This window comes from Castor canadensis, chromosome 14 (assembly GCF_047511655.1).
Source record: "Castor canadensis chromosome 14, mCasCan1.hap1v2, whole genome shotgun sequence".
In the NCBI taxonomy this organism is placed as follows: domain Eukaryota; kingdom Metazoa; phylum Chordata; class Mammalia; order Rodentia; family Castoridae; genus Castor; species Castor canadensis.
The window spans coordinates 86,149,945-86,726,660 of NC_133399.1; the positions used below are offsets into that span (position 1 = coordinate 86,149,945).

The 576,716-nt window shown below is 33.9% G+C and overlaps 5 protein-coding genes across 17 annotated transcripts; 2 read left to right on the forward strand and 3 right to left on the reverse strand.

The window, feature by feature from the left end:
* The first annotated feature begins 3,639 nt into the window (after nt 1–3,639).
* Nucleotides 3,640–11,545, forward strand: Spata4 (spermatogenesis associated 4). Its single transcript, XM_020187205.2, has 6 exons — nt 3,640–3,857; nt 4,653–4,782; nt 5,195–5,313; nt 5,421–5,641; nt 8,035–8,148; nt 10,865–11,545. Exons 1-6 carry the CDS (start codon nt 3,640–3,642, stop codon nt 10,969–10,971), a joined length of 909 nt encoding a protein of 302 aa, XP_020042794.1. The 3' UTR covers nt 10,972–11,545.
* A 1,575-nt stretch (nt 11,546–13,120) lies between these two features.
* Wdr17 (WD repeat domain 17) lies at nt 13,121–167,785 on the reverse strand. 11 transcript variants are annotated; one of them, XM_074054937.1, is made up of 34 exons: nt 167,304–167,785; nt 134,594–134,647; nt 102,993–103,042; nt 96,449–96,571; nt 81,554–81,682; nt 77,086–77,269; nt 66,379–66,609; nt 60,101–60,352; nt 57,486–57,608; nt 54,488–54,672; nt 50,894–51,062; nt 49,710–49,801; nt 47,019–47,101; nt 45,321–45,407; nt 41,279–41,443; nt 39,010–39,212; nt 37,979–38,128; nt 37,766–37,896; nt 37,150–37,275; nt 36,162–36,317; nt 35,094–35,158; nt 31,489–31,621; nt 30,923–31,011; nt 30,182–30,281; nt 29,473–29,612; nt 27,809–27,829; nt 26,373–26,484; nt 23,351–23,492; nt 22,942–23,044; nt 21,763–21,864; nt 18,825–18,923; nt 18,342–18,525; nt 16,200–16,268; nt 13,121–13,385 (listed from the first exon to the last, which is right to left on the reverse strand). In XM_074054937.1, exons 4-34 carry the CDS (start codon nt 96,512–96,514, stop codon nt 13,353–13,355), a joined length of 3,924 nt encoding a protein of 1,307 aa, XP_073911038.1. In that variant the 5' UTR covers nt 96,515–96,571; nt 102,993–103,042; nt 134,594–134,647; nt 167,304–167,785; the 3' UTR covers nt 13,121–13,352. The 11 variants fall into 11 exon arrangements, with proteins under 11 accessions (XP_073911038.1, XP_073911041.1, XP_073911036.1 ...); XM_074054940.1 differs by lacking the exon at nt 13,121–13,385 and adding an exon at nt 84,630–84,786 and having other exon boundaries at nt 14,796–16,268; nt 167,304–167,784; XM_074054935.1 differs by lacking the exon at nt 13,121–13,385 and having other exon boundaries at nt 14,796–16,268; nt 167,304–167,784.
* Nucleotides 156,307–460,922, forward strand: Gpm6a (glycoprotein M6A). 3 transcript variants are annotated; one of them, XM_074054947.1, is made up of 7 exons: nt 156,307–156,464; nt 416,302–416,494; nt 429,456–429,612; nt 446,069–446,222; nt 454,151–454,227; nt 454,726–454,791; nt 458,829–460,922. In XM_074054947.1, exons 1-7 carry the CDS (start codon nt 156,461–156,463, stop codon nt 458,979–458,981), a joined length of 804 nt encoding a protein of 267 aa, XP_073911048.1. In that variant the 5' UTR covers nt 156,307–156,460; the 3' UTR covers nt 458,982–460,922. The 3 variants fall into 3 exon arrangements, with proteins under 3 accessions (XP_073911048.1, XP_020042795.1, XP_073911047.1); XM_020187206.2 differs by lacking the exon at nt 156,307–156,464 and adding an exon at nt 321,385–321,981; XM_074054946.1 differs by lacking the exon at nt 156,307–156,464 and adding an exon at nt 356,567–356,591.
* A 36,566-nt stretch (nt 460,923–497,488) lies between these two features.
* LOC109701698 (disintegrin and metalloproteinase domain-containing protein 21-like) lies at nt 497,489–499,849 on the reverse strand. Its single transcript, XM_020187208.2, has one exon. It carries the CDS (start codon nt 499,847–499,849, stop codon nt 497,489–497,491), a length of 2,361 nt encoding a protein of 786 aa, XP_020042797.2.
* A 25,798-nt stretch (nt 499,850–525,647) lies between these two features.
* LOC109701699 (disintegrin and metalloproteinase domain-containing protein 21-like) lies at nt 525,648–528,014 on the reverse strand. Its single transcript, XM_020187210.2, has 2 exons — nt 526,180–528,014; nt 525,648–525,882 (listed from the first exon to the last, which is right to left on the reverse strand). Exons 1-2 carry the CDS (start codon nt 528,012–528,014, stop codon nt 525,648–525,650), a joined length of 2,070 nt encoding a protein of 689 aa, XP_020042799.2.
* Between the last annotated feature and the right edge of the window lie 48,702 nt (nt 528,015–576,716).

A 576,716-nucleotide genomic window follows, 5' to 3' on the forward strand; every position in this document is an offset into this window, starting at 1 on the left:
AATTATGTTTTTGTGCTAGACATCAGGTTTACATAATAAAAGAAATGTGCATAATTTATTTTGCATTTTCTTTATTTTTTTTCTTGTTTTAAACATTCTTTTCTGTATTTAACACTTTTGGGATCTTGGAGGGACCCAGTTATTGTATCCCCTCTTCCTAACCAAATTCTGACCAAATTGAAGACAAAATGAAAGCATGTATATTGAAGTCAAAATATCACTTTAATGTGGATATAGTGTAAATTGGAGAGGATAGTTCAGTATGAGGGCAGGTAAGCCTGCTAACTGGATTCAAGGATCAGGAAGATGTTAGCCTGGAGGTAAGTCTCTGGAATGGCAAAGCTGCTTCTGGTGGAGCAGTGCAGTGCACAGTGAATGGCTTGTTCTCTGCATGCAGAAAGTTCTAAAGTGGAGAAAAAGATGGGGCTAAGGTGATTGACCAGCAATGGCCGTTGACTTTGATGGTCATTTGGCTTGCGCAGAAGTTGGATGGATTGTAGGAAATGATTGTGAGCGTAATCATGTGGTAAATCCTGGTAGATTTATTTTATTTCCATTTGTATCTAATGGAATAAATCATCACAGTCCCTAGCAACTGCTATGCTGATATTGACCAGGAAAGAACTTGCTCATCTCTATGACAGTCTGAAAGGACCACCAAAAGCGTTTCTTAATTTTACCTACTATAATCAGTAGTATGGATTCATGATCTTGCTTTAGGTCAAATCAAGGTTCTTGCACTTTTGAGTGTCTTAACATCGCTATAGTCCTCATATTGATGACATTTTGCTGCTTGACCTGATGAACAGGAAGAAGCAAGTTTCTTAGCTGCTTTAGTAAGACATTGTTGAGATAGCCATAGAGGAAAACCTTTTTCCAGGTACCATGTAGTTTTGTGTTGGGAGAAAAAGAAGCCACTTCATGTAGTCAATACCAAGAACTTAATATGAGGAAGTGGTAGACAGACTTGAAGAACTTAAAAACTAAAATGAGGCTATCAAATTAATACAGATATAAATGCTTCCTGAAGCAATTAGCAACTCTATAGAGAAAGCTAAGGTTATAAGTATCTAGAACTTGCAGGAAAAGCACTATAGACTCGTATTTCTCAGAAGAGGGCTTCCGTAGCACAGAGGAGCTATTTGAGAGTAAATATGAGTTTCAGACTTCTAAGGAGGGCAACTTCTCAGTGGTTGCTAAAAGCTCTGAGAGTGTGATGAAACCTGCTGTGTGCTAAAAGAAAAAAAAATTGCAGACTGGAAACAACTGTCTGTGCCAGGTGAAGCTTTGTTGCTGTGGTGACAGAGAAATGAACAGTAAGCAAACTGGAAACAGAAAATCCTTCCTCTCTTCCTCTGGCCTCCTAGGCTCTTTAGTCCCCACTATTGGCACAACTTACCAAATGTTCAGCAAGGGAGAAGTCACTTTTCAGAGTTCCAGCATCATAGAGCATAGAATAGTGAATTTGTAACAGAAATGTGTTTCCTTAACAATTGGCACATTCATTACAGGAAAGAAATTCTAATTTCACAGTAAAACTTTTAACAATTAAACCCCAATCTATAACTCTCTGTAAACATTACCACTCAAATCTTGGGTTACTCTTCATATTAATGCTTAGACATTTTCTCTAAACATAATGGATTCCTTGTTATGTCCTGACATTTCACTAAAAAAATAAACAAAAATAACCTTTCACTTATCTATGCCTTTCTCACATCAGTCATTCTGTGTGGAATGGTTTCCTTCCCTCTTACCCAACAGATTTCCACAATCATCTTTGAAACAAAAATTTATACTCAAATGGATGACATGCTATTGCATATTACTCTAGGGTCTTCACATATTTGACATTTTATTTAATCCTCAAAACCACCCTGTAAGGTTTATCCTATTTCCATATCTTACACATAAAAATGCCTAAATAACTTGTCCAAAGTCACCGAGCTAATAAAAGATAGAACCAGTCCTCCAAAGTCTGTGTCTTAATCAATTCAAAACACTATTGTCTAAAGTCTAATTGAAAGGTCACTTCTTCTGAGAGGACTTTTTAACTCTCTCAGGCCAAATTACTGCTTCATTCCTGGTCCTAACCTACTTTTAGCATGAGAGATTTTCAGTATTGGCCATCTTTTTGCCGATGTTTATACCTTTAAATCTCATAAATATTCCTGTGTATGCTGGCTTGTGGAGTGGCTCAAGCAGCAACAGCACCTGCCTAGCAAGTGCGAGGCCCAGAGTTCAAACCTTAGCTGCTCCAAGAAATAATACTCTTGTGTAGATAGGTATTGAAAGAACTTCCTGCATGGTGGAATTGTCTATATCTGTGCTATGTGATAGCCACTGCTACATGTGGGTATTGAGCAGGTGCTCTGTAGCCAGTTTTACTGAATTTACTGTATTTAAATTGATTTAAATTAAAATTTAAATAGCCATATATGGTAAGTGGATATAATATTGGATAGTGAAAATCTAGTGAATAGTTTAGGACAGTTCCTCAAAAAAGTTCAATGAATGAATAATTAATGAGAAAATTCATGAGGCAAAGAGCTAACATTTGTAGAGCTTCATTTTTTTGTTTTTCCTTTTCTTTTAATAATGTGATTTTCTTTTTAAATTTATTTTTCATTGTGCTGGGTAGGGATACATTGTGACATTTACAAAATTTATTAGAATATATCAAATATATTATATTTGAATTCACCCCCTCCACCATTATCCCTTATCCCCCTCCCCCATTTCTGGAATAGTTTCAACAGGTAGCGTTTTTCCATTTATATACATGGCATACAGTATTTATTTTTCCTGTTTAACCATATAAAAATCCACATTGGCTTACTATATTAATAATTATGAATGAGCAATCAACAAAATATTATGTAGCACCACGAAGAGCCATTCTATGTTTTATCTTGTGTAATACGTATCCACATTTCACATTAAATATATTTACATTGTAAAAATATTTAAAGTATTTAAATAACTTTCTTGCATAAGTACTTAATATATAATTATTCATGCCCACTCTGTAATCATTTTTCTTTTCTGCATAATTTACTGATAAGTTCCAAATGTCTAGATCAGTTCCTGGTGCATGGTAGCCACTCCATAAATATTTCTTGAGTGAATGAATGAGTCACGCATGCTAGGACATATTGCTAAAGTGGGAAAACGTAACCTCGGAAATGTTTTCAAATATAATGTACTTCTTATGAACACTTGATGTAATAATTAGGGAAATAGGTATGTTAAAATTCTGAACAACTTTCCCCCCACATTACTTTCAATTCCCAAGCAAAAACTGTCCTTGCCCTCTGGAGCTCTCTCACAGTGTTTGTCAAAACGCTTGATTGACCTGGCAGAAACCACATTTGAAAGGCAAAATCTATGACCCAGGAAATAAAAGAAAAAATAAATCTCTAATTGGTTGTGAGTGAAACCAAGTACATCTGAAACTAAAAGCTCTGGCCAGGTTGAAGTTCAGGCCATCTAAGGCCCAGTGAGGTCAGACATCCCTGCCCCAGGCCATGGTTCCCTCCCCGCACTGTAGCCAGAAACCCCAGGGCAGCCAGGCCCCGCCCCCGCCCCGCTAAGGCCCCGCCCCGCCGCTGCTGTTGCCTTAGAAACACAGAAAGCGCCATGGCTGCCGCCGGCCAAGGAGAAGAGTGTGTGATTGTGCCGGCGGCAGTCCCCGCCAAGTCATCGTCACTTTTGCCACAGCCCGCAGTTCCCATCCGAGGGAAGCCTAAAAAGGGTCTGGTGTATCCGCATCCCCCGAGGAGCTCTCGCCTGTCTCCTTCCGTTCTGCGCTGGCTCCAGGGCCTGGATCTCAGCTTTTTCCCCAGGAATATCAGCAGGTGCCAGACACAAGCCAGGCCCACCCCCAGTGAAAAGCCAGGGGGTCCACGCCCTCTGCCTGGGATTGCCTCTCCTGATATGTTCCAGTTAAATCCTACCCACTCAACACTCACACACACAACATTTAGGAAGCAGGCTCAAGGAAACTATGATGGAGTACTTCATTTGTTTATTCAACCAATCCTTAAATTGTAAACTTAAACTAGGATAAAATGTTTGGGTACAACAAAAATTCCTAAATATTTAAAGGTCTTTCTTCAGGTACGCTAGGCATGAATTCTAGGGTGGATCAGTTTACCCTCTTTTAGAAAGTTTGAGCATTATCAGGAATTTTTAAAAAGTTGTGGCTTACCTGTCTCCATCCTGAATGTTAATATTTGCTCTGGGAATGCAAACTAAATTCCACAAAAATTAAGACCATGAATCTTTTGCAGGAAGGACCCTGGTTTACTAATTTCAGTATTTGTTACAAAGATGTGTCTAAAATTTCAATGTGCATGTTAACCACCTGGGGATTTTGTTAAAATTAATAATTTCTATTAGTTAAAAGAACACCAAAGGCTTTGATATGTACATAAACGTACCAAAATGCCTTGTCATGATAGGTCCTTCTCAGAGCAATGATCCAACAAAACAAATTTTACAGGATGCTTTCTCTTAGTATGGAGTTTTAGATTGGGGATAATTATAGAAACTCTTACACAAACTCTTATTTTGTAATTATTATTATAAACTAATTCTTACAAACTGTATTATTAACTGCAGTATTTCATTTCTATATTGCTATGGATCAGGGATTTTTCAAATGGCTTCCTGATTGCAGAAATATTCTGTATATATTATCCCTTGGAGCTTAAATTATCATCTTTTGAAAATGGAACCTCTTTAAAAGTCAAGTTGGACAATTGGGCACAGATAGAGAAGGTAAATTAGCAATCATTTGCTAAGAAGTTTGTTTTAAAAGGTGTACTTTTAATATCATGCATATCTACATGTGAGTGTGTGACTTTGTGTGTATGACCATGTGCTAGGATACAATGACAAAACTACTGTGTTGGCAGCTTATCCCCATGCATTGGAAAGTTGGTGAAATTCCAATTGTTTATGTCATGAGTAATGTATGTACCACAAAAATTGAGTATACTGGGCATGTTCACTTCAATTAATGTAGGATATAATGGTTCTTTTTCTTGCTGAATAATGTGTTATCTCTTGATAATTGACATTAAACATCAGAAAATTAGTTGAGATATAAAACGGGGATTAAAGCAAATTCATAATGATTGGTGATTTTTGTAAAATTTCTTATGAAAATGTTTTCTTTCTACTATTCAAGTTTTTGGCAAGAAAAAAACTTAAATTACCTAAAGAACTAATCCATGGGACAATTCACTGTAAAGCTGGAGTACCTGAAATATTGATACAAGAGGTTTACACCTTATTAACACATCGAGAGTAAGTTATTTAAAATTTTCTACTACAATTTAATGTAAAATTTTTCATGATATAAATCTCGTTAATAACATGTGGCCTGTCAATAATATTTTCTTTCTTATTTCCAGGATTAAAAGTATTCAGGATGACTTCGTGAATTTCACAGACTATAGTTACCAGATGCGTTTACCCCTGGTTCCCAGGTCTACAGCTTCCAAGTCTATTAAAGATAATATTAGGTTAACAGAATTGAAAAGCAATCCAAATATGCTTAGCAATGAACTTAAAGTAGAGTTCCTCTTCCTTTTACAGATGTTGCAGAGAAAATTAAGCAGAAAGTTGAATCCAGGTGAGTTTTCCTAGGAAACAGTCAGCTGAGTTCTTTCAAACTCATGAGGCTATTCTTGAGCACAGATGAAAGAAAAGCCTGACACACTATGACCCCAATTACCCCAATTCTTGCTTTCTACCTTCACTAGTTAAATGGGAAAAAGTCTTCTCTTATGTTAGCAGGAGAATGCTTTATTATCCTTGCAGTGGTTTTCATAAGCACATGCTAACATCATGTATAGACACTTTTTTAGAAAAATGCTTGCAATATATTCATGTAAACTTTTGTGGGAAATAAGTTCCAGTAGAATAACTCAAGAGGATGGAGATACTTCAGTCAATCAGGATAAAAGTCTTTTGGGGAGAGCCTGGATTAGCATAATTCACTTTAGATGCTGTTTACAGTATGGTCAGTATTATCTCTTTTATAGTGCCTTGTTGGTATGTGGATGGTGAGGCAGATTGGAACAATTTATGGTAACTTTCCAAAGGATGAGTGAAATAATTGTCAAGGAATCCAAAGCTCTTCCCATCAAGAGTTATTCCAGGCAGGTACCACCTTTATCTCTCTCTCTCTCTCTCTCTCAGGAAACTATTCATGTCTTAGAATGTTATCTCACTTGATTCCAGATACCTAGGGTACTCATTCCTTTCCCGGGACCCAAACTATTTAGGAAATGAAGAAGATGTAGGTCTTAGGATTTCCCTGCCCTTTGAACTCTACGTTTTGAAGAAAAGAACCATCTTCTTTCTGGTCTCTGAAAGGACAGAAAAACAGCGAGTTTAACTCCTCCCTCCAAAGTTACAAGAGATGTTGGGTTTCTCCTCCCTTACTCTTTCCACTCTCCCATCTCATGTATTTATTTCTCTTCCTTGATTTCTTCTCATCAATGGCTCAACTCACTCGTGAGTAAAGAAATAATTCAAGGATAGGTACGCAAACATTCTACCACTGAGCTATATCCCCAATCCCTCTCAGTTTCTTGCTTATCCTCATCAGTTTTTTTTTCTTTTGTGCTGATTTTTTTCCAAAGCCTTTTCTGGTATTAACTTTGAAAAAAATTTAAATTTCTACTCTCTTTCAGTGCTACCCTAGAAATGTTAGCATGCATATTAATCTTAGTTTAAAATTAGTATCTTTACTCCAAAGTATAAGAACTTTATAACAATATGAGTCTGATCACTTCCTGCCACCCCACATTAAATTTTTTCATCCAGCAGTTTATCTGTTAGGTTACGTTTAACACTACACATCTGACCTCATTATTGTTTTTATATAAAATTCCACCTTTGCACAGAGGTAACCCATATCTCTGTTATTTTCTTCTGAACACATCTTTTCTTTAGCCATGATCAGCTCATCTTTTCTGATTCTTGAATAGTACTGGACAGAACTGTATCTCATATATTGATTCTTGGGACTGCTAATTGTAAAAGGTTCTCAACTATTGCCAAAGCAATTAATAGTGATAATTATAGTTCTAGGGATGTTCTTGATTGCACATTGTTAGCTCTCACAGGACATGACTGATGGGTTGGAATTACCTTGCTTCAGGCCTCAGTGAAGGATGAGCTGTAGGGGAGGAAGTGACCTTTAGGATCAAAGAGAAATTGACCAAGTACTGCAGTTTTTAGGATCAGTTAAAAAGAAATATGGGAAATGTGGAAATAAGTTTTTCATTAATTGTACAGCATAAACATGTTTACAAAATGAAATAAGTGCCATATCATATTTATATGATATACCATAAAAGGTAAAACAAACAAGGATAGCAATTAGGATGATGTCTGCCTTTAAGGATACTGTCTGGGAGAGACAGCATAGGGTTTTAGAGTACTGGCAATACATCAGTTTTTGATCTGGTGGATGGCACCCAGATATTTTCATTCCAAAACGTCACTGGAGTGAATTAAACTTAAGATTTATTCACCATTTTATATGTAAGTTATTGAATAAAATCAAAACCTAGTAAGGGGTTGGGTATAGTGGCATACATCTATGGTCCCAACTACTCAGGAGTTGGAGGTAGGAGGATTGTGGCATAAGGCTGAGCCAGCCAAAATTGCAAGACCCTACCTGAAAAAGACACTAAAGGGAAAGCACTGGGGCATGGCTCCAGTGGTAGAGTGTTTTTCTAAGCAGGTATGAGGCCCTAAGTTAAATCCCTAGCACCACAAAACAAAATGAGAAACTTAATAGGAACATAAGGATATTTCCTTTTAAGTAACTATTTTGGGGACCAAAGATTGTGAGCAATGTAAGGAGGGAGCTGTTAGCCTATATATTCACAGTACACTTGGTAATATAAGAGAGATGCTCAAATAATGTGCTTAATTTTAAAATTAAGTCTTATTTTGATAATGGTCATTACAAGCCTTTTAAAAAATAAACTTTGTGTTTGTATTTTATAGAATGGTTTGAAGTAAAACCAACAGTGGGAGAAATCACTCTCAATCATCGTCCTGCCCAAGGCTCTGAGTGCAGATATAATTCAAGGATTTCAAGGGAAAGAGTTCCTGTTTTACGTAAGTTTTTGTCCCAACTTTTCCGTTAAAATGGGTTTTTTTTTAAATTTTGCACAATTAAAGTTTTAAAAGGAATTAAAACAGTGTAGGCCAACATTCAGTCTAATACAAGGTATTAGCATGCTGCTGTGGTTCCTGATAGGTGGAGGGACAAATAGTCTAAGTTTCCTCCCCCCACTTGCTGCTATTGGAGGCTTCTGAGTTCTCAGCTGTGCATAAGTAAATGAGTCTGAAACAGGTGAAGCTGCGGGCAGAGCTCAAAACTCATTTAGGTGGTTGGAGAATGTGTCAGTCCTAAGACACAAATAGATACTTGGATACCTAGAACTACTTCACTTGTTCAAATGTTATCAGTTCAGAAAGCCTTTATATTACAGCAAACCACAGCCCCAGGGACAAATTCAGCTCATCAACAGCTTTTTATAGCTCACAGGTGAAGAATGGTTTTTACATTTTTGATGGTTGAAAAAATATATCAAAAGTTACTTCCTAATGCATGAAAACAGATGAAATTCAATTTTGTGTTTATAAATAACAGGACATAGCCTCACATGCTCATTTTGTACCTTGGCTATGACTTTTATGACCCACAAATAGAGTTGCCAGATTTAACAAATAACACAGGGCAATAAATAATTTTGAGGACATATTTAGGACATACTTTTTAAAATATTGTTTATATAAAATTCAAATTTAATTGGGTGTTCTATATTTTATCTATGAGCCCTATAATAAAGTCTAAAAAATATTTGCTATCAAGCCCTTTACAGAACATGTTTCTGTATCTCTACTTAAGAGCATGTTTTCTTAAGCATTAGGAGGGATTTCACCAAAGAGAAAAAGTTCCTTGTTTATATTAGATCTGATGGAGGAATGTCAACAGATACCTTTTTTTTTTTTTAAGACTCAAAAGACTTCTCGGAGCCTTTAATATGCTAATATACATTGTAAATAGTAAAGAATGAAGTGTTTTCCAAACTCTGTTGGATTATGCATTATTTACTTTGCTTTGTTCAATGGCCTTGTAGATCACTCTGGTACTTAGCTTGGTAGAATCCAACAGAACTGAGTAACAATAGTGCCATAAAAAAAAGTAGCCATGGTTTCACTTTCAGATCCTGGGAATGCATCCCCTTTTTCTTGGCTTAGTTATACTCAGGGCTAAAATACTCTAGCAGGGTGGTTGTTAATGTCAGGGCAGAAGAGTGAGTATGGAGTATGGGGGTCATGATGAGTAGAGGCATGGGAAGGAGACTGCAGGGGATGTGGATTATTTTTTTACTTGCTTATTTCTTTCTCCTTATGGCTAAATAGATCTGACTGGGGATAGGAAAGGGGTTTGAGATCTGCAAGTAAAAGACAGGAAGGAGCTGGGATAGCTTCCTTCCTATGTAGGAAACAGATGTAATACAGAACCCTCCCTCGCCCCCCGCAATGATGCCTACTGCTATTTGAATTTCTAAATAATAATTCTCATTTCTGTCATCTTTTTGGAGTGTTGAAAAGCTCACATTAGTACTTATAAAATCTGTATGCTATCATTACTATAGACCAAAACTCCAAGTAGAATGGATTTTTGCTTTTATAATTTTAATAACATAGGGCTAAAAATAATTCCTCCCCCATTTTACTTCCTCAGTGCTCTCACTTATGATTCTCTGGATGCTCATTTATGCTTTTCTTTCACTCCAATGGTCTTTTTCTCTACTTTTCATAATGGTTGATGGGTTTATGGAAGGAAGTCTTCACTGGACAAGGCAGATCAGGATAGGATGATGAATATACATTTATTATTTTACTTCTCTCATTCCTGTTCCAGATGGGTTCTCTTAGTCTAGAACTCTTAAATGAATGATATAAATTCAACTCTGGTAACTGTATGGATGAGAACAGTTTTGTTAACTATTAAATTATTTCTTATAAATTTGTTAAATGGATTTGATTTCAGTTGTTCCTGATAAAAGGGCTGAGTAATTATTTCAGGTGAGTTACCATAATCTTAAAGTTAATAGGAGAAGGAGAGGCAAGAACACTAGTCTGTAGGAACTTAAATTTTTCCATTTAAGATTACATATGACACTGAATTACAGGCTGTTCGTTTGAACATCTTCTAATTATCAAATAGGGTGGGGCAAAACTACGGTAAAGTAGATTGTTCCCTTTTCTTTTTAAACATTTTAAATTCTTAAGTTGCTTTACTTCTTTACCTAAATCTAGTGTCTATGGAATTACGTGCCAATGGAATACAGATCTTCTTAGTTGTCACTGGCCCTCACATTAGACCTGAGTGACCTAGAATCCGAGTTGTCACCGTGGACGCCTCAGTGTAATCAGAGTTCTAGAAACTGTATTATGAATCATGTATGTTTGCCAGATCAAGGCACAAAATCATGCCACTGTTGCCTCAGCTGTTTTATGAAGCATTATCTAAAAATAGTTGAGTCATATTCAGTATCAGATGCACCAAAATAAGCCCTGGGTATTTTTAGGCACTGCTGTTGACTTTTGGAGGTGGGTGACATTCAGATGTTTTTTTTTTTTTTTTATCCATGACTGCTATAATGCATGCTTTGAATATTACTAAACATTTGAATTAACCTGTGGTCAACCTATTAACAATCATTCAGAATATATTTGGTATATTACAAATATTGATAGCATATAAATATTTAATAACCATGAATTGTTTTTAATTTTGTTTATTTAAATATCCTAGCAAAAACATGTAATGGCAATCCACATAGAGAAATTCATGTGAAGCAATCTGGAAGATATTGTGACTCTATTACAAAACCTATCAGAAACATGGAAAATAAACCTTGAAAGGCACCTGTCAAATGGCTTTGAAGAAGTGATGCCACCATCTCTTGCCATACTAGAGCAATACAATCACCTAGTCTTGGATGTATTTCAATAATAAATAACTTAAAGTGGTATCTGATCCATAATTGGGCTAAAGGACTTTTCTTTCAATTTGATTCAATGCCCATGCCAGGTACTGTTGAAAATACAAAATCAGGTAAATTAGTACAGTATGAACAAAAAGAATTTTAGAGATAGAGTTAGAAGTAATTCTCGGTGATGAGCAAGAGTTCTTTTTCATATTGTAGGGATAGCAAGTATACTATGTAGTAATTTTTCTCATTAGAAATTGAGCTTCTACTTGCCTGATACCACACTCACTAATAACAATTTTTTCTGAATGATTTTTATTATACATTGGTTCATAAAAAGTCTTGCTCATCTGTATAAATAGCCTTAATTTAAACCATTTAAAAATAATAAGTGACCCTCCTATTGATAATAAGTTGTAGAGAAGAATGATCATGCTTTCCTTAGAATTTGGGTCTGGTGTTTATCCATGCATTTAGTTCTATTTAAAAATTCTTATCTGTTGCTGCCATGCTCCATATTTCTATTGAAGGGAAATAAAAGCAGACTGAGTCTTGGATGTATTTCAATAATAAATAACTTAAAGTGGTGTCTGATCCATAATTGGGCTAAAGGACTTTTCTTTCAATTTGATTCAATGCCCATGCCAGGTACTGTTGAAAATACAAAATCAGGTAAATTAGTACAGTATGAACAAAAAGAATTTTAGAGATAGAGTTAGAAGTAATTCTCGGTGATGAGCAAGAGTTCTTTTTCATATTGTAGGGATAGTAAGTATACTATGTAGTAATTTTTCTCATTAGAAATTGAGCTTCTACTTGGCCTGATACCACACTCACTAATAACAATTTTTTCTGAATGATTTTTATTATACATTGGTTCATAAAAAGTCTTGCTTATCTGTATAAATAGCCTTAATTTAAACCATTTAAAAATAATAAGTGACCCTCCTATTGATAATAAGTTGTAGAGAAGAATGATCATGCTTTCTTTAGAATTTGGGTCTGGTGTTTATCCATGCATTTAGTTCTATTTAAAAATTCTTATCTGTTGCTGCCATGCTCCATATTTCTATTGAAGGGAAATAAAAGCAGACTGATACCCTGAAAGACTAATTATTTTTCATATATACTTGCTGATTTTACAATAAGTGCAATTTTTTCTCCAACTGGAATTATTCATGTTTTAGTGCTATGTCATTAACAGTCGATTGCATTTGACTTCCAAGATGGATATTCTGAATACTCCTGAGTCCCACAATATTCATGTCAGTTTCCAGTCACACTTACCGTTTTTCTGCTCCTTTAAAGATTCAGATATTACCATTTCTATCTCCAGAGATTTTCTTATTAAATTTTATATTTTGGGATAGATAATACTGAGGAAGAGAAAGAGAGCCCTGATGACTCAGGTAACTTTTTGGGCATGTGTTCAGAGCCCAGTTTTATGTAAGTTACCTACTTCAAGTGACATCTTAATCAGATATAGGTAATGTACCTATTGTCATGCACTTAATGGGACAATATGTAGTATGACATTGTAAGATAAGTTGTGGGGCAGTACTGGAGGTTGAGTCAGGGTCTCCTACTTGCTGGGCACATGATCTACTCTCCCGGTCCTTCTGCTTTTACTTTGTTTTTCAGGGCTTCACACTTTTGTCTGGGATGACCTGGAGCTGCCATCTTCCTACCTTCACCTAGCTGGGGTTATAAGCACACACCCCCATGTTTAGTCCAGTCAAAATAATATTTTTAACTGATAAAATATAGTGCTTAGGAAAGTGTTTTAAAAATAGTCTATGATAGTTGTGAAAACGTTCCATAGAAAAGGATTACATTTGGGTAAACAGTCAAATAATGTTTTTTGTTCTCTTGGTTTTGTGTTCAATCTCTTGAAAGAGCAATCACTAATAGCTTGATTATGGAAAATTTCCCAGACACCTGTGGCACATATGGAAATTGTGGGAAATATGAAATAGTGTGTAGACTCCATTATATAGTGAATTCTTAAGAATGGTCAAAGTGGGTGAATTCAAGTGTCTGAAAATGGGTTGTGTCAACAGAAGCCAACACTACAGGCATACATGAGGAAGACTGTTTACTTCATAAAGGGTTTTTGACAGAAGAAAGCAATCAACTTTCCTAGGAGCTACAGCAGCCTTAAGCAGTAGGATCTTTTCAATCAGTTGGTGGACCACTGTCATGAGAACAGAGGCTGCTCTGATGCGTTGTATGCATCAGCGAGTAAGCACTTCCCCTTTACACTTAGACTATGTTGTAGTCAGTGCTTTTTGTAAGTGAAGAATCAGCCCCTCAAACAATCCAATGAAGTATTTCCCTAGTTTTCTGCAGAGGATAACAAATCAGAGAGACAGGTTAGCCATTCCTATCTCTGACGATGAATTCAGAATTTATGGAGAAACAGTGCATTCTCAATGGTGGTTTTAAGGACGAGACTTCTATCCATCTTAGTAGCTAACTATGTCAAGTCAGGCTTTAATGGCAGCATTTATTAAGGTTTAATGGACCTGAAATACATATGTATGTATAAATCTAGACAATGGAATGCCATATTGTAACTCAGTCATACAGAATTTAAATTCAACATGAAAGTATGTATTTAAATTATTTAGGTACTAATGTCTCATTTATTAGGAGTTGACCATAAACATATTCTCTCTACTACTGCCCACTAGATACAAAAGACTGACTTTTAATAGTAATCTGTGAAGGCTTTTACTATATTCAGAATGCCTTCTGACTTAAAACCAAAAAAGTATAAACTTTCTTGTTACAGAACAACAAATATTGTCATTATTCTAATGAAACCATGTTCCTGAACACATATGGGCAATTTTATGGAAAAATGTACATATGCATATGCATATATATTCATTTATCTTATTAACATAAATATTATATATTTACACAAGATGTAACTCATTTTGATGTAATTTTGGTAATCAGCTCAATTTTTTATAAGCAAAATACTTTTCTAATGCTTTAAAAATCATTGTCTAATGAGAATCAGTCTTCCTCTTAAAGACATACTTAAAGCTGTAATATAATTTTTCAACATTAGTGGTAATATGATATCTTCAAATACCAAACTCATTACTTTTTTGGGTTTTCATGCATATAAAATCTCACAGTAAAAAAATTTTATAAATGAGTATTTTTGATTTAAATATTAAGGCACAATTTATAAAAATTGACATGGTCAAATGACATATTTATAATTTTATAAAGAATTAATACTTATAACTAATACCTAAGGCATAGAGTCCTCAGAAGTCAAGGAATAAGAGAATAGTAGCCAAATCAATCCAATTTAAATTCTAGACAGAAAATGAGTTACTCTCCTATTATAGTCATGTGTTGAGTTTTTTTAATCTTATATTTTATTTATAAAAATATTATCTTCTCGATTCATTAAAATATAGATGGCAATGATTGTTTTATATTTATAACTTAAGCTTAATAATATCTTTTGAAGTATTTAAATCACAATAGGTTTATTAGTCTATTTTAAAACAAAATTAAGAGAGTAACAGTAGGATTTAGACTACCATTTTTTTTATCGTTTTTACATTTACTCACATGTGTATACATTGTTTGGGTTACCTCCCCGCTAGACTACCACTTTTAAGTGAAAGAGTTTTAGTACATATATTTCCATTAACAGATAAAAGTTTGAATTATGAACTATCACTAAGAGTGAAAAATAATCTCTGATACATTTTAGCTACTGCATCACTGGATTGTCTACCATTTATTTGTTTAATAAAATTGAATTTTAACATGTGATCTTTTTGAGGAGTTAGGAGTGGTTATTGCAATAATTGTGATACATGGATAAATAATATGTATCGTTTCCCCTTTAAGAGGCTTAAGAAGATTTAAAAATATGTTAAATGCAATAAGTTTAAGCATAATAAAAGCCACAATTATTTTAGTTATATGAGCTCATTTTTTAGTCTAATAAAAACAGACATATTATAAATTCTCTAAATAATTGTTTAATGAGTATCAAATTGTTTGAGTATCAAAGTACTATTTTTCTTGGTATCAATTTCACAAATCTCAAAGTCAGAATTCTAGTACAATTGAAATATTTACAGACATACATCAGGCTCTTTCATAGCTTTCCACTTTTAATAAATATTAAAAAATTAAATTTATATAATGTTTTCAAAATTCTAACAAGAACTCATTTACTTATGGAAATTAATTTGAAACTAATTTTCATCACATGTTTTAAAGAAGGTTAATATAACTCTTTAAAAATTATTATGTAAATAGTAATATTAAATACATTAATCAAAACTAATATCCATGTCTTCTAAGATGTCAATTTCATCTAATGTAAATACTCACATACACACACACACACATATGTTTGTATATGTATATATTTACAACCATGTTGTGTTTATCACCCCTATGCGTTTTTGGTATCTATAACTTATCCCTTTATAATTAGACAACTGAACTTCAGATGAAAGACTGGTAGTGTTTTCATTTTAAAAAATAGAAAGTACTTTGATATGCATCCATTAATTGACATTTAATAAACTTATAACTATAGGTTTTTGTTAAATGTGAGCTAAAATTAGCAACTTACGCATTTTATAAAGGATATGGGTGTTTTTGGAAGATCAGTTGCGTATACCTTACATTTTGATATTTCAAGATATTCAGTCATTCAAATATTCACTGAGTACTTGTATGTTAAGAGCTATTCTAGGTGATGTGCTATTTTATATATTTCTATGTTCTAACAATATAATATTATGGTACCTTTAATGCTTTGTGAAACATATCCTTTTTACATTGCTTAGTGCTTTTTAGATTATTTAGTTCTTTATAATTTAAATATTATCTATCTTCCTCCTAAATGTTACAATTATAATTTATAAAGGAGACCTCTGTTTTCCTTTAAATTATATAAATATTTTATTTTTTGACATTAATGATTAAAATTTGCTGTTATTCTCAACGCCCAATCCTTCTCCCAATCTTTGGCTCCTGGACACCAAGATCAAGTTAATGCTAACCCACAAAAGTTCCTCTTTAAAAAAACAATTAAGCAAGGAGAAAAATCTTCTATCAAAATGGATTGAGTCGTATTCCAGTTCCTAAAGGTGAGAATGGATTCACCTTTGCCCACATCAAAGCATCATTCAGTGAAATAGCAGATTTCCCATCTTCAAGGAAGTACACAGGGCCCTGTACATAGTGAAAGTTGAGAAAGAGAGAATGAGATTGTAAATGTGCAATATTGTCTTAAACTTCCAGAAACATAATTGCTGCAATAAGAAACCACTGGTGATATTCAGTCAATGCTGGTAAGAAACTTAAGAATGTGAGAAAAATTTGTTGTTTTGAACTGCTACCAACTTACAGCAACATTTTCAAGTATCTTAGTTTTATACTAGTATTCCCTTAAGTCAAAATATAATTTCATTTTATAGTTTGTATTCTTTATATACAGTAGTACAATCAATGAAAACAAATACTGTTTATTAATTGCCACAAAGTTTACTTATTTTATAAAAAATCATATAGCTTAGTAATGACTTAAATATAATTTATTTTTATCATGTGGCATATGCCAAAATAGCTGGGAAAATTATTAAAGCCAGAATCTCTGATCCTTCTATCCAGAAGATAAAGAATATTAGTTTATATGCCCATATATAATGTAAAGTTATAATGTAAAATATTTTTTGGTTATGATTTCATGCTGTCAGCAAATTATTTTAGATATTGGGAAGCCCATTGTAGTAGCAGGCAGATGGCTTCACATTAGTAGGTACTAGAGCACATCAGTCTCCTGTTGAAACAGAAATTTCCTGGGAGGGTAGCAATCCATCACATCAGACATATGTGTGTTAGTTTATCTGAGATAATTAATAAACCCTTTCCTAAACACAGGTATAGGTTCAGAGAGGTTAGCTGGTATCTACTAGTCATTTGGCTAACCTAGACTGAGAAAAGAAACTTTGAGAGGAGGAGAAAAGTACAGGAGACACCAAGTATTAAAATGTTACATAACAGGCAGTGAGTGGTACTAAAGACATACTCCCAAACGTTAATTTTTCACTCTTAATTGTAATTATTGGATTTACTGCTTTGTTTTTTTATTTGTGAACATAAATGGATAATAAAGTTGTATACAATTATGGTCCCTGTGTTTTGCATACTTGATGTGTTCTGAAGATTTTGGCTTGCAGTGGGCAACTAAGGTATAGGTAAGGTTTGTAACAGTATTCAGCTATTTCATTTATTTTATGTCAAAAAACACATTCTTCATTGGCCTGACATGTCAGCATTAGAAATGTATTTTTAAACATTACATTAGAAATATAAGAATCTATTCATTAAAATATGTATATTACTGAGAGGTGGAGGTCTTTCAGTCTGATCTGTAGTCTCAATTAGCACTTCATTGTATTCAGCATTATTTACTTGATGAGGTCTCCTATTAACTATAACTAGTCCTGGCTCCAAGATGATGAAGATATCTCTATTGCTTCAAGATAATTACACTTCTGGGTTACACTGAGAGGCTCTGGCATCATTCATCATCATTCATATGATTGTACATTAGGGACCATTCTTTGGGAATTAGTCATCCCACATGACGGTTTCCAGTCATTTTTAATTGAGGAAAGCTCAGTAACTCATTGTAAGAACATGTATAAATACAGCAATAATACATTATAAATCAATCATTTTTATTGCTTTGTGTTTATACAACACAAATGGAGAATACAAAGTCAAATTTAATCTATTGTGATAAAATAATTTGTAACTGCTGATTGTTCCCTTTGTATCTCTTACTTAAATACCCTGGGGATATGATCCATGTGTATTTTAAAGCACATTTGTTATTAAGCATACATATTATTTGTTACTAAGTGTATACATTACATGAATTGCTTCTATGATAATAGAAAGACTGTCTCTCTGAAATTATTTTAAAGAGAAAGAGTCATGGGGAAAGGGAGGATGGTTAAAGGAGAATGATGGAGGTTGTAAATCCAAGTATGATATATTGTAAGAAGTTTTGTAGATGTCACAATTTTTCCCCAGTACAGTAATATGATGATGATAAAAAAGTGTAAAAGAAAATAAAAAGAAGAGTCATTTATACTCTCACAGAGCTCCAAGGGCAGTATTTTGTTAACAGGCCCCATACCTCTTTACAGTTACCTACTTTTACTCATTTATGCTATTTTAAGGTAATATTTAAAAAATAAAGAAAACACATAATTTATGTATAATATTAGATTGTACCTGGATTTTTAGTCCCGTAAGGCAAGAAATGGGGCTATCAGAGTGACTTGGAAGATTTGATCCTGCCACATAATCTGGTCCAATAATTCCTTTGAGTGGTTCTTCTTTTAGTCTTTTTAGTAAAGCTGAATAAACCATTCTTTGTGAATCAGAAGGGGGTGTATATGGAGATTCTTCAGATGATCTATATTTTCAACAGATGGTAAATTTTCATTTTTGTAGAAATCACAGAATTACTGAGATTTAGTTTCTGATGATTATTTAATTCCTCTTTATAAATGGAGACAAATCAACTTTAGACTTAAGTTAGAAAAAAACAAAATCATTTAAAAGGCAGGAAAAGGCGTAAATATTCCTGAATACATGCTAACCAGATATTTATTATTCTGTTAAATTGATAATGAGACCCTACATATTTTCAACAATTTTGTCTGTAATATTAAATTACTTCTGCATTCCAGTTTTTATCTCATATTCACTCACTGGTTGGTTGACTGTGTGCAAGCTCTCCATGCATCCAATTCTTCAGAAAGATGTTCAATTTTTAAGGGTACTGATACCACTCGACGCTTTAATAGCTGACTGAAACGTGAAAAAGAAATTAAAATCTGACATAAAAACTAAGATTATCAGAAAAAGCAAAAAACTTTAAACTGCAATTTTAGATGTAACAATTACTGTTCAAAAATACGTACATATAACTATAAGATACGACATACATATGTATTTTTTTTCACTTGTGTACTTAGCATTTAAAACTGTGGCAAATCCACAATGCTTAAGAAATAATGAATGGATGAGTGGACTGAGTAAGTAGATGAATAAATGAACTGCACAATGTATGGAGAATGGTTGACAAGTCAATCAATGTTGAGTAACAACCAGAGTGAAAAAGAACACTTAAAACATGACCCTAGTCATTTACACCCAGATGAAAAATATAAAAGCATTTGTGGCCCTTAATGCAGAGAAACTAAAGCAGATACCTTAAAAGCAACTGAGGCCAATAGGAAAAGGGGACCAGGAACTAGAGAAAAGGTTAGATCAAAAAGAATTAACCTAGAAGGTAACACACATGCACAGGAAATTAATGTGAGTCAACTCCCTGTATAGCTATCCTTATCTCAACCAGCAAAAACCCTTGTTCCTTCCTATTATTGCTTATACTCTCTCTACAACAAAATTAGAGATAAGGGCAAAATAGTTTCTGCTGGGTATTGAGGGGTGTGGGGGAGAGGGAGGGGGCAGAGTGGGTGGTAAGGGAGGGGGTGGGGGCAGGGGGGAGAAATAACCCAAGCCTTGTATGCACATATGAATAATAAAACAATAAAAAAAAGAAAAATATAATGGCACCATTAAAAGAAGAAGGAGGAGGAGATTTGAGAAAAAAGATTATTTTAATTCTAAGAATACTGAATTTAAGGCTGGGGTTTAGCAGACTGCTATATATACACACAGGAACTTGGAACGTATGTTACATCTGTATATAAAATAATAGAAGTGATTGGTCAAACTAAAGAATGATGAAATTTCTGGAGTACAGAAAGGAGTGGAGGACAGAGAGGAGTGAAGACATGGGAGGCGAGTGGGATATGGGGCAGGAAAGAAGAGGAGAAAAGAGAACAAAACTTTGGGGAATTATATATTCCCCAAAAGAAGACAATACAACTAGATGGAATTATCTGCAGAGAAGACTCACATTTCTTAAAGTTCTCTTTTGTAAATAATATATTTCCCTCATTTTAGACACATTCTTTCGAGTCTCTCCTGCCTTATAAATAAGAGCCGTTTTATTTATATGTAAATATGTATATAAATATACATGTACATATATATGTGTGTATATATGTATATGTATATATGTGTATATATATATATATGTATTTTGTGGGTTTGGGGTTTGGGGAAAGAGCTGCTTCCTGTTTAGCAAAGCAGGTGCTCTTAACGGCTTGAGTCACATCTCTAGTCCTTGCTCCCATTATTGTGAGGATGGGGTCTTATGAGCTATCTGCCTTGAACCACAATCTTCCCAATCTCAGCCTCCCAAGTAGCTAGGATTGCAGGTGTCAGCCACTGGCACCCAGTCTTGATCCTCGATATTAATTTAAGCATTTTCTGTCTCTTTCATCATCAATGAAGCTACATATAACTGAATGTATCTCTTTTTTTACTGTTGTGCTGGGGGTACATTGTGGCACTTACAAAAGTTCTTACAAAATATCAAATATCTCATTTGTGAACTTGCCCCCTCCATCATTTCTTTAAATATTATTTTAATTCTATGTGGTATGTTCTTATAGACTAATACTGTTGAATGCTACTTTTGATTTTTGCTTATGCTGCTGGCATAGCAACAAATTTTCCTTGAGTAACCAGACACTACTAATTCTGTATTAGTGCTTCAGCTGCACTAGGTGGCAGCTGCTTCTTCACCAGAGGGAGAAGTTAGAGTTAAGAAAGCTTTCTATTTCTCTCATAGACTTCTATCTTGTATAAAGGGTACTAAGAAAAAATGTTTACACACTATGCTGTTTAGCAAACTAGAATACTTAGAAATGAATTTTTATGGAAGACATTGTGAATATTATTTCTTTTTATTCTTTTCAGACTGGGTCTCATTATATACTGGTTGGCTTTGCATTTGCTGTATAGCCCTGGCTGGTCTCAAATTCAAGATCATCCTTCCTCAGCCTTCAATTTTTTATTATTGAATATAACAAGTTTTAAGCACAACGGCAAAAGTTCAAAAAACTGTTAGAAAATGTAGGAATTTGGCTGGTAGGTGATAGCTTGACTATAAAATAAAAGGTTACCTGTTACACACACCCTTTACTTTGCATATTTCCATCAGAGACTGGAAAGCTAACATACCCAGTTTCCTATCTTCTTTAAAAAATACTGCTATATAATTTTGGTTAGTTGAAATACAGGCATGGAAACCTTAGGAGGACTTTCCTTCTTGAATAAAATGGTCTTGGCCTAGAAAAAGACCTTTTTAGTATCTATCTTTTACCCTTGCCTCTGTCCTGCTTAAGAGTGTAAACATATCACATGGAGGTCTAGCAGCTATCTATCTTGTAATCATGGACAGCTCATGCAAGAAGAAAGAAGCCAGGAATATCAGAGTTAAAAGGAGGGAAGAATCCAGGACCTCTATGGAATCAGTGGTTCCAAAGGTCCTGACTGCCTATCTGAACTCTCCTGACATACGATACACCCTATAGACATAAGCTAATATTAGGATTTCCACTATTAAGTTTAATGCCTTCTTAATTCATAGTTAATTGCTTTTTTGTTATAAAGTACATGTGCAGCAAATAAATGAACTCCTACAATAATACCTTTGAGGCCTTCTGATTTACTTAGAGACTATCTTAGTAAAATATTTTCTCTAATTCATGACAAAAGAAAATTTTTTTACCTTGTGTATTCATAAAGTGCTGGAACAATGCTCTGATACTGCCTCCTGATGGCCAATAATGCACCAATGTAACCACATAATATGAGTAACTCATTTCGAGCTCTAGAAGAGAATGCATTTTTTCATTCCACAATTTGAAGCACAGAACATTACTCTCAAACGTAGTTCATGTACTTCTATCTAAGTTCTGATGGGTGACATTTAGAGCAAAATATGTTTAGAAAATTGTTTAATCTTGAGGGAGATAATTTATTCATCAACTAATAATTCCTATTCAGAAATTTCTACTATATCATAAATTATAATTTAAAACACACCTTTTACATACTATTTAACCCTTGGCTGCTTGTTTTTTTCTATTCCTAAGCTGTTCTGTTTTGTTCTGCTTTATTTTTGTTTTTGTTTTTTGCTGTGCTGAGCAATGAAACCAGATCCTCTCAGAAGTTAAGCAAGTGCTCCCTCTACTGTTGACTCATACCTTTGTCCCTTCCTGACTTTTTCTTCATGTCATTGTTATCTAATTAATTCCTTTGGTCAGATTTAGGAATTTGTGGCATACTGCGTAGATTCTACGAGTAGGAAAAATATCTACTCTATTTCCTGCTGGGAGAATTTGCCAGTTTCTCAGGCTGATATATATCACCTTTCCTATGTAAATATTAAAATGAAGATTCCAAATCATCTCTTACAAATTATACCCATATCTCTAAGGGCTTCAGTTATATGGTTAACAATGTCCTTAAGTGGTACCTGAATTTAAGAACGGTGTCTATTTTCTACTTTCTAGCACTTGTGTTTTTTCCCCCTAAGCCTGGTATGATGTTTTATATACAATGGATATTTAATAAATATGGTCATTTGTTTCTTGAGAGGTTAAGGTCCAAAACCATCTGAAAATTTTGCATTAGCCTTCTTTGAGCAAGGATGTATGTCTGTGTATGTGTTTATATTCACATATACAAGCACACACCAGATATTGCTAATAACATCACAATATTTATTATTCATTTCAAGCTGACCTCTGTATTTTTCTTAAGAATATTGCAAAATAAGAGTATTTTTTTCCTACAAGTGCAGCTACCTGTCCCAGAGGAATCTATTTCTTGATTGGAACACCAAAACAACCATTTAAAAACATTTCATTGATTCCCTTTTGCATTTTGGAGAAAAGGTACTCACTTAGTACATGTATGCAAGAGGAGTTTCTCAGTACGAATATAACTCAATAGGTTGAGCACAGGGTAAATTGCATCCAACGTCCAATTTGAACTACTGATGTATTCTGGCAAAGTAAAATCGAGTAAGAGACTTTCTAAATAATACTATCAAAATTTGTTCATTTAATTTTTTGTTACATGATTAATTCCCTGCTAGTCAGTGCTATCTCTTTATTTTATAGATTAAAAGCATTTTTTATTCACTGGTTCAGGTCCCCATATCACAAAATCAGAAGAGATGCCTTATTTCAAATCAGTGATCTTTAAAAGTTTGGATCACTAGTCCTCGATTTTAAGGCTGATTATCAAGACAAATGAAAATATCAAATAAATGAATAGTTTTTAAAATTATACCATAGCTAGACACTTACCTTTGACAAAGTCAATACCAACAGGAAGGGCTTTTTCTGGTTCTTCACTTAGCAAGTAATACTTTATAGTTTCAAATACATTGCCATCTGCATATGCTGTCTCGGCTAACTGCATACATTCTTCTACCGAGGGGAGTTTGCACTAGGAAATGATTAAATAGGACAAAAGCAAAGATATAAATACTAAATATTCCATATACCAAATCTATTTTACTTTTGAAATTTCCCCAAATAAATGTAAAAGCAATTTAGTAAATGAAATAATTTATAGAAATATCATTAAGATTGAAGAATAACAAATGGGATCATTAGCTAGTGAGTCAGACTATTTCATCATATAAATACTTAATAAAAGAGCAGAATTAACTTGCCTAGTTGTAGTATTGAAATCAGTACCACAAATATAATTTAACAAAATGACTGAAATCAGTTATTTCAGAATAAATATACTGACACTGCCAAAAGCTACGTTAAATGTAGCAAACATACAAGGTGCATCATCATGTCTTCTACCCTATTACTTCATTTAGCTTCTGAGGCCATTCTTATTTTAAAGAAGCTTAAAAGGCATTCGCTCTAAAATTTGATGTTCTGAAATGCCCACACAGTGGAAATTTTTGGTTTATGAAATTTCCTTATTATAAAATGAAAATCAATGCTCCTTATTTATTTTTTTTAATTTCCTGGTAAAACTGCAAGTCTGGTCCTCTCTCAAGTAAGCTGTTCTTCTTTATAATATGTGTAAACATTAAATGAACTTTTGTGTCAAATTCTGAATGTTTATGACTTTTAAAGTTTAATTATGCTAAAGTTGCTTCTTAGCAACACTGTCAGTTTAATGCTTTTACAAACTTGTTTACAGATCTACCTTATTACCCTGCCATACCACTCTTGTGCGTATTTCTGGAGGAGTGTAAATCAAAATATAAGAGAGAAACCTGAATACCCAGATTTACTAGTGGTACTGTTCATAATTATAGATGACGTGCCCAAGAAACAATGAATGGGTAAAGGTAATGTGGTATATATACACCATGGAGTATTATTCAGTCACAAGGAATAATGAAATTATGTCATTTGCAGGAAAGTGGATGTAACTGGAGATCATCAAGTTGAGCAAGATAATCTAAGCTCAAAAAGTCAAATATTGCATGTTTTCACTCATATGTGAAATGTAGCCTAAAATTATGATAATGACAATGATAATGATAATAATAATGATGAGATTTGAGTGTAAAGGGGGGACTGTCTGGAAGGGGATTGGTGGGAGGAGGGGGTGGAGAAGCACTGGCAGGGGTTAAGGAAAAGTATTGAAGTATGTTACATCTATATGTAAATGTGTGTATAAATATATACATATATATGAAGATAGCTTAATGAAACTCATCAAACACTATTTGAAAAAGGAGGAGGGGAGAAGGAAGGGTGAACACAATAAAAAAGAACACAATAGAAGGGTGAACTTGTTAAAAGTACACTGTACACATCTATGGACTTATCACAATGAGACCCCCTTGTACTACTGATTATGCTAATAAAGATGGAACACATGGAAATGGGAAAATTTCTTATTGGTATGAAATAACATGCAAAGAAAGGTAAAAAAATATTAATGCACTTATTCAATAGTTTGTGTTCCTTATTGTTTAAAAACTAGGTAGACTGAATAATTTAGATCTCTCTCTTTCAAAAAAAAAACAAGATTAAGGGTGGGGCATCACATATATGGCTTTTCATGTTGTTTCTTCATCTTTATTCATGAATTGCCAATAATTAATTGAGCAAGTACTATGACCTATGTACATGTGCCTGGCTAGATAAACAAACTTCTTCACCTTGATATATGATTTAGCAAAGTAAGGGAATGACAGTTGTTCCAACTAAAGTTTCTACCAGATAGAATACAAGAAGAGTAATTCTTGCCCTACTTTAGAATTCCCAAAATTATGTAAATTAATATCATGCTTGGATATGGTTTTTAGTGGAACTAAAGGTGTATAAAGGTGTTATTAACACCTTTATAAATATTCACTAGTATTTCCAAAGAGCCATTAATAAAGAACCAAAGAGTCTAACTATATCCTTTTGGAATGTGTAATGAAGATTAAGTGAGTATTATTCTTACACACATACACACCCCTATGTACACACATCTACATATACACTTTACTCACACACACTTTTGGTCTATCTGTATTAACAATACTCAATACACATATTTGTTGGGTGAATAGGGACACTCACCCACTGACTATGAATCTACTTATATGTTATCTTTTTCTTAAAAGAAATGATAGGCATTTCCTTACATTCATGATTGTTTTCAAAATGGAATTATATGGAATGTTTTCACGTATGTCCTGTGATCTGCTTTCTACTTAACTGTTTTATAGCCACCTACTCACATCAATGAAAGCAGTCTCATGATTTTTTGAGATTAATAGCACTGAAATATAGAAATGTATTCTAGCTTATATAAACAATACTGTTTTTAAACATTTTGATTGCTTTTGCATATAATATTGATATACAGACTTCTATAGTCTGCAAATGCAAATTTTATTAGCACTTTAGAATAATGTATATGAATTTTATTAAATTTCATTAATTTTTAAAAAGATTCTAATTTGTCTGTTTAAAAAAGCTATCATATATATTCCTTCATGCAAAGTGGTACATTAGAAAGGGTTTGGCATTTGGAGTTAAAAGTAGTTGAAATTCTTACTTCACCTTTAACAAATCTGGTCAACTTCCTTCCTTCTATAAATTTTACTTTCTCTGTAAAACAGAACATTTCCTGGTTTTATATATGAATTATTAGAAATAAATGTAAAAATTCTGAGCAGTGTGAAACACACAGCAAAAGCTCAAAAATGTTACCTCTTATAGTTATTTTTGCTGAATTTTTAAGTACCCCAAAGGGACCACATTTTTTTTTTCTGCATGGATGTCCTTTTTGCTTGAACCTAAAATTAATCTTAGCATTGAATTCTAAACTGGAAGCTTCACTATATCAGCATACCTTTTCATGAAGATCATTTATCTCTTCCACACAGCCTGGGTAGAAAGCACACAGTTTTATTAAGTGAAGTTCACTATCAGGAGTCATCAGGAGAAGATCAGCTGCCAAATTCCTGTTCCCATCATAAGAGGAGATACGTCACTAAAGAAATTATCTAAAAATAAGATTTATGCCTACTTCAAAGGAGACTCCTATACATTAAAATAAGAAGTTTACATTAAAACACTTTCTGTAAAACCATTTTTTCAAATCACTAGGTGAGGAGTTTTTGACTATATTCATCATATTAAGCAAATGCCTAATTTTCAGGGATTTGAGGTATTATTCAGTTTTCGAGAATTTCATATATAGTCAGTATGACTTTAAAACAGGTGATACTTCAAATGAGAATTTATAAAGCTGTGTAGCAGGGACTTGGAAGCAAAACACTTCTTCATCTTGTTTGTGAAGACTTCAGTAAAATATACTTGGTTATGTATGTGAATCAATTATTTTTTATATGCTAAGAGCGGGTTAAGAACACAGAGAATATAGAATAGCAACAGAGATAATTTGCAACTTCTGATGTCAAATCAGAAATTTTATTAAAGAAAACACACATACACATGACACAAGTGATTACAATACTAACATTTTATATTAGAGTTATTTTAAGGTTTTTAAAAGTGAGGTATCAAAATTCTACACGAAATATTTTAGTAATTCAACATTTTACTAATAATTTTCTATAATATGTCAATAGATAATTGCTAAAAAATTACAATGATTTTTTTCACTTTATTTCCCCCTAGAAAATTAATAATTCAGCAAAGGTCTTTCTAAATGGTCTAGAATAGAAATATTACTATTGGTCAGGTAAATCTCTTAGTATTTTTATAAGTTCCAAACGAGTTTATTTGTTCTTGCTAAGTGTGTGAATATCTATGTATTCCTGGTATAAAATTTAATAGCATTTTAAAGTAATGTCCATAAGCCTACAGATTTATCATTTGCTTTAACTGTATAAAATAGCTGTGCCCAAACTATATTTAAACTTCCATCAATTACAGAAAAAATATGTGTACTTTTATAAAATGATATAGTCCAACCAAATTATCTAAACTCTTAATCTGACTATCAGAATATGTATTTTCTTTTGCTTAGCAGAGTTGGCTATTATTTGGTACTATAGGAGGTTCATTTATTGTATGTTTTAATTATGAAGTCATGTACCTAGTTTATATGAACTCTTCATATTATTCAGCATTTAGGTTTAATTTTCTATTAATTTATGTTTTATGGATATATGAATTAGCATACTGTGAAACAAGGCAAAAGATTCATATGATCTGGAAAGAAAGTGTATTGTGAAACAAAGTAAAAATAGTTAATGCACATTTCTTAATATGAATGGTTAAATACAGAATATATTTTTAATAACATTTAAAAGATAGTACCTGTATCCAATAGATGGAAAGCTAAAAAAGAAAACACCGAATATGAATACCAGAAAGATATTATGAATATCAAGAAGAAGAAAACTTTTACTAGTAAATGTAAAAGTCATGAAGTATTTTTGATTTATAAAATTAGGAACATTCTCTTTAAGTTATATACCTATTTTTGATCAATAGTATTCTACTAATAACCATGAAGATTACCAATTTCTCTTGGAAATTAACTTAATCAGTGTACATATTTTAGATTTTGACCTTTATCCTGGTTTCTGGTATACATATCTTTGGATATATAAATGAAGAACTCTGGGGGAGAAGGTATAAACTAACAGTTTGTTTTTAGTTAAAGTAACTAAAACATAACTAGTTGAAAGACTTTTAAGTATCATTTAATAAAATATGTATTTGCTACATTTTACCTTCACTTTTTAAAAAGTTTACATTTCTTTTAGAGTAGATGTTGACTTTTAGCATGGAATTAGCCACCTTTGTAAGAAACAATTTGAGCTTTGGGATTGGTTTAAGACAAATCACAGTTACTATGTAATTGACTATTACAGTTCTTCACAGAGGATATCTGGGAACTCTCAAGGTGCAGTGAGAATTAAATATATTTAAACCTATAGCTGATGGTGGGGTGCCACTCCATTTTGTGGTGGGAGGAAACTCTTACAGCAGTGTAAGATATGAGTAAAAATTAGAACAACCATGAAATTACTGATTAACTACTAAACTATCAGATCCAGACAAAAAAGGAAAATGGAAAGTCTTCTCTTTCTCTAAATTAGCCCCAGACAAATGGGGTAGTATATTGTGGTAGCTATAAATCTAAACTTTAGAGTTACTTCACATAGCTTTAAATCTTGGCTCTATCACTTAATGAGATCCCAGGCAAACCAATACCTACCTCATAGAATCTATTGGTTTACTTCACATGAAGTGCTTAAAATAGTGCTTAGCACATAGTAAGCATATAGATGTGTTAGTTAGATGTCACTAATCATTGTTATTATTTTGAGGAAAGAAAAAATAAAATTCTGAATTTGCTCAACAAGTATCTATTGATTAGAGAGCATCACATTTTCCTATTGCTGCTTTCATAATAACAGATGGTCTGACCCATGAACAGGCCTCTGCAGATCTGAGTGAGAATTGCTTTGACCTAGATTTCGAAGTTACCTCAGGGTCTCTTAAAAAGTATTGTTAGAGTTTAGGGAAAGGATTTATTCTAATTTTTCAGCAAAACCATTTTTGTAATTGTTTTCCCTTAGAAAAGTGACTTTGTTTTCCAACCCTAAAACTAGGACACAAGATCTGACAAGAATAAGGGTAGATATGCCACGTTTTAAGATGTGGGAATTTGTGGTCCTGATAATCTTAAGAAGTGCACAACAGTTATCTCGTGATACTTCAAGTGCTTGAAACATTACAGAATTACAATTAGACTACTTAAAAAGGGATCATGGTAGAATTCATTATATAACTACAGTTCTCACCATTACTTCACTTCCTGTCACCTTTCCTCCCATAATTGCATTCTTTTATTAAAAAAAAGATCCTATGTTCTTCCAATCCATATTTATCATCAAATGCAATTTATAATATTTCTAAAATGCATATATACCATCACTATAAAATTAGTCTGTCAATATAAAAATTCTTACCACATTGGAATCATCATGCATTTTCTTGCCAGTAATTCTAGGGCATAGTGGGTTGCAGGTGCTGCAGAGTCTCCTAGTACAGTGCCCACACAGACTGCCAACTCCAGTTCATTTCCACGAATCAGATATGCCATAGCAAGCTTGCTCAATAAGAAAATAATTTCTTCAGTTGCATAGATGCTGGGTAGGGTCATCATTCCCTTCCAAGCTCATAAAGTAGATAAAGTAGTATTAACCTATAAATTAATTATTCTTATAAAGTATTGATTATCATATTCCTATAAAGTACCTACTAACAGTAATTGCAATTTGTAAGGAAAAGCTGATAATAGGACATATAGGAAATTTTACCAGCTCAGAATTTAAGACTTTTTAACTTCTGTGGTTATTGGTGTAATTAATAATACTCTTTAATATTCTCAACGTGTCCTTCAGTCTATCAGAAAAATACAAATATTTAAAAGCTTAACAATGTATAACAATGATAAATTACTCTAACGGTTGTTACAAATATATATGCTGTGATAAAAATAAATGAAACGAGAGCTCACGGACTATGGCATTTATGTGTGCTGATTCAGCATGAAATTACTTGGGCTTGGAAATATACAAAGCCAGATCTTACATAGGGATCGACTTATCTCCCCTCAAACACCAAGACACTTCTGAGGAGCTTTTCAGTCACATACACCAATTGGAAATGTTGTACCTCAATATTATCTATGGCGAGATGGCAACACGCAGCTAGAACAGCTCGACCATCCTGAAAATACCATTCTGCCAGTTCTTTACTGACTTTGTGTAGCAGTCTAGAAAGAAAAAAAAATACATATTCTATATTAACACAAGGATTCCATCATAAAAATGAACTGATGCCTTTTTTAAAAGGTGATTAAGTGAGAAAACAATTTCATTTGACATTCCAGATTTAGGAGTCAGCCTTATGGTGTCTGTGGGGAAGTCAAGAAAGCAGTCTTCTCAAATATATGATCTGCTAAGTCCCTCCCTGGTATTCCTTCTTTAAAAAAGGAACAAATGTTATTCTAAATACTAATGCTAGTATCACGGGATTATAAACATTACATGGATATTGCATATACTGACTTTTCAGTAAAATATTATTCAGCAGTATACGTTTTTCTCATCACCTCATTCTTCCCAACATGTTTTGCTCAGTGTTTAAGTACATTAATTGCTATCTCTCCACAGAAATGTTTTTCACTTTTCTGAAAGTTTATAAAATGTTTGTAGGCTGTGTCAATATGCCTGATGTTTTTATATTCATCTAGAGATGGATTCTGTCATGGAACTAGACCATGGTGAGAAAGGCAGCTAAGCATGAAGCAGCAAGTCCTCCATGAACAGAGAAAGATGAAGTACATAGTATTCCATAACTCCCATGTAGAAACCACTCATAGAGAATAGTCACCTCAAAGAACTAATTACTTACTCATTAAAATCTTCCTTGTAGAAATCAGAATATGTAGCTCCTTTAGGTGTAGAAACATTCAAGACTTGCATATTTCCTTCACATGCAGCCTAGAATTCAATTAGGCCATTAATTAACCTTTAGTTAACTGTTAATAACCACACAACTTCAGGCTGTTTTGAGCAATTTATACTTAAATCATGTTTGAAATTTATACCCTGATTTGACAATAACACTGGAATCTGAAGAGAAATTAAATGCTAACTCCATTGTGAGTACCAATATGAAGTTTCACATAACTGGTTACTAAAAAAGGTTGTTCAAATTGTTGGTACAAATAGTCAAAATTATGTGAAAAGTTTAGTGTTCAGGGATGACTATGGTTAAAGATTTAAAATAAGTTCAATGTGATTAGAACAAAGATAGTATGATGAATGTTGAGGCAGAAGGCTGGAAAGCTGAGCAGAATCCAAACCATCTATGGTTTGTCAATCATAAGAAGGCAAACCCATCAATAAAGTTTTCTTTCTCCTGCATTTCCACCCACCATTGTATGTGGTCAGTATGTTTACATTATGTGGTTGTACCTGTGCAACAAGCAGGGCTTCTTTAAGTTGACCTCTTGACATAAAAAAGTTGACTAGTTTTTTTACATCGCCAATGGCTATGCAGTATGGAATGACATCATCCTTATCTTCCCGGATTAATTGATCAGCTCTCCTTATAAGACAAGGACAATTTTTACTGTATTCAATTAAATTGAAATATTAAGTTTGAGGTTTTCAGTTGGACTGGCGTTTTTTGAAGGCATATATAAAATTTGTAGTACCTTTCATAAAATTCTTTGGTATATCATTTGACAAAAGAATTACATTTAAAAATCAAATTACATATGGAAGACAAAAGGTATATAATATAATGATGATTAATATAATTATTTGCCCTTAGAATACTACATACATTTGTATTTTAAACGCCCAAACATTTCAGGCTTTAAAATAAATTTTTTTCTATTAAAATAAGCAATATGTTTAACTGAAAATAAGTTGAAAAAACAGATATGTATGATGGGGTTATCTATCCTCAATTGGATGGATCAAATATGCAGATATTTATATCACTGAAGACAAAAAAGTATGAATGTTTTAATAAGCATAACAGTGAATAGAGAGTCTATAAATTCAAACAGATTAGAAATCATTAAGAAGCATAATTCAAGAAGATAAACACTGATAATACTGTAAGTACGCATGCAAGGAAGTTTAAAGAAAATTTATATTCCAGGTATGTGAAGATAAAAACTGGGTCATGATCTTGGTGACTGTGAAGGGTGTATACATATTTGTTTCTATGTAGCTGTCTCTGTCTCTCTGCACTCATCACTGTCTGTCTGTATGTTTAAATCTTAGATATTTCTCAATGACCAGTGTAATTAATTCCATCCATAAGATTTAACATCAGTTTTGCCCCAAAATACTCTGGTATATTTAATTTACACTGCCATTTCAATTACACAAGAGTTCAATTTCTAATCTTTGGGTAGGTTAGAAGATAATTTTTAATGTTTATCCAGGTCCCTGTTAACAGCCTTCAATTCATACTGTTACTAGGGTACTCCCCAACAACTATGTTTTCGTCATGTGATGTTATTTTCTTGATATATCTGTTAGAAACAATGTTAGCACAGTCAGGGAGGAACTGTCCAAGAGCACTTCTCTTGCAGTGGAACCAATGGCCCACATTGACATAATGGACTACCCCTGAAGCAAGGATTAGTATAATGGCCCACACCCAGGAAGGGATCAGTGGTTAAGGTAAGTGGGCCTGTAGTCTTCCTATAGATTCCACTCCCCATGTCAAAGTTAAATTGGGAAGGACAAAGAGGATCAAATGCACAAGTATATACCTTCCCAAATTGGGCAACCCATGCACAGTAGCCAAACCATTTGGGGAGGACCCTCAGTTTCACACAAGCCATTCAGTAACCCCACCCTATTGGACAAAATTCCAATTTCCTGCAGCTTCCATGTGTTTGGCCCTTATCCAACTGCCCATCTCACTCCTTTGAGGAATACTGTCCCTATTTCAGTAGTTGGCATTATCCAACTTGCCTACCTCATGCCTTGCTAATAAACTATCCTTTACTATCATCTTTCCATTTTTTTTTGTGGTTCTTTTGGTATATCTGGATCACTGTCCTAATCTTAGATGCTATACCCAAGACCAAGGAACATCTGGAATATCCCAAACAACCAGTAACACCAATTTTCTATCTTGCTGGGAATTCTGGAACCAGGATTGAAAAGACTGCCAATCAATCTCTCTGAATGGCTTAATCTATAAAATATAAACTCAGGATCTGTGGGGAAGATCATTTTTTGAGCAGTATGTGGCCTATGAAGAAAAAGAAAAGTCAAGTATTGGCTTTCAAACATATGAACAGTGTTGGAAGAGTTGCTTATCTCCCCATCTGCCTCCTTCCATTGCTCCCGAAATTTTCTGAATTTTCAGGTGTTATTGAGGGAAACAAAATCTTCCAGGTGGTTCAGCTTTCTTTTTGAATTAAGGAATTAAGATTACCTATTTGATATTGCTATTACAATCACAAAGAATTATAAGCTCAACCTCTCTGAAGGGAGCTAATGATCTTTTGACCCATATTATTCAAACATTCAAATATCCTTCTAAGGTTTTTGTTTTAAAATTCTAGTGAATAGCAACAGCTTCTACCCAGTGTTTCAAGCCTAAAACCCAGGAATTATGACACTGTCCTCACCTCTACTAACAAGTTCAGTTAATTTGAAGACCCAAATGTATGAAATTTGTCTGCTTTTCTTTCGTTTCCCCATTTCTATACAAAGTCTTCATGCAAATATTGTTTTCTAACTTGGATATTCTTACACTAACTGGCCTCCTCATATCTGCTAAGGGTCTTCCCTAACTTGTTGTTTCTTTTTTGATGATGTTTATTTTTCTAAAATGATGGGTTTGGAACCCAGGGCCTTATGCATGGGAGGCAAGTGCTCTATCACTGAGCAATACCCCCAGCTCTAATTTCTTGATATTTTAGTTTGTGTGAACTTTCAAAATGAAAATCTGGTCAGGTTATTCTCTTCCCTGTTTAAAAACCTTTAATGTCTTCCATTGCTCTTTGAATAAAGAAACTAAAAATGCTTGTATGTTTAAAAAAGCCCCCAAACCATCTAGCTATTGCCTGTCTTCCCACTCTAGCTTTGCACCATTGTTCCCCCTCCCTACCTGCTCCTGTATTCTAGCTACAGCAAGCTCTCTTTAGGTCCTTCACTCTGGAATACTTTTTCTAGCCTGTTCACTTGGCCATCTCTCATTTATTCTGTATAGTTCAGTTCAAATGCACCAGCCTAGGTCAGGTTTCCTCTGCCAGGGCTAACTCTGTCAGCAAACTGACTTTGGACTGAGAGTCCCAGAACTGAGAGAATGAATTTGTATTGTTGTAAACCACCCAGTTTTTGGTAATCTGTTATAGCAACCCTAGGAAACTGATATACCTAACCAAAAAAAATTGTTGGTTTACTGTATTTTAAAACAAGGACATCTAGTTAAGTTTCCTTAGTAGCCAGACCAGTCTTTTTTGGTGGTACTGGGGTTTGACCTCAGTCCTTTGGGCTTGCTAGGCAGGTTCTGTAACACTTGAACCTCCAGCCCAGACTATTCTTTATCAGCAGTACCTCCTTATATTTAAGAGGAGGAAATGGCAGGAATGAGTGTCTCAGGAGACTATTTAGGATTAGAATAAAACAGTTTTCTACAAATGTTTGATAACCTTCAGAATATCTTTCCACTTACATTTCAATTGTAATATGTTAATCATCTATTTGTTTGCTGGCCTTTCCTCCATTTATATGGGGACATTTGCTTTCTAATGTCTTCATTAGAGGTAAGGACAAATGTAAGTACACTAACAGAATTTGTAAACCAACTTATTTAATTTATTGGATCAGCAGATACAAAATTCACTTATAATTTAATACAACATAAGAATAACATTCTCTGTTCTCTATTTTAAAGGCAATTTTGAAATCAGGATTTGTGATTAAATAAAGTATATATTGATACAAAAAAAGAATAGCAAATTTCAAGAGCTGCTACCACACTTATATATTGTTTCTACTTTAACATAAAACATGTGTTTGGATACAAAACCTCTCCTTACCTCTGCATTAACTTCTTCCAGTATTTCACAGAGACCCCTGGTGCAATTGACAGGGCTTTGTCCCACTATAATAACAAGCAAAAAGAGCAAAAAAAAAATCTATTTTGATTTTACTATGAATAGACTTTTTTCTAAATCCATGTTTATAATAAGGAATGTTTCTTATATTGCTGGGAATAGTTTTGTATTTTATTTATTAGATCCTATGTGTAGTAAATATTATATACCACAAAATATGTAAAATTCTATTATTTATCAGGGAAAATCTAATCCTAACCCCAGAGAAAAAGAGATCTAAAGAGAGAATAAGAAATGGGGGGAGTAAAAGAGGAACAAAAAGGATGGGATGGAAGGAACAGTAACTAAGTATATTGTTAGAAAAAATGACAACTGGGACTAGAGGTGTGGCTTAAGTGGCAGAGTGCCTGCTTTGCAAGTGGGAAGCCCTGAGTTCAAACCCCAGTCCTATTAAAAGAAAAAGAAAGAAAGAAACAGAAGAAAATATCACAACTTGTCTTCTGAAAAACCACCAAATAATATGTTCTATGGCCTTCTATGTTCAAAATAATTAATATAGAATAATTAACACTGAACTATTTTATTTTAATGTTATATTGAACAAATGTGATATTTATTTCCATTTTTATTCTTTCTCTACTCATTTTATACAATTTATAAAATGTTTCTTTCCCTTTAATTATATTCCCTTTAATTAATAATATTTTCCGTATTTTAAAAATTAAATTCCTATTCATGAAGTTCATTATTCAATCAAGAGCGATATTTGAAAGAATGTATTTTGCCAAATTCAAGCCTGGAAGAGAACTGAGGAGAAAATATTCTGAAATACCAGTATTTGAATCAAAACTTGTTTTAATTAAGGCTCTCCAAATCACTGGGGTTCTACTGCAATTAAGGCTACAAATTTGGTAACTAACTTAAAATTAATATGGTAAGTTTAAAATAGATCAATCTTAAAACTACACACATACACGCACGTACATGTGTATATTTTTAATACTTAGAATACCACATTGTACTCATTAATTTTACTTTAATAGCACATACCTCTCCAAGTTCAACCATAAGTTCACAATATCTCTGAATTTGTCCTAATCTCAAGTGTATTTCAGCAGCTTCCTTCAGCCTGTCCTCTTTAGTAGGTACACCAATACCACCACCAAATTTAGACATTTTGACTGTTGTTAGTTCTTGGGCTTCAGACTTGTTGAAAAGAAAACAATAGCTTTTAAATTTATTATATGAGAGCTGGAGATTTTAAAAAGCATACAGAACTAAAAATTACATATTTTAAAATGACATTTTTTCTTTATAAAATGTGATGTATCTTTAAATATAATATTTTGGAATATGCATGGTAGTGTGGATTGAGAGAGGAGAAGTTGTATCCCATTGTCTTTAACATTCACCAAGTATTGTTACATAGAAGTACAAAGACCAAAACTGAGCATAAAGGTGTCCAGTAAAAGTAGAAACTACTGGCTAACTTTGGCTCCTATACTGTCAATAGACTTTTCAGTTAGTTATCAGGTATTAAGCAAATCTATCCTCTTTATGAAAACAACTGTTCCTTGTGAATATCACATCCACATTCCTGGCACAGTTCTCTCATGCTCCAACAGTTCACTACTGATATTTCACTGAAAATATATACACTATTTCTTCTGTCTAGTTCCAGGACAGGTTTTCTTGTTGATACTGGATATTGCTCCAGGTATAAGGTAATTTTTATTAACATTCACTAAAAGCTATAATATGCTCATATTCAATATAACATAAAGCATACAGCCTATTAGCCTCTCCAACACTAAAATCAGAGTAGTCTCCCCCACCCTCTGTATATACAGATGTGATACACACACATATCACAATCACCTGGAAATAGGATAAAGAAGATAAAGCATGTCAAGGAGTTCCAAGTGGCCTGCGAAGAATTTCATGAGACTCAACCTTTGAAAACTATGGCTGTCTTAGTTTGTTTTAAAATAATTCACAAATTTGTTTAAGGTACATCATATCTGCATGCTTTACTTACTGTTCTAAATTTAATCAGATGTTTCAAATGCATTATTCCTTTGCAGTAGTTCTGAGGAAGTAAGCTATCATCTTGCCCTTTTATCACAGCAACCAAATTCCATAAATTGTCACTGCCACCTGGAGGCTAAAATGTAGAAAGAGAATATAACCAAAGACAAAATAGTGAACAAAAATCCTCACGGCATTTTTCATTTAAAAAAAAATTACAATGTAGGCTTATCTACAATGTAGACTCTTCTAATTCTAACTATATGCTATTTAGATAATATGTAATAACTATACATTATCATATTTTTTTTGTCTCTGATTTTGCATTTGTTCTCCCTTCTTCCCTCTTTCCCTTCCTTCTTCCTTCCCTTCTTTTTTAAGACTGACTCTCCTTATGTAGCCTTGGCTGGCCTGGAACACATGACCCTCCTGCCTTAGCTTCCTAAGTGCTCGGATGACAGGCATGTACCACCATGCCCAGCAACATTTCATTTCTTATACTGCACAGATTATATTAACAGGGACCCACTGAATTTGGGTAGTAAGTGTAAATATGTAACAACTGAATGGCACAGTCATTTTGAATAAAGGGATAATGTTCATGCTTAATGGCCTACGATACTTACTGATAAACATTCTGAAAACCATCTTAATTTTTTCACTCGAGGATTACCAGTCAGTTTTTCTATTTCCTGTTTAATATTTCTTGATACTTTACCACACAATAGAGGAGGAGCACCTTGTTCTATAGCAAAATCTGAGGAAAAGACATAATTCAGTGAGGAAAATTTTCTTGTATTTTTTAAAAATAAAATCAAATATACCCATATGTTCAATACCTGTGTTCCCAATAATTTCTTCCCAAGATCTGTCTGCCAGAATATTTATTTGTAAAGGAGTGATTAAAGGTGTTAATGACCAGAGTCTCACTGTAGAATCACGGGAACAAGAAGCCATTGTGAAGGGACGACTTGGATGGCATGTTAAACCTGATGGAAAAAGTGAAACTATTTTAGCTAAAAACATTGAAAAACATGAAGTTATAAAGAAATTTGTGAATAACTGAAATATTCTAAGAAGTCAACCTTCTACATGCACTTACTGTCTTGACTGATAAAGTAAGAATATAATAAATTATTTAGTATAAAATTGTATAATTATCAGAAAGCAAATGGTCTTGAGGGAAAATGTTAAAATTATATTTCATTTGGCTAAGTAGAAAGTGCACTCTAGTAACAATATAGCACATGGTACCTACGAATTAATGGAAATATAGGTGAATAGTCTAGTTACAAGATGAAGAAAGAGTCAAAGGTATTTTAATTTAGGACATGGAAAAATGGGATTCTTTTCTAATCCCATTTCCACATTGCCTCAGCTAAAAAGCCAGTGGAAGAAAGCATACAGATCTGAATAGTTGGATTTTATTACTTTTTCTAAGGAACCTTTTTTGAATTCTTAATCCACCCACTTACTCCTATCAATTATACTAAAAAGCTGAGTATCTAAAAATAAGGCATTAGTTAAATAAGTTATACCTATTCTACCATTAATTCCCAATTCTACCACTTACCTTTGTAGTGATGGGAAAGTGAAGCAAAGAAATTCAACCCACACATGTATATGTGTCCAGAGGCACTGTGTGTATGTATATGTGTGTGTGTGTGTGTGTGTATGCACAGAAACACAGATATGCCTATCTTTTGATGATTTGTTAATTATCTTTTCTGCATTGATATTTAGATAATACACATGCATATTTTCTAGTGAGAAAAAATGAAATAGTGACTTCTTTACTAATGCTGGATTGCTCAAAAATTACAGGCTTCATTAATGTAACAAAATAACAAATACATGAAAAACCTTTTACCATATACATCTGCACCATGATCATGCACAGTATCCAAACAAGTTCCTTCCCGAGTGTCCCATACTTTTATAGTGTAGTCCCAGCTGCCAGATATTAGTAGATATGGAATCTCAGAATTCCACATTAGTCCTCTCACAGGTGCAGTGTGTCCACTGAGAATATTTATGCAAGCATCTTGAGTATAATCCCAGATTCGAACAGAACTGAAAGTAGAATATTTTGCATATAATTTAAGTTATAATTTATCCAAAGTATTAACATATTCTTAATGGAGCACAATGATTATTTATTAGCATACCAAAAAAGATACATTAATATTATCTTCTTTATTGAAGATGGAAATGAATATTTGATTATGTTGGAGTTATCCTATTATAACACATTTTATTTCCTAATTTTATTGTGAATTATTATTCACAGTAAAATACTATTTCAGAATATCCTATACTAAAACATACAAACATATTCTTAAGTAAAAATATGTAGAACAGATATAATCTGATAAGAAGAAATAATAATTTCAGATCAAATTATTTATATATCATGAAAATATAACATGTAAGATGATATATCTTATTTGAAAATCACTCTATATTTATGCTTTTATCAATAAGTAAATCATTCCTTCATGTTTTTTGTCAGTAAAATAAGTTGATGGACAGTGTAGAATCTAAAGTCACGTAAAAAAAATTAACTTGATTCATGATATTATGTAGTTCTACTGATTGTACAATGTACAAGTGTTACTGAAATTAAACTTTAATCTCAAAATCAGTTTAAGACCTCTAAATGCCAATTCCACTCAGACAAATCACAGTATGTTTTTAGTCACAAACTTATACCAACCTGACGATATCAAAAAAATTAATATGTTAAAGTTTATACTGCATTGTAAAGGACACACATTATATACTTTTATTTCCTTAAAGCATACATATCTTTCAGCTTTATATAAAAAGACTCCTTTCTTCCCCCTCGCCCATTTTCCTAGTACAGAACAATAAAATCAATCCTCCATATCCATGGATTCTGCAGCCACAGGTTCAACCAAGTATGAAATGAAATTACTAAAATAATTGCATTTGTACTAAACATATACTGATTTTTTGTTGTTATTATTCCCTAAACCACAGAGTATAACAACCATTTATGTAGTATTTGCATTATAGTAGGTGTTGTAAGTAATTAAATTACAATAATTTAAAGATAATTAAAAATGTGTGGGAGGATATACATGGGTTACATGCAAATACTATGCCATTTTATATAATGAGCATAAAATCCAATGGACATGGTATCTATGATGGTGTCCTGGAATAAACCCCAACGAATCCCCAGAAATGACTATATATACAATTATATTTCAACCTAATTTTTGTTCTAATTTCTTACATATGTTAGTATGTGTTTTCTGAATGCTAACATGCTTTAATAGTTAAGAATATATTAAAGTCCTTTGTATCAAAATAATATAATGTTATTATAGGGGCCAATAGATTAGGCCTTTCTTTTTTGACATACTTAGGCTTTTGAGGGACTGGAATGAATGAAAGCATATTAACTTTCACATGATAACCATATTAAAAGTAACATTTTAAGTGATAACCCACAAAAGTCTCATAATTGTTTCTCTTATTAAATTTGGACTTAAGTAAAAAATTCACGGTGAAAATAATTACAAAACAAAGTAACCTGTGGTTACTTTCACTCTGACTTTTACTTGTAAAAAGTAGAATATCCCATCTTCAGATAGTGTTGAAGCAAACTATACTATCTAAATATATCTTTGTTTGACTATAAAACTCTCACAAATAGAGTAAAATATTAAACATCTCATTTCTAAAATTCTTTTATGCCAAAATTTATGGTCAGTTTTTATTCTATTCTTGATGAAAGAGTACAGCTATTTTCTATATTTGACTAACAATATTATCAAAAACAAATTCTTCTCTATATTTCATAGATTTGTTTAAGATCTTCTTCCATTTCCTCACATACCCATTTAAATTTTTTTGTGTTAACTTTGTTGCTAGTAAGATAGACATAAGCATTCAGAGTAAGCAAAATAAATAAGAAAACAAAAATCATGAATAATATAAACATGACAGAATTTAGTTTTGCTGGAATTTAGTTTGTTTCTTGTCAACGGTCTACTAGCTTAGTATACACTTTAAATATTTCCATATATAATTTTATCATATAAATATATGCATTTCTGTGAAAGTTTATTATTTAAAGGACAAGGAAAACAGAATGCAAAAATACATACCCATCATCAGAACCACTGCAAAGAATTCCCTCCCTCAGAGGAGACCATTTAACATGAAACACTTTTGCTGTATGGCCACTAAATACTTTCAATGGTTGATCAGAGCTGGTGGCTACATAGTAAACACGAACGTTTTTGTCCTCACAGCCAGTGGCTATCATGTCTCTGAAAGTCAACAATGTAACATTAAAATAGATGATTTCCTACTTTCTTTACTATAAATAATTTTTAAAAGGTCCAATAGTTCTAATTTCTAAAGAATTTTTTGTTTAATGAAGTTAGACTAAGAACTTACATATAAAAATCATGTATAATTATGCTATTGTTCATTTGCAGAAACTGCCAGTATAAAGAGTTCCTTAGTGCTATATTTTAATTGGCTGAATTTGTGTTTTATTTATCTTAAGTCAGAGGTGATATATATACATATATATATGTATGTTGTTTTCAGTACACACTTACAACTTCTTGAATGTTTCTTGAACTTTATATTTTGCAATTGTTTTGTCTTAAGAAAGGTTCCATAAGATGAATGATGATATTTGCTTACTTGCTGACAGGCAAACTATTATTACATTCCCTGGACATTTGCTACTTTTTGAGGCATAGGTACAGACAGCAATGACACCCTCTAGAAGGATGCTGGAAAAGCTCTCTACAGACCAGAGTTAACTTCATCAGACACTAAAACACACTTCAATTTTCCATTCCTTTTCTGTGGCTTCACTTCCTTACCATGCTTTAATTATTAGATAAACTAAGGATTCTCTAGAAAAATAGTATCATCTTTTAATATTCCTTGCTCATTATCCTCACAAGAGTAAGAATAAAAGGTACCTGTGTACAATAGTCATATTTGCAATATTGTTTGGAAAGGAATTATGGATATCAGGCAAACCTGTGGATATCATGTATCTATCAGAACAGTGTACTTAAGGAACATCTACCCTAACCATTGTATAAATATTCTAAAGATAAAGAAGGAAAATTACACTCTTCAGAACCCAACTGCCACTAAACCTTTCCAAAACCTCAAATTGTTGATTTTGTTACATGAGTTATAATGGTTATATCTATTTAAACCAATTGCAGAAGCATAACATTTTGCAAACTAGCATGCACAGACTACATCTTCCTAAGGCTCACTGATCAACAGGCTAGTTTCTACATTTTGAAAAATTATTTTGCATACATATATATAATTAGATGAATATTCTGGTATATTTTTGTATACATGTAGATGCAGATACATAAGTATGCAATCTTAGGAATACCAGAAACATTCAAAAATGCATATAATCAAACTCAAATTATAAATTCAAGATACCTTATGAAAAAACTGATACCTTTTTCTACTAAAGTGCAATGTGAAATATGAATACAAGTAGAATACTTTTAATGTATTCTTTAAAATACTTAAAAAAATACTTTTTAAAATTAAAAATGAAATTTATGAGATATGCTTGGTAGTAAGCATAATAATTAGGAAATAGGGACTTCTAACTTCATTTAAAAAAAAATCCTAACTAAAGACATTGCATTAAAATCTAATTTTTATTTCAGTGCCTCGAATACTTTGTTAACACTATAAAACATGGAAATAAGAATGTGGAACTGTCCTATTATCCAGATGTCAGATAATTCTGAAGGACAGAAAAGAGAGAGAAGAAGGGTGGAGATGTGAGAATAGTGGAATATGGGCAGGAAAGAAGAGGAGAAAAGAGAACAAAACTTTGGGGAATTATTTATTTCATGGGCAGTGAAGCAAATATTATTGAACATCTAAATCTACCTTTTCAAGAGACAATGAAGTTTAGCAACATATGCTAAAGACTGTTTTTGCTGACTATTTTGCCAAACACGGGTAACACAGCCAGTGATTTCATGGGGCTTACATTTTAGAGAGTCAGACAGTCAATACATAACCAATCACACAATTAAAATTTTAACTTTAGGGCTAGACATGGCAGCCATATCCATAACCTCAGCTACTTCGAAGTGGAAGTAGGGGGATCACAGTTTGAGGCCAGCGTGGGCAAAATTAGAGACAGACTTTGTCTGGAAAGCAAGCTAAAAGAAAAGGCACTGGGGGTATTGCTCAAGTGGCAGAGTGAGGCCCTGAGTTCAATTCCCAGGATCACAAAAAAAGATTTAATTCTATTATAAATTCTCCAAAACCATATTGTAGGAGAGGTTTACTTAATATGGTTGTCAGGGAAGACTTTTCTGTAAAAGTAATTTTTGTGTTGAGAGCTGACGAGTAGGTAACAGTTACTTAGGTCCAACTCAGTTGGGGCATGTGGTATATGGTAGAGAGCTTGCTAAACAAAGGGGGAACAGTGTGAGCAAAGTCTTGATGTGAAAATCAGCTGGCTAGTTCAAGAAACTAAAAGGCAATGTGGCTGGATGCAAGAAGCAAGGAATGAGATTAATAAACTAGACAGAAACCAGACTACACAGAGACTTCCTTATAGGGCTTGCTAAGAGTTTACATTTTAACCTAAAATTAATGGGAAACTTGAGAATTTAAGCAGTAGAATGGTGTGCTCAGATCAGTATTTTAAACATTCATTCTGATTTCAACATGGAGAAGATGCAGGAGTGGGGGAGAGAGTGGAATGAGGAATGTAAATGGAATTGACTTAAGTCTTTGAGAGAATACCAAAAAGAAAGAAAAACCCAAGTATTAAACATGTCTCAATTTATTGGGTTTTTAATTTCTCACCAATGTTTTAAATTTTTTGGTATTAAATCTTACACTTTTTTGTTACATGAATGCCTTAAGTATTTTTATACTTTTTGAATATTAATATATTCAAAATTGACTGTTAAAAATTCCTAGTATATAGATTCATAAGTAGATTGTTTTAACCTAGCAGACTGGGGATTTTAGAAGGTTAATAGAATTTTTTTTATTATTTGGTTTTCTTGAGTTTTTTTAAATCATGAATGTTACATTTTATTAATTTTTTCTGTATCCACTGATACTATATATGGTATTAGCCACTTATTTAATACTGTTTATTAAATTATTTTCAAAGAACACACCCAAATATTATTAGTTTAGTGGAAGAAGGACATTTGGAAAAAGATTATTTAGGTACAGAGTAAAATGCAACTGGTAGAAATGGAGATCGTGAGATGGTGAGGTGTAGAAGAAGAGGGAAGGACGCTGGCCTTAGCAGATTTTGTTGTTAGAAATAGAAGTCCTTGAGATGGGAAGCAGTGGTGGATGGTCATAAATTCCTTTTGGGCATAATCTAACAACGTGTTAATAGATTCTTCTATATTTAGTGGAAGAAACACAAAGGCCTCCATTTTGTATATGCAATTTGATGAAGAACCCAAGTAAAATAAGGTTTTAATATTTACTTACATGTCTGCCACAGGTTATATGGAAAAGTACAATTTATGTTAGTTTTGATAATATCTAAAGAAGTTTACATTTTATATATAACCTGTATTTTGCCAGAGAGGTATGAAACACAAAATTCTTGAAAATGCAGTGAGTTAAATTTTAATGGAATTTTACTCGAATTTAATTTTTAATGTAAGCTGATTTTTACATGGTAAACACTCAGCTCTCAAAGTTGGCCTCTCAAAACCATCTATTTAAGTTCTATATCTTGGGAAATCATGCAATACAGAGGCATTAGCCTAAGGTGGGTACAATGGAAAGCTATGGTGAAATGGTACCACTGTATAGAGACCTAAAAGAAATTAAGGAAAGGACAATACTTCTACAGTAGAAGCAACACATGGAACGGACTTATTTCTATTGCTTATTACTTATCATCAGTATGCTTTCTTTCAAAATATCAGAAAGCTATTTTGAGAGTAGGAAATTAGTATTTCTAAGTTATGTAACGATATTATGGAATAAAAATAACTAAAATAAATTAATATTTGAAAGATTCTTCACTTCTCATTTGCTAGGTAAGAAGAATATTATTGATGGGAAAATATAAAACTTTATGGTTATTAAAAAATAACTCTCTGAAATATAATTATCATTTATTTCAGGGAAAAAAAAACAACTTACCTGTTGTTTTGGCTCCAATCACAGCCAAACACCGCAGCTGGATGTTTGTATTTGTGCGTTACTTTACCATCAATTGTTCGAATAATACTGAAATTAGTATAATGTTAATAAGAAAATGACATTCTTAATAAATTATTCAAGGGAATGAAGTCAGAACTATATTTCAAAGATAAGTATTCTAAGATACAGACTTGGTTTGCAAATCCCAAAGAAAATTTAAAAGTGTTACATAAATGATATTACCAATAATGAGTATATTTGCATCATATAATATTAATTATGGTAAACCTCCTCAAGTAAAATTAATGGTGATAAAATCTGATTTAGAATCTGAATTCTTAAAAAACTTTTTTAATTGAGCAAAAACATCTTTTAAAGCAGTGATATAACTGATGTATGCTTTAGGCTTTTATCTTCAGAATCGTTTATAAGAATTTATTCATTCATAAAGTTGGCTATGTGCCATTTCGCCAAGACCAAGATCTATAAATTATAACATATTTTCAAGGTATAATTTCAGTAATCCCAATAGAAAATCAACTCCCATCATCAAAAAAGGATTCTATGCTTTCACTACAAAAATAAAAGAAGCTCTGACCTTACTCTATAATTGCCACAATGTGAGGGTTATTGATTTCATTAGGCAAAAAACAAAAAAAAATTTGTCCATAAATTAATGTACTACAGATTTCAAAAGTCTTTGGAAATGACATTCTTATACATCACCAGGCCCACCAAAACTTCTGAAGTTCCTGGGGAATGGTGGTGACCAACTCATAAATGTTTAGTTATGCAATATGGTATTTATCAAATAATGCCTTGAAAATACATGCAAAACTTAACTATGTATCATTTAATCAAAAAGTTCTTAAAATATCTTTTGCAGTTTGAAATCTACTGGTTTTCAAATTGTTCCTTTTAAGGAAAAAATCTCTAGTGGCATTATTTCTGAAAATATTAAAGTCCTTGCAAAGGGTCTCTGGTCCCCATATCTCTGTTCTACTGAAACTAAAAGGGGAGAAGGGGAAAACTAGACTAAATATACCAAATCTAATAGAAGACAAACTTCTATATTCTCAACAACCATGAGTACCTATACCTCTCAAAGATGACTATACTTTTAGCAAAAGGGGAGTATCTTTGATTTTCAAATAGCTTTTAAAATCAAGGCAATTTTTTCCTTATATATTTTCACATGGAAATTCACTTCTTCCTGGGACTTAATGGAATTTTAAAAAGCACACATCTGAAACACGGGGTTAGCGGTGCTAGCTCCATTAAAAAATGTCATTTCCTACTTGCATTGGCACATTCCTTCTTGCAAAGGCTTTTTATCCTTTTATAAATAACAGAATCTACAAAACTGTGAACTTATTTACAGAGCACTTGATATCTCTTGAATCACTTATGAAATTGAAATACTACTCACCCCAAAATGTGGTAAACGCTTAAAGTTTCCTTGTAGCAATTCACAGTCTTTTAGTTACAATTAATGTAGTGTTTTCATTTAGAAGGCAAGGATTGTATTTTTAAAACACTACTGCATAGTTATAAATTATATAGCAATATATATTGACTACATGGGTTTATAAATAATATTGATATCCAGTACTGGATATCTCATTGATACATAACTGGAATAATCAAATGAGCCTCTGATAAACAGAATAACTTCATAATATCATACAGAGTACTTACCAGAAACCATCACCACTGCAGGTTGCTATTCTTCTGGAATCTTTATGACTCCAGGCAATGCAGAATATTCCATTTTTCCCATGCTTCAAAAAATGCAAAATACCTATCAATAAGAAATAATTCACCCCTTTTTTCTCTTATTTATTTTCTTCTTCTAAGTATTACTTTTCCTTTTAGGAAATAATTCTGGATGATACTAACAGAGACATTATTGTCAAAAGAAGGAACCTGAGTATATATATTCTAAGAATTTGTAAAGCTGTCACACTTAAGAAAGAGATCCATTGTTTAAAGACAAGGACTGAGTGGCTTTCTTTTTGTTGTATACTGGTGAAGAGTCAAAATTTGCTTCTTCAGTCATTCACAGAATTAAGCTCTGCTTAATGCCTTTTCCTTTAAATACCTCTCTGTGTATAGTTACAGTCCTCCACTCTACCTGCTGAGTGATCATCAAAGGGTATGCAGTATTACCATGGAGTTGAAGATAGTTACCTATGATTTCAAATCCAGGCTACTACAGCTATAATATAAGAAATATTGCAAGCAAATTGTTATTACTGGTTGTTCCCCCAAGTTTCAAAGGTTTCTTTTATTAAGAAATTGGAGGAGATTAATTTAATTCCCGTAATGAATTATTTTCTATTTAGCTCTTCCTCCACACTCTGGGAACAGAGAAGGGAAAAGTGGTACAGTTATAGCTGATGTAATGAGAATTTTTGTGTGTTTGGTATTGGGATTTGAACTCAGGGTCTCATGCTCATTAGCCAGGAGGCTCTACCACTTGGACCACTCTGCCAGCCTGTGATGAGAATTTTTAAAATGCAAGGAATAAATAATATACATGGGAATGTCATTCATCAACTGTGTGATGGGTGTACAAAAGCCATAATTAACCTATTTCTAAATGTTAATTATTTTTTTCTATTTTATACAGTACTTAAATTGTGGCTGTCATTAAGAAGAAAACTAAAGTGACTTTTTATATGGCACTTTAGGTTGCTTTATTATCACACACATTCAACTTCTTAAGGCAATTTCCAGTTTTTTAACCTCGTTAGGGAGGAGTCAAAGAGGGGAGGTTTATACAGATAGATACAAAAATGGAACCAGTCTTTCTATTCATTCAGTTGAAGGGGTGGAGGTCTTCTGTCAATCTCTTTTTCTTTTTCCAAGAAAAGTACATTCATTTATCACTCTTTAATATCCTGCATTTCCTTTTGTGAGGCACATGTGTCTTAGTTAATTAAAGTTGACAATGTTAATTTTCCCATACCTGTAATACAAGATTGAAGCAATTTTGATACTGATCTTAACTGTGCTACTAAATGTTGGGAACGATTTGAACAAACATATGAGATGTCCTTGACATTAAGAAGCTAAATTGCTTAAGTGCTAATGGACAGATATTTTAGGTCATGTGATACCAAAATGACATAAGAAGAAATCAACAGATATGCTAGGAAAGGAAAAAATTTTCAAATTTTGATCAAAAGTTTTATTTTCTGGCTCTTTTCTTCTTATACCTCACTACTTATAATGGGATAAAGCTGCCATTCTGGTGATGGGAGAGAGAGGCCAGGCTGGGGCACTGTGAACTGACACAGCATAGTTTTGTTGCATATGGAGAAAGGGAAGAATATCATCTTTGTAAAAGTTTCTTCTTTTGAGTGCAAACTTGCTTACAGGTACTTGGTAACATGTCCTTAGTACTCAGCATTTACTTCGTTATGGCAGTACTCTGGGAAAGCAAAGCATCCATTCAGGGAGGGTGAAAGGAAGAAGTTAAGAAGGTAAATATGGATGACTGCTTTCTATACAAGAATGAACATAGAATTTTTAAACCTGTTGAAGTCACCATAAGAAAATAAGGTAGAAAGGAGAAATATAAAGGGCATGAACCAATATATAATATATATAAATAATATATACATATAAATGATATATGTATATATATATATATATACACATATAAATGTCACAAGGAAACTTCCTGTAAAGCTATCTTAAATAAATTTTTCCCCCTAAAAAATGGAGAACAGGAAGGTAAAACAGGTCCTGTCTGGGGGCTGGTATCAGTAGAAGGGGGTAAGTTATATGGGAAGTGTGAAGGAGGCTGAATGTAGTGGAAATATTGTGTACTCATTTATCAAGATGGAAAATGAGACATGTTGAAACTATTTCAGGAATGGGCAGAGGGGTGGATAAAAGAATAATGGAAGGGATGAAACCAACTATAATAAATTATAAGAATTTTTGAAAACACCACAATGTACCCCCAGTAGAACAATAATTAGAAAAAAGAAAAAGAAATTATGGAATCCAAGTTCATTATTTTGCAGATGAAGAAACAGATCCAAGTCAATAAAATAATTCTTCTTCTGTCAAGAGATATTACTAACAGAATTAAGACTATAATTTGGGATTTTTGTGTTTAGTCTTGTCCCTATTATTTAAAATTTGCCTACATTTTGTGGAGGAAGACTTAAAATTCTTTTGAATCTCTAAGACAACTTCAAATGAATTTTTATAGGCTCAGCTACAATTTTCAGAGTTCATTTTAGCATGGAAACATCTCCTTGGATTGTTTTCTAGTGGGGAGAAGAAACATGCCACCATGTATTAACTATTGGATTAATAGGTATAAAGTGAAATAAGGCATCACATTATTCAGTAGCAGTAAATACATCCTACCTCATTAAATCGCTGTACCATTTTGCCCTTTTGAACATCCCAAATAAAAGCACCATTTCTGGAAGTTGCACCAGCAATACAATTTAAACCACCTTAAAAAAATTTGTTAGACACTGTTACATATTTGACACAAATGTAATTCATTTCAAAAATGTAAAAAATGTAAGATTGTTATTTGTAGAATTCTTTAAGTTTTGGAATGGAAATTATGAACTGTTTAATTGTAAAAATGTATCGATGCATTAAATATAGAGAGAATAACACAATAGATATATTTATTATGCAGTTTCAATAGTTGTGAATGGCCAATCTTGTTTTGTTTAGAGATGGATTTATTATAAAGACCAAAGCATCACAATCACAGTCACAAATGTTATCAATAGCTCAATAGTATCATACATTAAGTGATTATTCATAACCTGACTATTTATAGTAATATTTTAATGGCTAGAAAAGAAGTTTTGAAAACAAGTAACTTAAAAATAGCTTCTTTACTGAAAACATAATGCTTTCTATTTTGAGGAAATAAAAAAAATCTGGTAAAATACTGCTAAGTTAGTAGTTGGTTAAGGACCCATGTATTTTTTGGAAGAAAGCAAAAAAATGTTTTCTTCTTCAGAAGAAAGGAGCATGTGTCATCTTCCATCTTAGGAGTTAGATTACACAGGAATTGCTTTGTGATAAATGACTGTCCACACTAAAAAAGTCCTTACATTTCTACTATTTTTATTCTGCTATCCTTTTTGGGTTCTTAAATTATTTCCAAATTTATTTGCTTTTTTCTTTTCCTGTGTCATCTATTCTAAAATATGGAGGAAGTTATGAAATCATCTATATTCTCTTGCATTTCCATCCTTGTCACCCTAATTTTTAAAACTTCCCTAAAAACGGATTCATAGGCAATCACACTGAATTCCATTTTCCAATGTTTTTACTTTTTGATGCAAATTAGTAAGTAAGACTGGGCCTCTCCATTATGATTGGATTTTTATACTCACAATTTTTAGTCAAGTTTTAAGTTTGAGACACAGATTTTTTTTGCATGAAGAAGAAAGTTTAACAAATAGCAGGTTAGTGCTATGTTACTCTACTGGCTGGTCCAATTCCTATATTGCTGATCAGGCAAACCAGCTTTGAAGATGCATACTGCAATAATTAAAATCACTTAATAAAATACTTCTTACCTGGAGCCCATGAAAGGGAGTAAATAACCCCTTCATTGCCTGGGGAAGTATACATTGCTGTTAATGTGTTTATATCCCAGACTTTTATAGTGCCATCAAATGATGCTGTCGCTAAAAGATTTGGATCATCAGGTTTGAATTTACAGTCAAAGATAGTTTCCACATGTCCCTAGTTTAAAAAAGTCACAGTTACTAAGGAAAAATATATATTATTAAACAAATCATAATGTATAATCAAATTGATATATGGAATACTATGGTTTTCCAAATAATAATGCAAAAATACATAGTCAAGCAAAAAATATACAAAAATGAAATCACTACTGTGATTTAATATTCTTTGGGCTATTACTGTATTACAGGTTGGGTATCTCTTACCCAAAATTCTTGGGATAAGATCAGAAGTGATCCAGAGTTCTGATTTCAGAATACTTACAAATGCATAATGAGATACCTGGGTTATGAGACCCAAGATAAACATGAAATTCATTTGAATTTCATATATAACATATATATAACATATATATTATATATATAAGTAGCTTAAAGATTATTTTATACAGCATTTTTAATGTGCCTGCCTTTTCACTATTACATGATAGTGTGGCATTATGTTTCACGTTATGGAGCACTTCATTTTTCAGATTTTAGGATTAGGGATGTTCAGTCTGCATTTTGTACATAGATTTTATTCAACCACAGTTCATCAAATCAGCAACTGAATTCAAAGATATTAAAAAAAAATCTCACTTTTCAATTTCAACTCAATTGAAAAACATTCTTCTGATTTTTTTAAATATACAAGATACTAACCCAGACATTTCTAAAGCAATTAACTGTTAATAGTCACTACATGTCAATCTGGCAGTGTAATAGAAGACTAGGATGAATCTTATATTAGAAGTCTACTAATGCAAATATTCCTTTTCTATACTAATGACATATTCCAAAAGCATCTCACAATTTGGGCAGAAATAGGAAGAACCAGGCATGGTATCAAATTTTAATAAGCCATGTTCCAAATTTTTTAGAATATGGAATACTTTTCCTGTTACAAGATGATCTGGATTCCAAATACCCACAAGATTATATAGTGATATCTGTAAACATATCTGTAAGGTGGTACTTTGTATCTATACAGCTATGGGAATATCTGGTAAAAATCCAATTTAAAAAGCCACTTAGTCTGTCTTCTTCCAAATATTGGGAAATGGAAATTGAAACTCTGACTCCAAGCAAGAAAAACTCTAGCATGCTGGGATCTAGGGAAGGAGTTAAAATATAAGGCTAGGGCTTTCTAATCCACAACCAATGTACTAATGGTATAGAAAGAAGTCCTTTAAACACTAGGTATGTCCATTATACTAGAAATCACAATGCTTAGAAAAATGAAAAACTGCTGTAAAGCCTCTTCTATAGAGGAAAGAGGTAGAGGAAAGAAAAAAATCCAAAGGATTAGTCAGCAGGAAAGAAGAGAGGCTACCATTGTAGCCTCTCTACCATTGTTTCACCTGGCTAGAGTGCTTCCAGGTGGTCATTTTTAGTGTTTATGGACATATATAAGCCAGTAGCAGTGTGCATGTCACTTTTAAATGTATTTTGCTACTATGTCTTCAAATTTTATTTTTAGAAATCTGAAAATTCCCATCACAAGAACCAAATTGTAACCTTTCTTCTGTGTTTTCTTCATACCAAGAGGAAGGCAGACGTGAAGAGAAAAATATAGCATTTTTCTTAATTTTAGATCAGCTCATGTGTTGAAAGCTTGGTCCCTAGTGAAGCAGTGTTCTAAGGTAGAGCTTTTGGAAAGTAATTGGGTCACAAGAGCTCTGACATCATCAAATGGATTAGTAATTCGATAGCATTACTGGGAGGTGCTGTGAACTTCAGGAAGTAAGGGTAGCTGGAGGAAGGGGTCACTGGTGGCATAATCTAAAAGGGTTTATCTTGTTTCTGGTCCCTTTCTTGCTCTGTTCTTTGCTTCTTGGCTGCCATTAAGTAAGCAGCCTCCTCTGCCACACACTCCTCCTGCCATGATGCCTCACCACAGACAGAATGGAGACAGCTTGCCATGGGTTGAAACCTCTGAAAATGTGAGCCAAAATAAATCTTTACACTTTTGAAATTTTGTTACAGTGATGAAAAACAGACTAATATACAAAACTGGTACCAGAAAGTGGGTCATGGAGACTTCCACCAAGATTTCAAAGGAAGCCTAAAAAAACAGGCAGTATGTGGCAGGGCTGGAATCCCTGTGGGCAAACCCTGGGGGGGATATTCACGAAGCTGTGAGAGTGAAGTCTGAACAGTAATAGAGATGCCAAGAAGGAGAAGATGCTAGGAATGAGGAACATCTACTGAGGGAATCTGTAGGCGGTGAACACAGCCCAAGAGTGGTCTTGTGGGCTGCAGTCATCAAGGCAATAGAGGAAGTGCTTCCCAGCCCTTGGAAGCTCACATCACATCACCACAAGCCCCACCCAGATGCCTCATATGGAGCTTCCTGATTACCACAAGATAAGCAGTTTTGAGTCATCACATGCTCCTTACATAGTATTCTGCCTTACCCAGCCCTCCCCGAAAAAGGAGTCAGGTCACCTTTAAAACCCTGAGCCAAAATAAGCCTTTCTCCTTTGATTTCTCTCAGGTACTTTGTTACAGGGATAGAAAACTAACACAATTCCTTTTCTCAGTGAGATCACAAGAAGGCAATTAACACTTAAGTTTGTTAAATGTCTACCTTAATCTGATTCAAACCTGTGGGGAAAATGGAATCATTTTTATAAACTCTGAACTAGAGAGAATTAAGAGGATGGACTTGAACAAATATTAATAACAACATAAATTCCTTCCTTCATTCCTCTCTTCCTCCACCCTTCCCTCCTTTCCTCCTTCACTCCCTCACTCTCTGCTCATGTACCCAATAAAACAATAAAGTGTTGCTATGTGCTGTGCACTATGATAGGCAGTGGAGATATAGTATGGAATAAAACAAGACACAAATGTGAAGCTACAAAGAGGTTAGGTAGAGGCTTAATGATCATAACAGAATTCACAGAATTATAGAATTATGATAATGATTCAATAGAAAGAAATCTTACAAAACACCTAATCCAAGCTTAATTAATTCACAGATAAGATGAAAGCAATAAGGCATGAAATAACTGGCAAGGTTAAACTTGTCTTCCTTCTGAAACAATATTCTCTTTCTCATTTTGCTTCCAAAACTGCACAGCTATCTACTATTTATTTATTCATTTATTTACTGAAGTGCTAGGGACTGAATTTAGGTCCTCACACATGCTAAGCAAGCACTGTATCACTGAGCTATATCCTCAGCTCCTCCTAGGTATTTTTCCATTACATAAGAGGTAGACATTAATATTGTAAAGTTTAATTTTTAATATTTGAAAAATTTTAGTAGTATTGTCATTATTCTACATATTTTTCTAAAATGTTTCAACAAACTAAGAAAGAAGTCTTAACATCATTATTAATAAAAATAAATTAGCAATATTAATACAAAGGTAAAAGTCAACATTGTGGGTTTACGAAAAATAGGCATTGCAACATAAGGAATCACCACAGACATACCAAGTCTCTAAGAAAATCCCACTTTTTGGCTCCTATATCATAAAGTCCAACTCCACCATCCAAGAAACAGCACACGGCGTGACCAGGAGGAAGAGAAAATGCTTGGTTTTGTGTCAAACTTGGGGGTGGAACTGCTTCACTTGTTGAAGATGTATAATGATTTTTGTTTGGAGACTGGATTAAAACTAAAAAAGAGGGAAAAATAAACATATATGTCTATAGTTTCCCATTGGAATGAAACCTCAGGGCTAAATGTATAAAGACACTTCACTGCTTTATTTTGTTCAAATTCATAATCTGTATCAATGATCACAGTTTCAGCCAAATAAGCACTGTTGCAGTATTCCCAAATATGTGAGCGTGTAAGCACAAAGCTGGATTTTATTTTGAAGAGGTATACAGAAGTGCACTGGAATAACATGGATGAAAAGTAGTAAGGAATCACCATCTGTTGTGAATGTTTGGTTTCTTAACTCTCCATAAATTAAAGCACAGCATAATCTTTAAAAGGGTATTCTCTCTTCAAAGTGGTGCCATAATAGTATGTCTCCCCACTTTCACATACAAAATACATGAATATGTGATTTTTCTCCTAAACCAAGTAACTCTCTGCTACTAATTTCTATTTCAATAAATACAATTTTTTCAGATTTGTTATTCACTTTAGCACCCAAAGTAAGACTCACAATACTATCTAACATACATTCGCATGTCAAGTTTTCTTTCTTCATTTTTTTATTATTCAGATATTTGTTTTTCCTACTTTCAATTACAAAACTGCCCCCTTGCTTAGTTATTTTTTGTATGTTCTTTATTTCATACTTTGTCTTCTTTCAAGAAGCTTTTCCATAGAGTGTGAATATACATACATATTTTTTTGGTGGTACTGGGACTAGACCTCAGGGCTTTGCACCGGCTACACAGGTACTCTACTCAAGACATGCCTCCAGCCCTAAATATTTTCTTGTAAATCTAATCTAATATAATGATACAACTGTAAATTTTGAGACTAATCATTAATTACATGCTGAAATAAAGATGAGTATTTCCCAGTATTTTTCTTTTTTGATTAGAATATATGAAGTCTTTCTTATTGCATTCATTGTGGATAATACTCTTCTCCAAATCTAAGAGTGACCAGAAGTCAAACCTAGAATACAGAACTAATAATGAAGGAATCATTTGGTAGTAACTAATTTGGTTCAATGAAATATTGCTGATAGTCTGGTTAAAATTTAACATAAGTCATGACTGATTTTCTAATATTTTAATCAAACTAACATCATACTATTGACATCATGCTACTATGAATGACATTGCAATGAACATTTATGTACAAGATTTTGTGCAGACATATGCTTGTAATTTTGTTGAGCGTATACACAGGAGTGGAATTTCTGGGATACATGGCATCTGTATTTGGTTATTTGAGGAACTACCAGACAATTCTCCAAAAGCAACCAGCAAAGTGGCATTTGGGGAAGGAAAGAGAAGGGACTTTCTAATTGCGCTTTAGGCATATTTGACAGTCCTTATTTGGCTGAAAGTAAACAATGGTTTTTATGATGTGGGGGTGAGCTGCCAAGGTAGGCAGTTCTGGTGATTAAACTCAAGGCTTTATAAAGGCTAAGCAATTGATCTACTACTTAAAATATGCCCCCAGCGTTTTTGTTTTGGAGACCCAATCTCAGTACCTTTTTGCCCAGGCTAGCCTTTAACCCACAATCCTCTTGCCTCTGTCTCCAGACAAGCTAGATTTACAGACATGCTTTACCATACCCAGCTCTTAAGTGTTCTTGACTCTCTTTATATGTCAATCTATTATAGTTTATGATTTTTAGAATCAGTGCATATACCTTCATTTTAAAATTTCATTTTCATAGTTGTTCTTATTTGATAATCTTACATTTGAAAATTTTTAGGAAAAAAACCCCAGAAATCTAATAATAGGTGTTTAAAAGGAATTACTCAAAATGACAAGATTGATATATGCTTCTTTACATTTTCTGATTTTTCTCTAATGGATATGGACTACTTTTTAAATATGAGCAAACATGAAAGAAACAATTTGTCATGACTCAGCCATACCATGATATGGATGTTCACAGCCACTATGCAAAGAAACTAAACTTATAGGAAATGTGCTGTATATACAAACAGAATGCCCCCTGTAGCATTTTATTTTACACCCTTAATTTCTGAGCTCTAGTAGTGTTGAGACTCCACAGAAATGCTTAAATTTAGGCAAGGTCCATTCTGATTTTTTAATCACTAAAATTCCTACCCCACATTCTTTTCTTTGTCTACACAAAATGGGAACAGGACCAGCCATGCAGAGTAATTATGGTAGGCCTTACAGGAAGTAAATTTGTTATCCTTTACCTTTAATAAAAATTCTAATGTTTCAGATTTTTTTCATTTATAGCTTAAGGGCTTTATTTTTTCTTAATTACAGAAACAATTAATGATAATCAGAAACAATACACACAAAAAGATGAACAGGACATAGAATGCCCATAATTCTACTAATCCAGTGATAACTGGTATTCAGATTCAAAGTATATTTCTAGATCCTACAATTTGAATATTTAGATTATTTTAAGTTTGTTAGAAACTATAGATTATAAATTAGCCATGTTTAAAACAGATTCTTTTAGTCAGATCAATTTTATTCAATCTCATTACTCTTGGTAATTCCAATTTATTTTCTATAATATCACAGTTTCATCTTCCTCACAGAGATAATCTATTATTATTTGAATATCCTCATTTAATAGAATTTTACAAATATAAGTTGACTCTAAGTACTTTAAAATGAGTATTATTATTTATTGTGTGGCATTTAAGGTCCCTTTAGCATATGTATTGCCAAAACTATATCTGAAAATTTGCTTTTAAGTAGCATCTCATATTTAATACATTTATATTACCATATACAATTTTATTTGACAGAAAATATGATATTTTAAGATATTAAAATTTTTATATTTTTACTTACATTTTTTCCTTGGAGGGGAATTAAGTACATGTAAGCAGTGAAATCCTGTTTTCTTTAATTTAAAATTATCAATAGGTGTTGTTCTTGAAACATTCCAAATGCGTAAAACACCCACTTGAGAATCTAATTAGGTCATCAAAAAAATCAAATGTTAACAATTTGTTTTGAAACTAAAATGCCTAGACATAAAAGAACAACAAAGACTTCAACTTCTATGAATTAGAACACTAATTATTAGCATTCTTTGATCAGTATGTGATAAAACCAAAGAAACTGCTGAAAGGCTATTCAATTTTAAAATTTTTGGCATGATTTATTATTTTGTTCATAGCAAACATTTTCATACCTTAGAAACTGCCTGCCTTAGCAGCTCACCCCCACACCATAAGGATCTGCTGTTCACTTTTGGCCAAATAAAGACTGTAAATATGCCTGAAGAACAATTAGTCCCTTTCCATCCCCAAATCCCACCTTACTAGCTGCTTTGGAAAATAGTTTGTAATTCCTCAATCAACCAAACACAGATATCATATGACTCAGAAATTCCACTCCTATGTATTTACGCAACAGAATTACAAGCATGTCTGCACAAAAATTTGTGCAAAAATGCTTATCACATTTTCATAATAGCATATATCTATGAATGATAATCCACATAACAGAATATCATTCAGCCATAAAAAAGGAATGTAGTAACTAATATAAGCTATAACACAGAAAAAACTTAAAAGCTTTTTGTTAAGTGAAAGAAGCAAGAAACAAAAGGCTACATGTGAAATGACTCTATTTATGTGAAATGTCAAGAGTTGGTGAACCCACATATAACAAGTAGATTAGTAGTTGTGTATGTCCATGTGTGTGCCAAGGGCTGAGGAAAAAGAATGTAATGTGGTTCTAAATGGGTACAGGGTTTGTTAGGGAATTATGGAATGTTCTGGAATTAGATAATGGTGATGGTGATTAGATAATTTGTGAACATGATGGAAACCACTGAACTATATATCCTTTAAAAATGGTGTACTTTATGATTCATCTCAATAGTAGATGTATTTGAAAACTTCCATGCCTACGTTTTCATTGAATCCTGTGAAATTAAAGGCATTTAAGGTAAATTAATAACCTGCCTACTTCCAAATATAAATTATCAAAAAAGAAAACATTTTCTGATTTTGTTGAAGAGAAAACATAGGACATAATAAGAAAGACATAGTGTTTTTGCTAGTTTGGGATAAGGAAAACTATACAGAGAGATTCCTAGCGTTGCCTCCATGCACTTGTGTTATTGCAAACCACATTGGTTCATCTCTTTCAGACCTCTTCACTACTTCCCGGTCCCCTTCCCATAGTGGCCTCTGACAGTTTAAGATTACTATATTCACTCCTTTACAGTGAATACAGTAATATTCACACATCAACCACATTCAAATTTTAGATTTCCTTCCCTTTTCCTATTCCTCCCATGTGTTTTCTCCCCTTTGTCTGTGACCCATGTCCAATAAAATTACTGCAATTCTTTTAGGTCTATAATCCTAAAATCTATATGAGGGAGAACATGTGATTTTTGGCTTCTGAGCCTGTCTAACTTTGCTTAAGATGATGTTCTCCAGAAGCAGGGGAGGGAGGCTGAGAGGAGGGGACGGGAGCACAAACAATGTATATACATGTAAGTAAATGTGAAAATGATAAAATAAAAGAAAGAAAAAAATAAGCAAAAAAAAATGGAAAAGTGCTGGAGTATCATGAAATACTTTGGAAATGCTGCTGATATGCAGAATTTGGAGAAAGTTATGATGGAAAAATGTCTGAAAAACAAAGGAAACAGGTGATGGCTCCTTCTGTTAAAATATTGGTCTGCTTAGGTATAAAATGGTGTTTTAATTATCAAAAAAAAAGAAGAAAAAAATTCCTTTAAAAATGTTGGGAGGATAAAGAATATTTACTATTTATTTTACACTGAGCAAATGCAGGCAGCATTTAAACAGCAGATCAAGCAGTCTGCCTCTCTTCAGAAGCCCTTCTCAGAACCTAAGTAAAAGCAGAACCTCATGAATTCTAATGACTATCTCTAAATTCTCCATGTTCCTATCCTTCATCACTACTCACTTTTGGTACTTCTCTCATGATTAGAAAACCATAAAGAAGCAAGCATCATTTTAAACCACAGAAATAAATTCTACTTTCATTTCTGACTTAGGTTGAAAATATTTGGGCCTACTTAGTTGCCATGAACTGTCAAAATTATTAGCAAAGTCACAGGGTTCCTATCCAGACAAATTGTTTTACTGGGACATTTATTACCTCTATCGTCATCTTGCCTTACTTGAAATTGAACTTTGTCTTCTGTGCACACACGAACACAGATATACTTGTGCACATACACAGTATTTTGCAAAGTAGTTCCAGAAATCTGGAACATGGGGCTTTAATTGCATTATCATTTGTAATTATGTTAATTATATGCCATATAAATAAATTAGGTATTTACTATAAAAAATGATAGTGCTAAGACATTAATAGGTTTTACACAAAAGTAATCAACAAAAGACAGTAATTTCCCTAATTCAATTAAAGAATATACATATATGTCAAACTCTGGGGAAGAAGAGCAAGTTTACCTCCAGTTATAAACATGCCAGGAGCACTGGGAACCCAAGCTAAGCACTGTACAGAAGCTGCTGCACTAGGAAAATTAAATGTTGTTATGCAATAAAGTGATTCAGAATCTACTAGGCGAATTCCATAATGCAAATTAGCCACAAGAAGATAATCGGTAGACAGTGGGTCCCATTCCAGGGCTGTAATTGGATCCTCTTCATCTGTTCCTTCAAGAGACTCAGGTCTCAAAACATGTTTCTGATTTTTATTACCTATTCAAAAATAAAGAAAATTATATTTAAAAAGTCACAAAAAGATCAGTGATTTAGATATTATTTTTCTCCTTGTATATCAGCAATCTCTGAGAGTCCTGAGAATCTAAATGTGGAATTTTTACACAGAAGACATAATTAGCATGTGAATGAATGCAGGGGAGTTAATTTGTCATGATGATGAAAGACCGAAGTGCTTTGCTTGGGCAATGTCTAGTGCTTTCATTGTTTCTCTGTTAGCAAAAACATGTAAGAAAAACACAGAAAAATAATACACTTGATCTTATTAACAATAAATTTCACTTAGGATAGCACAGAAATAGGGAGGTGCTTATCAAAAAAGAATATCAGAGAGTAGCTTGACTTTGGAGCTGGTTGCCCAGGTCCAAATCATACTTCCATCACTGACTAGCTTTGTGTTCTTGGATTAGCTACTGTTTGCTTAAATTTCTGTATTTTTGTAAGAGAGGACATAATACTTACCTCACAGAGCTTCTGAAAAGATTAAATGAGTTAGCTGATTAAAGTGCTTAGAACAATTGGATATGTTATAAATTTATATCAGCATGTACTATAAGGTCTTTTGCACTCATCACTTCATTTGTCATAGTTCATAGCTGACTACTAATAAAAACAGGAAAGCTAAAATACAGATAAAACAAGTATAATTAAATACAAAAAAGAATCATCAAATGACCCTCTTGTTTTTGTAAATTGTATACACATCTGGCAATATGGAAGAAAAGTTTTTACTGATGAACTGCGTAAGAATTCCACTGAGTGAGTCCTCTCATTCTTAAAAGAAAGGTAGTTGGCCAGGCACAATGGCTCATGAGTATAATCTCAGCTATTTAGGAAGCAACCATAGTTGGGGGGATGTGGCTGGAGGTCAGTCCAGGCAAAAAGTTAGTGAGATCTCATCTCAATCAATAAGCCAAGCATGGTGATGTCTGTGGTTCCAGATGCACAAGAGTCTTGGGCAAAATAAAATCTGAGATCCTACCTGAAAAAATAACCCATACCACACACAAAAAAAGGCAGTGAACAACTAAAGTTAGAGATTTCAACATCAACATAAAGTGCCAAGTAGTCCAAAGTATTATGAATTTTAGAAGAAGTATTTATCAAACACACACAATTGAAAGATAACACAATGTATCAGATCACAAAAGCAGGAAAATACTAGTTTCCCCACTGATATATAAAGCTATTTGTAAAGTGAATTGAAAATCTGAAGGTTTCTAGTTTGGGATTGAATATCAGGATATGTTATTCTTTTGATACAATGTTGACCTCAAATTTTACTTAAAACTTCTGCATTTTTAATCATAACAGAAGATGGATGTGAGAATCCATTTAGTTGGCCTTATCAAAATTTTGCATATAACCATTAAGAAAAGTTTGTTTTTTTTATACTGAAAATAAGCATCTGCTAAATTGCTATTTGATATAATAAAGTGACATAACTTAATATAGCCGATCATTGTAAGATTGAAAGAGGCAAACCATTATTAGCTGTTTCTTAAGCAATTTTTGGTATCTGCCTTAATAGTCAGTGCTTATGATTTATGAAAAATATTCCAGCATGTAAAAAAAATCATCAGAACAGCAACATAAAATAGAAGATTTGAAATGGTAATGCTGTAATATCTAAATCATATTGCTTCAAAACCCTGTGCTAATGTAGTTAAAAATAGAATAAGTTATATTCATTACTTTATTTTCTATCTGGTATCCTGACATTTTTATTGTAAAAGATAGAAAAATGAATCTATAAATTTTTATAACTGGTCCATCAGCAGAACAATTCATATTTATATGCTATTACTAATGCTCTATTTTATTTTACAAGATCAGGCAAATTGTGTTGTCAGATAATGACAGAAGCATGTATCAGTCAATCAATAAAATAATGAGGTTAGCAACTTCTGCATTTTAAAATAAATAGGTCAAAAAATGGGGGTCGAAAAATTTGAAGGTGATGTATAATCACACAGTTTAGCACACTGGTTTTGAGATTAGGTGGTTAAAGAAACAGGAAAGAAATCATGAAAGGTTATACAATTAACAATGTCTTTAGGATAAAAACAAACAAACAAAAATGTACTCAGGAGAAGCAAAACTTTTCCTAGAATTGAGATTAGAAATAAACATCTTCTGTGTGCTTTTAAAAGGCACAGTGTTACATAGGGACAATGTCATCAGCAACATTTCTAAAGTAAAAAATGTAAATTTGACCAATGTATATTCATGGGATAGTAAATGACTGACCAAAGTCAATGCAACTTAGACATTTCTATAATGAATACTGAAAAAGAAAAGTTATTTGCTGAACTTGTACTAAGAATACAAATTCAAACAGTTGAAGTAGTTTCTAACTTTTTTTGGCCCTGGAATTCTGTTCATACAAGAATTTTTACATGAAAATACAACATAAAGTAGAGAATAAAGTGGTGTTTTCTAGGCTGAAAGGGGCAAAAAGCTTAATGTTCTGATGGGTCTCCCTTTATCTCCATCACACACACACACACACACACACACACACACACACACCACATGAATGTACATACATAGATACATACAAAGCACAGTTTAGAAATCACATATTTTAAATGACAGATAAATTGCATTATTATGGGCAGTACTCCATTAGTAATTTTTTCTCCCAATAAGCTTCTTTATGACATTTCCACAAGTACATATTATGCACTTTGATCATATTCATCCCTCTAAGTATCTGTGTTAATGCTACCAGTTGCAAAGTTTCAAACTCATAATTCAGAATGTAGTGTCAGAATTAAAAAGTAGGATTTCTTTTCATTAATTCATGTCTATGCAAAGTGAAAATATCTAGTGGGTTATGTCTTTCATAACGCTTTGCATATATTAATTGCTAAATAAATTCTATATAATAAATGAAGGCTGTATTGGGTTATTATGGATTGAATTGTGTCACCATCTCCACAGCAACAACAGCAAAAAAGGTGTTGAAGTCCTAACTTCCCAGAACCTATGAATGTAAAATTTTTTGGAAAAAGGTTTTTGTACAGGTCCAACTTAAGATGATATCCTTAGGATGGACCTAATCCAATATGATTGTGTCATCATAAAAAAACAAAGGTTTGAATAAAACACAATCATATTTTGAGGGCAAAACCATGTAAAGACTATAGTAATGCTGCCAATAATCAAGGAACTATGAGAAGGCCTTGAATAATCTTTATTGCCTTAAGTGAAAGCACGCTTCACAGAAATCAGGGTCCTGTCAAAACCTTATTTCATACTACTGGTCTCAAAAACTGTGAAACAATTCAGTTTCTGTAGTTCTAACCTATCAAATTTTGGGTTCATTTGGGTTCATTTTAGGTTCAGTAGACTATGGATCAAGAAAAAAAAACCACTCAACTTAGGTACAGATGTATAAATTACTTTTATTTAATATGTAGAATACTGAACTATTAGAAAACAATGGCCTCTTTGGAAGCCATATAACTCAGACTGCTCAAATATTGTATTTGTTATCATGATATACACTCAGGATACATAAAAGCAAAAGATGACTTTATTCTTTCCTCTCTTTTCTATGCCAAAATAAGCATATAATGCCTCAAAGCTTTATATCTTAGACAGTACAATGTCCCAATATCATATGACTTTATATCTTCAAGGCTGCCTAGTGATAATAATAAAGGAAGAAAAAAGAAAGCCCTAATCAAGAAAAAGGAAATCATCGCAATGACAAATCACAAGATAGTAAACATACAGAGAATGAAATTTAAACCAAATAAAAGCAAATTTCTCATACTCCTCTTCATATTTTAGCAACACAAATTCCTTGAAAAGGAAGTGTCTCAATTCTGATAATATCTGTGCTTTCAGGCAAGTGGATAAGTAGGATATATCCCTAATGAGATCTGGTTAAATAAACCAGAGAGCACAGAAGAAAGAGGAACAACCACGCTGCACACAGCCATTTTTACTGTCCATAAGTTTACCTCCTGAAACTAAGGAACAGTTCCAGAGATGAAAAGTACAGAAGAAATGATACTCACCTGAGCAAAAGAGAGAACTTCTGTGAGTTCTGGTGCTTAACTATGAGCCTTAAGTGAAAACAGAATCTGCTCCCAATATAGAAGACTTAACAGAAAAAATGAGAGGTGTTTGAAACAACAAATTTAAATGAGGCAAGTCATTGATCCCTCCTCATTCTAATCTCCAACTAGAAGACACTGTCTCCATGCTAAACTAGCAAAACCTGGCTATGTACAAAGAGCAGAGGTAAACAGTAGTACATGTGTAGTTTATATGTAGCCAGGCATGTGCAGCTGGGCATGGTGGCACATGCCTGAAATTCTAGCTACTCCAGAGCAGGAAGATTGTGAGTTCAAGGCCAGCCTAAGCAAAGGTAGCAGCAGCAAGGCCCTGTCTCATAAAACAAGGAAGAAAAAACATAAAAGGGCTGAGGCTATAGCATTAGTGGTACAGTGCTTGCCTAGTATGTGTAAGGTACTGGGTTCAATCTCCAGTATATGTTTTTATCTTTCTTTAAAAAGGCAAAAATAATAAAGCTTGTTCAAAATACATTTAAGATAAATGGCAGCATATCAATGTTTTGCATAATTCTTTTTTGAATTTAATAAAGATTATTCCTAAGAAAGATTTGTTTAAAGTTTCACATTTTTTCTGTTCAGTTTCATTTTTTTCTTCTACTAACCACAGAAAAATTGAATGTAATTTGTTTTGCAACAAATAATCATCCTGTCCCTGTTGAAACACTTTTATCTATCAATCTAGCCAGTCAGTCATCACATATACCAACAGAGAGGCCAGAAGACTGAAAAGATGTTTAAAGTTAGTAATACTTATGAAGGGATAACAATTCAGGTGATTTTTAATTTTTTAAATCATATGTTTTGTTGTTACCTAAAATTTAAAAATAAATATAAGCTAATAATTAAACCCTTTCATTCAGCCAAATTAATTAACTGATAGGGTTCAAAGAGTTACTGTTCCTTTTTATGTGAGGTTTAAGGCCTGTGTAGGGAGCCATGCTATCAAAATAGTATTTTCATGAGGTGAGAAAATATTTTGGAGCAATATTAGTAGGCCATCATATCTTCTACCTTTACGTCCTTGTTCTCGCAGGATATTTCCCTGAAAATGGGAAGATATGAAGAACTGACTCCAAAATTATAAATATGGAATAAATGACTGATTTGAGTTAATTGAAAGAAAGATCTGAATGCCTGAGTTGAATGTACTACAATGCCCATAAATAAAATTTACTTCAAATGAGCATCTGGTATCAGTATAATACTGAACAACATTTTTACAACTATTATTTTAAAATTAAGATTTTATTACTTTGAGTTTATGTACTGGTATAGTTTGGACATGGAATGTCTCCTGAAAGCCCCTGTGTTAAAAGCCTAGTGCCCAGATCATGGTACTATTGGAAGGTGACAAAACCTTTACAAGGTAGGTCCTGACAGGCACTAGTGGCTCACAACTGTAATCTTAGCAACTTGGGAGCCTGAGACTGGGAGAATGGTGGTTTGAGGCCAGCCCAGGCAAATAGTTTGCAAGACCCCATATCTAAATGGAATGGAAGTGTCACTCAAACAGTAGAGCTCCTGCTTTGCAAGCACGAAGTTCAAATCCCCGTTCCATCAAAAAAAAAAAAAAAAAAAACACAGATTCTAATCGGAGATTTTAGGTCATTGGGAGAATGACCTTGAAGGGGATAATGGGACTCTGGGTGCTTCTTCATTCCTCTTTTACACTCAGTCATGAAGTGAACACATCGCCCCTACCATGTGTCCTGCTACCATGTACTTCTATACCACCACAGACCCAAAGCAATGCAGCCAAATTAGTCTTAGACTAAAACCTCTCAGAATGTGATAAACCTTTCCTCTTTTTAAGTTGATTATATCAGGTATTTGTTATAGTATCAGAAAGGAGACTAATTCATGTATATAAATAAGAAAAATAAAATTTCAGAGACCAGGTAATTAAATTCTTACCTGGCTGAAAAATTGATAGACTTCCATCAATATGACCAAACACAACTTTTCCCTTTTTTTGGGTATGCCATCTGAATATACAGATATCAGACAGGAAGTTCTGAGCTTCTTTGTGTACAGTCACTCCATTATCTGGTCCTGAGATGGTCCAAATGAATAGCGGACCTCTGTGGGAAACAAATGCCACAGCATCATCTGCATTCCAGCACCAGCTAAGTGAAGCAGGTATCCCTAGAACAGAAATATGTGGCATAAGACTGTACCTGTAAAAACAGTTTATACTGTACATTTCTAAAACAAATTAAAATATAAGAATATGGTCATTATTTAAAAAATAAATTATACTTTCTTACTTAGAATTGAACTTAGAAAATAATCTCAGACTCCAGGTAATACATGTAGGGAACATCCAATGATGAAAGGAAAAACATTTAGTTAGGTTCAAATACTACTAAAATGATCATATTATTTATGTAGCCAAAGAAATTTATAGAGTTCTTTATTTCAGTACATTATGTATTAAATTAATAAATATTTATTGTGTGTTTGTACGTAAGATGTTCCCTTAGTATTCTAGGTGTAATGACAGATTGGGACAAAATAATTTAAGTGATCATAAATATCAGTTGAGGAGAGAGGTATTAAACCCATTAAAAGATAAAGGCATGAACAATCAATGTCTTTCCAAGAGCTAAGATTCAAATTCTAGCTTTGACTTAAGTGAACTAAACAAATGATTCTCTCTGTCTAATATTTCCACATTTATAAAATGGAGATAACAAATATCTGATTACATAATTCACATAAATGCTAAGAAAATATGATAATGTATGTGAAAATATCTTTTAAACTATGAAATACTGAAGTAAATTGTTAATATTTTTGCTATTGCTGTGATCAAATTATTCTTATATAAAATAAGTGTTATGGGAAATTTATGAGTCGAGAAAGATTATGGAATCTTCCAACAAAGACACATTGACTATGTCAGAAGCAGCAAATTGAATATAATATATTAGATCATGTGGCGTTAAGGCCCAGAAATATATTTTTAACAATTTTCTCTAAATGATTTTGGTGTGCAGAAAAGCTTGGGAACCACAGATCTAACATCTTAAAAGAAATTGTATTTGAATTATACCTTGAAGGAGAGGTAGAGAGGGCTTAACGATATGGGGTGGCAGTTTTATACAGGAAGAGAAAATGATATGAATAATAATACAGATTTGAAAGTTCTTTCACAGTTCAGTTCAGTTTATATCAACAATCTATGTATTCTAAGAGGCAGAAACTTGAAACCTAACATCTAGCTCAGGGTCTGACACAGAACTGAAACTTCATAAGTATTTGCTGAATCAATCAATAAGCATATGGATAAGGACAATGAAAAAGTTGATGTAGTTTTAGGATGTATTAACAGAAGTGGAATTTCTCCAATAAGGGCTAAATTATTTTGCATTGATTAAATAACCATAGCACAATTGAAGAAGGACAGTAAGAATGCCAGCTTGCTGTATGCTTATTAGCTAAAGATAGACAGCTAAGAAAATGAACAAACCAGAAACAAAGTTGTATAACAGGTGAAAATACTTCCATAGCTGTTTACTGTGTACAAGTACTTCAAAGAGGTCTTCCCCTGACAGTACTCTTATGGATAGGAGATATAATGATCCACTGTTACACAAAATGTGTCATTTTAAAAGCTGGTTAACAATTTCAACATTTACAATCTCACAAACTAATACATATTTTTTCTTTAGATGGATTGTTGCATTATTAGAAAAAGGAATGGAGTGAAAAATACAGAGGAAAGAACAAGCTCAAGTAAGCTCAAGTAGAAGTTGAAAAAAGGTCATCTAATGCAAATTTGTCCTTTAATTAAGCTGAATTCTAAAACAAAGGAGTCTAATCTATTTCAAAAGAGAATATTGAAAATGACCAAACTATCATTTTTCTGTATAAAATATCAAATCTTTCAATCTTCAAATTAAGAAAATATTTGGAAATAGCATATAAAAATGAATGTTTTTGAAACTTTTCAAGGAAAGGGAAAAGTTTCAAAGTTTAACAAAATTGTTGCAACTATTTAATTTTTCTACAATTGTTAATAAGAAAGCCTTATTTAATTACATAGCCAGTGTAAAGGAAACTATGGTGTACACAGCTGATGAATTAAAAAATGTCTCTTACCGCAAAGAGGTGATATGTAAGGCATTTGATAAAAATCATTAGCAAAGCTAGGTGATGATACAATAATATGTTTTCTCCTTCTCCTCCTCCCCCTGCCCCTTCCTTCTTCTTTTTGAGTATTGGTGCTACACCTTGAGCCACTTCATCAACCCGTTTTTAAATGTTTTTTTTGAGATCACTATTCTCTTACCCTATGCTTACCCTCTTCACTTCCCTCCTTCTTCTGTGCTACAATCCATTGTTTTCTCTCCCAACTACTCTTCATGCCCCTTCTCATCCACTCTTTCCCCCATCATCACCTCCACCTCCTATCCTCCCCCAACCTGTCACAGTACCCCTCCCTCCTACACACTTAACACCCACTGGCTAACATACTGTAGCAACTATACACAACCCTAGCCCTCTGCAATCCCTGACATAAGCATCCTCCAATAAAACAACAGAAATACATCCAAGCACACACAATGGCCACAAAATGCAGCAGCTCCCATACCTTTTCCCCGACTCACCCCCCTCTTCTCATCCCCTTTTTAGTACTACCTTTAACCAATACCCCAAAATCTGTAACCATCATCTAATAACCATCATCTGTCCCAACTACCACTGTTTATACATATTATCATCATCAAGGGATTTTCTATATAATATATAAACAACTGGTCTGGCATTGAAACTGTGAATGTGCTATTGCTATATTACAGCTCTAGGCCAGGGACAGAAAGACCACATCAACCTAGCTAACAAACAAGTCAGTCACAACACAAAAATTAAATCAAGGGAAAGAAACCACCAACTAGCCTATCAAGAACATAGTTGCACAGCACCAAGTGGAGTGATGGGAAGAAGAAGAAGGGATAGACACTATTCTCCTCCAAAAAACAATTCAATACAGGATTCAGTGAGAAATGAAGAAAATAGATACCCATTTCTTGACCTCAATAAAATAATGAATAAATGTCACTAAGGAGCCCAGTGACACCAACATAAAAACCCTCAAAGAAGAAATTATGAAAGACATCATTCAGAAATTCATGAAGAAGATACCAGACATGGTTAACAAGAATGTACAAGATGCACTCAAGAAATTTCAAAACACCAAAAATAAAGAACGTGAGAACACATGGAAACAAATAAGGAAACTCAGAGAGGACTTCAACAAACACCAAAGTGAAACAAAGGACACTTATAAAAGGAGAGATATATGAATTAAAGATGACAACACAAAAGATAAAAGAGGAGTTGAACAAAGATATGAAAAATCTCAGAAAAAAGAAACAGAAATCCTGGAAATAAAAAGTCCTTTTAGTCAAACAAAACACAGAGTGGAAGGCCACTCCAGCAGATTAGAACAAGTGGAAGACAGAATCTCAGAATTCAAAGATAAAATAGAAATTGAACAAAAAACACAAGAATTTTTAAACAACTCAAGAGCCATGAAAGGAATATGGAAGACCTCAGTGACTCCATCAAAATACCAAACCTGAGAATCATGGGCACTGAAGAAGGAGAAGAGGTGCAAGCCGAAGGGATATGTAATACATTCAATAAAATAATACAAGAAAAATTCCCAAATCTCAAGAAAGTTTTGCCCATTCAGGTACAGGAAGCCTCCGGAACACCAAACAGACTTGACCAAAATAGAACCTCCCTTTGGCACATTATCATTAAAACACCAAGCACAGAGAACACAGAAAGAATACTGAAGGCTGGAAGAGAGAAAAAACAAATAATGTATGAAGGTAAACTCATAAAAATAACAGCATATTTCTCAACAAAAACCCTAAAAGAAAGAAGGGCATGGAGTGAGGTATTTCAGATACTGAATGAAAATAATTTTAGCCCTAGGATAATCTACCCAGCAAAACTATCATTCAAAATTGATGGAGCAATAAAAATCTCCCATAATAAACAGAAATTAAAACAATATATGACCACCAAGCTACCACTTCAGAAGACTACAAGGAATTCTGCACACAGAAGATGAAAGCAAACAAAACCACAAGAGGACAGGAAGTATCAAACCACAGGTGAAGAAAAAAACAAGTAATTAGAAACTAGCATTGATTCAACTGCACGCAATCAAATCCTTAAAGAACAAAACCAACCAAATGGCAGGAATCAGCACATACTTATCAATATTAATACTGAATGTCAATGGACTCAACTCCCCCATCAAAAGACACCATTTGGCAAACTGGATTAAAAAGGAAGGTCAACATTCTGTTGTTTACAAGAGATACACTGGCTTAGGGTAAAAGGCTGGAAGAAGATTACCATGATAATGGCCTCCAAAAAGAGGCAGGAGTAGCAATATCTATATCAGACAAAGTAGACTTCAAACCTACATTGGTCAAATGAGATAAAGAAGGACACTTCCTACTAATAAAAGGGGCAATACATCAAGAGGAAGTAACAATTATCAATCTATCAATGTCAGTGCACCCAATTTCATCAAACATACACTAAATGACATAAAAGCACATACAGATTCCAACACAGTGGTAGTGGGATACTTGAATACCCCTCTATCATCAACAGATAGGTCATGAAAACAAAAAATCAACTAAGAAATCCTAGAACTAAATGATACCATAGACCAAATGGACCTAACTGATGGCTACAGAATATTTCTTCCAACAACAGCACAATATACATTCTTCTCAGCAGCCCATGGAACTTTCTCCAAAACAGATCATATCTTAGGGCATAAAACAAGCCTTAGCAAATATAAGAAAATAGAAATAACCCCCTGCATTCTATTTGATCACAATGCATTAAAACTACAATTCAACAACAAAAGCAACAGCAGAAAATACGCAAAAATTAGAGGCTGAATAACACATTGCTCAAGGTCATAGAAGAAACATGAGAGGAAATCAAAAGGTTCCGAGAAGCTAATGGAAATGAAAACACCACCTACCAGAACCTATGGGACAAAGAAAAGGCAGTTCTAAGAGGAATGTATATAGCCATGAGTGCATATATTAAAAGGAAAGAAAGATCTCAAATCAATGACCTAATGCTACATCTCAAACTCCTAGAAAAACAAGAACAAACAAAACCAAAACAAGCAGAAGGAGAGATATAATAAAAATAAGGGCCGAAATTAATGAAATAGAGACCCAAAAAACCATAGAAAGAATCAATGAAACAAAGAACTGGTTTTTTGAAAAAAAAAAAAACAATATTGACAAGCCCCTGGCAAATCTGACTAAAATGAGGAGGGAAAAGACACAAATTAGTAAAATCCGAAACGAAAAAGAAGAGATAACAAAATTAGTAAGGAAATCCAGGGAATCATCAGCGACTACCTTGAGAACCTATATTCCAATAAATTGGAAAATCTTGAAGATATGGACAAATTTATAGATACTTATGACCATCCAAAACTGAACCAAGAGATATTAACAACCTAAACAGATCTATAACACACAATGAAATTAAAGCAACAATAAAGAGTCTTCCAAAAAAGAAAAGTTCAGGACCTGACAGACTCTCAGCTGAATTCTACAAGACTTTCAAAGAAGAACTAATACCAACACTCCTTAAGATTTTCCATGAAATGCTTAAGGAAAAAAACACTGCCGGACTCATTCTATGAAGCTAGCATTACATTCATCCCAAAACCAGACAAGGACACATCCAAAAAGGAGAATGAAAGGTCAATGTCCTCAATGAACATTGAAGCAAAAATCCTGGCAAACTGAATCCAACAACATATCAGAAAGATCATTCACCATTACTAAGTTGGCTTCATCCCAGGGATGCAGGGATGATTCAACATACGCAAATCAATAAATGTAATACAGCACAAAGACAAAAACCACTTGATCATCTCAAGAGATACATCTCAATAGATTCAACACCACTTCATGATAAAAGCTCTAAGAAAACTAGGAATAGAAGTACCTCAACATTATAAAGGCTATCTATGACAAACCTATAGACAATATCATACTTAATGGGGAAAAACTGAAACCATTTCCCCTAAAGTCAGGAATGAGACAAGGATGCCCACTCTCCCCACTCCTATTCAACATAGTACTGGAATTCCTAGCCAGAGCAAAGAGGCAAGAAGAAGAAATAAAAGGAATACAAATAGGTAAAGAAAGAGTCAAAGTATCCCTATGATCCTATACCGCAAAGACCCAAAAAAACTCCACCCAAAAACTCCTAGACATCATAAACAGCTTTAGCAATTTTTCCTCTACAAGGACAACTACAAATCACTAAAGACAGAGATCGAAGAAGACTATAGAAGATGGAAAGAACTCCCATGCTCGTGGACTGGCAGAATCAGCACAGTAAAACTGGCTATAGTTCCAAAAGCAATCTACATGTTCAATGTAATTCCCATAAAAATCACAATGACATTCATCACAGAGACTGAAAAATCTACCCTAAAGTTCATTTGGAAACACAAAAGACCGTGAATAGCCAAGGCAATATTGAGCAAAAACAGCAACGCTGGAGGTATCACAATAACCAACTTCAAATTATACTATAAAGCAATAGCATTAAAAGCAGCATGGTACTGACACAAAACAGACATGAAGACTAGTGGAACACAACAGAGGACCCGGATATGAATCCACACAACTACACCCACCTTATTTTTGACAAAGGTGCCAAAAACATATGATGGAGAAAAGACAGCCTCTTCAACAAATATTGGTGGGAAAAGTGGTTATCTGCCTGTAGAAAACTGAAAAAAGATTCATACCTATCACCCTGTACTAGCATCAACTCAAAGTGGGTTAAGGACCTTAATATCAGACCCCAAGACTTGCAGTTAGTACAGGAAAGAGCAGGGAATACTCTGGAAGCAATAGGTATAGGCAAGGACTTCCTCAGTAGAACTCCAGCAGGCCAGTAACTAAGAGAAAAGATGGACAAATGGGACTACATGAAATTAAAGTTTTTGTGCAATAAAAGAAATGGTCTCTAAATTGAAGAGACCACCCACAGAGTGGGTGAAAAAATTTGTAGTTATACATCAAAGGACTAATAACCAGAATATGCAAGGCGCTCCAAAAACTAAATTCCTCAAAAATCAACGCACCAATAAAGAAGTGGGCAACTGAACTACACAGAACTTTTTCAAAGGAAGAAGTCCAAATGGCTAAAAAACAACAAAAAAAAATGCTCACCATCCCTGGCCTTAAAGGAAATTCAAACCAAATCCACACTTAGATTCCATATCACTCCTGTTAGAATACCTAGCATCAGGAACACCACCACCAACAAATGCTGGCGAGGGTGTGGGAGAAATGGACCCTCATACACTGCTGGTGGGAACGTAAGCTAGTACAACCACTATGGAAAACAATATAGAGGCTTCTTAAAAAACTAAACATAGATCTGTCATATGATCCAGCAATACCACTCCTAGTGATATACCTGAAGGAATGCAACTAAGGTTATTACAAAGGCACCTGCACACCCATATTTATTGCAGCACTATTCACAATAGCCAAGCTATAGAAACAGCCAAGATTCCTCACTACTGATGAATGGATTAAGAAAATGTGGCATTTATACACAATGGAATTTTACTTAACCACAAAGAAGAATGAAATCTTGTCATTCGCAGATAAATGGATGGAACAGGAGAACATCATCTTATGTGAAGTTAGCCAGGCTCAGAAAGCCACAAATCATATGTTCTCCCTCATATGCGGACTTTAGACCTAAAACAAATGCAATAATATTACTGGACATGGGTCACACACTAAGGGGAGAATGTACACAGGAGGAATAGGGAAAGGTAAGGAAACCTAAAACTTGAATGTGGTTTGTGTGCTCACTGAAGAGGAATGAATATAGTAATTTTAAACTGGCAGAGGCCACTATGGGAAGGGGACCAGGAAGTAGCGAAGAGGTCTGGTAGGGATAAACCAATGTGGGTTGCAATACACAAGTGCATGGAAGCAATGCTAGGTATCTATCTGTATAGCTATCTTTATCTCAAACTAGCAAAAATGCTGTCTTTCTCATTATCTCCTATGTTTTCAACAAAACTGGAGAAGAAGAGGGCAGAACAGGTTCTGCCCAGAAGTGGGGGTTGGGTGGGGGAGGTTGGGGGGATGGGAGGAGGGTGGTAGTGCCCAAACAATGTATACACATGTAAGTAAATGTAAAAATGATAAAATAAAAGAAAGAAGAAAATAAAACTGCAAAGCTGATTCTAAAACATGGAAATATGAAGGGTCAAGCTAGCTAAATCAATTTTAAAGTAGAACAAAATTGGAGCCCTAATACTACCAAATAATACAACTTACTAGTAGCTGACATAAAGCTACAATTGTAATAGTGTAGCATTGATACAAAGATAAATACACAGACCAGTGGGCTACAAACAGAGGCACCTATATATGGACCTTATTTATGATAATGATGCTGCAGCAATTCAGTGGGGAAAGTAGTTATTTAAAAGTAAGGCTGGATCAACTGGATAAAAAGAAGGGAGGTAGGATAACAATTACCAAACAATGCTGGCAAAGAGAAAGTATAAAAAGAATCAAATGAAATTCTGCATTTAAAAAGTACGCTAATAAATGAAAAAATTCACTAGAGGTGTTCAAGACTAGATTTGGGCTTGAAGAAGAAAAAAAAAATCAGTGAGCTTAAAGACAGAAAAACAGAAATGATAAAATCTGAAAAACAGAATAAAGAATGAAGAGCAGTGAGCAGAGCCTCAGAGAAATGTGAGATCCATTACAAGCACCAACATGCACGAGGGAAGTGCCAGAGGAGAGGATAGGACGGGGACAGAAAAAAATATCTTAAGAATTAAGATAGCTGAAAATGTCCATAAATTGGATGAAAAATAATCAACAACAAATTCCCAGAGGGATAAGTGCAGAAATCCACATTTAAGTCACAATTACACTCAAAATGCTTAAATCCAAAGATAAAGAAAAAAAACCTCTGGCTCTAAAACAGTACAGTTCTATTACTAAGACTTTTTAGTAAGCTGGGCACTGGTGGCTCATGTCTATAATTTTAGCATCTTGGGAGGTCAAGATTGGGAGGATCATGGCTTGAGGCCAGCCCAGATGCATCTCCAAAATAGCCAACGAAAAATGGACTGGAGGTGTGACTTAAGCAGTAAAGTGCCTGCTTTGTAATGAAGCCCCAATTTAAAACCCTGGTCTCATTAAAAAAAAACGTTTTAAATTATAAAGCTGAACATATATGAAACTGCACAAAGCAAACATTAACAGGCAAAACTAAACTATGGTGACAGAAGTGAGAGTAGCAGTTATCTTTTTGGAAGGGACAGGAGGGAGACTCCTGGAATGTTAGAAATATTCTGTGTTAAGGCTTGGCAAACTACGGCCTGTGGGCTAAATATAGCCATACCTTTTCATTTAAAAACTGGCTAGTCCACCAGGTCTTTTACAGAAAAAGCTTGCAACCCTCACTTGCTCTATATCTTCACGCGAGTACTGGTTACATGGGAGCATGTGTATGCATGTGCATGCATGTGTGTGTACCACACATATTACTACTGAGCTGTACGACTTACAAACAACATTTCTGAATTTACAGCATTTTGTTATACCTCAGTAAGAATAAATTAAAAATATGTTGTGCTGAAAAAAAATAAAATGTGAAATGAATTTTAAGGAGAGTTTCTTGTGAGACTTAAGATAGAACTCATTTAAAACTACACTTAAAGTACTGGTAAAATGCATTGTTGATCAATATAAATGGTACTGGAATAATGTGTAGGATTTTTGATTGGCAGAGAAACAGATATAATCAGAAAACATGGGAAAGATAGGAATAATCTTAAGACTACCAGTCTCTGTTTATATATTATGAAACCTAGTGCCAAAAGTAATTTGAGTTTTTCTCATTGAAGCATTGAAAACCTTAGGAAAAAACATTAATGACATTAATGGAAACTTAATAGTTGACTTTAAAAAGTGGTTTTCTCAGAGATTGGCACAATCATTTTTGACTATCTAATACATTAGTTATTGTAAGTGAAACTAAAAATACAGGTTATATGAACTTGGGGATGAAATTCACTGTTCTTGGTGAAAATTAACCTCACTTGGAAAATATTTTAACAGTTGACTAACATAATTGATATGTTTTACTGATATTTTTAGCATCCTTAAATGACCTAAATTTGAAGTCAAGGACAAAGCAAATACTATGTACGCTAAATATATCTAAGAGTTGCAAAATGCCTTATTATTAAGATGAAAGAAAATTTAAAGATAATTACCTATGAATTCATAACGATGTTACTAGATATGCTTTTATATTTATTTTCAAAACTTATTTAAACATTAATGAAATTATTTGGTATTGACTATGGTTTATTATTATGGTTATATTATTAACTATAATATGTTTTGTGTAATGTGAAGTGCATATCTTACATAGGTCACAATTAGAAAGCTTTAAAATACTACTTTGAAACCTGAACTAATAAGACTAATGTGCTTATTGAAATAAAAATGTTTTATTCGATATAATAAATTTCAGTTATAAATATACCTTTTGTATTGTCGAGTTTAGCAATGACTTTTTGTTCTGCGACATTCCAAATGATCACTAAGTTATCAGTACTGCCACTTGCAAATAGATCAGGATTGTGTGGACACCAAGAGATTGCTGTGATTGTCTTTTTATGTTCAGACATAATTGCATGAAGTTTGAATTCATTATAACGGTGATCCAACTAAAACAAAATATATAAATAAAACATTTTAGTGCTCTTTTTAGACAATATGTTACTCATTAATAATCACATACAAAATTAATTTAAAAAGTCACATTATACAAAACAAAAGCTACAATGTATGAAAATCAGTTCACCTAATAACAAAGATATGAACACATTTCAAGTCTTGCTTTACATTCAATATGTTCAAGTATATTTGGTCAGTTGAAAGAAATCATTTCAGAGAAAAATGACAGAACTGATATAAAACATCTATTAATATTGGTAAAATGAATATTTTACATTTAAATATACATATTCCAAAGCTTTATTAAATTTCCACAAGATATATCTATTTATAAAGGATTAAAAAACTTTTGCTTTTGGAATTTTTCTATAATTTTTCACTTTCATTTCAATAAAACATTTAAGCAAATAAAAATTTAGGCAACTGCTCCTTTAGACATTCTATACTTCCAGAGCAATTGTATCACTGACCCAGATCAATCAGTCACAGATCTATAACTGTTTTTCAGATGAATATTAAGTTGTGCTTAATAGTAAGTGGGTGAACTAAATAGCCTATTTTTTCCAATTTCATTTGTAAATGTGCCTCCATTAATTAGTGTATTAATTAATTTCTCTATCATTTTATCATGTTTTGGATGATCTTTTTCCTTTAACATATAATGAACCTTTTGCCATGGTGCTGAAAATCTTTAAAACATTAGTATAATGATTACATAAGTAATATAACTGTATATAATATAGTAAATATATATAATAATAATAAAAGTATTATATCAACCTTCTTTAACCATATGCTTGCAGTGAAGTCCTCACTGCTAACAGAGCCTTCAGTTTCCTCCATAATTATGAGGCTCATACCTCTGCCATCTTGCCAAGCTAACTTGATAACAAGTTCTTTCTAGTTCATTCTGAACTTCTTGTCTCTCTGATCAGGCAAACTCACTTCCACATTAAAGCCTTATGCCTGCTTTTCCTGTGGCCTGTAACACTCTTCCCGCTGACTTGCTCAAGGTTATTGATTCACTTGTTCAGATTTCAGTTCAAAAGCCCCTCTTTGAAGGGATATTTTCAGACCCTGATACAATTCTCCCAAAAACCTATCTCATAACTCTTTTGTTACCTGTGTTATAGTCTTTGTCATACTTCCTGAAGCGTTCATTCACTTATATCCCCTGTTCTTTTGAAGAATATAGATTCCAAAGAAAATTTGCCTACTTTGTTCATAGCTGCATTTCTAGTGTCAAGTAATTCTTGATCAATAGAAGAGATTCAAAGATATCAAAAGGACAACCCCTTATGTTATTGTTTAGCCTTAAGTAATTTCTAATTTTTCCTATCACAAATAGTGCTGCAGTGAACATCTCTGCACATAAAATTTGGACTAATGTTCTAATTATTTCCTAACGTTTCCTCTTCAGTCTTCTATAGCTTCAGTTACATATTGGACAACTTTGATTAAAACCTTATTAAAGATAATCTAGTAACATTGTGTTTTTATCTGATTAGCATTGTAGCAATAATAGTTTTAAGTTGGCCTATTCAAATATGTAATTATGTTTTCTGTGTATTTAGAAATAAAGTCTTTCAGATTTAAAATTATTCAGCAGTTTAAGTTACCTGTGGTATACACTGTGAATGTACTCAATACATCTATTAGAAAAGCCTGTGACATGTGATAGAAATTCACTAGAACTGATGAATACAAAGAATGTAGGAAAATCTATATTGTGCATCAGCAACCATAATTGACTTCACAGAACAAATTATCCATGTGGTACCTATCTGTAAGCACACTATGAAATACTGAACTATTTGTAGGGACTAATTTATTAATGATTCCTATTGTATTTATAATTCAGTACATGAGACTATAGTGTTAAGTAAATTACTCTCAGAAAAATTTAATACAATATATTGTGCTGTAAAATTAAATGATTAAATAAAAATTCTAATGCCATGTACAAATATCATTGAACAGTACAGAGACTCTGATAATACACCAACTGTCACTATTTAGAATGTGACCCAAAATCAGAATGACTGTGCAGTGTAGACTGGTATCAGATGCTACTATTTCCTCTGAAAATAATTGTAACATTTTCTATTTGTGTGACAATTTTCAGAGCACTTTAAGTTAGATGATCATATTTAAAAAATTTATTAGTATAGTTTAATTAACGTTAATGTCATCATCTAGTATTTTGTTTCAATTTTTAATAATATGCAAATACAGGCCTTTTATGTTTGCAGTACCAGCTTATTCTTCCTAAATGTCATAAAATTTCAAATACAAACAAAGAATTAGATATGCCTTCATCAAATCAATTTCTTACCATTTTTACTTGAAAGGAATAGTTTGACTTGCCTATAAATTCCTCTTGTTTGGGAAGAAAGGAACAAAAGGAAGATAGGGACTTAAAGACTAGTGGAGAAACTTTATAGGAGGAATTTGGGAGTGAGAAGCTTGGGAGTAAATGTGTGGTATAAATAGGACAAAAAGGAGTCGTTTACAAAGCTTGCTGCTGTTATATGTATGGGAGGGACAAGAAATGGAAGAACATAAGTTAAAGTGAAATACCCTTTCATTGCTAGATAGTGGCAGTCTTGATGAATGTACTACATAAAATCTTATTCAACATTATGGAAAATAAAATATTTTATAGACTAATGCTATTAATTCTTTAATTTTCAATAATCTATAGCATCATTATTAATGAACTAATGTGTAGTAATGAAAAAGCATATAAGCTGGCCATTTGTGGCTCACACTTGTAATACTAGCTGCTTGGGAGGGAGAGATCAGAAGGATCATGGTTCAAGGCCAGCTCAGGCAAAAAAATTTGTGGGACACCATCTCAATGGGAAAAAAGCTGAGCATGTCATCCCAATGATGGCAGGAAACATAAAATAGGCATACTGTGGTCTAAACCAGCCTTGGTAAAAAAACAATACTTTATCTCCAAAATAACCAGAGCAAAAAGGGCTGGAGGCATGGCTCACGTCAGAGTGCCTGCCTAGCAAGTGTGAAACCGAGTTCAAACCCCAGTACCACTACGTGGTATATGTGTGTGTGTGTGTGTATTTTTTTAACTTCAGAATAAAATTTTTTATTCTAAACTAAAATGAGTCAATGTTTCAAGATTTTTAAAAACTCTCATTCATTCAAGACATTTAATGAATGTCTACTAAGTGCCAGAGAGTGCACAAAACTTTAAAAATTCAAAAATGAGGAAGACTCATTTCAATAAATGGAAGGATTTAGAGAAATAGTTCATCTTAATGAGCTTCTCTATAATAAGAAAAAGAAAAGAACAGAATATGGAAAAGTTTATATACTTCAGCTGAAATTTGAAAGATGAGAAAATGTTCTCCAGACATGTAATGTAGGCAAACCAAAAAATTAATGAATGTAAAGGCAAGACATAATAAGAATCTGAGATGTTTCAGAGAATGAAAATTGTTTGCTGTGTCTGAAACACAATAAAAGAGAAAAACAGGCAGGATGATCACAAAAGACCTACTGTGAGGTTTAGATGTTAATATTATGGAATGAATAGCAATAGAAGAGATAATACAATTTAGATTTGCATTATAGATACACTGAGCACACTGAAGGATAAATCACAGGGAGCCATATTAAAAGTAGAGACTATTAAGAGAATGTTTTTAACAATTCAGGTTAATATATATAGATGACGGTAAAAAATACAAAAACTAGAATCCCTTTAGGTTACTATATGAGTGGAATGTGAATAGAAGAGTAAGTCAAATATGGCTAACACATTTTGGATTTATATGAAAAGTTAGCTGGTGACACTTGAGTTTTTGACTCTGGTCTTAGGGAGAAAAACTGGACTTGCATTTAAGAAGTCTGTGGCTCATCTATATGGAGAAAGTTAGAAGGTCACTAGCTCTATAGATTGGGAACTAGTAAGAGATTGCTGAATGGCGCCAAAATGTTAAAAAAAACCCAAAAAAATGGTAGTTATGCTTTTTTCTCCCAAGAATACCTCAAAATATAGCTGTATTAATAACAATTCCTAACAGACTATCTAGATTCTTCAACCGAGAAGAGAATTTTCTCATCAAATTTACAAATAATTTAATAGTATGATACAAACATTTTCTAAGTTTTAAAACTCCAATATAGTATAAATAGCAAAAATAGATTATACAAATATCAATTATTGTATTATGTTTTCTATGTGACATTGACTTATAATAAATATTAATGTCTATTATAATAAAAATAAACAATTAGTATTACTTTACCTGATAAATATAGATAGCCAGAGTTGCACAGTATGCAAATCTGTCTCCACTGGCAGCACACACATCTTTGTTCCATGGCTGACATCCAGCAGCCAGTAATCCCACTTGCCTTATCCGGGACATATTTGCCTTAAAAACAAATTTGAAAAAATGTCAGTCATTTTACTGCTTGATAAAACTTCTTCATCATTTTACATGTCTTCTTCAATCCTTACATTTATCCTCTGAAAAAATTTTATGAGTACTATTAATCTTAACTTAGATTTTCAGAGAAGAGTAGTTGAAATCCCCAATGTATGTAAATCAAAGCAGGTAATTTAAATTAGAGAAGCAAGAGAACAGAAAACAATGAATGACAAATGTCTTTGCCATAGGTTGGGAAACCTGTAAGGAATGATGGGAACTGTACTGAAAGAGAAAGTGCATAGCCTCTCTAAACAGTTTTATTACCACTGGAGAAAAATCACCCCATGCTACCAGATTGATGGAACTCCCCAGAACAGCTGAAGCATCCACATTTTTCTGTGAAATGTACCAAAATAAAAATATTGTCAATTCATTCAAGGCAGCAAATTCAAATTTTAGACATTATAGATCAATGTTGGGAGGACCAGTGACCTCTTCCATTGAGCTATGTGGTTTTACATTTGCTGTTAATTCTCACAAAACTATGTGAAGTATGTAAAACAGATATACAACCTGGGTTAGCAATGTTGCTCATTGTAAGCAGGGGACAGAAGAAAGCAGGAAACTAGCTTATATCTGAGTAAAAATTGATTATGTGGCAGGAGAGAAAAGGTTAAAGTAAACAACTCTAGAAATGCAGATGATGAGTGCAGCAACAGTCCAAAGGCTGCCACTAGGTAAGAAATGAGACCCAGCTCTGCACCTGGCAGAGACTGAGTTGGAGTCAGACATTTAAACTTGGGCCTCTGTTTCTTGCATCTACAATACAGCTTTTGGATGAGATTTTCCACAGGGTTCCTCTTAGTTCAAATAATTCCATGAATCCATGTGTAAACTCTAAATTCTTCTAAGATACCGAAGAGAAGAAATCATAGGCTATCTGCAAATATATGATCACATTGAAAATGCCTCATTGCAGAAAACTGTACTAAGGAAAAATGCGTATCTGCAGAGTATTACACCATATAGTTATATAATGAATGGCATTCAAAAATAAATTATTCACAAACCAAGCATGATCTATATATACAAACTCATATGTAGAATATGTTAGTAATAGTGGAACTACTCTATGGAACGCGGGGAAAGAGGGAAAAGAAAAAATTATAGAATATCAGTAATATAAAACATAAATCTGTGAAGGTAGAGGATATAAGGATGTGTATTGAAAAAGGGGGTTGGGGAGGTAAAGGGGTAAGGAAGAGTAGTGAAGGGGGTTGAACACCCCAAAATAATATATACCCAACAGCAGGAATACATAGAGAAACTCCTTTGAACATCAACTTAAATACTAATAATGAAAGACAGGACTGTAAACAGTGTGTGGGGGTACTAGAGGGAGGGGGAAGGGTGAATGAAGAAGATTATGGTGAGGTATCTGCTTTAGTTTCTCTGCGTTAAGGGCAACAAATGCTAGCTAGTTTTTTAGGTGTCTTACCTATCCTCACCCCTCCCTTGTGTGCTCTCGCTTTTATCATGTGCTCATAGTCCAATCCCCTTGTTGTGTTTGCCCTTGATCTAATGTCCACATATGAGGGAGAAAAGCAGATGCCTTAAAAGCAACTGAGGTCAATAGGAAAAGGGGAATAGGTACTAGAGAAAAGGTTAGATCAAAAAGAATTAACCTAGAAGGTAACACACACGCACAGGAAATCAATGTGAGTCAATGTCCTTTATAGCTATCCTTATCTCAACCAGCAAAAACCCTTGTCCCTTCCTGTTATTGCTTATACTCTCTCTACAACAAAATTAGAAATAAGGGCAAAATAGTTTCTGCTGGGTATTGGGGTGGGGGGAGAGGGAGGATAGCCCTGTATAGCTATCCTTATCTCAACCAGCAAAAACCCTTGTCCCTTCCTGTTATTGCTTATACTCTCTCTACAACAAAATTAGAAATAAGGGCAAAATAGTTTCTGCTGGGTATTGGGGTGGGGGGAGAGGGAGGGGGCGGAGTGGGTGGTAAGGGAGGGGGTGGGGGCAGGGGGGAGAAATGAACCAAGCCTTGTATGCACATATGAATAATAAAAGAAAAAGAAAAAAAAAGATTATGGTGAGGGTATTTGGTTGATGGACCTCATATACTTATATGAAATAGAACAAAGAAACTTCTTTCAATTGCTTTAATAAAAAATTGCTTTTATAAAAATTTTTTAATAAAAAGGAAAGAAAGAAATATGACACAAAAAATAAATTATTGACAAAAAACTTTTTTAGAAGTAGAATCCAGAACATCATTAGCTATTCTTTCCTAAAAATAAAGACTGAAGCTCCTAATACAAGAGACAATTTTCCACTTGCACTACAAATTTATCCCTTATAAATATCAATTTTTCCTATGAATTTCATGAATTCATATAATTTTACCAAAAGAAAAATGTAAATAGTAATTATAACCTTAAAATATTTTGCTTCTCAAGATTAAGTAAAACATTGGTACTATAAATTTGATTTTACCCAAGTAACATATTCCATAGTCAATACTTAGTTTATCACTGACCAAAACTTTATACTATTTTAATAGCACAATGATAATGTAAAAAGTTCAACATGGAAAATTACACATACAAAACATACACATATACATAAATATATACATATTCATCTATAGTGAAAGTCTCCAGACTACTCATTCAGTGTATTTCCGGAGCCATCCTAATCAATTTAGCAATCCTCTACTCTTTCTACTCTACCACTCAGGAGCTTAAGCAAGCTATCCTAAATTAGTGATAACTAGTATTGTTGGAAAAACAACTCAACTTAAATATTATCTGCTTCCTTTTCAGGATTAGGTGGAATCAAATGCTGACTATAACCTCATCTTTCTTCTTTCTTCTAATGCTCAGTAATTAGCAAATGTGAAGCAGTTATGTTTTCTCCAGTGGATTATTACCCTATGTTAATTGATAGAACTACTTCCTTCTTTTTGCCTTCTCTTTCATAAATCCACTTCAGGAAAGGACATGCTCTCTCTTCTTTTTTCTTCTTCCCTTTCTTCTTTAATTCTTTCTGTTTTCATCCCACTAAATCTCCTTATCTGGATAGTATGACTGAAAGATTTATCAAAAAATGTAAGTTAATTATTTGAAGTGGAAAACGCATGGTAAAGAAACAGTGCTATCAATCTCTGAGTGTTTACAAGTAATCAAAGACTACAGAAATAACATCTTTTCCTCCTGCAATAACATGTGTATTTCTTTATGCACTATCATTCAGGATAAATAGAAAAGATATATACATCTTTTTCAAATATCAATGTTACAATATTCTTGACAGAAAAGAGCTATCATTTCAGTCTCAAAGTGAGTAAAATGAGGCTTTTGTAGATTGTGTTAGGGATTTGTGATTACTATTTATAACATTTGCATGTAAGTAAAATGATTCTTGATTTAATAAATTTTGAGTTTACATTTGGAAAATAAGAGAAAAAATCTTTAAACACACAAATCTTTACTTTTGCTTTCATATTTTTAAAATTAAACTATTTTAGATTCTCAAAAAAATTTAGCAGAAAATGCAGAGCATAACAAATACCCACTTTGTAGCCTCCCACTTCTCCACAACATAAACTTGCCCACTATCAATATCCAGCACCAGATGGTACATATGTTACAAATGATGAACCTATACAATACATCATCATCACTCAAAGTCCATAGTTTCCATTAGGAGTCATTCTTGGTGTTCTACTGTGAGTTTTGACAACACTACTGTCACAACATAGCACTGTACAGGGCAGTTTCACTGCCCTAAGTCTTTTGAACTTTCTATTTATTCCCGCCCCTTTCTAGCCCCCAGCTACCACTAATCTTTTTACTGCCTCCATAGTTTTGCCTTTCCATAATGTCATTCAGTTGGAATGTTACAGTATGCAGGTTTTTCATATTAACTTCTTTCAGTTAGTAACATACATTTAAGTTTCCTTCATACTTTTTCATGACTTCGTAGCTCATTTCTTTTTCAATTTCTTCATTATGATTAACTACATGTAACATAAAATTTATTTTCTAACCACATTAAGTGTACAGCTCAGTAGTAATAACAAATTCCTACTGTAAAACCTTCATTACCACCTATGTTCAGAAATCTTTTCATCTTATAAAATTGAAACTCAACCACCAAAAATAATAAACCTTACCCCCATTTTCCTATCCCTCAGCCACTGGAAACCACCATTATATCTTCTATCTCTTTGACTTTCACTATTCTAAGTACATTAAGTGATGGATGATACAGAGTATCTTTTTGTGATTGGCTTATTTCATTTAGCATAATGTCCTCAAGTTTTATCCATGTGGCAGCATACTTTAGAATTTTCTTTTTGATGGCTGAACAGTATTCCATGAGTATATAACATATTCTGCATCAGTCAGTGAACACCTGGTTTGCTTCCACATGTCAGCTCTTGCTAACAATGCTTCTATTAATATGGGTATACAATATCTCTTGATACCCTCTTGTCAATTCTTTAGGGTATATGTCCAAAAGTGGCTATCTGTATCTAAGGTAATTCTATTTTTAATATTTTGATGAGCTTTCATACTATTTTCCACAAATGTGTTCTGGTTACTTTACATCCTTACCACAATACTTGGTATTTTCTGATACTTGACTATAGATACTCTTGAAGGTTTGAGGTGGAATAAGTTGTTCTGATGCACTCTCCAAATGTTTAGTGATGCTGATCTTCTTTACATTTTCTTATTGATCATCTTCATGTTTCCTTTGGGAAAATGTCTATTCAGGACCATTGCTCATTTTGAATCTGGTAAGTCATTTGTTTTGTTGTTGAGCTCTGTAAGTTCCCTATATACTTGGGACATTAACCCTTTATTAAACAATGTTTTTCTTTCCATTCTGTGGGTTACCTTCCCAAATTTTTTATGTTTTGATGTACACAAATTTTTTGTTGTTCTCATGAAGCATATTTTGTTCATTTTCAGGGAAATGCTCATGCTTTTGCAATCATACCCAAGAAAACGATGTCAAAACCCAATATTGTAAAGTCTTTCTCCTATGATTTCTTCTAATTTTATAGTTTGGAGTCTTAGATTTTTGAGTGTGTGTGTGTGTGTGTGTGTGTGTGTAAAATGTTTATTCTGTTCCATCAGCCTATATATATCTATAAATATGCCTGAATGATACTATTTTGATTACTGAAGCACTGCAGTAAGTTTTGAAATCAGAAATCTTAGTCTTTCAGTTTTATTATTCAGTGTCCCTTGATATTCAATATTAATGTTAAAATTTATTAAAATTTCTACAAAAACATTATCTAAATTTTGGCAGGGATTAAACTGAAACTGTATATTACATTGACTAATACTGAAATCTTAACAATGTTAAGTCTTCTAATCCATGAGATGTGGTATTATTTATTCTTTGATTTCTTTTGGTGATGATTTGTAGTTTATGTTAGACAAATCTTTCATCTATTTTTTGAGGGGTGTTAAATATTCTATATTTAGTATTATACATAAACCATACTAAAATGTCTTTCAATAAGTAAAAGGCAACATTTTAAATACAGGAAATTCTTTTTAAATTGGCATAGTCAAAACCAAAAAATATAGACATTGCTTCCTTATCTTCAACCATTGCCTTTAACTGGGTAATGAACAGAAACTGAAGCACAGGCAGGTCTTGTTCTTTGTCCTTGAGGAAGTGAATGGATTTTCCAGTATTTAAACATTCCACATAATCAGTTATATAAATCTAAATATAAAACTAATCTTCACCAGGTTTTGAGATAGGTCAAAGGTTATTAATCAAGTACAATCATATCTTTACAAAGGGAAAACAGTGACAGTACTTAACTGTAAATATTATTTTTTTTATAAAAGATCACATTCACTTAACTACAAGGCAATTTTACTTAAATCAGGACTGTCCAACAAAAATATTCTGTCAGTCATCAGTGATCTGAATGCTGGTATTATGAGATCAACTAAATTATGGTACACATTAAAAAGTCATGAGATATTTTGGTTTTGTAATAAATAAGGCAGTGGCTATTACTCCTCAATAGTTTTTGAGGGAAGCTACCAAATTTGTCCTTTCTCCTCTCTTCTTAATGCCAGTAAAAATTATTTTTGTTTCAGGGATGTACTTTTTGGAATTCTACAAATACTCCATCAGTGTATCCTCTCCTTAGGTGTTGCCTTGCTCTTGCTGGCATCTGTGTAAGAAAATCCAGAAGCCTGACCTGTCTTCTACCCAGACCATGGAGAACTGACCCAGTCTTGTGGTTGACTACATTTTCCATGGTGTGGCACTGGACAAACTTCTGAACAAAATTATCTTCTTGCATTTCTCAACATCACCCACTTTTAATTTGCTCTTCTATCACTACCACAATAAAGGAAGCTGCTCAGAAGTCCAGTGAACCACTCTCTAGCCTAAGGACATGCCGTTCCATGCTAGTGTTGGTGCAACTGCACTCAACTCAGTGATGATTAAGTTAATTGTTAAGTGTTTTATTATTTTTGGTTCTATTTTGAAATGGAAGTGTTTTATTTTCTTTTCAGATTACTCATTATTAATGCAAAGAAATGCAACAGATATCTTGTATTGACTTTGTATCACATGCTACTTTGCTGAATTCACTTATTAGTTCTAACAGTTTTTGTGGAATCTTTATATAGTTTTCTATGTAATCACACACAATGTATTCAAAACATTAAATTATCATGGTATATGTACTGTGAACATACACTTTTCTCACCTAATTGTTCTGGCTAGAATTTCCAGTACACTGAATAGAGTGGTAAAAGCAGGCATTTCTGTCTTTTTCCTAATCTTAGAGGGAAACTGTTATTCGTCTAACAGTTCACTAAGATGTTCACTGCTGGCCTTGCAGTTGTTTTTTATTATGTTGAAGTAATTTCCTTCCATTTCTGGTTGTTGAGTGTTTTTTTTTTTAAATCATGAAAAGGTGCTGATGATCTTCAAATGCTTTTCTACATCCGTTGAGGTGATCATGTGTTATTTTTTCCTTCATCTGTTAATATGGTATATTACGTTGACTTTTTCACACATCGTATGATCCTTGCACTTATATTTCAGGAATGAATCCCATATGGTCATAAAGTATACTATGTCTAATATGCTACTGGAAAGTTTCCTAGTATTTTGTTATATTAACTCAACAACGTCCATAGGGATTTAGTTGTAGTTTTCTTTTTTTCTCTATGGCTTTGGAATCAAGGTGTTGCTGGCCTCATAAATTAGGTCAGGAATTTTTTGAAAAATTTTGAGAAGGTTTGGGGTTATTAATTGTTTAAGTTAATTCATTAGTAAAGCCCTGAGATCCAGTGCTTTCTTTGTTAGAAGGTTTTGGATTATTGATCTAAGCTCCTTACTAATTACAGTACAATTCACATATTCTTATTTCTTCATAGAGTCTTGGTTGGTTTTGTGTTTCTAGGAATTTGTTCATCTAGACTATCTAACCTGTTGGTATACAGTTGTTGTAAGTACTATTTAATATTTTAGTATTGTCATAATAGCCCCACTTTTACTTATGAATTGAATAATTTAAGTCTGCCTTCTTTTTCTTAGTCCGTCTAGCTAAAGGTTTGTCAATTGAGTTAATCTTTTCAAAGAATAAAATGTTGGTTTCATTCATTTTCTCTAATTTTTTGGGTGTGTGTGGGGGGGATGTTACTAGGGTTTAAACTCAGGGACTTGAGCTTGCAAGACAAGCGTTCTACCACTTTAGTCATGTCCCCAGCCCTGCTTTGGAAATTTTTCAAATAGGGTCTCACAGTTATGCCCAGGCCTCCCTGGACTGTAATCCTCCTATATACAAATCCCACATAGCTGGGATGATGGCCATGGTAGCACCACACTTAGTTTTTTATTGGTTGAGATAAGGTCCAGCTAACTGTTTTGCCAAAGCTGCCATTGAACTGCCAGCCTGATCACAGCCTTACAAGTACCTAGGATTACGGGCATGAGCCACCACATCTGGATTCTCTTGTCTTTTTATTCCCCATTTCATTTATTTCTGCTCTGAAATTTATTACATCCTTTGAATTGAGTTTGTTCTTTTTCTATTTTCTTAAGTTATAAATTTAGGTTGTTGATCTAAGACCTTTACTGCTGTTCAACGTTAAGTATTATAGATAAAACACCTCCCTACCCCCCACACTGCTTTCACGATATCCCACAAGTTTTGGTATGTTGTGTATTTATTTTCCTTCACCTCTATTTTCTGTTTTCCCTTGTAACTTCTTATTTCATATATTGGTTGTTTAAAGGGTGTGTTGTTTAATTTCACAAATTTCAGAATTTTTAGTTTTCTTTCTGTTACTGACTTCCTACTTTATTCCACTTTTGTTAAAGAACATTATATTTGTCTTGTAAAGTCTATTGAGATTTAATTTCTTGTGTAGCATATCCCATGTGCACTTAAGAATCTGTATGATGCTGAGTAGGGTGTTCTGTGTATACATCTAGATGAAGTTAGATTAAAGTGGTGTTCAAGTCGCTATTTCCTTGTCTTTGTTTTGGTTGTTTTGCCTGTTATTGAGACACAGGTATTTAATTCTCCATCTGTAATTTTGGAACTATTTGTCCCTTCAATTCAGTTTTTGTTTCATATGTTTTGATGGTATCTTATACATATGTTTATATTTTTATGCATAATTTTTGTGGTACTGGGATTTGAACTCATGCCCTACACCTTGAGCCACTCCACCAGCCCTTTTCTGTGATGGGTTTTTTTGGAAACAGGGTCTCACGAACTATTTGCCCAGGCCAGCTTCAAACCTCAATCCTCCTGATCTCTGCCTCCTAAGTAGCCAGGATTACAGGCATAAAACACTGGTGCCTGGCATAATTTTTTTTTATTGATAACATCATTTTTTGTCTCTTCTAAACTTTTTTGACTGAAATTCAATTTTCTCTTAGTATAGTCAACCTACTTTCATTTGGCTGCTGTTTCCATAGAAAAACGTTTTCTATCATTTCAGTTTTATTCAATTTATGTCTTTAGATTTAAAATGGATCAATTGTAGACAAAATATAATTTTATCATTTTTAATCCTTTTGCCAATCTGTGTTTTTATTAAGACTTTACTCCATTTATGTCTAAAATACAACTGGACCTCTGTGTTTATGAATCTTGAATCTGTGGGAAAATGCTTGAAAAATATTGTGCACGTACTAAATATATACAGATTTTCTTTTTTGAAAATCTTTCTTTTAAATGTATTTGTCTCTTAAGTGAATACGAAACAAATAATACTATAAAAATATTACTTGTAGACTAGTAATCTTTTAAATTTTGTTATGTTCTAAAATCATGAAGGACACAAAAAGTGGAGTTACAAATCACTGTTTCAACATACTAGCTCTCATAATTGCCCACGTATCCATCCTTACAGAGATCTTTACTTTTTCATATAGCCTTGGGTTACTGTTCAGTACCATTTTGCTTCACAGCCTCAGGTATAAACTTAAGGGCTTTCAGGGATTTTTAGAACTGTGCCTTTCCCTGGGAATTCACAATAACTTTCTAACTTTATCTGCATATGTGGTTGCTTTCAAATTCCCCAGTCTTTAAGGACTGGCTCCTAAAAGGGTAAACGAAAATAAATGGAATTTTTAAAAGGCTAGTAGTCCTTCAAATTCTCTAGAAATCACTTTAGCTAGAGAGAAAGGGCCTTCAACCATGATGTTAATGCAGCAACAATGACTTTTTGTCTCTTTGTCTGCATCTCTGATCAGAAACAGTAGTTAGTCATGAGAGCACAGATCTCTAATATTTAAAGGACAGGTGTTTTCTGTCCACTGGGGTTTATGAAAGCTGCATACAAGCTACTTCTGTATTACAAGTACAGTTTCCTACCAGGGATTTGAGGTATCTGCTACTGTGATAAGAGATGAAACTGATTGAAATTTGACATCCAAGCCTTCCCCTGTAAGGTGCATGCCTTCAGTATTTCAAACAGATTTTGCTATTGCAATTATTGTCTACGCAGGGAGAGATTCCTAGTGCCTTTCATTGCTTTTTAGAACCGAGTATTTCTTCGTCTGGATGGGTGAATATTTATTCTCCTATCTACCTTAGGGCAAACTGGTTGCATTCCAGTTTTGGCAATTATGTATAAAGCTGTTAAAACATTCACATGCAGGTTTTTGTGTGAATAAGTTTTCAATTCATTTCAGTACATACCATGGAGTGCAGGTGCTGGATTGTATGGTAAGAATACATTTAATTTTGTAAGAAACTGCCAAACTGTATTCCAGTGTTAGTACCATTGTGTGTTTCCACCAGCAATGAATGAGATTTCCTGTTGTTCCACATCCTTGCCAGCACTTGGTATTTAGGCGTATTTATGTCTCTGTGGTTTCAATTTGCAATTCCCTAGTGATAGATGATGTTGAACATCTTCTCATCTCTTATCTGCTATCTGCGTATCTTCTTCAGTGAGGTGCTTGTTTGGGCCACTTGTCTATTTTTTAATCAGGCTGCTCAATTTCCTACTGTGGAGTTTTATGAATTCTTTGTATGTTTTGGAGAAGAGTCCTCAGATGTGTATTTATTTTCCAGGGCTCATTGTGGCCTATCTTCTCATTCTCTTCTTCCACAGAGCTGAAGTTTATAATTTTAATGAAGTACAGCTTATCAATTATTTCTTTCATGAACATACCTTTGGTGCTGCATCTAAAAAACTCATAGCCAAATCCACAGGGCTGTAGGTTATCTCCTACATTATATTCTATGATTTTTTTATAATTTTATGGTTTACATAACACATTTTGAGTTAATTTTTACAGAAAGTATGATATCTATGAGTAGGTTCATGTTTTGCATGTATGTATCAAGTTGTTATGCTATCTGTTGAAAAGACTATCTCTGCTCAACTATATTGCCTTTGTTCCTTTGTCAAAGCTCAATAGAGTGTATGTATTCGGGTCTATTTCTGGGCTCCCTGTTTTTTGTTTTTTTTCTTCTATTTGTCTATCTCTTTGGAAATACCAAACTGTTTTTATTAGCATAGCTTTATAGTAAGTCTTGAAATTGGGTAGTGTTAAGTCCTTGAAGTTTCTTCTCCTTCAGTATCAACTTAGAAATTATGTATCTTTCTCTTGTCTAAACAAATTTAGAATCTGTTTATCGCTATCCACAAAACAAATAGCTAGGATTTTAACTGGGACTTTATCAAAAATATAGATCAAGTTGTGAAAAACTTCCATCTTAACAATACAAAGCCTTCCTATCCATGAAAATAGAGTATCTGTCCATTTATTTAGTTATTTTATTTCATTTGTCAGAACTTTGTAGTTTTCCTTATACACATTTTGTACATATACTATTAGATTTTTACCTACATATTTAATTTGGGGGGAGAAATACTGACTTTGGTTCTGATGATGTTCTGTCTCTTCAAATTGGGGGTGGATTTTTTGCCTTCTAGTATACTTTGCAATTTTTCCCAAAAATATGGGCATGATATATAATATAAAAGGAAGTACTTTAAATGGGCCTTGGAATGGAAACCAGAAGTCCCTCTGTTAACTTTTTATTAAAAGCCTATGCTTATACATTTTTACTTTAACTATTAGTATATCCTGACTTTTTGTTTTTCAGTTTTCAAATTAGTTAATGTAAGTATTTCTATGCTGGCATAAAATTTGGCATGCCTTTGTTCTTAAACTGCCTTTAGAGGTTTTATGGTCCAACAACTCAAATTCTTTGAAATGCAGTCAAATAACCTGGTAAGCCACGAATTAAGATAATAAATAGAACAAAACAAAATGGTATCTATTTTTTAAAATCTGATTTTTGAATAAAATATAAAAACATATCATTAAGCATCTAAATACCAGTACCTTATAATATCTGCATTATGTACTAAAACATATGTAATGAAGCATTTGAGACTTCAAGAATTGTAAAATATGTAAGACTTACATAGCTTTCATTAAGTAATATCTATAGTTGCCAAGGAGATGAAATGAAAAACCCAAAGCTTTTTTGCATCTTTGATGTCAGCATGAATAGTTACATAATTAACGATTCTGTATTAGTAAAAAAGAGGTACATTTTGAAATATATGCATAATTTAAATATGTATCCTAAAAATTTGTTACACAGGAAGGTAAATAAACATTTGAGGCAAGGAATGTATTTCAGATGACTATTAGAAACCCTTTATTGCCTTCAGTTCAGAATATGTCTCATATTCTCTGAATGACAAGTTTCCGCACCTATTCCAATTATTTCTTGCTTTGGAGAATACTCTTTTCAGTCCAGAAGTAACACATGCACTTAGATGAAGTAGTAAGCACTGCAGCTCACTGAATACTGCAGATTTATAATGGATTCAGAAAGAAAGCCTTGGCATTATGTTGTCCCACAAGCAATTGACTGTATCAGTAAACTGGCAACTGCAGGCTTTGCAGGGATAGATTTTCAGCTTTTGAACCTAAATTCTATTTTGGTCTCAATCTTATACCATATGAAACCTATTTAGACACAGACTAATTATGCTAACTTTATTCTTAGGTTCAACAAAGTATAGATGGTGAAAACGCTTTCCATAGTTAGTGCATAAAATATTCAAAAAACAATTGAAAAAAAGCGTATCTACATTAGTTTTGCACAGGCAACAATACTAACTTTTGAATACATTAGATTATGATGAAATGAAATTATCCTAATAAAAATTTAAACATAAATAATACTGCTACAGTACTGCTGAAACCAAATTAGAAAAGTAAATTAGTTTGTATATATGCATTCATATAAACATATGTAAATATATAATATATATGTACAAATATATAATACATAAATATACATAATCATATATATTTAATGTACAAATAAATATCTAAATGAATATATAAACATTAATTATGTTAAAACACAAATGCCAAATTAGTGTTCAAAATATCAAGTTCACAATTTTCTGTAACTTTAATGTAATTTCTCAAACACCACATAGCCAGTTAATCGTTAACTAAAAAGTCCAATTTACCTCTTAAACATTTCAAAGATCTCTTATGCTGAATGCTGATTACACAGGATGGATAACACATACACACAGACACACATAGACACAACATGAAAAATAAACTGGATTTTTAGAAGAAATTAAAGCTAATATTCACGTGCCAATTTTCTTTATTGAAAAACAGGATCTTTCATTCTTATATAATCTATACAAGAAATAATCAAAAATTGAGCAAAAAGAAGCTCAAACCATATGGCATGGATAATTTCAGGGTTAATGTAGTCTGCATTTAAAACACTTCCTCTTTCAATATGTCTAAAACCGAGAACTCATTTACAGACGTCTACAGTTTTAGGGCAAGGAGGGGAAGATTTTTAACCATCAAAATCTTCATGAATTGCTCCAAAGCCACTTTAAAGTGGCTTACATTTTGGTAAAAAGCATTTTTATTAAAATTGGTCCCTCTTGCCTACCAAATTAGACCACCATTTCCATCTTTTCCTATGAGAAACAGGGACTGCACTTGAAAAAGCTTCAGTCTTAAAACATCAGAAATAGACTTTTATTGTATGTAAAATGTATTTAGACATCACAAACAAGGATTCTGGCATGTAATATGGTAAGTGTGTATATGTTCATTGGGTTTTGGACTCCTACTATTTAACTTATAAGCTGAACTACTTCCATTGTTTATGGGTAAGGCTGGAATTCAGGTTGCAAAGCTACTGACTAATTCTTAACCTCTTTTCTGAAGAATGCTTTAGGATTCACAATCTGAGTATTATTCTCTGGAGTTCAGTATCTATTTGCTCCAGAGATGTTTACCAGCTTGCATAGCTACAAAAATAAGCATATGGGAAAAAAAAAAAACTAAGAGGCTATGCACTGCTGAGGATTTATAATTAAACACAATGGTAAAATATCTGACTAGTATGATTAGAATGGAATGCCAAGAAGCAAGAAGGAAGAAAAATAAATTACTGTGTATCTTTAGCAGCATATGCGCTTGAAAAATAATGAGGAAGAAAGTGGTCAAACTGCACAGAGATTCTGGCTCTTTTGTTCTCAATTTAATGAAAATCATACATGTCCTTCATTTAAAAACTAATACATTCTCCACTAAAGACGTTATAAGTAAAGCAAAAATTAATTTCAAGCTAAAAATTCATTTTGACATGGTACATTTTAAAATTTTTCAACTATTACAATAAAAAATCAGATTCCTATTTTCAAAATACTATGCAGAAATTGCCATGGTAATAATAGAATTCTTTCTGAAATATAATTAATTCCCTAAAAATTCATCAGATGCATAATGGCATTCTTTTGAAGAATTTTTTGCATTTTTATAGTATTATAACACATATTATTAGCATACATGTAACTTCTATTTCATTAAATGTTTTTATATATATCAAACAGCTTTCTTGAAATTGCTACTTTAATACATTAATCATATACAAAGTACTACTTTCATATTTCAAGTCTAAAGACAATCTAAAACATTGTTAAGAATTCATCAAAAATCAGAATAGGAAAGAAATGCCTTCTCTTCAATATATAATTATAGCTATTCTTATGAATTATATTCTTACTTCTGCTTTAAAACCTATCAAATAACTCTTACCCTCAGAATTTTATAATTCAAAGTGTCCACAATAAGTGATAAAAATACAGCAGCATGAGAAGCAGAGCAGAAAAAAATCACAGAAAACTATAATTACAACATAAATATATATCTTACTCTTTGTAGTCCTTCATACCAATCATCTTGCTCAAACCAATGTGAAATGTAAGTCATCCAAGCCATAGAATGTTTCTACTTTAATCAAGGCAATTGGAAACTCGCCACCAGAACAGTCAGCACCTAAAGTAACAATAATGTGTTTCAACCAAACAAGGCTTATGGAAACCTTCCCTGTGGAATGATGTTCAGAACAAGAAGCTAATACTGAAGAAACACTTGAGCTGAGTTTTAATACTTTATAAATAACACCTGCTAAAAGAATGCTGTCAGAAAATATAAGCCTATATTTAAATAAAATGTCAAATAATAGTTGTCACACAGTTTCACAGAATACCATACCAAATATGTCATTAGGTTTTCAGGTTATATTCCAAAAATAATCTCAGATTTAACTTTTGCAACAAACCGGCAATTGACCTCTAAAAGTTACCAGGTTAAAAAAAGTCAGAAAAATCACAAACCAGGAAGCAGAAGATCAGTTCTTATTTTACCCTCAGGAGTTAGACATAAAGCTAGATATATAGTTTCTAGGCTAAAAGGTACACAATGACAATGTAAAATGTTTATTTCTGTTTACATCCAGTTCAATACTTTAGAGTTAAATAATTTTACACTTAGTTGGTTGCTCATTTAACTTCTCGAAAAGTTTAAGGATACCTGCTGTCATTTAAAATAGTGCTAATATGTTCAACAGAGAAAAGTCCTATGAATTTAATATGATTTTTACTTTCTTCTTAAATAAATTGCTTACTAACCATGCCAAGTAAGAAATTTCTTGCTATAATGGAGATTACTTGTACTTCAAAATATCCTCTATAAGGTTTAGATGCCTTACCCAACATACTAGGTTCTAAGTGATCTTTCCTGACAAAACTCATCAAACTGCTACACTGCTGCAGAGGTCAAAGAAAAGGAGGAGGAAATAAAGGAGGGAGGATTCATAGGAGGAAGAGAGGATGGAAGACAGGAAAGAATGAAAGAACAGAAAAGAAGAAGAAAAAGGAAAGGAAAGAAGGAAATATAGAGCAGGGAGGGAGGGGACAATGTGAGTATCTCTTCTTTCACATCAAAAAAAACTAAGCTTTTGTTCTGGCACAGAAAGATAAACTTGTATGAAATATCAGTATTACTGTAGCTAGTTGAGAACAGTCCTATCTCTTCTGAGATTACTTATTTTCTAGAAGTATTTTCAACAACATCTGCTTGAAGACTCAGGTCAAAGTGCTTGGGAGTAGGCTCATGTATACAAGAAACTAAAGGACTGGCAAAGTCCTTAATTCCTTTACATTTTTGCTCTTTCTGGACCATGGCTCTTCTACCCAACCTTTGCTAATGCTGTCTGCTCAGAGTATGAATCTCCTGCCTATGCTACTCTCTGGATTTGATACTTCTCTCTTGTCTTTTGCTTATCCTACTTTGATGTATGTACAATTCTTGATAAGTACTACAATACATTTTTTGATACTGCCTTGATTCTATCTAGCACTGGCACAACCACTCTAAAAATCTTCCTACTGCTTTACTATGCTTTACTAGTTTGTTTCTCTCCTAATACATTTCATCTATTCTACCCACGTCAGGCTCCTAAATATCATTTCTGCCTACTAAACCTCATCTTTTAGACTTTGACTTTGTCATTGCAATGTTAACATGTTTAAAACATAACTTATCTCTTTCAAGCAAGTTTTCCCTTTCTACCACCAAACATTATTTCTCTTGCATTTTCTGTTTCAATGACTATCATCACACTCTAGGAAGGGACCCAAAGATGAAAACATCAAGCAACCATTAATTCTTTTCTGTTACATTTTATCACCAAGTCTTATCAAACTTTCTTTAAAGGGTCTCTTCAAAAAGCCTTTTCTTTATCCCTACTGCCATTGGTTTTAATGAAGCCTCTCATCATGTCTTGTATAGACAAGTGAAATCTTTTAATTACTGGTCTCTTGTTTTTATATTGTTCTTTATTCTCTGAAACTTTTAAATGATATTAGCTGAGCTATGCTTTCCTTTCACCTTTTTTTCAGTAAGTAATGAACTCTTTCATATTTTTCAAGACACGGCTTACCTATCCCTCTTTTTTGAAGCCTTTTTCAAGTTGCCCAAATCCCTCATCTGTATGTCTTATTATCAATATTTGTACACACTGGATAGTAATTTGTGTAGATATAAATTGTGAGTTCCCCAAAGCAAAAATAACATGTAGTCATCTTTGTATAGAAGATATAAAATGTCTGTGAGCAAACTGACAAATGAAGTGCTATAAAGTTTGTCATCTAGTAGTTCACATGAACTAGAGTCACATATTACTGAAACTTGGAAAACACCTAAAGAAATGTATTCAAGTGGGACAAGGCCTTGGGTTTGATCCCCAAAACCACAAAAAACAAGATACAAAATATTTTTTTTAAAAATGACAAAGTGTATTCAGGTGAAATGGGATAGTAATTGACATCATGTTATTTCATATTAAATGATAGCTGGCATTTAAAAATGCATTTCTTGGTTGCACCCCAGGTATTTTGGTAATCTGAGAGTAGATGGGATCTGGTTTATTTAATGTAAGAAAAGCAAAAAGGTTTCAACTCTCACACCTTACTGAGATGCAGAGTTGAAGTCTTTAGTTGACCTTAGAGAAAAAACATGTCACAAACACTTAGCAGTGACTGAGACAAGGAAACAGTCACAGTGGCAACCATTCCACATTTCTTGCGTCTTGGCACCTGTGCCCATGTATTGAATTGACTAGTATTTCATTAAAATCACAAATGGAACTTAATTCATAGTCATAATTTAGTGATAAAATGACAATAATCAAATGCTAAATGTCACCGTGTAAAATAAAATAAAGATGATGAAGTAAAGTATTACACAATGTTAAAACAACTTATTCCAGGCATTAAATATTCAAACACACATAATAACTTGTGATTTGATCTTTGGTCCTGATTTTTGTGAATCCTTCTCTGCATCTATTTCTTTGCCAACCTCATCATGAACAGACTATCCCTATATATTGCTGGGTACAATGTTTCAGTGCCCAGCCCCAGTTGTAGGGCTGCTTACATTCACCCTTTGTGCTTGTGGTATCAACATAAGAAGAACATTCCATGCTGGTCTAAGAAAGATGAGAGAATAAAAAGAATAAAAATCCTAAACTGAGTAAAATGACACTTCTGCATATTCTACATCATGGCCTCTATAACTTCTGCTTTGATTCAACATTTACATATTCCCATCTGGGTTTACCTGAAATCTTAGACCAAGATACTGCCTCAATCCTCTGACATTTTGGGATTGTAGGCCATCCTTTTTACCTGCTACATTTCTCTCCTCCAAGTTACATCTTTATTTTAAAATAACCAGCATATTTTAAAATCACTTAGTCAGTCCTTGACTTCTTTACCTCACAACACAGCAATGACACTTATTTAAAACTTCCTAACAAACTAGTTGAACATGTAAAAGTAAACAGAAGATATTACTTATTCAGCCAAATAAGTATGAGATATATTACACTGTTAAATATATATATGGAAATGTCACAATGAAACTCTCTGCATAGCTATTTTAAGCAAACAAAAATGCCTTTGAAATTAAAAAGCTTCTGCACAACAAAAGAAATGGTGTCTAAATTGAAGAGGCCACCACAGAATGGGAGAAAATCTTTGCCAGATATATATCAGACAAGGGACTGAGAACCAGAATATACAGAGAGCTGAAAAACCTAAACTCCCAAAAAGTCAATGACCCAATGAAGAAATGGGCAAAGGAACTGAACAGTCTTTTCAAAGGAAGAAGTCCAGATGGCTAAAACATGTGAAAAAATGCTCACCATCCTAGGCCACAGTGGAAATGCAAATTAAAATCATGTTAAGATTCTACCTCACCTCTGTTAGAAGGGCTACCATCAAGAACACAAACAACAACAAACGTTGACAAATATGCGGAAAAATGAACCCCCATAAACTGCTGATGGGAATGTAATCCAGTACAACCACTATGGAAAACAATATGGAGGCTCCATGAAAAAGTAAAAATAGATCCGCCACACAACCCAGCAATTACCACTCCTAAGGATGTACCCAAAGGACTAAGCCAGTTTACAACAAAGACACCTGCACGCTCATGTTTACTGCAGCACTATTCACAACAGCTAAGCTATGGAAACAGCCAAGATGCCCCAAGATGACGAATGGATTAAAAAAATGTGGTATTTATAAACAATGGAATTTTACTCAGCCACAAAGAAGAATGAAATTTTGTTATTTGCAGGTAAATGGATGGAACTAGAGAACATCATCTTAAGTGAAATTAGCCAGACTCAGAAGGCCAAAAGCTGCATGTTCTCTCTCATATGTGGAATATGGATCCGATACAAACACAGCAGTATTATGAAACACTGGTCACATGAAGGGGAGATCACACATGGGAGGCATAAGTAAAAGAAGAAACTAAGATTTCTATATTCATTCTTTTTTGCTCTCTATAAAAGAATGAATACAGCAATCTTAAACTGGCTGAAACCACCATAAGAAAGGGACTAAGGTAGAATTATAGATAATTTAGATGAGATAAACCAATTGGCGGTATAACACAGATATACATGGAAATACCACAAGGAAACAACCTGTATAGCTATCTTTATCTCAATAAGCAAAAATGTCATGTTTTCCTTTTTTCTCTTTTGCAAAAATCAGAAAACAGAAGAGTGGAACAGATCCTGCTCAGAGGGAAGAGTTTGTATCAGTGGGAGGGAGGAACCGGCAGGGAAAAGGGGTAGAGGGGTGGATATGGTGCAAAAAATGTGATACATGAATGTAAATGCAATAATGATAGCTGTTGTAACTTCATGAATCAGTGGAGGAGGGATAAAGGGGAGTGGTGGAGGGAGTGAATTTAAGTATGATATATATGATGCACTGTAAAAACCTTTGCAAATGCCACAATGTACCCCCAACCCAGCACAACAGTAAAGGAAAAAAAAAGAAATTAGATCAAAACATATTTGATGATAATGCATGAAAGTATTAAATTTATTATTTTGAACAATATATGTTAATAAAAATAAATGAAAAGAAAAAGCGGTGAACAGGAAGATAAAACAGGTCCTATCTGAGTGTTGGTACCAGTGGGAGAGAGGAGGATACAAGGAAAGGATATAGGAGAGTGAATACAGTGGAAATATTATGTACTCATGTATAAAAATGGAAAAGAGACCTGCTGAAACTATTCCATGAATGGGGGGGAGGGGAAATAAAGGAAAATGATGGAGAGGGTGAATTTCAACTACGATATAGTGTAAGAACTTTTGTAAATGTCACAAAGTACCCCTAGTACAACAATAATATGATAATAAAAAAGACTTAAAAAAAAGAAATCATCTTTCATGTAGTTGTATCTGTCCTGCATAGAATCATGTTAGGTAAGTTGAGGGAGAGGAAAGAAGGGTGCGAAAGAGACACTAAGAAAGTGTAGTTGTTCCTAATACTGAAGATTTTAGTGCCAAAGTGGATGTAGATAAAGGATAACGTATCTGTCTTCTCTATGTGAAAAATACAGAGCAGAATCAAAATCAGTAGAAGGCAGCTGTCAAGGCCACTATAGCAATATAATTTAGGGAAGTTATCTGTCTTAACTTGATTTAAAACCTACACAAAAAAGTCAGAAGGAAATTTGAGTTAGAGGGAAAATATATAGTTGACAGTATGCTTTGAATAACCAGAATGATTCTGAATTTTGAAGAATTAAAAAATGGCACTTATAAGACCTTGGCTTCTAACAACGTGTGTGTGTGTCCCTCTCACCGAGGACAAGCAGAAAAGCTGGATAAAAATGTAAAATCTCAGACAGAGATCTCAGAGATGGAGGAAGTCCAAAGAGTCCACCTGGATGCTCTGTGTGAGCATGAGTGAGTGAGTGAGTGAGTGAGTGAGTGAGTGAGTGTGTGTGTGTGTGTGTGTATGCTCAGTACACACACTTTCACCCCAAGAAAATTTCCTATTAAAACAGTAACTGAAATCTTGTGAAGCAAAGAAATTCTGTAATCTTATAGGGCTTTAGTGACAACATTTTGGCATACAGATGTTACACCAAGGAAAAATGTGACCGGATAATGGTATCTTTTGAGAAAGAACAAGGAAGAACTGGGTCTTTCTTCAAGAATAAGAAGGAAATGGACCTAGACTATTCCTTACGCAGATTGACACTTGGCTTCAAATAAATTCACTCAATTAATCAAGGTGGTCTCTCCTATAATAATAGCATGCAAAAATAAAAGTATTTCTCTGTGGAGGAAGACAACTTACAGGCATTCAATAAAATAATGACCAGAAGTAGGTAAAAAAGTACAAAAATTCAGGTTTATGCTATCACTTACAATGTAGGGAACTATGTACACTGCTCCCACAATACAGTAAGAAAAAAATGGTATCTAAAACTTACAGTTTTTCTTGAACCCATTAAAGGGTTGAGGATGTAAAGCATTCAAGGAATTCCAAAGAATGATAAACCTGTCTGAAAAGAAAGAGGACATACTTACCTTTTTGTGTCTGACAAACCATGGGAAAAACAGGTGACTGCCACAAAAATCTGGTAGAAAGAAAAAAAAAAAACAGATAAAAGTACAATTCATCCCAGGAGGCTAAGTGTTAGCTCCAGTACTAGTATGAAATAACCAGAAGTGCCAGACACAAAACTGAATTTGCATTCACTTGTAAGATCTTCCCCACAGGTTTCAATTGGGTGCTGAGGAAAAAGACTGGAACAAAATCAGGGAGAATCTCCCTCAGTGGATCATACATGTAAAAGACAACTGGAGGTGGAAAAACATCCCTCAACTGTAGGCGAGAGGAGAAACAAAATCTCCTCATTCCCAGGGAAAACAGGGAAAAAATAAAAGCAAACCTCATTTGTTTCTGCAAAGTGAAAGGAAATTCTCTCCTTTCTGACACCATGAAATATGCAAAGATTGCTACAAAAGCTCTCAGCCCCTGGGCACTGAGCAAGAAAACATCCATGTCCCAATCCTATAGCAAAAACCATGAAGTCTGCCACTGCTTGAAGAATGCAAAACATCTCTCCTATCATTGTCCAGCATGCATTCCAGAATCTGGATTTCACAGAAAATGGAATGGGAATGGGAGGCATGTAAATCTCCCCTAAGAGCAAGACCCCCTCAATCTGGTAGATGAACAGTGTGGTAGGACAGCCCTATGTTGGATGTTATATAATAATTCAAATGAACTATGGTGGTTCATTGCCAGTGATGAATTCTTTTGATATTGTTTATATACAACACTGTAAAGTTGCCTTTTCTGAAGAATAGTTTTGAATGTGTAGTTATTTTTTCTCATCACTTAATAAAAAGACATTCCATTGTCATTCATAACTGAATCTCCATCCCCTCAAAATTTTAAACAAAATTCCTAACCAGAATCTCTAAATTGTTCTAATCTAAAAATAAAGAGAAAATATTTTCATTAAAGTAATTTAACAAGTCTAAAACATCCAGCATATATCATGGTGCATCATAAATTATATATTTTTAGTTTTTATACCATAAAATGGAGTTCATAGTTAACTGATATTTAAAATAATTTGGTTTACTAAGAAAACATATCTTGATTAATTTCCAAATAAACTATATTTCTAAGATATCTAAACTTTACATTATCAAAATTCAAAGAAAAACATTTTATATTTTATGAAAATGGTTTGATGTGGCAGTAAAAGTGTAACAAGCTATTCAAAACTATATTCATTTTTTGAGATGGTATTTTTTCCTCATATAAAATTCATCTTCATCTTTATTATTTCACAAAATCTAAAGTAAAGAAATTCAAAATGTCCTCAGAAAAGTATTTTGTAAAATGTGGACATATCTAGTATTAGAAAAAATAATTTTAAAGTGTGTTGCTAAAGCTACATTTGCACACATTTTTACAGTAAATAGCATAAGGACATACTGTTCACATTAAGAGAAAGGGTGTACCATTTTTCTGCCACCTGGAACTCACCCCCATATGCTAAGGTTCAGGCAAGTATCTAGGATCCTGAAGGCAAAGGTAACTTCACAAAGCAAGGCAGAACAATGAACCAGAAGTCAAAATCCCTGAAAACTTGGACTTCCATCATGTACCTTATTTTTAATATGAGAGAAATTTTTGTTTTGTTTAAACTGCTAATATTTTGCACTTTTCTGTTCTATGCAGCCAAACCTCAGGTAGGTTTTAGAAAGTATAATGTCAAATCATAGTTGAAAAAAGCAGAAGTATTCAATTAGTAATGTCAATTACTTATAGTCTTCTTCATTATCTTTAAGTATAATTAACTATCTTGTTTTCATTATGACAGCCACATGCTATTAAAAACTCAGTCATTTTCTACAGAAATACAATATGCAGGGCTGGTGCTATTTTGGCTGAGTAAATACAGTAGTATCTACCTGGTTATACTACATATTACTTAGAAAAAAATTAATCCATATATATCTGTTGCATCATCTTTATTTCATTCCTTTCAGCAAATAGGTTGCCTATATCATAGCTAGGCACTAGTGCTAGTTACAAAAGATACAATTATAAACAAGAAACAAAGAAGTTTACAGCATGGAAACTAGCCACAAGGTAGACACTGTACGTTATTTAATCAACAACCACTTTCAAATATGTCTTTCCCTCCCAATAGAGCTCAAATTATTTCAGCAAAAATGAAATTAAGTTGATCTTAGGGAGGACAGGGTCTTTTCCCATCCCCAAGAGAATAATGATAGCTGGCCTCAAATAGTCATAGTAATTTCATCCTCCTTGGACAACTGGTAAACTTAGTACGAGCATTTAATCCAGTTTCAGCTAAGGAGATACAAGTGGAAATCTCTGGGGTCATTCTCCTGGCCTTCTGATTTGAATAATAGGATTCTGTCACTGCTGAAGGGATCATGCATTCATGTAAACCAAGAAAACTACAAAACTGCTGTAATTCTAGCATCATTGAAGCACTACCATTAGTCATATAGACAAAGAAATTGTGTCTACTTTAGTTACTAATTTTTCTGTTATTTGCTCTTGGTTTCATTTCTTATAGACACATCCATGAAACAATATGCAATAGCTGCTCTAACAGAGAATGAGCAGGAATTTAGAGTAACAGAACAAAAAAAGTGTGCCTTGATCCGCTTTAGATTCTCAAGAAGGCTACAAGAGAGAGAAAGAGAGAGAGAGAGAGAAGGGTAGGGATTGAACATGCAGGCAAAAATTACTTTTCCTATGCCTAAAGTACATAAGGAGAAATGGTGAAGCATAAGAATGGACAGAAAAAGATAAACTGATGGAAATTCATGTAGATCATGATAAGGATTGTGGATTTTATTTTGTATGTGATTTGGGAGACTTCAAAAGCATTTTAAACATGATAAACATATCAGATTTTGTGACTTACAAATTATTATAAAACACTATTAAGAGAAGAAGACTAGTGGAGGATGGGGTGGCAAAACATGAAACTGAAAGAAAATGCTGAAGGGATAAACTAATCATCTAACAGAAGTAAAGGATGGGGAGCATTCAAGGAAGACTTGTAGATTTCTGCCTGACCGAATGGCTTAGCACCACACATTGAAACAGAATATTTAGTAGAAAGATCAGGTCTGGGATAAAGCTCTATAATAAACAGAAAAGGTGGTTTTGGTGGTTTCAGTTCATGTTCTGTTCAGCCCATCCATTTTTGGCCTGTGGCAAAACAGCAACAGGCAAAGCAAAACTGTTCACTTCATGGACATGAAGCAGAAGAAAGGAAGAGAAGGCAGGGGCCAATAACGTCTTCCTTTGAGGACAGGATTCCAATAACCTAAAACTAAGCCCCATCTCTTAAAAGCTCCACCCTCCCTCCCAACAGCATTACACTGGGGACACAGCGGGTCTTTGAGGAACACTCAAACTGTAGTAAATATACTCAATGTAGAGTGTGCATAGGACACTGATGTGGAGAAACCCGGAAGTAATTCAGAAATGGGGGCCTGAGTCCATAAAAATGAGACTAGCTAAACATGTCATATGTAATTTGAGCTGTACTAGTGTTTAAAGGGTAAGTAGAAGAAAGGAAGAGGAGGCTAGAAAAATGACTGAGAGAAGAGAAAGAAGAACTAAAAATATTGGACTAGGTAATATGCTAATTACCAAAGGAGATTATTTTTAAACAGGTCAAATATTTCAGACAGGCCATGTAAGACTATGACTGAAACATTCACCCTGTATTTGAGGATTAAGATGTAGATTGTTATTAGTAAAACTAGTAAAAATTCTGATGGCCAATTATCAGTTCTCATTTTACTTTAGCAGTAGTCTGCCACTTTTGATCACAGCTGAAGTCACCTTTATGGAACACCTGCTTTCTTTTAGTTCTCTCCTCCTACTTCAGTTCTCTCTCTCTCTCTCTCTCTCTCTCTCTCTCTCTCCCCCACTTCCTCCCTCCCTCATTCTCTTTTGTTCTTTTTCTTTGATTATTCACTTACCTTCTCCCTGAAATTTAAAGTTTAGAATGCCAAAGGGAGCTGTCCTTTCCTTGACATATGTTCTCTTAGGACTTTAAATACCATAAAAATTTACCCCATATCTGCAACCTCCAGTTCATAGATGTTCCTAATCTCCAGATTCACATGTCTATAACGTACTGTTTAACATGTGCAATGGGAGGGTCAGGCCTAGTAGTGCATGCTGCAATCTCCTCGGCATCCAAGAGACAGACGCAGGAGGATTCTGAGTTCGAGTCCAGCCTGGGCTACACAGTGAGACCCAGTCTCAAAAAAAAATCCCAATTTTGAATAAAATCTCAAACTTAACTTATTCTAAACAAAATTCCTGATGTTCCCCCAAAAAATATACTTCTTTTATTCCTAATTCAGTAAATAGCTACCAATATGACAACAGTAAATAACTACTGATGACTGAGTATGAAAACAATCAGTTTTCATAATTTGACTCAGTATTAACCTTCTGGCAAAAGAGAACCTCAAAGTATATATTATTTAGCTGAGGAATGAATGTGTGTACTGATGTTTTAATAAAGCTATATTTATAAACTTTTTAAAGCATTAAGTGACAGAATATTGAACTTAGTAAAAACTGAGTTTTATTTTCCAATTCTAATGCATTTCTTAATTAGTTTACATTGTATTACTCATTTAAAAGTCTATGACCAAGATTAAAGTATGAGTAGAAGTAGAAAGCATCAAAATCATCATTATCTTCAGTTCACCTAAATATCTGAAGAAATGTTGTCTATTTTAGTTACTGATTTTTCTGTTATTGCACTTGACTACTTTGCAATAAGGAGACTTGGGATTTTCCTGTGCTATAAAGTCCTAGCAGTGTTGTAGGTTCAAATAGCATTTACAGCAGTCCTGACGGAGTCTCTTACCACTTTTCATTTAAACACAGTAGTGGGTATCTGTTGTCTGCCTTTGCACCACCTCCATTCCTTTCTTTCTTCAATAGATCTACATTTGTATTTTATGATTTTTTTCTCTGTTTCAGTCCAGATTTAGGTAAAATTCAGGTCCTCAGATTAGAGCTGGTAATTCAGATTAGTGCTAATCAATTCCCTGGCCATTTTGATGTTTTAGTGTCAGGACTGTAGCTTAAATGTGTTTAATCATGAAAGCTGGCAGCTGAGTAAGAACAGAAAAAGAGGCTCTCTGTTATGTAAATTTAAATCACAGATAATCTAAAATTGTAGATAATACAACTGTCTTTCTATTACGAGGAGAAATATGGAATTGTTACCTATAGGTTGGTAAAAGCTTGCACAGTAGAGATGGGGCTGAGTATCAGTGGTAGCAATTGAACACGGAAGCTAATTGTGAATGATACATGTATCCTTGTAATTTTCAATTATATAAGATGGTAACACACATTGTATTTTCTGTTGCCTAAAACTAAAATAACCCTCACTGGTACTTATAAGACCATAAGGGAAACACAAAAAAGTCACAGAATCACTCAAAATAAGGTCTCAGCATTGAGCACATTGTGATCTAGGAGGAGTTTCCACAAAATACAAAAAAAATACTACAACTGGTAAAATAGTTACTATGTGAAAGGTACTATAATAATGAAAACAAAAACAGCTAACAATATCAATTAGATTAGGGTATTGAAATAATATTTCTATCAATGGTGCTATAAAAAGATGTGATCTGACCAAATGGTGATATAATTGATCTAGTATCCAAGGAGGAGGAGTTTGGGACCTGCAGAAATCTGCATATTTTCTCTTCTGACAATGAGTAGTCCATATGGGGTTCCTGTCATTCAATAGGAATGAATATACTACCAGCTAAAATAAAAGAACTAAAGGATAAGATGGCAAAAATAATGGTCATGAAGAAAATAAAGAGCAGTAGAAGAATAAAAATCCACATTAAAGGGCAGAATTGAAATTGCAAAAAAAATTTCAAAAGTCATATAAATGAATTTTGTAAATTAGAAGAAATTTCTACAAAATACGAAAAGGTACAGTAGAAGTGATAGGTACTCTGTGACATGTACTATACAGTATCATAGGTGGTCCAACTACTATGCTGCTAGAAATTTTAGAAGCCTTTCTCCTGGAAAATATGTACAAATTTACATCGCCATTGTCACTATATGTCCTTAATTTAGAAACAAAAAGATCGATGTCTATCAGAAAGTCATAGAGCTTTTCCACTATGGCATGGGAGTCAGTAAAGAGAATAAAGTAAAAAAAGAAAATCCCTTCCAAAACAGTGTGAGAAAGTGTTATTTTTATCTTAAGATTGGAAAGAAATTGAAGGATACTGAATAAGGTGAAAGGGATTTAAAGTATCTCTCTTTATATATATATATATATATATAGAAAATATATATATATATATATTTGAAGACATTTTTAGAGACGACCAAAGCAAAAGTAAAATATGGAACCAAAATAACAATCCAAAAGTAAAATATGGAACCAAAATAACAATCCAAGATGTAGCCAAAAAATATTTTTTAGGTTGAAGAAAATACACTGATTGGGCACAGAAATTTCCTTTTCTTTCAAGCAAAATTATATATTTAAGAATATGTGGACACTAATTAATTTTTTACAGTTATCTGACCATCCTAATAGAATTCTAACAAATGTTATGTATAATTGGAGAAAAGTCCAAATGGCCTCATTTTTCATAGCACTAAATTAAGAAATCAGTAATATAACAGTTATATTCAACTGCAGAACTATTCTATAAATAGTATCATTCACATGTGAAGAAAGAGCAAATAAAAAAATTTCATCAATGCAAGGATTTAAAAGATAATTTAACGATGAGCTCTTTCTAAAAATAAATACTGGAACAAAAAGTACAGACTTTTGAAGACTAAAACAAAGAAATCAAATATGAAAGCTAATATAATTTAAAATATACATTAAAAAAGACATCTGAAAATGTTTTTGAAAATGCAAATTACACAGTAATTTTTAAAATAGGAAATGTAACATAAAATATTAGTTATTATAAAATCTTAGGGCTAGAGATAAAGCTCAGTAGTAGAGCACTTGCCTAACATATGTAAGACCCTGGTTTCAATCCCTAGTACTGAAAAAGCAAAACAAAACTAAACAAACAAACAAACAAAAACCCAAAAAGTCTCCTATTGTTTTAGCAGATACTGGGGTTTAGAAAAAGAAGAGAAGAAAGCAAAGATATAATAAATTTCCCATTTTACAAATATAATGAAGACACAATTTATTCCTTGATCTTTAGAGAACAAAACTCAACATGTTAAGGAGAAATTGCCTCAGTCTTTTTTATAATTTAAAAGGAGGATCAAAAGCAAATCCTCTAAGGCATGTTCCTGGAAGATTTAAGAAATAGTAAGAAAAAAATCAATGTAAGTGTCTAAAAAGGTCAGCGATATACCAGGATACAGAGATTCAAGAATGTTTTGTGAAATTCACCATTATACTACTCTAAATTTTTAAATTTTCTGCAACAGAAATGTATTAGCTTTAATATCAAAAACATCTTAAAATCTTATTAAAATCAGTGCTTAAAATCTCAACATACTATATGCTCAGAACTCTGTAAAATATTTTTCTAATTGTATAATCAATGTGTGATTATTACTTGGGAAATATTTGAAAAATATAGAAAATTGGAAAGAATTCTTTAAAACCTACCACTGGCTCACTAGCTTGAAATCTTCCTGTTCCTAGTATCCATAATCTAAATTACCACTATTATTGTGATATGCAGTCTTATTTTAGTAAGCATGATAAAATCTGGAGATTTTTTAAATTGTTTCATCTAAATGTGTCTTTCTCAGGTATTTTATAACACAATTAACTTGGATGCTTGCTAAAAATGCAGTTTTCTGCATTTGATTCTAATGAACCAGTATCTTGGGGTAGAGAATGTCAACATTACCTCCCAGCAGATGATTTATATGCACAGAAAAGCTCAAGAACCACTAACTCAACAACAGTAGAGATAATTTAGCAGAAAAACTATGCCAGGTATCCTCTACTAACAAGAGATTACTCTCCCAAATTTCTGTTCTTCCTGAGTTTACCTTTTAAATACTTGACATGGCATTCTAGCTAAGCATTCTCAATGTATGTTAAATCATAATGTTCTTAAAAGATTCGAAGATTAAATAGGTCACAAGTACAGTATTAGCCTACATTAAAATCCTGGATTAGATAGCAAGTAGAAAAGAGTAAGGTTATTTATTGCAGCTTTAGTGTGGGCTCACAAAATGACCATTTATACCAGTACAAATTCCAATTTGATAAGCAAAACTCAGAATTTATACCTAAAATCAAGTATTGTGTATAGGAAAGCAGGATACTGATTCAAGGAGGTAGAAGTGTGATTGCAGTTATTTTTATCATCCATCTACGTATTTATTTTTATACTTTCCTTATACTTTAACCACCAAAATTATATGGACTATGGAGTTAGGTTGATCTAGGTCCTTGGAGGATTACATTCTCTGTTGTGCTACAACATGGAAATGGTGTTTGATTTGGCTGAAGAAGTAATTCATTTGTACTTAAACAGGCTCATTCCTAATTCCTTCAGTGTAACCATTTTGAGAGAGTGAGCCAAAGGAAAAGAGAGGAGGAAATCACATATTTCACTCATAAGCCAAGAAGCTATAAGTAAATACTCCACTGAGGAAACATTACGAATCTATACAAGTAAATATTTGTCACAGAAGATATAGAACTATTTCTTAAATAGGACTTAGCAAAAAATATACGTAGGGTTATTTTTATAAGCATAATTTTTCTTCATGAAGAGTTATTGGACTTACAAATCATTAAGGAACTATGGCATAAATTGTTCTGTAAACCCAAGGAGCCCTGTTGTCCTTCAAATCAATCTAGTTTGTGAATTAGATTTTGGATGAGTTTCTAAAGCATAGTGAACTTTTTGCTTAACTGTCTGTGAATCTAGGGATTCCCATTTGGCAGAAATTCACTTGTGCTGGCATTTTCATATTCTGAGTAACTATTATTTCAGCAAGTTAATTGAGAAAAATAATTAAAGGAAATCAAGTGGGAGCCTGGAAGCTCAAAAATTCAAAGAAATAACCTACCACAAGTTGCTAAACTCACAAAATTCTTCAATATATGTATCCAATATATGGAATATACTGAAAGAGGCCTAAAATAAGTCCAAAGTTTGTTAAGTAAAAAGTTGCATTGCTAGTGTGGGGCCTATGCATAGATCAGGTAGGTTGCCTATCAAAAATTATGCTCTTAGCCAACATTAATTCTACCTAACCATGGACTAATGTGATTGTGAAAGTAAAACATATCCAAAAATCTACTTTGAAATATAGATGCCAATGAAATATATCCACTATTATATTTTTCAGGAAAGTGCTCATTTCATTTATTTAGTAGTTAATGGCATGACCGAGTAAAGTTTCAAAAGTAGAATGGTACTTGGACATTACCAACTCAGGAGATCACCAAGTCCTGTGTCATAATGCACCTTACACTAATACTTTTCACATTCTACCTTGCAAAATAATTACTTGAGGCCTGTTAAAACACAAATCTGTCTACAGAATAGTGAGATCAGATTAGCTGATCTTTAAGAATCGTTCTGGTTTACCTTCTGAAATGACTCCATCAAACCTGTTCCTGTGTTTATCTTTAAGAAAAATGTTACATAATTTTTCATTAAGAGTCACTCAAAATGTATGCTTAAAAAAATTCAAACAATTCAATATTAGGTATTTTTATTAACAAACTATTTATTATCAAGACTGCATGTGGAGTTGTTTAAACTTAAAAAAAGGTTATTTTATAGCACACTAAACATGAGTGCTCTGTGTAAGGAAAATTATTTTCTACTTTCTAATTTGAAAGTTGTTTGTATGTGTAGTATAAAATTAAACTTACTGTACATCAGTGTAAATGAACTTTCCTCAACTACTAACACATCCTTACAATTTAAAGTGTTAAGAATTTAGAAGAAGGAAACAAACCCAAGCATAAAGAAAACTGTTTAAGGAACTCTATTGTGAGTTCTCTAACTCTGCACATTTGAATAATGAAACAAGTATTGAATGTTATAACACACTCCTTGACACAAAAGAAATTATCTCATGTAACAAAAATTACCAAATATCATAATACCAAATAATATAGATGAATTATTTCCTATATTATCTTATCATAGAAGATGTATTATTGCCTGTTTCTACCTATATTGCGTAATTAGAATGTAGAATTCCAATATTTTAGAAGACATTTACTTTATCAGACTATAGTACAAGTACATATAAAGTAATAAAAAGACTTTCATTACATATGAAAAAGTTATTTCAAGTAGCTGGTAATGTGATTGCATGCAAATGCTAGCTGTGATTCCAAGTTCAGGTTACTTTTTGTTTTGTCTTATTTTTGCAAAGCTAGCCTATTTTATATGTTTGAATTTTTCTTTGATTATATATATCTATTCACTGATCAGATGAAAACATGAAACACCTTGAATTCTATTGTGCTAGCCTTTGCTGCTTTACCATGTGAACTTTAAATTGTACTAATTAATTATGATGGGCTTGTTTTTCTTTATTAACTATGACATTTTTATTACCAGTTTTTTTATTACCAAAGTTACAAGTCCTTCCTGAACCCTTTAAGTAAACTCCAATAAGAAAACTGTTTTCTCCAAGATTTTGTTACTTTACAGAGTAGATTCTCTGGGGAATTTCTAAAATTCTCTTTAAATATCCGTATCTAATTTCTTGCTCACAAATCTCAAAGGCATAGTTTCATCAACAGCAAAATAATAATAGCCCTGTTATTATTACAGAAAAAAGCATGGTCTTGGATGTTGAAAAGAATCAACCCCCCTCTTGGTTTAATATGTTTCTGATACAAAAGTAAAGGAGCCCTTCCCAATCTCCTCATAAGATTTCTATGAATTAAAATACTCTCAGTGAAATCTCTTTTCCTAAAGACAAACTGGAAGTTACTTTAATAGTCCAATCTTCTAAATGAAACAAATACACAAAATGCAAAAATGAGATAATTCAGCATCTGTAGAAAGTAGCAGTAATGCTTATAAATAATATACATTACTACATCATATTTGTATTTATATTTACCATATTACCATATTTAGTAATTGAATATACTGTTACCTTTCTTTTTTTTCACCTTTCTTGCAAATATCAAATTTTGAGTAATACAGAAAGACAATGTGAATCCTTCAAATTGTTGAAAATTTCATTTAAGTCTTCATTACAATGTTTAGGAAAATACTATTAAGTAAGTAATTTGGAGAATTTAGACATTTTACTAATAATGACAACCTAGTTATTATGTTGGACTTCTACTACCCAGCAAGGCAAAACAAACATACATACTAGTAAGCAAACATAAAACAATTTGCATTCTCCTCTGAATAATTAAAAAACTGCTACTGACCCATCCATGTGCAGGTTACGGGCTACAAGGTAGTTTATACAAAACAGCAACAACAAAAACACCTGCCCTAGTAATCTCCCTACTGGGAGCAAAGGAATTTAAAAACTTGGTTTTTTCTAAGCTAAATTAATTTGTGGCTTTATTATGTGACTAATGAGCAACTTAAAAATGTTAATACACAACATTTAATTGCAAAATAAAGAGAATAAAGAATTTTAAAACTTTCAGTTACAGATTCCCATACTGCTAAGCATTTCTATTAATATCAACTTATGAGAAAGTTAGGCCAACATAAATAAAAATTCAATTAATCTTTCTATGTATTTTAAGTTTGTGGAGCACATTCAAGAAATACATTTTTCTCTCCATGTATGTCTGTTGAAATAGGTTATTCTTTATTTCAATGTCCAAAAACTACCATTTAATTTTAATCTTTAAATTATTCTCTAAACCATGTTTTCCCAGGTTTTACTGAACTGACAACTTTTCATAATCACTGCACTGCTACACTGAATTTTAGATTATAGAACAGGAAACACAAACTGCTTGCTTCGGACTTTTGCCTTCAAACAAGATATAACTATCCGTTTTCTTGCACACTTAGGCCAGAGAGGCAAAATTTCAAAGGAAAATTTGAAATACAGGTTAAATCACCACCACTCTTATGCAGAGTAAATAAGACAATTCATAGATCAACCAATGCACAGAATGTTAAAGCCCTTGTTAAGTTCATAAATTCATTTTCATCTAACCACTGTCTGGTTATTGCAGCTCTAATGCTATTAGAGTGCTAAACATAGCAAATACAATTTCATACTGTTGAGTTTTAAACTGACTCCTCTTATGGAAATAAAATAATGAACTTACTTTTTGTTTAGTTTTCTTTGAAGGACATTTCTGAACGATTTAGAAGGGTAATCTCTTCAAACCCTTGTTAAAGACTTATATATAAAACAAATGACTTATTTTTTCCTTTTAATACTTGCGTGACAAGAAAGACTGTATTCTTATAATTCACTTAATACATAATATACTTCTCTTGGATAGTCTTTCTTATCAAAGCTTTCTTAGTACAACCCTAACATTAAAGCCATCTTCAAACCCGAGTTAAGTAATCTACATAGATGTGTCCGGATGAGAGTAACAATCTTTAACAACCTTAAAAAAGAAACGCTATTTCTAGGAGCGGTGGTAGTTCCCACCCAACACGCCGGTTTCTTACTTGCCTAGTAATAACCAGGTGTGCGACCCTAAAACTCCGGGCATCAGCCCATTATTCGCGGCGTGCGCCAAGTCCCGCAGGACGCCTGGAGCCTCAGCCTGCGCGCTCGGGGGGCTCGGGACCCCACGCGATGCCTAGGCAGTGGAGATCACCGCCTTCCGCCCACTCGGCCCCGGCCTCTCACCCCCTGGCCCCACCGGCTCCCTACCTGGAGGAGGCGGCGGCAGCTGCGGACAGCACCAAGTGCTGAAGCAGGCACCGCGGAGTGCGAGCGCCGCCCGCCCGCGCGGACCGCCCCGCCCTCCTCGCCGCTCGCCCAGGCTCCCAGGGGCGGGGCGGGGCGGCCCGGCCCGGCCCGGCCCACGGGCTGCAAAGGGCGGGGAGGCGGGCTCTGCAAACGCTACCGCACAGCCGGCGTGGACGGGTGATTCTCCAGGTCCCGCCCCAAGGTCACGTGACAACCACACTGGGAGCTGATTGGAGCGTATGAGAGGCGAAAGCGGAAGTGGCTCCTGACCTCTGGAGACTAGGCGGAGGATGAGGTGGTTACCTAGCAACAGGGCGTCTGAGCTGAAGATGTAGTGTGGAAGCATAGGGACAAAGCTTAAGACATCTGCTGGCAGAGTATCAGCTGTGAGATTGAAGGAGGAGGAAAACCGTGACCGCCCCCCCAGTGTTATCACCACCTGACATTCCATATCAACTCTCTATTTCTAAGGAAATGAGTCAATTGCACAATAAACACATCATCTGATCTCCTTTGTGAGACTGGAGGAGGAAATTGAGCCTCCTTCAGAGCCTTAGCTGCAGGAGTCTTGAACCGTTGCCTCGAATGTGCAATGTGCGGCATGGTGTATCTCCTGCACTTCTTGGTGACTGATTGGGCTCTGGTAGCTCTGTGGGAGACATCTGTGGATGACATTCTTTGCTAATCAAGATTTACGTAGTTAATATATCTGCCCTCCCAGGGCGCAAAGCTGGTATTTTCCCTGTGGAATCTAGTTGAATGGAAATGCTAGGTATTGTCCATAATATTACGTTCTTCAAATATCTGAAATCTCTTCACTATCTGTGACCTTTATCCAACACAGTAGAGAAAATAGGCCTTTGCATACTCAGAATACAGTTTCCTTAATAACCTTTATCGAGCTTTAAGTATATGCCAGGTTCTGAATAGCTTAAATTAATAGTCTACCCCTACAAGGGAAATTCCCTGGGCACCATTCCTACCCTCCTGTGTGGTACATTTTTCTGCTCTTTTCTTGAAGCGTACTGTCTGTAGAGACTGTTTCCTATCATGGCTTTTATCCTATTTTTGTAAATTAAATTTTACTTAAAAGTTGACTCTGCTTATAGACAATTAACTTGTTAAAAACCCAGATCAGCTCTTACAACTCTGTTCCCTGCATTCTAACAAAGCAACTAGTGAACAGATCTTCAACAAATGTTTGATGGTTATGTGAATAAATTAGCACATAATCTACCAGAAAGAACAAAAGGGCAGCACCTAAATATAATTCAACGTATTAAGTTCTAAAACAGAGTTATATAAAAGTGCTATGAGATTCAGAAGAAGGAGTAAGGGAGAAACTTTTCTTCTAGGGTATCCAGGGAAACTTTCAGTAAGAGTTGTATTGGAGCAGACAATAAATAAATAGATTTCATCTGATGGTAAAGGAGAAAGAATGTACTATGTAGCATAAACAACATTGCCAAAAGCACAAAGTTGGGAAAGTACACCATAGATTTAATTAATTTTGACTTGTTGATATTCTCTGGAGCAGGTGTGATTGGTTATCCAAAGATATGAAAGGGGCTAAATTGGTAAAGGGAAAGATTAACTAAAAAAATAAGACTCAAAATTTCATATTTAGGTTAGACATCAAGCTCAAAGAAGCTATACAAGTTAGTAACATCAGGGGGTTTTACAGAGATGAAAAACATGATCAAGTAGGAGAAAAATCTCAAATTCATGGAAAAATATACCGATGGCCTGTATTGAGACAATTAAAATAAGAATGGTGAAGGGGAAGATTGCACGAAACATTTATACAAAAATATATTTCAGTTTTCATTTGTGACTAATATTAATTTTTTAAATTATTGGTGGCTGTACTGGGATTTGAACTCAGAGGCACACCCGCAGCTCTTGTTGTTTTATTTTTCAGATTGGGTCTCCAGTTTTTTTCCTGGGATGGCCTCAAACTATGAACTTCCTGTTTCCTCTTCCCAAGAATTTGGGATTACAGACATGAGATACTGCATCTAGCATGATTAATATTTTCCATGTGCAAAGCTGAATTGTTGGTAATGTACCTAAAGAGGAAAATTCTCCAGTTAAGAACATAAAACCAAATGAGACATTTGAGAGTATCTAATTGTGCACTAGATAAAGGTATTAAGGCCTCAACAGTTACAAAATGTGTCCAGTGTTTCAGGATATATAGCCAGCCCGTCAGCCAGCCAGACAGCTATCCAGCTATGTTAAAGCTATATTAATACTATGAAGAGTCTTTTAGTTTATCACTCTTATCCCTTTACCATGAGTCAATTTTCAATGGGATATTGAAATAATTGAAACCATAGTTTGATCTAGAGAAATAATATAACCTAGTTTCTATAGAAAAAAATCTCACTCTGATTTTCATTCATTTATTCAATAAATGTTTAATGTGATGCTTTAGGGAACCAAATGACTAATCAATTCGTCTTCAAGGCTAGGCTTGTTCTTTAAGATCAGTATCTTTGAAAAGGAATTCAATGCAATTAAATGTGACAAATGCTCTTTTGGTGGATAGTTTGAATAAAAAACAACTAAGAAGAGGCTCTTTAGATTCAACTAACTAAAATGGCTTCTCATACTATTATTAATGTAATGAAGGTCAGAATAGCTGGGCACTGGTGGCTCATGCTTGTAATCCTAGCTACTTGGGAGGCTGAGATCAAGAGGATCACAGTTCAAGGCCAGTCCAGGCAAATAGAGACTCCATTTCCAAAATAACCAGAGCAAAATGGACTTGAGGTGTGGCTCAAATGGTAGAGTGCCTGCTTTTCTGAATTCAAACTTCAGTCCCACCAAGAAAAAGAAACAGGATAGAAGTAAGTGCAACAAAAATGGTTTATCAAACTTATGGGAATTAAATACACAGAGAAATAAAACTTAAAAATTTATTATGTGTAAAAGCACTTAAAAACTGAAATCATTTTAATAGAAATATAACTTAAATCCACAATATTGAATATTAAGGAAAATCTTTCAAATGTTAAAATGAACATTTCTATTTTATGAAATATATTAACACTTATTACTCTGTTCTTTTTGAGATATAAAGGTTTAAATAGCCAATAATGGCTGAATAGTTGAGAGTTTATCACTAGATCAATATTTATTGAGTTCTTTTTTATTATGAAGTATTTAAACACAAAAGTATGAAGGACTATAGTAAATACAGTCTTTAGATCTATAATCTTTAGATTTCTTCCATATTTCCTTTCATTCTTCAAAAATCATACAGAGTGAAATCATCTTTTTGTTTTTCTTGTCATTGGATCATTTTGCCCGAATGGAATTATCCCACAAATGTATTCTAAATTTGCTTTTTTTCCTGGCATTATTTTTTAACTATTATATGTGTTGGTATGTGTAGTCATAATTTATTTATTTTGACTAATAAAATACATTGCAATTATTGATTGATTGATGAGAATTTTAAGTGTGTGGACTTTTTCCTTTTATTAAATGCAGCAAACCTTCTTGTATGTACAGGTTATAAAGAGGTTTTCGGGTTATAAAGAGGAATCTCTGTGTTATGATACATATGCATCTTCAAGTATAATATCTTTTACCAAATTGCTCTCCACTGACACTGCAACAAGCAATGGGTGAATGTTTTTCTCTATCTCATCATCAAAAGCATATTTTCATAGTTTCTCCAATCTAAAGAATGGACATTTACATCTCTACATGATTTAAATTCTTATTTCCTGAATTATTGAGATGGAATGAATTTTGTGTGTTTATAATCTGATTGTTCATTTTCTTTAATTTTCTTTGTTCAATTTTTCCTTATTAATTTGTTGTTCTTTAAATATTCGGGGCATTAATCTTTGTTAGATATACCCATTGCAATTCTCTCTAACACCTCAGTAGTGAAAAGTTCTCAGTCATTGCTCAGAATATTTATTTATTTCCCACTCCTAAAATTTAAGTGGACCTATATTAGAGTTGTTAATCCTATATGCCATGCTTTATTACATTTTTCATACTTAGATATTTGTTCTTTTGTTCTCAATTCTGTGTGGCTTCTGCAAGAGTCTCTCTGTACCGTGATTCAACTTAAGAATTTTTTTTTTCTTTAAGTAGTTTCAAAGTGATGATCCTTGCTCCTGCCCCAGCTTCACCACCCTTGTTTTTTATTTCTCAACACATGCTAAATCTTATCTAATGCAGACACCTAATCTGAAAGATTTATGGTTTTAGCCCCAACTCATCATATTTAATCCACAAATGTGCTTATTGAATTTTTAACTAAAACCAATAGCTCTAATATTCAAATTCCCAAAATCATGATTCTCCAACCTGCCTGAAATGCTGACATATATGTAGGAAAATATTTTTATATATTCATGTAAAAGTTGCATATGAATTAACAGGGTTCACTTTCTAAAATCTCAAGGCTACAATGACCCTAGCTTCCAAAACCCTTCTGGATTGGCCCATGTTTCTATAACACATTTTGCACAACTAGAATGCCTTGCTTTTGACAGAATATCCATTTTTATAAACTGAATTTGAAGTGCACTTTTTATTTTTCCTTCCACACACCATAATTCCTTCTTACCTTTTTTCAGTTCAATTTGTTTTACATACAACATAATGGATAGCTTCAGCTGCTATCCTCTCAATCCACTACAGTATTAGTGCCAAAATCCCACTTCACTCTCATAAATTTTATCTCAATAATTATTGCTTCACCTTGGAAAATAACTAATTTTCCACAGTTAATATCCCAATAATGCATAATTTGCCCATCAGATCAATGGAAATGTATGTTAATACATTTCTTTTAAAGACATGGGTGGAAAGTCATTGAAAATCTTTTTATCCTTTTATGTTTGCTTGAGTTTTTGTTTTTTATTTTTTAAATTTTATTTTATAAATTTTATATTTACTTTCATGTGTATACATTATCTGGGCCACTCCTCCCCCCCCCACCTCTGGGCAGAACCTTTTTTGTTTTTTGGAACAGAATCTTACTAAGTAACACAGGCTGGTCTCAAACTCAAAATCCTCCTACTTCAATCTCTTGCATTCTGGAATTACAGATGCACACTACCACATCTAGCTTGGGAAAACCCTATGTGGACATATAGGTACATTGAATATTGGGAGTTAATAGAAACAGTGGTAAAATTAATTATTCTTATTTACTTGACCAGCTACCTGAATTTACAGCCTTATTTTGTCCATGTTAATCTTAAGAAATAATATATTTCAACTAACTATATCCAAAGTAGAGGGTATAAGGTGCATGAAACTTTGAGATGGATTATTATGACTCCCTATATCTAAAACTCTTCCATGAGGGCATTGAATGTGTGTGTGTGTGTTTTATTACTGTCAATGCATTTAAATAAAATTTATAAAAAATCTTATAACTGAAAAAGTATATACAGTATACTGACACAGTATCAGTATATTTTACAACTAACTAAGCTTTGGTAAAAGCATAGCTCAGATTTTTGGTTCTAGAAAATATGCCTTAAACCATTTTACTTTGAAAACAAAGCAAGATATTGTTGCTATGGATGGGAGTCCCTTGTGAAGCAATTTGTTGAAAATATTTCAGAAGACAGAGTCCCTCAGATAAGGCTTTTTTTGTTTTAAAGTTGACTGTCAGCACTTATTTTTAATCCAAAGTTTAAATCTCTTAGTGAAACCAAATTGAAGAACAGTTAATTATTCACTTGCTTTTAAAAGCTTAGAATCAAAACCAGTAAGTGAAAACCCAGCCTTCATGAAAATCTTGTTCAGAGCATGGCCAAATTCCCCTTGGCTATGTTGTTTGAAATCAGCTGTAAAACTAAATCTCAAAGGATTTTCCCTGTGTTATTACTCTATTCCCAATCCATAGAAATCTTGCCAAAAATGACAAAAGAAAAATCCTTCAATATTTATATACATATATGTAAATATGTGTTATAAAAATACAAGAATAATATATTACACTATCTTTTTTATCTGTAATAAAGCAATAAATTGATGGATTTTATGACCTAGAATTTTTTTTCAAGTAGCACAACAGGTTTACTTTTGATTTGTTCTTTTTTTGAGGCAGTGTCTCTCAGTGTGGCCCTGGCTCACTTGCTTGGTTATGGCAAGAACACTACACCTGATGTAATAGGTTAAATTAAGAAAAAAAAGTCTTTTTTACATAGTGTTTGTCTATATTTTATAGTTCCTATGTCACCCTAGCTGCACCAACTTTTTGTAAGGGATCAAAGAGAAATAAGCAACTGATCCAAATTCTCTTCTGAATAAGTTAAAAATTAAATTTAAAAAGTTTTCAAAAGTAGAGTGTGACCTAAGTAAATAAGTGAAACAATTCAGTAAATACTTTGGAGTGATCATACAAATTACTTTTCAAAATGAATGATTAAAATTTAACTTAATATTTGATAAATTAATACTTAATGAGGTGATTATATTTAGGTTTTCAAAATGTTGAATTGAATGATGTTTTATTTTTAAGTTGAAACTTAGATGGTGATTATGAGACACGATCCCTAGGGATTAATTTATAAGTATTTTCTAACTCTTTAATTGCTACAGTATTTTAATATAGTTGTTTTTGTGATACAAAGGGAATTTTCCCTCTAGTTTGTGGAAAACATGATTCAATTTTGAGAGATTTCTTGTTCAATTAATATGCCATTTCCTAAGTTATAAACATTTTATGAAAATATGTGGGAATCAAGCAAATGTCATAAGTACTTAAAGGAAAATTCAAAACCTCACAAATTGATATGGCATCTGAAGAAATATTGAAAAAAATTTAAAATGGAGGCAAAAATATTTTTTTGATTTGTGGCATAGGAGAAGTCAGGACAGAATTCACATATCTATCAATAATCTGAAGTTTCAAAAGTTTCAAACAGCTCAAACACGATTAAAAGGCTAGAATCAGTCAGCCAGAGGATGCACAATAGTTGATACATAAAATTTCACTATCTTTCCAACAGGTTGTCTGGGTGATATTTGGAGAGCTAGCTTTGTACACTCATGAGGTGGAAAATAGGTGCACTTTAAATTTGGTTGGATTTACTCCATGCAAACATCACATATAGGTTCACTGAGAGAAAGAGATTCTTTCAGAGTGCGAGAGGACTGAAACAGGATTTGAAGCTTAGCATAGTACCCATGATTATAAATTAAAATTGTCTAATTGTCATCACAGGATTAAAAGAGAATTTTAATCTATTTATTTACCACTGCTATTCCAAAGTCTTTTGTTGAACTTAAAGTAGTTCCTAGCTGAGTTGTTTTTTTTTCTTTTTGGTAGTGAAAGGGAGCAGAGAAAAAGGAGGGGTTTATTATCACTACTTTCTATATAGTGGGAAAAGTATTAAAGACTTAATAATTTGTGGTGACACTTTACATGGTTAAAGTATGGAGTTTAACAATTTAAGGTTCTGATCTGATTTTTATCACATTGTAAATATGAATTTAAATTTTTTATTAGCATATAATAGTTATAAAGGGATACATTGTGATATTTACATATGTGTTTAAAATATATCTTTGTTAAATTTAACCCCTCCATCATTCTCCCTCTTTCTTCCTCCCCAGTTTTAGAACAATTTCAGCAGGCTTCATTCTTTGATCCTCCTATATGGATAAAAAAATACACCTACCATATTCACCCTCATTCCCCCTTTCCTTATGCCCACCTATCTCCCACTGGTACCCACCCTGGAAAAAACCCATTTTTCCCTCTTGTCCTTCATTTGTTTCAAGTGTATATTGATAGTCCTGGGGGGGGTTCATCTTGGTACTCCAGGCTGTATATATCATACTTTAATCAAATTAACTCCCCCATTAGTTACTAAATATTCAACATGCTAAATATTCAACAGCTTACAGTACAGTGCATTACATTATATTCATGTATAGTTGGGGCTTTTCATTATTTTTCATTCTGTAACATTTTCTTTACCTCTCCTGGCTCCCACAGTCCTTCAGACAGACTCACTAATACAATTTTTTTCTCCTTTTCACTATATGTATTATGTATATTATGATCAGATATGTATCTATATATATATTTAACTTACAGGTCTAGCTTCCACATCTGAAAAATATGTATACATTATTTTAGCAGGACAATCTTTCATAATGTTTTTTAAGTGAGAAACAATTCTGAGCTGCCACTAGATGCCACTATTGCCTCCTTAGTAGAGTTAAGGTATCCTGCAGATTTCTCTGGTAGATATAAAGGAATGATCTAATGCTGCATCTTAAACTCCTAGAAAAGCAAGAACAAGCTGAACTCAAAACTAGCAGAAGGAGAGAAATAAAGAAAAGAAGGACCAAAATCAATGAAATAGACACCAAAAAAACCATACACAGGACCACAAAAAAAAAAAAAAGCTACTTCTTTGGAAGTTAAATAAGATTGATAAACCCCTGGCAAATCTGGTTAAAATGAGGAGGAAAAAGACCCAAGTTGATAAAATTAGAAACAAAAACCTGGAAATCACAGCAAACACCAAGAAAATCCAGGGAATCATTAGGGATTACTTTGAATATCTACATTCAAATAAATTGGAAAATCAAGAAGAAATGACCAAATTTCTAGACACATATGACCATCCAAAATTGAACCAAGAGGCTATAAACCATGTAAATATAACAAGCAATTGAAATTGAAGCAACAATAAAGAGTTTCACAGAAAAGAAAAGACCAGGACCTGACAGATTCACTTCTGAATTCTACCAGACCATTAAAGAAGAACTAACACCAACACTCCTTAAATTTTTCCATGAAATAGAAAGGAAAGAAACACTACCACATCATTCTATGAAGCCAGCATTGCGGTTCACCCAAAAATCAGGCAAGGAAACAACAAAAAAAAGAGGATAATTGGTCAATCTCTGTAATGAACTTAGATGCAAAAAATCCTCAATAAAATACTGGCAAACTGAATTCAACAACATATCGAAAAAATCGTATACCATGATCAAGTTGGTTTCATCCCAGGGATGCAGGGATACTTCAACATATACAAATCATTAAACATAATACAGTATATTAAAAGAGACAAAGAAAAGGCCACATGATCATTTCAATAGATACAGAAAAAGCCTTTGGCAAAATTCAACATCCTTTTCTAATAAAAGTTCTGATGAAACTAGGAATAGAAGAAATGGACCTCAACATAATAAAGGCTATATACAAGCCTATAGCCCACATCATATCTAATGGGGGGAAACTGAACCGTTTCCCCTAAAGTCAAGAATAAGACAAGGGTGTCTACTCTCTCCACCCTTATTCAACATAGACTTGGAATTCCTCACTAGGGCAATAAGACAAAAAGAAGAAATAAAAGGAATTCAAATAGGAAAAGAGGAAGTCAAACTATCCTTATTTGCAGATGACACAATCTCAAACCTAAGAGACCCAGAAAATACCACCAAAAAACTCCTAGACATCATGAACAGCTTCAGCAAAGTAGCAGGATACAAAATCAATTTCCAAAAATCAGTAGCCTTTCTATATATCAACAGTGAACACATTGAGAAAAAGTACATGAAAACAATTCCATAGCCTTAAAAAAAATATCTGGGAATAAACTTAATAAAAGAAGTGAAAGACCTCTACAATGAAAACTATAAACCATTGAAAACAGAAATGGAAGAAGATTAGAGAAGATAGAAAGATCTCCCATGCTCATGATTGGTAGAATCAATATTGTGAAAATGACTATGCTACTAAAAGCAATCTACATGTTCAGTGCAATTCCCATCAAAATTCAAACTACATTCATCACTGAGATTGAAAAATCAACCCTAACGTCCATTTGGAAGTACAAAAGACCTCAAATAGCCAAGGCAATACTGAGTTGAAAGAGCAATACTGGAGGTATCACAATACCTGACTTCAAACTATACTACAGAGCCATAGCAATAAAAACAACTTGGTACTGACAAAAAAACAGATATGAAGATCAGTGGAACAAAATAGAGGACCCAGATATGAATCCACACAGTTAGGCCTACCTGACTTTGATAAAGGTGCCCAAAACATACAATGGAGAAAATACAGCTTCATCAACAAATGTTGCTGGAAAAATTATATATCTCCATACAGAAAACTGAAACTAGATCCATGTCTTTCACTTTGTATATAACTTGAAGCGGATTAAGGACCTTAATTTAAGACCTGAAACTTTGAAGCTACTGCAGGAAAGAGCTGGAACTAATAAGCATAGGCAATGACTTGTTAAATAGAACTTTAATGATTCAGCAACTAAGAGAAATGATTGACAAATGGGACTACATGAAACTTAAAAGGTTCTGCACAATGAAAAAAATGGTCACCAGATTGAAAAAGCAGCCCATAGAATGAGAGAAAATCTTTGTCAGCTATACATCTGACAGCTCTTAATATCAGAATGTACAAGAATCTCAAAAAAACTAACTTCCCCCAAAATCAATAACCCAATGAAGAAATGGGAAAATGAACTAAACAGAGCTTTTTCAAAGGAAGAATTCTTAATGGCCAAAAACCACATGATGAAATGCTCACCATCCCTGGCCATAAAGGAAATGCAAATCAAAATCACACTAAGATTGCATCTCATTCCTGTTAAAATGACTATCATCAAGAATACAAATGACAAATGTTGGCGAGTATGCAGGAATAAGAGGCCTCACACTCTGCTGGTGGGAATGTAAATTAGTACAACCACTGTAGAAAAAAGTATTGAGGTTCCTCAAAAAAACTAAACATAGAACTGCCATATGATCCAGCAATATCATTCCTAGGGATACACCCGAAAGAATGTAATTCAGGATAAAATTGAGACACTTGCACATTGATATTTTTTGCAGCACTCTTCACAACAGCCAAGCTATAGAAACAATGATAGCCAAGGCATAGATGCCCTACAACTGATAAATGGATTAAGAAAATGTGATATATATGTGTATGTGTATACATATATATATATATATATATATATATATATATATTCAGCCATAAGGAAGAATGAAACCATGTCATCTGAAGGTAAATGGATGCAATTGGAGGATATCATGCTAAGTGATGTAAGCCAGGCTCAGAAAGACAAAAGGCCCCATGTTTTCTCTCATTTGTGGGAGATAGACACAATACAAATATAAGCAATGTTATAGAAAACAGGTTACACTAAGGGGAGGTCACTAACAGGAAAGGGATGGTGAAAAAAAGAATTTAAGAAGATGAATATGGCTGATATATATAAGAATTCTTTGTATACAAGAAAGATTCTTTGTATACAAGAATCAATATAGAATTTTTAAGCCTGCTGAAACCACCATAAGTAGGGGACTAAGATAGAAAGAAGAAAAATAGGGATGAACCAATTTGGGTTATAATACATATATATATGGAAATGTCACAATGAAGCTCCCTGTACAACTATCTTAGACAAAGAAAAAACGTTTTTTTTTCAAAAATGGAGAACAGAAAGGTAAAACAGGCCCTATCTGGGAGTTGGTACCAGTAGGAGGGGATAGGCTATAAAGATAGGGTATAGGTGGGTGAATGTGGTGGAAATATTGTATACTCATGCATGCAAATGCAAAAATGAGATCTGTTGAAACTATTTCAGGAAGGGGGAGGGGCAGAATAAAGGAAATAATGGCGGGGGTGAATTCAATTATAATATATTGTAAGAACTTTTATAAATGTCACATTGTACTCCCAGTACAACAATGATAATAAAAAATAATTTAAAAAGGAAATGAAAGTTCTGTCAGGCCATGTTTGCTATTTCACTCCTTCATTTGATCCTGTTGCTTATTTATAAAGTTTCACTTAAACCAGCATCAATTGCTACTTGTTGCTTTTCCAGTCCTAAAATGATATAGTGATTTTTACAGCTGTGATTCTATCTTGTTACTTGAAGTTAAACCAATAAAACTTCTCTGTGTACATGTGTAAAGTAGTAGGTTGTACCCATTCCCCTGCTGGTTGCCTGCCTGGCAATTCTCCTCCTGGTGCTGGTCACTGCATGTGATCACCGGCCTGAACACACACGTGTGGATTTACCAATGGGATGGTGCTCCTTCTCTGAAAGTGGTAGCAGGAGGGTTCATACAAAGCAGCTGCAGTGCATGTGACTTTCCATCCTTTCCTATTCCTCCCCTGTACCACCTAATGCTAAAGAACTCATCAAACTTCCTGAAAGACTGGGTTAGCAAAGGAACTACAATGTAGGAGGGAAATAATTTCAAACCAAATGCTAAATATGCCTTTCATTACCATCTAAAGGCAAAACATCAAAGAACTTAAGCCAAAACATTTGTGGGGTTAGCATTTTGTTTGATGGGTACTCTGAAGTTCCTAATCTTGTTACTTCTTCCTTGGTAATTGCTGCTTCATCAAATTATTTTCTTTTGCCATTAGACTCTCTACTCACTATCCAAGTTGCCCACCTCTACTCACAGAGGTGGTTTTTGTCCCAGGACCCATTCTTCTCTGGCTGGAAGAACACTGAGCTAAGTTAAATAACAGCCTTTCTAAAAATACTTCTTTTTGAGCTATGAGGACAGAAGGAGACAGAAAAAGTCAAGGAAAGCCAGGTGTGGTTTTACACATCTATAATCCCAGGTGTAGGTAGAAGGATCTCAAGGCCAGTAGTAGCAAAGCTTGCAGGAGACCCTGCCTAGAAAACAAACTAAAAGCAAAAGGACTGGGGAGATAGCTCTCTGTAGTGGTAGAGTGCTTGATTAGCAAGTGAGAGGCCCTAAATTCAATCCTAAAGACTGCTGAAAAAACTGAAAGAAAGGAGGAAAGAAAAAAAGAAGGAAGGACAGAAAGAACAAAAGAAGGAGAAGTGAGGGAAGGGGCTGCAATTGCAGACTAAGTTTGTTAGAGTAGACTTCTGGCATTCCAAGTCCACCATAATTATATCAGCAAAAATAAGCAATCTTATTTTTGTTCCCTTCAAGGTTTTCCACTACTGTTCTTTGTAGGTATGTTCCCTCTTTAGATTGTCAAATTAGTCCCTGAGAAAATAACTACAGATAGACAACATGAATATTTGGGAGATCGAGAGGCAACTCTTAAGACAAATAAGAATTAGCAGACAGCAGAGTGTAAACACAGATTGCAAACTGTTCAGGCCATTTTTGACCAACATATGTGTAGTGTTTGTTTTGAGGGTTGACACAATATGCTTAAAATTTTTAAAGGCTTACACAATTATTACAATTTGTTTTAAAGTCTTCCACAATTCACTAAGGAGGCGTCACTGTAAAACTTCACTATCCCAGCTTTTCTACACAGATCTGACCCATAGACAATATGGGGCCATCATTCTGATGACATCAATCAACTGGAACTGAATGGTCATTGCCCTCTAGATGGCAAGATTGACTCTTGCCAGTCACTATTCCTCCCTGTCTTTTTATATACCACAACCCTCACCTGTTTCAGTTGGGGTCACTGCAGGTATTTAGGTTTGCAACTCTGATATAAACTCATAAGGAGAAGATAAAGAACATTTTTCTAAATTATAAGGCCTCCATTCTTACAACCACAACTAAAGTGGCATTTCATATTGTGTCTTTCAGAAAGCACCTTGGGCTTTTCTGCAAAATTGGACCTTTGTTTCAGTTTTCATGCAATGCTTTGATATCTTCACATTGTTGCTAAGCCAAAATTTCAATCATTAGTTTAAGTGCCCATCTTCTTGAGTCATTAGCTTGAACATTTTCTCCTCCCCATTATCATATGACTATTGCCAATAACTTTTGTAGTAAAACAAAGATATAAGCCACTGCTTAGGTATACATTTCAGAGGTCTACTTTTAGCTTATAGGAACATCGTGTGGCTATTGGAGCAGAAGTAAAAGAAGTTTTATCTTATGGCTATACTGCCATAGATTTGTTAGATCTCAGGTAAATTTAATAGGTCCCTTTCCAATATCAGTTTTCTCATCCACAAACTGGTATCTTATAGTTTTACTTACGCTAGGACTCAAATAGATGAACTTTCAGAAGATTGGCCACTGCATGAAGGACTTCTTGAGAAACATCCTAAGGAAGAAAAGTTCAAGCCCATAGACTTGGCCCTAGTGTCTAACATCAATAAAGAAGAAGGGTGTGAGTATGAGATTTGAAGTGAACTGACTGACTGCTGTATTCATGGAAGAAGAATTCAAAGAAGAGTAAGCCAAAGATGTGGCTAATTAATAGCCGTGTTAGAGTCATGGGCCCTGGTTGCTCTGCAGTACATCTATCACAAAGGGTAAAGCAATATCCTCATTTCAAGGGAGAACACAATGCAACATTCCATACAAAGGATGCTAGTGCACTGAAAGAATCAGCCATTGGCTCAGTATCATTGTTTTTGCACAAAAAGAAAGACTATTATCAGCCTGTCATTGGCACAATGTAATTTCAGTCATAGGTGCTACAAAGGAGAGCAATTTCGGTGATATATCTTACTCTAACATTGCTGGTGGCTTCAGTAGCATACATAGGAAGCAGAAGCTTCTGTATTCTGAAAAAGAATGTAGTAAAACCCAAGACAGAGTGGAGAAGACTGCATTTAACATTTATAATGAGACTATGTGAGATCATAATGTGGGCTGCCTTAGAACCTCTCAGGAAAGCCACTCATCCTGTGAAGTGTTCAGAGTTACAGCTGAGCTGTTTTGAGTAGAAAAGAAAAAAAAACCAAAAGCAAATGCTTAGGAATCTGATCTTCTCCTTAACCTGATATTCTCACAAACAATTTGATGGCTATACCAGTATATACACAGTTTGCTTTGTTTGGGTAGAACATCATCCCACATCCTTTGCACTTTTATGACTGTCTTTGTGCAACTTTATGATCACAATACCTGTGACTTTGTATAGTACTGTAGATTATAACTACTGCCATTTGACATTTGATCCAACTTTAAAAAACTCTCTACATCACAAAATTCACATTTGGAAGAACAAAAAAGATTCATAAAATTTTTTGGCCTCAATAAATTTGTAGACAACAGTAGTATTCAGAAGTCATTAGTTTTTTTGGGGGGGGTGGTTACAGAGGGTGGATTGCAAGTCAATTGAATATAGAAAGATTGTTTTACAGAGTGAGCAACAGACTTCTGTTCTTTCTGTTGATTGGCAAAGTAGGGGAAATATCTGGAGGTTATTATGTGTGATTTAAGAAGAAGCTTGCAAAAAACATTGCAGTTTTCTGTGATATGCTTGGACAAGATTGATTAACGGGTTAAAAATAAAGACCTCTGGATGTAGGGGTATCACCAGGAGGATATTTAGAAAAGATGATATATCCCCCATAGAAGGGGGAACTCTTGATTCTCTATGCTCACTGTGACAACTCTCACCCAGGAACTTGGAATAACAACAAAATTAATTTCCAAATAATCCAGGAAGGAGGCACACAGGATAGCAGGCCAGCAGAGAATTATTTAGTTTAGGAAGGCAAAGCAGAGTGACAGAAAGTAGAGAAGGCAAGCAGCACCTACCAGTAAGGCTGTTAGAAGGTGGGAACAGAAGGCTTAATGAACAATCTTCATTTTAGGGTATTTATATCTCCTAACTGAGCAGGGTGTCACCTGGATACATGATTACCTAGCAATTTCCAATATCCTGTTTTGATACTATTACTCAAGACTGGAGACAAAAGGTCTGAGTTGACCTTACAATGAAAGGGTCCTCAGTTCTTTGTGGTCCTTTTCACGGTATCTTTCCTAGTCATAGATTTACAAAAAAAGAGGCATTCTCTGTTCTTGGACCTAATTATTCCTCTGGGGCAGTGTATCTCATTTAACATCTAAAAGAGAAGGTAGAGTGATAGAAGAAATGCAAGTCTGCACATTTTCAAACAGTTGAATCAGTTTCTTGTCATTTAAGTGATTTGTCAGCCTTATTTCCTGAACACAGTTTAATTTTTAAAAATAAATTGCTCTAGCTGTCCAGCTTCATAGTTACAAAGTATAACTTCCTTTAGCTTTTCTCTGGGAGTATAGTCTCTCAATGTAGCTACAGAGCTTAGTTACATCCTTACAACAGATAAAATGTCATGTCTCTAGATTTCTGTCTCATAAAGAAATACACTCACATACTATATAAACTGTGGTGACTCTCCTAGCCACAATATAACTAGACAAGAGGAAGGTAAATTGTCAAACACAAGAATAAGTGGAATGGAATCTGAATTTAGTGGATAGACTGTAGATTAAAGCCAGTCTCAAGAGAGTGTAGCATCAAAGTAAAAGGTGGAGTGCAAGGAAAATTGTGACCTAAAAATTTGTGAGCTGGGTACAGTGGCTCAAACCTATAATTCCAGCTACTTGGGAGGCAGAGATTGGGAGGATCACATTCAAGGCTGACATGGGCATCTCAACTAAGGGCTGGACATGGTGGCAAGCACCTGTAATTCCCACCTACATGAGGAAGCACAGATAGGAGGATCATAACCCAAACCAGTTTGGGAATAAAGGTTAACCCCATCTCAAAAGGAGCCAACACAAAAGGGGCTGGTGGAGTAGACCACTTGCATACCTCCCACAAGACTGTGTGTTCAACCCCCCAGCCAGTACTGTCAAAATAAAGCAAAACAAAAATAAATGTGAAGCATCATGCATGGAGTGCCAACTTTGAGTGGGAGAATAAAGAAAGAAGTCCTGGCATTTCCTTGTAGGACCTCCCTCTTTGATACTGAGCAACTTCAACCATTGGTCAATTCTAACTGGACATTAATCTATAATAATGATCCCAAACTGACTTAGAGTAACCCAGTCCAGTCTTAAACCCAACTTTTTCCTTGTAGACCTAATAATGAGATCTCGTACACCTCATGGCTGAAATCTCAAAGGTGATAGCACTTGGACTTACATCAGTGGGTACAAATAAATAAGGAGGTCTGAGTTTGGATTTAAGCTTTTGCTTAGAGACATAGAACCTGTATCTGGTTTATTATGTTTTATGGGAAAATAGATCAGAATTTTAGTTTTTAGAAACTAAATATGGCTTCCTTAAATTCTCTACCAATTACTGGAAAGAGCCACACTGACACATGTTAAAGATAAAAGTCTGGAGATCATGAGTTTATTTTAGACAAAAGAAAAATGGATTTTGAATCATAGGCCTGTGCTGGGTTCTTAGCTGCTTCTTTCTAGTTGTGTGGTGTGGAAAAATTAATTTCTTTGAACTATAATATACTAAAATGTGAATTCTGAAAATTAGTATCTATTTAGTGAGTTATTTTAAGGGTTAAAAGAGAACAGGCCAGATGTGAAATCCCAGCTACTCTAGAGGTGGACATTGGGAGGATTGTGGTGTGAGGCCAGTCTAGGCATAAAGTTCACGAGACCCCATTTCAATAAACAAGCTGGGCATTCTGGCATTCCCTTTTAATCTCAGCTACATGGGGGCATAAGTGAGTCCTTACCTGAAAATAACTAAAGCTATAGAGGGATAGGGCTATGGCCCAAGTGATAACACCTGCTTAGCAAGTGTGAGGCTCTGAGTTCATACCCCAGTACTGTCAAAACAAAACAAAAAGTCAAAAGAGATTTGATGTAAAAGTGACTTAAACACAGTTGGCATATAATGGGCAATCAATGAATAACCATTATTGTGATTTTAAATGAGATAGTAATATATATATCTATATTACTGATTTTAACTTCTAAAGGGTAGATGAAATGTTTATCTTTACAAATAAATCAATTAAGTGGAGAAAAAACAATTTCCTTGTTACCAAGTAAACACAATTTTTTTTTCCTATTTTCTTTTTGGTGGGACTGGGGTTTGAACTCAGGTCTTTAGGTTTGCAAAACAGGCACTCTACCAATTGATTCAGTAAACATAATTTTTTGAGAAAAATATAAAATCTATATATAGTGCTCTGTTCAATTACTGTGTCTTAAGCTAATAGCACATACAGTTTTTTTCAGAAAATTTAAATATAAAATCTTATAACCAATGTTTCTGATGAAAGGTCTAGTTATATACAAATTACCAAGACACTTTAAAATTTCAGCTTTCTATGCCTTCTGAAACAGAACTGCATGTTGTCAAGATGTGTGTGGGTATGCATACATTTGTGCTTTATATATATATGTATATATATATGTATGTATATATATATGTATATATATATGTATGTATATATATAAATATAATTTATATAAATTTATGTATTTATGCATTTATATATACACATATTGCTTAGGACCTTGCTGGTTTCCACAATTAAAGTCCCACCTCTCTGGTCTGGGTCTTTGGGATTTTCTTGGTTCCAAGCAAATTAGAATGGTTAGTCACTCTATAAGTAGACCATATTATCAAGATGTAGTTACTTTAACAAAGCACACAATGTTTGCAAGGCCTTAGCACTCACATTGAGCTTTTGGAAAATATGAAAGAAATAAAGAGACTTATGTCACAATTTCATTTGAAATATGTTTTGTAAAGATTCAAGACCAATGTACTTTGAAGATTGATAAGTCATTCCTGTGGTTAGTCTGACCTCTGGTGGAAATCTAGTTTCAACTACAATAATTTGAGAGTAGATACTACAAGTGAATTGGATCTTTTCTGTTAGGCAGGAAATATGTTTCATATAAAGTTTCTCCTTTGATATCAAACATTATGGCAAAAGCTTTCTGTAATTATGGTGTCAATGATGATTATCATGCCATATAATCACAGAGTGGGGACAATTTTACTCACTGGTTTCATTGGTACCCAAGTTTTCTTTCTTCTTAGTGGGGAGAATCTTCTTTACTATAAAAGAAATTTTAAAATTTTATAAATTGTAAAATTATAAAAATTTTAGATTGGTAACCTAAAATTGAGTCATTCAGCATTAGTCTTTTCGTCTGGTATGTCCTCCCTCAACCTTAAGGAAACTTTCCCCCAGATTTCCTGGTTTATTTCTTTTTTGCTTCCTTCAGGTCTTTTATTAAATGTTACCCTCTCCAAGAGTCCTTCCTAGTCAAAGCACATAGATACTCTCTGATACTTTCTATTATGTTTATCTTGCTTTAGTACTCTTTAGGGAATCAGCTACACCTGACCTCCTTCCTTCCTTCCTTCCTTCCTTCCTTCCTTCCTTCTTTCCTTCTTTCTTTCCTTCCTTCCTTCCTTCCTTCCTTCCTTCCTTCCTTCCTTCCTTCCTTCCTTCCTTCCTTCCGTCCTCTCTCTCTCCCTCCCTTCCTTTTGTACTGTCTTCTTTCTTTTTCCTCCTTCCTTTCTTTCTTGACATCTATTTCCCACTAATTTCAGAATATAAATGCAAGGACTTTGCATAACTTTACTGTTATACCCACAGCATCTAGGAAAGAACATCTAGTAGGTATTGTTGCAGAAAACGTTACAGACAGTATGACAAACCAATGAGAATAAGACTCAATCCCAGGCAGTTGGAGGAAAGGAAGGTTTATTTTGCTGGCCGGGCAGCCCCGGGATATCTCCAAAATGGCGCAGGCCTGAAGCTCAGGGTGGTTGAGGTTTTTATACCGAGAAAAGCAGCAGCAAGCAAGTAGGGAGTACAGAAGCAGACATGGCAGTTAGCTGTTCAAGGTTACAATATATCATGTCAGCACAGCTGTGGACAAAGGCTGTCCGCAGTTTCTAACGAGATAGCTGAATGCAGGGGACCCGGCTAAGGGGAAGGGCTTTACTCCTCTTTGATTCTTTTCCCAGCTTTAATCTTTCTCCGGGTTTTCTTATCAGTATCAGTAGTTGTATGCTATATATTGATTGAGAAAATGAATAAATGAGTAAACGAAAGTCAATTTTTAATTAGCTTTATACCAAATCTCTCAAAGACTGCTAGAAGCCAAACACAATGCTTAAATCCTTGAAAAGAAAGATTGATTGAATTTTAGTGGTATAGAGTTTGAACTCAGGGCCTTGTGCTTGCTAGACAGAAACTCTACCACTTAAGCCGTACCCTGCAGCCCCAAATGAAAGTTGTAGTTAAAAGAAATCATACTGCAGATTGTCCTTTCACAAGCAAATGATCTAGTTACCTAATTTTACAAAGTAGATAGAGTATAATGACCACATGTTTCACTCATACAAGCCCTGCAGCAAAGCTGGCTTTGAAGATTGTGTGGGTATCAGGTGCCCAGGTAGACTAGTTAAAATATTTCTCCAAAGTAGCTCACATTGCAGTGTAAGTAAGAAATTATACTGGATAGGAAATCAGGAGGTCAGGGCTACAAAAGCTGCATTAAGTTTCAGGTAGACCACATGAATCAAAAATTTAGACAGGGAAAAATGTGGCAAGAAAAGTAGAAATTGCTTAGAAGACCAAGTTCCATATTGGTTTGGACAAATTAGAGAAGTATTTTTGTGCAATTGGTTACATGTGAGTAAGTAACTTGCTTGATAAATATTGCTTCATATATAAGTGAGCTAAATCGTTATAGTTATGTTTTTTCTGCTGTTGCATATAAATAGTCCAGGTACATGAAATTATCAAGAATGATTAGGGTAATTCATGACATCATAACCTCAATTAAGTATTAATTCACATTGTATGTGACTCTCAATGTATCTTTCTATATAAAATCTCCACTTTAAAATTCTAAATGCTAACTAAAAAGAAATACTAATTGAGAATGCTCATTTTTCTCTGATGTCTATATATCTCACTAAGCTCTATCCAATAGCTTATAATTGGCCAGATTTTCTCTGATGTCTATGTATCTCACTAAGCTCTATCCAATAGCTTATAATTGGCCAGATAATCAAAGACCAGCATAGCAAAGGATGATCATCACCCTGCAACTTTGGGCACTAACAGATTTTTAGATTATTCTTTCATTTATTAATTAAACATAGAAGCAGATAGGCTTTGAAATATAGAAATATCATTTTCTTACCCCTATTTAACTGCTTTTAAATGAGTAAGGATATCTATGCATATTTCTTACTGTTCAATTATTCAAAATCAAGTCTCCATAATAAAATTAACTAGATGTTTTTATACTGCTTTATAATCTTCAGGCATCCTTTTTGCCATTTGGATCTAAGTTCCCTTCATAGAAATATCCTCTATATTCTTTGCCATTAGTTGATTGTATTACTCACAAAGAAAGCTGCTTTTCATCATATCTTAAGCTGTGCTAGCTATAGTAACATAGAATTTACTTATTAATAAAACTTTAGTCAAGCATCATAAAATAACTTTATAAATAGTCACATGTCATCTAAAGTTATAAGTGCCAAAACTAGCACAATTTTATTTTCAATCAAAAGACTATTAACCAACTTCAGAGAATACTAATTCTACATTATCAGTACTTTGAATTCTGAAACTCTCATTAATTTGAAACACTCAGAAATGAAGGAGACTGGAAGAGCAAGTAAGTTGGACATTATAAAGTAAGAAAAACCCCAGGAAAAAACAAATCTTCTAATTATTTCAGAGAACAAGAAGCAATAATCATAGTTGGCCCTAAATGTGGTACTAAATATACCTTTGAAATTACTTTAAACAATTGTTAAAACTTATTTTGATGGCCCAAATGTCAATCACCTGAAACAGGAAATTCTCATATTCTAATAAAGATATGTAAATGAGTCCCTATTTACTTATTTTTCATACTGTTCTTTAATTGTTTACATACAGATAAGGGAAAAATGTGATACACCTTTCCTCCACATCATAAAGGTCACAACCAACAATCTTATAGAAAAAGAGGTTAACAAAAGAAAAACATGACACATTTTTTTCATTAAAGTTTTGTGCAATGCAGAAGACTTCAGAAGTGTATGGCATAGCTCCCTTAATGCACCTGATTTCATCTGATCACAGAAGCTAGGCAGCGTTGGGCTTGGTCAGTACTTGGATGGGAGAAGACTTCAAAAATGAAGACACAAATATGTGTATTTTAATACTTAGTTTCAGTGAAGAATGAATGAGTAAAAAATATGATTGGATAATTGGGATTCTTCTTGGGCTCTCTGTGTAGCATTCCTTCCTTCCATCTTAGATCTACAATTAGGCAAGGTAGTTCAGAGAATTTTAGGGGTTTTTTTTTTTTTGGGGTGGGACTAGGGTTTGAACTCAGGGCTTTGTACTTGTAAAGCAGGCACTCTACTTATTTAGTCACACCTCCAGTCCATTTTGGTCCAGTTATTTTAGAAATGGGGTCTCTTAAACTGTTTGCCATGGTTGTCCTTGAACCATGATCCTCCTGCTCTCAGTCTTCCAAGTAGCTAGGGTTACAGGCATGAGTCACCAGGACCTGGCTCAGCAAATTTCTTTATGGACAGATTTTATACACAAAGTATGGGAGGGTTAGACTACTATTCTTAGGGGAAAATGGTTCTAGTTTCTATGATCTGCCAAGAAGAGGAATTCATAGCATCTTCAGTCTGCCTGGAAGAGAAAGAAAAACAGGAGAAAGCACAGGAGAGGATAAAAAAGAGACTCTGCTTCTAATGTGTCTTCAGAGACTTCAGAGCACTGATCATGCCAAAGAACCACCATTTGGTATTTTTTCTTAGCCCCAAAGCAATTTGTAGCTATTGGTAAGATTTGCAAACACATTTTATCTCAATTAGAAATTTCTCTAAAAGCAATGATGAAAATCCTTCTTCATTTGTACTAATATAAGAATTTTGAAAGCAGTTTGTTCATAAAACAGAGTTTTTGTAGTTGTCATTGTTGTCACTGTTTTTCTTCTTTTAATGTTCATTATTACTGTTGTTATTGTTTTTGTTGTACTGAGGGTACACTGGACATTTACAAGAGTTCTTTTTTTATTTTATCATTTTAACATTTACTTACTTGTGTATACCTTATTTGGGCCACCCCTCCCCACCCTGCCCCCCATACTTCCAGGCAAAACTTGTTCCTCCCTCTTGTTCTCTGGTTTTGTTGAAGAGAAGACATAAGAAATAGTAAGAAAGGCATAGCATTTTTTATAGTTTGAGATAAAGATAGCTATACTGGGAGATTCTGAGTGCTGCTTCCATGCACTTGTATACTGCAACCCACATTGGTTCACCTCTATCAGATCTCTTTACTATTTTCCAGTCCCCTTTCCATAGTGGCCTCTGCCAGTTTTGGATTACTATATTCTCTTCTACAGAGTGAGCACATCAACCACATTCAAGTTGTAGGTTTCTTTCCCTTTCCCTATTCTTCCTGTGTGCTTTCTCTGTTAGTGTGTGACCCATGTCCAGTAATATTACTGCATTTGTTTTGGGTCTGTAATCTGCATATGAAGGAGAACATACAATTTTTTGCTTTCTGAGCCTGTCTAACTTCTTTTAAGATGATATTCTCCAGTTCTATCCATTTACTTCCAAATGATAAAATTTCATTCTTCTTTGTGGTTGAATAAAATCCCATTGTGTATAAATACCACATTTTCTTAATCCATTCGTTGGTAGTGGGGCATCTTGGCTGTTTCCATAGGTTGGCTATTATGAATAGTGCTGCAATAAACATGGGTGTGCAGGTACCTTTGTAATACACAGAGTCACATTCCTTCAGGCATATCCCTAGGAGTGGTATTGCTGGATGATATGGGAGATCTATGATTAGTTTTTTAAGAAGCCTCCATATTGTTTTCCAAAGTGGTTGTACTAGCTTACATTCCCACCAGCAGTGTATAGGGTTCTTTTTTCCTTGCATCTTCACCAACATCTGTTGGTGGAATCTTAGTGTGGTATTGATTTGCTTTTCCTTTATGGCCAGGGATGGTGAGCATTTTTTCATGTGATTTTTAGCCAGTTGGACTTCTTCCTTTGAAAAACTTATATAGAGTTCAGTTGCCCACTTTTTTATTGGTTCAATGATTTTTGGAGAGTTTAGTTTTTTGAGCTTCTTGTATATTCTGTTTATAAGTCCTTTGCCTGATGTATAGCTAGCAAATATTTTCTCCCACTCTGGGTGCTCTCTTCAAGTTAGAGACCATTTCTTTTGTTGTGTAGAAGCTTTTAAATTTCATATAGTACCATTTGTCCATCCTTTCTCTGAGTTGCTGGGCTGCTGGAGTTCTGTTGAGGAACTCCTTGTCTATACCTGTTACTTCCAGAGTATTCCCTGCTGTTTCCTATACTAACAGCAAGGTTTGAGGTCTGATATTAAGGTCCTTAATCCACTTTGAGTTGATACAAGTACAGGGTGATAGGCATGAATCTAGTTTCAGTTTTCTTCAAGCAGATAACCACTTTTCCCAGCAACAGTTGTTGAAGAGGATATCTTTTCTCCATTGTATGTTTTTTGGTGCCTTGTCAAAAATAAGGTGTGTGTAGCTGCATGGATTCATATCTGGGTCCTCTATTCTGTTCCACTGGTCTTCATATTTTTCATATTTGTGCCAGTACAATGCTGTTTTTATTGCTATGTCTTTGTAGTATAGTTTGAAGTTGGGTATTGTGATACTTCCAGCATTGCTCTTTTTGCTGAGTATTGCCTTGGTTATTTGTGGTCTTTTGTGTTTCCAAATGGACTTTAGGTAGATTTTTCAATTTCTGTGATGAACGTCATTGTGATTTTCATGGGAATTGCATTGAACATACAGATTGTTTTTGGTAGTATAGTCATTTTATTATGCTGATTCTGCCAGTTCATGAGTGTAGGAGATCTTTCCACCTTCTGTAGTCATCTTCAATCTCTTTCTTTAGTGGATTGTGGTTCTCTTTGTAGAGGTCACTTACATCCTTTGTTAAGTTTATTCCTAGGTATTTGATTTTTTTGAAGCTATACAAAAGTTCTTACAATATATTAGAGCTGAATTTACCCCTTCCATTATTCTCCTTTATCCCTCTTCTCTCCTTTTCTTTTATAATCCAGGTGAGCAATAATTTCAGTGTAGTAAAAGAGTCTTCTCTCATTTACCAAATAATACTGAATATATCTTAAAAGTTTTTAATAACCCAAAATATTATTAGACATATACACTTTGCCATTCAATATATTACTTTGTATATGTTAGTAATATTGCCTTTTATATTCTCATTATGTTACTATCTATATTAAAAAAACACCTGCTGTTCAGACATAAGAACATACAAACAAAATTTAGAGTAGGGCTGGGAGTATAGCTCATTGATTCAGCTCTTTCCTAGCATGTGCAAAATCCTGAGTTAGATTCCTAGCATGTCAAACAAGCACACACACACACAAAAACTTAGAATTGTTTTCACATGCTTTCAATATTGAACAGAGAATAAGAATTATTTTTTGTTGTTGTTCTTTTAAAAATTGGAATTAATTATAGAATTTTGGACTTTTGACTAAAAATATGGCTGTGATGATCATAACAAATGATATTGCTTGGAAAAGATAAAAAGCAGTGCTTAAATATAAAAATTATTTTTATTTTGACATAATTTCACATTGATGGAACAGTTGCAAAAACAGTAAGAGGAATTTCGTTGTACCTGTAACCTGGTTTCTCCATATGTTAATATTTGATACCTTTGCTTTGCTTTACTGTTTTTCTTTCATATTCACATGCATACACAGAAACATGCACACACACAAGCATGCATGCACATACACACACAGTATAATTTTATCTTCACACATTTATTTTCTGCTTTGAAACAAAGTATCAAGCATGGTGTTCCATACTCTTAAATATTTTAGTATTTCCTGAAAACCAAACACATCCTCTTAAGTAACCAAAGCGTAATTATTCAAATCAGAAAGCTAGCACTGATATTGTTGCCTAACCTATTGTATATTCCAATAATACTCATATATTTTCCAGTTTTCCCAATAATGTTCTTTATAGCAAAAGAAATTTCTGTATCATGCATTGCTGTCAGTTGTATGTCTTTCTGGTCTGCCATACTTTGGATCATTACTCAGGGTTTCTTGATTAGTTTTCATAGCTTTAGTAGTTTTCAAGAATATAGGTAGTTACTTTATAGAATGTTCTTAAACTTGTGTTTATGAGGCATTTCAACATGAATGGATTTAGTTTATGCATTTTAGGCAGAATATCACAGAAGTATGTTGTGTTATGCATCCATCTTACAGGAGGCATATATCAGTGTGTCTGATTAATGGTTATATTAATTTGACCATTTCCAAATGGGGTGTTTGCCATTGTTATGGTTTAGATCTGAAATGTCTCATGGTCCCAGTGGATCAGTATTCAGAGGTGGGGGTCTCTGGGAAGTGACTGGATCATGAAGACTCTGACATTATCTTTGGCGGATTAGTCCATTGATGGATTCATAACTTAATGGGATGTTAGGAGATGGTGGAAAGTTTGGGAAGTGGGGCTTAGTTGGAAGAAGCAGGCCATTGGTGGTATTCCCCAATAGGGTACATTTTGTCCCAGCCCTTCCTCTTTCCTCTTCTCTCCCCTCTCCCCTCATTTTCCCTGACCTCTTTTCCTATCTCTTCCTCCTTCTTCCTCTTTCTCTCTTCCTTCTTCTTTTCTTCCTCTCCTTCCACCACCTTTTTCTCCTCCTCCTCCACCTTCTTCTTCTTCTTCTTCTTCTTCTTCTTCTTCTTCTTCTTCTTCTTCTTCTTCTTCTTCTTCTTTTCTCTCTCTCTCTCTCTCTCTCTCTCTCTCTCTCTCTGTCTCTCTCTCTCTCTCTCTCTCTCTCTGTCTCTCTCTCTCTCTCTCTCTCCTCCTTCTTCCTGGCCTTCATGGGATGAAAAGCTTTCCCATGCATCTTCTTTCACCATGATGTGCTATCTCACCACAGTTCTAAAAGCAACCAAACGAAACAAGTATGGATTGAAACTTCTGAAACTGTGAGCCAAAATAAACCTTTTCTCCATTATGTTGGTCTATCTCAGATATTTTGTTATAGCCTTGGGAAGCTGAGTGACACAACCACTATCTCCATGTAAAGTTATATTATTTTCCTTTGTAATTATTGAGTATATTCTGTGAGATAATTTGAAATTAAGACATTTAATTATCTTCTGTTCATCACACTTTCATTCACTAGTTTTAGCATCTGCTAATGATTCTTTAGGAATCAATTATTACTATAACTGCTGCCAAATGGTATTAGCTAATTTCATAATAGCTCTGCTTTAATCAGAAATAATATATATTCTATAACTGTTTTATCATCTCCATAGTTTATTATTTTCTTAATGGATTTTGTGTTCCCATTTCTTTTCCACAGCAGTTGTATCTTAAATTTCTTTAAAATTCATATTCGTCATTTGGTAAAAAGCTATTTTAAACTTTATTTCCTTATTATATGAAGACTAATTATTTGCATTAACAATATTTCAGTAATGTTTAAAGTAATGATGTTAAATACTTCAAAATGTGACTATATAAATGGAATGGAGTGTTTTCTTAAGAGAAGTGAATGCTTCCATTCCCTGTCTTGGGGTTAGATTTCTTCATAAAATTTAAATTCATCAGGTCTGAGTCAATTTTTTGACAGTACTCTAATATTAACAGCAGAGAGAAGGGGCTGTAGAAAGACACTGTGTTAAAATCACAATGACTCCCATTTGAATTTATCTCTTTTTCTTAACTACATAGCACCATGATTTCAAAGAGTTTATTTTTATTATATGAATATTAAGGAAAGTATGACCTAAGTAACAACACTACCAGGCAAAAAAACTTTTAAAAATATATGTTTGCAGGTAGTCATGACAATGAAAGCATTTACAAAGTTATGTAGACATACAAGCTGAAATACTAGATTCTGCTTTATTGTAGAAATTTTTCTCTGCATATAAATATAACATAGAGAGATGAAGGGTGAGAATTTTTACCAATAGACAAACATTACCTCTAAATTTTCATATACTTCATCTCTGGATATTACTAAATTTTATAGCTTATTTAAAAAATGGAGAAGGCTTTGTCTTTTAAAAAGGTGATATAAATTGCTGATAGTAAAAAGATAATTTGAAAGTGCTTTTCAATAAAAGTGGAAAAAGAAAAAAATGTATCATGGATCTCTGAACTGACACTTATTGGTGGTTTGTTACTAATTAAATGTAACATCCATATTATTAACGCTATCACCAAACAATGCCCATATGAATGAAAGCTTCACTAATGCTTTCAGATCTGTACTTATTGGAACAATAACTTGCTGTAGTTTTGGATTTGTATCTTCACATATGTGCTTAATATTTGCTTATTGAGGTAATGGTTCAATTAATAGCATCTTGTATATACATTCCATGGTTTTTGATGATTGAAATTTGACTTATTTTTTTTCTTACCTTATGTTTATTGAAAGGGTATTAGCATTCATGTTCATTCCAAGATGAAATTTGGTAAGCCTCCGATGAAGTAACAAAATTTGTGGCAGAGAAGACAAATTATAACTTTGTGAGGCTGGAGGTCATGTATATATATATTTTTAATTATTTTATTACTCATATGTGCATACAAGGCTTGGGTCATTTCTCCCCCATGCCCTCACCCCCTCCCTTACCACCCACTCCACCCCCTCCCTCTCTCCCCCACCCCCTCAATACCCAGCAGAAACTATTTTGCCCTTATCTCTAATTTTGTTGTAGAGAGAGTATAAGCCATAATAGGAAGGAACAAGGGTTTTTGCTAGTTGAGATAAGGATAGCTATACAGGGAGTTGACTCACATTAATTTCCTGTGCATGTGTGTTACCTTCTAGGTTAATTCTTTTTGATCTAACCTTTTCTCTAGTTCCTGGTCCCCTTTTCCTGTTGGCCTCAGTTGCTTTTAAGGTATCTGCTTTAGCTTCTCTGCGTTAAGGGCAACAAATGCTAGCTAATTGTTTAGGTGTCTTACCTATCCTCACCCCTCCCTTGTGTGCTCTCACTTTTATCATGTGCTCAAAGTCCAATCCCCTTGTTGTGTTTGCCCTTGATTTAATGTCCACATATGAGGGAGAACATACGATTTTTGGTCTTTTGGGCCAGGCTAACCTCACTCAGAATGATGTTCTCCAATTCCATCCATTTACCAGCGAATGATAACATTTCGTTCTTCTTCATGGCTGCATAAAATTCCATTGTGTATAGATACCACATTTTCTTAATCCATTCATCAGTGGTGGAGCATCTTGGCTGTTTCCATATCTTGGCTATTGTGAATAGTGCTGCAATAAACATGGGTGTGCAGGTGCCTCTGGAGTAACCTGTGTCACATTCTTTTGGGTATATCCCCAAGAGTGGTATTGCTGGATCAAATGGTAGATCAATGTTTAGCTTTTTAAGTGCCTCCAAATTTTTTTTTCAGAGTGGTTGTACTAGTTTACATTCCCACCAACAGTGTAAGATTCCCCGCATCCTCGCCAATGGAAGTCATGTATATATTGTCCATCATTCTTTATATATTTATCTTTACAGTGACATTTGCAATGATCCCTCCACACATTCCCACTCCTCTTCTCAATCCCTAATGAGTCCCAGTTCTAGTTAGCATTCCTACTTAGAGTTAAGCAATAAGAAGTTTAACTAAAAAGAATTCTTTTCATCAATTTTTTTTCTTGAGGCATAACACACATAAAAATGTCCATCTCAACCATTTTAAGTACACATTTCAGTGGCATTACATACACTTACAATGTGTGACTGTCACCACCATCCATCTCCAGACCTCTTTTCATCTTGCAAAAGTGAAACTCCATACCCATGAACAATAACTCTCCATTACCCTCTCAGCCAAGCCCCTAAACATCAACATTCTGCTTTCTATCTCCATGATTTTGACTACTTTAAGTATCTCATGTAGGTGAAGTCATACACTCTTTGTCTTTTAAAAGACCTATGTCACTCGGCATAAAATTTTCAAGTTTCATCCATGTTGTAGTATGTCTCAGAATTCCCCTTTTATTTTAGGCTTAAATAATTTCACATTGGGTGTACTTACCACATTTTCTTTTCCACTCATCCATCAATAGAAATCTGAAATGTTTTCATGGTTTAGCTATATTGATTCTATGAAGGCAGATGTACAAGCATCCCCTTCACTCTGCCTCAGTTATTTGGAATATATAACCAAAAATAGAATTCCTGGGTTATATGGTAATTCTTTTTAAAAACCTTTTGAGGAAACTTCATAGTGTTTTTCACAGTGGCTGTACCATTTTACATTCCTACCTACAGTGCACAAGGTTTCAATGATGTCATATCCTTGCTGACACTTATGGTCCTCTTCTTTTTGCACAGCCATTATGCAAAAATGTGGCATTATCTCCTAGTATTTTTTTTACCACATCCATGGACTTTTTAAATTTTATTTTGTCATTTTTACATTTACTTACATGTGTATGCATTGTTTGGGCCACCTCCCTCCCACCCCCTCTTCTGAGCTCCTTGAAGTTTTGATTTGCCTTTCCTTAATAGTGATGTTGGGCATCTTTTCATGTGCTTATTGGTTATTTGTATATCTTCTTTGAAGAAATGTCTATTGAAGTCCCTTGCTCACTTTGGATCTAGATGTTTGTTTGTTGTTGAATTTTCAGAGTTCTCTATTTTTTTGGCTATTAATCCATTAATAGTCATATGATTTGTAATGATTCTTCTCCCACTTTGTGAATTGCTGTTTTATTCTGTTTATTGAATAGAATCACTTTTATTTTCAGAGATGGATATTTAGAGTATGTAATTATCACAAATTGAATATATTTATGGAACAGAATATGCAGTGTTCAATCATCAAGGAATTTTCAAAATTGATAAAAACCTTAAATATATTTAAGTGCAAGGATTTAAAATCTTTTTTTTTGAAAATCACATTTTGAAAATTCTTAAAGTTATTTGTAAAGTATTGGCTCTGAGATAAACATGGCCTTTTATATATAAAAATGATTTAATAAATTGACTACTATTCCTCAGTCAATGTAATTTTTAACATGATTATGGCCAACAGATAAATAAGACATCTCCTATTGTGATTTGAATAATTCATTAGTAATGCCTGAAGCTATTTTCATGTAATTTAAAGATCAGTGAGGCAAAAGAAAAATAATGATGATGACAGGGCTTTATAGCTTCATAACTTCTTTTGAGCTTATTTATTTGCTGTAATATAAACCAGTGCATAATTTTACCAGTTTGCTATGGTTAGTTCAAGTAATCAAATCCATTTTATAGCATTTGTCACAGAATAGTATGGCTTTTTTCCTTGCGTGATTTCTTTTTCCTACTAGCTCTGTAATTGGTGTTTTCTCAGAATCTGAGTTCCCCATTCACCTTTTCATCTAATTTAGTTCACACTTAAAAACCGTATATGCTTATTTCAATTTTAGGGAACACTCCTGTAGGTGGTAGTGAGCCAATTAAGAGCTAGGGGGATAGGGCACTTTCAGGATTGATAAATGATGGTAGCCCTATTGGTGTTTTTCCTTTTCTTTTCTGTGCTTCCTTGCCTCAGTGTAGTGTTTTTGTAATGGATAAGGAAATATGTTAATTACCTTTTGATATGTAACCAACCATTTTAAAACTTGGTGGTTTAAAAGATCAGTGATTCATTCTTTCTCTTAAAAGAGCATGGTGATCACTCATCAGTTGAGTGCTCTTCCTCTGATCTGGGTGGAAATGTCTATAGGATCATTTAGAGTTCATTGAAGCTTGTGATGACAAAAAGTCCAGCTCAAGCTGTTTGAAACACTTGTGGCTGGGATAGTACATTTAGGAGCCATAGTTGTGCTTTGGCTATAAGCAGCTGTGGTTGGTTGCTGTGTAACTTCCACAAGATGTCCATGGAGAGAAGTTGTTTGCTCTATTACCTCGTGCCTCACAGTAGCATGAAAAAGAAGGAAGCCCAGGGGAAATTCTGCCAGATAGTGTCTGCTATTCAGTACTGTCCCCAGAAGTATATTATCCCTAGGGACTTACAGGTTAATGCTGACATGCAGACTTAATCTGCACAGCAACTTTAACCTTGGCAACAAACTGGATACCATCTGTGACAGCCCTTCTTATGCTGCCCCAGAACTCTTCCTGGGCCAAAAGTGTAACAGCCCCCCATGGATGTGTACCGCTTGAGAGTCATTCTTTACTGGCTACTTGGCAGCTTCCTGCCTTTTAATACATAGAACTTCAAGGGGCTCTGGGATTGGGTACTGGATAGTCAGAGTAGCAACATAAAAGTGGCCTGAGAATCAGGACCAGGAGTCAGGGTGGAAGGCCAGCAGCACTATCTAAATGCCTGCTAGTCTCCTACCATATCAGAGATGAAGAGAACCCTCACACAGCACAGTTCCCCAGCATGGCCTTGTAGCTTCCTCTCCCCCTTCAACCACAACACCAGCAACAATGTTGGAGCCCATATTGGAACTAACCCATCCTAGTGTGTATCTCTCAGTGAAATGTCCTTCACTATAGGCAGTACAGGCAGGGACAAAACCAGCAGAATCTGCCTGAGAGTGTGACCCCAACCATTCTACTAATGCCAAGGACTTCAAAGAGCCATTGCAAGACTGTTCACCTTGATCTACAGATATCTACGTTTCAGGATGAACAGAGGAAAGCAATGAAGCTAAGGCAGAGTGGAGCAATCAAACATCACATGGTGAGTAGCAGAAGCAGGCAAGACAGAGATATAACAACAAAGCATGTTAGGAGGTTAAACTGTGCTTTTGTACTTTACATGGAGCACAAGAATCATGAGCTCCATGGATGAAATGGCTAGGAGCAGTTGGATTTGTATTCAAACAGCTATAAGTAGAAGATGAACAAAAAGTACAAGCTGCTGTTTGTGCATAGCACGATGGATACAGAGCAAAGGAGGATGAAGGTGTCCAAACTGTCAGGGATGTGTGTTCTCTGTACAGGGTTCAAATTAACAAATATCCAGCACCTTCAAGAGCTTCTAAAGCATCATCTCCAAATTATCTCTAAGCTTAAGGAGCCATCAGAGCACAAGAGAAGAGACTTCAGGCTCTAGCACTAGGCTTAGCTCTTGGTGCTCACCTACATCAAACTTCAGGCAGGCACTGACTTTTTCCTAAGGGCATTTTCCCTTCTCTTACCCTTCTTTACTTCCACATTTGTGCATGAAGGTGAACGTTCTGTATGAATAAGTACAATTAGCAAAGTGTATGTATATATGTGTGTACGTGTATATTTATATGTATATACATACACACACACACACATATATATATATGATAATGGAGTTTAAATACAAGGGACCCCTGATATCAATGGGTGTTTGGTTCCCAGGAGGCTGCATATGGTTAGGATGCTCAGTACTCTACTGAGGATGTTTGAGTCATTTTTTCCATATTGCTGCTCGACTTCTGCAAAAGACACGCCGCCTTTCAACAAATTTTGAATTTTCGCTGTATCCCTTCAGTTAAGCACATTGACTTTTACCTTGAATTTTGGACACTATTTGCTTTTGAGGAGGCATATTTTCACAAAATTAAGGGCAAGGAAACACTGAGCAGATCACACAAGGATTTCAATACCACTAACAATAACTTGGGACCAAGAGCTTCTCCATATCAACCGAGATGCAGAATGCACATGCACATTAAAAACTTTTGGTTTTGAAATTTCTTTTGATTTTTAAAACTTATTTTGAGTTTACATGTTCAAAACTGCATGTAATAAATTCATGAAGAAAGCAGGCTTACTGTTCTTAAATTTAAAAAAAATACGCTTTACTCTCATAGCTATCACAAGACAATTATACCTTTGCAAAGGTAAGGTCCTGGATCATTCAAAATTCCCTTGTGATTCAAATGAAAACAAAAGCAAAACAATTCCCTGAAGGGAAACCATCCTAGGAATGGAACAAATGTAAAGGGAACTGTACTTGGGAGCTGAAGTGTTGATTTTTCTTCCTAGGAAAACAAGGCCTGAGGGTCACATCTGTGTAATAGTTTGGATCTGGAGTGGTTCCCAAAGTCTCATGTATAAAAGGCTCTGTTCTCAGTCTGTTGTGCTGTAGGAAAGTGGCAGAAACATTAGCGATAGGGTGTAATAGAAGGAATTTAGGTCATTGGGGTCATATGCTTTAAGGAGGCATAGGGACCCTGGCCTCCTTTTTCTTTCTTTGCTTCTCAGCTGCCATGAGGTTTACATCTTGTTCTATCATGTTCAATGTGCTACCTTCCCACAGGCCCAAAGGAATGAAGTCAATGACACAGACATAACTGAAAACAAAAAGGAAAACACTTTCCTGAAGGGAAACCATCTTAGGAATTGGGACAAATGTAAAGGGGACTATATTTGAGAGCTGAAGTGTTGGTTTTTCTGAAACCATGAGTCAAAATAAGCTTATCTTCCTATAATTGATTATCAATATTTTGTCACAGCAATAACTAACGCACAACCACCCCGATATTTATAAGACTAAACAAATGAACAAAAGAGAAAACAACACAAAACAAAAATAATATAAATCTCATGGATGGAATCTCCACTTGGTAGAAAACCAAGTTGACCTCTCTACACCATCCTTTTCATCATTTGTTACCTCACTCAGGGATCCATGGTTTCCTCCTTACTGATTTTCATATATAATGTATTACAATTTATCATTCACTTTTATGGCTATTCATAGACTGTTATCATTCATTATCTTCAGTAATATCCAATTGCAATTAATATTTGTGTAACTAAATTTTCAGTCTTTCAAATGTATTATGTCGCTTAATTTGTACTTAGATTTTTTTCTTTCTTTTCAACACCTTCCATCACTGTGGTGCAGTTTACTACTTAACTGATGACACTCCCAACACCTGTTTACAAAGTCTTGCCTCCGTATAGGAACAATTACCTTCACTGAGTTTTACAAATGTACTTCTTTGATCTTACACTGGGTCTCATTTTTATTCCAAGTTTCTCAACCTCTGTAACCTTAAATTCTAATATAGCATTAACGTTCTAATATAGTGGAATACCAGTTTTCATCCATCCCCATTATTCCTTATTTCCAATGAATCTGCTTTTTTCAGTACCTTGACCCTTTTTTTACCTTTGTTGTTGTGCTGGGTGGGGGTATATTGTGGCATTTACACAGGTTCTTATAATGTATCAAATATATCATACATGAATTCACCTCCTCAACTATTCTCCTTCATCTCCCCCTCCCTAATTCCTGGAGTAGTCTCAACAGGTATCTTTTTTGCATTTACTTACATGTGTACACATTATATTGCACTGTATTCACCCTCCTACTCACTTTCCCCAGCACCCTTTTTTAAATCTCAATCTACTGATAGTGACCTAAGGTCTTCTTCATTTCTGTTTTAGTGCAGACTCAACAAATCACTAGAACTTGTTTATTTGTTGGTTTGTGTTTTCTTTTTCTTTTTTGTCAATAGAATTAACTCCCTTTTCTTTCTATCTCTGTACATAACCTCCACAAAGCTCTCAGCTTTTTCTTTCTTTTTTTAAATTTCCTTTATTCATATGTGCATACAATGATTGGGTCATTACTCCCCACTTCCCCCTACCTCCTCACTTCCAAGCAGATACTGTTTTGTCCTTATCTCTAATTTTGTTGAAGAGAGAGTATAAGCAATAATAAGGAGGACCAGGGGTTTTTGCTATATAGGGATATTACTAGTTTTGCTTCCATGTACATATGTGTGTTACTTTCTAAGCTGATTCTTCTCAAACTAACCTTTTCTCTAGTTCCTAGTCCCCTTCTCCTATTAGCCTCTGTTGCTTTAAAGTTTCTGCATTAGTTCCTTTGCATTGAAGACATCAAATGCTATCTTTTTTTGGGGGGGGGTTACCTACCTATTCTCATACCTCCCTTGTATGCACTCGCCTTATCATGTGATCAAAGTCCTATCCTCTTGTGTTTGCCCTTGATCTAAAGTCCACATATGGACTCTTGTGTGTTTGCCCTTGATCTAAAGTCCACATATGAGGGAGAACCTACAATTTTTGGTCTTTTGGGCCTGGCTAACCTCGTTCAGGATGATGGTCTCCAGTTCCATCCATTTGCTTGTGAATGATAACATTTCGTTCTTCTTCATGGCTGCATAAAATTCCATTGTGTATAAATACCACATTTTTTTAATCCATTCATCAGTGGTGGGGCATCTTGGCTGTTTCCATAACTTGGCTATTGTGAATAGTGCTGCAATAAACATGGGTGTACAAGTATCTCTGGACTAATCTGGGTCCCATTCTTTTGGGTATATCCCCAAGAGTGGTATTGCTGAATCAAATGGCAGGTCTATGTTTAGATTTTTAAGAAGCCTCCAAATTTTTTTCCAGAGTGGTTGTACTAGTTTACATTCCTACCAGCAGTGTAAGAGGGCTCCTTTTTCCCCACATTCTTGCCAACACCTGTTGTTGATGGTGTTTCTAATGATGGCTATTCTAACAGGGGTGAGGTGGAATCTAAGTGTTGTCTCAGCTTTGTATTAATCCAGCTACCTGTTTTATCTCACCAATATCCATTCTGTTACACAGTGCTAATGTAACCACAAAGACATAGATATAAATGTATGTTCAGTCTCAGCAAGTGCCTCAGCATTATGTAATATTTCTTTTCTATATCGTGGTCAGCTCCCTATCTTATGCACTATGGCATTTGAACTCAGGGCCTTATGATTGCTAGACAGGCCTCTACAACTTGAGCCATACCCCCAGTCCTTTTCTTCTTTAGTTACTTTTCAGGGAAGGTCTCATGGCTTTTGCCTGGGACCAGCTTAGGGTTGCAAACCTCCTACATATGACTTCCCTAGTAGCTGGGACCACAGGCATGCCACCAGTTCCAGCTATTTTGCTGTGATGGGGTCTTCTTATTTTTTTCCAGGACTGGCCTGGAACCATGATCCTAGAAATCTCCATCTCATGAGCAGCATGAGCCTGGCCTGCTTCATTATCTTTTCTTTCTTTCTTTTTGGTGGTACTGGGGTTTGAATTCAGGGTCTTATACTCACTCAAAGTGCTCTACCACTTGAGCCACTCTGTCAGCCCTTTTTTATGTTGTGTATTTTCTAGATATGTTCTCATGAACTATTTGTCCAGGCTGGCTTGGAACAGTGATTGTCCTGCTCTCTGCTTCCAGGATACCTAGGATTATAGGCATGAGCCACTAACTCTGGGCTTGCTTCATTACTTTTAAGTGGATATACAGCCCTAATTTGTTCTTTCTCTTTTCTAATGCCTAAAGAATATTGAGACATCAGACCTCTGTTTAGTCCACCTCTGCCCCAAAGCTCCATACTCATTTTAATTTTACTTCTTTTTACCTTTTACTCTCTCAAATTCTACTTTTGTCTCAGATTATTAGGAATTTTTTACTTTTCTCTCTAGATGATTCCCCCTCTCTCTTTTAGATCATATGTATTCACTTTGCTGAAAGGAGACTTCTAAGACCATCACCTCTATATTCACTGACACAGTAAACATTTTTACATTCTTGCTAAGCTAGGTAGGAATCATTAGTGGTAAACTGCTACATTAATGTGTTTTCAAAGTGTCCTTTCCTTTTTTTTCACCTAAATTTTATGACAAAAGCTTAGCATGCTCAAGGCATTCCTGTCTGCCATCCTTAAAACAGAAGCTGAGCATGCCCAAACGTGTTCCTGTCTTCCACTGTAATCTTTCAGACACCTGCTCCACGACTTTGAGTCCCGAAATGTGTCCTCCATCTTTCCTTCTTTAACTACAGTCCTTAAAATGAGCATGCTCAGGAATGTGCCTGTCCCTAACATGCTTTCCTATAGGAATATATAGATAGGCTCCCTAAATAAAATATCCATGCTTCCTTTGTTCAAGGAGGGCATTAGTTTGGAAATAACTCCTGCACTCTCCTTACTGGCTGCAGGAGATAAATCTTACTCACTGTTTTATTTCTTGGACATGTTTGTTTTGGCTTTGTACTCACCAAGATGTGAACCCATTGAATTTGTTTACAAATACTCTTGCTAATGTTTCACCAATGACCTCCTAATTTCCAATCCCAATGGAATTTGTCAGTCCTCATCTTCATTTGGTCTTTCTTTTGAATCTATTCCAACTGACCACTTTTTGCTTGAAACTTTCCTCATAAGAGTTTTTCTGGGCTCTTTGTATAACCTGAGATTATTTTTTCAATTCTCTTTATGAACTCCTCTGGTCCACAGTTATTAAACATTTGCATGTTCTGATTTCCTACTGTTGCTGTTCTTTTCTTCTTATCTAACATTTGCACTCAATCAAACCATTGCTAATACTTAAATGATATCTGACAAGGACATAAAATGGCCAATGACCCATAATCATTGAATGTCTAGATCATATTCCGTTAGTCTGCAATAGGTTGTGCAGTGAAAAGTTCTCATTCTGCTCAGAATTTTAGAATTTTAGCTAAAGCCTCAATTTTGAATCCAGTGCTTGTTAAGAACCTCCATATTCTACAAAAAGAAGTCCTAGTCACATCTCCACAGGACTTGATAGAAGGAGGTCTAGGCAATAAGACAATGTGAGGCCTCTGTCAAGGGGATATTTTGGAAGAAGAACCTTAGGACTTAATTGAAAATTGGATGATGGGAAATGAGAATGAGAAATGAGAAATATTGGAGAACTAAAGTCATGAATAAAATGGACTTGTTGCAACAATGAATTGACATATTCCTATTGAATGTCTATATAAAATTATGAAATTAAGTCTCAAGTGAGATAGACTTCCCATTTACATTGTTACTGTAAGACAGATTACTTATCAAAATGTTGGTATATTCACTTATAATAAGCCAAAAGAGAAACAGTATCATGATCTTGATTATGCTGGCAGTATCTGATGATTTGTATCTTTAGTATATTTCAAAATTTTTATAATTTGCTGGGAATGTTTAAAATATTTAAGAATGTTATACTCGGTATTGAAAAATACCACCATCTGTTTTCAAACATTTAGTAGTCTACCTGGATACTGAGATACAATACTGTGAACTGTTTAAAGTTACAGGCTCTGGAATATTTCTGCTAGGGTATGAATTTCACCTTCCCATTTGCTCCTAGATGAATTTGGTCAAGCTTAATTTCTTAGTGACATAGTTTCTTCATCTATAAAGTAGAAATAACAGTATTTATTTTTGTTGTGAGAATTATGTGAGGTAGTACAAAGCCATTAAAATATTTCCGGACACCCATTTGTGCTTAGTTCATATTATTAATAGTCTTATAATTATCATTATTTTGTATTTTGGAATTATGAAAGATTCCAGTGGAAAAACGAAGAAGAGTTCTAATTTTTAGAATTGTAATATTATCTTCAAATAAGTTCTCAGGAAATAAGTGGTAAATTGCCTGAGCAAAAGTCATCACTTATTTTTATTGAACCAATGTCTGGGTATTATGCTTTGCTATAATTACAATTCATATTTGTCAATTTCCAGAATGGTGATGCATTTCTCAATGATATGTTGAACACTCTTAACTTTTATCGGCTACTTCCTTTCTCCTCCCACAAGAATGACTTTGCGTTCTCATTTAACTGAAAAGCATTTGTAACATCCCTGCCAGGATTGTACCTCTTCCATTATGTGAGAAAGGATTGTGCACATGTTTCTGTGGTATGATCTGTATTTGTCCATGCATTCTGCTAAAGATATTCTCATTTATTTTTCATATCATGTCTTTTCCATTAGATAGCAATTTCCTCCAGGTTAGTAGCCATGTCCACTTTAGTTTGTTCTTTCAGTTGCTCCGGGCATAGTTTCGAATACTTTGGGGTATGCACTTCATGAAAAAGAAGCTTAAGACACTTTGGGGATTGATTTACTGAAATAACTTCTTCGGTATAAATCCTGAAAGAACTAGGTCAAAACCCCATAGAATTACATATATATTGCTTGAAGGGAATTTAGAAATACTTTTTTTCCAGATCCTTCATTTTCCAGGATAGTTGAGCCCCACTATATGAGTGGTAGAGCCAGAATCACAACTCCAGCTTCTCCACTAACAAGCCTGGTGCTCTTTCAGCAATACTCAACCCCTCTTGGATTTCGTCCTTTACTTTCCAGGTGATTTCTGCATATCAGGCGTGTGTGCATGTGCGTGTGCGTGTGCGTGTGTGTGTGTGTGACTTTAGGACTTTATAATCATATTAGATTATCAAAACAAACATTTAATGTAGAGGAAAGAAAAGATGATAAAGTATAAATTAAATGGGAGATTTTTCTCTTCTTTTTGTTTTTATACACATCTTTACTAAGAATAGTTACACTGAAGATAAGGAAAAATTAGGGAATATAAAATTACCTTATCAAACCTGTCTTTTCTTCTGGAATAATCGTTTCTAGAATTCCATTTTATAGATTTCCTTGACTAACTTGTCACTCCTGTGGGTATTAAGGCAGTGTGTGTGTGTGTGTGTGTGTGTGTGTGTGTGTGTGTGTGTGTGTGATGCGTGATGTGTATTTAACACACTTAAAGGGAGACAACTGATTTCAAAAGCCTCTTCTGAAAGTGAAAGGGAGCAAGGTACCGGCCTCTGGGAGAGGGGAGAGACTGAGAGGCCCCGGGAAGTAGGTTTCAACCAGAAGAGGCAGGTGGAAAGAGGGAGGGGTCTGTATGCCCACAGAGTTTCCAGGCGCCCTGAGAGCTGTCTCCGCGGGGAGGGGCGAGGCTGTCACTGGCTAAGAGTCTGAGAGCAGCCTGGAGGACGTGGCCCCGCGCAGCGCCGAGTCACTTGCACTCCTCTGGGGACTTCAGGAGAAGGAGGACATTTGGTCATGGGTGAGTGCGCGGGCGGGCGCGGACAAGTGGCCCAAAGGCTCGCCTGGGGACGGTGCTGTAGAAAGTGAATGCTTGAGGTCCTCAGCTGCATCCACTCCATCCTCCCTCCCGTTACCCCTGCCGCCGCGCAGATCCTGTCTCTGGACTTTTCCTGGGAACCAGGAGGCGAGGAAGGCGCTAGGCAATTTACAGTTGGGCAAGGAAGGCGCCGGGGGTCCCGCATACTGTGCTGGGTGTGGTATGAGATGGGAGGTAGCTAGAGGATCCAGGGAGGTCTCTATCCTCACCCATTCCCACGTTTTAATGCGGAATTTGGGGAGCGAGTTGAGACGGGGAGCTAGAAATGGAAACTTAGGGAAACTTCTTAAAACTTGCAGCTCTTACAAGTATGGGTAGAGGAAGGCGCTGGGGTAGCCATCTACCCCAGATTGGAGACAATTTCTAGTCCCTGGGTAAAGTGAGTGTCCATTTGCACGAAAGATTTAAAGCTGAAGATTGATTCTTCCTAAACTAGGCGTGGGTAAATAAAGGTGTAGTTAAAGGGTGTCCAAAGTGGTTCAGGGCTCTGAACCGAGAACTGGGCACAGTTCAGCTCCGCTCCAGCTTCTACAGAGGTCAGCTGTGGTGCTTGTATCAGTTCCAAGAATGTTGGGGTGGAGTGGAAGGGTGCAGAACTTGGTGTCAGTGGATCCAAACCCAGCGGGAGAATTGGGATCTGGTGAGAAGAGTGAGTGAGAAAAATTGGGACAGCTAGGGAGAGACCTGGAAAGAAGAAATTATCCACTCCTGGGACTTGGTTTGGTTTGTTCAGCTAATGCGTAAAGAACCCGGGCAATGCTGCATTTCCAAGGTTACAGATTAGCGATCCTCCAGCAGCCGGGGTTTACTATTCAAACGCCAGTGCACTCACTTCTTCCGGTCCAAGTCCCTTACGCTCCCCTCCCCCCGCCTTTCCCTTATCCTTTGTTGTGAGGATTTCATCAAGAGGAAAGCAGGTCTTTCGGACTGACGTGCTCATGTTGAAATTCCTAAATTCCCACAGCCTCCGGAGTTAGGGGATGCTTTGACTACTAATGGGTTGGGTTTACAGACACTGGCCAACTTGGAAGAAAAGAAAAAGAGAAGACTGAGGACATTTTTGCCTATGAATGTTAGCTCTGATCAAGACATTCATAGTCTCTTCTTGACCCTGGAAGAGTCTTAGAAAGACTTATTTTTAGGGCCTTTGAATAAAACAGTGTTGGAAATGATCTCCAGAATAGATTGCCTTTAAATGTTTTTTGAAATGGAAGTAATATTTTCAGGTTTTAAAGAAAAATAAAGCCCTTTCCCAAGTGTGGTGAAACTTACTTCAGGATCTTTCTTTCTTTGGTTGTACTTGGGCAGATAGACTCTTGTTAGAATAACATATGGGGAGAAAAAACTTTCATAATTGAAAAGCAAAAATAACTGACTTGATGTGATCTATCCATCGACTCTATGAAAAGTATTCAAATGTTATTTGGACCCAACATAAAATGTTTAGAAAGAATGCCAACATTTACCCTTATAAACTTAAGCTTGAGTGAACTGGCTATTAAAGGGTAAATTACTAATGATTTTGAAGTTAGTTATTTCTCAAACTATAATATAAATAATTGGTTCTGGATATTACTTCAATGGCTATGGATAAATTACTCATCTAAAATTATAGACAGGTGCCGTAGGAAGGGATGTAGAGTTAGTAACAGAGTTGTTACAATACTTAGGAGTTTATTTGTAACTCTCTGTCTGTAATCTAACAGATAACCTAAAACTTGGCTATTTCTTTTTCTGCCAGGAATGGACTACATTTTTTCCTGTTGCATTTGAGGTCACCAAAAACTCATGTAGGTGTCAGTACTGAGTAGGAGAAAGGGGGTGAAGAAGCAAATGGTAAACCAGAGGTCAAGCAAGTAAAGAAAAGAACAGATAAATAACAGTGGACAGTGACAGCATGAAGCCAGGACTCAGAACAGAGACAGAGATTCAACAAAAGCAGTCCAGGAAAAAGTTGGGGAGAGCTAATGAGCAGATAGGGTGATTGTGAGAGAAAGAAGGAAAGAAATATGTTCAGAAAGTAGCAAGCAAACCTTTGGTCTTTATGGTCATAATTTTCCTCTTCCTTTTAATTTACTTGTGAAAAAACCATCATTACTTAGTATGTCTTTAGTATGTCTTTTATTTAATGGTGGTACGGGAAGTAGGAAGTTCAAAACTGGAGTCCAGATTCCCAGGAAAACAGGGGAAAATGGTGTAAGAAGAATGCTGAACTGATCCAGCAAGCTGATCAGTTTCCCTGGTATCATGATGACAGAAAATGATCACTTAAAGAAAGAAAAATGATGGCATTGGGGCAGGGGTAAAGGTAGCAATCACTTCTGGTTTGTCTCAAGAAATCCTTATTCTAGCATTGTGGAAGAATTAGAGTAATTGGTTAATCAAATAGTCTGAATTATCATAATTATATCTACAATGTGCAAGGCTAATTCTCAAAAAAAATGTTATTTGCAAAGTACACAAGTGGAGATTTTGACATCTCTTACTCTTTTTTTTTTTTTCTTCTTTCCTCAGTTATTCCCTTGATTTGTGTGGGCATTCAGGAGGGTTTTGCTTTATTCCAAAATTCTCCTGCCTAGAAAGGTTACTAAAAATATTTCATGTTAAAAAACAAAACTAATCATTTGCTAAGAGTATTTACATTTTAGTTGTAAGGTTAATTTTAACCACCAAGCTCTCTAATTGTGGAATTTTGAACTCCAGTGAAGAGATAGGTTAGGAATATTTTATTTCTTCCCTAAACACATCAATTACTACTGTACTTGACCTATATATATATCATAAATACATACTCTGACCCTATTAGTCTTTGTTGTGTTATAAAATGTTGAATATTATTTAGTTAATAGGTATTATTACAGAAAGTTTCACAGACAGAGTGATAGTGAACTTGATTTGGAGGGGTATGAAGGATTTGGGAAGGGGAGAGATGTTCTGGGATAGAATGAGGCCCTTTCTAAGCAGAAAGGAAGTAAAGTAGTTCTGGGGGGCAGTAGAGATGGAGTAGGGTCAGTGATGGATTATGATGTGAAAAGCTTTCTAAACAGCCAGAAGAATTTGGAATTACACAATAGAAAATAGAGTACAGAAGGTTTTTATGATAAAATTAGTGTGTAAAGAATATAAATTGAGAGTGTATTTAAAATAAAGACTAGGTTAGAGATGATAGGAAAAATTGTGAAAGTAATTCTGGAAAGATCTAGTATAAATCTAGGTCTGTGTGGTAGTAGTGGTTATGGAGAGCAAAAGATGGAGGAAAGATACATCTTAAATTTACTAAATTAACAACTAAGCAATGAGGAAGACAATGAATAACATCTATTCTCTGGTGTTCTGAAAACTTTAAGATGGGGGAAGAAGGTATTTTGAAAAAATTATTAAAGTATAAACCAGGTGGTTTTTTTCTGTGTCTTTTGGGCAGCTGATTAATTTAATTTTGAAATATCAGTTAACAGGTGATGATCAGATGTCTAAAGAAAAATGTTTATTAGGTTGGAAATATATAATGAGAATTTAATCAAGGTACAAGAATAAGAAGGAAAATAAAGATTTAAGTGTTACCAAACATCAGTGAAAGGGAAACCCACATAATGAATTAGCTATTTGAAAGTGAGAGTATAGGAAATAGTGATTGAGGGACAGGCAGAGAAAGTATTAACCATGTTTGGAGGAGGGGGGACGCCAGCTACATTATCTGTACTAAATGCCTTAACATTACAACAGTGAAATGTGACTTTTTTTGAGACATAGTTTTACTATTTAGCCCAGGCTGACCTGAAATTCATGAACGTCAGAATGCTGGGTTACAGGGTGAGCTACCACACCTGGCTGAAATGTGACAACTTAACATTCAGTGTAGATTTAAGATTCCATATATATTTACAAGCGAAAATAATCAGATGGAAGTGTTTTACTGTCATTCCATTTCAGTAAAAACGGAGTTGTTAATAATCTGTAAAATAGTATACAAATTTAGACAAAAATAATGGGATATACTATTTTCTTGAGCTCATACTTTTATTTCAGAAAAAATGTAACACCCTAGAAGTAGCTGTGAACAAGGTGCAAAGTGCCAAAGTTTGAAAGAGGAGAGCAGAAGATTATCCTTTATGTTTTGGCGGGTCTTGTAAATCTTTGAAACCTTGTTTCCCTTTGTGTTTGATGGGTAGAGGTTTAAATTTAAGTAGCTCAGATCTTGATTCAGTAATAATTAGAGGAAAAACAGGTAAGAAAAATGAGGTTGAACTACTTTTACTAAGAAAATTAAGAACTTTTTAGAAAAGAGTCTAGAGTACTACGCAATACTTTTAAAGAATCATTTCACCTGTTGTATGTTATTTTCCCTCGATTATGATGATCTGATAATATTGCGAACCAGAGAAGTATAAACTAATGTGGGTATCTGTTACTGCATAACAACTATTCTCCAAATAAGTGGGTTAAAACAATTCATCATTATCTCTTGTGGTTCTGTGGTCTGTCTGCTGAGAAATTCACATTTAGGTCTCATACGTTGTTGCAGTCCAGTGTCAGCTAGGGATTCAGGCACTTGAAGACCTGATTGAATTGGTTTTCTAAGACAGCTCAGGCATACAGCTGGCAGTCGATGCTGTCTGTTGGCCGGGAGTTCATTTGGTGCCATCTTTGAGTTTTTCCCAAAACGGTGACTGGGTTCCAAGAAGCAGCATCCCAAGAACATAAGAATGAATGTTCTAAGAAACCCAAGCAGAAGCTGCAAAGAGTTTTACAAGCAAGCATCAGGGAAATGTCCCAGGACATCACTTCTGCTGTGTTGTTTTGGCTACAAAAGTCTTCAAGACAGAAAGATTCAACAGTTGGGTTGACCTGTCCTTTTTCAAGTCAGGGGTAGCATGATTACGGGAGGAATTGGTCAGTCGACCAATTGATCTCATTCCTAAAGGAGATCATGTACTATATATGTGCTTCATATTACAATTGAAGGCTCCATATAAGTCATTTTAAACACATATGAGAAATGACTGAATCTCTAATTAGAAATATGAAGAGATCTAGATAGTCACACAAAAATTTCACAGAAAAACATTTGAGTGTGGAAATTCATGCCTGGGTGGAAATGTGTTGGTAGAATACTGGGATAAGCTGTACTCAAAATAGTTTCAAATGAAATCAGCTAATCTTTTTTATTTTTTTCAAATTTGAAGCTTCTAAGGCTAATGTAAATTACTGCTCATTTTAGTTCGGAACTGAACTTGCATCAAGATTTGAAATGTAGGTCAATTAGCAGTAATCTTTTGTTCAATATCCCCTTGTCACAATAAACTAAATACTTTGTAATGAGCTGTTTAGGGGATTTCTTTATTTTTCAAGAATGTGTTATTTTTACAAACTATATACTTTGAATTGGCATAATATCATTTAAGGCTTAACTATATTTAGTTTTTGAAAAAGGTATATTCAAATTAACACAAAAGATTCAACTTAATAAAATTTATATATAAATTGCATTTTGTTATGTTTAACTGGCAAAGTTTAGAGTTGTAATTATGATTACAAAAATATAGATAATTGAGAATCAAAGAAAAATTAGAATATATGAGATGAGTTAAAATTCAATGACAGAATTAGTGTTAACTTAGAAACTTAGAGGCCTTAATAATTAGATTTCTACTGTTTTTCAACTTGTTTGACTTGACTTTTTTTCTTTTCCTTTTATTTTTGACTGGGGATCAAACCCAGGGTCTAGTGCATGTTAGGCAATTGCTGCACTACTGAATTACTTACCCAGCCTGAGGTCATTCTATTTTCAATGGTTTGTAAAGAAGTTAGGCAATGAAGATAGATAATGTAGAACCATATACTCAAAACTCACTTCCCAAAGTAAAACAAGAACTCCCCTCTCACATCTTGAGGAATGAAGACTTTATGAATCTAAACAATATAACTGGAATAATGCATGAAGAGCCCAGAAAGTAAAATGATATGTAAACACTTCAGTTTGTTAAACTAGTCACTTACCACTTGTTCTAAGAGACATATACCTATACTATATGATAGCAAAATAATATCTTCTGTTATTTTCATACACCTTCTTATTCTAGAACCTCTGATTTTGTTTTAACTGGAATAACTTAGAGAATCTATTAAGTACTCATTCCTGGGTCCTGACTTCTACAATTCAGAGTCAGAATACTGGGGCTTAAGAGCTGGGTCTGCAGTTTTAATGTCAGTCGATTTGACTTTGAGGCAGCAAGTCTGGGACATGCATTGAAAGACAGAAACTTCAGAATGCTTTTCTCCCTCATCAAGCCCGCTACACTACTCATCACAATTATTATTCCTTTACTCTTATCTTAAAACATTATTTCAACTTCTTAATCCAGTCCTCTCTGGAGAGAGAAGGGGAAGGTAAGAAGGTAGGAAGCTACCTTCATGATGTAAGCTATATCATGTCCATTTTATCAGCTGTATTGTATTTATTATTCTTATATTTTATTTATGGGGACTATTTTTATCTTGAATAGCAGGAATACAGAGACGAATGATACATAATCAAACTATTAAATGAATCAAAAGAGATGAAACATACTGTGGTTAAATACTTACTAGAGTAGAAATCAATTGTATCCAAAGAACTGTAATGTTACTGACTTGTGTTACCTTTTCTGCCAGTGTAAATGCAGGACTAATATTAATTGGTCTAGAAGATTCCAGTCAGAAAAAATGCCTTTAAATCAATAACCAACTGGCTAAATAAGATAATTGATGACATTTAGCACCACACCCTTATCAGATAATGAATAGGATGCTTTCATAGCAATGTGTCTCATAATGGTGCAGTGTTAGTAACTGCTCTATGGTTTAACCCTGATTTCCTGACAGAGAAGACTCCTAAGGCTTCAGTCACAGGATTTGGTATTTTTCTTTTTTCACATCCTTAGATATTCTTTAAAAACTCTTTGTCAAGTGAGAATTAGAAAAAAAAAATAACTGAAGTGCAATAAAACACCAGACATATAGTGTTTCTAGGAGTAACCTGAGGCATTATTAGTTTACATACACACTGTTCACTTTTAATTGATTATATATTATGTGTAAACAATTAATGTGTATCATTAGCTTATTATTAAAATGAGAGAGAATAAGTTGATCTATTTTAGCAGTAAATTTATGTTTTTTATTCTGTTAGCACTGCAAACTTTTGAAGTCTACTGTTCTTTAGTGGAGGAAGTTCTTGTTTTTTTCATATGTTTGATTTTTCTTTTATATATGTGAGTATAAGATAGTGTACTTTGAGGTTGTTACAAGTCCTGGATATGGTACCTTACCCACTGGCAATGTCCTCTGCTGATAAAAATTACCACCATTTAAAATCTAAGGGTCTGTGTCCTAAACAAAACTGTTTTTGAAGCATCAAAACAGGGAATGGGGTGATATTTGATACAATAAAGCTCACTGCTGCCTTACTCTTTTTGGGTATAATATTTTGTATTTTTGTTTAGTTAAAGGAAAACTAAGTATTCAAAAGAAAACTTTGTGCTTTCACAAAGTTATGTTTAGAAGATGTTTTCTGTTAAAATAAGTAAACAATCTACTTTAGGCAAGATTTGAAGAAAGATAACAAACACTGAATATTCAGAAGGGTTTTCTGCATTTCTTTGTTGGCCTTTCTACTGAATAGTACAAAAAAAAGACAAAAATTTACATAATAGATATAGGGGATGTGTGACAAGATCGTCTATCATTGTCATTGTTCTGCACATTCTTTTCCTTTTAAAAGAAGAGCACACTTTTATCTATTACTGATATATCAGGAAAACAAATTCAGAGTAATGTTCCAAGAGAGGAAAATACTAAAGTAGTGATTAAGAAAAATACACAATTAGTAAGTACTTGTTTTTTTTAGATATACAAGTAACGTAGAAAAATTACAGTTAATTAGTTTCATTCATCTCGCAGTTACCTTAATAGATATCCCTTTACCTAACATAATAAATATATTCTTCTTTAAATTAATTGAGAGATAAAGTGATACTCAACTCAAAAAAATTAAAATTACCGAAGACAACTCACATATCATATTGCATCATCTTAAAATCATTGTAGTGGCAGAATTTTCATAAGCAGTGCCACCAAAACTTGCATAGTAGAAAAGTACTTGTCCTGGAGAAAAAGAAGTTCAAACTATTCTGAGTTTTGAACCCAGGACCTTGTGTTTGCTAGACAACTTCTCTGCCCATAAATTTATTTTAATGAGATTTGATCGAACAAGTATTTTTACAGGAAAACCATATACTCCCCACCCCCCGTGCTGCACACATGATGTAATGTAGGATGTAGGATACAGAATAAGTTAACTTTCTGATTCCAAAACACTTATGATTTTATTGGAGATGCAAAATGTGCACATAGGAAACTACATGAGAATTCTGTAAGACTAGTTAAAAAGATCTAGATTAAGTTTAATTATTGATAAATGCTAGCCAGGAATAGAAGGGATCAGTGGAGGCTGCAGTTGTGAAGAATTTTCTAAGCAAGTACCTTGAAGAGAAGCTGGATGGCTTGTAACTTTGTCAGGAAACAGGGATGGTAGTTGTGGGAATAGCCCAAGATGGACAGGAAAATAGCCATGAAGGTGGGTTGAGAGTGCTTTGGGACCCATTTGAATCTGTTTTCACTCTTGATCTCATTCATAGTCAAAGGCTACTAAGTTTTCCCTACTAGTTTTCCATCCTCAAGAAGTGGCTGTGGCAATACCACTCTTGGGGATATACCCAAAAGACTGTGACACAGGTTACTCCAGAGGCACCTGCACACCCATGTTTATTGTGGCACTATTCACAATAGCCAAGTTATGGAAACAGCCAAGATGCCCCACCACTGACGAATGGATTAAGAAAATGTGGTATCTATACACAATGGAATTTTATGCAGCCATGAAGATGAACGAAGTGTTATCATTCGCTGGTAAATGGATGGAATTGGAGAACATCATTCTGAGTGAGGTTAGCCTGGCCCAAAAGACCAAAAATCATATGTACTCCTTTATATGTGGACATTAGATCAAGGGCAAACACAACAAGGGGATTGGACTTTGAGCACATGATAAAAGCGAGAGCACACAAGGGAGGGGTGAGGATAGGTAAGACACTTAAAAAACTAGCTAGCATTTGTTGCCCTTAATGCAGAGAAACTAAAGCAGATACCTTAAAGCAACTGAGGCCAATAGGAAAAGGGGACCAGGAACTAGAGAAAAGGTGAGATCAAAAAGAATTAACCTAGAAGGTAACACACATGCACAGGAAATCAATGTGAGTCAATGCCCTGTATAGCTATCCTTATCTCAGCCAGCAAAAACCCTTGTTTCTTCCTATTATTGCTTATACTCTCTCTACAACAAAATTAGAAATAAGGGCAAAATAGTTTCTGCTGGGTATTGAGGGGGTGGGGGGGAGAGGGAGGGGGCGGAGTGGGTGGTAAGGGAGGGGGTGAGGGCATGGGGGAGAAATGACCCAAGCCTTGTATGCACATATGAATAATAAAATTTAAAAATAAAAATAAAAATAAAATTAGGATGAGAGACACACACACACACACAAAAAAGTGCCTGTGGGACCACAGCCTAGTAGAAATTGCAGGAACAATGAAAATAATGACATGGTGGTGAGCAAAGTGGGGGTTCTGCTAGCCACAGCATCTTTTCCTTTCTGCCCTCTCGCCCCTTCCCCCAACTCTAAACCTTTTCATTGTCTTCAAAGAGACATTACACACATGCCCCATTTGCTTTCTGTCTACTCTACTCTATCATAAGTTTCTTTCTATTCAATGCAGACTATATGACCACAGATCCAACCATTCTTACTCAAATATTCTTCACTCCCTAGGCTCTTGGTACAAAATATTATTACAGTATCCATAAGAGGAAGGCTTGATGTAAGGATTAATAAAATCATCTTATTACTTGATCGTGCAATTGTAACATTTTTGACAGGCAGGGATTGCCATCTGAGCAGATTAATTATAGATGTTGTGGGAAAGAGGAGATATTAGAAATAATGAGAGGACAACACATTCTTTTATCTGTTAGAATAAAATACAGAATAAGTTGGTATCCAAAGTGGAAGGAATCCCCAAGAACAGGCATAAACTAAAAACGTTCACAATTCTGATAATTGCCACTTAGTTAAACTTTCTATATCATATCTCATGTCATTAAAATAGGAGAATGATCTGGAATGACTTTTATCAACCCAGTGATTCAGGATTGTTTTATTGATCTACTTGTCCAGAAAGATGTTCTGTTACTTCCTGCTACCACACATGGTCCTCCCTGGAAGCTGCATTAAGTGATGAGCTTTACAGATGACAGAATAAATTTACTAGGATTATACTACTGGCTTTACTCCATATCTAAGTTGAACTTCCAATCAACATTTTCAGGTAGAATTCATCCTTGATTATCATAATCTAATCAGAAATCCGTAACATTTGACCTAAAGATGTAAAGGTATTTAAGTAACTATAAATAAAATAATTTAACATATCTAAGGATAGATTATATATAACTTAGTAGAAATTACAATGATCAAAACAAAAACTAAAAATTTAAAATTTATCTGAAAATATGATAGTATTAGTAATGGTGGAATGTCAGTAGTGTTTTCTGTATTGAAAATTAGGAAAACTTCTTTTTTTAATACTTTAATATTTACATGATATAACTTGCATGAAGGGTAAAGAAGAATGATTCTTTTTGTAGTAATTTAAATTTCACAATCTTACCTTTAGGTCTCTAGAATCCTGAGGCTCTCTTCCATTTTGTTTTCTTTTTTGCTACCCTATTTTTTTCCCCTTCCTTGTTTTTTCTTGGCTTTTAAAATTCAAATGATGAGTGTTTGAAGAAGGCTATTATCCTTGGGGTTGAAAGATCCATTCATTTCTCTCCTATCTATGTTAAGGACTGATCCAAAACAGCATAATTAAAACAAAACATAGCATAATTAAAACAAAGCATTCTGAATAGATATTTTAAAAATCTAATTAAATATTTGTAATTATGCCTTTTTATTTTTCAGTGATGCCTTCAATTAATGTGTGGGCTATATGTAGGTCAATTTCTAATGCGAAAGTGTATAGGTGGAATCTCCCTGCTGGTAGGCAGGACTTTAATTCCTGCAAGGAGTACAGAATTGAGGTACAAGTAGCTGTTTACTCTCCTCAAGATGAGTCCTTCTGTTCTCTTTGTCACTGGCTTTCTTCCTCTGTCCCAGTGGCTGTAGCTCTCTGTTTATTTATTGGCTATTTAGTATGGAAAAACAACTAGTCTTTTAACATTGACAACAAATCAGAGTAATGAGCCTGCCCATCACGCTACATTGGGTATAATCTTTGCCTGTTAGGCTCTTGGCTGGTTTTGCTGTACTTCACTACCCTGAATGTTTGAGAAATCTGACTGCTTTGTTGTTGTTGTTTTTCTACTCTTATTAACACTTGCCAAATCTTTTGTCATGCATCTTTAGACTCATGACAGCTTCTAGGTCAAATTTCAGTTTTGATCATTGCATCTTTAGAAACAAAGCTAAGGACTGAAATAGTCAGTTCCTTTTCAATGATGGCAATGGATGCTGATTAGCTGCATGTTGGCTATGGAAGTCATAGCAACAAGTCCTACTTATGATGTCTTAGGCATCTCAATTAAGTTTCTTTGGTCTTTGAATATATAACTACAAAAAGTTTCATCTCCTGGGGAAAGTGAATATGTTGTTTTATTAGAAAACAACTTCATAGAGTTAATTAAGAATTCTTTTCTAATGTTCATTTCTGAACTACTAAGCTGGATATTATTTGTACTCCTTCCTTTCCATTTTTCCTCCCAGTTTTCATAATCAGGCTTTCAATGAACTTAGTCTTTTAATTTTCAACTGATTATTTGCCAAGTTGTTTCTGCCACTGCTTAAGTTACCAAACTAAAAATACCCATCAATAATAGGAGAAAAAACATTAAAGTTGTTTATAGCAAAAACAAATACTCAGAATATTTTGTAATCAGATACTGTTTTTACAGAAGGTAGTTATGATTTTTTTCCTAGAGAAATGTAAATTTGGGAAGATAACCTTTTTTGTATTAAATTCCAGCACTATATTACATGGATAAAAACATTTATTTTCTTTTGTCACAATTCACAAATAATAGTTATTTCTGCTTACATAGAAAAGTCTTCTATGACATGGAATTATAGAGTTTAGATTTTGCCCAATCAAGGTGAAAGGATTTAAAAAAGGTTGCATTATTTTACTCTATCAATAATACAGAATTATATATTCTTCAATACATTAATTTCTAGGTAAATGAATAAATCAAACTCCCTTGTCAAATTCATATTTGTTATACTTTTTTATTTAGAATTTTTTTCTATTTCTGAATCTAACTTGGAAGAATAATCTAACCTCCCTAAATTTCAATTATTTTATTTTATTTGTAGCTACAATGATAATATGTACCTCACAGTGTTGTTGAGAAAACCTAATAACAGAGTGCACTTAAAATAGTTTAATAAGGGCTGGTGGAGTGGCTCAAGTGGTAGGAGTGCCTGTCTAGCAAGCGGCGGTCTTGAATTCAAACCCCAGGACCACAGGGAAAAAATATCTAGAGACCCTGTTTCAAAAATAACTGGAAGTGTGGCTCAAGAGGTAGAGTGCTTGCTTTGCAAGCATGAAGCCCTGAGTTCAAATCCCAGTTACATTAAAAAAAGCTAAAATAGTTTAATAAGTGATGAAGAGAAACTGCCCAATAAAAGTGAACGAATAGATACTCACACTCTCTCTGTCTCTCTCTCACACACACACAAACAACTGGTATGAAAGAAAGTTTGTCTTAACTAAGTTTTATGTATTAATTTTAAAAAGTAAGGCTGGCAGAATGGCTCAAGTGGTAGATCTCCTGCCTAGCAATCGTGAAGCCTTGTGTTCAAATACCAGTGCTGCCAAAGCAAACAAACAAACAAAAATGTCACACAGGAAACTCTGGACTCATAGGTATAAAACACATTTTAACTAAATCTTATTTATTTTTCAAAAACAATACTTCAGTTATGTGTTTTCTTAGGAATAAATTGATCATCTATTGCTTTTGCAGGTAGGAAATATTATCAGTAATAAACAGGTCTTGTCTAGGGGTTGGTAACGGGGCGGGGGGAGGATATAAGGAAAGGATGTAGGAGGGCGAATATAGTGGGACTAATATGTACATATGTATGTAAATGGAAAATGAGACCTGTTGAGACTACCTAGGAGTTGGGGGAGGGGGATAAAGGAGAATGATGGAGGTGATGAATTAAACTATAATACATTGTAAGAACTTTTGTAAAAGTCACAATGTACTCCCAGTACAACAATAATAAAAAAAAGTCAGATACTGTTCGAAAGACATTTAGAGATGGTTCTAAAAATTAGAACTTGTAAAGCTTATCTGTGTAACTCCTTGTTCAAGCAAGTTTTAAACTTCCTATTTACCAGACAGAGCACTTATTACTAGACATTAGCAATATAAAGATAAATAAAATATGATACCTAGTATAGAAATAAAACAGGAGGAGTTATATGTTATAATATGCTGAGGTAGAAGTTTATGTGCTGTGTAAGGGCAGAAGAGAATAGTTAAAAATTTTTCTAAAATATCAGTAGAGGATTCCTAGAGGTATGCTAAGAGATGATCTGTAAGACTTGAAAATGATTTGCCTGACATGGATCAAAATGTAGGCATGGCCCCATGATGATCCTTCTTCCTACTTCTTATCAGAAGATTAATAGTAGTCTAATGCTACATCACAATGCCACACTATTCCCCTCACTGCATCTCATCATGTAGGCATTATGTCATTTCTTATAACAGGAGGAGAAAAAGTATACTACAATAACAAATTCTATTATGTGTGTGTGTGTGTGTGTGTGTGTGTGTGTGTGTGTCAGAGAGAAAGAAATAAAGAGAGAAATGCTACTCACATAACTTATTACGGTATATTGTTATAATTGTTCTATTTTATTATTACTGTTGAAAATCTCTTGATGAGCCTTATTTATAAGCTAAACTTTATCACAAGTATATATGCATAGAAGAAAGTGTAGTGCTAGCCATGGTTTCAGACATCCACTGGGGGTCTTGAAACATATCTCTCAAGGAAAAGAAGGGACTGTTATGTTAGGAACACAGCATTGAAGTGAAAAAAGTTGTGAAATGTTCAATGAATTATAAAGTGCTTTGTTGACTGTAATGTAGAAATGTGTGAGATGTGTATTGCTTAAGAAAGCCGAAGAGGCAAACAAGAAACCAGCTCGGGCTCTTTTATGGTGTTCTAATTGGTTGTGTTAAAAAACACATAAGCCTGTGTTTTTTAGGCAATAAGATATTTAGATTTTTAATTTAGAAAGATAATTCTAGCAGTGATGGAGATGGAAAATGTGGTAAGTGGGAATTTGGTAATAAGAAGAAACTATAAGTAAGATTATTTTTTAAAGAATAGTTGAAACATGAAACACTAAAAAATCTAATCTAAAACTTTAAAAATAATTATTTCTAATTAACATTTACTGGAATCGAGAGATTGTTAAAATTCTGAATTCCATTTTCAGTGTTTAAAAGATGAAAACCATACAATCATCTGGTAGAATAAAAAACTCATTTAATAAAATTTCATTTTAAATATATGACAAAAATTACAAAAAATAGAATAGAATTGCTATTTATTAGCTGATTGAGAGTATCCTAAAAAACCACTAAGTAGCATTATATTTAATAGGAAGACACTAGAAGCATTCCCAATAAAGTTAAGAATAGGATAAGGATTCTAGCTCTCATGATTACTGTTCAGCACTGTCCTAGACCCTAACCAATGTAATCAGAAAACAAACAATATACACAAGTGGAAAGACTGAAAAGAAAGAGGGCAACTTTTCCTTAATTGAGAGGAAGCACCTGTATATAATAGTAGTTTAAAGAGATCCTACAAACAATTGCATATATGAAAGACCAGGCAAGGGTGCCAAGCATAGATCAACATATATGTTCAAGAGCTTTTCTATATGTGAACAATGCCAAAACAAGTATATTTAAAAATTAATTTATAAAAGTAAAAATTCTTATAAGAAATATATGTACCAAAAAAGATCTGAGTTTTCAATAGCAGAAAGTAAGTGTGAAAACATGACATGATGTATCAGGTCAGTAAATATGAAATCCCATTAGCAAAAATATTTGTATTCCTTTTCAAATTTATGTATATGTATTTTCAATTCAATTCCAACAACATTCCCAAAGAAATTTTCATGGAATTGACAATGAATTCTAATGTTGTAAATGGAAAAGTCATGTTCTATAAATTCACACTGAAAAAAAGGATTTTCAAATATCTAGATTTCATTTTAAAACTATATTAGTTATAACTGTGGTTTAAACACTAATTGAATACATAGACAAATAGAACTCAGTGAAGTTTCCAAAAACATATTTGGATTTCTACATGTCTTGATACATGATGGGCAGGGTTACTATTTAATGCATGACAATTAAAAGTGATGTTGAGAAAATGGTGGATGTATAGAAAATACATAATTTTTCTATGTCATACTGATTCCCTAAGAAGGACATAATTAGGTTTTAACTTTGAAAAGTAAGAAAAAATATAAACGTATATATTTTCATTATATTGGGCAAGGGAAGTATTTTTAAAAATAGAGGAAAAGTAACAATAGTGTAAGAAATGGACACGTTTGACCATACAAAAGTTTAAAGCATCTTTATGATGAATTAAAAATAGTAAAAAAATGCGGGTCAGCACCAAGCATGGTGGTGCACTCTTTTAATCCCAACTAATTGGGAGTTGACCAGAAGCATCACTGTTTGAGGCAAACCTGGAGAAAAAGTCAGGAAACCCTTATCTCAACCTATAAGTCAGGCATGGTGGTGTATGACTGTGGTCTCAGCTATGTGAAGACACAGATAAGAGGATTTGAGTACAAGGTCAGCCCCAGGCAAAATCTCAAGACCTTATCTGGAAAAATAACCAAAACAAAAAGAGTTGGAGGTATGGCTCATTTGTTAGAATGCTGAGCCCAGAGTCCAAACCCTGGTACCTCAAAAAACAAAGCAAAACTAACAAAAAAACAAATAGCAAAGCAAGGTCAGATTATGAAAGCATAAATATTGACATATATAAATAACTTATAAATCACTTAAAAAAAAAAACAATTCAATGAGGAAAATAAAAAAAACAGGAATTTCATAGAAAGAGTCATGAACGTTCCATTAATTAGTGGGGGCAGAAAGGGGCCTGTGGGGGGGGGGAGAGTGAGGGAAAGAAAGAGAGAGAAACCCTGAGTAGTCCCATAAATATGAAATACATGAAGTAATAGTTTTAAAGCTTATGACAATGAAACCCTGGGCTATATAGTTATGCTGGTGAACTTGACCCATCGTTTCAAGGAAATACAATAGTAATTCTGTCACAGAACTTTTCAGACAAAAAAGAAAAACACCACTTTCCAACTCACTTTATGAGATCAGTATTATCAGATACCAAAACCAGACAAAACTTTTATAAGAAAAATCACTGTAGACTGGCATATATCTCATGAACATAGAAGTACAACTCCTCCAGAAAATTTTAACAAGCATAGTATAATATATGACAAGTGGGAACAAAGATACACTTGTTCAACATTTGAAAATTAATCAGTATAATTCATCACAAGAACAGAAGGAAGACCTCAATAGATATAGAGAAAGCATTTGACAAAATTCAATATTCATTCATACAAACAAAAATACTTGAACTAGGCACAGACATGAAGTTGTTTGATGAGGATATTCACCATAATCCCATAGCTTTCATGACAATTGTGAATGACCGAATGCTTTTCTTCTAGGAAATAAATCATGCAAGGATGTTTATACTACTGTTTCTCTTCAACATTGTTCGTAATGGGTCTAGACAGGAAGTAAAGGCAAGAGTAAGCAATAAAATTCACTCAGAATAAAATATCAGAAAGGAAGAAATAAAGCACTCGCATTCAAAAATAACATTGTACATTCAGAAAATCCCCAAAACTCTGTAAGTAAATCTAGTAAGAGTTAATGTGAGCTTAACAAGGTGGTAGGATGCATAACCATTTTATAAAAATAATTATGTTTCCCTTTGGACATTGGACAATTAGAGACTGGTAGTTAAAAAGAAACCAAACTAACAAACAGATAAAAGAAAACAAAAAAGGAAATAGGTCAAAAAACCCTGACAATAGTTAAGTGCTGAGAAAAGGCAAATCAAACTCTCATAAATTACTGTTAAGAAGGCATAATGATATAACTACTTGGAAAAATTATTTGGCATTTTTTACAAAGTTGAAAATACTCTTAAAATTATCTAGTAAGCCCAGTCTTATGTATCTACCAAAGAGAAATGAAAATTTATGTTCAATCAAAAGTCTGTAGATGAATGTTCATAATGGTTTTATTTGTAGTCATTTAGAACTGGGAAAAATCCAAGTATCCTTCAGGTCAACAGGTCAATGAATAAACAAACTCTTATTGCCAAACAATGGAATTCTACTCAACAGTAAAAAGGAAGAAACTACTGATGACACAACTCGGATGAATCCCAAATGCATCTAAATGAAAGAAGCCCAACCCTAAAGGTTATCAATCAATTTATACGACATGTCAGAAAAAGAAACTGTATAAGGATAAAAGATACATCAAAGATTAACAGATACTGGCAGTGGGGAGAGTGATCAGTTACAAAGGAATAAGATAATTGTGTGGGAAACTGCTGTACATCTTGATTGTGGTGGTGTTCACATGACTATATATTCTCTATTACTCTGCCAGGTTTTTAATAGACTAAAAGCTCCCTGTACAAAATATTTTCCCCATTCCTGCTCCTAACCCTTGAGTGTATTTCTATCTTGCTAAGCTTTTTGTCCTACATTTCCTTCAGTTTCATACACTGCTCAAAATCTGTTAAGCGTTAGGCATGATAGAAGGGAGAATTTTAGTAAACTACTTTTAATTAAAAACATTCAGTTCATTCAACCATTAAACAGTAAGTATGTAACTTCATGTTAAAACTGATTACATCTTAAATGGCAAACTATGCTGACAAATAAAAATTAAACCTTATTCCTGATGAACTGATACACTGATTCAGGTGGAGCCTTAGTATCATTAACTCTTGAGAAGTGATAGAACATAAACCTTCTCAGAGGTAATGTCACTACTTTTACTGACAACATAAATATTTCGAATGGTTTTTCAAATTTAAAAACACATTTTCAAAATTCTGTCTTGATTTCACCCAGTAATATTTGGAAACTTAACTATCACTATATCCTATCCAACCAATTCAATGATTTGATTAAGAATGTGAACTTATCCATCATTAGCAACACCACCACCAACAGGTGTTGGCGAGGATGCAGGGAAAAAGGAACCCTCTTACACTGCTGGTGGGAATGTAAACTAGTACCACTCTGGAAAAAAAATTTGGAGGCTACTCAAAAAGCTAAACATTGATCTACCATTTGATCTAGCAATACCACTCTTGGGGATATACCCAAAAGACTGTGACACAGGTTACTCCAGAGGCACCTGCACGCCCATGTTTATTGCGGCACTATTCACAATAGCCAAGTTATGGAAACAGCCAAGATGCTCCACCACATTAAGAAAATGTGGTATCTATACACAATGGAATTTTATGCAGCCATGAAGATGAACGAAGTGTTATCATTCGCTGGTAAATGGATGGAATTGGAGAACATCATTCTGAGTGAGGTTAGCCTGGCCCAAAAGACCAAAAATCGTATGTACTCCCTCATATGTGGACATTAGATCAAGGGCAAGCACAACAAGGGGATTGGACTTTGATCACATGATAAAAGCGAGAGCACACAAGGGAGGGGTGAGGATAGGTAAGACACCTAGAAAATTAGCTAGTACTTGTTGCCCTTAACGCAGAGAAGCTAAAGCAGATACCTTAAAAGCAACTGAGGCCAATAGGAAAAGGGGAACAGGTACTAGAGAAAAGGTGAGATCAAAAAGAATTAACCTAGAAGGTAACACACACACACAGGAAATCAATGTGAGTCAAGTCCCTGTATAGCTATCCTTATCTCAACCAGCAAAAACCCTTGTTCCTTCCTATTATTGCTTATACTCTCTCTACAACAAAATTAGAAATAAGGGCAAAATAGTTTCTGCTGGGTATTGAGGGGGTGGGGGGGAGAGGGAGGGGGTGGAGTGGGTGGCAAGGGAGGGGGTGGGGGCAGGGGGGAGAAATGACCCAAGCCTTGTATGCACATATGAATAATAAAACAATAAAAAAAAAAAGAATGTGAGCTTATTTTGGAAGACTATTTACACATTTACTAGAATATTCTAGTTAGTGGAAATTGATCTTACGCATATGGAAGATAAAAATAATGCCTATCTCAGAAAAGCAAGCTAAATAGTTGTGGTTCTGTCAGTATATTTATAATAATGTAAAAATGTAAATCTTCTTACATAGTACCCAGGCCTTAGTAAGTGTTCAAAATTAGGTGTTATAAATTTCAATACTGAGTAAATAATACTGCTGTAGTTAAGGCAAAATGGTAAAGTAGGTAGTCAATATGCTTGATTGCATAGGAGCAGTCATAAAATCACAGAGCAAGAAGTGGATGGCTTTTTAAAATATTGCTACTAACACTAATAGTAGTACTACCACTGTTGCTACTATTTGTAGTTATTACTATCATTTTTAGTTTTGAATTAACAAAATACAAATAAAATATTTATTTGTTACATATTCATTATTGGAGATCAAGTCACATATTTTCAGCAGTATATGCTGCTTACTGCTAGGTAAGATTCATTTTCTTCTCCCTGTCTCTCTCTGTGAACATGTTCTATGGTTCCCATTGTATGAGACTGACTTGAAAATCTCAGGACATGCACAGATAAAGGTTTAATAGGATTGATATTTGCTTTTGATCATGCTTTTGAATTAGACTGCTGAACTTAAGAACAGAATAATTGACTCAGTTGATGTGATAACTTTTGCTTATCCCATACCTTCTGGAAAAGTTATGTTTAAATAACCTCTTAGGCAATATTGTGATTAAATATTTGTCAGTATAGATGGTTGCTTAAAAAACATTAGTTCATAAAATTGAAATAGAGTTTAGGGAGTTTTAAGTGTTTGTAAGCTTATACCTTATGAGATTATAGTCTTTACATTATTGTGGAATGTTTCTTAGTGAATTTTTTTCTTCAAACATTTGATTCTAATCAAATGAATATTTTAATTTAAGGAAGGCTAATATTGGTCTGAAATTGAAGAACAGAGCTATTGGGAGATATTATAAAATATGTACTGGAATTTATTCCTGCAATGGTTCCATGTTTTAGTATGTATTATATTTTGCTTAAATTGACAGTTTTAGACTTGCTATGATGAAATAGATAATACACTGCTTGAAGACATCATCTTCAATGTGATTGCATGCCTAGTTGTATGATTAGCAGGGATTCTGAACCCTTGGAGAACTTTTAACAAATTGGGGATGTTTGGTCTACTCATAGAGCTGCAGTTTAAATTCATTCAGATTCACACCTGACATTGGTATTTTTTGAGTCAGTACTTGAATCCAATATGCAGCCAAGCTAGAGAATGCTGAATTAGACAGTAGGGTCCTTCATTGCTGTATTATTCATCTACTCAGGATAGACTCATTGCTGTATGAAGTAATTTCTAGATCTTAGTAGTACACACTATAAAGATTCCTTTTTCTCATAAGTCATAGTTCAGTGTGGATGTAGTTCAGTGTGTGGAGGCAAGTGGGGTGAGACTTTTGCCTCCTTGTGTCATCATCAATTAAAGGCCTCAGAATTTTCCATGTGATGAATGAGAGAAGAGAGAACAAGGGAACCCTGGGAGATTTTTGTGTTCAGTCCTGATTGACATTCATACATAACACTTAAAAGCCCATAGCCACACTGCAACACAGGATCGTGTTTAAGTTCAAGGAAGTCTGGAAGTCTAGCCTAGAATGTGCCTCAGAAACTGGGTTCAGTGAATACATAGCAACCTCTGCCGCAGTCTCTTAATTTGATATCTAAAACATATTTTGATTAAAAGAAATAGAATAAACATATAACTGCACATCAAAATTTATTTTTCTGCTGGTGAGATTTCAGAATCTTACACTGTTGGTATGACTGTAAACTAGTATAACCACTATGGAAATCAGTATGGAGGGTCCTCAAAAAATTAAAAGTAGACCAACCTTATAATCCGAGCTTACCACTCTTGGGCATTTATCTGAAGGAGTGTAAATTAGTATATGAGAGTGATCCCTGCATACCCATGTCTATCACAGCAGTTTCACATACCATACTGTGGAAGCAGAGGTGATGAATAGATAAAGAAAATGGAATATTACTCAGCCATAAAGAAAAATAAAACTATATAATTTGCAAGAAAGTGGATGGAGCTGGAGGTCATCATGCTGAATAAGATAAACCAAACTCAAAAGGCCAAACATCACATGTTGTGACATAGACCTAAAATTAAGATTTGTGGAACATAGACCTAAAATTAAGATGATGAGGATAATAACGATAATGGACATGAATGTGTATAAGGGATTCTCTAGAGGGGGGTTAGAGGAAGAAAGAGGGGGGAGGAAAGGATGCTGAGGGGTGAAGAGGATGGAAGTATGCTGCATACACATATGAAACCCACCAAATATTGCTTGAAAGCGGGGGGAGAGAAGAGGAATGAGAACACAATGGAGGGGGTGAACTTGCTCAAGGTACACTGTATGCATGTCTGGAATTATGGCAAAGAAATCCCTTCATATTATTAATTTATGAAAAATAAAAAAAAACTTAAGCATGTATTTTTAAAAAATTACTTTTAAACTTTCATTTAGAGTCTTAAAGAAATAACACTTAAATAATTATTTTTAAATGTTCACAGAATTTGGATTAATGCCTTTTGAAGATGGTAGCAATCAGGGAGGAACATACAGTCTGTACATAGGAATTGAGGTAGTTTGTGTGAAGAGTGAGAATTAAACTGAAGTGCTTAGGAATTTAGGAAGGTCTGATTAAGACTCATACTTTCCAACCATTGATTATAAAATATTACTTCTTAAGAATGATCAGAAGTCCCTAATTGTATTTAGATATTGATCTCAATGAATCACAAAGATATTCAATGATTTGGTACACTTTATCATATAATCTGTAATTGATAGTCTCATGTGAGAAAGAGAAAGTCACTGAAATTGCTTTAAAATTTTTATATAAATATCACATTATATAAACATAATTTTCTAACCACAAGGCTTTTTTTTTCAAAAATTCTGTTTAACATAGGGTTAATATATTACTGTTTTCAGATATTGAAAAGAAGAATGTTTCCTTTTTTTAGGAGTGTCTAGGTTCTTTTAATAAGTCTGATGAGTTTATGTAAATTAAAACTCTTATTTCAAGATACTATTACAGAGTATTGACATTTTCACTTACTCTAAACACAAGATATTAAAGTAAATTGATTATCTTAATATTATTTGACTACATTCTGAAGACACAGTGCTGAATAAAATACTATACTACTTTGTAGTATCTTAGACATTTGATGTTTTAACCTTTGTAGGAATACTAAAAATATGAACATTGATTTGCAACCCATGATAGGGATTCCCACTATTAGAACATCAGAAATCAGTCTGATTATTTCAGAGCATGTCAAATATCCTGAAGTTTAATTTGATAAATTATTCTGTCCCACATGCATTCAAATTAATATCCATTTCTTTGGTTTTCTACTAATCTTTTTTTGAAGCATAAAGTATTATTTTAGTATTTTAACTTTATTACAGTTAGTTTATTAGCACAATAGCTTTCAAAATACTTGTATGATTTTAAAGAACCAGATTATATAATTATACCTCCACTTCTTATACATAATAAGTTTAGGAAATGCAGGATTTAAACTGCTTTATTTTTCTAGATTTATTTCATCCCAACCTTCCTATGTTTAAATCTGAGTGCTGCTTCTTACTGGTTATGCAATAGGGTTTATGTACTTGAGTAATTTGAGTTGCAGCTTCTCTGTACAGGTTGTTTTACTTTGCTCCTAGGCTTATCATCATGATGAGAAAGAGTGGGCTGTACACGCTTGCCTTATTCCGGGTTTGTGGCAGGATTTGGGAAGTAGAGTTTACCCACTAGATTATCTTTCTTCTATGTACCATTTGCACAAAGTAACGTCTATTGCACTTTTCTACTTTTGTTGTAATCTTTCACTGCGTGAACATGCAGGATACCATTGTTGATCTGAATCACTGTTGTCTCTCCATGTTTTGTTATTTAACAATTGCCTACCCTGAATAAAAAGGAGTTTTAACAATAGGAACTCATTTGAGAGGAAACAAGTTGAAACCATGAATATGTTAAAAATTGTGAAGGAATAAAAACTGGTGAAAAAAAATCAGTGTAAAACATCATTCAATGACATTAAAATTGGGTAAGTCAAGTTTGAACTAGAATTAAACCTGTTGGTTTTAACAAGAACTTTCTTATTTTTAATCTTACTGTAAAATGGGTTATCAGAACAACTATTACCTTGGTTTTGAAAAGAAACATTTTATATTTGCAACTAGATTCATAGGTAAGAATCATATTAAATTATCTGTTTGTTCTTTTTATGTAGAAATTTGTTACTATTTAAGTATGATTTTTCCAGGAAAATAATAAAGTACTTTTCAAACCCAAGACTGTGATTCTAATTATCTTATGTATTTTATCTTTGATTAATAAATATTTCCTGCTGAATGAGGTAAATTTAAACCTGATAAATTATGATAGATTCAATGATCAAATGTAAAATTAATGCAATAGGAATTATTCATGTTTTATCTGAGGATGTGCCTCGGTGCAGGACTTGCCTAGCATATGCAGGTCCCTGAGTCTGATCCCTATCATTGAAAAAAATCAGAATTAGCCATATCTTAATATATAGTGTATGTGTTTATTTCTTGAGTTACCTGGGAACTCTACAGCCCTTAAGGCAATGCTAAGAAGTTTGGATTTTTTTGTTGCTATCTACCCAGTTATATAATTAGCAAATAATTGCTGACTAAATGCCTGTCAGGGGCGTACCATGTGCCACACACTCTGGTGGGTCCTGAAAATATAATGATGATCAAGATAAATATGATTAATGGTACTACAAATATTCATAGGCTGATGGGGGAGAAAAACAAATAGATAATTGCAACTCAGACATTGGTATTTGACAACACCAATACATTAGTAGCCTTATTACTCACATTTGCCAGAGCAGATGGAGATGGAGCTCAATATGTTAGTTCTTTTACTAATGAAGGGTTTTGGAGAACAGGACGTTAGCTTGTGTGTACAAGGAGACTGTGGTTAACAGACTCACCTGTGCACAGGCACAGTGACCCAGTGACTGCTTCTCAGAGAATGTGTGGCGGGGGAACGCAGAATGCAGGCAGGAACTGGCTATGAGGGACAGAGGAAAGGCATGTGTGAAAGCAAAAAGTGCAGAGATGAGAGATTATGGATTTTATTGAATTCAGAGCAGCTCAGATTGGTTGATGTATAAGGAAGCGTGTTGGGAGAGAAGTCTGGAGGACACGGGTACTGTCTGCATGTACATGGCCTTGTTGAGTAACTGTGATTACATCCTAGCAGTATGGTGCTGCTGATTTTAATCAGAGTTGATAAGTACTGCTTTTTAAATTTCATTGTGGATCTTTGTGTAGGGTGAGACTGAAAGGGACAAAACAGAATAAAAACAAGACAAAGCAGAAAAATTTAATAAATTATTATTAAACTACAAATGGTGAATTAAAATTGTGAAGTGACAAAAACCAGTGGAAAAACTCAGTGTAAAGCATCATATTATGATCTATTAAAATTGGATAAAAAGAGGTGGTACTGATATAAACAGTAGTAGTAATACTCTGAGTAAATAGGTTGGAAGTCAATTCATGTTTCTAGCCTATTCTTAGCCATTTCACTGCTCATTAGTATCTCTACCCACAGGTGGACAGAGGAGCTGAATCAGATCTTTCTAATATTCTTTCAGAACAGCTATTCAGAAGGTTGGTTAGTAATTTTTTTAATTGCAATTAATATTCACAGTGTGGTTTGGGATTCAACAAAAATTTCATTTATTCAACCTTTTCCAAGATTTCATTAGCATGTAGGATTGAGTCAAAATGATTTTAACTATTTAGTCGACCCTTTTAATTACCTCGTTTTGCTTGTGATAGTTTGTAAGCTTCCTGCAAATCTGTAATTTGATGACATCAAAGGAGTCACATCTTTAGTAAGATGGACATACTGAAAATCATAGCAATACAAGGAGCAAAGTCATGTTCTAAAGCTTTGTGAAGTTCATTTTGGGATTAGATGCCAAGCTAAATAATTTTTTCAGTCATACTATTTTTTTAAGAATAAACTTTTTCTTGTGTAAATTCTGTGGAAGTAAATTGCTTTTGGTTTGAAGACTTAGAGTGAACATTTAATGCTTTAAAACTTAGTTTTCCATGACTGAATCACAGAAACTAGTATGTCTATAATATTGAGTCTTCTTGATTTTGTCACATCTATTTCTTGAACTACTTAGTTCATGATCTGTCATCTTTTTTGAAATGAGTATCCACTATTATGCACAGGCTTTGTTGTCATTGAAATAGTTTTATGAAAATATTAATTCTCGTAGATGATAGGTATTTTATCATCCATTCATTTCTGTTAACATTCAGTGAGAACTCCTGGTGTGTGTAACTATTTGCTGCCCCATGGATTCAGATTTGATAATACAACCGCTCAGGATAAAATAACAGAAATATCTGTTACCACAGCACAGGCAAGGGTAGTTTTCCCTTCATTCAAGGAAGGAAACTTTCAATAACAGTACAAAGGAGTGTGTTAAACACCAGAAAGGAAAAATGTCCCAAGTAGAGGTACTTCATGTAAAACATCCACAGACAAAGCTAGTCGAAATGTCTTACATGTTTATTTTTTCTCTATATTTGCAAAGAATATTCTTTGTAAATGTTAGATTATGGGCTTTATATGTAGGTCTTAGTGCTGTAAATTATCTTTGATGGTGTTAGTTTAAAGACTTATTTTACAGTGTGGAATGTGAGATCCCTAAAAGTAAAGTGACTTATCCAAGGTTGTATGGGTGATCAAAGGCAGAATATGGTGTACTCACCATCAGTTGGTTGCACTAACTCCACTATTGGATATCCTCAATGAGTGCATGAGAATTCTCTTTAGATATTGTCACTGATACCTTATTTTTTTTTTGTAAATTTTTAGGAAAAATTCTGAAATTTTATCTCCAACAGTTGCAAGAACCAGGATATTGTTGGATGAATTTTAGCCACAGTTCTGAGGCACCCAGTAGTAGACCACAGAGCTATTTACTCTACTGTATATTTACTGATGAGGATACCTTGGAGTAGCAGTTTATGTTAGAGAGTCCACAGAAGTGTTTGTAGACATTTGATGGCTACAGCCCTATAGTTCCAAATAAAAACTTTCTTTGGAAAAGTGGCAATGTTTTACTACTTTATTCTAGTACAGACAAAAATAGATTAGGAAAGAAATAAAATGAACTGACAGAGGTTTTGAGTCTGCACTTTATTTATTCTAATAAATAAAATGAGCCTGTGAAGAAACATGTATATTTATCTTTTAGATGAGAAAAAGAGCACTAGTAGAATTTGTTCTGTTCAAGAGGTTTACATTTTCACAACTGGCAGTTCAGCATTTGCAGGGTACAAAATTGTGTTAAGTATCTATAATGTAACTGCTACATATCTTACAATAGATGAACATATAGCAACTCTATCTTAAATTATGCCCAGACATAGGAAGATATTTTTTTCATGCACTTTTATCTTTCCAGGCAGTGTATATCACAAGTTCATTTTTCAACAAATCTTATGTCATTTAAAAATATATAAATTCATAGTTTTCAGTAACAGAGATTTCAAAGAAAATTTGAAAGGGTCATTGCTAAGGTAATATAAGTTTTCAGGAAAAAATGTTTACATTTAAGATCAATTTTAAAATTCCATATTCATGATTATTCTTGTTTTTATTTATGAGTCCTGTTAAAAATAACTAGTGGCATGAATTTAATGACCATCAATGAATTTGTATTGTAGTGCAAATAAAATACTTTTGAAAAAACCCACAAAATTGTTATTATTACGATACTCTAGAATACTACATTATTCTTAAACAATTTATAACAAAATAAAGTTGAAAACAAAAGTCCTAGTGCTTTTAGTAGCTAAATTTGATACAAATATAAAAACATTGTGCTTTTTTAAAAAAATAAAAGTCAGAGCTAAGCTAGGGTTCTTTGAATGATTGATGAATAATGAAGAATTATAATGTGAGGGGAAGAGGAACTGAATAGCAGCACCATTGGAGAATTTAGGTCAAATACACTGCACATGACTGTCTTCTGACTGGAAATATTTTTCAAGTAGACAGTGGAAAGCAATGTACTCTGCTGCATGCCCCAGCAGTGTGGCACTGCATAGCTATTTCCACCTCACCAAAGGCAAGAGAAATCATAACTCACTTTCACAAGATTCCTTTTTTCCTATTGTGTCATAATTATAATTACAATGGTTTCATCTTATTGATTTCAGTATTCTCTGTTATACTTTTATTTTTCTAGAAAATAATATACTTTATTTTAAAACTTGCAGTACCGAAGGACAGAATCAACCGGAGACTCCAAGAGCACTGTTTCTCCTCTACTATTTCCCTGTTCCATCGCAACGATCTTCTTTTGTTCCATTCTCTTAGTTCAGTCAACTTCCATTATGCTTCCAGCTTTCTGTTCTTTCTCTCCATCAACTGTGATGGAGAGAGATGAGGATGAAGGGAAGAGGGAGACAGAGGAAGCAGAATATGTCACTCTTTAGGAATGTGTTTGATCCTCAGTTTTGTATGAAAGAGAAATGTAAGGTTTTTAAAAGAAACAAAGACTCATCCAATATTTTAGGCATATTAAGCACCTACTTCATATGAGTTCAGCTTTGAAAATATGACTCAGAAGATAGACTTACTATGTAGGTTTTGATGAACAGAAATCTAAAGGTATCCTTGAAATGATCTTGTTTTTCATTTTTTTGTTGAGAGAGGATAAAGAAGAAGCTTATCGTATTATCAACCCTGACTCTAATGACAGACTTCATCAGAGCTTGGCAATAGTAGTCAACCTTGTAATCTACAATTTTGATGCAAGTTTCTAGGCTATTAGGGCTACGAAATCTCAACATGCTCTACATTTGGACTACAGGGCTGATGAAAAGTGTCTGGAGGAGCTTGATGCTGCAGACAGCAGGCTTTCCCTTGGAATTGAACCCTTTCTGGGGTCTGTATTCTTTGCTTTCCTAACTGAGACTTTATTGTAGTCACAACTTTTACTGAATTCCCCAGGAGTGTTCTGTGCTGGTGGATGCCAGAATCTGACCTCAGGCAGTGGCTTACTCCTTTGTACTGTAGCCTGTGTTCTTCAATTGGAGAAAAAAAAAAAGGTTGTGAGTATCAGATGATGCCAACACTTGGTGGGCACAGGAGACCTAACAATCAGAAGATTCCTTCTTCAGACAGCTTCCTAATTTGAATGGTATTGGTGACAAAGGAGAATGAAGTCCTGTTTTTCCTAGAGTTGCTGTTTTGGCTTTTTTAACGTGACCTTTTATTTCAGCACAAGAAGTTTGTTATGGCTTTGAAGATAAGGCTTTCTTCAATTCCCATTTCCTTTTTCCTTTAGTCGCTTGTGATTGTGTTAAGCTTCACAGGTTTGTGTATGACCCCTTAATTCTAATTTGAGTGAAAAGAATAAGCTAGAAAGAATTTTGTATATTCCTTATAGTTCCCTGTGTTACAGACATTTGCTAGTGGTTATATGTGTGAAGAAACACCACACATACAGTCTTAAGTACAAATGAAACAAGAGCTACATTTCTTCACATTCCACCATGTCTTTATTTTTTTTCCACTGAAATTTACCTTATTGTATCTCTGCAATGTTAGAGTTGCCAACTGGTCTGTGTATTCCCTTAAACAAGAGTGTGACCTTCAACTCAATTTCCTTCGCTGTTATCATGCACATATCTGGTGTGTTTTTGTAAATGCAAATGTTTCCGATGAAAACAAACTTATTTGCTGAAAGGTGGCAAAGTGCACGGTTCCTTTATTTTAATTTCCAGAGAATTTGCCAAGTATTTTTTGGTGGAAAAGTTTTCTTTGAAGTAAAAGAAAAAAAAGAGAGGAAGGACACAGCAAAATATTTCAGAATCATTGTATTTTAAGGGACAATAGTATCTGAGACTCATTGTTGAATTGGCCTTCAAAGTAAAAATAATTCAGTAGTCTTATTTTTTGTTCTTAGTGATTACTCGTCTTTCAAAAAGATACATGCTATTGTGCAGTATTTTTTAAAAGATTAAAAAAATTAAAAAAATTAATACACATGATTTTTAGGGCAGTTTTTGATTTGCAGAAAATTGAGCAGAAAGTACATAGAATTCCTATTTAATAACTCTTATATGCAATGGTTTCAAGTATTATTAACATTTTGCTTTAATATGGTACTTCTGATAAAATTAATAAGCCAATATTATTATCAAATGGAGTCTATAATTTACATTATGGTTCACTCTTTGTGTTGTATCTTCTGTGGGTTCTGACGAATATACAGTGACACATATCTACCATCATAGTAACATACAAAATAGTTTCACTGTTCTAAAAATTCTCTGTCCTCCACCTTTATTAATACATATCTTGGTCTTTTACACTGGACTCTGGCAAACACTGAACTTTTTAGTGTTTCCATAGTTTTGTCTTTTCCAGAATGGGATACAGATGCGAGCACATAGTATGTGGCTTCTTTCATTTCACTAGATATATTTAAGTTTCCTCCATGTCTTTTCGTGGATTTTCATTATCTTTTTCATTATAAAATATTGCATTTATTACAAGCTAGTATTTGTTTATCTACTCATCTATTGAAGGACAACTTCATTGCTTCCAATTTTTTTTCTAATTTTACAAGTAGAGCTGATATAAACATCTATGTGCAGGTTTTTGTGTAGACATAATTTTCTATTTCATGTTGGTAAATATTAAGGAGTGTGATTGCTGGATCATTTGTTAAGGGTATGTTTAGTTTTATAGGAATTGACAAACTATCTTCCAAAGTGGCTGTACCATTTTGCCTTCCCACCAACCAGGCAATGAATGAGAGTTCCTGTTTCTCTGATCCTTGGCAAGATTTGATATTGTTACCCCCCCCACCAAAAAAAAATCAAGAAAAAAAAGTCATTTTACTTATGCATAGATATATTCACTCAATACATTATTGTCTAATATTATCATATAAAATAAAACATTTTATTTTGCTTCATTAATCCTTCTTTATTGCTCTTTCTTTCTTAATGTAGAGCCAAGTTCCTGAACTTTTTCACTTTCCATTTTTCTGAAGAAACTCTTAACATTTCTTATAAAGCAAGTCTACTGGTAATAAATTCTCTCAATGTTTATTCCTTTCAATACTTTAAATATTTTACTCCATTTTCTTTTTCGTTACATGTTTTTTGAGAGAAGTCTTATATGTCTTATTTTTTACCTCTCTTTAGCTAAGTTCTCCACTACCCCAGTTTCTTGAAGATTTTCACTATCTCTAATTTTCTGCAGTTTGAATATAATTTTCCTATGTTTAGTTTTTATTTTGTTTGTTCATGCTTGATGTTCTCTGAGCTTCCTATATCTGTAGCTTGGTGTCTGTTATTAATTTGGGGGAAATTATCCATCTTTATTGCTTCAAATATTTCTTCTATTCCTTTCTTTCTTCAGAAATTCCCATTATGTATATGTTACATCTTTTGTAATTGCCCAGAAGTTCTTTGATATGTTGTTTCATCTCTTACTTCTCTTTGAATTACAGTTTGGAAAGTTAATATTGAAAACAAACTTTAAGGTCATTCATTGTTTCATTGGTTGTGTCCAATGTGCTGATGAATCTGTAACAGTTAGTCTTCTTTTCTGTTACCATGCTTTTAATTTCTAGCACTTTTGGATTCTTTCTAAGTTCTACCTCTTTGATACTATTTTGTCTCTTTGTTGCCTGCTTTCTCTTTATCCTTTAGAGCTCTTAGCATATTAATCATGGATATTTTTCTTTATTTATTTTTTATTGATGTGCTGGATGGAGGTACTTTGTGGCATTTACAGAAGTTCTTACAATATATCAAATATATCATACTTGAATTCGTCCTTTCACCATTCTCCTTTTGTCACCCCATTCCTGTAATAGTTTAAACAGGTATAATTTTCCATTTACATACATGTGTACACAGTATTTGTGCTATATTCACTCTCCCAGGCACTTTTTCCACCCCCTCTTTCCTCCCACTGATACCAACACACCAATGACTTAGTGAAGAAATGGACAAATGATCTGAATAGAGTTTTTCCAAAGGAAGAAGTCCAAGTGACTAAAAATCACAGAGAGGAATGCTCAATATCCCTGGCCATAAAGGAAATGCAAATCAAAGCTATGTTAAGATTCCATCTCATTCTGATAATTCCAACATTTCTATTAGGAGTCTGATTTTTATACTTGCTTTGTCTCTTCATATCTTATTTTTTGTCTTTCAATACACTAATCTTTGTTGAAATTAGATTATGTACTGGAAAAATAAGTAATTAGGCCTCTAGTATGAGGATTTACTGTTGGATCTTAGCTTTGGAATCAGAGGCTAAATTTTCTTCTAAAGTTCATATTTTTCTCTCTCTTGTCTTATGTTTCTCTGGCCATTTCTTTCTAAGCAAAGTCTGAGATGTGAAATTTAAAACGTGTACTCCCCTGTTATTATACAGGAGTCCAGTTGATAATGATGGTAAGGTGAGGGGTGGTGGACATCCTTTAGTCTTATGACTGGATCTTGGTCTTTTAGTGAACCTGTGTCTCTCAGTTTCCATCCTCACTCTCTCTCTCTTTAGGGAGACGGGAATGCTGATTATGGCATGGAATTGGGACTTTTCCTTCCTTCAAGTCAGTTAGATTCTGATAGAATATTTTTCACTGGTCACAAGTCTTGTTAAGCACAAACTACTCTGGTTATCTTTCAAAATGGCTACTTCCCACTTTTCATTCATGCACACAATAAGAGCATGAAAGATTTTTCTTTGATCTCTGTGAGAGTCTGGTAGGGTTCATGGAGGTAGAACTCACAATTGTCTGCTGTTGGAGACTAGTTTTCTCTATTTGTATATCTGCCTGGGTATTCATTTGTCCAGGTACCACAATTCTCTGGTGGATCTAAGAAACATTGTTGATTTTTAATTTGTTCAGATTTTTACTCTTTAGAATGGGGTGATGAATTCTGAACTCCTTATGTGCTTGGTCAGAATCTGAAATTCTTTTTCATGATATTTTGATTATTTTTGAGTGAACGTTATTTCTTAAAAGCAATCTAAAGTTGATTTTTGGCAAGCATTTTGAAAATTCTTGTATTTCAAAAGGATAAGCTCCAGTAAGGGGTTTTATATGGAACTGATAAGAGTAACCAGATAGTAGTATGTGTTACTGACAGTCCATTAGTTTGAAATGTTTTATATTGTTAGATGCATTTAAAGGAAGTTTGGTTTAATAAAGCTTTGGAAATTAGTTCACTGGTTTGCCATTTGCAAGCCAACAATATTACTATATAAGATCTATCTATTTATCTATCTATCCATATGTACATACATCTATCTCTATCTATCTATGTTCTAAAGGTATGTATGTATCAAATTCATTATTTGTTCTTGTCCCTAATTGTTAATGATAAAGTACCTACATCTTTCATTTACCTGTTATTTTTCTATAATTCAAACGTCTTTGTAATTAAAAGTAGCACATATTTTATACATCCTAGTGCAACAATATTTCATGATTAGTTATGGTATCACAGAATGCTACAACTTAGTGAATCATTGGAATCATTTATTTGTTTTCTGTTTTACAGGTCAAGCCTATAAAAGTTAAATGTTATGTCTAGAGTCAAAAAACTAATATGTGGCATGATTATGGTGTTTTTAAATGTGACCTTCAGTCTTGGTCCTAAAACAAATTTAGACATTCTTGTTCTTACTTACTTTTGATTAGGAGATTATTACATAGCAGACTAAATAATGAGAACTCAGATCCTGAGGGATCTGAAAATTATTGCTGGCTCAACACAAAATAGATGGAATTCTAGTTTTCCATTATAACTTAAAAATTATTTTTATTATATTCAAATTATTTGAAAGCTTACACCACACTTGGCAACTTCATTAAAAAAGTTTAGTTAGAACGTAAGTGAGGGCATTTGTGAGCTCCAAAGTAGATTATTTGGTAATGACTTGGTTGTATTTAATAAGGATACTACTTAAGGATTGTGAAACCTTGGCCAAGTCACTTAACCTCTCTGTACCTCAGTTTTCTACTCTGTGAGATTGTGTGTAAGGATTAAATAAATGATAATTGGCTTAGAACAATGTCTGAGAATAATTTTGTAGCAAATGCCAGGTATTACAATCAAAGAATATGGACACTTAGTCTCTCGCCATTTGTATTTTTGTCCCTGTTCATTCATAATCCTTTCTAAAATCATCCTGGAGGCATGATTGTACATCCTTTTGTTACCTCTAAAATAGATTCTTTCCTTCCACTAGTTTTGCATGGATGTGTATGTGCATATGTGGGGGAATAGTGGTGGTGAGGCAGGAATCTGTGCAATGAAATTAAATAATTGACTCTTCTGTTACACAGAGTAGCAAAGCCTAACCTTAAAATTCATCGTGCATAATCATACATCTGTGATGAGTAAATCAGCACAATTGCCAAATCCCCAGGTCTAAAATCTAAAAGATTGCTCTGATCATCTTTTCTGTGATCTTCTTCTTAGATAATTTTAATTAAACTTGTGTAATTCCAGCAGTTACTGAGCTGTGCACATGTGGTGAACGTGTGTGTATCCCTCCCTCCCTCCCTCCCTCCCTCCCTCCCTCCCTCCCTTCCTTTCTTCCTTCCTTCTTTTTGTTGTGAGAAAGCCTCACTATACAGCTCAGGTTGGCCTTGAACTCATGATCCTTCTTCCTCTTCTGCCTACCAAGTGCTAGAATTACAAGCATGCCTCACCAGAACTCATTCAGTCAGCAATTCTTGAATGATTTTGTAGAATGATTTGCTTTATTTCCATCTACCCTGCATTGTAAATGTAGCATTTTTGGATAATAAATTAAATGGTAGCACTATAGTTAAGTTTATTGTGCATTTAAACACTAATTGTACTCTTTATTGATTTATCATAATTGCAGGCATGTGAAATTTAGTCTGGATGTGAAGACAAGAATTCTTATTTTTTTTCAGTAGGAAGAGAAACAGGTTAGAATGGCATTTTATAAGGACAGAAGAAAGAGCAAACTGTGACTTCATAGTGCAAAACCAAAAATGTTTCCTTTACTGTAAACCATACCTGCTTTTGGAAACCCTAGTGTTGTGGCAAAATGGTTGATACAGATGTTGGCAGACAATGCTGTGGTTCACTTTGAGATATGATCTAGACTCAGGCTTAATGGGTTACTAATATATTCTCAAAGTGACCAGGGGCAAATGTTCTCCAGAGACTTCCAGAGATCTGTGGAAATCTTTCTGGGAGAATGGAGAAAGAGCAGTATCTGTTAGAATACAGTTTAGGTCATTTTTATGTGCCACTTAGCAAATTAATTTAGAGTTAGAGATCAATTTTGGAAGCTGCTGTATGGTTTTCAGTGACTGTGGCTTTGAAAATACACTTTAAATTCATTACAGCCTGTTTATCTGCAACCTAACACTACAGTAAAGCAGAAAACTTGCTTATGAATGAACAATGGTTTCCTCAACTTTGTGGAGTTTTTTTGTTTTTCTTTAATTGGCTACCATTCCAGTACTTTGAAAGTGAATTATGCCATTCAAGTATTTTATTTGGCCCAACTAACTTTTTATAGTAAATAAAAAATGTAGAAGGCTCTATCATCCCCATTTACTCTGAAACACTGAAATATTGGTCATGTGTGATGCTCATGAGTTACATTAATGTTAGAAAGGTAGGCACAAAGAGAAATTAAGGTTATTTTAGATCTTTATTTCTTTTAAATGGTGATCACCACAGGGCAGAAAAATTGCTTTGGCTTTTTAAAGAATTAACAAATAGATTTAATCCACTACTTTAAACTTCGTAAGTCTGGAAAATTTATTTAACATTATATAAAATTTTTTATTTTTGATATTGTTGTTCTGTAAATTTAAGAGGGGAAATTTGATCCTGACTTCAGTTTTCTTAGTTAGGGCAACAGCATTCTTTTATACTGAATTTGCATTGGATTAGTTATAATTATTATCAGTGATGAGCTTCCTCCAATATTTCTGATTGCTTGAAGATTTAACTCAGAAAGTATTCTATATTTTTACTTAGATTCTCTTCAATAATTTGTTTAAAAATTTGCTTCACTATATTGTAGAAATTCTTTACAGAAATTTCACCTCACCATGGTGATTTTTTGTACTATTTTTGTAATATTCATAACATTTCTATTTCATACAAATAATTATATTGACTCAACTTTGATCTGACACCTCACACCATAGTTTCAACACATATTCTTAGTCTTCCAGAGCCTTTGGATTTCTTCATGAACTTTTCTGCCTCTTTACTAATGTAAAGACAAATTTTCAGAAATTTGTCATGGAAGAGATTTTGGTGACAGTTTTCAGTATTTGTGTTTCTAAGATTGTCAACCATTCTTACAGTGTTGCGTGCTGTGCTTGACACAAAGACTGGAGTTATTAGACAAGTTCAAAGATGTGTTCCACACCTTATTTCATATTGCTGTTTTGTATGTGCACTTCAATAATGTAGTCACCTGCACTCAGAAGTTGCTTAGGAACTGTCTCATAACTTTAGGTTTGCTGGTTATTTAAAGGCATAACAGATAGTCTGCTTTTGATATTTATATCATTATCCATTGGAATCAGGAAAAAGAGAAAGTATAGCTCACTTTGGCCCACATTTTTCTGTAGAAATCCAGACTCAGAGTAGCTGTGTAACCCACCATAAGACCAAGAGCTTCCACTATCCATGCAGATGCATGCAACACTTTGGCTGTTGAAAGTCGAATGACTTGCTCGACACAAATAATATTTATCTGTACACCTCCTCAGCAGACAGTCTCTTTGGTCAAATTATTTACAGCACACTGAGCCGTTCCACTTCTGAAATAAAATCTGTGATTTTGCTCTCTTACAAGGTATTCAACTTAGTCCTTTGAACTTGTAAATTTCATCATTTCTCCATTTCCATTGCTACAGACAAAATTCATTCTTTTATTTCATGCCTTGCTTATGAAAACATCTTCCTTTTAGGTTTTTCTTTGCCTCCAAGCCTGTCTTACAATGCACCATCTATTTGCTACTTTTAACTTATATAAATATGAAACTAATCAGCCCTTGCATTTCTCTAAAACCCGCCTGTGACTCTAGATTAACTTGGGGATTTGAACATGCTGCAAATACACTTCATAGTCCTTCCTTTCCCACTTTTTTTTTAATCCTTCTGGTACATAGTACACACACATTGTCACCCAACTCATGATTTTCGAATCCTGCAGAACTCTGCAAAAAGGCATCTGTCTGTCTTGTGTCTTTCTAAGAGAAAACAATTCCTGTGAACCCTATATAATCAAATACTTAATTCTGTCCATCATGCCCAAAACAAAGTAAATGGTCAGAGTTGCTTTTCTATATTAAATTATGCCTTATGAAAAATGCATTATGCTTTACATTTTCCTACTCCCTGCTTCAGTTTGTTCAGCCTTCATGTTCTGTCTAGAGCTGACAGTTTTCATACTTTGCAATAAAAATCCTTTCATTTGCATTTTCAAACAGTCTGTAGGCTTTTTCTGGGAAGTCTTTTCAGGGTTCCTTCTAAGTTCAATATCTTGTTAATGTCTACTACAGAGATATTAAGTGAGAACTTACTTGTAGATTTGTCCAGTTAAAATGTAAATTAATTAATGAAGTTCCTTGAGAGCAAGTATTTCTGTTTTATATTTCTTAGGCCTCGGCATTAGCACTTAGCTTAGTGTAAAGTACGCAGCTTTTTTTTCTCAGTAAGTACTGTAGGTGGGGGATACAGAGTAGAGCAGTACTGATGGAAACCCAATGAGAGATCTGAAACTAGAAATGGGTAAAGTATGTCTGTCTTGTGCTGTATCTCCATTACTCAGCCTCCATTAGAGTCTGAGCATTCAATTCTAAGCATATCAAAGCTACATACTCTGGAAGAACTTGCTGTTTTGTAAGCCTTTCTAGGGAAGAACGGTTTTTGCATTTCCCTTTCACCTATATTTATATGAATAATTGCTGAATATACAGATGGACTCTAACTTATAATGAGTCGACCTACAATTTTTTCAGCTTTATGATAGTGTGAAAGCCTTGTGCATTCAGTTAAAACCATACTTTGAATTTTCATCTTTTCCTAAGGAAATTGCAGTTCTTAGCCATCAATATCCTGTAGTGGATTATGTTGCTGCTAAGCTAGAATACTCCATAGGTTAGGTGTATTAACCACATTTTTGACTTATGATTTTTTAAAATTCATGATGGGTTTATCAGGACTTAATATCATTGTATTTTGACAGGCTTCTTTCCATCAAAACATTGTAATTTCTCTCTTTCTCTCTCTCTCTCTCTATATATATCCCCACTGATATTGTTAATAAACCTTGGCAATATGTGCACTAGAATACATGTTTTTTTTTATTGTCATACTTATGCTGAAGAATATCAAATGCCATCACATTGTTCTTTTTTACCTAATGATCCTTTCTCCACCTCCCAGCTTCCAATAAACATGTGTTTTGCTTTCCTTCAATACAATGTTCCAAGTGCTTCATTGTGTAGGAGTTGAAAAGAATACTAAGAAGTTCAAACAGAACATGGATTGATCAATTTTCTTTGGTACCTTTCAGGTAAACTCAATCAATTGAATGCTTCAAAAATATGATTTAGCTGATGGATGATTACCTATCTCACTGCATCTGTGCTGAAGTAATTAAATTATTTTACTTAAACAAAAAACAACTTAGAATTTGATAGAGTGAAATTACAACAGATTAATTATTTGTTTAAAGTTATTTAAAAGTTTTTACAAATATAAATTCCAGGCAATGTATTTTGGAGAACAGAGGGATTTGTCTCTACCTTTCAGAATCACTTTTAGAAAAAATGTGGCATCTGTCTTGGATTCTCAGATAAACACAAACTGTTCCATCTGTTTAGCAATCATTGTTTTATCCCTTTGGCTTACATCCCTCTTAACTCCTTTACTACCTTCTCAGTACTGCTGATGACTATAGACCTTGAGTGTTTGTCTTATTCTTAGCTACCACAAGGACTTGCTCTTTGGTATTACACAGCCAGGGAAGGTGTTTCTCTTTTTCTAGTTAAGTAGAAGATGTCTTTTAAGAATTAAAGAAATAGAAGTATATGAAGCTTTTTTAATAACAGAGGCAGAGATTTAATCAGACTATAAAGGCCAAGATTTATATACAACCACAACACTTAATAGGTTTACTTTTTAAACTGACCATACTCTTAGAAAATAGAAGTGTAACACCTTCTTTAATGACTGAAGGTGAGAAGAGAAACGATGACTTTAATCTGTCTATAGAGATGACCCAATATATCAACTTGGTTTCAATAGTCTTTAGACCTTTTTAGAACATTGACTTTTTAGATGAAAAAATAATCAAAAACATTTAGTGTGATGTTTGCTAGTTATTATTTGAAGTATTCTGCCTATATTTTAATTGCAATTCTATTTGTTTTACTTTCTTCATTTTATAGATGAGGAAACTGGCACAGATAGCTGAGGAAACTTGCTCAAGCTTATGAAACTCTTGAATATTTGAAGTGTATTTGCATGGAATCCACCTAGTCTGGTCCAGTAGAACTTTCTGAGGCAATGAAAATGTTCTGAACCTCTGCTGTCCAGTATCAGAGCCTGAGCCACAAGAGGCTGTACAGCATATGAAGTGCAGCTAGTGCAACTGAGTCTTTTAAGTTTTATCTGATTTATTCGGATTTAAATAGACATATGTGATTAGCATCTACCTTATTAGGCAATACAATGATAGACTATGCTGTGTCTTTAGGAAAATTTTGGGTGTGTACTGGTCCAGAGAAAAGTAAGGAAAATTTAATTGGATAAATTTGTTTCACCCAGAGATCTGTATTGCTAGTATTTATTTTGATTGTGGGGAAAAAAAGGATGTTTTAAAATCAACTGGATTTGCATCCTAACGTCGTCATGCTAGTTTTAATATTCAGTTTAAGACTGACATGTATCCTGCATTCCTCAAAGTTGAGTAACAAAAATAATTATATTATATTAACTAAAAGTAATGAGAATTAAAGGAAGCATCAATTAAATTTTGCTACATACTACTTTACAGGTGTTTGGCTTTTTATATTGTGCCTACAAAATTCATTTTTCCAAACCCTTTGTGCTACATATATTAAAATGAACATAACTTAAATTTCAGAAAACACTGTTTCTTTCATATCTCTTGCACAAATTATTGCTCCATTGGAATATTTCTCTGTGGAAAATTGTCATGATACAACAAAGGTTTCAACAGAGAGTATTCATAGGTTTTTCAGCTGCAAGCACTATGCAATTCTGGGAATGTTTTGATATAGAATAAAATGTCTCTGCTTTTTGATATCCTTTTTATTTTATAAAATTTAGGATTGTAGATATTTAGAAGGCATGCTCTATTTTTGAATCAAAGCAGAACCTTCCCATTATTTAATTCTTATGACAGGGGCATATCTGTTTTTTTTAGCTGTTGTGTTACAGCAGGTCTGGACTTAGTGAACAAGATAGTTCATTATTTTAGCTTAGATTTCGTGGGTTCTGGGAAGGCAATCATACAAATTTTGCACAAAAGAAAAACATCTCTTAACTTTCTGAGTGGATTCATGCTTCTTAATATTCCTAGTTATGTGTTGCTTAGGCAGAAGAATCTTTAATTTTTTCTTAGACCAGTCCTTATTCTAAGAAGGCAGAACAACTGTTGTGTTAAGTCCTTGTCATAATGGGTAGCTGGGAAAACATTTGAATAATACCTAATTCAATTCCTTTGGAAACATCTATTTTGTGATCCCAGAAACCATTATGGAAATCCAGTATTCATTCAGAGCTTGGATGGTAGGGTCCCAAGCATCTAACTCTGTAGTACTGCATACACAGAAATACACTTCTAGAGGCTCCGTGAGGGACAGGTTTCTTTTGTTTTAATAATTTGTTTCAACAATATTTGAACTCTAATATTTAACTCTGATATTTAAATATAAAAGAAAGAAAAACAAACAGATTTCTGGGCCTTGAAAAGTAGTGTTTTAGTCCCTTGGCTTAGGTAAGTAAGCCTTGATTTATATAAAACTGTATCATTCTGGAATAGAACCAGGTATTTTCTCAGAGAATTGTAATTTACTCATGGTTGTAATTAGCTGCTACTTTTTTAAATCCATGTAGATTTTAAGTGCTTTCAATACCTAACCCATCAATGTTTCATCAGTCTTTCAAGGTAGAAGATAGTCTCCCCATTTTAAACACAGTGAATCTTCAACAGGTCATTTGGTCAGTTACCCAAGGCAGATGCATTCCAGGAACTGTCTGGTTCCAAGACCAGGGCTTCTCAGCACTGCTGGTTACATTCCTTTTGTTTGTTTGGTGCCTGATGATATGGGAATCATGGGTGTCAATACCTTTTTCTAATGTTTGACCTCTATCTTCCATTCTGTATCCATAGTGTAAAAAATTCACAACATGTTTTTCGCATTCCATTTTGCCACTGAAAGCTACAGGCAAAAATTTTATGTTCAAGGAAAAGTGGTTGTTACAAGGTCTGTTTGGTAGATAATTAACATGAGAAGGTAGCATTTTGACCCAATGGAAATTTCAGGCAGCAGGAGAAGAGTTAAGGTTTCCAAGTCATTTATCAACACGTTATGTTTATAAGTAGCAAATTGTAGGTTGCAGAGAGGAAACACCCTTTTCTAGTGGTCATTTAGAGTGTTTGGCGTTCTCTATATTAGAAAACTGAAATAAAGAGCCTTTCTAAATATTCATGGAAAAGAAAAAATGTGCCTTACGAATACTATGTTGTTAAATTCAAGATCCTTTTACCCTTGGTAAATATTTCATTTTGAGAACTTCACACTCTGATGTATCTGAACATTTTTGATGCTTTGGAAACTAATGTTGCTGAATTTATGGTTTGAAATTCTTATAGGATTCTTGCTAGTAATAACCTAAGATGACAGGAAAAATTAAAGCATTTAAAGCTATTGTTCCATTTAAATATTTTTAAATATTTGAAGTAATTTTTTTTTCTCCAACTCAAGTGAGAACTTCGTCTTTTTTTTTTTTTAAGTCTCCTCCAACACACTTAGACACTTCGCAAAAAATAACACTGCCCAATCTGTTAAGTGTCACAGATTGTCCCAGGTTCTCCTGAGAGTAAAGTAAAACCTCTCTAGAAACTTTTAAAAAAACATTTTGAAACACATTTCAATGACTAAAAATTATCCTTTTCCTTGAAACTTGTGCTTAAATCTAGAATAATTGCATTTTGTTGAAAGTCAGGAATAATCCATAAGTATTATACTTTTATTTTCATATTTCAAAGTCACTTCTTAGTTGTGTAGGAAATATTGTTATGTCCTTGGACTTTCTTCAGAGTCAATGACACTTGCATTTATTTTGGCTGTTATATTGTCTAAAAAAATGTGAATAAAATGTAAATGAAAATAAACATTTATTAAATCTCAGCAGAAAGTCTATCAGACTCATAGCTAGTATGATATTATTTATACTTTTCTAATTGTACAAGTAGGTGTCTGCTTTTGAATGGGTGATAAGTCTCTTAAAATATTAAAATACTGTAGCAAATATATTAACTTTATCCAAATGTAGAGTACTTTCCTCTGGTACTTATTTTATGATGAACTGCTTTTCGTAATGGTGTACTTTGTCCACTAAGATTTTCTGAGGAAGATCTTACTTTTTTTCTTTCCAAATTGTTTGTCATTCAGCAGTGATTATATATTGTCTGACTACTAAGAATTTTATTTCCCTTCACTTATGGGTTTGTGAAATTCACTGGAAAAATGTGTAAACTCACAAAGCTACAGGTACTTTTTCTATTTGATTTCATGGATTGTCAACCAAACAGTTTAATACATGAAATCAGATAATTTTTAAACAAGCTGTTTGGAATACCACTTATTCAAAGAATGTACTAAATGTGTGGAATGAACAGATATTTTAAAGGCTATCAGTTCTACTTTATCTTCTTCATGCATTTAAAATCAAACTGAAGGATTCTGGAGAAATCAGCCAAAGATTACACCCTCTTTTCTTTGTTGCTTCCAAGAAATTTTTTCTGAGGTCAGCTCTTGATAAGAAAAAACGAGGAGTGCTAGGTATGATTCAATCTAATAGCTCTTGATTAATTTACTTTTTAAAAATACAAAACTTTTCTTTTTACTTAAAAAGAAATAGTTTTCTCCTATATAACAGCGAGAATTTGTAGAAAAGTGTAGAAATGAACATCAAAATGACCTGTAATTATACCACCCATTGATAATTACTTTTAGTATTTCTTAGTATTTGCTTTTAGAGTATTTTATGATATGTTGGTATTATCTGAAAGTTTGAGTTAGCAGCTTATTTTAGGAGCTGCTTCTTGATTCCTTAGCTGTATGGAAAGGAGTTTAGCTGTGGGCCAAGAGATATCTAGAACTTCCTCTCCCATTATTCATATATACATGCTTACCATGAAATGCAGCCTTGTAGATAGAAAAGGAAAGAGTCTCATTGTTCGTGGGAAATTATCACCTGTAAAGATCTGTAGTTTATTTCAGCCATAGTCTGGGTGGCTTAAACAACAAACTTGTGTTTCTTGCTCTTCTGGGTTCTGGAAGTATGTGATCAAGGTGTCAACACAGCCAGGTTCTTTCTGAAGGCCCTCTTTCTATATCAGAGATGGTTGTCTTCTCATTGTACACTCATACGGCAGAAAATAAAAAGTCATTTCTCTCATGTCTCTACTTACGGGGTAACTCATATCATGCATGAAGGCTACATCTTCATGACCTCCCAAAGACCTCGCACCATAATATCATTATATTGGGGATTAAAATTTTAAGATAAGAATAGGGGGATACCAGCATACTCAGTACATAGCATGAGGATACTATGATATTTGAGAAAAAAGTCTTTAAGGTCTACCCTTCTTTATAGGGCTTGTTAACTTGCAAGTTATATCCTAGGTGTTCTTTACTATTCCTAGTTGTGAAATGGGATGTAGGTAGAAAACCAACAGGTACCCTATTGCAAGATGCTGTGTTGGCAATAGTGTTGCAGAGAAAAAGAGTAGAACTTCATTCCTCTTTATGTTCACATATTAATACTTTCATATGTTCAGTAATTACGTATGAATACATGCTCCAGATATCTTGCTAAAAATCTAGAATGTGATAAGAAATCTGAGACTATAGAGTTTTTTGTTTTTTTCTAAGAAAAGTTCTGGAAAGAAAATATAATGTAGTTGAAAGAAAAAGATACTAAAACCTCAGTTCTAATATTGATTGTGCCATTAAAATGTTGCACATCTTTGGTTAAATCATTTGCATTTTCATACTAATAATGTATAATTACTATTATAATATAATGCCTACTGTATTTGCCATTCTATTGGAGAAACAAATGGCATAATGAATGAACAATGCAGAAATTAGCAGAAATGCTAATTATTATTAGGAATAATTTGAAAATGCATATAAGATTTATGATATTCTTTTTATACTATTTCATCATGAGCATATTATTTTTGAATTCTTAAAATTTATGAAACAAGTGAACATATTTTTAAATGATTTTCTTCAGTAAACGTTTTCCCTCTAGTGGTTGCTGTGAAAATCACATGAAAATCTTCTAATGCTAAATGCTCAAATGAAAAATAAAACAGAATCAAAAGATTGAAAAACAAATAGCTTGAGCTATTGAGGAGTTATTAGCTAGTTTAAAAAAAAAAGACTGTTGGATTTTAAAATTATACAAGGCACTCAGTTTTTGAAGATCAGAAAGAAAATTTTGCTTCTTTTACGGTATCTAATACATTTTAATGAAAGTTGTGGTTAAGAATCCAAGGCTTGAGAGAGGCAATAAAATTCCACTATCCTTATCATCACACATATGTACAAAGCACTTTTGAAAACAGGCTTTTATTTACTTTTGCTTGTTTTCCTGATCTGGCTTCCAGGACAGCAGTAATCTCTCATCTTGGCTTCCTCACAGGAAGCTAAGCAGAAGTTCTGTGTGAGTAAGCATATTTGGTTTTTCTTAAAGGCACCTTTTTAGAAAACATTCTAAAAGGCAAAAACACTTTAATTTGTTGGGAGGATAGACACACTTAAAAAAAAAATCCAATCCTTCGTATATGCCTCTTCTGCCGCCTCTCTTGGTCCTGCTCTACCCTTTGCTCAGGGTGCTCTGTCTGCAGCCATTTTTCTCCCTCAGACTCTTCATATTTGCACTTTCAGTTCCTTGTTTTGGATGCTCTGCATCACATTGCTAGATTCTATGGGTTGTCTACTTCCAAACCTCACCTATCTCACAAAGGCGGTCCTTGAACAACCTAGCAAAGCAGGGTTTTAACAGTTGTCATCACATCAGTCATTTATTTACTCCTGAACTCTTCTCACAATCTAAATTACTGTGTAATTTATTATTTTCACTAATTCACTGTCTGTGTCCCTCACAAGAATGGAAGCTTTCTGAAGCTGATTTATACCTCTTACTCATAATTGTATTCCCAAACCTACACCAGTGCTTCACACATGACTGATGCTCAGTATTGGTGACACAATGAACAAAAATGATACGAACATTAGCTAATGGGGATCAATTGTTCAACAATTTTACTGGTACAGTGAGTAGTTTTTGGTGCCCTGGTTTGTTTGAGACTCATTTTTTTCATCTTGAAAATAATTTAACTTCCTCACTAACTTTATACTCAGATGAAGTTTGTAAAACTTTTGCAATTCTTTATACAGAAGCTGTAATACAATCATTAAATTCAAATTTGGGGCGAATGTTTAGTCAGATCCTGTTTGTAGTACATAAAACATGATGTTTTTTGTCTTCTGTAATAAATTCATTTAGATTTTACAGCTTTAGTGACACACTCAGTTTCTTATCTCTGTGCCATAAGATATTCCATAATTTAGAAGATTTTTAACTGACATATATATGATTCCATCTTGTTCTGTGTTCCATAAAGAGATAATTGCTGTTCACACTCACAAATGTGACTTCACTTCATCACCTAGCCTCAATAAATGATTAACAAAAAAGCGCTTTCTCTTAAAAGGCTTACTTTGTAAACCTTTAATTAGTTTTGATTGATGTTCTTGTTTGAAAATGCTTTAATTGTTTTTCATATTACTTCATGGATTTGAGACCAAAAAGTGTAAGGATTCAAGATGTGTGAAAGGGAAGCTCGCATATTCCCATCTCCTGAAGACTGCAATTGATAAGCCTGTAAAACACTGTTAGGGGATGGGTTGCTACTGGCTGCTTCATATTCATGTTAGCTGTTAATGTGAACTTGTTACCTCTTGCAACTATGAGACAGGTGGTTTGCTGAAATGTTTGGCAAAAAGGCTAAGACTCTAAAACTGAATTTTCTATTTGAGTTTTCTGCTCTGTCATTTCCTTGATGCAGCTTTGTGAAAACGAGATGTGCATACATTGTAATAATGTGCTCGTGATGATACTTTTTAAGAGCTGTGTGTTCTCTAAATGTGATAACAACAGAGTCTGTTCTGGCTGGTACTGTGTATGCATTTAAAGGAATAGTATATTTTTAATCTATTGTAAATGAATGATAGGAATTGTAATAAAAGTTGTTATGCATTTTGTAGATAGTTCTGTTTGTTACAGAGGCTTTAAAAATAAATAGATGAAGAACAGCTTATCATCAACTTATTCAGGCTCTCTTCTTTTGCACTCATCCTTTCCTGCTCTAGTTACCATAGTTACATGCCTAATCATGATGCACAGAACCATTTCTAATTACAGTATATGCCAGCACAAAAATTAATTCTTTGCATATCTTAGGCCACAAACAGCTTGTGGCTTGTTTTTTGGCACTTTATTCCCACATATTTTGAAAAAGACATTTGTACATAATTTTAAATGTTATTATCTGCTATTTGTTATTAAAATGAAAATAAGTCTCTAAAGTGAATTGATGTTAAAATAACCAATGCAAACAATTTTAAGAGATAAAAGTCTATTACATGTGAGACATCATTAGTATTGTCCCTAACATTAACAGCAATTATATGCGGTTGATAATCTACTAATTAGATGTTTATCATTTAGAAGCCAAGTTATTACATTGCTGTGGTGAAGCATTTGGTCCAGAGACCACTATTTGATCACTCATATTTTGCAAACTCTGGACTACTTTACATCAAAATTCCCTCTGTTAACTTTTTAAAGAATCTTTTAGGTCACTTAATACTACCCATATTTCTTAATGTATTTAATGCTTATTAAGGGCACTAGGTAATTTCCCCAAATGCCATGCAATGAGTCAGAGCACTAGAAAGAATTAAACCTGGCTGATTTGCTTTTGTTCCAGTAATACTACTTGTGCCAACCTAGTTAAGGTAGCTATAAAAAATATAGATATTTCTATTAACTTTCTTATTACTTTGTATCTGAGCTATTATAAAATATCAATATTGTCAACAATATATTTATAATGTAATAATTTGTATGTACATTTTTATTGTTAACGTGATAAAGCTATTATTAGTTAAAATATGTTTCATTTCATTTTTGCTTTACTGAAGTAAAAAAAATTGCTCAAAAAAAACCTGCCATTTGTCTTCCCTAAACTTTGAGGCACAGGTTCTGTAAGATTGTTCAAAGTAGTTTTTTTTTCTTAAATATATTTGCAGTGCTGTGGATTGTACCTAGGACCTCACACATGCTAGGCAAATGCTTTACCACTGAGCTATATCACTAACTCCCAAAGTAATTGTTATTGAATATTATTGCGAGGTTGCTCTTGCACATCCCTGAATCATATTTATGTTGGTAGGAATGAGAAGAAATGTATTTTACAGTGCTACTGTTGCAGGCATTTCTGATTTCACTGATAAAACTGGTTACAAGCATTATTATTAAGTAATAATTAAACCAGTGAACTGCCATTGATCTGACTCTGTTTGACAATTGTACATTACTGTGTTCTTCCCAACCTGGCATGGGATCTTCATGGCATATGTGCATTTTCCCAGAAATATTGTGTAGTCTAGAAGTAGGCCTTGTGGTTCCATTTGTGCTTATGGGAAAACCCATGGTCGCCAAATTACAAATGTTATTCTTCCTGCTAAGATTGGGGGAGATAAATGTAAAATAAAAATTTTCTGCAAAGACAAGACTCTTTTCTTGATGCTTCTCTTTAAAATGATCCTACTTGTAGTTTCTAGGCTAAGACATGAATCCATTCATAGGTAGTTTATTACAAAATAAATTTTATCTTCCAATTGAATTTTATTCTAACATTTTACATCTAGTAGACTTATAGCTAATAGATACATATAATGAGTATATTATGCTGTTAACTGAAACAGCTTTAAAATTAGTGAACTATTTAATTGTCATTTAAATTGATAAAGAGTGTCCTTTCCTCAATTGGGCAAGACATATTTATTGTCCTTTTCATGTGGTAATTTTAACTTGTCTGCCTGGCAGGAAATGTTAATCAACCAGGAAAAAATAATTTTATTAAATGTAAGTGTACTGATTTCAGATGGATAAAAGTCCCTTAATTTGGATAACAGGTTTTAAAGCAAGAAGAACACAGACTATTAAATCATTCACAATTCTAAATAATCTAAAAATGAAATCATTGACGTGAAGATTGCTACATGAGTTTGCCTGTATTTTTTCCCTCAGGGCTCTTTGGCACTGCAACAGCTGAATAGTAGTAATTGCACTTGCTGGAACAATATTGGGTTTTCCGAGCGTTATTTCCAAATTCTAACTTCAATCCAAAGAATGTGACAGATGTAATTTAGATTTCTTTGCAGATTTTCTCAACTGACAATCATAAACAGGACAGAGATTTTAAACTTGAAGTATTTTTTCAGTCATCTTAATAATTCTAAAAATTTATTTAAATAAAATATTCTGACAGTAAGCATATGGTATAAAAAGATAAAACTCAGACTCTATGTTACCTGATCACCTGAGGTCATATCTATATAAGTAATTAACAATTTTAAAATTAAATAGGCCATTGATAGTTAACTTATATCCCAAACTAATTACATGACTTGATTTCAGTTTATGCTGTAAGTGGTGTTTGTCAATTTAGGTGCAAATTTTCATTGTTAGGGCTATGCATTTAACTAGGCTTTGCTCTCAATTTAGTGGTTTTACATTAACATTTTCCCAATTGCAAGTCTCTTCCTATACATGTCAATTTACATTAATTGTAATTTCAACATTTTAAGTACAATGTGTTAAAAATGCAAGTAAACATACAAAATAAAATATGATAGCCACCTTCCTGTCCCCTGATATTGTACCTTCTTAATTAAATGTTGTAATTAATAAGTGTCAGGCAGAGTACCAGGTCCATTCCCACGTCAGGCACATTTGTATATTTTATGGTATGAGTTAAATTACGCTAAACAAGTCCCATAATTTGTTTGTTTGTTTATTTATTTATTTAGGTGGCAGTAGGGTTTGCTAGGCAAGTGCTTTACCACTTGAGCCATATCTCAAGTTGCTTTAGTTTTTTTTTTTTTTTTTTCAATAGCATCTTGCACTTTTACCCAGGCCAACTTCAGACAATGGTCCTCCTGGCTCCGCCTCCACACTTTCTGAGACCATAGGTGTTGATCATCATGTCTACCTTGGTTTTTCTTTTGTTGTTGTTGTCAATGAATGTTGCTTTTTATTTTTGGGCAGTACTGGAGTTTGAACTCAGGTCCTTGCACTTGTTAAGCAGGCACTCGATCACATGAGTAACATTCCCAGAGCTCTGCTTCTTTTTTCTGAATATCCACAAAAAAAGAAATTCCTGAGAGCTGTGATAACCAACCAAAGTCAGTGGACCTAAGGGACCTGCTACCCAGAGATCAAAGTTTCTTACATTTGAAGATGTGGACAAGTGGAAGGACAAATTGAGACTTTAAATAGCAGTAGACCAGATTATTCAAGGATGGTGAGCTAATGCTATATTGTTTAATGGAGGGTATTTTAGGAATGATATCTTCCATATTAAAACAGGCAAGAAATGCTTATGGAATTTAATTGGATTGAGAGATTATCATTCCTTTTTAAATAACCAACAGTTCTTATTATCCTGCTTGGAATTTTATGCATGGGTGTGACCTTTGAACATGAAATCCAGATTTGAGAAATAATTTCATTTTAGCATTATTTTTAAGGATCTACATAAAGGGTTAGTTAGTTTTAGGCAACAATTCCAAAAGTAGGACTATACTTTAAGGCTAACACAATATGAACCAGTTTAAATGTTAGACAGTTTGTCAGTGTGCCTGGAGGCATAAATGTTAGCTTTAGAATTATAAATGGGAGGAAAATGAATTAAATGGGATGGATTTATTGCCCTGCTGTGTGAAATAGTGGCTTAAAGCATTTATAGAAAGTTAATTCTTTTACATTTATTTTTATTGAGCTAGTTAATTTCAAAAGCCACATAAATTTTAGATCCAAGAACAAAACACTGCCACATGTCCTTGAATAATGTACATTTTAGTGCCTGAGCAGTATGTTTGGAAAATTATGATGTTGATATTCATTAAGAAGAATATATTCTATGCAATATCATCTATGTCTTCAGGTTTGGGTGATAGTTATGTATATTCTAGTCACTACAACTTCAAATTAACAATTAAATGATTTTGTTTTTAACTGAAATATAAAGTATGTATTTATTTGATGTATAGACAAAATTTGGTGTATCTATGGTTTCTTAGATTCATGAATATAACTAATTTCCTCATGTGTTAATTGACAAAAGTTTGGGAGTCACTGGTTTACAAAAGAAAGTAAGTGCTTAAAAGTAAACATTAATGATAATCAACTATAAGGAAGAAAAATTTACGTAGCATAAAGTGTACTTATTTTAAATAGGGAGATCAATGATGTTTGACAAATGTAAAACCCAAGTAACCACCATCATCTCTCTGAAGGACTCTTTCTCCCCTTTGCTAATCCCACAGCACTAGCTTGCCACCCCCACCTCAGCCCCAATGATTTACTTTTTCACTGTAGGTTAGTTTTTACCTACTCTAGAGTTTGATATAAATAAATACAGTTTTTTATGTTTGATTTCTTTCACCCAACATAAAGCCTGTGATGTTTATACTTGTTATTCTACATTTTAATAACCCATTTCTTTTAAGTTCTGAATAATATCAAATGTATAGATTTACAGTTTGTGGACAATTAGGGTTTTCCATCTTGAAGGAACTATGAATAAAACTTCTAAAAACATTATGTACAAGTCTTTATGTGAGATACATTTTCATTTTTACTCACTAACTACCTAGGAGTGTTTGCTGGATCATAGAGTAAGTTCTTATTTAACTTTGGATGAAACTGCCAAATTGTTTTTGAAGTTGTAGCCTTTTATATTTCTACCAGCAGTGTATAAGACTTCCTGTTATAGTACAGGAAACTTCCTATTATCATGTATGGGCCTTACCGTTGTTCCACATCTTTCCTTACTAATATGAAGTATTGTAAATTTTTTACTTGTAATCAGTTCAGAGGGTGTTTAGTAGTATTACCATTATGATTTTTATTGTCATTTTTCTGAAGATTGGAGAGGTTGCACATCTTTTCAAGAGCTTGTTGATCATCTTTATATATTATTTTTGAATGTTTCCCATCCTTTTGCGCAGTTTTAGTGGAATTGTTGATTTCTTCTTATTATTACTACATGATGTATATTTTCCAGTCTTTATTTTTAACTTTTCTGTTCCTGTATATTTAAAGAGCATATTTTATAGAGAGCATAAGTTGGGGGTTACTTTCTTTACAATCTGATAGGGCATTTTTATTGTTCAGTGAATCGCATTGTAATTGAAGGTATATGTGAGTTTAAGTCTTCCCTCTAGTTTATTTTCTATATGTCCCATCTATTCTTTGTTCATTATTTACTTTTATCCTGACTGCTTTTGGATTAATAGATTTTGACCATTCAATTATTTTTTAACTATATTTTATTTTTATTAGTTTCTCCATGGTACACAATATTGCTATAAAATTACAGTCTACCTTCATATAACATTGTCTTCATGTATGTAATGCAAGAACCTTAAATATACTCTATCTTCCTTTGTGCTAGTATTGTAATTCACTTCACTTCCGTATGTTACAAGTCCATAATATTTTTCTATTTTTTGTGTTTTAAATAATCAGTCTCACATTGACAATGTTTTAAAAATGATAATATGCCTCTAAGATAATTGTTTTTTCTTAATCTGTATTCATTAGACAAGATACTGGTGTTCATTATAAAATTTTCATGTATGTATATAATAATATACTTTGATCACATTTATCTTTATTTCATGATGCTATAAAAGAATATCACAGAACGGATAATGTATAAATAGCAAAAACTTATTTCCTCAAAGATCTGAAGACTGGGAATTTTGAAATCAAGGCCCTGGCAGGTTCGTGCCTTCAAATAATTCCAAGATGGTGTCTTGATGCTTCATCTTGCAGAAAGGAAGAATGCTGAGTCCTCATATACTAGAAGACCAAAGACAGGAGGGCCACAGCCTATGTGAAGCCTGTTTTAGGAGAGCTCTAATCACATTTGTGGAGAGAGGAGCACTCACGATGTAATCACCTCTTAAAGCCCTCACCTTTTAATACTATCACATTGGCAACATTTGAATTTTGGAGGTGACACATTCAAACCAAGAGGTATACACCTTTACATTTATTACATCTGGCACTCTTCATTCCTTTATGTAACCTGAATTCTACCTAGTATCATTTTCTTTTCACTGAAAAAAATGCCTTCAATATTTTTTCTTGTAGTGCAGGTCTGCTAGAAATGGATTATTCAAGCCTTCGTTACTTTGAAAAAAATCTTTATCTCATCTTTATTCTTGAAATATAAGCTTTCCTATAGAACTTGAGGCTGACAGTTTTTTCCCCAGCAACTAATAGTAAGCTATAGAAAGTTATGTCATCTGATTCTCTCTCTCTTTCTCTATAAATATATACATATATATATAATTCTAACCACTGTCTAATAGGATTCTAAAAACCCCTTGTGACTAGAAAATAGACAAAGATGTGGGAAGTGGAGGTTCTAGGATTCAGTTTCTGTAGCTCAGGTGTTGATGTTCCTTATCTTGCATAATATTTATTGACTATTTCTCTTAGCCTCAGTTTCTTTATCTGTAAAATGGGCTTGATGATATTAATTGCTTCATTGAATTGCTATAAAGATTGATATAGGAGCAATGAGTGCTAACAACTGTGTTTGCCTCAGTCTAAGTGCTCAGTAAATATTCCTTAAGATGCTAATATAGTAATATCATATTAAGAAACTGTTGGAATTAACTGTTGTTTTAAAAATTAGATATGATTTGCTGTCTTAAGAATTTGACAATTTAGCTAGGAAGATGCAATCACAATATTGGATAATTAATTTATATTGGTCTGTGTCATGTACTATATAATTCTCATACGGCATGGTTATTGATTAGATTCTCAATTTTTTAATAATATGTAGCACCAAAATTATGTCTTATTAACTGAGAAGAAAAAACATGTTTAGGAAATAATTGAATTGCCTTCACTTTATGTGGGAAGTAAGGAATGCCCATCTTATCTGTAGGAAAAGTGCCAAGATTCCTGTAGAAGTTTTGAAATTATTTGAATAGCTTTTATTCTTAAAAAAATTCAAAGGAATTAAAATGAGGTTTAGCTTTTGAGACTCAAAAGGAACTCACAAAGCTCACAAAAAAGGATTCTTGTAAAACTTAAATTTAGAGTTGAGTACAATTATCTAAATTTAGTTTGTGAAGTACAGAAAATAAGCTGTATAATATCCAAAATGCTCTTTTGAAAGATGAGTTCATGTTGAAACCTTTTTCAAAAATAACAAAAAATATTTATAAAAAGTTTTCAAACTTTAGCTCTATATTATGCTTTTTATTATTGTTGCTCTGATCTTGGCTAAATGCCTTCCCTTTAAATGAAAGAATATTTACGAAGAAGTAATCTTCACTATGTGCTAACCCTCTCTGGCATTTTTGTTCTGAAACTTCTGATGCTCTTTTCAAGCAGTAGCAAAAAGGCATAATTTTTCAAGAATGTTTTTATTAACAAAAGAGGAGCCTCAATTGAGAGACATATGTCTCTGTGCTTCAGGAGTATGGCATTATTCTCTCTGCAACTCACATACCATGTCAAATAGAATGCAATAACTGTTGACAGTTTTTTGTTTTGAAAACACAGAGAACCAGAGAAAAAGAAGTTAAGATTAGATGCTTAGTTTTCATTCACAGGGAATATATAGACACCTTGGGTAAATGGGAGAGATAGGACTAACTCTTCATTTTAAAATATAGTTTGACTTCACAATCTTCTCAAGATAGGCACAAGATCACAAGATAGATAAATAGATAGATAGATGATAGCTAGATACCATGACCACATTTTTTCTATATTATTTGATTTGTCCATTATGTTTCTGTCTTCTTCTATTCAAGGATTTAGAGATTCTGCATTAAGGGTTGGGGATCGAGCTGTGTGCTTAGCATGCCAAAGGCCTTGGGTTCAATCCCTACCACAGAAAAAACATTACTGCCGGTATTGCTTAAGCGGTAGAGCACCTGCCTAGCAAGTGTGAAGCCCTGAGTTATAACTTAATAACTTATATACTTCTCACCTTAGTAAACTGGAAGCATCGCTATGTGAAAAGTTTTGCTTTGTTTATATTTACAGTAATAAGTTTTTGCAATAACTCTGGGGTAGTAAATTAACTTTGGGGTAGAATTAATGGATTATGACATCATATTCTCATTCTCTAAAAGGCAAAGTTTGAGAAGTGAAAGAGAGCAGAAAGGATAGATTTAAGAAAGAATTGTGTAACAATTGGTAAACTATGCACATACCTCATCCAATATATATGATTTCATAAATTTAAGAATAGTATTGATTTATTTGCATTTTAATAACTGAATCTACTTTTGTTTACCCCATTGCTCCACCAATGAAGATACTCTTTTCAGAGAATAACTATGGAACATGAGCCTTATGAGAACAGTCCAGTGCTTCTAAAGTATTCCTGGGTTGTTGAAGCAGAAGCTAATGAGGTTTCATGATGAGATTTAGCTTTCAAAATATTTTGACTGAGATAGGTGATTTTAGTAATGTGAAGATGTGTCCTTTTGCTTATGAAAGTATCTTAAATACAGAAAAAAATAATCAGGGTTCTAAAATTGAGCCTGATGTTTTGTTCCATGTCAGAAGGTGGTCATCTTAAAATTTCATTGGTATTTCTGGGAAGGCAGTAACTTTTAAGTTTTGTTTTTCCATTTACTTAATCATAGCTCTGAAACTATTGGGAATTAATAAAAGTTATTTATTCCACAGAAGCCTTAGATATACAGTACAAAATAACACCCACTTCCACATCTTCCTTCTGCATTGGTCACCTACTAAAGTCAAGTGTTCCTGGGAGATATGTGTTATAGAAATGTACATAAAAGACATTTTGAGAAACCTCCATTCATGTAAATTAACCTAGGATATAATCAGTTAGAAGAAGTTTGAGGCTTTCCATCAGAACTTCTTTATTTTAGATCTGAGAGTTTTATATTAAATAGAAGTTCCTGTGATAAACCTGTGTCTTTGGCCAAATGGCAGTATGAAAACAAGCACATTAAAATGTAATGAACTAGAGTTCAGTGCTTATTTGGGTTTTATCTCTTTTATGCATAATAAGTTAAATAGGAAGACAAAACAGCTGAAGTTTTCATGGTTGTGTTTCTCTACACTGCCCACCACATACCAGCAAGGCCCATGGCAGTCCCCACTCACTTGGTCAGTGAATGTTTGCCTTCTGAAATGACTCTGAAATACACTCCTGCTGTAGTAAGCTCTTCAGGATGACTTTTAATTTTAATTTTTTGGAAATTAAATTGTTTTTGGAAAAAGAAATGATGGTGGAAGTGGGGAGTTCTTTTAAACTTGTAATGTTTGCTTTTATATCTTCTGCCCAGGTATGACAAAATAAAGAGAAACCTACAAAATAAAGAGAAAAAACATAGATAATATTCCAGTTAAGTGTTTATGCACCAAGAACAGGGTGTTAACAGTGTTTTTAGGATAACACCTTGCAATATTTCATTTCATTTATTCTAAATTTCATATCCCAAGATCAATGTATTAAATGAGCAGGCATTTAAAAGGCATTGTAAATTTCTTTGCAATACATCAATTTTCCCAAGCTTTTGGGATTCAGAAAGGAAGAATATGTTCATTCATTTCATAAAATATAAATACATTAAAAAGTAGGAAACTTTTCTATTTTCGTGATATATTTCCTCTGTAAAATTCACAGTAGTTTCACATGCTCTTGAAAAAAGCAAGAACAATAATTTACTAACCAGCAATGAGCTCTCTACCCCTCAAGGCAGTTAACCTAATATAAGACTTTTAAACATGTAGGTAGAAGTCCAGTAGAAAGAAACAAGATTCATTATGACATGAGTTATAACACTATTCTTTTTGAAAGTTCAGCCTGTGAAACTGAACTAATTTCTTTCAAATTATTTAATTTCATTTTTGATTAGCATATAATAGTTATACATGGGGGATACATTATGACATTTACATGCGTTCTTACAATATATCATTTTCCCTTGTCCCCCATCATCCCTTTTTTTAGAACAATTTCAACAGGATTCATTGTTTTGTTTTCATACATGAATACAAAACGCATCTACCATATTCACTTTCCTTAACCCTCTCTTTATGCAATCCTTGCTTCACTGGTATCCATACTATCTTAATAGAGCCTATTCTAAATAAGACATCCAGCCCAGGATAAAAGAGTGAACAGGAATTAGAACCAACCACTGACAGATACTAAGCACATCCATAAGCATCAGTTGTGTCTTTCACAGTCTAATACATTTTTTCTCCCAGAATGCCATAGTCTGTATTAAACATGTAGTAGCTACTCTTGAGCTTCCACTTGGGGTGAGAGAGAGCTACCATCTACTGCAGGAACCATGTTCCTTGTCTATACTTCATCAGTGGCCAGTGAATAGTGTAGTGATTTCATAAATAATCAGTCATTTCTTAATATAATCATCTCACGTTCTTCTGTCCCAACAGGCACTCTCAGAAGAGAAAATATGCTTCTTGTATTGGTCTCCAAATCTTATAGCTTCATATGCCCTCTCATTAAAAACATTTTTTAAATGCATATGCAATAAACATATACTTATTGTAAATTGTGTACATATGTCATACACGTATGTCATAAAAATAGCATGCAAATTTCAAAAGTGCAAGATGAAGTAAAAATTTAAATATTCATTAATAACTTAGACATCTATTTGATCTTACTAAAGTATTGTAAATATGCTCATATATGGATATAAATATAGGTTAAAGCAAGAATTCAAAGAGTTTTGATTCTAATTATATATATTATGATTTCTAAATGGTTATTAAATTAAAAATTAGTATTCCTTCAGTTGACATTTCTCTGTAAACAACAATATTTTATATTGTCAGTATTCTCTCTGTTATACACCCTGAGTTCTACAAACTTTTGCTAAATGAAAACTACTCTTCTAATATTTCCATATTGTAAAATAATAAATATTTCAGTTCAAATATTTTCACAAACACTGTCTTGGGCTTTGATTTGGAGTAATTTTCTTAGATAAGTGTCTTTTAAAATAAAATTTATCAAGTAAGTTTGATTCTTTTGAGGTATTTATGAAATTTCAATTGCAGATTACCACAATTAACACAATTATATTGTTATCTCATAGAGAGCATAACATTATCCAATGGGAAATAGAGTTTCATAAGCTAAGATAGTCCTAGAGGAGATAATTTAAAAATTATTTCTGGAAGCCCATTTGGCCTCTCTGTATTTAATTTGCTCAATTATTTCCTTAGCTCTCTCTTATTTTCCTATTATGACCTATTCTCAGAAAATTCCAATTGACCCAAAGTTTCGTAAGCTAACACGTCTTGGCATCCCATTTATTAAAAATTTTGAATAAACACTTTTAAGTGGTTTTGAACGAAATATATTAAAAATTTAGAGCCAGACATGGTGGTCCATGCTTATAATACCAGCTACTGAGAAGCTGGGAAGCCCTGGGTTCAATCCCCAATACATACACAGAAAAAGGAGGTTTTTTTAACAGACATACACACAAATACATATGTCCATATGTAATTTGACAACTACATCTATATTCTGATTCATACGGTATTGAAACTAAAGACTAGTTTGGATGCAATTATGAATTATAATTAATTTCAATCACTTCCAAGTTCAGTTATTAAGAATATTCCAACACTGTGCCACAGGAAAATGTATATTCACATTATCTCTATAAAAGTAAATATTTTCATCAATAATGAGCTTTAAAACTATATTTAAAACAATATTTACTACAATTTTACCTGATTCAGTTTCAACAGATTGAATTTCTAAACCCTTTGCCTCAGATAAATAAATTAGATTTTACAATTCACATAATTCAGGTAATTAAATTTAACTTTTTAAAATTTTTATTTACATGGTTCTATTTGAAGCATTTATAACATCAAATAATTTAGAGAAGATCATTTGATAAGTGGAGGCAACAAATTTATAGTTCTTTCTAAGTACGAGAAAATTTGGAATAAAATAATGCACAAAATTAATCTAGAAGTCATGGACTTGATGTCAATGCAAGGTCATACTCAAGGTGATTTGTAAACATCCCTTTTGCAGCTTCACATCTTAAATCACTGTGTTCAGGTGCAGGCCTCTTAAGATAATGACTAACTTTAAAAAAGTTGCTGACTCTTCCTCAGCAGTTTCCTCAGAGGATACTGACAACTGTTTCTGTTTTTCATGTTAGTTAAATGGCTATGATCTCAACTTAGAAACATTTTGAAAAGTTACAGTGTGCGGGAGTACTTGTGGGAAGGAATAGGGTTGATGGACTTCATATACATAAAGGAAATAGAACAATAAATCCTCTTATAATTGCCTGAAGTGGGACAGGGAGGAGCGGGAGTGGAGGGGGAGATCTAATCAATGTACAATGTAAGGCTACTCAGGATTGTCACAATTCCCTCTTCCCTGTATAAAAATATATTCTAATAGAACTGGGAAAAAATAAGCTAAAAGCAAAAGTAATGGGAGTATGGCTGAAACATGAGGCCCTGAGTTCAAACCCTAAACCCCATTACCTTAAAATAAAATTAAAAAAAACAGAAACAGGAAAAAGAAAAAAGAAAGAAGGTACATGTCTATCACTACCTTTCCTTCTTCGAGAAATGAGAATCTGGAACTTAATAATTTCATTCAATTTTAGAGTAATCACTAGCAAAATGGTTCTTTGCAAAATAAAAAGATTTTCCAAACTAAAATATGTAACTAATTATAATTTTACTCCATAAATAAATGACAAAAATGCTGTAGAATAGGTGTTGACTTCTCTTGATTTGTAACAGCTCAGCTGCTGTCTCTCTTATATATTTCACATCTACCTAACTTATTTCCCATATTCCTCACCCATCCTTCTGACCCATGACCTGATAGTTCTGCTCTTCTCACAGTCTTTAGCAAAGGCCATCTGGCTGTGTGTCAACATCTGTCAATATGTTGACAAAATGGATACCTCATTTGACAATTCTCCATTACCACCTCAGTTTGTCCTCAACAACTGTGCCAAGTATGCTTCATTCTTTTACATTGCCTGTTGTTTTTGTAAGGAGATTCTCATAGCATTTCATTTGGAGAGGGTCACAAATAGAGACAGGTCATTACTAGTTTTGTCTAGATTTAACATGTGTTAAAATGAGAACTCTGTTTGTTGTACAGGCTTGTCATATGCTTCTAGATATGGACATTCCAGAGCAGGAAATAGAAAGTAGAAAACTATTGAGCCCACCTTGGGTTATTTGAATATAGTTATTAATAATCCTACTTTATTTTAAATGAAACAAAACCAAATAAGACTATCTTAGGCAAAACAGTATTTCAGATAAATAAATAATAATGGCAATTATTTGTTCTCAAGTTTGTTTTCTTATGGTATCAAGATAGCTACTGCAACAAAAGCCATAAAGACTTAATTGAACAGCAGGAACGTGAGTGTGGAGTGGTAGAAGTTGGAACCTTCCCTACCCCTCAGTAGATTTCTACTCATTTCATTTGCTTATGAGGCAGGGTCCTAGCATTTACTCTTTGATGTGTGTGTTTTCCCAGACTTATCATGGTCAGAACTTGAACTCTTAGTTCAAAGTTGTTTTCGTTACATATTTCCATAGGTGTCTTTCTTTGCAATAAAGTATACTTAAAAAGAAATATTCTCAAATTATTAATCTTTCCATTTGCATTATGTATATGTATGATTCACATTATCAAATTTCAAGGACTACTAAGTCAGCTTTTGACAAAATACATAACATCTGTTCAATCTCGACCTAGATCGTACTAGACATTCAGCATTTTTGCAGCAGAAAAATATTTGTAAATCAATGATTATATGGGTAATAACAAGTATCCATGAACTCATTATGATCCTAGATAAATGACAAGTGTAAGTTATATTTTAATTCACCAGAACCGAGACAAAGATGAAATGAAAGATGCACTGATTAAATAGCAGAACAGTATTATTTTGGTGGACCATAATGTGTTCCATTTATAATTGCTAATATAATATCTCTTTATTAGTTAGAGAAATTGAGAAAAGATAGTTAAAGAAAAGTTTAAAGAGCTTTTCATGTTCAATGAGATTTTATGTTAGATGTAACTAGAAATTTTTGCTTTAGAATTCATAAGAATTATATAATATAAATATTATTATAATCCCCAAACGAACTGATCTTTTTGCTTAAATCTAGTTTCCAGTAGAACTGAAATCAACTGAGCTAATTTCATCCATATAAAGATATTAAAATTGAACTCCCTGCATTGCTTCTTCATATATTTCATTTTACAACCGTGGAATTGTTTTCATGTCTGCAATATTAAATTTCTTCTTTGTGATGTGGGCATCAGAGTGGAGGTAAGTCTGGAAGCCTTTGGGAATGAGTCTATTTTGGGACTTAAATATGCATGGACAAAGTAATTCCTGGCCAACAACATAGGATCTCTGGGGGTTCTGAGAGCATTATAGAGCTAGAATAATATCTAGCCAAGAAGTCCAATATATTTTTTCTTCTTTTTTTTTTTTTTTAAATAAAGTGTCACCGTGCAGCTCAGGTTGGTCTTGAACTCTTGATCCTCCTACCTAGGCCTCCCATGGCTGGATTACAGAGTGTGCAACCAGGCCCAGCTAATTTTCTCTGGATCTATTTTTTTTATTTATTTATATGTGCATACAATGTTTGGGTCATTTCTCTCCCTACCCTTGTCCCCTCCCTTCCCCCCCACCCTGTCCCTCTGCCCCCCACCCCCTCGCTTCCAGGCACAAACTGTTCTGTCCTTATCTCTAATTTTGTTGAAAAGAGAGTATAAACAATAAGAAGGACAAAGTGTTTTTGCTAGTTGAGATAAGGATAGTTATACAGGGAGATTCTTAGCATTGCTTCCATGTACATATGTGTTACATTCTAAGTTGATTCTTCTCAAACTGACCTTTTCTGTAGTTCCTGGTCCCCTTCTCCTATTGGCCTCTGTTGCTTTAAAGTTTCTGCATTAGTTTCTTTGCACTGAGGACATTAAATACTATCATGTTTTTTGGGTTTCTTACCTATCCTCATACCTCCCTTGTGTGCTCTCACCTTATCATGTGACCAAAGTCCAATCACTTTGCTGTATTTGCCCTTGACCTAAAATCCACATATGAGGGAAAACATACGATTATTGGTCTTCTGAGCCTGGCTAACTGAGAAAGAATATATGAAAACAATTCCATTTACAATAGCCTCAAAAAAAAAAATCAAATACCTAGGAGTAAACTTAACAAAAGATGTGAATGACCTCTACAAGGAGAATTACAAACCCCTGAAGAAAGAGATTGAGGAAGACTACAGAAAGTGGAGAGATCTCCCATGCTGATGGATGGGTAGAATCAACATAGTAAAAATGGCTATACTACCAAAAGCAATCTACATGTTCAATGCAATTCCAGTCAAAATCCCAATGACACATCAAAGAGATTAAAAAATCTACCCTAAAACTCATTTGGAAACACAAGAGACTACGAATAGCCAAGGCAATACTCAGCACAAATAACAATGCTGGAGGTATCACAATACCTGACTTCAAACTATACTACAAAGCAATAGCAATAAAAAGAGCATGGTACTGGCACAAAAACAGCCTTGAAGACCAGTGGAACAAAATAGAGGACCCAGATATGAAGCCACACAACTATACCCACCTTATTTTTGACAAAGTCACTAAAAATATACAACGGAGAAAAGACAGCCTCTTCAACAAAATTGTTGAGAAAAGTGGTTAGCCATCTATATCTATTTTTCATCGGGAACAATGGTCCTTGACTTTTTGGTAGGATGGGGCTTGTACTTTTTGGAGAATCTTATTAAATATTGAAATTCTCCTGTTTGTAAATGGTCAATATTTTTTTCTCAGACAATTCACAGGTATTAAAGACCATCCATGAAGCCATGAGCTCAGAGACAAGTTCTTACCACATTGCTTGATTAATATGCCAAATGGGTTTATAATTAATTGGGGCATTTGGTTTTTTTTTCTCTTTTTAAAGAAAAAGATCGATTTTACTTGCATATTATAAGCATTCTGTTAAAATGATGCTTTTAATATGTTCATGTAAATTGATACAAAGTTAGCATAGTCTGATGAAATTTGTCTGACTTTCTTGGATGATTTGCAGTTTGTGTTAATCTCAAGACTTTTCCTAATACATATTTTTGCTATTAGCCTTTTCATGGTAATTTCTTTATCTTTTACTGTTCTGACTTTAGTAAGAAGTAGTAACATAGAATTGTTTTCACATAAACCACCCAGTGATTGTCAGTTGGGAACATACACTGTTCTCAGAATTAAACATTATTTATCCCAGTCTAACTACCAGTATCTCCGAGGAACATGTGACCTTAAGAAAGACTTTCCTCAGGATATTTATGGACATAGTAATGGTTTTTGATAATAGTATTTAGGAACTATTTTAGACACTTTGTGTAAGACACCAAATCTATTTTATTATAGAAGTAGGGTAAATAATATGTGAATGCAGTGAAGCTTAAAGTCATACTCAACATAAGCATGAATTACTGTGAAGAAATGCAGAAAGAAAGATTGATAAGAAGGGTCAATTTTTGGAACACAAAATGTACTTATTAGATTGATTCATCCTCTATCTGTTCTATTAAAATAATGTGTTTTTAAACTCATCATTGCAGAAACTATACCAACCACCCTAATACCAGAAAACAAATCCTTGAAGAACATTTTTCCTTTTCTCAAATTTTCATACCTTCTTTCTTTGCCTTTGGAACTACTGCCTTTTGTAAAAGTTCACTGTGAGTCTTACTGCTAACTTATAACAACAAATGTCCTAGTGACAAGTTTGGCAATAATTATTATTTCTGTTGCAATAGAAACTTAAATTTATCTATTTTGTTTAACCAAGGAAGAGGGCTTTATACCTTAACTAATACAAGACTGTTTTCCTGAATGCTCCACTGAACTGAAAGAAAATACATACTGAGTTCAGAAGAATCAAAACCAAATTTTAATATCTACAGTACACATGAGGTTAGATGACCAATATGGAATATGAATTTTTGAGATTAGGAAATTAAAGACTGAATATGATTCTTTTCTGATAGATCACAATTGAACTTCATAAATTAAAAAATAGCTCTGAATCTTGTTATTAAAATCTGTTGTTATATTAATGTCCTAAAAGTTTTTGTCTTCTGTGAAAGTCCATGACATGTTGAGTATCACATTATATTCAATGTGTACATTATAATATATAAATAAGTTTGTTTTACGTAAGAAATCCTTCTAATTTTCTTCATGGTAGGAATTTTTATTTACTTAATGTAGTAATAGCATTACAGTTATGTTTCCTTATGTACTATATAGGTATATACTTTGATAATATTCTGGTGGAAGTAAATATAACTAACCATACATATCAATATTAAAATCAATTGAGATTAATAATATTCCATAGACTTTTAGAGCACATTGACAGCATATTTCCTACAAATAGTAGTTAGTAATTTCTGCCAACATGATTTGAACTAAATAAGTGACTCAATTACAAAATGATACCATCATCTAGATTGACCCTACCAAAAATGTTATGAATATTTATTGAATGCTGACTGTCATTTGATGACAATAATTTTAAGAGGTGACAATCTATTTGTACTGGTACAGTAACTAAAAACACAGAGAGGTTAAATGACTTGCTTGTGCTAACATACAGCTATTAGGTAATAGAGGTAATAAATATTATCCTTAAAAAGTACCATATGTTATGATTTGGACCTTAAATGTCCCCCAAAGGCCCATATGCTAAAGGGTTGGTTGCCATCCAGTGACGGAATCTTTAGAAGGTGACGTCTAGTGGAAGAAAGTTAGCTCATTGGGAGCATGCAATTGAAAGGGATATTGGGAGCCCTGCCCCTTCCTGTCTCTCTCTCTCTTTGCTTTCTGGCTATTGTGAATAGTTCTGCAGTAAACATGAGAGTTCAGATATCTCCTTGATGTAATGGTTTCATTTTCTTTGGACATTTATCTAGAATTGGGATTGATGGATCATATGGCAGTTCTATTTTCAGTCGTTTGAGAAATTTCCATACAGTTTTCTACAATGTCTACATTAATTTTCATCCCCACCAAAAGTGTATGAGTTCCCTTTTCTCTGCATACTTGTAAGCATTTTTTTATACATTTCAAAATAACAAAAGTAAGAATTTGAAAGTTTCTGACACTTGTAAATGGTAATATTTGAGGACATGGAAATGCTAATTACACTGATTTGATTATTACATGCTGTATACAGCTATCAAATTATAATACTACACCCAATAAATAAGTACAGATATTATATCAATTAAAATATAAACATTAAAAGTTCTCATTACAAAAAATTAGTATTTGAGGTAATGGATATGTTAGTTTGCTTTAATCATTTCACATGTATGTATATATATCAAAACATCATGGTGTACTCTATAAATATGTACAATTATGATCAATTAATAATAAACCTTTTTTAAAGTAAAATCGAAAAGGCTCCCCTTAGCCAGGCACAATGGCCCACACCAGTAATCCCAGCTACTTAGGAGGTGGAGACAGAATTCCAGCTATGCAGGAGGCATTGGTAGGAGGATCACAGTGTGAGTCTGCCTACACAAAAGCACAAAACCCTATCTGAAAAGCAGCTAAATCATAAAGGGCTGGGAGTGTGGCTGAAGTGATAGCGAGATTGTCTAGAAAGGGTGAGACCCTGCGTTCAAAAGCTAGTACACCTCTCAAAACATAAAAACAAAAAAGGCTACTTTTATGACCAAAGATGGCTAGATGTGAGAAGAAAATCTGTTGAAGTAAGACTCCTTTCACTGTATCCTTTTTTTTCTTTTGGTGAAACTGAGATTTGAATTCAGGGCTTCACACTTGCAAAGCAGGTGTTCTACCACTTGAGCTCTACCTCCAGAGTCCTCCTTTCACTATATATCATTGATAGAGGTCTAGATAAAGGATTAAGATATGAACCAGAGAGACTTTTCTCTCACATAGATGATACACCTCAACCTAAAACAGTAAGGGATATTCTGGAGATATACAGCTGGCCATTATAGAGAAGTCGGATTTTAGACTGAACTGGAGCTCTGCTCAGTTATGCTGCAGTACATTGGCCATAAGGTGGTACATAACCATACCCAGCTTTATCATAGGCTGAAAAATGTAGTCTTTTGGTACTGTGCCCAATTTTAAATAGGAGTTAAAGACAATGAATGTTTGGAAAGCAATTAGCAGTCATAGATTCACTATAAACTATATCTCTTTGTTGAAGGTGAAAACTTTGGCCTAATTCTTCTTTATTCATCCTTGCAAACTGTTAAATAGAAAGTACTGGAAAGTCCTGGGCAAATTTCACATTTAAGGGTAAGTTTTATTGCAGATAAAATATAGAAAGACCTGCTAAGTTAGAAATATTTATGTAAAAATGTCAATTGTTCTTTAAGCTTATTCTGACCCATCAATATTTTGTTCTGTGAATTTTACCTTTTTAAAAAGGTGAGATTCTGAATTTTAGGATCTTATAATGGATTGAGGCCCACTGAGATATTTTAAGTCACCTTTTATGATATACATAATTTAAGTTATCAAATTTTATTAGACAGAAAGTTTTTGAATTTTTAAATTTGATTTGATTATACTTCCAGAGACCTATGAGAAAGGTTGAATTTTTTAATAAGTGGTGGGCAGTGGTCCTTAACAAGTAGATATTTAATTAGTTATGAGAGTATACTTCATCCTATCTTAACTATAAAAGTAATCTTTCTACCTCCTTAGTTTTATATCAACTTATTAGTGTGCTCAATTTTGTTTTTAGAATATGAGGTTGTAAGATCAGCTATGAAAAAGTTCTTTGTCCTTAATACACAAGAATATTTTATGAAATAATAAGAAAAATAGGAATAGTTAATGAAAAAGTGAACAGAGGTATTAACAGACAAATCAGAAAAGAATGAGACATCAACATGAGCACAATTCTTTCTCATTAATCAAATACATGCAAGGTATAGAAAGAATGATATACTGTTATTTGACATATGGTTAAAAACTGTTCAAATACATATTTCTATATTTCAAATATTCTGCTAGAAGCCTATTTTTGATATAAATATAAAGAAAATGGTTTACATCTTATTAAGCTCAGAAGACTGAGCTAAGAGCCTTTAAGTAAAAAATTGTAGGTTAAAGAAATGTCATCAGTTACAAACATTCTATTAAATCTTGCCAAAGTTTTTTTTCCCATATGGAAGTGGTTAGCAATAATCTAAGACATTGTTCAGAATTTATTTGTTTAACTTTAGCATTTTTCTTAATAGGAGCCATATCTGTACCTTCTTGGTATAAATAAGTGATTTTTCAGAAATGATTACAATATTTTGAGTACCCATTTCTTTTTTTCTAAAGACAGTTCTCTATTTTTTTCACTAAAGTTTCTTCCACTACTGCCTCCTGTATCAGTTCCATAACATAATCATCTAATCGCTGCCTTATGTCTTTGTAGTTTCTTTATTTTTTTTAAACAAAACACACCTTGTACATATGGTTATTACCAAGATTGTCTGAAGTATTTTATTACAGTTTCCTTTTCACTTTCCTTCTCTTGTACAAGTTCAATATCAGGTTTTTAACTTATACTTGGAAAATATGCCCCTGTAGAAACTTCCATTGTGGGAATAAGGTTTATATAACATGTTAGAAAAAGAATTACAATAACTTACTTTCCAATTTTGATGGAATTTGTTACTAAAAATTATTTCAGCTAAAGTTTGAAATGATGTAGTTATTTAAAAAAAAACAACTGAATAGGCAAGCAGGAAAAAAGGATTCAATTATTTAAAGTTATAACAATAGTTTATAATTTGTTATAAATTACCCACTGATACTTATAAGGGAACTTAACCTGGTTGTCTCTCTATAGTGTGCAAAATCTTAAGATTTCTTCTCCTTGGGTTGGAATTTCTTCAACCATTTGGTATTACTTTTCCATCGCCTTTTTGTACTGACTCATTCCTCACACATGCCAGATTCCATAGTTTTTAATATATCCATCTTGTATTATTTTGACACCCTTTCCCCATTTTGTAAGTTTTTTTAAATCAGGAAGAATGAATGGAAAGGGATCACCTCTTATGTGGAGTTTTAATAGCTTCTCTTGGTATTGTGATAATCTATCTAGTCAGCCTTTTTTGACCTCCTTGTTCTTATTAGAATTACATGCTGTCTTTCTTTGATAGGAATTCTCTTGCTATCTCAAGCCCTCACATTTTACTGTTTTGCTTGTTTATTGCTAATATTTCATTTGTTGGAATGTTGAAACAATAGTAGCTTCTGTAGCAGGTACCACAACATAGACAAGGGAAGATGATTGCTCTTATAGAAAATGTTAATGGGGAGGATATCTTAAATTTTAAGACCCCTAAAGAAATGTGATCAGGTAGAAGGGGGAAGATATAAAGCTGCCTGTGATCCACTCACACACAGCTTTACCAGGGAGAGACTGCCTCACTGACTCCTACTTGTGACCTGACCTAATCTTGTAAAGTGGACTCCTAAGGACCAACAAGATTTGGTGGGAGAAATAGATTTTTTTCTTCAACAGGATAATTTTAGTAGAATATTTAGCAGTATGATTTTAGTAGGATTGCTGATATCAAGTAAACTCTAGGTCTATAGAGACAGGAAAGTGCCCATAACCACAAAACTCTTTTGGATATAAAATGAAGATGTTTCATAAATTCAAAACTTTTTTTAAATTGCTGAGCTGGGTTGGGGGTATATTGTGGCATTTACAAAGGTTCTTACAACATATCAAATATATCATACTTGAATTCATCCCCTCCACCAGTTGTCTTTATCCCCCTCTCCCCATTTTCCTGGAATAGTTTCAACAAGTGCCATTTTTCCATTTACATACATGTGTACACAGTATTTGCACTATATTCACACCCCCACGTGCTGGTACCAAGCACCCTGCAGGACCAGTTATGCCCTTCTGTTTTCTGTTTAAAAACTCTTTTCTATATTAGTAATAATCTGCAAAACCTCTTTTGCATCTCATTTATTATTCTGGGCCAGGGAAAACATGTCCCAAGCAGAGGTAGGACCAGGGGACTCACATGAGATGTCCCAGACTTCCTTATCTGATCCTTTTTATTAATATCTTTGAAAATATTAATGAGGTTTGTCATGGTCCAAGAGCTCTGATTTATGATCTCTAACAATTTGAAATTGTAAGTAAACTCAGATTATTACCTTTCCCCTTTTTATGCTAGCCTTATGGACTATTTCTTCCCCAAGGATGCCTTTGATGTAATAAAGAATGAAAGAAGTATGCAAAAATAGCACTAGATTCAAGGAATTCATGCTCAAAGACTCTGATAATACTATATTCAACAAATTCATGCTCAAAGACCCTGATAATATGATATAAAGTTAGTTTCTTTTACAGTTTCTCATAACTTCTTCTGAAATAGTAGATACAGAAAAGAGATAAAATTGTAAGCTCTTTAAAAGAACATAAAATTTTGCCAAATGTGGGATAATTTTGCTTTACCTCCAAAGCAATGGAATTGGGTAACCAGTACATGCTATATCTTTTGACTCACCCTTTCCCTATCTGTTTTATGGAGAAGGAAATCATCTCTAAATGTATTAAACCAAAAATTAGGCTATTGTATTTGAACAACATTGTTGGTATTTTTAACCCAAACTCCCCACACTACGTTTTAACTCACAGAAAACAAATAGGGAAGAACTGGCATGTGGGAAAGCCTAGGGAGAGATATGGTCAGGAACCACTTTTCAGCCAGGGTAGCAGGGAAGTTTGAAGACTTTTTGGTTTGCATTTATCTTCTTGATTTGGTCAAACTATCAGAGAACTTGACTACGGAAAGGAGACTCCCACTCATCAGTCCGATATCAACAGGTTGGTGAACAACCTGAGTCTACTGTGAGCACCTACATCAGTGTTCCCTTCTCCCTTAGATCTGAGAAGGGGGCCATGGATGATGGCACCTATGTGCATTCAAAGGGTGGGGGAAGATAAAGGTAAGATCTGAATGGCAATATTCACATGTGGAGATGGAGAAGTAAGAAAGCAAAACAGCAGACAACAAACACCACCACCGAAGAACCAAAGCAAATAGCCAGAACAGCACAAAAAGACTAAGATGTTTTTAGATATCATTGCTTGTTTTCCTTTACCCTATATGATGCCATTGTGGTAGATGAAAAACAGTGTTGTACTTTTGGGCACTTATCTAATTGTGATTGGCTTTTTATACTTTTGTTATCATTTGAACTACTTCATCTGTGAAATGCCTCTTTTCTAGGTTTTCTAAGTGGTCATTGGTCTTTTTTCTGGCTGCTTATAGGAACTCTTTTCAATTTTTAATTTTTTGGAAGTACTAGAGTTTGAACTCTCGGCCTCAAGCTTCTTGGGCAGTTGCTCTAACACTTGAGTTATAGGGTTTCATACTTTGAGCATAGGCCAGCTTTGGACCAGAATCCTCCTACCTATCACAGCCATGCACCACCAGGTCTCGCTAACTTTTTTGCCGAGATGGCTTCTAATTGTGATCCTTCCCGTCTCTACCTTCTGAGTAGGTGGGATGACAGGCATGCACCACTATGTCCAGCTAGAAACTCATCTTTAATTAAGGAAGAATAACCTTGTCTCTGACATAAAAATTACAAATATTTCTTCATGGTTAATCAGTTGTTTTTGAGTTACAGGCAAAAATTAAAAATTATAATGTGGTTAAACTTATTAATGTTTTTCTTTTTCTTTTCAGCATTTAGTTTTCGTATCTTGCATTGAAAGCATTCTTCACTCAATACTACTAGAGTACTGTTTTGTATGTTTGCCTTTCTCTTTGGGAAGCAAATAAAGAAAAAGTTTTAGGAAGGCAATTTATCTTCCATCTTTTAAAGTAAATATTAATTAAATTTTATTGAAAAATGTTGTGCCAGTCACTTTTCTAGGTTATTGGCGTATGCTTCGTGAAATTTATGACATAATGGGGGAGAAGAAAAGAAAAAATATTCATTATCAACGAGAGATTTTATGTTACAAGGTGATAGTACTCTGACAAAGAAATTTGAGCAAGAGAGGTTGAATCAAGAATTCCATGTTATTTGGGTAGGTTTCTCATTTCAATGAGTGTGGTTAGAGTCAGCATCAATGAGAAAATCATATTTTGGCGAAGACTTGAAGGAGGAAAGGGAACGGGCCATGGGAAAAACCTTCAGCAAATGCAATGGCCAGTGGAGTATCCTAGAAAGGAACGTGCCAGATTGGTTCTTAGGAGCAGCAAGGAGGCCCCAAGTGCGCAAGAGGGTGAGTAATGGAGATGGTGTTGATGAAGTAAGAGCATCCAGTCACACACAAGGCTATAGACTATTGTAAGGACTTTTGCTATTCCCCTCTACCACTGGCAATAGTGGAATGTTGAGTCCGGGTCTCCTGCTTGCTAGGCAAGGGCTCTACCCCTTGAGCAAGAAGGAGAAAGGTAGCAAGTTATCAAACAGAAGTATAATATAATCTCATCTGTTATAAAGTATATATAAATATCGACACATTCTTTTTTTCATCTCTAAGTATTAAAACACATGAATACATGCTTGGAAAAAAATCTGGAAGGACATAGTGATTGGTTCTGTTAGAAATGATGTGTTTGTTAGATGTGAATTTTCCTGTAGAGTAGGTGCTTATCTTAGAAGTTGAAATTGTTATTATTTTAAAATGTAGAGTCAATTTGAAATGTCACTGGAGGAATTCATAAAAAGAAATTCACTGGCATATTTTACACTTATTTGCAATGGCATATGCCTCTAATATTACTCATACACAAAAGTTAGTAAAAGTTCTAGAGAAAATTCTAGCAGTTTGTTTCTATTATGATTATTTTGTCCTTGTATATAAAGGCAAATGACTTTGAGAGAAAAAAACAAACAAGCAACCAACTAACTAGATTGCATTCCATTAAGGAAAGAAACATAAGTGTTGCTGTTCTTATTTTATTTATTTACTTATAAGAATCATAATGATATGTAGCATTTATTTAGCACTACAATATGGGAAGTATTGTTATTTGTCTTGTTTGCATTATCTCATTTAATTTTCATAATTACTTTAAGATTCACGTGTAATCATTACTACCTTTGTCAAAATGAGGACATGAGGCTTTAGAGAGATGACGTTACTTGCCAAGTGAAGGCTGGCACTGTACCCAAATACTCAAGCTATGATTTTATATTCAGAAGTTTTATGTAATCCATTCTTAATATTTTACATAAATTAGTATTTCTCATCTCCCATTACATATTGAACACAAATATTTAAACATGTTACAAAAACTGACTTTGAAGTATTTTTTGTCTTTATTAAATTAAAGAATGTACTCCTTCGTAAGAATTCACATATGGAGTTAATAAAAATAAGCTCAATTTGTTTGCTCTTTTATTTTATTTCCTCCTCCTGCTCCTGACTGGGAGCATTTCCAAAAGATTGCTTCTCTTCTCTCTCTCTTGATTCATTTGCTGGAAGAGCTCATCCTGTTTCTGGGTAATATCATCTACTTGTTTAGCTTTCAAAAGCTCAGTAGGTACAACTACATCTAAGCATTAATTACTATTTCTTTTGCTGCCTTTTAAAAATTCTCAGTGATGCATTAACATTAACTCAAACCATGACTGTCCTGCATGAAGCTATTCACTTTCTGAAATGGATTTTGGGGAGCCATGGGTTAGCAAAAGAATTTACCAAGACAGTAGGAGAAAGAAAAGATTTATTAGGACATCATTAAAAAGATAGACAATGGCAGGTGTTACACAAAGGAACATAGCACAATGAAACAGAGTTCAGAGTAAGTTTTATACCTTGGGCTAGGCCACTTTTGATTGGCCATCTCTATTTTCTGTGGACCTTACTGATTGATTGTCTCTTCCTGGAACCAGGGCTTGAATTTCGTGTGTAGAAACATCTCTGAGACCATGACTTTTACTTCTGTGACCATCTGGACTCCCCAGTAGGCCCAGTCTACTGGAGGGTCAGATGGTAGGAGATTGGATTCATGTTGTAGCACCATTTGTAACTTTATGGCCTGGAGGTAAGAAGAAACAAATTTGATTATTAATAAAGCAAGGACCAATGGTAAAAAGGAGAAAAAGAAATACTAGATATCCCCAAAAGGGGAACAGCCAAGATAATTATGACCAGGAATTTTTCTTATGAAAGTCATCTTTGAGTGGCTTGTTCTCTAGGTTAAGTGGTTTGATGGGTTAGTTTATGAATTTTAGTTTGGACTTGCCCTGATCTTGAACTTGCCTAAAAGCAACATGTTCCCCAAGAATATCACAAGTTTTCCCAAGGGCAGCAGTGAGCTTATCCAAAGGCCTTTTGTTTTTTAAGACTAACGCTGGTAAAGAGTTGATTTTTTTTTTTTTTATTATACATCAATGCAGGTTCGGGCTAGAGTATCTTAAAAATTCTTGTCTGAAGTGACAGGATTTTATAGATTAGGAGGGAAGAAATAATTTTTCCCATTCCTGTCCTATATCTGATATAACTTTGAAATCTATTGAGTTGGATAGGCATTTCTGGTTTTAAGAGGTTGTGAATGTCCTTACATGGGGAAGAACATCTGGAGTTTTCCTGAAGTTGCAAGAATAGCAGATGATAGAAAGGAGAGTTTTTGTCCAGTTGGATGGTAGACAGGCATGGGCTTTAGAGTTTGTAACCATATTTAGGGCTGCTTCACAACCTCTTGGCTTTAGTTGCTTTGGAAGGTTTGGCACAAGTGACTCCATTTGGAATCTGAGAACTTCCCCTCTTGTGTCAACAGTTTATTTATTTATTTATTTTTCTGAACTGTTGGTCTCTGAATGGTCCCTCATCTTTGGGATAAACTTTGACCCAGTAAGTCTCTCCTCTTTGTTGGGATAAGCTGTCCCAGTTAGTCTGTTCTGATCCCACATCAGAGGGGAAATGACAGACAGGTTAGATAGGAGTCATTACCTTTTGGCCAAAAGTTAGCAACAAAGACTTAGAAGTGATTCCTAGGCTGGGATTACTTGAACTCTATTAAGTTTAATTTTGTCTGTTTTATAGGTGATATCCTAGTATCTCAAAACAATGTTTTTTTATAAAGTTGTTATTGCTAGAAACTACTTCTACAGCATAAAATACAAAACAAAACCCAACAGAAGTATTTAAAAACCTAACTCATTTGACACATAAGCACTTGCTAGGGTAATTTTTTAAGAATTTGATTTTACCAGAATGATCAAAACTGCAATAACAAGAGTTAAAAGAGCAGTAGTTGAATATATTGAAAGACAATTTGGCTCTTGACAGCCTTATTTTTAAATTTATATTTTGAAATAACTTTTATGAAAATTTGAACTTAGACAAAATTTTTTTAATAAAATAAAAAAACAAACTTTGATGTCCAATTTCCAAGTCTCCAATTAGGGAAACAAAACAGCCGTGTGAGTTTTAAAATGACCTTTTTTTTTTTTTAGTCTGGAGACTGAGTTAATTTTTGAATGCCTGCATTTTTTGTTAGACTTGATAGAGATAGATAACAAAATTTTTAAGAGACAACAGCTTCTACATATTTACAAAAATGTCACATATAAATAAATATATTAATTTAGAGTACTCTAAGATAGACCTTTTAGCCATAGATAATTAGTTTCCCAGAAGTGTAAGAAGATGGCACAGATCTTGTGCTTACCCTCCTGGTGCCATCATAGTGGAGATAACCACTGTGGAATTGTGTTGCTGGGAGGCTGGTGGCTCCTGACATGGCTGCAGCATTTTCCTGCCCCCTCCCTCTGAGTCTGTGACCACAAAGTTTTCCAAAGGGCTTTCAGATGGAATATAAAGCCATGTTACATATAGCATATGGGAAATTTTCTTTTCTTTTGTTTGGGCCCCAGAGGTCAAAAGTGAAACCCATTTAAGGGGCTCTCCCTAACTAGGGAGGCTTTTTCCAATTCCTGTATAAAGATAAGATGAACAGAAAACTCCTGAACGGCCTGGCTTTTAATCAAAAGTATAAAAGGAAAAAAAAAAAGTTGAAGAGAGTAACTTTTCCTCAAAGTAGAGGGTGGAACAGCAAAGTTATTCTGGGAGGTTACCAGAGGAAAGAAAACAAGGAGAGGGATTTATTTATTTACTTACTTACTTATTTTTATTGCTTATACAATACATTGTTTGGACCATTAGTCCCTCTCCCCTCTCTCTCCACCCTAACACCCTCGCTTCTCTTCTCCTTTTGTTGAAGAGAAAACATAGGAGATAATAAGAAAAACATAGCATTTTTTGCTAGTTGAGATAAAGGTAGCTATACAGAGAGATTCCCAGCATTGCTTCCATGCACCTGTGTATTACAACTTGAATTGGTTCATCTCTACCTGACCTCTTCACTACTTCCTGGTCACCTTCCCATAGTGGTCTCTGTCAGTTTAAGATTACTTTATTAGCTCCTGTACAGTGGGCATATCAAATACTTTCAAATTTTAGGTTTTCTTCCCTTTCCATATTCTTCCTGTACATGTTCTCCCCTTAGTGTCTGACCCAGGTCCAATAATATTACTGCAATTGTTTTAGGTCTATAATCCGCATATGAAGGAGAACATACAATTTTTGGCCTGCTGAGCATGTATAACTTCACTTAAGATAATGTTCTCCAATTCCATCCACTTACTTGCAAATGACAAAATTTCATTCTTCTTTGTGGCTGAGTAAAATTCCATTGTGTATAAATACCACATTTTCTTAATCCATTTGTTGGGAGTGAAACACTTTGGCTGTTTCCATAACTTGGCTATTGTGAATAGTGCTACAATATAAAAGGGTGTGCAGGTGCCTTTGGAGTAACCTGAGTTGCATTCCTCTGGAATATCCCTAGGAGTAATATTGTTGGATCATATGACAGATCTATGTTTAGTTTTTCAAAAAGCCTCCATATTTTTTTCCAAAGTGATTGTACTAGCTTGCATTCCCACCAGCAGTGTATGAGGGTTCCTTTTTCCCCGCATTTTCACCAACATTTGTTGTTGGTGGTGTTTTTGACACTAGCTATTCTAACAGGAGTGAGGTGGAAACTTAGTGTGGTTTTGATTTGCTTTTCCTTTATGGCCAGGGATGGCGAGCATTTTTTCATGTGCTTTTTGGCCATTTGAATTTCTTCCTTTGGAAAAGTTCTGTTTAGTTCAGTTGCCCACTTTTTATTGGTTCATTGATTTTTGGGGAGTTTAGTTTTTTAACCTCCCTTTATATTTCTGGTTATCAGTCCTTTGTCTGAAGTACAGCCAGTGAATATTTTCTCCCACTCTGTGGAAGACCATTTCTTTTGTTGTGCTGAAACTTTTTAATTTCATGTAGTACCATTTGTCCATCCTTTCTCTTAATTGCTGGGCTACTGGAGTTCTGCTGAGGAATTCTTTGCTTATACCTATTGCTTCCAGAGTATTTCCTGCTCTTTGCTATACTAACTTTAGAGTTTTGGGTCTGATATTAAGGTCCTTAGTCCACTTTGAGTGGATACTAGTACAGATTGATAGGCATGAATCTAGTTTCAGTTTTCTGCAGGCAGATAACCACTTTTCCCAGCAACATTTGTTGAAGAGGCTGTCTATTCTCCGTTGTATGTTTTTGGCGCCTTTGTCAAAAATAAGGTGGGCATAGCTGTGTGGATTCATATCCAGGTCCTCTATCCTGTTTCACTGGTCTTCATATCTGTTTTTATTGCTATTGCTTTGTAATATAGTTTGAAGTCAGATATTGTGATACCTCTAGCTTTGCTCTTTTCGCTGAGTATTGCCTTGTTATTCATGGTCTCTTGTGTTTCTAAATGAACTTTAGAGTAAGTTTTTCAATCTCTGTGAAGAATGTCATTGGGATTTTTACGGGAATTGCATTGACCATGTAGATTGCTTTTGGGAGTATCGCCATTTTTACTATCTTGATTCTGCCAATCCATGAACATGGGAGATCTTTCCACCTTCTGTAGTCTTTTCAATCTGTTTCTTCAGTGATTTGAAGTTCTTTTTGTATTTATATCCTGCTGTATTGCTGAAGCTGTTTATGGTGACTAGGAGTTTTTGGTGAAGTGTTTTAGGTCTTTGAGGTATGGGGTCATGTCATCAGCAAATAGGGATACTTTGACTATTTCTTTACCTATTTGTATTCCTTTTGTTTCTTATTCTTGCCTTATTGCTCTGGCTAGGAATTCTAGGACTATGTTGAATAGGAGTGAAGAGAACTGGCATCCTTGTCTATTTCCTAACTTTAGGGAAAATGGTTTCAATTTTTCCCCACTAAGTATGATGTTGGCTGTAGGTTTGTCATATATAGCCTTTATAATGTTGAGGTACATCCATTCTATTCCTAGTTTTCTTAGAGCTTCTATCATGAAATGGTGTTGAATCATATCAAAGGCTTTTCATGCATCTATTGAAATGATCAAATGGTTTTTGTCTTTGCTTCTATTAATGTGTTGTATTACATTTATTAATTTTCATATGTTGAACTATCCCTGCATCCCTGGGATAAAGACAACTTGGTCATGGTGAATGATCTTTCTGATATGTTGTTGGATTTGGTTTGGCATTTTAGTTTATTGAGGATTTTTGCACCAATGGTCATTAAGGAGATTGGCCTGTAGTTCTCCTTTTTTGACATGTGCTTGTCTGGTTTTGGGATGAGTGTAATAGTGCCTTCCTAGAATGAGTTAGGCAGTTTTCCTTCCCTTTCTATTTCATGGAAAGGTTTAAGGAGTGCTGATATTACTTCTTTAAAGGTCTGGTAGAATTCAGCAGAGAGTCTGTCAGGTCCTGGAGTTTCCTTTTTTGGGAGACTCTGTATTGCTGCTTCAATTTCATTATGTGATATAGATCTGTTTAAGTGGTTAATATCCTCTTGGTTCAGTTTTGGATGGTCATACTATCTAGAAATTTGTCCATTTCTTCAAGTTTTTCAAATTTGTTAGAATATAGGTTCTCAAAGTAGTCTCTGATGATTCCCTGGATGTCCCTGGTGTTTGTTATTACCTCCCATTTTCATTTCTGATTTTACTGATTTGGGTGTTTTCCATCCTCATTTTAGTCAGATTGGCCAAGGGCTTGTCAATCTTATTTATTTTTTGCAAGGACCAGCTTTTTGTTTTGTTGATTCTTTGTATGGTTTTTTGGTCTCTGTTCCATTAATTTTGGCTCTTGTTTTTATTACTTCTCTCTCCTTCTGCTGGTTTTGAGTTTGGCTGGTTCTTCTTTTTCTAGAAGATTGAGATGGAGTGTTAGGCCATTAGTTTGAGCTCTTTCTGTCCTTTTAATATTTGCACTAATGGCTATAAACTTTCCTCTGAGGACTGACTTTCTGTGTCTCATAGGTTCTGGTAGGTAGTGTTTTCATTTTCATTAATTTTCAGGTATCTTTTGATTTCCTCTCTTATTTCTTGTATGACCCATTGATGTTTGAGCAATGTGTTATTCAGCTTCAAATTATTTGTGTATTTTCTGTTTTTGTTGTTGAGCTCTAGTTTTATTGCATTGTGTTCAGATAGAATGCAAGGAGTCATTTCTATTTTCTTGTATTTGCTGAGGCTTGCTTTGTGCCCTAAGATGTAATCTATTTTGGAAAATGTTCCATGGGTCTGAGAAGAATGTATATTGTGCCATTATCAGATGAAATATTCTGTTTTCATCAGTTAAAGCCATTTGATCTATGGTGTCACTTAGTTCTAGGATTTCTTTGTTGTTTTTTTAATTTGGATGACCTATCTGTAGGTGATAGAGAGGTATTAAAGTCTCCATCTACCACTGTGTTGGAGTCTATATGTGCTTTTAAGTCCTTAGTGTATGTTTGGTGAAATTGGGTGCACTGTCATTGGGTGCATATACATTGAAAATTGTTATTTCCTTTTGATGTATTGCCCCTTTTCTTAGTATGAAGTGACCTTCTTTGTCTCACTTGACAAATGTAAGTTTGAAGTCTATTTTGTCTGGTATACGTATTATACTCCTGCCTGTTTTCAGGGATCATTGGCTTGATAAGTCTTCTTCCAGCCTTTCACGCTAAGCCTGTGTTTATTTCTGCCATTAAGATGGGTCTCTGGTAAACAACAGATTGTTGGATCTTCCTTTTTAATCTACTTTGCCAAACAGTGTCTTTTGTTGGGGGGGTTGAGTCCATTGACATTTATTGTTAATATTGATAGGTATATGGTGATTCCTGCCATGTAGTTGTTTTTGTTCTGATTTGTTTGAGTGCAGTCGAATCAGTGGTACTCTCTGATTACATGTCTTTTCTTCTTCTGTGGTTTGATACTTCCTGTCTTCTCATGGTTTTATTTGCTTTCATCTTCTGTGTACAGAATTCCTTGTAGAATCTTCAGTAGTGGTGCCTTGGTTGTTTTATATTGTTTTAGTTTCTGTTTATTGTGCAAGATTTTTAAGGCTTTGTCAATTTTAAATGATAGTTTTTCTGGGTAGATTATCCTAAGGCTGAAATTATTTTCATTCAGTGCCCAAAATACCTTACTCCTTCCAAAATCAAGCTCTTCTTGCTTTTAAGATTTCCATTGAGAAATCTGCTGTTATTTTGATGGGTTTACCTTTATACATTATTTCTTTTTTCTGTCTTATAGCCTAAAATATTCTTTCTCTGTTCTCTGTGCTCATTGTTTTAATGATAATGTGCTATGGGGAGGTTCTATTTTGGTCAAGTCTTTTTGGTGTCCTGGAGGCTTCCTGTACCTGAATAGGCAAAACTTTCTTGAGATTTGGGAAATTTTCTGTTATTATTTTACTGAATATATTACATATCCCTTTGGCTTGCACATCTTCTCCTTCTTCAATGCCCACAATTCTCAGTTTTAATGTATTGATAGAGTTGCTAAGTTCTTGCATATTCCTTTCATAGCTCTTGAATTGTTTAACTAAGATTTCTTCTGTTTTTTCTTTAATTTCTATTTTATCTTCATGCCCTGAGATTCTGCCTTCCACTTGTTCTAGTCTACTGGAGTGGCCTTCCACTGGGTTTTTTGGGTTTTTTTTTTTTTTTTGAGTAATTTTTTTTTAGTATTTCCAGGATTTCTTTTTGATTTTTTTTTCTCTGAGGTTTTCCATGTCTTTGTTCAACTCCTTTTTTATATTTTGTTTTGTCTTCTTTAATTCATATATCTCTTTTTAAATGTTTTCCTTTGTTTCACTTTGATGTCTGTTGAAGTCCTCTCTGAGTTCATTTGCTTGTTTTTGTGTCTTTTTATTTTCTTTATTTTTGTCGTCTTGAAATTTCTCGAGTGTATCTTGTGCATTCTAGTTAACTATGTCTAGTATCTATTCCATGAATTTCCCAGTGATTTTTTTCCAAGATTTCCTCCTTGAGGGTTTTTTTTTTGTGGGTGTCACTGGGCTCCTTCGTGATATTTATCATTATTTTGTTGGTATCAGAAACTGGGTGTCCATTTTCTTCATTTCCTATTGAGTATTGTATTGAATTATATTTTTGAGGAGAGTGGTTTCTATGCCTTCTTCTTCTTCTCATCAGTCCACTTGGTGCTGTGCAACTATGTTCTTGATAGGCTAGTTGGTGGTTTTAATTGCCTGTTTTCTTTCCCTTGCTTTAATTTTTGTGGTGTGACTGACTTGGTTTTTAGATAGGTTGGTGTGCTCTTTCTATTCCTGACCTGGAGGTGTAATTTAGGAATAACAAATTTACAGGTTCAATGCCAGACCAGTTGTTTACATATTATATAGAAAACTCCTTGATGATAATAGCTATAAACAGTGGAAAGTGGGGGGTGCAGATAATGGTTGTTAGACTAGATATAGAAATTTGGGAAATTGGTAAAGGTGGCACTAAAAGAGGGGTCAGGAAAAGGGGTAGGTGGATGGGAGATGAGTTATGGGGGCTGCTGAGTTTTCTGGCCCTTGTGCATGTTTGGTGTATTTCTGCTGTTGTAGTGGAGGGTGTTTGTGTCAGGGATTGTAGGGGGCTGGGGTTTTGCACAGTTGATACAGTAGGCTGTTCATTCTGCAGATTCACACAAGCAGCTTTGAAACCAGCTGGTGGGGAGAAATGGTGAAGCATAGAGAGGCTTTCCAAGGTTAGGGGTCCAGGATGTTGCAGAGTTCAATTCTGATTGATGCTTTGTCTTCTGCTTGTTGGGAGAAAAGGAAAAAAGAGGGAGAGAGAAACAGCCAGGGGGCTTTTGTTCCAGGGTCAGATACAGCTTGCTGGGATTATCATGGCTGTTAGAGGCAATTGAAGGCTGGCATAAGAGTCAGTCTGTGAATTTTCTGTGCACCTAAATATTATTTTGTCTAGGACCAATCAGAATTACCCAAGTTTAGCTCTGATGTCTCAAGGTGGTTTCTGGAGTCACAGAGATTAGTATTTCTGAATCCCTTCCCACATCTCTCTTTTTCTCTCTCTTTCTTTCCTTCTTTTTTGCCAGTATTGAGAATTGAACTGAAGGCCTTGAACTTGTTACTCAGGCACTCTACCACTTGAGCCACACCTCAGCACTATTTTGCCTTAATTATTTTTCAGACAGGTTCTCACATTTTTTTTTCTGGGCCAGCTCAGACCTCAGTTCTCCTATCTATGTTTTTTTCCTGAATTGTTGGTATTAGAGCTGTTGTGCAGAGATGGGGTCTTGCAAATTTTCTGTCCAGGCTTGTCTTGAACCTCTGTCATTTTTGTTCTCCACCTCCTGAGTCACTGGGATTATAGGTATGTGCCACCATCCATGGCTTATATGTAGTATTTTTGAGGACAGATAGGTTCTTCACTTCTCACTCACATTTAGGAGGTTAAAAAGTATTAGAAATTTTAAATTGAGAGAAGAATTTTGAGGATTTTCTTAACTGTACTTTCTGTACTTTAAGTTTCACTCTTCCTACCCACTTTCCTCCCAGACTTGTTTTAAAACTTTCACACAAGTCAAAAAATGAGAAATGTTGGCTACATTATTATGTGTCCCTGCCATTTTGTGGACAGAATGGATTACTGTCTATGACATCTGAGAACTTAGATGACAAGAGTGTGTTTTTAATTATCTTAAGTCTTGAGGAGTTATTTTGCCCTCCTGGTTTAACAAGGCAGATGACTGTGAGTGTTTTCTATGGACTGTGTGTGAGAGTGACACAGAAGGGTTGTCCAAGAGGAGTAAGCAAGCCATGGCCCTCAAGATGAATCTTATTGCCTTATTTGGTCAATATTGAAGCATAGTCATGCTCATTCATTTATGTATTATATATGGCTGCTTTGGGCTATAGTAGTGAGATGAGTATTTGCTTCAGAGACTATCTGGCTCACACAGCCTAAAATATTTATTATCTGGCTTTCTACAGAAAAAGGTGGTGGAAACCTGGTTTAAAGACTTAAGCAGATTTCAGTAGAAAAGGCCTATAATTTTAGTTTGATTCCTCAGGCTAGTGGAAAGAGAAAGCAAATAGCTAGAATAGGGATACAATCATCATTGTTATGAAAGGTCTAGTTGAGGGATACCAAAGACAGAACTTTCAAAAATCCAATTACTGTGGAAAGAATATGCCTGCTTTGTCCTGTGATTCTAACACCAGCTTATATTAGTACCATCCATGAAAGTGCTTGCTGATCTCCTTTCTTCTTCCTTTTCATTCACCATCCCAAGAGGGCTGAGATGCGGTTATCAGTGGAGAAGGAAAATGAGAAGTAACACTAAGAAAGACAGAAAGTAAGCTCAACCAGGAGCACTGCCCTCTGCACAGCTATAACTGAGATTCCAAAACATTTATCATTTCATAGTCTTCTGCATTATAACTAGTCAAAGGACTAGTTTCTCAGTGTTTAGCAACTTAAAGACACTGAAAATTTATGACCTAAGAGTAACTAGCAAAGGATTGTGATAAACCCACATCTTCATCAAGGCAAAGGGGAAGCTCCTGGAATGCTAGAATAGACTGTGCTGATGGGAGAGAGCTGGTTGTTAAATATTCAGGAACAATGGGAACATGTGGTTCAAACATTTGTAGCTTAAACTTGGCCACAGCAGCAGTATTTACAGTATAGAAATTGACAAATGCTATAAATCAGAATCTTTTCTCCTCAGTAAAGTCAGTTTATGGGCATACCCTTGGATCACCATAGGCCCTACTGAGTACTCTGAAAGTGAAGCTAAGATAAATAGGCTTTTTAATATAAAACCTGAGTTATTCATATTTGGTATAATGGTTGTACTTGATTTTTTTTACTTTGATTAAAAAATTATTCTCACTGCACCCTAAACAAGCTATAGTTATTTCTTATTAAACATGTTGTTTAACCTATTTTCCTTGAAGAAATATTTATGTCTTTCTTTTTTTCCTGTTCAAATCCTACTCATTTTTTAGGATTCATCATGAGCTTTACCTCTTTCTTGAATCTTTTCCAGATTACTCCAGCTTGTATTGAATTTCTCTTTATTGCTCTATCTTTAGTGCTATGTTGCATTGTATAAACATAATAACAATATGTACCCTGGATTTTAAATTTTTTACCTCTGTATTTTCTTCCTTCACTTATATTGCGTAGTAATGGAAAGTACAAATCACAGTGTCCTTTATTCTTTTGTCATGCCATTTCCATATTCATAGTTACCATCATGCAATTTATTTACAAATAAATTTGTTAATAAAATTAGGATCATGAATGAATATATTAAAAATATATGGCTTTCCCTATGGCATTTCTAGAAGATTCTGAAGGTCTTAAAAAAGCAGCCAGCAGATGACTGTTGGCTTTGTATGAAAGGAAGAATATTAAACTTTAAAATTAACCATCTCCTTTGTAGGCTTTAACACTTTTTCTCTTTTTTGGGCATGTGTTTTATTATTTGTGAGCTGAAATCAATCGTGTTTACTTTCCTAGATAATTTAGATGATTAAATCAAATAATGCATGTGATTATTTATCCAAATTACTAATTAGAGAAAGGACATGGAAATATTTAGACAGTCTTGGCAACCCTTGATAGGTATTTGACTGAATTTGAATATGCTTTTGGGGGGCAAGATGCTTTCTTCCCATGATTATTCCTAGTCATTGATGACTGTTAGCTAATTGACAATATTTTCTTACCTAACTATCTTGATAATAAAAGAACCTGAATTAACAGTATTTTTCTATCATTTACTATCTGTGAGTTATAGCGATACCTGATTAAATTGTTTTTGAGCCTTTTGCTCCTTCTTCTTGTTGTCTTCCTCTTGGCAAAATAGAGTTATCTATCAAAATAACACAGGGAATATACTGATTCAAGAATCCTCTGGAAAGCCAAAATCATTTTATGCATATATGTGTAAGGTAAATAAGATAACAAAAGCAATAAAGATGGCTCAATTTTATTTTCCAATAACTTTTTTATGGGAACAAACAGAACCTAATATAAGAGAAGTAATCCCCTGATACATGATTCATAACAGATTTATTGGATTTTTTTCACATAGTTAATTTCTAGTTGGTATGAAATAAAGTTTCAGGATGACTCTATATAATAATAGTTTTTTTTGCTGGACATGATAGCATATGTAACTTCGGCTACTCAGGAGGTCAAAATAGGAGGATCGTAATTCCAAGACAGCTTGGGCAAAAGTTAGTGAGACTCTGTCTCAAAAATAAGTTGGGCGTGTTGTATGCCTATAATCCCAGCTACTTGGGAGGTAGAGGTAGGAAGGTCATGGATTTAAGCAGGCCCAGGCAAAAGTATGAGACCCTATCTGAAAAATAACTAAAAAGATTTAAGATTCATGGAATGTCACAGGACATTGACATAATGCACAGTGTTACATCTAAAAGTTGTGCCATTTCCAGCAGATGAGGTGTTGATACAAGGCAATTTAATGAAATTTAAAGTAGAATAAAAAAATAAAGGGGATTTAGTCAGTTTTGAGATTGGAAAACAGCACAAATAAGACTAGAGGGTTTTTATGGGAATATGCAGTCTCCTCAGATGTATGGATGTGTATGTGATTAGAAGTGGAAGAGTTGGATGTAGGAGAGGAAAACCTGCATCTGTGGCAGCAGACTGAAAGACTGACCAGAAAGAGAGAACCAGGCAGATCTACAGAAAGTCAGAGAAATCAATCCAGTCTTGAGGCACCACTGAGACTGTCAGCTGCCATTGTTAAAAGGTAAATTACATTGGTGAGGTTTAAAGAGAAATGATAGCTATTTAACTGCAGTGGCCACAGGTTATTTGTCCTGTGGTGGATGGTAATTTTAGGTACTGAAAGAATCTGGAAGATAATACTTGCTTTTGATGATGCCATAAACACTCTTCACTCTGATATATTTTAATGGCTGATAAAATTTGTAGCTGAAATTTCTCAACTTAATTTAGGTTCTCATTAGGGTAAATTTCGGTCCAAGTCACCTGAAGCATCTTTGCCTATAGTTCTAAGAAGGAAAAAGTGCTTTGAAGGTCTTCTAGCATCAGCATCATTGAGTTGAGTTCATTAGAATTACAAAAAAAAAACCGAAATTCAGAAGATAAAATGCATTTTGAAGGAGTCTGAGTGTAGCTGCTGTGGGGGAGGTAGTGATATGTAGCTATGCAAGCTCAGAAGCTGTGCAAAGAACAGAACCATGTTTGTGAATATCACCATGGTTACAGTCTATAAAAATAATGAGGAACGAAAAGTAAGAGCACTGGAGTTTGAAGACATTTTTTCCCCTAAGGTTGGTTTTTTATCTATTTGTCTGACAAAATGTAAAGATCCCTTGGTTTTGTATATCTTGGCTAAAGAAAAACCCAGAAGCAAATGATAAATTTCTCCTTAGATACTGGTAACCAAGAGTGTTGCTGCTCTCTAAATATGTATCTCCTCTAAATATGCATCTTATGTTTACTGATTTATTATGAAATATCAAGTGGTCTTTTAATCTGACTGAAGAGCTACCATCAAAATTTGGTGATGACTTTATGCCTTTCAGCCACTCATTATTTCTGAGGCTTATTGTCAATGATGCAGTGACATCGTTCTTGAATTCCAGTGCTTCTTACATCCAGCTGTGGCTATTGATTCACTCCTTGAATTTGATGGTGTTAAGCACAATAAGAAAGATGACTTAATGGGCCTTAATGTTTACTGTCATTGAAACCACTCTGCAATTTTCATTACCAAAAGAAGTCCCTGCTGAAATGTTCTTTCTCCTTCCCAAATGCTTCTGGTAAGCAAAGATACAGGGAAATGCAGCCTGCACCAGCTGTGTCAATTTAATTGAGAGAGAAACTAAGTGGTCTTATTCAGTTAAATGCCACTAAAATGCTCTTCTTTTCTTAATGATGAAAGGACAAAGGGCATTGCATTTCCACAGTTTAATGACAGGAGATGATATTTTGCAGAGATTAACATTCTTACACAGTATGAAGACTATCTCTTTTAGAAAATGATTCCTTGGTGTTAGAAAATATGTACTGAAGGGGATCACAGTATGTACCCCAAAATATACTACTTGGACATAAGGATTATTTTGTGTTAAAGGCAACTGAGGAACAGCAGACAGAAAAACGCCCTCTGCCTTCCTCTGGTTTCCCTAAAATCTGAGCATAAATTTCTCTTTGTGAAGATGCTCCCTCCCTTCTCAAATCACTATAGATGATTCTAGACTCTTATCAGTCCAGAGACAACATGAAAGAATCTGAATAATAAATCTTACTAATAACAAATCTTGTTACTTAATAGCAACACTTATCTTACACTAGTTTCTCCCACAGGTCTGCCTTCCCACAATTTACCACCTCTAAAAGCCTAAGCCTCTTTCCTTTCTCTTGTTACTTACTATAATTTATTATTTTTATGAAAATGATATATAAACTCCTGGATCTAACTTATTCTTTGGGTCTTTACTTTTTTTTTCTATGAAGACTTCCATATGCATGTCTAATAAACTGGTTTTTTTTAATTTTCTCTCTTTAGGTTATCAGGTATTGAATTTTGGAGGGCAGAGGAAAAGTTTTCCCCTGCCTTATAATATCTCTTTTAATAAAGTGAATAAGTAAAGACCAATATTTAATATTGATACACTTTTTTGAAGATGCTAAAAATAACATTGGCTACTTTTGGTGTATCTTAAAATGGACAGTTGTTTAATAACAATTGGCACAAAACAAAAGACTGGAGAAACACATGGATTACATTATTTTTAAAACTATTTTTTCACTTTTCATTTTTGGGGGCAGTAGTGGGGTTTGAACTCAGAGCCTTCTGCTTGCTAGGTAGGAACTCAAGCACTTGAACCATACCTCCAGTTCTTTCTGCTTTAGTAAGTTTGCCTCAGACCATGACCCACTTACCTATGCCTCCTACCCCGTTGAGATCACAGGCACTTATCACCACACTTAAGTATTTGATTAAGGTGGAATCTTCCTTACTTTTTGCCTGGGCTGGTCCTCTCAATCCCTGCCTCTTGAATAGCTGGGATTATGTGTATGAGCCCACTGCTAGGCCCATTGAAATTTTTCAATCTTGAGATTTTGAAAATTACAGGACACTTATTTTACTTAATATTTCTCATCTGGTACAATGATATTTTCAAGTTCCATTTCCTTTATATTTACTAATATGTACTATAAGAAAAAATTTCAATTAATTTATATATTTACTCATTCAGTGAGAATAAAATTATAATTATTTATTTTGACACATAATTTGGAGTTGTCTAGTGAGAACCTCCTGAGTTTGGATATAATTCTATGATTATTATGAACATTTTTGTTACTTTCTGTTTTAACAAGATATTCTGACTTGTTTTACTTTCTCCTTGTCGGCTCCAGAATCAATCATTTCTTTAGAAAGCATTGGTTTCTTTTAGTGGAGATCAATATTTAGAAAACAAGATGTGGATCATAGAACCACTGATTATTCTTAATGTGTTATTGATTCTAGGATCTCTCTGTACATATTTAGATATATTGACTTCTACATTTATTTACATACTTATTATAGATTAACTTTGCATTCTAGTTCTTTTTGTAAATGCAAAAACGTTGTACTCTTCTGTGTCCAGCAATTTTTCACTTAGCATTCTAGTTATGAGAGCTATCTAGGCTGTTCCCTGTGTGAGTAAATTGTTCTTTTTACTCTAGAGTAGGATTCCTATAAATGTACTTTAAATTTTATCCAATTTCCTGTTGGTGAACATTCCAAGTGTTTCTAGATTTGGACAACAAAGAATAAAGATGCTATGCACATTTTTGTCCCTATCTTTTGTTACCATTTGCTTTCACTTCTATTCAATAGAAACCTAGAAGTGAAATTATTAGGTTAAGATATTTTTGAAAATTATTTCAATTTTTAAGAAGATTCCAAAGCTTTTTCTAAAATAGTTATTTTATACCCCCCCACCAAAAATGGAGAAGCCTGAATTCAGAGCTATGGAAGAAAGAGGAAAGAGCAAATAATTTTTCTGTGGATTGAAGAACGTGTAACATATGATCCTGCTTGAAGGTGATTAGGGTTTGCCAAGCAAAGGAAATAATAACAAATGTAAGGAAACAAATAAGCATAAAAGTCAATTTCATGAGCTAGGAGTCAGTACCTAGACCAATGCCTGACAAACTTTCAGATGTTCAATAGATATATGTTGAAGAATGAATAGTTAATAGGTACATGAATGTCATCAGCAGTGCTAGTGCAGAGAAATTATGTGATCTGGTTTATTCATTTTGAAGGCTTTTGTGATTATTTGTATAATTAATGATAGAAGGGAGAGACTACAAGAAGTGAGTCTGGAATAATTTGGTAGCATTTAGTCATTATTCAGCATATGATTTTTAAGGACCATTGTATGCCTGACACACTTGGTGGTTCTACTAATGATAAAATAATTGAATCTTGCTTTCCAGATGCTCACAGTTTGGTTTGGGGAAGGGGGTGGGGAGAACTAGAAACAGGGATCTTCATCACATTGCATACATTATAATGATGACTGCATTCCCAGAGGGCATGTGATTGCAAATCCATCCTTGGGCATAAGGATTCACTTTAAGTTGAATTGAATGTACTGGTATCAACCTGAAGACAAAAGTTGGACAAATGTTTTTATAAAGACATGGCATGAAGAAAGACATTCTCTGACTTAGCATGGGATGGCAATGCACTGAGGAAGCTCTTTGGAATTCACAGAGGTGCAAAGTTACATTCAGAGGAAAGTCAGAAGGCTGAGTATTAGATCTTGTATGGAAAAGTTTGAGTTTGAGCTTTATCTAGTCAGTGATGAGTAACTGCTAAAGTGATATGAACAGAGCTATAACATGGTCAGATTTATATTTTATATAGAATACCTTCCAATGTATGTGAAAATGGGTTGAAAGAAGATAAAAGTGGCATGGACTAAGTAGTTGAATTAATACAGATAGTCCTAGGAGTCCATCCACTGATGAATAGATAATGAAAATGTGCCGTATGTGCACAATGGAGTGTTATTCAGCCATAAAGAATTAGATGATGTTGTTTGCAGAAAAGTGAAAGGAACTGAAAATTATCATTTTAAGTGAAGACTGAGAAAGATAAATATCACATGTTCTTTCTCACGCAGAATTTAGACTTGAAAAATAAAATGAATGGCATGAATGTAAAATAGGAACTGTTTCAGGTGGGATCTGTGGGAGTGGGGATGGTTAAGGAGAGGGTGAGGAGGTAATATGTATGTATGAAAATAGAATAATGAAACCCCTTAAAATTATTTTAAAAAGGGAGTAAGAAAGAGCAATAGGGGGGTAAATTTGATCAAAATACTCTATATGCATGTATGGAAATAGCTCCATGAAAGTCCTTAATTAATATATGCTAATATAAAAAGAAAAAAATTAAAAAGAAGGCAAAGGTATACAGTTAAAAAGGAAGAAGATGGTCTAGTCAGTCAAAAAAAAACTGATTAAGAAAATCAAATGATTTCCATTCTTACAACTTTTATTTGTCAAAATTAATGTGATATCAAAGTAAACTGTTATGATTCTGATTTAAGATAGTGTTATTTTGCCTGTTTCTTTTATTCACAATTAAAAATTGAAAAAAAAAAGATGATTAAAATTGTTTCTTTTCAACTCCAGTAACATAATAGGCATCATTAACACAGTCAAGAGAAAAGGGATTCTAAGTACAGTATTTGGTAGTTTATAGAGAAGATCAGATATGGCAGCTCTGAATTCTAGGCTGATACTATCCTTTAATCAAAGTAGTTTAAGTGATTGAATTGACAATGCCTTTCCAGGTACATGTTAGATATTTTAGAAGGGATTTCAGAATGAAAGCACATACAGAATCTAATATTAAACTCTTCTCTCTTTAGTATTCTCAATGCCTCTTTTATCTTAAAGATGGGTCTATAATGTTTTTCCAGCTTGGGAAAAAAGTAAACTTGCTAAAAGAATTCAGAGGTAGGAGAAATATTGTGCAATATGGGAGTATAATTCTGCCTGTCTTATAATGAAAATCACTGGGAAGACTAGTTTTGGATTGTTTACTCCAAGTTTGATTCCTTGCCTCTCCTTTTTTCAGTAAACAGGAAATCTGTCTGTAGCACATCTCACAATAGTTGATCCTTTGAACCTCCAGCACCCACCATTTAAGCCCATCATGAGTCAGCTGCTTCCACTGACACTGGACTTCTCTAATACCTCCTCCTATCCTTGCTTTTGTACAATACCAGCTTCTTCCCTTTACTAACCCATAGGATGTCTCACTATCTTCTATTTGGTTTTTCAGCACTTTCATGATCTATACAAGCCTGTTTCCTCTATTAACTTCTCCAATTTAAAAGCTTTGAGTATTTTTTGTTTTCTTTTTTAGGATCTGACTGATTCATGAAGTAAGTGAGTTAAGGGCTGAGTTAATTAACTTAATTAAACATTTTCAGTAAGTATAATCATGATTCTTAATACACTGAAAGTTGCAACTCCACAGAAGAGGGCTTCTAGGTGATATAAAACAAACAGATGAAAAGAAAAAAAAAAAAAACCCCAAATTTTGACCAAACTTCACTAAGATTCCACCTCACCCCTGTTAGAATAGCCATCATCAAAAATACCACCAACAACAGGTGTTGGTGAGGATGTGGGGAAAAAGGAACCCTCATACACTGCTGTGGGAATGCCAGCTGGTGCAACCATTCTGGAAAAAAATTTGGAGGCTTCTTAAAAATCTAAACATAGATCTACCATATGATCCAGCAATCCCACTCCTAGGGATATACCCCAAGGCAACACAGTTTACTCAAAAAGCACCTGCACACTCACGTTTATTGCAGCGTTATTCACAACAGCCAAGTTATGGAAACAACCAAGATGCCCCACTACTGACTAATGGATCAAGAAAATGTGATATTTATACACAATGGAATTTTACTCAGCTGTGAGGAAAAATGAAATCTTATCATTTGCAAGTAAATGGATGGAACTGGAGAACATCATTCTGAGTGAAGTTAGCCAGACTCAGAAGACCAAAAGTCTTATGTTCTCCCTCATATGTGGTCTTTAGATCTAGGGCAAATACAGCAATGTTGTAGGACTTGGTTTACATGACAAGGAGAGAACATATACAGAGGCATGGGGTTAGATGGAAAACCTAAAACATGAAAGCATTTGCTGTCCCCACTCCAGAGGAATTAATGCAGAAACCTTAAAGCGACACAGGTCAACATGAGAAGGGGATCAGGAACCAGTGTAAAGATCAGTTAGAGATGAATCAACCTGGGTTGTAACACATTTGTATATGAAAGCAATGCTATATCTCTGTATAGCTGTCCTTATCTCAACTAGCAAGAATGCTATGTCTTTCTTATTATTGCTTATTTCTACTCTTCAACGGAACTGGAGAAAAGTGCAGAACAGGTTCTGCCTGGAAGGGAGGAGGGTGAGAGGGTGGGGGAGGGGGCAGGGGAGAGAAATGACCCAAACAATGTATGCACATGTGAATAAATGAATAATAATAATAAAAAAATAGAATTTAATTTTGAATATTGCTTTTTTCTCCTTAGAGTCTACCTTGTCTCCTCCTCCTGTAATAAATTTGAATTTAAGGTACTCTTTTTAAAAAATTATTATCTTTTCTAAAGTAATTATTATCTTTTCTAAAGTAATTTTTAGAACTTTTCTAAATTGCAGAAGCCTGTTCACAAAGGTAAAAGAGGATAATCATTGAATATTGAACTTTTAACCTTTTTTCTCCTAAAGTATCTCACAAAAAGATTATTTTCCTCATATTCCAAGTTTCCTTAATGTTTTCAATATTGTTTGAAATTGTCCTTGCTAAAATTCTGCTATAAATTTAAGAAGCTACACACAAACCCATGTGTTTGTTGAACTGATCAGGCAATTGATTTGAAACATGTAAAGCTGGGGATATGGCTCAAGTGGTAGAACAACTGTAGCAAGTACAAGACCCTGAGTTCAAATCCCAGTACCACTAAAAACAAACAAAATGAAACATCAGAACCTAAGAATTAGGCCTTTGAGAGTATCATAATGAAACCCCAACAGCATCTCATTTATGCACTTATCCACTAAGTAGTGAAACAAAGCAAATCAAAAAGCTTATACCAAAGGCAATAAAAATGGAAGAATAAAAGCTGCTTTTTGGCAAAGGGAGCAAGGCATGGGTCCCTAAAAAGACCATCCCAACTCTCCAGTCAGTAGGGCTCAAAAAAGAGCAGATAGCAACATGGTGTCTGGCACATGGATAGCTTTATCTAAGCATCAGTATATACAATCTTGACATTAGTCTTGGCAGTGAAATTGTGGAAAGAAATCAACCAGAATGACATCAATGAAAACTTTGTCAAAATGCCAGATGTAGGGTTTCATAAGATAGATTTTAATGTTGTTTAGAAAGAAGGGTCAGTTGACACCCATCCAGAAATAGGTAGTCAAGGATGAGTCTTGTGCATTTACTGCCTTTGTCTGGGCAGTCTGGTTTATGTCAAGAGAGTGGGAAGGAACAATTAGGATGAAGGCCATGTGCATGAAGGGATGGGAGGAAGAGACCTCCTGGATCACTTCTCTTATAAAGTGAGTAAAAATATTTACTGAACAAAGGAATAAAAGAATGAACAACAAATGAAAGGTAAAAATAGAGTATGACAGGATTTCTCAGGAGTAACCCAGTACTAACAGTAAGGTTGTTCAAGAATGTTTCATGAAATAGTTGGCACATAAATTACAAACTGAAAATATGAAGATGATGGACGGAAGGGCATTCAGTAGAGAGATGGAGACAACCTAAGGTTTTTTTTTAAGGTTAGTAGAGTAAGTTGGAATGAGTAAGAGAGTATATGAGTTCCTATGTAAAGATTTTAATGTTTCAAATTTAAATGGCTAGGATATTATCTTTTGATTGGATGGGATTCAGAGTAGCAAGATACTGTTTTACAGTTTTGTTCTTGACAATGTAAATTGTACTTTGCTTCAGTTACCAAAAGGTAGCAAAGTTTATGTGCCTGAAAATAGTTTTAAACCATGAGGCACTTGGAAATAACCCTTCTGATTCTGTTCAGTTTGTGTCAACATGCATAGATCATACAATGCAAGGACAGGCACAAACTACATTGAAGTTTTTAGTACTGCATGTTGATCTCTGTTCTTGGCAAGATTACAACATCACAGCTTGTAATACTGTGAATCATAGCCTTGCCTTTTCATTTTATTCTTTATTTAGTACTATAATTATCTAAGTGAGCTTTGAAATTATGAGTTGAAGCTTCAGACTCTGAAGCTTCTCTGACTCTGCTATTCCAAGTACAAATTTGGTTCAATACTTTATATGTCTAAAAAGAAAAGAGCAATGTAATTTTGAAGATATAGTTCAAGTTCTCACCACCTACTCTTCTCCTTTATACTTTTCATCAGGAATAACGACTGTCTTGAAACTAGAGTGATGTGTGTCTCTATGTTAATTATTTACACTTGTCAATTTTCGCCAAATACTAGCAGTAAAACTCCTATATTCTAAGTATCCATAGGAACTGGTTACAGGAAACCCTGAGGATACTTTGAGCTGAAGATGCTCATGCTCCTCACATAAAATGATATAGATGTGTGTATAATCTATACAGCTCCTCCATATAATTCAGATCATCTCTAGACTATTTTTAATACCTAATACAGTGTAAATGCCATGCAAGAGGTTTATACTTTTTTTAGGGTGTACTGACAAAAATGTCCATACACATTCAGTACAGATGAAATTAAAAAATATTTTAACCACTGTTAGCTAAATTCAAGATAGAACCCAGGGATATAAGGAGCGAATCGTGTTTGAAGAAATTGAGTATATTTCAGTGATGGAAAATGCACATCATAGAAAAGAGTGGAGCATCTCAATGAGAGGTTGTTAAAGAGATTAGTTGTGATAAATTTGGAATTGATTTACATTAATTTGGTAGGACTAAGTAAGAGATTCTTTGCTCTGAATTGTTTACTGGAAACAGTAAACAGAAGCATTTCTGTTATTAAATATCTTAATAAATCTTACCTAAAAGGAGGGAAGACTAAGACAAGGCTAAACTTGTAATTGATAAAGAAGTGACTCACTCATTTAGCTGGATAGGGGATGTCTGGTCATGCCTATAGTTTAGACAATATTCTTGGTTCACCTTTGTTTTCTTTTCTGTTTTTTTCTTAATTTTTGTGATCATGTTATTGTTGTCCTAGGTAGATTGTGACAGTTACTAAAGTACAATGTATCTTGGTTAAAGTCACCCCTTCCATCATTCTCCTTTGTTATCCCTCCCCCTTTCTTCGAATAGTTTCACCACGTCTCACTTTTCCATTTTCACATGAGTACATAATATTTCCACCATATTCCCCTCCTTCACCCCGTCCCTATATCCTCTCCCTGTCATTGGTACAAACCCCCAGACAGGACCTGTTTTACCTTCCTGTCTTTTGTTTTTGAAAAAAGACATTTCTGTTTGTTTAAGGTAGTTACACAGGGATTTTTATTATGACATTTCCTTTTGTATATGTATTATATCCAAATTAGTTCATCCCCTCTATTTTTCTCCTTTCTACCTTAGTGCCCCCTTATGGTCATTTCAACACATCTGAATAGTCTACATTCGTTCTTATATAGAAGGTACATCAGCCACATTCATCTTCTTTACTAGTTCACCCTCGTTCAACATGAATTCGGAATTACTTTTTAACTTTGACTTCTAGTGATAACAATGATTTCTAATGATTGTCTGATGTTGATGTTGAGGTTATGTGATATTATTTTTGCTCACCAGAAGAGTATAAAGGCTATCTTACAAGTCTTATAAAAGTGAGTTCCAGACCCACAACTAGTTGATAGTGGCAGTTTCATTTAGACATGCTAGGCATTGCTGTTTTCATGTGTCCACATAGCTATACCAATATGCACATATGTCATTTATACGACACATAATTTCAAAAGTGTGTTTAAATTTATATAAATGACAACATAACATACTCTATTTGTGTACTTTAATGATTTGCTTTTTAAGAATTTTCATTCATGATATATCTAGTCTACTTCTGTTAACTGAACACATATTCCATTGTAAAATAAGCTACACTAAATTATGAGATGATGGGCAATCAATTTAATTTTGGTATTTTGCTATTGTAGGTAGTGTTGCCAAAAATATAAATGCAAACGTCTTTTATATACATGCATACAGGTTTTTCCAGTGTTTATTCTAAAACAAATTTGCTAGATTTCATAGGATAGGTGTGTCAACTTTACTACATATTGTTAAGTTGATATCCTAATATTAACTATATAAAGTTTTACTATGACCTAAATTGTTGGAAGATTCTGCTTCCTTTATCTTTCAATGCACTTATCAAACAAAAATTTGCCAATCTTCTGGAAGTGAAATAGAGGTTTATTTTTATCTCAATGTGATATTTTTTGCAGTTATTAAATATATTGCATATTTCCATGTACTTTTTTTTTGCCATTGGGTATTTCCAATTTTGTGCATGGCTTGTTTATATTACTCTGTCATTTTCCCTTCAAGTTGTGAGTGTTTTCCTCATTGCCTTGTTCTGTTTTTACTGCATGCCCATGTTTTGGGCACTAATCATGTGGACAGCCCATGACTTATCCTCCTTTTTACTATGATATTTTCCCACTAAACAGTGTTAAATTTTAATGTGATCAAATTTATCAGTCTTTTCCTTTGTTGCCTACATGATTTGTGCCTTTAAAAAAAACATACTTAATAATGTGTTTACCAGATCTAGGAGTTTTTCAGTGGAAACTTCACAGAGTCTTTTAAGTATAGGAGCTTGTCATTTGCAAATAGATTTAATTTGACTTCATTCCCTATTTGAATCCCTTTTATTTATTTCTCTACCTAGAGATTTCAGTACTATGTAAAATAACAGTGGAGAATGTAGTAAGATACAAAAATCAATAAATAAAAACTAGTCACTTTTCTATATACCAACAATGAGCACTGAGAGAAAGAAATAAGGAAAATAATTCCATTTGCAATAGTCTTAAAAAATACTTTGGTATAAACTTAATCAAGGGGGTGAAAGACTCTACAATGAAAAGTACAAAACCTTGAAGAAAGAAATTGAAGAAGACCCAAGGAGATGGAGAGACCACCCATGTTTATGGACTGGCAGAATTAATATCATGAAAAATGTTATATTACTGCAAGCAATCTGCAGGCTCAATACAATACCCATCAGAATTCCAATGTCATTCCTCACAGAAACAGAAAAATCAATCCTAAAATTCATAAGGAAGAATAATATACCCTAAATAGCAAAAGTAATCCTGAGCAAAAAGAGCAAGACTGGAGGTAACAGGATACCAGACTGCAAACTATTCCACACGGCCATAGTAGCAAAAACAACATGGTATGAAAATCAATGGAACAAAATAAAAGATCCAGAAGTGCAACCACACATCTATAACTATCAGACCTTTGACAAAGAAGCAAAAAACATACATTGGAGAAAAGACAGTCTCTTCAACAAATGGTGCTAGGAAAACTTGGTTATCTACATACAGAAGACTGAAACTAGAACCCTATATGTCACCCTGTACAAAAATCAACTCCAAATGGATCAAAGATCATAATGAAGATCTAAAATTTTGCAACTATTATGATATAAGTAGGGAAAACTCTGGAAGATATAGGGATAGGTAATTATGTTCTGAATAGGATTCTTTGCTCATGAAATAGGGCAAGAATTGACAAATGGGACTACATTAAAGGGTCTCTGTACATTAAAAGAAACAATTACTAGAATCAAGAGACAACCCAAGGAATAGATATCCATAATATACAGAGCTCAAAAAACTAAACAGCAAAAAAACAAATAATGCAATTAATAAATGGGCAAACAGACTGAACAGATAGATAGTTCTCAGAAGAAATATAAATGGCTAATAAATACATGAAGTATTGTTCAACATCCTTAGTCATGAAGGGAATGCAAGCCAAAAGGACACCAAGATTCCATCACACCCCAGTCAGACTGACAATCATCAAGAAAAGAACAACAAATGCTGGCAAGAATTTGGGGGTAAAAGGAATCCTCTACACTGCTGGAATGTAAACTAGGGCAACAACAGCTCCAATCCAGTTTGTTCTGGTTATTTTGGAGATAGGGTCTTGTGAACTATTTGCCCAGGCTGGCAACCACTCTGATATTGGTATGGAGGTTCCTCAAAAACTAAACGTACCTTATGAACCTGCCATACCAATCTTGGGCATATATCTGAAGGAGTGTAAACCAATATAAAAGAGAGATAACTTCCCACCCATGTTTGTTGTAGCTCTCTTAACAATAGCAAAACTGTGGAATTGGCAGAGATGCCCAACAAATGATGAACGGGTAAAGAAAATAAGGTCTTTGTAAATATATATAATATTCTATAAAATATTACTCAGTCATAAAGGAAAATGAAATTATGTCATTTCCAGAAAAATGGATGGAACTGGAGATCTTCATGTTGAGTGAGATAAGTCAAGCTCAAAAAGCCAAATATACCATGTTCTCCCTCATTCGTGGTTTCTAGACCTAAAATGATGATGATGATGATGGGATATGAACATATAGAGGGCACTGTCTGGGAGAGGGTGGTGAAGGAAAGGATAATTAGGGGTGAAGAGGATCAAAGTATGCCACATATGTATATATGAAGACAGCTTAATGAAACCCACCAAACACTGTAAAAGGGGGGAAATTGGAATATAATGGAGGAGGTGAACTTGATCAAAGTACACTGTGTGCATACACAGAATCACTACGATGAATTCAACTCATAAGTAATGCATGTTAATTAAAAATAAAACTACTAAAAAAATCCCTACCCTAGCCTGCTGACTTAAAGTGTTCCCTTTAATTCTCTTCTAAAAGTTTCAAAAATTTTTTATAGTAAGAATTTAGCATAGTTAAAGTTGTGTGTGTGCTTATAGTTCCAGGTAGGAGTTTGTTTTTTTCCCTGGATAGACTAGTCAATTGTTCCACTCGTTTTTTCCCCATTGATTTGTATTGTTACTTATTCCCAAGTCTGGTTTCCACATGTAGTGTCTGTATTTCTAGGCTTTATAACTTTTATATTCCTCAGTTTGTCTAGCCCTGTGGCAACATCACAGTGTTTTATTTACTTCTCCTATTTCTTCTTCAAAGCTGATTTAGTTAAATGTAACTCTGTATTTCTGTGTTACTTTATGTTAACCATGTTACCTTCCTTGGAATCCCTTTGGGAATTCATAAAGATTACATTTAATTTATACAATTATGGAGAAAATATCTACCTAAAATGGTGAGGTTTTTTTTGTCAGTGAACATAGCATATTATTTTTATTTACTTAAGCCAGTTATGTTCTACAATGGCTTTAAAATTTTCACAGTAAAGTGTTACAGAATTTTAAACCATTAGTCCAAGGTACAGTATAGATTATTGTCATTAAAATGTTACATATAATTTTTTATTTTCATAAACTGTTGTTATAGGCATAAACAGCAGAAATATCATATTTTCTAGTATATAATGTATATTTTTGGGATATACTACTGTAATATATTAATTACTTTTGTAAATAATGATAGCTTTGTTCTTTCCCAATTCTCATATATTGAATTGTTAATTTTTGCTTAATTTACAGAAGCAGACATTCTATCATGACCCTGAATTTAAAGGAAATGCATCTATGATTCACTCTATTGTATGATATGTTGTATAAATTCTTAGTAGATAATCTTGAGCAGTTTAGGAAAATTTTCATCTATTACTGACTTGTTCAAACTCTTTCAGGAATGCATACTGAAATTTATGAAGTTATTTTATTTCATAAAGGTACAATAATTTTTTGCCTTTAACCTATTATTATAGTATATTACAATAAAATTTTCTAATACTAAATTATCTTTATAGTCAGATATCAAGCTATCCTTGAATTCTTATTGGTTATTTTGCATTATTTCTATATTTTAGATTTTTAAAATTCATTTTTTACAAGTAAAGTCAAGCTTAAATAATTATTTCTGATAGTATCTTTATCATTTGTATAAAGATTTATCTAGTATCATTATGCAGAATTGTAAAATTTTCTCTTTTTTTTATTTAGTAACAGTTTGCTTAAAATAGGAGTTATCTTCTTAACGTTTTCATTTAATCCTGTATAGACCTGGCTCTTCATCAGGGGTAAATTTTTACTACTGATTCATTATTTCAATTGTTATTATACAATTAAAGTTTGCTATTTTTTGAAATACCCAAAATATCCATTTCATCAACATTTAAAAATGAATCTATGAAATTGTCTTTAGTGATTTTTTGAGCTTTCATTGTAATAGTATTATAATCAGACTGTGATGTCTAATACTGTCCCTGCCTTTTCCATTTTGTTTTTTGATAAAGCTTGCCTATGATTTGTCAAATGTGTTGGAATTTTCAAATTTTACTAGGTTTTAAAGTATTCCTTATTGCATTTTTGGTTTAAAAAATTATATCAATTACTCTTATCTTTTTTGAGTTATATAATAGTACTTTTATTGCAGGTATACAGTGTACCAAGGGTGAGTCTAAGTGTTCAGGAAACAAAATATACAAAGATCTTCACTGCCTTAAGAGTTTATATGCTAGCAGATAGAGATAAGCAAAACCCAGTAAATATGATATAAATCCTATATTCTATGCTCAATGATAATAAAGATGGCCAAAAATTACAGCAGATTAAGGAGAACCAAGAATCAGGCTTGAGATTTTTAAAGATTGGTGTCAAAGTAGATTCACTGACAGAACAAGACCTTTTAGAACAGGCTTGAAAAAACCAACCAAGGAATGTGTAGGGGGAACTTACGGACAGGAACCAGACAGTGGAAAAGCCCTATGATTGGAACATGCTTCAAATGTTTGAGAAACAAGCATTTGAATAAAGGAAAGGAGGGAGGTAGCAGTAAGAGAGGAGGTAAAAATAGAATATTAATGGGTATTCTCAACAAGTGGTGCTACAGAAGCTGGATAATTGTCTGAGAAAATGATCCTGTACTCTTAACTCCACTTCAGAAAAACTTAACTTGAGAGGGCTTGTAGATTCCAGTGCAAATGCTTACATAATAAAAATTGTTGAAGAAAATGTTAAAAAAGAAAAAGAGAGGGAGAGAGAGAAGAGGTAAAAACCAGATCATGTAAAGAGAGAAGAAAACCAGGTCATAATGGCTTTATAGGTCATAGTCTGAACTTTGGGTTTTACTCTAAAAGAAATGGGAGCCCTTAGGAAAGAAGAGTGTATCAAGGAGGTCAGTTACAAGGGCAGTTTAATATTTCTGGCTAGCAGTGACAGTGTCCTGCACTAGGGAGATAGCAGTGGAGGTGAGGACCAGTGGCTTGACTCTGGACATATTTGAAGATGTATGTTCCAGCACTTTGGATATGACAGGAGAAAGAAAAGCAATATAGGATGACTTTAAAGTTTTCAGCCTGGATAAGAAAGACCATTTCTTGAGTTCCATGTTTTTATTTCATCTTGTTCCTAGCCTTTATTTTGAATATTTTTCTTTTAAAAACACCTTTACAAAGCTTTAAAATTTTCCACTACTGTTTAGTCTTCATTTTGATGGATAAGTTTCTTTTTTTCAAACTCATTATTTTTCTTTCTTCTATTTTATGTTGCAGTACTGGGGCAAGTGCTCTACTACTTGAGGTGCCCTTTTGTTTTATTGTTTTGTTCTTTTTTTATTTTTTATTTTTATTTTTTTATTATTCATATGTACATACAAGGCTTGGGTCATTTCTCCCCTCTGCCTCCACCACTTCCCTTACCATCCACTCCACCACCTCCCTCTCCCCCCGACCCCTTCGATACCCGGCACAGACTATTTTGCCCTTATCTCTAATTTTGTTGAAGAGAGAGTATAAGCAATAATAGGAAGGAACAAGTGTTTTTGCTAGTTGAGATAAGGATAGCTATACAGGGATTTGACTTGCATTAATTTCCTGTGCATGTGTGTTACCTTCTAGGTTAATTCTTTTTGATCTAACCTTTTCTCTAGTTCCTGGTCCCCTTCTCCTATTGGCCTCAGTTGCTTTTAAGGTATCTGCTTTAGTTTCTCTGTGTTGAGGGCAACAAATGCTAGCTAATTTTTTAGGTGTCTTACCTATCTTCACCCCTCCCTTGCGTGCTCTCGCTTTTATCATGTGATCAAAGTCCAATCCCCTTGTTGTGTTTGCCCTTGATCTAATGTCCACATATGAGGGAGAACATATGATTTTTGGTCTTTTGGGCCAGGCTAACCTCACTCAGAATGATGTTCTCCAATTCCATCCATTTACCAGCAAATGATAATATTTCGTTCTTCTTCATGGCTGCATAAAATTCCATTGTGTATAGATACCACATTTTCTTGATGCATTAGTCAGTGGTGGGGCATCTTGGCTGTTTCCATAACTTGACTATTGTGAATAGTGCTGCAATAAACATGGGTGTGCAGGTGCCTCTGGAATAACCTGTGTCACAGTCTTTTGGGTATATCCCCAAGAGTGGTATTGCTGGATCAAATGGTAGATCAATGTTTAGCTTTTTAAGTAGCCTCCAAATATTTTTCCAGAGTGGTTGTACTAGTTTACATTCCCACTAACAGTGCAAGAGGGTTCCTTTTTCCCTGCATCCTCGCCAACACCTGTTGGTGGTGGTGTTGCTGATGATGGCTATTCTAACAGGGGTGAGGTGGAATCTTAGTGTGGTTTTAATTTGCATTTCCTTTATTGGTAGAGATGGTGAACATTTTTTCATGTGTTTTTTGGCCATGTGAACTTCTTTTGAGAAAGTTCTGTTTAGTTCACTTGCCCATTTCTTTATTGGTTCATTAGTTTTAGGAGAATTTAGTTTTTTAAGTTCCCTATATATTCTGGTTATCAGTCCTTTGATGTGTAGCTGGCAAATATTTTCTCCACTCTGTGGGTGTTCTCGTCAGTTTAGAGACCATTTCTTTTGATGAACAGAAACTTTTTGGTTTATGAAGTCCCATTTATCTATGCTATCTCATAGTTGCTGTGCTGCTGGGGTTCCATTGAGAAAGTTCTTACCTATACCTACTAACTCCAGAGTATTTTCTACTCTTTCCTGTATCAATTTTAGAATTTGTGGTCTGATATTAAAATCCTTGATCCATTTTGAGTTAATCTTGGTATAGGGTGATATACATGGATCTAGTTTCAGTTTTTGCAGACTGCTAACCAGCTTTCCCAGCAGTTTTTGTTGAAGAGGCTGCTTTTTCTCCATCGTATATTTTTAGCTCCTTTGTCAAAGACAAGATGGTTATAGTTGTGTGGCTTCATATCTGGGTCCTCTATTCTGTTCCACTGGTCTTCATGTCTGTTTTTGTGCCAGCATCATGCTGTTTTTATTGTTATTGCTTTGTAATATAGTTTGAAGTCAGGTATCGTGATACCTCCAGCATTGTTCTTTTGACTGAGTATTTCCTTGGGTATTCGTGGCCTCTTGTGTTTCCATATAAATTTAATGGTAGATTTTTCAATCTCTTTAATGAATGCCATTTGAATTTTGATGGGAATTGCATTAAATATGTAGATTACTTTTGGGAGTATAGACATTTTTACTATGTTGATTCTACCAATCCAATCCAAAAGCTTTTTTTGATGGGTGAATTAAGTCCGTTAACATTAAGTGTCAGTACTGATAGGTATGTGGTGATTCCTGTCATTTAGTTGTCTTAGTTGTTTGAAGGTTTGATTGTGTGTACCTAAGTTGAGGTTACTCTCTACTTTCTTGCTTTTTCTTTTCCTGTGGTTTGATGCTGCCTGTCCTTTCATGGTTATGTTGGGTTTCACTTTCTGTGTGCAGAATCCCTTGAAGAATCTTTTGTAGTGGTGGCTTTGTGGTCACATATTGTTTTAGTTTCTGCTTATCATGACAGACTTTTATTGCTCCATCTATTTTGATTGATAGTTTTGCTGGATAGAGTATCCTAAGGTTGAAGTTATTTTCATTCAGTGCCCGGAAGACCTCACCCAAGCTCTTCTTGCTTTTAATGTTTCTGTTGAGAAGTCTGCTGTGATTTTGATGGGTTTACCTTTGTATGTTATTTGTTTTTTCTCTCTTACAGCCTTCAATATTCTTTCCCTAGTTTCTGTACTTGTTGTTTTAATGATGATATGCTGTGGGGTAGTTCTATTTTGATCTGGTCTGTTTGGTGTCCTGGAGGCCTCTTGCATCTGTATGGGAATATCTTTCTCTAGATTTGGGAAATTTTCTGTTATTATTTTGTTGAATATATTACGCATTCCGTCACTTGCACCTCTTCTCCTTCTTCGATGCCCATGATTCTCAAGTTTGATCTTTTGATGGAGTTGGTGAGTTCTTGCATCTTCTTTTCACAGATCTTGAGTTGTTTAATTAATAATTCTTTGGTTTTTCCTTTAATTACCATTTCATCTTCGAGTTCTGAGAGTCTGTCTTCTGTTTGTTCTATTTTGCTGAATTGGCCTTCCACTTTATTTTGCAATTCTGTCTCATTCTTTTTTCTGAGGTTTTCCATATCCTGGGTGGTTTACTCTTTAATGTTGTCTATTTTTGTCCTGAGTTCATTTATCTGTTTATTCATCATGTTCTCTGTTTCACTTTGGTGTTTGTACAGTGCTTCTATGGTTTCCTTTATTTCTTCTTTTGCTTTTTCAAATTCTCTATTTTTGTTGTCTTAGAATTTCTTGAGTGTCTCCTGTACATTTTGGTTGACCATATCCAGTATCATCTCTATAAAATTTTCATTGAATACCTGTAGTATGTCTTCTTTTAAATTATTCTTGTGGGCTTCATTGGGTTCTTTGGCATAGTTTATCTTCATTTTGATGGAGTCTGGATCTGAGTATCTGTTTTCTTCATTCCCCTCTGGTTTCTGTACTAATTTTTTGCTGTGGGGAAACTGGTTTCCCTGTTTTTTCTGTCTTCCTGTCATTGCCCTTAGTGTTGTTATTGTCCCTGTACTGTGTGCAATTAGGTATTTTCTGGCTTGTAGTAATAGCACTAGTGATATTTAGAATGGAAGGGTGAGAGGGGATGGAAAGCAAAGAAGTTAAAGGAAAAGGGAAACACAAATAATCAAGTAGAAAAAAAACAAAACAAAGAAACAAACAGAAAAAGTTTCAAAGATATAAACAGGGAGAGACAGTGTACTAATCAACCGTAAGCTTGTCCGCATCTTCCCAAACCATCTGGGTGTAGGCAAGTGGCGGCCCGGGGGCCCTCCTGGTTTCTCCGTTTAACGTGAAGTGGAGATTCTCTGTGCAGGCTGGAAGTGTGGAGGGGTCAAAGTTTTGCCTCTTCTTGGTGGCCTTGCCTGCCAGGTGTGTCTCCAGCATTTCTCCAAGATTTCACTGTAGGAGGCACGCTTTCTGCTTCCTCCCTCTAGCTGCCATCTTGGAATCTCCAGGTGTACTTTTCAAACATAGTTTTGGAACTGATATTCTTTGGCTTAAAGGTTGAATCTATTGATTTAGAAAAGTGAACCAGTGCTGTCAACGGTACTGTAGAAATTATAGGAAGCTTTTTCATACTCAGTTCAGTTATGTCTTCAAGCATGTTCATAATAACTCTGGAAAACAGATTTTCTTTTCTGACTATAAATTCTATGATGTGTAAATATAGATCATGTGTTTCTGATAAAAATTTAGCACCCAAATTGATACACTGTAGGTGTAAAATACAACTATGTTTCAAAGACTTAAAAAAAGGAAAAAACTTTTAATTGATTTAAAAATATTAGTTGGATGTTGTCATTATAATATTTGGCTTTGGATATTTGGTTGAATATGATGTATTATTAAAATTACTTTCTTTTGATACTTTAATTTTATGTAGCTATCAGAAAGCTATAACTCAAATATATGGTTCACATTATATTTTTATTGTACAGTGATAATCTATAGCACTAGCTTAGATGTGAATATTTCAGAAGAAAATTTCTCAAGCCAATAAATTACAAAGAAAGTGGATGAATTATTTATGTTTAAATACAAAGGTTTTCTGTTGGATTCTAGAAATTATCTAAACACCTTAAGATTGTATGGACATCACAGTTTCCCATCTGACTTTCATTCCAGCCATGTGACCTACTTTCCTCCCATTGAACTTTTGTGTCCATTAAAAAAGAGTTTTTAACAGGAGGGCAAAACAGGTCCTGTAGGGGGGGTTGGTACCAGTGTGTGTGGGGGAGATAGGGTGAGGGTGTAGGAGGGTGAATATGGTACAAATACTGTGTACACATATATGTAAATGGAAAAATGATACCTGTTGAAACTATTCCTGGAATGGGTGGTGGGATAAAGGAGAGTGATGGAGGGAGTGAATTCAAGTATGATATATTTGATACATTTTAAGAACTTTTGTAAATGCTACAATGAACCCCCACCAAGCACAATAAAAAAAGAGTTTTAAAATTATCTTTTACCATGTTATACAGTTTCACAAACTTTTTAAAGTTACAGAAATTGTTCTTGATGCTTAGAATGCTTTTTTTTCTCTTGATTGATTGGTGAATTTCTATTAATATTTGTGAGCTCCAACTCTTATCTTTTCCTGTTTAGTAGTCTCTTTTAGTTTTCCAAGTTGAGGATTAAATGCTACCAACTATTACTAGTGAGTTTTACAGACACCTGTTTTACTACCTTTTACAAATTTACAAATTTTACAAATTTATTTACTTACCAGATTGTCAATTCCTTTGGCCTTGTTCTACACTAGTATAGCACTTGGATTCTAGCATGCATATAAATAGTTTACAACTGTACAAAAGATGAAAACTTAGTAAGGTAAAACATTTAAAGAGAGAAAGAAATACATTAAAGGAAAATTTTAAAAATTCAATTTCTGAAAGTGGTAGCTTGGATGTTTATGGCAATTTTCTAACATTAAAGACAGAAGAGTTTTGTTTGTTAGAACCTGAAGTCAGTAGTATGAAAAAGATATTTTCATTTTTTATTTAATGTAAAACAATAATTTAAATATAATTCAAGAATTATTGAATTGCTATCATTTGTTACTGTTTTACTCACCATCTAGTGCTGTAATTTAAATTCATTGTATGCTCACAGATCAAATTGCCAGCAATGGCCTGGGGCTTGTGGCTCATGCCAGTAATCCTAGCTACTCAGGAGGCAGAGATCAGGAGAATTCCAGTTCACAGCCAGCCTGGGCAAATAGTTCATGATACTTGAGAATATCCAACACACAAAAAAGGAATGGTGGAGTGGCTCAAGTGGTAGAGTGTCTGCCTAACAAGCATGAGGTCCTGAGTTCAAACCCCAGTACTGCCAAAAAAAAAAAACCTGTCAGAAATGTCAGATACCTTCAAATATCTTTGTAAGCACATAGCAGAATTTGTGGAAAATATTAAAGAAGATTTATGTGACAAAAAATGACAATAGGTTCTATAAAGTCATACTCTCTCAGGAAAAATAGAAAACATGTCTTTCTTATTTTATATTAATAAGAAATGGATGAAATGATACATGGGATTTTTTGTTTTAATTTCTTAAAATTACTATGGACAAATAAATGTATAACAAGCTATTAACATAGAAAATTAGATGTAATTTATTCTAATTTCTCCTCTACATATTTGTTTAATACTCTTTTTGTAGCAAATTACATGTTGATTGTTGTTTAATAGAGAGCAGTTTAAAAAAGATTTTAAAAATATTTTATTATTTAATATTGTTATTTTCTGAAGCATTCAGTAGTAGCACAGCATTCTTTTTTATAAAATTTTAAAAATTTCTGTTTAAAAAAGTCCATGTGTCACACATACTAGTGTTCAGGATGGGGAGGAGGAGAGGAAGAAAGTCACCTCCTCCCTAGCTGAACTGTCCTTTTTTGCTATAACAGTATGTAGCACTCTACCTGGATTTCTGTCCTTGTACATCTACAATTACTTTTTCAATTGTCACATAAAAATAACTGTGCTTTACTGTCCTGCCTTCCTCACCTGCCAATGAAACTCAAGAAAAGTTCATCCCTGGAGGCTTGTGCTGTGCCTTGCCAGGCCTTCACCCACAAATGAGCTTGCTACTGCTTTCACCTCAGGATAAATGGCAGTCCCTGCTAGACCTGCTCTTGAGCAATTAGTAGCTTCCATTTCCCTAAAGACAGAGAATCTTCAAGGCATACCCCTTCTGATAGTGCTTCTAGCACTTCCAAAACTGTAGTGCTGGTTTCTGTTAGAGGGGAACAGTACTTGGACCGTGAGGAACAGCTGCTTGTATAGAAGGCTGTAGGAAGTGCGACCGGTCTTTGTTACCTTTCTTCCCCTTCAGCTAGATTCTAACCGTTTCTGACCATTCCTCTAGCTTTTCTTCAGATCTTACAAATCTTTTGCCTTTTACTATTTTTTGACCTTTATCTTTTCCAGCCATAAGTTTTAACTCCAATGTAGAGAATGAGATAAGGACAAACCCCAAACTATGACTAAATGTGAATGGGCAGAGGGAAGGAAAAGAATTATTGGATTCTTTAACCTATGGCAAAAGTTTCTTGTTTGGTTGAGTCCCACATTTTTTTCTTGGATCTTGGCATTCCATGTTAGCTAATGGTAAGAAATTTTTTCATTTTCATGTTAAAACACACCCTTTCAGGTCTGTTTAGTGTTATCTTCTTAGGTGGCATTTTCAAATGTCTTAAATTGCGCATCCCACAGGACAGACTTGACTGAAAGATGCAGTTACCATGGTACTCAAAAGACAGCTTCTTCAAAGAAATGTATCTTCTCCACAAACAGAAGTAAAAACTGAAAATAGATAGGGTGACATATTTTCGCTCCAGAAATTAAGGACAAAAAGTACAGTATATGTTAGTAAAATGCAAAGGTTAATTTAGTTTTTTTTTAAACTTCTGTATTGCTTTAAATTTAATCTATTCAGTAAATTTTAATTATGACTAGTATTTCATGAGTTGCATGATTGTACTTAATTCAATCAATATTCTTGAATGCTAATACATGAAGTATGAAACTGCTCATCTGAAACTCATGGGACTGTCACCACACTCCCCCTAGGTTTCTTCCCACATTAATACTATTTTTAGATCTAAGCACCATATGGGAATCAAAATACATAGAGGAACCACAGTGAGAATTCTAGAGGGTTTCAGCTGGATGAAAATTTGTCTTCTCTCAATTTACAGATGAAGAAAGTCAAAGACAAAAAAGGTTATCTGAGTTTTCCAGTCAAGCAGCTGATTAGAAATAAAAGCAGCACTGACATTTAAATCTTTTATTACTTTTCTTTTGCTTGCATCTAGATTTCTTATTGCTTGCTTACTTATTACTAAGAAAAGATTCACATTAAAGGCTAGTCTACCAGTAGGAAGTCATCACTATTAAAGATAAGTGATCCTGTATACATCTACCCTTGAAAATCAATGTAATAGTTTTGCTTTTAAGAATCTATTCTTGAAAGGGCTTAAGAGATCTTGGATTAGGACTGAATTTCTTTTTTATACAGGTTGCTGAAAAAATTCCATGATTAGATAATTTTGCTATGTTGAGATGTCTTTGAATGGTTATTTGATTTATATAATGTTGTCTTTAGGGATGGGATATACAACTTTACCAATAACAGGCATCTTGATATCAAACTTTTGGAAAACATCATATAGTTTGTTATAAAAAAATGTAAAGTCTGTAAAATGGTCACTTGGTAGGTCATTACACTTGTCATTATGAAACTTGTAGTTTAGATCCTTTAATTTTCACTTGGTTCTCAGTAATACTTGTGATTCTTTGTCACTTCCAGTTGACTTCATTAATTATCTCAGAATTACTATTGAAAATGCTTTCTCTCCTTTTTCAGTCTTCAAATCATTTACCTTTTACACTTGTGTATGTGTGTTTCAGTGGTGGAAGATAGGTTGAAAGAAATAAAAATACTTTAACTTATTTTAAAGGAAATTTATTGGCTTGATTTCAGAAGCTCATGGTGCAGCAGGAAAGATAGAGAAAGAAACATGGAGAAGACAAGATACCTTTGCAAGGCCAAAAGTGAAGGCTTTGGAAATGGTCATTTGGCAAGAACCTGTCAGGCCACAGTGCTAGGAAATGTATTTTTTCAATCTGTCTCTATTTCTGCACCAAAGTTCAATGTCCCAGGAGTAAATCTGTCTAAGTTTTAGACACATGCTTCCTGGCTTAATGGGGCAGTGAGAAGCAAGTTCTGTTTGCTCCAATTTTTATGATTAGAAGCAGGCATATTGATTTCATATTGTAGTGTACATATATATGTTGGGGATTAGGTAATTCCATGGAAAGAAATAGTGTTATGTCAACAAGTAGGAAAGGGAATAATGTAGAAAACAATTGTTCAATAATTTCAAAATCACCTTCCAATTCTTTGCAGAGGGCCGCACCTATATTAATTGAAAGGATAATATAAATTAAACTGAGCTCTATAAATTTTCTTCTTCTACCATTTCCCAGTTTTTTTCAAACAAGGATTCCTCGTCTTAATCCAGTCTATTTTTACTGGAAATTTCTATGTCACAAATACCTCTTTTCACTTTTGATTTCATTATTACTATCTCCTTCATCGTCACTTTAAAGGTATTCACCTCATTTTCATATTATTAAAAAAGTAAAAGCTTGATATTTTCTTTTTGGGAGAGGTGTTTGAGGGCTGGTATTGAACCTGAAACTGCATGGATCCTAAGTGCATATTCTTCTACTGAGCTATTACCTCACCACCAATTTTGTCCACTATCTCTTACTTTAAGGTATCATCAAATCTTTCCCATTTATATCAAAAGTTTAAAAATGTAGGCTATACTTTCTAATTTTGCTATTTTAAAATCTATATCTTTCTTTCCCTTCCATACTACAGTTCTGAAATTGTTTTCTCAAGTCATAAGAAAATCGTCCCAATGCCATATGTCTTTTCTTGAAAAATCTTTCCTCCTTTGGTGTCACAGTGTTCCATTCTATTTTAAAAATGTCTCTGACCTCTTGCTTTCTGTTTTTCTCCTGGAACTCATATGTGGATGTTCATCAATGATACATTTATCATCACCTCTACTTGTTTCAAAATCTTCATTGACCTGTGGCAATATGCAGGTGCAATACCCAGATTCCACTTACTGAAAGGAACATTGCGCTTCATTTTTTGGTTGTGCTTCATTACACCTCCTTTGTGAAAAGTTGCTATTCCTTCCTTTTTGACTAGCTATTCCAGTATATTCCTAATATTTTCTATAGATTGTAATTTCCTCAAATTTATGTTTCTTTCATTATTTATTTATAGGGTAAGTACTCCAAGAGTAATTGGTAAATTAATGAAATAATTCAATACATTAGAAACTGGACATCCTAATTAAAGTCTATAGGAAGACAGACTGCAGTATAAGGAAATGTGAGGTTATTAAGTATAAATTTATGAGACACTAAAGTTTCACTGAGCTACTTAAATTGCAAATATCTGGATTTGTTTCCATATTGACAGTCTATCTTAGAGAGGAAACCAAGAAATGATGTCATATTTTATCTCATTAAGATATTAAGCATTCATTTTAATACTATATATCCAGAACAATGGAAGAATGCCACATTTTTAACAAACTTAAGTGTCTTTTTTAGGAGCAATGAAAGTAATACATTGACAATATGCAATAAACTATGAGAAAAAGCAGAACTAGTCCTTTAAATCTTTGATCTATTATAATTAATTAAAGCTTTGGTCATAATTTAATCAAATATACTCACTTATTTTGTGGAAAAAACATAATAACATGATTAAATGACAAATAATAATGAATGACCGATTACATATATTTTAAAGTGGGAACATCCAGCCAATAGAGCAGAAAATGTGATTGTGTTCTGAAATGATAATTTAAATAATATTTCATGTATTTACAGTAATATTTCCTTTTTTTTTGGATAGGCAATGAATGGCCTTTCAGACTTAATAAATTTTAGAGAAAAAAATTGAAATAACATAGCATTTAATTTAATAAAGGAACGCATTAATGTGACATTTAAATATGACTACTAGGTAAATAATTGTTGATTTTTTTAAAGGCCTGCTGATATTGATTCATTAAGCTATGAAGCCATGCATAATAATTTTTATTAATTGTCTGAAAATTAACACATCTATCTACCTATTCAGTTAAACATTGTCACTGTACTACAGACTGAAAACAATAAAATTCTGAAAAAATATTTTTTACATTTTTTTCCTTCTTTCTCCTCCAATGCCCTAAATAAAATCAGTAGGTATCTATTTGTCCAATATACAATTTAATTTCTTTTTAGCACTACATGACAGTTAATTAACATTCTTTCTAAACACAGGGGAACATGATTTAATCAGTCCTACTAAGACTTGTTAGAGAGAAAACTCCGATAATCACATTTTGGTTTCATAGAAGTGTAAATTTTAGAATCTTATTTTCACAGGAAGATTATACCATCTGTCTACATGTTAATTTATTGCTTCAAATGCATTAACTTTCTTGCACCTTTTGTCACATACATTTTGGCATTGTTTACATATTAACCCTTGTGTTTCTAAAATATCACCAAAGAGCTTTTATTCTAAGTACTTCAAATAATGATAAGCCAGAAGAGTGTTAATATTTCACTCACTCTGATAGAGGAGATTTATAATGCTATTTCTAATTCAGAGAAATTAAAGTTGGTTCTAAAGTTACAGAGATATGATGTTATAAAGTTTGCACAAATACTCTGAACATACAATATTTCTATAGAGGAAAATACAGGAAAGATGTTGTAGGAAAGAAGAACAAATTGAAAATGATGGCTTAATGAGTGGGTGTAGGGGATTATGTCATTACTTGATAACAGAAGTAACAGGGAGAGGAGAAAAAAAACTGCTGTGACCAGAATGGAAGAGGAGGTTGAGAATCATTCAGAAATCTGGAGGGGAAGGCAGTTATCTCAAGAGTAGTAGGACTGATCTCTTCTTTTGAAGATCAAAATCCTATGAACCATTTGTTCAAGGTAAAGGTAAAGTGAGCAAGACAAACAGCAATAAGAGACTGGGGAAATATCACAAGACTTTAGGGTACAAATGTATGAAGCTGGAGGTAGGGAGCAAGGAAGATGAATTATTTTAAAGAATCCCTAATGATTACTAACACAGTTAAGATCATAATAGGAACTTGCATTTATTAGACATTTCTTATAAACACAAATGTTTTGTGTCTTGAATACATTTATTTTATCTTTACCTTTATTTTACCTTTAGTATTAACATTCTTTTTATCTCTATTTAGTATAGAGAAATCTGAGGCTTGAATGACTAAGTTCATTGTCCAGGATCCAAGATAGCTGAGAGCAGAAACAGGGTGACAGCTGTTTGTGATAGAAGAACCATAGCAGCTAGAGCTTCATAGGTAGAAGAAAGGAAAGATAACCTGAAAATTTTCATATGACAAAAGGTATGGGAGTAAGGAGAAGGTAGAGGAGAAGAAAAATCATGTAGTAGAAATGAGATTAGTATTTATTTAGAAGAGGATATTTTTGAACATCTAGGTAGCAGTTGATAGGGAGTATTATGAGTTATAGAATACAAATCGAAACCTTAAGAGAGCTTTTAATTTTGAGGTATACTATTTTTCTCAGTAGCCTCAGCATTTAGCATAGTATCTTAAGTATCTGGTAAAATGTTATTGAAAGCAACTCTATAGTTGAATGGTCAATGTCAGGAAGGTAGGCTGAGAACTTGAATTAAAAGGACTAAGATAGCTTGTTTTCATGGGTGCATCACATTGATATTTGAGACTCACAGAAGTGAATTAATTCACTGAAAATTTTGAGACATCATTAACTTGGTTCAAGGAATAAAGCAGATCTTATATTTTATTTTAATTTTGCTATTTTTATTAGCATACATTAGTAATACAAGGTATTTCATTATAATAATTCTATAAATGAGTACAATGTACTTTGAGCAAATTTACTCCCTCTGTTATGTTTTCTTAGCAAAGACAAAATAAATAAAAGTTTTGTGTCTTCTTTGGAATAGTAGTTTTAATCATGTTAACTATCCTTGCTAATATTTTAATTTAGTTTGTTAATCAATTTGTGAGTAGAAGAGAATAAATGATGACATGCTTATAGTTCAGATCAGTAATTCAGTGCAGAATCTAGAAACAGACAGCTTGGGTTCAAATATCAGTGCTGCAAATTATTAGCTACGTGACCTTACCTAAACTTTTTAATGTCTCTGTGCTGTTTCTTCACTTGTAAAATGGTAATAATAAATAGATTAAATAAAGGATAAAATAGCTAGAACTTGTGAACTGTTTAGAAAAATATTTGGCACATATAGCAAACCTATATTAGTCATTTTATCTATTTATTTATTGACTGTACCGTGGTTTGAACTTAGGGTCTCATGCTTACTAGACATATACTCTACAACTTGAGTCACTCTGCCAGCCCTTGCTATATTGGTTATTTTAAATAAATAAATATGATACTTTTATAAGTGATAAAAGGAGTCTGTCTGGGTACAGTGGCATCTTGTTTTTTTCAGTTTGTCTTATAATCAAAATCACGTTTCTATAAAGAAGAAACTTGTGATGTCATTTGAAGTATGTTATTAGGTCAAATACACTATGAAGGGAAAACACATTATATACTTGATTTCATATAATTTATATAAATTATGATTACTACGTGGAAAAATGTACAGAAAAAATATAGATGAAAGTTCAACAATCATTGGCATTTATGGGTTTGAGTACTGAAATTTTTGTAAATTGAAAATCTGTAATGTTTAGTTGTTTGTGATTCTGTTAGGCATGGTTGTGTTTGAAATAAATAAATAACTAGTGACTACACCAAGTCAAATGCCTGGAATTAGTATCTGTAATGTCATGTACTTATTGGAAGGTAGTCATAACATGTGAAATAGGTAAGGGTTAGGAAGTATACTAACTCAAGTTATCAACAGTTCAGGTTTTGGAAGCAGACCTGAGTAGACACTCTCCTGAGGTCATACCAGTAACAAGGGCAGAAGAGGGAAGGAATGACTTCCATGAAAAGAAGACTTTTTCATTCATTTGTCAAGAAAGAACTTGCCATTTACAAAAACTGTCACTGAATAATAATGAGATACAGCAATGTTCTCAGGCCATGTTCTGTAGTCAATAAAATAGTCTAAGTAGTCCATTAAATAAATTTCATTGACTCTCTCTTTATACACAACAAAGGTAAATTAGAAAGTGATAACAGAAAGATAAATGGAAAATCCTCAATATTTGGTAACTATTAGACACATATATGAGTAGCAAAGAAATTAAGAAAAAAAGTCACAAGAAAATTAGAAAACATTTGTAAATGAACAAGAAAACAAAACATGTCAAAACTTGTGGGATTCAGCTCTGCTTTAAAGGATCTCTTAGCATTATTAAGTGCACATATTGGAAAAATCAATGAATTGAAAGAAGAAAAATCTCAAATCAAGGACCTACATTTCAACTTAAGATATTAGAGAAAGAGGAAAGTATCTCCAAAATAAGTAGAGGAAATAGTAATGGTAAAAGCAGAGACCAATGACAGAGAAAACATTAGGTTAATAGAAAAAAATCAATGAAATGAGAAGTTCACTGAAATTGACAAATTTCTATCCAGACTGTTTAATAAAAAAGAAAGAAGGCATAAATTATCAGGAATGACAAAGTCTGTACATCAGTATAGATACAATTAACATTAAAACAACAATAGAAGTCCAAATTTTGGTCTCTATGTGAGGAGCTTAGAAGTCACCATTACATCCATACAAAAGGTAAAAAGCTGAACAGAAATAAAAAGAAACAGTAGCTCCTCTTGGCTTTGGAAGATAGGGAAGGATAAAAGGCACACTGCTATTCCTAATGCTGAAAGGACAGATAAATGAAGGCAGGGAATTGGGGTTAACAGGTACAGACTCTCAAGTGGACAACTTCAGGAACCAGTGCCATGATAGGAATATCTGAGCTATAACTGCTAGGAGACTTGGTATGGACAACCTTGAAGCTTAAAATTTCCAGTCATGGCAGGACCCCAAATATTCTGAGATTTACCTCCAGATGGTTAATCAGGTTCATAGGTGTCCACGATACAGAGAAAAGTCCCCTTGGTCTTCTGGCAGAGGCAAAGGAAAAGGAATCTGTTTGAAATATATAATAGCATTTTGTTCTTAAGCCTGTCTTGCTGGGTATTATTAGAGCCTTACCAATCTTGAGGAAGGAAAATTCTCAACTCCAATCAGCTCTAGCCTTTCAGATTGGAAAAGTGAAATAACAAACTCAGTAGTCCATACAACCTTGAAGGAGAAGAAAAAAGTTGGGGGACTCAGTCTGATGCCATCACTTAATATAAAGCAACAGTAATCAAGACAGTGCAATTCTGGTGAAAGAATAGATGAAAAAATCTGTGGGAACAGATACAGATCAATGAAACAGACTAAAGGACTCAGAAATGGGCTAAAATTAATGTGGTCAAATGATCTTTGACAAAAGAGCAAAGACAATATAATGGAATAAAGGCAGTGTTTTCAATAAGAGCTATCAAAACTACATATCCACACACTAAACAATGAATCTGGAGAAAGATCTTACACTTTTCACCAAAATTAGGTCAAAGTGGGTCATAGACTGAGAGAAAACCTAGATGACTCTGAATATGACAATGACTTGTTGATTAAAACACTATAGGCACAATCCATGAAAGAAATAATTGATAAGCTTGATTTCATTAAAATTTAAAACTTTATCACTACAAAACACAATGCCAAGAGAATAAGGAAACAAGACACAGAGAAAACAAATATCTGATATTTGTTTTCAAAAGGAGACTTTTGCTCAAAATACACCAAAAACTCATAAAAATTCAAAATAAGAATACGCAATTAATAAGTAGGCCTAAGACCTTAACAGATATTTCATCAAAAGGCAAATGAGCTCACTGTATATGAAAGATATGTTGCACAGCACATGTCATCAGGGAAATATAGATCAAGACAACAATGAGATTCAATACACACTACCAGAGTGACCAGATTTTGGAATACTGTCAATACCAAATGCTTGGCAGGATGTGTAACATCAGGAATGCTTATCATTACTGGTGGGAATGCAAAATGGTAAGCCACTTTAGAGAAAGTTTGGCAATATCTTACAAAAGTAAACATATCCTCCTATAATCTATCAATCTCACCCATTTTTATTTACCCCAATACATGGTGTGAATTCCAATTTAAAAAAGCTGCATTCTTTATGAATTGAACTATATGACATTCTGGAAAAGGTAAAATTATAGAGGCAGTAAAAATATCAATGGTTTCCAGGAAAAAGATTAAGCACAGAGAATTTTTAGGGAAGTAAAATACTCTGTATGATACTATGATGATGGATACCAATCCCATAGAAAATATCATACCAAGAGCAAACTCTAATGTGAACTATGGACTTTGGGTGATTATAGTTAGACTCATCAGTTGTACCAACTGTACATTTGGAGAGGATGTCGATAATGGCAGAGGCTAACATGCATGTAGGCAGGGTTTTTCTCCTTACCTTCCTTTTCGGGCTGTGAACTTAAAACTGCCCCCAAAATATATAGTTTTAAGAAATGATGGAATATTGTGAAGACTATGACAATAAATTGACTGATGGATAAAATTTTGAAATTCCTTGAAAACTGAAACTATCAAAGTTCACTGAAGAAAACACTAATTTTAATAGACCTTATAGTTATTAAAGAAATTGAGTTTTTAACTAAAAGCATTTCTACAGAGGAAACTCTAGCCTCAAATGACTTCACTGATGAATTCTGCCAAATATTTAAGGAAGAAATAATCCCAATTTTATAGAGACTTTTAGAAAATAGCAGAGAAAGAAATATTTCCTTGTTTGTGGAATCAAACCACTAGTCCCTTGATAAAGCAAAACCAGACAAAGATAATCCAAGAAAATAAAAATGCAGATAAATATCCCTCAATAGCATTGACAAAAACATTCTTAACTAAATATTGGTAAATATAGACAAATAATACATGAAAAGCACAATATTTCATGACCAAGTAGGTTTTATCCCAGTTAGTTTAATATTTTAAAGGCTGAGCACTCTCATATATCATATTATAGGAGAAAAAGGAAAAAATCAAATGATAATATCAAGAGATACAGAAAATGCATCCAGTGACATTCAATAGTGCATTTATGATATAAACAACAGCAATTTATTTTTACTTCAAAAGTGAAATGATTGTCTTTTACACACATGCGCGCGCGCACACACACACACACACACACACACACACACAAAGAGCTCTTCCACCATAATCTAACACCTTATGTAAACACCAAATAGAAACTTCTAGGAGAACACATAGGGTAAAATCTTAGTGATCTTGAATTTTGTTTGCAAAGATAACCTAAGAAGTACACACACACACACACACACACACACACACACACACACACACACACACCCCACTATAATAGTACACAAAATACTGTGAAAATCTGATACATTGGATTTAATCAAAGTCAAAAGTTTGCTCTTCAAAGGACACAAAATAATTAAAAGATCAGCCACGGGGAAAAATTACAAATCATATGTCTGATGAGAAACTGTTTTTATAATAATACAAGAAATCTTATAATTCACTAGTTGGAAGAAAGACAACATTATTAAAATTGGTAAAATATTCACATAGAAACATCACCAAAGAAGACAGAAATATGATAACAGACACATGAAAATATGTTCAATTTCATTATTTTAGGCAAAGTCAAGTTTAAACCCAACAAAATATCACTGTAAACCCACCACAATAGAAAAACTTAAAAACTCAAACCACATCAAATTTTGGCAATGATGTTGATTAAATTTTATATTCACACTGCTGATGTGAATATAAAATTGTGCAATTTTAGAAGACAATTTGGAAGTTACTTATGAAATTAAATATATACTTAACAGATGAACCAGTAATCTCACCCCTGTATATTGATTCAAGAGAAATATTAAAGCATATGTTTATGAAAAGTCTCATACATAATTTCACAGCTTCTTTAGCTATGAAGTAGCAATATGAAAATTTTAGAATTTATAACTGAATTCTAAAAACAAAGATCATTAACAGAACAATGAATAAACAAATTGTGGTATATCTCTACTATGGGAAATTACTCATCCGTAAAAGGGAATTATTGATATATACAGTGTTAAGAATGAATTCCAAAATAGTGTGGAATGAAAAAGCCACAAAATGGTTACAGAGTACATTATTTTACTTATATATAATTCTAGAAAATCCAAACAATAGTGTCAGAGAAACAATCTATGATTCTCAAAGTATGGAATGGAGGGAGTTATGGATCACAAAAAGGGCCAAGGAAACTTGGGGGGAATATGGAATGTTCTTTGTCTATATTTTGAACATGGTTTAATATATGTATTAGTGTCAACTCATCAAATCTTTCTTTGAGTTCATGTAGTTTATTGTATGTCAATTATCCTTGATACAGCTTTTAAAAAGTGTATCATATGTTTGCCATAATGAATAAAATGGTAAAAAAGCAGAAATGAAGAGACAGAGACTGTGACAGAGACAGAGTGGGATAAAGATAGAAAAAAAATGAAAACAGAAAACAATACTTGAAGATACATAAATGCTCTTACTAATGGTGGAAGTTCAATTGGCACAGCAACTTTGGAAAATAAAATTCAAGATGACCCAATTGCCAACAGCAACCAAAACTTTGAAATGCCTGGTAATATTTACTTCTTAATTGATTATATTTATATGATTCACTCACTGAATACATTTGTCAGAACTGCTTAAATGAAAATAACCTACCACCCTACTGTCCTCAAAGAGAGGTATAATTTTTGCTTGAGGAAAATGGGATGCTAAATAATACTGCTGCAGATTAAATTGGTGATTCAAGCTGAACATTGCCATGTGCTCCAAAAATTACGTACACTTATTACTAAAGAATTCAAATGAGAATGTTCAAACAGCACTATTTTTTAGTGGTCAGACATAGATGAAAGTACATACCTGTTCACAGCAGTAGGCTGGATTGACACCCTGTCCATCCTATGTGGGTACCAAGAACACTATTCAACAGGAATGGATATCACAGAGAGAGTGCTGATCTTGTTTGAGAGTGACTATTCTTGTTCTTTGTTATTTAGTAACAATAATATTACACACTTGAGTATTTTTAATAGCAAATTTTCTTATTAGGTACTGAGTTTTTTATTATATTCCAAGCAACCTATAGAAGGCATGAGTATCAGAATAGGTAGAGAAAATAAAAGTTGGCAGTGCTTTAACTCTGGCATGGTGTTTTTGCTTCTTCTTCAAGAACTTGTCTCTACCAAAGCTTGTAAGGAATCAGGCTCATCACATATACTTATTATGACAGCTAGAAGACATATTTTGAATCAAAATTAAAACTATCATATTTAGAAATATCACAACATGTAAAGTATATGAGATGATCCTTTTTCTTGAGGAATAATTTTTGCTTTAAATTTTAAAATATTTGGTGGATATCATGGTCATAGGAGCAAAAGAAGTCACATACACACTCTCATTTTTCTCCTGTCTCCCAAACTGAACCCCATTAACTCAAAATCTTGCTATAGATTCTCTATGAGCTAGTATGAGAATATGCTAGCCCTAGAATATTGTTTAATTTCATAGAAATTTATACTTATACCTTATTAATAAATGCAAAAATGTGTATTTGCAGTTTGGGGAAAAGTGTTTTTAATGTCATATGATGTGGAACATAGCTATCTGGAGTCAACTCTACTTAAAGCAATTAGAAGCAGGAAACACAAGTGTCACTTTTTAAAACATGAAGTCAAGGTTATTTAGACAGGGTACATATAGTAGAAAACATTCTAGTGCTGGTTTAATATGCCCTAAATATTTAAAGCCTATAAGCTTCTTGGAATTGAATAAATTATTTAGCAGAATATATTGAAATAGGATAAAGAGCATGGAAATTAGGAAAATGAAAATTTGGAAAATATCTCAGGATGCCTTTTGATTAGGTTGCAGAATAACTAAACAGGACACAACACTATCATAGGTCTTTTACAATCACTCTGGGAATAACAGCCCTAGAAAGCTGTTTGGTAGAATGTTAGACTTGTTTGCCTATGATTCATTACAACAAGACAAAAGTTATAGGTCTATGACACCTAACTAAAGCTACTCTTTTTCCCCCAACTTTGATAGAGTTGCTTACACAGCTAATTATTGAAAGAATGTATGAATAGATACTCTGTTTACAAATCTGGCTTCTAAAAGGTACTATAAATCTGTGTTCTACTTCAACTTCCTCCTTTGTTTTTGGAATGTTTTTATGTATTTTACCATTTTTACATTTATGCACATGTGTATACATGATTTTGTTAAAGAGAAAACATAAATAATAAGAAAGACATAGTGTTTTGCTAATTTGAGATAAAGATAGCTATATAGAGAGATTCTTAGTGTTGCTTCCATTCACTTGTGTATTGCAAACCACATTGGTTTGTCTCTAACAGACCCTTCACTACTTCCTGGTCCCCTTCCCATAGTGGCCTCTGCCAGTTTAAGATCACTATATTCATTCCTCTACAGTGAGCACATTGACCACATTCAAAGTTTTGTTTTCCTTTTCTTTCCCTATTCCTCCTCTGTGCATTCTCCCCTTAGTGTGTGACCCATGTCCAATAATATTCCTGCATTTGTTTTGGGTCTGAAGTCCAAACATGAGGGAGAACATACAATTTTTGGCCTTCTGAGCCTGGCTAACTTTGTTTAAGATGATGTTCTTCAGTTCCATCTGTGAGAGTGACAAAATTTCATTCTTCTTTGTGGCTAAGTATAATTTCATTATGTATAATACCACATTTTCTTAATCCATTCATCAGTAGTGGGGCATCTTGGCTGTTTTCATAGCGTGGCTATAATGAATAGTGCTGCAATAAACATGGGTGTGCAGATACCTTTGTAATAACTTGAGCTGCATTCCTTTGGGTATATCCCCAGGAATGGAATTGCTGGATTATATGGCAGATCTATGTTTAGTTTTTAAGAAGCCTTCATATTGTTTTCCAAAGTGATTACACTAGATTGTATTCCCACCAGCAGTGTATGAAGGTTCGTTTTTCCTGCATCCTCGCCAGCATTTGTTGTTGGTGGTGTTCCTGACGCTAGCTATTCTAACAAGAGTGAGGTGGAATCTTAGTGTGGTTTTGATTTGCTTTTCCTTTATGGCCAGGGATGGTGAGCATGTTTTCATGTGTTTTTTGGCCACTTGGAGTTCTTCCTTTGAAAAAGTTATAAAGAGTTCAGTTGCCCACTTCTTTTACTGGTTCAGTGATTTTTGGGAAGTTTAGTTTTTTGAACTTTCTGTATATTCTGGTTATCAGTACTTTGTCTGATATATAGCTAGCAAATATTTTCTACCACTCTGGGTGTTCTCTTCAACTTAGAGACCATTTCTTTTATTGTGCAGAAGCTTTTAAATTTCATGTAGTCCTATTTATTCATCCTTTCTCTTAGTTGCTGGGCTGCTGGAGTTCTATTGAGGAAGTCCTTGCCTATACCTATTGCTTCCAGAGTATTCTCTGCTCTTTCCTGTACTAACTTCAAGGTTTGGGGTCTGATATTAAGGTCTTTAATCTACTTTGAGTTGATACTAGTACAGGGTGATAGGCATGAATCTAGTTTCCATTTTCTGCAGGCGGATAACACTTTTCCCTGCAACATTTGCTGAAGAGGCTGTCTTTTCTCCATTGTATATTTGTATATTTTCTCCATTGTGTATTTTGGTGCCTTTGTATATTTTTGGTTGATGTAGCTATGTGGATTCATATCTAGGTCCTCTATTCTGTTCCACTGGTCTTCATATCTGTTTTTGTGCCAGTACCATGCTGTTTTTATTGCTGTGGCTCTGTAGTATAATTTGAAGTAGACTATTGTGATACTTCCAGCATTACTCTTTTTCTTAGTATTGTCTTGGCTTTTCACAGTCTTTTGTGTTCCCAAATGAACTTTAGGGTAGATTTTTTTAGTCTCTGTGGTGAATGTCATTGGGATTTTGATGGGAATTGCATTGAACATGTAGATTCTTTTGGGAGTGTAGCCATTTTTACTATGTTGATTCTGCCAATCCATGAGCATGGGAGATCTCTCTACCTTCTGTAGTCTTCTTTGTTCTCTTCCTTCAGTGGCTTGTAGTTCTCCTAGTAGAGATCATTTACATCCTTTGTTAAGTTTATTCCTAGGCATTTGATGGTTTTTGAAGCTATTGTAAATGGATTGTTTTCCTATATTCATTCTCAATTTGTTCATTGTTGGTATATAGAAAGACTACTGATTTTTGTAAGTTGATTTTGTATCCTGCTACATTGCTGAAGCTGTTTATGGTGTCTAGGAGTTTTTTGGTGAATTGTCTTAAGTCTTTGAGGTATAGGATCATGTCATCTGCAAATAGGAATACTTTGAATATTTCTTTTTGTATTCCTTTTATTTCTTCTTGCCCTATTGCTCTGGCTAGGAATTCCAGGACTATGTTGAATAGGAGTGGGGAGAGTGGTCATCCTTATCTCATTCCTGAGTTTAGGGAAAATGGTTTCAAATTTTCCCCATTAGGTATGATGTTGGCTCTAGTATTTCCAGCTATAACCTTTATAATGTTGAGATATATCCATTTTGTTCCTAGATTTCTTAGAGCTTTTATCATGAAATTGTGTTGAATCTTATCAAAGGCTTTTTCTGCATGTGTTGATCTGATTAAGTGGTTTTTGTCTTTGCTTCTATTAATGTGCTGTATTACATTTATTGATTTTTTTGTATGTTGAACCATCCCTGCATCCCTGAGATGAAGCTAACTTGGTCATGTTTACGTTGTTGGATTCAGTTTTCCATTAGTTTATCGAGAATTTTTACATCAATATTCATTAAGGAGATTGGCTTGTAGTTCTCCTTTTGAATGTGTCCTTGGTTTTGTTTTGGGATGAGTACAATATTAGCTTCATAGAATGAGTTAGGAAGTGTTCCTTCCCTTTCCATTTCATGGAAAATTTTAAGGAATGTTGGTATTAGTTCTTCCTTAAGGTCTGGTAAAATTTAGCAGAGAATCTGTCAGGTCCTGGACTTTCCTTTTTTTGAAAACTCTATTGCTTCTTCAATTTCATTATATGATATGTATTTGTTTAGGTGGTTAATATCTTCTTGGTTCAGTTTTGGATGGTCATAAGTATCTAGTGTCCATTTCTTCAAGATTTTCAAATTTATTGGAATATAGGCTCTCAAAGTAGTCTCTGATGATTTCCTGGATTTCCTTGGTGTTTGTTGTTATCTCCCCTTTTGTGTTTCTGAATTTACTAATTTGAGTGTTTTCCATCCTCATTTTAGTCAGATTTGCCAGGGGCATTTCAATCTTGTTTATCTTCTCAAAGAATCAGCTTTTTGTTTCATTGATTCTTTGTATGGCTTTTTGGTCTCTATTTCATTAATTTAGGCCTTTATTTTTAGTGTTTCTCTCCTTCTGCTTGTTTTGGGTTTTATTTGTTCTTGTTTTTCTAGGGAATTTTGAGATGTAGCATTAGGTCATTTACTTGAGATCTTTCTGTTTTTAATATATACACTCATGGCTATAAACTTTGGTCTGAGAACTGACTTTGCTGTGTCCCATAGGTTCTGCTAGGTGATGTTTTCATTGTCACTAACTTCTAGGAAACTTTTGATTTCCTCTTTTATTTCTTCTAAGACCCATTAATGGTTGAGCAATGTGTTATTCAACCTCCAATTATTTGTATATTTTCTGCTGTTGTTTTTGTTATTGAGTTCTAGTTTTAATGCATTGTGATCATGGGATTATTTCTATTTTCTTATATTTGCTGAGGCTTGCTTTTTGACCTAAGATATGATCTATTTTGGAGAAAGTTCCAAGGGCTGCTGGAACTTTCCAGTGGAATGTATGCTGTGTTGTTGTAGGATGAAATATCTTGTAGGCATCGGTTAGATCCATTTGATCTATGTGTCATTTTGTTCTAGGATCTTTGTTGATTTTTTGTTTAGATGACTTATCTATTTGTGGAAGAGGGGTATTAAAGTCTGGTACTACCTCTGTGTTGGAGTCTATATGTGCTTTTAAGTCCTTAGTGTATGTTTAATAATATTGTATGCATATAGGTTGATAATTGTTATTTCCTTTTGATGTGTTTGATAATGTTGTTGAGGGACCATTGGCTTGGTAAATCTTCTTCCAGCCTTTCACCCTAAGACAGTTCTTATTTCTGTGAATAAGGTGGGTCTTTGGTTAATAACAGATTGTAGGGTCTTCCTTTTTAATTCACTTTGCCAAACAGTGACTTTTGGTGGTAGAGTTGTGTCCATTGACATTCAGTGTTAATATTGATAGGTATGTGGTGATTCCTACCTTTTTCTTGTTTTTGTTCTTTAAGGATTTGATTGTGTGCAGCCAAATCAATGCTATTCTCTGATTACTTGTCTTTTCTTCTCCTGTGATTTGATACTTCCTGTTCTTTCATGGTTTTGTTTACTTTCACCTTCTATGTGCAGAATTGCTTGTAGAATCTTCTGTAGTGGTGCCTTGGTGGGCATATATTGTTTTAGTTTCTGTTTATCATGGGAGATTTTTATTGCTCCATCGATTTTGAATGATAGTTTTCCTGGGTTGAGTATTCTAGAGCTGAAATTATTTTCATTCAGTGCCCAAAATACCTCACTGCATGCCTTTCTTGCTTAAAACCTTAAAAGGTTTCAATTGAGAAATCTGCTGCTATTTTGATGGGCTTACCTTTATACCTCATTTTTTTTCTGTCTTATTGCCTTCAATATTCTTTCTCTGATCTCTGTACTTGTTGTTTTAATAATAACATTCTGTGCATTGGTTCTATTTTTGTCAAGTCTGCTTAGTGTACTGAAGGCTTCCTGTACCAGATAGGCAAAACTCTTGAGATTTGGGAAATTTTCTGTTATTATTTTATTGACTATATTACCTATGTCTTTGGTTTGCACCTTTTCTCCTTCTTCAATGCCCATGATTCTCAGGTTTGGTGTTTTGATGGATTTGCTGAGTTCTTGCATATTATTTCACAGCTCTTGAGATGTTTGACTAAGATTTCTTCTGGTTTTTTTTTTCTAATTTCTATTTTATCTTTGAACTCTGAGATTGTTTCACTTGTTCTAGTCTGCTGGAGTGATCTTCCACTGTGATTTTTTTTTTTCACAAAGGGAACTTTTTATTTCTAGGATTTTTGTTTGATTCTTTTTTTCTGAGGTTTTCCATATCTTTGTTCAACTATTCTTTTATATTTTGTGTTGTCATCCTTAATTCATATCTCTCTCTTTTTACAGTGTCCTTTGTTTCACTTTGTTATTTGTTGAAGTCCTCTCTGAGTTCATTTATTTATTTCTGTCATTTCATGTTCTTTACTTTTGGTTTCTTAAAATTTCTTGAGTGTGTCCCATCCTGCAGGACACATCAGCGTGGGTAGCGAACCTAGAAGGGGAAGAATGAAGGGACAAGAGACACGAAGGAGACAGCAAGACAGGAGTTCTGATCAAGCTGCAAAATTTTATTGTTCACACAGGGGTATTTATGTGCTGAGGGAGTGAGGGGTATGACGCGGTGCAGGCTGGTTGGCTGGTTCTGCTATAGGACTTCTGATAGGGTGCACGTTCTCGCCGGCAGCAAGGTAAACTCCCGGAAGAGAAGCAGGGACGGCGCCATCTTGTGCTGGAGATGGAGAAGTTGGGACAAACAACCGCAAAATGTTCCAGGGCAAGGTCAAGACAGAATGGCTCACAAAGGGAGCCTTGTCTCCGACATGAGTGCATCTTGTACACTCTGGTTAACCATGTCTAGTATCTTCTCCATACGTTTCTCAGTGAGTTCTTCCAATATTTCTTCTGTAAAGGTTTTTTTGTGGGTGTCACTGGGCTCCTTAATGACGTTTATTATTGTTTTGTTGGAGTCAGGCTCTGGGTATCCATTTTCTTCATTTCCCACTGAATCCTATATTGAATTATCTTTTTGAGGAGTGTAGTTTCCATCCCTTCTTCTTCCCATTGCTCTTCTTGCTGTGCAACTATGTTCTTGATTGGCTAGTTGGTGGTTTTAATTGCCTGCTTTCTTTCCCTTTATTTAATTTTTGTGATGTGACTGAGTTGTTTGTTAACTAGGTTGATGTGATTTTTCTTCCCTAACCAGAGGTGTAATTTAGCAATAACAAATTCACAGGTTCAATGCCAAACCAGTTGTTTACATATTATATAGAAAATCCCTTGATGATAATATCTATAAACAGTGAGAGTTGGGGGGTAATGGTTATTAGATTAGATATAGAAATTTATGATATTGTTAAAGGTGCACTAAAAGAGGAGGTGAGAAAAGGGATGGTGGTGAGGAATTGGTATGTGGGGTGCTGGGTTTTGTGGTCCTTATGCATGTTTGGGTGTATTTCTGTTGTTGTAGTGGAGGGTGCTTGTGTCAGGGATTGCAGGGGGCAGGGGTTGTGTACAGTTGGTGTAGCAGGCTAGTCAGCAGGTGGCGAGTGATTTTTTCTCATGAGTACAGTGCTACTCAGATGAACAATATTTCCTTCTATAAATTTTGATATTTGTCTCTTAAACAGAATTGGTCTATTTCATCTAAGTTGTCAAATTTGTGGGGATAGAGTTTTTCAGAGACTCCCATTTTATCTCTTTAAAGTCTGAGGGAGCAGTAGGAGTTATCTCTCATTCACTTCTTTTATTGGTCTTCTCTTTTTTCATTATTGGTAAGAGATTAGGGTTTACTAATTTTATTCATTTTTCAAAGAACTGGCTTTGGTTTCTTTTTAAAATTTCATTAATTTCTACTCCAAATTCTATGTCTTCTTTAGGGTTGATTTGTTCATCTTTTTCTAGTATATCAAGGCAAAATTAAGGCTATTCAATTTTACCTATTTCTTTTTTAAATACATGAACTTAAATTTATAAATTTCCCTGCCAACATTGCTTTATCTGAATGCTTCAAATTTGAAAGACTTTTATTTTCATTTTCATTTATGTCAAAATTGTTTAAATTTCTCTGGAGATGTCACCCTTGGTCCATTAGGAGTGTATAACTAATTTTCCAAATACCTGATGTTTTCTCATTATCCATATCTTGTCTCCCATTTACATTACAGTCCTTAACACATTATTCATATTCATTTTAAATACATGGAGACACAAATTGGTTAGTTTTGCTTCTGGACATCAAGCTCCTAACTATTTACTGTTTTGTGGTATAGAGTAATCAGGAAAGTCCCCGAGCACTACATCTGGATTCTTATCATCTTTGTCATCAATCCATTAAGGAAATATGAGTCAAGTGAATGCATATTGTGGAGAGAATTTCTTCTAAATACTTTTACTCTGGATTCACTTATATCTTCCTAGTGAAATATTCATTTTCTGGACTTCTGCAACATAGGACATCTGGAGTTCAATGAAGATAACTGATATATTTTCTCTACTGGAAGGGAATTTTATGGATAATTAAAAGTGAATAATACATACTTGATTTCATGTACCTTATTACTTTAACATTAATTTAGACAGTTAAAATGTTTCCACTTTTTGTTCTTTCACTCCTATTATATAGATACTTCATTTATTCTTAAACTTTGAGTCTTTTGTCCCTCAAGTATTTGCAGATATATATTAAATTTTTCTGTCTTTCTTTCTCTCTCTCCCTTCCTTCCTTTCTTTTTACCTCCTTCCTTTCCTTTCTGCCTTCTCTTCCTTTCCCCCTCCCTCCTTTCCTTTTCATTTCCCTTTTATGATTAATTATAATTTTAACAATGTTACTGAAGTATAATTGATACACAAAGCTGTCCACATTAAATGTGTACAATTTGTTACATTTCAACATATTATACATCTGTGGAATCAAAACTTCAGTCTATATATTGAGCATATCTTCCCCCTCCCCAATTTCTTCATGTTTCTTAGGAATCCCTTCTATCTGCCTCACCCAGCCCTCTTCTTCCGTCTCCAGGCAATCACTGATTTTTCCTTTTGTCTCCATAGATTAGTTAGCACTTTCTATAATTTCATATAAATTAAATCACATAAAATATATGCTTTTTTGCTTTTCCTGCTTAGCAAAATCAATATTCATCCACATTCCAGTATGTATCAAGAATTCCTTCCATTATATTGTCAAATAATTTGACATTTTATTCATATACCACATTTTTAAATTCATTTGCTTGTGAATTTGAGCTATTTGGACTATTTTTTATTTTTGGACATTTGAACTTTGTAAATACAGTTGTTATGTGTATTCTTTTACAAGTTTTAGTATGGACTTCTGCTTTCATTTCTCTTAGGTAAATACTTAGATGCAGAATGGCTAGATCACATGATTTTGAAAGATTCCAAAATGTTTTCCAAAAGATGTTTGTTTTGTTTTCCTGTTATTTTTTCTTTAATTTTTTTTCACATTTCTACTAGCAGTATATGAAATCTCTACTCTTACAACACTTCCTATGATCAATCTGTCAATCTCCTCCTCCTCCTCCTCCACCTTCTTCTTCTGACAGGGTCTCACTGTGTAGCTTAGGTTGGCCTCAAACTCTCTATCTTGCTTTAGCTTTCCATGTGATGGGATTATACATGTGTACCACCATGCAGGCAGGTCAATCTTCTTAATTTTAGTGATTCTAATAGGAATGTAATGATATCACATTATCATTTTAATGTGAATTTTCCTAATAAGTAATCATATTAGCATCTGCTTGTAGGCTTATTTCTCATCAATATAGTTTTTCAGTGAAATGTTTGTTCAAATATTTGCTAATCAATTAAGTGATCTAACTCTTCTTGAGCTTCTTTCAGATACATTTTTTAAAGTTTTTGAACTTTTTTGTCTGGTTCATCTCTATTTTTTGTTTTTTGATGCTATTGTAAATGCTATTTTAAATTTTGAAATGTCTTTGGCAAAAAGAGAGGCTTCTTATTTCCATTTTGCATGGGCAAGGACTTCTAGTACATCTTTGAATAAATGTGGCACATGCAAACATTTTTGATTTATCCCTGACCTGACGTGGAAAGAATTCAGTATTTCATCATTATGGCTGATATCAGCTGTAGCTTGATTTGTGAAGATATTTTTAAAATCAGATTGAGAATTATTTTTTCCCCAGTTTGTGGAAGTTTGTTTGTTTACTTGTTTTAAATATCAAAAATGAATGTAACATTCTCTCAAATATTTTTCTGCAAACATTACAAAATTTAGACCACTTACATTTAAGGTTACTAGTACTATGTTTACACTTATGTCTGTTTATATCTTGTCACTGTTCCCTTTTCTTTTAAAAAAATTGGACATTTTTCTTTTCCTTTTTTAAATTTTTTATTTTTGTTGTTTTTGTGGTAGGGTCTAGACATGTAGCCCAAGCTGGCCTAGAAGTCACCATGTAACTTTACTGGCCTCAAACTTGTTATCTTCCTGCCTTAGACTCCTGAGTGCTAGGATTAGAGTCATGGTATACCATGGCCATTTTATTTTGGATTTTTTTGTGATTCCATGTCATATCTTTTTCATGCGTGTTATCTATAATTATTGCTATTCTAGCAATTGTTTTAGTATTTATAATATATATTAATTTATCATCGTCTTCAAGTGACTTTGCACTTCTTTGTTATACACTATAAGAAACTTGCAATTTTTCTCCTTTCACTCTTTGTACTGAGGCATATTATGTTGAAATGAGTTGTGTTTTTATTTTTTGAATTACTCTTTGTTTTCCAACACTATAAAAAGCTTTAGGCTCATCTTGTATATTTATACCCCAGCCCTGTAATCAGCCATTTCTTCAATGAATTCTAGTCCCTTATTTTGTGAACGGTATTAAAAATCAAGAGTTGAGTGCTAGTGGCCTTTTTATTGCTGGAGTGTTAGTGCTTCTAGGCCTTTTCATCTGAAAAGAAAAAGAAATGTGTGTACACAGACATATTTATATATATTTTATATGCAAACATCTGTGTCTATATTAAATTACTGAGAGTTCTTCCTGAAATCTTCAAATCTATTCCATTGCCATATTATTAGTGGTGGGTAGTCTCAGATGATCCTAGTCAAGAAGATCTCAGGCCCTTGGTGTCTCCCAAACAAGTAATTGGACAGAGACACACACACATTGCAAAGCAGCAGCAGTTTTGTTAAAAGTGAAAGGAAAGTTCCAACAGGAGGATACACTGCAAGAGAGCAGCAGGCTCTGGCGAGGTGGCCTAAAAGAAACACCTGCAGCTCGAGAGCACTAATGTTTTGGTTTGGCGGGAATTTATACACTATAAGGAAGTTCAATGGAGGGAACATCTGGGTGGTTCCTAGGAATGGATTTTGGTGATTTAGAGATTTGATTGACAGGGACTAATCATATAACATTTGCTGCACTGCTCATGTGCTTACCCAGAATTCACTCTGCTATGCATGAAATGCTTTCCATATACTTAAAGCTATAGTTAGGTTGGTTGGGCCAATTGGTTACTTTGAGGTAAAATTTTTCCCTGATGCACATCCCCCAGTTTGGGAAAGTCCCTGTTGCTAAACATCCTGCTCTCTAAGGATGTTGTGGTTAGTCATTGCTGCAGTTTTGCCATCAGAAGTGGCATTTGGGGACTATTCTGGGTGGAGCTAGGGCAGCTCTTCAAGGGGGGTTGACCCCTAGGAGACAATTTGCAGGGGTGTGTGTGGGGGGGAGCTGTTACCTGTGACCTGGTTTGGGTACTTTCCCTAAGTTTCCTACCTCAATGTGAATCATTCCAGACTTTTTCCTTTGCAGATCTTTAAATTTCTACTCAAAGTAAAAGCTAATTTATGCTATTTGTCATAACAACTACTTAATAGTTGTTCTGTTTCAGTATATGTATACAGTAGTACCAGAATTGCTATCCTGTGCACAAGTAGGAAACAGCTTTGTTGATTAGAGCACTCATTTCCTTTTGCCTTTGTCTTACAAGCTCCATTTATTTCCAAAGTCTTTTGTTCGGCACCTTATTCTCAACCTTTAAAGTTTCATCTATTTGTAATACAATTAGATTCTCTGAAAGTAGTCTGAAATTTTCCTTGATGCTCTATCTAATAAGGCATTTTTTAAAAATGCATATACTTTGTGTAATCTGTGTGTTTGAAAATTATATAGGTTTTGTAAATGCAAAGTAAATGTTTTAATCTTTGAAATATAGTTACAATTACTGCTAATTCTAATGTTTAGCTCAGATCTGTCTCTAGGTTTACCAATTTCATCCTCTTTTGAGGACATGTTTTCCTTAGACCATTTGAAACTTTTTTTTTTTAGTTTTCCCTCTCTCCCTCCATTGTTCTTTCTCCTTCCCTTCCTCTCTTCCTCCTCCTTCCCTTCTTTCCTCCCTCCCTCTCTCCTTTACTTCCTTCCTTCCCTTTTTCTCTTGCTCAAATTAATATTCTTGGACTATGTTTCACAATGCAGTTAACTACTTGGAAATAATTTTATCCCTACGGGACTTCCTTATAATATTTATTAGTTGAGATCAGAGCAGTGTTTGTTAACTTATTTTACTGCTGAGATACAACTCTTCTCTGCCCTGCACTCTAAGAATTATGAGACCTTGACTGGTGAGAATAAGCACTATTTCTAGCCTTGTGTGAGCAACTAGTGCTTTTCTTTCTAATTCTCTCAGGTGTTTGTCCCTAACCTCTGGCAAAATTAATGTGAACCAGTAATAAAATATCTCGTATAAATACTCCCCAATAGCGAAATAGTTAAGAGTTTTTGGGTTTACAATAATTGCTTGAACTTGTTAAGAAGGCTTAACGGTTTTATTTTTGGTAACCAAGTGATATTAATATCATAATATCTTCACACAAAAGTACTGCTTGGAAATAAAACCTTAGAGTCATGTGAGTTCTCAGGTTGCTACCACTTACATTTGTTGAGTATTTTCTTTTCTTATTTTGTTTTTAATTCCTTAGAACATAACCCCTTACATAAAAGCATAGAATGCCTCTGCTGCTAATCGTATTACTTCTTTGTAAAGAGAAATGTAGATTTCCTGGTTTTCTTACTTGATCTCATTGTTTCTGTAGTTTTATAAAGCTAAAGAAAAGAACTTTTTGAATTCCCAATTATTGTCTGATTTGTGCTGTACTATTACTTAATACTTCCTTAATATTGCAATAAGCTTCACCTCAAGCTTTTATTTAGGACCCAGTAAAAAAAAAAAAAGTAAAAGAAAGGCTTCTTTTGTTCTTTCTTATAAACTTAGCTTCAGGATCTTAAAAAATTAAATAATCTTTTTTGATGTCATGCCCCAAAGCCTCATTTTAACATTTGCTAGTTGAATTAAATAATCACTCTAAATATGTATTGGTTATTAGAAATAGAAGTAGTAAATTATTTTAAAGTATTTTAATCTCTTTGAACCAAAGTTTTTGAAAATTTTCCTTCAAATTACACATAATGAAGAAAAAAATATTAACCTGCACTTGATGTTCTTCTGTAGTTCTCTACAATGAGGACTTTGCAGTTTCAAGTACTCTAGCGAAGAGGATGTTAGATCAGAGAAGCAATAACTGGATGGCCCATTTGGAATACAATATTAATGAAAGAAGTAAAAGTGTTAATCGAGTGTCAATCCAGACATTCACTAAGGCTTATATAATCTCTCAGTTTCTTTGAACAGAGTAATACTTGCTTTCTGATCTCAATGTTGCTATAAAAATGTGAAGTATTTGATTTGTTTAGTGTTATATTTTCATTAAAGTTTGCAGTTTTTTCCTGGGCTCCTTTTTTAGTATTTTAAAGGCAACAGAATATTAAACAAACAGATAATCTTACATGCTATCTAACTGATACCTTAAAATTATTTTCCAGACTCCATTTGTTTTATTTTCTAATGAAAAGCCTAGGTACATTTTCAAATTTGGGGATTGAAACACTTAATATTAGTAGTCTGAGGGTTTTCAGACAGAAAAAGTTTGGAATGAAATACAGCATTAAGACACACAAGGATGTTGAGCTTTTTCTTTGTCATCACTAATAAAGTAGAAATTATAGAAAGAATAAAGATAGGTTTGTATTCTGAAAGTCTTTAAAGTCAATCTTTATTTGATCTTTACAGCATTTGTCCTCTGTATTGCAGTACTTCTCTGCTGTTTTATTTAAGTCTGTAACTATCCCTTGCTTCCTATCAAGTTTCTTTTCTTAAAAATGTAGGTTTTCCAAGAGTATCACATTTCTCCTTTCTGTGAATATTTTCTGTTTTAGGTTCTCACTCATTTCTGCCTATTCATGGATTTATTGCAAGCTGATTGAGTATCTGTTATTTCCTATGAATGAGGCAAATGCTAAGAATACATATTTTATGTTCTGGTATGTATCATCTTTCTATGTAACATGTAATAAGATGGTTAAAAGGTCCCATTGCAGGTAATTTGGGGTATTCAGCACCTTACCCTGGGCAGTTGTTCAGTTGTGTTTGTCTTTTACTTGAATTTCTGCTCCAACTAATGTTTTAACATCCAGTTACTTCCTGGAATGAATGTCTTCTTCCCATATTGCTTCACCCTGTGTGTGGCAACTGGCTTCTTTATTTGTTAGCGCACCACTGACACATGACTAATGTATAAAACAGATTTTTCACTGAAAGCTCAAATATAATGAAGAAAGGGCTGCTCAGTAAAAAATGGGAAATTATTTATAATTCATTATTAAACAAAAAACCAAATGAAACCTTGAACGTGAATGAAACTTCCACACTGTGCAAGCTGACCTTGCAAATCACAGGTGCTTTGCATCTTTTGCCACCTGTAGGTGCAGCAAACTCTGTGGCGGGAAAGAAAGCAGGACACTAGGTATACTCCTTCTTATTCCAAAGTTATTGCATTTATGTTTCCTGCTTGACACCAGGAAACCAGGAGTTCCTCCTCAATTTAACCTAAATATTATTGCCTTTCAATGCGCATCAGGGGTATTTGTATAGTGACTTGGAGACTATAGACTCCAGAAAAGAAAGGAGTAAGGCCCAGGAAAGAATGGGTTGTTGTTACACACTATATCTTAGGAGCAATAGTGCTAGTTAGAAAAATTGTTGAAAGTAGCACATGGAGAGGAAGAGTGCCTACATGATGGGTTTACTTATAATATGCAATATATATATGAAAACTAATATTCCTTTCATATTCTGCATGCTTTCATCACATGTATTACAAATATACATATTTATTTTATGTGTAAACATTTCTCATAATGCATTAGAAAAATAGATAGTAGAGTTCAAAAAATTTCACTTCAGATCATCTCAGACTATTCTTGCTGGCAAGCATGCATCTCTCAGACTCTCTTTCCTGAGCTCCAGACCAATGCCCATCTCCTCTCATGTTGTATCAAAGCCAACATATCCAAAATCAAACTGCTTCATCCCAAATATGTTTCTGTTCCAGTATTTCTTATTTTTGTTTTTACTAATGGTATCCTTCAATCATTTGGATCTGTGTGTCCTTGTTTATCATTGCCCTCATAGCTAGAATTTGTCTTTCTTTAACCTTTTAAATGAATACTCACAAAAAAAATTTCCAGTCATCCATCCTCTATCTTACATTTCAACTGTTAACTCTCTTGCTGCACTAATTCAGTTTCTTTTAACATTTAATGGAAGCTGGTCTAATTAACTTTTATTTAATTGACACAACTCTACTTCCTGTCTTTTATGATTTAAGATTGTAAAGAGTCATATTCTTCTCCTGACTAAAATCCTTCAAGTTTGTCCTCTCTCATCAAAAGTAATGTTTCCATTTCTCTTTTTCAGATCTTTAATAACAATATTTGATTCACTTTTTAAAATAGACATGCATGAGAGTGTATAGCAACTTCTTTCTGATTTATTTTCATTCTTCATTCCTTCCAGACTCAACTAATCAGTTCCCTGTTTGTGATTTTGCTTATGCTCTCTTCTCTTCTGGAATTCTGCTTATCACTCCATTCCCATAGTCTGCTCATCTTCACATGTCAATCTGGATACATCTAGTTCTTTGAGACTTCAATTATGTAATCTCTCCTCCTAGGAATCTCTTAATAGGTCATATATTTCTTTGTTCAGAATTATTTAACACTTTATCTGTTTATCATCCTATGTTTTATTATACATGTTTGGGTCTTCTCTTCCTTACCAGACAATGACTTTGAACAGAAATAGAACTTACATATAATAACATCCAATGTGTATTTATTAGATAAAAGAAAAGTTATGAAATTGCCAAATATTAAAGATAAAGGCAGCCAAGAATGGTTGTACATACCTGCAATCCCAGTCACTCAGAAGTGGAAATAGGAGGTTTATGGTCTAATACTGGCCCAGGCCAAAGCATAAGACCCTATCTGAAAAACAAACTAAAAGCAAAAAGGACTGGGGGTATACAGCATAAGAGTGCTTGCAGCAAGTATGAGGCTCTAAATTTAATCCACCAGTACTGCCAAAAAAAAAAAAAATAGATAAAAGCAATTATCAAGGGATAATTTTTTTAACCAGAAAAGGATATTTATTTGTTTATTTTCTCATTTTTACATTTACTCACATGTGTACACATTGTTTGGGCCACCAAGCCCCTGCTGTTCCCCTGTAGTTTAGCTATTAATTTCATCATTTGTCAGAAAAATCTTTTTTTTGTGTGGTACTTGAGTTTGAACTCAGGCTTTGCTCTTAGTGGATAGGCCCTCTACCACTTGAGCCATACCCTTAATCGCTTTTCTGCTTTAGTTATTTTTGGATAGGGTCTCATGTTTTACCCTGGACTGGCCTCAGACCATGATCCTCCTATCTATGCCTCCTTATAGCTGGGACCAAAGTGCCTTAGCACCATGCCCAGCTTCTTGGTTGAGGTGAGGTTTTGCTAAGATTTTGCCCAGGCTGGTTACAAACTGTGATCCTCCTAACTTCTGCCTCCTCACTAGCTGGGATTACAGGCACAAGACACCATGGCCGGCCCCAGTGCAACCATTTCTATATTAATCAGAACTGCTGAAGTAACAGTTATCTCCAGAGTCTTAGTGGATTACCTTATCAACTGTTCTTCTTGTTAGTGCAATATATGCAATGTGGAGCATCAAGCAAACTCTGCCTCTTTTGCTATTTAGGGCATGCATCATCTATATTCTGATTTAGAGCTAATCATCTATATTCTAACATTTATCAAAAAAGTAGACAACCACTTGTACTTCTCATTCAGGATATCCAAACTTTCAGATATCCAGAAGTGACACACATATATTCTGCTCATTGTTCTTTTGCCATAATTAGTCACAAGGCCCCACCTAACTAAGCAGAGGCTGGGAAAGTCGAAGTCCTTGAATATTTGGTGAACTGTGTCTATCACACCTTCATACCAGATCAGTTAGCATTTACTTTTGAGTAGAAAACACGCTTTATATTTGCAGATGTAAAATATTTTTTACTATTAAGCCTGTTAATATTGATAAAATGAATCACATGCTTTAAAATTAATAAATTTTATACATAGAATTAGGTTTAAGTTTTCAGGCATTACTAACAAATCAACTGAACAATAGAAAATCAAAAAAATTTTTAATGTGGTTTATCATTTCTTAATATGAATTTGAACTATATCTATTTTTGTCATTATTTTCCTACTTTTTCTTTTATTTGTACTCAGGTATTCCTTTTCTTTACACATAGAAATAAATACTACTTCTGTAATATTTCATTGTTTAGTAATAACTGCAGAAAAATATTTACTGGGTATTTGTGTTTGTTAGTTAATAAATAACAATATTCATCGCCATATAGTAGAATCCTATGTCAAGGGCATTGTATAACTTTTCAAATTTCAGAACATTGTTCTGTGGTATGTGAATTATTAATATTATTATTTTTATATGTAAAGAATTAAAGGTAAGATGGAATGATAGTGCTCTAAAATTGCCACAGTTAATACAAAGTAAATAAAAAAATTGTGACTTCCTCCCTGTGTCAAACTGTTTTCAAATAAATTCCTTAAATGTTAATTGCAACTTAGATTGGCTTTTAACCTCCAGAATTTTATGTAACATTTTTAATTTTAAAGACTGTAAGACAATTAGATAGTTTTAGAACTTATGTATAAAATGAGAAAGAAGATCTGGGGTTTTCCATTTAAGAGTTCATTTTTCTGATGAATCCCAAAAGGAATCAAAAAAAGTTTTAATTTATTCACTTGCAGAGGTAAACAGGAATTTATTCATGTGGGAAAAGATATTTTATTGGGGAACCCAATCTTTGCAATTAGAAAGACTAGGACTCTACAAAACAACTTATTAAAAATTATAGATTACTGCAAAGGTTCAAGACAACACTGTTTCAGCACTGGCTTTTTATAGCTTGATTACAGCCTTGGTGTTTTGAAAACTATCTGAGAGAGAGAGAGTGAGAGAGAGCTATAAGCTCTTTAATAACTAGTGATAGAGAAAAAAAAAAGAGCTAGGAACTGGGGGTGGGCAGAGGAGAAATAAAGATGTGGACCAGAGGGAGAATTAAAGAATTTAACATTTCATTTGCAGAATATTGTTTTTGGTTAGAAAACTACTTTAAGATTTTGAAGGAAGGAAAATTGTTTTAATGATCACAAATAAGTGTAGAAACTTTGTTTCTTGATGGAAAGAATAGATGACTATCCAGTGAGTAGTTTCAAGCGAAAAATTTTACATTTCAATAAAATATTCTTGAGTTCATTTAGTGTGCAGTGGAATATTCTACCTTTTCTCTACTTCACCAAACTGCCTTCTATTTTACCCTGAGTAACTATTGGTATTATGCCTTTTTCTATATGTTTTAGAGTGTTTAAAGCCTTTCTGGCTTTTAAAATGAATATGTTGCTATGAAAATATTCCAAAATATTATTAGTTTTGAGCTCAAAATGAAGTCAATTAAGACAATTGCATTAAAGAGCTCCTCTTTATTATTTCATTTTTTAGACTAAGTCACATCAAGATATATCTTCATATTGAGGGATACTCAATGAGCAAGAAGCAGCTTGTATTAAAGTACTTAATGCCATTGTTATCCAACTGAGATTACTGCAACTTAATAGTCTATACCTCAATTTCTTGATATCTTGACTAAAATAGAACAAGGTTGGTTTTTGTATATTGACAGAGTCAGAGTAGGAGAACTTTTTTCAGTTTAGACATTTTTAACATTTAAGAAAAATCATGTCAAATATTAAAAGTTATTTATATATTAACCAATTTTTGGGCCTCACATTTGAGGGCTCTTTAATAAATTTTTACTATATAATATTCTTTTGAAAAAGAAATCACAATGATTTATTTTGTATCACATCCAGAGCACCTCCAAAGTAAAAGACCTTTCAAAGGGTATATTGGCTAGGGGTTATGATGATAAATTAGCCACAATTAGACTTAAGATTTTAGGATCCTAAAGCACAAAAAATACCCAAAAATATCCTTGGTAAGTTTAAAAATATTTTTTTGGGGAGTAGGATAGAATATTCAAAACTTTTTCTGAGTATTAAAAGGGCTCACATGCCCAAAAATCTAAGAATCATTGAAATGATATTTTCTTTGTTTTTTAAAAATATGTAAATAGAAAAATGACCAGAAAGTAAAATTGAGAGTAGAAACATAGAGGCATAGTGTTATGACCCCTTATGGTTTGAAAAGAGCACTTCAATAACCATTTCATATAGGATGCTGTTATGAACTTGGGGTTTGATAGTATTTGGAATAATAAAGTGAGGAGAGAGACAGAGCAAGCTAATAAAAGAACTTGACACATATAGGATGTTTTTGGGAGACAGTGAATTTTTTACTTGTTCCTACTTTTAAGTGTGAGAAAAGATATAGTGCTTTGTACATTTGACAGGCAAGTTGGAGCCAAATTCTTTTTTCCATAAAGCCATTAATTCACATTCTTATTTAAATATAGCTAAATTGAAGCATGGCATCAATTCTTAATTTTTTACATTAACTGTGGGCTATAGCATTATAGGGCAAATATAGTATAAAAATAAGAACAATGTTTATTCTTTGCATGAGTCTAAAATGTAATGTTTGTGAACATGACTATCTCATGTGTGATGAAGAAGTAGGTAACTGTTATCTGCTTGTTTCACATTACACAGGGTTGCTGTCAAGACCAAACTCAATTATATAATAACACCTCTAAAACTTGTTATGTGATAGGTATCACTTTAAATACCATAGTTAAAGTTATCTTACATAGTTTTATGTTAAATTTGCTTTTGTAGAATCTTTTAAATTTAGGAAGACTTAGAAGCATAATCTCAAAAAAGAATTGTTGTTACCATAGGGAAGAAAAGCTATTTTTCCAGAATATTCTTGTGAGTTACATGCAACACCAAAAGAACTAAATTTTAGCTTCCAGAACTGAGAAGGAATATAAATCCATCTCTTATCACAAAATAATTCTGGTTTCTTTTATACTAAATGTTATTATTATTATGGCTACATGTATGATCATAAGTAAGCACACTACTATCATCTTAAAACTGTTTAACTGGGTGGTTTTTAAACAATAAATTAAATGACAGATACAGAAGCTATAAAACTAATTTTTTGTATGCAATATCACTTTGTATTTTATATTTTATTTCTGTACTTTTCAGAATCAGTGGAAGAGCTGTTTAATCTGTTAACAATTATTAAGACCATCAGCTTTTTATCCCCGTCTTTTATAAAGGGATACAATGTTTTCATGTGTTTGTATGTAATTGGAATTAAGCATGTATGTGAATACTTATTCGTTTTCTTAAAAATTTTTTAGATGATTGAATATTTCCACAATAACTCATTGCAGAGGTGTGCTGGCCCTTTAAAGCTCTGCTTCTGTTGTCATGGAAATAAGATTTTCAAGTAGGTTTGTCTGCTGTGCTTTGCTTTTTATAGACTCATTTCAAGTTGATTTTGGACAAGCATCCTTATCCTTCAAATAAAAACACCAATCTTTACTTTGCCATCTTTTTCAATGTTTTTCTCAATAGGGCCTCTTAAATCCTTAGGGATTGGGTCATTAGAATCTTAAATACTGTGCATTATGTATAAATGCTTATCTCTTGGCTCCAAAGCAAAGACATTTTTAGAACCAATTTTAATGGAAAAGGATCAAATTCCAATTTCAAGCTTTTAAAATGCATATGATTCTTAACTTATTACTGGTGATTTAATTACATACATGAAAACAGTTTGAAATATTAATAGAATCATAACTACTTATGTTGCTTATTCAGATTCTTAAACTTGGCCTAAATATTCTTTCACAATTCAGCAATTATTGGACCTCTAGAATTCATTTCTTCTTGTTGGGTTAGATTCTGTTACTAATTGTGTGACTTTGACAAATTATTTTGATTATTTTTGTCTCTATTGGTTATTTGTAATATGAAAATAATAACAATCATTGTGATAGCGAAAAGTGGTATTACATTTAAAAGATTTAGAAGATAATTTCAGCCACATAGGTCGTTAATTAATGCTGTTTTGCTACTTTCTATTTTTCTCCTGCTCTTCATATAAATCAAACTTTTTGATGCCTTATGGCGTCAAAGCTTTCGTGTTTTCTCTCATACAAAACTCAACTCTTCACTTCCATGCCACAAATAAACTTGGAAAAACTATATTTATATTTTCTTAGTAATTTATCCTCTATCCTTTCACATCTAAAGTGATTTAATATACATTTATTGAAGTGAAGACTAATGGAAGAAATATATTAAGTTGGTATAGATACTTTCCCACTTCTTAACTCATAATACATTTTAGAGATAGAAATTACTACAGTTGTGTCTGTAATGTCCCTCAAAGGTCACTTGATTCTCAGCGTAGAACTATTGAAAGGTGGTGGTACCTTTGAAAGTGAAGGACTACTATGTCATCTTGTATCCTTGGGAGAATGTGAACATAATTAGACGACTACTGTCATATATAAACACACAGCTACACTCATAGGAACACCACATCATTTACTTACATAAAATTTTCCTAATGCCCAGGAGAGAGTAATAGATTAGATGTGTTTAATTTTATTTATTTACAATCCACATTGCTTTATTGGCGGATACTGCTGATTTTGTTGCAGAGAACTAGCATTTAGGCAGAAAAAAATGTTGCAACTTTCCTGATTTAGGGCAATAATATTTTATGTGATCAAGTGTGACTTCCAGTTTTAATTTTAAAGTAAATGAAAATGTGAGTTTTCGTTTCCAAAGATAAAGAACATTATGAGGTTTCTTTTAAGTGGATTTGGGTATGGAGAGAACAGAATAGGAAGGTTAGTTTTACAAATGTTGGTGTGAGATGCTTGCAGAATGATAACAGAGCTTTCTTGTGGGAGTTCAAGGGTATTATTTCATCAAATGCTAAGGGAAACAATTTTCATAAATCATACAAGTTATTGAAATAGATTACAAATTAAGGTGTATCTGCAACTAATGACATCTTTTTTTGGGATGGGGGTAATTGGGGTTTGAACTCAGGGCTCCATGCTTGCAAAGCAGGAGCTCTATTACTTGAGACATACCGCCAGTCCACTGTGCTCTGGTTATTTCGGAGATGAGGGCTCATGAGCTAGTTGCCTGGACTGGCCTCGAGCTGCTATTTTCCCAATCTCAGCCTCCAAAGTAGCTAGGATTACAGGAGTGAGCCACCAGCATCCAGTTAATTCATGACATCTTTCAAATCTAAACAACCTTACTGTTTGAAGCTCAGATGATAGCATGTTTATCTCTGTATTTCCATGTGGGATGTGGATACTTTCAAATTGAATGGTAAAATTCTCATTATAGGTTAAGAAATGTTTTATCTTTTTTCTGTCAACCCTTTTTCTGGGGAAACACAACAGAACTGGTGATATAATTAATTATTAGAATACTCTGTGTGTGTGTGTGTGTGTGTGTGTGTGTGTGTGTGTGTGTTTAAGCTACTAAATGTCTATTCTTTGTAAAGAGTTATTCTGGGTACTTCATAGAATCAAAGCATAAGAATCTGGTGTCTGGTCTTGAAATGTAGATGATCCTTTATTTTAAAGTAAGGTTTTGGGGTTTGGTAAGATTTTGTTGTTGTTCTTCTTTGTGGGATTGGGGTTGGAACTCAGGGTATTAGACTTGATAGGTAGGTGACCTACCACTTGAACCATACTCCCAGTCTTTTCTTGCTTTCGTTATTTTTCAGATAGAGCCTCCCAATTTTTGTGTGTGCTGTCCTTGGACTGCAATTCTCACACATAGCCACCACACCTAGCTTATTTCTCGAAATGGGGTCTAATTTTTCACCCAGGTTGACCTTAAATCACAACCTTCCCATTCTCTGCCTCCCAGATAGGTGGGATTAGAGACGTGAGCCATTGAAACATGGTTGAGAGTAGGTTTTATCCAACAGTTGAACCATCACAGTGCATTGGTCATAAACTTAATAGCTACTCCTTTGGTCTTGAATAATTTTGTACTTAGCAAAGTTGTTAAATTAAAAATGCACAATAGGGATTTCTGAGTTTATAGTCTCTCCAGAAATAAAGACATGGGCCAAAGTGAGTATGTAGCAATGATAGATGAAATAGTGACCTGTTAACTGGGCACAGTGGCACATGCCTGAAAGTCCCAATTACTTGAAAGGCTGAGATAGGTGAATCATTTGAGTCCTAGGGTTTGAGGCCAGCCTTGGCAACATAGAAAAAACCTTGTCTGAGAAAAAGTAATTTAAGTGCTCTGTGATAGAGAAGAGGTATCATTGACTCTTACTTCTTCAAACAAGCTTCTGTTCCTACTTCATTTGATAGCAACTCCCTTTCAGTGTTGAAGCTAAAAATCTTGGTGTTATTCTAAATTTCAAATTTAGAATTTTTATTCTAAATTCTAAATTTCTTACCTATTTCACTGTCAGGCTTTTAGGAAATTCTAGCAGTATGACAGCTATGGTTTTAATGTGGCTTATCCCCCAAAGGCTCATGTGCTGGAAGCATGATCCCAAATATAGCAGTATCAAGAGGTTATGGAACCTTTAAGAGACAGGCGTAGTGAGAAGTAAGCAACCAGACATTGGGGGGAACTGTAATTGCAAGGAATGGATGCTGTTTTTTGCAGTGAATTCTCTGTTATAAAATGAGCAAGTCTGACCCCTCCTGCCTTTTGGTCTCAACATATGATCTTTCCTTCTCAAACTTACTTTGTTCTTATGTCATTTGCCACATTGTATTACTATTGTATAGCTAAAAGTTCTTCACTAGATCCAGCTGATACCAGCACCATGCTCTTAAACCTCTAAAATGTGAGCTAAATAAATCTGTTTTCTTTATAAAGTGCTAATTTCAAGCATTTTGTTATAGCAATGGACAATGGGACTAATACAGTAAAGGGCTCCTGAATCCTTCCTTAATCTTCAGCTAGCCGCTCAACCTCTCCCTCCACCTCATTCTCAGTTCTGCTTCTGTTGTTACACATCCTTCTCAGATTCTGACTCATCAATATCCCCCGATGGAGTGCCGTGATTACAATGGACTCATCCAGGTAATCTTTCCATCTCAAGATCCTTTAACTTTATCATGTCTGCAAAATCCCTGCTACTATGTCAAGCAACATAAGGACAAATTCTGGGGGTTAAGATAGGGGCATCTTGGGGAAGCTGTTATTATCATTTCTACTACACCTGGTGATCCTGCTTAAAGTGCATAAGATCATACTACTTAAAATCCTCTAATAATTGTAATCTCATTTTCAATAAAAGCCAAAAATTCTTACATGATCTTCAAAACTACATGTGATATACCTTATTGTCTTCTGATGCTGTATCTTTTCCTGTATGATTTTTGCTCAAGTTATGCTGATGTCCATGCAGTTTAAGGAGCATGTGCACATTTTTACCTTAAGAACTTTGTTCTGTCTCTTTCCACTCCCTTGAACCTTCATCTTTCAAATACTGATGAGGCAATCGTCTGTACTGTTTCTAATGCTGTTTTCTTTGGCCAACCTGTCTAAAATCTTCACACCTTCTCTTCAAAATTATATATTTCTACTCTATTATTTTGTATTTATCTCCTTAGCACTTACTACTATGTATTATATAATGTCATTAATGTATTAAACCTTTTCCTTAATAGATCTTTGACTGTCAGCTCTAAGACAGTAGAGATTTTATCCTTTTTGTTTACTCTTTATTCTCCATTATTTAAAAAGAATTTCAGGCACATTGTATGCTTCACTAATAAACTTCGAAAGGTATTAGTGGGTGAAAAAAAATGAATAAAGGAATGGGTTTGGAGAACAAATTAAGTGGATCTTAGCTAGGAGAATGAGGCCTGTCATATGAAGACGTGTGTCTTGTAGGTCAAGAAAGGACTATGAGTAAAATCAAAGCAGGCGTAGGGTGTTCAGAAAACATGAATAATGGAATATCTGTGCAGAGAAAATCAGCTATTCACCAAAGAGTAATGTGCCCTGTATAATGTGGAGCAATGACGGCTGCCATGGCACAAGGACCACATTTCCCATGCTCCATATGGAGGAATATCCAGATGCTGGAGTTCCACTCAAGATAGTGGCAATGGAATCCACGCTAGACCTAGAAAATATCTTGTGTTTAATAGCTTTTTTGCCTTTTTCTCTTTCTGGATTTTTGGTTAGGCGACCAATTTAGGCTAACAATATAAGTCACATTTTTAAGATTAATCTAAATTTCTGAATGAAATTTGTAGGTAAGTGGTCCTGCCAGATATTTCATCTAGCTATATCCAAACACAGGCAAGACACCAGCTTCCATCATTTTTTATTCATTTTACACTTGTAATTTTGGGCTCTGTTTATTATAATAATAATATAATATATTAAAATAAAATAGCAATAAATTTATTAAGATTATTAGTGTGAATATAATTAGTATAAAGAGTTATACCTGTGATTCATCAGAGTAGAGAGACCTAGTGATTTTTACAAGCACCCAAGAATATTTGATACCATTTTGTGGCACTGTCTTCACAATGCCAGCACAAGATGGGATCCCATGGGGAGATAGCAGTAGAACCCAGAAAGACACATAGGAAGGAAGAACTAAGGCAGTGTAGTGCTAGAAAAGAAGGACACTTAGTGTCCCATTGCTGGGCTACAGGGCTCTTGCACAAGCCTGGAATATTAAGAGGTGCAAAGATACTCACAAGCAATCCACCTTTATGCTTCTTTATTCTTCTGTCTCTTTGGGACAGACGTAAATGTAAAAGATTCATGACAGCTTCTATTAAATGAAGAAGGAATGTGCTCTTTTAATCTACAGTAGTGTCAGTAATAATAATTGCAAAATTTATTATAATTTTTATGACTCAGATTCAAGTCTTTCAGCCCTTGTCAGTATAAACTTATAAATACGTTTTTAAAAAATTATTATTAAGGGAAATGTGCAGGTGAGAGAATCTGATAGTTTAATCCTTTCTGTGCCAGATTAGAAGTATAATGGAGACATTGCGTGCATACTAAAACCATGTGAGTTTACAGTACACTTTCAATACAAAAGGAGTAAAGAAGGGAAAAACAGAGTGAAGGTCAGAGTCACACACTGATTGTAAATTTGCAAGCAGACAGCATTCTTGAGTAGGAGGACTGAGAATTCTGAACCCTTCCTCACTTTTTAAAGATTTTCTAACCGCCTAAGCAAACAAACAAGCCAAGAATAAAACAAACTAAAATAAAACGAAACAACAGTGGAACAATTCTGAAGATGGTAGTTTTCTGTCCTTCCTCAGAAGCATGAACTAGCTCTCCCCCCTTGTTGGGCTGGATGCCAGAATCCAGGCATAAGGACATTCTATAGCAAATTTTTGCTTTGCTTTGTGAAAGCCAGGCCATCATTTTCAGATTAAATCCCTGACAAGTAAACAGTTGAGTAAATCTTAACACAGCTCTTTTGGTTGAATAGTGGCAGCCTCTTTTGCAGCACTGAGTCTCCACTGACATTACTGAAGGCATCAGTCTCACATTTACCTAGCAGGAAAGCTTCACAAAGCCCAGGAAAGCTGGCTTTTCTGAAAAACACTAAGTCAAAGACTTGGCCTCACCACATTTTTCTAGAAGGAACTTGGAGCCCAATATCCTAATTTCCTCATTTACAATTAAGATATGGTGATTTAAATCTTACCAGCTTAACTAAGGATTTATAACACCATTTTTTTTCTCTGTTTCTCTTCTCTCAGATCTGCAAACTGCTTGTTTGGTTAATGTACTGTGTGTAGTTGATCTAAGGTGTCTACTAGAGACCAGAAGTAATGTGTGAGTGATGGTTAGGGAGAAGACAGTTCAGATGGTCACAGTGAATCACAGTTTCTGCTGTGACTCATTTACTATTGGGGTATACTGCTTAACTTTTTGTTCCTTAATTTCCTTATTGGTTAAATGGAAAAAGTGTATTTTAACTTATCTGTTGGGAACAATGGTAAAGCTGAATTAGACTTGATGAAAAATATCTACATGTATGCTCATATTTTGTCTTATTCCAGAAAGATATCTATTGGCTAGTTATAAAAGCACAAAGATTGAAGTTTGCTTTATGACTGCATTAAGGGTGTGCTAAAGGGGCTTAAAAAATGGCCAAGCATTACATTGGTTCTCTATACATTTACACAGAGTTCTGCAGGTGGAAAGAAGCAGAGGCTGGGAAGAGGGGCTTTCCTTAGACCTGCTTGAGTGCTTTCTTCATTCACTTTCTATGATTTTTTCATAGTGACGCTCTGTCCTTTTTTCTGGTTCCTACTGTCTATTATTTTGTTTTCTTTCTTTAATTCTATTCATTTCACACTTCCCAAAGGAGTTTTTATCCATTCTAATAGTTTTAACCAGAACTCCTGGTAGTCATTATTTTGTCTTTAAAAATACCTGTGAAGAGAAGATATTTACCGTTTTGTATCCAGCTCCTCCTGTACTCTGGGAAAGTAAGCTTCTCATCACCTCAAAGAAATGATCCTCCCAATCAATCCTGTCATCTATAATCATTAGGAATGATTCTTCTTTCTAGTAATGAGGCACAAATACTGAAGCTAACAGCTATTGTTGATCATATTCCCTGCTTGGGTGAGAAGTCTGGAATATAGATTATGGTTTCCAATAGTGATTGGAAACCATCCTTCTCATCTTTGGGAACAGATGTTCTTGTGACCCACACCCTCTCCTGTCCTGATCTGTCTGCTGTGCACTCCAGATTTGTCTTAGGCTAGAGTTGGGTTTCTTTCTTTTGACCAAAAGAACCTTGAACAATATTCCATATATAATTTAACAATATTCCATATATAATTTAATAGAATAGAAGAGTTTGCATGGTCTTTGGAAATTGTAAAATAGAGAACAAGACATAAAACAATTTAGTTCTTGTCACATATGTTCAATTTTTATAAAGAAATAATATCCAAGTTCAAGTTTCTTTCTGTTGGTCTACTTATCACTGCTTCTTTCTGCTAGAACCTAAGCATACTTGTTCTTATTTCTGTGTTGTTATTCCCTAGCACAAGTTCTAATAAATAATAAGAAAATAATAATTACTTTGAATAGAAATCAACATAATATTTTCCAAAAAAAATCCTTAGAATAATCAGCGTTTGATGTTACATTATGTATCACTTTTGTTATATACTTCTTAGTTTTATAAAGAAAAAATAATAACTTTCCACTGTATTGTCAGATAATTTATCCAAAAGGAGAAAATTACTACCTTCTTATTTAGTTGGGGTTCAGGTTTAAATCTCAGACACTTGTGAAAGGTCAAGATACAAAATAATTTTGGAGTCAGTTACCTTAAGAATAATCATTTGTAATTTAGTTATTTCTTAATCAACTGCTGAATTCTTTCAAGAACAGATTAGAGAGATTAAGGAACCTAATTTTAAGGAGAAAAAACAAAGTGGGGGAGAGACAGGGTATTGGCATTTTGAGGAAAGAACCCTGGGAGTCCAATCAACACAAGTCAGGCAGAACTAAGATGGTTCAAAAGTCATTCATGAGTTTATTTACATTATTAGGGTAATGAATGAAATAGAATTGCATGGAACTTCCTAGGAAGTGTAGAGGGATGGAATTAATTAATTAATTAATCTAATTTGTTTTACAAAACAGAGACAGAGGGTTAAAAGTGTGGCTCAAATGTGGCCTAGCAAGCATAAGACACTGAGTTCAAATACCAGCCCCACCAGAGAAACAATAATAACCCCCCTCCAATCAGAGGAAGTGGTTACTTTTCTGACATCTGGTCCATCAATTGGGTATTTTCAGTTTCATGTTCAGGAGATTGTGTTTGATTCATTGGGCATTGGTTTATTCAAAATAAGTTATTCTCCACAGTCAGGCAGAAAGTAGTTTAGATTCTGGGAATGTAAACTGAGTGTTTTGAGCTTTTATTTTTAAAAATGTGCCAAAGTAGCTGTTACCATAGATACCAAGCAAGCATACAGAAGCACTTTCAGTTTTGACTAATAATTTTATTTTGTTCTTTTCTGGTTTCTTCAGGCTTAAATATGTAATCTATTAGATTCAAATATATTCTGTCTTCTAGCCAATGAGTTTAATTATCTCAGGTATAGCTCTGAGGGGTTCACAGCAATTAAATAAATGGCATTTCTTTAAACTACACTATTTATTTTAATGAAAGTCCCAATTTAAATACTAGTTTGAAAATAAAAGAACAAATAGAAATAGATGCTATATTATTTACAATAAAAAAGAATTGTATATATTTAAATAAATAAATGAATCAAATAGGACCAGCAATTTGGATTCCTTTTCAGTTTAGGGGATGAAGAAAATTGTCCAGTTAAATAATGTGATGTCCTTCAACCCACCTATTTTTTTCTTAGTCCAATTAGTGTAAGTGTCTATGGAGCAACAGACAAAATTAAACAGGAAATACAAGTTCACAAGTCAATGGACAAATAAATCAGAAATAATGAAGATCCTGTCAATGAAGGTGACAAATACAAGAAAACTAATTAGCACAAAATGGTGGCACGCCTGGATTATATTCACATACACAGTGCCCTCTATTTTATGTATCCATTGTTTATTCAAAATGGATAAAAGTTGTGGACTTTGGAGACAGTGCTTGCTTTAAATCTCAACTCTGCCATGTATTAGCTATATGATTTTAGTAAAATCACTTAAATCCTTAGTGCCCCATTTTTGATATACTAAAAATGGGGATACTATATGTCATGTTTCTGTCATATGAACAGGGCTAAGATAAACATTAGCTATTATTATCATCATTATTATGAACTTCATTTGTGTATTTATGCATGTAACAAATGTAATGTAATAATTATGCCTATATTTAATGCTCTAAAGTTCAGCTACAATCACACTGTGGTATTTAATACAACCTCACTAATGTTTAATGCTCAATAAAAATGAGTGACGTTCATTGTTCCTGCTACCCATGGGTCCTAAATTAACATAGTCAGCTCAGCTGTCATGGCCCAACTATAAATCCTTTTTGACTTTCATGACCCTCCCTGCATTTCCTTTCTGTTTGTCTCCCTGGCCTTCCTTTCCTTTCCCCAGGCCAGTTAGCCTCCAGAAAATGGACATCCACTTCATGCAGAGACAACCATTGCAGTTAGATGCAGGGCTTAGTTTTGATCTTCCTTTTCTAAATCATGGTGATGACAAGAAGTTGACCACTTAGTGTTCAATATTTAGATTTTGTTTAAGTAAAATGATTTAAGGGAGCATTCCAATCCAATCTAAATCTTTGTTTGAGTAGATTTGCACTGAGTTTGATATTACCCTGCATTTAGTTTTATAGCGACTTCCCATATTCTCCAAAAATAATGACTAGGTTCTTATTTAACATTTAATATGTAAAAGAGACCTCTGTAGTTCGCTTGTAATTAAGTTATTGAAGTCTTCACATGCAAAAACTGAAAACTGCTAAAACCCCACAAATGATAGTTCTCCAGATAAAGTAGGGTGTGTGGTATGGTGGCATACCGGTGTTATCCCAGAATTTGGGAGGCAGAGGCAAGAAAATCACAGATTAAAAGCCAATCTGGTCTACAGGGATTACAGGTGTGCCTGATCTATTCATTTTATATACATAAAAACTTTAATTTTTTTGTTACTTTCTTTTACATTTGCAGTAATGTTTCTAATGCTGATGTTAAACAAAAACTATACTTTTACATTCCATTTATGCCAACCACCTATTGCATCATTAAAAGATAAAGTTTAATGTGCAGATGGCCTGCCTCAATTTAGGATGGTTCCATTTATGATTCTTTTAATTTCATGGTGATGCAAAGGTGATAAACATTTTGTAGAAACTGTACTTTGAATTTCAAATTTTGATCTTTTCCTGATATGTGGTAAGATGCTCTGTCTGTTGATGGTGGGCAGTGACAGAGAGCTCGCTAGTCATGCTATCATGAAGAGACATAACTGTTATGCTTCAGTATACTGAGTTGCTAAGCTATCATATGTCTTCAGTGATTTTTTGAACTGTTATGTTTTAACTTAAATTTTGATGATGACAACTGAGACATTACCCCATTGTAAGTCAAGAGGATCTGTAATTGAAAGTTACCTTGAAAATATTGACTCGTGAACAATTTAAAGTACTTTCTGAAAATTCCTAATTCATGCTGGTGATTTGTAAGCTCTATGAGTTTTATTCTTTTTATCATTACTGCATTAGTTACTGGTTTTAGCTTATGACTTCAAAGTCTCACCCACAAATTTGGGATTTAGAAATATAACAACACAAAAATGTACAAAGTTTTGGTAGCAATTAAACATTTCATTAACTCTAATTAAAATGAGATTAAAGACCTTTTGAAATACAAAAAACTCCCTTACAGATATTTCATTTATAAATAGCAGAATTCTTCAGTAAAGAAAAGCAGTTGTCTTGAAACAATATAATGAGAATGTTATCTACCTACCCTTTTTCTACTTCAAGAACAATTAAAATGATCTTTCAAAATAAGGTCACAGAAACTTCCAAAGTTCAAGACCATGACATGCTAAAATATGTCCTTACTGAGTCTTGGGCACAATTTTCAATATGAAAAAAATCATAGACTCTGATATTTCAATGTGGTTTGCTAATAAGCTGCAGATATGTTCCCCATCCTGCCTACTAACACTGCAGGACAATTCTGTGTGTGATCAATTTGTTTAGGGAGACCTATGACATGAGGAAGTACAGAATTGACCCAGGCATTGCTAAAACACATCACTTTACCAGTCTATCAAATCAAATATACTGAACCCTAAGAAAATCAATGTACACTGGTTTAGGGAGAAAACAATCCTATTTATGGAAACTCTGGATAAAATTATTTTAACAAAAGCATATTACTTTATGAGTCAGGAAAATATACAGTTGATTTAAAAACCTAACATTTCATGACCTGAGGCCTCTCTCTTCTCTTTTCCTAAGTGGGTTAGGGGAAAGAGAAATATTTGAACTGACACCACATTTGAGGCCAGAGAAAGAAGGAAACTAATATTTTAAGAGATAATCATGTCTGTGCCAAGATCTATGCTGAATATACCTGATCCTCACCAAATCTCTGTTAAATCGGCATTCCTTTTCTTCACTTACAAGTGAGAAACCGGATGGTAAAGAGGTCATTGAGAAAGAACAGGACTGCCAATGCCATCATTTGAACAATGAGTGCTCCTTCCAACACATCTTTCTTACCTAAGAGAATTCAGAGGATGGCTAAAAGCCTTGTATGTATGGAAAAATAATCCAGCCATTTAGACTCTAAGCCTGTTGAATAAATAAATAGCTAATATATCTGCATCCTTTTAAGTCTTCTCCACAGAAATAGTTCAGTGCTGTAATTAATAGCCCAGGCTTAGGAAACCAACTTCCTGGATTCTAATTTCAGATCTACCATTTATTAGCTATTATATAGAGCAAGTTACTCCTTTATGCTCTCATATATCCACATCCATAAAGTGGGAATAACAATACTGCAAGCTTCATGGATTAGTTAGAAGACCAACGCATGACAGTATGGACAAAAATGAGCTGTGGCTGGCAGAAAGGAAGCCCTGATTAAGTATTTTGTAGTATTTTTCTGATTTATGGACTAATGAGCTATGATCAATTAGCATTTCTAGCAGTAATGTAGTTGATAATATTTTGCATGGAAATTCTATACTTCACTTAACAGTGGTTATAATTGCATCATTTTTGTATTGCCTATTTTTCAAAGAGCTGCTTCATCTTCTATAATCTGGAAATTTTACTGTTATGAAGTTTCATTTCCCTTATCTGTAAAATGACTTTAATTAATGATACCTACCTCCTGAGGATTTGCGGGGGATAAAATGGTATATTTGACACATAGCATAGTATCTGACATTTGGTGTGGTTACCTTATGAAGCCATTGGGGAAAGTATTAATAAGTTTGCTTTTATTTGGAGAAATGGAGAAAAAAAAAAACCACCCTTGCTTAACCTCATATGAGAAGTTAGTGATACAAGGTACCTAAAGGATTTCCTGTTGATTAAAAAAACAATTAGCTGGGTGCCAGTGGCTCATGCCTAATTATCCTAACTACTCAGGAGGCAGAGATCAAGGGGATCATGGTTCAAAGACAGCCAGGACAAATAGTTTGTGAGACCCTATCTCGAAAAAACACATCACAAAAGAAGGGCTAGTGGAGTGGCTCAAGGTGTAGACCTTGAGTTCAAGCCTCAGTACCGCAAAAAAAAGAAAAAAAAATGGCCTTAGAACTCTTTGTTTTTCCCCAAAAGACTAGTCATCTCTCCCTTTTACTGTACTACCTGATATTATACACATGGACATGCCTGCTGTAACATGAATTCGTTAATGAGAGACTCAGTAAGTGAGCTGTTTTTTTTTGAGCTATGAGAAACTTAATTTTGTTTACATACAAAACATGTTTTGAATTTCACTGCACAAATTGTACATTTTTGCATTGTCTTCTCTGCAAACCATTCAGAGAAAGCTATTCATTGTCACCTGCTTTTGGCACCCGTATATTTTATATATGCCAATATTTAGCACCTTTATTGCATGTAATTGGAGATCAGCACAATGTTGAAACTACTATATTAGTGGCTCAGAAATTCTGAGTAGCCGCCTGACAAATATATTTTAAAAGCAGTGGTTTATAATGGAAAGTATGATAGCTTTGAAGTCAGACAGACCTTGGTCTCAATTCTTACCCTAATATGGGGTTCACATGCTGATGCACACTCATAGACACACACATGCGCACACACACACACACCTCACCCATACACGAAGATGAACTCATTAAGTAGTATTTTAAGGTCTTCCATGCTTCAGATGGCAAATAGTGTTTGAGACTAAATGCAATAAGCCATGTTTCTTTAAAATTTTGGGACTCTTTATGCCTTGAATTGAAAATGTTCAAATTGAAAATGCCATATTGTACCATATCAAAACAGTTACATGTTATCCCATATGAAAAGAAAACACATTTATGAGCACTGCTCATCACCGAAATTTTTATTTTCTTCCTTCTTTTTTAAATAAATACTAAAATTCAATTGATGGCCATTTCAAAGTTGATATTTTTGGACATTATGTTGGTGGATAATGTCAAATGTGCCAACAGCACATGCTAAGAGAGACCCCTAAACATTCTTTAGTGTCTCACCCTGATTTATTTTCATAATTAAACAGATTGGAAAGCCATATTGTCTTTCTTACATATTTGCGTATTGGGCCTCTTACATTCTTGCTTTAGAGTATAAATATACAGAGAATAGGCTTAGGAGAGCTAGTGTATGTTTTCATGGAAGTCAGATTTATATCTGGACAAAAGTAGGCACTCAATATGTAATTGATGGTTTAATGAATGAAAGGCTGTCCCTGTGCAGAATTCCCTTGGACACTTAATATTTCTTTTAAAATCTGTGATTATATGTTGTATATAGTACTTTGACTTTCATGGAATATAAAATTTTTATAGCCTATAGTAATGTTATGTACAAAATACAGCTTATATGACTTTAACCTTCATACTTTCCTCTAAGAAAATGTATTTAAATTTTAAATTAATTTTAAATTTAAATTCAATTTGTGTTAGAGAATCTTTAAGGGATATAGAAGATATACAGTGTCAGATGCCTAAAAGATACTTAAAAATTTATACTGGAGTCCTATTCATTTAGCAACAAGTATTAAGGCCATTAAATAAAGACAACTTTTAAATATTTATTCACATCATATATTTGTAGAAATTGTTTAGCCAATTACTTATTTAATTTCATTCACTAAGTCATTTATTATATTGTAAGGAAAGAAATTTTGAAAGACTGTTATATGCAAATTTTGTCTCTTCATGGCTATGGAACGTGGAAAATCATTTGCTTTTCTGAATCTCTGTTTTGTCACCTGTAAAATAGAAATGCACTTACTTTCAGGGCAGAAAATGAAATCAGTGAGATAAAATATGTGCTTAGCATAGGAACAAGAGTACCACACAAATATTTCTTCACTATTACTGAATAAAAATAGCTTAATCTGGGAAGCTGGGCATTTTGCAGTAAGTCTGCCTCAGTCTCACTTCATGAAAGGTGAGGGAGAAGCAAGTGCATATTTCTGCTCTCAATGACACGCAAGGGAAATGAATATAAAACATACTGAAATATTAAAAATGAAAAAATGTATGATACCTGGCACATATGAATTGTAGACAAATGGTATTGAATTCGGGCCATAGGATGGAGTCAGGAATAAATCATGTCTACTTTAATATCTGCAATATTAAGTGCTAAAAACAGCTTTGCATCTTATCTAGGACAACTGCAGTGGGATGTTTATTGGTGACTTCAGCACAGGACTGAAAACCATAGAGAGCTGTCATAAACTGATATATTGTGTGGCTGCTACACAGAGTGGAGCCACGTGGTTTTCTGCAGGGTTCATTTGAAACTAACAGTGTACACGGAGCAAAGAAACTTTTAGTATGTGAATTATTTGTGCTGTTTGAAGCTTGAGTGCTTTGATCCTCCTAGAGCTATGATCTATCCAAATTCCTATCCAAATAGACTATCTTTCATTGACAATTAAACTTTCTTGGGAAAATGTAGAAAATGTTTTCTGCCTGTTTCTGGCACATTCCAGATTTGGGCATTTTTGTTCTCTACTTAATTAATGGAGAATAGATACCAATTGAAGGCTTCTTGCTTAAACTAATAAAACCCACAAGTATATCCAAATATCAGTTCAGTCTGGATATTGTTTATCTCCAAAAATTCATATATTGGAGGATTGTCCCGATGTAATGGTATTGAGATATGTTGGAACATTTCAGAGATAGGAACTAGTGGAAAGTACCTAAGTCATGGGGCATGACCTGCCAAGGGGTTTATGCATTGTGGGAATGGGGTAGGTTTTTCAGGATGAGATTAATTAACCACAAAGCACGTTACAAAGTTTGAGGTGTTTCTGTGCGTGGTGCTTCAGGCTCCCACACTGTCTCCCATCTTGTGATGCCATCTCCCCTGCTATGAGGCAGAATGAGGCTGTCACCAGAGTGGACTCCAGAGCACAGATTTTTTTCACCCTCCAAAACTGTGAACTCCCAAAAAACTTCTTTTCTTTATAATCAGTCTTGAGTATTTTGTTACAGCAACACAAAAAGGATTAAGATAAACATCTAATTCACTAAAAAGAAACAGAACATAAAATTACACAGTCCTGTCTGAAGAAAAGGAATGGCTGCTCATCGTCATTGTCTTTGGGGAGAAGCCGGTACACTCCCTGCATTTTTAGTCATTAGTTCAGATATGTGAGTAGAGGGCAAGGTGAAGAGTAAGAGAAGTTCCAATCTGTCAGTTTTCATTTTTGAGATAAGAATTCTTAGGTTACCTAAGATGACCTCTGAAATCTTTTTCATCCACAAAAGGACTTGCAATCTCATGTATAAGCAAAAACAGCAAAATGCTTATGGTAAAGCTGAGAGACTTGAATCTTATTTTTCTCCATCATTTCTCTATGCAAGTATGTGTTGTAATCAGCCAACCATCTGCATCTGCTGTAAGATCTCAGGCAAGATTTAAAATCACTACTTGAAAACTCAGAACTTATGACAAGCCTTACAAATTTTGTAGAACATTGTGTCTGCCCCCTCCCTTTCTTGCTCTTTCTCTCTCTCACTTATTTACACAGGCTTGTCATTTGCAATATCCAATGTGATATGTAAGGTAAGATTTACCTGAAATTTCTAAATTACTCAACTGAAACAAAATCAAAAGTCATTCATCATTCAGATAAGTTTAAACTTATGTCCATTATCATGACTGCATCACTAAGACTTTACTCAAAATTGAAGAAATGCTTGTATGAAGTTTTTTATAACTATGTTATTTAAGTACTGAATGACTTTCCTGTTTGTATAAGTTTAATATTAGAAAAATCAAAATTCAAATTCCTACATTCACCAGTTGTATAACCTTGAGAAAATTGCTTAAACATTGAAAGCTTTATTTTCTCACTTGAAACAAAACTGTCTTGTATGCTGTGGATATTAATAAAATTTGCTAGCTCAATACCTAGAACATAGTAAGTGCACAGTTAGTGATAACCAATTTTACTATCATTAGTTTTCTAAAGCTAATAATTAAAACAATATTGCATTAAACCATTTAATCAGTAGCAAAAAGCATGTAAAGAAAAAAATTATTTTAATCTCATGTTATAGAAAAAAATCACTCAACATGTTTAGGTATACCTGTCTAGACCTATTCCTATTCATTTATTTATGTAGATTTTAAAACAAGGTGTGCCACTAGTACTTTTTGTTGCACACTATCATTTTATTATTTGCAACTTTTCTTTTTTAATGAGAATGACCTATGTAGTTTTTAACTACTATATAGTATTTCCATTTGAGGATATACCAAAAAATTATAACTGAATATTTTCTAAAGTGGAGAATAAAAAAAATAGGTGGACACAGTGGTGCATACTTGTAGTACATCTACTTGGGAGGCTGAGACAGAATGATTGTTTGAGTTCCAAACTTCAAGGCATGCACAATATAGTGAGACCTATCTCAAAATAACAACAACAGAATAAGTACTATTTATGCTTAGAAAAAAAATCTGGACTGGAAAGGAGGTTTCCAATTAAAAGAAGAACTTTCAAAATATAAAAGCAAAATTAAAGCAGTTACATACCATGACCAAAATGAATTTATGGTGTGAATGTAGCAAACATATTTAATATTAGAAAACCTACAGATGTAATTCTCTACTTTAAACATATTGATGGAGATTATATATGCATAAATAACATCTCACTTTATGTATAAAACCTTTGATGAAGTTCAGCACACTTTATGATAAGTGACTCTCAACAGTGTGGGATAGAAGTCAATTTATTTAAAAAGATAACATACATTCCAAAATCTTCTGCAAGCAACATGAAATAGTGAAACAACAGAATAAGTCCTTTGAAAACCAATACTCAATTAAACATTGCATTGGCAATCCTAGGATGTACAGGATGACAGAGATACTGAATGAAAATATACAGATTGGAGAGCTAGAATCTTTTTTAATTTAAAGATATGATTGCACAGAAATGTCCAGATCTAAACATTATTAGGACTACAGGAGAATTAAGTAAATTTATTTCTTGTAGAATAAATAAAAAGTTTTCATTTAATCAAAAGAGTTGGAAAATTTAATATTTTTTTTAAAAATCAAAATATCTAGGAATAAAAACAAATAACATATAATGATCTTAGAAAAATTTTTAAAAAAATTCTTAAATTATATGACAAAGTACTAAATTAGTAGAAATATATCTCAATTTATGGAAGCCAACTCAATTTTGCAAAAATGTTAACTAATTCTCAATAAAGCTATGAAGTTAATAGAAGTTCAGTAAATGTGAGTTTCCCATCCCTATAGTATTTTTAAGTTGATTCTAAAATATATATGGAAGATAAAAGAGCCAAGATTAAGACAAAATAAAATACAAGATTAAGATCAAAAAAGAATGAGCAAAACTTTGGGAATTGCTTTTCTATAAAATAGCCTAAATTTAAAGATAGCCTAATTAAGAAAATTGTCACAGGAATGAATTCAGGAAACAACAGAACAGATTAGAGAAATAAAAAAACTCATATATGTGGCAAAAAAAAATATGCCTTAGGTGGCATAGAAAATCAGTTTTCAGAAAATTGATTGTTTAAAAAACTTGTTTGCAAGGATTATAATGGAAAAGGACCAAACTTGAATTTATATATTTTTTTGTTTATAAAAATGGGGGAACCATATATCAAAATATGAAAACAATATATTAAAACTCCTCAAATATAATAATAAAAACATGCTTACGATCTTAGATTTCATAGGTAAGAAATAAAAACCATCAAAGAAGAGTTAGTTATATCAAGAACTCCATTTCTTTATTGGTTCATTAGTTTTGGGAGAATTTAGTTTTTTAAGTTCCCTATATATTCTGGTTATCAGTCCTTTGTCTGATGTGTAGCTGGCAAATATTTTCTCCCACTCTGTGGGTGTTCTCTTCAGTTTAGAGACCATTTTTTTTGTTGAGCAGAAGCTTTTAAGTTTTATGAAGTCCCATTTATCTATGCTATCTCTTAGTTGCTGTACTGCTGGGGTTCCATTGAGAAAGTTCTTACCTATACCTACTAATTCCAGAGTATTTCCTACTCTTTCCTGTATCAACTTTAGAGTTTGTGGTCTGATATTAAGATCCTTGATCCATTTTGAGTTATGGCGAGGATGCAGGGAAAAAGGAACCCTCTTATACTGCTGGTGGGAATGTAAACTAGTACAACCACTCTGGAAAAAAATTTGGAGGCTACTTAAAAAGCTAAACATTGATCTACCATTTGATCCAGCAATACCACTCTTGGGGATATACCCAAAAGACTGTGACACAGATTACTCCAGAGGCACCTGAACACCCATGTTTATTGCAGCACTATTCACTAAGTTATGGAAACAGCCAAGATGTCCCACCACTGATGAATGGATCAAGAAAATGTGGTATCTATGCACAATGGAATTTTATGCAGCCATGAAGAAGAACGAAATGTTATCATTCTCTGGTAAATGGATGGAATTGGAGAACATCATTCTGAGTGAGGTTAGCCTGGCCCAAAAGACCAAAAATCGTATGTTCTCCATATGTGGACATTAGATCAAGGGCAAACACAACAAGGGGATTGGACTTTGAGCACATGATAAAAGCGAGAGCACACAAGGGAGATATGAGGATAGGTAAGACACCTAAAAAATTAGTTAGCATTTGTTACCCTCAAACTAAAGCAGATACCTTAAAAGCACCTGAGGCCAATAGGAGAAGGGGACCAGGAACTAGAGAAAAGGTTAGATAAAAAAGAATTAACCTAGAAGGTAACACACATGCACAGGAAATTAATGTGAGTCAACTCCCTGTATAGCTATCCTTATCTCAACTAGCAAAAACCCTTGTTCCTTCCTATTATTGCTTATACTCTCTCTTCAACAAAATTAGAGATAAGGGCAAAATAGTTTCTGCCGGGTATTGAGGGGGTGGGGGAGAGGGAGGGGGGAGTGGGTGGTAAGGGAGAGGGTGGGGGCAGGGGGGAGAAATGACCCAAGCATTGTATGCACATATGAAAAAAAAAAAGAACTCCATATACTACCTCATCACAAAGACAGCAAAATACACACCAAACTGTAAAAACATATTTGTAGTGCATTTATGTGCTAAAGGATTAGTATTCAGAACTTACAAATATCATCTCTAGAACAGTATCAAACAGCAGTATAGGGAAATGAACAAAGAATATCAATAAGTACTTTACAAAAGAGGAAAACCAATGGCTAATGAGCATGAAGTATTCTCAGTTTCATGAATACATAAGGAAGCACATATTGAAACAGATGTAGTACTCAAATGAATTTTAAAGTTGATTTTTTGATATCTTTTAAAATTCATCAAGTATTATTAAAGATGTAGAAAAAAGAGCCTTCAGATAGTTTATATGGAAATGCAAATTTTGTAGAGCTTTTTTTGACGTGTCTCATATTGTTGAATATGCACATAACATAGTCTTTCACCCGATAATTCCACATCAAGATATACATGTATATGTACATATGTATATGTATATGTATATATATATGTACGTATGTATATATATGTATATATAATCTTATTTGTGTGTCCTTTCTAGCATCTGGGGTGGGTTTTAGTTTTATAAATTCAAATATTTATGTTGAATAGGACTTTATGACAGGTACTTCATTCCATATTAAGTGAGTTCAGGTCTTTTACTTATTAAAGGGTAAGTAGATATTAAGAAGCTGAAAGTATGGGCTTTGGAGTTAGACTGTATAACTTTGAGCCCTAGCTTCACCATCCTGTTACTTCATACAAAGAATTTATCCTTTCTGTTCCTATTTTCTCATGTATTAAACTGGGGATTACAGTAACTACCTGATAGGTTTCAGTGAAGGTTAAGACTAATACTTGTTTGGACTTTAGAAGAGTGCCCCACATGTCATAACTGCTGAGTATACTTGTATAATTGCACCAATTTTACTTTGTTCTCTCTCTCTTCCTGCAATGCTCTTAGTTCCTAAAGAGCAAGGAACCATATCCTTCCTGCCTTCCTCGTCTACCTTTTGATACTTAGAAATCATTGAATAACTACTAGTTGAGTGAGTAATTGAGCTAGAGAGCCTTTTCCTTGACGCCCTTATTTGACATTTTCTATACCATATGAAACCAGTTTTTGAGTTTGTGTCAACTTTTTTGGTTGCACCAATATACAAATACTTATAACTGATTTTTCCTATTTTAAAAGGGTAAATTTGATCTAAAAAGTGTTATTCGGGAATTTTTCTGTCTGTCCTTGGTATAATCAGTGTTTATGATAATATACCCTTCTCATAGAATAGGAAGCATGCCAAACAAGATTTTCAAGGTCCTTTTTTGTTTTGCAGTTTGGTCTTTGAAATAACTTTTTATTATTCTGTCTTCAACTCCTTAGCATGACATATGTTATATATGAACATGTTCTCCTGGATTTGCTATGCTATATTCATTCTATGAATGAATCCTAAGAAAGGTAGGAAACAAATGACCTCTTGTAAACAGGCTTTATCCCTGTCATGATGAGATGCCTAGTTAACTGTGTAAATACAGGGTTAATGGAGTAGAGAGAAAAGCTGTCTAAGGGAACAAGGTTAAATTAAGGACAAAATTTTACATTGAACCAAGATAGTTTCTTGGGGACAAATAATAAAGTGTTTCCCACAGTCTTCCTTTTAGACTTCTATTTTCTAGGGTACCGACTAAATCTCTGTCTTTCTTGAATAACTGAGAAAACTAAGGCCCACAGTTTGACTCAGAATTGGATTTCCAAGGACACAACTATTGAATATCTTTGCTATAAGATTCCTAATAAACAACAAAAGAGGGTTTCATCCATGTTGGCAGATGTTAGTCCATTTACGTAGGTTCAGAAGAGTTTCTGTGCCTATGGGTCTTTGTGTATTCAGTTTCAGCAGTCCAGAGAACCTTTTATTTCTCTCCTACACGCTACCTTTCCCTTTTCTGATTAATTTTACCTCCTTTGGATGAAAGGTCATCTGTTTTGATCAGGTCAGATCAGACTGAACCTTCTAAGTGCTAAGAAAACATTCCCAACCATCAAAACTAAATTACTAGGTTAGACATTCTTGCTCTAGGCTCATGTAGCATCCTGTGCTACAGGTATTAGGATTAGCTATTAGTTAGCACTTGTCATAGAGCGCTGCAGTTTGGGCCTGTCTTTTAATACTAAGCTGTATCAAAATGTACTCAGAAACTTTTAAGCTAGTATCCATTTTCCCTATATCAAGACCTGTGCATGTAAGAATTTTCATAAACACTTGCGTAATTAAGAATCAAGGGGAGGAGGGCAACAAAATGTAAGTGAGTTGTGATCATGAAGACCGTGATCATTCTGTGAGCTGACTACTTTAAATCATTAAATAATTCTAAGGAAAGTCATGGCAATTCTATAATATATTTTAAACATTTAACTGATTGTGGTAGCTTTAGCTCTCTTTAAGAAAAATTTATGGATCTCAGTTTTCATCCAAGACCTCAAAGCATCAGTCAATGGGGATTTTTTTCTTAGATGCAAAATAGCAAAAAACCAACCAAGACATTTCATTCATGAGATGATGATGCATCTGGTTGAAACATTTAGTAGCAAAAAGCAGTTTCTAAACAGTTCTGTGTGCTGTACCTGGTTTATATAATCATGTCCTCTGTTCCCTGACTTAGGGTCCGTTGACACTGTTTTTTCCATGTTCTCAGTTGACGTTGTATTTGGAACAACCATTTGTTGTTTAATCTGTAATTGTGTTTACTGGACTATGCTTTGAATACTGTTTCAAAAAGATGACCACATCATCTAGTAGTGTAATTATTTCCTTGTGTAAATATTTCCTTGTTTATACAGTATGTTTTTCATAAGATAAGGTGAAGTGTTGAAGAAAGAGCTAAATTAAGCTGAATTGGGGTGATCTGAGAAAAATGAGAGAGACTTATAGTGGTTTCAGATTGAGTAACATGTCCTCTAGCTTGCTTACACAGAAAAAGTAACAAAAATATAAATGTCTTAGGAGACATTAGAAAGGAAAATCTTATTTACCATTTAGGATCAGAGTTTTAAACAGCCTGCTGAACTCGTATGTTTGTTTTAAATAAATGAGAAAGAGTAGAGTGGGAAAATTGCAATGTGTATAATAAAAAGAGTATTAGGTAAGGCACATTGTCATCTCGACTTGAAGGTTTTAATGGCTATGTGGTAGAAATATCATTGCCACTTATCATGATTCATACAATGTATTTAGAATTCATAAAGTCATATTGCCATAAGGTCAGCTATGTTTCTCTTCTTACTAGTTTTTACATACTTGGAAAGTTAATATATTTTACTTTAAAAGAGATCAAAACTTTAAAGAATAGTTCCTAAGTCAGTAAGCAAAAACACCAGCTCAACTGCCATCAAACGTCCAGAAGGAGAAAGTGGGAGTTAGTGTTTAATGTGTACTAAACTTCAGTTTGGTGAAGTACAAATGTTCTTGAGATGGATAGTGGACATAATCACAGAACAATATGAATGGACTTAACACCAAAAACATTAGACTTCAATGTTTATGAAGTCTATGATTAAAATGATAAATTTTTACCCATATTTTAGCACAGTAAGGAAAAAATGAATCTTCACTTACTGACAGGTGATTGATGTAAGGAAACTATAGGCATGCACATGTTTTTCCTCATCCATTTGGCAAGAGTCCATTAGCTCGGATTTCAGGTGATTTTTTTAGTACTTTTTAAAAAATGGTGTAAGTTGCTCTTGTCCTGTTTTAGTAACAAACATGTATGAAAAATCTGTTTTAGACAAAAAGTTGATTATATGAATTTTTTATTCTGTAGTAGTTTCCAGAAGGAACTCATAGACTCTTTTCTATTCATCTTGCCCAGTGACTATTTTAAACATCTCCCATCTCTCTTTGATATATATATATGGTGAAAAAAAAGCTATGAACTGGGGCTGCCTTTTGAAGAACACTTAAGATAATGGAGTAGAATAGAAAGGAAAACAGGTTTCAAGATAATCAATTGACATGGGGTCTAAGACCTACTTGGTCATTCACTATCCCTGTCACTGTGTGTCCTTAAACATCTGTTTTTTCCAAGCATATAGTGGGGGAAATAATTCTTTCCCCATGTGTCTTGTATGGGTTCAGTGTTTTATATGTTTTACAGATTGTGAATATTTAAGGCAATATTATTTCTATTGGTACTACTATTAATAATTTGTTTCACTAATAGTTTCTGTGGTTTAAAATGAGTAAGACTATAACTGAGGAGTGATGTTCTACTCTGTTTTGACTGAATGCCAGGTTATGTCAGTTTAGGAATGAATACAAGCAGAGAGACTGCTATGATTTGGCTCTTTTAATTTCCCTTACGGTTTCTCTCTTTCAATCTGTGACCTGAGCAAGCAACTCCCTCAAAACCCCTTGAAGACACATTGAAATATATTCAGAGAGATAGAGGTTAAGTTATTTAAGAAAATGTCACCCTTAGGTTAAATTCATTTTTTTTAAAAAAGAAAAGAAGTAACACATGATTATAGAAGAGGGCTGAACATTCATTTATGAGAAATAAAGCAGAAGTTGTACAATTGCCTTGTTCTCTAAATATTTGCTTTGATAATGGTTAGAGGATGATGCAAAAATGTATGTAATATCTTTACTATAATGCAAGTCACTTATGCTATGGATAATGAGGATGTGAATTACATTTTATTAAAGGGAAGGAGTTACAGCTGTATGTTTGTATGTTTCCATATTCTTGATTATTTGGAGAAGAAACAGGCAAAGATTCTTCCTTTATGCTGCCTTGAAAGATACTGTTTATTTTCTTGCTATGTCTTTTGTGAAGCATTGAGACTCTGGGTCCTGTCACTCACCGGGTTGAAGTACAAATGCTAATTTATTTCCAGACTGCAGCATTGTGATTTGCATTCCAATCAGACGGCAGAATCGCATTATAAATTGCTATCCTGTTGTTCCTTATCTAGCATTCCTTCCTCCTTTTATCACCCTATTCATTCTCTAATAATGATCCTAAAATATTTCTCTTTATAAAATTCCCATTTGAGATCAGCATTTTTTCTTTGTGGGCTAAAATCATAATAATAAGTTACAAAGACATCAATAGATTCTTTTTCCCCACAGTAGTTTTCTCCCTTTCATGTAAGAATCATATGGCACTGAGTACAGTACTTAAAACATGTATATCTCTCAGTCTTAAAGGCTTATACGTATTCTTTTGAAAACCATGCATGTATTTCTTTTTAAATCTGAAAGATGTGATCTTACAGGCCCTTTCTTAATAATAACCTTTTACAGATAAACCCTGAGATAGTATAATTGCATTCTTTCTTGGCACCTTTAAATCAAATTAACTAGACACAGTGAGGAGAGAAAAGAAAAACGCAGTTTTGCATTGAATCTGACTGGGTGAGAAGCAACTGTTACAGCATAAAGAACGGACGGGAATTTGGGCTTTCCCACTTTGGCAGCAAAGGGGGGAATTATGGGTTGGTGGTCTGCTTCATGTTAGGAGGACACCCCTCCATCTGTTCACAGCTCAGCCTGTTTCTAATTTAAAGCCTAGGTTTCAATACAAACTTCAATTTCTTTTCCCCATTTTAAATGCAAAGCAAGGCATATGAATCATAGTGTCTCTGCTCCTGGAATTCAGACCACATTTCCCCCCAAAATTCTCAGGCTATTTGCTTGAATACCTGCTTACTGTGGCACACAATGGGCAGCTTTGAGAAGAAAAATTGATAATCTTCACGGAAGAGTAATTTGAATGAAATTACACTTGACAGCCAGTCTCCAAGCAAACAAGAGGAGCAAGGGAGCCTTAGCTAAGCTCCAAGGACTTGCCCAAGCCACTGCTGTTGGAGCTTCCCAGGGAAAAAAAATCACCAGTTTCAACATCTAATTGAGCTTTTGATTAAGTCCGTGTACCAGAATCTACTGAAGAAAGGTAGCCATGGAAGAGAATATGGAAGAGGGACAGACACAAAAAGGTACTGTGCTAAAACCAGTGTTTATTTGTAACCAAGTAATTATTTTTGCTGGTTTTCTTTAGACACTTGCCAATAAAGCTAATGTTTCTTGGAAGGCATTTTTTCCCTTTCTTTTAGTCTGTTCCTTACTTGTAGCAATGTCTGGTCTGAATGTTGTCATTATTTGAAAATCTTTCTGATACAAGTATTCAAATGCAGAGTCGAGTGTTAATAATGGTAAGAACATTGCAGTATCTTTGTGAACTAGTCTTTTTAACTGTCATTTATTTCATGTTCTCATGGTTGTTGAGCTCAGTCTAAGGATTCTTGGTTTGAGCCACAAACAGTATTTGGAGCTAGTTGCAGTTAAAAATCTGATGATGTAACCACTATTGATACCTTTGCATGGCCATCTGATAGAACAAAGACCACAACCATTGATTATATTTTGGTTGGTGTGCATTTAAAAAAAACCCTTTTTAAATTTTATTCATAGGGATACAGTCTAGTTTTAATGTAGATGCAGCAAAAGTTCATATATTTTCAGGGTGCATAGTGACGTTAGGTTTTCTATTCTCTGTGATTGACCATAATCAACTTCTGGCTAATAAATATTAAGGAAATTTTCCATGCATTTTTAAAGCTCGTATAGATGTAACTGACTGGATTAAAGTGAAATTGCCATTTTTGTACGTTAAAATTTGTCAAATATTGTCAATTTCAAATGATTCAAATACCTGTAGATTTTTTATTTTTTTTTTAATGTGTCAAGTGGTAGCTCCAGAAGGAATTGGCTTTCACCCCATCACAAGCAATGTTTTCTCTCATGTCTGCTTTCAAGCTTATGTAATGTTAAGGAAAACACTCATGTTTTCTAATGATTGAAGCAGTAATACAAATATTGTATTTAAGAGAAGTATGGAAAAGGTTTTGGCATTAAGGTCAATTTTAAATGCATGTAAGTTTTTTTTTTAAATTATATTTTACATGGATAAAATAGGCAGTTTTGAAGTATAGTTTTTTATGTATTAAGACAGCTGTGCTGGGTCTTTTCTCTTACAGACACACACACACACACACACACACACACACACACATATAACCAAAGACAAATGATATTAAATATATTAAGCTTTTATTTATGCAACAGATAAAGATAATAAACAGATCACCAAAATTTAGTCATTATTGCCCTGGTTAATGATATTCTGTAATAAAAGCACAATAACCTACACAGTTATGATAGAATCCAGTTTTTAAATTTAAAACAAAACACTTCAACTACTTTTATTATATACATAGATAAAAGGTTCATTAATGATTTCAAATGGCACATTTACCTAGTAATTTCTGTCCTTATAAAGCCTTTCAGTGGACTATTATTTTGATGAATTTTAATGTTTTTAAAGTTCATGATACTGCTTCTTGGCCAATGGATTTGTTTAAGGAAAGACAAGCTGATCATTTTAAATAGAGATATAATATTCATTATACTAAATAAAACTCTGAGTTAATCATGGATTAACTCAAATGTGTCTAAGCAAGCCTTGGTTGATGCAGGAGCAAGAAAAATGATGTAATTAGTTGTGATTTTTTTTCCTCAGGTAACACTGAGAATCTTTCTTGGGGGTGGGGACAGCAGAACTATGGAAGGGGAGATTTTGCCTCAGTGGGTTTCTCATCATTAAGATGGGTATAGGTAAATAAGGAACAGTGGTTGAAAATAATCTTAAATCAGAAAAAAACTCTGTGGTGGTTTGTAAGTACATAAAGCTTTATAGGTAAAACATCTATAATTCAGCTTTGCTTTTCTTGAGAAAAATGAAGATTTAATTCTCTTTATTCCTGACTTTTTTTCCTCAAGTATACCCTTCACAGCTGTCAGTATGTTTTTTCTTAGAAAGTTACATTTGAATATAAATGGTCTTTTTACATGCATGTGGTAGAAGCAACAATATGAAATTTGTTTTTATCTAAGTTGGAGGAGGTACTTGATAAACAGATCAAAACATCTGATATTTTTCAGAGTCTAGGTGGATAAACTTAATGATGCTTCTACTTTAAAGACAAGCAGGACTTTGTGTTAGTCTTCATCTTGATTTTCCTAAGATTTGTTTCAATAATAACTCAGATACCATAGAGTTTGCTTCTATTTGAAAGATGCTTTCTAGCCTGTTCTTACAATTAAATGACTTTTTTGCATTATTTAATGATATTGTTTCTTGACAGTCTGTTTAAAGGAAAGATTAACTGATTTTTTTAAAAAAATAGATAAAGAACATTCATTACATTAAATAAAACCCTTAGTTAAATTGTGGTTTGTCCTAACAGGTTGAATGTGTCTGAGCAAGGTTTACCAGGTGTAGGAATCAAGAAAAATGACGTAAATAGCTGTGATGTTGTGTTTTTATTTTTTGTTTATTCTCAAGTAACACTGGAAATCATTTTCTCATGGTGGTGGGAACAACAGCTATTTTTCCCTGCTACAAAACAGAAAGACTTAAGGTCATGTCACTGTTTACCCACATCACCTTCCAAATTTAAGCAGGGTATAAAATGGAAGGCAGTGGTTTGTTAGGTATATTGAAAACACACATATAATTGATGCTTGCAGACTTAGCAAAATTTTGTAAGAAACAGATTTTTCTTCATAGGAACCCCCCCCACACACTTAAACTACAAAAGGCAGTCCTAATATTTACCCTGATTTAACTTTATGAGTTCAGCCCATGAGAGGGGTTAATTTAAAAGTGTGGGTAACTTCACCAGCCATTCTGTACATTCAGCCCATGTTTTGATGAAAGTGAAATGGTGGTGGTTAATCTGTTGCTCTTCTCATTTCTGTAGCCCTCATCAAAGGTGAGTACCTTATTAAACGGAAGAAATTCTAGTGGTTTAAGAAACTTTTTTTTTTCCATTCTGGCATAATGGAAGTCAATTACTTTAGTTTGTGTTCAAACAAACTAGTAGTGTTCTAGTACTTAAAAAAGGAAAAATAAAAAAATAGCGTGTTTTGAACTTGGCCCTAGTACAGCCATTGTAGCGCTATTGCTGTCGTTAAAAGCCAAGGTTGATGATGGTCCAGCCATTGCAAGAAGGGCTCCAATTACTCTAGAGCAATTGAGAAAAGGTCATGAAAGGATTTTTATGAAGATTTAAAAGTTACATAATTCCTCCCTTATCTATAGTTTTAGTTTCTGCAGTTTCATTTATTTATCATTAACTATAGTCTGCAAATACTAAATGGAAAATTCCAGAAATAAACAACCTTTATTTTTAAGTTTCATTCTGTTCTAGGTAGCACAATGAAGTTTCATGCCATCTCACTTTACTCTGACAGGATCTGAACCTCCCTGTGTCCAGCATATCCATGGTGTATATGCTACCCACACGTTAGTCATTTTGTAATCGTCTTGATTAGCAGAGCAACCATTGTCTAGCCACTATTTATTGTCATATTATCATAGTGCTCATATTCTTGTAACCCTTATTATACTTAATAATGGCCCCAAACAAAGAGAATCTGTGAAGACTTTCCTTTAAGTGAAAAGGTGAAAGTGCTGAACTTAATAAGGAAAGGAAAAAAGTCTTATGTTGAGGTTTCTAAGATCAGTGGTAAGAATGAATCATCTATATGTGAAATTGTGAAGAAGAAAGAAAAAAGAAATTCCTGATAGTTTTGCTATTATACCTCACACTGAAAAAATTATGGTTATAGTGAGTGATAAATGTTTAGTCCTTTACCTCACTTCATCTCATTACCTAGGGATTTTGTTATCTTACACCAACCCAAAAAGAAGGTTAGTATAGTATACTAAAGTTTACTTTGGTTGTATTGGGGTTTGAACTCAGGGCCTTATACTAGGTGGATAAAGGTGCTGTACTGCTTGAGCCATAGCCCCATCCCCATTTTACCTGGTTTTTTGTTTTGTTTTCAGATAAGGTCTTGCATTTTTGTGTGGGGCAGGCTGGACTGTGATCCTCCTACTTCTTTTTCCTGAATGGCTGAGAGGACAGGCTCATGCCACCATGCCCAGCTTTTTTGTTGATGTGGTCTAGCTAACTTTTTTGCCTGGGCTATCCTTGAATTGCAATCTACCTGCTTTCTCCCTCAGAAGTAGCTGGAATTAAAGGCGTATACCACAATAACGTACTTGCAGCCTACAATAAGGTATTTTCAGAGAAAGGGTAATGAGAAAAAAGACACACACACACAGAAAAAGAGAGCTACAACATTCCCATATTTTAAAAATTATTCAGGTTTATTATCTTTTTTCATTTTTCATACTGGTGGTACAATGCGACAGTTATAAAAGTGCATACAGTATCATAGTTGAAATCACCCCCTTAATAATTCTTACAGCATATTATCATAATTGCTCTATTTATTATTAGTTGCTGGTAATCTCTCTTGATACCTAATAATAAATTAAACTTTACCATAGGCTTGTATATATATAGGAAAAATAGTATCCTTGATTTCAGGAAATTGCCAAGAATTTTGGAATATAAGGGAGTCTACTGAATATATTTATGATTTGTAGAAGTGCAACTATGCATGAAATATTTTGACAAATACTACAGGAAAAGTTGTTATTTAAAAATTTCTGATAATTAATGAATTAGTGAATGCACATTTAGATTGCTAAGCAAAGGTATGCCCATTAGTTTATAGAAAATGTCAATGAAGGCATGACTGAATTAGAAGAGATTTACGGAGAAAGTCTGATGAATCAATGAGTAGAGGAAGTGGTAACAGCCACAGTGTTACTCACCATGTTTTTCTAGTGTAATAAACCAGCAACAGGAGTCTATGCTGTCAAACTTCTCAAACTGAACCTGAGTCATCCACACACCTGCTCTCCAACAATAAAGCCTGGCTTTCTCTTGCTTTGCAACAATTCTTGGTGACCTTCAAGGAACGGGTCATTGGCAGAAGCAGGACATTTGACTTCATGTGAACATAGTCACAATAAGGTCAGTTGACTGGTCTTCACTCATCCTCGGCATAACACCACTAACATACATGTCAGGCCTGCATATCCTTGACTTCTTAAAACCAGCAAGAATATCTAGATGAAAGCAGATGTACAGTTTTTTGTTTTTGTTTGCTTTCAATGTTAATGTCTACCTCATAATTAAGAATACTGTACAGTTACATTGGACATGTAAGCTCATAATTATATACTTTTCTTAAACATATATGCATTCATATTACTAGAAATGTGTGCTCACATGCATACTTACATACATAGGCTGACTGAAAGTCTTTAAATTTTTTTTCTTCTGTTACAGATTTTAATGTCCCTTCAGGAAATGAATGACTACAGTTGATGAGAGCAAAACTTTTTGTTTTTTGGTTTTGTTTTACATAGTTCAGCAAAACATTTGTTCATCTCTCAGAATCCCACATCTCCATGTAGGTAGCACTACCTAGAACCACTGTCCACTACAAAGTAGGATTCTTATATAAAACATCCTTTTCTATGTCCCATAGAATTTCTTAGCAGTCACTTCAGGTCTAAGTTTAAAATATCTTTGGAGTCCTAGCATCTTTCACAATCTCTAAAGCTGCCATCGAAGTCCAGAAATCAGTTAGGGAATGAAATACTTGCTGATTTAAATTTTTTTACTAGAATTATTTTTGCATTCCAAAATGACTGTAACTCTGCTTAAGCAGGCATTATCCACAGTGATGAGACTCCTCTATAAAATTTGAAAAGGGAGGCAACTTTAGCTTTATTATACTCGTGAATATTGGTGAACCTAAATTATTCAATGATTTCAGTGCCAGACACGGGCCAAAAGATTTAACATAAATTAACTCATTGACTCTTCACAATAACATTAAGTGGTGCTTATATTGAGGAAACAAAAAATCAAACAAGTTAATTAGCTAGACCAAAGTCATATGGTAGAGTAGCAGGTAAGAGAGCTGGGTTCAATATAATTAGACTGAATCCAGGATCTGAACTTTGAACCACAGTCTACCTTGCACTTGGTATCAATAATTGCCTACCTCCCACACCTCATTCTAAGCGACACTGCTTCAATTACACACTTCCAGTGAAGTAATCAGCCACATTCTCTAATTTATGACTATATTCTTTATCAGTATCTCTGGATTTTTGACCAGACAGCTTTTTCAAGTGAAACAAAATTCTAAGTATACTCCAGTCTACTACCTGTAAATCATAACTTTTCTCAAAATGGATGAGCTATGTCACTTTAATTCTTCTTTTGAGAAGTGGGCATCTCTTTATTCCTCCACATAACTTAATTGTAACTGTTTTCCATTTCCCAGGAAATCTGAGTGAATCCCTGTTCATTAGAATTTAAAGATTCTAAGTATAACAAATGTCCAGCTCCTTCTGGGAGTCTTATATGAAGAGAGATCATGTTAAGAAATTTTTTTGAGTTTAACCTTGAGAGTGTCAGCTGAGCTAACTATATAGCTCATATATATTTAAATTTCAACTTGACACAAATGCTTGATGATTCTGAATTATTGCCCTCCTTGGTCTTATTTTTACAATTTAAATAATAAATTCATCATAAAACCACTGACTGCTAGTAGGTATTGGTGGTAATACTAGTAAATATTTGAGAAGTATGGATGGAAAAATCCATAGAAATTCCTAATTTATGAGCATATAGAAAAATGTGTCCTATGGTTAGACAGCTCTGCTTTTGCTAGTACTTAATATGCTTAATGTAGAGGATCCTTATTGGTAAGAAATTACTTTTACCCCTTGCTGTTACCAAATATAGTTCTAAGACACATATATGTGGAGAAGATTAGATGATTTTTAATTTAATGGATATTCTAGTTATTATGGCTGCTTTAGTTTAGATATAATGTTTTTTAATTGAATCCTTCTATATTTTTATTATATCAGTTGTTAGTTACAGTTTTCACATTTATGGCACTATTCATCTTAGAGATCCAAAGTGTTAAATAACATGTTTCCAACATCTTGTTATGAAAGGATATATGCAGATTTGTTAAAATAAATGCAATCATTTCATGAATATGAGTGTTTTCACTTTTTAAAATCAAAGTGCTTAATATGGTTACATCATTAACTCCTTGAATTAAAACTGAATTTTAAATATTGAAGAAGATTAAATAAGAAGTACGGTGTGGTATACTGAGGTAGTGATAGTGTAGCTAGAGTGATGGTTCTTAGGTCTTAATTATTCTTTAATTAACCAGAAGAAAATGACTCATGAGAGATAAGAGGTAAAGGCGATCACACTGTGGGTCAGTTTTGTCCTCCAGATTCCTACTTCCCCCACACCCTGCACATTCATATATTCCTTGTATCAAAAATGCTCGAGCTTTCTTTTTCATGTATAGACGACAGACTGCCTGGCTTATTCTCAAAAATCGTTTTGGATAGTTCCCATACTAACAGGTGGCACAGCTGTAAATAACTGACTAAAAATCATTAAATTTTCCCATGTGCACTTCATTCAAGTTGTGACCATTGTCTTGGATATTCTGAACTTGAAAGTAAGAATACTGTTCTTCTTTATTCTGTGATAATAGAAAGAGACAGAAGATAGTTGATTCATTTCTCTTAGATTATGAGCAGGAAATTTAACATTGTTTATAGCACTCACCATAGATTTAAATTGTAATATGAACAAATTTAAGGTCATAGGAAAGAGGAAGGGTGATTGTTATGTTCTAAATGATATGTGTTCCTAAGTATTAAGAAATATCAACATATTAGAACCAATATAACAGTATTTAATAATACAATTATAATAATGAGATTCATTTTCAAAAGAAACAGATAATTTGGAACATTGTTTAATTGCTTAATGTTGAGGACTTAAATTTTCATTATATATAGTATGAGTAGCTATTAGTATACCTAACTGCACAAAAGAGAAGAATTTAGTGAATTCCATCCCTGAGCAGTATACAAGGAATGTAGCTTGTATTGTTCATATTGACTCTTCTTATGGGATATGCATGTTTTTTCTTGGTTTTCAAGTAAGGCAATGAATTTTTTTAAATAATTATCATTTCCCCCCTCACTTATGGTAGAAATTTCTATGTTCGGACAGATGGTTTCTATTTTTTTTTTAAATGCAACTTGGCCTTTTCTTTCTTATTAACTTTTGAGATACTTCTACACATTTCTTCTATTAGTGGATATCTATTTTATTTTTAATAGTCTATACCCATGAATTGTGCAGTTTGGTTTAGCAACTGCTTCCCAGAAACATAGTTAAGTGCCTTTAATAACCTGATTGAGTTTTCAAGGAAAAGTAGAAATTGTAATACCTAATATTTAATAATCCTGGCAGTGTTCTAAGCATTTCACATGCAATTTTTATATCAACATATATCTTAACATTAATAAATATTGATTACAGTTTTATTATTATTTCAAATGTTCTTTGACATTATTGGGATGTTACTTAATCAGTGACCATTTAGTTCAAAATCTATTTTATTGGGAATTAGGAGAAAATCTCAGAGTCAGAATTAAACATGCCAGAGGACTAATCACTTTTTCCAGTTGTCCTAATAGTTTTTAAATCTCATATAAATGTTCAGAGGAAAAAAGGATTATAACTTAGTGGGTACAACAACAGTCTTCCATTTTAGTTCTGAAAAAGATTGTAAAGTGAGTTTTAAAAGGTGTCAAATGATTGTTCCAATTTTTCTAGTTAAAGAACTATTTTCCCCTAATAATGACATTCAAATTTTTAGAATTATAGACCAGAAATTTCTTCTCAGTGATAGTAAAGAACCTTATTTATTCTTGTTGAGACACTTTTAAAAATTCTGAAATTTAAAAATAAACGATTGAACAATGCTTGAGTACTGGATCTTTTAGATATGACATTAATTATGGTTTGCTCACTTAGGCTCTGAAAAATAGTATGTATTTATTACCAAATCCAGATTCATTGAATTGTTTATTATACTTCAGAGATTTACTTTTTCCATCAAACTTAAGGTAGTAATACGTATATGGCAAAAATAATGACTTTGAATCCTACTCGTGAAATAATTGGAAAAATATTTTTAATCTTTTGGCTATCCAATTCACAATAGAAAGTTTTAATTAATTCATAAGATCTAGAATTCAAGGGCTGGCAGTATAGTATAGAGTGCCTGCCTAGCAAGCATGAGGTCCTGAGTTCAAACCCCAGTACTGCCATAATAATAACAATAAAATAATAGAATTCAAAGCCATGCACTCACATTCTTTCCATGAACTTTAAAAGGGTAGGAAAGCCAACAATGTTTGTAGTTGACTATTATAATGTGTAGACAATTAACTTGTGATTTTTCAAGACATATGACTTTTGCTAAAGCCCTGGCTCTTTTCCTCCATCTTGACTCACTTTCTATACAACCTAGTCAGTATTATTCTGTCCTAGTTTTCTCAAAATGCATACTTTGGGAATCTTTAAATTTTATTATCTTTGGTTTTGGGTGGGTTTAATGTAAATGATAGATATAATAATGAATAGGCTAAAGTGCCTGTTACAATTTCTAGAACATAGTAGAGATTTACTAAGTGTAGATTCTGTTTCTATGCCTCCTTTCCTATCATCATATGTCACCACTTAGAAAGCAACTTTCTTTAAAACAGAGTCAGAATTAAACATGCCAAAGGACTAATCACTTTTTCCAGTTGTCCTAATAGTTTTTAAACATTTGTTATAGGACATTTGTTAATATTCATCCTTTTATGTATAAGTTATGTTCTTTCTCCTTTTGTTTTTCAAAGTACCAATTTCTCTCTCTCTCTCTCTCTCTCTCTCTCTCTCTCTCTCTCTCTCTCTCTCTCTCTCTCCTTTTTGTCATATTGGAGTTTGAACTGAGGACCTTATATTTGCCAAGCAAGTGACCTACCACTTGAGATATTCCCCCATACCTTTGCTCTAGCTTATTTTCAGGTAAGGTCTTACACTCAGACAGAGGACAAAGGGTGGCTTCAGACAGAGATCCTCCTACCTCTGCCTCCCCCAGCCATGGGATTAAAGGCTTACATCATCTCACCAGCTCCTTTCAGATAGCCTTTTGAAAACTCTTTTTCCCTTTGTTCTGGATTGCCTTGAATCATAACCATCCTTTATCTTCATCCTTTGTATCTCTGATTATGGGCATGTATCACCACACCTGGCCCTTCAAAGTGCAAATCTCTTAAGGAAAATTTTATCTTTTGTTCATGAACCTAACCTAAAAATTAAATACAGTCCCATTCATATCTGATGATGATAATGACAATAATGGAGGATAGAAGGCAGAGAAGGAGGAGGATGAGATGGATAAAAAAGAAAAGGAAAAAGATGGGGTCGACCATTCTTTTTCTCCCTGAATAGAAGCAGATCATACAAAGCAGGTAAAACTGGCTTGTAAGAACTTTATACCACCAGATGTGAATTAAAATTTTCTTTTAGTCTTTGACCTGAAATATGTTGAGTAGTTTGATAGCAGCGTTTATGAGAATGAATAGCTTGTCTTTCTTATTATTAAAGAATGCTACTTTTAGCATTATGATTCTAGAAATTAAATGACATTGAACTGTCACATTAAGGAGATGATTACTAAAACGTGAAAAGTTATATCTTATAACATTTTATATAAGATGTTGATAAAAAAGATGTATAAATTAGCTAACATGAGACAATCTTTGTTCATTAGTAAGTGTTGATCATAGAAAGCAAAATTGCAGAAGAAATACCAGTTTTATTAGATGATGCCTTGCACAGGCTATATCTAGTGAGTCAATTTCCAAGATAATTCAAAAAATAACATGTCAATATATAACAACCTTTTGTTTACCTTCTCTCATACTTCACTTTAGTTTTCATTTTTTATTAGTAGTCTTAGACAACTTCCTGATATTACTGATGTGAAAAAGATCTTTTCTGAACATGTGGCATTTAAGTTCATGTGAGTGGTGTGTGAGGAGCATCTCCTCAGGACATTTGAATGTTCATCTTTTTCTTCCTACAATTTTGGTTTACTAATTTTTTAGTGTACTAATCTTTGCCTTAGAACTTGGGGTACCATTATTTGATTAAATTGAGTATGAAATCTTCTTGAACAGCCAAAATCACTTCATGTTTCATATCAGTTATATAGTCAGGTCAAAAAAATCTTGGAAAAGCAGATATTTATTTATTTATTTATAAAAGTGGTATTTTTACATAGTGATTTTTTGCAACACTATTTAAAAATTGAATCTCCAAAGAGGTGGCAAACAGTTATTACTGACATTGATCTCTATAACACAAAGGTATAATAGAGCTACTAATGTATAACATATGGGGCTCTTTCATGATAATGCTTGTTAATATATCTGCATGTCAAGTGTGACTTATGTTTGCATAAATATTAAAAACATTTTACCTGCTGTTTCTGATAAATTGGAGGAAACTCTGTCGCATTTTATAGTTATATTACCAATGTAATATTTGTTCTTGCTTCTGACCCTCTATTTCCTTTTAAATTCTATGATGTGAAAAAAATATCATTAGTAACTGATGGTGCTATGTGCCTCCAAGCATTACAGAGTTTGAAAGTATTAAAAATATAGAGTGCATTTATTCATTTAATGTGCTCTATTAAAAACTCATATCCACTGGTCACTCCATTTTCTCTACATTAGCTCCTGGGACTTCCCTTCCTATTTATTGACAGAGGAATTTTGCTTCAGCCCTTTGGTATTACTAGATATATTTTTAAATGTGTTCTGAGTAATCTGTGACTTAGTTGACCATATCATAGGTGTATCAGGTTGAACCAGGTCAAATTGCTAATATTAGATGATTCTGATATATAAATATCATCAATAATATAAGTGAAAATAATTTAATGTGCTAATCATCCCTATGTAGAAAATGGAAAATAATATATGATTGAACATGACTGAGATTTACATATTATAATTACATGGAGTATAGTAAGCTTATTGCACATTCTTTCTTTGAATTCATTGTGAAGTCACTAATTTGTTTATTTTTCGGTACATTCATATATCATGAAAAAGCAAACGTGTCATTTCATAAGGTACATGAGATTTGGAGATTTGGAGGCTCCTTAAACAGTATTAAATGAGCGTCTCTGGTTTATTTTACCTATCTTGGGTCAGAGGAAATGTCCTTGTAATCCAAAGAGTGGAAAAATCACTTCATGTATCCTTGGATAGAATAACACTTCAAAATCATTTTCCATATATGTGTCATGGCTCAGATGGATCTCATCTCCCACATCTGAGGATGCTGTTCTGTTATGTGTGGTCCTTTTATTGTCTCTGTGATAACTTTATAAGGCCGTTTCTGTTTCTTGAGGAATAATGAATTACATACTACTTCAGTATTGAAGGTAACTCAGGTGTTAACTTGATCATCTCTGTGGTTATTTTGTAAAGTATTGTGCAAGAAACAGAAGCCTTGATTGAGTGAGTTTTATGATCTGTGATTTAGAAAGATGATGAAGCAATATTTAAGTTTCAAAATGGATAATCATGCTAGATAGCACTGGAAAAAATAAAGTGCCCTTGATTTTATTTAGAGACATAAGTTTAACTGTTACTTTTAAAGTATGGGCATGTGAAAAAAATTTGAAAGTGAATGGGAGAGAATTTGATGCACCTGATCTTGCTGTAGAGTGGATTAAACTGTTTTAGAACAGTTTTGGCTTAGAGGTTAGAGGGTCTTTAATTTAGGTTATTTTCATTCAGTGATACTAAAATAGAATTCACTTTATTTAAAATAGATCCCCATAAAAGTGGTGAGCATACATTCATTAATTAAAGTCTATTTCTTTGATCCAGAATTTGACATTGTTATATAATTTAAATTTTTGTGGGAAAAGCTTAAATTCAGGGCTTCACACTTTCAAAGAAGGCAGTTACAAAGCAGGTACTTTGTTGCTTGAGCCACACCTCCAGTCAATTTTGCTCTAGGTATTTCACAGATGAGGTTCTTATGATCTATTTGCCCTGGCTGGCCTCAAACCACTATCCTCCCAATCTCAGCCTCCTCACTAGCTAGGATCACTGTCATGAGCTACCAGCACCCAGATTATAATTTAATTTTTATCTTCTTTTAAGTAATTTTTGTTTTCATTTTGTAAACTTTTTAATAACATCGCTCATTAACAATTGTCACAACGTGTAGCCATCTACCACAAGCTAAATTTAATGGAATTTTTAACTTATTTTTTTAATTCATTTATTCATATATGCATACATTGTTTGGGCCATTTCTCTCCCCTACCCCCTGCCCCCACCCTCTCCCCCCTCCCCCCCCACTTCCAGGCAGAACCTGTTCTGCCCTTGTCTCCAATTTTGTTGAAGAGAAGACATAAGCAATATTAAGAAAGACAGTGTTTTTGCTAGTTGAGATAAGGATAGCTATACAGAGAGATTCCTAGCATTGCTTCCATGCACAAGTGTATTACAACCTGAATTGATTCATCTCTACCAGACCTCTTCACTACTTCTCAGTCACTTCCCATATTGACATCTGGCATTTTAAGGTTACGTATTAGCTCCTCTACAGTGGGCACATCAGGAAATCTGTATTTTAAGAAAATATTTTTATAGTAAAGATCAAATTATTGGAAACAAAAATTTTGAAGATTTCTTTAAATTTTATTACCAAAAAATCCATAAAAAGTTGAAACCATAAAAATCTGACGAAAAGAAAAAATCTAAACATATATTTGAATCCTATCCTTATCAAAAGGGCTGCATTATACCTTTTAATTAAGGGTTTTTGTTTTTGGAAACATATTCCATTTCTAGGGTGGCAAACAGTAGCCTTTTGAAAGTATCTGTCATACTCCATTCATCTCTGCAACTCTAACACTTGTTTCTTCAATATAAAATTGCCAGTATTTTCTATGTATCCTATATACTGTATTGAACTAATATCAGACTCAATTCTTATAAGGTGAATTTCTAAAACTATTCTTTAAATTACTATTAGATTTCTTTGAATTTCTAATATTCTTAGGATAAGAGAGAAACATGAAGGACTATCAGCTCAAAATGTCTATTGTTTTCCAAGGGGTTATTGAATGCTATTGTCCTCAGATGACAGTGGTTCAGATTGAAAAATTAAATAATTTTGCCTAAAAGGAAGTAATATATATTCTAGTAGAGGGTTGATGCCTGAAAGAATCTAGTAAAAGGAGCTTCTGGATCTCCGTAGGCCAGCTGAGCAAAGAGAGCATTTGTGAGTGCCTCTAACCAGAGGCAGGGAAAGGAGATTGGTAGAGTTGTTTAAAGGCTTTATTTCAGAAAGAATAATGTTGTTCCTAGTTTCTTAAAATGAAAACAGAAAAAAAAAAGAAAGAAAGAAGGGACAATAGTTTCCCACATAGTATTTTAATCACTATGAATCAGGCCAGTGAAATCTTTGAACTGTTTGCTCCTAACTAGACTGTGGCAAGGTTTTCTAGTTGTCTTCATGTGAAATGCAGCTGAGGACATGCCAGAGAAAAACTAAATGCTTCTTTTTGTGCCATATAAAAAATACATTTTACATCTCCCTTGGCAAAATTGCTTTTCTGAAGAAACTCACTGTATGCCCACAGGAAAAGGGACCACAAAGGAAAAAAAAATTACATTTAAACTCTATGCTACATTTTCTTTGAAAAAAATTGACTCAAGTTTAGGAGATTAATAGGGCATATATTAGAAGGGTTGCAAAATTCAAAACTCATTTGCCTGTGAATGACAATTTGAGCCATTGTCTCCCATTCTCCTACCAAAATATAACTTAAAGGACTTTTACCTTGTAAGTTTGGTGGTGTGATTTTTGGTAAATATTCCAGGAAGTGGAAGAAATTTACCATGTTGTTCATTGTTAAGTCCAGGCTGTATTCCTCATTTTCTGCTTTCTATAATGTACCTTTCTGTTTTGTTATTTATTTATTTATTTGTTATTATTCATTTATTCACACGTGCATACATTGTTTCGGTCATTTCTCCCCCTTCCTTCCCTCCCCCACCCTCTCTCCTCTTCCCCCCTCAATTCCAGAAAGGTCCTGTTCTGCCTTTATCACTAGTTTTGTTGAAAAAAAGAGACAAGCATAATAAGGAAGACAAATTGTTTTTGCTAGTTGAGTTAAGGATAGCTATCCAGAAATATTCCTAGCATTGCTTTCGTGTACATGTGTTATGACCCATGTTGATTCATCTCTAACTGATCTTTACCCTGGTTACTGATCCCCTTCTTATGATAACCTCTGTAGAGTTAAGGTTTCTGTTATTAGTGCCTCTAGAGTAGGGACATCAAACCCTTTCATATTTTGGGTTTTCTACCTATTTCCATATCACACATATGTGCTCTCCCCTTGTCATGTGATCCAAGTCCAACCACATTGTTGCAATTGTCCTAGATCTAAAGTTCACATATGAGGGAGAGCATACGATTTTTGGTCTTCTGAGCTTTGCTAACCTTGCTCAGAATAATGTTCTCTAGTTATATCCATTTACCTGCAAATGATGATATTTCATTCTTCTTCATGGCTGAGTAAAATTCCATTGTGTACAAGTACCACATTTTCTTGATCCATTCATCAATAGTTGGGCATCTTGGTTGTTTCCATAACTTGGCTATTGTGAATAGTGCTGCAATAAACATGGGTGTGCAGGTGCCTCTGGAGTAACCCTTGTTGTATTCCTTTGGGTATCCCCAGGAGTGGGATTGCTGGATCATATGGCAGGTCTATGTTTAGATTTTTGAGAAGTCTCCAGATTTTTTTCCAGAGTGGTTGTACCCGCTTGCATTCCCACCAGCAATGGATTAGGTTTCCTTATTTAATGAGGCAACACTGCAAAGAACATCTACCTTATATAGCTACCTTACAAATGTCAAAAGCAGAGTATTCTAAGTCTTAAATAGGAAAATTAAATACTATTTGACATTTGGGTTTCAGATCAACTTAATCTTATACTTCAGCAACTGAGCTTTCTTAAAATTTATTAAATGATACAACAGCAACCTTTATGACAGGTAAGATAATGATCCCTTAAACTGTTAGAAGTGGATAAATTAAGGGGAAGAGTGATTGTGAACTGTATTTTCTTTGCAATGAGTATGTTATGTTTGTGACTTTGGGATTTATAAACTCCACAAGAGTAATGGCACCGTAATATAACAGAGTAGGTCTCAAACTTTAGTCTGCTGTAGCATTACTTATTTTGGGGGTGTGTTAGAAAGTAGATTGCTGCTCCTCTTCCACCAACCTTCAGTTTCTGATTCAGTAGGTATGGTGTAAGACTCAAGAATCTACATTACAACATTTTCCTCAGGTCATGCTAATGTTGTTAATTCTGGGACCATACTAAGAGACCCAATAATCTAATAGATTACTGCCACAGGTTAACACTTCTGGTAATTCCCAACAGTTATTTGTAATTTAATGCTTCAAGGTGATGTGAAATCCTAAAAATTGAGAATACGTTGTAGACATTAAAATTATAAAAATGAAACCTTTTACAGTGTTTGGTACAATTGTTTTCAGAAAGACAAAGGGTTTTGAAACTCACAATCATCTGCAAAAATTCTTGATTACAAAGTGTTATGAGATGATATAAAAACTTCGATCTGAATTATTCAATAGGTATGGAAGAAAATGAAAATCATGGCATAATGAGGGAGAATTGATGGAGGTATAAAATTTACAAGAATGAAAATGCTAATGCTTGTACCAATAAAACAGTTATCTTGTATTCAGTATATATGGAAGATGAATTATTTGGGGAAGATATAAACATTGATACCACATCACAACTGTGAGTGTTATAAACAACTACTGGTTTTAACATTATTGTCAATCCTATCAGCTATTTTACAAACTTCAGGAAATATCAAATGAAGACCAGCTCTAAGTATAGTTGAAATAGTTGATTACCTGTATTATGACTGAATAATATGACAAAAAACCTTATTCACAAATGTAATTAATAAAATGAAAGCAAAAGGTAGAACTATTGGGATTCTAATTATTATCTTGTATTATAGTTTTGATTTTTTGGCATTCTCTTGTTAAAATGTGTATATGTTATCTAAAAGTAATAAAATAACTATCAGTTTTTCATATATTGGCATGGAATATGTTATCAAGTTAGCTAATTTTTCTAGATAAGAGAACACAGTAATCAGAGAGAATTGAGAACTCACTATGAAAAATGAGGGCATAGGATTAAAATGCAAAACACACAGTTCAGGATTTATAGAAATTCTTGAAATTATTATTTTGGATTTGTCAAAATATGTTCAGTATAATCTGGGAAAGAATTACCTATGGGAGCATATTATATGTTCATTAGTTCCACAACAAACAAGCAAACAGATTGTACCAACGAAGGAGTTTAGAGACTATGTCTTGCCTTCATCACTCCCCTAGGAATTATACCTCAATACTTCTCCCAGAATTTCCAGTTAGAAATATCATTCCTCAATTATGATCTGTATGTGGTAAACAACACAATACAACAGAATGGGTAAATGACTTGTATTTTACCTAACACCCATTCATAATGAAAATTTCTTAAGTTCCAGAAGGAAAATAGCATAAAGAACATGAATTTGAATCCTAACTCTGCCATGTACTAAGACACATAATTTCTAATCAAGAGACATAATTTCATCATGCATAAAATAAGGAATAAAATCTACATATTGAGATTATTAAATTATTAATTTAGGTAATTTTTATAGACTTATGCTCCACTTGATCAATTGGGGATGATTAAAATATATTTCATTAATATTTTAGATTATATTATTGACTTCATTCATTGAATTGTGTTGCCTTCCAGACCATGGCAAAAGCCACTTCAGATCCACTTTATTATAGGCAGCACAAATATGACAGTGTTCTATCTACTCTTCTAGGTGTCACTGAACCAGACAGATTAGATAATAAAGCTTTTGATGTGGAAGGAGACAGACTATAAATAAAACAACATCCATCTATCCATCCATAAATAAATAGATAAATAAGGAAATATCAATGATATCTAAGGGAAACTGTGTGATATGTTAGAAGTAACAGGATCTCAGTCAAATTGTTTGAAATTTTTGGTGGTACTGGGGTTTGAACTCAAGGCCTCAAGCTTGCCAGGCAGGTGCTCTTACCACTTTAGCCACTCTGTCAGTCCTTCTAAGTTAAGCTGTTGAACAAGACCACAGTCTTAAGTAAAGTCTCAGATGAGATGAGGGAGGGAATCTGCCTGATAGGTTCTTAACATGACACCTTGTTGGCAGGCTTGGATCCTCAATACATGAACCTCTTCATAGGGCTATCACATGACAGGATAGCTGTTTCTCCAGAGCAAGAAATCTAGGAGAGTTCCTGGAAACCACAATGCTTTTGTAATGTAATCTTGGAAGCAATGTTCCATTATTTGTGCCAAATTCTGTTCTTTACAATCAAGTCAGAAAATGCACCATTAACTCAAGTGGAAAAGATTAAAGGAAGTCATGAATCTCTTTGCTCTTGACCTCTATCACTTCTTTTACCATTTATACACGTTACGTCCCAGCCATGGATCATTATTGATTTGGTGACCTAATTGGTCACCAAATGCTTTTACCTCAGACATGTCTCCTAATTAAGGCTTCTCACTACATGCAGTCAGTTGCTAATCTTAATCAACTTTTACTTCAGGATATTGCAATTGTATTTCTTTCCATCCAATCTCTTCTCATTTTACGAGATGGATTTTTTTTCTTTTTTTAACACCTCAAATATAATATTTTAATGAAATCTGTTGTTTAAAGGCTTCCGTTAGTGCTGGGGTATAGCTCAGTGGTAGAGCAGTTGCCAAGCATACTCAAGGATCTGGGTTCACACTGAAAAAATAATTAAAAGGCTTCCATTATTTCAACCATCTGTAAGATTACATCCATTATATCATTCCAGTCCCTTTACAATATTGTTCCAAGCAAACTCTTTATCCTCATTTTTCAGTCTCATAATTCACACAGCATAGAGATACATTGTCAGCAAGTCATGCCCTCATTTGATTTGTAGTGGCCCGTTCTGTTTTCTCTGTTCTCTTTCTTCCTGCTAGTTGTGTTGATCCTTCAAGCCAGGACTAAGCCAGGTTTATCACAAAGGAACCTTTCCCAGACTCCCACATTAATTATGAGCTATGAACCTCCCTGGGTTCCAGTACATTCCATAGTGTTACTCAGTTGTTTTAGTCATGAGTTTTTTTTTCTTTCAGACTGTCCTTTCAGAATAAAGTCCAAGTATTATTCATTTCGAATTAAAAGTTCTGAATATAATGGCATAACAACTGACATATCTTAAATACTGAGCATTCAAGTTACATGTGCAATTGCAACACATCTTGTACAGGAAATTAATTAAGCTATAGAGGTTCCAAAGAAAGGCTATGATCAAGAAAAGTGTTTGGTTTGGGTTTCTACGAGGAACTCACATACATAAATCTAAGACAAGTTATAGCAATATTTATTACTTATTAAGATAACACTATTTGCTAGGCACTGCTACAAGTGCTTTACATTTATTAATTCATGCAATCCTCAGCAACAATTCTATTAATAAAATACTTTGAGTTCTCATTTTACAGATAAGGAAACTAAGACAGACAATTTTAATAATTTTCCCAGTGTCACTCAGCTGGTAAGTGGTGAAAAGAGGTCTCAGACCTTGGTAGTCAGGCTCCAGATATTTTGTCTTACTCCATCCACAAAGAGAGTGGTTCCTAAAGATGTATCAATATCGAGATAACATAAGTTTAATAATATTAAAAAATAAAGTAAACTAAACTAAAGAACAAATAATTAATTATGATAAAAAAACAAAAATTGTGAATCGAGAGGATATAAGTTTAAACTATCATCAAAATGTATTCGCAAACTATTTTTTCCTGTAAATACCAAGATATTAAAACTCTGAAAGAACTTAAATGGTTTAAGAGAGTTTAAGGAGGAAAACAAATACTACCAGACTAAACAATGAGAAATGTACATTTTAAAATCTTCAAGGAATTAAGTGTTCTAAGTAAAAAACATTAAGTATTTTCTGATATGCAAATAAATGCATAAACACTTCACAGAATATTACAGCACATCCTAATGTTGCTGGTAAGAAAGGTGGACATCCTATCTATCAATATGGCACTAGACATCTTAGAAAAAAATATTCCTATTGTGCAGAGCCCTGTAACATGTTTCAGAGTGGTAGTAATTATTATGTTAGGGAAGAATGCTACCAAAACTACATAGTCCATTCTATGGTAATGAGTTTGTCTTTACTAGTTTTGTCTTTTGTTTCAACTTTTCCTGTGAAACAAGTAAATATATTTTATATGATGAAAAAATTTACAAATTAAATTCTAAGATAGACAGTCTTATATTGTATTAATTTAGAAAAATGGAATTTAAAATCCTGTTTTATTCCTATTCATCAACAATAATTATCAGTTCATATGCGCTAAGTAATTTGTTGCTATTTAAAAAGCATTTGCATTACCTATTTTATAAAGCATCTTTATAAGAAAGGGTGCATTTCTCAGTTCATTAAAAATAAATGAATTACTGCAACAGGAAGACCATATTACTTTTCCTTTACTTTTCGGATATTTTCTTTCTTTAATCATATCTTAGCCTTGTTTTTATTTTTAAAAGTTCTAGATACAGTGGGTAACGAATATCCAATGTAATATTTTAGAATAAAACAAAAATTGTATAACAAACTGAGTTTGATGTTTCCTTTGAGTTTAACTTAGCTTTTCATTGGCATGGCACTTTTAATTCAAGATATAACCAAATAAAATAAATGCTATATGCTGCTACCAGTAAACATGATTTAAATTGTGCACATATTTGAGCTTAAAATTTTAAATGGAATTACACAGATTAAAATATGGTTTTGTTAGTGAGATCAAACTATTGAATTTTTTCAAATCTAATAATTTTGTACTGTAATCAAAACCTATAAAATTAGTTATTTTTAGCATTTTTGTCAACCTTATAAATTCTTTCATTTCTATGCCAGTTTACTGATGACTGCTTAGGTTGTATGAAGACTACCAATTACATGATAAATATCTATGTATGGCCACAGATTATAGTATCAGATCATTAGTATGATTAAAGGTGGAAATATTTCTTGGAATTTGGAGGACAGTATGTAAATTTTCAGGAAAGCAAAAACCCAAAATATTTGGAAAATAATGTGTTGTTGTGTGTGTGTGTGTGTGTCCTTATATGTGAATGGTGAAGTAAAACATTAATATTCCTGTTTTATGCTAAGTAAATCTCCTTTGTGCTTTAAACTAGTGCTTCCACTTTAATATAATCATTCTGTGAGCAATCTCTACCTATTATTAAGAGAAACTTGAATTCTTTCTCTAATACATAGATTAAGATAATGATCGCAGTCAATTTCTGAGTTCAGTTTTGAACATGAAAGTTTAGTTTTTAATTCTCTATAAGAACATTTATAACAGCATATCCAAAAGTCTTTAAAATTCATGTTCAATAATGAAGCAAGCTCTGCATTCTGTGACTAACCCTAGTTTCCTGGGTAGCATATGGGAAGTCATTTAACCTCTATGACCTTAATTTTCCCATTTGTGATGTTGAGTTGCATTAGTGCCATATCTATCTAAGCCTCTATTAATTTTAGACATGTCCTCTAAAGCCATGGTTTTCAATAATAGTGTAATAACAATATTACCTTCTTGCTAAATAATGGGGATTAAAATCTTTTCTATTAACATATTTTATTTTTCTCTCCTTTTTAAAATAAAGTAAGCACACTTATAGTCTAGTCACAAAATAAACTTGAAAACCAGTTTTCTGTTACCTGATAGAGCTTACACAAAAAGTGATAATATTTAAAAAATGGAATCACAAGTTCAAAACACAAAGGAGAAAGATTTGCCAGAAAATAGGAACACTCATATTTGAAACATTCTCTCTCTCTCTCTTTCTCTCTTTCTCTCTCTCTCTCTCTCTCTCTCTCACACACACACACACACACACACAGAATCAAGCACATATTTCCATAAAACTGGATATTTTCACAAATAGCCAAGTCTTTCTAAAACATCATAAAGGATTATTTTAAACATTTCCTTCAATCTAGCATTTATGCAGGCTTTTTTACCTTCTGAAAGAAGGAATAACATATTTTATATGCAATGAGTATGTGATTTCATCTTATTTGCAAGGTCCTCTGATCCATAGCATGTGTATACTTGCTTTTGAAATGAAAACCTTGTTAAACAATTGCTAATGGGATTGTATAACTTAACCCATACCTTAAGAAATTTTTTTCTCTTACAATAGGGAATTGAGATACTTTGGAGATTCTGTGGTTTACAATTTGAAGAATATAGTACCCATACACCATGTATATCCCCAGTGGCATTTGTTTTTGTACTGAAAGAGAAGCTCATAAATACAATAATCAAGAGAAATGATTAAGAGAATCTTACTTGTGATACTATAGCATTACGATTACTTAAAAAATTGATGACAGTCTTGCTGCACACATCTCTATGGTTCAGTCTCGGGAAATCTCACTAATGTGTCAATCCTTTTATTTTGTTGCTGAATTTGTTGACAGAGAGTAATTGGGTCACTGTATTGAAATGCCCCTTGTAAGCGCAGAATTCTCTGTGTTGGTTGGCATGACAACCATAGTGGTCGATTAAACATGCTTAAAATTGGGAACCTTCTCAGAAGCTGTTAACTAGATGGAGAATAGAAAGCTGTCTAAATAATGGCAAATTGGGCAGAAATTTTAAAGAATTGCCTTGAATGTGCTACTAAATAATTATTTTTGTAGCATTAATAAGAGAGACACTTAAAATTTTACTTAGATGACAAAAGTGTACTATTGATTTTATGTGAATTTTTAGAAGAAAAGCTTGAAATAGCCTTAGAATATTAAGTACACTATTAGATATAATGCTGACATACTCAGAAGAAATACAACTGCTATAAATGGCAATTTCTATGTAGCTCTTTCTCTTTTAAAGCACTCTGTAAAGCACAAGGCAGATGAAATCTACAGATGGCACATGGCACATTGGCACATGAGCATGGCCTTTGCTGGCCAGTATTGCCACAGTCAAATTTAGGGATGAGGAAGATCACTAAGGAGAAACAGAGAGCTGGATTGAAATTGATGGTGTGATTCTCATTATGATCTTGTTTGAAACCCATTCTCTGACCTATACATAACAGTATACTAACATAAAGGCAAAATGTGGAGGTGGAGAGTTAAAGCAAACTATTATAATCATAGGGCGTGATTCTTATTTTATTGATCACTCTTTTTTGATTTCTAATACTTTAGAGAACAATCAGAGTAAGAGGAGAAGAAACTGACTATCTGGTATTTGTTTAAATGAGCCTGATTATATCTAGCTAATAAAATTAAGACAGGATAAACAACATAAGAGATTTACTGTTTTTGCAATTTGTTTAGGAGCTAGGAAAATTGATACTGAAGTAAATGAAGGAAATATATTTAATTTTATTCTTTTTCATTGAGTGTTTATATTCTAATATAGACATTTCAATTAAAATAACAAAACATGAGTATCAACTACAAAAATAAATATTTTTAAATATGCCAATTTTATTTCAAAAATATATTGTTGAAATTAAAATTCAGTATTCATTTTCTTTAGAGAGGAAAAGGTATTTCAGATCATTTCTTCCACAAAAGGAAATTAACTGTAGGATTAAGGGACTAATTACTGACAGAACTGGGCCTAAAACCCTGAGGGCCTATGCAAATGCAGGCTCTTTATAGTATTAGGATTAGGTGTCTTCTGATCCCACTCCTTCCACAACACAGACAAAACATGGTATTCCTGGTTCAATGAGATGTTCATGTAGTATAAATAAAACCAACACTGTTGGTAAAATGATATTCTTCATTTTTCTTCTTTTGGTCATAATTTCTTGTCAAGTTGTGACTCTAATTTATTACTGTGTATACTAGATTTTGTGTTTACTCCTGAGATAGCCATATTAATATTTTCACTATATTAAGAAGTTAAGCTTGATAACCAATTCTTATGGAACGATAGATGAGATTAAAAATCTACCTATCATTAGTTTATATTTAAAAATAAATTTCTAAGAAATAAAAATCAATTTCTGGAATTACTCTCCTGTGTTATAAATACATGATTCTGTAATATTTTTCCTTTTTTGCCATATAGATAGCTAACAGTAATGAAATCTTCAGTTTGATTTAGAACTGTCTCTTTCATTAAACTTTACAGTTTGGGTGGCAAGTCTTTAATACATCTTGGTTTTCTATCTGTTATGATGTTCTAATTAATGTTTTTCAAGTATTGGGACACAAAATGCTAAATTTGAATTTTTTTCAGTGGTCTATATATTTCTATTTTGTATTTCTGTGAATGACAATTAATTGAATAGTCTTTACAAATATAGATTGTTTTTTCATAAAACAATTGCTGGTTTTCCTTGATTTCAGGATGGAATAGACATGTATTTCTTAAGATGCCTTTTATTCTCCCTGAACAAATCCATGACAAATCTTTTCTTTTGTTCTCGTTAGTTGCTTCTTAGCCTGTCCTTAAAATTTTCTCCTATTTCTCTATGTCTTTGGTCCCTTGTTTTAAGTTTGTCCTGATTTGCCCTGTTCAGATACATCTTCTTTCTTCCTCTTGCACTTGCTTTCACTAGATTAACACATGTTAATGAATATCTACAAAAGAACAAAAAAGGGAGTATGGAGGAGGAGGGTGAGATGGAGAGATGTGCTAAGGAAGCAAAAGCTGAAATGAAGGATGAGATGAGTGTGGGCAGAAAAAATGGGGGCAAAGGATGAAACAATGGAAGGAATGTTATTTTTGCAACTTAAAATTTCTCAGTATATAATTTTATTAGACATGTTTCATTTTTTATTAGATTGATTTGTTCATTCATTCATCACTTAGAAAGTACATAGTGAATACTTACTATTGGTCAGTTTCAGCCAAACAGCTGGGGAAAAAAATCAATTAAAACAAGAAAACTAGCTGAGCCTTGATGGGGCCTACATTCTAGGTGTCCAGGTAGGCGTCCTACCACACGAACCACCCCATCTTGGGGCCTACATTCTACTGGGCAGAAATTTAATTTTAAAATTGTTCTTTATATTGTTTGTGAACATCCTTATTTCAGAAGAGAGGACAGAGAGAAGTTTTCAAAGAAAACTATGTGTTGCATATACTGCTTTTTGACTATGGAGTGAGATCATCAAAGTGGATATGCAGATTCAGATTTAAATCTGAATTAGAATTCTGCATTTGTAAAGCGTTTACAAGTATGTGATCATTGATGATATTAGGCAGAAGAGAGTTGATAATTTGGGAATGAGTAGCAGTATAACTTTCTCATGGACAACTAGTAAGAAAAGGTGACTTTAGTGACAGCACTGTCAGGTAAATCTTTGAGTAAATCTCTTCTGCTATATTTTCTCATAGTTCAAGCAATATTAAGTACATTATTAAAGCTTTCAGATATATTTTAATACCTAACATGCTACATGCTATAAAAGTCATGTGTGTGTGTGTGTGTTGTGTGTGTGTGTTTTGAGGGATCTTTGATAAAGTAGGGATTTGAATACAGACTTGTGTCAAGAGCAAAGAATAAGAATAGAAGGAGAAATGGAAAACTTAAAAAAAAAATCTCTCCAATTTATAGTCTAACAGGAGACTGATACTGAGAGATCAGTTGTGGAAGATGATGCAATTCAGAGAGAGGCTAGACAGGTTTAAAATATACTAGACAACCACAGAATTCTTTTCCTTCTCTAATTAGTAAATGAAATTTAGGTTTGTTTCTTGAATACAAGGTCTTACATTTTCTGTAGGAGAAAAAAGTATTTGTGCAGAATGGATTGAGAATGACATGCTGAAGGTGTAGGTAGTATAAGCAAGCCCAAGAGAAAGTCTATAAAATGAAGGGGTACAATTGATTCAGGGGAACACAAGAAGGAAGAACTGATAAGGCACATGTCAGATTCATTCTGAACAGGAAGGCAATGTTTAAACTCAAGGAACTTTCATTTACTCCAGTGATAAAATAGATGTTGAGAGAAAGCAATGGCAGGGGAAGGTGCTGGGTCTAATGAAAGAGTCTTGTTTTAGATGTTTTAAATTTGAAGTGACACTGGGAAACCATGTGGTGATGAAAACAGGCAACAGAAAATGAGGGGCTAAATATGGAGAGGGGGTAACAGATGGGGAGCATCCATCCAGAGATTTTCTCTCTGAATCACAAATGTAAGCTTCAACTTTGTAGATACCCACATTTAGGTAATTGAAAGAAGGAGAGCCAGTAAAAGGAAGAGAAAGATAATCTGGATCAAATGGTGCCTGTCCACCACTATTCATTCTTCATCTTCAAAAATATGTGATGTTAAATGTCTTTACCCGAGATCCTTGAACATTCCCAATCTATGGTATTAAAATCTCAGTGATTTTTTTTTTCTTTCGTTGTGTCTCTAAGCCAACAGAAGTACCTAGCACTTTTATCTTAACAGCTGTCACTGTGTTTTCTGTTGAAAATTTAAAATACGCAGCAGTAATCTATGAGTTTGTCTCAGCTCTGTAAGGATGCTTTGTGTGACAGTTTGGAAATCCTAGGCTTATGTTAAAGTTTCTCATATTTTTTCATTTCTGAATTAGAATATTTATTATCTTTCATTACAATCACTTGTGTACTTTTCTGGACTGAAAAGAACCCTTCTATATTATTCATCATTTTGTCCATTATGCCAGGCATGGTGATTGGCTTGTGGCAGGTGTTCAATAATTAGTTGTTGGATTAATCCAAGTTATAAGTGAGATAATCTAATTAGTCATCATATACAGTGCTGCTTTTCTTGCATATATTTTTCAGACTCAATTAATTTCTGGCATATTTCTTTTAGTGGAGCCATCCTGATGGTCTCTGTGAAATCTGTTGATAATATATAAGTAGTATGAATACAAGTGCTTTAAAAAGAATTGCTCCTTAGTTTTGCATAAGAGGGGAAGGGGAATTATATGAGTAATCAGTTTGGGTAACTGTTAAGGGAGTTGTGGCAGAGATGAGAATAAAAGCCATAATAAAGGTTATCTGTATCTCAAGCTAGCAAAAAAGCTGTTTTTTTTTTTTTCAACAAAATCGGAGAACAAGAGGGAAGAATAGGTTCTGCCTGGAGGCAGTGGGGAATGGAGAGAAGGAGGAGGTGGGTCAAATAATGTATACATATGTAAGTAAATGTAAAAATGATCAGATAAAAATTTTTAAAAGTTAAAATCCCTATAATACAGTTACTTATCTTATTTTCCCAGCAGCTGTAGGAGGTATTAATGCAAAACAAATTACCCCAAAGTTAGTGGCTTAAGAAGACATTGTTATTTTTTTATCTTTCACAGTTATGTGGGCTGTCTGATTCATTCTTCTGCTTCCTGTGTTATTAGCTAAAAGACACTGGGTCATCTTGGGGTTTGATTGGGTGGAATGTGTAAGAGGTCTCAGTTGATACTAGCTGATGGCTGTGAACTCAGCTGAGATACAGTGCCAGAACACCTATGTGTGGCCTCTGCATGGGACTTGGACTTTTCCAAGCATGGCAGCTGGACTCTGAGAGGGAACATCACCAGGGAGACCCATGCAACTGTCATTTCTTAAGATCTGACCTTTGAAATCAGAGAAATTCACTTCTGCATATTGTGCTTGCAAAGGCAGGTCACTACTATAATTATTCAAGGGGAAAAGGACTAGACACTATATTTTAAAATATAGCCAGTAACATGCTGAAAGAGGAGATTGGCTATTTTGGGCTATTTTCTACTGGTAAATACTATAATTTGAGAAATGTGGAGATGGATTTATAAAGAGATTGATAGCTAGTTTTATAGTTAATTAGAGCAAGACCAAGGACACAAACCCAGGGAATTAGCTCCCAGAGTCTATGCTTTTTAATTATGGTCCATGTCTGCATGATATTCTAGCAATACTGTTTTTGCACACACACACACACACACACACACACACACACACTTAGTATATTTAGAGTTCATGATGTTAATGATGACAATGGCTATACAGAATAATACTTCACTTTTGCATAGTTTAATAGTGTTCACATTCATTGTTTTATTTACTCATGGAATGAATTGTTTTCTTCAGTGGTTTAATTTGAAATGACTTTAAATTTACAAAGCACTGTAAAGATAGTACAGAAAGTTCTAAAATATATCTCATTCAGCTTCCTCTAATGCTTATAGAATTATCATATGTTTACCAAAACTAATAAAATGATGTTTACATAATACTCTCTACCCAATTACCTACTTTATGTGATATGTCCTACTGTTATCACTGATGTCACTTGCTTTCATAGGATCCAATCCAAGACAGAAATACTTTGCTGTGTTTAGTCATATATCCTTAGTTTCCTCCCTCTGTGACAGTTTCTTTACCTTCCCTTGTTTTTCATAATCTTGCCACTTTTGAAGTATGTTAATCAAGTATTTGTAGAATTTCTCTCTCTTTTTTTGAGACAAGGTCTTACTATGCATCCTAGGATAGCCTCAAATTTACAATCCTCCAGCCTCAGCCTGGGTTACCATGCCTGACCCTGGATTCCATTTTTTCTTGATTGTATTGAAGTTATGGATTTGGGGGAAGAATAGTATAGAAGTGATGTGTTAACCTCATCACATCTTACCAGAGAGTTCATGTTATCAACACTATTATGGAGGTATTAGTTTGACAAGTTACTTAACAAGTCACTTAAATAAGGTGCCATTATGCTATTTCATTGTAAAGTCACTATTATTAACTATAAAGTTGCTACTATTTTCATACTATATTCATTAGAAGTGAGTTGTTAAGTTCATCCTACACTTAAAGATGTAAGTTAGTCTCCACCTCCTGGAAAAAGGACTATCAAAAATTTATGGATATAGCCTGGAGGTATGGATCAAGTGGTAGAGCAAATGTGAAGCCCTGAGTTCAAAATCCAGTATCGTCAAAACAAAATACACACACACACACAAATCAGAATAATAGTGGACATATGTTACAATCCTAACTAGTATATATTTTGGCGAAATACTCTGAGGCTATGAAAATATGATATCTCTCATGTAATGAACTTAACACTCTCTAGAGAAATCCTGATTTTTCATCTCAGATTTGAACCTTTAATTACAAATATATTTTTCTAATTATTTAATACCCTGCCTATACAACCTATAAAATAATGTGCCAAAGTGAGGAAACATGTAATAGTGTAAATAGTTCTTGTCAATCTTACATAAATCATAATATATTTACTAGTTAAAGAATAAAATGTATTTAAAATGTACAATTTACAAAATTATATCCATACCTATATGTTCTATTTAGTAGCTCTACATTAATGTACATAATCAAAATATACATTTTTTCCTATGCAAATATATCAAAGCATATCATTTGGCACAATGAAAAATAGGTGTTAATATTGTGGGGGAAGCAGTATCATATTTCATTATTTGATAATTTATATTTATGTTTAGAATCATTGCTACTATACTAAAAAAAGAAAGTAAAAAACATTACTTTGTAAGAAAACAAAATTAATTCCAAGCACTTCTCATTTTAATACATAAAGCAAGAGTAGAAGCAAATTAAATAACTTTTTATTTAAAAATAATTAGTAGTATTTTACTCTGAGTTTATAACTTATGACAGTAATATATTGTTACTCTACATTTATGACAATATATTATTTCAGAAGTGTACCTGAGATCCAGATTGTCAGTTATGCATTGATTTTACTCAATGTGTTGACAACAAGCTGAAATATATATTTTGGAGTGATCATTATCGAATCCTCCATCTTGTATAGACCATCACTGCAGACAGTAACACCACGTATTGGAAGAACAAATGAGAATAATTATTTTCACTACTAATTTGGCAATTGTTTATTAATTAACTCTATTTCTTAAGGTATATGCTGTAAATAATATAGTTAGGTTATTTGTGGAATACAAATAGTTTAAAGGTATAAGGTTATGACTTACCTATGATTTCCATTACTACAAATGTTCTTAGGTAAGAAAGTGCTATTTCTTATTTGGCTCATCTTTTTACTGGTCAATCAGATGTAATTCATTTATAGACTAGAAAATATAGCTATACTTGAGTTTTATTCATCTGCTACATTGTACAGCACAGAATCATCAAAAATATAATGATAAACAAAGCATTGTTCCCATTTATAATGCATTTATGATTTTGTAGGACAGGAACACATGAATGAGAACTTGAACATTACACAATTGCATAAGATTTACTTAGTTTTTATTCAGTCAGGATTTCAGGAAGGTTCAATGTAAAGGTGATATTTTTGCGTGAACCTTTAAGGATAGTTAAGATTTTGAAAGGAGGAAATGGGTGATTCATTGCATAAAGAGCAATAGTCTTTGACAAGCCCCAGAGTGGGTAAGGAAAAATAATTTTGAGAACCACAAAATGTCTTTTGTTTTTACCAGGGTATATGAAAGAATGGGCTTCAAAGTAAAATTTGAGTAAAGTGATGAAAACATTTTAGCCTAAACATTTTAGACTCTAAACATTGGAATTTAGTAATAATAAAAGTGATGATGATTGTAACTGGCACATATTGAGCTTTCCTGTGGCTCAAGCCTTGCAGCGACCCAATGAAATGGATGCTTGTTTTACATTTACATCTTAGAGCTGATGTACTTGAGGTTTTGAGATGTCTCATGTCTTGCCTTTCTGTTTATATTCATTATGCTATATGATCTTTGAATCTTTATATAAATGGGGATGTTATTGTAAAAACTTCCTCTAATAAAAGGTTCAAAAATATATACTGAAGAGATTTCAAGTAAGTAAGGAGATAGTTACAGCAATTTACATATTAAGAATCAAAATATTAACAAATGATAGGGGTGGGATAAGATTAGACAGACATTGGCAAAGACAATGGAAGAACTTGACCACGTAAGGGGAATAAAAAAGAGAAGAATCAAAATCACATTATCTAGATCTTAGGTTTCCAGGTGAAAAATAGACCTATAACTATAAATTAAAGGGTGAATTTTAGGCAGAGTTTGCCTAGGAAAGTCTTCTGGACAGCCATGTTGTATTGCATGTCCAAAGTCCAAAGGTCTTTAAAAACATGAGGGATCAAGATTGTGAATGAAGAAATTTGAATAATCTTCATAAAGATACTAGTTAAAGGCTTAGGGCTGGGATGTTAGAACAAAAGAAAGGGACTGGAGTAAGAGTATTATATTTAGAGGGCAAAGAAGTAAAGGCAGCAAAGGCATCAGAAAATTGTGTAGAAGTTTAGTGCAGTTAGGTAGCTCAAAAAACAGGGGCTTTTAGGAAGTTTCATATGATAGTGGTTGGGAGTGAAGTAATTTTAGATCCAGAAATGAGGATTATTATTATTTGAACTGTAGTTTCTTCTCTGGCTTTATCTTTTTTTGTCAATACAAAACAGACTACATCCAAAGAGACTACTTGAGATTCCTCAGGTCACTTGGATCTCCGATGAAAGCATTAATGAGTTTATCCTGGGAGGGTATAAATAAAACATTTATTTTATGTATTTTTTGCTATGCTTAAGGATCATTACTTCATTTACAGGTTACATTTACACATCCCTGGGTTATTTGGTGTTACTGTTTATGAATCACATATTCCATTTCTTGTCTGTCCTAGCATCTTGGCTTTCCAATTGATTGATCATGTACCTTCTAAGCCTCCTAAATTCTCCTACCACAAGCTTGTATTTTATAGACATTTTATGATTTAATCTGACTAATTTAAGTAGTTAAGAGTTTAGGTTTTATCTTAGTCCTACCATTAGGAAGTATCTATAGCTACCTGTAAGCTAATGTACATACATAGATGGGCACTTGAAATTCACTTATTTTGGAAATAAGGAACACACTGAGGACTGAGAATGAAATTGGTTTTCTTATTTATCTAATGATATATGGTATCCAGATATTCTAGGTAATTTTTAGAAAATATTGGCTAATTATCGAAATTCAGATTATTGTGTTTTCTTAAACTTTAAAAATAAGCTTTATATTGATAGCTACAAATATATTTATACTGATAAAATCTAAATTATTTAGCAAATACAGTAAAAGGACAAATATAGTCTAGAATATGGAAATATTGAATAACTGTACATTCACTATTGCTTTGATTTGGAGATGATTTGTTCCATATGGATTAATTTATTGGAAGCTTTGTCCACAGTATAGGAAAGTCAAGAAAGGTGGGCCTTTCAGAGGTGCCTAGTGCAGAGTAGCAAGACTGGTTGCTTGCTCCATGCTCTCTTTGGTCTCCTGCCTGGAGATGTGACCTCTTCCTCTTGCCCATGCTCCTGACATTATGATGACATCTTTCATGAGGTGATGAAGCCAGGGAAGGCACCATGCCACTTGGATTTCCAGATTCTAAAACTGTGAGCTAAACAAACTTCCCTCAATTACTCAGCCTCAAGTACTTCATTATGCTAACAGAAAACTAATTAATATGGCTATATTATTTAATTCTTACTACATCTGTATGATAAGTATTCATTCATATAATGGATATTTGTTGAATGCATACCAAGTGCCAACTACTTGGGAACAAGAAACAGAAAGCTGTGCTCTTTTGTATATATGTACAACTTTTTACAAGTAAGAAGTGTAAAGTCCAGGCAAGTGATTTATCAGAAATTAGAGCATTAATTTAAATACTACTTTTATCTGACTTCAACTGCTCTTTCCACTGATCATACTATCACCACTAAGTTGCTGTATATAGTTACAGTTTTCCTACTTCTTGCAGAATAAATGCAAATATATTGTCTTCTTTGCAAGATGTCATCCTTTTCAAAGTGTGTTAATTTGGCACTCATTTCCCCTTTCTTTTAAAATTTTACTTTCAAGTTTCCTTACCAAGAATATATGAAGTATTAGCTTGTTAGTTAAAACAATCTTAATAGAAAATATTTTAAAAGCATTTGTTTGCTTTCAGAGATGTGTACAGCAGATTGTCTGTGATTTAGCTTGGTGATGGTAGCTTATATTCTTGACAGCTATGAGACCTGAGAAGCCGTGTTGGGTCAGTACTTCTAAGGCAAACACACATTCTTGTTGCTCCTTATAAAACTCATCTACTAAGTTGGAAACCTATGATGTTATACATTAGGCAATTGTTTGAATAGCGTACTCTAACTTCTAATACACAGTATAATGTGCTTTTGAAAAGAATCAAGCAATTCTGCATAGACTGATTGGGGAGGAGAATCAGTATATATATTATGAAACCAAAACAATGGATATTACTCGCCATGTGCATGATAGTTTAAAAGCATCCTTTATTGGTGAGGCTATATTTATATGTCCTATGTTTAGCATTGCTTCCATTAAACTCAGTGAAATTTTCACAGGAGAAGATAAAGAATACAAGTGGGTGAAGCAGTTGAAGGTAGTGGGGAGCCACTCATCATTTTCACCACATTTGTGAGAACTCAAGAGATTGTTAGCCTTTTTTTCTGGAATATCATTTGTAAGACAGAATTTTTTTACAATAATTATTTTCTAATGCTATATTACAAGTTTATAAAGCCTTAATTTTATTGAAATTATGCAATTTACCAAGTGAGATGCAATTTTATTATAACTACATACATACTTATATAGTAATGTATGTGCTATCAATATATAATTAATTAATATATTTAGATATAATTATATTACATATGTCATGTTTTTATTGTACAGTTGGTACCTTGTATCTGTGGGTTATACATCAGTGGATTCAACTAACCACAGATGAAAATATTTGAAAAACATTGCATCTGTATAAAACATGTACAGTGTTTATTCCTATCATTTTTACCTAAACAACACAGTATAGCAGGTATTTACATAGAACGTACCTTATATCTAGATTATATAGTAATCTAGAGATGATTTAAAGTATAAATACCACCTCATTTTATACACAGGACTTAAGCATCTGTAGATTTTGATGTCTATAGGGGATCCTGGGACCTATCCCTTGCAAGACTAATGGACATTGGTATATGGCATTTGGCATATTATATATATATATTTTATGCATAAAATATGTTTTATATATAAGTATTATATTTTATAACACATATTTTCCTTGTATGTTATTAATGAGATAAAACTATTAGGTAATTACGGTCACCTATGGCAAACTCAATTGAAAAAAATTGACTTTTTAATAGAGAAATACTATAGTGTTTGATTTTCTCCTGTGAAGTTTTCTTTGTCATCATCTTAAATACTTAGTTGGGCAAGCACAATAAGCCTTGGTTGTTAGAAACATGTCAGTGACAAATACCAAACTGGAGATAAAAGTAGTGCCCAACTCTCTTATGATTGGTCTGATACTTACAGCCTTCATTTAAATGCTTGACCCTCCCTTAGGATAATTTTTCCAACAAGAAGCTTTGATTTCATGAGAATACAGAATTCTGATTGCCTCTCCTACTAGTCCTTCAGTTTTGCTGTGACAATTTTGACTATGCCTTGCATATAGTTGGAAATCGGAGATGGTGAAAGGTAAGCAGAGTAGATGCAAATGTTTACTCCATTATGCTGTGATAAGTAAGCAACTGCTAAAGAAAGTAGTTTATATGACTGTTACTCTACAAATACCAAAAGAAGAAGTTAAAGACATTCTTTTAAACATGAAACTGTCTTCAGGGTAGTTATATTTGATGGTTAAAGTGTTTTAAGGAAAGGTAATTACTAAGCTATAATTTGAGGAACTTAAAGATGTTTTATTCATTATTACTCAGAGTATTTCCACCATCAGAATGAGTTGTATTTTTCTCTAAGAACATTAATTGAACTCTTCTGATCCTTGTCATGTGTAGACAATATATTGAACACATTTCTGAATTCTAATAACATTTAATAAAAGGTTAGATAGCAAACTTTCACTATTTATTTATCCCAATTTAAAATCCTGCTACCAAATTACTTATTTTTAAGATTTGTAATGCTTTGATGTTTTCTACTTAAAAATTGGTTGTTCTACTAATTATAAAATATCAAGAACAATGCCATATCTTCCAAGTAGATGTAACCTATGCACTATGGACTCTTGTGGAAACTATTTTTATGGTCATATTTTTGCTAAGTTAATGAAGAAGAAAATGTTTTATCTGTCATAACTGCATGTAACACAGAGCAATAACTCATTGTTTAAGACAAATTAACTTTAAAATCCCTTTTATTGTTTATTGAGTGCCTACTATAGAATAGGGGATTAGCAAGCTATATAATTTTATGCAATAACTATTTAGCATCATTAGGTAATGAATTTATTGAAAGACTCTGAAAGTCTGGGGGCTATTTACTGTAAAGATAATAAATAAATCTTATTATTTTCATTATTCCCAGCTAATATGTTGGGTGAATAATTAGATCTAGTCTCACAGCTAGTAACTGCCAGACTGAGAGTCAAACTCCAAATTGTCTTCCTCCTAAAGCCATGTGACCATATAACTCACCTTTACTGTCTTACATTTATTTACCCTCTTTCCTGGCCCAACCTTTACCCTTTAAACATCCACTGCTGTTAAAATAGTCCAGATTAAATGGGGTAACTTTGCTATTAAGCTACACATTCTTTTTGTTTCTTTGATTTTTAAAAAATATTAATTTTCTGTTTTTTTCTTGTGCTGGATGGAGATATATTGTGGCATTTACAAAAGTTCTTACAATGTATCAAATATATCATACTTGAGTTTACCACCTTCACCATTCTCCTTCACCCCCCCCCATTCCTGGAATAGTTTCAACATGTGTACACAGTATTTGCCCCATATTCACCCTTTGGAATTTGATTTAGTTATTTAGTTCTTGACAACATGTGATTTGTTGACTTACTCACAATTAGTTTCAATATTTCAATGTATATGCATTTGTTTTCCTTTCATTCCCAAGACCTCCACTTATTTTATATATCTACTACATATTTTACAAACATGGAAGGGGTTAGATAAATAATAGGTGAAACTGAATGATAAACTTCAGTGAGGAAACTAACACTTGTTGGGAAATAAAATATACTATGAAATTAAATATTCTTTAAGTGGAGATTCTTTGCCTATTCATGAAATTGATTTCCTAGGGCAGCTTCTTAGTGGTTGATAATGCTTGTCTTACTTCCAGGATCTGTGCTTGAATGCATTCGAGACTGAACAAGCTAAAATATGCTCAGAGATCCCTTGCACACCTGACTTATTTGGCAGCAGCTCAAGTTTTGACATCATGAATCAGCACAGTTTGCTCTTTCAGAATCTGAGTTTCTGCTACAACTTCCTATTTCTCTTCCTCACATCAAGGTTAGCTAGGTCTTTGTTTGGAAGCCAAGTGGCAAGATACATTTGCTGTTACTCTGTTACAGGAAAAAGGCACATTAACCTAATTTCCCATAGAATTTACATATAAATAGTCTTAACACAGGGGTAAGTCAATTCAAAACAGTAAACTTTTATCATAGACTCTTTATAATCAATTGAAAATTTTATTTGAGAAAGTTTTAGTAAGACACTTGCCATAGACCTTTTTGAAAATGTCTTTTCTCATCGAAGTGTTATTGCTGATACCGTCCCTTTTACAAAAACTTCTGGTTTCAAATTCTGGCAATTTTTATGGTAATTCTGAAACCATAAATTAATAGTGATATCAGGTATATTGTGCCCTTGGCTTTTATAATCTTAAGGGTTCCTTCAAGTTGTATCAATTGATTAGTGTCTTTTAACAGTTGTACTTTTTGTCCTCTGAATTTCCTCTTTAGTATTCTAGCCCAATGATATCTGCACAAGATAAAATATAGTCCCTCTTTTTGTGCTTTCAATACAATGAGCTAATTTATAGATTTATACCTTAGATTGCCCCTAGGTTGTAGATCCTAGGTGTTAGAAAAGAATGGCCTTGTTTAAATAACTATGACTTGGTTTAGCTGAATAGAATAGATTATTTTTGGAGCGTATTTCACACATGATTTACTTTATACCAATTTCTGTATGTTTTTATATCACCAGGAATTTTTTTTATTTTTGTTTCTATTGATTTTAAAATTTAAGAGCTTGTCCTTTCAAGGAATATAAAAGTAAGGCATTTGGGATAGAAGCTGCCATTTTTTCCTCCTCCACTTTGTCCAAATTTGCATTTTCCCACTGGATTTTGAAATAAAAAATATTTGGCAGTACATAGGATAGTATTAAATATTATTATGAGCCTAAAACAAGATTTGGGTTAATGGAAAAATCTAGAATTTTAGTGAAATCTTAAATAAATACATAATATAAATAAATAAATAAATAAATAAATAAATAAATAAATATCAGTGTTCTCCCTTTCCTGCTGGGCATGCCATTGGAATAAAAACACACTATAGAAAGGTTGGTTGCTTTTCATTGACTTTTATATCTGTCTTTCATAGGTACAAAGTATCTGGGGTCTCCATGAAATTTGTGTGATTAAAACTAGATGCTTCAACTTTTTGAGATTTTGTGACCTTAATATTGTTTACTATAAGCAGAAACATTTCTCTCAACTGCAGGCGTTTTGGAGAAACAACTGTTATAAAGTCTTGCAGAGATACAGAGCATCTATAAATATTCCCAAAGAGTTCAGCCTAATATTCAAAGTGATACAGATGTGAACATTATCATCCATGGAAGATCTTACACAGTCACACATAATATGGGCAATAAGAATGTCACTATACACATCTGCTCATTTTATATCTAGATTGTCTTTTACATATACCTTGAAAATGTTTCGGTTCAAATTTTAGGCTCCTCATTTTCATTTAAAAACAAAAATTCTTTCATGGATGGACATTCTTAGTTAAACACAACAAATAAATTAACAAAGTTCAGCCTGTAATTAAATGTTGGATAAGATACTTTTGAATGTAGTATCAGTTTTGTGAACTCAGAAAATAATTGTTTTATGTACCATTTTAAAATGATTCATCAAGCATTTCCTATTTTAAATGCCCTTTATTAGACAGTCATGATTGACTTTTGGTTATTGATTAATCATAGTTTAATGATCTATTATTGAAATTAACATGTATTTGATATTTATAAGACTTCATTATGTAAAAAGTATTTTTGAAATTCACTAATAACTTTAATTATTTTCACTGAAAACCTCAGTGTTTGACTATTTTCAATTTTTCCCTAGAACTTATGTATTACTGTTATTATATATAAAAAGAAGGTACTAGAAAAAAGTTTTTAAGAAACAAATATTAACTGGATCCAATCATCATTTGATTTTTGTGACAGTCCCTATTTTTTGAACATGTGTTTTTTTCTTCTTTTTTTACATTTTTATAAACACATACCAGTTGTACAAAGGGGTTTCATTGTCTTATCTCCATCCATACATACAATGGTCTTTGATCAAATTTTCCCCCTCTATTACTTTTTCTTATGCACTCCCTCCTTTTTTAAAACAAATTTAACAAGACTCAATATTCTATTTTCACACATGTTTATAAAGTATTTTGACCATATTCACATCCCTTCATCCTTTCATTTCTTCCTCTCTATCCCCACTATTACCCACCCCACTATCACCCACCCCACTGTCACCCACTATTAAATTCCTGTCATTCTTATTTAAGTATTAGATTCTGTATATGGGAAAGAACATGCAATATTTGTGTTTCTCAGTCTGGCTTGTTTCACTTAACATGAGGACCCTAGATTCATCCATTTTTCTGCAAGCAACATAATTTCTTTCTTCTTTATGGCCAAATGATACTTCGTTGTATATATATACCACATTTTCTTTATCCATTTATCAGTGCTGTAGTGTTAGTTTCATAGATTGGAAGGGGAGAGAATCTAATGGCATACTTTTTGAAGGATTTAGATTTGATACAAGTAAGATTAATAACTTATTAATATTTTAAAATAAGTAGAATTGAGTTTTATTAGATACTATGTTATTAATTGAATATTTAATTGCTGACCATTTTTAGAGACCATTGGTACAGAAGAGAGAAATGAAAAGAAACCCAAATATAAATTTGGTTTTATATGCATTAATGAGATTCCACTTTTGCTAGATAAATATCTAAATTTTGAAAATAGTATTAACAGCACTGTACACTATGTAACTTGATTATACTTATTTAATAATAGGCAACTTAAGTTTAAATTTTTCCTCAGGAAAAATTTCAAGCTGTATTTGGTCAACAAATTTAATAGAATTGGGTTTTCGTCATTGGGTGTTAGTTAAAGAAATAAGTTAGGCAATTTTATTTACTCCATTCCAATTAATTAATTTTGAAGGATGTATTGTTAAAGGTGTCCATGAAATGTTATATAGTTTTGTTTTGATAGTCAGCATATTGAAAATGTTCCTTTCTATTTTTAAGAAAGAGATTCTCAAGGCTTTCAGCACATTTTTCAGACTCAGGATTGTCATTCAGATTTTCTGTGTACTGAAATGAAAGCTCAGACCATCCTTTTGTCTGAAGATGACTATAGCTTTAACACTAGCTATTGCTGTGTTTCTATGGAAACGGTGCAAGACTGAGATACACAGGTTTTAGTTCAACAATGCCCAGTGATAGCCAATCAGTTTCTTTCCCCTTTTGATTCTTTAATATATACTTGTGGTTTCTGTTATTCACAAAAGAATCCAAATAACGTTTCATTATTTTTTTCCAACAAATTTAATAATATGTACATGGCATTTGGTATCAAATTAGTATTTATATAGTAGTATTAGTATTCTTAAAGATAATTTGCTAAACATGAAATCAACATTTGCCATGTGAGTTACCCTTTTTTAAATCAGATAAAAATATTTGCTTAAATTTGAGTGCTGAGATTTTCTTTCTTTTCCAGTTTCAACCAATCTATGACAATGTTATCTTATTTTCTGCTATTTACTGTAAAAATGCATTATTCAATCTGGAAATAAGTTCTATTAAGATTTTGAATATCTGAGAACTGTAATTTCATTTGATTCTGGAATGGCATATACTGATCTTATTCCTTGTGAAGTCACAGCAATGGTAAGAATCGATAAGCCTCAATATAGGAAATCAATCTCCTGAAAACGTACTCAACTGTTTTTCACAGATGTTAAACATTTGCCTTTGAAACATGTACTGATACAGAATGTCCACAGGAATGGATGGAAACACTTTAAAAGACCATTGGGAGGGGTGAAAGTAGTATAAATGGAAAGAGTTTAGTTAATTTAATGATCAGAACAATGTTTTAATATGTTGACTTACTCCGATGACTTCTTCAAAAGCAAATTATTACTCAAGAGGGTTCAGAAGAAGCTCAGTATGCTTTTATCTGTAAGTTTGTTACTTTATTTTCATTGGATTTTCCCTTTCTCTGCTTCCATTTAGTTTCTGAATGCTAGCTAATTATGTTTGCCCCTATATGACCAATCTCTCTCTCTCTCTCCTCTCTCTCTCTCTTTATTATTCACTCACTCTCTTTCTCCCCTTCTCCATCTTTTTCAGAGTATAAATAGTAGGTAGACAGAAAAAAAGTATGGAAATCTACAGATGATTGCAACAAAGAGATAAAAAGATTATTGATGCTGCACCCAAGGGAGTGTGAAAATAGTGTTTCTTTTCCCTTCACCTTTACTTTTGTCTTCCTTTTTTGTATTTCCTCCAGGAGTAAATGAAAGCCAGCTAGGAAGACCAAAGTCTCAAAATTGAGCACAAATTAGAAAGAAAATTTGACTAGTCTGAATAGAAAGGATTTCTATTGGGATAGGCTGTTTGTGACATTTTTGGATGAGAAACTGATGGCATAAGTGCTACGTTAGTATGATAGTATTGTCACCACTATTATGATTTTTCTTCATCCTTTCTGTCTCCTGAAGCTTCAGCTTTTCCTGATGCTTTTATTATAACCAAAGCTTCTTTCAAAGTAGCTTCTGCTCAGCATTTATTCCTCTCTTCCCAAATGAAAGCTGTCAGTTTACTGAGAAGAACAGGGTTAGTGTCCTATGTGAAGTAAGTTGTGATAAGATGTGATTGAGAGACAGGCCGACCTCCTATGAGGGGGTTGAGGGATAGAATAAATCTGTCTAAAACAACCAGAAGGTGTGTAGGTGACAAAAAAGTCTGAAGTAAGTCTGGGTTCTCATATTGAGAAAAAATTAATTCAGGTTAATGACAAAATTAACTTAAAAATTAAAAACAAAGAATGTTAGGTTTTCACAGAGACTGAGTCATTGGAATTATTAGATTCTGGTTAAGCAGAGCAACTCCATTTAATCAAAAGATTCAAGGTGGGAAATTTGTCTGTCTTATTTACTATTGTACATGCAGTCTCAGCTCCTTGCCTGGTGCATAATAATAACAATAATAGATATTTTTGAATTAATGAACTATCTGGGTAGCTGCCATGTAATTGCTGGCATTATATTTTCTTACTGATTTATTTGATTTTTTTTCATGCTTTCTTGATCTTTTATGTATTAGAAACATCAGCTTTCATGTCCATGAAAACTCATAAGATGAAATGTGGAAACATTGAGGACAGTGAAAAGCTAAGCAATTAGAGTGAGAAACTTCAATTTGATATGTAAAATACTGTTTGCAATTACATGCATTGACTGCAGGATTGGGGATGGGCAGAAGTAAAGAAACCAGAAATTTGAAAACTATAGTCACAATCAAGAGAATATGGATTAGAATGGATAAAATATTTATTAAACATGCTTCTCCCCCACATACACAAAAGCAAACAACTGTCACATATTTGTGACAGGTAACTTTAAAAAAATCTAAATATTTCCAGTAAGTACATTTACTGATTTTTAAAACCTTTCCTTGCTACCAGTTTTATTCCTCACAAGGCACAGGAAGCAATTCTTGGATTGATAACAGCAAACAAGGAATGTGCCATGGTTGGAATAATAGAGAGAAATTAACTGGGATTTTATGAATGATGCATTTTGTAAACACTGTGAGAAATATTAAAAATGATCCACAAAGGAATACCTAAGTGTATACAGATATTGTGGCTAGAGGTATTGAGGATATAGCAGGGGAACTGTGACGACATTGCTGAAGTAGGAAGGATCAGCATGTGGCTAGGATGTTAAAACACAATCTCCTGAATATGGACCCATACAGGGCACATATAGGAAATTTTTGGAGGAGAAGTTTGACTTAGCATAAGCACAGAAAATGTAAACTGCTAAAGAAAGAGAGCTTCCTTTTCCATTTTCATATATGAGTTCATAATACTTCTATGGAGGGGATGAATTCAACTATGGTACACTGTAAATGTCATCATGTGACATTTTATGTAATATAGAAATATTATATAGTATATAATAGAAAAAGAGAGTCATATTTTAAAAGAAGAACTATGGTCCAAAAAAATAAGATACAGAATTTAAAGTAGCTCAATACTACAAAAGTACAGAGGAGAAAGAAGAAAATGTGAAAGATAGGCCTAGACAGAAAAGCAAGGTCATTGAGGAATTCATAAGCCATTCTAAGAAGCTTGAAATTCTCTCTGAGGCATGGAAACCCTCTTAGAAAATGTGTTAATAACGTGAGTGATATGTTAAGGTTATCATTTTGAGAATGTCACTCTGGCTGTGGAGTGACCTAATAAAACCTTAACAGATTACATCTAGGAAAGACTATTAGCCACAGAGCTGTTAAAACAATCGAGATAGGACTTTTGTAATACCTCAAAGTCAAAATAATAGGCCAAAGGAGCTAAAATGGGGATGAGTTCACCTTGCTATTCTTTCTGAATATTCTAATGGAATGTCACATAGAAATAAAATTCATCAGTTTGACAAGACTGCTAATCTATTCAGGCTATGAATGTAGACCTTGTTAGGTCCAATGACCAATTAAGAAATAGGGTGTGGAGTTATATAATTTATTTGGTAGGTAGTGGACCCTTGACTGGTATTCTGACCCCTCTCTCAACCCAATGGCTGAGAAGTTAGCCAGCATACAGCCCTGGGCTTGCCGGGCGTGGCAGACTTTTCTTGAACTGCTTGGATCTCAGGCGTTAGGGGACACTGGAGAGAACTTTCTACTGACTTGTATTGCTGGACCACCTTTATCTTTTACACACTTACCTTCTAATCTGGTTCATCATTCTCTCTTATTTTAAACTCAAACTGACCTTTGTTTACACGGTTTACACATGTATGGAAACATCGCATGGTGCCCCATAAATATGTACATTTTTGATGCTTTTATTTATCAACTGAAAATAAATTTAAATTAAAAGTAAAGACAAAAGCAAATAAAAAGGAACTACTGATCCTTTGTGTTTCATTCAATTATGCACACTAGAGGAGTTTTGTGCATTAAGTTACCTAATGGAGTAAAGCAAGGAAAATTATCCCTGACCTCTAGGTCCTCTAGGTGAGGTTTAGAAAAACTATGTATTTTATCCAAATTCACATTGTTATTCTTTCGAATGATTTCATTAGAAAATCAGGATTCAAACCTAAGACTAATTGAAAACAAGGTAATGTACAACCCCAGTTAACAAATTATCTTTCAGCTATATTCTTAATTAGGAATATAATTAGTATTCCCCAAAACCACCTTTCCTTTCAGATAGTAACTTATTTTCTTATCTTGTACTATACATACACATATATATTTACCTTTAAATATTTAGGTTCAAGTTGATAAATGACTTCAGATCCTTTAAATTTTGTGACAGATGTTAGGCACAGGTGTATTATACAATAAAACTTTAAAATGCATAAACCACCTTTATTGAATCTCAAATTAAGTTTATAGGCAATACATCACTTATTTTTCTTTTTCTATGGTGCTGGGGATCAAACTAATGCTAGGTAAGTGCTGTATCACTCAGCTACCTCTCAGTCCATTCTTCATCTTACTTGAGTTTAGTGTTTGTTCAGTACTATATTTTACCTTTGTTTCTTTTTTCTCAAATAATCCTCAAGTAATCCCTAAATCCTAAGAAATGTAATAGTCACTTGGATTTCTCCCAATAAGCTACTTGTTTTTCCTGTAGTTGTAATATATAGCATTTGAAGCATCTCATAAGAAGGGATTTAAATATTCTTCCTGTGGAAGAAACATGGAAGGCCCAATTTGTCTAATCAGTGACTCAGTGCTGACATATTTCCTTCATAGAATGCTTTATGCTCTTTTATGCAGAACCAATAGTCTAAAAATAGATTATTTTTAAAACCACTTTTGACCATTTCATATTAGCCACATAGAATCTTCTTAGAATAACATTTGTCAAACACAGCACCATCATGTTATAATTAAGTAGTAAATCAAAATTAAATGATAATTAAAACAAATTCTTCCACTTTCTAAACAAATATGATGTATAGTGTTATTTTTAATGGAGGTTTCAATTTAGTTGTACTTTTACCTCTGCCTTTTGTAGAGTTGAATTCAAAGTATTGTTCATTTTGCAAAATTCTGAATTAAATGGTGCAGCTCTTCTACCCATGCCAAATGTGATATCCACTTGAGCCTCCACAGTAGTGTACTTTTTTTCCTGTATCTTTAACTGTACCAATATATGGTATCTAAGACATCTTCAACATAAAGAGTTTGTAATTTCTCCCACAGGCAGTAAGGAGGCCATGAATGTTCCACAGTGAACCATCCACTCTACATCAGCAATACAACCCTGAATTCATCCATGACAAGCCTATGTCTTCTGGACTAAATTCAAGCTTTCCCAGCTAGTTCATTTGTAATGCACAAAACAGAAAAAATATGAAACCAAAATGCATTGTTGCCCAATGCATTGGGCTGATGGCATGACTGGAGATAGCCACTTACTCAATTTGATTGAGTTACTGATTTTATGAAAAATATTCTATGAAACAAAATGGAAAAACTGTTCCCTCTTAGGAAATGTTTTCTAAACGATGTTTGATTTCTGGTTGATGAGACTGAACGATGAGTGCATAGAGTTCAAAGTTTTGGTTTTGGCAGAGGTTTGTTGTGTGTAGTCTAAGCATATTGTTTTGGCCCAATTACAAGCAGTTTTCATGGACAGAAAAGTCATCTTCCTGTCCTGCAGGGGAAGGTCACCTCTCTACAACATATGTAGTTCTGTTCTGCCAACAAAGGGCCAGATTTTGGATCTTGGCTACAAAGCTGGTCCGTCTGTAGCTTATGATCTTTCACATACATTCTTTAACTTCTCCTAAAAGAACAGTATGTATCCTCAGAAAAGGTCATGTGATTGCTGAATATTTCAATAGTTCTAATAGATTTCATTTCAAGAAACTCATAGACTCATTAATTATAAAAAAGAAAGAAAAATAATAAGTTGCCTTTTATTGAGTATCTTTTTCATGTTCTGAAAGGTGATGGCTGAAAGTCAGCTGGGTTGGCTCATTAGATGCTGAAAAAGGTTGTGATTGGAGGGGAATAAAGACACTGATACGCTAACACCACCAGACAACATGAGGTGCGTATACATGTGTCAGTAACAGGTATGTTAGAGCAACATAAAACTGTTTAATTTATAAGTTAATATATTAAAGCAATTGGCTACCAATGAGTTTGAAAAAAGAGTGAGAGAAAAAAAATCAAAATGAAATTACTGGCCCAAACTCAACTAATTAGTGTAAATTGAAATTCCTTTAATTGGATCACTCATGTAATTTGGATTGACATACTTTTAGAGTTTTGTTCCCAGATAAAGTCTGATTTTACTGAGCACAGTTGTCCTAACAAAATTTGGCTTGCTATTCTTCAGAATCAGTTACCTTGTAAATCCTTTAATACTTTGTATCTACAGAACTTGAGATAACATATTGAAAAAACACTATCCTGATTTCTAACATTTAAAGTTCAATTAAATGAACTATTTTAGAACCCAAAAAATAACACTGACTCACATTATATATGATCATTTTATAAAGGAATTTGTATTTCTTACTGTGAAAATTTCCTATGAGTTTACAGTCTACTGAGCGAGTGCTAGATTAAACATATAATCAAAGCTGCATATTAACAGGCTATATTATAATGACAAAACAAAAATAAATGTAGTGTATTTCAAAGGAAAAGCATTGTACATGCTAGTTTTGAGTAGGGGAGTAAAAGTATTGAAACACCTCAGATTTGATTAGGGAAGTACGAGCATTTCCACATCCTAGTTTTGATCGAGGACGTTGGAAGCTGATTTGGAGAATAGGCTTGAAAGATAAGTAGGAAGTTGACAAAAGGACAACCTTGGTAGGGCATAGTGAATGGAAAGCATTATAAGGTAAGTTTGAGGAGCAAGTTAGAGGCCAAATAATACAGAGTCAAACATATTGAAAAGGTGAGGTTTTGTTTGAGTAGCAGAAAGCCTCCAGAAGGTTTGAGGTGAGTAGTTGACATAATTTATTCAAATTCTGTCTTCTCAAGGAATATTAAGTTTTATTAATCATAATGCAGCAGAATTAAACAGTACTATTGCTATCTAATCCAAATTAAGATTGGGAATCTCATGCTGAGTGCAGTGACTCATTCCTGAAATCTCAGCTACTCCAGAAGTGCAGGATTGGGAGGCCTGCACTGGAAAAATATTAGCAACCCTCCATCTTGACAAAAAACCATGTGTGGCAGTGCACACCTGTGATCTCACCTACAACAGTAGGTTGTACACATCAGGATTATGGTCTGAGGCTGGCCTGCAGGTAAAACCCAGAGAGTCTAAGTGGAAAATAAATAGAGCAAAAATGCTCTGGGGGCATGGCTCAAGTGATAGGCTACCTGCCTAGCAAACACAAGGTCCTGAGTTCACATCTCAGTACCACAAAAAGAAATAAAAAATATTGGGAAACATTTATAGAAATCATAACAGTCCCAGTGTTATTTCTTATCTAGAGTTCCCCTCAATAACATAGTAACTCACTAAGACAAACGAGAGTACTACAGAATTAGATGCTTACATCCAGAGGATTTTTGTCTTATGAGATACTCTTCAGTATTTTTGGTGAGGTATAAATGTGAGAAGGTCAAATGACAGAAGAATCCAGGTGAAATGTGATGATGATTTGGTATCATGTAATGGCAATAGAAAAAAAGAAAAGTGGAAACTTTTAGGTTATTTTGCATATCAATTGCAAAGAATCTGATGATAAACTTTCATTGATAGTGAGGGAAAGAATGCACTAAGAATGAGCATGAGATGTTGAGTTGAGTCACTAAATGAATGGAGTAGACATTTTATAGAACTGGAGAAAGCCAAAGAAGAATTTAATATGGATGAGGACATAAATAATTCATCTTGGGGCACACTATTTGGTATGTGTTCTAGTATGCCATTCAAGCCTGTGATCCTAGCTACTTGGGAGGCTGACATTTGGAGGATTTCAGATCCAGACCAGCTCAGGTAAAACTGTTTGAGAGACCCCATATCAATGGAAAAAAAGACAGGCCTGGTGGTTCATGCCTGTCATCCCAGACACAACAATAAATGTAAAGCAGGATGATAGTGGTCCAGACTGGCCTGGGCAAAATCTAGATTTTATATCCCAAAATAACCAAAGCACAGAGAGCTGGAGGTTTGACTCAACCTGTAGAGTGCCTGCACAGGAAGGGCAAAGCCCTAACCTTAATCTGTGTTCTGGTGTTTATTATATCCTTGAAATTAAGTGTTTTTTTATGCTTCCTCAAGGATAAGGGATGTGAATTTTACCTTTGATGTGGGGAAGAATAGTTTTCTAGTAGAAAGATTTGTCTTATATTTATAAAGTAAACAGACTTTCTCAATAAACCTGTTTCTTTAATTTATATTGGGAAAAGAAACATATCCCATAATATCTCTATATCCTATGAAAGTAAGCAATATGTGTTGTTAATAGTCTAAGGATGAAAAATAACCCAAACAACCTTCAACTGATGAATGGATAAACAAAGTATGGTATATCCATACAGTGGAATGATATTTAGCCATAAACAGTTTTGGAACAATGATACATGCTACAGCATGGCTGCATCTTGAAAAAATCATGCTGAGTGAAAGAAACCAGACATAAGTCAGGCATCTTGCATGGTTCCCTGTGTATTCACTATCCAGAATAAGCAAATCACAGAGAAAGAGAAGGATGAGTAATTCTTGTGTACTGTGGGCAGGCACAAAATGAAGAGTGACTGTTTAATAAGTACAATACCCTTATGATGAAACTGTTCCGGAACTAGATATTGGTGATGGTTAAAAAATGCTACAAACTCACTGAATATATTGAATTGTATATTTTAAAAGATATGAAATAGTGAATTCACACACATAAAAATATTATTTGTTCTCATTCTTTATTGACTAAAATATTTCCCAAGTTATGTACTTTAAGGATACATGAAAGTGCTTGTTTGAGATTAAGTCTGATATCTCTTCACATGGATGTTGGTTGTATTCTACTAAAATAAAAAATAGCTTAGGATTTTTAAACTCAAAAACACTGTACAAAAGAATAAAAGTGAATTTAAAGTAAGTGATTTTGTCTGGATATATACATGATTTTTCAGGAAAAGTAATTGCCTGTGTTCTGATAAAGAAGATATAGTACTATAAGAAATAAATGTTACTGCTTAAAGTTCATCATTAAGGGATATAGTATGTTATATTTTTCACTTAAATAAAAAGTTTTTTTATTAAATAATTTGGGGTTATTCTGCATCATTGAATTTTATTATCTAGAGAAACCGTACTTAATGGGCCACATCTCAATTATTAGTGAATTTGGCACATCGTTAGGTGGAAAGTGAGATTAATTTTCATTGATCCTTAAGCAAATTCATCTACATTTAAAAATCTCAAAAATTTAGTAAATTATTCAAAATAATAAGATTCTTTAAAATAGCATATTGTTATAAGAAAAAATGCTTGGTGGCAGTTGTAGGAAGGAAACTGGTTCCATATGAGTCAACTGATGTTCATCCAGAAGGAAAGGTCACCTTTACAAATGAATTTTTGGAAATAGAAACAGCTCCAAAAATAAATTTCAAAATAGTTACAAACTGTACCAAAAGACAGTGGCTTATTGATGAAAACAATTTGAAACAGATTTATTGAGATACAATTCATATGTAGCATTCATTCACTTAAAGTTTATAATTCAACAGTTTTTAGTACATAGGCAACATTATAAAACCAGTACCAAAATCTAATTTTGGACATTTATTTTCATTACTGCAGAAAGAAAACTCCTTCCTACTAGCCATGACTAAACCATTTCTCTTCCCATTTTCTCAGTCCTTTCACAATTTGAAAGTGTCTCTCCTTTTCTGGTCTTTCACTTAGTGAAAAACAGTTGAAATTCAACAATATGTGCAAAAGTCACCTCTTTTGGAAATTCTTTCCTTAAATTTATCTTGTCAATGTCCCTGAACTGTCTTCAGTGTTCTCATACTGAAACCCCTTTGATGTCAATGATGTAGGTGTACTTATGGGGAAAGAAGAATGACTTATTTCCATTTCTTCTGAGCTCATTGTAGTGGCTGATACACAAGAACCATTGAGTAAAATCCTAACTAATTGAAACAAAAATTTATTCTTATGACATGGGTAGATGAGTTACCAGAATATTTGACTCATCTAAAAGGACTACATAATCACCTACAAAATAATTTATTGTGTGTTAATGGTATTTCCAATTATTTTCTTTTGAGATTGCAGAAGAATAGCCAACAATGGGTGAAAAACACCTATCTTTAAGATTTTGAAATAGAAACATATTCATACTTTATTTACAACTAGATGGAACCTTTATATTGAAGGAAACCTTAATTTAGTTTGTTTCATATTACAGTGTTAAAAAATGAACATTATTGTATTTTTTTCAGTTAAAACATCATCCAGGAGGTTTATCAGGTTGCCAACAGAAATGCCACCATGGTTTCTCCAGTATCATTATACTCTTATTTCTCCAAACTACAACAGATTGAATTTCTTTGGGTCTTTATGTTGATATAACATTGAAGGCATTTTAGTGAAAAGTGTTAAATATTTTATTTCATCCTTACAATATTATGATATTCAAATTACACCAAAAATTTTGAAGATTTTTCTCTATCCCTCTATTTTCTTGAGATACAGATGAAAAATGTTGAAAAAAAACCAACTGTGTGCCTCTGTGTGTGTGTGTGAGAGAGAGAGAAAGACAGAAAGAGAGAGACAGAGAGACAGACTTCTTTGGTATAGAGCAATAGGAATAAAGAATAAATGAATACTTGGGTTGTATGTCACTGGACACTGACATTTGGAATCAGTAGTGGAAAAGTGAAGAAAAATAATTAATTAGCTGTATACTTACTTTTAGTTTTTATGCATTCTATTTATAAATGAAAGATATGTGAACACATTCTTAAGTTCTGGCCTTGAATGTTGTTATTATGATTTGAAGTAAATAACCTTGAAAGAAAGTATATAAAAATAACAAAGTACTTAAAAATCTGAGCCCTAAAGTTTAACATTGCACTTGTTAGTATTGATGTCCCAATTTATGTCAGAGTTCTGAAATTGAACAAAATGTGTCTAAATTATGTAAATAAAAATACAAATTTAAGATGAGCCCACTGATAAATAACTTAAAAGTTTGAGATGCTTATCATCCTTATATGTTCTTTTATCTTTTTGTACTTAGAATTTACTTTTGTAGAATGGTTATTACCAAAAACACAAAAGATAACAAGCACTGAAGAATGTGAAGAAAAGTAAATCCTTATTCACTACTGGTGGGAATGAAAATTAGTATAGCCATTGTAGAAAATAGTGTAGAGGTTTGTCAAAAAAGTAAAACTAGAATTGCCATACAATCCAGTAATCCTACTACTGGATACATATCCAAAGGAAATTAGATCAGTTTATCAAAGAGACAGGTTCATTTACATGTTTACTACAGCACTAGTCACAACTAAGAAATGGCATCTACCTAAATGCTAATCATAACATGAATAAGTAAAGAAAATGGGGTACAAATACACAATGAATACTATCCACCCATAAAAATCTTGTTTTTATAGCCTACATGAATGGACTGGGAAGTCATTATATTAAGTAAAGTAAACCAGGTACAGAATGACAAGTTCTTCATGATCTCACTCTTACATGGCATCTGTGAAAGTTGATCTCATAGATGTTGAGGGTGGAATAGTGGGAGAGTACGGAGGAGGAAGGGCTAGAGAAAGGTTGATTAGTAGATACTAAGTTATAGTTAGGAGGAAAAAGTTTTAGTGTTCTTTTGCATTTTACAGTGGGATGAACATAGATAATGATAATGTATTTCAAAAGAGCTAAAAGAAAGGACTTTTAATGTTCTTACTACAAAGTAAAGATAAATGTTTGAGGAGATTAATCTGATTTAAAGTTATACAATGTAAACAGGTATGAAAACGTGGCAACACACTAATGTGAATAATTTTATTTGACAAATTAAAAAAGAAATTAAAAAGATATCATTATGCAATCAAAAGGATTGATTAGACTATAGGCCTATATCCCTATTTCCTGAAAAAAAGACCTTGTTATTTTTGTCATTATTTTGGATATTTCAACAACCAACTTGAGCACATCAGAGGGAAGTTGTTTCTTTTTTTTCATTAAGTTTTTTGGTTTTTTTTTTTTTTTGGTACAAGGGCTTGAACTCAGGGCCTACACCTTGAGCCACTCCACCAGCCCTTTTTTGTGATGGTTTTTTGCAAGTTAGGGTCTCTCGAACATTTGTCTGGGCTGGCTTCAAACTGCGATTTTCCTGGTCTGTCTCCTGAGTAGCTAGGATTACAAGCATAAGCCACTGGCACCCAGTTTCCATTAATTTTTTTATTAGGACATGTTCACTGTATGGGGTGATTCATTGTGGCAATGCCATATTTATATTGTACATTGATTAGATCACCCCACTGTTTCTCCCAGCTTAAACCCCTTCTCGCCCCACATAAAACTATTGCAAGAGGTTTCTTTGTTCCATATGAAGAACAAAGACTTCTATATGAAGTCCATCAACCATACTTCCTCACCATCACCCTCTCACCTCCCACAAGCAACCCTCACCACAATACACACACTGTACCTATTTTACGGGTCCAAAATAAAGTATACTCACAGCAGGTATACATTGAGAAACTCCTTCAAACATCAACTTAAATACTAATCATTATTAGTAAGGAGAGCTTTTGGTTCTGCTAGCCAGGCTCATATGGGTGCATCTAGTCATTAGGCATCATTACTCAACTACTACAGATTCCACATATGAATTCTGGTAGCCTGACTATGATATTCACTTTATAATTGCTTTCAATTCATTCCGAATAGCTTCCTCATCATAAATAAAGAATGTCACTGGATACTACTTTTAGCTTATGTAGATGTATACTTCATGTCAAAACAAACTCCTTTTCTACGTCTTACTAAGAGTACCTAAAATATGCTGAACACAGAACAAAATATTAACAATGTTTAAAATCTCTAAGATTTGTCTCATGAAACACAACAGAGGAGTAAGGTTGCAGATCTAACTCTGATAATCATTTAATTTCTGTGGGTTTTAACTGTATGTCCCACACTGGAAATGTAGACATTATGTTTCAGTTCATGAGAATGTTAACAGAATTGATTAAATAATGCTTTCTAAAAGCTAGAGAACATTCTGTCTTCGGTTGTTAGCACATTGTTAAGCACGGTGTTTTCCTTCCTAGCTGTTGGACTGATAGGCAACTTTCCTCTCACAGATGGAACCTTAACACAGCTTCATGAAATAAACTGTTTCCTCACGTTATTGTCCAAGTTAAGTATCCAAATCCCTTTTAAGAGAAGAAGTATTTTTTGTTTATAAAACAAAAAGAGGTTTTTCTTTATCCTTTAGGCTTTACCTTCACATAAGGGATGCATACATGAATAGAAGGAGCTAGAAATAAAAGTTTTTTTCTGTAGATATTCTTGGTGGTCAACAGATTGAAATCAACCTTCAGGTTTCGGGAAACTTGTCTTTCGCCTGACTCTTTTTTGACCTGATGCTTACTTCTTGGAGCAGATTTCATTAAAACATGCAGGCAGGATCTCCATGTTCTAGTCTAATTAGCAGAGTAATTCTACTCCAGTCAACCATAGGAGAATTCCAAGTAGAGAGAGAAGTATGTAGAGGCTTGTAAGTAAACTCATCTAAATCAGAGAACTCTTCAGTGAGCTATCCACTAAGTACAGATTCTATCCTCAGAGTAATAAAAACCCAAGAAAGTCATTGAAGACCTTCCCAAAGGAAGGGATTTGATAATATTTGACTTTTAAGTCTTTATTCTGGAGTGGTTAAAAGCAATGACCTATGACAAAAATGAGGACAGAAGAAGTGATCTCCCTAAATACATACATACATGACAAGGTTTCATCTGCATACATGAAAATGGGTTGCAAAGTCAAGAACAAATTAGAAAGTGTCATTAGATGGAACTGAATGAATGTGGCATATGAAAGCCTTAAGAGAAAGGAGGAGAAATAGGGACACTCTATAGGTTTTGTAACTGCGTATTTCCTCATACCATTAAATCAAACTAGAATCCAGAATAGACATGCCAGGGCACAGGGTGTTTTTAATTTGAATCTTCTTCTAATACCATATAAGCTGAGAGAAAATCTTATGTTGTCATTGCTTCTAAGGTTCACATTTTGTCATGCATTTTGTATCTTGCTTGTCACTAAATCCAGGACTTTGCTCTCTAAGGTACACTGTCTCCAGTGTTTCTGGATTTTCCTTCTACCACCATCACTGGTAAAATGAAAGTTCATTTTTCTTGACTTGTAAGAAATAAATATTACTCCCTCATGTGATTCTGTTGCTCATGTTTAACCCCAATAAATCTAAGTCACTGCTTAACTCCCCAAAATTACTTTTCTGACGGTTAATGTAAAATAGAAATAAACTGTTAATAGGTATCCATCAGTAGATGAATGAATAGAGAAAATGTACATATGCATAACAGAAAATTATTCAGCCTTCAAAAAGAAGGAAATTCTGTCATTTGCATAAATGGAATTGGAAAACATATTAGGTGAAGTAAGTCAGACAGAGAAGGAAAAATATTTTGTTCTCAATTATATGTGCAACTAAAACTGTTGAACTCACAAGTAGAGTAGAATGGTAGTTACAGAAGCTGGAGGGTGGAAGGAAATGGGAAGGTTATGTCAAGGAATATGAACTTTCAGTCAGACAGGAGAATACATTTTGTATTCAACTTCTATTGAGGAGTATGGTGAATACTGCTAATAGGAGGAAACTGCGCAGAACAAGTTTTGACAGTAAACTTAAAATGCTCTAATCACAAAATATTAATTGAGGTGAGGATATGTTAACTAGCTTGATGTAATTTCCAGATTGCATTCATAAATCATGACTTTGCACTCCTTAAATGACAAATTATAGTTGAAATAAAACACATTTAAAATAAACAGATAAAAGGCAATTGATATGGTAAAATATTCAATCACTAGTAGGGGAACTGTACAAATAGTAGTGTGTGCTGTGCTTTAGCTCTAAATTGTTTAAAACATATTTTATATTTAGCTTTAAAATATATGGCAAATAACTTTAAAACATATGGCAGTATATAAAGTGGAATTGCCTGATCATATTCCCATCCACAGTGTACAGGGATACCACTGTTTCCACAGTCTCACCAACACTCATTATATTTTGTCCATTTTTTTGGCAGTACTGGGGTTTGAACTCAGGGCTTTGGTTTGCTAGGCCAATGCTGTACCACTTGAGACACACCCCCAGGCCTTTCACTTTAGTTGTTTTAGATAGGATCTCACATTTTATGCCTAGGCTGGCCTTGGACTACAAACTTCCTCCCTCCACCCCCCCAAGCAGCTGGGATTACAGGCATGAACTACCATGCCTAACCCATATTTTGTCTTTTAAAATAAAAGCCCATGTGGCAGATGTAAAGTGTTACCTATTATTTGCTTTTTATATCACTAAGAATATTGGACATTTTTGCATATATCAACCTTTCAAAATTGTCTATTCACATCTTTTGCCAATTTTTAAATGTTTTTTCTTTGTTTGCTATTGATTTGGAGTTCTTTTATATTTTCGTATTAACTCCTTGTTTGTATGTCTTGCATATATTTTCTCACAACCCATTGTTTGTCTCTGCACACCATTGTTCTCTTTTCTGTGTAGATAATTTAGTGATTTGATACTGATTTCAGTCTTGTACCCATCATGATAAGTATGAAAAAGTATGTGGTCTAGTTTTATTTTTTTATAAAAAATATGCAGTCTCTGAGTAACAGATTATTCAGACTACTTGCTACAATTTGTCAAATTACTTTCAGAACAATAACATTGGTTTACTAATTTTCATTTATTAGTGTATTGATAATCTATAAATATAGATTTACATCAGAACAATAACATTGGTTTACTAATTTTCATGTTATTGTATTAATAATCTATAAATAAAGATTTACATCAGTTATGGAAGTGAACTCTCCTGATGCCTACTATTTAAGACTTTCAAAAGATCAGCTAAATCGTTATCTGATTAATCTAGGACTCTCTGGAGCTGAGAGACCAAATCAGATCGGGAAAAAGTTTAGAACTATAAAAACAAAGTCCCTAGGAGGAAATGAAAATATAAAAGATCCATCCTTCTTAGGGTACCATATTTCTGACCTGCCCTTTTGTCAATCAGAAGCTTGACTATAATTATGATGGGCTGTGCATGTCAGAAGCCTACCTGTACAAATCCCAAATGTCATTTGCTTCAGATTGTTGATCTTTTAGGAGACCACACAAAGGGTGATTTAAGAATGGCCCTTTAGTCACAATGTTGTATGACTTAATATACAGATGACAGATTTGCAATTTAAGACATACTTGATATATTACCATCATAATTTTTAACATTTTCCCACTAAGGAATTAATAAAATACCTAATCAAAGGGATTGTGGAGTGTTTCTATAAAGATCCTGTTTAGATTCCCTTCCTCATTGTTCATACTGTTTCTCTTCCACATACTAACTCTCTCTCTCTCTCTTAACCAATCTAGAACTCATAATTATCTGAACCTGAATATGTACTTTTTTGGGAAAGGTGATGTTTTATGAATTATATGGAAATTTAGTCTCTGTCTGGAACTGTTCATAATGTCTACTTTCAGTTCAGCAGATGATGAAATTCCCTTTTCCTTGCTCCTGCTGTGTTCTACTGTCCTAATAAGGACCCTGATCATGCCTCATTTGTGCTATTGAAGGTGACACCTTCCCCACCCCCTGCTTTTTTTTTTTGGCCTCTGGCCTTGTCACAGCTTAAATCCATCATTTACACTACAAGCAGTGTAAAATATAAATCTGACTACGTCAGTCTCTGAATAAATAAGTCAAATTCTTCCAATGAAGAAAGTCTCCCAACTTGATTTTCAGAACCTCCAGGTTCAGATAACATCTTTCTTCACTTTCCAACATACACTCTGATAATAGGGTAGTCCTGTTATTTCTCACTACTAACCATATTTCCTGAGTATGTGTGTGTTTGGTTATTCTATACTCTCTGCTAATTTCGTTTTCCTGTAATTGTGTAATTCCTGTGTCGTAGAAATATTAATGGTGTAAGCATCACCTCCTTAGGAAGATTTCCATAAGCTATACAATCAACTCACTTTAATGGGAAGACTGCAGAATCCTTGACAAGTACGTTGGGTCTCTTAAGGCAAGGACTTGTTCTTATTTATCTTGGTACTTCTAGCAAGTCTATAAAAGAAAAAATGAGAAGGCTTATTGAGATGTGGAATGTAAAAGACAGGCAGCGGTTTTGTTGAGAGCCATTTTATCAGAATGATCAGATGAACAAAAATTATGGAGCACTGAGGATTGGATGGTAGTAGAACAATTGACTGATAGGTCAATGATATTTATTTGGAAATTGTGTTCTTTGGTACTAGAACTAGTAGATACTTAGGAGTTCGCTCTTTATGGGTTTATCTACCCATACTTTAGTAGAGAATATCTGTTGATGACCTTCAAAGATGCCTTTTAAAATACTTTTCATTAGCTTCTTTGGTGTCACTTCAAAACCTACCCTTTTGGCTTATTTTCAAAGTCTTATTTTATAAAACATTTGACAGTTCTGAGATATCATGTTTGAGGACATGATATAAACTCTTCTAGAAGCTAAATGATGTAAAGACAATCACAATAAAATAAAAATGAAATGGACAAAAATCTTTTTCTGATGTAATGACTGTTCATCTCTCACATAGATACATGTACAAAGCAAAATTATTCTATTTTCAATGTTTCCAGGACTCAAAATATATCTCTGTTGAGCAATAATAGTTTGATTTTTTTTATTTGTAAATTTTCATGAAAAAAATTGCAAGAGAACAGAAAATGGAAGTTTTCTACCTTGAAAAAGTATGAATTGACATTTGTTGTTTAACACAGGTTTTACAATGGAATTCTTTTTAGTGATTATAACTAAGAATGGTAAATTATTTAAGTTTTATCCATAATTTTTATATAATTCTGATTCTTTTCAAATTTAAATGAATACATGACATCATCTGAAAATTTGTAGTGGCAGAGAGTATCTTGCTTATCTCCTCATACGCAGTCATTTTTATTATGGAGCTAGTGATTTTAGTATAGTTTCTACCCTGAATGAACAGAATAGGCTTTCAAAAATGATTTTTAAGTTTTGACTGTATGATTACATCAGGAGAATCAAAATATTGATGACATAATAACCTAAGTTTACTAATATTCTCTTTCTTAACTCCATAATATTTAATTAAGTTTACTGAAAAAGTCTCAGAGGAATATTTTGATATATTTATATTAGCAAACTATCAAATGCTATCTTAAAGTCATTTTTGAAGTTATTTTCCCTATAGTGACTATTTTCTGGCATGTTTTTATAACTCTCAGGTTTGTCTGAGGAATAAAAGGGTCAGAGACAAAACTTACTTTTTGTCACAGGAATATGAATAATTTGATGATTTGTAAAAATTCACTTTAAATAATTGCATAACACCCTAAATAAAACCAATGACTCTGGATTCTAATGGTTCAAAGTATTTTTAAAATGTTCTCCTTTTTTAGCCTTAATAAGTGTAAGTTTAATATTTGGGGTTATTTACTTTTCAAAATGTGACTCATGAATGGCATTTTAACAAGATTTATATTTCACGTATGCAGCTTCTCTAACAAACAGTTGTTACCTTTACATAACACTTTATTCTTTATAATTACTTTTCATATTGGGAATTATAATATTATGCTACAGGTATTAGTTATTTGGAGAGCTGGAGAAAATAGTTGCTTATAGAAATGAACCGCTTTTGGTTTTTTGTTTGATTTGGTTTTGTGAAAATGTACATTTTATGCCTCTGTAGGTATTTGATAAAATTCATCTAATTTATTTATATTGAAATTATATACATATATATATGGCAAAAATGTGCACCCCCAAAAGACTAAGTGATATTACATGAAAATTTGCATAAGAATGAGATAAATGGAAAAAGAAATTACCAATTTTTAAATTCAGGCAAGAACTTAGAGTAATTAGGAACTTGCACTGCCAAATGAAAACTAAAAGTATCTTCTGTTCAACACCTTGTCAACTACAGCTGTAGTTTTTTAAAAAATGCTTGCTTTAGACTTCTACCAAATGCTCTCTAGTTTCTTAGAACAAGATATGACCACCTCCACAAATTATGTCACTTTTATAGCTAAATGTTTTTTTTTTCAGAAAGTAAAGGCTACTAGACTTCAGAAATAAGTGGAGATTTAAAAAATTATTGTTTTGCAGAGAAACTAAAGCAGATACCTTAAAGCAACTGAGGCCAATAGGAAAAGGAGACCAGGAACTAGAGAAAAGGTTAGATTAAAAAGAATTAACCTAGAAGGTAACACCCACGCACAGGAAATCAATGTGAGTCAATGCCCTGTATAGCTATCCTTATCTCAACCAGCAAAACCCCTTGTTCCTTCCTATTATTGCTTATATTCTCTCTACAACAAAATTAGAGATAAGGGCAAAATAGTTTCTGCTGGGTATTGAGGGGGGGAGCGGGAGGGGGTGGAGTGGGTGGTAAGGGAGGGGGTGGGGTCAGGGGGGAGAAATAAACCAAGCCTTGTATGCACATATGAATAATAAAAGAAAAATGAAAAAAAAAATAATTAAACAAAACAAAACAAAACAAAACAAAAAAAAATCAATCTGATATCCAGTCTACCTATGACTTTGTATATCTAAAAGAACTAGCAGATACAAATAGCAGATGGTGTGTGGGGAGGACAGGAGTATAAAATACATCTGAAATGAAAATTCATAAAATTTCCTTGACTTAACCAAATTATTTGCACCTTAATTATTTACAATGGGAAAATTTTGCTCCTTTTTAAATTGAGTTATATATTTTTAAAAATCATTTTTGAATATTTTACTTATCAAAGGTTGTCTGTTGTAGAAAAAAATTATTAAAAATATTTCCAGAACATTGAACATTCCATCTCTGAGCTCTTTTTCTCATTAATTTTGGCTCCATTTTGCCTCTTTCATTGTCTCCTTCCCTAGTTAATATACTCAGGGACACTCTCTAGAATATAGAAGAGCTGATCCAATTTCTCCATTTAGTTTGTTTAGGATGGTCTCAGGAAAAGATGGTGATAGTGCTTTCTGACATTCACACTACCAACAAAAGCAAAATGGGAGTATGGCCAGTAAGAATATAGTCATTTTCAGAAGAGCTCTCTGGGATTGACAATAATGAACAGTGAACAGAGAATCTTTATAATGAAGTGGCCAGCAGGTGCTTAGGGATTTGAGTGTACAAAATCAGTAAGCAACTATTGTCTTACAAAATGCTCCTTGAAGAGTCAGGGCCCTTGTGAGCTCTACTGTAATACTACTAGACTAGATCCTTTAAATGAAAAGAGGAAGATTGTTTCAGAGCTTTTATTAACGGATGCCTTTTATTTTTTTTTTCATTTTTCTTTTATTATTCATATGTGCATACAAGGCTTGGTTTATTTCTCCCCCCTGCCCCCACCCCCTCCCTTACCACCCACTCCACCCCCTCCCGCTCCCCCCCTCAATACCCAGCAGAAACTATTTTGCCCTTATCTCTAATTTTGTTGTAGAGAGAGTATAAGCAATAATAGGAAGGAACAAGGGGTTTTGCTGGTTGAGATAAGGATAGCTATACAGGGCATTGACTCACATTGATTTCCTGTGCGTGGGTGTTACCTTCTAGGTTAATTCTTTTTGATCTAACCTTTTCTCTAGTTCCTGGTCCCCTTTTCCTATTGGCCTCAGTTGCTTTAAGGTATCTGCTTTAGTTTCTCTGCATTAAGGGCAACAAATGCTAGCTAGTTTTTTAGGTGTCTTACCTATCCTCACCCCTCCCTTGTGTGCTCTCGCTTTTATCATGTGCTCATAGTCCAATCCCCTTGTTGTGTTTGCCCTTGATCTAATGTCCACATATGAGGGAGAACATACGATTTTTGGTCTTTTGAGCCAGGCTAACCTCACTCAGAATGATGTTCTCCAATTCCATCCATTTACCAGCGAATGATAACATTTCGTTCTTCTTCATGGCTGCATACAATTCCATTGTGTATAGATACCACATTTTCTTAATCCATTCGTCAGTGCTGGGGCATCTTGGCTGTTTCCATAACTTGGCTATTGTGAATAGTGCCGCAATAAACATGGATGTGCAGGTGCCTCTGGAGTAACAGTCTTTTGGGTATATCCCCAAGAGTGGTATTGCTGGATCAAATGGTAGATCGATGTCCAGCTTTTTAAGTAGCCTCCAAATTTTTTTCCAGAGTGGTTGTACTAGTCTACATTCCCACCAACAGTGTAAGAGGGTTCCTTTTTCCCCACAACGGATGCCTTTAAATAGGAGTGGAAATACTAAATTTCTCTTATATCAGCTGTCCCTCATTAAATCAGATACTTGTACTATTATTTTCTTTTATCACTTTTAAATTTGCTCTAAAATTTCACTAACATCAATGAAAAAGTATTGAATTAAATCTCTTTTTAAATCACTATAGATTGACTCCTTAAACATATTTGAAAATGTATCTTTCTGTTTTATAGTAGAATTTTAATAACATAATTAGCCTGCACATGCTCGTCATCACAATTGTGTTTTTTGGTTTTGATGGTGAGGATTTTGAACTCAGGGCATCACACTTGTTAGGCAAGTGCTGTACCACTTGAACCATAACCCAAGCCCGGTCTTATGAGTCTAAATTAAAATGTTTGAAAGTTTGTGATTAGAATAACTTGACTAGTGGTTGAACTCTTTATAGAATATATTTGTTGTTTTTGAACAAAATATTCACCTACATGCAGCATGAGTCATTAGAAACATAAAACAAACAAACAAAAAACTGGAGAAATGTTTGTACTTATTTATATACTTATTTCAGAAACATACTTGGTACCTGGATTTGGATTTGAATGCTCATTCTTTCACAGAGAAATTCTGTTTTCTTACATATGTTTCCCATGCATAATAGTTAAATAAAATTCTTTCAATTGTTTTAAATTCAACTTTTGAATGTCAAACTTCTGTTAATTTGTCTTAAAATATCAATGCCTCATTCCTCAGGAAGGGATAATCTTGCTTTATTTTAAAATAAAATATATAGAATTATATTTGACTTTAAATATTGCTAATTTGTTCAGATTAATTATTCATTCATGATTTGTTCAACATTTGAGGTAAATATTAATACCATTTATATCACATAAATATTTATTTATTTTTCATATTACATTCACATTGCATTTTCTTTTTTTGAAATTATTCATTTATTTACATGTGCATACATTGTTTGGGTCATTTCTACCCCCTGCCTCTTCCTCCTCCTCTCCCCCCATCACTTCCAGGCAGAATCTGTTCCTTCCTTATTACTGATTTTGTTGAAGAAAAGTCGTAAGCATAATAAGGAAGACAAAGCATTTTTGTTAGTTGAGTTAAGGATAACTATACAGAAAGATTCCTAGCATTACTTTCATGTACATATGTGTTACAACCCATGTTGGTTTAACTCTAACTGATCTTTACACTGGTTACTGCTCCCCTTCTCATGTTAACTTCTGTCGCTTTAAGGTTTCTGTATTAGTTCCTCTGGAGTGAGGACATCAAACGCTTTCATGTTTTGGGTTTTCTACCTATTCCTATATCTCCTGTATGTTCTCTCCCCTTGTAATGTGATCCAAGTACAACCACATTGCTGTATTTGCCCTAGATCTAAAGTCCGCATATGAGGGAGAACATATGATTTTTGGTCTTCTGAGCCTGACTAATCTCACTCAGGATGATGTTCTCCAGTTCCATCCATTTACTTGCAAATGATAAGATTTCATTCTTCTTCATGTCTGAGTAAAATTCCATTGTGTTCAAGTACCACATTTTCTTGATCCATTTGTCAGTAGTGGGGCATCTTGGCTGTTTCCATAACTTGGCTATTGTGAATAGCACTGCAATAAACATGTGTGTGCAGGTGCCTCTGGCATAACCTGTGTTGCATTCCTTTGGGTATATCCCTAGGAATGGGATTGCTGGATCGTATGGCAGGTCTATGTTTAGATTTTTAAGAAGTCTTCAAATTTTTTTCCAGAATGGTTGTACCAGCTTGCATTCCCACCAGCAGTGTACCAGGGTTCCTTTTTCCCCACATCCTCACCAACACATGTTGTTGGTGGTATTTTTGATGATGGCTATTCTAACAGGGGTGAGATGGAACCTTAGTGTGGTTTTGAGTTGCATTTCCTTTATGGCTAGAGATGGTGAACATTTTTTCATGTGCTTTTTGGCTATTTGAACTTCTTCTTTTGAGAACGTTGTATTCAGTTCAGTTGCCCATTTCTTAATTGGTTCATTGATTTTAGGAGAGTTTAGTTTCTTAAGTTCCCTGTATATCCTGGTTATTAGTCCGTTGTCTGATGTGTAGCTGGCAAATATTTTCTCCCACTCTGTGGGTGGTTGACTGATTTTTTAGGAATGACACTTTCCTTCAAGTACTTTGAGCTATGAACCAGCACAATGCTACACTGATGGTTACACTGTCCTGTGATTGGTGTCCTGAAAAGATTTTGGACAAAGTCTTTTTGTCCAAAAAAGATTTTGCTGGAAGCACAAATCAAACTAAATTTTATGAGAGAGATGCTTCCTTTGCTGGGTTCTGAAAGATGAATTTAAGTTCGTAAAACATAAGAGACTTGATAAAGAAGGAGAATACTGATGTTGGTGGAATTCTCAGCCAAGGGAACATAGTTTCTCAAGGATTTAGAGGGAAAATGGTAGTTAGAAGCAAAGACTCTAAAAGCAGGCTGATGGACTATAAACTCTGCTTTGTTTCTTAATAACTCTGAAACCTTGAACAAGTTGCTTAAGTTTACTATACAGAGCAATATTTAATTTACAAACTTAAAAATGATGGGAAGGAATATGAGGTATGAATCGAACATGATAATCATCCACATTTTCACCCTAACATCTGTGTTCTCATTTTGTCATCCCTGTTTTTGAAAAGCTCTCCTAACTAATTTTGAAAAGAGTAATGGACTTATATAAATGAGCAGGCAGTGGTGTCTATGTGTCTCTGTGTTGATGCACACAGGCTACTTCAATTGTCCAATAGCTAACAGGAACCATTATTGAAATATCTTGAAGAAAATATTGGAGGGGGAGGGTGGAAAGGGGTATAAATGACCCAAACATTGTATGGACATATGAATAAAAGAAAAAAAAAGAAAAATAAATAAATGAATAAAAAAGGAAACTAACTTTTAGTTGACACATCATAACAGAAATCCCTGCCGATCTCATGCAACATGAAGGGGTCAGAAGAGAAGTGATTTCTGCCAAGGTTTAAATCAAGCCAGCAATTGGACAATATGTATCACCTTCATTGCAAGTCATTTATTTAATATTGTTTTAGCAATTGCAGGTTTGGCCATCAGTTCATAACTATTATGGAGATTTTACTGCAGATTTCTAATGGCAATAGGATGAGCAGTTTAATTTGTACTTGGAAACTCACTCATAAATATCAAATGTAATGAAGTCTCAGAAAATGTACAAAAAACCATTTTAGGACTATTATTACATTGACACTCTTCTGAAAAGTAGATTTTGCTGATCATCGGATCTCTTACAATTTTATTTTAAATAAATTATCACGTAACTGCTCTTTCAAAAAATTAAATTAAATTTAAAAAAGAAAATTAAGCTTTTGTATGCTTTCCATAGATCATTTTTTTTATTATTTATCTTTTCTCTAGAAAAAAGATTCTATACTATTTGTTCTGAGCAATCATTTTAGGGTTCAAATGGGAAGTATAACTGAAATAATAGCTATTCCTTATTTACATTTTGCCTTTCACAAATTTCAAGTCAAAGTACATTAATAATGCAGACATTCAAATTTTAAATTAATATTAATATCACAAAGAGAAGAATAAATTAGTCATTGATTTGCCAATTCTTTCTGGCTAGTCTACTATATGAAAGATCTTTTGTTGAGTTGTAATCTTTTATTCTTATGTAGTTTTTTAAATATTAAGATTGTAAGTAGTAGTGGAAACTCACTGTAAAGCAGTAACTCTGTTACGTTGTTATATTAAAACAACAATGTGGCAGCTACTCTGGAGGCAAAGGTAGGGAGATCACTGTTGAGTTAGCTCAAGAGCCTATCTGTAAAACACACTAAAAGCAAAAGGACTGGCTGTGTAGCTCAAGAGGTGGAGTACTTGCCTAGCAAGAGTAGGGCTCTGAGTTCCATTCACAGTACTGAATACACACACACACATATTTATATATGAACACTAAGTTAATCATTTATGAAAATATATTTATTAACTTGTTGCAAAATATGTAGAAGTTAGGCTTAATTGCTTAGTAATAGAGAAACAATTCAAATAAAATTTAAATTATATAGGGAATAGATTAAAACGGATAAAAATAACTAAAATTTCAGCTTACTCATTTGAAATGAATATTTGGACATGTGAATTTTTGTCCCTTTCCTCTCATTGTTATGTTTTTCAGAACCTAATCATTAACATTGGCAAACTATTAAATTAGTTTATTCCTTCAATAAATACAAATAAATTCTTTGTATTTATTTCTCTTGGCTAAAGTGATTTCTGGTAAATATAAAGCATTGACATGCTCATGCAAATGGCAATGAGAAGTTCATATTCTAAAAGAACATAGAAAGGTTTTGCAAAGAAACTTGATTTTCACTAACACTGTATGAATCCCCTTTTCTCTGCATCCTTGTCAGTATTTTTTTTTCCCTTTGATAATAGTCTTTCTAATTTGGGTGAGATGATATCTAATTGTGGTTTTGATTTTCATTTCTCTGACGAATAGTGATCTTGAACTTTCTTTTTTCATGTGCTTGCTGTCCTTTCACTTGCCTTTTTTTTTTTTTTTTGAGAATTGTCTGTTCAGATCATTTGTCTATTTTTAGAATAGCCAAACATTGGGTGTTTTCATTGTTGAGTGTTTTGAGCTACTTATATATTCTAGTTAGGTATTAATTCCTTGTTGTATGTATGGTTTACAAATATCTTTTCCCATTTTACAGGTTACCTCCTCACTCTGCTGGTTGTTTCCTTTGGTGCCCAGAAGCATTTTAGTTTGATGTAATTTCTTTTGTCTCTTTTTGCCTTGGTGGCTTGTGCTCATGGAATTTTATATTAAAAAATAACTATCTATACCAATGCCTTGAAATGGTTCCCTATGCTTTCTTCTGCTATTTTCACAGTAACAGGTCTCATATTTACGTATTTCATCCAGTTTGTGTTGGTTTTTATGTATACTGCATATGGATCTCTACTTTTCCTATCATTGTTTATTGAGCATTCAATCCTTTCTCTAATGTATATTTCTGGCATCTTTGTCAAAGATTAGTTGAATGCAGATGTGTGTATTTATTTTGTTTCTCTATTCAGCTCCAATGGTCTAAGTGCTTTTATGCCAGAATTATGTTGCCTGGGTTACTGTAGCTATGCAGTATGTTTTGAGGTCATTGTATTGTGATGCCTCTAGCCTTATTTTTTGTTCAAGATTGCCTTGACTATTCAGGGTCTTTTGTGTTCCATATGAAGTTTAGAATTTTTTTTCCTATATCTGTGAAGTATGCAATTGGTGTTTTGATAGAGACATCTGTTATGGAAAACAGTATGGCAGTTCCTCACAAAAAGTAAAAAAAAAAAAAAAATAGAACTACTATATGATCTACCCCATTCCATGACAGAGCATATATATCCAAAGGTGATATGTGTGTGCTAGTAGAAAAATTCAGTATATGTGGGTATATACACACATGGTATACTACTGAATCACAAATAATGAAATCCTGTCATCTGTGACAACATGGATGATATGTTAAGTGAATTAAGCCAGCCACAGAAAGACAAATACCACATGCTCTCACTCATATGTGGAGGTTTTTAAAAAGCAGATTTTATAGAAGTAGATGGTAGGACAGTGCTCATTATAAGCTAGGAAGGGAGAGTTATAGAGAAAGAATAAGCTTTAGTATTTCATAGTCCAGTAAGTTGAGAACAATTATAAAAATTTATTGTATATTTTTTACAACATACAATATAAATATTGTGTATTTTATAAAGACCTAGAAGAGAGAAGTTCAAAATCTTCCAACATAAATTTTAGATATTTAAAAAATGAAAATGCTCATGTACCTGATTTAATCAGTATATGTTGTAAACATGTATAGAATTATCACACTGTCTTATAAATGTACATGATTATTACTTACCAATTAAAAAAAGAAACTTCACTTTGATTTACACATGCTTTTGAAGCTTAAAATCAATAGTGCTCTTTATGGCATTCCCAACTACTTCAGATTTCTGTAAGACTTATCTTAACTCTGTGAAACATAAATAATGATCACAGATATTATATTAATTAAATTAATTAAGCTTTCATCATGAATGCATTGTTGGAAAATTCTGATCACTTGATGTGGGTTCAAAGGAGCTCAGAGCCAGTTTCTTGTAGGTTATGTGGTTCTATTTTTTCTACTACTCTAAAGGGGAGAAAAGAATCATTCACCTCAATATATCCAGGCCCAATTGTAACCAAGGTTTTGTAGTGACAAATTTCTGAACTATGTTTTGAAGCCTGTTAGAAGAGAATGCTTCATGATAAGGCCATTTTCTCAGGCCAAAACCCTCAGAGAGTCCCCTTGACCCTCCTGTTTCTCACATTCTTTCATCCATTCCATCATGAAGTTCTATAACTCTACCTTCAAATTGTATCCAGAATTTGACATTCACATCATTGCCATTGACACTACCCTGGTCTCAGCTATTTCTACCGTAATAGAGTAGTACCATTATTACCCTGTTGCTCAATATCATCCATCCCCTATTCTCTCTCCCATTCTCTGCCTATTCATGCACAGTAAATGCCACAATTCCTATATTGGCTGCCAAGTCCCATATTATCTTCCTTCTTAACTTCTCTTGCCTCGTTTCTTATTGTCTTATTATGTGGTCACACTATTTAACACTTCTTTCTGCCTATCTTCCTTGCACTGTAGCACTTTGGACCCCATCCTTACCTTGTTCTGTTTGTTCCTATGTCACCTCTCTTGCCCCATTTTTACATACTTAATATCCTTTGTTATAATGCATTCTGGGTTATTACTTACTGCTTATTTACCACACCCCTGGATACCCATGGGATAGGGATCCGTGCTATTCATTGATATAGTCCAAATGACAAGGATACAACTTATTAAGTATTTATGAATGACTAAAAGGATATTAGAATTTTTTTGTCATTTTCAGCAGATTCCACACTCAGACCTTTTAGGAAGCAATGTCACTGATAACTTGAAATTGTTTAGTTGATGTGGTTAAAAATAGTCAATAGAAGGGTTTTCTAGGTTGCTCCAGGCAGTTTTGAGGGTAGGCAAGTAGGTTAAATCCTACAATGCATCCTCCCTAGAGAACAGTATCTCAGGCTTCTGCTCTGATGGACTTCCTAAAGGAACATTTAAAATATCACCTGACAAAAAACAAAACAGAACTGTCCATTTTCCCTCATCATACAGTAGACTCAACCATTCTGTCTTGTGGGCCACATATTTCTAGGGTATAGCAATGAGCACAGTAGATAACATCCCTGCCTTACAAGTATCACTAAACTTCCATTATAGTGATAGGAGACAGACAAGTGAAAAAAAGGTAGACAATTTTAAAATGGCCACTGCAATGCTAAAAAAAATTAAGAATGGAAGGAGAAGAGATTGTGTTTAGGAGTCCAGGGTTTAAAGTTTGATTGGTGAAAGATTGTCAGGGTAATGACTATGGAGATCACATTTGAACAGGATTTAAGAGTCTGAGGAAATAAAATCTGTAGATATTGAGGTGCTGCATGCCAGAGAGAGGAATGCCAGGTGTTGAAAAGGCAGGACGAGGAGGGTTGGAGATTGCTGTGTTGGGGGTCAGTTTGGCTGGAGCTGAGTGACCCAGGGGTCAGAGCGAATAGCAGGAGTTGTTATGGTTAAGTATCTCTGTCATTTGAGTGTGGAATCTGGAGCTTGGAACCTGGAGAATAGGATACAGTCATATACAAAGGACAGAGCCAGTCTATACCGGGTAATCAGTAAATGCTCTTTACTAACATGCTTTAATTGTGGACTATAAAATTTTCCTACTTTACTCATCTGAAAATTTAAAACATCAAGACAGTAGTTGCAATAAGTAATCTTTAACAGGCATACATTTAATCAACCATTAGAATATTTCCCTTAAAACCATAATTCCTCTCATTTCACATTTATAAAAAGAAAATTCAAAAGAAAAATGCTTTAATGTAAGTAGTAGCAAAATGTTAATTTTTTGAAGTCAATCTCTGGATAATGTTTTAGATTAATATTTGAAACTTTTTTCATAGAGTATTGCACTACATTATTGTAAGGAAGAAGTTTTTTAATTATATGGAAACTCTCTTATAACTTTCTTTTTTCTGTGTGTTGCTTTTGATAAGCAAGCACTCAACCACTGAAATATGGCCCTGAGCCTATAAGTTTTTTGTAAAATCTAAAGACCATGAGTATTAGAACTTTCTTCTAACAAAAGAATGTGAAAACTTATCTTTTAGCTAATGTTTATTTTATTACCAATGATCAATAACTATTTAGAAAGTGATTTTACACAAGTATTTTGGTAAGCATGCTTGTTAAACTGAAGGCTGTGTTTTGCTAGAAATTTTCACTTGGTAAATTTAGATATTTTGAGTTATTATTTAAGATTTATCTTTGTTTCAACAGAATAAAGCCATTTTTTTTTTTTTTTGGTAGGACTGGGGTTGAACTCAGGGCTTTGTGATTGCAGAGCAGGTTCTGCACCACTTGAGTCATGCTTCCAGTCCATTTTGCTCTGGTTATTTTTAAGATGGGGTCTTGGGAACTATTTGGCTGTGCTGGCCTTCAGATCTTAGCATCCCAAGTAGCTAGGATTATAGGTATTAGCCACTGGTACCCAACAAGCTAATTTTATAGAGAATATTAATTATCCTTTCCTTTATTAGAGCAGTGTGATTGTTTTTGAAGATATTAAAAAATATTTTAAAAAACACTTGGCATTGTTTCACTATGTATGTATTAAGACAGTCATTTTCCTAACAATATGGTCATTCTAATAAAAAAGGTAGAATGGAACCCCAGAGATCAAGATTCTATGTTGGTTTATTTACATTTTTGTAAATGCCTTCTTCTAATAGTCCTTTATATCAAAAGCACTTCCACTCTTTTAGCTTTGGGAATGAATGTGTGCATGAAATCCATCAGACTGAATTTAGAAAGGGGTGTGACTGCCTTTTTACTTTTAATGTTTATTCTATTTTTAAATGATTACAGACATTATGCTTATCTTTGAGATCCATTTGTGTTCTCAAGCATATGAATATTTCTGGTTATTTGTAATAGAGGTTAATAATTTTATTCTATTTTTTAATAATGATGTACCTTGTGAAAAATGCAGTTATGTCATTTATACATTCACCATAATCATAGCTTGATTAGTGTATTTGTCTTTCTCAAGGACTTAGAATTGGCTTCTTAATACAAATAATTAATAATAAGAACTCTTTCTTATTTTCAGATTAGCCAAAGTTTAGGACGATGATGTAGCTTAGTGGGAGAGCATTTGCCTAACAGATGCAAAGGCCTGGCTTCAATCCTCACACAGTCAATAAATAAATGAATAAGTATCAAATCTAAATACAACTTTAGTAAACTTTCTTTTTTTTTTTTTTGGTTTTTTTTTTTTAAGTGTAGTGCTAGTAACACTGTAAAAATGGAAAGAATGGTGGTGCAACTCTTGAATGATCTAGTAAACTTTCTATTTATATCACCTCTAACATTTTAAGCTCCTAAAATTTAGGACTATTTTTTCCTAGTTTTCTTGTTTAATCCCCATATCATTCCTCAATCTGTAAGAGCATAGAAGACATTCTTTTTTGCCAGAAAGTGTATGTTCCTAATACTAGATTGTTGAAATCAAAAATAAACTGAAATAATGGGAAATTACAGAAAGTTGTACCTTAAAAATAATTTATTATGAATTGTAGTAAATAACACAAAATATATACTAGAAGGCAATGTTCTGAACAAAGGTGTTTCATGACATTTAGAAAACAAACCTTCAACAATTGTATATTGGTTTCTTGGAAAGAGTACAAATTATTTTCATAGTTAAATCTGGCTTCAAAAAGAACCATACTGGCGGAAAAAATCTGGAACTTCAAATGTAAAAACAGAATGAGGAATAATTTTATTAAAGTAAATATTATCACATTTTTTAAAGTAAAGGGTTTTGACTATATTCAAACTAATTTAATATAAATTGAGGAACCTTGAAAATTAGCAAAGATTGCCAACAACACAAAACAGACATTCACTGCATGTTTCTATATTGGGAACAACCAATGAAGAAGATGAAATACATTAATTAATGGCTACTTGGGTATGAATTAGAAAAACAAGCTAGAAGCAAGAGAACAGAATATGATTCTGATCCATAAAACCAAGTACAAAATGAGGAGGTGAAACTTAGAATGGCAGCCATGCCAATGGCAAAGAAATGTTAAAAGAATTGCTGAGCATGGTATTGCACAACTGAAATCCCAGCACTTGGGAGACTGAGACAGGAGAATCATAAGGTTGAGGCCAGCCTATACATAGTGACACCCTGTCTCAAAAAAAAAATTTAGCAAGAAATAGTAAAATAATCTGGCTTTGGATTGAATACAGACATTAAGAAAGAAGGATTTAATCAAAATGTACTTTAATTTTTCATGTTTGGGATGATGAAAGTCAATTAAAAGATAATTTATTTATAGTCCAGGTTTGGAAACACTGAGTATGACCAAACACTAGGTTTGGTGTTCTCTGTAGGAATTTAGATGTTTGGTATAAAAAGTTCATATGAAATGCAAAAATATAATTTACGCTATTATTTCTGTCTTCTAAAGAAGTTAAATAATTTTCAAATTAATATGCAATACCATTTTAGATACAATTGGTTCCCTTTTTAAGCAAAATTAAGTGTCAATATTATGTACCTATTGCTCTTAAATACAATCAAGCTAAATAACTATGCAGATATGAGGCTTTTATTCTTTAACTGGGGTAAATTTTTTTCATAGTTTCTTAGAGAATGAATGTGTTAGGTTGAGAAAACTAAAGAGTACTAATGACTTGTAAGGAAATTATGTCTCATGGAGGTAATAAAATCTCCCAAAGGAGGTATTTTTACCCCACTTAAGTAAAACAATAGCAACCACAATGGATATTTAAGTTTATTTTTAAAAAATAGTTTGAACCATTTATGTGTCTTGATTTCTTACGCTTATAGACAGTGTCTTTTTTCATAAAAAGGGGATATTATATAACAAAAATCCAATTTCACCATGGGAGAGATGGAACATGTCAATTGAATTCATCATTGTATTTCCAGCCCCTAAGATAGATTTGACACCTAATGAACGTGGCTTATAGCTTAGCTCTCCTACTGTGGTCTGTTTGGCCTTGGGCAAAGCAATTCATATTTCCACAGCTCACTTTCCTCCAGCTGTAAAATACAGATAATAGTACAGAAATTCTTGACTAAGAATTAGCTTAATAGATGTGAAATCTCCTCAAAATTCAAAGCTCTGTATAAATGTAAATCCCAGTATTATTTCATAATATTCCTCTGAGGTAAACAGCAAATTGACAATAACTTTCAATTCTATGGGGGAATATTGTTCAGAGATTGCAATAACCTTTTCTGGTATTTGCTACTACAAGGTTATCTTAGATTGCATTATCAAGTATTTGAGTTAGCTGTAGAAGAGTCATTTGCATGTCAAAAGGACTCCCTTTATGGATATTTTTTAAAGATATAGGATTGATTGTTTCTTATACAGTTTAATATAGTCATTGACAGAAACAGGTACAAATTCCCTTACTTCTCCAGATGATGTAGGAAAGCTTGATGAAAAAAATGAAGTAATGGAAATACAAATGCATATATACATTCACAGCCACACTCAGAGAAGAATCCTCTTTAAAAGACATGAGAATTGCAGAATTTGGAAACTAATTGAGTAATACAAAGTCACAGTTAATTTGGGTTAATTGTAGCATGTAATCTGAGTCTTTTAAAAGCAAATATTTGTGAAACATATGATTGATGCAAGATTTTTCTAAATGCATAATCTCATTTAATTGGGATGACCATATGTCCTAGTTTCTAGGCACAGTGCCAGTTTATCCAGAACATATCCTATTTATTGGTTTTGAAACTTAATTATTAATACCACTCTCTTTTATTCTCAAAGGTATTATTAAATTGGAAGATAAATTGTATTGTTACCACATCTCTGAGGTAAATGTTATATATCGGAAAAATAAACTGAGTTTCAGAAGGGACAAGTGGCTGGTTTAAATGCATTGACCTAGTTAAGTGACTTATCTAGGATTCTAAACCAGGTATATCAGCTTCCACTCTGTCTCTGTTTTCACTTTTCTTTGCCTCCTCCAGTCTCAGAAGGATATTTTATTATATTTGGAAGAAAGTTAGGGAAATTTAAGGTATATACTTTATGATTATCAAGACTCTGGAAGAGTACCCAAAGTAATTATCAGAGTTTAGCTCTGCATGCGTAGTTCACTGTGTATTTTGTTAGTCCTGAAAATGTGCCTGGGTATTCTCCTGTCTGTATTTTTTTATTTACTTCAGAGTCATGCTTTAATAAAATTTTAGTTCCTAAGCTCTTATTTTTGTTTCTACTTTTATGGGGGACACATAAATGTCTGATTTTCTTAAGTACTATGACAGGTTGGTCATTACAGCAAGAAAACAAAAAGCACATTTTTTTCTAAAAATAAATACTTCATTCACATGGCACTTACTAATCAAGACTCCTCACTCTAGTAGCCAAGAGGAGAGAGATAAATTAAATGATAATGATTTTTTTATTTGATTCACAAAGATTTATTGAGTATGCATTAGACGCAAGGCACTCTCCTTGCTACTGGGTTAATGGGTTGAACTAAGGAAGCAAGATATCCTTATGGATCTTAGACTGTGTACAAATATAAAATTTAAATAGTATACTAGAAAGCAATCATTACTACAACAACAAAGTAACCCAGAAACTGAAGAATTGGGAATTCCATGGAGTTTCAGATGGACACTATGGTAAAGATAATGCTTGAGCAAAGAATTGAGGAAATGAAGGAAGAAGTCATGAAGATATGCAAGGGAAGAACATTATAGATATGAGGAATAACCAGTGCAAAGCATCATGACAAGAGCACACCTGTTGTGTTTGAGAATCTTCCAGGCCAGTGGGGCCAGAGCTAAGTGAGTGAGCTTTACCTCAGTGAAAGGTAAAGCTAGAGAGGTCAGATCACTAGGTCTTATGCTGTTACTCTGAGAACTCTAAAAAGGTATCTGAGGATTTAAGAAAAGGAATAATGTGAGCTACCTTTTTAAAAGAATTATTCCTGCTGCTCTTTTGAGAGTAGAAATAATTTGTAATAACTAACATTTATCTTCTACAGTGCTTTTTGGATGCTTCTTTATTCAACAAATATTTAGTAAGCATCTGGCATAGGCCAGTTCTCATATTGGACACTAATAGATGGCACTGAGCAAAGTTCTGCTGTGCTTTACCTTACAGAAAGTGCCATTACTTAGAAGTTAAGCATGTGCTTGAAATCATACTCTAGAGTGAAATGACCTCATCAGGAAGTCAGATAAAGTTGTCTCATGAAGGAATTATTAGTTGAGACATCATAAAAAGTGTAGTAGTTAGGTTCCTGCATGTGTTCCATCCAGAAAATGGGGTGGTTCAGTTTTAGACAAGCTCTATGCCAAAGAGAAGATCAAAGAAGTCCAAAATTTATTTTAGCCAGGTATTTATCTCTATCTAAGTAGTGGCCTGAAAGTCAGGTACAGGTTTGTCTTTATTCTAACATCAAGAATATTCTAAACTATTCTAAGACTGTCACTGATATACTATAAGTTGGAAAAATTATATAACATTTATATTAAAACAAAGTATTCCGATTAAGATAGGATACATCAATAGAAAGGCAGTAAGACCCACTAAGTATATTTTTAAAAGACTAAAAGATAAAGGATCATAGGACAGTCTTCCAGAACCTTAGCAGAAGACAATAGAGACAAAAGAGTAGAGAGAGAGAGATCCTAGAGAGCAGGGACAAAACCAGAAACAAGCCACTGTTGGATTTTTTATTCAAATAAAGGTAGTATTAAAAAGGAGGGAGAGGTAATCAGTGATCAATTCAGTTGAGAATAGAATCATGTACATTGATGAACATAGGAAATCACAGGACTTGTTTCAATTCAGTGATGGATCAGTAAGCCAAACTGGAAGAGTGGTTTGTAGAGACAAATATGATGAAATGAGGTAAAAGTATGATGAGCAGTGATAGTCAGTTTGACAATGCAGAGAAGTGGGTTAGAATAGCAATGATTCTTTTCCTGCTAGGGTGGCATATGGAAATAAGACTTGTTTTATTTTTAAATGATTAAAAAATGGGGAAATCCATTGTGAAGAATAATCATGAAAGACTGTGTAATTGTAAAAGAATTCAAAAGTCCCTTGAGGAGAAGAATTGACTTGAAACAGGCAGGGAGACCTCATCCATCAATAGTGGAGAAATTTTCACTTCTGAAGTAGAAGAGATTCAACATTGTAGTTATTGACAGGTCTTCACACTTATCATCAGGAGGACCTCTTCTTCTGGGTTCTTTGTTCCTTAAAAGAAAATAAAATAGTCATGACTATACATTATATAGTCATGTATATTATAAAATAAAATGGCATGACTATATAATGTGCTAATCAAACTGGAACCTCTGAAGAATGGATGTAGGTACTGTTGAGAATAAAGCTGGGAGTGTTTTAGTGAACTGGGATATATGGTCACTGTCTTAAATTGAATTCTTTCACTGACTCTGAGAGAGTCAATTGACTACTACCATTGAGTACCATTGACTCTGGTATTGAAATTTGAGTTTTTAATATTATATTTGACAGGTAAAAGAAACATCAGTAGGTAAGTAGGAAATTGAGGCTGCTAATAAAATCTGGGAACAAAGGAAATCAATAAAACATGCATAATCAAGTTAGGTGTCACGTTGAGCTGTTGGACCCTCATCCTGTTGGAGAAACATTCAGAGCCAATGTAGAACTCACACCTCAAGACTGATCTCATTCTCAGAGATAAGATGGACTATGTATAATCAATTCCTATCAGTCATTTGGAAGAGGGTCATTCTTAGGTTTGCATGAATTAACCTACACTTGCCATGTTGATAGCCAAAGTATTGATAGGATTGAAGACATCTTTAGATAATTAAATGCAAAGACTAAAGTTTTCATGTGGCTATCTGATAGGCTAGGGAAGTAAAACATTGAAAACACACAAATAACTTTCAGCCTAAGTTTTGACCTCAATTACAGTGTTAGTCAAGGTAATCTAAGAATTAGGAGATAGGTGATAAGTTAGAAGAAATTAGAACAGGGAAAAAATATGAACAATGAGATGAGGAAACATCATTTCTTGGGAGTTTTAGGGCCTCTGTACACAAAGAAACGTCTAGTTAAATGACTGAGATAGTTGGTAATTAAATCTTTATCTAAGAAAACCAACTGCCATCATGGCAAAGTAAGTATAAATAATAAATAAAAAGCACAGAAAATGATTAGACATGTACTCTGAGTTCAGATGTTCTAGTCTCATCAAAATAGCACCAAAAATCTCTTCAGTTCCTCAGTGAATGCTTTTAGTATTTCATATTTAGTTTCAGAGCCTTTCTTGTTAGTGACAAATCATTTTTTACCATGATCTATGATCAGAAGTATTTAACAAGTAAGATGAGCTGAAATTATTTTAGCTATTTTATAAAAGCACACTGTTAGAAGACTTTATGACTCTAGGACAGTTGAAAAAGTAAGTGAATTGGAGACACACAGGCAGTATATAACTGTGCATTGCATTTTTCAATCAATTAACTATTAGGCACAAATCCATAGCAAATCAGACCACATTAGTTAGACATTTTCCTCATGGATTACTCAATACTCTGGTAAATGAGGTATTTAATTAAAAAGATCAGTACTTGTCCCATTTCTTCTCTCTCTTATAGATTTGTGATATAAGCTAGGTATTGAATGAATACAGACAAAATGATTTTTTCTGTATTTTTACTCCATTAAATTGATGTGATTTTTTTTCCATTTAGACCTCCAGTAGATTGTCATGTATTCTTCATCTTTTACATTGTGGACATCTTTCGACGAGTGAACTTTCTGGATATAACTTTACTTCCATGACTCTTAAGTTGCTCTTTTGAAGCTTTGTATTAGTTCCAGTTTTATAAATAAGTAATTATTTGAAAGTGTTTGTCATAGACTTCGAACAAATTAACTTTCAGTTATACTACTAATGGCATAGTGTATATTATGCCATCTTTTCTTTCACAAAACTGTATGTAGAATTTCTGCAATTAGAATATTTTCAATTTGACACTTTTTTTCTTTTGGGATACTGAAAATTGAGAGAGGAGTTGGGATTTTTTTTCTTACAGAAAAATAAAGCAACAATTTTTGGTTTTTAAAGCTTGACCTTAACATTCCTGTACTTCATAAATTAAAATAATGCTTTGGAATTTCATTTGTGAGAACAAAATTCTAATGTCAATCCTAGAATACATGTAACCAACATTGAGTGTTAAAATATGTGAAGTTTCCATAAAGTCTTCTTAGTAAGTTAAGTACTAAGACATGTGATTTGCTTTTAAAAATTTTTCTCAGACCACAAACACACAAAAAATTTAATATTACAAAAATACTAATTTCAGAAAAGGAAATGCCTTTCTTAAAGAGTTTTTAACAGATTTCCAGCAGAAATTTTATTTAGATATAGATAAAACAATTCAACTGGGTACCCTAGGAGTGCTTTGAAAAATCAACTATATCCTAATTGCAGTAGGAAAACTAGGATATTTGAAATCACAATATTATACATGAAGTTAAATTTGGTATTATCTCTGTGAAGTATTTTGCTATAAAAGTTCATTGTTTTGAATTATGTCTTTTATTTTGACAAACTGAATTACAATGTGGGTTTACATCTAGCCTAATGAATTACAATGTACTCATTTCATTTAAGTAATGAAGATGGAAAAGAGCATATCAACTTATTTTGTGTATTGATTCAAATCATTAGACTATTCTGTATGACAGTACACAAATTACCTTTCATTTATACTGTACTAATCAACATTACTTTTATTGTTTTGAATTATGGGATATATCATTTAAGTTTAAGTAAAAGTGTGATGGGGAACAAAAAATACACTAACATAACACTCCTCACTTGGGTAATAGAAAATGCACATAACGCATTAAGAGACAATATAGCAACGTATTTTCAAGATGTAAATAAAATAGGATATCTTTATTAAACTCTTGTTATATACCAGGTTTTCTTCTAAATACACATATTTTATTATTAAAAACAAAACAAACATTTTAAAGTACTATTGAGTGAATTGCACAATGATATTGAGTATTTAGGAAGATCATTTACTTTATTTATAAACCAGCATATTTAATTCTTCTATAAATTTAGGTAATAATTTCATTATAAATCATAGATACGTTCTTAGCAAAGCACTACCAGAAGAGCATGTCAAGCAAGATGTCATGTTATTAATGTGAACTTTAATGATTTTATTTTATCTATGCTTTTTCCCTAACATCTTTAGATTTTCTAAAAGCTTTGGTGAATCAAAGTCCCTTAGGCTAGACTCCCAGGTCACATAGATTCTGGCACAGCTGGGTTGATGAAGTCAGCAGCACTGAAGTCCGGGCAGGCTGATGAAAGCCGGTATGTCCAAGTGTGCACAATCTAAAAGCAGTTGGTAGTGCTGGCCAAACAGAACACTTGCGTGGACTGTCTGATCCGACTTTAATGTGAACAGTCTAGTTTTTAAATTCTGTGTATGAAGAATACGTTATTAGGTTAGAAGAAAGGAAGTAGTAAGAAGGCAAGATTAACAATGATAGAAACCCAGTATCTTGTAGTAATCATGCAGGTTTTTGCTTTTCATACATTATCAATTCTTGCTTATTTTACTACCATTTTCCCACAATTAAAACCTGGGAGTCAATTTTGATTCCCTCTCTTTTCAACCTGACACCATGTCTTGTTGCATCTTCTTTATTATTCCCATTAAATGCAGTCCATTATTTCTTCATCTGTTAGTACTAATTTAGACTAAGCAGTATATTATTATATATTTTTTCAGAAGTATATATTTTATAATTCATATATCTTTTACTTTTGCTTCAATTCTTTTTTCCTCCAATACATTTTGCACCAATCAACTAACCTAGCAGCCTCATTTATTACATCCAGCCTGCAAGGATTCTCAGGTGCCCATTAGATAATTCGGAAACTTACTGATGCAAAAGGTGTTTGCTCCCCTTACTGATGCAAAATGTGTTTGCTCCCCTTTTCCTGGCCAAGTCTTTCTTCCCTTACCCATGCTAACAAATGCGTGCTTCACCAGCCACTTCGTTTCTCCCTGTCTACTTGCTTTCTTAATCAGTACCTTCCGCTTGTATCAACTAATTGTGTTACCTTTGCCAAGAACATTACATAATCATTTCACTTTCCTAAATCCTAGTTGTGTCTCAATCTCGTGGGTAGTCCTATTTCTTCTTAAGTTTGCTAAGATTTGTATATCAGGAAAATACAACATGTCTTGCAATTATTCTATTGGTATGCTGTCTCCTTTCTAGGTTGTGTGTGTTTGTTATATTTCCCATTATGTGATTGGAAATTTTGTACAATTGCTATTTCTTTGGGTACTCAATCTAACATGGGGAAAAATGAGTTAAAATGTTCTACTTTTAATATATTTTTTCTATTTAATCTAACATTTCCTATAGTTTTGCCTTTAATAGGTACTACTATTACTTTTGAAGCACACAATATTTATAACTGTCATATTTTAATTAAGGAAACCACATTTAGTAGGATGAAGTACACTTTTCTCAGTCACATTTAATGCTTTCTTTATCCTTGAATCCAATTATGATGATCATATCTCTGCTTTCACTTTTGCTGAATTTGAGGAAATAGGGTTTCTTACTGAGTATGTGCCATCAGAGAGCTATACCAGCCATTTTATAAGGCAGCATGCATTTCAGTACAATTAGATTTAAAGAATATGTGTTTGTAGGCAAGTGCTATTATAGGTATGCAGAGTGTTTATAATTGGAAGAGTTATTAGGAAGTGTGTTTTGTTCTCTTAAATTTTTTTTTTCATTTCTGTTAGAATCAAAAATTAAAGAAAAAAGGCAAGAAAGAAAACAAATGACAAACTGCCTACCAGGCAGGTGGCACGTGGAATCTCAGGTTTCACAAATGTTTTGTGATTGTCAAACTCATTTGTACTTTAAAATAACTCCTTTACTTTAAAGCAATCACTAAAAAGTTAATGAAACTGTGATTCAACTATTTGAATCAAATTATTTTTTAACTATCATGATAACAAAAAAGAATTGTTTCAACTTTTTACTAAGGTATTAACAATTCTTTGTATATATATATATATATATATATATATATATATATAAATGACTATTATGGTACCAATGTTCATGACCACAGTCTAAATGGAACCTTAAAAGTGGCAGAAACTATGATGTTTATGTAATAGGCATCTTTAAAATATGTTAGAATTTATTCTTACATTTAATAGCCCTTTTGAATGAAATTATTCCTTCTACTTTTAAATGTAATATCAAGCATTTGATATCTTAGAAAATATATCATGGTAATAGATTTCTAAAACCTAGTCTTTGAAAGATCCATAGCACTCAAAAGGTTAGACACTACAAAAATGATACACACAGGATCTGGTCAGTAAATGAGTAGCAAAAATGGACCATGTTAGCTTTATCAACTCTTCCTGTCCAAAGCTTCCTAGAGAGGCTATGGATCAGTGAATGCCTTTTGAAAAGGAGTCATCATTAGACTTGAAGGGAAGGCCAATATTCTGTGCTCCAGGAGTGTTTTCTACCAGTGTCACCATGAATGTGACAATGGGACCTGCTAAACACCTTTTTGTCACTTGGGCCATACCTGGGTTAAAATTTTCTGAAGAAAGTTTCCCCTTATGTTCAGACTTACATTGTTAATATTCTACTAAATCAATATTCAGTATGGAAAAGTGAAAGATAATGTCAAGTCCATTTAAGTTTTTTAACAGATTTTTTAAAAATTACACACAGAAAGAGACCTTAGAGATCACTCAGTCCTTTTCGGTCAAGCAACAATTAGAGCAGGTTTCTTAACCTGCCCAGTGACACAAATCTGCTACCAGTAAAACTTGCTTAGTTGCCAGACCCCTGGCTCCCTGCTTAATGCTCTTTGCCACTCATCTTTAAATGTGGCTTTTGTTTTGCCTCCCACATAATAGTTTAGACCATATGTTTAAATTTCTTTATTATAAATAATAAAAAAAATCTCTCCCCATCTCTGTGTAAGCAGTACAATATTTATTGTCACAATATAAGCAGACATTTTGTTTTCACGTGTCTTTATATTTTAAATTATTAGGAGAAATGTTGCACAAAGGAATATTGAATGATATTTAGATCTCAAGCTTACTTCTATTTATGGTAGTTCCCACCATTATGGATTAGATTTCATAGCTGAAGCAATTAGGAAGTGAAATCATTTTATATGGACTGTTTTGCTAAAAGTATTAAGTCTCCAATTAATTTTGTAGTTCTACTTTCCAGGAGTTTTGTAAGAATACTTGCATTATGTGGAAAATCAGGATCTAGTCAAATGGCTTTACATTCTTTGTAGTTTTATGCTATCTACTATAGAGAGTTTAATATGAGGTTATTTGTCTTTATAGCTATAAATATGATTTTGATATTTTGAATTTTAATTTACAGTTTGAACAAGGAGATATAAGAATATAGTGATTATTGCTAAGTATATAAAGTGTATTGTTGCCAAATATACATGAACGTGGGATATGGGATGTTAACTTGGAATCTTTCAACTACCTTCTTGTGGTTATTTTCCTTGTTGATTATGAGCTCTGAGTTTTTACTAAGCAACCATGAGCATAGGTTTTTCTGTATATGAAAGATGATAGTTATTCAATCAGTACTATCTGAGCGTCAACTATATATAGATCACTTTTCTAGTTTTATAGGCACATAAGCTTTACCAGAGAAGAAAACAGAAAAGCATCTAAAAACTGTAATTACTGCTGGATTTTTTTATAAATGCAGAAATACAACACTTTTCTAGTACTACTTTCTGAGAAGTTGTCATGGAGTTTATACACTGTACAGAAAACAGATAAACAATAGATAATACAAATGAGTAACTGTTTATTTAAGCACCATTAAGAAGGTGGTGTGTGATATGGAATTTTTAAAAGAGCAGAGCAGGGTGCAATTTGTAATGAGGAGAGTCAGGAAGTGAAGGAATTAGTTAAGTGGATGTCTGAGAGAAGAAGATCTGAAACAAAGCACACAGCCAGTATGGATCTTGATGGAGGCTTGTGACTCAGCAACAGAAAGAGACCTTAGACAGTGAGGGAGAAGAGTAAGTAAAAGATGAAATGGGGGAGGTGATGAGCAACAACATGGAAAAAAAGAAGCTATTTCAAGTTTTTGAGCAACTTGAGCTACTCTCAAGACCGTTTTCTTGCCTTGTCTGATTTTCAACCTACTTTAATCTTATTGCCACAAACATTTATTTTCCACAATGAAATAATATATGCAGTGTGCAGTAGCTTTTTCATGAGATTTTTTCCAAATTGGAATTCCAAACACATTAAGATTAATATCTAAGGGCTCATGTTGATATATGGTTTATGCAGTAATAGATTAAACATTTAGTATAACCAAGTATACCTTTATATGTAACAAGGTAGCACTCTGTATTATCACTCTTCATTTTCAAAAACAACTAGCCGATTGAATGAACATTCCATATTTTCTCTTAATTTAGTAACAAATACACAAAATACAATAAGTCTGTGAGTTCAAGTTCTTTGACACCTTGATAAAATACAGCATTCTATTCAAACTCCCCAGAAACACCTTTTTGTTTGCCTCCCTTTACCATGTTAGCATCCATTAAATTTTCAAGTAAATGTACCTTCTGACTAGTCAGCTACAGCCTAGCAGTTTATCAGATAAATGGTTGAGATTAGAGTCATGATAATACTAATAAGAAAGAGCGATAATTCTGATACAGTAAGTTGCTTTATTTTAAAATCATTTGTCTGAAATGAAACAAATAGCTTGGGGAGAGCTGCTTGCTAGACAGGAGACGGTCAAGGTTTATTCTCTGGCATATTCCCCATGAGTTTTCCCATTCAGATTGTGAAATACTTCAGATCTTTTCGCCTTTTAGTTGAAAAGAAAATAATTGTAGAAATATATATATCACTTTTGTATAACTAAATAGGAGCACAAATAGGTCCCATTAAGAATCTAATTATCATAGTATCCATTAGAGCTCTTATAAACCAGTTTTCCTTGAATGTTATCTACAAGCAGTGATATATTTTAAAATACTGATATTTTTAATAGTAGAGAAGAGGCAAGTATGGTGGTACATGACTATAATCCCAGGCTTTGAGAGGCTGATACAGACTGTGGTGATGCATACATGTAATCCCAGTTGTTTGGAAGGGAGAGGAAGGGGGAAATCTTGATTTAGAGACTAGCCTTAGCAAAAGATAGGTGACCCTGTCCAAACACAAATAAAAACAAAAAGGTTGAGGGTGTTGTTCAAATGGTAGAGTGCCGGTCTAGTATACTTGTGGCCCTGGGTTCAATCTTCCCCAGTACTGCAAGAAATTACATATTATGCATTATATAATTTATATATTATTTTACATGTGACCATAGTTGAGAATGAAAAGTAATAATATTCTCAGACTGACTGTTAGAATATATTTTCACTGTCATTAAAATGTGTTTACTCCTATTACTTTCTCACTTTCTCTCTGCTCACTTCCAAGACCAGTCCTTTTTGTCATTGTTGTGGTACTGTGTTTGACTTCAGGGCCTTATGCTTGCTAGGCAGGAGCTCTACCACTTGAGCCACTCCCAGCCTCCAAGATCAATCTTAACATGAACATTGTTAGGAATGTTGGATAAAAGTAATCCTTTCACCAGGCACGATAGCACACACCTGTAATTGATCTACTCAGAAGGATTACTGTTCCAAGCCAGCTCAGCAAAATTAGAGTGGGAAACCCTTCCTGAAAAATAAATTAAAAGCGAAAGGATTAGAGGCATGGCTCAAGTTGTTGAGTGCCCCAAGGACTTGAATTCAATTCCCAGTACTGAAAAAAAATCCTTCTAATTATCTGAATGTCTAGATTTAAATGTTTAGATATCTTGTTGAAGCCACACTGTGCAGGTTTAAAATTTGGTTCTACTGCTCTGACTCCAGTATATTTTATCCCAACACAATGTGAGATGACAACATGCTGAAATTGCAAGATAAACGTTTTGATGAGCAAAGTTGATTTTTCCTTCCTTTAGATAAGATACCTACAGCAACAACAACGAGAAAAATTTTTTAAAATGTAGAAGACCAACTAGAGGTAGTCCTTGAAGTTGTTCAGTGCTTTCTTGTTCATGAGCCAAGCTCTGTTTGAAATACTGGATGTGCAGAAATGCATAAACCATTGTCCCTGATCTAAGGAGACTATGATCAGTCACCTGCAAACCACGATAGGAGTGCTGTGCCTAAGCACAGACTATAAATTAGAGATTTTAAAGACCCAACATTTTATTTAGTATTTCTGCTTTTATACGTATTCCACGGACATTCTCCTACTAATTGTGCAGTGAAATAGTTCTTATTTCACTGCCATCGAGGTGACAGGCAGCAACAGAAAATGAGCTTTGTGTGTATTCATGAAATTCTAGGGATTACTAACATGAAATAAAGAGATTTATGTTGAGAGCAGGTTTTTATCCATAGGCTGAGCTCTTTTAAGGATATGTCCTGTGGTGAGCAGAACACGAAAGCAGCTAAAAGGTGCAATCTATACCCATGTTCACAGGCTGCTTCGTCATCCACATCTCTCTCTCTCTCTCTCTTTCTCTCTGTCTCTAAATCTTTCCTTTTTAGCCCCCATAATGTAAGGGTTATATGGGATGATTAAAAGAAGTGAAGCACTTCTAGTGTTTGGGTATGGGATGAATTATTCAGGGGTGAAAACTGTTGTGATAAAAAATGATACATCTGTATTTTGTGATGATGGTGTTCATTCATATTGTAATAGAAGCAGCAAAATGACGGACTTATGCTTGGCTCAAATAAAAACAACATGTTCTCCACAACCTTTAAAAAGATAATGTAGTAAGGTCTTTGAACCAGTATTTCCCCGGCCTTTAGGGAACAAAGCAGATGACAGTTGCTCCTTTAATGAGAGAGGGAGAGAGGGTTGTGGAGAGAGAGGGAGAATGAAAATATTATTCTGTTGATTTAAAGGTACATTTTAGCTTTTTAGAGTCTCTGATGCCTGAGAAAAGGCAGTGACTGTCTTAGTGATATTTCTTGAAATGCTGCCATTTTGCTTCTCTGATTCCAAATGTGCATTAAACAATTTTCAGACGCTCCCAGAAATATAGAAGAGAATTTTTTTCTTAATGGGTCTTGGCAGTTTGTTTCAGTTTGTGACCAACTCATTGTTACATATCCATTTTGAATATTCTGATGTCTATGGTAAAACAACATAATATGATTATCAGGAGACAATTTTTGTTCTCTATTCCATACACACTTTCATGTAACATTTCAATGTAAGAAATATTTGAAAATATGGCTTTAATGCTGGGAATCTCTCTGTATAGCTATCTTTATCTCAAACTAGCAAAAATGCTATGTCTTTCTTATTATCACTTATGTCTTCTCTTAAACAAAATTGGAAAAGAGGGCAGAACAGGTTCTGCTTGGAAGCGAGAGGGGTGGGGGAAGAGATGGCCCAAACAATGTATACACATATGAATAAATGAATAAACAATAAAAAAGAAAATATGGCTTTAAATTTTGCTTTATTCTAAATTTTGGTGTATTGTAATTCTCAATATTACATATTGTAATTTGCTATGGAATAGAAAATTTTAATTATATTCTACCTTGAAAAAATGATATTTTAAATTTTGAATAAATATGTAAGCTCAAAAATACCAAATTACATTTAAAGCCTATCATTATATTTGAGTAAAATGATTAAATCTGCTAATGTTACAGCAAATTTCCACAAAGTTAGAGAAACAAACTTTCTTTAAATAATTTATGCTTTTCTAATTTTTCTTTAATTCACTTTAATTCTAGGTTTTACATTTATATCTTTATTTTTAAGACTGGCTTCAAATCCTTCAATTGTATTTGAGGTTTTTTGTGTCTTCTTGCTGCTTATTCATTTGAGACAGGGTGTCAATATGTGGCTCAAGCTAGACTGCAACTCTCTACATAGCCCAGAATGGCCTAAACTCGCAATTTTCCTGCCTCTATCTCCCGAGTATTGTAGCATGAACCACCACATCTAGCCCTGTGTCTCCTTTGACAGCACAATGTGGCAGAATTATACCATGCCATTTCCAGGTTTAAGCATTTGAGAAGATTGGCAGCTGTTGTTTTCTCTCCCTGGGTTATCTGCTATGTCTCACCAGACTGTGAGCTTGCTCAAAGAAGCTACTTGGAAAGACCACACAAAGTGAGATATTAGCTGGAAGACTTCAGATGTTCCCGACTTGCTAGCTGAGGTGTCATATGAGCAGTGATGACACTGTCTTAGACATCAGTTTAATCTCAGACATTCAGACGGATTCAGGCCAATTCACCTTCTGGCTTCAATAGCATGTTGAAAAGAAAACTTGCCAGTTGAGTCAGTAAACCCATAAGAATGTGAGAAATTATAATAAATTGTTATCTTAAGCTAATACTTTTTTAGGATATCTTGTCAGGCAGCAGTGGGTAACTCAACAAACAAACATACAAATACGTGAATGAACAGATGAATTAACAAGTGATATTTTGAGCAAGCAGATATCTAGGGGACTTATTTCCATGGTACATTTAGTACAGAGGAAGACAAGGATTTTAACTGGACTTCCAGGTACCAGCTTGTAGTCTACAAAAACCATCCATCTGTTTGGAAGTCAGATCAGATATGATGCTCCACATTTTTTCCTCCCAAAGCTCGCTTTTATACCTTACAGACATGTCTCTACTCAATTGTTCCCTCCCCCTAGGGGCTTATTAATCACAGTGAGAAGAGTATGGTTCTAATCATTATTGAAGCAATTAACTTCTCTGCCTTAGGGAAGCAAGTTTAATTAATCAAAACATTCTTGCTAAGTCATGTTGACCAGTAGACAATATTCTGTAATTAGTGATAAAATTCTAAAAAAATTATCGATATCTTAAATATTTATGATAAAAAGCACTTCTAAGTAAACAAAGGTTAAAGATAAATATCATTTTTCTTAAAAATTCACAATAAATAGGTTTTCACATATTTTTATACCTTTTCTCATGTAAGAAGTTGTATGTGATTACAGGTTGTTCGCAGGGAGTTGTGGATATCACAGCAGTCAATGCATTATGGACTTTGGCAGCTTTTCTGTGGCATGGGAAGTGTTCAGAAAATTCCTAGTGGTATCATTAGTTACAAACTTTATATTTCATGTAATAGTGTTCAAATTTCTTAGAGTAATGCCTTCTTAATCTCTGTATTGCAAGTATATCCTAGTTTATAAGCAAGTTTTAAAGCATCTTAGGCACAAAATATAATTTTTTTATATTGTATAGTTTCCATAGGCTGCTAGGATGATACATCAGAATCAGCTGAAGCTTTTGGTAAAAAGCAGATGGAGTCTCAAGAGAAGGGATACTGGACTCTAATTTTGACATAAATCCTAGTGATTTTGATATGTAGTCACAGAATTATAAGAGGATGTAAAAAAATACCTCCAAGGTCTGCAGAACTTTTTCTTTCTAAAGATGTTATTTCTAAAGATGTTATTTTTAAAATTAGAAACTTTTTTTAAGCACAGTATTTTTACAGTGAGTAAAATACTCAAGATAAAAACCTATCACTTAAATTTGTGATGATATATTGTGTTGTATTATTCAAATGCTTACTTTAACTCTGTATTTTGTTTAGGCCAGGGAATATTTAAAGAAAATATTAATAAAATTTAATGTCATTATGTTTTTAGTTATTTGAACTATATTATAGAATACTTTCAAATATGGATTACAATGTCATTAATCAAAGGGGTAGCAATTAGAAAATGTTTCCTAAGTACTATTCTGTGCACATCGTTCTTCATAAGTCTAATTTTGAACTATTATTGCTCATCTTCCTTGTATACTATACTTTATTTCAAAGGGCTAGTTATCTTCTATTATTTGGATACTTTTAAGCCCCAATCTACTGATTCCTATTTCTGATATCCTATTTTCTCTTTTTGAATTTTCTATTTCAAAACAATAATAGAAGTTTTTTTAGGATGGTTTTGGAAAAGTTTCTGAAAAGGTACTAGAATTTTGGATTTTATTTCTCATTATGTAGGCCTGAGTCAGGTAGTGACCATATATATATTTTTTTAATCACTTCTGCATACACAGTGTAAGTGCTCCAAAAAGTTTCTATACCTGACTGTTAGGTCAGAAATAATAAAAAGAAATGAGTATGCAAAACAAACTTAGCACAATCAGGTCTTCTTCTAAATTATTCTTTTATTCCTATCCAAGGGACATCTTTCACTGTGTAACAGGATATGAAAAAGTAGGGTTGCTTTTCAGCCCAAGAAAAATTTCATAAACACTTAAAGAACCAAAGGCTAAATTGGTATTGTTAACAAATTTTCAGAAATAGTTCTCTGAAAAAAAAATTGATTTAATTTTATCTGATAACATTGCATTTTCCTTTCTTAAAATGACTTTGTCTAAGATACCTATTGTTCATGACTCCAATTGATTGTTGGAGTCTTCCTGTCTTAATTTATGTGGTTATTGAGGCAATGCACTCCACACCACACCTCTGGCTATCTTTGGTATGGGCATGGCTGTACGGCAGCAGCAGTATGCTCCAGTATTCCAGGGAGGGACTCTTCCCAAAAGGGAAATTTAGTGAATTCTGTTGATTTGGAGACTTGATTCTTTTTGACTGGAGATTCATGTTTTTCAGTGCTAGGAAAGTGTTTTATATCAACTATTTGAAGCTTTGTTAATCTCCATTTTCACTCTTTTATTGTTAAACCTTGTTAAATTTGGTTGTAGATGTTAGCCTTTCTCATCTTCTAAGTTGTTTTTCTCCTATTTCAATCTTTGTCTTTTTGTTCTACTCCATTATAAGTTTTCTTTTTTTGTCTTTTAGCTTTCTATCAAAATCTATACTTTTGCTATCAGTTTCTTATTTAATAAGCTTGGGATGGCTCCTTTACCTCCTTCATAAATTTTCACAAATGTCATTTCAGTTACTACTTCCATGGCCTCTCTATCAAAAACTTAAACCATTATTCTAATACTTCCCATACTTTTTCTGTTTTTGCTCTCATCTTGGCACTTTTCATTATCTCACACAATTTATTTTAGCATCTTATTATCTGTCTCCCACCTTTACAACAGCTCCAGCAAAGAGCATAGTGACTGACACTTATGCCTCAATAGTTATATGGTGAGTTAATTAATAAATGACAAATGTTGGATAAAATGTTAACATGACAAATCAGTAATATATTAAAAATACAACATGACTTGTTTTTTCAGGAATGCAAGTTTGACTTGGAAATTTTTATTGAAATGACAGATATGAAGAATAAAATTGTACCACTATGAATTATTTCACCAGATGATATAAAACATGTTAATAGAATTCATGACAAAAGGAACTTTTTGAGTCAATGTGGGGGGGGAGGTGAGATAGGGTCTTGCTATGTAGCCTGTCTCTAAACTCACAACCTTCCTGCTTCTGCCTCTCAAGTGCTATAATTAAAAGTGTAGGCCACCACAACTGGCACCAAGCAATAAAGCAGCATCAAGTTAATGGCAAAACATGGTAAATGTTTTCTTTATAATCAGGAAAATGATAAGATACCCTTTCTTGTTACTTCTCACTGTATTTTGCCTAAGAATAGGATAAAAAGATGGTAAATAAAAAGGTACAAATATTGAAATAAATGTAAGATCAAAATTTTCACAGATAGGATGATTATCAGCACAAGTACAAAGTAATTCACAAACTTGAAATAATTAACTGAATCAAAAAAAATTTATAAGAACTTTTGTAAATGTCACAATGTATCCCCATCACAACAATAATAAAAAACTTTAAATCAGAATAAAAAAATCCCAATCAGAATCCCAGTGAGTTAACTTTGCAATTGGACAAATTGTTTCTAAGGTTTATGTGGTGAAGAAAGTGAACAATGAATAGCCATGACATAAATGAGGAAAATGAAAAGGTTAGGAGTTTTCCTCTATCTTAAATCAAAATATTATATGATATGATATAATGGAAGGTGGTATTGGCACATGGGTAGATTAATAAACTAATGGAACACAATAGATGGTCCACAGACACATACCTCTCTGGAAATTTGATAATGAAAAGGTGACATTCATCAATAGAGAAACAATCAACTCCATTATAAGTAGTACCAGAAAAAATTTATAAATAAAAATTGTTAGTCTCTTGTCAATTGCACTTGTCAATCTCACTTTTCAATTTATTTTCTAGAATCCACAACTGTGTTGGTCTCTGAGTGGTCTTCTATTTTTTTTTTTGGTCTAGATTTAGGTTCTTTTCACTGTTTTTATTTTGATAGGATTTGAGAGTTGATCAAAGGCAAAGGTTTGTGTTTGCTTTACAATATTTGGGTAGAGGCAACTTAATTATCTTAAACAAAGGTAATCATATATCTTTTAAAATGTAGCATATTTTACTTGCTTCTATTTTACTTGAAATTTTCATATTACTACAAGTCAATTCACTAAATATTGGGCAAATGTTAACATTTCAGAGTATAGTGAAAGGAAATGTCTCACAATTGGTTAAATATTTGTTCTTAAAGCTGAAAGCAAAGTGTTATTTCACTTAAGACATATAACCAGAAATTGGATATAAGAATTGCTTCTTTGTGTATGTAGTGTACAAATTCTGCATCAATATTTGAACCTCAGCTTTATTTGAGAATTAAAGACTATTCTCATAGTATTTAGTATTGAAACATTTTCCCACACAAAATGATCTTCATTGCTTTTTTAGAGATCTTCTCAAGAGAGGTATTTTCTCCAATGCTAGCACTGCGTTCCTTGAACTCCATTAATGTTCATTTAGTAAGAGTGTTTTTTCACTTTCCCTTCAGTAAAAACATGATGATGGGATACAGCAGAATCTGGACCTTAAAGAGTGATTGTTGGGAGTGCTTCCTGGCCCAAGGGCATGGTTGCTATGGTGATTCTGCTGCTCTGCCAAGGCTGTTTCTCAGTGTGGGTGGAAAGAAGCTCCCCTGCCAGCAACTATGTGGGATTCTGGCAGCTGGAGAGAATACTGAAATGATGTGCTGTGTCTCCATATGGGAGTTCAGAGTCTTCTTTTAAATCTAATAGGCAACTCAACTCAGGCTCATAGGAAAAATGGGGTTGATTAAGATGAAGTCTATTACCAGTGCAATATGTGCCTGATGAGATAAAGATTTTTTTTTGAATAAAAGTTTTGCAGAGGATCAAGTCTTGAATTGAAATTTTCTAGTTTGATGTCCCAATAATAGCCTCTTAGAAGAATTTGAAGAATTTAAATGGCACGGTTTAAATAGGGAGTAAAAGAAATATTTACATTTCATCCGGAGACCTTATGCTTATTTGGAAATGCATATTAACTCAGAGTTGTCAATTTTAGTTTACTCCAATATTGGAATTTATCTCATACTGTTGTAAATTTGAGAGTTACTATTCAGTCAAACTTGTGACTAATATTCTATTGCCGTGACTTCATTATCCCCCATGTAGATATGGAGCCCAGCATAGAGACCAATATTGCAATGGGGGAAAAAAAAAACACATGAAATAAGTACAAACTGGCTCTAAATTAGGAGTCAAATTAACCAGAAGTCTGCAGTGGCAGTTTGGATAACCATTCACATGTTTAGCCTTATATCTACTCCTGAGCTATTCTGATTCAGATTTCATTACTCAGTTGTAAACTTTAGGCTCTAAGATACAGCAAAGATTATTTCTACCTATGCATTTGGTGTTTACACTCTTTTATGATAATTGGACTTCTTCTGATCTGAGGTTTTGTTAAACATTGTTCATCTGCTCTTAAAATCTCCAGTTGTCTGCATAGAAATCTCTCACAATCATATCAGATGTTTTGAGAATAGCAAAGGAGGTAAATCATAGAAGAATGGAATTTGAAATTAAGGGGTTATTTGGTGCACTTACCAAATTTGAGGGAGTTCTTTGGTTTAGTACTGATTTTGCTTCCTTTTCTCTCTTTATTTTTAAGTAATTACTGAGACAGAAATTTTAGAACATTGAAAGAGAATAGTCCAAAGATTTTCTGTCACCCTGTTAATCTCTACTCAGAACTGTGTTCATGACATTCATATACTACACGTACTGGTCTCAACCATCTGCTGGTGACATTCTTTCCTACTATATGAAGTTTCAAGCTGTTCTAACCTTTTCTACTTCCTCACATTGTGTGTGTATGTGTGTGTGTGTGTGTGTGTGTGTGTGTCTCAGGAAGGAATGTGCAGGATGTAACTTTGCTTGTACAAGCAACAACTTTGAAGTTGGGGAGGTGTTCAGACTCCTTTTTATAACTTTGACTGGGGCAAATGAGATTGGTGTTAATTCCCAAGAAGCTGGTTTAATGAGGAATATCAAAGTAGCATTCTAGCTTAATCTCTGAACATAAAATCACTTCATATAGGAGTTTTGCCATTATCTCTTCCCTCATATGTTGCTTTATACATATAGGTTAAGGATCTGTAAATAAAAGTCTGAAATTCCAAATCTGAAATACTTTGAACTCTGAAAATTTTGAGCCCTAATATAATATGATGTTGCAAATGGAAAATCTCATCTCTTATCTTATGTTATGGGTAACAGTTAGAATGCAGGCATATTAAAAATACTTTATAATATAGGCTAGCTACATTCAACGCATGTGAAACATAAATAAATTATATGTTTAAGTCCAGTTCCATTCTTAAGAAATATCTTTGCATGTGGAAATATTCCAAAATTCTCCCCAAAATATTAAATCCAAAGCACTTTGAGTCCCAAGTATTTTGAGTTAGGGATATTTAAACATGTAAACCTTCTAGGTAAAGTACATACAGATCTTACTATGACTACACAATCCACTCTTAATTTCATTTGTAATTCATTTCTGAAGAAAAAAGGAAAAGTCATTAGTTACATAATGAGGGGCTCAGACTCCAAATGGAATTTGATCAAAAAATTTCCAAAAGAGGCAAAAGTTGGAGGAAAGCTTTGGAGTAAGGATATGTGTTGGGGAAGGGAGAAACAAGAAAGAGTATATACAAAACTGGGGTCATCTTTGGAGACATGTTTGGCCTGTCAATTCTCTTGTCTAGATGTCACCTAGAAAATTTTGACACTTATCTTGAACATTAAAAGCTACAGTTTTCTGATGTCTCAGGCTACATGCTAAAAGCTGTCTTTCAATAGATAATTAACTGATGAAACTTCAAAAAATGACTACTATGGTCAAAGAATTTTTGACAACCACGTCATAGTACAATACTGGTTAATATCAAAATACTTAAGATTATGTCTAGCAGTCTTCACTAACATTTATCAAGGAGTTATTCTATGTTGGGCACTATTTTATACGTTAGCTCATTTAGTCCTCAGAAGAATCATTATGAGTTTAATTCTCTTATCTTCACCCTTTTACAGGTGATAAGTTCAAAAGAATACATCTGTTAAAAAACACACAGGGATAAGATCAGGCTTCTGCCCTGCTTGCTGTCTGTTTTCTACTATCAATATCTTTCTCATTTATTTTTATTATGAACCATAGCAATAACGAGAGTTTGCATTGTGAGTCACTACAGAGAGAACACACATTCTTCTCCAGTTTTTAAGTTTGTTGTTCAAAATTCAGTAGTGAAGTTCATAAGGCATTAAAAGGTTTTAAATCATCACAGCTTTAAACATACAGCCACAAGGAATTCAAAAGAATTGATTTCATTGAAATAAAAACATAAGTAAGCTTGGTGAAATTTGAGAGCTCTATATTCAAGACAGAGGATGTACATGCATGTGTGGTAAGATTTTCATGGGAAGTCTTAGAAAGAAGGGATTCTGTGGATTTGGGGAAAAAGAGGAAATATTAGCCATAATTAACGTTCTCCTGTCTCTGGAGGATAGGTTATAATACGGGACTTGGTTGTTACACCTTCCAGGGCACCCTAGGACTTGATTTATGTAGTTGACCTGATGTTATCTACCAATGCAAATATTATTTCCATAGTGCTGAAGTTGAAAAAAATATTTCCAATTTAGATGAACAAACAATATGAAATTTTCACTTTTTTTCCTGTTGATCTTCCACAGGCTGTTTTGAATGCTGCATTAAATGCCTGGGAGGTATTCCCTATGCCTCTCTGATTGCCACCATCCTGCTCTATGCGGGTGTTGCCCTGTTCTGTGGCTGTGGTCATGAAGCACTTTCTGGAACTGTCAACATTCTACAAACCTACTTTGAGATGGCAAGAACTGCTGGTGATACACTGGATGTTTTTACCATGTAAGTCAGTCTAGTATTGCATCTTTTGTAAAAGATGTGTAGGTTGTTTACATTTCTGTGTTTTGAATAAATAGGTGTCTAGGGTTTCGTGAAGTGGTGATATGTCTGAAAACATTCTCTTTCAATCAGTACACTTAGTTGAGAATCAGAGGTCAAACTAATCTATGCTTTGATTGTCCAGTTTTATCTAAAATTTGATTACCATTAAGTAGAACATTTGCAAAAGTATAATCATAAGAAAATACTGAGAAGCTATTTGGGATTGCTAAACTATGATGATGTTGAAATGATATTATTTAGAAAGATAACTTCAACAGTCTGGATGTGAATATCATCAAATTTTAATATCTGTTTCCTAATATTGTAGAGAACAAGAGTTTAGGATTGAATTATAGAGGAATTTAATTTCAAATAAGTTGTTGCTTTAGATAATCTATTCAGTGATTTTTTTCAGAAATAAGAAAATAACTTATTTTTTTTTGTAATCCCAATGATAATTTTCCCTAAGAAGCATCCATTAACTTTGTAATTGTTGAACCTTCTTGTATCTATTTCATGGTGCTTTATATTTTTTGTTATGTTTTTAATGTTCTTTATTTTGTTACTCTAAATAAATTTAGAATTCTTACTGTATACTCACTTTTCCTGAAATCAGATAATTTTAGAATTATAAATTCTAGTGGTTTTCTGAATGGTTAGGATAGCTTTGCTTTTTACTTGTATCTTTCATATAAAAAAGTTGACCCAGAATTCTGATGTATGCAAGACTGCTCCTATTGTCTTGGTGTGAGTAAAACCTAAAATTCTAATCTAAGACAAGACTGGTCAACCTGGAAAACTTTCTAGTTAAAAAATTACAATATCAAAAATATTTAATATTGCTAAATTTCATTACAGCCCATCAGCACTAGGAAGCTTGTCTTGAACAAAGTATTTTTTTATAAATTGTGTTCATTATTTTGCTCATTAAAATTAATAATTATTCATGAAAGTGACAAAGAATAGAGTTGCACATTTCTACCAAGTAAAAGAGCAAGAATAATCTACTTTTATGGGTGAAAGGCATGTTTTCCTGCAGAAAGCACTGAAGAAATTTTAGGGAAGAGAAAGTTAGAAATTTATGTTTATCCATAATTTGTTGGGATTTAAAGCATTGAGAAATACTAATGAGTGAAAATGTAATGTAATGAAAAAAATCTTGTGAGACTAGCAAAACTGACTCCCTCTGTTTCACAGTGAAGAGGGTGATTGATTAGTCAAGAAGTGAAATTATTATAAAACTATAGTCCATAACGTTGAAAGTATCAGGTAAAGTTTCACCAATGTCACTGACAAAGAATTATGAATAATTACTATCAAGTTAAAAGTTGTATATTTTAAATTATAAAATTATTTTACAAATCATTCTGAAAATTAGCATTATCCATTAAATTTTTTTAAGCTTAATGTAGGCCATTTGCCAGTTTTCATCAAATTAAATGTGAACATAGACATAAAAACAAAATTCAATTAACTGTCACTGCCTTAGATTCAAATAGCATGAATCAGTATGAGTTTATAATTGATATTCATCATTTAGGATCTAATTAAACTGTTTGAAAATTCAATGGATTATTGTTAGCACAAAAAGAATTTTACAAAAATGATTACATGGCTATATTTTAATGTGAGAAAAGTGACATTTTCTTTTTAGTTGTATCTCAGCCTACCCTGGACAAAATATGTTCTCACTGTTCTTTATTTTAAGCTACCACAGATGTCCTTAAAAAATCTACAGATTGTCCAAATTTAGGCTATATCCAAATCTCTAAATTTAGATATAGAATGTGAAGTTTGTAAGGAATCATAGCCTAATAAAGCATTCTTTTATATATCTATCAGTGACAAACTGCCAAAAACTTTAATATATCACAAAGCTCTACTAAAACTCTGAAGGTACTGAGTGAGAGCTTAGATCAGAGGTTAGAGACCATAGGCTTTATTCAGTACTTTTACCTTTGGCTAGTTATATGAAAACTTAAATGTGAACTCAATAAGGCATTTTGTGAAGTATGAAGAATATTATCCTGATCGGAAATAATTAGTGACACTTGATGAGTTCAAATTTTACATAAAGGTTAAACTCTGTACAGGACTGCACAGGGAAATCAGAGGAGTAAAAAAGGTGAAGGGAAAGCAGAGGATGTAAAATAAGGAAATACCAGGCACAGAGACAGAAGTATGTGCTTGTTGGTAATATGTCTTGTTTGGAAATATGTTTGAGAAAGAACACGTAAGAGAATAATTGTAGAGAAATTATTTGGTCAATTTTAGTAATTTAAGGAAGGTTTTACTTATTCTCTCTTCCTTTTGATGCTTCATTCAAGCATCAAAGTTGAACAGATCTTATATCTGTTTATTGTATGTATGAACTAAAAGATAAAAACAATTGCTCAAGACCTAAGACTTCAACCTGTGGAAGTTACTCCTTAGTTACTCCCTTCTTTATCTCAGTCATCTCCCTTCTTATCACAAAATCTCGAACTCTTTCTCTCCCCTTTGTGTCTCCCCCATTCTTCCTTTCCTCTCTTCATTTTTTCCCTCCTTTTAAATACCTATAAGTAGGAGTGAACATAGTAATCTTAAACTGCCAGAGGTCACTATGGGAAGGGGCCTAGGAAGTAGTAAAGTGCACTAACCAAGTGCTTGGAATGGAAGCAATGCTAGGAATTTCTCTGTATAGCTATCTTTATCTTAAACTAGCAAAAACACTATGTCTTTCTTATTATCTCCTCTGTTTTCTCATCAACAAAATTGAAAAATGAGAGATGGATCAGATTCTGCCCAGAAGCGGGAGTGGGGGTGGGAGTGGGGAGGTGGCCCCCCAAAAGTGTATACACATGTAAATAAATGTAAAAGTGACAAAATAAAAGAAAGAAAAAAAATGTTAAGAACTTTCTACCCTTAAAAAATAAACAAATAAATAAATACCCACAAGTACCCTGTCATGGTCAATATCACCAACCCTAAAGGGAAATATATGAAAGATAAACAAATTGAATTATGACTATTCTGTCTCACTAACCATCTCTCCTAGCATGCAAAATGTACTTATCCGAAAAAAGCTTGCAATTAAGTTCCCATTCTTATGTGATATATATTTTACAAATGTTATTTTAAATGCCATGAGCTTCACCAATGAGAGGTGATCTGAAATCTAGGTCCAATAGTCCCAGCTGATATTACCCATTAAATCATTTTGTCTTAGACCTTCACAAACAGAAAGGAAAGAATGGACTTCTCAACGATTTTAAGATTTCTTGATAGAACTTTAGTTTCCCTCTGCTTCTGTAGTTGGTTTCTTAGAAACTTTTTATCCCTTGAGCTATCAGTCTATTTCCTCAATCCAGGTCATTTGTTGGCTTCAAACTTGTGATAATAAGTGAATAACTTAATCCACTGCTCCTGTTAGGAATATTCCCACATCATCCACAATTTGTGTGAGTTTAGTAGCCACTCAGGCTCACTTAATGTTGGAAATAGCTCACTATTCTACCACTTTATGCTGTGTGGTAAGGAGGAAAATTTTCTAATTTGTGATTCAAACTTTCTCATCTGAGAGATTTTGGCAAGGTGTTATGACTCTGTTCCCTAGTGTTACTCAGCAAACTGAACAAGAAAAAGGACAGGTAGTTTACTACTGAAAGCAGATTTACATAGGACCATGAAATATGGAGACTGCTTAGGAAACTGGATATTAAAAAGTGATCCAAACAATTAATTTTGCTAAGTGACTTGGCCTTCTGAATAATCCTTCTGAGGTCTGGGTAAAGGTCAGTCTTTGTCATAAATATTACATCCTGTTATCTATTCAATAGGGTTTGTTTTTGAACTTTGAAAAAGTACAATGTGTGCTCAGAATTTGATATCATTGATTTCCAGGCTATATACTTTTTATTCTCAATATGTTTTAATTGTGATTTCAGGTCAAGCATCTAAAACTGAGTTCAATAGTTAATTAATTCTTTAATATTTCAAAACAGAGAAAGCAGTAGATCAGATAAAGTAGATTAGTTGGTTTTTCTCTCAAATTAACTTCATGTACGTATAAATTTTAAGTTTGCTTGTAAATCATGTTTATTTGTTGGAAGTTAATAAAATATGAGTTACCAGTAGCTTAATAGGTGAGAGTGACAAGTAAAAATAGCTGTGAATTCATGGCAAGACAAAACAGGCTTCATAGACTCACAGAAACCACAGCTGTGTGCAGACTATCTGCACTGATCTAGAATATTGATGACTAAGCCAGAATGTTGCAATCTTCTGTTTTTAACAATGTTATGATATTATTGTGACATATAATAGTAATCAGACAAATTAATTTTGATGTTAGACTGTCAATTATTCTTGGACAGTCAAACATAATTTAAATTACAGCAGGAATTTATATTAGAAAACTATGTTGAATTCCAGACTTCTGAAATAATAATGAAACAATGTGCATTTCTTTTTTTTTCTCCTTTTTTTTATTGTTTTATTATTCATATGTGCATACAATGCTTGGGTCATTTCTCCCCACTACCGCCACTCTCTCCCTTACCACCCACTCCACCCCCTCCCGCTCCGCCCCACCCCCTCAATACCCAGCAGAAACTATTTTGCCCTTATTTCTAATTTTGTTGTAGAGAGAGTATAAGCAATAATAGGAAGGAACAAGGGTTTTTACTAGTTGAGATAAGGATAGCTATGCAGGGAGTTGACGCACATTAATTTCCTGTGTGTGTGTGTGTGTTACCTTCTAGGTTAATTCTTTTTGATATAAACTTTTCTCTAGTTCCTGGTCCCCTTTTCCTATTGGCCTCAGTTGCTTTTAAGGTAACTGCTTTAGTTTCTCTGCATTAAGGGCAACAAATGCTAGCTAATTTTTCTAGGTGTCTTACCTATCCTCACCCCTCCCTTGTGTGCTCTTGCTTTTATCATGTGCTCATAGTCCAATCCCCTTGTTGTGTTTGCCCTTGATCTAATGTCCACATATGAGGGAGAACATACGATTTTTGGTCTTTTGGGCCAGGCTAACCTCACTCAGAATGATGTTCTCCAATTCCATCCATTTACCAGCGAATGATACCATTTCGTTCTTCTTCGTGGTTGCATAAAATTCCATTGTGCATAGATACCACATTTTCTTAATCCATTCGTCAGTGGTGGGGCATCTTGGCTGTTTCCATAACTTGGCTATTGTGAATAGTGCCGCAATAAACATGGGTGTGCAGGTGCCTCTGGAGTAACCTGTGTCACAGTCTTTTGGGTATATCCCCAAGAGTGGTATTGCTGGATCAAATGGTAGATTAATGTTTAGCTTTTTGAGTAGCCTCCAAATTTTTTTCCAGAGTGGTTGTACTAGTTTACATTCCCACCAACAGTGTAAGAGGGTTCCTTTTTCCCCACATCCTCACCAACACCTGTTGTTGGTGGTGTTGCTAATGATGGCTATTCTAACAGGGGTGAGGTGGAATCTTAGTGTGGTTTTTAATTTGCATTTCCTTTATCGCTAGAGATGGTGAGCATTTTTCATGTGTTTTTTGGCCATTTGAATTTCTTCTTTTGAGAAAGTTCTGTTTAGTTCACTTGCCCATTTCTTTATTGGTTCATTAGTTTTAGGAGATTTTAGTTTTTTAAGTTCCCTATATGTTCTGGTTATCAGTCCTTTGTCTGATGTGTAGCTGGCAAATATTTTCTCCCACTCTGTGGATGTTCTCTTCAGTTTAGAGACAATTTCTTTTTTTTTTCTTTTATTATTCATATGTGCATACAAGGCTTGGTTCATTTATCCCCCCTGCCCCCACCCCTTCCCTTGCCACCCACTCCGCCCCCTCCCTCTCCCCCCCCCAATACACAGCAGAAACTATTTTGCCCTTATTTTTAATTTTGTTGTAGAGAGAGTATAAGCAATAATAGGAAGGAACAAGGGTTTTTGCTGGTTGAGATAAGGATAGCTATACAGGGCATTGACTCACATTGATTTCCTGTGCGTGGGTGTTACCTTCTAGGTTAATTCTTTTTGATATAAACTTTTCTCTAGTACCTGTTCCCCTTTTCCTATTGGCCTCTGTTGCTTTAAGGTATCTGCTTTAGTTTCTCTGCGTTAAGGGCAACAAATGCTAGCTAGTTTTTTAGACGTCTTACCTATCCTCACCCTTCCCTTGTGTGCTCTTGCTTTTATCATGTGCTCATAGTCCAATCCCCTTGTTGTGTTTGCCCTTGATCTAATGTCCACATATGAGGGAGAACATACGATTTTTGGTCTTTTGAGCCAGGCTAACCTCACTCAGAATGATGTTCTCCAATTCCATCCATTTACCAGCGAATGATAACATTTCGTTCTTCTTCGTGGTTGCATACAATTCCATTGTGTATAGATACCACATTTTCTTAATCCATTCGTCAGTGGTGGGGCATCTTAGCTGTTTCCATAACTTGGCTATTGTGAATAGTGCTGCAATAAACATGGATGTGCAGGTGCCTCTGGAGTAACAGTCTTTTGGGTATATCCCCAAGAGTGGTATTGCTGGATCAAATGGTAGATCGATGTCCAGCTTTTTAAGTAGCTTCCAAATTTTTTTCCAGAGTGGTTGTACTAGTCTACATTCCCACCAACAGTGTAAGAGGGTTCCTTTTTCCCCGCATCCTCGCCAACACCTGTTGTTGGTGGTGTTGCTGATGTTGGCTATTCTAACAGGGGTGAGGTGGAATCTTAGTGTGGTTTTAATTTGCATTTCCTTTATCGCTAGAGATGGTGAGCATTTTTTCATGTGTTTTTTGGCCATTTGAATTTCTTCTTTTGAGAAAGTTCTGTTTAGTTCACGTGCCCATTTCTTCATTGGTTCATTTGTTTTGGGAGAATTTAGTTTTTTAAGTTCCCTGTATATTCTGGTTATCAGTCTTTTGTCTGATGTATAGTTGGCAAATATTTTCTCCCACTCTGTGGGTGTTCTCTTCAGTTTAGAGACCATGTCTTTTGATGAACAGAAGCTTTTTAGTTTTATGAGGTCCCATTTATCAATGCTATCTCTTAGTTGCTGTGCTTCTGGGGTTCCATTGAGATAAGTTCTTGCATATATACCTACTAACTCCAGAGTATTTCCTACTCTTTCCTGTATCAGCTTTAGAGTTTGTGGTCTGATATTTAGATCCTTGATCCATTTTGAGTTAATATTGGTATAGGGTGATATACAGGGATCTAGTTTCAGTTTTTTGCAGACTGCTAACCAGTTTTCCCAGCAGTTTTTGTTGAAGAGGCTGCTATTTCTCCATCATATATTTTTAGCTCCTTTGTCAAAGACAAGTTAGTTATAGTTGTCTGGCTTCATATCTGGGTCCTCTATTCTGTTCCACTAGTCTTCATGTCTGTTTTTGTGCCAGTATCATGCTGTTTTTATTGTTATTGCTTTGTAATATAGTTCATGGCTGCATAAAATTCCATTGTGTATAGATAAAACATTTTCTTGATCCATTCGTCAGTAATGGGGCATCTTGGCTGTTTCCATAACTTGACTATTGTGAATAGTGCTGCAATAAACATGCGTTTGCAGGTGCCTCTGGAGTAACCTGTGTCACAGTCTTTTGCGTATATCCCCAAGAGTGGTATTGCTGGATCAAATGGTAGATCAATGTTTAGCTTTTTAAGTAGCCTCTAAATTTTTTTCTGGAGTGGTTGTACTAGTTTACATTCCCACCAACAGTGTAAGATGGTTCTTTTTTCCCCTCATCCTCTCCAACACCTGTTGTTGGTGGTGTAGGTAAGAACTTTCTCAACGGAACCCCAGCAGCACAGCAACTAAGAGATAGCATTGATAAATGGGACCTCATAAAACTAAAAAGCTTCTGTTCATCAAAAGAAATGGTCTCTAAACTGAAGAGAACACCCACAGAGTGGGACAAAATATTTGCCAGCTATACATCAGACAAAGGACTGATAACCAGAATATATAGGGAACTTAAAAAACTAAATTCCCCCAAAACTAATGAACCAATAAAGAAATGGGCAAGTGAACTAAACAGAACTTTCTCAAAAGAAGAAATTCAAATGGCCAAAAAACACATGAAAAAATGCTCACCATCTCTAGCGATAAAGGAAATGCAAATTAAAATCACACTAAGATTCCACCTCACCTCTGTGCATTTCATTAGATAATAATTAAGCTAGTCAAGTACCCTTCAAATAAGTGTTTAAAAAACTACAAATAAATACTAATATAAAACAAGAACAACCGAACTAAATATCTAAACCATGAGGATTCTATATTGGCTCTGGATATTATAACTTACACAAGTTACTTAAACTGTCTCTCTCATTCCCTTTTACTAAAGAGACAAGCTAATGCTACCTACTTCCTAAAGATTTGATTAGGATAAAACTAGTTTTTATTTTAAAACAATTATAACACCACTGCCACATAATAACCCATATATAGCTATTTACTCTTATGATGTAAATCATGTTGCTAGTAATGCTAATGATGGTTATAATTAGGATAGCTATGATTTTCTAAAAGATGTACCACAATTTTAATGACCATTATCATTCTCCCTAATACTTGACTGCCCTTAAAAATATCTTACTTACCATAGTACTTTGATTGCTTCATTATTTGACTAGGGAAGGCATTTCATTGGAAGTATGTAAAAGTCAAACTGTATTACACTCAAAGATAATTTCTGTTCTCTTTTCTAGCATTCAAGAGTACAATAATACAGCAATTTTGGGAAAAATGTCTAGAAATAAACAAATACATAATTTCATTCAAAAATATTTTGGTGGTTGTCACATAGAAGGAAACTTGCTTTTAATGGTAAAAAGAGACTAAGGCCAAATGATTCCAATTTGTAGGAAAATAGACTTTGGCTCAATATAAAGAACTTTTCAAAAGCCAAGTTTTCTAAAGAGTAAATGGATTTCCTTGGAATGCAGTGATTTTCTTGTAGGTGAAGGTGTTTAGACAAGACTTGTAATGAACTTCCAGTTCTGAGATGATTACAATCTGTAAATCACTTAGTCTTGCTTATTTAAGAACAGCTTTATTAATGATAGCTCTCATTTCACTAATTTGCATACTGTGAACATCAAGTATGTAAATATACTTTCAACTCCAAGAATCTATTATACTTCTATAATATTCCTATTTTGAAATGTGTAGATTTCTTTTTCAGGCTAATCTTTGATTACTCTTGTGATGAATTATTTTAGTAAACAAATATTAGTTTATACTTTGTACCAATCACTGTGCTAGCCTTCAAGGACAAATAACAGAGCAAGAAATATTCCTGGATCTTAGACTGACTTCTGAAAGATAGGTGAAACATGTGTGCTGTATGTCAGTAGCATCCATCTAACATCCATGTAAGTTGACATGAGTCAGAGAATGATGCTGCTACTACCTTAAGTAAGTTCTAGGATGAATCTGGCTTACCAAATATAGGGAGTGGAAAAATCACAACAATTAATATATTGGATATTGACGTGGACATGAAAAAAGTATCAAGTGAGACAGAATAAAAGAGTAAAAAGAGACCCAAGTACATGTAGGTACTTATAAGTACACTTAAAATTATTTTCTTACTTTATATATTTACTAAAAACTTTCAGGTCAGTTAAGTCAAAATGTAAGCTAATTTATGAAGGCTAGAAGAAAGTACAGATTAATATTTCACTTTTGTGCAAAGGGAAGCATATCAGCAATTTAAGAAATCATAAAGTAAATGACTTATGTATGTCATATAATAAAAATTGTAATTTTGCTCACTGAAATGTTATAAAAACATTGAAGTGTACGTAAAAACTGAGAAAATACAGCTTGCATGACAAGAATTCCTGATTTTAATAAATGAAGAACTGATGTCAATAACAAAGCATTCTAACAAAAATGAAAATTATAAAAACAGATATACCAATAAAATACAAAAGATTCATAACTTATAAATGTGTATTCATCTTCACTAGTGAACTAAAAAATCAATTTAAAATCATACCAGTATTTTTGACCTATTGCTTCATTAGAATAATTAAATTATAATTCTTCGTATTAAGAAATAGATAATAGGCTCTTTTGCCTTTTACTGATGCAATTTTATTTTAGTACAAAGTTTCTGGAAACAATTATGATATACACTAGGGTTTTCAAGAAACTTATCCTAGAGAAACAATCTAGATTGTAAATAAATATCTAAAATCTTCTTCATCATGCTGTTTTCAATATTGGGGCACTGGCTTCCTATTGCTAAGAGTACCACAGGTTAGTGGCTTAACACTACAAAATTGATTTTCTTAGATTTTTAGAGGTCAGAAATCTAAGACAAATCTTACTAGGTTTACTGAAATGGGATGAAATCAAGGTGCTGGCAGAACTATGTTCCATCTGGAGTCCCCAGGGGAGAATCATATCCTTGCTTGCTTATTCCAACTTCCAAAAGCCACCTGCATTCTTTGGCTCATTGTCTCTTTCAATCTTCAAAGCCAGTAGCAGTGTTGTGCCTTCAGATTTATCTCTGAATTTCATCCTTCCCCACTTACCTTTCTTTTTGATTTTTAAGAACTGTTACAATTACATTGGACCCATCTAGATAAACTAGGTTAGCTTTTCCATCTTAAGATCATTAATCACAGATGCCAAGCCCTTTTTGCCACATAAAATGACTTGTTAACAGACAGGTTCTAGGGATTAGGATGTCAACATTATTGCAGACAATTATTTGAAAGTAGAGAATTGGAAAAATATATCTTCATATTATAAAATGTGCCATAATTTTAAAAGATGTTGGAGAAAATGTGTAAAGGAAAAATTCTGTAAAGTTTAAAGTATTCATAATATGGTGACTTAAACAGAAAATTTCTAAGTTATATGTAATGTAATAACTTCATGGAGTTAATTAAACTTATATAAGAATCTATGATATCAAGGTATTTTTATCTGAAAAAATAGAGCAACAAATGATATTATTTGAGCTATACAATTTTTAAAAATTGAAAGCTATCCGAATTACACTGATGAATCTGAAAGCTGATCTAAAAAATATACAGTTGAAAAGAAATGTCACTGGTATACTAAATTTATTTAAATAACTTGTACAGTAAGTATGAACCACAGAGAAAATGCTTGTGACTAATTTTCATTGGGAAAGAAATAATGGAAAAGAGAATTAAATATATTTACAGGATTCAAATCTAAATTATTTTCCAAGAAAATTATCATTAAGTATGAATAGGTTACCCTTATCCACTTTTACTTATTGTAAAGTTTGATATGAAGCTCATTAATTTTTTGTCTATTAGTTTAAAAAGATAAGCTGTATTTAGCATGGTACTATCTTCATTAATATGTCTGAGAATAGGGAGTTAATTTTATTGATGAAAAACATGTGTTTCTGACCTGAAGATGTCAGGGCTGGGATAAAATACAGCAGAACATACAGATGTATACTAGTCTTTTTAAAGATGTAGACACTTCTATCACTCATTAGCCCTTTTGTGATTGTGCATTAAACATATCCTTATTGAGTAATTACTTTCTTTGGATTCCTCAAATTTTTATTAAGTGCTGTCAGATATCATTCTGGGTGGAGATCAGCAGTTTATAAAAATGACTAAAAAACTTGCCTTCATAAAACTTGTATTTTAATTAGGCTGCAAAATGTAAAGAGAGATCTTGTTAAGCAAAATTATTAAAAATCTTAATTCTAAAGTAAATTTGAAATTCAAATGAAGACTGGTAGTTTTTTTGAAAGTATTGTAAACTTCTGTCGTATTCATTGAATTCATTCCATAGGTACTTCTGCATTGGAACTGTAGTAACTTTTAAGGTAGAATGTTATGCATATAGTTAATATATTCAATTATTAGAGATGGTCTGTTTCTTAGGTTAAATAAAAACTTAAGAACACTTAGGTAGTGTTATCTCTACATCTGCATTTCATCAGCATTTTTATAACTGTGATCTCATTGAATGTAAAATAGTCACTGATTTTATGACAATGTATAATAATAAATACTAATACAGTATTCTTTAGCTCCAGGGTACAACTATGGCTGTAAATACTACAGCTTTTAAAGATAGTGTTTGCTATCTACCTATCTATATCTATCATCTATGTATCTATCTATCTATCTATCTATCAACTATCTGTCTCTATCATCTTTGTATCAGTTCTCTGTGTGAACACATTTATATTTTCTGTATGAATATTTTATCTTAGCCACATGGATTTTTCTCTCCATCAGGCAATCATTTGTCAGAATAGAAAGAGTATCTTCCTATGAAGCTATGAAATTACGTTATACTGGGTTCAGACCCAATTCCATATAAAACCCCTTAGTGATTCTTCCTAAAAGACTTAATTGTCAAAATTATTATTTTTCTGTAAAACCATATCCTTTTAATAATTGACATTGTCATCATCATCAGAAAGTATTCGTGTCTTCTGTTAAGTATGAAATAAAACACTCAAAATTGACTGTAATACCAAAAATACGTATTTTATGCAAAACTAATACATTGATAATCATAGTTTTCTTCCTCTTTCAGTGTAAGTTTTAAAAACTCAAGTGTTTTATATATATATACATACCTTCACATTTGTTTTTTTTCCTAATTAGAATAATTGCATGACAATGATCATCCTTATCAAGTGATAATTCTGTTTTCATAGTTCCATTTTAACTATGATTCACTGCTTACACAAGACTGCATTATTGTGAACCAATAGAGCGCCTGCTTTGTAAGCATGAAACCCCGAGTTTGAACCCTAGTTGCAATAAATAAATAAAAATAAATAGCAAAACAGGAATGCTTTGAAATCCAACATCCATGATGAGCATCAACATTCTATAACTTTTATTCCACGGGAACGCTGAGAACTTGAGGATCAGTTTGTGGAAGTCCATAACAAAAGGTTATTGAAATAAGTCACTTTGTATTTTCTCCCCCAGGATTGACATCTTTAAATACGTGGTCTATGGCATTGCAGCTGCATTTTTCGTGTATGGCATTTTGCTGATGGTTGAAGGTTTCTTCACAACTGGAGCCATCAAGGATCTCTATGGGGATTTCAAAATCACCACTTGTGGTCGATGTGTGAGTGCCTGGGTAGGTTGCTTCTCCACAGTGTTTAATGGGGGGTGATTTTAGATGCATAGAGTTGTTTCACACTCACCTGCTAAGAATTTAAGTATTCTTGAACACTGTAACATTTCCTCTATGATGGCTCTCTTAAGCATGAACTATTTACAAATTAAGAGTATCCCTTGTGAACATTCAAATTCTCAAAACATATGAAGCACAACTAATTTTGCTTCTACAGGAAACAAAATTGTCTTTTGATTTATGATTATTTATTTCAAAGGCCTTTGGTGTTTTCACACAGAATACTAGAAAATCCATCCCCAATATATAGGCAATGCATATACCTCTCTATACATTTTACTACAAATTTGGTGACAATTATGTCATGTAACTTGTTTTCTATTGACTTAAGAAAATAATTATATTAATTTTGGCCCTATTGGTATGATATTATTACATCAAATTTACAGTTTGCTAAAATTAATGCAATGCAAAGTATATATATTTAGATGCACAAAAGTGGTGAAAATTAAGAGTTGACATGGTTGAAAGAACTGTTGCTTCTTTTATGCAGAGTATTTTTCCTGTAATGAAACACTTAAGCTTCTATTCTCAACTGACATGGTTTTCTTTTTCCTATGCTTCATAAGAACATATGTTTAATATATAATTAAGAACACATAAGAACATGTGTTATGATATACAATTCATATTAAGTAAGCTGTTTCTGAAAAGGAATGATGATATAAGTTACTTCAATTTCACAAAAAAGTTCAAAAATAACTAAAAGTCTTAACTAGCTTGCAACAAATTCTATGATACTGCTCAGTGTCAGTGGTAATTATCAATCTGATAAAGTGGTTTGTGTGTTGTGAGTATCTTTAGTTGTCTCTGGAGTAATTTCTTGTAAGAAACATCTGTCTCCATTTTTAGATAACACTTATTGTAGTAGTCAAAGAGTTAACTTATATGAATGTGAGCAAAACTAGTATTCCAATGTGACAAAAAGACTTTAAGCTGGGTCCTTTCACCTAAATTATTTGGGTCAGTAATATCAAACTGCAGATCTAGAGGAAATTAAGATACACAAGGATGTTGGATTAATTAAAAAAGTGTGTGCCTTCTGTCAATGAGCCCATTCTCAGTGTCACCTAAGCAATTTTTGTAGTAACAAGGCAAATTCTGACCTCATTTCGTTTCTATTTTGCCAAGAGTATAGTAAATTCAATTAATGATTGGCTTTTCTTGTAATTTGGGTAGTATTACTATAATGTCACTTGTGGTTCTCTGGATCACAGTTTACTCATTGACAAAATCAAGATCATCTCTGAAGCTCATTCCTTCAAGAGTCCATGATTCTACAGAAGTGAAATGAGAAGATATAAGAGGAGTTATGAGTACATTTTTACTTCAGAGAATGCCCTTTTGCTAGGATAATTGCAGTCAATTGTGTTGTTTGATTCAGAATTATAAAATTACTTCATAATAAAAATAATCCAAAAGAAAATGCCTATCTATGTAAAGCTAATTATCTGACTGCCATTTAAGCATCTTAAAGGCATCTCAAATACATGTTTTTAATGCAAAACATGAGCCATATTTTCTTCTATAACAGTAACAATTGTGTCACCAGTTCCACTCCACAGACCAGAAGGTTGGCAGCAGCTGCGTGGGCTCCTCCAGGGGCCATGCAGCAGGAGTTGGCCCACCAAGATGCCCCACCCACTCCCTTAACACCCCCTCTGCCACCTGGGCATGAGCAGGACTGAAGTGGAAGTAGAAGCTGTGGTGTCCAGTACACTACAGAGATGGCAGTGCAGTGAGTGAGGCCTCCAAGTCATGCTCTCAGTGTCCCAACACTACCTTCATGAAAGGGACCAGCTTCCATCTCCATCTTTGTAGATACCCCTGGGACTCCTCCCTAGTCTCAAGCTTGTTTATCCCTGTGGCTTCATGGAGTCAGAGGGGACAAAAAAGAAAGTTTTATCTTCTACCTTCTTCTAGTACACATTTTCCTTTCTTTCTAATTTGCATTCTGCTGTTGCTTCAATTGATTGTATCTTATAGTCTACCTTTTGTTCAGTGAATTAATCTTTTTGCCTGTCTTCCTTAGCTTTAGAAATGTCTGTGCTTTTGAAGTTATATCATAACCTGTTTGCTTAGAATACTAGATAATGTTAATGAGTGGAATAAATTTTTTACAACTATCTGAAAAGCTTCTTGAATTAAGAGAAATTTATTATTCTATACTTGTTTCTCATAAAAATGTAAAATGGTTATGCTGATAAAACGTAAAATGATTACTATTTAAACAACATCAGCACAAAAGCAATTAATTTTAAAAAAGCATTGTATCACTGAACATAGGATGCCAATCAATATTCTCTTCACTTAATGAATATTCTTGAAAGCCTAACTTGATGTACATTATGTGTTTCCTCTTATGTAGTACCAAGTTCATTTCAAAATTTTAGTGCTATCATTCAAATTTTTAATGTGAGAGGCATAAAACACAAAACCACAAGGTTAACCTTTGGGAGTGAAAAATCATTATTGACTGCTTTATTAAATCATCATATGAAACATTATTACAGATCACCCCCTGCATTGTTCTTTTTCAACCCTCCTTACCCCCTTCTTAGAACAATTTCAGTGGGATTCATTTTCCTATTGTCATACAATAATACGAAATTTATCCATCATATTTACCCTGTTTCCTTATGCCCTTCCTCCTCCCACTGGCACCCAACCCCATAAAGGACCTGTTTTACCTTCCTGTCCTTCATTTTTTTAAGTGTATATTGGTGGTTCAAGGAATTTTTGCTTCAGTATTTCAGATTTGTATATATCATGCTTTAATCATACTAGCCCTCTCTATCATTTACACTTTCTCCATTGTCCTGCTCCCTTATTATTCAACAGTTTACAGTGCATTCCACTATATTATCTTCATGCACCCATGCAGTGTTTCAAGAGTTGTCAATATTTTTCATTCTCTAACATTCTCTTCCCCTCTCTTGCCTTACAGTAGTCTTCCTCTCAGACAGATGCACTAATACAATTATGCTTGCTCTCTCTCTCTTTCTCTCTCTCTCTCTCTGTTTGTGTATATGTGTGATATATATATATATATATATATGTATTTACAGGAGTTTTTAATCAAATTAGAAGAGTGAACTTCATCACTAGTTTCTAAGTCAGAAAAAAGGTTGGGGTGGAATATATTCTGTTTCAGGAAGAGTGAAAATATCTAAAAATAATCTTTCAAAAAGTATTCATTGCAGAAGCAAGAATAGGATTTTATTTGTTACAAATATCTGAAGTAGATCTCACGTATGGTTCAGAACTCAACCCCCTACATAAATACTAGGAAGACAAACCAACCTCAATTTAATTGTTAAGATTAGTATGGTAGCATTAAAGTCTTAGGAAAACATAATCCAAGTTCTCCTACTTTTCCCTATCTAGTAGTAAAATTTGACAAAAATTCTTGTTTAGACTCACAAGGTGGCACCAATGAAAGAGAAAAATGAGACATAAAATGTAAGGTTTCTAGTTTGGGGTTATTTAAATATGAGATTTATGACAGCTAGAAATGCAAAACTGAAAAAAATTGAATCATGCACATACCTTCCTGATCGCCATAAATTCTGATTGAAATTCAACTTAAAAATAAAAATAATTTCTTAAGATGTATAGTCAACATTGTATTTTGTTTTTAGTTTGTTTTGTTCTTCTGATTATTCAAGTTATGACAATCTTCTGCCAAACTATTCTCTTGAGAAAAATTCTGTACACTTAGTGGCATTTCAGTTTTCATCAGTAACAGGTATATATCATATCATCTTAGGACATAACTTCTTATCACTTATGATGAAGGATGTTTTCATAGCTTAAAATAATTTTTATATAAATATTTAAGTTTGGAATAGTTTCATATTTACAGGAAGGTGAAGATTGCCTAGTTTCCATAATTTCCAAAACCAGTTTCTCCTATTATTATTATCTTACATAAGTATGGCATATTTTTCATAATTAGTGAATCAATATTGATATGTTATAATTAATTGAATTCCATGCTTTATTCATATTTCCTTCATTTTTCCTAAATACCTTTTTCTGTTTCTGTCCCATTCAAGATTTAGTCATCTCTCCTTAATCTATACTCACCTGTAACATTTTTTTAAAACTTTTTTGTTTTTGATGACCTTGAGTTTTTAAGGATTAGTAGCTAAGCATTTTGTAAAGATATCTCTATTATAATTTGTATTTTGTTTTTCTCATGACTAGACTAGGGTTTGGGGTTATGTGATGATGGAGACTGTAAGAATTTTATGTCTTCCTCATCATATCATATCAAAGCTGTCTAAAGTACTTTTATTGAAAAAGAAAAAATAAAGAAATAACACTATCTGGGTTAGTTTTTCTTAAACAAAATAGTTCAATCAAAAAATAATCATCTTAAATGTGACTTAGTAGATTCACTTAATAGAATGAAGTTTCCCATAAAACAAAAATAGAATTATCATATGATCCAGCAATCTCACTTCTGGTGGTTGTTTACCCAAAAGGTTTGAAGCCAGTTTGTGGAAGAGATATCGCTACTTCAATACCATGCTATTCACAGAATAACCATAGTATGGAATCAACCTAGGTGTCCATCAGTGATGAATGCATAAAGAATACCATTCAATTCTATTTTCTTTTTAAAGAATACTCACAATCTTCCATTTCCATTTCTGATTTATTTGATTTGTGAATGGATTTGAAAACTATTCAGACTTTATTTTGTCATTTGCTACAACATGGGTGGAATGGGAGAACATTATGCTAAGTGAAATAAGATAGGCACAAGGACAAATTCCACATGTTTTCAGTTATAGGTAGAATCTAAAACCATTGAATTCAAAGAATTAGGGAGAAGAATGGTGATTGTAGAGGCCAGGGGTCAAGGGAGATTGGAAAATGAATCAAAAGCTATAAAGCTTCAATAGAACCAGAAGAATAAGTAATTTTTTTTCTTTGAGAAATATTGCACAGCATGGTAAATACAGCAAATCATAGGGTATTGCATATTTCAAACTCACTGAGAGTGAGTTTCAAATTTTCTCACCACAGAAAAGATAGGTTTTGAGCTGATGTATGTGCTAATAATCTTGATTTATTTTTGTACATTGTTTTCATAACAAAGTTGTAACATCACTTTTTATCCCATAAACATATGTAAACTACAATTTGTCATTTTACAATTGAAACTTAAAAACACTAGAGGTACTTTATCACAAGTAAACTAAGCATAGCAAGATAACATTGTAAGAAGCCCTATTTTCTTTTTTTCTAGGATACTCATAACTTTCCATTTCTGATAGAATTTATACAAGATTAATTTTTAGAATCTAATGCCCACTAAAAATCTCTGGAGGGGAATATCTCCTATTCCTACTTACAAAATTTCTCTAGTTTAAATGAAGCATTCTCTAGGTATAGGTTTTTCAATCAAGTTTTACGATAAGATGAGAAATTCATTTTAACGATAGCAAACACTCTCAAATTTACATATTTTATGAATGTATAAGGTATGTAACATACTAAATACATTCACTCACCTTAACAGATGCTAATGTATTCGAAGTTTCTATTACATGTTCAAATGATACTTCGCAAATCAAATATAATTTTAATTGGCTCAGTTGAACTCAAAATGTCCTTTTTATTGTGACAAATATTTCCACCCATGTAATAGTTATTATTTAAATAGGCTACTATGTTGGGGATAATATAATAGGAATGGATTGCAAATGGTATTTTGCAAATGGATATTGATTGGTTAAGGGAAGCCTTTATTTTCTAGCAAGAAATGTTGTCTGAACTGAAAAGATATTTATTTTAAAACGTTCAGAAAAAAGATATAATGCCATATTTTTTCACAGTCTGTCTTTAAATCAGTAAATTATATAAAATAGGTCATGCTTCGCAATGTTTTTGGGACTCAATTTCTTTTTCTTTTTTTCTTATTGTAAGATTAGCTATTAGTGTAATTTATGTTTTAAGATTGCTTCATAGGGAAAACTAAATATAGTAAAGATGTAGAAATTAAAAGTTAACTGAAAATTATTGAGGCTGTGTTATATTAGAATCATTTGTCAAAACAGTTTTCTCAGATAATTGCAATATAATTGATACTAAAGTTATATTATTGATAATGTCTCTTGTATAGTAATTCTTCCTGGAATAAAACACATTCTTCTATGCTGTAAAGGCTCCTGTTTTTACATAAATTGACCTCATGTAGATCCTGCCATCAAATTAAAAAGTAAAATCAATTTGGCTCAAATTTCTTGGTATCTCTTACAAATATTGATGTACCATGCTGAGACTGGTGATATTAAAAGGAACAGGATGCCACCCCTACCACTGGGGAATCTGCAGTCCTATTGGAATGTGTAGGAGACTTGTACATGAATGTTTTCATGATAACCATGTTGATAAACATGCACATAACTTACCATGTTTACACAGGAAGAGGCAATTAAAGTCTGTCATAGAGAGGTGCTGTTGGTCAGTGTACACCTATGGCTTAGAAGCACAGTACACATTGTTGGCATACAGGAAATTTTAATTGCACATTAGTGAGTAATATGGGATCTTGATCCAGGATTGGGAGGATAGTTCTGCATGTAACCTGGAGGATATGAATTGGGACAAAATATTTAGAGAACTGCAGTCATCTATGTGCTATATCAAGCTGGAGCAGTAAGTTGTTGCAAAATCCTGCTGGATCATGAAAGCCTCAAGTGTTTAATGTGATTTGTTGAAGAAATAGCCATTTGCAAGGTAGTAAAGAAGAAAATATTGCAATTAATTAATCATTTAAAAATATTTTTATTGTTGTGCTGGGTGGGGTACATTGTGGCATTTACAAAAGTTCTTATAATGTATCAAATATATCATACTTGGATTCACCTCTTCCACTGCTATCCTTTATCCCTCTACCCCCATTCCTGGAATAGTTTCAACAGGTATCATTTTTTCATTTACATACATGTGTACACAGTATTTGCACCATATTCATCTTCCTACACCCTTTCCCCACCTCCTCCTCTCTCCCACTGGTACCAATCCCCCTCCCCTGGCAGGATTTTGTAAAATCTCTGATTATGTAAATTCACAAAAAAATTGAGCAGAAGATACTGAGATTCCTCATATAGCTCTTGCCCACACACATGCCTTACCCATTATCAGCATCTCCCACTACAGGGGTACATTTGCTACATTCCATAAACCTACATTGATACATAATTATCACTCAGAGTCCACAGTTCATATTAAGATTCACTTTGAGTGTTTTACATCCAGTGGCCTTCACAAATGTATAATGACATGTGTCCATCCCATTATACTATATACAAAGCATAATTTCACTGTCCTGAAATCCTCTGTGCATCATCTGTTCATTCTTCTCTCCTTAGAAACCCCTGGAAATCATAGATGCTTTTACTCTTTCCAAACTTTCTTCTTTTTCAGGGTGTAATATAGTTGGAACCACAAAGTACATTGGTTTTTCAGATCAGTTGCTTCTTTTTTTTCCCTCACATTACTGGGGATTTAACTCAGGGCTTCAAGCTTGCTAGGCAAATACTCTATACTGGAGCCATGCTCCAGTCTTTTTGCTTTTAGTTTGTTTTGGAGATAGGATCTGAAGCTAATTTTATCCAGACTGGCCGGGAGCTGTGATATCTCTGCCTCTGGAGTAGCTGGTATCACAAGCTGTGTACCACCTTACCCAGCACTGAGAATGACTTCTTTCATTTAACAATGCTCAGTAAGATTTCTCCATGTCTTTATAGATCATTTCTTTCTATTTTCTTTTTAAGCTTTATTTATTCACAGTTGGTAAATAAAAGTTACATATATTTATCCTGTACAACATGTTGTTTTAAAATATGTATATTTTGTAGTATAAGTTGAACTATTAAATATCTGTCATGCTTATCATATTTTTTCTTGTGAGGATATTTAATATCCACTCTCAGCAACTTTTAAGAAAACCACACATTTTTATTCACTAGAGTTACTTTGCTGTATAGTAGAGTTCTTGAACTTATTCCTACTAGCTTACTAGGATTTGGTGTCTTGAATCAACATCTCCCCGAAACACTACCTCCTAGCTCATTTCTTATCAGCCCTAACTGATGTGCCAGTTTGTTTCACCTACTGAAGCATATCTTAGTTCTTTCTGAGTTTTGGCAACTATAACCAACACTTTTAGGTGTGAATGTTTTTGTGTGGACAAGAGTTTTCAACTCATTTGGGTAAGTACCAAGGAGTACAATTACTGGGTCATGTTAGATTGTATTTTGTTTTTTAGGAAATCACTAAACTCTCTCCAAAGTGTCTGCACCAGAGATGCATTAGAGTTCCAGCATTGCAACCAATTTTGTGTTTTAGAATGTTATTTCTGATGTCAAGGGTTGAAGAAGAAAAATACTTGGGTTATGGAGAAATTCATTATTTGTATTTTATAATGTTATTTCTACTTAATTGTTATTATATATAATTAGCAGTCTACCATATTTATTTTTAATTGCATGAACAGTGATTTTTAAAATAATTTTAATTTGATCATGTCATTTCTAATTTAATTTAATGTGTTTTTTTCCTAATATCTGTTTTGGGTGCTCTATAAATCTCCCTGATAGATTGAACTTGTGTATACCCTATATTTTTCTTCTCTTCCCATTTGTGAGCTAAATATGGTTTTACATAACAAAGAAAAGAAATCACAAGATGAAAAATGTGTGAGTTGGTGTGTGGCCGATGCATGTGTTCCTGAAGTCATTTACTTTCCTCAAAATCCCATGGGTATTCCACATGGAGCTAGAATAAACCTGAGATAAATATTTGAAAGTTGTTCTTTAGTATCCTTTACTCCTTTGTTAAAATGAAATAGATCTTCATAATATTAAATGTGCTTGGCATTGTTTTGTTTATCTTTCTCTGGGATATACTTTCAATGGTAATTTCATTTACTTTATTTTTGAAATTTATTTTACCATTGTATTGCTCTGTTTTCTATTGCTATAATAGAATATCTGAGGGGAGGTAAGCTTATAAAGAAAGAGTGTTTATTTAACACACAGTTTTGGAGGTTGAAAACAAGCACCGTAGCACGGGTTTTGGAGAGGCCCCCTCTTGGGCTCATCAGGTCATAGTGGAAGCACACCTGGGAAAAAGATTACATGGCCTGACTGGAAGCCAGAGCATGATATGGGGCCCTTTTGTAACTTTTCCTTTCCTCAAGAATTAACTCAGGGTTCCTCAGGAGCTACAGTAATCCCTTCTGCTGCAGCAACCTGATGGTCTCTGGCTAAGCCCTATCTCCTAAAGATCCCACTCCCTCAACAAAGTGCTGGTGAAGATCAAGACTCCAATCCATGAACACTTTGGGGAAAAACAGATCCAAACTACAGCAGAGAATCTAAGTAGTTTTAGGTCATTCTTTGGTTAGTATATTCTATTAAATTATATTAGCTGTTTTCTGTATTTTTTTTAAAGTGTGGCTATATTATGTACAGGTATGAATGTTTTTTTCAGCAATCTTTTTTGTGTCTTTTGACATATTTTTTTAGCATCATATTTCTAAGAAAATACTTAAAAGCTAAGAGTAATTCTTATAGCTGTATTTTTATAAGTTTATAATTGACATAGGTTTGTGTGTGTTTATAGAGTACAGTGCAATGTTTCAATATATGTGTACATTGAATAATGATCAAATCAGGCTAATTAGCATATCCATAATTACAAAGATTATTTGTGAATATTCAAGATCCTCATTATTTAACTATATTAAAATACCCAATACATTCCTATTATCTACAGTCACTCTACATTCTTATTCTCCCTGTCTAACTGTACCTTCGTACCTACTAACCAACCTGTCCCCATCTCAACACCAGTTGAGCCTTTTTTATGTATCTTTTAGCCATTTGTATGTCTTCTCTTGAGAAGTGTCTATTCAAATCATTTGTTCAACTTTTAATTGGAGAATTGGGGAGATGGAATGAAGAGGTGGCTATTGAGGTTCGTTTCACATATATTCTGGTTATCAACACCTTCCAGGTACATCATTTGCAAATACACTCACACATTAGTAAGTTGCTACAACTCCATTGATTCCTTTGCTGTGCAGAAGGTTTTCAGCTTGATGTAATCCCATTTGCCTATTTCTGCTTTTGTTGCTTAGGCTTTCAAAGTTTTATTTTAAATTTTTGCATAGTTTAATGATACAAATCATTTCCCCAATGTTATTTTCTGCTGGTTTTAGATATTTGGCTCTTATATTTAACTCTTTAATACATTTTGAGTTCATTTTTTATATGATAAGGATGAAGGTCTGGTTTCCTTCCTCTATGTTGTTAAACAGTTTTTCTAACACTTCTTATTGAAGAAACTGTTTATATTGACTATACAAATGCTCCTGATTTTTGTAGGTTGAATTTTCATCCTGCAACTTTACTGAATTCATTTGTTAGTTCTAACAGTTTTTTGGTATATATGTCTATGATCATACTACTTGCAAATGCTACAATTTGGCATACTTCTTTCAAATGTTGATTCATTTCATTTATTTCTCTGGCCTAATTGCTCTGGCTAAGACTTCCAGTATTAAGTAACTTAGAGAAAAGTGGTGCAAGTGGGCATCCTTTTCTTTTTGCATATCTTAAAGGAAAACCATTCAGCTTCCCCTTCTCCGTATGATATCGACTATGTGTTTATCACATACGACCTTTATTGTGCTGAGGTATATTCCTGCTCTACCTAGAAAAAAATGACACAGGAACTCTCAATGTAGGCCCAGGCTGGTGTGGAATTTGCTTTGCAGCCCAGGCTGTCCTTGAACTCATGATTCTCCTGCCTCAGACTCCTGAATGCCAGGATTATAGAAATGCACCCCATGCCCAGCTCTACCTAAATTTTTTTATCATAAAAGTTTTTTTTTATCATGAAATGCTATTGAATTTCATTGAACACTTTTCTTGCATCTGTTGAAATGATCAACAGGTCTTTCCCCCTGATTTTGTTAATGTGATGTGCTCTGTTTATTATTTGCATCCTTGGGATGGATCTCACTCAAGCATGTTGAATGGTACTCTTAATGTATATACTTTGTTGGTTATTTCAGTATGTATTTCTGGATTATCATCACATATATTTATAATTTTAGGGGTACTATTCTGTGAATTCTAAAGAAGAAGAACAAAGAAGGCTTCACATCAAGCATACTCCTGAAATCTTTCATTTCAGTGTAGCAGCAGTTCTTAATACTAGATACCCATTAGATTATCTGCAGAGATGTTTAAAATGTTGATATAATTGGCACAGAAGAGGCCATTCTTGAAAACTCATATCAGAGTTGTATTCTTTGAGTCAATGTCAACCCAGTGAAACTAATTGATCACAGAATCTTTAAACTCTGTGTATAAACATGACTGGCCTGATACTCTTCAAATCCATTCCAAGATGAGAAAATACCACTGAATATATATTCCTGTGAAATGCATAGTTCTTAGCTAAGGTTTTGGAAACTATTTTTTGTATCTCAGTCTTTGAGGCAGTTAATGAGGAGAACTTATAAAATAATAAATTGAGTTAAACTTGATAATACATTTTTGGTTATGAAGAGACTTTGAATATTCCAATAGGTTCAATTTATTCATTTAAGTTTAAACTTCCTTACATCTGCAATTATTAATTATAGCATGCAATTCCATTCAATAAGTGATTTTTTTCAGCAATTAGTTAATTAATTCCTAGATACTTTTGGAGTCAAAGTCAGCTGAGTTATTTTCATCAATGCTGCTAACTTTTAACTGCACATACCTGGTAAAATTACCAAAGAAAATCTCCAGCTCAAAAAGTGTGATTTTTCTTAGCCATTATATAAATATAAATTCGTAGGAGTTAATATAAAAAACAATTACCTATTACAAGTCATTTTCATGTTAAACACAGTGCAGTCTCAGTAACTAGATAGTCAAGGAGCAATGATATGTACTCTTTTTACAAAGAATAGGAAAACCTTACTTCTTGTACCTCTGCCTCAATTTCTCTACTAAATTTCTACCTTTGATTAGAATATCTAAGTTAGCAACAAAACAGCAATTACATATCATGTCACAAAGAAATAATCCATATCAACTTCATTGAATTAATGTTAATACATCCTAGTCTCTCAACAAATTTAGACTGAGCAAAAAAGAAAAACCAAACAAGAAATATGGTAACAAGAAGATTCATGTTTGGACAGTAATTTGCATATTCTTATAACATAACACTAAAATAATATGATCAAGGTGTACATTCAATATTAAACATTTGGCATCCATCCTTACCATTTTCTAGCAATTTTACTATCTAAATCAGTTGTTAAGTATAATTCAAAATATGAAAGTTTTACTGAATTTTTTTTGTGAGTCAGGAGGAAGGAGTCAGTATTTTTATGTATTAGTGATCCTAAATAATGACTGAAATGACAAAAACCAGTGAATCTGCTTTTTTATATCTAGCTACTACAGAATTCATCCTTCTTTTAAAATTCATATTTGTTCAAAACAATGAATACTAAGTGTGACAGAAGCAGTTTCCTTTCTATCTACACCTAATCTTTGAAAATACAAAATAGTTAATTTGTGCTAAAGTAAACAGCTTCCTGTCTTAGACATTATAGTGAATCAAATTTACTACTAAGTGCCTTCATATAAGACCTTTTTATTTACTTCACAGCTCTGGGACAGAGATTGTCTAATTTTCAGCTCACAAATGAGGAAAGTAACTGTAAGAAGTTAAGTGTTAGCCAAACTTATAAAATACTGATCAAGTCCTCTGACTTCAAGTCCAGCGGTGCTTTCATAACTTCTCCTAGTTAATTTTTCCAGTGTTCCCCAAACATGTTATGGATTTCAATTTCAGTGAGTGCTTTACTGTGAATCAGATAGTAAAGGCTCACATACACAAAAATTATTTTCAAAATATGAAGACGTTTTTGCATTCTCAATAGTTTTTCCACTGAAAATAAGTTTTTCTACTAAAAAAGCTAAAATAATTTTCAACTTATGAAATACTTTATTACATATGAAGACTTTCTAAGATTGGACATGATCAGTTTGATCAATTCTTCAGCTTTGGTAAATATTGGATTCTTTTAAAAATTAGAAAATTATACCTATATTTTTAGCTTCTTTAATTTGGACTAGTAAGTATGAACTGCTATGCTCAGAAACACAGTTTGGACTCAGAATTCAAAAGTTAAGTCTGTATTTTCTTAGTGAAAAACTTGTGCAGTAAAAGTAGTAAAATATTCTCTCACTATGATGATTGTCTCTATAACATCCAACTTAATAATTTACATGGGAAAAAATATGAGTCAGTACTGTGATTTCAGAAGTCACACTTCCATTGCTTTGTAAAGTAGCAGCTGCAGTACAAAGTGCTCCCATCCACTTTGAATCTAAACCTGTGGAATCATAGGTCCCATTCCACAGAGGATACCACCTTCAAAAGAGCTATTGGAAAAATGCCCTAGGGCAGAAAGAAAGAAAAACAAAGTAGAGACAAAGCATGTGGACATGAGAGTTGCTTTTATTCCTCCAAAGCAGTGCTTGACTATATCATATCATATCATGCTCATTTTTCTTGAGACTCTACATTAGCCTTGAGATCTAAAATTACAAAAAATAAATTTTAAAACAGCAGTCAAAATTTTCCCCCAAAGCATTCATTTAAAAGGACTTCTTCAGATTTGGAATGGTTTCAAAGAATGTCTGAAGCCATTTTTTTTCTTGAGACTCCCTTCAAATAACTTTCCCAGACCCAAGAGGATATCATGCTTTTAATTTCTCCCATCACAAAATAAAATTGATTTCTCTTTTTCTATATAGTCTTACTCAAGCAAAACAAATATTTTGGTAGATGTAATAAGCACAATAATATTATCAATTATAATAACAACACATACTTTGTCACAGCTTCTTATGTGAGATATTTCATGCTAAATATTTCTCATATATTATCTCATTTGAGCCTGGTTGGAACATATGAAATCAACTTAAGAGTTGTTTAGAGTTTAAAAAGGCAGACAGAGGCCTAAACCAGAGCCTTATCTCAGCCAGCCTAAAAGCCTGTATCTTTAATCAATGTCTTAAGGTCCCTTTTTATTTAGTAAATATGACATTTAGGTTAGGCTTACAGTAAGTATAATATCAGTACTTATTAAGTGAATACATAAACAAATCTTCATCTCTTACATATTAGAATCAAGTGGCAAAATATGGGAAATAAGCATGCAGCTTATTAATGTTAAAGGTGACTGGTGGCATCCCTTGTAGTAAGTTCATCCATGCTTTGAGGCTTAGCAGATCTTTCTCTCCTTTTCTGGCTGCTAAAGCAATGATGTGAAATCATAGGGAAGACTTTGAGAAAGGAGGAACTCCGATCTGGTCCTCACACCATACTGCTCAGGGAATCTCGTTGATTAACGTCTTTCATTTTTCACATTCTGGGAAGGAGAAAGGCAAAAGAGCACATAAGAAATATTGTCTTCTTTCTCTGGTAAAGACAAGTAAAATGTTGACCACACACAGTCAAGTGTGTTTCAAAACCTAATATTGTCTGCATCTCCATATAGAGTATTTTTTTTCCTTTAATCATTTAAATAAGAAGGAAGTATTCATAATATATATGATTGACATCTTACCATGTTTTTATGCATAATTGTTGAGGAAGGTTAAATAATTCTAAATGTGATATAAAATTTAATAATACTATCAAAAGAACAAATAGAATTTAAGGATATTTATGCCAATTCATTCACTAATATAAATAATTTCAGGCTCAATTTTTATTTGTTAATGCTTTTAGAGAAGACTTTGTTTCATCTTACATGTGTAAGATTTAAATGTCTACCAAATCATAGTCAAAAGACACTGTTGGGACAGAAATGAGTTCATCGAACTTTTTCTCTTAACTATTCTTGTTTTGTAGTAGAGGACAACTAAAGTCAGATCTGAGGTGAGATAAAACTGTATTATTAGGAAGCATGTGTTAAATTATATTCTGAGTCTCTGAAGTATAGTGGCTTTTAGCAACTTTTAGGAAAATGGTTGGATTTCAAGTCTCACTGTCTATATCCTACCTCTATTAATATTTATCCATCATTTATCCCAATAATCTGTCAGTGTTAATCATAATATGACTTAACATAGATGCTTTAGCTCAACCAAGAGCTAACTTAACATTGATGCTGTCTTCAATTTTACTGTTTTTCAAAGAAATACTTTTAATATATATCATGACTGTTATTAAATAAACTTGACACTTGACATTTTACCCAAATCAAGGGATGAATTCTAAATATAACTGATCAACAAAGGAATTAATAAGGTTGAATCAGAGATTTAGTTTGAATCAGTGTATTTATTATATGTTATATTGATATTTAAAATATGGCTGATTACTTGGGGTGCCAAATGTAAGCTAGAACACAGTACTGTTTCTATGTAGTATCCTAGAAGTGTGCTTCTGAAATTCAGAAGAAACAAGTATCTATAGAAACTTAGTTTTGGTGGCTAAGGGCTACATTGTAGAGATTTTCCTTATCTACTATCTAACATCCATCCATTAATAAATGCAGCTACATGACCTTTTATCTAGTATCTCTACCATGCTTGAACTAAAAATTCATGCAAATTTATGCTGAAGCCAAGTCTCTTATTCAACTTTATTGAGGCTACATCAACTCTTTTCAATTAATTTTATAAACATTAAAAATGTTTCTGAAATAAATTACAAAGCTTCATTTTCAAAACTAAAACAATACTTGCTAGGTTTCTATTGCAAAAGTAAAATTAACACCTGAGTAGAGTTAGACAGATTTAAATTTCACAAAAAATACCGAAAAGGAGGAGTATAAACACTTACTATTATTAGTATATGCCTATATGATTTGAGAATCTCCATATTTATAAGGTTAATTATGAAATAATTAACTTAAGTATTTATGATACAAAATGGTACCAGTTTAGTTGTGATATAAATTTACTGATAGCATTTTCACTCATTTGGATTTTTTTATAGTAAAATTCCACATTTTGCAGAAACTACTCTAAATGTATTATCTTCCAAACCTTAGGAAAAAAATGGGAGATTTACAGAATAAATATATGAATGAAAAAGGACTAAATGCAGATGGATATTTTTTTCCTTTTTACATCAGAACCTTTGCCAAAATGAGACCTTCAAGCAGGTCTGCTTACATAGCCCACTATATTCACCATTTCTAATTCTATAATATCTAGGAGTTTTATGCTAATTATTTATGTACTGACTCTAAAAACCTTCTAGATTGAGCTTTGCAGAATAAAAGCAAAAATTCTTCTTTTCCAGAAGGTTATATGTTGTCTCTCCCCATTTTTCTCTGTTGCAGTTTATTATGCTGACATACCTTTTCATGTTGGCCTGGCTGGGAGTCACAGCTTTCACCTCACTGCCAGTCTATATGTACTTCAATCTGTGGACCATCTGCCGAAACACCACATTGGTGGAGGGAGCAAATCTCTGCCTGGACCTTCGTCAGTTTGGTAGGTAGATCCTTTACATTTCAGCATAAAATGCCACTTCATTGTTTTAATTAAATAGCTGTCACTAAAATGGGAAAATCATTTGGGAAACACTATTACTACGATCATAGAGGTAAATTTATATGATTACACACTTTTTTTGACACTTCGCTTTAGATTTAAAATGGTAGAGAGGGACTTAAGGGTAAATGGATTTGCTCTCACAGTGTACATGTATACATGCACATTTGAATTGGCTCTTATATATTGCACTTCCTGAAATTAGTAGGTTAAAAATTGTGGTTGCCTACTGTGATTTCTATGCTTTTTTGAAACTCCATTTGATGTCTGTGTCCTATTTTCATTGTCTCATATAAACTGCACAAATTGAGAAGTTTAGTAGGAACACCACCTAGGAGAGATATGCTTCATTCTCTTTTAAAATGAGAAAGAAACCTTAGCATTTAAAACTAGATTAAAAAAAAGAGCAACAGTCACCTGTGTTATATTTTGTGTGTATTTATTATGCTAGGGATGGAACTCAGGGTCTTGTGCTTAGTAAGCAAGATACAAAGTTAAATGAATGAAATGGCATTAAAATGCCAATGGATAAGTTTTTCTTTGCATATCAAAACCTCTGCCAAAATGATATTTTCTAGCAGATTTATTCCCATAAACTATTATATCACCATTTCTCTAATTCCCATGCTATAATTCCAAGCAGTGTTGTAATAATCATTTATAGACCCTATTCTTAGTAGTTCACATTAGATCACTTAATTCTCAAAGCTGTTTATAGTGGGAAATACCGTTAACTTCCTTCATAGATGAAAGAACTGAGGCACAGTAATGCAGATGACTTGTCCAGGGTTTTACAGCTAAGAACTGACAGAGCCAGTATTTAAATAAAGGCAGACCATCTTCAGAGTCTGGATTCTTACTCCTAAGTCAGCTGCCTCTCATATTAAAACCAGTGTGAACTACAAGTGTGGCAAGTTAGAGTCTAATCTCAGTTACCTCCTTTGATATTCCACTTCATCATTTGTGAAAGTATGGAAGCACAGAATTTATAAAAGATATGCAAATCCACATTTGTAAATGGATTTGTTTATTTGCCTGAAGAGATATTAAAAGCTAACCTACTAACATCTGGGGACACTCTAAGTGTTTCCTCTAATGGAACTTCTTCATAGTTCAGTGAAGTTTAAACATTCTACAGAACAGTATTTGATGGCTTTGGGGTTCTATGAATACACACATTATTACAGTGCACTGTATCTATTTTTTAGTCAATGAACTAGGTGGTCCAAATAAGTGACCCACCTGCCATCCTGTTAGCTGAAATCAGAGAACCTCTGTAGTCTGATCCAAGTGAAAATCAGGATAATGTGTTCTGTGCATGAAGTTCTTGGCAAGAGGGAATATGGACAGATCTTTCCACTGGGAGGTTCTACCCTTGGAATCAAGTGCCTGAAAATACAGAAAAGGAAATCTCAGCAACCACCACTGGAGGTCACTGCAGAGAGGCTGCTTGAAAACCTGACTCTGGCCTCACAGTTTTCATCTTTTTATTCTCTTGACCCTAGAAATTAAAATTAGAAAAGATGTGATTGACATATAATATGTAGGACATCTAGTTAAATATGAATTCCAAATAAACAAGAAAAAATATTTTAGTACAAGTATAGACAAAAACATTGCATGGGACACTAGAGTAACTCTTTGCCCCTTGACTGAAATTAAAATTCAACTGAGCCACACAGAGGGTATTTTATTGTTAAAACTGTTCATCCTACTTCCAGAGCCTTAATTTCTCTTGTAAAAGTGTCTTGCATAGTTCAAGGTGGGATGTCTTTCATGTGAAAGTCTGCATTTTCAAGAATAGCTGACAGGTTGCCATGCTTCTAAGGGGAAGCATTTCTCTTCCTATGGTGCGATGAATGAAAATAGGTGATTTTAAGGACTTTATCTTATCAAAACAGACTTTAGACAAGAAAAACAAAGCAAAAGCTTAGGAAAAGACTGAATTTTCTTTGTTTCTCTTTTAAGAGTGGAAAAATAATCCTCCCAAAATGATTAGTAGACCCTCTTTTTAATATTTTCAGCTACTTGTCTCTTCCAAAGTTTTCTGTTAATGATCAATGTATTCAAATTAACATAATTTTACTTAATACAATGAAACCTACATTATGCAGTATATATGATTACAAATGATATTGAGCATATTTTCATAGAATTTTATAAATGGATTTCATTAACCACCAATCCAACTGTCTGGTCTGGAGTTGTTGTGGTGGGAGGGTAAAAAAGAGTAGTGGGAGTGAGTTTGATTAAAGCACAATTACATGCATATAAAGAAATATCACAATGAAACTCCTTTGTCCAATTAATATACACCAATAAAAAAGAGGAAAAAATTAATTGCATCCTGGACATTCAAAAAAGAAAGAAAATCAATGGAGTTGTAACTGAGAAATAATTTCCCAGGGATACCTCTCTGTAGCATGTGATATAAAGACAAGAGTTCTAAATCATAGTGAAATTATTTTCTATGCAACAGTCCTTCAAATAAAATTTTTAGAAAAAAAATTTGTGTTTTGGTTTTAATACTAAGTAAACTATCATTTCATTTAGTTGGGAGAATAATACTCTCTCAAAAAATATTCACATCCTAATTCCTGGAGCCTAAAAATAAGTGAGGCTGCGTGTAATTAAGATTTCAAATGGAGTTAAGGTTACTAGTCAGCTATCAATAGAAAAAGGTTATTATATTTGTTATTATCACCACATCGATAGACACAGCATAATTACAATAGTCTTTAAAAGTCAGGGAGAGAGTCAAAAGAAGTCAGGCAGAAATAAATGGACTACCATAAGCAGATCCAGATAGGTTCAGTGTTGTTGCCTTTGAATATGGATTCATTTGCTAATGAATGTGGGTGGTCTGTAGAAGCTGGAAAAAGAAAGTGATTCTCCTCCTAGACCCTCTAGAAGGAATGCAGCCCTGATGCATCCTTCACTTTAGTCTTCTTTCAGAAATATAATAGAATATATTCATATTGTTTTAAACTATGAATTACTTGTTACATCAGCGGTAGGAATTAAATACAACTTCCAACGCCAAAGTAGATTTTTATTGTTTTTGGAATCTTCTATGCTTATGATACATGATGGCATTTCCACTTCTGTCAAATCCAACAATATGTCATCACTCTAACATTCTTCTGAAATCTTAAGTCCCCTTTGTTTTATAAACTGACACATTCACATGTCCCAAAGGTGAAGATGTGAAGCAGAAGCATGATTTGATACAATTGAAGAATTTGAATGTTGCTTATTGTGTTAGGTATCGCTGTACTTTAAAATGTGACATTAAGTAATTTTAATTACATTTTAGTGCTTTTGTTATGATTTCTGTTACACTCCAGCTATATGTACCAGAAATCAGTGACATAGAATGTATTAGATGTTTATCTTAATAAATTTATGTCATGTAATGTTGCAACCCAGTCCTAGCACATTGCCTAGAGCCAACATTTTAAACAGTGCTTCTTTAAAACCTGAAGACTTGAAAAACCTACTGCAGGATTAGCATGGAGAGAGAGTGATCCAAAATAGATGGGGCTTCTAGACTTTTAGCAAATCTCCCCTCTTATTCAGCACAATCTTCTCTGTTAGAAGAGAACTTAGTTTTGTCTGATTTCCCTAAAGTACTGCTGAACAAGATTTCATATCATTTTTTATATACACTTTAAAAAAATAGTAATGAACACCTATTAAGATTCAATACTACTCAATTATGAAAGAAAAAATCTCCTTACTAAGAGAATAAAGTTTGACCTACACTGAGGTCATAGTTATGGTCATCACGGTTTCTGTAGAGAAGGCAGCCTTGCTTTAGAAATACTGCACTGTTTGTCCAGGATATAACAGATGACAAAGTTAAGAAACTAGAAATAAATAGCACTTTGACTTCAGTCCAGTCCACTCTACTCAAAGGGACATTTTATGTTTTTATAGAACCTAGACACACAGAGTGTTAATAGAAAATCTTTTGAATGTTTACCTACATATTATTGCTGTTAGTGATCTACACTCATTTCTGATAAATAATTCAAGAATTTATTTGGTAAAATCTTGGCCATATTCTTCTTTTGATGCTATTCCTCTGTGCAAGTATTCCTGTTAGGTGTCACTAAAAGGGAATTAATGTTACAGTTGGAAATTAAGGTTGCTAATTAATTGAAAAATAAAGAAATTGTCCTGGATATTATCTAAGTGGTACCAATGTAATCACAGGGGTCCTTAAAGACGGAAGAGAGTGTCAGAAGAGAAGAGTAAGGCAGTTTTAGTTGAACTACTTATGGAAAGATACAATATTACTGACTTTGAAGATAGAGAAAGGAGACCTAAGAGTTAAGGACTATGGGCAGTTGTCTAGAGGTTGGAAAATGATATTCTAGGAATTCTATCATCTTTAAAATTAGTAATGTAAATTATAGATTATTTAAAATGTAAGCATTTATATTTTGTAGCAGGGAATCAATTTCCTGTCATTGGAAGAGATCAGGATGCTATAATTATACACATTTTTTTTCTAACTCTTCTAATTTCATTGATAAGAAGTTTTGGGTTTTTTTTTTTTTTTTTTTTTTTCAGTACTGAGGTTTCACTCTGCCAGCCCTTTTTGTATTGGGGTTTTTCGAGATAGTGTCTTGCAAACTATTTGCCTGGGCTGGCTTCAAACTGCAATCCTCCTGATCTCCACCTCCTGATTAGCTTTAATCCTTTATAGGTGTGAGCCACCAGTGCCTGGCCATTGATAAGAATTTATACCCTGGAAGCGATGCTTCAACTGTCCAGTAACCACCAAAATGTTTTTATTGTCTTAGTAGTAAAAGTAATAGTAACTTTATAGACACATTACTCATAAATTTCTCTGAAGTTCTTCATATTGCAGGCACAACCAATTCTTAGAAAGCTTACTGCTTATGTTTAGCCATCTTGAAAGACATAAGGATGAGTAGAAAAAGCCTGTGACTACAGTTCTAAGGCATCACTATTATCTCACTAACATCCCCTCATAGTGAGTTCTTGCTGTTTCTCTTGTCCAATTCTTTCATGTTACTTGCTTTTGGTCCTAATTGCTTTTAAGAAGCTGCAAATGTCAGTCCATACATTCTAGCTAAAACCTTTTCTATAGCTAGTAAATAATTATATATTTGTTTAGGAAATAATTTAGTAAATTTATTTAGTAAATAATTATATATATTATCTATATTTAGAAAAAATTATGAACCAGCAATTGACATATTTAGTTAGATTAATTTGGACATTTACAGAGATATACACACAAATCAAAGAAATTAGACTTTAATATTTGTATGGCAGCTTATATTACATCTGCCTATGTATATTGCTTCATTTTATTCAGATTCATTCATAAACTTCAATTGACTTGGACTACATGTAGAGATAGATATACTTGTAGCACATGGTATACATAACACAACAACATTACCTGTATGTATGTATATGCAGGGGTTAGGTGAATACACATGTATAGATTGTACCATGAGTCCTGAATAAAAGAGTTGGGACAAAATATTTAAAAGAATAATGGAGGAAAATTTCACTAATTAGTTTCTATTTGAAGGACAGGATGGACTTAGCCATGGAGACATTCGTATGAGACAGATGATCCAGTAAAAAGTTTCCAAAGCAATATCATGCCTGGAAGCTTCAGGATACAAAAGGAAGGCCAATGTGGCTGAAGTAGAATAAGAAAATAGGACAGATTGAGGTGGTACATCAGAGTTCATGTAATGTACAACCATGAGTGTACTACAGAATGTTATAGACTTGAGGCTTTTATTCTCAGGGAACTAGAAAGTCATCACAGGATTCCAGAAGGAGAGCACCATGATCCAACTCATTATAGAAGGGCCACTCTGACTGGTATGTGGAGGAGTAACTATAGTTAGGATAGAACCTGGAGTAGCAATCTGTTGTAGTAATCCAGTTGTGAGACATTGGTGGATTGGATCAGGAGATTAGTGAAAAAGATGGGGAAAAGTGATCTGTTTGGGAGATCTGGAATATAGGCATGGCAGAATTTTTCTGATGGATTAGATGTTGAGTTTGAGAAAAAAGAGAACTCAAGAGGAACTTAGCTTTTCACTGAGCAATCAGAATATTGATTTATCATCAGAGAGATGGAAAAGGCTATGAGAAAGTTTTCTTGGGAATGGTACAAGAAAAGAAGATTAAAATTTCTACTAGCATACATTGATTTTATACAGTTATTTGAAATTCAAATAGAGGCACCAGGTAAGAAACTAAATATATGATTTCTAGAGAGAAGTATGAACTGGTTAGAAAGTCTTAAGAGTTCCTAATAATGTTTAATCTTGTAACCAGAAAGAATCAGTAAGGCAGAAAGATAGCTGAAAACTAAACAGTTTAAGTTAAGAGGTCATACAGGAGATGAAGAACCAGACAAACATACTGAGGAGGAGCCAGGGAAAATAGAATAGAAAGACAGAAACAGAGGATTATAGATCTCAGAAACCGAATGAAGAGAGTATGAAGGAGCAGTGTGTGATCAACTGTCTCCAGTACTGCTGTCAAGAAAATAAGAATTGGTCCTGAGGAGTAGCTGGTGACCTTTATAGAAAACTTTCCTTGGAGCACTGGGGAAAATTCTGAATTGTGAGAGTATAGTTGGAAATGAAAGGAGAGAAAATATAGACAATGAGAATGATCAACACTTTCTAGGAGTTTGCTGCAAATGTGAATTAAGAGCTGGGTAAGGAAATGCATGTATAGCATGTGAATTCCACATGAATGGAATCTGAGATAGATTAATGTGGAGAAAGCCTTGTCCAGGAAATTTTCTCAATAATCTTCATTTTGTTAGACAAATCTCTTGGGGGAGACTTTTCTTCTCTTAGACCCATCTTGGCAGATAGGAAAGGTTGTACAGATGGGTGCCTGCATTATACTGCAAATAGGTTTTTGTTTTACACTGAAATAGATTCCATAAACTGTTGGCAAAGTAAAATTAACAGCAGCAGCTCTATAAGAAAGGAAAAGTTAGTGATATACCCTATATATCATTAAGAATGTATAAATACATATATATATATATATGTACACAAATATAGGACCACAATGCTAAAAGATTAATATTAGGTTTCTTAGAAGGAGTAGCATTTTTCTTTCATTCATATATGTTTCACAGTTCAGTCATTCTCAGAACCAAACCAAAGCCATTGAATAATGAAGTCAATTACTTGTGGTATCCTGTCATTGAACTGCTTGTGTGCTTGTCTAAAAATCACACTATTCCAGGGACTATCATTCATAGATTCCCACCTAGCAAATCTGTACTGCAGTCTAGAAATAAATATATTTGACAATTCCCCAGGTGCTTCTCATGTGGTTGGTTCATGAGCCAACATATGGTTCATGAAGGTAAATATGAATGAAATGGCAGTGTTTAATTTCTGCAACTAGCAGCAATTTTTCAGTATTAGCAGAGGAAAAGCACTCATTTGGGCAATATGTTCTTATAGACTAACAGAAGATTGTACCAGCTGCATAAATTTCGATCCTGACTTCAGTACAGTCTGGGAAAGAGTTACCAATATAATTATGATGCATCTACCAAATGGACCAAACCAATGAACTAGCTACAATTGAACTTGAATGCTCCTGTGGCTAGATTCAATTGAATTCTGACTGAAAATGTTTTAAATTTCTGAGTTAGTTTTGCATCTTGTATTATAATTCTATACACAATTATTATTCACAATGAAACTTAAGGAAGAATGTATCCATTATAACATAACATAACATTAAATGAAACATGCTGAGAAGTTTGTGTAGCCAAAAGTTGTTCTTGAAACGAATTATAATGCTAGCCTGTAATTTTTGACACATTGTAGGGATTGTGACAATTGGAGAGGAAAAGAAAATTTGCACTGTCTCTGAGAATTTCTTGAGGATGTGTGAATCTACTGAGGTGAGTTTTTTTACAGTCTTTAATTTGTCAGAATTTTAGCATTCATTGTTATTAAGAAATATGATACAATTAAATCTATATTGAATTTTCCTTTTTTTTCAGAGATAATTTTATTGGCAATGGTGCTATACTGAAGGATTAGAGAAGAAATATGAAAGAGATAGTCTATACATTTAAATAAAAATCATTATAAATATTTGAGATGTCCTAGAAACTCATTTTATAATGAAAAATTATAGACAGGATAATCTTATGTTGTTGTTACTGAAATCTATCATCAATGACAGCCTCATCTTTATTATGAAATTATATAAAATAATGCAGTTGCAAGAATTTAAATAACTTGAAGAAGATATTATAATATTTTTGATCAAATACATGATTTATCAAAAGTTCACTTTTGTTAACAATGTACAAAGTCTTCTTCATAAGACAGAGTGGAGTCCTGATTTCTATGTATAGCTGACACATTTTGGGTATTTATGGTTTTTGTTGCAGCTGAACATGACTTTCCACTTGTTTATTGTGGCACTTGCTGGAGCTGGGGCAGCAGTTATTGCTATGGTAAGACCTCAACACTCAATATTTGGTTTTGCAATTTAAATGACAAAATATTTTCTTGCATAAATGATAATTTATTTCTCATGTGATATCATATGAAATACATTTATTTTGTTAGTAAAAGAGAGGAAGATAATAAAAGGCAAATAAATAAGTGAAAAACAAGAGTTAACTAAGTAATTACTTTCATTACAATAGAGACAATTTCTGATAAAAAATTTTAAGGATTTAATCATTCAACACTGATAACATCAATTAAAAAGTCATCATTCAGATTTAAAATTTTAGATAACTTAATATAAAACTACTTCTGTTGCATACATGTAAGAGTATGCTATTTTGAGTAACATAATCAATTCCTTAATCTATATTATTCCTTTTCCTGTTTAATGAAGAACAAGAAAATCTATGTTGAGTCACATTTGAAAAAATGTGATTGATTTATGTTTATTAAGATCATTCTGATAGCTTCAAGTTATAATATTTCATAGAAATATTAACAAAAAGTTGTAAAATCCTCTTTCAACTCTTCAGGTTTTTATTGAGCTAAATCCTTATAGTCAGTCAAACAAATTTACTTGGCTCCTTGGAATGCCAAATACCAAGGATGAACAAGAACTCTGATCATCATTAGTAGCTTTTTATGCTCTGTAAGATAAGTAGAATAGAACTCTTGGAGGTTGTCAGTAAACTCTCAACTCTTTTAACCCATAAAATGGATTAAATGATGGTAAAGTATAAAAATGATGATAGTACATTTTCTAATATGTTAGGGAAAGCAATAATTTATTAAAGAAAAGATTATTTTTATCTCTTGCCAAAGGCAAAAAATAGAGATGTGGAAAAAATGTTCATATGAAAGTTAGTTATATCCAACCAGTTATTTAATTACTTTATAAACACTTTTATGAAGTGTTTTTATCTTTTTATCAAAAATTTTTAAGTCTACCGAAGTATGACAATGCTAAGGTGAATCTTTAGTTGTTTTATTAACTTATCATTGTTCAACATTTAAGGTATAGTGACTGTAAACTTCTACATAGGAATTTTGTTTCACAGTGTGAGATGCTGCATAAGCTCATGGTGACTGTTTAATTAGAGTGACTAAAGTATAACAATAAGCAAAATATTTACATACTTAAACTAAAATTAATGCTAACGTCTGCTTTAGAGAAGCATCAACAAGTTCTGGGCAACGTTATATCAGGCATTTATGATCCTACACAGCACAAAGCAAACTGTGAGGTCAGGGAAAGGTGGACATTTGTCCTCATGCCCACATTCCATTGCAGTGGATACATTTTAGTAGCATGTGTATGTACAACTAATACACACTCAAATATATCCGTCAAAGTACATTTTGAGGAACAGCAGTACACGTAAGCATTTATTTGTATTAACTGAATTTATGTGCATGTGAAATTCTAAAAAGAATGCCTTTAGATATGCACTAGGGAGGAATACTTGTCTAAACAAAGTTATTTATATGTTCCTAAAAATGCTTGCTCTGAAAAAAAAAGATTTTAAGATGACAGAAATTAATGTGAAACATTTCCTAAGCAATCTATGCTTTGCATATGCCTAGATGTAATGCAAGCATGAGCTTTATTTTGAACTGGAAAAGTTTAGAAGATTATTTGTTAAAATACTGAGCATTCTTTTGAGGTTATTTCTTCTTTGAACAGAGTCACCATAAAACTCAGTACTAGCTTAAATGATTAACAACAGTATTCTCAACCTTCCCAGCTCTGGTTATAATTTAATCTTAGGAGGCAGGAATAAGATAGCTACTGCTACTGTTCCTAGTACTACAGTGTCAGTGGTACCAGGGTTAGTAACACTCACTAAAGATTTACTCTGTTGAAAGCACTTAAGTGTTTTATGTGCATGAACACATTCTATACTCATAGCAACTGCTGTTAACCTCCAACAAATTTCATTCAGTGCTCACCACATAGCTCCCATCATTAGTTCTGTAACATAGGTGATAAATTAAGATGGCTTCTACTTTATCAAAAAATTTAAAGCATCATCTATAATTTAAAGCAAGGGTCATGAAAATTTGTATTAAAACTAGCAAGTGTTCTGTTATTTCACAGTGATGTTAGGAAGTCCTACATGATGACAAAACTAGTCAGTCTGGCATTACATCACCTAGCGAAGGATAAGTAGCCTGTCAATTTGTTTCCTATATGGCCAGACAACATCTCTGTAAACCCCACTAGGTAGCATCAGCTTCTTTTAGGATTTGACTAATACTACTTAACAATAGTTTAGAGACCTTATTTTCCTACATAGTAAAAGGAAGGTTTTGAGCCTTTAAAATTTTTTATTTATTCAACAAATATTTTGAATAGTTACTAGTTAGTAAATACTCTTCACTGCACTTGTTATTTTTAGTGTAAATTACTTATTTTTCTTAATTGACAGTTCTGTGTATTTACCATTTTGTAAGACTTTTAAATGTTTCCATTGTGAAATGGCTGAATTAAGCTAATTAGAAATCTATTACCTCACTTATTTTTATTGGGAAAAACTTAAAATCTATTAAGTGATTTTCAAGAGTACAATATGCTGTTATTAACTATAACCACCATGTTGTACAGTAGATCTCTGAAACTTATTTCTTCTAACTAAATTTTATATCCCTTGACCATCATCTCCCAAACAATGCCTGACAAACACCATTCTATGAATTTTATGAATTTAACTTTTTAAAATTTCACATCTAAGTTAGACCATACAATATTTGTCTTTCTATGTGTGGCTTATTTCACTTAACATAATGTCATCCAGGTTTACTCATGTTATCACAAGTGACAGTCCTTTTGGGACTGAAAAACATTTTTTATTAATTTTAGAACAAAATGCCATATAAGTTTGTATGGATAAGCTTTATTGGTCCACATATGTGTACAGTGATTAACCTTTCACAATGTAAAGACACAATGTACAGGAATATAACTCACCTCCCCAGCTTTCAAGTGACTTAACGATTCCATTAAACAAAATGTAAAATTTCAAAAGAAATAGAAAATTCTAAAACTAATTTATAATTTATAGTTATGCATCTTTTGATTGAACAAGGATGTCTTGCTACAATATTCAAAATTTAGAATTGACTTTGTATTCTTTTTGTAAACCTGTAATTTTCTATTACCAGTCTGCCTTTCATCTTTCAATGTGCTCTTGACTTAATCAAGATATTTAGTGCTTTTTTTTCTAAATGTTTGGAAAAACATTTGTCCACTCCTTTAAACTCGGAGAAAGTACATAACTGACAATTTAGTTTCTCTTGCATACTCATCCATCAATATCCATCATATAGAAAATTGATTTATTACTCCTGAGGACCAGGAGGGAAGAAAAGAAAGAAAAACAAATAAGTGATCTTATTGCTGAGTCAATTCAAGTCAAATCAAGGGCTTCATTTCTTGAGTAACTTTAACAAATCAGGAGCTTCTTCCTTTTTGAGCATGCTGCTTTTCTGATTGAATAAATAAATATGCAGGCTCTGTATGACACAATAGTTTCAGTCTTGTAGTTTACAATGTGATCTAAAGAGAACTGAAAACTTTATTGCATGGAAGATTAACTTGATAATTATATCAAGGGTATGGATATGTGGTCCTTTTTTATCTTGCTCAGTGAGGCAGTCTCCTATTAATTCAAGCCCAAATGTATAAAGCGTACATGAGAATAATTCTGATTATGGATTGTAAAACATAGACACATGAACATAAAGTATTTAGTCTTATGGTTAGGTAAATGAGGGCAGGATGGACAGTAAACATCACATAAAGATTAGAATTGGCCCTTGATTACTTCAGAATTTAAAAAGAACAAGAAATATCGATGATGGATTCAGTAATACATTTTATCTATATTATTCTTGTTACCACAAAAAATTTTGTTTCCTTTTTTAAATGTTAGCATTTCTATATAAATACATAATTTAAATATTTCTTTCCTGATAGCAAGGCATAATGATGACAGTGAACAGACTTCTTCTGGTATAAAATATGTTTTTCTCTGCCTAGGTTCACTACCTTATGGTTCTGTCTGCCAACTGGGCCTATGTGAAAGATGCCTGCCGGATGCAGAAGTATGAGGACATCAAGTCAAAGGAGGAGCAAGAGCTTCATGACATTCACTCGACTCGCTCCAAGGAGCGGCTCAATGCCTACACATAAATAAATGCTTCTGTTCTTTACCACTTGAATGCATTGGTGTTTAACTAAGGACCATCCAACCATCCAACTTTTGAAAAACAAAATCAAAGTGCTTCTCATCAATGATATGTAGGGTGACTTATGAGTCACCTGAATACAATTCCTTGTTGTTTAGCGCTTAATTCCTAATTTGTTAAATTGCTATAAACAAGTCTCTTCTACAAGCTCCTATCCAGTCTTTTTTTTTAATTTCTCAAACTAATTTAATAGTTCTACAAGATCAAAGATATTAACATTGTCAAATGCAAAGATTTCTTTGATTTTTAACCACTTCTCGTGTGTTATACATAACACTTTTTGCATTATTTCTTATGTTTTGAAAAGAAAATAGCTTTTTATACTTTTTAGTTTTGATTTCGGTAACTAGTTTAACTACAGGTAACCTTCAAAGGGACCATTGTACATTATAATAAACAATAGAGAGAGATTACATCACGATGATTCTTCTTGAAATATGGAAATCTTGTCTGGAGATCAGTGGCCACTGTACTATAGGCCCTGGTTAATGTTTTCATCAATCTAAGGTGCAATTTCTAAATTTATAAGGGTAGGTTTAAAAAAAAGTGCTTCTTATCTTTGTTAACATTGTATTTTTTTCATGATGTACTTAAAAGGTGTTTCTCTAATTACTCATATTTATGTTGTGAGCATGTAGAAACAGTGATGCTAATGCATGGCTAGCTGCCTTTTTAAGATTGTCACACCAGGCTTACCTTTTAAAGTTTAGCGTAGAGACAATTTTAATGAAAATAACTACCGTGGACTATTGGAGAATGATCTTTTTGTCATTTACTCAGTGGCTGGATTGGAACTTTTAATATGCTAATGTAGAAAATTGCCTTTATGAAGGTGATATATTAAAAATAAGCACACTAACTCCTCAAAACTTGTTTTACCTACTTTAAAAGTTTTAACGGATTGCACCTCTGTAAACTACTCCTAAAATGTGTATGATATATTTGAAAAGGCTTCCATTAATATAATAGCTTTGCTTGCAACCTTCCAATCTACATTGGTTTACCTGTAGTGTTTTCTAAAATGTGGTCAGAGGCCACTATATAGAATGTATTGTTTAGAAGTGTAGTGATACATTTGTGTTTTTATTTCAAGTAAAGTCATTTTAACCAAATGTTCATTCATATTCATTTATAAGTACCTGTATCAGAGGAATTTTAAAGAAAAAGCAATCAGTATTATTGGACCAAATTTGGTGTTTGTTTTAACCTTGACTCTCTTCTTTTATTTCTAATGCTACAAGAATGCTGTAAAGTGTCTTTTAAAATGATGTAAACTGACAAGATGTTTTTGTCAGTGTATAAAACTAGATAGTACTGTGCACTGATCTGACCATTGTGAAACTCTTCCTCAGTGTAAGTGCATTTCTAATAAAATTTATTGAGTGAACCAATCTTTGTACAGCTATTAGTCATGCATCATCAGTAATTTTACAAGTTCTTGTAGTAGCTAGGGGTATAACTAGGGTTATCTGTGGCATGATTACGCATTCTGTAGTACTAATTAATTTGAGATTCCTTTTGCTTTTTTTACACACTTAGATTATCTTGCTGGTTCAACATTTTTCTGATATATGCAGTATTAAATATATTCAGCAAAAGTATTAATGGGCTTTCTTTAAATTCTATATTATAGTGTTTTGGTTCTGTGTCTTTACAGTTTGTGATGATTTTTAAAACTGTCTTTAAATTTATGTAACGATGTTGACACTTTTGGCTTTTATTTCTGGTATTAGAGTTTGTATTTTCTCAGAGTGCTTTGTAGCAGGCATTACAAGTAATCTGTTTTGTACATAAATGTGCCAACAGCTTGATGGTGGCGTTTTTGAAATGTAGAACAAAGTGCTTGCAAAATGTAATAAATACACTTGTGTACTTTGTGTACTTATCATTAGTTTCTGCAGTGTTTTTGTTCTGTTTTGTTAATTCTTCTTTCTTATGTGTGTGCATTCTTTTCAAATGTAATAGATGACATCTCTCCTAAGATTCATACGTCAGTTGAGGGGCTCTAACATTTCAAACTTCAATGGGAATTCTGCACATGGACATTTTGCTGTAGGAGTGTTGGGATTTAGGAGAGAGCAAAAGAGTAAACATTTTGGGGAAAATTTTGTTTTGAAAATAACTTTTCAAATTTCACTTGTTTTCCTGCCTGATTTTTATTATTTTATGTTTCCTTTAGTGTGTCACAAACTCACAGAAAAAAAAAAAAAACACTAATGCAATTCAGAAAGAAAATGATTTCTTGACTCCCTTCAAAATATCAAGGTGAGAATAACAAGATGAAAGAAAGTATTTTTTAGGTTTTTTGTTTGTTTTGTATTTCATTTCTTCTGGCCATACTAGTTATAAGTATAAATGCTAATTTATAAGGCCTAAGAAATTATATCTTACTAGTCTTTACCTATGTATAACTGTAAATTACAATATGAAATTTTCATGAACTTTCATTAAAAATATCATCAATAATTGAAATTATACCTGGACAAATATCTTAATGTTTTAAGTCACTTTTAAGACAATAAGAGAATTACTCCCTGTCTAAATCTTACTAAATTATAATTCTTATTCTTTCCAGTGTTTATTAATTTTTAATAACAACAAAATAAGTAATTATATACAAAAGAATATCAACACAAGTCAAAATTTCATAATATAGTAATTTTCCCTACTCCATGGAGGATATCTTCTAAGACTCCCAGTGGAGGCCAGTGTAACCCTGAACTATAGATAATACTGGGCCCTATACACTCTACAGTTTTACTATGTATGCATACCTCTGATGTTTAATTCATAAATTAGGCACCATAAACGATTAGCAACAATAACTACTAATAAAATAGAATAATTATAACAGTATACTATGTAAGTTATATAAATGTCATCTCTCTTTCTCTCTCTCCCTTGTCAGCTGCCCTGAATTAGGCAGCACATATGCTGTGACAGTGGACAAAGGATGGTTCGCATCCCAAGAGGGGTGATGGGGTTTGGCAAGTGATCATCACATTACTCAGAACAACAATTTAAACTTTATGAATCGATTAGTTTCTACAACTATTTTTGTCTCTTGAGGGCCATCTGGATGTGAATATGGCTCCTCAGGATTAATACAACTCTGTGAGTCAACCTCTCTGAACCATTATTAAAAGGTAATCTAAGGAATACATCACAACATGAAATAGAGGTGTTTTTCTGTGTGTCACATAGTATATGACCCTGACTATGCGAGCATCATATTTCTTCTCTTCTCTTCCCTTCCCCTCTCTTCTTTCTCTTCTCTTCTCCTCTCCTATCCTTTTTTTCTTTTTCTTTTCTTTTCCCTTGCTTGAGACAGAGCCTCACTATGTAGCCCACTCTGGCCTGGAACTTGCTTTGTTATCCATGTTGTTCTTGAACTTGTGATCTTCCTGCATCTGCCTCCCTAGTGTAGGATTACAGGTGAATGCCACCACATCCAAGCTTCTTTTCTGTTGTTTTGCTCTTGTTGTAGTGTGTTCAGAATGTACTGGTAATTTTTATCTTGGAAATATTTATACGATGTCTCACAAATAAATTAGTATTCTTATTTTGGCAGATTTACTAATTGACATACCCATGAAGACTCATATGGCCAACTAAAAATGCACATGAAGTACTTTTGTACTGTCTACTAAGTGAGCATTGAGAACTGATAAATTTCTATTTTGGTCTTTAAAATTTTTTTAAACTCTGACATCTATTCATCTTTTTAGAAATCTGCTTATCTATTTATGCATGTATAATACATATGTAGGTACATATATTGAGAAAAATTATTTAAACCTAGGTCTTCAGTATATAAAGGGAAAGAATTCCCAGACACAGCAAATGAGTTAATGTCACTCAAAGGAAAGCTTGAACAGTCCAGCAAATGCCTTAAACACAAAACATGTAACTACTATCTCCTTGCCTTGTACCTTAAATAACCCACCAAACATGGCACAAACTCTGAGGTTATAAACTGTTTGCTTTTCTTTATAGACACAATGTTCACAATGATTTTTCTAAATATTTTATTTTTTAGTAGGATGATGTTAAGCCTTTGAGAGAAAATATAACAACATCCTGAGATCTGAGTGTTCCTGACATGTGAATGAAGCTTACTTAACAAGACAAAGATATTTCTGAAAGACATCACAATGATTTAAAAATAATTATGCTCTGCAAGCCACCTAGATCTTACTTAGTAAGTAGTGCATGAAGCAGATTAGAGATAAAGTAGCAGAGGCAAGGATAAAAAGTCATATTTTACACAAATTCTTATGCTGGTTATGCAAGTTGACACAATTTTGAGATATTTTCCCTTTTGAGTCTTACTCTTTGCGAGTTAATACCCATGAAAAATACCTTCCACACTTTCCTAAATATGATTCTTATTGGTTCATGTAAGTATAAACTTCATGTGTAAATAACCTTGGAAAAACTTGTAATATCAATATAAATCACTTGACAAATCAATTACAGAGGCTGGGACTTGTTTTCTCTCCTCCTATGATTTTGACCTCACCTTGCCCTTGCCACTTAAATCTCTAAAACCCTTAAGTTACAATCACTGCAAATAATTTCTAACCTAATTTTTAGCCATCTTGTTTCTAACTTCAGTCTACCTTTCCAGCTTATTCACTACACTGAGACCACACATCTATTGCTCTCCTATTTTCACACTCTCCCCTAACACCCTCATTCCATATGTAGCCAGTCTACATTTTTAGTTGATCATTGTAATCAGTCCCTTGGCAAATCCTCAACTCCTTTGACCCTTTGTTTTCCTTTAAATGACATGGTAAGATGCCAAGCTTTGTTTAACTCATCTATGTGTCTACTTCTCGACACATGAATCTACCTAACAAAACATGGCTGGAGAAAAAATCCTGCCTGAATCAACCAAGCACACCTAACTGTGCATAGGCACTCTGAGCTGTCATTAAACTTATTCCATTTTTCTAGAACAAAGGTTGGTAAACTTTTTCTATAAATGATAATATAGCATATATTTTAGGTTTTATGTGTTATGAGGTCTCTATTGCAACTACTTAACCCTACCTTTATAGTGCAAAGAAATTAATAATGATGGTAATCTCTCCATACCTGAGAATTGTCTCCAATTCTTCTGCAGATACTAAAATTCACTCATGATGAAGTCTCTTATTTCGGGTATTTGCATATAACCTATGCATATTGTCTCACATACTTTAAATTATTTCAAGATCACTTATCATATTTAATACAGTATGAATGTTTTATAAATAATTGTTATACAGTATTGTTTATGAAATGAGGACAGGAAAAATATCTGCAAATGTTCAATACAGGCAATATCTTTTAATATAGAATATAAAGTGTTTTCAAGATGAGAGACGCTATGGAGAATAATTGATCATGCCAAATACTCAGAGAATGTTACAGAATTGGGCTGGTGTACAGACTTTCAGAAGAAATCTTACTGAGAAGGTAAAATTTGAGATAAGATATGAAAGAGTTGGAGGAGTAACTCAAGTACTTATCTGGGAAAGAACATTCCACTCAAGTAGAACAGTAAGGAAAAGATTGTTATTGAAAAAAATGAGAGCACCAGTGTGAATGAGAAAATGGAAAGTAATTAAAGTAAATGAAGTGATCAATGGTGAAGGAAAATTGGTGAAGGCCTTGCAAGTCATTGTCCTCTCACTGAGCAACCTTTGGTAGGTGGTCATCTTTCCTTCTTGATATACATACTTCAGTCAAGTTCTGAAGACTTCATACTCATGATTTTCATACCAACTCCCTTGGCCTGCCTTTATAAATGTCCTTTGTTCATTCTTCCTCTGCAATACCATCTTTTAGCATTGAAATAGCTTCTTACTCTCCCTCTCTCTTTGTAAATAAACTCTAACCTCACGACTATAAATACCATATACAAAGTGATTCTCAAAATTTTATTTCTAGTCTAGAATTCTCTTCTGCAAATCAAACTCATTTATCCTATGGTTCTTCAACATGTTCTTTATGCTAGCTAACTCTCAAAATCCTGTACAAAGCTACACATCTATTTTTGTCCCAGTAAGCTAAACCTTCTACAGCCTTCCCTACGTCTCTAAAACACAAGTCCATGCTTCAGTGTCATCAGACCGGCATATTTGAATGATTCCTGATTCTCTTTTTCTCTATTAATCAAGACACTATAATCTTCCCTTCTGATTATTGGAAGACCTTATTTACTGGTCTTACTATTTCTATTCTTATACCTCCCCTCCCACCCGTGTGTTTTCAACTCAGCAGTACAAATAAGTCTTCAGTAAGTAAAAGAATCATGTCATTCCTTGCATTCAACCCACTCAAGCTCTCTGCCATACTGTGGCTTATACAATACAACATTATCTGGCTACCTAACCATAAAATAATTCATCTTCTGACTCTTTCTAAATTTGCCCCAGGTACTGTGTCTGTCCTTGTTGTTCTTTATGAGCATCAAGAACTCTCCCCTTTCTGGACTTTTGCACTTGGCATTTTCTCTTCCTGGAATGTGATTCCTTTAAGATATCTGTATCCTCCTTGCTCAAAATGTCTTTCAAGTTTTCATTTATACCCAGTATATAAAATGGCTCATACTTTCTCTTACCTTCTTCTTATGTCTTTCTGGCTTTATTTTTCATATACCACTTTCTACCACTAACCTGTTATATGTATGTACTAGTTCATTTTTATTGTTGAATGACCTTCACTTAAATTAAATCTGTGAATATTTGTGAACAAGAAGATGCCCTCAAGAAACCCTACCCAGGTCCTTACTACAACTTGTACCCACTCCTTGCCCCCCAACTTAACACTGTGTACTAGCTCTCCTACCCCAGCCTCCTCCCACAGAAATTCCCATCCTTATTCTCCCATAGACATCCAGCAAATCTCTTGGTGGTAATGAATGTCTGATTAACTCCAAGGCTTCTCTCAGAGTTAATTTGTCTTCCTTATGACACTGCCAGAAATAAAGAAGAAAAGAATGTGTGGCAGTTATCAACTAGACTTTGGCCCAAATTCTAGAATTCAGCCACCTACCTGTACCTAATTGCAGAAAACCCTAAGAAATGTTGCTGACTGTGTACCCATAAGGAAAGGGGAATTGATTTGTCAGTTGAGAAGCCAATATGGGTTTCAAACTCTCTAATCAATATCTTCTTTTGGAAGCTTCACAGTTACTGAGTCAATTTACAGAATCTCATTTAAGATAAGATTCTCCATACTCTCTGTCATAGTAAACAGTATCAATATATATTCACTATACCTGCCAGAACCTTTTGAATCTTGACAGTTTCTCAATAATTATACTTATTTAGTGTTGTTTTCAAATATCTCTCAAAAGTATCTATTATGCACCCTGATCATATTACCAGTTGATTTCCAGATACCAATTTTCTTTTCCTTGAATTTCTATTACAGCTTCCTACCTGGTTTCCCTGAACCTATGTGGCTTCCTCCAGCAATCCTTGGTCTGTAACACAGCCAGATTGTCACAATGACAACAACACTCCTTTTCCTTAAAACTATTCAGTGGCTTCATTTTTCTTATAAGGAAAATAAATTTTCTTTACATACCTTATGAAGTTCTGCATGATTTTGCTCCTATTAGGGATCCGGCATTGTTACCTACTGGCTGATGAAACTCCAGAAATGCAGACATCTTTTGGTTTTCACATTCATCATTCTTTTTCTCACAGTTTAATTGTAAAATATATTTTACTTGTGCTTAGAATATTCTACTCTTACTTCAGTTCCATGAATACTTCAGATGACTGTTTAGCCTCAGAGAAACAGTTTCATTTCTTTTCTTGAAATTTGTGCTCAGAACACTGTAATCCATCTTTATAGCAACTGTATAATTATAGTTAAGGAACTTATTAGGAGATTGTGTTATATTGGTTTTCTTTTAATAGAATGCACGCTTACAGAGGCTTGCTATCTTATTCTGTCTTCTACTTCCAGTATCTTGTATTATGTCTCTCTGGTCTCAGGTTTTCATTAAATATTTGTAGAAAAGATGAAATGATTGGGAATTGAAGAATTCCATAAATCATCTTGCAAAACAGTTTGTGGTATGATAAGGCAGTGTTGGTATCATTAAATTGAATTTGAACTTTAGAATCTAAGAGAAAATAAATATTTTTTGCTTAGGGTATCTTCCACCATAGATTAAGGTAAATGCAATAAGCCTCATTAAACATAAGAAGATTTGATTTATTCATATTACTTTTTATTTGATAAATACAATTTACTTGTTAAATTTGGCAGTAATAAAAGGGATATTCTGTATTTTATATTGTAGTTTTTACATAGAGGTGATTTGAATCCAAAGGATTTAATTTAATGTAATGCTTAGCACACATGGAAAATTAAAGCTTAATTAAGAGAAGTTTTCCTAATAATTTTGGGGACTGCTTTTATATTTTTTAATTTTTTCAATTTAAGGATAGTATATATATGAGGAAGTACATTGGTGATAAGTATGTATTCCATATTCTTCACAAACTAAAAATACACCAAGCACCAAAACTTTACTAGTATCTGAGAAGCATGTCTGTATTCATTCGGACATTCATTCTCAGAGTAGCCCCTCCTCTGAACTCTACACCAAAGTCTTTCTTAACAAAATCATATCTACTCTTTGTGTCTGACTTTTATTTGTATGAGAATCAATTATACTGTTTCAAATATTTTTATATACTTTCTTTGCTGATAGGTAGATTTCAGTTATTCAATTGAATTTTTTACCGTGGTTTGTTTTTGGTTTAGATTTAATTCATTCTATTATTGTTTGGTTACTTACTATTCCAAGCAGTGCTATTATGAATATTCTTGTACCTACCTTTTGATAAACATATATTTCTTTCTACTGAATATATATCTGAAGTTGAGTTTCTAGGTCATAATTTTAATAGATATTAAAACCATTTTTTAAATGGTTGTACCACTTTACATTCTCACAGAGTTTTCTGATAGTTTAGTTATGCCACATAACTTTTTTCCTTTTAAGCATTCTAATTGAAGTGTACCACTACACATGTAATTTTAATTTTTACCTCCCGCTAACTAACAAAACGGAGGCCACTTCATAGATATGTTTGTCATTTGATATCCTCTCATAAAATAGCTTTTTAAATGTTCAATCATTTCTTTTTCCACCAGATTTTCTAATTAATTTTTAGACATTGTAGATAAAAGTCCTTCATGGAATAAATGCATTGCAAATATTCTGTCCAACTAACTAGATCTAACATCAACTGAAATGGACACTTGTGTAAATTGCGAAGAATAAAATACCTGATATGGACATCAATTATTCCATAATCATTGAAGAAATAATATTTGTATAGCTTTATAAAATTTTAATATCTGGTAATGTAAATTCACCTCTTTTCCCATTTTGTCATGAATGCATTTATAGCTTTGATCTTTTTCAACTCATTAATATTTTTTAATCAACTTGTTTATTTCTATAAAAAATCTGCTGAACCATACAGGAAAGTATATCACACATATAGACCATTTTAGAAAGAATTAACATGTTTGAAATGCTGAATCTTTTAATTCCATTGATTCAGGGTATCTTAAATTTCCATTTGCAATATTTACAAGTCTTCATTGAAGAAATCTCTTTGTTTTATTACATTTCCTAGATATCTGTTATATGTTTGATGCTATTTTGAATAGCATCATTTTAAATTTTATTTTAAGTAACGTTATATAGATACCTGATTTAATTAGTTAATTATACTGGGATTTGCACTCAGTGCCTCTTGCTTGCTAGGCAAGCACTTTACTACTTGTGCCATTCTGTCAGTCCTGTTTTGTGTTGGGTATTTTCAAAATAAGATCTCTAGAACTATTTGCCTGAGGCTGGCCTTGAACCAGATCCTCCTGATCTCTGCCTCCTCAGTAAGACTACAAGCATGAGCCACAGGTGCCCAGCTACATGACTTATTTATAACTTAGTTTTTAAACACTAACCTTGAATAAGCAACCTTGATAAATATTCTGAATTTGTTCAGATTTTCTATGTACATAGTCATATACTGATAATACTTAGAGTTTTATTTATTTCTTTTGCTGTGCTTTAAGTTTGATTGATTGACTGACTGATTTTTGTCTTACTGCACTAAGATCCTAGTTCAACATTATGATGAACTAAGATTAGAGGCATCCATTTTACTTATATTTTAATCTGGAGAAACATATTCAAAATATATTTTCTGAATTCTTCTTAGACATTTTAGTAAGTTAAAGATATTCCTTTATATTCATAGTTTACTAAGAGTCTTTCACAAATGTGTGCTAAATTTTACAAGTGCTTTCTCAGAGTCTGTGGAGATGATCATGTAAATTTTTTTCTCCCTTATTAATGTGAAGAATTATATTTGTTGAACTTTGAATGTTAAATCATTTTTTTCATACTTTGTGTGAGCCCCACTTAGACATGAAATGTAATTTTTTCCTCACTAGATTGAATTTGCTAGTAATTTGTTAAAATTTTTGCATCTATGTTGTTGAGTGAAGATTGGGTTACAATTTTTTCTTTCTTGTAAGGTTTATGTTGGATGTTTGTGTGAAAGCTATGATAGGCTTATGAAAGAGCTGAGAAACACTCTCTTCTCACCCCACCCTCACACCCACCACTTTTCCAGTTTTAGAAGAATTTGTATAAAAGTGTGACATTGTTCCTTAAATTTTTTTTTTAAATCATGAATTATGATTAAGCAGAGATGAAAATAAGAACATCATACAAATAGTCTTCTATCTCTCTCTCATTGTTGACCTCACTTTGTCAACACTTAACCTTTAATATTGCCTTGTTCTTTCTACCTTTGAGATAATCATTAAGATAATCATTAAGATACTCATAGAACTGTCCTCATTTTGTCCGCATCCAACCCAGGGAAAAGCCTTCATTTGCAAACACTTCCCCAAATCATGTGCCAATCGTCTAAAAGGCCTAACTTCACTATATTTATCACTGATTACTATTTGGAAAGTTACTCAAAAATTTACTGACTTACAACAGCACTTATCATCTCAGCTTCTGTGGGTCAGTACTCTGGATCTGGATCTCTTATAACAACTGTGCAGTCATCTAGAGGCTCAGCTGGAGAGGATATGCTCTGCAACTCGCTTACATGGTTGTTGGCAGGAGTCAGTTACTTTTGGGCTATTCATGGAGACCTCAGTTCCTCAGTGGATGCTGAGGAAACTTCCAAAGAGTTAGAAATACACTGATTCTCTATTGGTATGGTGGTTAGACAAGTACATACATTTGTCAAAATGCAAGAACCTGCACCCTTTTAAATCTATGGATTTTATTTTATGTACACATTAAGCAAACAAAAATTCAAAGGAAAATTTAGGTATTTGATGCCATCTTTCTAGATTCATTTTTTTAATTTCTGCCTTGATGATTCTTGAGAAGACACTAATCACTTTTTTGTCTGAGTTATCAGATTTGTAAAAGTGTGATTGGGGTAAATACTTTTGGCTTCCAGAAATTTTGCAAGGTAATCATGTGAAGTATCTGACAGACGATGAGACCATTACACTACTCTATGCCTTAAATTGTTAAATTATGTTGCAATAATCATTAGATTTGGGGATAAAAGGACTATAGAGATAGTCTTTCATATCTCATTTATAAATAAACAAATAAAGTGATGCACATTGGGTAAACTTCCTAAGATTATACAACAATTCATTTTTGAAACTCATTCTTCAGGTTTTCTGTCATCGTGATTCAACTGAATTGGGTATGACTGGAGTGGGTAACCTCATAATACAGTTTCTTTGCTTTTGCAATGTCTATAGGGAACTGAAATCAATATGAAGCCCTCTGTTAAATAAACTAAGGCATGATATAACTAAGTATATAAAACTGATGACAACCTATGGCATACTTTTACTACTTCCTTAGACATTATCCAAATGCTAATTTTGACAAATTTACTATTTTCCAGTTTTGTTCATGAAAAAAGGGGAATCAGTATTTGTAATTTATAATCTTATGTTAAAAAGCAAAACTGTTGGTATTCTATTGCAATCTTTTTGAAAAAAATCAGCATTTTAAAAATTAATTAATCATGATTATAATAGCAAGTTTTTATATTACAAATAGACCTTTCTATTTCTCAAGGAATGGATTCTATATTATGTGGTGCTTTCAATGATAATATATTGGGAAAGTTTGCAAATGATTTGAACTTCTGTGATTAATTTCTAAATGATTATATATTAAAGAATGTATTATTCTTTTGTTTTCTTTGGCTGTACTGGGATTGAACTCAGCCTCTTGTACTTGCTAGGCACCTGCTTTACCATGTAAGCCACTACATCACTTTTTTTTTTATGTTTATTGTCTCTTCTTTTTTTTTTAACGTCTTTGGTGGGTTTCAATGTGCATATTTTCAAATATGCAAATGTATATACATATGTATATATTTATAGTACTTCTATAATATTCACCCCTTTTACAAACTCCACATATATTTTATTGTCTAGATTCAAAACATCATAAAGAAAAGTCCCATGTCTTGGATTGAAAACTTTTGTGTATTTTATGTACTCATAGTTTCAGGTTTTTCATGTATGCATGTATATTAATGGAAAAGTACAACCTGTTGAAACTATTCCGGGAATGGAGGAATAGGCATAAAGGAGAATGATAGAAGGGAGTGAATTCAACTATGATGTATTGTAAGAACTTTTGTTAATGTCACAATGTACCCCCAGTACCACAATAAAAAATAAAAAAACATACAAAAACCAAATAGCTGAACTCTCCAAATGATTTCCAGTAATTAGTATATTTTAAATTTAAATGAGTTAGAGTGTTATCTGATGCTGTGAGTATAAACCAATTTTGAATAGTTTGTTGTTTGAACTTTTTCTGTTCTTCGTATTTTAAGATAACACTAAAGAAACACCATGAGAACCCATCCACAGAGTAGGTCTATAGAAGCTACTCTAGTTTGAAACAGGCTGACACTCTTTCTTGGTCATTTTACTACAGTGGCTCAACTTCTTGCTCAAATGCATGCTTGTTTCTGTATTGTTTTTGTTTGGCCGGTGGGCAGCCACCCCATGGTGATCAGGTACTCTCTGCTCACTTTCCACTCCATCCCCTCCTTCCCTTCACAATTACCATGGCAACTCCTGCTGGCAGGCAATGGGTCCTGACCCATATTACCCCGAGCTCCTCCCCACCAAACCTCGACCTATCCCGATGCCCCATAATACCTTAAGCTCTTGACTTCACCCAGGATATAAAAACTGGGCTGCCATTTCTCTGGCGCGACTTCTCCGGCCCTGCTCTTTGGAGATGGTGAATCTCACCCGAGAGTGCGCTCTCAATAAAGCCTGCTTAAAGCCTGCTTGCTTTATTATTTGGCTCCAATTTGGCCTTCCCATCAGCATCGACCTAACATTTGGTGCTGAAACCCGGGAGGAAGCGAGCCTCACGCGACTTCAGGCAGTGGGGGCCCTGGGCCAGGCCCTGGCTTGAGGCCCTTCCTCCTCTCCGGATCGACGCTCCAGCTCCAGCTTGGGTGAGTCTCCTCCTCCGTTTTGTTCCTCCTCGGGCCCCTGTCCTAGTCGCGGCCACGCCAGGATCAGCCCCTCCGCTTCTCCTCACACCTGGGCATTCGGAGAGACGTCTCCCCTGTCCAGGCTGCCTCCTCCGAACCAGGTCTCCTCTTTTAGTGAGGGACGCTTCTCTAAAGGTTGAGACTCTCTGACAATTCGGGGATGGGGTCCTCCCAATCCAAGCCGGCCTCAGGGACTCCCTTGTCCTGTCTCCTCTCAAACTTCAAAATTTGGGACTCTCTCCAGACCTCCACCGCAAGCAGCTCATTTTCTACTGCACCATGGCATGGCCACAATACACCTTAAACAACAACTCATAATGGCCTCCACAGGGCACTTTTGATTTTAATATCCTCACTGATCTTGACAACTTTTTGCTGTCAAACCCATAGATGGTCTGAGGTCCCATATACACAGGCCTTCTGGGAACTGAGCTCTCACCCCTCTCTGTGCCTCCAATGTTCCCCTTCCCAGATCCTTCTAACACCCAATTCTTCTGGGTCCCCTCCCCCATACCCCAACCCTTCTCCTTTATCTGAATCTACTGAATTCCTTGCCCCTCCCCCACCACCAACCACAGCCACCCTCATTGTCACATCCAGCTTTCCCTTGCCCTCCCCCTCCCCCACCCAAGTAGCCATCTCCTTTGGCCTTGCCTCCCACACCCTCTGCTCCACCTACTCCCTGCCCTCCTACATCCCCAATAGCCTCCTACACTCACTCACACTGCCCTTCTCCATCCCCTCTCCTTTGTCGTCTCCAAGAGGTGAGGACATGTCCATGTCCAAGTCCATGTTCCTTTCTCTTCTCCTCAATGACCTTCTGGAAGCTGTCATTACTGTACTCCATTACCAGGCAGAGGAACAGAGAGGAGATCTGGCAGGACATAAGGCCCCTAAGCCAGCTACCTGAAGCCCAGGTCTGGGTACTGTGCAGGGTCACTGGCTCCAGGGCCCCTCCACATGGCTGTCATCCTCAGTGATTATGGGAATAGAGTACTACAGGCTAGGGGCTTCTGTCTCTCCTCCACACCCAGGCTCCTCCAACTCATTGGACTTGCCAGAAGCTGCAGTTGCCCTGGCCACTGCACTTGTGGACCCCTGTGCTGGGGTAACAGCTCCTCCTACAGGGCTCAGTGGAGTGCACTTCCTTCAGGAGCCTGCCCGGCCAGGTCCCAGCACACCACCAGGAAATATTTGGGATGCACGCAGGAAGGGCCACTCTCCGAGTCTTCCTCAAAACCCAGCACTCAGGGAGAGAACATGTATAAGAGGGACCCTCTGCCCCATGCAGCCCTGGGTTGTCAGCCCAGGCGGGGACACTGACATAGAGATGTGCCAAAGACCTACACAGTGGAGGCCTCACAGCCTCCTGACCCTTTTTCTTAACCACCTCCAGGAGGCCCTCACCCAATATACCCAATTAGACCCTACCTCCCCTGCTGGGGCACCAATCCTGGCTAGACATTTTATATCTCAGTCCACACCAGATATTAGAGCTAAACTAAAAAAGGCCAAAAATGGCCCTCAAATCCCTATACAGAATCTGATGAAAATGGCATTTAAAGTTTTAATGCCCAAAAAGAGACAGCAGAATCAACCCACCAAAAAAAACCTCCAACAAAAGATGGCCCTCCAAACCCAAGCCTTGATGGCAGCCCTGAGGCCGGCTGTGTTACAGCCCCGAGTCAAAGGAGAAACCTGAAACCTCCCATCAGCCCCTCTGGGGGCCTACTTCAAATGTGGCAAGAAAAGCCACTGGGCTCACTAGTGCCCCAACCCGAGACCTCCGACTAAACCCTGCCCAAAATACAAACAGGTGGTTCACTGGGGATCAGATTGTCCTGGACAGGGCTTACCCCCTATGCCTCCTCGTGGAGGGTCAGCCCCACCAGCTATCCAGATCCCTGACTTTCTCGGACTGGCAGAAGATTGACAATGCCTTGACTCGGGGACCCCAATCACCCTCGCCAAGCCCAGGGTCATACTCCAGGTAGTGGGTAAGTCCATCTCCTTCCTCTTGGACATGGGGACTACCTATTCTCTGCAGCCTGCCCACTCGGGTTTAACAGTTCCTTCATCAGTCTCTGTTATGGGAATTGACGGCTCTCCCTTCTGCCCATACAAAACTGTGCCCCTTCCTTGCTCTGCTAGAGGTATATTTCCACACTCTTTCCTTATCATCCCATCCTGCCGTGCCCCACTTCTAGGTCGAGATATTGTAACAAAGCTTGGGGCCTCCATAACCATCCCTCCCCACCTACCAGAACCTCTAGCTTCCCACTCACTCCTTCTGGCCTCTGCCAGCCACCTAACCTCTTCGCCTCCTGGACCTGTTCCGCCCACCTTTCCTCTTCCAGTCAACCTCATTGCCTGGGACATCTCAGTCCAGGTTATGGCTACACACCACTCGCCCATCCACATTTCTCTTATGGACCCTAACCAATATCCCTGTAGACCCCAATTTCCTATTTCAGAAACCCAGTACACTTCTACAATATGTCGATGACCTCCTTCTGTACTCCCCCTTCCAGCAGGACTCTAAAATGGGAACAGCCAATCTCCTTAACTTTCTAGCTTCTAAGAGATACCGGGTCTCCCCAGCTAAGGCCCTTCTCTCCTTCCTGGAACCCTTGTTTCACCCAAGGGGCCTCCAAACCACCATCCATCGGGTCCAGGAGGCCTGCTCTGTTTGCTGTCAAGCAAACCCCCATGGCAGACTCCATCTCCGCCAATCCCTCCACAACTCCATGGTAGCCAGCCCGGTAAAGATTGGCAGATCGATTTCACTCATATGCCAATTAACTCGGGTAACATTCAACCAGATGATGCTCCAGGATTCATGACTACCAGCTCCTCCCCATGGGGTCCGGCTGTACCGGTCAAGTGGCCCAAAACATCCCTAGCCCCTAACTTTGCCCCCTTTCAGGAGGAAGTAGCCAGAACCGATTCTGCGCCCCTATACCAAAGAGTCTGGGATGTTTGGCCAGTGGGCAGCCACCCCATGGTGATCAGGTACTTTCTGCTCACTTTCCACTCCATCCCCTCCTTCCCTACACAATTACCATGGCAACTCCTGCTGGCAGGCAATGGGTCCTGACCCATATTACCCCGAGCTCCTCCCCACCAAACCTCGACCTATCCCGATGCCCCATAATACCTTAAGCTCTTGACTTCACCCAAGATATAAAAACTGGGCTGCCATTTCTCTGGTGCGACTTCTCCGGCTCTGCTCTTTGGGGACGGTGAATCTCACCCTAGAGCGCGCTCTCAATAAAGCCTGCTTAAAGCCTGCTTGCTTTATTATTTGGCTCCAATTTGGCCTTCCCATTAGCGTCGACCTAACAGTTTTCATATTGTCACAAGGTAAAATAGTAGACTTTGATATAAGTCTGTTTCTTTAAAGGTACTTAATACACATTACATTACTTTCCAGTATCCTAAATAGTAGTAATTACTATTTAAGGAAACTAACATCAGTAGCTTCAATGACCTGTCTTAAACTAGTTTCATAACTGATTGGAGGATAAATCCTGACATACCATGTTAATATGCTATCTCATTATATTTCTATTCCTGTTTCATTTATTTTCAGTTAAAGTTGTGTTTGAGAGCATGGTTGCTGTGTCATGTTATGCTTTAGCATACTTTATTAACAGCTACTTGAGGAATTACAACCTCAAGTCTCCTACAGTCAGCGTAAACTCAACTATCTGATTTAAGCTTCTGGATGTAATAATAAACTGTCCAAGAAATGAACAGATCTAATGGTTCATAACAACAGAGGTATTTGGATGCGTCACCCTTTGATAGAGCTTTATTTTGGCCAATGATGATATGACAGGATGGAGTATTTGTTTACTAGCTTTAATTTGTTTTTAAATATGTTAACAGTTTACTTGCTTAAAGGTATATAGTTCCTTAAAATGTTGTTTAGTTTTGGGTACATCTTGATTTTGTTCTACTACATTAGGGAAGCATTTCTAATTAGAAGATTCAGTGATAACATTTAGCTAATGCTAATGAAAATGTTTGTGAATATGTCTCCTAGTGTAGGTCAATCTTTATTGTCTTTACATTGTCTATCTCAATTGTCATGATGAAGTCCCTGGATAGCAGTTATATGCTTCTCTTGAGTAACAAGAATCTCTAACAGATCCAGAATAGGCTATCAATAATGTTAGGTTTTATAAGAGATCAGCTAACCAATCTTATTTGACCATGCAAGCAAAGAGTTGGGGTAGACAAGAAAAAGTAATTTCTAAGATTATTGAGCATGTTGCTTCATTTGCAAAATGGGAATGAGAACTGTATCAGCATCATAGCATTTTAGGAGTAAATTGTTTTTAAATATGTATTAGTTGTCATGTGTTCATTTATAAGCATTTTACGTCAAATACTTTTGAGCATTTTCTATGTACCAAGTATTGTTTCAGTTGCTTGTATGTATCACTATAGAAAAGAGACAAAGAATCTAGTCTTTTGGCAGATTAAATACTAGCAGTGAAAATAGACTTGCCTTAATTTAGGCAAGAGATTGTGATAGCTCTGACCATTGCAATAACAACAGACATATTGTGAGGTGGCTGGAATTTGGATATATTGCTAAGACAGAACTAGGAAGATTAACTGAAAAACTGTGAAAGGTCTGAAAGAGAAAGAGAAGAGGCAAATTAATTTTATATTCTTTGGCTTGAGAAATAAAAAGTATGGTGCTACCCTACCATCAAATGAGATGCTAAAACCTGCAAAGGAAATCAGCTGTGAGAAGAAGGAAGATTAAGATTTCAGTACTGGTGGTACATGCCTGTAATCTCAACTACTGGGGAGGGGGACAGGAAGATCATGAGTTCCAGGCCAGCCTGGGCAAAGTTAGTGAGACCCTATCTCAAAAATAAAATAAAACAAAAAGACTGGATACGTACCTCATGTTATCATAGAATCTTGCTTAGCAAGCCTGAGGTCCTAAATTCAATCCCCAGTACCACAAAAAAGAAAGAAAGAAAGAAGTGAAGGTGTTGTTTGTTTGCTTTCTGTTGTCTCAGACTCCCGGCTCCTAACAATCCCATAATAATTGTGGTGGTAGTGACAACAGTGATTAGTGACAACAGTGATAAGGGTACCATTTCTCAGAAGACAGGGACTGTGGTGTCAAGGGTATAGCAGAAGCTCTGTGGCACTTAAACTTTCTTATGCCCTTCTGCTGTTTGGCAAGATTTTGGGCTTTTCAGTTTCCTGTGAAAAATAAATCACTATTGTCTATAAATTACCCAGCCGGCTGTGTTTTGTTCTAGCAGCACAGATTAAGACTAAATTAATAATTATGGAGAATATAGTGTCATAAAACACTCTGTATCTTCAGAGGATGAATATTAGGATGTCCTTTTCTTAAAAAACCTTACCCTAAGTAGAACCTCATCTTTTTTTCTAATGAGTTTCTGAGGAATAATTTTCATCCAACTGACATTTCATGACCAATTTCTATATTTGTAGTCACTACAACACCAGATTTCACAAGCATACTTTTTCTGTCATGACATCCAGTACTTTCTGTTTCCAGTATTCTAAAAAGCATTCTATATGTATTTAATGATTCAAACCGGAGTAACATATTAATTGATTTCTAGTCAAACTGGGAAGATTTTCTCTTCTGCTATGGCCTAAAAGAGGAAAAACATTGTGACTAGATTTATCTTGGCACATAACCCTTCTAAAAATAGAAATCATGCAGATTTTATTAAGAAAGAAATAAGAGAAAGAAAAGAAATTGAATGCAATTTAAGCAACTGCATATGCTAACAGTGAGAGTCATCCCCAAATCCACAATCTAATGTCTTACAGATTCCTTCCAAAGTCAATAGTCAATGAACTTCAAGCAACAGAGTTAATATGGGCAGCAGTGCAGTACCAGTCATAGCTTTCACATCTTTGATGAACTCTTTTTAGTTCCCTTTTTGCTACTCAGTCCATTTGCTTAGTTTCTCATACTTTGTTATTCCTTACTTCTTTCATTCTCAGAAAAGTAAATGCTTCGAAGGAAGGACTCAGCCTTAGTGAGACAAAGGAAGAACTATAACTTCGCAGAAAGTGTTTAAATCAAGAGCATAACCACACAGTCAAAAATACTAACTGATCTATTCAAATATGTTGACGTATTCAATGTATACTTACTGATTACCTTCAAAAGTGAAGTCAAGTCCTAAGCAATGTGAAAAGCAGAAGTAAGTAAAATTTGGTCATTTGCTAAAAGAGCATAGAATTCATTAAACAAGATTGTCTGTACATTAATGTATTTAATGGTTGGCAGTAAACACAGGATGGAACGAGAGGCACAAGTATAGTGTAAAGTACTTCAAATAGAGAGAAGTTACTGATAACGTTGAGCTGGGGTTAATAGATGGGTAGAATGTGGAGTGAGGAGTCTACTCAGGCAGAATTGAAAAAGCAAATGGAAAAGGAATGTGTGAAATAGTAAAACAGTTTTCAAGAGTTGGCTTAGGTCATTTAAAAATATCTATATTTTGCAAAAACTGGGGAATTAGTCTAGGATTTTCTATGTCAGATTTAGAAAATCTTCTCTAGAGTAGACAAAGGATATCCAGGAATATTCTTAATAATACCCAGTATATTAAAAATAAATAATAAGAGTAACTGCCCCTATAATGTTGTTTGTAATAAATTGAACAAACAAAGGTCTGAAACATCAATGAAAATGAAATTAGACTGAAGAGAGACATTAAGGATGGAAAAGTAACTGTATTTCAAATTAGAATATGAAGAAATTATATGGGACTGGTAACTGGTTGAATGATATGGGAGAAAGGTAAAAGTGATTTTTCTAAATTTAGTGTCCGAATGTAGTAAGTTGATATTAACATCAAGAAGGAGGAGAGCAGAACTTTGAGGAGGGAAAATACTTTTGGAATGATGAAAATATCTTAAAAAGAAATTTTAAATGAGGACAAAATCCCCCATTGAAAGTGATAATCAAAAATTTAGAAGTTTGTAAATACCCTCCGTAATATATTTATTATTAAAATCATTAAGACTATTTATTGTTTTAAAGGTTTTCAAATGATCTGCAATATTCTCTTATCTATTGTCTTTTGTCTAGTGAATATGTCTATATCTGTCTTTATTATCTGTAACTATATGTATGTGCATACATACATATATATATAGAAGTGGTTCTGGGATTTGAGCTTAGGACCTTACACATGGGTTGGGTATTTTTAAGATAGGATTTTGCAAACTACTTGCCTTGGCTGGCAGCACCTAGCATTTACTGAATACGTATATGTAGTGGTCCAATGTTGGATACCTTTTAAATATTACCATAAGTCTGAAATGGTAAATCTTAAATGGCAAATGCATTGGATTTAGCAGCACCTATGAGATTAGTAAAGGACATTTCTGCATGGATCTATGAGGGCATTTCCAGAGATAATTAAATAAGGACAGAAGACCCATCCTGAATGTCAGCAGCAAAGTCTCATGGGCTGGGGCCTGGGTGGAACAAAGTGAGAGAAAAGGATAAAACCAGTCCAACACAGGTCTTCTTGTACTTTGCTTCTTGCAAGGCACGAGATGGAGAAGCTCCTCTGCCACACACTCCAGCAGCCATGATGCTGTGCCCAAGCACATTGGAGTTTGTGACCATGGACTGAACATCTAAAGTCTTAAGCCTCTAATATTTTATAATGCTTACTATTTTCAAATTTTATAAAACTTTTTGTGCCACAAGTAATCTTTTGGGATTTTCTTTTCTTTTTTTTTTTTTTTGTCTTTTCTTTTTTGGTGCTGGGATTGAACCCAGGGCCTCACTCATGCTAGGCAAGAGCTGTACCACCGAGCTACATCCCAGCCCGGGATTTGCTTTTCTTAATATGCTCTTAAGATTTTTATTTATTGCTGTACATGTCTGTTCTTATTAATTATCACTGTGACTTCTCGTTGAATAAATACAATAATTCATGTATCTGTCAAAAATGAATAAATAAATAAATAATAAAATCTTAAGCCTCTCCTCTTATTTTGTTTCTGTCAGATATTTTGTTAAAGTGAAAAGATAAGTAACTGATACACAACCTAAATATAGGATCTGTGTCTAGACAAAAGATATAAAAAAGTCTCAAAAATATATATACTAGAAAACTTAGTTCTGCCAAGCATATTTCATGTGTAAGACATTTTTTGCCAACTTGACAATAGAACTTTTTTCTTTTTGTTTGTATTGGAAATAAATAAGGAATCACAGCAGCAGTTTTCACATATTCTTAACAAGGACAGAGGGGTTTCATGGCTGGGCTTTTATCAGGTTCATTTGCTTCATCCTCCAAATAATAGCAAATTCAACAAAATTTAATCATTAAATTTCAATAACTTACAAATCAAGTGCACGACCTCAACTTATGAATTTCTGGTTGAGAAGTTATAAATGTAAAATAGTGTTTATTATACAAAATATCAGAGGTACATTCACTGACATATTGTATGTATATATATATATATGTACAATAGTGGGTTTGAACTTAGAGCCTTGCTCTTGCTAGGCAGCTGCTCTATCATTTGAGCCCCCCCCTCCACCTTTTTTTTTTGCTTTAGGTCATTTTTCAGGTAGAGTTTCATACCTTTTGCTCAAGCCATCCTTGGTCCATGATCTTCCTACCTATGCCTCCCACATAGCTGAGATTACAGATGTGCCCCACCACAACTGCACTATTTGTTCCCTAACTTTTTGCCCCAGCTGGCCTTGAGAATCCTCCTGATCTCCACCCCCTGAGTAACTGGGATTATAGATGTGAGCCACTGCACCAAGCTGGAGTCATAATGAAGAAATGTTCTTTAAGAGAAGTTCATGTTTAATTGGAACTTAGAAAGAGAGAGTGGGACTCTGTGAAATCTAGGGATGAAATAAGCCTGACATAGTGTCTCAGATCTAGGATTAACCTTGAAAGTGATAGTTGTGATAGTACAGAAAATGAAGAGTTAACTGGTTTAAAAACTCCATATAAGTGCAACCTCATCTCTCCTTGGTTAACACTTACGTATTAGAATTTATTACAACAAAGTTACAGGTTTACTCTTACCTTTTCAACCACCACAAAAACAACAGCAACAAAATAACAGAAAACCCTTGCCATTGAATACAAAATTAGTATTCTACCAGACATAAGTAATTCAACATTTTTCATTCAATAATTTTCTAATCCATTTTAATAACAAAGTTTTTTATTAGGGATGTAGAAGTCAATATTTTAACCTAAAAATATAATACTTATGATTAAGACAAATCCTACACAAAACTATGTTTCTAAAATCAGATAAATATGTTTTGTTGAAGCTCTAGCTCTCTTATCTAAAAAATTAAAGAATTAGAATACATTGAAAACGCCCATTACATTTAAGAATGTCTATAATTTAGGGAGATATTAATAAAACTCACTTTAGAAATAATTAGAAATAACAAAATAGTTCAGACTGATTTTGAATGAAATTAGAAGGTCTTCCTTTTCAAAATTTTATTAGCATATAATAGTTTTATGGGAGGATACATTTTGATATTTGCATATGTGCTTACAATATGTCTTAGTTAGATTCACTCCCTCCATCATTCTTGCTGATCCCCTGATCCTCTTCTTAAACAACTTCAACAGGTTTCATTCTTCTGTTTTCATACTTGGATACAAAATTTCTGCATTCCTTATGTCTACCCCCTTCCCAAAGAGACCCACTCCCAGAAAAGACCTATTTTATTTTCCTGTCCTTCATTTGTCTTTTTTTAAGCATATATCAATAGTCCAAGGGAGTTTTGTCTTGGTACTTCAGGCCTGTATGTATGTATCATCCTTTAATCAACTTAATCCATATTACTTACTCTTTCTCTATCACCATGGTCCCCTAATATTCAACAGCTTACCGTGTGACATATTATGTTATATTTGCATATAGATGGGTTGTTTCAACAGTTTTCATTCTCTAACATGTTAAAAGGTCTTACTTTCTAATCAAAGTGTTAAGATTAAATGGCCTAAGAGAAATATGAGTACTAAGAAATATGAGTAATAAGAGAAATATTAGTAAAAATTCACTTGTGGTGTGGACTTTAATTGACAAGGCCAGGCCCTGTTGACCCTTCAAGAGGCAGCAGATGCATTCATAGTTCACCTCTTTGAGGAAGCCTACCTCCTATCCTTACATGCTGGCCGAGTTACTCTCTTCCCCAAGGACGTACAACTGTCCAGGAGGATCCAAGGCATTCAGGAGGGATTTGGCTGAGCTCCTGGGGCAGCACCTCTAGATAACACCTGGGCCTCTCTGGAGCCATGACTCAATCCACTGCTCACTGGGATGCTGCCTGAACCTCACTGTGTGTGCATTGAACAGTGTGTGCCTTACCTTTGTATTTTCTCTATGGAAGAGAAGACTGCATGGCTTTCCTCTGTAACAGAGGTATTAAAGGAGACTGTCAACACAGTTCCAAAGACTTGAAAAGTATTTACAGAGAAGACTCCAAGGTCACCTTTGTGAATTATGTATATAATGAGATTTGAAGACAGCAATGTGCTGCCTTATGGGAAAAGGATATTGTCATTTTAGATCTTTCTGAACTATAAGTACTTTTTTCATCATATGTATATTTGTACTTTTATTTTAAATATAAGAGAAAAAACAGGGAAGAACTCTTCAATCTGGTGTATGCAAAAGTTGGGCAGTCCTAGTATACAAGTCTGTGCCTTCCAGGTTAATCTCATTTTTAGTGCCTATTGGTAGTTTTTCAAAAGTTATTTGGAGTTAAAGGAGAAAATCATTTTTTCTTTTGGTACTGGGGTTCTAACCCAGAGTCTTGCCCATTCTACACACCAGACTGAAATGGAAAAATCTTTAAATATTTCTGGCTCCTTCTAATAAATTACTACTGAAATCACTCAGAAATTCTAACTCATAGAATTAAACATTATTGTAAATAATGCAAGATGTATCCTATCAGTGCAAGATTTGAAAGAGCATTTTTGATGTTTTACAGGTATTTTCATAGCTTTATGGAGAAATTATAAAAATGATTAATGAAAAAATTTAAATGAAGTTAACTGTTACAGCATATAGATATTATGTGTGTTATATGTTCACATTAAGTTCCTCATTTGTACACCATTTGCACAATTTAAACAAGAGAGTTGAGGACAGTAGGTTTGCCTCTGATTGAGTAGATATGAGCGCATAAAAAACTAGCCCTGTGTTTTAACAAAAACAATGTAAATAGTTTCCCCAGAAATGGGAAAAGCCACCTAGAGACTGAAGAGAGGCAGGGGGGTGTGGTCAAAATGGGTAATGAGTATCAGCCAGCCAAATACAGGGATAAGCTAAAGAGAAGCTTCAAGTTTCATCATTTAATAAATCTTAACCCTTTGGAAAAACTTCTTTCCAATTAACATTAAGTTATATTTATGCAGACATTCAAATAAAGCTTATCAATCCCATGGGGAAAAAAAGAAAGTTATTGGGTGCTGTATGACAATATCACCACTCCGTGAATCTGTTTTCTATGGCTTGAATCCAGAGGACCCTAGGTCACTGTTTGAATCACTTCTTAGTTTGCAACTACACTCATGTCCTGGTTAAGCTCATAATGTCTCATGGCTTTGGTGATTACCAAGATGTTTATAACTTCCAATTTATTCAAGAACTTTTACACTGAATTCTACCTTCCTATGTTCAGTTGTAATAGATTCAGGGAGTTCTAGTCAACAAATATCTTATATTAATAGGTCCTAGTTGAACTGTTGATCAACTCTACCAGCATTCTCCTGTCCCAAACACACACACACACACACACACACACATGTACACATACACACATTTACCCTCCCTTACCATTTTTTAAAATTTTATGATACCTCTTTCATAGATTAAGTCCCCTAATATCCCTTTCATCTATGTACTTTTCAAATATGATCCATTCTAAACTCATTAAAACAAAAACCAAATTTATTACAATCATTCTCATTACCAATGGTTAGCCAAATTTGTTACAGTGTGGTATATGACCCTGTAAAGGCTGGGCACCAATTCTTCACAGACCTTGTATGCTACTAATTTTACCTATGCTCAATACATGACTGCTCAAACACACCTGACATGCTCCCTCGTGAGGCCTTTCTACCTGCTATTCCTAGTGCCTAGCATGATCTTTACACAAATGTTTGCATTATTTTCTTTTTATCAGTTTGAATTAGGTCTTCTCTAACCATACCATTGATATGCTTTTTCTTGATATCAGTTTCACTATCTGATATATTATATATTCCATGCTAACTTTATTTAGTTTGGGTCTACCCTCACTTGTCTATAAACTCCAGTAGGGTAGAAAATTGGGTCTTTTTTCTTCTCCGTTGTTACCAATACCTAGAATAATGTCTGGAACATGTCAGGTACTCAAAGAATATTTACTGAATTAGAAAAGGGTTTTAGTTACTGAGCTAGACAGAACCATGCTCCCAAAAAAGATATCCACATCATGATCCCCAAATGTAATGTTAACTTACATGACTCAAGGACTTCTTGAGGTAGCACCTCTTTCATTATCCAGGTGCATTCAAGAGTCATTATGAGAAAAAGAGGGAGGTTCAGAATCAAAAAAGATGTGAATACAGAAGCAGAACATTTGGAAGAACTACAGTGCTGATTTTGAAGAGAAGTTAGGGGTCAAAACCAAAGAAAGCTGGTGGTTTCTAGAAGCTGGAAAGGCAAAGGAAAAGACTTCTCTCCAGAGCAGCCAGTGGAAGTGCGTATGGCCCTTGATTTTAGCTCATTTGAGGTTCATTTTGAACTTCTGTCCCCAAAACTGTAAAATAACTAAAATGTGCTGGTTTAAGTCACTAAATGTGCAATAATTTGAATACCACAATAGGAACCTAATATAATTTCATTGTTTTGATATTTTAACCAACAAAACCCAGAAGATTTCTTGATTATGGCATTTGAATGTACCAGTTTTATATGATTGGCAAACATCTATAAAAATAATTGCCAGTTTTACCCGATGCAGGTATCCAGAAATAAAGTTTTATAAATAGTTTATTTCACATATTACAATGTCTAAATAACTATTTTTTAGGAGTGATCTGATTTAAGAGGAGAATTTAGGTATTTTATACAAATCCTACTCAAGGCAGAGTCAATGTTCAGGACAGAACTTACTTATATCATTTGGATATAGAACTACGCTGCTAACATGATCATATCTGAGTCAGAGAAGTCACTAGTTTGCAAAATTTTCTCAAAATGAGCTTCCTTAATCATGCAACTTATTCCATATTTTTATGTATTATTTAGCTAGTACTTAGCATGTTAAGCCTGTAACTTTTTTTCTTAAGTGTGAGAAATCCTTGGCTGTATTTCTGTTGTAAATAAGCACATGACTTTACTAATAATATTAAAATTCATTATATTTTTGTCTCCTAATAGATTATAAACATTTCATGCAACCAATGTGTTGACTATGCTATTTATTAGCAGTTCCAACCTGAGTAAGGAAAACTTATTATAGAAATCATTCCCTTTTATTCCCTAGGGAAGACCTGGGATGCATTTTAAAATTGTATTGAAACACTTTCTCTTTATTTGAGGTAAAGTCTGAAAAGTCCAACAATTCCACATGAAAATTCTATTCTTCTGCTGGGTGCTGGTGGTTCACACCTGTAACCTTAGTAACTCAGAAGACAGAGAGCAGGAGGATCCAGGTTCAAAGCCAGCCCTGACAAATAGTTCAGAAGACCCTATCTAGAAAAAAACCATCACAAAAAAAAGAGCTGGTGGAGTGGCTCAAGGCGTAGGCCCTGAGTTCAAATCCCAGTGCTACAAAAGAAAAAGGAATTGATTCTTGCAATTTTCCAGTATATAGTACCTTGTTATTAACCATAGTCATCAGGTTGTATAATGGATTTCCTGAACTTATTCTTTCTCTGTAACTCAAATTTAATATTTATTGCCCAACACTTGCTCAGTCCTCCCACCTTAGCCCATGGTAAGCACCATTCTGCTGTCCAACTCTATTAGTTCATCTTTTGTAGAATCCAAACATAAATTAGAACATTTGTCTTTTTGTGTCTGGCTTATTTACCTACCAACAACATCTAGGTTATCATTGTGAAAATGATAAGGTTGTCTTAGTTTAACAATTGAATAATATTCCATTGTATGTATGGACTATAATTTCCTTATCCTTTCATCTGTTGATAGATATTTAGGTTGATTCTGTTCCTTTCCCATTGTGAATAGTGTTGCAGCAACATGAGAATGAAGGTATCTCATAGACGTATTAATCTTATTTTCTTAACATATGTACTCAGAAAATAGATTGCTAAACCACAAGGTAGTGCTATTTTTACTTTTTTGAGGAACGTGCATACTGTTTTCCATTATGGATGTACACTAATCTATTTTTTCACTAACAGTATCCAAGGATTCCTTTTTCTCCACATCCTCAACAATGCTTGCCATATTTTTTCTTTTCAATAATGTCTATATTGACAGGTATAAGGTATGATTGATTTTGCTTTGAATTTGTATTTCCCTCTTGTTGAGAAATATTGAGCATTTCTCATATGCCATTTGAACATTTGAATATCTTTTGAGAAATGCCTAATCAGTTCCTTTGCTGATTCAAGAACTCTATTCATTTGTTTTCTTGCTATTAAGATTAGTTCCTTATATAATTTGGATATGGACTTCTCATCAGATGTAGGGTTTACCAACATTTTCTCCCATTCTTAAGTTGTCTCTTAAATGTACTGTTTTTTTGTTTTGTTTTGCTTACCTTAGCAGTGCAAAGTCTTTGCAGTTTGATATAATCTTACTTTTGTTTTTGTTGTCTGTCCTTTTAGAATCATAGCTGAAAAAAAATTATTGCTCAAAACAGTGTTATGTAGCTTTTTCCTGTATTATCTTCTAATAGTTTTATAGTTTCTAGTTATGCTCGCAAGTATTTAACCCACTTTGAGTTAATCAAACTGAGGGATTAACCTTTGATAAGAAAGCACTATACCACTTAACTACCCCCCTGGCTCCCAAGTTGATTTTTCTATATGGTGTGAGGTAGAGGTTTAACTCCAAATAGCTATTGAGCTTTCCCAACCTATTGATTGGAAGACAGTACCTTCTGTATTGTGTGATTCTAGAACCTTTGTTACAAATCAGTTGACTATAAATGACTATATTTACTTTAGGCTCCCTATTTTATTTCATTGTTTATTTTTTAAGCCAATCCTGTACTGATTTGATTATGCTGGCTTTTGTATTACTCTCACTTTTCATCATGAACTCAATAATGTGATGTTTAAAGCTTTATTCCTTTTGCCCAAGATTGCTTTAGCTATTCAGTGTCTTTTTGTGGTTTGATACAAATTTTAGGATTTTTTTTTTCATGAAAAATGTTAGTAGAGTGTGACATGTATCACATTAAATCTGTGGTTTGCTTTGGATGGTATGGACATTTTAACAATACTAATTCTTTCACTCCATGAATATGGAGTACCTTTCCATTTATCTGTCTTTATTTCTTCCATCAATGTTATAAAATTTTGAATATACAAGTTTTTAGCTCTTTAGTTTAGTGTATTCTTAAGTATTTTATTTTTATTTTTGTAGCTATTACAAATGGAATTTCTATCTTGATTTTTTTCAGACAATTCATTGATAGTATATGGAAATGCTACTAATTTTTGAATACTGATTTTATATGTTGATTTTAAATGCTACTAATTTTAAGAATTCATTTATTAGTCTGCCTCTTGGGGGAGTCCTTAATGTTTCCTATACATAAGAACATGTCATCTGTGAAAAAAAAGATAATTTTGCCTTATTCTTTCCAATTTGGATAGATTTTATTTCTTTTTATTGTCTTGTGGCACTGGCTAGGACATTCAGTTCTGTGTTGAATAAAGTGAAGGGAAATTATGGCAGAAATTTTCAAAAGTCTAGGGAAAGATATTTGACATCTAAGTATAGGAGGTACATGGAACCCCAGATAGATTGGATCAGAAAAGAAGCTATGTCACATTAATAGTTAAAACACCAAGACTATGGAACACAGAAATGATATTGGAATCTGCAAGAGCAAAATGGGAACTTATATACAAAGATAAAATCATCAGGATTACATCAACCCTTTCAGCAGAAACCCTTAAATACCAGGAAAGCATGGAATGATAAATTTAAAGCCCTGAGAATAAATAACTGCCAACCAAGATTACTAAATTGAGCAAAGTTGTCCTTTAAAAGCAATAAAGAAATAAAGACATTCCAAGAGAAGCACAAATTAAAGCTATCTTTTAACAGTAAGTCTACATTGCAGAAGACACTTAAAGGAATCCTACACACATATGAGGAAAAAAGACAGTGTCAAACATAAACACTTTGAAAAGAATAAATTTCACAAGAGTATTAAAGAAACAAATGAGAATTTGAAAAGAACCAAACATGTTCAACTCAGTGAAATAGCAAATTCTTAGGATGAATAAAGGAAATAAAAAAGAATAAACAGTGCTGGAATCAATGGGGACTAGGGAGCAAAAATGTTGTTATAGTAATCAGCAAATGCATGTCAATAATTACCCTAAATGTAAATGCTCTTAACTCTAGTGAAAAAGATGCAGACTGGATAAGTAGATTGAAAAACAAGATCCAACTGTTTGTTGTCTGTAAGAGACACATCTTTCTAGCAAAAACACATTCACAGACTGAAAGTTAAAGGATGGAAAATGATATACCAAGCAAGTGGGAATCAACAGCAAGCAGAAATAGCTATATTCATATCTGACAAAGCCAAAATGAGTCAAAAGACATAAAGGAACAAAATAATAAAAGGAATAATCCAACAGGAAGATATAATGATTACAAATGTATGTGTATACTCAATTTCCTAAAACAAACACTATTGAACAAAAAGGGGAGAATAGATCCAGATACAATAATAATGTGTGGCTTTAATAGCTCATTCACAGATCATCCAGACAAAAAAATCAACAAGTAATAGGAAAGCTAACTTGAAAAAATACTTTAACCAGACTCTTTGCACTCCTTATATTATTTTATATAATATACCAGAGACCAAACCTCTAAAAGAATATAATATTTCATTAACCTATCTACTGTATTTATCACCTCCCTGCTCACTTGCATTTGTAGCCCAATTCAATGTTTTTTGAATGAAACAACGTAAAAATAAAACAATTTAGAGGCTTTGTCTAGATAAAAGAATTCAAGTAAATAATAAAGGACGTATTTCCTCCTACTGTTCTGGAAACTTGGCAAAGACTCACGTTACATGTGTGTAGCACGTGTATAAATGTTTGTGTGTGTTTCTGGGTATTCAGGTATGCATAAATAATGCTACTTTTCACTCCTAGAAGTAAACTCTTGAATCACTTACCAAGAGATTAATTGTTGGATCCCACAATCTATTTATAGTCCTATTCATGAATCATTTGTGACACCCATCTATGTGGACAAACAGTTCTATTTTTAGACATCACATAATAGAAATCTGAATCCCTTACTTTCATGGTCTCTCATGTTAAGATCTAGAATTGGCTGCCCAGCAGAAATATCTCTTAGTTCTGAAGAACAAGACAACTGACTATGGTTCTTTCCTACCTTGGCTCTACACATCCAACAAGAATTATTTCTAATGCTTTTAAGTATTAGTACACCTGATTTTAATCCCATATTCAATGTAGACCAGTAAGTCTTCAAATGTGAATAAATTTTCTGTCCTTATCCTGATTTATATGCTGCATTCATACAGTATAATTAATTCTTTTTATTTCTGTGCTTTAACTCATACTGTTACCATTGACCCATATAATTTTCTTTACGTTGAAACATATTATTTCACACTTGAAATATATCAAATTCCAGAAAAAGTTAACCTTATTTGCAACATTTTCTATTAAACTAGACATCTTAATCATCTTGTTCTGCCTTTTCAAGGTTACTGAGTAACAGAGACAAATTTCATATATGCAGATAAATATGCATCACCTAGTACAGAGCACATTGGTCAGTAGTAAAAGGCAAAAACAGAGGTTAGAAGATTCTTATGAATAGATGGAATAAATTTTGTAGGCAAATTGATTTAAATGCCTGATCTGGAATGACTGCATTAAACACATTGGCTAAGGTAAGTTATGTTAATATGTTCATTTATTTTTTATCAATGTAGTGATATTAAAATTAACATGACAAGTGCAGTTTATTCAAGTGCAGAAGAGATTTGAGAATTGAAATTCAGAAGTTCAGTTTAGAAACTAAAAGGTTTGTTTCATGGAGCTGGGTAAAGATTAAGGTTTGTATATCCAAAAGAAGAAGGTGTGCATATAGCTCAGCATTCTTGAAAAGCTTAGCTCGAGTGGTTTGGAGATGAGACAGGTGTGAGGAAACTGACTGATGGGAAGCTGCTGTAAACATGAGTGCTTATCAAACTTCCAAACATCCATATCAGGCTCAGCCTAGTCACTCCAAAATCTGCCCTCCCTAAATGTGTATTGATAGAGTGCCAAAACTTATTTCATTTTCAGCTCTTTCCACAGCATCTATGTAAGAGCTGCACTGTGTCAACAACTCCCCAAGCTTACAAAGTAATTTTTGCTTCCTCTGACCATTATTCAATCATTTTGATTTTTATTTTATCAGAACATAGAAGGTCATGCCTGTAGGTTTGTTAACTCCCATTATCTTTCTATTTACTCTTTATCTTTTTATGTCCAGCTCTTAAACTTTTTGTTTGGTCTGTCATTTTCTTCACCACCAGAGTTGATTTTTTGTTTGTTTGGAGACAGGGACCCTTTGTGCAGTCTATGCAGGCATTGAACTAATGATCTTCCTGGCTCACCCTGTGAACTGGGAACACACACAGCAAAAAACCTGCTTTCTATTGAGCTATTTAAAATATTTGGGAAGGGGTGGCTTCCCTGTCACAAAAGTGCTATTATTGAGGAGACTTTGTGTTCATAATGTATTTCATTATTACTGAGCTAAAAGAAAAAATTTTTTTATATCTTAGTTGTGTGTCCATGTATGGAGAAAGAAAAAATAGCTTTACTAAAATAGCAATATAGATTATACTTTCATGTTTGGCCTATCTGATTTGCAAAGATTAATGTTACACATATAAAATAGCAAATTTTCGAAAATATAAAGAATTTTTATATATAAATTTTTATATGTATATAAAATATAAAGAATTCTTTTTACAAAGAATTTACATATAGAAATTTAGATAATTAATTCATTCAAGTAGACATGAAATGGAGGTCTGAACATGTAATAAAAATTTAATAAAGAAGCAAATTTCTTGGACAAATTACCTTAGTTAGATTCACATGCAACAATGTTTTCATCTATATGGTAGCTCCTGTGAGAACTAAGAGGTAACGAAGGAGTCATGCTCAATCCAGTGAGTGGAAAATTAAGAAGTGTCATTCATGGGCATTGCTAGAATTGCTACTCACTATCACAATATAGTCTGTACTAGGTATGCTGAGCACAAAACCATGGTATTGTAAGTAGACTGAATCTATGGCCCTAAAACATTTTCCATTTTAAAATACAGTTTTGAAGAATTTCTTTATGAATATATTTTCTTATTAGGCACTTACATGCTAAAAATGGCTTTTTTTTTTTTTGAGATTTGGCATATTTTAAGAAGTCAAATTGAAGGACAGACTGCAGTTGATAACTGGCCAAAGAAACACTCCTCTTTGCCAGGAAAATTCTGTCTACACCTGAGAGACATCTCTGCCCTTGGGCAATATCAAAGGGCTATAAAAACCCACTTTCCAATCTGACCCATGGGACCACTGGTTTTTCTGGTTGCCCTGCATGCCCCTATGCAGTCTTTCTCTTCTCTTCTCCGCAAATAAAATCTTTCCAACCACTGCTGCTGGAGTCTGCCTGTGCTTTCACTCCCAGAGTGGACCCAAAAACCCCGAACACTTGAAATTCCTGTGCGTGTCATCTGTGCATCAAAAACACAAGTAAATATTCATTAATGAGATCAGTTATTACTAAATGAAATATGCACAGGTGTTTTTAAAAAAAGCCAGAGTATGACCATGGAAAACTTCATGCAGTGGGAAGGTCTGTGCTTAACTTTGAGAGAACTTTCTTTGCTGAATGAGTCTTCATGAAGTATCCACCAACTGCAGACAGAGAAAACCTGTGAATAAGAGGAATGACTAAACTACAAAGGTGATGAGGAAAATGCTACAGCTCCTTACAGACTGTTACCCATAGAGTGTGAGACAAGAGTTCAATGGGTGTTAAGTCCTGAATGTTCATTTCTAACTGATCTAAATAGAGAACAATTTAATGTTTTTAAATAGGGAGTATCATACTGAAAATGCCTTTAAACAAGCTTGGGTTGTCAGAAACACTTAGTTGCTGCTGTAGTGTTGAAAATAGAGAAAAGTGACCAATAATGATAATAATCAATACATAAGTTAAATCTTATTTGTTATCTAAGGGAATGTTGACAGAAAGGCAAGACTTAGCCAAAGCATATAGTGAATTACCTTTAACTTTTCTGATGTTTACAGCTATCTATTCTTTTTATAGTGTGTGGGGAGAATAAGTGGATGTGTTCTTTAAATGTGTTCAATTATAAAACAGTACAATTTGCCTTTCCTATGAAATATAGAAGGTTTTAGTATTTGTCCATTTCTCTGTTTATCTATGACTGCCTGTTTTTATATATTTCTCCCATTATTTTAACAATTCTTAAAATTTTTGGAAAAGCACAGTGGTTGTTGTTAACATGATAATTAAGCTGCTCACTGCAATGATGATTTCCACTGAAGCTGAAACAAATCTCGAAGGAGAAAGAATGCAAATATAAAGTCATTTTTCCACTTATCTACTTGACTGTGTTCCATAACATCCTCTTTTGCTATTGTATGCTATTTTCTTCTTCCTATATCTCTATAAGAAACACAGAAGATAAACAGTCTATGTCAGAAATAGGGACATTTCTCCTTTTTTTCCTGAGTAGAAACTTCATAGTTTGATGAGCCAGAGATTGGAGACATCTAGTTCAAAAGAAATATGTCATAGCACTTCATGACTCTGTATGCATGGCTAATACAATATAATATCCCTTCCAACCCACTAATTTCTACATTTCAGTGTGCAACCTATCAATACAAATGACTATCTGATTTTTCTCAGCTGTAGTAATTCCTGTCCTAATTAGCAAACCCTGCATACTCCAACAGCCCTGAATTTTGTCTACAAAATTTATTGATTGCTACCTTGGAGAAAATTCAAAAATTATTTTTTTGGTTTGGTTTTTATGAATAATAATCTTATTTTTACAGATAATCTTTGATTTTCTTTTATCTATTACAGAGTGTTTTACTCCTTTTTTCTGTTAATCTATTTTAATCCATTTTCTGTTCTTAAGAAATCGACTTTTTTTTAGTGGTACTGGGTTTTAACTTAGGGCTTTCTTCTTTCTAGGCAAGGACTCTACCACTTGAGTCACACCCCTAGCCACTTATGATTTAGTAATTTTTCAGATAAGGATGTGTATTTTTGCCCACGTCAGCCTGGACTGTGATCCAACTATTTATACATGTTGTATCACAGTATGCACCACCATGGTCATCTTTTTTGTTGAGATGGGGCCTCATTGACATTTTGTCAGTATGAGGCTCAAACCAGTTCATTCCCATCTCCATCTTTTAAGTAGCTAGGATTGTAGACCTGAGCCATGAAATCAAGAAATGGATTATATATTTGTCAATTTTAATTTTATATTTATTGTTTGTATTGAAATTTTTTTAGGGTTAGTACAAAAATTCAGTAACAGTAGGACAATATCCAAAGAGTAACTTATGTGTAATGGAAGTATTAGAGGAAAAGAGCAAGAGAGTTAATAACAGCTAAGAATCACAAAATGTATGTTTGAAGCTCGTCTACAAACCAGGAAGCTCAGAAAACGAAGACTAGTGAATGTGAAATGGAGTAGAGGGTTTTTGGAGGGAGAGAGAAGAAAAGAAGAAGAAGGAGGAGGAGGAGGAGGAGAAAGAAGAGCATTGTATTTAAATTGGAGGAAGATACATATAGAAAACTGGAAAGACATTGGCAGGTGAAGTGAACTAAACTAAAAAGAAAGAAAGAAAAGAAGGAAGAAGGGAGAGGAGAAGAGAAAGGAAATGTAGGAGCCTATAATCCTAGCTACTTAGGTGGGAGAGATTAGGAAGACCATGGTTCAAAACCAGCCCAGGCAAATAACTCCTGAGACCCTATCTCTAAAATACACAATACAAAACAAGACTGGCGGTGGAGTAGCTCTACTGATAGAGTGCCTGCCTAGCAAGCTCAAGCCCCAGTACTGAAAAAAAAAGAAAGAAAGAAATGTAGGACTATAACACAATGAAATGCACTGAAAACTTGAACAATATGGGGAAAGGATAGGGAAGAAGAGTAGAGGGGTTAGACTGACTAAAGTACAATATATTTACCAAGGCAAAGCCCTGCTGAAGAATGAACAGACACTAAAACAATTTAAGACAGAAATGTAAAACAAGTCATGTTCGGGGGAAGGTAATAGCTGATGATGGAGGGTAAGTTAAAAGGAAGGTTAATATGGTTGATGTACTTTCTATACATGTATAAATATGGAAAACTGAAATTTGTAGAAGTCATTTTAAGAAGGGAAGTGGGAGAAGAGGGAGAACAATGGAGCAGATGAGCCAAATTGAGATACAATATATATGGAACTGTCCCAGTAAAACCCCTTGTATAACTAATATACTAGTAAAAACATTAAAGAGAGAGAGAGAGAGAGAGAGAGAGAGAAAAGAAAACAAAGGAAAAAGCAAAGTGAGCATTGCAGTCAACAACTCCTGAAATGGTGCAAACAAGAAGGCAGGACAGTCAATTTTAGAAAAGTTGACACACAAAACACATTCTGCTAACTTAGAATTTGATAGCCATGCCATTTTCCTTAAAATTGAAGAAGAAATAATTTCATCCTGAAACCAAAGTTGAGGACATTCATTGACAACAGACTGCCATAAAGCAACATTGAAAGAAGGTTTTCAGAGAGATGGAAAATGACATGTCAGAATCTTGGATCCACATTAAAACAGGAAGACTATCAAAGAAAAAATAATTGAAAGCAAAATAAATTTTTACTTTCCTTTTTTTACTTAATTTGACATTTTTCTGTTTATTGCAAACAATATATATTTAGATGACTATAGAATATGGATATATAAGATAATAAGAACAATACAACACAGCATATTTAACACTGTTACAAAGTATCTAAAATATAAGGAAAATAGGGTGCTATTTAAAGGTATACTAATACTGTTAAACAATATCTATTGCAAAACAAATCTTAACCACCAAAATATAAAAATAAAACTGCAGACATTCCAAATAAAATGAAATTGTATAAAATTATTAATAAAACCAAAGAAGTTAGTAAAAAGGTGGAAAAGTAACAATAAATGTGTACTTAGGAAAATGTTTAACTAATAAATGAGGTGGAAGAAAAGTAGCATTTCAATAAGACGCCTATCATTCTGATAATCAATATAGCTAGTAGGAAAATAATGTATAAGTAAAGTTTACAGAATAGAAATCATGACAAGGATATAATTCATATTTCCAAAGGTACAGAGTAAGATGGTGAGAGCTTTCTTTCTACATGCTTCTTAGAACAGAGAGCACTTAAAACTTCTGCTCATTTCAGGAACATTCTGTCATAATTTCAGATTATAGTTTATCCGGGGCAAAGAAAACATTAAACAGCTTTATAAGGGGACTACTATACTATTTATGTGTTAAATTTGTCCTAATTCTGCCTCTTTATTTCAAATCCCTATGCTGGAAACTGTGACCCAATTAACATAGAAATAATCTTAAAATAATTTAAGATTATATTATTATAAGAAATGCATGACTCCCAATCTCAGCAGCTGAGAACCAATCAAAATCCAGATGCCAACTTTAGCGCATATAAAATAAATCCCTCATTATACCATGCCCAAATAAAGCAAATGCTCAGCTATAACAGCTATGACTAGTCAAGCAATTTCTGCACATCACTTCCTTTTCTTTCTGACCCCTTTACTGGATAGAGATCTCTGAACACTCCTGGAGTCTCAGTGATGCCTAATAGCTGAATCGGTCTTTGTTCAAATAAACCTTTCTAAATGTAATTTGCCTGAAGATTACATTTTAACAAAAGTAAATAAAACTATAGCTGCTGACTATCAAGGTGAAGGCTTTTTCTGAGATAATATTGACACAAATAGCTTTCACACAGTTGCCTTAGGTTTCCAGGCTTTCACTAGCTTACATATTAGCAGAATCAAAAAGTGGAATGGCAAAGGAGAAATGTGATTTATAGCCTCCCAGTCTCCATGTGACAAACAAAGTAAAAAGAAGGCAGAGGGTTGATATTGAGAGACAGAAAATTAACACACACACATATACACACACACATACACACATACATCAGCATGGAGCTATACTTTGCTCAGTAAACACAAAGAGATTAAATGAATGAAAAATAAATCAAAGGTTTTTTTGAGAATTAACAACAAGTAAGAAAGTGCTAAGGATTGCCTTTATTGCTGAGCTGCTTGTCATCTTGAAATATAATTTCTGAAATTTTCTGTCCCTGCTCTTTGACATAAACCATGATATTCCAACTGCCAAAACACTGAATATGAATGCATAAAAAATTTCAGAGACTGAGGTTTATTGACTGAATGAATTTGTAAATTTTGGATATTGCTGCACAGTAAGATTTGAATATTTTCTTCTTTCACAGGTGACGTGTTGACTTCCTACTCTTTCTCGAGAAACGTTTTGACATTTTGCTCTTACTTCTTTTTAACGTTTCAAAATTTTCTTCTCTTTGTTTAGGTGAAGTTTCAACATGTACCTCTCTTTGCTTAGGTGAAGTTTCAACATTTTCCTCTTCTTTTGTAGGTGAAGTTTCTACATTTTGCTTAGGTATAATTGTAATATTTTTCATTTTACCCTCATGTGATTTGTCCTTCTTACTCAAAATCCAAATTAACAAACTGACACACAAAAGCAAAACAATAATCGAAGCGAACAGAAGTTTGAAAATCCATTCGTATTTCTTAGTTCTCTGGGGTGGTGGACCACTATCAACACTACCTCCAGAGCCTAGCTTCAGGCACATGGGTGGAGCCCAACCATAGTTGCAGTGGCAGTGATGTTTATTGTTGCAAATACCTCTCATATTGCAAGTGGTAGTCAAACAAGATTCTTCCCCCACTGGAATAGGGACACACTTCCTCTGCAAGCACATAAGACCTATGCCACACTCTGTCCCATCTTTTACTTCACCAATATCAGGTATGGTCATACCAAAGTGGTAGTCAGTACCCCAGCAAGTTTTATTATTGACGTAAGTGGAAAGCACAGTAGTATGTTCTCTCAAAAGGGGAATTTGTGTTATATTCTCACATTGAACTCTACCACAGAGAACATCTGCATGCCGACATCTTACATATTTAGTGTCTATGATACCACAGTGACCAAAACGGTCACCCTTGGTGTTCCTTGCCAAGTAGCAACTCAGATTTGCACTCTTGGCTCCTTCGCCAAAAATTTTCTTACACTGCTCATCATGCTTATTACATCTCTTCTCATAACAGAAGCCCTTGCCCAGGCAAGAGCTCCCATCTTCCACGTACATATCTTCTGGACATCTACTAGACATTCCATTGCACCACTCTGGCAGATCACATTCACTCTCTGGTTCTCTACATACTGTGCCTGATGGCAGTAACTGGCATTTTTTGCAACAAAGTCCAGAAGCACAAACAGCCCCAGGTTTCAGAGTGCAGTTTTGCAAACAACATGGATCTTTTGCACACAACTTTAAGGTGCCACAATCACACAGCTCTTCATCTTCAACCACACCATTCCCGCAGCGCTTGCTTGTGATGATGTGCTCTGATTTGGGGGAATTGTTCAAACAGGTCCTTTTGAAACTGGTTTCAAAAAACATTTCATAACTACAGTTGCTGAATGCCTCTGAAGGTACTATATTTTTATTCATTATGCAGATGTTTCTCCCACATGTACAATTTTTACCATCATCATTACTCATTCCCAATGTATGACCAAGCTCATGTGTCACACTTGATCTAAACCAAATAATTTCATCATCCATCATGCATTCCAATCCACAGTTGTAATGTGAACTACATATTCCTCCAAGATATGTCATACAAAGCATTGTGTTACAAAAATTTTGTCTTACGATAATATGTGCTGCATCGTGAGACACACGAGAATTGAAGCTGGTTTTTTTCCACTCACAAAATCTTTTCACCATCTGAGTGGTGGTAGTTTCTATAAAGGGGTTTCTTTTGTTCCAAATCTCAATTGCAATTAGTACCACATCAAGATTAATGGAGTTATAAAGATCATCTACTAAACTGATACCCATGATTACATCCATTTCCACGATGGAGATATTACTTCCCCGAAAAATAAAGCGTCCGTGATCTACCACAATTGCCAGTTCAAGAAACCTTTGATGAAGCCACCATCCCATGTAAGAACTTTGCATCAAAATAGAATTATCATTCTCTTGAAACTTCAGTGACCATGCTATTTCATCTTCTGTTAATCCACATCTAATTGGTGGTGATTGTGTCTCCTTACTGTCCATCTTGTATACCAGGTGTTCAAATGTCTCAGAAAGCCCTTTGGGCTTGATTTCATAAACAACACCATTTATCCGTAGCATTCCTTGAAAGCCCTCCAAACAAGTGCTAACAGTAACCAGGGATTCTGGGTCTCCTTCCACGTAACCATGGTAATAGCAGTCATTCTGGACAAATGGGTAGTCCTCAAGAAGAGAACCCTGGTCAGTGTAGGTGAACACAGGTAGATTCATGGACATAAAAGACTTCTTGGTCTTCATGTGGACAATATGTCTTTTGCCCCCAAAGTGCAAGCTATAGGAAAGCCAGCCTGAGGCCCTCATGCCTCTACTAGTGTCAGTGATCCTCAAGGGGATCACCAATTCTGGGGCACTCTGGGATTGGGTACACCCAATTTGGGGCAGAGCAGAATACAACAGAGATACACCCATCCAGAGAGGCAGCACAGTAATCCTCATATGTAGCAGGGCCTGCATCATAGCTATTATGAAGAAGAGGGTGAGAGCAAAGGAAGAAATGCTTGTCTGTATCCTCTTTTTTGAGCTGCTTATAGAAAGCAGTGATATTTATTGGTCTGTCTTCTGTGAATTCAATCCAGAAGAGCAGCAACTAAAAATAAGAACAAAAAGAAAGGCAGAGACAGGGAGTTTGGTGAGAGAAGGTCAGTGTAGAAAAGAAAGAACAGATTCTGGTTTAAAATGGATTAGGTTTTTGCAAGGCATGACTCAACTAAGTGAACTACATTGCTCTTTGTTATAGTTTAAAAAGAGTCAGAGTATCATATGCAAACATATGCAATTGGTAATATAGGTTGATAATTATTGGACCTAAATTAAGAGTACATGGATTCATTATACTTTGGTCCAAATGTATCTATATGTGTGAACATTTCCACATTGAATATTTAAAAAGAGAGTGTCTTAATGTAAAGGTAAACATATATATTGATTTACAAACAATGACTTGGAAAAATATCAATAATTTTTCCTTTTTATTTCAAATGATAAATTATTTCATCACATTAATCACAAAAATTATAACAACTGCTCACTAAATTATTTGTTCTCATGGGCCTTTTATGTCATTAATGTGAGAAATCTGCTTGTGCTATCATCATCTAAACATGTCAAAAGGGAAGGAATAAAAGAATCACTAACACTTCAAAAATATTTGTATATTCTGTAATTAATGTCTTAGTTTACTTAAACTAAAATTAATAGATAAATTGCAGTGGGAGTAGTTGATATTAATAAATGCTATTCCAAAGATGGTTATATTTAATTCTACTCTAGAGAAAAAACAATAGCATTTTGAAAGAAACCACATAGATTAAATGGAAAGTAACAGCTGATGATGGGAGAATACTGAAGGGAAAACAAAATATCTTCAAAAATACAAGGAAATTCAATGAATCCCAATTATATGATAAAAAGTTTGGTAAAATTAATATTGTTGTCCTATTTCAAAAGCATGAATATCCCTCACATTTTTTATCCATTTATTCATATGTGCATACATTGTTTGGGCCATTTCTACTCCTGCCCCTGCCCCCTTCCTCTCTTCCCCACACCCCCCTCGTTTCCAGGCAGAACCTGTTCTGCCCTTTTCTCCAATTTTGTTGAAGACAAAAGCCATAATAAGAAAGACACAGCATTTTTGCAAGTTGAGATAAGGACACCTATACAAAGAGATTCCTAGCATTGCTTCCACACACAAATGTGTTACAATCCAAATTGATTCATCTCTACCTGACCTTTTCACTAGTTCCCAAAAACCTTCCCATATTGACCTCTGTCACTTTAAGGTTTCTGTATTAGCTCCTCTGCAGTGGGGACATCAAACACTTTCATGTTTTAAGTTTCCTTTCTATCCCCATACCTCCCTCATGTGCTCTCCCCTTAAGGTGTGACCCAAGTCCAACCACATCGCTGTATTTGCCCTAGATCTAAAGTCTACATATGAGGGAGAACATACTATTTTTGGTCTTCTGAGCCTGGCTAACCTTGCTCGGAATGATGTTCTCTAGCTCCATCCATTTACTTTCGAGTGATAAGATTTCATTCTTCTTCATGGCTGAATAAAATTCCATTGTGTATAAATACCACATTCTCTTAAACCATTTGTCAGAAGTGGGGCATCTTGGTTGCTTCTATAATTTGGCTATTGTGAATAGTGCTGCAATAAAAATGGGTGTGCAGTTGCCTCTAGAGTAACCTGAGTCGCATTCCTTTGGGTATATCCCTAGGAGTGGGATTGCTTGATCATATGACAGATCTATGTTTAGATTTTTAAGAAGCCTCCATATTTTTTTCCAGAGTGGTTGCACCAGCTTGCATTCCCACTAGCAGTGTATGAGGGTTCCTTTTCCCCCACATCCTCACCAACACCTGTTGGTGGTGGTGTTTTGATGATGGCTATTCTAACAGGGGTGAGGTGGAATCTTAGTGTGGTTTTGATTTGCATTCCTTTATGGCTAGAGATGTCCCTCACATTTTAGAATTATATTCTAACTCCTGAGGGCAACATTCAAAAATATTTATGTCATAAATAAAAATAGCTACTCAAAAAAGCATATGTACATAGGCCATACACAAGTATAAACACCACAAACTTCAGTACTAACAATGTGAAAATGAAAAATCTCCTACTGGCAAGTGGCACTTGTTGCTTTGTCCTTGAGTAAAACATTGATAAAACACAACATGAAGACACTATGCTGCCCATTGGGAAAGCATATGTGAATGGTGCAGAACTAAATAATTTTATCCTTTAGAGGATAAAATTAGGCAGAGTGTTTGAAGAAAGAATAGACTTTATGGTCCGTAAAAATGTATCCAATACTTTATATAAAATTCTTGCCACTTTGTGAGATTTGGGGGCAAGATAGGTAATTAGAAAATTCTCTATTTGGCTCCATGAATGAAGAGTCAGAGTAACAAAACAGATACCCTCTTCTGAAGAGAAAAGAGGGCAAGTGGATTGGTGATTATGGTGTTGGCAAGACAACTGAAAAACATGGACAAACAGAAAGGTGACAGAGAAAAGCAAAAAATAGTCACAAGTTTCATCCCAGGCTCCTAGTAGAGAGGGTGGGTGAGGGGAAGCCAAAGATGCAATCACAGGGTAAACCAGATGACCCTGGTGATAAACTGTCAATTCTAGCTAAAGAAATAGCTTACAACTCCCACCAGCTTTAAACCCAGTGTAGGGATTTGGTGAGACACTGACTGCCCCAGTGTGGAAGGTTAGCTGCAATGAAGAAAGATATTCTGCCACTCCCCTTATCTCAGAAAACTATATCAAGCTACCATTTTAGAGAAGGCCTATTGTTTAAGACTAACCTACTCTTGAGGCTTAAAAACAAGGAAAAATTGAGACTAAGGGGCCTTGCCACAGTGGTCAGGTATGAGATGGCAATGAGATATGTATAGGAGGAAAGTGTCTGACATGGATCCACAGAAAAGTTCAAGCAGTAGGGCACCCCACAATGAAGCATGCAGAGGTCAGAGGCCCTGCCCTCCACAGTTAGTTGAAAATCCCATCCCCTTTAGGGTCATTTTTGAAAACAGCACTGAGCCGGTGGCTAGAACAGTAATCTGTCTCCAATCCTACCACCTAGATATGTGTGTTGGCTGGTAGGTGGGTATGATAGTTCCAAGCTCCAACCCTATATTTCGTGTGATTTCCATGACTTCTTTTCTGTGTAGGGAGGTGAAATACTGGGCATGTTACAAATACACTGAAACCTGTCTCCAGGAACTGCATCCTGGCACATGTCTACTGCCAGATGGGTCTGAGAGCCCCAAAACAAGGTCCTCTGAATCACATGATTTCCACGGTCTCCCCCCATTATCGGAAGGTGAGTTGCTGGGTAGGGTCTGAAAATCCAGAGTCCAGAAGGCAAAATGCCTTTATTTTTCAGTTCTTGTCCTCCCAGTGCAGAGCTTAATACTCTGTTTGCTCCTCCTACTGTCCAAGTCATATGTGGGACAACTCTAGGCTCAGACATTTGTGCCCTTTGTGGAACAAGTGGGAACCTTCCCAGCCCACAGTCTGTAAAGCTCCTGTGGCTAGCAATGGCTACTAATATAGAAACAAGTGAAGCGTCTATAGTGAAAGCAGTCTAGAACCTAGTTTTTAAATTTATTTCTTGGTGGTACTTGAGTTTTAATTCTGGAGTCTTTGCTAGGGAATCACTCTACCACTTTCAACATGACTGCAACCTTTTTTTCTTTAAATAGTTTTCAGATAGGGTTTCATACTTTTTGTTGGGCCAGCCAGTCCTGTAATCCTTCTACCTACCTCTTCTGCTTAGTTGACATCACAGAGGTGTGCCAACATGCTTCACTTGCTTGTTGAGATGATGTCTTGCTAATTTTTTGCCCAGGCAGGCAAACTGTGATCCTCCAGGTCACCACCTCCCAGGGGGTGGGATTACAGGCATGTTCCACAAGTATGGCTGGACTTTCAATCATTCTATAAGAGAATCTATTTTTTTCTCAATCTGAGCAGTGCTGGGGATAAGGCTCAGTGCCCTAAGCACCAGGACTAATGCCTGGCTTCTGAGTCTTATGCCCAGACCAGTGGTGAAAAACCACATCTCAACCTGGCTACCTCATTATCCTGTTTGAATATTGATAATACTTCAACTGAAAGAATACAGGTGACTAAATCTTCCAAACAATCCCTTGGTCTCAGATGTGCACACCCCAATGTAAAGATACAAGACAGACAAATAAAACAATGCAACACAACATGACTCCAAAACTCAGAAACAACTCAGTAATAAACACCAGCAATAGTGAAGTGAATGAAATCTCAGACCAAAAATTCAAAAAGCTGATTATAAGAATGACCAATGAAATGAATAAACACCTGAGTGAATTGCAAGAGAACTCAATAAAAGATCTAAATAAAATAAAGAAGACAATGTAAGATGTAACAGAGGAATGCAATGGAGATATAAAAATTCTGATAGGAATCAAATTGAAGACAGACTACCAGGGTTTAAGACAAGGTAGATATATTAGAACATTCAGAAAACATAAAAAAACAAAAGTACTAATAGAACATGTAATACCTCTGGTGCACTACAAATCATGGGCATAGAAAAAACAGAAGATGTGCAAGCTAAAAACATATTCAGTACAGTAATAACAGAAAACCAATGAAATCTTGAGAATGTGATGGCCATCAGGTACAGAAGACTGTTAGGACATGTAACAGAACAAGCCAGAAAAGAACCTTACCAAGGCATGTAATAGAACATTAGGCATACAGAACAAGGGAAGAATAGTGAAAGTTGCAAGAGAAAAGAGAAAAGTGTCTATCATCTATAAAGGCAAACAAATTAGAATACAGCAGGTTTCTCAGAAGAAACTTTAAAAACAAGGAGGGCATGGAGTGATATATTTCGAGCCCTGAAAGAAAACAATTGCCAAACTAGACTATTGTATCCAACAAAGCTATCAACAATTGAAGAAGAAATTAAAGCCTTCCACAATAAACCAAAAAGTAAAGGAATTCATTACCACAAAAGTAGGGCTTCAAGATAAATGGTGGAGGTGACTTAACCAATGAAAAATATAAGGCTATTAGGAATTGACAGAGTGAACCTGCCCATACAATGAATATATGCTAATAAAAATGAAAAACAAAAAATGTCTGCATATTTATAGACAAAAAAGCATGATCAAAGTAATTCTACACACTTAAATGGAAGATAAACACATCCATGAAAACACAGGAAAGAATAAATCTCACTAGACAAGCAGACAAGCAAATTAGGAGTAGGGAAGAATCAAAGACTACCCAAAAACCCCTAAAATGTCAGGAATTACAACATACTTTTCTAATAATGACTCTGAATATTAATGGTCTCAATTCACCAATCAAAAGATGCAAACTGGTAGACTGGATTAAAAAACAAGTCCTAACCATTTATGCCTACAAGGAATGACCTTACTGGCAAAGACAAAGACAGGCTTGAAGTGAAAGAATGGAAAATCAATTTTAAAGAAAGTAGTTCTGAAATCAAATAATAGTAGTATACTCATACATGGCAAAGCAGATTTCAATGTAAAATTGGACAAAAGAGACAAGTGAAGGTCACTTAATATTGATAAAGGGGACAATCTATCAGGAGATTTTAACAATTATAAACATATATGCACTGAATGTCAGTACATATAATTTCATAAAATAAATACTACTGTAAATAAAAGTACAGATATACCCCCAACACAATTCCCTTCTCTCTTACTAATAGACAGGTCTTATGGACAAAAAAAATCAACAAAGGAAGTTCAAAATTAAATAACACTACAGATCAAATGGACTTAACAGACATCTATAGAATTTTCCACCCAACAGTGACAGAATATACATTCTTTTCAGCATCCCATTGAACTTTCTCTAAAATTGATCATCTTTTACAACTTAAAGCAGTCTTAACAAATATAAGAAAATTGAAAACTTCTTGTATTTTATCAGACCACAGCAGGATAGAACTATAAATCAGTAGCAAGAGAATCTATAGAAAATATTCAAAGACTCAGAGATTGAATAATTCACTTTTGAATGATCAGTGTGTCATCAAAGGAACAAGGGTGTGAGGGAATTTACAAATCCGTAGTATCAAATGAAAATGAAAACACAACAGAACCTTTATGGTACAGAAAAGTCAATGAAAGAGTAAAATTTATACATATGAGTTCCTAGATTAAATAATTAAAGAGGTCTAAAATAAATAATAAACTAAATCCAAAAGCAATAGATTGAAAAAAATAACAAAGTTTGGGGCAGAAATTAATGACATGGAGACTAAAAGAAGAGCACAAAAAAAATAACCAAAGGAGTAGTTCTTTGAACAGATAAACAGAGTGATAAACACTTTGATAAAGAGGAGGTCACATACAACAGGAGGAAGGTAAAAGAAGAAAGTTAAGAAGGTAACTATGGTTGATGTACTCTCTATACAAGAATGAATATAGAATACTTAAACTGATTGAAACCACCATAAGAAAAGGTCTAAGGTAGAAATATGAAAAATAAAGGAGATGAGCCATTTCAGGTTATAATACATATAAACATGAAGTGCCACAAGGAAACTCCCTGTGTGGCTAACTTAAATAAGCAAAAATGTCACTTTTTCCTTTACAAAACAGGAGAACAAGAAGGCGAACAGGTCCTGCTTGGGGGTGGGCGTTTGGTACCAGTGGGAGGGGCTATGAGGTTTGGAAAGAGTGTGGGATTGTGAATATGATGCAAATACTATGTACACGTATAGGTGAATGGAAACTTTCCTCCTGGTGAAAGTATTCCAGGAATGGGGGGAGGGGAGATAAAGAAGAATGATGGAGCGGGTGAATTCAAGTGTGATATATTGTAAGAACTTTTGTAAATGCCACAATGTAACCTTACTCAGCACAACAGTAAATAAATAAAATTTAAAAATGGATATAATTCCATTTTGTTTTGTTTTTGGAAAACAAAACAAAACTAACCCTTAGCCAACCTAACCAAAGAAAAGAAGGACAAGACTCAAATTATATCACAACAAATACCAGTGAAACTCAGAGGATCATCATGCAATGCTTCAAAAGCTTACGTTTCAATAAACTGAAAAGTATGAAAAATTGATACATTTCTAAATGTATATTACTTACCAGATTAAACCAAGAAAATATAAACTATTTAAACAGATCTATCACAAGCAATGAAATAAAGAAGTAATAAAGAGTCTCTGAACAAACACAGACCAGGACTGAGTGAAATCACTGCTGGATTCTACTGGACTTTAAAGAAGAACTAATGCGATGCTTCTCAAACTATTCCATAAAATAGAAATGGAAGGAACACTACTAAACTCATCCTATAAAGCTTTATACCAAAACCAAATAAGAGCATAACAAAAAAGAAAATTATAGATCAATTTCCTTGATGAATATTGGTGCAAATATTCTCAAACCAAATTCAACAACACATTAAAAAGACATACACCATTTTTAAACTGGTTTCATTCTAGAGATAGAAGAATGCATTGATGTATTCAACTCAATAAACAAACAAGTCAATAAACACAAATCAATAAACAAATCATAAACTAAAGGATAAAAATCATGTGATAATTTCAATAAGTGCAGAAAATGCCTTTGAAAGTCTCAGCATTCCTTCACAATAAAAGCTTTCAACAAAATAGGAATAGAAGGTTTATACCTCAGTGTTATAAAGGCTTAACATAATAAATCTATAGCCAAAAATATAATAAATGGAGAAAAACTGAAACCATTTTCTCTAAAGTCAGGAAGGAGTCAAGGGCTTCCATTCTCTCTATTTTTATTCAATATAGTGTTAGAATTCTTAGGTACAGAAATAAAGCAAGAGAAAGAAATTAAATGGATACAAATAGGAGAGAAAGTAGTTAAATTATCCTCATTTGCAGGTGATATGATATTATACGTTAAAGACCATAAAACCTCTACTACAAAACTCTTAGATCTGATAAAATCTTTTGATAAAATAGCAAGATGCAAAAACCAACATATAAAATATATTAGGTTGAGAAAGAAACCAGGAAATCATTCCTATTCACAATAGCCTCAAAAATTTAAATGCAAAGAAATAAACGTAACTAAGGAGGTGAAAAATTTCTACAATGAAAAGTATAAAATATGGAAACAAGAAAATAAAGACATTAAAAGATTGAAAGACTTCCAATGCTCATGGATCCAAAGATAGAATTAATACTATGAAAATATCCTTCCTATCAAACGTAATATACAGATTGAAGGCAATCCCCATAAAAATTCCAATGTATTTTTCACAAAAATAGAAAAACCAGTCCTAAAATTCACGTGAACACACAAAAGACCCTGAAGAGTCAAGGCAATTCTGAAGAAAAAGTGCAGAGCTAGCTAGAAGTATCACAATACCTGATTTAAGTTAAAATATAGAGCCATGGGGGGAGGGGGAGGACATGGTGCTGGCACAAAAACAGAAGTGAAGACTAAATGAATAGAAAAGAAGATTCTGAAATAAACCCACACAGCTATAGTCAACTGAATTTCAACAGAGGCACCAAAAACATACGGTGGAGAAAAGGTATTCTCTTCAATAGTTTTGTTGGGAAGACATGTAGAAGACTGAAAATAGGTTCATATCCCTCAACCTGTAGAAAAATGAATTCAAAAGATCTAAATGTAAGACCTGAAACTTTTAAACTAATAGAACAAAACACTTGAAGATATTGGTTAATGAATTTCTGAATAGGCCTCCAATTGCTCAGGAAATAAAGGAAAGAATTGACAAATGGGATTGCTTGAAATTGAAAAGCTTCTACAGAGAGAAGGATACAATTGCCCAAATCAAGAGACAACCTACAACTATTCATTGGATAAATGATTAATACCAATAATGTACAATGAGCTCCAAAAATTAAACACCAAGGAACAAACAACTCAGTTTAAAAAATGGAGAAATGAACTCAACATGGTTCTTAAAAGAAGTACAAATGCAAATAAATACACAAAGAAGTGTTCAACATCATTAACCATCATTTTAGAATGGCTATCATTAAGAAAATAAACAACAAATGCTGGTGAGGATGTAGAGAGAAAAGGTACCTTGTGAGTAGCAATGTAAATTAGTGCAACCAATATGAAAAACAGTATGGAGGTTACCAAAAATTGAAAAAGAAAAGTATAATATGATCCTGGCCTATCATTCCTGCGACTATATCTGAAGGAATTTAAATCAATGTACAGTAGAAGTACCTGCATTCGCACGTATGTTGCAGCAATATTCACAAGAGCCAAAATATAGAATCAGCCTAGGTACCCATTCACCAATAAATGAATAAAAAAATTTGATATATCTATCACAGAAGAATGAAATTACGCCATTTTCAGGAATATGGATGAAACTACAGATCATCATGTTAAGTCAAATAAGACAGACAGAAACAGACAAATATCTCATTTTCTCATATGCAGAATCTAGACCTTCAAAAATTACCTACGTGTAAAATGAGAAGTGTTCGATGGTAAGAACCAGTGGTGGGAACAGTGAGAAAGGAAAGGATGAAGGGGTAGGGAATCTGACTGAAGTACTTTATACACGTATATGAAAACAGAATAATGAAACATATTAAAATTGTTTTTAAAGAGTAGGAATAAGAAATAGTAATAAAGGAAGTGAATTTGATCAATACACCTTGTATGGATGGATGGATATATTACAATGAAATAAATATACAATTATTACTTGCTAATGTAATTTATATTTAAAATTCCAGATCATTGAAGTAATAGGGTTATTCAAGTAATGAGATTGAGAATTCCTAGTTTAGTTGAAAAAAGAAACTTAAAAATGTGTGTATAATATGTTGTAAGGTATTTAAAATGCAAAGGAAAGTCACATCGCATAGTACATAACATAAAATTTAGGGTTGCCACCCTAAATCTCCTAGACCCAGAGAATATTTCCTCCTTAATTTTTCTTTATCTGGATTTTGTTTTTTGACTTGTTCTCATTAAAAGAACCATTTGCTGTCACTTGTGTAATTTTCTTTTCATGAAAAGGAACAGCAGTCTTCTCTCTCTTCACATTTTTACGTGGAGAGCTCCTTCTTACTAAAGTTTTCACCTCATAGACAGAAGTACAGCAGAAGGGAAACTTTCAATTCCCAGAGTCGCCAGACACAATACATGCACAATGTTTAATTAATAATTTTTGTTGATTACCAAACCCACATAAATACCACTGTTTAGTGGCTGCTACCTCATAATAGTATTACTTATTTTTCCTTATTGTTGTGCTGATATTCCATTTATCTGGAGAAACCATAAAGAACTGGGTGGCACTTTACTGCTTTCTTCACCGCCAAGGGTCTTGCCCACATCCTCAATGTGTTTAATCAGTCAATGAACAAACCATACAGCACCCAAACTGGGGGAGGGCAGAGGGGTTCACCTTGACAACTCATCTTCAATCATATCTTGTTATGAACATATGACTATGACCTACGTTATATTAGCATCCTTCAGCATCCTAACTCTATTATATACAAAAAAACCCATAATTTTCCTAATTGAAACTTTCACATCAAATTTATAAAGGTCTCAAATATTTTTCTCCCATATTTTTCCTTTTTTATGTTCCTATGATTGAACCTGTCATCAGTTCAGTCACTGTTCACCAAAATCCACAGCCCTACTAGATTAATGCTTTTGCCTGCTTTTGTCTGTCTTGAAAGATGCTGACAACACTGCTAGGGAAACCTAACAGAATCTGATTAGGGGAATTCTTTGGTGAAGGAAACACACAAAAGTAGGATAAGCTAGCATTACCTTTTGACCTGAAGTATGAAGTTATGGAGACATACATATTCAAACATGCCTTTTTTTTTTAAACAATCTCATTTATTGTCAAATTGTTCATTATTTCTGGTATCTAAATTTCCTTATGAATAAATAGGAGCCTAAGCTGAAAATCAAAATTGTCTTTGTTTTTTTGAGTTATTATGTTTATCAAATTTCAATAGTGCTAATTTCAATTGTAAAATCAAACATTCTTCGTTTAATGCTTAGGTAATAAAGAATCAGACATTTTTATTAGTGTTTACATTTCTTTGCAGATAGGTGACAGGGGACAAATTTCAAGATACAGTTAAACCTTACTATTGAAATGGGAAAAGTATTTTATTGCTTGGGAAAAGTAATCAAGTCTGTGATAAGGACACTTACCTCAGAGAAAGTCAAGAGCCCTTAATGTAAGAAGCAAGATCATTAGAAGAAAGTACTCAAGACAACATCTCTAATTTGTGAGTGAAGTGCTGATTTGCTTTCTATGTGTCCTGTAATATTTTTTGATTAGAATGGAGTGTGAATTTTGGTTGTGATGGAAAAGGAATATTTGTTAGTTATGTAATATTACTGGTAATAAACTTATATAGATCTTCCAGAAACAAGCAATAGGAAAGCTAACTTAAAAAAAATACTTTAATCCCACTGTCATTGCACTTATTATATTTTATACAATGACACCAGAGACCCAAACTTCTGAGAGAATATAAAATTTCAGTAATGTTCTAGAGGCCACTACAATAGTACAAACTTCTAAGTAGATGGTCACACTCCATCTTTGGTAAATGCAGTTTTCTTCTCTGCATTTCACCAGTATCACTAATTTATATATTGTAATTATCATCTCCTCGCTTACTCGTTTTGTAGACCAATTCATCATTTTTCAACTTATGAGTGGCAATGTAAAACAATTTAGAGGTTTTCCCAGAGTAGAATTATAATAGTAAATAATAAAGGGCATATGTCCTCCTAATAACCTGAATACTTAGCAAAGAATCATGTTTTCTGTGTATGTATGCACATGTGTGTGGACATGTGTACTGATGTGTCTTCAGGAATGTATAACCAATGCTGAAAGATCTAAGGATCCAAGATTTTGGATAGGATAGAGAATCAGAATTCCTGAGCTCTGTGATTTCAGAAACCACTTTGAGACATGGGAGCTACACTTGCATGATTCTGATTGTTTCTAGCCAAAATAATAATTGTCATCATATTAGGTGCACATAAAAGTCAAGGACTGACCCTTAAAACAGCTTTTAATTGCACCTAGTAGCCCAAGAAATCCTGGCATGGCATAGCTAATAGGGCATGCCTGCCCTGAAAAAAAGCTCCCTGGACATTTCTCTCTTTTATTTCTTTCTTTTTTTCAAAAAGCAGAAGATAAAGCATCAAACAGAACTGAATCCTGTGACACACTGGACCCCTAATCCATGGAATGCCTACCTATGCCACACCACACTGAACCCAGTCCCAGTAAGTGTCTGCCTTGAGAAAAGCAACACAACATTTCTCCCCCTGGCTGGTTTCAAAGTTGTCTGTATAAATTTGCAGACCCAACAGGTGAGTACTAAGCACCACATGCAAAACTCCCTTACTCACCCACCCCCTAGAACATACTCTAGCATAGCTCCTGGGCAGATTGAAACTCCCCCAACAAAACTGAGAAACATAAACAGTGAATTGTAATGTACTACTGACAGTGGAGTGGGGTGGGGTGGAATGCTGAATCAACTTGGGGTGAGGCAAGGAGCAGAACTATCAGTGAGCAAAGACAGGGTGAGGAACAATCACTGAGAGCAGAGGCAAGGCAACAAGCCATCCTCCCAGAGGAGCTGAACTCGCAGCTATCAGAGGTGGGGCAAAGAACAAAGGCTGAAAGTGGGGATGGGGCAACAAACCAACCTGCCAAAGCAGGGGCATGGCAGATGGCTGAGTTAGTCTGGTGGGACTGATCGTGGTCCTCAAAACTGAATTGACTCACCTTGCTGTGGGAGGAGCTCACCAGCCAGAGCTGCAGCAGTAAGGCAACATAGCCCCTGCCTGGTAAAAACAACAACAGAGCAGATCTCCTTGCACAAACTGGAAGTGAGTTACCACAGGTTCCAATCGCAGCATGGCCTGTGGACTGAAGAACTAAATACTGCTCACAAGCCAGCCATCAGATGAGACTGCCTCAGAGATCCCACTTGTAACAGACAGCCCATAAGACCAAGAAAATCAGGGGAAAAAACCCTTCAGCTTTCTCACCCCCAAGCTGTCTGACAAGAGGGGCAGTACCCTTCTCCACATAGCCTAGAATACCGAGCTACAATACCAGAACTAGATACCACAGAGTGAGTCCAGAAGTTTTGCTGAACTGACTGAACTTTTTGTTGTTGCTGTAGCTACTTTTTTTTTTAGTATTATAAATTTTACTATTATTATTTTCTTATCCCTGTTCTTACAATTTCACTTTCCTTTTCTTATGTTACAATCCATTATTTTTTCCCCCAACTATTCTGTCTGGCTTTTCTCATCCATTCTCTCCTGTTGACTTCATCTCCCCCTTATTGCCTTCCCTAACCTGTCCCAATATTATCCCTCCCTCCTACACATCTACAACCTGCTGATAAGCCTTAGTACCAACCTTACACACCCCCAGCCTTCTGCAATCCCTGACACAAGCACCCACCACAACAATAGCAAAATTATACACAATATACACAAGGGCTCCAAAACCCAGCAGTCCCCACACCTCTTCCCTACCCACCCCACCACCACGTTCATCCCCCATTTAGTGTCACCTTTACCAATTACTCAAGTTTCAATCTCTAAGCAAATAACCATCACCCCTACATCTCCCACTGTTTATAGATATTATCACCAAAGGGTTTTCTATATAATATGTAAACAACTGGACTGGCATTGAACCTGTGAATTTCTTATTGCTAATTTGCACTTTCAGGCTAGGGACAGAAATAGCACTTCACCATAGCTAACAACTAGCCAGTCACAATACATAAATTAAAACAAGGAAAAGAAAACAAGCAATTAAAACCACATATTAGTCAATCAGGACCTGAGTTGCACAACACCAGTTAGAAGGATGGGGAGAAGAAGAAGGCTAGAAAACTGCACTCCTCAAAAGAACAATTCAATACAGGATTTAGTGGTAAATGAAGAAAATGAATAGCCAGTTCCTGACCCCAACAAAACAAGGATAAATGTCACTAATGAGCTAAGTGACACCCACAAAAAAAATCTCTCAAAAGGAAATCATGGATGAGATCACTGAGAAACTCATGGAGAAGCTATAAGACTCTATTAATCAGAAAGTACAACATTCACTCAAGAAATGTCAAGATAGCACAAATTAAAAACTTGAGAAGACACAGAAACAACTAAATGAACTCAGAGAGGACTTCAACAAACACCAAAGTGAAACAAAAGAGACTATAAAAAAAGAGATATATGAAATAAAGAATACAACAAAAGAGATGAAAGAGCAGTTGAGCAAAGATATGGAAAAACCTCAGAAAAAATAATCAAATAGAAATCCTAGAGATAAAAAGTTCCTTTAGTCAAGTAAAGAACTCTGTCTTCCACTTGTTCAAATCTGCTGGAAGGCCACTCCAGCAGATTTGAACAAGTGGAAGACAGAATCTCAGAGTTTGAAGGTAAAATAGATATTATATAAAGAACGGAAGAACTCTTAGTCAAACAACTCAAGAGCTATGAAAGGAATATGCAAGAACTCAGCAACTCCATCAAAAGACCAAACCTGAGAATCATGGCTATTGAAGAAGGAAAAGAGGTTCAAGCCAAAGAGACACATAATATATTCAACAAAATAAAAACAGAAAATTTCCCAAATCTTGAGAAAGAGCTGTCCATTCAGGTACAGGAAGCCTCCAGAACACCAAACAGACTTGACCAAAATAACACCTCTCCATGGCATATTGTTAAAACTAGCACAGAGAACAGAGAAAGAATATTGAAGGCTGTAAGAGAGAAAAAACAAGTATCAAAATAGCATCAAGTAACAGCATCAAAATAAATATCAAAATAACAGCAGATAATCAACAGAAACCTTAAAAGCAAGGGAGCCATGAAGTGAGGTATATCGAGCACTGAATGACAACAATTTCAACCCAGGATACTCTACCTAGCAAAACTATCACTCAAAATTCATGGAGGAATAAATGTCTTCCATGATAAAAAGAAACTACAACAATATATGACCACCCAGCTACCACTGCAGAAGATTCTTCAAGGAAGATGAAAACAAACAAAACCATGAGAGGACAGGAGGTATTAAACTGCAGGAGAAAAAAAAAACAAGTTCAGACAGTAGCATCGATTTGGCTGCACACACTTAAATCCTCAAACAACAAAAATCAACTATTTGGCAGGAGTTACAACATACCTATCAATATTTACACTTAATGTCAATGGCCTCAACTTCCACATCAAAAGACACCATTTGACAAACTGGATTACAAAGGAAGATCCAACAATCTCTTGTTTACAAGAGACCCACTTTATTGACAAAAATAAACACTGGTTTGGGGTAAAAAGCTGAAGAAGATTTATCAAGCTAATGTCCCCTAAAAATAGGCAGGAGAAGCAACACTTATAGCAGACAAAGTAGATTTCAAACTTACATTAGTCAAAAGAGACAAACAAGGTCACATCATACTAATCAAAGGGGCAATACATCAAGAGAAAATAATTATCAACATATATGTACCCAATGTCAATGCACCCAATTTCATCAAACATACTCTAAAGGACTTAAAAGCACATATAGACTCCAACCCTGTGATAGTGAGAGACTTTAATAACCCTCTATCACAAATAGATAGGTCATCCAGATAAAAAATCAACAAAGAAATCCTAGAACTAAATGACACCATAGATCAAAGGGACCTTACTTAGGTCTACAGAATATTTCACCCTGCAATAGCACAATGTACATTCTTCTCAGCAGTCCATGGAACTTTCTCCAAAATAGATCATATCTCAGGGCACAAGTGTCAGCAAATATATGAAAATTGAAATAAATTTCTGCACACTATCTGAAACTAGAACTCAACAAAAGCAGGAGCAGAAAATACACAAACAATTAGAGGTTGAACAACAAATTGGTCAATGATCAAGGGCCATAGAAAAAATAAGAGAGGAAATTAAAAAGTCCTTGGAATTTAATGAAAATGAAAATACAACCTATCAGAACATATGGGACACAGCAAAGGGAGTTCTAACAGGAAAGTTTTTAGGCATAAGTGCATATGTTAAAAACACAGAAAGATCTCAAATAAATGACCTGATGCTACATCTCAAACTCCTAGAAAAAGAAGAACAAGCTAAGCCCAAAACAAGCAGAAGGAGAGAAATATGAAAATAAAGGACAAAATCAATGAAATAGAGACCCAAAAAAACCATACAAAGAATCAATGAAACAAAAAGCTGGTTCTTTGAAAAAATAAGCAAGATTGACATATCCTTGACAAACCTGACAAAAATGAGGAGCGAAAAGACCCAAATTAGTAAAATTACAAACAAAAATGAGAGATAACAACAAACACCAAGGAAATCCAGGGAATCATCAGGGACTACATTGAGAACCTACATGTAAATTGGAAAATCTAGAAGAAATGGACAAATTTCTAGATACTTATGACCATCCAAAATGGAACCAAGAGGATATTAACCACCTGAACAGATCTATAACACATAATGAAACTGAAGCAGCAATGAAGAGTCTCCCAAAAATAAAAGTCCAGGACCTGACTGATTCTCCACTGAATTCTACCAGACCTTCAAAGAAGAACTAATACCAACACTCTTAAACTTTTCCATGAAATAGAAAGAGAAGGAACACCACCTAAATCATTTTATGAAGCCAGTATTATACTTATTCCAAAACTGGACAAGGACACATCCAAAAAGGACAAATACAGGCCAATATCCTTAATGAACATTGATGCAAAAATCCTCAATAAAATAACGGCAAACCAAATCCAGCAACATATATGAAAGATCATGCACCATGACCAAGTCTGCTTCATCCCAGGGATGCAAAGATGGTTCAATATAACAAATCATTAAATATAATATAGCACATTAACAGAAGCAAAGACAAAAACCACTTGATCAGATCAATAGACACAGAAAAAGCCTTTGATAAGATTCAACACCATGTCATGATAAAAGCTCTGAGGAAACCAGGAACAGAAAGAAGGTACCTCAACATTATAAAGACTATATATATATATATGACAAACCTATAGCCAACATCATGCTTAATGAGAAAAAAATGAAACCATTTACATTAAAGTCAGGAATGAGACAAAGGTGCCCATACTTCCCACTTCTACTCAACATAGTCCTGGAATTCCTAGCCAGAGCAATAAGGCAAGAAGAAGAAATAAAAGGAATATAAATAATTACAGAAGTAGTCAAACTATCTTGTTCACAGATGACACTATCTTATACCATAAAGACCTGACAATCTCCACCCAAAACCTCTTAGACACCATAAACAACTTCAGCAAAGTAGCAGGACACAAAATCAATTTATGAAATCAGCCAGGGCAAAACTGAGCAAAAAGAGCAATGCTGGAGGTATCACAATACTGGACTTCAAACTATGCTACAGAGCCACAGCAATAAAAACAGAATGGTACTGGCACAGAAACAGACATGAAGACCAGTGGAACAGAATAGAGTACCCAGATATGAATCCATGCAGCTACTCTTACCTAATTGTCGACAAAGTTGCCAAAAAACATATGATGGAGAAAAGACAGCCTCTTCAACAAATGTTTCTGGGAAAAATGGTTATCTACCTGCAGAAAACTGAAACTAGATCCATGCCTATCACCCTATACTCATATCAACTCAAAGTGGATTAAAGACCTTAATATCAGTCCTGAAACCTTGCAGTTAGTACAGGAAAGAGCAGGGAATATACTGGAAGCAATAGACATAGCAAGGACTTCTTCCTCAGTAGAACTCAAGCAGCTCTGCAACTGAGAGAAAGGATTGACAAATGAGATTACATGAAGTTACAAAGTTGAAATGGTCTCTAAATTGAAGAGACCACTCGCAGAATGGGAGAAAATCTTTGCTGGCTAGGCATCAGACAAGGGACTAATAACCAGAATATACAGGGAACTCACAAAACTAAACTCCCCCGAAATCAGTGACCTAATAAAGAAAATGGGTAACTGAACTGAACCGAACTTTTTCAAGGAAGAAGTCCAAATGCTAAAACACACATGAAAAAATGCCATTCCTCACCATAAATGAAATGCAAATCAAAACCACACTAAGATTCCACCTCACCCTGTTAGAATAACTACCATCAAGAGCACCACCAACAACAAATACTGATGAGGACACAGAGTAAAAAGGAACCCTCATACACTGCTGGTAGGAATGCAAACTAGTACAACCACTATGGAAAACAACATGGAGGCTTCTTAAAAATCTAAACATAGATCTGCCATATGATCCAACAATACCACTCTTAAGGACATACCCGAAGAAATGTGACTCAGGTTATTACAAAGGCACCTGCACACTCATATTTGTTGCAGCACTATTCACAATAGCCAAGCTATGGAAACAGCCAAAATGCCCCACTACTGAAGAATGGATTAAGAAAACATGGTATTTATACACAACAGAATTGTGTTCAGCCACAAAGAATAATAAAATTTTGTCATTTGCAGATAAATGCATGGAACTGGAGAACATTGTTTTAAGCAAAGTTTGTCAGGCTCAGAAGGCCAAGAATTGCTTGTTCTCCCTCATATTTGGATTATAGAACTAAAACAAATGCAGTAATATTATTGGACATAGGTCACACTAAGGGGCAACTGCATACAGGAAGGATAGGGCAAGGGAAGGAAACCAAAACCTTGAATATGGTTGATGTGCTTACTGTATAGGAATGAATATAGTAATCTTAAACTGGCCGAGGCCACTATGGGAAGGGGACTAGGGAGTAGTGAAGAGGATGGTGGAGATGAACTAATTTGGGTTGTAATAGATATAGGCATGGAAACAACACAACGAATCCCCCTATATAGCCATCTTTAGCTCAAACTAGCAAAACGCTGTGTTTTATTATTATTATCTTTCATGTTTTCTCTTCTACAAAATTGGAGAACAGAGGAGCAGGCCACCTGGAGGAGGGTAGGGGAGGTGACATAGCTGTAGGGGGGTTGGGGGGAGGTGGTGATGCAAATAATGTATATACATGCAAGTAAACGCAAAAATGATACATGTGTAAACTGTTCCAGGAATCGAGGGAGGGGGATTGAAAGAGAGCAGAGGAAGGGGCGAATTCAAGTATGATACATTCGTTATGTTGTAAGAACTTTTACAAATACTCCAACGTACCCCCACCTAGCACAGCAATAACTAAAACAATAAATAATGTTTCTGTCACGTAGAAGAAAACTGGAATCACTTACCAAAAGATGACTTGTTTTATCTCATGATCTTTCTAGTTACAGCCCTGTTCGTGGATTGTTTGTGACAACCATTTATATGGACAGTTTTATTTGAGCCCTTACATGACAGAGAGAAATCTAAATCCCCTCCTTCTGTGGTCTTTCATGTACGTTCTAGAATTAGCTGCTTAGCAACATGTGTCTCTCAGTTCTGCAAAACAAGACAAGTGGCTATGCTTCTTTCCGTGGCTCTACCATATCCACTAAGATTTATTTCTAATGCTTTTAAATGTAAATAAGTCTGAATTCATTACCCCTATTCAATGTACACCAGTAACTCTTCCTCTGGTATATATGCTGCCTTGATACAGGATAATTATTTTATTTCTATACTTTTACTCATACTGTCACCATGATCACAAAATGTTTCCTCGGAATTAAACTATATAACAGCACACTTGAAATACACCAAATTCCAGAAAAAAGTTCAACCTTATTTATAGCATCTTCTGTTTTAAACCAGGTATCTGTAATAATCTGACAAACCTGCGATCCACAATGACAGCATTAAGCAAGATGGTTAAGGTGAACTATGGAAATAAGTTTATTTTCTATCCTTGTGAGTTTACCTTTTAGACTGTGAACCAACAATCAGGAGTGGTATTAAGATAATAGCCCCTACAGTTTTATTCAGATAAAGAATAGATTCAAAAATTGAAATTGAGGTTTTTAGAATCTGAAAGTATCTTTTTTATCAAATGGATTCATGAAGAGCAGCAGCAGCATTCATCAGAGAGTCTAGCTTATGCTTTGGAGATGAACGGAACTGAGGAAGTTCAGTGATGGGAAACTGATGCAAACGTGGATGCTTAGAAATTTGGCAATTTCATTGCAATATCCATGGTAGGGACAGCTTGGTCATTCTAGAATCTTCCCAAGGTAAAAGTGTACCAAAACTCATTTCATTTTCAGTTCTTCTCACAGTGCCTGTGTAGCACCTTAACTGTATCAACAGATCTCTAAAGATTACAAAACATCTCCTTCCTCTTTAACCATTGTTAGGCTATCTAGATTTTTATTTTATCAGGACATAGCAGTTACAGTATTTGTATGTTTGAGGATGCCCATTGTCTTTCCAATTTCTCTTCATCTTTTTATGCCCAACCCTAAACTTCTTCCTCTTTCATCTATCAGCTTTCATTACCACTAGTTCTTTTCTTTTTTTTTTTTCTGAGACATGGACTTGGTATGTCCAGGCAGACATCAAACTCATAATCTTCCTGGGTCAGTCTATCAAGTGCTGGAAATATAGGATTGTATCATCATACCCACCAGAAAACTGTTGTCTGTTGAGATATTTGCTGAAAGTGTTTGGCAAGGTTTTCTTTGCAGTATAAGAGTATAATTTTTCAGGAAATAATGCAATTATCAACTATGAAGCTTTTAACTTTATAATAAATTTCATTATTATTGATCTAAAAGATAAGCAGGATTAAATATTATTTGTTTGGGGGTATGTGTAGAGAAAGGAAAAATACATTTATTAAACAGAAATTTAGATCAATCCTTTTAGATGGCCTAGCTGATTTATAAGTGACTTTGTTACATATATGAAACAATGAATATTGGAAAATATATAGAAAATTGTCTAAAATATTTACATGTAGATATCAAACTAAGTAACTAACACATTTTAACGTAAACAAAATGGAGGCCTAAGAGTGTGACAGGAATTTAACAGGCAACCAGATTTTCTAGAATAGTTGCCTAAGATCGTTTATGCAGCTGAGTGTTCATCTATATGGCAGAGATCTTGTAAGAATTAAGAGTAACTATAGGAGACATGCTCAATAGAGGGACTAGGAAATTAAGTACTGTCTATGGGCATTACTGCTATTACTAGTCACCACTACCATGTGTCAAGCACTGAATATACTGAGGAGAAAGCCGTTGTATTTTAAGTAGAGTGCATCTACAGACCTAACCGGTTTTGGGAAATAATGATTTTAAGAGTTTATTTAAGGGTATATTTTCCTAGTTAGAGTTTACATGCAATAAAATTAAATATTTTTAGAAATTTGGAGTAAATATTCACATAAATTAAAACCATAAGTAAATATATGTTAATGAGATCAAAGTTATTACTAAATGATATATATACAAGTGTTAAAGAAGCCAGGGAGAGTGGAGATATACAAAACTTCATGGAGTGGGAAGATCTGTGCTTAATGTTCAGAGAACTTTCTTTGGTGAAGGAGACCTCATGAAATATCAATGATCAGCAGATAAGAGGAATAACTAAAGTACAAAGGAGGTGATGAGGGGAGTGCTGAAGCTCCTGAGAGATTGCTATCCATAGAGTGTGAGACAAGAGTTCAGTGGGTTTTAAGTCCTGCATATTTATTTCCTCCTGATCTAAATAGGGAAGAATTTAAAGTTTCCACAGGAACTACAATAATGAAAATGAATTTTAAACAAAGTGAATTAGGCAGAAACACTTAGTTACTGTTGCAAAGTGTTGAAAATGGAAAAAAGTGACCAACCAGGATGATAATAATCAGTACGTAAGATAAAATCATGTTTCCAATTTGTTAACTAAGGGAATTGTGACTAGAAAGGAAGAAAAGTTACAACTTAGCCAAGATACTGAATAACCTTTCATCTTTCTATGTGAATCTGTTTACTTGATATTTGAAACTGATAATTTTTAGGTAATGTGTGGGAGAATAAATGGATGTGTTCTTTTAAACAAATTCAATTGTAAACCAGGAAAATTTGCCTTTCATTTCTAATTTTGAATGTTTTTAGTATTTGTCCATTTCTATATTTAGCTGTGATTGCCTGTGTATATGTATTTGTGGTGTCTAATATTTTCACAAGGCTTAATGATTTTTAGAAAAATCATTAACATGCTTGTCAACATGATAAGTAAACTGATAACAATGGCAACTTCCACTGAAGGGATAAATCTTGCTCCAGGGAGACAGAAAGGAAATGTAAACTCACTTTTTTCCCACTTCTATGGTTGACTGTGTGCCTTAGAATTCTCTTGTGTTCAAGTAGAGAGCGGGGTTCAGTACCATCTTTTATATTCTTTTCTTATCCCCTTATCTCCATAAAAACACAAAAGTAAGTCATTCTACGTCAGAAGTAGGGGTGATTTTCCTTCTTTTCTGCTTCGACAGTTCATGATTTGATGAAACAGAGACAGGATGCATCTAGTTCAAAGGAAATATCATGTCCTAGCTTGTCATACATTTGATCCTCTGCTCTTGGTTGATATAAGCAAGGCAATGTGAATGTATTATTAAGGACATTCATGATATTGTGTGGATATATTATTGAAGACATTTTGAGAAATATGACTACACTACTGTTCTTCTCATGTGTTTTATTACTTTTATTTTTTCCATTTTTTATTTCTCTTTTTCTCCAATAGTTAATAGATATCAATAATGTTTAATATTTTATGATGAGAATTTAAGATACATATATATAAGGTAAATACAAAAATACAAGTTCCTATAGACATTTCTAAAATGATTATAAAAGTGATATATTTTCATATATATACTGAGAATAATTTAGAGAATGTTAACAATGAAGCATTCTATAAGAAACATATGTAAATCGGAATTGAATAATAGCATACTTCCAAGCTCACTGATATCTGTATTTCCATGTGTAATCTGTCAATACAGACAATTATGCTAATTTTATCAACTATACCGAATCCTTTCTTAATAGGTAACCCTACATACTTGCAACAAGCCTCAACTTAGTCTACAAATGTATTGATATCTGTTTTGGAAGAAATTTGAGTGTTTATTTATTAGTTTGGGATTTTTAGAAAGTATCAGAATTTTGTAGTAATTTTCTTCAACCTACTTCAAAGAGTGGTTAATTACACCTTATTTTTTCCATTAATGTATATAAATTCAAATTATGTTCTTAATAAATTTATTCATTCATTCATTCATTTTAATTTGGCATCTACTATGTATGATTTATAAAATACTAAACATAAAAGAACATTTGGGAACTTTAGGACATTAAAATAGAATATATTATGTGCAATAGAAATAATAGAGGAAAAGAACAAGAGGCTTACTAATTACCTAAAATCAGCCCAAAATTGACAGAAATTAACTCACAGGCCAGGAAGCTCAAAAAACAAAAGAACAGTAAATGTGAAATGCACAGAGAGAGAGAGAGAGAAAGGACATTATATTTAAATTGGAGAAAAAACGACAAGTAGAAAACTGAAAGGAAGTTGGTTAGGGAGGTGCATCAAACCAAAAAAAAGCTAGTTTAGTACTGCAGCTGTCATCTCCCGAAATGGTGTGAAAAAGAAGGCAGGAAAGCAAAATTCAGAAAAGTTGAGACACAATATAAATCCTGCCAACTTAGAATTCAATAGCCACACTGTTCTCCTTAAAAATGAAAGAAAAATAATTCTGTCTTTAAACCAAAAATTCAGGGCATTCATTGACAACAGACCAACCACGAAGAAACATTAAAAAGTCTTCAGAGAGATTGAAAATGACAGAGAGCAGAATCTTGGGTCCACATTAAACCAGGAAGAATATCAAAGAAGGAAAAATAGGAAGTAAAATAACAAGTCATGATTTCTTTTATCAATTAGAGAGTTAGTTCTTTTGGATACAATAATAAGTGTATACTTGGGTGATTATAGAATATGGATATGTAAGTTACTGAGAGCAATAGCACAACAGTTAAAGGGAGGATATTAATCACTGTTAAAAGTTCCTGAATTTACATGTAAAATGCAGTGCTATTTAATGTATATTCAACAACATGCACTGTGAAACATAATTTAACCACCAAAAATGTAAAAATCAAACTATAGCTACATTAAATAAAATTCACAATTAAAACCAGACAAGTTAGAACTAAGTAGCAAACAAAACATGTACACATGCTTAGAAAACATTTAATAAATTAGGCAGAATAAGAAATTCATGATCAAAACAAACAACAAAATAATATAACAACATAGAATTTACATGGATATGTCTCTCTACTCCAATCTGAATACATCCTTATTAAGCTATTCTTAAAATTTTGGTAATTGGAAACATCACTTCCTTACCATGATAGTCATTTTGATAATCAGGACAGCTATTATGGCACTAATGTAATGTGAAGGTAGTTTTCAAAGCACAAATATCATGGGCAAAGGGATACTTCTCATCCTCGAGAATGGTGAAACCTCTCCCCATGCTGCTTAGAACAGAGAGTAATTTAAAACTTGTGTTTATTTCTGAATTTCCCTTGTAATATTTATGTTTCACCTTGTATTTAAAAAATGCAGCACATTAAACTCTTTATAAAGGGAAATGACTGTACTAATTATACATAGGGATAAATCAAAATTGGCATAAAGCCATACTTTAAATATCTATGTTGGAAATTTGTAACTCAGTTAATATAGAAACAAATCTGTAAAATTATTTAAAATTATATTGCTGTAACAAATGGATGAGTATAAACCAATCACAGCAGCTGAAAACCAACCAAACTCCAGGTAACAACTGCTCTGTATAAGGCAAATTCTATGCCTAAATGTCCAGCTATGACCAATCAAACTATTTTGGTGCATCATTTCCTTTTCTATCTGACACCTTGACTGGATGGAAATCTCTGAACTTCTCTTGGGGTCTAAGGAATGCCTAATAGATGAAAGGGTTTTTGCTAAATTTAACTTTCATTTTAAAAATAGTAATAGGGTTCAAACTTAAAACTATAGCTGCTACCAAGGTGAAGGCTCTCACTGAGACAACATTGATATATAAAGCATTCACACAATTACTTCAGGTTTCTGAAGCAATTCTCTCACTTGCTTACACATTGGCAGAAATTAAAAGGGGAGACTGTTAAAAGAAAAATGTGATTTGTAGGCTCCCAATCTCCATGTGACAAAGCAGAGTAAAAAAGGTGAGGATTGAAGCTGAAAGATATCAAACTAAAACACACACACACACACACACCACACCATACCACACTATCAATGAGTTTGCACATCTCAGTAAACACAAAGATATTAATTCAATGAATAATCTACCACTCAATTTTTGTGAATTAGTAAAAAGTGGGAATATGATAGGGATTAGCTTTATTGATATGGTAATATTTGAGATCTTCAATGTACTAGATCTCTGAAATTTTGTCCCTCACGTCCTACATATACCATGAAATTCCTATTGTAAGAACACCAATAAATGCATTGTAAATTTCATTTGGATTGAGTTTATTATCTGAACCTGTAAATTTTTGTTATTGTTTCTGAGTGAGATTTGAACACTCTGTTCTTGCTTTCACAGTCGATGTTCAGATATTACTTTTTCTAGAGACACGTTTTGACATTCTGTTCTTTCTTCTACTTAAAGTATCAACATTTTTCTTCTCATTCACAGGTGAAGTTTCAACATTTTGCTCCTCTTTCACTTTGAAATTTCAACATTTTGCTCCTCTTTCACAGGTGAAGTTTCAACCTTTTGCTCCACTTTCTCAGGTGAAGTTTCAACCTTTTGCTCCTCTTTCACAGGTGAAGTTTCAACCTTTTGCTCCACTTTCTCAGGTGAAGTTTCAACCTTTTGCTCCTCTTTCACAGGTGAAGTTTCAAAATCTTGCTCCTCTATCACAGATGCAGTTTCAGTAATTTCCTCTTTTTCCTTACTTGATTGGATATACAAAAACCAAATTACCAAACCGGTACACAAAGGCAAAGCAATCAGCCAAATGAATATAAAAATGTAAACTGGAAATTTCTTTTTCTTTGGTGATGGACCACTATCAATACTACCTCCATTGCCTTTATTCAGGCAGAAGGGTGGATCCCAACCATAATTGCAGTGACAGTGATGTTTATTGTTGCAAACACCTCTATCATTGCAAGTGTCAGGAGAACAATTTCCTTCCCATGGTGGAATAGAAACACACTTTCTGTGCAAGCACATAAGTCCTGGACCGCACTGTGTCCCATCTTTTACTTCACCAATATCAGGTATGGTCATACCAAAGTGGTAGTCAGTACCCCAGCAAGTGGTATTATTGATCTGAGTCCAATGCACAGTGTTATGTTCACTCAAAAGGGGAATTAGTATTACATTATCACACTGAACTCTCCCACATAGAACATCTTCAGGCTGACATCTTACATAGTTACCACCTTCCATACCACAGTGACCAAAACGGTCACCTTTGGTGTTCATTGCTAAGTAGCAACTCTGATTTGCGCTCGAAGCATCAGTGCCAAAAATTTTCTTACACTGTTCATTAAGGTCATTACATCTCTTCTCATAGCATAAGCCGTTGTCCAGGCAAGAGGTCCCATCTTCTATGTACACATCTTCTGGACATGCACCAGACGTTCCATTGCACCACTCTGGCAGATCACATTCGCTGTTCAATTCTCTACACACTGTGCCTACTGGCATGAACTGGCAGTCTTTGCAACAAAGCCCAGAAGCACAAACAGTCCCAGGTTTCAGAATACAGTTTTGCAAGCAACATAGATCTTTTTCACATAATTTTACAGAGCCACAATCACACTCCTCTTTATCTTCAACCACACTATTCCCACAGCGCTTCTTTGTGATGATGCGCTCTGGTTTTGGTGAATCACGCAAACAAGTTAATTTGTGAACATTTTCAAAAAAATGATTATAACTGCAGTTGCTGAATGCCTGTGCAGGCAATAACATTTCATTCATTATGCATTGATTTCCCCCACATGTACAAGTTGTATTTTCATCATTCTTCATTCCCAAAGTATGACCAAGCTCATGTGCCAAATGTGAAACAAACAAAACCAGTCTATCATCCATAACACACTCTAATCCACAATTACGATCATTACTGCATACTCCTAGATAAAATGAATCGGTAAGAACAGATGTACAATAGTCTTGTTTTATGATAATATGTGCAACATCATGATGTACACGAGAATTAAAGTTGGTCTCCTTCCATGTGCAAAAACTTACCATCATATCATGTGGGTTATTTTTGATAAAGGGGTTTTCCGTATTCCAGATCTCAATTGCAATGAGAGCTACATCAACATCAAGGGAGTTATAAAGATCATCTACTATGTTGACAGCCATGACTACATCCATCTCCACAACAGAGATGTTACTATCCCGAAAAACAAACCGTCCATGATCAACCACGATTGCCAGTTCAAGAAACCACCGGTGAACCCACCATCCCATGTTAGAATTTTGCATCAAAATAGAATTATCATTCTCTTGAAACTTCAGTTGCTGTGCTATTTCTTCTTCTGTTAATACACATCTAATGGATGTTGATTGTGTCTCCTTGCTGTCTATCTTGTATAACAGATGTTCAAATGTGGCAGAAAGCCTTTTGGGCTTGATTTCATAAGCAACACCATTTATCTGTAGCATTCCTTGAAAGCCACCCAAACAAGTGCTAACAGTAACCAGGGATTCTGGGTCTCCTTCCACATAACCATGGTAGTAGCAGTCGTTCTGAACAAAAGGTTGGTCCTCAAGCAGAGCACCCTGGTCATTATAGGTGAACACAGAGAGGTCTCTGTACACAAAAAACTTCTTGGCCTTTAGGTGAATAATGTATCTCTTGCCCTCCAAATGAAGACTGTAAGTGATCCAGTTTGGTGCCTTCATGCCTCTCTCAGTGACCCTCAAGGGTATCACCACTTCTGGAGGGCTGTGGGATTCACCATACCCAGCCTGGTGGGGCCATCCAGACAAGAACAAAAATGGCCATAAGTAGAGTAGCAGGAGAGTGATCTTCACCTGCTCCAGGGACACATGCACAGCCATTGTGAGAAGGAGTGTGGGAGCAGAGGAGTCACTGCTGTCTGTATCCTCTCTCTGGGTTGTAGATAGCACTGACATTTAATGGTCTGTCTTCTGATAGATTCAATCAATAAGAACAGCAACTAAAAGGAAGAACAAAAAGAAGTACAGAGACAGAGGTCTCGGTGTGAGCAGGCCAAGGTGGAGGAGAAAAGATAGAATATTATTTAACATAGATTAGGATTTAGTTCAAGGCATGATGCAATATGGTGCACTGAATTCACCCTTTAGTATTGGTTAGGCAGAGTCAGACTCTGGTGTGCAAAAGAATGGCGATTGGCCATAGATTGGTAATTACTGAAGCTAAATTAAAGACATGGATTCGTTATACTTTGGCCAAAATATATGTTCAAAATATGTGAATATTTTCACAGTAAATATTTAAAAGAAGGACATCTTAATGAAGTCATAAACAAATACCTTGTTTTCGTGAGGGAATTTGGATTTACATACTTGGACTTGGAAAATCATCAATAACTCTTCTTTTATTTCAAATGTAAATTACTTTGTCTCATTAATCAGAAGAAATATATAAAAATGCTTACATGTATTATTTGCTCTCATGGTTTATTATGTCCTTTCATATAATAATCATTACTTTTACTATCATCTAATCTTATAAAATTGCAAAGTAGAAAAGCATAACTAGTAATTCAAAAATATTTGTACCTACTGTGATACAAATACCCTGTAAAGAATGCCATAGTTCAGTGAAAGTAACTTCAATATTGCAAATGAAAAGGATTACTTTTTTTCACAAAGAGATGGTATTATATTTGATTCTACTGTATAGAATAAAAATTTTCATACTCTGGACAGAAACTACCTTGGAAAGTAAAAGGTGGTAATGGAATAATATTGAGAGGAAAACTAAGCATCTTCAGAAATATAAAGGAATGTGATTAACCCCAGGAGTGGGATAGAAAGCTTTGCAAAATTAAAATTATTGTTCTAAGGCAAATTGCATAACCATCCTGGTAGTTTGAGAATTATAAACTAACTCACTTATGATATCATCTTTCAAAAACATTTACTTCATAAAAAAGTTGCATACACAAACGCACATTTGTATATGTGCCATATACAAATACCAAAAGTTTCAATAATACACATATGAAAATGAAAAATCTGCTACTAGGACAGATTTTGTTGACAATTATGACTCATTCCTGATCAAAGCAGTAATAAAACCACATAATAGCCAGACATACTGCTGTCTTATTAGGAAAACATAAGTGAGTTTACAGATCTAAACATCTTAATGATCTGGAACATACATTTAAGCAGAGAGGGTTTTATTTTTTATTTTATTTATTATTTTTGTGGACGTGGGGTTTGAACCCTGAGCCTTATGCTTGCTAAGCAAGCTCTCTACCACATGGGCCACTCTACCATCCTTTTTGGGGGTTGGGAGTTTTCATGGTAGGGTCTCATGAACTATTCTATTTCCCTGGGCTGGTCTTGAACCACAGCCCTCTTGATTTCCATCTCCTGAGTACCTAGGATTACAGACATGAGTTACTGGAACCCTTTTTTTTTTTTTCATTTTGTTTTTGATTCTTTTTCTTTTGACAATACTGGGGGCATTTGAACTCAGCCTGAAGCTTTCTAGGCAGACCCCTTCTTGCTTTCATAATTTTTCAAATAGGATCTTACAATTTTATGCCTGACATGCCTGGACTGTGATGCTCCTATTTAGATGTCCCACATAGTGCAATGACATGCCTTGCTGCTGTGCTGAAATTTCACTTTTCCTGTGCTGGCCTCGCATGGGAATACTCTGATTTCTGCTTCTTGAGTAGCTGGAATTACAGGCAGTAATCAGAGTGTTTGAAGCCAAGATAGACTATGTATTCGTAACATGCATTCAACATTTTATCTAAAATGTTTCCTTTAGTTATTGCAAGCACACACAGGCTTCATCAAATAAATGAACTAATGAAGTTATTAACTCAATGAGATGAAAAATTCCTAGTTGAGTTTAAAACAAAAGAGTAGTGTAATCTCTCATGAGGTATCTAAAACAAAGCAATGAAAAACCATATCACTCTGTACATAAAATAAGTTGCCACATTCAGAACTTGTCTTCTAGACCTAGAACCTATTCCAGCTTATTTTTTCTTTGATATTGAGTCTGTGTTTTATGGCTTGTTCTATGTAAAAAAAACATTTTTCTGTCTCTTATGGCATCTTCCTTTGATTAAAAGCAACTACATTCTCTTCTCTAATCGCATTTCTGTATGGAGAGCTCCTTATTCCTATTTAATGTTATAAAACTTTTCACCGCATTGATGGGAAGCACAGCAGAGGAGAAACATTCCATTCTCAGAACCCCCAGGTGCAATATGCATAACCAGATGTTCATTAATAATTTTCTTAAATTACCAAAGCCACTTCAAAAATCACTAAACTCGGTGTCATCTTGTAATAGTACTACTTACATTTCTTCCTTATTCTTATGCCGAGATCCCAATTAATCTGCAGAAAACACAAAAAAATTGGATAGACAATTTACTTCTTTCTTATCTGCCAATGGTCTTATCCATATCCTTACTGTGCTTATTCAGCCAGGGATCAACCCATACAGCACCTAGAATTGTGGTGTTTTCACCTTTACAATTATCTTCAACCATATTTTTCCATCAATTTATGACTCTGACATGTTATACTGGTACCTTTGCAAGAGCATAATAACTCATATATTAAGAAATTTACCACAACTTCCATTTCTAATTGAAATTCAAAGTTATGAAGGTCTTAATTTTTCTTCCCATGTTTTCCCTATTTCATGTTCCTATCATTGCCCCTGGCTAAGGCTCTGTCAGTTCAACCACTATTGGCCAAAATCTATAGCCAATCTAAATTAAAAATTCTTTTGTCTGCTTTATCCCTCTTCCAACACATTTCCAATATATCTAGGAAAATATATCACAAGCTAATTAGGGGTGATCTTTAGTGGGGGAAACACACAAAGTTAGAATAATGTACCTTATCATTCACTCTGAAGGATAAAATCATGGAAGGATACATAATTTAAACACTCTAATATTTTTTAAATATGTAGTTTATTATTCACATTGTTTATTATTTTTTTGATTGTCTTAACTTCCCAACAATAAACACGAACCCATCTTGAAAACTAACAAAGACTTTGTTTATGTTATTATTCTTAACACATTTCAATAGTGGTAGTTTCAATTGTAAAGTCTAGATTTCTTTATTTGATGCTTGCTTACTAAAGAAAAGGTATTTTTGTTAGCGTTTCTTTGTCTTTAGAGACAAGTGGCAGGAATCTCACTTCAGACTGAACTTCACCGTCAATGCTGAAAGGAGAAGAGTGCTTTGGTTACTTGGGAAAACTATTCAAGTAAAGGGAAGGCAGGTTTATTTCACAAAATGCCAAGAGTCTACCAAGGAACAAGAGTACCAGAAGAAAGCATTCAAGAAAACACCTCAAACTTGTGAGTAAAATGCTGGTATGATAACCTATTTTCCAGGTCTCTCCTGATAAAACAGTTTGTAAGTAAGGGGGTGTGAAATTTGATTGTGATGGAAGTGGATTACTCTGCGTACTACTAATAAATTTACATCTTATAAATCTGTCAGAAACATGTAATGAGAAAGCTAACTTGAAAAAATTCTTTAGCCAAACTGTCCTTGCACTCATTATATTATGTCACACAAGGAGAACAGTGAAAAAACTAATGAAAGAACACAAACTTCAATATGATCTGTAGGCCACCAAGATAGTACAGAATTCTAAGTAGATGGTCACACATCATCTTTGATAAATGCTGTTTTCTCTTCCCCATCATTTCACCAATATCACTAATCTATGTATTGTAATTATCATCTCTCTGCTCACTCTTATTTATAGCCCAATTCAGTATTTTTTAAATTATAAGTTACAAAGGAATTTTTTTAAGTATTATAGAAAATTATAAAGGAGATGTGTCCTGCTAATGTTCTGAATACTTGGTAAAGAATATATACATATATTGTGTGTGTGTGCATGTGTGTTTGGGTGTATTTAGGTATGTTTAAATATGGCTGCTTCTTTCCTGTAGAAATAAACTTGAATCGCTTACCAAGAGAGTATTGTTAGATCACACAGTCTTTCTAGTTACAACCCTATTCATGGATCGTTTGTGACACCTCTGTATGTAGACAAACAGTTTTATTTGAGACATGTGACAGAGAGAAACCTAAATTCCCTCCTTCCATGGTCTCTAGTTTAAGTTCTAGACATATCTGCCTTATAAAAAAATGTCTCTCAGTTCTATAGAATAAGTAGCTATGCTTCTTTCTAACTTTGGCTCTTTTTAAAGAGTTTGTAGGTATATTTTCTTAGTTGATGTTCACATGCCACAAAAAAGTGTTGTTTTTTTAAAAAGAGATTTGGCATAATATGTATATAAATCAAAAACACAGGTAAATATACATTAATGAGATTGAAGTTATTACTAAATGAAATATGTATAGGTGCTAAAAAAGCTAGAGTGTGGATGCAGAAAACTTCATGGAGTGGGAAGGTCTGAGCTTAACTTTGAGAGAACTTCCTTTGCTGAATGAGTCCTCATGAAGTATCCACAAACTGCAGACAGAAGAACCTTGTGGATAAGAAGAATGACTAACCTACAAAGGAGGTGATGAGGAGAATGCTACAGCTCCTTACAGACTGTTACCCATAGAGTGTGAGGCAAGAGTTCAATGGGTGTTAAGACCTGAATATTTATTTCTTCTTGAGCTAAATAGGGAAGAACTTAAAATTTCTAAGTAGGAAATTTCATACTTAAAATGCCATTAAACAAGCTTTGTTTGGCAGAAACACTTATTTTCTGTTGCAGAATATTGAAAATGAGAAAAGTGACCGATAATAATAATAATAATAATCAATATAGGAGATAAAAACTTGTTTATTTCTTTGCTTGATATTAAAGGAAATTGTGAACAGAAAGGCAGAATAGTAAGATTTAGCCAAGATATATAGTGAATAACCTTTTACCTTTCTGATGCAAACCTATTGACTTGATACTTACAATTGGTCACACTCTTTTCATAAAGTATGGAGAGAAAAAAAATGTGTGTTTTTTAAATGAATTCATGTATAAAACAGGACAATTTACCATACCTATCAAATTTTGAAGGTTTGGTATTTGTCTTTTTCTCTAGGCATATGAACATATATGCCTGTGTTCATATATTTCTCATAATATTTTAACAATTCTTAAAGATTTTTTGGAAAAGCAGGAAAATTTCTGTTGATATGATGATTAAGCTGATATCTGCAATGCTGACTTCCACTGAAGAGATAAATCTTTCTCTAAATAGAAAGAAAGGAAATATAAGTGCAATTTCTTCCATTTAAACTGTCGACTGTGCACCATAAGATCCTCTTGTTTTCAAGTAGGAAATAGTGTTCAGTATAGTTTTTTTTCCCCTTATATTCACAAAAATACAGAAGTCATTCTAAGTCAGGAGTAGGGATGGCTATCCTTCTTTCCTGGTTTGAAAGTTCATGGTTTGATGAGCCAGAGACAGGATACATCTAGTTAAAAGGAGATATCATATCCTACCACTTCATACTTTGATCTTCTGCTCTTGGTTAATACATTATAGGAGTGATTTTCCTGATAAGCAAGGCTATGTGGATATGTTTTAAGGTCACCAGAGATTATGTAGATGTAGTTTTGAAGGCATGTAGACAGACACTTCTTTACATGTTTTATTACCCTTAATTTTTTATGCTTTTTTATTTCTTACTTTTTCTTCAATAGTTTATAGATATTAATAATGTTTAATACTTTATAACTGAAATTTAAATGCATATATGTGTAGGTAAATACAAAATTCCAAGTATCTACAGGCATACCTAAAATTATTACAAATCATATATTTTCATATAACAATTGAGATACTAATTTATAAAATATTAGTAATACAGCAAAAAATTTTTTAATTTGATAATAGCATCCTTCTTAGGCTCACTGATGTTTATATTTCAATATAGATGATTATCCTAATTTTATCAGCTATAGTGAATCTTAACAGTAAGCCCTCAACTTTGTCTGTAAATTTTTTGATTGCTGGCTTAAGGGGATTTAAATGTTTATTTATTGATTTGGGGTTTTTAAAAAAGCATTATCTTAATTTTGCAGTGATTTTTTTCTACCTACTGCAAAGAGTGGTTCTTTAGTTTTTGCTTTATCCATTAATATATTTCAATCCAATTTATGTTCTTAGTAAATTTATTTCTTCATTGATTAATTAGTTATCTACTATTGTATCTGGCCCCTCAAATACTAAATATAAAAGAAAATTTAAGACAATATGCATAGAATAAGTTATGTTTAATGGAAATAGTAGAGGAAAAGCATAAGAGAAGTACTAATTACCTAAAATCAGCCAAAAATTAATGACAAAAATTAGCCCACAGGCCAGGAAGTTCACAAAATAAGTGAATAATAAATGAATACAAATGCACAAAATATTATATTTAAATTGAGGTAAAAAGACAAGTAGAAAACTGGAAGATAGTTGGTAAGTGAGATGCACAAATCCCCCTCCCCCACCCAAAAAAATCATGATAAGAATTGGAGGGAACATCTCATGAAATGATGTCAACAAAAAGGTAGGAAGTGTCAATTTTATAGAAGTGAGACACAAAATGCATTCTGCTAACTTAGAATTCTATAGCCTGGTCATTTTCCTTAAAAATGAAGGAGAAGTAATTCAATTTTTAAACCAAAATTGGACATTTGCTGACAACAGACTTGCCATGAAGGACATTAAAAGAAGGTCTTCAGGAGGATGGAAAATGATATGTCAGAATCTTGGATTCACATTAAAACAGAATACCAAAGAAGAAAAAATTGAAAGTAAAATAAATTTTTTCTTAGTTAATGTAATGTTCAGCTGTTCATTTAAAACTATTTATTTGAGTGATTATAGAACATAGAAATGTTAGGTAATGAGAGCAATATCATAACAGACAAAAGGGGGATACTAAACATATTAAAAGTTACATAAGAGATAGAAGGAATTACATTAAACACTATTATAAATTCCAATCTTCAGCTTATCCCCTAATCTGCAGAACTAATCGAGGGGGGACTGGCAAAGAAGAAAAGTCTCCATGTGACAAAGCAAAGTAAAAAAAAGAAGGATTGTAATTAAATGTCAGCAAAATAAAACATACCCACACCACCACCACTGGCATACCATTAATGAGCTCTGCTTTGCTCAGGAAACACAAAGAAATTAATTCAATTAGAAATTAACCACTTCAATAAGTTAATGGAAAGTAGGACTATGCTAGGGATTATCTTTATTGGTAGGATACTATTTGAGATAATGAATCTAATATATTTCTTTGATGTTCTGTACCTGGTCTTTGACATATACCATGACATTCCCCACTGCTGGAACACTAAAAACAAATGCATGGTCAATTTCATTCGGATTGAGTTTATTGTCTGAGACTGTAAACTTTTGCCCTTGATTCTTAGTGAGATTTGAACATTCTGTCTTTCACAGGTTATGTTTTGACATTTTGCTCTTCCTTGAGATATGTCTCAACATTCTGATCATCTTTCTAATTAAATTTCATCTTTCTATTTTTTCTCAGATGAAGTTTTTATGTTTTGCTCTTCTTTCTTAGATGAAGTTTCAAGATTTTGCTCCTCTGTTAGGTGGTTTCAATATTTTTATGTGACTTGTCCTGCTCATTAAAAAGCCAAATTAACAAACTAGAACAAAAAATCAATAAGCCAAACCAATAGAAATATATAAATCTACAACTCAGTCATCTGGGGTGGTGAGCCACTATCAACACTACCTCTACTGCCTTCTTCAGGCTGTTGAGTTGGGCCCAACCATAGGTGCAGTGGCAGTGATATTTATTGCTGCAAATATCTGTCTTATTGCAAGTGTTAGGCCAATAAAATCCTTCTCACAGTGGAACAGGGACAAATATCATTTGTAAGCTTATACATCCTGGACCACACTCTGTTTCATCATTCACTTTTATCAATATCATCCTGAAGTGGTAATCAGTGCCTCAGCAAGTAGAATTGGTGTGAGTTGAATGCACAGTGTTATTTTTTCCTAAAAAAGAGAATATGTGGTACATCTTCACATGAACTCTACCACAAAAAAAATCTGTGGGATTACATCTTTCATATTTCACACCATCCATATCACAATAACCAAAATGATCACTTATGTTATCATTTATGTTATGTTATGAGTTGCTAAGTAGCAACTCAGATTTGCAATCTTGGCTCTTTTTTCAAAATTTTTCCTACACTGCTCATCACAGTCATTAAATCTCCTTTCAAATCATAAGCTCAAGTTCATGCAAGGGACCCCATTCTCCACAGACACAGATTCTGGACACTCCTACAAAGTTCCATTACACCACTATGGCAAATCACATTTGCTCCCTGGTTCTCTACGTTCTGTGCCTAATGGCATGAACTGGCAATCTTTGCAATAAAGCCCAGAAGCACAAACAGCCCTAGGTTTCAGAATGTAGTTTTCCAAACAACATGGATCTTTAGCACACAATTTTAAGGAGCCACAATCACACCTCTTCATTGTCAACCACATCACTTCTGCAGAGCTTCTTTGTGATGATTTGTTCTGGTTTTGGTAAATTGCACAAGCTGATCCTTTTGAAAATTATTCCAAAAGTTGAATAGCAACTGCACTTGCTGAATTTCTCTGTGGGCAACACTTTATCATTCATTATTCATTTGCCTCTTGCACATATATGTATTAGGATCATCATTATTCATCTTCAAAGTATGACCCAATGCATGTGTCAATCTTGTACTAAACTAAGACAGTCTATCAGGACCATCATCCATCACACTTTCCAATCCACAGTTAATTTGGAAGCTACATTTTCATAGATAGTATGTACTGCCAACATATCTTTTATAAATATCTTATTTTATTGCAAGATGTGCAATATCATGAGGTACACCAGTGTTGATGCTGATCTTTTATTCTATTCAAAAAAATTTTTACCATTAAGTGTTGTACTTTCTGTAAAAGGGTTTATTTCATGCCAGATCTCAATTGTAATGAGAACCACATGAAGATCAATGGAGCTATAAAATTCATCTACTATAACAAGAACTATCACTAAATCCATCTCTACAATAGAGATATTATTCCCCTCTAAAAAAATGTACTGTCCATATTCTACAATTGCTTGTTCAAGAAATAACCAGCGAATCCACCATTCCAAGTAATAACTTTGCTTGAAAGTATGTTATCATTCTCTTGAAACTTCAGTTGCTGTGCTATTTCTTCTTCTGTTAATCCACATCTAATGGATGTTGGTTGTGTCGTACATCAGGTGTTCAAATGTAGCAGAAAATCTTTAGGGTTTGATTTCATCAGCAACATCATTTATATGTAGCATTCCTTGAAAACCACACAAACAGGTGCTTAGAGTAATCAGGGAGTCTAGGTGCACTTCCACATAACCAGGGTAGTAGCAGTCATTCTGGACAAAAGGTTGGTCCTTAAACAGAACACCCTGGTCATTGTAGGTGAATGCAGAGAGGTCTCTGGACAAACAAATCTTCTTGGCCTTTATGTGGACAATGTGTCTCTTGCCCTCTAAAGCAGGCTATAAGTGATCCAGTTTGGTGTCATACTTCTACTAGACACCTTAAGGGTATCACCATTTCTGGAGGGCTGTGTGATTGGATGTGCCTAATCTGGGGCCATCCAAACAAGAACAAAAATGGCCATAAATAGATTAGCATGAAAGTGATCTTCACCTGCTCCAGACACTCACGCACAGCCATTATGAAGAGTAGGGTAGCAGCAAAGGAGTGTGTGGTGGAGTCACTGCTGTCTGTATCCTCACCCTCTGTTGGTTATAAATAGCAATACCATTTGGTGGTCTGTTTCTTGATGGATTCAATCAATAATAACAAAAATAAGTGCAGAGACAGAGGTTTTGGTGTGAGCAGGCCAAGGTGGAGGAGAAAAAACAGAGTGTTGTTTAAAACGTTTCAGAATTTGACTCAAGGCATGACAATATAGTGCACTGCATTTGCCCTTTATTGTTGGCTAGGCAGAGTCAGACTCTGGTGTGCAAAAGAATGGCAATTGGTCACTGATTGGTAATTATTGAAACTAAATTAAAGATACATGGACTCATTACACTCTGGTCTAAAAATATGTATATATGTGAACATTTCTGCAATGGATATTTAAAAATGTCTTAATAAAAAAAGTAAACAAATATCAGTTATGGTGAAAGAATCATGGTTATGCATAGTGACCTAGAAAAATATTAGTAATTTTTCCTGTGTATTATTTTATCAAATCATAAATTCCTTTTTCATATTAATCAGGAGAATTATATGAAAACTACTTTCATTGATTATTTTTTCTCCTGGGCCTTAATGTGCCCTTTCATGCAATAAATCACTATTTGTACAGTTGTCATATAATCCTATCAAAGTACAACATACAAAGAGTTCATTTTAGATTAAAAATATTTGTATTTTTTGTAAGGGATACCATAGTTTAGTGAAATTAAAATCTTTAGGGAAGTTGGAGGGGGATATTGGAATTGGAATGAAATAGGTGGTACTCAGAGATACCTACAATTGGTACTATAGTTAGAGAAATTAAATTTTCAAAGACTTGCTTCTTTGTACTTGAATAAAACATTAATAAAACCACATGCTAGGCAGACACTGTGTTTCCCTATTAAGAATCCATAAGTAAATGATACAGACCTAAACAACTTAATCCCCTGAAGCATACATTTAGTCAAAGTGTTTTAGGCCAAGATAGACTTCGCATCTGTAACATTTACAGTTAACATTATATATGAAATTCTTGTGTTCACTTAGCTGCTGGAAGCATAACCTTCATAAGATAACTGAAGTAATGAGTTTATTAAAGCAGTGAGATTAAAAATTCCTACTTTAGTCAAAAAAACTAAAAAAGAAGGATATACTCTTCTATGAGGTATCTAAAACAAGCAGTTAAAAGCCCTTTCACATATTACATGATGTAAAATAGAAGTTGCCACTATCAGCAACCACCATTCCATGTAGCCAGATCCCATTTCATTTCAATCTTTATCATTTTTTAGTTTGTTTTCTTTAAAAGTTCCATTTTGTTGCACTTCTAGAATTTTTCTATCATGAAAAAGAGCAACATTTTCCTCTCTATTCGTACTTCTGTATGGAGAGCTCCTTTTTCCTACTCAATGTTAAAAATAAATCTTTCACCTCATTGATGTGAACCACAGCAGAGGGAAGCTTTCCATTCTCAGAATACCCAGATGCAATACATGTAACCAGATGTTCAATTATAATTTTCTTTGATTACCAAAGCCACTTCAAAACCACTGAACTGTCTGCAACCTCCCAATAACATTACTTACCTCTCTTCCTTATTCTTACATTCAAGTTCAATCTGCAGAAATTACACAAAATTGGACAGCTGATTTACTTCTATTTTCTTTGTTAAGTGTCCTAACTATCTTTAAATAAATATCTTTATGGTGTTATTCAACCAGTAGATAACCCATACAGCACCCAGAATTATGTGCTTTTTTCATATATACAGTTAATCTCCAACCATATTTTCTCATCAATTTATTACTGAGTACTTTATATTATCACACATGAGCACGCTAACTCCAATATATTAAAAACTAACCATAACTTCTACTCCTAATTGAAACTTACTCGTCAAATTTATGAAAGTGTCAAATGTTTTTTCTTCCTATATTTTCCCTTTTCATGGTCCTATCATTGTACCTGTCATCCCTAGAGCCTGGCTGTTGACTAAAACCACTGTTTGGTCAACCATTGTTAACCAAAATCTGCAATCTAATCAAGATTAATTCTTTTGCTTACTTTGTCCTTGTTTCAATACACTACCAATACTTGGGAAAATATATCATAATATAGTTAGTGGGGATCTTTAGTAGGAGAAACACAAAATTAAGGTCAGATAGCCCCACCTTTCAGTCTAAAAGATGAAGTCATGAAGAGACATTCTTATTTTTTTAATAATCTGTGGTTTATTGCCCACACTGTTCATTAAATTTCTGATTATGTAAATTTCCTCATCAATAAATAGGACTTTAAGCTGAAAATCAACATTCGCTTTGTTTTCATGAACTGTTATTTATACCAAATTTTAATAGTAGTAGTTTGAATTGTAAAACCCAGGTTTCTGCACTGAATGCTTGGTTAAAAAAAGAACCAATTTTTTTTATTAATCTTTGGATCATCTTTGCAGATTGTTGACAGGAGACTGATTTCAGGCTGAACTGAGCCACAATGACAAAGTGAAAAGAGTGCCTTTTTCGCTTGGTAATCAGGTAACGTGAAAGGGACACTCTACAGAAAAGAATTCAATTTCATTAAAGGAAAGCATTTAAGGTAACATCTTTAACTTTTGAGTAAAATGTTGATATGATGACTTGCTTTCCAAATTTCTCTTGATAAAATGCATTTTGTAATTATTATGGAATGTGAGCTATGATTTCAATGGATTATTTATTAATGATGAAGTACTGCTGGAAATGATCTTCAATCATATAAATCTGTCAGAGCAGGTAATAAAGCCAACTTAAAAAAATACTTTAGCCAGACTGTCCATTCTTTTATACAATGATACCAGAGTTCCAACCTTCTAAAAAATAAAATTATTCAATAATATTCTGTAGACAACCATACCAGAAAGAGACCTCTAAGTAGTTGAGCACACATCATCTTTGATAATGTTGTTTACTTTTCTCCACATCACCTACTCATCACCTCCTTCCTTACTCTCATTTATAGCCCAATTCTGTGTTTTTCAAACTATGAGTAGCAACACAAAAATTAAAATTCAGAAGTACTGTTTTAATGAAAAGTATTATAGGAAATAATAAAGAGCAGGTGTTATGGCAAAAAATTATGTTGTATGTGTGTATGTGTGTGTGTGTTCATGTGTGTTCAGGTATATATGAATACAGCTGCTTCTCTCCTACAGAAATAAATGTGAATGACTTACCAAGAAATGAATTGTTGGATCCCATGATCTTCTAGTTATAACACTATTCTTGGATCATTTGTAATACCCATGTGTATGGAAAAACAGTTTTATTTGAGACCTCACGTGACAGAGAGAAACCTAAATCCCCTATATCCCCATTCTCTTGTTTAAATTCTAGAATTAGCTGCTTAGCAACAAGTGTCTCTCAGTTCTGTAGAACAAGACAAGTGGCTATGCTTCTTTCCCACCTTGGCTTTATTTCTAAAGCATTTCAATTTGAGCAAATGTGAATTCATTGCCTGCATTCAGTGTATACCAGCAACTCTTTAATATGAATAAATTTTCTTTCCTTCCCGTTGTGTACACACTACCTCCATACAATATAATTATTTTATTTCTGTGTTTTTGTTCACACTGCTACCATGGTCCCAAATTATTTCCTTAGCAGTGAACCATACTATTGTACACTTAAAATACAAAAAGTTAACCCTGTTTACAACATTTTCTATTAAAACTACACATCTGTAATATATTGTCTTTCTTTTTAAGGTCACTGATTAACAGAAACACATTGACATTTGTTACCTGTCTATAAATGTGCTTCATTTATTATAGAGCACAATGGTTGGTAAGAAAAAGCAAAAAGAGAAGCTAAGAGACAGGCATGGATAAAACAAGAGTGCAGAAATAGACTGGGTACAGTGGTACAAGCTTGTAATTTTACCTCCTCAGGTAGAGATTTAGAGAATCATGATTTGAGGCCAGACTGGGAAAAAAGTCAGTGAGACACCCATTTCAGCAAACAAATCATGAGTGGTGGTATACAGCTGCAATCCCAACTATATGCAACACAGTGATAGAAATGACTGGGGTCTGAGACCAATCCTAGGCAAAAAGTGGGTGTCCCCATTAGGAAATTAATTAAAGAAAAAAGTCTAGAGATATGGTTCAAGCACTAAAGCACCTATTCAGCAAGCAGAAAGCCCTTAGTTTAAAACTCTAGCACCCCCCAAAAAGGAAGAATACATTTCATAGGTTAATTGACTTGGAATAACTGTATTAAGCCAGTTGACTATACTATCCACCTTAAGAAGTTTAGTTATTTTTTTTAATTCTTCAAGATTATCCTTTGGACTGTGAACCCAAAATCACAAATGATATTAAAAGTTAATTCAGTTCTATTTAGGTACACAATAGATTAAAAATTGAAATTCGGAAGTTCAGTGTAGAGACTGAAAGTGTTTTTCATGGGGCTGAATAAAGATTAAGTTTTGTATTATCAAAACAAGGGAATATTCATTTAGCTCAGCATTCTTGGAAAGCTTTCCTCAAGTGGTTTGGAGATGAGGCAGGTGTGAAGAAGTTCACTGATAAGAAACTGCTGTAATTATGAGTGTTTAACAAACTTGCAATTCTTTGAAATATCAATGCAGCACAGGCAAGTGTTTCACTCATGATCTTCCTGTCTTACTCTGCCAGGTGCTGGGACTCTAAATGTATGCCAACATCCTGAAACAACAAATTAAAAAAATTTTTTAATATATTTTATTGTTATGTTGGGTGGAGGTACCTTGTGGCATTTATAGAAGTTCTTACAATGTATCAAATATATTAGACTTGAATTCACCCCTCCACCATTCTTCTTTATCTCCCCTCCCCCAGTCCTGAAATAGTTTCAACCGTTATCATTTTTTTATTTGTGTACACGGTATTTGCACTATATTTACCCCTCCCATACCCTGTCCCTGCCTCCTCTCCCCCCAAGCAGGACCTGCTCTGTCCCCTCTTCTCTGATTTTGTAACAGAAAAAAATGACATTTTTGTTTGTTTAAGATAGCAACACAGGGAATTTCTTTGTGAGCTTTCCATGTATATATGTATTATAACCTGAATTGATTCATCTCTATTTTTCTTCTTTCATCCTTAGTCCCCTTCTTATGGTGATTTCAACAGTTTTAAAAATTCTATATTCAGAGATACAAAATGGCAGCTGGGGTAAGGAATCAGAAATCCTAAGCTCCATGACTCCAGAAACATCCTTGAGATATTGGAGCTACACTTGGGTAATTCTGATTGCTCCTAGCCAGAATAATAACCACCATCACATTAGGTGCAGATAAAATTCAAAGACTGACCCTTAAGTCAGCCTTTAATTGCCCCTAACAGCCACAAAAATCCTGTGCAGCACAGTCAGCAAAGCATTTCCAGCCTCCGACCCTGGGAAAACAGCCTCCTGGCTGTTTCTTTCTTTCTTTCTTTCTTTTTTTCTTCTCCCAACAATCAGAAGACAGAGCATCAATCACAATCAAACTCTGCAACATCCTTGACTCCTAGCCCATAGAAAGCCTCCCTAGGACATGCCACACTGAAAAAAGTGGGCCATTTCTTCCCTCCAGCTGGCTCGAAAGTTGTGTGAAACTGCAGTACAGATGAGCATCATGCAACACACACAACTCCCCTACCCATACCCTTGCAACATAATCCAGCACAGCCCCTGGGCAGACTGAACCCCCCACTCAGCAAAACTGAAAAGCATATACAGCAAACTGTAATCTAACATTAACGGTGGAGGTGGGGGGGGTGGAACACTGAACCTGCCCCAGAGAATGGGGTGGGACAAGAAGCCAAACTCTCAGCACCAAACTCAAAGTGACCTAATGCAGCAAAGGCTGAGAGCAGGGGCGGAGCAATAAGCCAACATCCCAGAAGAGCCACCAGAACCCAGCAGAGTTTGGAAGAGGCATAAAGGCTCAGAGCAGGAGTGAGGTGACAAGCCAACCTCCAAAAAGAGCCACTAGCATCCAGCAGAAAAACACAAAGGCTGAGAGCAGGGGTGGGGCTACAAGCCAACCTCCCAAAACAGGGCAGGTGGTAGATTCTGTTGCTGATCTCTGAGACAGAAGGCAACATTCAAAACTGAATTGCCCCACCTTGCTGGGGGAGTCACTGAACAAACAGAGCTACAGCTGAAGGACAGCACAGCTGCAGCCTGGAGAAAACAGGTCTGACCACACTGCACGAACTGGCAGTCTTACTCACGTCACAATTCCAACTAATCTTGTGGACAGAAGGAACCAAATACCACTCACAAGCCAGTATCCTAGTGCAAATGCATCAGAGTGTCCCCTTTTACACCAATACCAGGATTGGACACCTAAGGAAAAACTCCAGAATTTTTAGCAAAAGACAGAACTTTTTGTGGTTCTTGAACCTGTTTTTTATTTAATTGTTTTTCTTCTTTTTTTACTTTTATTTTTATTATTCCTGTATTATTAACTTCACCATCACTATTGTCTTATCCCCATTCTTACCCTTTTCACTTTTGCTTCTTCCCCTGTGCTATAATCCATTGTTCTCCCTCCCAACTACTCTTTCTCCCCTTTTCATCCACTCTTTCCACTGTCTTCACCTCCCCTTCCTATCCTACCCCAACCTGTCATTACACTACCCCTCTCTTCTACACACTCACTACCCACTGACTAGCCTACTGTACCAAGTGTACACAACCAGCCCCTGCAATCCCTGACACAAGCACCCTCCACTACAACAAAAGAAATATACCCAAACACACACAAGGGCCATAAAACCCAGCAGCCCCCATTCCTCACCCCCCATGCACCCACCCACCCCTTTTTAGTACCAGTCTTTACCAATTCCCTAAAATCTATAACAGACCTAATAACCATCACCTGCCCCAACTCTCACTGCTTATAGATATTATCATCAAGGGGTTCTCTATATAATATGTAAACAACTGGTCTGACATTTAACCTATGAATTTGTTATTGTTAAATTACACCTCTAGTCCAGGGATAGAAAGAGCACATCAACCTAGCTAAAAACCAAGTCAGTCACAACACAAAAAATTAAATCAGGGAAAGAAATCAGGCAATCAAAACCATCAATTAGCTTATCAAAAACATAGCTGCACAGCACCAAGTGGAGCAATGGGAAGAAGAAGGAATGGAAACTATTCTCAAAAAAATAATTCAATACAGGATTCAGTGGGAAATGAAGAAAATGAATTCCCAGTTCCTGACTTCAACAAAACAATGATAAATGTCACTAAGGTGCTGAGTGACACTCACATAAAAACCCTCAAAGAAATTTTGGAAGATATCACCAAGAAAGTAATGGTCAACCAGAATGTAACAGATACACTCAAGAAATATCAAGACACGAACAATAAAGAACATGAGAAGACACAGAAACAAGTAATGGAACTCAGAGAGGACTTCAACAAACACCAAAGTGAAACAAAGGCACTATAAAAAGGGTGATATATGAATTAAAAATGACCACACAAAGCATAAAAGAGGAGTTGAACAAAGATATGGAAAACTTCAGAAAAAAGAATCAAGAAGAAATCCTGGAAATAAAAAGTCCCTTTAGTCAAACAAAAAATACAGTGGAAAGCCACTCCAGCAGACTTGAACAAGAGGAAGACAGAATTCAGAGCTCAAAGATAAAGTAGAAATTAAAGAAGACACAGAAGAAATCTTAATCAACAACTCAAGAACTGTGAAAGGAATGTGCAAGTACTCAGTGACTGTCAAAAGACCAAACCTGAGAATCATGGGCATTGAAGAAGAAGAGGTGCAAGCCAAGGGAGTAATGTAATATATTCAATAAAATAACAGAAAATTTCCCAAATCTTGAGAAAGTTTTGTCCATTCAAGTACAGGAAGCCTCCAGGACACCAAAATAGAACCTCCCCACAGAAAGCATAAAACAACAAGCACAGAGAACAGAGAAAGAATATTGAAAGCTTTAAGAGAGAAAAAAGCAAATAACATATAAAGGTTAACCCATCAAAATAAGAACAGATTTCTCAACAGAAATCTTAAAAGCAAGAAGAGCATGGAGTGAGATATTTCAGGCACTGAATTGAAAATAACTTCAACGCTAGGATACTCTATCCAGCAAAACTATCATTCAAAATTAATGAAGCAATAAAAGTCTTACATGATAAACAGAAACTAAAACAATATATGAAGCCACTACTACAGAAGAGTCTACAAGGAATTATGCACACACAAGATGAAAGTAAACAAAACCACAGGAGGACAGGAAGTACCAAACCACAGGAAAAGAAAAGAAAAGTAATCAGAGAACCATTAATTCGACTGCACACAATCAAATCCTAAAACAACAAAAACAACTAAATGGCAGGAATCACCATTACTGAATGTAAATCAAAAGACACCATTTGGTAAATTGGATTTAAAAGGAAAATCTGACAATCTGCTATTTACTAGAGACCCTTATTATTGACAGAATAAACATTGGTTTGTGGTTAAAGGCTGGAAAAAAATTTATGAAGCCAATGGTTCCTGAAAACAGGCAGGAGTAGGAATACTTATATCAGACAAAGTAGACTTTAAATCTACATTAGTCAAATGAGATAAAGAAGGACACTTAATACTAATAAAAGAGGCAATACATCAAAAGGAAGTAACAATTATCAACCTATATGCACCCAATGTCAGTGCACCCAATTTCATTAAATATACACTAAAGGACTTAAAAGCATATATAGACTCCAGTGGTAGTGGGAGACTTTAATATCCCCCTATCACCAATAGATAGGTCATACAAACAAAGAACAAACAAAGAAATCCTAGAACTAAATGACACCATAAACCAAATAGACCTAAATGATGTCTATATAATATTTCATCTAACAATAGCACAATATAGATTCTTCTCAGCAGCCCATGGAATGTCCTCCAAAATAGATCATATGATAGGGCACAAAGCAAGCCTCAGCAAAGATAAGAAAATAGAAATAACCCCCCATTCTATCTGATCACAATGCATTAGAACTAGAACTCAACAACAAAATTAATAGCAGAAAATATGCAAAAAATGGAGGCTGAGTAACACATTACTCAACCATCAGTGGGTCATAGAAGAAATATATAAGAGAGGAAATAAGAAGTTTGTTGGAAGCTAATGAAAAAGAAAACACCCTACCAGAACCTATGGGACACAGCAAAGGCAGTCCAAAGCAAAAGTTTATAGCCATGAGTGCATATGTTAAAAGGACAGAAAGATCTCAAATAAACAACCTAATGCTACATCTCAAACTCCTAGAAAAACAAGAAAAAGCAAAACTTAAAAGAAGCAGAAGGAGAGAAATAATAAAAATAAGGGCCTAAATTAATGAAATAAAGACAAAAAAATACAAAGAATCAACAAAACAAAGAGCTGGTTCTTTGAAAAAATAAACAAGATTGACAAGCCCCTGGCAAATCTGACTAAAATGAAGAGAGAAAAGACCCAAATTAGTAAAATCAGACATGAAAAAGGGGAGAAAACAACAAGCACCATGGAAATCCAGGAAATCATCAGAGACTACTTTGAGAACCTATATTCAAATAAATTTGAAAATCTTAAAGAAATGGACAGATTTCTAGATACATATGATCATCCAAAACTGAACCAAGAGGAAATTAATCACCTGAATAGACCTATAACACAAAATGAAATTGAAGCAGCAATCAAGAGTCTCCCCAAAAAGAAAAGTCCAGGACCTGATGGATTCTCTGCTGAATTCTATCAGACCTTTAAAGAAGAACTGATACCAACCCTCCTTAAACTGTTCCATGAAATAGAAAGGGAAGGAAAACTGCCAAAGACATTTTATGAAGCCAGTATTACACTTATCCCAAAACCAGGCAAAGACACCTCCAAAAAGGAGAACTATAGGCCAATCTCCTTAATGAACATTGATGCAAAAATCCTCAACAAAATAATGGCAAACCGAATTCAACAACACATCAAAAAGATTATTCACCATGACCAAGTAGGCTTCATCCCAGGGATGCAGGGGTGGTTCAACATACGAAAATCAATAAATGTAATAAACCACATTAACAGAAGTAAAGACAAAAACCACTTGATCATTTCAATAGAAGAAGAAAAAGCCTTTGATAAGATCCAACATCATTTCATGATAAAAGCTCTAAGAAAACTAGGAATAGAAGGAAAGTACCTCAACATTATAAATGCTATACATGACAAACCTACAGCCAGCATTATACTTAACGGAGAAAAACTGAAACCATTCCCTCTAAAATCAGGAACTAGACAAGGATGCCCACTATCTCCACTCCTATTCAACATAGTACTGGAATTCCTAGCCAGAGCAATTAGGCAAGAAGAAGGAATAAAAGGAATACAAATAGGTAAAGAAACTGTCAAAATATCCCTATTTGCAGACGACATGATCCTATACCTTAAAGACCCAAAAAACTCAACTCAGAAGCTTCTAGACATCATCAATAGCTATAGCAAGGTAGCAGGATATAAAATCAACATAGAAAAATCATTAGCATTTCTATACACTAACAATGAGCAAACTGAAAAGAGAATGTATGAAAACAATTCCATTTAAATAGCCTCAAAAAAAATCAAATACCTAGGTGTAAACCTAACAAAAGATGTGAAAGACCTCTACAAGGAAAACTATACACTTCTGAAGAAAGAGATTGAGGAAGACTTTAGAAAGTGGAGAGATCTCCCATGCTCATGGATTGGTAGAATCAACATAGTAAAAATGTTGATACTCCTAAAAGTAATCTACATGTTTAATGCAATTCCCATCAAAATTCCAATGACATTCATTAAAGAGATTGAAAAATCTACTGTTAAATTTTTATGGAAACACAAGAAGCCACGAATAGCCAAGGCAATACTCAGTCAAAAGAACAATGCAGGAGGTATCACAATACCTGACTTCAAACTATATTACAAAGCAATAACAATAAAAACAGCATGGTACTGGCACAAAAACAGACATGAAGACCTGTGGAACAGAATAGAGGGCCCAGATATGAAGCCACACAACTATAACCAACTTGTCTTTGACAAAGGAGCTAAAAATATGCGATGGAGAAATAGCAGCCTCTTCAACAAAAACTGCTGGGAAAACTGGTTAGCAGTCTGCAAAAAACTGAAACTAGATCCATGTATATCAGCCTATACCAAGATTAACTCAAAATGGATCAAGCATCTTAATATCAGATCACAAACTCTAAAGTTGATACAGGAAAGAGTAGGAAATACTCTGGAGTTAGTAGGTATAGGTAAGAACTTTCTCAATGGAACCCCAGCAGCACAGCAACTAAGAGATAGCATAGATAAATGGGACTTCATAAAACTAAAAAGCTTTTGTTCATCAAAAGAAATGGTCTCTAAACTGAAGAGAACACCCACAGAGTGGGACAAAATATTTGCCAGCTACACATCAGACAAAGGACTGATAACCAGAATATATAGGGAACTTAAAAAACTAAATTCTCCCAAAACTAATGAACCAATAAAGAAATGGGCAAGTGAACTAAACAGAACTTTCTCAAAAGAAGAAATTTAAATGGCCAAAAAACACATGAAAAAATGTTCACCATCTCTAGCAATAAAGGAAATGCAAATTAAAACCACTCTAAGATTCCACCTCACCCCTGTTAGAAGAGCCATCATTAGCAACACCACCAACAACAGGTGTTGGTGAGGATGCGGGGGAAAAGGAACCCTCTTACACTGTTGGTGGGAATGTAAACTAGTACAACCACTCTGGAAAAAAATTTGTAGGCTGCTTAAAAAGCTAGACATTGATCTACCATTTGATCCAGCAATACCACTCTTGGGGATATACCCAAAAGACTATGACACAGGTGACTCCAGAGGCACCTGCACACCCATGTTTATTGCGGCACTATTCACAATAGCCAAGTTATGGAATCAGCCAAGATGCCCCACCACTGACGAATGGATTAAGAAAATGTGGTATCTATACACAATGGAATTTTATGCAGCCATGAAGAAGAACGAAATGTTATCATTCGCTGGTAAATGGATGGAATTGGAGAACATCATTCTGAGTGAGGTTAGCCTGGCCCAAAAGACCAAAAATCGTATGTTCTCCTTCATATGTGGACATTAGATCAAGGGCAAACACAACAATGGGATTGGACTTTGAGCACATGATAAAAGCGAGAGCACACAAGGGAGGGGTAAAGATAGTTAAGACACCTAAAAAATTAGCTAGCATTTGTTGCCCTTAACACAGAGAAACTAAAGCAGATACCTTAAAAGCAACTGAGGCCAATAGGAAAAGGGGACCAGGAACTAGAGAAAAGGTTAGATCAAAAAGAATTAACCTAGAAGGTAACACACACACACAGGAAATCAATGTGAGTCAATGCCCTGTATAGCTATCCTTATCTCAACCAGCAAAAACCCTTGTTCCTTCCTATTATTGCTTATACTCTCTCTACATCAAAATTAGAAATAAGGGCAAAATAGTTTCTGCTAGGTATTGAGGGGGGGGAGAGGGAGGGGGTGGAGTGGGTGGTAAGGGAGGGGGGTGGGGGCAGGGGGGAGAAATGCCCCAAGCCTTGTATGCACATATGAATAATAAAAGAAAAAAAAATCTTGAAGAAATGGACAGATTTCTAGATATTTATGACCATCCAAAATTGAACCAAGAAGATATTAATCACCTAAGCAAATCTATAACACCTAATGAAATTGAAGCAGCAATAAAGAGTTTTCCAAAAAAGTCCAGGACCTGAACATGAATCCACACAGCTACACCCACCTTATTTTTGACAAAGCCACCAAAAGCATACTATGGAGAAAAGATAGCCTCTTCAACAAATGTTGCCTGGAAAAGTGGTTATCTACTTGCAGAAAACTGAACTGGATTCATATCTATAGCCCTGTACTAGTATTAACTTAAAGAGGATTAAGGACCTTAATATCAGACCCGAAACCTTGCAGTTAGTACATGAAAGAGCAGGGAATACCCTGGAAACTATATGTATAGGTAAGGACTTTCTCAGTAGAACTCCATCAGCCCAGCAACTAAGAGAAAGTGTAGACAAATAGGACTACATGAAATTAAAAACTTCTGCACAATAAAAAAAATGGTCTCTAAACTGAAGAGCCCACCTACAGAGCGGGAGAAAATATTTGTTCACTATACATCAAACAAAGGACTGATAACCAGAATATACCGGGAGCTCAAAAAACTAAACTTTCCAAAACTTAATGAACCAGTAAAGAAATAAGGCAACTGATCTAAATAGAACTTTTTCAAAGGAAGAAGTCCAAATGGCCAAAAACTACATATAAAATGTTCACTATCCCTGGCCATAAGGGAAACCAAATCAAAACAACATTAAGATTCCACCTCACTCCTATTAGAATAGCTATCATCAAGAACATCACCAACAAATGTTGGCAAGGATGTGGAGAAAAAGGAACTCATACACTCATACACTCATACACTGCTGGTGGGAGTATAAGCTAGTAAAACAATATGGAGGTTTCTTTAAAAATTAAACATAGATCTGCCATATGATCCAGAAATCCCACTCCTAGGGTTACACCAGAGGCACCTGCATACTCATGTCTGTTACAGCACTATTCACAATAGCCAAGCTATGGAAATAGCCAAGATGCCCCACTACCAATGAATATATTAAGAAAATGTGGTATTTATACACAATGGAATTTTACTCAGCTACAAAAAAGAATGAAGTTTTGTCATTCGCAAGTAAATGGATGAAACCAGAGAACATCATCTCAAAGTTAGCCAGGCTCAGAAGGCTAAAAATACCATATTCTCCCTCATATGCAGATTATACACCTAAAACAAATGCAGTAATATTATTGGACATGGGTCACAAGCTAAGAGGAGAATGGGCATAGGAGGAATAGGGAAGGGAAAGGAAACCTAAAAATTGAATGTGGTTGATGTGCTTATTGTGGAGAAGCAAATAAAGTAATCTGAAACTGGCAGAGGCCACTATGGGAAGGGGACCAGGAAGTAGTGAAAGGTCTAGCAGAGATGAACCAATGTGGGTTTCAATACACATGTGCATGGAAGCAATGCTAAGACTTTCTCTGTATAGCTATATTTATCTCAAACTAGCAAAAACAATATGTCTTTCTTACTATCTTCTATGTTTTCTCTTCAACAAAATTGTAGATGAAGAGGACAGAACAGGTTCTGCCTGGGAGTGGGCAGGGGTTGGAGGAGAAGGTGACACAAATAATGTACACACCTGTAAGTAAATGTAAAATTGATAAAATAAAAGAAAGAAAAAATTCTATATTTATTCTTGTATAAAGAGTAAACCAACCATATTCACCTTCTTAACTTCCTTCATTCACTCTCCCTCTCTTTTATGTGAACCCCCCTGAGTGTGACCTCTTTTTCATAATATTGCTGCATTTGTATTGGGTTTACATTCCACATAAATCTAGGTCTATTAGATCTTATGAATCTGGCTAACTTCACTAGAGATGATCATTTCCATCCATTTACCAGCAAATGGCAAAATTTTATTCTTCTTTGTGCCTGAATAAAATTCCATTGTATATAAACACCACATTTCTTAATCCATTCATCAGTAGTGGGACATCTTGGCTATATCCACAGCTTAACTAATGTGAATAGTGCTGCAGTAAACATGGGTGTTCAGATGCCTTTGTTTTAACCTGATTTACAACTTTGGTAGATTTCTAAGAGTGATATTGCTGGATCATGTGGCAGGTCTACTTTAGTTTTTTGAGGAGCCTCCATAATGTTTTTTATAGTGGTTGTACTAATTTACATTCCCACCAGCAGTGCATGAGGGTTCCTTTTTTCCCACATCCTCATCAATATTTGATTTTTGTATTCTGGAAGATAGCCATTCTAACAGGAATGAGGTGGAATCTTAACATGGTTGTGATTTTCATTTCCTTTGTGGCCAGGGATGGTGAGCATTTCTTTGTGTGTTTTTTAGCCATTCAGACTTTGTCCTTTAAAAAGGCTTTGTTCAGTTCTTTTGCTCATTTCTTCATTGTGTCATTGATTTTTTTGGGAGTTTAGTTTTTGAGCTCCCTGTATATTCTGGTTATCAATTCTTCATCAGATGTATAGCTAGCAGAGATTTTCTCCCATTCTGTGGACAGCCTCAGAATTTTGTTGTGCAGAAGCTTTTTAATTTCATGTAGTCCCATTTGTCAATCTTTTCTCTTAGTTGCTGAGCTATTTGAGTTATATTTAGGAACTCATTGCCTATGCCTATTAATTCCAATGAATTCCCTATTCTTTCCTGAACTAGCTTCAAAGTTACAGCTAGTTTTTTAAAGACTAAATTTGACCATGATGGTCTTTATTTCTATATTTTTTGTTAGGCTGCCATATGAAACAAAACACAACTGATAGCTTAAACACCAGGAAATTACTGTCTGAAAATTCAGAAGAGTAGATGTCCAATGTAATGATATCCTTAGGGCAATAATTTTTCTAAAAGTGCTTTGATGATCCCTTTCAACTTCTCACCCAGTTTCTGGTATCTCCTTCTTACATGGCAGTGTAAATCCAATCTTTACCAGCTAGTCTCCCTATGCCTCAAATTTCCCACCTTTAAAGGGACATTTACTTCTATCAGATTTTATAGACTTTGATTCAAATTTGTCACAAGATCACCATATAAAAAATGTTAAAAAGGTAGCTCATTGGGACATAGATAAGAATGTTGAACATATATGTACCCAACATCAGAGCTTGTAAGTAAATAAACATGAATAGCTCTGAATGGAGCAACACAGTGTTAATTGGAGATTTCAATACCCAGCTTTCAGTAACAGTTTGAACTTGTAGACAAAAAGTCAACAAATTTTAACAAAAATATAGATCAAATGGGCCTATGTACATATGAAGATCATTGCACACAAAAGAGTAAAATAGTTATTTTTCCCAGTGAACCCAGAACATTCTCCATTTTAGATTCTATTTTTCATTAAAAAATAAATGTTAATGAACTTACAAGGATTGAAATCAATTGAGAATCTTTTTCAGCCCAAATAGAATGAAGCCAGAAAGTAATAATAGTAGAAAAGATAGAAAAAATTCACAAATATATAGAAATTAAATAATACACATTTTTACAATTTAATTTAATTTAAATTATTTTGCAATCCTGAGAATTCTACCCAGCACGTCACACATGCAAGTTAAATGTTCCACCTTTGAGCTACACTCTCCAGGACTAAACAATATACTTTTGAACCACTAGTGGGTCAAAGAAATCCTAAAGTAAATTAAAAACAGTATCTCAGAATAAAACTAAAGATAGTACATTCCAAATATGATGAGAGGAAGAAGAAAAATCATTATTAAGAGGGAAGGTTATAGCATTATATATCTTCCATCCAAAGAAGAAAGATGTTAACAAACAACTGAACTTTATGCTAGAAGAAATTGTAAAAAAGAGGGAAAAACTAAGATTAAAATTAGCAGATGGAAGAAAATAACAGACTAGAGAAGATATAAATTTAAAAGTTTTACACAAAAGCAATAGGAAAAATGACAAAAACAAAGAGGTTTTTATAATGAAACTCTGTATAAATATCTTAAATAAGTCTTTTTAAAAAATTCAATTTGATTCAAATTAAAATTGTATGTGTCAAAATAAAATTATAAATAAAATGCAAATCCATAGTTAGACTAAGAACAAAAGAGAAGAAAATCAAATGAATACAGTAGGAAATGAAAAAAAAGGTAGCATAATTGCTATTATACAAACAAAACAGACCTTAAAGGAGTAATGCAATTGTATGTACACAAATTAGGTAACTTTATATGGATAAAATCATAGGAACATAAAATCTACCAAAATTGAATTATACAGTAAAAATTAAATCTATTAACATACTCAATGACAAAGAGATTGAGTGAGTAATCAAAAATCAGGCAACAAAGAATTGCACAGGGCCAAATGGCTGTATAGGTAAATTCTACTTAGCATTGCAAGAATTAATGTTAATCTTTCTCCAAGTCTTGTAAACAATTAAAGAAGGAACACTTCCAACACTATTGTACAGGGCAAGCATTATCCATATTCCAAAGCTATACAGAAAATTCACAAGAATAATCTAGATGCAAAAGAGTCTTCAACAAAATATTATTATATGGAATTCAATAACATAATAAAAGGATCCCATATCATGACCTTGAAATGAATACCTGGAATGAGAGGCTGGACTGTCATATGCAAATCAACTAGTCTGATACCTCACATTCACAGAATGAAAGACAAAAATTACATTTTAGTAGGTGCTGAAAAAGCTCTTTACAAATACACTTTCATGACAAAATCTCTTAACAAATTATATATAGAATTTACCTCTACAAAGTAAAGTCATACATGAAGTCCACAATAAACATTATACCTACTGGTGAAAACCTGAAGTTTTCTTTTTGGATGAGAAATAAGACAAAGATGTCTGTGGGTATTGATTCTACCCAGCATAGTAATAGATGTTCTAGGTAAAACAGTAAGGTAAGAAAATGAATTTAAAGTGTCCAAACGATAAAGGAAGAAGTAAAATCATCTCTGTTTTAAGATGGCATGGTAGTACATTTTTAAAATCCAAAGAGTTAATGACAATAAAAACACTTTTAGAAGTAATAAATGAATTTGATAAACTTTCAGAATATAAAATCAGCATGCAATTACTAGTGACATTTCTCAAACAAAGCATTGTGCAAAAGCAAGGGAAAAAATGCAATTTACTATAGCAGCAAAATTAATAAAGTAATTAGGAATAAAATTATAGAAATAGCCCCACATACTGAAAAACTACAAAACTTAATAAAGAAATTAAAGAACACACATAAGAATGCAAACATGCTGCTCATGTATTAGATTTAATATTGTTGTGATATCCATATTAGCATGGACAATATAGATGTGAATAATCTGCACAATATCTCACAGAAATAGACAAAACTCCTAAAATTCATAAAGAACCACAAATGACCAAAACAATCCTGCACAAGAAGAAAGCTGGATATCACATTTCCTGATTTCAGAAGTATACTAAAAAGCCTCAGAACTTCATGAGAAATACTACTGTCATAAAACAGACATATTAACTAATGAACCTGAATGGACAGTCCAGAGAAGAGACCACATATATATAGTCAACAGATATTTCAATAAAAGCATGAATAACATACAATGAAGAAACAATAACATTTTTCTAAAAACTGTGTTAACAAAACTGGATATCCACATGCAAAAAAAGATGAATATTATACAAAATGCAAATCAACTCTACATGAAAATAAGGCCTAAAATTTAAGATCTGATACTGCAGAAATCCTAGAGGAAAACAAAGAAAAGGCTTCTTGACATTGGATGTGGTAACAATTTCTTGGTTATGATTTGATAAATCAGACAAGAAAAACAAAAGTAGACAAGAAAGGCTGAATCACCTGAAAAAAGTTTCTGTCTAACAAGGGAAGTAATCAACAGAGTGAAAAATCAGCCTATAGAATGGTAGAAAATATTTGCAAACTACAGATCTGATAAGGGATTGAGGTCCAAAGTATTTAAGGAATAGCATAAAGTATTAAGGAAATGGATAAAATTCTTTGGCAATGGTATGAAGAGAAAGAAGGCTTTTATAGTAAACATAATGCATGCAAATGTTGCAGTAGCCATGAGAACAACATAAGTACTCCCTCCCAAAATTTAAAATGGAACTCTTACATGTTCCCACAATCTCATTTCTAGGTATTTTTTAAAAGAATTGAAATCAGGACCTGGAAGACATATTAGTACACAAAGATCCATTTCAGCACATTCACAATAACCGAGACTTGGAAACAAATGTGTATTGATAGATGAATGAATAAATTGTACTACATACATACAATAGAATTAATTTGGCCTTAAAATAGGAAATTCTGCAACAACTGACAACATGGATAAACCTTGAGAACATACACTATATGATCCCTTTTATGGGATTAGTTATATGGGGCTAGTTCTTGAAACAAATTAAACTCATCAACTCAGAAAGTAGATGATTTGTCAGAGGCTGGAGGAAGAAAAAATGAAGAGTTGCTCCTCAAGATTATAAAGTTTCAGTTATACAAGATGCATAAGTTCTAGAGATTTGCTCTTAGTTAATTGTGCCTACAATTAATATGTATCATACACTTAAAATCTTGTGGATTGTGCAGATGTCATGTTAAGTGTTCTTGACACATAAGAAACAATTAATTTAAAATTATGTGAATTAAAACATACATAAATTTGTTTAAAAGGAAACAAACACAAAGTTTAACTGAAATTTTTATATTAACTCCATTACCAAATGCTGATAAAATTAGAGTGAAGGTGTTTTTATAACCAAATTATCTAACAAGTCCAATTTTGCCAATGATAATCTGGTTCAGGAATATTGCATGATTTTTTACTACATTTATTCATGCAAATATTCAACTTTATAACCCCGTGCAAGTAGCAATTCTCTTAGTAATATTTTCCTTCTTTCTTATTTTATAATCCAGTAAACAAAGTCACTAATATTATGACATCAAAATCACTTTCTCCCCCCAAGCTACAGCAGCAACGTATTAAAGCATGACTAGAACATTTCTCTAGATTATATTGTGTCATTTATGTAAATCTACATGTGTCGTGCTTATTAGTTCCTATAAACTGGAAAATCAATTACTTTCTTGAAAATTTAAGATAGCCAGTAGTTGAATATATTAATTTATTCTAGAAATGGAAAAGCCATACAAATGTATTTTTCAAAACATTAACTTACACGCTCCAAACAAAAAAATTTTATGGACTCTTAAGTACATTTTCATAAATTTCTAAAGTTTAAATGGAAAACAGAATTACTATTTTTACTAAGAATGATAATTAGTTATATATCAAAACAACCATACAATTGCCCCCACTACATGCTTCAGAGGAACACCACTGGTAAAATATTAAAGTTCTATGTACCTCCTTATGAATATAGCACAATAGTTATTTTTGGAGTTGGCAGAAGACCGTGGGTATCTCCTAGCCAACAGACAGTAATAAGCCAGGATCAGATATACAGCTGCTAGAAAATGAATTGTACCAAGAATGTGAAAGAGTTAAGAAGTGGATTCAGTCCCAATTAAGCCACCAGATAACACCAGAATCTGAACAGATGATCATAATGACAGCCTTGGGAGACCATGAGTACAGGATCCAGCTAAGCGGTGAACAAATGCCTGATTGAAGTGCCTAAATAATAGGCTTATTCTTTTAAGCCAATAGATTTGGAATAATTTTTTTACACATGCATAACTATTGCACATTTCAGAAAATGCTTTTCCCTTCTCTGATTTTTTATTATTTAAAGAATCTTGAAAGGTTAAGGATGGATAAGTAAGCAGTCAATTTGGTGAATAAAACACTCATATTCCCATGAAACACATAATAAAATGGATGGTTCCATTGATGATTGGAGAGATAAGATACTAGAGATTAGAATATCATGAAATATGGAAAATAAAAGAAAAAAAGGTTCAAACAGGAAAAACCCAACTTTAAAGTCCTTGCCACTTGAAAGAGCATATATTGTCTTCCACCAAACAAAACTCACTAAGTAAATGTACCATGAAACAAAACATCAGAATTTATAGTTTTCTATATGTAATTCAAAATGAGAATTAAAAATATTCTTGCATCAGAAACACTTGTCACTTATAGGGGGAATAAAGATGGATAGCTAACCAAATGCTTAAATGTCCTGAGAATGCCAAATTACATGTTCAAAAGCTACATTTTCTTGTCAGTATTATCTATCAAGAATAGCATAAAGACTAATACAAGAGTCCAGTCAGAGATTTAAGGTAGATTTTGCTGGAGTGAGTCTTAAACTTATGCTTGGTGGTCAGTCAAGGGATGATTCTCTCTTCCTTGCTGGACACAAAATTCACTACAATTTTTTGTTTTGTTTGCACTGTTTTTTGATTCAGCAAGTGAAAGTTATAAATCTCCTCCAAATTTCAATCAAATAGAAGCATTCTTCAACAAATGTCATTTCATTTTCTTTCCAGCCAATGTGGATACCATTAACATCAGTTCTCTCAAGAGATTTGTTCTGGTGGTTCCCTTTTAGGAATTACTTGTGTATTATAATAGACCTGGAGACTCCTCTACTCTGACTCAATAAACAGGGAGCTTACCCACAGAACAAAGTCTGTTCAAATCACTTACTGTTATTAAACAAATTACTCTAATTTAGTGGCTTAAAAAAACCCATTTTATCATTTCTCACAAATGTGTAGACCAGGAACTCAGGCAGGTTTTGGGTGGGCAATTTTTGCTTCATGTGATATCGACCGAAGCTCATCTGGTGGTTTGGCTTGTGTTTTGAGTCTGAGGTACATTTAAGCAGTCTGTCAGTCTTTCCCACACAACCATCTGAGCTTAGTAGGGTTTTTCCCTCAAGTCTGCACAAGGACCTCTGTGGCATGGAGTGCTCCTTCACTAGGGTCTGAAAAACAAACATTCTAGAAGGCCTAGGCAGAAACTAAAAAGGCTTCTCTGATTTCAACTTTAGAAGAGGCTTTTATGTATTTTATATATGAGATTTTTATGTATTAGCCAAACCAAGAGTGATGCCAAGGCAAATCTAATTGGAATTGGGAAGGTAGTGAAGAGAAGGTGGGAAAGATTTCTTATCACCTTGACAATAAGGTATTGGAGGTCAGGGAAATAATATACAGACAATGCATACTGTGGACAAAGCTACTTCATTGTATACTCAGGTTCCAACAATTCAATTTGGGGAATTTTTTAGAATAGACTACACATTTTAGAGTAGTTTTAGGTTAACAGCAAAATTAAGCAGAAGGTACAGAGATAGCCCAAATATTCCCTGCCCCCACACATGCATAATCTCCCCCACTGTGAAGAACCACTTCTAAAGGGGTACATTTGTCACAGTTGGTAAACCTATAACCTGTATTGATGTGTCATATCAAAAATGACCAAAAGTCCATTAAATCCATAGTGTATAGTAGTGTTTACTTTTGATACATCTGCAGCTTTAGAAATGTATGGTGGCATATATCTACCATAACAGTATCATACAGATTACTTTCACAGCCCTAACAATAGATTTGCTATTATTAGAGATATACTATTATAATAATATAGTTGTGGTCTTTTCAAATTGAACTTCTTCACTTATTTATAAGGATTTAAATATTTTCCATGGCTTAATTTCCTTTTAATGCTTAATAATATCCTATTTTGTGGATATAGCAATTCTTATTTACACATTTAGCTACTAAATTGATTGCTTCTAACCTTTGTCAATTATCCAATATACTGATATTAACATCAAAATGCAGGGTTTTGTTTGACTATGTTTTCAAGTCCTTTGAGTAAATTCTAAGGCACAGAACTGCTGACTATATAGAAGAGTATGCTTATTTTTACGAAACTGAGAGGCTGTATTCCAAAGTGACTATAATACTAGTAATTCCTCTAGCAAAGAATGAGAGTTCCTCTTGCTCTTCATCCTTGCCAGAATTTGTTTAGTGCCATTCATATTTTGTATTTGCCCATGCTAATGTGCACATAGTAGTATCTAATGGTTGTCTAAATTTGCATTACTAAAATGACGTATTAGAGGAACACCTTTTCACTTTGCTTACTTGCTACCTGTGTATCTTCTTTCCATAGATGTTGTAAAAGTCTTTGTCCTTTTTTCAACTGACCATTTCTTTCCTTATTGCTAAGTTTTAAGAGTTCTCTGTATTTTGAATAAAATTGCTTTGTCAGATTTTTTTGAAATGCTTTCTCCTAGTATGTGACTTATTTTATCATTTCTTTATAGTATCTTTCCCCTAGTAGAAATTCTTAATTTCAAACAAGTCTAGCTGTCAATTCTATCTTTAATGAAAGTTTTCCTTAGTGTCATATTTAAAAAGTTGTCACCAAACCCAAGATAATCTTGATTTTATCCTATGTTTTCTGTTAGTAGTTTTGTAGTTTTGCATTTCATATTTAGTTCCTTGATACCATTTGAGACAATTTTTGTGAAAATCATAAGTTATAAAGACTATGTATAGATTCTACTCCCCATGGATGCCCAGTTATTCCAGCAGCATTTTCTGGAATGTCTAACTTTTCTCCATTATATTGCATCTGCTCACGTTCAAAGGTGTGTTGAATATAGTTTATTCTATTTCTACTATCCCTATTCTAATTGTCATTTCCCAAATGTCACACTTTATTGATTACTATAAATTTGTAATGAGTTGTAGGCAGATGATACCAGTTCATCTTTGTTCTTCCTCGTCAATATTCTGTTGGCTACTCTGGGTGTTTGTGTTTCATATAAGTTTTAGAATAATCGCAGATATACATAAAATAACTACCTAGGATTTTAATTGGGCTAGTCATGAATCTATAGGACAATTTGTTGCAAACTAGTATCTTGAAATATATTAATACTTTTTATTTATGAACATATATATTTAGCTGTTTGATTTTGTAATTTTCCTCATATAGATCATGTACATATTTTGTTAGATTTATATCCAAGTCTTCATTTAGATGGTTTTAATGTAAATTGTATTGGGTTTTAAATTTCATATTCTACTTGTTCATTGTGGCTATATAGGAAATCAGTTGATGTTTTCCTGTTAACTTTGCCTTGTGCCATTGCTGTAATTATTTATTTGATCCAATGGTTTTTGTAAATTTTTATCATTAGTGTTTTTATTCTTTTTGATTTTCCACAAATATAATCATGTCATCTGAAAATAAAGATGGTTTTACTTCTTCTTTTTGAAGCTTTATACCTTTAAGTTCTGTCTTGTGAGTTACTATAGTAGTAAGGACTTTGAGCTTTGAGTTTCTCAACATTAAGTATGATGTTAACTATAACTTTTGGGGTAGACATTCTTTATGTATGTCCAGGTATAAAATCCTAGGAATTCACAAAGAAGCTTTCTTAGTTGTGGTTCTCCAGAAAAGCAGTATCATTAGAATGTGTGTATAACACATAGTGAAATTTGTTATGAGAAACTGTTTTAGACAGTTTCGAAGCTGACAACTCCCAAGATCTGCAGGGTTAGTCTGCAAGCTGAAGGGCCAGGACATTTGATGATTTAGTTTCATTCTGGGTTTGATTATCTGAAAACCAGAATAACCAATGGTACAGTACCTGTCAAAAGGCTGACAGACTGAAGAAAGAGGTAAAGCCACACTGTCTTAATTCAAGACTGAAGACGGGAAAAAAATTCATGGCCCCAGTTAGAAGGCTATCAACAACCACATAGGAAGAATTCTCTTTACTGAAGGAAAGTTGACATTTTTGTCCTATTCAGGTCTTTTATTTATTTCCTAAGGTTGATGTAACAAAGTTCCCCAACTTGAAATCTTAAAACAATAGAAATTTATACTTGTACAGTTCTGGAGACCAGATGTCTCAAAGCAAGGTATCAGAAGGATTGCTTAGTTCTGAAGACTCTGGAGGAGAATTCATGACATGCCTTTCTGCTAGCTTCTGAAGGCTTCAGTATCCTTGGATTCCTTTACTTATACATGCATAACTACAATCTCTCTACATGTTCCATTAATTTCTCTGCTGCATGTCTTCTATTCCTCTTTTCTAAGGTCTCTTGCATTTCACTTGGGGCCAGCTCTAATCTAAGATGATCTCTTAAGGTCCTCAATCATGTTTTTCATGACTTTTTTCATACAAGATCACATTTACAGATTTTTGGTAGACATGTATTTTGTCCTTTCCAACTGCCATAATAAAATACCACAGACCAACTGGCCAAACCACAGAAATTTGTTTTCTCATAGTTCTGCAGGTTGTTTAAGTCAATATCAGGGTGTTAGCATAGTTGGGTCCTTGTGAAGCCTTCCTGGCTATGAAGATGGTTCCCTTCTTGCTGTGTTCTCACATAAAAGAGAGAAAGTGCTGGTGCCTCTTCCTCTTCTTATAAGGACTTCAGTTCTATAGGGTTGGATCTCTACCTTTATGACTTCATGTAAACTCATTCAACTTCTTCAAAGGCCCTATTTCTAACATAACTACATGGAAGGTTAATACTTCACCATTTAAAACCTGGTGGGATAAAGTTTATAACATGGTAGGGGCCGCTATTCAATTTACTGTAGTAGTATTCCTCTTTCTTTTTCACTGTCACAGAATCAGCCTAGGCAAATATCTGGCAAAAAAAAAGGACAAAGAATAATCAGATAGCATCCATGAAGGCAGATGGGATTTCATCCTTTTACGTCTGCATATTATTTCCTATATTTTCCTTTGGGCAAAAGTTATTGATAATTAGGAGAAAATTACAAACATATAATCATGTTTTGATTGCTTATTTGCTTCAAACTCTGGGAAAATCCATATGTGGTCCAAAGTTATAGTAGTCACTCGTTTCATTTGGTAAATAGGCTTTTTCCTTTGAATTGTTTTGCCCTGGTTCTGTGGAGGCTTTACACATGAAACTGGAAGTAGGTGAAGTAGTTAAACTGCTGCTTTGAAGTGTTTTTACTTTCTGTGTATAACCAAATGTAAGAAATCTCATTGCCTATACATTTGGAAGCTATTTTTTATACAAATGTATGTGACTATTTCCTTCTATAAATACCATTGCTTCCAGTTTTCTGAGATGTTTTGAAGTACGTGGATAAAGTGAATAGTGGCACAGGTCCTACATCTTCAAATGAATCCCTGCTCAATGTAGTTGGTTATTCTGACTCAGTACAGATTTGTTAGTTATTTATCTTCAAATTTATAGCTGACTATTTTTCTGAATGTTTGTTTTTCTTATTATTTTCACCATCATTTAAATCTGGATGTTATTAAATAATGAGTACATGTGCACATAAGCATGTACACATTTCTGTTATATTACCAGCAACTAGATTTTTCTAACATCTTCTCAACATTATGCTCCAAAATGTGCAAACATTGAGTAAAGTTCAAGCTACAAAATTCTACTTTCATGTGCAAACACAGGAAGTCTGTGAATTTTTTTCTTACAGTGCACAAAGGGCTATTGGTTGAAGAGGATGAAAGTTTGTGGGGGTAATTCAACTCAAGATTCAGTTAAAGGAAGTAGACATTTTCACAAAATGATAAATACAGTGTGAAGGCAGATTGAGAAGGAGATGTCTCTTGAATATGCTTACTGCATGCCTCCTCAGGGCTGTCTGTACATAGAAATTTTCTCACTCCATCTGCTTCCTCTGCCTGATTGACAGATCTGCGCCTCAGCATTCCATGCACCAGCAAGAGAGAGAAACTGTCCAGGTTCACATGGACACATTTGATCTCTTGCCTCACCATCCCTTCAATGTGTTTATTTAAGAGTGAATAGGTTAAGATAGGGAATAGCTATGAATGGGAAAATGCTTCAACTTAATACATTTGAAGCAGAGAAATAAATCCTACATATCATATTGTTCTGAGATAAGGTAAAATAAAGTTTCATTCACTAAATGTTGAGTGCCTAGGAGCCACCCTGTGACATTTTCATATTACAACAGTGATACTGAGTGAAAACATGCTTGCCAATTCACCTTTTCTATTTTACCTATTATTGACAAATTACTTCAATTGAGATTTTATAGGACTTAAAACAGAGTACTTGCAGCACACTACTTAAAATGGTTATGTAATCCCAGCTCATACTGTAGCCTGGAGGGAACCATTTCTTCTAAGAATTTTAATTACATTGTTTAAAAAGAAAGAAAATGATTCTCTGTATGTTAAATGTACCAGTGAGATTTTATTTTACTTTATGTGTAAAGTGACTCAATGTCTTCTGACTAATTGTAATATATGAGTTTCAAGTACTAATCATTTATGGAACATTAAGACTATAAAATGTGATTTATTTAGATGATTCATTTTAAGCTCTTGGAACAAGAACTGTTTTGAATACATCTTTCTATTCCCCCATAGAACCTGGCACGGTGCCTCACAAGAGAATTGGGATGAATAGATTTTTGTTAAGTGAATAGAATTTACAGTCTCAGGGTGCAACTGCAATTTCCCAGAGAAATGAAGAGAACTTTTGTTATAATTGGGAATGAAATAATGCCCTCACACCAAAGACTTGAAAGATAAATGTGTCTAAACTTTAGCCAGTTCACAATAAGAATTCATTGAATAACTAATATTTAGGACCTTTGTGTCAATAGTCATCAGTTCCTTCTGTGCCCCCTCTACATATATAGACTGTATGATATTCCATTGCCAACTGTAGGCGAAGACTTTAGTGGATCTTGTTTCATTGTAGACATCACATGTAGGATGAAGAAAGGATTTTTCTCTTCTGCCCCTATTTCTTTTTTACCTCTCTCCCTTTCTAAAATTGGATGTTGGGAGAAATTGATAATAGAAGCAAGGCAAGCTTCAATTTGCTAGCTGTTACCTGAAGATATTATCTATTGGCTAAAGAAATGTAATTGTATATATTATGTAGTATACCTTCTTTAAACTTCATAGTCTACCTTAAACAAAATGACTTGCTCTAAAAATTGTTTCCCTATGGTATATTAATTCAGACATTAATTCATTCATAAAAATCACCAAATTTATCCTTCATATGTGATGGGCAAGATGGCCTTGTAGCCTATAAGGAAATAATAGTTTTTCAGAGCTGTGGTGATACTAAAAAATATCACATGAAAAAGTAGAAATGATTAAATTTGCAATAGAGTAAAAACAGGAAAGGATATTCAGTCTTCAACTTTCTCCATGCAGCAGCAGATGAAATACTCTCTGACAAAGTGGAAGGAAATACTTGTTAGGACTTTCAGAGATAAAAACATGTTTTAGGCAGGTTCTTCTCGTTCTATAGGAATTTGCACTGTGTGTGTGTGTACATGTGTGTATATCTACATACACTATGCACATTCCATATGTATGTACAAATACTTTGCTATTCATATCTGCTTAACCTATCAATAAACTCATAACTAGAAAAATAATCACTTGCCCTCTTACATGTGTTATGATTATCTAAAACAGTATAAATTTTTTTGTTCATGATTTTTAGATGCACAGAAAATGGCTGAACAGAAAGTCTATTGCAGTGAGAAATCAAAAGGTAGCCTAAATTTTTTTCAGAGAATTATCAGATGCTGACATCTAGTGGCTCTGAAAATCCATCATGACAGAAGATTTTTAACAATCCAATACACATTCTATGTATACGCTGCATACTTCCTAATGCAAATTTACACACAGGCACAGATTGATATGTCTTATTTACATGTTCTATTATAGTTTTATGTCAAACTGCTGATATTAAAGAGAATGAACTTTATTCCTTACCACCTTCCTTCCTTCCTTCCTTCCTTCCCTCTTTCCTTCCCTCCTTCCTTCCTTCCCTCTTTCCTTTCTTCCTTCCTTCCTTCCTCCCTGTCTTCCTTCCTTCCTTCCTCTCTCCTTCCCTCCCTTTCTGCACATAATGATTATAGTACAACAATTATTTCTTCATATTTTTCCAAAGTTTACCTACATTTTTTCATTGATGAATACACATAGAAAAATCTTATTCTAGAAAGCAAATTACATTGAATGGCCTCTTGATTTTTATCCAATTATGGCTGCTTTCGGTGCCATTGATTAGAACAATTTGCAAGTTGCTTTCTAAACATGGACACTTTTCCTTCTGGAATGTACTATGATTTTCCTGGCAACTGCTCAGACAACACTCTTGTGGCAAAAGAATTATGAAGTAAAAAGTTTGGTTCTCTTCATAAGTTCTATCAGGGCGAGCTGTTAAAAATCTAGAATCCAGACATGTGAAAGGAAAAGGAAAGGGAAAAGGGGAAAGGGAAAGGAAAGATAATAAGAATAAGAATATAGACATACTGTAGCTCCCATGGATAGTGTAGAATTTGCCTTCTGGTTATGACCAATAATAATTGTATTGGTTTAGAGGAATTCTTGAAATTTTGAAATGACTGAAAGGACTATCAGAGAGTAACTGGAGAAGGTCATAATTGCTCCAAGTGCCTGGGATCCTCCTTCCACTTCTGTTCTGCTTTACTCTTACTTATTCTGAAATACTGTATTCCCACACTTGAAGTTGATTGTGGAATATGATAGAAAAGGAAGCTCAAACTCATTTTTGAACTGAGGCTCAAAGATGGAAAATCATGATAATTTGAGTAAATTAAGATTGGGTTTACTAAAATCTTCTAAAGGCAAACTTTTTCTAAAAAATGATCAATGTCTTTCAGAGAATATTGCAACTCAATTTGGCCTTGAGGTTCAGAGGCATTATAACCTTTTCATCAATTTTTAAATCCTTTTATGAGTTTTTAAACCACAAAAGACCCACATAGTCAAGGTAATCTTTGGAGAGAAAAACAAAGTAGGAGACACCATGCTTCCTCATTTCAAATTGTATTACAATACATTAGACACTGCATAAGAAAACACACATCATACACATAAACCAATTAACATTTCTTCAGAGAAAATATAAACATAGCTGTAGGACTCAATGTACCTTTGCCAAGTGTATTACTTTGGTGTATTTCAAGAGACTTTGAAGACTGCCATTTTGTAAAACAAATTAACATCAGTAAGAGAAATCCAGTGGATATAAAGAGGGGTTTCTGTGCTGGGCATGGTGTTGTACTTCTGTAATCCCAGATAGATATTCAGGAGGCAAAGAGCAGACCCTTTTTGCTTCATTTGTTTGGCTTTGTATAAGGTTCAACTACCAAAAGTTTAGAGGAAAAAAAATAACCTAGAACTTCCATACACTTTTGGCAGCCACAACAAAAGAAAATCTCTTTGCTCCCTTCAAAAGCTATGGCTGGGCAAACTGGACCCTGATTAAACTGACAAAAGTAGGAATTCTCATCCCATGTCTGCATCTTTGATCCTTGCCTATGGTATATGGTCAGCTGAGTGGTGTCTTTGTCTTTTTATATTCTTTTTTTTAAATTTAGATTGGAATAAGAGGGAATATTTATGTGAATGATTTCTTTCAGTAAAAGTGATTTTTAATTTGTGTATATTTAAGTATTTTATCTTTCTGCCAGAGATAATATTCATTTGTATGTGATCTATCATAAGAAGGAAATGTTATGCTTGAAATGAAAGAGGTACAGAATGGATAGGTGGGCAGACAGCTCAAACACCAGCACAGAGTTTTTCATGGAGATGTGGCCTTGTAGAAGGGGTCTCCAGTAAGAGAGCTGGAGCCCTTCGCTGCTTACAGATTGGGGGCAGATAAAAGAGATGGGTGGAGAAGTCCCAAGAAGATCACCTGGCAGGATAATCCTCAATGTCCCGTATGACCATCCTGAGATAATGGCTTAGGGAGGGTCAATCCTTCTGGGCCAGGTGGGGAGTGTCTAGCAAATGGCTAAAGGTGGATGCCTATTTTTTTTAAGGCCAGGTGGAGATTTTTTCAGTAAGTCACCTTCAAGGGGGAGGGGTCCACTTTGAATGTGGGTTCCTTTTGTTCACCCTTGCAGGAAAGTCAAAAGATTCTTCTTTTCTCTTGTTCTACATCTGAGAAGTTTTATTTGTAGCCAGAATTCTCTGATCTTTACCATGCTGGAGGATATATGTTATCAGAGTTAGGCTAGGTAGACAGCCAGTTGGCTGGGAATCAGAAATGTCTGTTTATTTAACTGTACCAAGCTCTCAAGGAAGTTTATCATTGTTGTCTTAACCTTCCTTTCTTTTTTTTAGACTGTCATTGTGGCATAATAATTTTTTAACATGGGGCCTGTCACTTTCTTGCTCTCTCGAGGAATATCTATTGCCTTCATGATCTTCCAATATTTCTTTTTGCTGTTTTTTTTTCAATATCTGTCTTCACTGAATTTCTCATCCAAATTGTTGAATTTCTTTTACAAGTTCTTGAATTTCTTATTCATGTCTTGAATTGATCTTTTCCCTTCATTAATCTGTTTATTTGAATCTTCAAAGAGGTTATTAATTTGTTTTAAAACATGACTTTTAGACTCTTTAGCACTTCACCCATTTCAGTATATTGGCTTTCTGTCATTATGGAGTTATGAACTTTTCAAGGACTCATGCTGTCATAATTTTTCATATATCTTATGTTTCTATGTTGTGATTTGTACATCTGTTGGGATGCATATCTCTTCCAGAACTTTGGTTTTTTTAACTTTAGAAATATTACACTGTAGAATATGAGGACATTCTCTACAGCATGATTCATTGTTATTGAGATTACATGTTAGCCTTGAGTTCTACAATTTAAAAAAATGAAAATGTTAATAAAGAAAGCATTGTTCCAGTGAAAGAGTTCTATTAAGAGAACTTCTTTAAACTTTGGTTGGGGTACAAGACCTTCCAAACCCTTTCCTCTTGAGGAGGAGGCTTGAATAACTTTGAAAAACTTTTTCAGACCCAAGAGGTTCTTATTTTAATTTCTCCCAACATGAAATTAAGTTTAATTCTCTTATTCTACATAGTCTCATGTAGACCACAAAAGAAATTTTTTGTCCTCTTTACCCTGTGGTAAGAAAAATGCTTACTACACTGGTCATGTGTTTTCTATATTTCCACAAACCATTTTTATTACTTTTATTGATAAAACATGGAGGAAATGTGGCTGGGAATTTATTCAATGCTGTAGAGAGCTTGCCTTGCACGAACAAGGCCCAGCACCACAAAACAAAAACAAAACAAAGCACCAGCAAGAAGAAAAATAACAAAGGAACTGTTTGTATAGCTACACAATTGAAATACTATCATAAATATTTGTGCATATTAATCCTAAGCATTTGTTGAGAAATATTAAATTTAAAATTGGTATAAATCACAATAATTCTATCATGCCCATTTATTCACTAAATTAAATCATTTCATGTTCAAGTTTTACTTGCCATCATTTTAAAATCAGGTTTTGTTTTATCTTGGATGTATGTATGTTTTATCTTTAAGTATGTTGGCTAAATAAGAGTTTACGGACATTGTTGACACAGAAATTGATGCATCAAACTCTCCCTCAAACCATTCAAATTTTGTAGTAAAGAAGATGTAGCAGTCAGATCTGAGATGAGATCCAACCATATTATGAGAAGGTGTGAGTTTAATTATATTCTGAGTGCCTGAAGTACAGTGACATTTAGCAACTTAAAGGAGAAGTGACTGATTTAAGTCTCATTGTATTTAGTTCTGCCTCTCTTCATACTGGTTATACAAATTCCCTGCCATCATTAGTCCCATTAATCTGTGTCTATGCTATTCACAATCAACCTTAATAAAGATACATAAACTCAGTCATGACACTAACCACTGAAACCAATTTCACTATTTTTCAAAAGTATTAATTTTAGCATCTATTATGAGAGTTATTAAATAAATTAGACCCATTTGAGGTTGCAGCTAAGTCATGGGGGAAATCTAGATATAAATATCACCAAAGAAATTAATATGGTTGAATAAGAGATTTAATATCATAAAAATGGTATTAGTTTAGTTACAATATGTTTATTGAAAATATTTAACTGACTTAGGAGTTTTTTTTAACAGTAAATTCCCTATTTTGTAGAATCCCATCTACATATACCTGCTGTTTTCTAATTTTAAAAACTTATGAACAGATTTTTAAATAAACTACATGAGTGAAACAGGCATTAAAATGCAAATACATAATTTTTTTTCTTTGCACATCAAACCTCTGCCAAGATGAGGTTTTCTGGGTTTACTCACATAACCCATTATATTCACCATTTCTCAACTTCTAATTTTGCAGTTTCTATGAATATGCTGATAATATTTTATGTGCTAGTGCTCCAAAAGCCTTATGTATTCAGCTTTCAGATTGAACACAGTTTTCACCTCACTGCCAGTCTTCTTGTACTTCAATCAGTGCACTATCCACCAGAGCACCACATTGGTGGAAAGAACAAACTCTGCTCGGACCTTTGTTAGTTTTGTAGGTAGATACTAGATCTCAAAACTTCACATTGTATAACTTTAGATAACTTTCTGTAAAATACTATAAGTAACTTTGGAGCCATCATTACTACACAGGTACCACAGAGATAAATTTAGGAGACTGCTCACTTCAAAACATTCCTCTTTAGATTTAAATAAGTAGGAACTGAAGGATAAGTGGAAGTTGGTATGACTATATATATATATATATATACATATATATATATATATACACTTGATTCCAATGATAAAATCTCTCAGTAGAAGGAAGAATTATTCATAGTCTCTCTTGCCAAGAACTTCATACATAGGACACATCATTCTGCTTTTCATGTGGATTGGACTACAGTCTCCAGACTGCCAGATTGCATTTCCTGGCATTAGCAGAGTAAAATTGTGTGTTTTTTCCTGCATCCTACTTACATTGTTTCATATAAACTGCACAAATTGTGAAGTCTAATATAAAGATCTCTTTAAAAAGACTTACTTAATTGTCTTTAACAATAGGAAAAAACATTTCTTTCTTCAAAAATAATTAGGCCAAAGAATGCCTCCCCACAAAAAAAGTCAGCAATCTTTCTTTTTTTTTTTTATTTCTTGATAAAACTTCATGTACCTATAATCATTATTAAATGTACATGAGCTTATTGGGCATACACTCTAGTCTAAGTATTTTCTATATGCTTAATTGCTTAATTCTCAAAACATTATATAATGGGAAATGCTGTTATTTTCCTTCTTAGAGGACAAAAACGAAGGCATGGTAACACAAATGACTTGTCCAGGGTTTTACAGCAAGGAACTGACAGCCAGTATTCAACTGTAGGCAGCCCATCTTCAGAGTCTGGATTCTTACTCCTAAATCAGCTGCCTCTCATATTGAAACCAGTATGAACTGCAAGTGTGGCATGTTAGAGTCTAATCTCAGTTACTTCATTTGAGATTCCACTTGCTCATTTGTAAAAGTATGGGAGCTATAAAATTTGTAAAATATATGCAGATCACATTTGCAAATGGATTTGTTATTTGCTGAACAGATATTAAAAGTCAACCCTTAACATCTAGGGCTCTATGAATATACTATAGACACATTCATATTAGAGTGTAATATAGCTATTTTCTAGCCAAATAACTGTGTGTTCAAAATCAGTGGCCCACTCATCATTCTTTCAGTTGAAATCATGAGAAACCCTGTAGTCTGATACAAGTGAAAATCAGGATAATGTTCTCTGTGCATTAAGTTCTGGCAAGAGGAAATATGAACAGATCTTTCCACTGGGAGGTTCTTCCTTTGGAATCAAGTGCCTGAAAACACAGACAAAGAAATCTCATCAGCCACCACTGGAGGTCACTGCAGAGCAGCTGCTTGAAAACCTGACTCTGGCCTCACCGTCTCTCCATCATTGTCTTCCTCTTTTCTCCTGATCCTAGAAATTAAAATTAGAAAAGATGTGATTGACATATAATATGCAGGACAGCTAGTAAAATTTGAATTCCAAATAAATAAGCAATAATTTTTAGTACAAGTTTCAGTATAAGTGAGCCAATGAAATATAGTCCAAAATATTGTCATGTGTCTGAAATTCAAATAATTCAACTGAACCACAGTTAGGTTATTTTTATTGTTACTCCTACATCTCAGAGCCTCAGGTTCTCTTGTGAAAGTGATACCTCTAGATTAGATCAGGGTGGTATGGTTTTCATGTGAGTGTCTGTATTTTCAAAGAACGGTTATCAGGTTAGCATGTTTCTGATTTTAAATGTTTCACTTCATATGGTGTGGTAAATGCAAATAGGTGAAGTAGGTCCTTAGAAGGTCTTTCAACTTATCAAGCCAGATTTTAGACAAAAAAAATTGGTGACTGTAGGGAAATATTTTTTAAACTAGGAATATGAGCCCAATGTAATCACAAGAGTCTTCAAAAATGGAGGAGGCAGAGAAGAGTCAATCACAGAGAAATTCACCACAAAAATATGCCCATAATGACACAATATTGCTAGCTTTGAAGATGGAGCAAAGGAAGAAAGAGCTAATGAATGTTAGTAGCTTGTCGGAGCTAGAAAAGGAAAGGAAACTGATTCTCCTTCTAGAGTTTCTAGGATAACTAGAAATGCAACACTAAAGAGTCCTTCATATTAGTCTTTGGTCTTCCAAAAATGTAAGAGAATAAATTTATGTGGTTTTAAGTCATTAAATTTGTTAACAGCAGCAGCAGAAGGAAATATTTTCTAAAGTCAAAGTTGTTTGTTTCTCACATACGTTATCTCTTTACAGTATCATGGTGGCAGTTTCTCTCCTTTCAAAGTCAGCAACATTGCATCCCCATGACAATTCTGCAATCCTAGTTTCCTTTTACATCCTAAACTAACACATTCCCACATGTCACCAGGATTAGGATGTGAACATCTCTGGGAAACTAATTTCTCCCTGCCACAGTTCCCTCACTGGGTAAGAGTACACTTTCGTCTCATCTCAAAATTCATCTATCTCACCCTAAATTTCAAAGGTTTCATCTCACTACAGCATCAATCCAAAGTCCAAATACTGTTTCAGTCTCATTTCATATCTGTTTATTTTTAAAAGAATATTAAAGGATGAATACATGTTTATGCTGTTCTTTAAGACAACTGTTTACAACATAGCTGTTGATATTTATTCAAATGTAACTTTTGAAAATGAGGATAGGAAGGGAAGGTACTTTTTTATGTGGAAGGAAGGAAAGGTACTTTTCAGATGTCATGTAGTCTTTACCTCACCATTAAAGTTCCCTACTTAGCATTTACTATAAAACAGATATTTGTATAGTATTTATTTGCCATCCAGATAGTATGTAACTAATAGGAATCCCTTGAATGTACACATATACAACTGTTTTACTATCAAGAGACATCAAAAAAGAAACCACAACTCATAAATTGTATGATGATCATTACAGAATTTAAGAATATTGTTCAATAAAATTAATGGAGTAGGTATGAATATATTTTAATGTAATTTCCCTTATGTGTAATAATTCATTATTATAGATAATATATTTTGTCTTAGAGGACAAAATGTTACTGGAATCTAAGGCTTATATGACTCAATCACTGTTCCACCTAAGAATCAGAAGAAAGCAATTAGTAAAACACCTGGAGGTGTGTACCTCAGTGGTAGAACACTTGTCTAGCATGTGCAAAGTCTTTGGCTCAACACCAGCACTACACACAGCAAAAAATAAAAAAATAATAATAATAAATGGCATTACCCAGGGTGGTGATTCATGCCTGGAATCCCAGCACTTGGAGGCTGAAGCAGGAAGCTTTTGAGTTGGAGTCCCACCCAGGCTAGATAGTGAATCTCAGGCCTGTCTGACCTATAGGGCAGGACACTGTCTCTGAGAAAGCCAAAAAGGAAAGAAAGAAATTAGTGGATGGAAATATATTTATTCAAGGGTGGCCTGATAATAGTTGATAAAAATTTAAGGATTAAAACACTATATTGGTAACATTGACAAATAAATAATTCATTAGGATTTTTAACAGTACTATTAATATAAAAACTTTCTTTAGCATGTATCAGTATATTTTGAATAATATGAAACCAGTATCTTAATATTTTTATCTTTCTCTTTAGTTAAGAACATAAAAGGAACTAGATTGAATCACATATGAAAAAATATTTATTTTCCTTAAGATAAACCTTAGTAATTTGAAGTCATGTCTTCCATGTTTAGTTTTCATCAGAAATATTAACAAGAAGTCCTAAAAGTCCTCTTTCAAATCATCAGGCTGTTGTTGAGTTTGAAAGACCTACTATGTGCCAGATCTTACCTTTTTTGTCACGTACTATAACTTCAGTTAACTCATTGGAATGTCAAATATCAAAAATGAACTAGGACTTAGAGCATCAGTAATAGTTTTTGCAGCCAAGATCTTTTGTTCTTATTTATATACCTTTGGGATAAGTAATATAGAAATCTTGATGGTTGTCATTAGCTTTTCAGCTGTTATAACCAATTCAATATCTAAAAGTAAAATAATTTATTCTGTATTATGTTAGGGAAAGGAATGTTCTTTTTTTAAAAAGCATGTTTTATCTCTTGTTAAAGACTGAAAACAGAAATGCTGAGACAATGACAAAGTGCTAATGGGCATATCAGACTAGTTATTTTTAGTATCTAATAAACATGCAAAAGAGTGAGTGGCACAAATGTAGTGTGAAGTAGTGCAAATGGGAAGAAGTGACTGATAATGTTGAAGTGTTTAACAGATGAGTAGAATGTGGAGCTGAGAGTCTATTCAAGCAGAAATGAAAAAAAAATGAAACAGAGATAGGTGAAATATTCAGAAGTTTTCCAGAGTTGGCTTAGTATATTTTGAAAATGTCATGTAATACATGTTGGCAGACAATGGAGTCGTCTAGATCTAGTACACTAAATTTAGAAAATCTATTTTCAGTTAGGCAAAGGTGAATCATGTATGCTCTTGAATAATACTCAATGCATTAAAAAATAAATAATTGAGAGTTAGTGTTCTCCTAATGTTTAGAATAAATTGAGCTATGAAGGGTCAGAAATGGCAATGAAAATAGAATTATCTCTGAAAAGAGCCAATGGGAATCTGAATTAGAGAGAACTATTAATGATGGAAAAATAAGGAAAGAAATTGTATAAAAATGGAATGTTACAGAAAAGTGAAAAAAGTCACAGATTCTTCCTAAATTTAGTGCCTGAGTAAAAGTATAGATTAATACTAAAAACAAGAAAAAGGAGAGCAGAACTTTGAGGAGGGAAAGTATTACTCAAAATTCATTGGCACTCTAATGTAGTACTAGAATAATGAAGTGAGGATGTCTATCTAGAAATTATAATTGAGAACAACAAAGCTTAGAAGCTGTCAATAGAAAAATTTAAAAACAGTAAATGCCTTGAGTCATATATTTATTTTATTTTATTTTTAACTGTTTTTAAATGAACATCTTTATTTTTTATAGACTTTATTATTGTTGTATTGGGGGTAAATTGTAGCATTTGCAAAATTTCTTACAATCATCATTCTCCTTTATCCCTCTCCCCTCATTCTTGGAATAGTTTCAACAAGTCTCATTTTTTCTATTTACATACATGTGTACAGAATATTTCTACCACATTCACCCTCTGACCTCCTTTCTGTATATCCTCCCCGCTCCCACAACAGGACCTGTTTTGCCTTTCTGTTCTCTGTCTTTGTAGAAAAGAAATGGCATTTTTGTTTGTTTAAGACAGTGTTTTATTGTGAAATTTCCTTATATATCTATATATAGACATAGACAGATAGATATAGATATAGATATAATAAAACCCAAATTGGTTCATCACCTCTTTTTTTCAAACCACATTCACCTTTACTTCCTTCTTTTACCCTCCCTTTCTCATATGTGGACCTCCCCTTAGCATGACCTGTCAAATGAATATCTGGTATATATTTTCTCCTGTTCTGTATGCTTTCTCTTCACTCTGTTAATTGTTTTCTATGCAGTAGATAAACCTTTTAATTTGATACAATTCTATTCAGCAATCCTTGCTCTTACTTCCTAAACTGTTGGAGTTCTATTCAGAGAGTCCTTGCCTATGCCTATATCCTACTGTTTCTTCTATGTTTTCCTATAGTAGTTTCACATGGGGGATCTTTCATTTGATCTAGCTATACTTACATTTCATGGAAATCTCTAAATGCAACACAAAATGGTGAGAACAAGCAAACCTATTTTTGATTTTCAAATTTTATTTGTTTGAAGTGACAAAAATTCAATATATTTATGGTATAAAAACATGATGTTTTGATATATGTGGGATGGCTAAATCAAGTTAAGCAACATATGTACTACTTCAT

Coding starts and splice junctions, on each gene's coding strand:
- Gpm6a (XM_020187206.2), top strand. CDS start 321,945: ATGGAAGAGAATATGGAAGAGGGACAGACACAAAAAG. Junction 321,982..416,301: donor AGAGGGACAGACACAAAAAG/GTACTGTGCTAA, acceptor GATCTTCCACAG/GCTGTTTTGAATGCTGCATT. Junction 454,228..454,725: donor GGATGTGTGAATCTACTGAG/GTGAGTTTTTTT, acceptor TTTTTGTTGCAG/CTGAACATGACTTTCCACTT.
- LOC109701698 (XM_020187208.2), bottom strand. CDS start 499,849: ATGCAGGCCCTGCTACATATGAGGATTACTGTGCTGCCTCTCTGGATG.
- Spata4 (XM_020187205.2), top strand. CDS start 3,640: ATGGCTGCCGCCGGCCAAGGAGAAGAGTGTGTGATTGTGCCGGCGGCA. Junction 3,858..4,652: donor TTCCCCAGGAATATCAGCAG/GTGCCAGACACA, acceptor GCTATGGATCAG/GGATTTTTCAAATGGCTTCC. Junction 5,642..8,034: donor AAGCAGAAAGTTGAATCCAG/GTGAGTTTTCCT, acceptor TGTATTTTATAG/AATGGTTTGAAGTAAAACCA.
- Wdr17 (XM_074054935.1), bottom strand. CDS start 96,514: ATGGCTTGGATGACTTACATTTCACATTGGTTTGAGCAAGATGATTGG. Junction 30,282..30,922: donor TACAAGGAAGATTTTAATGA/GTAAGTAATTAG, acceptor TTTTCTTTCTAG/ACTGCTACACAAAGTCAGTA. Junction 26,485..27,808: donor TTTCCATCTATTGGATACAG/GTACTATCTTTT, acceptor TGATGGGAACAG/GAATTTGGCAGCTGATCTTC.
- LOC109701699 (XM_020187210.2), bottom strand. CDS start 528,014: ATGGCTGTGCATGTGTCCCTGGAGCAGGTGAAGATCACTCTCCTGCTA. Junction 525,883..526,179: donor GAAGTAAAAGATGGGACACA/GTGCGGTCCAGG, acceptor TATCCAATCAAG/TAAGGAAAAAGAGGAAATTA.